At 43.2% G+C, this 484,149-nt stretch overlaps 2 protein-coding genes, 4 long non-coding RNA genes and 1 pseudogene across 70 annotated transcripts, besides 37 other annotated features; 3 read left to right on the top strand and 4 right to left on the bottom strand.

The window, feature by feature from the left end:
* Positions 1-20,012: 20,012 nt before the first annotated feature.
* On the bottom strand, positions 20,013-21,077 carry LOC124906064 (uncharacterized). 3 transcript variants are annotated; one of them, XR_007087181.1, is made up of 3 exons: positions 21,006-21,077; positions 20,488-20,556; positions 20,013-20,287 (listed from the first exon to the last, which is right to left on the bottom strand). It is a non-coding gene; the product is annotated as an uncharacterized LOC124906064 (long non-coding RNA). The 3 variants fall into 3 exon arrangements; XR_007087180.1 differs by lacking the exon at positions 21,006-21,077 and adding an exon at positions 20,710-20,976; XR_007087179.1 differs by lacking the exon at positions 21,006-21,077 and having other exon boundaries at positions 20,488-20,976.
* A 147-nt stretch (positions 21,078-21,224) lies between these two features.
* ACOXL (acyl-CoA oxidase like) lies at positions 21,225-407,200 on the top strand. 31 transcript variants are annotated; one of them, NM_001437600.1, is made up of 19 exons: positions 21,225-21,426; positions 57,020-57,116; positions 73,384-73,467; positions 82,302-82,388; positions 82,728-82,826; positions 87,262-87,376; positions 87,666-87,752; positions 90,304-90,376; positions 93,915-94,047; positions 130,023-130,057; positions 197,441-197,557; positions 222,141-222,294; positions 252,276-252,365; positions 275,760-275,869; positions 284,545-284,656; positions 320,279-320,366; positions 337,870-337,940; positions 381,517-381,618; positions 406,268-407,200. In NM_001437600.1, exons 2-19 carry the CDS (start codon positions 57,042-57,044, stop codon positions 406,466-406,468), a joined length of 1,833 nt encoding a protein of 610 aa, NP_001424529.1. In that variant the 5' UTR covers positions 21,225-21,426; positions 57,020-57,041; the 3' UTR covers positions 406,469-407,200. The 31 variants fall into 31 exon arrangements, with proteins under 31 accessions (NP_001424529.1, XP_011509734.1, XP_011509715.1 ...); XM_011511432.4 differs by having other exon boundaries at positions 21,225-21,293; XM_011511413.2 differs by having other exon boundaries at positions 402,760-407,195.
* Positions 37,137-37,396: an enhancer, noted in NCBI's record as "active region_16374". NCBI's record gives its function as "activates an Ori minimal core promoter by ATAC-STARR-seq in GM12878 lymphoblastoid cells {active_cell/tissue: GM12878}" and the evidence as "EXISTENCE:reporter gene assay evidence [ECO:0000049][PMID:35858748]".
* Positions 41,412-41,913: an enhancer, noted in NCBI's record as "NANOG-H3K4me1 hESC enhancer chr2:111510337-111510838 (GRCh37/hg19 assembly coordinates)". NCBI's record gives its function as "activates a minimal SCP1, AML or CMV promoter by ChIP-STARR-seq in primed H9 embryonic stem cells {active_cell/tissue: H9 hESC(primed)}" and the evidence as "EXISTENCE:reporter gene assay evidence [ECO:0000049][PMID:30033119]".
* Positions 60,781-61,282: an enhancer, noted in NCBI's record as "NANOG hESC enhancer chr2:111529706-111530207 (GRCh37/hg19 assembly coordinates)". NCBI's record gives its function as "activates a minimal SCP1, AML or CMV promoter by ChIP-STARR-seq in naive H9 embryonic stem cells {active_cell/tissue: H9 hESC(naive)}" and the evidence as "EXISTENCE:reporter gene assay evidence [ECO:0000049][PMID:30033119]".
* Positions 85,057-85,256: a silencer, noted in NCBI's record as "fragment chr2:111553982-111554181 (GRCh37/hg19 assembly coordinates)". NCBI's record gives its function as "represses an EF-1alpha promoter that drives an FKBP-Casp9 reporter gene in an ReSE screen in HepG2 liver carcinoma cells {active_cell/tissue: HepG2}" and the evidence as "EXISTENCE:reporter gene assay evidence [ECO:0000049][PMID:32094911]".
* Positions 87,607-88,806: an enhancer, noted in NCBI's record as "CDK7 strongly-dependent group 2 enhancer chr2:111556532-111557731 (GRCh37/hg19 assembly coordinates)". NCBI's record gives its function as "activates an origin of replication core promoter dependent on BRD2, BRD4, P300/CBP, MED14 and CDK7 cofactors, with strong dependence on CDK7, by STARR-seq in HCT116 cells {active_cell/tissue: HCT116}" and the evidence as "EXISTENCE:reporter gene assay evidence [ECO:0000049][PMID:35650434]".
* Positions 89,304-89,909: an enhancer, noted in NCBI's record as "H3K27ac-H3K4me1 hESC enhancer chr2:111558229-111558834 (GRCh37/hg19 assembly coordinates)". NCBI's record gives its function as "activates a minimal SCP1, AML or CMV promoter by ChIP-STARR-seq in primed H9 embryonic stem cells {active_cell/tissue: H9 hESC(primed)}" and the evidence as "EXISTENCE:reporter gene assay evidence [ECO:0000049][PMID:30033119]".
* Positions 90,756-91,435: an enhancer, noted in NCBI's record as "OCT4-NANOG hESC enhancer chr2:111559681-111560360 (GRCh37/hg19 assembly coordinates)". NCBI's record gives its function as "activates a minimal SCP1, AML or CMV promoter by ChIP-STARR-seq in naive and primed H9 embryonic stem cells {active_cell/tissue: H9 hESC(naive and primed)}" and the evidence as "EXISTENCE:reporter gene assay evidence [ECO:0000049][PMID:30033119]".
* Positions 101,563-102,063: an enhancer, noted in NCBI's record as "H3K27ac hESC enhancer chr2:111570488-111570988 (GRCh37/hg19 assembly coordinates)". NCBI's record gives its function as "activates a minimal SCP1, AML or CMV promoter by ChIP-STARR-seq in primed H9 embryonic stem cells {active_cell/tissue: H9 hESC(primed)}" and the evidence as "EXISTENCE:reporter gene assay evidence [ECO:0000049][PMID:30033119]".
* Positions 125,207-126,195: an enhancer, noted in NCBI's record as "H3K4me1 hESC enhancer chr2:111594132-111595120 (GRCh37/hg19 assembly coordinates)". NCBI's record gives its function as "activates a minimal SCP1, AML or CMV promoter by ChIP-STARR-seq in naive H9 embryonic stem cells {active_cell/tissue: H9 hESC(naive)}" and the evidence as "EXISTENCE:reporter gene assay evidence [ECO:0000049][PMID:30033119]".
* Positions 135,814-135,883: an enhancer, noted in NCBI's record as "active region_16375". NCBI's record gives its function as "activates an Ori minimal core promoter by ATAC-STARR-seq in GM12878 lymphoblastoid cells {active_cell/tissue: GM12878}" and the evidence as "EXISTENCE:reporter gene assay evidence [ECO:0000049][PMID:35858748]".
* Positions 147,906-148,423: an enhancer, noted in NCBI's record as "H3K27ac-H3K4me1 hESC enhancer chr2:111616831-111617348 (GRCh37/hg19 assembly coordinates)". NCBI's record gives its function as "activates a minimal SCP1, AML or CMV promoter by ChIP-STARR-seq in naive H9 embryonic stem cells {active_cell/tissue: H9 hESC(naive)}" and the evidence as "EXISTENCE:reporter gene assay evidence [ECO:0000049][PMID:30033119]".
* Positions 154,844-155,549: an enhancer, noted in NCBI's record as "H3K27ac-H3K4me1 hESC enhancer chr2:111623769-111624474 (GRCh37/hg19 assembly coordinates)". NCBI's record gives its function as "activates a minimal SCP1, AML or CMV promoter by ChIP-STARR-seq in naive and primed H9 embryonic stem cells {active_cell/tissue: H9 hESC(naive and primed)}" and the evidence as "EXISTENCE:reporter gene assay evidence [ECO:0000049][PMID:30033119]".
* Positions 155,550-156,254: an enhancer, noted in NCBI's record as "H3K27ac-H3K4me1 hESC enhancer chr2:111624475-111625179 (GRCh37/hg19 assembly coordinates)". NCBI's record gives its function as "activates a minimal SCP1, AML or CMV promoter by ChIP-STARR-seq in primed H9 embryonic stem cells {active_cell/tissue: H9 hESC(primed)}" and the evidence as "EXISTENCE:reporter gene assay evidence [ECO:0000049][PMID:30033119]".
* Positions 157,739-158,349: an enhancer, noted in NCBI's record as "H3K27ac-H3K4me1 hESC enhancer chr2:111626664-111627274 (GRCh37/hg19 assembly coordinates)". NCBI's record gives its function as "activates a minimal SCP1, AML or CMV promoter by ChIP-STARR-seq in primed H9 embryonic stem cells {active_cell/tissue: H9 hESC(primed)}" and the evidence as "EXISTENCE:reporter gene assay evidence [ECO:0000049][PMID:30033119]".
* Positions 162,703-163,326: an enhancer, noted in NCBI's record as "H3K27ac-H3K4me1 hESC enhancer chr2:111631628-111632251 (GRCh37/hg19 assembly coordinates)". NCBI's record gives its function as "activates a minimal SCP1, AML or CMV promoter by ChIP-STARR-seq in naive H9 embryonic stem cells {active_cell/tissue: H9 hESC(naive)}" and the evidence as "EXISTENCE:reporter gene assay evidence [ECO:0000049][PMID:30033119]".
* Positions 163,879-163,928: an enhancer, noted in NCBI's record as "active region_16376". NCBI's record gives its function as "activates an Ori minimal core promoter by ATAC-STARR-seq in GM12878 lymphoblastoid cells {active_cell/tissue: GM12878}" and the evidence as "EXISTENCE:reporter gene assay evidence [ECO:0000049][PMID:35858748]".
* Positions 165,493-166,357: an enhancer, noted in NCBI's record as "H3K4me1 hESC enhancer chr2:111634418-111635282 (GRCh37/hg19 assembly coordinates)". NCBI's record gives its function as "activates a minimal SCP1, AML or CMV promoter by ChIP-STARR-seq in primed H9 embryonic stem cells {active_cell/tissue: H9 hESC(primed)}" and the evidence as "EXISTENCE:reporter gene assay evidence [ECO:0000049][PMID:30033119]".
* Positions 192,089-192,589: an enhancer, noted in NCBI's record as "H3K4me1 hESC enhancer chr2:111661014-111661514 (GRCh37/hg19 assembly coordinates)". NCBI's record gives its function as "activates a minimal SCP1, AML or CMV promoter by ChIP-STARR-seq in primed H9 embryonic stem cells {active_cell/tissue: H9 hESC(primed)}" and the evidence as "EXISTENCE:reporter gene assay evidence [ECO:0000049][PMID:30033119]".
* On the top strand, positions 256,428-257,432 carry RPL5P9 (ribosomal protein L5 pseudogene 9; annotated as a pseudogene).
* Positions 262,662-262,849: a silencer, noted in NCBI's record as "fragment chr2:111731587-111731774 (GRCh37/hg19 assembly coordinates)". NCBI's record gives its function as "represses an EF-1alpha promoter that drives an FKBP-Casp9 reporter gene in an ReSE screen in K562 erythroleukemia cells {active_cell/tissue: K562}" and the evidence as "EXISTENCE:reporter gene assay evidence [ECO:0000049][PMID:32094911]".
* Positions 287,011-287,585: an enhancer, noted in NCBI's record as "NANOG hESC enhancer chr2:111755936-111756510 (GRCh37/hg19 assembly coordinates)". NCBI's record gives its function as "activates a minimal SCP1, AML or CMV promoter by ChIP-STARR-seq in primed H9 embryonic stem cells {active_cell/tissue: H9 hESC(primed)}" and the evidence as "EXISTENCE:reporter gene assay evidence [ECO:0000049][PMID:30033119]".
* Positions 321,039-322,238: an enhancer, noted in NCBI's record as "P300/CBP strongly-dependent group 1 enhancer chr2:111789964-111791163 (GRCh37/hg19 assembly coordinates)". NCBI's record gives its function as "activates an origin of replication core promoter dependent on BRD2, BRD4, P300/CBP, MED14 and CDK7 cofactors, with strong dependence on P300/CBP, by STARR-seq in HCT116 cells {active_cell/tissue: HCT116}" and the evidence as "EXISTENCE:reporter gene assay evidence [ECO:0000049][PMID:35650434]".
* Positions 323,857-338,829, bottom strand: LOC124907866 (uncharacterized). The gene is made up of 2 exons (XR_007087182.1): positions 338,713-338,829; positions 323,857-325,574 (listed from the first exon to the last, which is right to left on the bottom strand). It is a non-coding gene; the product is annotated as an uncharacterized LOC124907866 (long non-coding RNA).
* Positions 325,933-326,162: an enhancer, noted in NCBI's record as "active region_16377". NCBI's record gives its function as "activates an Ori minimal core promoter by ATAC-STARR-seq in GM12878 lymphoblastoid cells {active_cell/tissue: GM12878}" and the evidence as "EXISTENCE:reporter gene assay evidence [ECO:0000049][PMID:35858748]".
* Positions 331,937-331,986: an enhancer, noted in NCBI's record as "active region_16378". NCBI's record gives its function as "activates an Ori minimal core promoter by ATAC-STARR-seq in GM12878 lymphoblastoid cells {active_cell/tissue: GM12878}" and the evidence as "EXISTENCE:reporter gene assay evidence [ECO:0000049][PMID:35858748]".
* Positions 338,504-338,798: an enhancer, noted in NCBI's record as "tiled region #7769; HepG2 Activating DNase unmatched - State 8:EnhW". NCBI's record gives its function as "activates a minimal TATA promoter and a strong SV40 promoter by Sharpr-MPRA in HepG2 cells {active_cell/tissue: HepG2}" and the evidence as "EXISTENCE:reporter gene assay evidence [ECO:0000049][PMID:27701403]".
* Positions 338,504-338,798: a silencer, noted in NCBI's record as "tiled region #7769; K562 Repressive non-DNase unmatched - State 21:Repr". NCBI's record gives its function as "represses a minimal TATA promoter and a strong SV40 promoter by Sharpr-MPRA in K562 cells {active_cell/tissue: K562}" and the evidence as "EXISTENCE:reporter gene assay evidence [ECO:0000049][PMID:27701403]".
* Positions 345,947-346,146: an enhancer, noted in NCBI's record as "active region_16379". NCBI's record gives its function as "activates an Ori minimal core promoter by ATAC-STARR-seq in GM12878 lymphoblastoid cells {active_cell/tissue: GM12878}" and the evidence as "EXISTENCE:reporter gene assay evidence [ECO:0000049][PMID:35858748]".
* Positions 386,993-404,240, bottom strand: ACOXL-AS1 (ACOXL antisense RNA 1). Its single transcript, NR_122074.1, has 4 exons — positions 404,172-404,240; positions 402,791-402,950; positions 390,549-390,728; positions 386,993-389,795 (listed from the first exon to the last, which is right to left on the bottom strand). It is a non-coding gene; the product is annotated as an ACOXL antisense RNA 1 (long non-coding RNA).
* Positions 389,755-389,804: an enhancer, noted in NCBI's record as "active region_16380". NCBI's record gives its function as "activates an Ori minimal core promoter by ATAC-STARR-seq in GM12878 lymphoblastoid cells {active_cell/tissue: GM12878}" and the evidence as "EXISTENCE:reporter gene assay evidence [ECO:0000049][PMID:35858748]".
* Positions 408,771-408,850: an enhancer, noted in NCBI's record as "active region_16381". NCBI's record gives its function as "activates an Ori minimal core promoter by ATAC-STARR-seq in GM12878 lymphoblastoid cells {active_cell/tissue: GM12878}" and the evidence as "EXISTENCE:reporter gene assay evidence [ECO:0000049][PMID:35858748]".
* Positions 409,131-409,670: a silencer, noted in NCBI's record as "silent region_11865". NCBI's record gives its function as "represses an Ori minimal core promoter by ATAC-STARR-seq in GM12878 lymphoblastoid cells {active_cell/tissue: GM12878}" and the evidence as "EXISTENCE:reporter gene assay evidence [ECO:0000049][PMID:35858748]".
* On the top strand, positions 409,566-457,097 carry BCL2L11 (BCL2 like 11). Of its 33 annotated transcripts, none has more exons than NM_001204107.1 (6): positions 409,566-409,840; positions 412,385-412,521; positions 438,696-438,799; positions 440,474-440,545; positions 442,432-442,556; positions 452,785-457,097. In NM_001204107.1, the coding sequence occupies exons 2-4, from the start codon at positions 412,398-412,400 to the stop codon at positions 440,501-440,503; spliced, it is 258 nt and encodes an 85-aa protein (NP_001191036.1). In that variant the 5' UTR covers positions 409,566-409,840; positions 412,385-412,397; the 3' UTR covers positions 440,504-440,545; positions 442,432-442,556; positions 452,785-457,097. The 33 variants fall into 33 exon arrangements, 31 of the variants coding, with proteins under 31 accessions (NP_001191036.1, NP_619529.1, NP_001191042.1 ...); NM_138623.4 differs by lacking the exon at positions 440,474-440,545 and adding an exon at positions 412,702-412,791 and having other exon boundaries at positions 452,785-457,096; NM_001204113.1 differs by lacking the exons at positions 438,696-438,799; positions 440,474-440,545; positions 442,432-442,556; positions 452,785-457,097 and adding exons at positions 412,702-412,791; positions 430,965-431,043; positions 433,140-433,172; positions 434,601-434,936.
* Positions 410,001-410,120: an enhancer, noted in NCBI's record as "active region_16382". NCBI's record gives its function as "activates an Ori minimal core promoter by ATAC-STARR-seq in GM12878 lymphoblastoid cells {active_cell/tissue: GM12878}" and the evidence as "EXISTENCE:reporter gene assay evidence [ECO:0000049][PMID:35858748]".
* Positions 410,001-410,298: a biological region, named in NCBI's record as "Sharpr-MPRA regulatory region 8028".
* Positions 410,004-410,298: a silencer, noted in NCBI's record as "tiled region #8028; HepG2 Repressive DNase unmatched - State 1:Tss, and K562 Repressive DNase unmatched - State 1:Tss". NCBI's record gives its function as "represses a minimal TATA promoter and a strong SV40 promoter by Sharpr-MPRA in HepG2 and K562 cells {active_cell/tissue: HepG2 | K562}" and the evidence as "EXISTENCE:reporter gene assay evidence [ECO:0000049][PMID:27701403]".
* Positions 411,091-411,650: a silencer, noted in NCBI's record as "silent region_11866". NCBI's record gives its function as "represses an Ori minimal core promoter by ATAC-STARR-seq in GM12878 lymphoblastoid cells {active_cell/tissue: GM12878}" and the evidence as "EXISTENCE:reporter gene assay evidence [ECO:0000049][PMID:35858748]".
* Positions 454,449-454,949: an enhancer, noted in NCBI's record as "H3K4me1 hESC enhancer chr2:111923374-111923874 (GRCh37/hg19 assembly coordinates)". NCBI's record gives its function as "activates a minimal SCP1, AML or CMV promoter by ChIP-STARR-seq in primed H9 embryonic stem cells {active_cell/tissue: H9 hESC(primed)}" and the evidence as "EXISTENCE:reporter gene assay evidence [ECO:0000049][PMID:30033119]".
* Positions 456,264-456,323: an enhancer, noted in NCBI's record as "active region_16383". NCBI's record gives its function as "activates an Ori minimal core promoter by ATAC-STARR-seq in GM12878 lymphoblastoid cells {active_cell/tissue: GM12878}" and the evidence as "EXISTENCE:reporter gene assay evidence [ECO:0000049][PMID:35858748]".
* Positions 457,445-457,554: an enhancer, noted in NCBI's record as "active region_16384". NCBI's record gives its function as "activates an Ori minimal core promoter by ATAC-STARR-seq in GM12878 lymphoblastoid cells {active_cell/tissue: GM12878}" and the evidence as "EXISTENCE:reporter gene assay evidence [ECO:0000049][PMID:35858748]".
* On the bottom strand, positions 469,572-473,577 carry LOC124907868 (uncharacterized). The gene is made up of 2 exons (XR_007087189.1): positions 473,185-473,577; positions 469,572-473,001 (listed from the first exon to the last, which is right to left on the bottom strand). It is a non-coding gene; the product is annotated as an uncharacterized LOC124907868 (long non-coding RNA).
* Positions 483,651-483,740: a silencer, noted in NCBI's record as "silent region_11867". NCBI's record gives its function as "represses an Ori minimal core promoter by ATAC-STARR-seq in GM12878 lymphoblastoid cells {active_cell/tissue: GM12878}" and the evidence as "EXISTENCE:reporter gene assay evidence [ECO:0000049][PMID:35858748]".

A 484,149-nucleotide genomic window follows, 5' to 3' on the forward strand; every position in this document is an offset into this window, starting at 1 on the left:
TGATGGTTTAGTATGTCCTACCCCAATGTGCTGGGCACAGAATGACATCATTTGTGAACATTCCAAGGTTTAGTTCTTAGATCCTGGCTCCAGACATCCTCAGAGATAAGCTAGAATTGAGCAAAACAGATTTGCTGCACTGACTCTTTCCCTGCAAGGGGTTACCGTAAAAATGGAATATGAAATGCCTACTTAAGTACAGTTCACAGTTGCGCAGTGTTCTGTATGTCTTAGGGGGAGAGCGTACAAATATAACTTAAATAAACATCCTTTGAAGCAAAGAAAACTGAAAAAATGAAGTCATATATATGTAGAGATTTAGTAGCAGATGAATTTTCCTGGCATCAAACAACTGACTGCATTTGTCCATGATCAGAAAATAGCAAAATTCCTATTTCCCCTTGTTGCAGTGAAGTTGGGCTTTCTGTTAATTTCTGACCCTCTGGGTAGAAATCCCTAAATAAATGGGAAGACAAGGAAGCACCTGAGCTCTAAAGGAATCTCTTGAGATTGTCTGAGTGGAGTCTGGGCAGTGATGACAGTGGAAAGGCAGCAGTCTTGAGTCCATTCTGAAATTTGGCCCTTCTTGGAGCTCTCTGGCTTGAGCCTGGTGCAGTTGCCCTGATACTAAGGGAGCTGAGCAGTGTCCTTGGAGACGCTGCACACCTTAGGCCAGAGCAGCACAGCATCACACTCCACGTAGGCTTGATCTCTGCCTCCCTGTCACAACGCTGCCCCCAATACCTTTGGCCAGATGTCTCATTCCTGGGGGAAAGCCACCTCTCCATTCTACAGGAGCAACACTGCTGCGACCATTTTCCCTCCTCACCCTGCTGGTCTGGATAGGGTCCATCACAGAGCTCTTGCCTCTGGCCTCCACTGGACCACAAGGACAAACTCAAAGCCCTCCACCTGCCATGTGCAGTCTGTCACCACCACCTTCCCCCTTCTCACTAGGAGGTCAGGCAGGAGCTGGGGAAGACCTGTGTTCCCTCTTCTCCCACCCCGGAAGCACTGTGCTCTTGTGGACTCTTACTCTTCCCCTCCTAGACCTCTGTGTTGGTAACCAGCTTCCAAGCTGGGCCCCACCAATTCCTCCCTCCTGGTAATCCTGCCCGTGTGTAGTCCCCTCCACACTAAGTCATGGCTGGCCGTGTCACTGGCAGAATCCTGAAGAAATGAGACTGTGTGACTACTTAGGCTACATTATAAAAGATATTGAGGTTTCTGCTATGCCGTCTTAGGATCGCTCACTTTGGGGGAAGACATCTGCCACATGATGAGGACATTCAATCAGTCCTAGGGAGAGGTCTGGGTGGTAAGGAGCTGAGGCCTCCAGTGAACAGCCAAGATTGGTTGGCCAGCCACCTGCATGAGCCACCGTAGAAGCTGATCCTCCAGCCCCAGTCAAACCTTCAGATAACTGCAGCACTATCTGATGTCTTTATTACCACCTCATGAGAGACCCCAGGCCAGAACTGCCTAGCTAAACTGCCTCTGAATTTCTGATGCACAGACACTGTGGGAGATAAAAGATGTTTATTGTCTTTTAAGCTACCAAATTTGGCTAATTTCACAGCAACAGGTGACTGACCCTTTGCCTTATCACACATGTGCTACAGCTTCTTCCTCCTCCTTGGAGCTGCTCTGCTCCTGGGCCCAGTCAGATGCCCAGTCTGCATCCCCAGGGTGTGTCCTTTCTTGATCACTTTCGCTAATGATCCACTCCCTGCTCTTCTTCTTCATCCAACTCTTGTAAAACCTTGGGAGTCCCTGTACAGTTTCTTCCTCTGTCCAAAGTCCCTCTTTGGGGTGGCTGAGAAATAAACAGTCTTAACTGAAACACTCTGATATTACCCTTCTCTTTATATCAAGGGTCTAATAATAACAGTTAATACTTATTAAACACTTGTTATATGCCAGAATCTTTGCTATGTGTTTTCAAAGAATTGCCTCATTCAGTCCCTAAAACAATTCCAAGTATACTATCTTTACCTTCAGTTTTTCAGATAAGAATATAAAAGTTTGGGTAGGTTAAGTACCTTGACTCAGGTGACACAGCAATACACTGTGGCTGGAGCCTCCTTCCTCATGAGCTCTCCTTAGGTCTGGTGTGTCCTGAGACACATCTGAGATGTCATCCTTTTGAAAGTATATTCTCTGTTTAATTTTCTTTGGCGTGGGTCTGCTATCTGTTCAATACAATTGACACCGATTCTCTAGCCTCATCTGTCTTGGAGTTGAGTCCATGGTGACCACAAGGAGATTTTCTGCCCCTTGAACAGAGGATTACCCTGTGTGGGATGCAAGGCCTCTTAGCCAGTCTAGCTTTGTCACACAACAGCAGGACTGGTAAATGACTCACCTTGACTGCCACAAAGTCATATGGTCATATGACCTATCATCAGCACACACACACATTCCAGCCCAGGTGGGGACTTGACAGATGGTGTGATCTTCAGAGGCTGGCTGTAATGCTTCTTACATTTCCTGACTACTGTTTTATAGCATCACACAGGTATTGTGGGGAGCTGCTGCCACGGACAACTTCAGACTTACTGAAGTAGCTTTTTCTTTTAAGCTGCACATGAGTGCAGTCCCTGGAGTTTTTGCCCACAATATCTTTCTCAAAACAGGGGTCCATGTGTGAGTAGACCTTCTACAGATGCGAATGAAACCAGTGTCATTGTTGCTGGTGTCATTATGTCTATAGATTCAGGATGTTAGAGGGTGGCTCTGTGGTCTTTTCTGTTCGAGGTAAAACATAAACAGCAGGTCCTGGAGGGTCCAGTTGGGACTTGTCTTATGAATGGTGTGAATCATATTGGAATTTGGAAGCCTAATGGCCACCCAAGCCCATGGGCTGGGCAGTCGCTTCCCATGCATGCTCTAATATTCAGATGTGCCTGCAGATTCTTCAGTGTCTTCATGGCTCATGGCACTTGAGCACCCTTGTCTAAGGGATTCCAGACTTTCCTAGGTGGAAGGAATAAAATCTACCCCATATAATCAGTTCCATAGAATGCTGAGGGGTAAATATACTAAGATGGAAGCAGAGAGAGCCATATAGGAATATAGGATCCCCACATTACATCCAAGATCAGTGAGTATTTTAAACCTAGTTGTGATATATTCTCTTCATCCCTTTTTTTTCCTTGTGTAGAGCCTAGGAAGATTGTCTTCCTAATGCCTTTTTGTGTCTTTAATTAGGATTTATGCAGCCTAATATCCTGAAATCCCTTTCACTTTGTTCTGTTGTGATTTAGGGTGTAGTTCTTTCTGAAGTATTTTAACTTGTTTGTTTTGAAGTTTTTATGTACTCTTGTTTGCTTTACTGCTCCTTACTGTAAGGATGCCAAGATAAGAAAGAAGTTGAATTGTGGAGAAATACTGAGATTTTGCAAGCTTTAAAAAGAGTTCACACCCTTATTGAGCTGAAACACTGCACCACTTACTCCTGTACCATCACTGATGTTAAATCAAGTTTAGCCTAAATCTGCCTCCTTACATATTTTAAGTTTGGCCTAAAGGTTTCTCTGTACAGTGTGAACTATAACCTAAATGTAGTTGTAAACAGACTGTAGCCTCCTCTTGTGCCAACCACCAAGTCTTGGCCAATCAAAGGTGGCCAGCTGTTCAAACCGTGTTCAAATAAAGCACAAGCCAAGCCGTAACCAATCTGGCTGTTTCTGTACCTCACTTCCATTTTCTGTACTGTCACTTTCCTTTTTCTGTCCATAAATCTTCTTCCGCCACGTGGCTGCACTGGAGTCTCTGAGCCTACTCTGGCTCAGGAGGCTGCCGGATTTGCGAATCCTTCTTTGCTCAGTTAAACTTTGTTAAACTTAATTTGGCTAAAGTTTTTCTTTTAATGTTGGCCATCATGAAACCAATAAAATCTGCTGAGAACCTAACAACTAGATTTCTTTTTGCCTTTTTCTGTTTTGTTTGTCTTTCTTTTTTGATCTATTTTGTCTTTTCTCCGTTTTCTGGTTCTTCTTTCCCTCCTGGCTTATATTTCTAGCATCATAAGGGGAAATATTTCTTTTTCTGGTAAGATATTAGAAATTTGGCCTGTTTAGTCTATCTCATGGTTTTCTGTGTTCTAAAATATCTTTCAGTTTTCAGTCACAATTTGAAAGCATCGTTAGCCCTGGTTATACAGATGTGCCTAGGATGTGACTCAGGTAAGCTTTTCTGTATTTGCTCTATTTCACTTCTGAAGCATCTCATTGGTAATGTCCAGCCAGATCTAAAAACCTCTCTCGCTGGGCGGTCCTTCCTGAAGACCCCTTTGGTTTTCAGAATTAGTGGTGTTAGCCTACCCAACAGTCATATGCCAATTCTCCTATTCAAAAGATGCCCCTTGCTAATGAATTTATTATCTCTTGGCAAAGTCTGATGAATTAATTTCATAACCATCTCTCTCCAGAAGCTGTCTGGTGAAATCTCCTATAATGTATGGTCCTTGGTAACTCCTAAGCCCCTTCTGCCCCTCAAAGAGCCACAACCTGGCTTATGAACAAATGGCCGCAGCTCTCCTGCTAACCACCATGGATTTCAGTGGGTCTATCTGGTCTCCATTCCTGGTCTTCCTGAGAAGTAAGGTCAGGAGCAGCAGGGGCAGTTGGACTTAGGTCTAGGGCTCTGTTTCTGGTCATCGGGGGAGTGCTGCAAGACCCACCAGCTCAAGGTGCTAACCTGAGCCTATCACCTCTGGATGAAATGGGGTAATGTGGATGGGTGATGTTGGACAACTGGAAGGAGGACTCAGGTAGCCCCAGCCAAAACAAAAGAGCTGAAGAATAAAAATATGCTGTCTGGCTGACATTAATGGCCAATATTTAAAAAACTTACATATCCCCTTGCCAGTTTATAGCTCTTAGATTTTTAAATATTTATTTTTTTACATACAAAAATACTTGGGGTTGTTTATATTAACAATTTGAAAAAGATCCTATATACAATGTATAAACAGACAAGAAGGAAACCTACTAAAATGTTAGCGATTAAAATCTCTAGGTGGTGAGAGTATAAGCGAGTTTATTCTTTACAGTTTTCTTAGGTTTCCAAATATTCTCCCATATGAATGTGATATTTTTAGACTCAGAAATGAATATACAAGTATACAAATTTCCATTTTCATTGTGACTATGGTGAGTTTTTTTGTGTGTCCTTATCCTACATTCCTTGAAATTTTCTCTAAAGAGATTTGTGTTCTTATTGAAACAGTAAATTTTATAAAAATAACTTTGTTTATGGTGTGTTTCATTGTACAGATATTTTTCCATACTGTTCTATATGCTTACATTTTATACATACATACACATGTGGGTACTTTTAGTTCTTTTTCCAGTATGAATACAAACCAATATACTCTATATCATTTTTTCTTACATATTGGCTTTAAGATATTTTTCCAGTCACTTTTAGGTCTTCAATCTTTCTGGACATTTAGAGAATATGATGTTTTAGGAATCTGGCTTTATTGTCCAAATGGATAGCTAATTATACCAACATCATAGATTGAAAATACCATATTTTCTCCACATATGTTAAACCATTAGTAGGCATAAATCTTTCTTTGACACAAAAAGCTGAAGTATACGGTAGAAAATGAACATATATGCCACATATCTTTGGTATTAAACACATATGACTACAGATTCATTTTTTTTGTAGAAAAGAAAGGCTCTCACATTTTTCACACTTTCACAATCCTAATGGTTCATCTTTTCTCCTGATGACAGTATGTACAGTCATCAAATGCCCTTGACCTTCCATGCCACAGCCTCCTTTCTGTTCCAGAGGGACCCCTGCCAGCCTTCCTAAAGAACACTCTCTTGAGAATTAATTCAGGAAATTTTACAAAACTGAAAATCACTCAGTGCTGACTCAATTTTTCCTAGAGTGTTGAGCATTATCTATTAATAAAATACTTAACTTATGCCCTGTTACGTAAATGTCTTCAGTGACAATAAAAAGGTTTCTTCTTTGGGAAAATTACACTGGAACCACAAGCAGTTTCCCTAAACTTTATCTCTTTAGACACCTTAACTTGTGAATACAGTCTAACCAGATTTGTTAACTGTAGACCTAAACTGCCTTGTTGTTGATATAGCTGATAAAGAATTATGGGAAGAACATTTCCTGCAACCTTCAGTTTCTGTGGGGTGGGGTGTAGGTGACAAGCAATCGAGAGTAGGTGATGCATGCATTTCCTAACTGGCACGCAATCACATTGCATTCCAAGACTACATTACTTATAGGGTTCTGTTTTACAGATGCATGGCTGCTATGTAAAAATAGAATGTTTTATAATTCTCACCAAAATATTCTTTGAAACAAACAGTTGCATGAGTCAAAATAAATCACAAAAGGAGTTCAAAAACATTTTGAACTGATTGATAATGAGAAAGCAGCACATCAAAATTTGTAAGAGGCAGGTCGAGCAATGCTTAGAGGGTAATTTTATAACTATAAAGACGAAAGAATTCTGCCTTCAGACTGGAAATTGCAACATCAACTCTGCCCTGGATCCCAGCCTGAGGGCCTGACCTGAAAATTTTGGACTTACCAGCCCCCACAGTCACGTGAGCCAATTCCTTAAAATAAATCTCTTTCTTTCCATACACATGCACACCCACTCTACTTGTTCTGTTTCGCTGGAGAACTTTGACTAATGCAGATTTTACTACAGAGAGTGGTTCTAGGGAAATAGTCTTAAGGTTGAATTTCTGAATTTGTTCTGGGGTTTCTGGAATTGGTTCTCTAATCTGATCAGATTTAAAGGTACTAATGACTCTGTTTCCAGCAGCAAAGAGAACACTGATAGTTTACGGCATTATGTGATGATAGAGATATGTAGAATATCACTACTGAATATGCTTAATCACATATTTATAAGACATAAAACTATGAGTGACCATGTATTTGATACCTTAGAACATTTTTGTTAAACTAATGAGGATGAGATTGGCTGGTTGCTCTTAATGTCATTGGACAACATGGAGAGAGAAAAGGATGAGCTCAGGGATTCAAATTTTCAGTTTAAGCCTTACATAAATGATTTGAAATGTATGTCCTGAAAGAGACTCTTATCTCCTGTAGCTGCATGGCTGAGATTGCTGAAAACCATAAAAATGATGGGGTATTTTACCAAAGTTCCCCTACTTATTATTAGCTGTATAGCTTCGGTTTGGGGATGCAAGTCCATTCTCTGCATGTTTATTTTCGAATTGCTATGCATTATCTAACCTAAAGATAGCATGTAAGGTTAAAAAAAAAATAGGGACTTTTGCCTTGATTTCACCTCTTACTGGCTGTGTGGGCTCTGGTCCAGCTTAGTGAAACAGCTTCCTCATATAGTCAAGATGATGAAAATATGCTAGACTTATAGAATTGTTGTAAGAAAGAAATTGAGGGAACATTTTGTCAACTGTAAAATATTAATACAAAGCAAGTAACTGTTACTATATGATAAAATTAATTTGTAGTACCTTGCATTAGAGGGCTTGTTAGAGGCAAACACATACTCATGGTTTTGCATGTCAGCCAGGCGCAGTGGCTCGCGCCTATAATCCCAGCATTTTGAGAGGCAGAGGTGGGAGGATCACCTGAGCCCAGGAGTTCCAGACTAGCCTGGGTAACAGAGGGAGACCTCGTCTCTACCAAAAAAAAAAAAAAAATTAGCCAGGTGTGGTGGCACATGCCTGTAATCCTAGTTATTCAGGAGGCTGAGGTGAGAGGATTGATTGAGCCTGGAAGGTTGAGGCTGCAGGAAGCTGTGATTGCACCATTGCACTACAGCCTAAGTAATACAGCAAGAGCCCATCTCAAAACCAAAAAAAAAGAAAAGAAAAAAGAAAAAATAGTTTGCATGCCAAAAACATTTGTAAGGCACAGGAAGAAGTTTTGGAATAGAAACTGGCCCAACCATATGCCCAGTTAAAAGTCCCCAAGATCCCAAACGCCTCACCATGTAATTAGCACACATTCAAAAGCTTTTGGCCACACTGTTTGGACAATTATATAAGAAATAAAAGCAACTCTCATCATTCCCACTCCTTTACCCTTGTCTGAAATTATGATTTTTAAAAATCAAATCTTTTTTCTAAATTTGGAAATAATATAATCTTTATGGCTTCAATCCCTACTATAACTTCCCCACAAAACAAAAAAATTTATAGCTTTAATTTGCTTATGCAATGAAAGTAGAGAAAAAAGTGATTACTTTCTCACTGGTCTGAAGCTGATATCAGGAGGCTGTTCATCCTGCCAAAGAAATTGCAGTGCAAAACCAGCCCCACACAGAATTGAACAGATAATCCAATGGACACTCCTTAATCCAAGTGTCCTCCATGGGCCCCACCCCTAACTGTAGCACACAGTTTTCCCTGAATCCTCATAATTTGGCTATGAGCAAGTATAAGCTGTTTCCAATCCATTCAGGCAACCCAGGGACTCTCCTTGTCTTACTCTGATGGGCTGACTGGATGACAGTATTGTCAGGCTACATGGCTCTCTCCACTGAGAGCAGAATGGCAGGGGTCCTTGAGATACCCATTCTCTTACTCCATCTGTCCTCACCAGAGTGTCCCATGGCACGTGTTTTGCAGGACCAGGTGTGGCATGGTGTGCTGCCATGGGATAGAGTGAGCAGGACTGGGGTCTAGGGGACAGAAGTAACCTGGCACCAGAATGGTCGGCTCCAGCTTGCTTCTTTCAGCCCAGTTTCAACACCCTTTTACTTGGCACAAAGATTTGAGCGTTTTCAGGTGGCCTTGAAGCTACCAAATTACACATGTGACAGGGTGAGGGCCTTCCCTCCCCTACCACTTCCCTGCCTTGCACCTGGGAGGAAGGGGGTCTTTCAATATAGCAAGCAGAGTGACCTCCCTTGAGGTGCGGTCAGTGGAGAAAGCAGTGCTGCCATGTAGATGCTCCACTCTACGGATTTGGAAAGGACCAGGCATGCCCTTGCAGAAGACTGAGAACAGTGGGGTGCGGGCACCAAGTGGATGGAACCCAGAGGGAGAGGACAACAATTATCTACCCATCCAAGGCAGACTGGAAGACTCATCGGTGGGCAGGGGCAGGGAAGGCCCATTGGACCCAATCCCCTCGGCTCCACATCTTTCTGAGCAGCTTTGTTTCCTTCTTGCTAATGCACCTTGTCACTCTGTGGTAGGGTTGGCAGGCTTTCCATGCCCATGTCCAAATAGATCCCAAAGGCCATCTGCCACCCACCCCCACCCCAGTCTCTAGAAGCTCAGCACTCAGTTGACCCTCAGGAAATGTGGGCCAAATTCAATTACTAACCTGTTGTTACCCATGAGATCATAGCCAGCGATGCTGTTGGGAGGATAAAACCTTGACATTTCACCGATGGCACATATCTAGGCAGGCCCACAGCCAACAGTTCCCTGGCAGTGCCTGGACATAAGGGTGAATGCTCACAAGCCCGCCAGCAATCTACTAGCTCACCTGATTCCCACCCTCATGCCGACATGCCAAGAACCTGACCTTTTGATCTTTACTCGTCTGATAAAGAATGGTATCTCCAGTTTGGGTTGAAAACTACATTTCTCTTACTGTGAGTGTGGTTTAACATCTTTTCAGATATACTTGTATATTTCAATTTATACTTTCACTGTTAACATTGAAACTGCTTAGTTTTATTGTATTTATTTTTGTGAATTCTATTTATGCTACATGAGATACTGCTTTCCATTTGTGGTAGTAATATCAAGTTTCCTTCAAAAATAAATTTTTACTTAGGTAAGTTTATTTAAGTAGAACAAGTGAACTGATTTCAACATAGATAGAAAACTTCCATTCGAAAATATGTATTGGGTACTTACCATGTACTAGAGAGTGTCCTAGAACCTTGGGATATAGCTAGAACCTTGGGATATAGCACACACAGAAGAATCCCTGCCTTCATAGACCTTAAGTTCTAGTGGGGAAGAAAGCCAGATACTAAAGAGGAAAATATATAAATGGCAGGAAGAGCAGAGATTGAAATAGGAGACTGAGCTTTTTTTTTTTTGAGATTTGTAGTCTCGCTCTGTCGCCCAGGCTGAAGTGCAGTGGCACAATCTCGGCTCACTGCAACCTCTGCCTCCCGGCTTCAAGTGATTCTCCTGCCTCAGCCTCCCGAGCAGCTGGGATTACAGGCACGCACCACCATGCCCATATAATTTTTGTATTTTTAGTAGAGACGGGGTTTCTCCATGTTGGTCAGGCTGGTCTCAAACTCCTTACCTCGTGGTCCGCCCACCTCAGCCTCCCAAAGTGCTGGGATTACAGGTGTGAGCCACCGCTCCCGGCCCAGAGCTCTTTTTTTTAAATCTGGTTGTCAGTCAGTCTTGTAATGCCAGTAATATATAAGAGATCAGGAAGCCAGGAGTCAGGCCCAGTGAAACTGATGTGTTGCTTACTATACACTGGCATTGATAGTATCATCCAAGAGATGTGACTTCATGAAAACATTCAGTTCTCATGTTAATTTCCTTTCCTTTCCCTCTGTGATCTGAAAGACAAACCAGAGCTAGAGTCGAGATGATGGGAAAGCTTTCTCCAAATGATGAACCTGAATCCTGCTAAATGGTCTGTTGAGAGGCCTGGTTTGTGGAAGGCATACAGAATCACACAAGTGTTTGTATACTGGCTCCAGAGCTTGACTGCTTTCTTTCTCCCAAGCTCCTGCTTCTTGCATTCTAGTTGTCTGACTTCAGGAATTAATCTCTCTGAGCCTCAACAGACTCTACTGAAATTGGGGATAATAATTGTCCGGCTGTGAGGATTCAACCAGAACATTCATGGAAAGCAGTCACTGCAGAGTCTGGAAACATTGTAAATTTAGCTAAGCAAATGTTAGTATTAACTATGATTGCCTATAATTAATTTCCTTCTTAGACTTTATGTCTAAACCTAAAATGAACTTGGAACAGGTGAAACACTCCCCAAAAATAAAAGTGTCACTTGTTTCAGAATACAAAATAAAAAAAGGAAAAGTGATGGACTGGGTTGACTAATGCCCTCTCCAAATCCATGTCCTTCCTGGAACCTTAGAATGTGAACTTAATTGTAGATATAATCGTTAAATAAAGATAAGGTCACACTGGAGCAGGATGGATCCCTAATACATTGTGATGTATGCCCTTTTAAGAAGGGAAGAGGAGACACAGAGACAGAGACACACAAGGTAGAGGTTGGATTTGTGCTGCACAAGCCAAGGAATGCCAAGAACTGCAGCAACCACCAGAGGCTGGGTGGGAAGCATGGAACAGATTCTCTTTCTGAGCTCCCAGGAAGGAACCTGCAAATACCTTGATTTGGACTTCTGGTATCTAGAACTACGAAATTTATTTTACATTTCTGTTGTCTTAAGCTACCTAGCTCAAGGTACTTTGCTATAGCAAGCTGACATGGTTTGGATCTGTGTCCCCAGTCAAATCTCATGAGGAATTCTTATCCCCAACGTTGGAGGTGGGGCCTGGTGGGAGGTGATTGGACCATGGGGATGGTCCTTCATGAGTGGCTTTAGCACCATCACCTTGGTGCTGTTCTCATGATAGTGAGTGAGTTCTTGTAAGATCTTGTTTAAAAGCGTGTGGGACCTTCTGCTTTTCCCTCTTCCTCTTGCTACAGCCATGTGAAGCTTCTTGCTCCCCCCTTTGCCTTCCACCATGATTGAAAGTTTGCTGAGGCCTCCCCAGAAATGAAGCAGATGTCAATATCATGCTTCCTGTACAGCCTGTGGAACCGTGAGCCAATTAAGCCCCTTTTCTTTATAAATTACCCAGTCTCGGTATTTCTTTATAGCAATGCGAGGACGGACTAATACACAGCCCTAGGAAACGAATACAAATGATAATCCATGTTTTTTAAAAATAGCATTTCCTCCTCCTTTAAGTCATATGGTATCCTGGAAAAAACATAGGCTGGAGAGTCAGAGGGACCTAGCTTTTAAAGATTTAAAAGGTAAAAGGTCTTAACTTCTTTGTTTCTTTTCTACCAAAATCTTGGAGTCTAATGCCATTTATTCAGTTACTTACTTACTTTATGTTACAGCATACACAAAAAGTTTCAAAATAATAACAACATTACTACTAATAATAAGACTAGTGAATACGTTATAAAATTTCTCTGCAGTTCTTCTTTAGGCTATATTCCTAGTGAGCTATGCAGTGAAAGTAATGTATTTTAAATGAATTGAAATAACTTTTCCCTTGTAGTTATGCCAGCAACCTGAAACAGAGTTGAATAAATTTGTTTCAGTTTCTTTTTCATCTTTAGTGACTGTATTTTTTTGTTAGGTTTAAAATTTTAAGGTTATGTAAAACATTTACCGAATTCCAAAGTCAAAAATTTAAAAACAAGGTCAATTCAGGGAAGGGTACCTTCCATCCCTATCCCCTCCAAAGTTCTATTGGTAACAATTTTAATTAGCTTCTGGTTTATCTGCTCTATTTGTGAAAATATAGGTAAATGTACACACACACAGCTACATAATACATATATTCCTCCTCTCTCTCACACAAAAGGTAGCACATTTTATACACTGTTCTTCACTTGCTTATTAGACAACAGTACCTCCCAGAGATGCCTGCATGTCACCATACAGAGAGAAACCTCAGAGTGACACAGCGGGGTCCATGGACTCACATCGAGCAGCTTTATTTTGGACTAGGAATGTGTGTCTTGGAGGAGGGACATGGGAAAGAGAGCTGGCCTCAAAACTTGCTGGTCTTGCTCAGGGAAGGGCACCATCATAGTTTACAGCCTGATTGTTTCCAAGAATGGGGTGCATGGGAGTCAGCGTGGGAGCCCCTGATGCCAGCCTGTCTGTGTGGGGATTCAGGGGGTGTGAGTGTGTGTCCCCAGCATGGGCCACTGGTGCCTGGTGGGGCCAGTTGAGGCTGAAGTGAGCCTGTTGGAGCCTACTTACAGGAAGACTTTATCCCGGGGGAGAAAAGATGGCAGTTACGTTAGGGGTGACTCTGGAACAAAACTGTGGCTGTGTGGAGGGGAGGGCATTCCTGAGGACCACATGGTGGCTGTTTCAGAATTTGTTCCTTCCCCAGGCACATGTCTGGCACTTGGGGTCAGAGAAGGCAGTAAGTAAAAGCTGCTAGAATTTTCCCATTGCAACCTCTGCTCTAGAACCCTGTTCCCAAAGTGATAACATAAAAGGAAGCCATATTTCCTGGATCCTGTCCCCACATGCCAGCCTTTCATCCCACCCAGGGGGCTCCTTGTGGATCAGACAATGCCCAGTGGGGAGCCAGTGGAACTGCTGGTGAGCATATGGGAGAAACCCCTCAGGGCCCCTGGAGGTGTGTCAGTGCAACAAGAAGGAGGGACTTCTTAGGCTGTGTGGGAGGTGAAGAAAAACCAAAATGAAAGAAAGAAGAAGGAAGGAAGGAAGGAGGGAGGGAGGGAGAGAAGAAAGGAAGGGAGGGAGGGAAGGAAACAAGGAAGGAAGGAGGCACAGACGGAGGGAAGGAAAGAAAGAGGGAAGGAAGGAGGGAAGGGAGGAACAGAGGGAGGGAAGGAAAGAAGGAAAGAGGGAAGGAAGGAAGAACGGAGGGAGGAAGGGAGGAAGGAAGGAGGCATGGAGGGAGGAAGAGAGGAAGGAAGGATGGAAGGAAGGGAGAAAGGAAGGAAGGAGGGAGGGAGGGAAGAAAGGAAGGGGGGGAAGAAAGAAGGAGGCAAGGAAGGAAGGAAGGAGAGAAGGAAGGAAGGACAGAGGGAGGGACAGAGGGAGGGAAGGAAAGAAAGAAAGAGGAAGGAAGGAAGGAGGGAAGGAAAGAGGAAGGGAGAAACAGAGGGATGGAAGGAAAGAAGGAAAGAGGGGAAGAAGGAAGGAGGAATGGAGGGAGGAAGGAAGGAAGGAAGGAAGGGAGGCTTATCAGGGGCCTAAGTCTTGGCATAGACAGGTGAGGCCCCGGCCAGGTAAATCTGAGCTATTACCTTTACTGGGACTCCTGAAGTGCTCAGACTGGGGAGTACTGAGAAGCATGGGGGACAGTGTAAATTAGTTTCCCAAATCATCCCATTTCTCCCTCCTCAAGCCCTACACAACAGCCATGCCCTGCAGTGTCCTCACCTGAAAAGAAGGGACTGACTAGACAAGCTCCAGGGTGCCCCCGGCTCTGACGTTTTACGGTTCCATGATTTCTACAAAGGACACTGAAGTGCCCCCGAGAACAGACTGTGCCTCTCCACAGAACCGTGAACCATGGATTGTAACGTTCATGCCCCAGGCCTCCATAAAAACAGCATCCATAATGTTTGCCAAGGCCCCCAGGTTAGTCCTGTCTCGGTAGCATGATGTGCGTGTGACTGAAGAGTCGTGTGAGCCTGGGTAGGCCATTTGGAGGCCTGGGTCCTCTGACATTGAGAGCCATGTGCCCTTGGGCAAGTCAGTTAACAAAAGGAAAGCTGCCAGCCAGATGCACATGGCCACATTAAAATCCACAGAGCCACCGTATGTGGGAATGCTCTCTCTTGCTGAGGGGTCAGCCTTTTATACCAAGGCCAATGGTCCAGAAGCAGCAGAGTGAAGCTCGCAGCAGCTTATGGCCCCACCTTTTGTACTGAGGGCCTAGGACTACAGAGAGCCCCTGGGCAAACCCAGATGTCATCGCCAGGCCACTGTGGATCTGTGCATCCTTCTCAGAGGCCGGTGACTGCTGTGGCTTCCTCAGGCTCCTTCTGCAGCCCAGCTGCAGGGATGCCAGTTGTCAGCCCAGCCTGCCTCTGCAGGCCTTCCTTCCAGCAGCTCCTTAGAGAGGATTTTCTTAGCCTGGCCCCAGGGAAGCTCATACATCTACCTTGTGTCCTTCAACCTCTCATATCCTATTGATGGTCTTGAAGGAGAACCCCCATAGAATGTTATTTGGGGTATTACTGTTTAGAGCAGCCTAGAGGTCCCTCCAATTCTGGAGAGGATGGCAGTCCTGTCCTGTTATGCTGCCTGCAAGGGTGAAGCCATTAGGGGAGAGGGCTGGGGAAGGATTCAGGAGGTGGGAGATGTGGCTGTGAAAAGCAGCTTGCAGGGGGCAGCTGGATGGGGCGGCGGAGAGGGCACCACCTCCCTACCAGACCCTGTGGCTGCTTTGCCACATCCTTACATAGTTCCTGTGGTGCCTCTCCCTACCCCAAGGGGTGGTTCAGATATATGGGCACCTGACCCCACTCTAAGCTGATACCAGTCCTTTCCCAGAGTTAGTGCAATTGGAAATGAGGAAACAGCAAGGCCCTTTCTGATGGCAGAGGCTGAGGAATGTGAGGCTTGGGAACTGTTGGCTTCTGTGCTTTCTGGCTGGTGGAGGAGTTAGAGCCCTGACACCTGGGCTTGTGGAGATGGGGGGTGGGGGGTGGGGGGCAGAGAGAGAGAGAGAGAGAGAGAGACAAAGAGAGAGACAGAGACAGACAGAGACAGACAGAGGAAGGCTGGTGGATTTTGGAGTTGGAGCAGCTGGCCCCAGTTGTCTGACACCAGCCACACTCCTGACCTTCTGTAGTTAGGACATGCACGTCTTCCCTGAGTTTCATGAGCCAATACATTTCCATTTTGTTACAGAGAATTCAGATTGGATTTTACTACATTCTTGCATTGCTTAACGATGGAGATATGTTTTGAGAAATGTGTTGTTAGGTGATTTCGTCATTGTGCGAACATCACAGAGTGAACTTACACAAACCTAGATGGTACAGCCTATTACACACCTAGGCTACAAACCTGCACAGCATGTTACTGTATTCAATACTGTAGGCAATTGTAACATAAGAGTAAGTATTTGTGTATGTAAACATAGAGAAAATATAGTAAAAATACAGTGTAAAAGATAAAAAATGGTACACCTGTACAGGACACTTTCCATGAACGGAGCTTGTAGGGCTAGAAGTTACTCTGGGTGAGTCAGTGGGTGAGTGGTGAGAGAATGTGAGGGCCTAGGACATTTCTGTACACTGCTGTAGACCTTAGAAACACTATAGTTAGGCTATACTAAATTAAAAAAAAAACCTTTTTCTTTCTTCAATAATAAATTAACCTTAGCTTACTGTAACTTTTTTACTTTACGGTAAGATTACTGTAACTTCCTTACTTTATAAACTTCTATTTTTTTAACTTTTTGACCATTTCATAATAATATTTTAAAACACAAGCACATCAGCTATGCAAAAATATTTTCTTTATATCCTCATCCTGTATTTTTCTATTTTTATAATTTTTTATTTTTCAATTTTTAAGCTTTTTTTTTTTGTTAAAAATGAAGACACAAAGGCACATTAGCCTAGGCCTATACAGGGTCAGGACCATCAATATGATTGTCTTCTACTTCTTTATCCTGTCTCACTAGAGGGTCTTTGGGGCCATAACACTCATGGAACTGTCGTCTCCTAGGATAACACTGTCTTCTTCCGGAATCTTCCTGAAGGACCTGCATGAGGCTGTTTTACAGTTAACTTTTTAAAAAGTAAGTAGGAGTACACTCCAAAATAATGGTTAAAAGTATAGTATAGTAAATACATAAACCAATAACATAATCATTTACTGTTACCATCAAGTATTATGCACTACTGTACATAATTGTATATGTTACACTTTTATACAACTGGTAGTGCAGAAGTTTTGTGTTTTTATTAACCTGGGCTCTATGGATCTGATCACAGTAGTTTGTTGACCAGATCGCCAGAAACAAGTGAGTAATATGTTGGGCTATGACTTTACGACACCAATGATGTCATGCGGTGATAGGAATTTTTCAGCTCCATTATAATCTTACAGGACCAATGTCATATATGCAGTCTGTTGTTGACCAAAACATTGTTATGTGGTGTGTGACTGTACTTGTAAGAGAAAGTCCTGCGTAACACAGATAGTCCAGGGAGCCACATTTTATTCTCTCTCTCTCTCTGTGTATATTTTTCAGACTCATTTGGAGTCAGTTGCCCCTTTACCCCTAACTACTTGAATTTGCTCCTAATGACAAGAACGTTCATTTAAATATCCACAGTACAATAATCAAAACCATAAAGTCAACATTGATACAGTATTATATTATCCATGTTGCTTAAATTTCACCAATTTTCCCAATAATGTAGTAATCCCCTGCGTAGCAAGATCAAGAACCATTGAGCCTAAGCCCATGGGCTGAGCCCTGGCTGCACAATAGTAGAGTCACCTGGGGTGGAGAGGAGCTTTTAAAAACTACAGATGCCTACCTCTAGAAATTGGATCGATTGGCCAAGTCGTGTGTATTTGTGTGTCTGTGTTCATGGTTACTCTGATACACACTTAGTGTGGAAACCATTGATCTAAGCCAGTATATGGTCACTTCCTTTTATTTCTTTCTCATTTGTCAGTTCCCGTTAGTTCTGGGTGGGTATACTGGGTTGAATAGTGTTCCCTAAACGTTCATATCAGAAAGTGACCTTCTTTGAAAATAGGGGTTTTGCAGATGTAATCAAGTTGAGATGAGTCATGTTGGATTAGGGAGGGCACTAAATTCTACAACCAATGTCCTTCAAGAGGAGGGAGATTTGAAGACATAGAGACCCACAGAAAGGAAGGCCATGTGATGATGGGGCAGAGTGTGAAATGATGCTGCTATAAGCCAAGCAATACCAAGGATTGCTGGGAGCCAGCAGAATCTAGAAAAAGGCAAGGAAGGATTCTTCCCTAGAGCCTTCAAAAGTAACAAGGCGCTGCTGAACATTTCAGATTTCTAGCCTCCAAATCTGTGAGATAATTAAATTTCTGCCGTTTACCTAACCAAGTTTCTGGTAATTTGTTACTGTAGGAAAATAATATAGTGGTCAAGGGACCTAGTTAAGCCAAGATGGCCCAAGGGCAATTTTACTGGGTCTTTTGTCAGCTATTCTTTCCTAGTAACAAAAGATTCACAGGAGTGTGGTAGTCTTTAGCGTTGGCTGGTGGGGGCGCCTGGGAGGATTACACTTCTCTGGCTCTTAGAGAGAGGTGTGGCTTGTAAACAGATTCTTGAGGTATCTTCCAGGACAGGCTAGATTACGCTTGACACTTCTGGGTGTACATTTACAAGTCCGTGGGTGATCCAAACCGTGCTCTCATCCTCTGACGCAGAGACCAGTGATGCTTCAGATGGGGGTTGCTCAGATGGACAAGGCCCGGGAGTAAGATGGCTTACTGGGAATCCACAAAACCTATTTGTTACAGGTTTCAAGTGAGACTCTTGATTCTATTCTTGCCACAAGGGGCAAGGGAGTAGAGTCTGAGTTTCCTGAATTTTAATGGGCTTTTGTTACTAAATATTTCTCAGTTTCATCTTTTACTAATAGAAGTCGTGAAGCAGTTGCCTCTCCCAACCCTAAAAGTCCCTGAACTTGTGGACTCTATTCCCTTCCATCCCTGCTTGCAAACTGGTTAATTCTTTTGTAAGCCCATCTCTTTCTTATAATGTCTTGCCAAACACAAGCAAAAGCAGCCAACATGCAATACTAACCTTGTGTTTTCAGCAACTTCTCTTGGAGTGATAAGTTCCAAGTTAGGTCTGTCTCCTGTCAGTGGCAACTTTGTCAAATATTTGCCTCTTCATAAAAGGGACCATTTTCAATTTTGGTCAACAACAATGCTTTGGTCGACAGCATCCTCCTTGCCCCTCCCAGCCTCTAAGCCAATGTACCTATTTTAGTTTTTTATTTAATCAGCAACATTCTTTTAGTATCTTCTATGATTGGCTACGTAACAAATGACCCTCAAAAAAAATCTTAGTGGTTGGCCGGGTGCGGTGGCTCATGCCTGTAAACCCAGCACTTCGGGAGGTCGAGGTGGGTGGATCACAATCACCTGAGGTCAGGAGTTTGAGACCAGCCTGGCCAACATGGTGAAACCGTGTCTCCACTAAAAATACAAAAAATTGCCAGGCTTGGTGGCGGGCACCTGTAATCCCAGCTACTCAGGAGGCTGAGACAGGAGAATCGCTTGAACCCAGGAGGCAGAGGTTGCAGTGAGCCAAGATCATGCCATTGCACTCCAGCCTGGGCAACAAGAGCAAAACTCCACGTCAAGAAACAACAACAACAACAACAAAAATCTTAGTGGCTTCTAAGAACAGAGGCCTTTCTTTTTTCTCACTCAAGCAAACACTCACTTGGAAGTTAACTTAGTAACCTATCTTTTCAGTTTATAGGTCTCCGGATCAAGAGGAGCCACATCCTGACTTGATGCAAGGACCACTCTGTATCCCCCAGGGGCCTCAGACTTGATGTTGTGGAGGTGTGGGGCTTTGGCTGCTTCCCTGGAAGGATGGAGAGTATATTTTGCCTGTGGAAGGGAGAGTGTGACCAGAAGGGCAGATTGAATAGTCACTAGCTCTGCTTACAGATGATTTTGGGTGTTGACCTCCTGGGCATGTCCAGGGTGGTACCTCCCTTCCCCCATCGAGACAGGAGTGAGCTGCTTTGTCCAGTGGATTGTGAGTAGAAGTTATGTGTGTCTCTTCCAGCTGGAAGCTTTAAAAGCCAGTGTGGCCACACAATCATGGCTGTTCTGTCAGCCAGGACCTGGACCGAGGGGACATGGAACAGAACCCCCAGGTAGCATGAGTGAGAAATAAACTCTTGTCTTTTTAGGCCCTAAGATTTGAGGAAGTGTATGTGAAGTCGTTTCGGGGTTGTTTGTTACCACTACACTATTTTGGCTGATATAGAAGGAAATACTCCTCTTCTGCTTTGCACAGGGTGGTGCTTGGAGCTGCAGCATCCATCTTACAACTGGTAGAAGACAAGTTAAAAAAAAAAAGGTAACGATTACATATAGAGAAAGGATGGCGGATGGTGGAGCAGAAAGATGCAAAGGACCTGGGTCCCCAGGGTAGAGCCATCAAATTCACCCCTGGGGCTTTCCTACCACCAAGCTTCCTGTGATGTGAGAAAACAAAGCCCCTTTTATCATGGATGACTGGGTATTATTACTCGCAGCTGCACAGGTGTGGTAGACAGAGGAATGACTCGCCAAAGGTGCTCATGTTTTAATCCCTAGTACCGGAGAGTGTGTTTCTGATATGGCAAAATGGACATTGCTGGTGTGATTAAAGTATGGATCTTGTGGTGGGAAGATTATTCCCATTGACCATGGATTATTCCCATGGGTCCCATGTAAACAAGTCCAAGGGAGGCAAGAAGGTCAAAGTCAGTAGAAGATGGAACGATGAAAGCAGAGCTTGAAGTGATGCATTTTGAAGACAGACGAAGGGGCCAGGAGCTAAGAAATGCAGGCAGCCTCTAGGAGCTAGTAAAGACAAGGAAATGCATTTTTCCCTGGAGCTGTGAGAAGGAACCCAGCTCTGCCAACACCTTGATTTTAACCCTGTAAGTCCTATTTTGGACTTCTGACTTCCAGAAATGTAAGAGAATAAATTGGTGCTATCTTAAGCCACTCACTTTGTGGGAATTTGTTACTGGAAACGAATACAGATGGCATCCACTAACCTCACGACAGCAGACCACACCATCATCTCCCCAGCAAAGTAGCCTCTGGAAGGGAACGGCTAACATTTCCTTGAGTATTTAAAAGGAGAATCAACAAGGTATATGAGAATTAGGGAGCAGAAAGGAAGGAACATTTTCCACTTAGGTTATAACTCATTTTCCTCCAGCCACAACAAAAAAAGGAGTGTCCTGGGAAATGAGTATCGTGTTCCGGTCGATCACCTCGTCATGAATGCAGCTTCCAGCTACCCTGGACTGCAGTGCTGTAGACCTGGGACGCCTTTAGATTACCGTGATATTAGAGTTCACAGTAATGCCCAGTGCGGGGAAGAGGTGAGATACAGCTGAGGAGGGGCCAGAGCTGGAGCCAGGCTATCTTGGGTCGTGGGGGTCAGGCAAAGTGGCTGGCCGGGAGATCTGCTGAGTGGGTCAGCCGGTCAGTCCTGAGCAGCCGGGCCTCTGGTGCCCAGGTCCACGTGACTGGCACCCTTTCTAGGGGTCTAGTACTTGTTTCTTACGGCTCACAAATCTTGAGGGACAGTTGATAACTGGAGGGTAGAGTTTTCGCTTCCTCGGAAGGGCAAGGGGAGGCCACCGTAGAAGCGCCCGCTCGCGCCGGACCTCCCGCCCGGGAAGCCAGGGCAGGGCGGGGCCGGGGAGGGAGGGGAGAGGAAGGTGAGGAGGGAGGAGACGGGCCGGGAGGGGTGGAGAGGGAGAGGGCGTGCGCCTGGGGCCTCACCTGCTGGGAGCTGGAGGAGGCGCGGAGCGAAGCCGGCCCTGCCAGCCACGCGGAGAAGCAGAGGCAGGTGAGCGCGATGCAGCCGGCGCCGGGTCTGGGGCTCGGGGACTCCTCCCTGCACCGCTACCTGGACGGCGACTTCTGGAGCCTCAAGAACGAGCTGCGCGGACTCCTCGGCGGCGCCCGCTCTTCCGGCAAAGGTACCGCGCTGCGGCCGTCGCCCCTGCCCGCGCCCCCGAAGCCGCCGAGCGTGTCCCCTCGGTCCCCGGAGCGTCGCTGCGGACAACGCCCTGGCGAGGGCGAGGTGGGGTGTGCGCCGCGCCTGAGAGGCGGGTCCCTGCCTCGCCGCAGGTGACGGGCTCCCCTCCCCAGGTGTGTGGGCGCAGCCGGCCGCCGCCGACCTCTTCGGCCCCCTGAGAGGTGCCCTCTCCTCCCGAGCTCCCTCCCCCACGAAGAGTCGGGTGCAGGGCTGGGCCCCGCGGTGACAGGCGCGGTGTCTACGAAGACCGTGTGGCTGGAAGATCGGCCTTGCTGGTTTGTTGAACCTGTTTCTTGAGTCCCCGCCCCGCGATGTCCCACCCTTGGTGGGGAGAAGGGGACAGAAAACCGCGATGGGATGGGCGCACAGGGATGGAGTGGCCCTGTCCAGGGCGTGTCTGGGCGTCGGGGTGGGACAGGCTTACAGGACCCCCTCGGAGTGCAGGTGTGCGGAATGGGCAGCTTCAGCGGGGCGGTTTGGTTATAAGAAGAACTCAGGTCCTCGATGTCATCCGATGCCAGGACAGCCCTGAGAAGCAGGCAGAGGGTTGAGTGCTTGAGCTGCACTGGAGATAGAGAGATGGTTCAGTCACCGGACAGTCAGGACCAGAACTCGGCATTCGTGTCTCCTGTGGGCTCTCTTTCTCATACCCATTTCAAGCAGTCTGAAAAGCCCAGTTGGAGGCATGCTTTGGAGTTCTAGCTTAAGAAAGGCCCTATTAAAAATGTCAGTATGTGCCCGTGGAGGATTAATTGGTTAGCCATGCCCACTTAGCCCTCGTTTAATTTATTTTGCGGAAATGAGAGGGAAGGAGATGGCTTGAGTGAACGTCAGGCTGTCCTTGGAGAATCTGGGGTTCCTGCACTGAGGTTACCTAGTGGGGAGTTGGGGGCGTTTGAAAGTTGAAAAGTGAGAAGTGTGGGATGGTGGGTATATCCATCAGTGTCTCGCCGACTTCTCTTTCCCTCTCTCTCATACATAGTTCTTTAAGTTATGGTTCTCAAAGTGTGGTACAGGGAGCCCTGGGGGGACCCAAGAGCATTTCAGGCGGTTCATGAGTACAAACTGTTTTTATAGTAATACAAAAAAAGTTATTAGCTTTTTCACTCTCATTCTCTCACTAATGTACAGTGGCAGTTTCCAGAGACCACATGATGTGTAGTATTCCAGCAGAAAAAATATAGAAGCAGACATGAGAATACAGCTGCTTTCTATTAAGACAGACAGTAAAGGGATTTGTAAAAATATAGAACGATGCTACTCTTCTTGCTAACTTTTTTTGTTTTGGAAAATAGTTATTTTCATAAAATACACTAATAGATTTATTAGTTATTTTCAAATGAATTAATAAACATTTGAAAACTTTTCTGTTTTAATTTCTAATACGGGAAATATCAGTGGATATAACCCACCCAAATAAAAGCTCTTTGGGGACCTCATAATTTTTTTTTTTTGAGACGGAGTCTGACTCTGTTGTCCAGGCTGGAGTGCTGTGGTGTGATCTCAGCTCACTGCAACCTCCACCTCCTGGGTTCAAGCGATTCTCCTGTCTCAGCCTCCGGAGTAGCTGAGATTACAGGCACCCACCACCACGCCTGGCTAATTTTTTGTATTTTTAGTAGAGATGGGGTTTCACCGTGTTGGCCAGGCTGGTCTTGAACTTCTGACCTCAAGCGATCCGCCTGCCTCGGTCTCCCAAAGTGCTGGGACCTCATAATTCTTAACAGTGCAAAGAGTTCCTAAAATCAATGTTTGTGAACGGCTGCTTTAAGTCATACTGAGTTCAGTCGCATCTGATTAGACACACATCCCCTCCTATATTCCTCAGTCTTTTCAGTTTGTTCCTGGGCTATCACCTCTTTGTCTTTCAGTTTAGATAACTGCAGTTTAAAAGACGGAACAAAATTGTAATAACCAAACTACTGATTTGAGGCAAGCAGAAGGGACTTCCTTGTGAATTCCATAGGGACAGAGGAAAGGCATGCCTGGATAAGGGGTCCAGTGTGGCAGTTTATTTCCTGTGTGACCATTGTCCTGGATTTTTTTTTCCCCCTTATTGACTTACATTTGTTCATCTACAGAATGCAGATAATATCAATGCTGCTGTGTTATGAAGCTTGAATGAAAAACTGTTGCGTGGGCATGGAGTAAACACTGGTTGTGGTGGGATACCAAAACACACTTGCACGCAAAGGGAAAAGCAAAAATCCCATTACCCTGACAAACACTTTTCCATTCTTTCCAGTTCTTGTTTATTTACTTTATAGTTCAGAGTTGTAGTAATGGCATGAACAACATTTCATATTTTTTCCCCAAATGGTTAAAGATTCTGATATCTATCTATTTGAAAGTTCATATTGTACTATCAGATTTTACCTTAGCCCATGTTAGAAGATGGCGATCTTGATTTCTGGATGTTTTAACATTCTCCTAATGTAAAATGTTATAGAACATTAGGAGATGAGAAATAAAACTTCCTCCTCTCTGAGGCAATGCCAGATCTCCTGTGGCTTGTCCCCACCTTACCCCAAACAGGTCTTTGCAGTTAAAGTAGGTGTAGGGGAGAGGGTTGTGGCAGCGTAGTGGTGAGTGCTGTGTGTACATAGTGAGAAGTTTGTACAGGGCCAGGCAATCCCAGGGCATAAGAGCTCAGGAAACAGTTTTCCTCCAAAAGAGGTTGTGCAACTTCCTACACACACTGGGTGGCCACTCTCCTCAGAGGAGGAGTTCATTCCCAGGGTGCTGGCCATCGGCTCCCAGGGGCAATGTAGGCACAGCCCAGGTTCCTCTTCTAAGGAGTGACTTTCTCTCTCCCAAGGATGAGCCTGCTGGGCTAAGTCCTCAGACTCCGGGAGCATCCTGGCTGCTGTGCCCGCCCCTGTCCTATTGTGCATCTGACCAGGTGTGCTGTTTGTTGTGACAGCAGGAGCATTCTGGGTGACTGGCGGCTCCTCATTGGGATTTGCAGGGAATGTTAAAAAGCAACATCTGAAATGAGATAAGCTTTTGAGATTTTTCTGAGTTTGTTTATTGGTGAAGGGAAGCTCTCTCAGGAGAGGCTGGCTGGCAGAGGTAGGTACAGCACACACCTCTCACCCGGAGAACTGAGAAAGCCCCCCCATAGGATTCTGTTCTCTCAGGGCCTTCTCACACCCTTCTTCTCCCACTTGTAGCTCCTGGCTGCTTCCTTCTCCCTTTCTTTCTCTTTGTCCCCTTCTCTTTCCTTCCCTAGAGCAATGCACATTTCTCTTCCTAACCTTTTCATGTGTTTAGCTTTTCCCCATGAGTATTTCATGAACACGTTCTCACTAGGAAGAGTCAAATAATTTGGACAACTTGAAAGTTTCCTAAAATGTTTCCTCCTACAGCCATTTTTTTTTATTGTGGCAAAATACACACTATATAAAATTGACCATTTAACTGCTTCTGAATGTACAACTCAGTGGCATTAAGTGCGTTCACATTGTTGTGCAACCATCACCACTGTCCAGCTCCAAAACATTTCATCATCCCAAATGGAAACTCTGTACCTGTTAGACACTAACTCCCCACTCCCCTCTTCCCCCAGCCCCGGCAACCCTCATTCTACATTCTGTCTCTCAGCATCTGACTATTCCAGGTACCATATAAGTGGATTCATTTAGAATTTGTTCTTCTATGACTGGCTTACTTCACTCAGTATAATGTCCTGGAGGTTCATCCATGTTGTAGCATGTGTCAAAATTCCCTCCTTTTTGAAGGCTGAATAATATTCCATTGTATGTATAGACTACATTTTGATTACTCTTTTTTTTTTTTTTTTTTGAGACGGAGTCTCGCTCTGTGGCCCAGGCTGGAGTGCAGTGGTGCAATCTCGGCTCACTGCAAGCCCCGCCTCCCGGGCTCACGCCATTCTCCTGCCTCAGCTTCCTGAGTAGCTGGGACTACAGGCACCCACCACCACACCTGGCTAATTTTTTGTATTTTTTAGTAGAGACGGGGTTTCATCACGTTAGCCAGGATGGTCTCGATCTCCTGACCTCATGATCTGCCCGCCTCGGCCTCCCAAAGTGCTGGGATTACAGGCGTGAGTCACTGTGCCTGGCCTACATTTTGATCATTCTTGTATCTGTTGATAGACATTTGGCCCCCAGCCACTTTGTTGTGGTTGTTTTAGTGTGTTTGGTTGTGTTAGTGTGGTTTTTCCGCATTTTTCTATTTTTCTTGGAGTTCATATACACATGTGCACATCATTTTGTTATATAAATAGGATCTCACTGTGTGTTTTATTCTACAGCTTTCTCTTTTGAAATTGAATTCTTATTTTCATTGATGAAATGTATGAAAATATTTAATGAACTTATACTGTGAGGTTTGTAATGAAAAACAGCCATGCCCTCCCTCAACCCTCTTCATCCCTCATTTCTTTTCCTTGTGGGCCACTACTCTCAATTCTCTTACTTCATTCTCATGTAATTTACTCCATATTCCTAAGTAACATGTCTAAAGAGCCACCTCTTGGTTATCTACTGGCTTACTCTTATAGAAAACGAATGTTTCTCACTACAGCACCATTTTCCTTTTCCTATTCTCTGAAAGTCAGTGTATCACCATTTTTACTTAAATCAGTATCCAGTGTTCACATTGTTATTGCTATAAAAATACTGTTTCCAGCCATGCCCCACAGTGTACCATATTTTATTTCCTTCTGTCACAACCTTTTTATTTCTTCAGAGATAATTGTCTCCTTTATCCATTTGCTTAGTTTTCTATAAGCCCATCACTCACTGACCTCCACACTAGACAGATATGAAACAGAACAGATACAACAGATTTATCACAGGACAGAGCAGTTCCACTCGTCCCACTGTGATCAAACCTGTCAGGTAATTGGCAGTTCCACCCCTCCTGCCCCTCATGGACACATTCATTCTGGAGGCCTCCTTCCACAGCTTCAGTCCGGATGGGCTCTTCCTGCGTCTTCACCACCCCCTTGGGAATTTTCCTTGCATTTCCTCCATGGTCAAGTCACTGTTTTCCCAGGCTTTCTCTTTCTTGGTTACCCTTTGTAGAAGCTTAGAGAGGACCACAGATTCATTAAGGCTACTCCTGTTGAGAGGTGTGGTTTGTGTCGCCTCCCCTTGATCTTGGGTAGTTTTATGACTGCTTTGGTCAACAGAAGATAGCTGAGATGACAGTGTGACAGTTTCCAGGCTCAGGCCTGAAGAGACTGGGACCTTCCACTTCCCATCTCTTGAGGCCCTGAGCTTCCATTTAAAAAGTGCTGCTTGCCTGTGGCTGCCATTGCTATGAGGAAGTCCAAGCTGATGCCTGTTGAGAGGCTGCATAGAGAGAGGTAAAGAGATGCTAACATTCCCAACTGCTTCAGCAGACAGCTATTTCTGAGATGGGAACTCAGACACTGGAAAGCAGAGAAAAGCCATCCCTATTTGTTTCCTGTCCACATTCCATGGAATAATAACACACTGTTGTTTTAACTTTCCGAGTTTTGGGTGCAGTCTTACATAGCCATAGATAACCAAAACAGTCTCTTATCTAATAGCTTCCTAAGAGAGGGTACCTGGGAATTAACTTTTCGAGATTTTTAAAGATTTTCATGTCTGAAAATGTTTACTGTTCAATTGACTGAAAGTTTTTGTGGGTGTAGAGTTCTAGGCTGGAAATAAAATTTTCCTTAGATTTTTAAAGGTGCATGCCATAACTTTCCAATATCCAACATTGCAATGAACAAATCTGACCCTTTCTGCACCTTGATCTGTTATATATGACTTGTTTTTGTCCCTCCCTACTGGAAGCTTCTTTTTGGCATTGTTGTATTATAGAATTTCATGATGGGGTGGCTTGACATGGGTTCTTTTAGTGCATTGGGCATGCAGTGGGCCCTTTTAATATGGAAACTTGTGTTCAGTTATCTGTACTGTTCTGTCATCTGGAACTCCTTTTGCTCAGATGTTGTACCTCCTTGCCTTGTCTTCTAATATTTTTCCTTCCTTTTTTATTTTCCATCTCTTTGTCTTTTGGTTCTGTGTCCTGGTGAGATTTTCTCAACTTTTATCTTCCAACTCTTCTTGAGTTATTTTTAAATATCTGCTGTCATATTTTTAATTTTCAAAAGTTCTCTGTTCCTTTTTCAACAGCATCTGTTCTTGTTTTCTAGTTATAAAAATCTCTTATTTTTCAGAATAGTTGATAGTAAGTTTTGAAGTGTTCCCTTCTATTCTCTGCTTTGTCTCTGTTTTCTTTGAGTTCCTTTATTCCATTTGTATTTTTGACCTTTTTTATGTTTGAGGCTTTCATTAAATGTCAGGTCAGTCATGGATGTTTGTTCACAATATGGGAAATGTGAATAGAAGGCTGGTTGCAAATGGCGGGGTTTGTTGGGCCCGGGCTTTCTTGATCACAGAGTAACTTCCTTTGGCAGATCAGTATTGGTGTTTTGTTTAGGACAGGGTTAATTCCTCCAGTGATGAATCTTTTAGTCTCCTGAGAGGTGGATGGGTGGAGAATGAGGGGCAGATCCTAATCCTCCTTCCTGAGACCTTGGAGGCCCCAGGCTCTCCATGCACAACGTGAGGCTGGTTAGAAAACCATCCTCCTTTCTCAAGACTTGCATTTGTATACCTGATTTTGTTAGAACAAATCACTTGATGCCATCTTCTGGGAAATGGTCTAGGGTGTCCACAGCATGGAGGCCACCCCACATGATTGGCTGCACCCTGTGCATTGGTAAGTGGTGGCTCTCACTGAGGGGTCTCCTACTGGCTCCAGTGTTCCCCATGTGGGTCCCACAGTTAGCCTCCCATGCCACCCTCTCCTAACAGTAAACCCTCAGGCTTTGATGGACTTGGAGAGGGGACTTGAGGATGCAGCTGCTTTCAGAGGTGCATGGAGCCTCCACTTCCCAAGCATTTATACAACCCAGTGGCACCAGCTAGTTGGCTCCGTCAGCCCTGTAGACTTAGCATCCTCTGTTCTGCTAAGTGAGTTACCACTTGCCTGTTCACTGTCTAGGTGACAGTGTGTTGCTGCTATCCCTCGTGGAATGTCAGTTTCTCTTGAGTTCTTGGTTGGTCCACGTGGTTTTATGCCATAAATCATTTTATTATTGAATATCCCTGTTTAAATATGTTCTGATATCCAGAACTTGTAGACCTGTATTTATGTGTTAGTGTAGAAAGGATTGTCTCATTCTTTTAAAAGCTGCATCAGTAACAATTGTACCAAATTTAATTATGCCATGCCCCATCAAAGGACACTCAGGTCATGTTCAGTTTGTGTTATCTTAAACAATGCTGCAGGGAGTACCCTCGTATTCATAAGAAGAGATTTCTCTGGATTAGGTTCTAGAGGTGATGCCGATGGGACAGAGGTATCTGCATGGAAAACGCTGACCAATATTGCCAGATTATCTTCCAAAGGCTCCAGTTTTATTGCTCCCAAGACTATATCAGGCAATTTCAAATCCAGTTTAATTGTGGGCGTGTAGAGCCTAATCTAAATCCCAGTGTTCATCTCTTCATCATTTGAGATACTGTGTCAGGCCCTGGAGATGGGCCGGTGAGTGGTGAGGTGGGCCCTGGCTCCCAGGAGCTTCTGCAGCACATGAACCATGACTGACCTATGACACTGGCAGCCTGCAGCCCCACAGTCACTTTTGGCATTCTCTTCTCCCCATTAACATACATAAATATCCCAGACATCCTATTTTCTGCCATTCCCAGAATTTCAAGTCTCCAAAGGAGCACAAAAAGATTTTGGCAAATCATAGGTTTTTAATGTGTAAAATATGCCTTTGTATTTGTAAACTTGAATGTTAAGTTTTATGAGCATTTATTGGATGTAGGGTCCAGACCTCTAGATAGGCAGTTGAGAGAGCTAAGGATGCTCCATGATACAGCCTGGGACAGGATCCCTGTCAGCCATCATTTAGGGACCTGATAGTGGGGAATCCACTGGCCCTGTCCTTTGGAAGCTACAGTCTAATGTGGCCAGGTCCGGTGGGACACTGGGATGTCAGCGTGTTTGAATGTTGGGACATGGGGATTTTTCACAGTGACAACACTGTTAGGTTGTGGCTGACGTGGACAGTTGTCCTTGGTCCTGTCTAGGGGCCACAGAAATACAAGCTGTTCATGTTGGAGGGGATCTTGCCCTTTTTTGAAGGAGGAAACAAAGGCTTAAGGAGGAAGTGACTTACTCAAGTGTCATTCTCTTTTCTCTATTAAAATATGTAAATATCCCAGGCATTCCTGGGATGTGGAGTGGCTTGGAGTGGCAAAGCCAAGAATAGGACCTCTGGGCTTCCGATTCCTCAAGCAGTGATTTCCAGTGTGTTTATCTGGAGTATTATGGTGTTGCGTCAGCTTAATAGGGCTGCCGTAATAATGTACCCGGGCTAGGTGGCTTAAATAACAGAAATGTATTGTCTCAGAGTTCCGGAGGCTGAGAATCCAAGATCAAGGTGTCAGTGGGTGTCGGCAGGGTTGGTTGCTTCTGAGGGCTGCAAGGGAGAATCTGCTGCAGGCCTCTCTCCTTGGCTTGTTGGTGGCTGTCTTTTTTCCTGTCTTCACATGGTCTTCCCTCTGTACCTGTCTGTCTTCAAATTTTAGAAGGACACCAGTCAATATCTGAATTTTTAGGGGGAGCGGGGGACACTATTCAGCTTGTAACACACAGTGAGTGTGACAGAGTAAGAACAAGAAGTTACACGTGCACCCGCGTGTTTGTGTGTGTATAAAACAGAGTTTTATACATTTAAATAGAAACTCCCTACCTCTGACCTCAACTGGAAAGTCATTTCTTGAGAAGTGCTGGATCCCCAAGCCTAGCACAGTGGTTGTCATCGAGTAACATCTCAGAGAGCCTGTGCTGAGTAGATGGGCAGGTATGAAGAGGTAGGAAGTCAAAACCCTCAGGGCTGGGAGGGATCCTAAGGAATTTGGTTTAACCAATCTCTTATCTGTGGTTTCCTACCATGCTTTTGCACGCAAGCACTCAGAGAAAACACAAACTGGAGAATGGTGAGGGAGTTGGGGCAGGGGGTGGGCTGGTGGTTTTCCAAGTGTCTGCCTCCAGCGGTGAGAGAGGAGAGAGGCGGAGAGGTGATTGCACGTTTTCTTGCGAGTCTCACAAACCTGCAAGGGATAGAATTCTTCCAGTCCCTGTCAGACTCTGTGCCCCCTGACTGTGTTAAAATAGGGAGACATTTAGCACAGCTTTCAGTCCTGGAAGGAAACAGCACGGTGAGGAGAGGGTCCCAGGGATGGGGACAGCTATTGCTGTCTTGTCTTACACACATCCACCAGCTAAAATCGTGACAGTATGTGGATTTAAACACAAGTCATAGGAGAACAAAGCATGTTTTTGATATGGGTAATTTTGTAAAGGCTTTTTAAGTATTTGGAGACCATCTCCTCCCAGGTCCAGCATCAAGACAATTATTGTAGTGCTGCTCTGTACTCTGACATGTGACTTTATTAAGGGGCATTGTCAACCTCTTAGATCACTTTCCTCAACCTTAAATGAATAATTGTACACTAGAAAAAATATTGTTGACTATGTGTAAGGAAAATTTTCCTTCTTGTTCTTCTTTCCTTGGCAAGAAATTTTGGGGTGATATATTGTTATATTAATAACTTGCTTTCCTGGATGGGAGGAAAGTTTTGGTGTCCCTGACACCTTGGATCCTGATGCCATTGGGTGGCAGAGCTCCTGGGGCCCTTCGTCACCACACTTGTCTGAGTGCTGCAACCACTTCTACAACATGGGCCGTGAAAAGTGAAGGACAGAAGGTGGGTGAATTTGGGGAATTCTCTAGTTTTCTTTTCTATCACACCAAGGCTTGGGGCTTTCCTGAACTCTCAATAGTAATAGCATCCTAAAATTGTTTGAGTGCATACAAAGATAACTCAAAATGGATTAAAGACTTAACTTAAGACCTGAAACTGTAGATCTACTAGAAGAAAACACAGGAAAAAAGCTTCTTGACATTGGTTTGGGTAAAGATTTTTTGGATATGATCCCAAAAGCATAGGCGATAAAAACTAAAATAGATAAATGAGATTGCATCAAACTAGAAGAGGGGAGATTCACATAACATACAACTAACCATTTTAAAGTGTACAATTCAGTGGCATTTAGTGTGTTCTCAATGTTTTGGAAACATTGTTTCTATCTCATTTTCATCACCCCAGAAAAACACACTGTACCTATTAAAGAATCACTCCCTTTCACCCTTCACTTATTTCCCTGGCAACCACCATCTACTTTCTGTCTCCATGGAGTTGTGTATTCTGGACATTTCATATAAAAGGTTATAATAGGTGACCATTTGTATCTGGTGGCTTAGCATGCTTTTGAGTTTCATTCTAGCTGTGTACTTCCAAACCTATCAACTATGTAATACCAATACTTCAATTCTTTTTGTGGTTGAATAGTGCTGTGTTGTATGCATATATCAGGCAGATAATTTCCTATATTTAAAAACACAGGTGAAGTCTCTTACAGTTTGTTTTGTCCCAGGCCACATGGGAAAGTGGCAGTGGGGCTGAGCCTTTTGGCTACCCAGTCCCTACATTTTTTTCTAGAATATGTTCTCTTTTCTTAAACTTGCATAGTGACTGTTCTGATTTATTTTCCAAAAATTTACTAATTTTTCCAGTAACTAACATCATGAAATAAGGGTGCAAGGGTTTGGAAAAAAACAAACCCAAGTTCAGAGACTCAGGGAGGAGGGCCGGGTGGAGGTCATTCAGTGCTGCCAGGCCTTTGGTGGGACACGGGATCCTCGATTGACCAGGACTGAGGCTGGCGGAAGGACCAATGCACCATTCAGAGCACTTTGCACCATTTCTTTGAGATCATCCATAATTTCTGTGTCTCCGCCCAAGGCTTTCAGAATTTTTCCTAGCCCTTAGAACTCCCCTCACCTGCCTTCCCTTGTGGTGCCTTCCGGAGCTGCCACATCACCACAGGGATGATTTCTATTCTTGTGAATGTGCCTACACATTTCTCCTCTTCTGCTCCTCCCAGTGAAATCCCACTGGCTGACTTGGGGCAGCAGACAGCACCTTCTGTTCTATCCTGTGATTTCCTCTTGAAGTAAAATGCTCAGTCCTTTTAGGGGGCTCTCCTTCTGCTGGGTACAATTGGGGTGCTGCCTCTGGGGCCCCCCAGGCACTGACCCTGCACCCTGCAGCAGATGTCCCACACCTAGGCCCTGCCTCCTAGTTGTGCCCTGTCTGCAGCCAAAGAACTCTGGCTGATACCTGCTCAGTGGAGAAAGAGAGAGAGAGAGAAAGAGAGAGAGAAGAGAGAGAAAACGAGGGAAAGAGTGCAAGAGAGCACTATTCAGCGAAGTGCATTAAAACTCTTGCTTGTAAAAGGCCAAGAGACCCAGTGGTCCCACTTTACCCTCAAGGTGCTCTGGGCCCAAGGAACATAGTTGGTGGCATGATTTTTTATGTCTTATAATTTACTTGACTATTAAAGGTGGCAGTAATAAAGTTTAGAAAGGGAATTATTTTGGCAAAAAATGTAGAGAGGACAGAGTTAGGAGGTGGGATCTGCAGGGTTTGACATTATATGTTATGTGTGCTAATGTAATATGAGACATTCCCTTCTCAAAGGAATTTGAGGTGAAGAAAATGGTGAGCTGGTGGTAATTTCTTTTGCTTCCTCATCAAGCACAGTATCAGTGAGGTAAGCACTTGTCCTTACTTCACGTCCCCTCCCTACATTACCTACAACCTTCTCCCACAGTTGACCAGTCACTTCACACTCCTCCCACACTTTGCCATAGGACCTATCTTGTAAACCCTGGAGGAAGCCATTCAGGCATAGCCACCGTCTGGCCACAGGAGTTGGTTCAGAAACAGTCATGTGACCTGACTGTAGTCAATGAAATAGGAGGGGAGGAGGTTTTTTGGTGTGCCGGCAAAAGACACTTCCTTGCTTACTTGCGAGATCTGTCAGAGGGGCATACTCTCTCATCTTGGAGAGGGTGGAGTTTGAGTATGAAGCTAGCCCTGGTGCAGCCATTTTGTCATTTTGAGGGAGACCACCTCTAGGATGAAGTGGCCCATGGAGGCAGAGTAGACAGACACTAAGTTCTAGGACACACTTGAGCCTCAGAATCAAACCTGCTCTGAAGCCTGCCCCAAGTTTGCCTTGCCAGTTCCCTGAGGTAGCAACTGCCCTTTACCGTTCAGGTTAATGCGAGTTGGTTTTCTGTTGCTTGCAACCCTAAGCACTGTTATTAGCATAAGTAGTTGCTCCTGTTTCAGTTGCAGAGTCAGAAATGCAGCTCACATTGGCCTCAGGTGTGGAGGCTGGAATCCAGGTGCTTGGGTGGCACTTTCAGGAATCCCCTGACCTGCTCTCTTCCTGTCCAGACAGGCCCTGTCCACCTCGTGGCCTTCAGAGCTATGGCACATGTGCAACAGCTCAGCAGCCAGGCAGGAAGAGAGGGACCCTTTTTGGTTTTCAGCCTGACCAACCCAGCTGGCCATTGCTCTTCCTTGCAGTGGTCACTGGGGCCAGGAGCAAGGATTGGCCCAGTCTAGTCAGTGTCTGCCCACACCAGAAGGTGGGGGGTCAACAACCAGCATCATGTAGTTTGGGCAGAGGGAGTGGGTGTCTGCAAGGGAAAATGGGTGATGTAGCTCGGGGAAGGGACAGCAGATGCTTTCCCTTAGTCTCTGGACCATTCTAGTGATTGAAGTAATGTCACAGAAGAGAGCCCGGGAAGCCACAGGTCAGGCATTTCTGCCTTAAATGGGAAGTTAGTGGGGGTTCTACTACCTTCCTTTTCTGTGACTTTGATCTGAAGATCAGCAATATTTTTGTTTTTCTGGGTAGACGCTTGCCGACTGATTCCAAATGAAAATATTACCCGTGCAAGGAACCAATGTCTGACTAAAGAGATGAAGTGTCATCAATACCCATTCCTCACTGCTTCTGAAAGTGGCTGCAATTCTGAGGAAACCTGGACTGGTTTTCTAGCTAAAGTCATTCTTACTGTGTCTTGAGAGTGCAGAACTTTGATCTGCACCATAGTCAGGGAAAGCAGCCACCTCTGCCCCTTTCTTTTCCTGCAAGGGGACTGGAGAGTCTCCTGTCACCTCCTGTTAGTGTGTATCATTTTTATTTTTCTTTACCCTGTTGCACTGAGTGTTGATAGTATCTCTTCTCTTTAAGTCTCTTCTCTGTATCCTCTACCTTACAACGTCAAGGCTGGCAAGATTTATACTCTGTTCTCACTCTACAAGTAAAGCTTTGCCCATGGGTTGAGACCAGGAGTTGAGAATGGTGCTTACCCAGATTACAGCTGTAGACAGATGTTGACTGCAGAGCTGAGCAGGGGACTCCGATTGCCGTCCTTCTCTTCATAACAATGCCTTTACGGAACATATGCAAACCTCTGTTTTTTTTCAACAGTGTCTATGGGCTTATTGTGAATGCTGCAGAAATCACTGAGACCCCCAGATCCCTGGCTGTTCTCTCTGCCCCTCCTGATAGCCATGGGAGAATATTGACTCAACCTTTCCTTTGTCCCTAAGTGATCTCAGACCCCAAGATCCAACTACAATTCAGATTGTAGTTGGCCCTTGAGGGAATCGCCATGTCCACCTTCCTACTTCCCATTTACTTGTAAATGGACAAGTAAGTGCATGAGTGGCTCCCAGATTCCAGCATGGGACCCGGCTCCTGGGCATGTTGCCTGCCTCCATGAGGGGGCTTCCTCCACATGTACGTCGAATGGATTTGTTGTTGAAGACGATGAGTTTGCACCGTAGACGCCTGCAGAATTGGTGCACAGTCACGCTCCACCATGAAGGAAATAATGTATACAGTGGTCTCTTTCCAAGACAAAGTGCCTTAAATTGACTTAGGTCAGCGAACTACCGAAGAAACAGGATATACTAGGCCCCTGCTTAAATAGCGGATGCCTGCTTGTCGGCCTCCCCCTTTCCCCCTCTTCTCCCCCCGCCCTTTAGTTGCCTTCACCTGAACCAAAAAAGTTTAGTCTAAGATGAAAGCTTACTAGTCTCCAAAATAGCTCACTTTATCTGTTCTTATCAGCCTGCCCAGCTACTTAGGTCATAAGTCAAATGTACTTGAAGAGCCCTGAGCTAACTAGGATTGCAATGTACTGTGGGCTGAAATAAAATGCAGCAAAAGAACCCTAAAAAAGACATCTAAAGCCCCTACCCAACAATCAGTTGGTGACATCCAGGAAGATTGTGACCCCATAGTACTCAACCTATGAGGAACTGGGGGAGGGACCTGCACACTAGGGGATGAATTGCTTGTTGAAACTGTGCTGGGTCTGCCTGCCTATCAGACGCCTGATCTTACAAGACTGTCATTAAAAGTCTCACTTTGGCTGTTTTCTGGGTCTCTGAGTCCATTCTTTGGGTTTGGATGGGTGAGTTTGTTTCTAACAACTAGAGACATCCTTTGGGTGACCAATTGCATCATATTTAAACGACAGCCAGAAACAAGGAGCCTGCAAGCCAGCAGACTCAGCCATCCCATGGGCAGAGTGCAGCCTCAGGAGGGAGTCAGGCCTGGTTATATCCATTGGCCACAGGACTGGGTGCATCCTCTGGTGTGTTTAACAGCTGGGGCTGCACACCCACTTTTGTTTTCTCAGCTAGCCTCTCGTGTGCCATTCTAGCCACAGTGTCTCCTAAATTCACACTATAAAAATAACCGTCCTCGTTTCAAGCAACAAATTTCATTTCTAAGCTGATCACTTTCCTGGAGGTTGGGACCCTGTGATGACCTGAGTCAATCAGACGTGCCCTGGGGCTGGGCAGTGGAGTGACCTACCTCAGAATCCTGGCAGGGGAGGAAGAGCCACCAGCAGTGTCTGCCAAAACCGACATACCTTTACCTAGTGAAGAAATGTTTTTGTGTTTTTTTTATGGCTTGTGTTGTTGTCTTAGGAGGTTATATCTGTTTGCATCTCTGCTCATGTGGTCCTGTTTCTCCCTTTACTTCCTGTCTGCTCCCTTCCAGCCCTTTCTACCTTACCACCTCCTCCCCATTCTCTCCTCCTGGGGGCCTCCTCTCTCTGCCCACATATGCCCCTCTTATTGGCATCTGCAGAGGAATATGGTTCTCACTCTGTCTTCTTGCCACCCCTGCAGCTCATCCTGACAGTAAGTACAGGTAGTTGCTGCACTAAAGGTTTTCTTCTGCAGAAAACAACCATGCCATCCATCCCCTGTGAGGCGGCAGAGCCCTGGCCACGTGGGGCTTAGTGATAATGTGAAAAATTTCTCTCCCTGTCTTGGTGGGACACTCCTGCTCCTCTGTCTTCTATGCTAGAGTCTGAGCTCTCTGAGGAGAGGAATGGGCCAAGGTATCTTGGATTCTTCCTACTTAGCGTGGTGCAGGTGCCTAATGAAAACTTAAGTAAGGAGGCAAGGAAACAAGGAAAGATGGGAGAAAGGAAGGCTGGAGAGGGAGTGTCCCTTTTCCTCACTGCACTCCGTGGAGTGCCCAGGATGCAGGGGGGTGGATTGGAAGTGCCTATCAGGCTTTATCTCTGGTGCAGGGGATCTTTTCTTCCTCTGCCTCCCTTTTTCTATCTCCTGAGTCTTTCTTCCCTGCTACCTTTGTAGACTTTGCCAATTAGCAGCTGTACATTTCCCCGGCTGAGTGACTTCACAACTGAAATTAAACCACAGTACTTAGAAAGCCCTGTCTTCGCATTTTCTCAGTCTCCCTTGCTGGTTCAGAGCTTGCAGTGTTTGCCAGTTACCACAAGATGATTAAACAGTTTCTGTTTCCATTCACCATCAATTCATCAGGCTGTGCAGGTGGCTCCTGGGAGTGGGGTGAATGCTTTGGCGGTAGGAGGTTGAGCTGTGGGTGCAGCTGCGGTGTTTATGCAGCTGTGGTGTTTACTAGAAGGCAGATGGTTTCTTTGCTCTCCGCCTTTGGGGATTTGTTCTTCATGCCCACCTGTCATTTGTGTGACTGCTTGGCCGTGGTTTCACCTTGTTGGTGTTGGACATAAAGCATTTTTTATTCTTGCCGTTTTCAACAAGAAGAGAATGCTGTAGGGAATTATCACAGGCTGAATCGGAGGTGTTTCTGGAAGCAAACTTGCAAAAGGGACCAGGAAAAAGGGGCAGGTTATTAAAGCAGGAGCATGCTGTGAAAGCAGCTTGATTTTGAAGTTCGTGTTGATGCTTAATTCCAGAATGTCTGTGCTACCTGGAATCATTCTGTGGTCGAAGGGTGGACACCTAGGGTGTCCCTGGTCATGATGGCATTCAAATTTGGTATCTGAAGATGTGTTTTCCACTAGATCAAAATTGATTTTTGATTTAGATTTTGAGAAAACCATGCACAAAGACTGTTTTTAAAAATGTTTCAGCTTTTTGTTTTCATTTTTAATGCACAAAGGTCATTTTGTTGTTTGTGTTGCCTTGGCTATTCCTTCTTTTTAAAATAAACTTTTTATTTTGCAATAATTTTCAGTGTATAGAAAAGTTACAAAGCATAGTACAGAGATTTGCCATATATCCTCCCCTGTTGTTAACATCTTACACAACCATAGCACATTTGTCAAAACGAAGACAGCAGCATTGACAGGCCGGACAGGGTGGCTCACGCCTGTAATCTCAGCACTTTGGGAGGCTGAGGCCGGTGGATCACTGGAGGTCAGGAGTTCGAGAGCAGCTTGGCCAACATGGCGAAACCCTGTCTCTACTAAAAATACAAAAACATTAGCTGGGCACGGTGGCGGGCACTTGTCATCCCAGCTAATCTGGAGGCTGAGGCAAGAGGATAATTTGAACTAGGGAGGTGGAGGTTGCAGTGAGCCGAGATCGCGCCACTGCACTCCAGCCTGGGTGACAGAGGGAGACTGCATCTCAGAAAAACAAAGCAGCATCTATTAAACTCTAGACTTGGTTTGTATTTCTTTAGTTTTCCCACTGGTGGTCGATTTCTGCTCCAGGGTCCTATCCAGGATGCCACACTGTGTTTTGCTGTCACACGTCCTCAGGGTCCCCTGGTCTGTGACAGTTCCTCTGTCTTTCATGCTTTCCATGACCTGGCTGTTTTGAAGAGTACTGGTCAGGTGTTTGTCAAATGTCTCTCAATTTGGGTTTGTCTGTGTTTTCCGTATGACTAGACTGGAATTATGGGTGTTGGGAAGAATATCCTGAGCATCACATCGTATTAGTGAGTACATTCCATCGACATGGCTTATCCCTGGTGATGTTTGTAGTGCTTGTCAGGTTTCTCCACTGTACAGTTACCTTTTCCTTCTCTGGAAACTAGTCATTCAATCTGTCCAACATTCAAGTTGGGTGAGTGGGTAGGTGGGGCTAGTTAAGCTCCATTTTCTGGAGGAGAGAGTATCTACACAAATTATTTCTTATAGGAGGTTGATCTCTTTCCCCCATGTATTTATTTATTAAATCATTTACTTATATCAGTATAGACTAACATGTTTATTTTATATTTTGGGTTACAATCTAACAGCACATTTTTGTTGCTCAAATTGTTCCAGCTTTGGCCATTGGGAGTTTCGGGCTCATCTTATATTTTCCCTGCCCCTGTCCTAGAATCAGCCATTTATCCAAGGAGCCCTAGTTTCTTTTATTTGAGAACGGTATTTAGAAACCAACTTTTGTGCACAAAGTTCTTACTTAAGAAAACAATGGCCCTACCATAATTCCATTTCTGATCATCTACTTTTTTCCACTACTATATATATACATATATATACATTACATATTATACATATTATATATAAACATATACATATTATATATAAACAAATACACATATATTTGTGTGTGTATGTGTATGGGTGTGTGTGTGTATATATATATATATGTATAATTTTTTTTTTGAGACAGGATCTTGCTCTGTTGCTCAGGCTGGAGTGCAGTGGCACAATCCTGGCTCAGTGCAGCCTTGACCTTCCAGGCTCAAGTGGTCCTCCCACTGCAACCTCCTGAGTAGCTGAGACTACAGGTGCCCCACTAATTTTTGTATTTTTTGTAGAGATGGGGCTTCGCCATGTTGCCCAGGCTGATCTTGAACTCCTCAGCTCAAACGATTCGCCTGCCTTGGCCTCCCAAAGTTCTGGGATTACAAGTGTGAGCCACCATGCCTGGCCCCAACACTTTATATTTAAAAATTTAGACATGCGGCTGGGCGCGGTGGCTCACGCCTGTAATCCCAGCACTTTGGGAGGCCGAGGCAGGCGGATCATGAGGTCAGGAGATTGAGACCATCCTGGCTAACATGGTGAAACCCCATCTCTACTAAAAAAATACAAAAAAATTAGCCAGGCATTGTAGCGGGTGCCTGTAGTCCCAGCTACTTGGGAGGCTGAGGCAGGAGAATGGCGTGAACCTGGGAGGCGGAGCTTGCAGTGAGCCGAGATCGTGCCACTGCACTCCAGCCTGGGCGAGAGCGAGACTCCGTCTCAAAAAAAAAAAAAAAAAAAAAAAAATTTAGACATGCACAAAAATGGGAAGACCTTGACATTGAGGATCTTTATATCCACTACCTAGATTCTGGCATTAACATGCTACTATACTTGCTTTATCACGTATTTGCCCATCTATTGATCTCTCTATTCACCATATCCCATTTTTGGGTTTTTGGGTGCATTTCAAAATTACTAACATAAATATTCTTCCCCCTAAATAACTCAGTGTGCATACTGCTAAGAAGACTTCAATACATGCCAGATCTTTTTCATTTGCTGTAGAACTTCATACAATGAAATGCAAAAATCTTAAGTGTACATTCTCAGGGCTTTGCCAAATATATACACCTATGTAACCCAACCCCTATCAAAATACATAGAACATTATCATCGCCCCAAAAAGTTCTCTTATACCCTTGCCAGTCAACCCTTGCCTCCACCCTCCTGGAGGTAACCACGGTTGTGTGTGTTTTTCACCCCAGTATTGGTTAGTTTTGTCTGTTTTAGAACTTATTATCAGAATCACACAATTTGTTGACTCAACATATTTTAGTGGTATATTAATTCAATTTAATCTTGTATAACGATGAAAATGAATGAACCACAACTACAACAGATACTAAAGATGACTCTTAATTAGCCATTGCTAAGTGAAAGAAGCCAGACACAAAAGAATACATAGTAGATAATCCCATTTCTTTTCTTTCTTTCTTTCTTCTTCTTTTTTTTTTTTTTTTCCAGATGGAGTCTTGCTCTGTCTCGCCCAGGCTGGAGTGCAATGGCACGATCTTGGCTCACTTCAGCCTCTGCCTCCTGGGTTCAAGCAAGTCTCCCTAGCTGGGACTACAGGCATGTGCCACCACACCTGGCTAATTTTGTATTTTTAGTAGAGACAGGGTTTCACCATATTGGCCAGGCTGGTCTTGAACTCATGACCTCAGGTTATCCATCTGCCTTGGCCTCTCAAAGTGCTGGGATTACAGATGTGAGCCACCGCACCTGGCCTATTTCTTTAATATTCAAAATACAAAAAATACGTTGGGCATGTTGGTGTACTTATAGTCCCAACTACTTGGGAGGCTGAGGAAGGAGGATCGCTTGAGGCCTGGAGTTCAAGACAAGCCTGGGCAACATAATGAGACCCTGTCTCAAAATAAATAAATAAAAGAAGTAAAAAATAATTTATGAAGTTATAAGGCAGGATAGCAGCTAGCACTTTCGGAGAGAGAAAGTAGTGATTGAGGGGGATCTTGTATGCTGGTCCTGGAATGTGATTTTCCTTGGCTTGGGTGTGGATTACACAGTTGAAGTTACTTTGCGATAATTCACTGGGCTGTACATTTACGACTCATGCCTCTGTTCTTGTTGCATTGTATGTTGCTACAGTGCTTTAAAAATAAGATACTTGTCATGTCCGTCAATTTTGTGTGTGTGCATGACACTACTGTGTGTATTAGCTATCTACTGATATGTAACAAATTACTCCAAAATTTAGCAGCTTAAACCCCAATATATATTGTCTCACGCAGTGTCTGTGGGTCAGGAATTTCAGTGTCTTAATTGGGTGGCGCTGGGTCAGGCTCTCCCATAAGGTTGCATTTAGGATGTTGGCCCTGGCTTGACTGGGGCTGGAAGAGCCACTTCTACAATGGCTCATTGATATAGTTTGGATGTTTTTCCCTTCCAAATCTCATGCCTGATGTTGGAGGTGGGACCTAGTGGGAGGTGTTTGGGTCATGGGGGCAAATTCTTCATGAATGGCTTGGTGCTGACCTCCTGCTGGTGGTGAGTTCTCACTCTATTAGTTCACTTGAGAGCTGGTTGTTTAAATGACTCTGGCACCTCCTCCTCTCTTTCTTACCCCCTCTCTTGCCATGTGACACACCTGCTCCCCTTTTGCCTTCTACTTCTACCATGAGTAGAAGTAGAAACCCTCACTGAGGCCTCATCAGAAGCCGAGCAAATGCTGATGCCATGCTTGTACAGCCTGCAGAATTGTGAGCCAAATAAACCTCTTTTATTTATAAATTACCCAGTCTCAGATGTTCCTCTATAGCAATGCAAAGTGGACTAATACACTCATTGACAGGGCTATTGGAATGAGACCTCAGTTCCTCTCCAGGTGGACTATTTATAAGGCTACTTGAGTGTCCTCACATCTTGGCAACTGGTTTCCTCCAGAGCAAGTGACCCACAAGAGCACAGTACAATGTTTCCTAGGTTAATATATGTCATTTATTGTGTATCAGCAGTATGTTCCTTTTTATTGCTAAGTAGCATTCCATCCTCTGAATAGATCATAGTTTACCAATTCTATTGATGGACACCAGGGCTGTTTCTAGTTTGGAGCTATTATGAATAAAGCTGATAAGAACATTCTTCTATGACAATTTGTGTGGGCATGTAATTTTATTTCTCTTGGATAAATACCTAGGAATGTAATTGTCAGGTCATGGGATAGGTATCTGTTTAATTTTATGAAATCTATGAGATCTTTTTCCAAAGTGGTTGTACCATTTTACATTTTTATGACAAAGTATGACAGTTATAATTGCTCCACGTCTTTGTCAAAATTTTGTGTTGTCATTATTTTAAAAATTTAGCCATTTGAGTAGGTGCATATTATTATTTCATTGTGGCTATAATTTGCATTCCTATGATGCCTGATGATTTTGAGCACTTTCTCGTGTGCTTGCTGGTCATTTATATATCCTCTTGCACATGCACACGTGTGTGTGTGTGTGTGTGTGTGTGTGTAGTTCTGTGAATTTTTTTTTTTTTTTTTTTTGAGATAGGGTCTCACTCTGTCACCCAGGCTGGAGTGCAGTGGCATGATCTTGGCTCACTACAGCCTCAACATCCTGGGATCAAGCAATCCTCCCACCTCATCCTCCGAAGTAGCTAGGACTACAGACATGCACTACCATACCTGGGCCATTTTTAAATTTTTTGTAGAGAAGGGGCCTAGCTGTGTTGCTGGGCTGGTCTGGAACTCCCAGGCTCAAGCAATTCTTGTGCCTCAGCCTCTCAAAGTGCTGAGATTACAGGTGTGAGCCACCATGCTGCCCAGCCTAGTTCTATGAGAGTTTATTCCCTATGTAGTATTGTGTTACCAACACCATGATGAGGGCACACAACATCACAAAGAAACTCCCCTTTGTTTTCCCTTCAGAATCAGAATCCCCATAGTCCTAACCCCAGCAGCAACTGATATGTTCTCCATTACCTTAATTTTGTCACTTTGAAAATTTATAAAATTGGAATTATGTAATATGTAACTGTTTTGAGATTGGCATTTTTTCACTCAACACAATGCCCTATCCAAGTTATTGTGATCTATCCAAGTTGTGTGTGTCAGTGGTTCATTCCTTTTAATTGTTGAGTAGTATTCCATTGTATGGATGTGTCACAGTTTGTTTATCCATTTGCCAGTGGCATTTGGGTTGTTTCCAGTTTTTGATGATTGCAAATAAAGCTGCTGTAAACATTTATGTACAGGTTTTAAAAATAATTTTTGTAAACAAAGAATTTCTCCTAGGGTGTATACCTGGGATTGCGATTGCACATGAAAAGTCTATGTTTAACTTCATAACAAACTGTCAAACTTTTCTAGAGTTCCATTTTACACTCCTACCTCCAGCGAATGAGGGGTCTAGTTGCTCAGCATGCTTGTTAACACTTGGTATGGTCAGCATTTGTTTTGCCACCTTGCCAGGCTTCCTAGAGAGATCTCTCTCTCTCTCTCTTTTAGCTTAGAGGTTTGCAGGCTTATTCTTAGTCATGGGACCGTTTTACAACCTGAATCCTGCACAGAACACCAATAGGGAAGTCAGATGATGGTGGAGCTGCTGGCCAGAGCTAGGCCCTCCCTAGACCTCATCACATCTCCAACAGCTGTCCCCAGATGACCCTCACATGTGAGGCCTGACTCCCACCCCCAGAACTGATGCCATAAACCCAGGGCCGCTGCCTGCAGCCTGAGATCTAGGAACACTAATATTTGCCTAATCTCCATATCTTAGAGACCCAAGAAGACATAAAAGAGAAATTATAGCTGAGAACATGTCAAAAAATCATTGTTTATGATTTTATATGCCATTGTTATACAGATGGTATTTGAGGAAAACTACCAAGATTGTTAAATGTGGCGGTTTATATTTGAAGACAGAAAATACACAACTATGCATGTTGCTTAGGGGATTGGAGCATAAGGATGTTTCTAAAATCCTGATTTTTCCGCGGCAGATTGTCACCTGTTTGCTCGAACAGTGTTAGCAATTTAGATATTATTATTATGATAAACCGGTGTTCAAGCTTTCAGCTAGTTTCCAGAATACATTTTTATCCAGCTTTAATTTATTTATGAATTTGTTATGGCAGCAGTTCAAATGAGGAACATACTCCATCTAGTGGTTCTTTTTAACTATGCAATTTAAAATAAAATTTAAACATTTATTTGAAATAGGTGTTATTTTAACTTGGTTCAAAAGTCAGAAAGCATAAAAAAATAGAGTACTGTTTCCCATCTACTGAATTTTCCCACCTCCACCCCACATACCCAAAAGGTAAAAACTGTTAGTTTCTAGTGTGTCCTTAAAGAAATTAAAAAAAATACACACACATGCAAGCAATATGTGTATTGTTAATCACTATTTCTGTCCATATAACATTATTCTCATCCCTTGTAGGGCATTTTGGGAATGGGAATGAGAATAGACCTATAATTAGAATTGTCTAACATGTCTCTGTTGAGAAATTTATTTGATATAAGGAATTCGGGTGTTAATAGTTGAGAGCTGTTTAGTAATAGCCCACTTTTCTTAAGGCCTCTTTTTTTTTTCTGAAGCAGAGTCTTGCTCTGTTGCCCAGGCTGGAGTGCAATGGCACGATCTCGGCTCACTGCAACCTCCGCCTCCCGGGTTCAAGTGATTCTCCTGTCTCAGCCTCCCGAGTAGCTGGGATTACAGGTGCCCGACACCACGCTCGGCTAATTTTTTTCTATTTTTAGTAGAGACGGGGTTTCGTCATGTTGGCCAGGCTAGTCTCAAACTCCTGACCTCAGTTGATCCGCCCACATTGGCCTCCCAAAGTGTTGGGATTACAGGTATGAGCCACCGCACCGTGTCAAGGTCTGTTTATTTTATAGGTTTTGATCATTTCTTCAGTTCCTTTGGGCGATGTGTGTATTATCTGTGCATTAGTGGCCCTCATCTACTGATTTCTTGGATTAAAATTATGAAATAATTCTTCAGGTTTTATTTTAATACTTTGTGGTTTTATTTTTCTTCATGTCAATTGTTGATCTATTTGGAATTTATTCTAGTACGTGGTGTGAAATGGGGATCTGACTTAATTTTCCTTTCCAGTTGGCCACCCAGCTGGATGTTTCAGTAATGTTTGTTTTTCCCATGATTTGATATACCACATTTGTCTTACATATATTAAATTTCCATATATACTTACTTCTGTTTCTCAATATTCTATTTTATTCTATTGGTCTATCTGCCTGTTTTGCACAATTTGAGTTACTTAAGGCCTTATCACACATCTTTTTAAAAAAAATTTTACGGGAGATTTGCCCCTTTTATTTTTTCTTCAGCTTTTTTTAAATTCAGGGGTACATGTGCAGGATGTGCACATTTGTTACATAGGTAAACGTGGGCCGTGGTGGTTTGCTGTACAGATCATCTCATCATCTAGGTATTCAGCCCAGCATCCATTAGCTATTCTACCTGATGCTCTCCCTCCTCCAACCCCCCCCAAGACAGGCTCCAGTGCATGTTGTTCTCACCATGTATCCATATGTTCTCATCATTCAGCTCCCACTTATAAGTGAGAACATGTGCTGTTTTGGTTTTCCATTCCTGCATTAGATTGCTGAGGATAATGGCTTCCAACTTGTCCATGTTCCTGCAAATGTCCTAATCGCATTCCTTTGTATGTCTGCATAGTATTCCATGGTATATATGTACCACATTTTCTTTATTCAGTCTATCATTGATGGGTATTTAGGTTGATTCCATGTCTTTGCTAATGTAAATAGTGCTGCAGTGAACATATGCATGCATGTATCTTTATAATAGAATGATTTATATTCCTTTGGGTATATACCCAGTATTGGGATTGTGGGGTCAATTGGTATTTCTGCATCTAGGTCTTTGAGGAATCACCACACTGTCTTCCATGGTGGTTGAACTAATTTACACTTTTACCAACAGTGTAAAAGTGTTCCTCGTTCTCCGCAACCTCGCCGGCATCTGTTGTTTTTTCACTTTTTAATAATCAACATTCTGACTGATGTGAGCTGGTATCTCATGGTTTTGACGTGCATTTCTCTAATGATCAGTGATGTTGAGCCTTTTTTCATATGTTTGTTAGCCACATGTATGTCTTCTTTTGAGAAGTGTCTGTTCAGGTCCTTTGCCTACCTTTTAATGGGGTTTTTTTTTTTCTTGTCAATTTGTTTAAGTTCCTCATAGACTCTGGATATTAGACTTTCGTCAGATAGATCGATTGCAAGAATTTTCTCCCATTCTGTAGGTTGTTCACTCTGATGATAGTTTCTTTTGCTGTCCAGGAGCTCTTTGGTCTAATTAGATCCGATTCGTCAATTTTTGCTTTTGTTGCAGTCATTTTTGGTGTCTTCATTATAAAATCTTTGCCCATGCCTATGTCCTGAATGATATTCCCTAGATTTTCTTCTAGGGTTTTTATAATTTTGGGTTTTACATTTAAGTCTTTAATCCAACTTGAGTTAATTTTTATATATGGTGTAAGGAAGGGGTCTAGTTTTAATTTTCTGCCTATAACTTGCCAGCTCTCCCAGCACCATTTATTAAATAGGGAGTCCTTTTCCCATTCCTTGTTTTTGTCAGGTTTGTCAAAGATTAGATGCTTGTAGGTGTGCAGTTTTATTTCTGAGTTCTTTGTTCTGTTCCATTGGTCTATGTGTCTGTTCTTGTACCAGTATCATGCTGTTTTAGTTACTATAGCCTTGTAGTATAGTTTGAAGTCAAATAGTGTGATGCTTCCAGCTTTGTTCTTTTTCCTTAGGATTGTCTTGGTTATCTGGGCTCCTTTTTGGTTCCATATGAATTTTAAAATGATTTTTTCTAATTCTGTGAAGAATGTCAATGGGAGTTTAATGTGAATAGCATTGAATCTATACATTATTTGGGGCAGTATGGCCATTCTCTGATGGCTGTATTTTTGTGGGGTCAGTAGTGATATCCCCTTTATCATTTCTGGTTGAGTTTATTTGATTCTTCTAACTTTTCTTCCTTATTAGTCTAGCTAGTGGTCTATTTAATTTGTTCAAAAAACCAGCTCCTGGGTTCATTGATTTTTTGAAGTGTTTTTCTTGTCTATCTCCTTCAGTTCAGCTCTGATCTTGGTTATTTCTTGTCTTCTGCTAGCTTTGGGAGTTTATTGCTCTTGGTTCTCTTGTTCTTTTAGTTGAGATGTTAGGTTGTTAACTTGAGATCTTTCTAGCTTTTTGACGTGGACATGTAGTGCTATAAAGTTCCCTCTTAACACTGCTTTACCTGCGTCACAGAGATTCTGGTACATCATTTCTTTGTTCTCATTAGTTTCAAAGAACTTCTTGATTTCTGCCTTAATTTCATTATTTACCCAAGACTCATTCAGGAGCAGGTTGTTCCGTTTCCTGTAGTTGTGTGGGTTTAAGTGAATTTCTTAATCTTGAGTTCTAATTTGATTGCTCTGCAGTCTGAGAGATTGTTTGTTATGATTTCAGTTCCTTTGCATTTGCTGAGGAGTATTTTACTTCCAATTGTGTGATCAGTTTTAGAGTAAGTGCCATGTAATGATGAGAAGAATGTATATTTTGTTGTTTTTGGGTGGAGAGTTCTGTAGATATCTGTCAGGTCTACTTGATCCTGAGGTTGAGTTCAGGTCCTAAATATCTTTGTTAATTTTCTTTCTTGATGATTTGTCTACTATTGTCAGTGGGGTGGTAAAGTCTCCCAGTATTATTGTGTGAGAGTCTACGTCTCTTTGTAGGTCTCTAAGAATTTGCTTTATGAATCTGGGTGCTCCTGTATTGGGTGCATGTTTATTTAGGATAGTTGGCTCTTCTTGTTGAATTGAACACTTTACTGTTATGTAATGCCCTTCTTTGTCTTTTATAATCTTTGTTGGTTGAAAGTCTATTTTTTCAGAAACTAGGATTGCAACCCTTGATTTTTTTTCCATTTGCTCGGTAAATTTTTCTTTATCCCTTTATTTTGAGCCCATGTGTGTCTTTGCACATGGATAGGTCTCTTGAAGACAACATACTGATGGGTCTTGGCGCTTTATCCAGCTTGGCAATCTTTTCACCCATTTTATTGTCTGCAAAGATCATACTTCCATGGGTTTAGAGTTTTCCTGACTATTTTTGTTTGTTTCTTTTTATATTTGAATTTTAAAATCACTTGTTGGCATTGTTATTTGGATTATGTTTAATGTATGAATTAACATAAGGAGAATTGATTTCATTATGATATTGTCTTCTATTAATAAACATGGCACACATTTCTATTTGTCCAAGTCTTCTCTTGTATTCTTTAGGCATATTTAGATGAAAGCTTTTTCATCTAGGTTCTGTAAATTAAAAAAATTTATTCTAATGTATATTTTAATTTTGTTTTATTACTTTTGCAAGTGGGATCTTTTCCTTCATGTATTTTCTAACTGGTTTTTAATGTATCTGTATAAAAGCTATTGATTTCTTTTATTGTGTATCCTGCTAACTCTTATTTTTTGTAGTAGTTGTTAGTTGATTGTCTTGGGGGCTTCCAGGTGTACAATCATATTATAGCTAGTTAAATTTTTCTTTTCTTTTTTTTTTTTTTGAGATGGAGTCTCACTCTGTTGCCCAGGCTGGAGTGCAGTGGTGCAATCTCGGCTCACTGCAAGCTCCACCTCTTGGGTTCACGCCATTCTCCTGCCTCAGCCTCCCGAGTAGCTGGGACTACAGGCACTGACCGCCACCACGCCTGGCTAATTTTTTTTGCATTTTTAGTAGAAACGGGGTTTCACCGTGTTAGACAGGATGGTCTCGATCTCCTGACCTCGTGATCCGCCCGCCTCAGCCTCCCAAAGTGCTGGGATTACAGGCGTGAGCCACCGCACCCAGCCAATATTATAGCTAGTTATAATGCAATATATAGTGGCTCAAAATGACAGTTGTTTATTATTGTTCATGCATCTGTGCATGACTGGGAGGACCTTCTGGTCTTAACTGAACTCATTCATGTATTTCAGTTAGCCATGAATTGGACAGACAGCCTCTCTGATCTTGGCTGGACTCTCACATATTTGAGGATTGCCTAGAGGTAGGTTGGTTTAAGATGGCCATGGCCAAGACAAGTGAGCTGTTCTCACATATCTCTTACTTTATATCACCCGCAAGCATGGTAGTCTGAGCATATTTTTAGCTTCACTCAGGGATATTCCCATGAGTATCACAGGATATGATACTTTTTTTTTCATTAGTGTTCATGTGGAACAAGACAGATAGGGAAATGCATAAGCACTCAAGTGTTTGCTTCTCTCAAATTTACCAATATTTTAATGGCCAAAGAATGTCCCATTGGCTAGGTCCAGATTTAAGGGGTAGGAAAATAGACCCTGCCTCTTAAATGAGAACTGGAGTGTCAAAGGGCAAGAGTCAAGGAGAGGTGAAGCATAGGTGTTATCAATAAATCAACCTGCTACTTTGTATCTGCAAATAGTGATAGTGTTACTCGTTCCTTTCCAATTTTGATTTCTCTAATTTTTTCTCTCTCATAATTGCATTGGCAAATACCACCAGAACAATATTCAACAACAACTTCTTGTGGTTGTTGCTTTCAAAGAGCCAGCTTTTGGATTTATTAGTTACTACTTTTTCTGTTTTCTGATTACTTTTTTAAAAACAATTTATTCTTTTTTCTTTAATGTGTTGTTTTTTTCCTAGCTTCTTTAGTCAGCTGCTGTAGCAATTGCTGTTGACACCCAAGATCCCTTTACTAGGCTTGCATACCCATTGACTGGTTCTGAGAATGTTGATTAATATCAACTCCCAATTGAACATTTCTCCTTTGAATTGTCATTGATTATGGAAGTTACCTTCTCTGGAAATACCTGAGGTTATGCTTTCTCCTTAGGAATACCCTGCAATCAATGACTAACTAAGAGAGTGGCACAACTCTGTGATGCCATTTATATTCCAGAGCTCCCCATGGAATATAATTTGGCTGAGGCTAAATTTTATATGAGCTTACATCGTTGCAAGCTCCCAGGTGGCCTATGTGCTCTAAAGGCCTCCTGTCTGCATTGATGCCTGCCATCCTACTGTACACCCATACTGCCAGTTGCTGATGGTTTGCTTCCCCACCTGCATTTGTAAGGATGGTTTATTCTTATCCCAGAAACTCCAGACCAACTCTGGCCTGGCCAAATCAGCTAACTTCTCTGCTGTTTGATGGGCTAAACCATACCTTCTCTAGTGAGATCTGTACCTGTTCCAACTTTTTCCCGTTTTTAGGTGTTCTCTCTCAGCCTGAGGATACCATATGGAGTTTCCCTATATCTTATAGTGAACATTTTATCATAGTAATACTTTGTATTAAACTTTGTCTGTTTAACCTATTGCATGATTTCTTTCTTCTGATTGGCTCTAGACTGCTACATCTTGTGATTTATCAGTTTTTGTTTTACATATTTGAGGCTTTGTTGTTTGGTGTGTACACGTTTAGGATTGTTATGTCTTCTTTGTGGATTGATCCTTTTATAATTATAATATCTTTTGCTATCTTTGGTGATGTTCTTTTTTCTGACATCTACTCTAGCTGATATAAATATAACCATTTCTACTTTTTCTTTTTGATTAGCGTTCACATGGCTTAACTTTTTGCATCTTTTAGCTTTCAACTTGCTTATGTCACTATATCTGAAATGGATTTCTTGCAGATAGCATATTTTTAGACTTAAAAAATTCATTCTACCAATCTTTGTCTTTTAATTGTGGTATTTAAACCATTTACATTTAGGGTAATTATTGATATGTCAATGTTTACATCTGCCACTTTATTATTTATTTCTTCTGTTTCTTATTTCTCTTATTTTTTTTGTTTTCTTACCTTCCTGTAGATTATTTGAACATTATTTTAGGATACCGTCTTGATGTATTTATTGTGTTTTAGGGTATATCGCATTCTATATTTTCTTAGTGGTTGCTTGAGGTGTTATAGTACATACCTAATTTATCATAGTTTACTAGTATTGTCCTACCACTTTGAGTGAAGTATAGAAACCTAACTTTCATTTAGGTTCCTTTACCTTTCCAATTTTAAAATACCTTTTTTGAGTCCTTTTTTAAAAATTTGAGACAGGGTCTCACTCTGTCACCCAGGCTGGAGTGCAATGGTGTGATCTCGCCTCACTGCAACCTTCCCCTCCTAGGCTCAAGCAATCCTCCTACCTCAGACTCCCAAGTAGCTGGGACTACACATGCACACAACCACATCCAGGTAATTTTTTGTATTGTTAGTAGAAACAGGATTTTGCCACATTGCCCAGGCTGGTCTCAAGCTCCTGGGCTCGAGCAATCTGCCCACCTCAGCCTCCCACAGTGCTTGAATTATAGGCATGACCCACTGCCCCTGGCCAAATTGTTTGAAGTATTTCTTCAACCTACATTGAGTACCACATCAGATGGTTTTATAATTTTTGCTTTAGACATTAAATATTATTTCAAAAAGTCATGAATGAAAAAAATCCACTAAATAAATGGTGGGATATTCTATGTTCATGGAGAGGAAACTTAATGTTGTTAAGATTAAACGTCATCTCAATCAAAATCTTGGCAAGTTATTTCATGGATATCAACAAACTGATTTTAAAGCCTATAAGGAGAGACAAAAGACTCACAATAGCCAATACAAAATTGAAGGAGAAGAACAAAGTTGGAGGACAGCCACTACTGGCTTCATGACTTACTACAAATCTACAGTAATTAAAAATGTATAGTGGTGGTGAAAGAACAGACAAATGGATCAATGAAACAGAATAGAAAGTCCAGAAATGGACTCACATAAATATAGTCAACTGATCTTTGACAAAGGAGCAAAAACAATAAAATGGAGAAAAGATAGCTTTTTCTACCAATGATGCTGTGACAACTGGACGTCAACATACAACCCCCACCCCCACATAAATCTATACATAGACCTTACACCCTTCACAGAAAGTAACTCAAAATGGATCACAGGCCTAAATGTAAAATGTAAAACCATAAAATTCCTAGGAGATCTAGAAGAAAGTCCATATGACTTTGCATTTGGTGATGACTTTTTAGATACAACACCAAAGGCATGGTCTATGAAAGAAAGAATTGGTAAATTGAATTTTATTAAAAGGAAAACTTTCTGCTCTGTGAATGTCAAAAGGATGAAAAGGCAAGCCATGGATTGGGAGAAAATATTTGCAACAGACACATAGACACGTCTAATATAAGACTGTTATTCAGAATATACAAAGAACATTTCAAACTCAACAATAAGAAAACAAACAACCCCATCAAAAAATGGGCCAAAGACCTTAACAGACACCTCACCAAAGAAGATATATAGCAGGCAAATGAGCATATTAAAAATGCTCAACATCATATGTCATTAGGGCTACACACATTAAAACAACAATGAGATATCACTACATGTCTGTTAGAATGGCCAAAATCCAGAACACTGACAACACTAAATGCTGACAACAAGAAGTTTTATTCATTGCTGGTAAGAATGCAAAATGGTATAGCTGCTTTGGAAGATAGTTTGGTGATTTCTTACCATATGGTCCAGTAGTCATTTTCCTTGGTATTTACCCAAAGGAATGGAAAACTTACGTGCACACAGAAACCTGCACATGGATATTTATAGCAATTCTATTCATAATTTCCAAAACTTAGGAGTAACCAAGATGTCTATCAGTAGTTGAATGGATAGATAAATGGTGGTACCTCCAGGCAATGGAATATTATTTAGTGCTAAAAAAAAATGAGGTATCAAGCCATGAAAAGCACATGGAGACTTAAAGGTATTTACTAAGTGAAAGAAGACAATTCAAAAGTCTAGTTGAAATACTGCATTATTTCAACTGTGTGACATCCTGGAAAAGGCAAAACTATGGAGACAGTAAAAAGATCAGTGGCTGTCAGGGGTTGGGGGAGGCATGGCACAGATGATTTTTAGGGCAGTGAAGCTACTCCGTATGATACTATAATAGTAGATACATGTCATTATAAATTTATCCAGACCCACAGAATGTACAATTCCAAGAATGAACCCTAATGTAAACTGTGAATTTGGGTGATAATGATGGGTAATGTACGTTCATCAGCTGTAACAAATATACCACTCTGGTGGGGGATTTTGATAGTGAGGGAGGCTATACACATGTGGGGGCAGGAACTATATGGGAAATCTCTGTATCTTTTAATCAATTTTGCAGTGGGCCTAAAACTGCTCTAAAAAAGTCTATTAAAAACCCATAATAAGTAATCTAGTCTACTATATTTTTACTCATTCTGATGTTCTTTCTTTTCTGAAAGTTCTAGCCTTTTTCTCCTATCATTTCCTGTCTGTTTAAAGAACTACCTTTAGCCATTCTTTAAGTCAGCTTGCTAGCAAACATTGTCTTAGATTTTTTTGGCCTGATAAGATTTTTATTATTCCTCTTCTTCATTCTTGAAGGATATCTTCACTGAATATAAGATTTGCCATTGACAGTTATTTTGTCTCAGTACTTGAAAAATGTTGAGCCACTTGTTTCTGGCCTCTGTAGTTTCCAGTGAGAAATCTGCTGTCATTCCAATGGTTTTCCCCTATAAGTAACCCATCATTTCTCTCTAGCTGCCTTCAAGATTTTTTCCTCGGCCTTAATTTTAAGAAATTTAATTATGATGTTTCTTGACATGGGCTTCTTTGGGTTTAGCCAATTATTTGCTCAGCTTACTGAACCTGTAGGTTTATTATGTCTTTTACCAAGTAGGGGAAGTTTTTAGCTATTATATCTTATACTACTTTTTTGGTCCAGTCTCTCTTTTTTTTGCTTTTCAAAACTGAAGATATGCATGTTGGCTCTGTTATTATTGTCCCAAATGTTCCTGAGAAATATTTGTCTTATTTTTCAGTCTATATTTTCTTTGTTGTTCAGATTGGATAAATTCTATTGATTTGTGTTCTAGTCTAAAATAAAATATCTTAGATCAGGTTGCCTTTAGATAACAGAAATTTATTTTTCATATTCTGGAGGCTGGGAAGTCCAAGATCAAGGTGCCAGAAGATTTGGTGTCTGGTGAGGGTCTTGCTTTCTGGTTCATAGATGGTGCCTTCTTGCTATGTTCTAACATACTGGAAGGAGCAAGGCAGGTCTCTGGGACCTCTTTTGTAAGGGCATAAATCTCATTCATGAGGGTGAACTGCTCATGACTTAATCATCTCCCAGAGCCCCTACTTTCTAATATAATCACCTTGGTGATTAGGATCCAACATATACATTTTGGAGGACATACAAACATTTAGACCATAGCAATCTGTCATCAAGTTCACTGATTCTATTATTTCATCTATGCTGTATTCTTGAGTTCATCTAGTGAGATTTAAAAAATTTGGTTATCATATTTTTCAGTTCTATGAGTTCCATTTTATTCTTTTCTATAACTTGCACTTCTTTGATACAATTTTCTGTTTTTTTCCCCATTTATTTCAAGAGAAATTATGATTACTTATTGAAGCATGGTTATGATGGTTGCTTTAAAATCTTCATCAGATAATTCCAATGTCTGATTAATCTTGGTGTGGGTATCTGTTGATTTCTTTATCATTCATGTTGTGATGTTCCTTGTTGCTGTGATGATTCTTAGTAAATTCTTTGTATGTGTTCTGACAGTTCTTGGTATCATGAGCAATTTTTTATTGTGTCCTAGACATTTTGGATATTTTATTATGTTGCTCAAGATTGATTGAATATTTTTTAGCATGGGGTCCCTTGTTGAGGTATATTGGGATGTCCAGGTGGCCATGTATATTCAGCTTCCTGTTGAGCCAACTTTGTTGAAAATGTATGGAGTGGAAGTTCAGCTCCCCTCTTGAATCTCATGACCTCAGTTGCCTTCAGATGGGGATGTGAGATCATCCCCTCCCCACTGGGCTGAGCTGCCATCAGGAAGGGGGAAGTTGAAAGCTGACCCACATCACTTTGTTGTCACCGGTATGGGATGGAAGGTCAGTTCTCTTCTGGGTGCTAATGACGCCAGGGAAGGAGAGGGGTGAATTAAGTGCCAACTGACCCTCTCTCCTACCACCTCCTTTTTCCTTGTTAATACCGAGTAGGGGTGAAGTCTCAGCTTCCCATTGGGTCCTGCTGATGGGGTGTTGGTGTGAAGCAGGGTGTGACTAGATTTACCTCGCATCTTCTTGCTAGGCCTTGTTGTTGCTGGGTATAGATGGCCACTACTGGACTCCACTAATGCTACCCTGGCACCACCTGCTTTTGCTGGGCAGGAGATAGAAGATCAGCTCCCTACTTGGCCCACCAAGGTGTGCACCAGGTCGGGAACTCAGACACTCCATCTGCTCTGCAAGACAAGAGGTGGAAGGTTAACTCTCCCCTCAGCCTTGCAGAAAGGAATTGGAGTGCCCCCTCCTGCTTTTGCAGGGTTATGGGGTAGAGAGGAAGAGCAATGCCCCACTGAGACTGCAGGAGAGGAAGATGGGTGTGTTTTGCTCTGATGTTTTTCTGTTGTTGGGTGGGTATCTCCAAGAAGGTTTTCTATTGTTAGGCCATCCTTTTCATATCCTCTGGCTCTGAAATCTAACCTGAGTGAGGTCCTACAGGCTCAGGCTGTGCGTTGCATGGAAACATTCTAGGTGGCCAAAGAGGAACCTCTCCTCCTGTGTCAGTTTAGGTTCATTGAGAAGTGGGCACCAAGGTGGGGCTAGATGTGCAGGAGATTTAATGGGAGAAAACACCTGAGAAGCGTAAGTGGGAGGGAGCTGGATTGGTGGGGAGAACCCTCAGAACAAAGGCAGTCAGGTCTGGCTTCCTTGCAAAGAGAGGGGGAGGAAAGGGTTGAGCTGGGAAAGCCTCAGACACAGTACAGTGATGACAAAGTCTGCAGGCAAGTGGGCTCCCAGAGCAGGTCACCTCTTGGGCAGGCATGGCCTGACTCTAGAACCTTGTGAGGCTCAACCATCAGCTAGTAGCAGCCAAGAGATGAGCAGCCTCATGGTGAATGTAATTACCATCACTCTGTTATTCCAAAGGTGTGGCAGCTGGAAGCAGGTAATCTCGAAGGCAACCCTGAGTGGCAATCCTTATGGCCACCACAGTCCACCTCTTGCAACACGCATGTCACTCCCTTGCCCCTATCTCCCAAATGCTGCTTTTAAGTCATCTCAGACAATTTTCAAAGGACTGCAGAGCAGGAGGTGTTGCAGTCTTGTTTTAAGATGGTCTTGGCCGGGCGCGGTGGCTCACGCCTGTAATCCCAGCACTTTGGGAGGCCAAGGCGGGTGGATCACAAGGTCAGGAGTTTGAGGCCAGCCTGGCCAATATGGCGAAACCCTGTCTCTACTAAACACACACACACACACACACACACACACACACACACACACACACACACACACACACAAATTAGCTGGGCATGGTGGTGGGCACCTGTAGTCCCAGCTACTTGGGAGGCTGAGGCAGGAGAATCGCTTGAACCCGGGAGGCGGAGGTTGCAGTGAGCCGAGATTGCACTGCTGCACGCCAGCCTAGGCAACAGAGTGAGACACCATCTCAAATAATAATATTAATAAGAAGAATAAGATGGTCTTGTCAGGAAATCCTTCCATCTCTCCCTCCCTGTGTCTGGCTGTATTGAACACCCAGTCTGTGTGACACACACAGTGTGCACAGTATCAAACAAGCATTACAATGGACACAGCTTTTCTGTCTGAGCCCGGGGTCAAAGCATCCACAGCCTCCCCTCAGTCACCAATTATTGGCTGTCTTATTTTGTATCTGTTCTTCACAGGTATGATTTAAGCTTGGATGAAATGAGAGCTTTGACAGTTCAGAGAGTGAAGTTTGCCATGGACCTGCCTCTGTTAAAACGTGCAGGTCAGGATCTGGTAAGTGTCATTATTATTCTGGTATGGTTGTGTGTGTGTGTGTGTGTGTGAGAGAGAGAGAGAGAGAGAGAGAGTTTTTTTCTCTCCAGCTTTTATTTTATGTTTAGAGGGTATATGTGCAGGTTTGTTACATGGGTAAATTGCGTGTTATGGAGGTTTGATGTACAGAGTATTTCCTCACCCCAGTAGTGGGCACTGAACTCACGATAGGTAGTTTTTTGACCCTCACCCTTCTCCCACCCTCCTCTCTCAAGTAGGCCGCCGCGCCTATTGATTTCTTCTTTGTGTCTGCGTGTACTCAGTGTTTAGCTCTCACTTATAAGTAAGAACGTGCGGTATTTGGTTTTCTGTTCCTATGTTAATTTGCTTAGAGATTTTGTTTTGTTTGCTTTTGTGACTTGCTAAGCCTGTTGATCTCATGCTGAGGGCAGCTGACAGACAGGTCTCGGTGGAGGAGAGTGTCTTCCTCAGGCCCCTTTTCTGCCCCACTCCCACTAACCTAACAAACCCTTTCCTCGGCCCACACATTCACTTCTCCAATCTCACAGGCGAGGGAATAGGAGTATCAGCAGAAGTAATAAAATATTTGTACACAAAACCCATATAATTTTAGGGATAAAGTTAAATAGCTGGGAAATAGAAATAACTCATTTTAAGGGCTTTTAAAGTACTTTAGACTTATCCAAAGTTTATGTCTTATTTGTCTAAAAACTGTCATTCTAAATTTAGTGGTATTATTTTAGTCAATTTAGCCTCATGAAAAAAGAAAGAAAGAAAGAAAGAAAGAAAGAAAGAAAGAAAAAAATACATGATTAGTGAGTTCCTTTGTGTCAGTATTAGGAGTGATGTATTTTAGCCAAGTTCATTCAGCTTCATGGTATATAGGAAAAAATATACCTCAGCAGGGTGTGGTGGCTCACATCTGTAATCCCAGTACTTTGGGAGGCCAAGGTGGGCTGATACTGGGTAGAGCCCAGGAGTTCAAGACTGGCCTGGGCAACATGGTGAAACCCTGTCTCCACAAAAAAAAAAATACAAAACTGGCCAGGCACAGTGGCTCATGCCTGTAATCCTAGCACTTTGGGAGGGAAGCAGGTGGATCACTTGAGGCCAGGAGTTTGAGACCAGCCTGGCCTCAACATGGCGAAACATGGCCTGGGCAACATGGTGAAACACTGTTTCTACTAAAACAAAACAAAACAAAACAAAACAAAACAAAAATTAGCCAGGTGTGGTGGTGCACGCCTGTAGTCCCAGCTACTTGGGAGGCTGAGGCACGAGAATCCCTTGAACCAGGAGGCGGAGGTTGCGGTGAGCTGAGATTGCGCCACTGCACTCCAGCCTGGGCAACAAAGCGAGACTCTGTCTCAAAAAATAAAATAAAATAAAATAAAAAACCCCAAAAACCCCAAAACACTAAACAAATACTAGCCAGGCATGGTGGCCCACACCTGTAGTACCAGCTACTTGGGACGCTGAGGTGGGAGGATCGTTTGAGGCTCCAGAGGTCGAGGCTGCAGTGAGCTATGATCGCACCACCGCACTCCAGCCTGGGCAACCGGAGTGAGACCCTGTCTCAAAATGAACAAACAAACAAACAAAAAACCCAACACCACCCGCCCTCTGAGACCCCCTAAGGGAGGAGCCTGAACTAGGGTAGCTGCAGCTCAGCGGCATGCTGAGGAGCCGACCCTATCCTGCAGCAGCCCAGCCCTTTCCCCACCCAGCATGGTCTGGGAGGGAGAGTCTGAGGACTGAGGGATGGAGTCCTCCCAGTTCAGGAGACCACAGGGGCGCCTTTCTTTGTGGAGCGTAGAATGGAGCTAGTGGGGGCCTGGGATCCATGCTTGAAAGTAGATCCCTCTCCCTTCCCCACAATCCCACCAACCTTTGGTAGGTTGTCTAAGGAGACAAGGACCAATCCTGGAGTCTTCTCAGGAAGGAATTACAGGCAGAGCCTTGGCACCACCTGCGCTGCGATACTGCAGGCACCTCCACGCTGACAAGGGCGCTGCAGTGTCAGCTGAGCTGGAGAACGTGCAGATGGATGTTCACTTGGCACAGGAAAACTCCCATGTGACAAAGTGGAGCGTGCTTGCGAAGCGTAAAAAATCATTTCATACCAAGTAGTTTGGCAGAGATTTTCAAGCTAGGAAATTGCCTCTTGATGGAGCATCCATTTAGAGCTGTGAATACAACCAAAAAAGAAAAAAAACACAAAAACAACCAACCTCTTTGCTGCCAACCACTCTCTCTGTCAGAGTCGCCTCCAAGTGCGTTCGGCATGGGGCTGGTTGGAAGGTGAAATCTTGGCCTGTGGCCAGCTTCTTGCTCCCTTAATCAGCCCAACATGTCTGTGGCTTAACTTAGTGTCAATACTCAAGACCCGGATGTGAGAGCTGATCCCTTAATGAGGCTTGCTAATTGCAGCCCGACCCGCTGAGTCTGAAGGATTAGCCTCTGTAATCTCGCTCCTGATGAAGCGTGTTGAGCTCTGGATCCAATTATCTTCCTGTTTTCCTGGCTCACTTAGTGGCCTTAGGCAGCCTGGACAACTCTCTGTCCTGGGTGATTAGATATAATTCCTCCAGGAGGCACAGGATTGGCCCTAGACCATCCCTCCAGTCATTTCTGTGAATTATCTCGGCCTGTTTGGCACCTCTCTCTGTATGAATTCACAAAAGCCAATAAACCTGAAGGAAATGAAACTGGCCATCAGTGCGGCAGGCTCATCTCGCTGGGCGGATGTCATGAGACTCGGCAGCACATCTGTGTTTGAAGGCTCTCAAATTCCGCCCTGTAAACAGCTGGAGGAGCTGTCCACATCCAGTAATTCTAGAAGTGTTACATGATTCATCCTGCCTCTTAATAAAATGATTGAGTCATGGCTGTCCTGCCTGCTCAGGGAGCATGCCAGGCCCGTCTGTGTTTCCCTGGACCCCCCTTTCATGTTGCTCTCCACTTTTGTGGATGATCCGATGAGCTCTGAGGCAGAACGCGGTGTATAATGTGTAATGATGATGTTCTAGGGGACAAATAAGAAGGGAGTCTCATTCACTCCAGGTCTCTATGGACAGTCCGCAGGCCAAGAATAAACCATTAAAATATTTCCACGCTGTGTTTTCCCCTCTGCCATCTGTAATAGATTTGAGATGTTTCAATAATTTTAAAGCGAAAAAACAATATGAGTCTGATTGCAGAGTGTGCACGCACACACACACAGACACACACACAGTGTGAACACCATCATTGTTCTCTGTGCCAACTTCTCCTGCACCTGTTTCTAGTGACATCACCTTTGTGCACCTCAGCCAAGAGCTCTCTTGTTCCCCTGAAGTTTCCAGAATTGGATCCTGGGCTGGGGGAGTCACCAACTGCCTCTATTTCCAGATGCAGAGACCTTCTGTCTCTAAGACCCAGGTCTTATCATCTACTTTGTGGCAGTGTCTTGTCCTGCATGGGGGACAGCTTCCTCAGAGATGCTCATCCCTGGAAGCTGACAGAGTCTGACAGCCTGCACTGATCTTCACCATAGCAGACAGTGACAGCTCAAGTTGACTGAGTACATGTTCTGGTACAGTCCCAACACTAAGAACTTTAAATAGATGATGTCATTCAGTATTCACAACATCCCTCATGGCATTCCCATTTTACAGATAAGTAAACTGAAGCTGAGTAATTGGCCTGAGGTTAGTTATACAATTAGTGAGTTGTATATATAAATGACTAGTGAACCAGGGATTCAAACCCAGGTGCTCTGCTTCCTGAGCCCACGTCAAACAGGTGGTGCTTGCCCCTGTCTGCACAATAGAAGCAGCCAGACAACTTTCAAAACTCCTGCTGTGAAGGCTTTTGCTCAGGCTAATCAAGTCAGCATTTACATCTCCCAGGTGACCCACTGTGCATCTGGGGTTGCGGACTGCTGCACTATGCCTCCTTTCCTGCACCCTGTCTCCCCAAAATTGTTCCCATTAAGCATTTGGTCCCTACCAATCAGGGCTTGTGGGTGGCTCATAGGGAAACCGCATCTCAACATTACCTTTCCCCAGGAGGGAGCCAGCTGGGATCAGGCTTCTTTCAGCCAAGTGTAGTGTGGGTTGGGGACAGATACCTGGATGATGAAGATCCTACCCCTGACTCCTTCTTCCCCTCCCCCAACCAGCCTACAACCGTTCTCTCTCTCACCCAGAGCTCTGGTTTTTATCCCCATGATCCACACGAGTGAGGGGCATAGTTGCACCATCGTTATCTAAACCAGTGGTTCTCAAAGTAAGGCCCGAGGACCCGTGTGTGTCCCCAATACCCTTTCAGGTGCTATGTGGAAAGTATATGTCCAACTACCTGCATGTGAGACACTGGATATTCATCATAAACTTCAACCAAAACAACATATCACAACAGATGGCACAAAAGCAGTTATGAAAGGGCAGCTATCTTTTATTGAGCCAGATACTAAAACAATGTGAAACAATGCCATTCTTCTCATGAGTTTTTTGAAATTATGACTATTTTTCATAAAAATTATGCAATATGGTAAATTGACAGCTGTAGCCTGGACAAACAAAACCTCTTTGGAATCCTCAGAAAAGGTCCAGGGACCATAAAGGTTGAGAGTCACTGATCTAAATCGTCTACTATTTTCTCAGGAAGCTCAGTCTCAGCAGATCAGAGGGGAACTAGTAGAACATTGGTTGCATTATATTTATATTACATATATTATGACTATTATTTTTATCAGAATTTTAGGTAATCTCCGTTTGAGGTATTTTTGTATTTGGAGAAATATCAGGTGGGTGATCAGATCTAAAATGGAAGAATGTTCTAAGGTCAGCTCACCTTAGAAGGTGTTTGGGAATGCCGGGGAGGGTGGTTACTTTTCTACTCAGACCTTGAGAGAAGAAACAGCCTTTCCTGGGAAGCGTTTACATTTAAGCCCTGAGTGTGTTGTGCAAAAGGAGCTGAGCCAGGAATCTGCCAAGAGGCTGAGATGTCTGTCCTGTCCCAGTCCCAACTCACCCAGGCCCCACCCTGTTGCCCACAACTTCCAGTGCCAGCCCCAGCGAGTGCTGCAGACTGTGACCGCTGTACTCCCCCACCCATCCCAGGACTGGCTCCTGACCGACGGACAGACTCTGAGCTCTTGGCTCTGCCGCCCTGGCCTTGGCTCCCTCTTGGGCCTCTGGCTTCTGTTTGTACTGGAACCCAGGCTTCTCCTAGTGGGCTGTGACAGGCTCCCCTGGCTCTTAGTCCTATATACTGTCTTTGGCAGGAGTCCCTGTCCCAGCTCCAGCTCCACAGACTTGGACATTGGCCACTTGGCCAGCACTTTGGTCAGGCCAGCCCTGGCCGCCTGGGATATCTTGGAGGATTTGGGCAGAGACAACAGGACAGAGAGGTCTGTTTACAGAAGTCCCTCTATGTAGATTGGCACCTGAATGCAGTTGTCATCTGTGATAGCCACAGGGATTACTTGAAAGCGGGGCATGGCAGGGAGTGAGCTGGACCTGCCCTGGGATTCCAGTGCAGCTGGAATCATGGTGCTATTTGTTTTTTGACACTGCAACCATTCTGCATTAAAAAACACCCTTTTCAATCTAAGCCTTCATTATTACTCGTGCAGTGAAATACTATGTAAAAAACCAATAATTATTTCTCGCTACCTTTTGCTAAGTCCCTTCCGTGTGCCAGGTGAGGTGATTCGTTCATTTTATAATTGTTTATTGAGCACCTACAGTGAGCCAGGCATTGCTCAAGGGGCAGTGAACAAAGCAGGCAGAAATTACCTGTCTCGATGGAGCTTACATTTTTGTCTGGGAGGAGTCAGACTATAAACTAATAAACAAAGTAAATTTCTGGTATGTCAGATGGTGATGGATGCTGGGGATAAAAATCAAGTGTGGTAAATTGGAAAAGAAGAAGTAAAATAGTCTCTCTGAGCAGATGACAGGATCTTTTATGTAGAAAACCCCAAGATTCCACAAAAAATCTGTTAGAACTAATAAATTCAGCAAAGCTACAGGATAAAAATCAACATGTAGAAGTCAGTTGCATTTCTATGCATTAATAATGAAGAATCCAAAATGAAATTGAGAAAACAATTCTACTTATCATAGCATCAAAAAGAATAAAATACTCAGGAATAGACTTAACCAAGGAGGTAAAGACTGTACATGGAAAACTACAAAATTGCTGAAAGTAATAAAAGGAGATACAAATACATTGAAAGGCATCCTATGTTCATGAATTGGAAGACCTCATATTGTTAAAATGTCAATACTACTAAAGCAATCCACAGTTTCAGTGCAATTCCTATCAAAATCCCAAAGATGATTTTTGCGGAAATAGAAAAACTCATCCTAAAATTCACATGGAATCTCAAGGGACTCTGAATAGCCAAAGCAATCTTGGAAAAGAAGAATAAAGTTGGAGGCCTCTCACTTCCTGATTTCAAAATTTACTGCAAAGCTACTATAATCAAAACTGTGGAACTGGCATAAAGACAGGCGTAGAGACCAATGGAATGGAATAAAGAGCCCCTAGAAATAAAACCTCACATAGGTGGTCAATGATTTCTGGCAAGGGTGCCAAGACCATTCAGTGAGGAAAGAGCAATCTTCTCAACAAATGATGCTGGGATAACTGGATATCTACAAGCCAAGTATGACGTTGGAAGCTTACCTTACAGCATATCCAAAATTTAACTCAAAATGGATTAAAGACCTAAATGTAAGAGCAAAAACTAATAAAAAATTCAAAGAAAGCATAAAGAAAGGGCTTCTTAACATTGGATTTGACAATGATTTCTTGGATAGAACACCAAAAACACAGGCTTTTGAAAAACGTAGATACATTTTTGGAATAAAAATGATCTAATTATTAAAAACAATTTTAAAAAGCATTTAAGTAAAAATTTATATAAAAATAAACTGGACTACATCAACATCAAAATCTTTTGTGCATCAAGGGACACTATCAACAGAGTGAAAAGGCAACACATGGAATGGGAGAAAATATTTGCATGTTATATGTCTGATAAGGGATTGATATCCCCAGAATAGATAAAAACTCCTACAACTCAACAAGAAAAAAACCAAACAACTAGATTAAAAAATGGTCAAAGAGTTGAAGATATAGTTCTTCAAAGATAAACAAATGGCCAATAAACACATAGAAAGATGCCCAACGTCACTAATCATTAGGCAAATACAAATCACAACCACAATGAGATACCACCTTACACCCATTAGGATGGTTATTATCAAAAAAAACAAAAAACCAGAAAAGAACAAGTGTTGGAGAGGATATGGAGAAACTGGAACCCATGTGCATTGTCGGTGGTGATGTGGGAATGTGAACTGATGTAGCCACTGGGGAACACAATATGGCATTTCCTTAAAGAATTAAATGTAGAATTACAATGCGATCCAGAAATTCCACTTCTTGGTATATACCCCACAGAAGTGAAAGCAAGGGCTCAGAGAGCTATTTGCATGTCCATGTTAACAGTGGCATTATTCCCAATAGCCAAAAGGTAGAAACAACCCAAATGTCAATTGGCAGGTGAATGGCATAACAAAACATACAAAACATGTTGTAATACATACAATGGGATGTTATTCAGCCTTAAAAGGGAAGGGAATTTTAATACATGCTATAACACGTATGAACCTGGAAGACGTTATGCTGAGTGAAACAAGCCAGTCACAAAAAGATAAATACGGTACACTGTTACATGAAGTATTTAGAGTGGTCAAATTCATAGAGATTGGAAGTGGAATGGTGGTTTCCTGGGTCTGGGGGAAAGGGGAAATGGGAGTTAGTGTTTAATGGGTGTAGATTTTCAGTTTGGGAAGATTAAGAAGTTCTGGAGATGGATGGTGATGATGGTTGCCAAACACTGTGAATATACTTAGTGCCAGAGAATTGTACACCTAAAAATAGTTGAAATAGTAAATTTTATGTTGTGTGTATGTTAATTTTTTTAAGTGAAGATGTAAAGGTGCTCAGAAGAGTCAGAGGGACAGGTGGGGGCCTCATGATGAGGTGACATTGGAGCAGATGCCTAAGAGGTGGGGGAGCGAGACAGCTGGAGGTCGGTGAACAGCATCCAGGCAGAGGGAACAGCAGTCATGAAGGGCCTAAGGTGGGAGTGTCCTGGGCTTGTTAATGGAATGTCAGTCACCATGTGGTGTGAGCAGAGTGAGAGAGGAGGAGAGAGGTGGTGACAACCAGGGAGATGGTGAGTCCCTGGAGTATGAAGGGCCTTATGAGGCATTTGATTTTCTTCAGACCGGATAAAATGGGAGGACTTGGAGGGACTGAGTGGAGCAGGACCTGTCTGACTGGGTCTCCGGGCTGCTGGCTTAGAAATATACTATATGAGAGGCAGGACTGCAAACAGGGAGCTGAGCAGTCACCAGGGAGAGAGGTGGTGCTAGCTGGGACCAGAGTGACTGCAGTCAAGGTGATGAGAAGTGGCAGGAATGGGGATTCTACTGAAGGTCAAGCAGTAGACAGACACTGATACATGGAAGTGGAGTGAGAGAGGGGAAAGAAAATGCGATTCCCTGGTATTTGGTCTGAGCAACTCAACTAGAAGGATAGGGTCACCGTATACTGGGTGGGAAGCCTAGAAGAGATGTTAGGTTAAATCTGGAGCTAGTCTTTAGATGTGATCATCTAAACATGTTTGCGATGTTTAGGGTCAAGGTATGGGGAAGCCATCAACATAGAGATGAATTTAGAGCCATAAGGCTGGAGGGATCCCCATGGCATGGGTGTTGACAGAGAAGGGGAGGCCCAAGGGTGGAGCCTGGTGGGAAGGACCAGAAAGGAGACTGGAGAGAAGTGGCCATAGAGGTAGGGACAAGTGTAAGAGGGCTCATAAGCATTTTACATACATTACTCCATTAAATTATCATAGCAAATCGGAAAGTAAATATGGTGCTCATTTTACAAGTCAGGGGACTAAGATGTAGAGAGAAAAGGTAACTTGTCTAAAGTTCATAGTAAATGAAGCAGAGGCAGGATTCAAGCCAGTTGGCCCAACTCCACAGCTGTGTATGGTGCAACTCCACCCTGCAGAGTCTTTCTGTTGTGATGGGGACAGAACAGAGGGATGGGAGAATTGAATCTTGTAACTCAAGATGAGTAGGAGACCATCTCTGTCTTCCAAGTGTGCACTGTCTCGTGGGCCAGGGGCTAGAGTGCATCCATCACAGGACAGTGGCTCAGACAGGGGCCATCAGCGCGGGCAGCCCTCCTGGGTGAGCCGGGGTTGACACTGGCCACGGAGGCTGCACAGAGCCCAGCACTGACCTCCTGTGTGTATGTGGGGTTGAGGGAGGCTGTCCTCATGATAGCACCTGGGGAGAGGCCACACCACTTCAAGGAGTCGGGGCAGGTGTCCTATTTTAGGGCTGTCCAAACATAGAATGTGGGTAGCATTAGTGGTTTCCAGTGGCTGCCTTCCTGCCACAAGACAAAGCTGGTCTTGGGCATGTGAGCCGAGTTCAACTATTGGAAGCTCGCATTGGGACCAGCCAGCAGGCAGGAGTTTTGTGCAGTTGGAGAAGGCAGGGTTAGCATTCATGTTGGCAGCAGCGGCCATGCCCAGTTGGCGCTGTGACTTCTGGGCCACATTGAACCTGAAACCCTGCAGTGTTTTTCCCTTTGGTTCCTGGCACGGGGGCCAACTTGGCTCTTACTAGTTTTCCAAGTCTGCTTTTCTACCTTCTACTGACGCTGTGAGGCTTGGATAGATGAGTCAGTTACAGACAGACACTATAAAAAGATGCACAAACCATAACTGGGAAAAATGCTGACAAATTTCTCATTATCAAAAATGATGCATGTTCATTACAGGAAAGTTAAAAATGCAGACAGGTAAAGACACATACACAATTGCAAAATTCTATTGTCCAAAAATAATGCATATCCCAATCTGGTCTTTGAAATGTATCATATATGAATTTATACTTATATTGTTTTGAAAAGGGGATATGGGATGGTCATAGTACAATTTTCTCACCATCATGCAGTGGTTATGGGTTTCTGATTTTGGAGTCAGATAGAACAGGGTTCATGACTGGCTGCTCCTTCACTGAGGAGCCATGTGGCCTTGGGCTAGTTTTTGAATTCTTTGCATCTCAGTTTCTTTCTCTGTGAAGTGTGGACGATAACATTCTTACCTTAAAGGGTTGATGGGAGGCTCAAATGGCATAACACGTGGTAAGTTGTCCAGACAGTGTTTGGGCACATAGGAAGTGCTGAATGAATGCTCAGTGGTAGTACTGCTTGACAATCCAGTTTTTAAGTAGTCATGTGGTATATTTATCTCTCACAATGTAGAATAATGGGAACAATATTTGCTCATGGGCCAAAAATTATAAGCAACCATTAATTTCCATTAAAATGAATGTAGAATGCTGCATAAAAAAAGTAAGCTTGTACATCAAGCTGGTAATGTCAATAAGATACGTTCATTATTACCTGCCACCAATATCAATCGATTCTGTAATTACACTAATAATCAGAAACATTTTCGAAGTAACTAGGAATTGTAGTAAGCATGTGCTGCCAGGGGAAGAGGTATTACATTTGTGGCAATAATTTGGAAAATCCTACACTGTCAGGGTCCTGCAATAATGTCGTGAAAAGAGAAAAATATCTTTAGACAGAGCCATGGGAATGTCACCTTTCATCAATCCTGCACTGGGCTTTCCTGGAGTAGTCAAAGGCCCTTGGAGAGAACAGAAGTACGTGGCTACAGCCTTTGTTACAGAATGCTCCCAGGATCTGTGCAGCTGGCCTACTATGTGGCCCCTGGAACCAGCAAGAAGTAAGAAGGGCTAGACATGGAGGATGTGGTCAGAGGGTTAGATTTTCTTGCAGTGGTAACTGGAGTCATTGGAGGTGTTCACTATGGTTGGGGGAGAGAGGAGGGAGGAAGGAACACAATGTGATACTTAGTTTAAAAATGTTGTAGTACCTTGATCCAAATTTACAGGTTGCTTCAAAACATATATGGAAATGCAAAAGACCTAGAAGAGTTAAAACAATTCTAAAAAAGGACAAAGTTAGAAGACTCACTACATGACTTCAGCCCTTATATTATAAAGCTGCTCAAGGTCATGGGGTATTGGCATAAGGAAAGACAATGAGATCAATGGAATGGAATGGCAGGTTCTGAAAGAAACTCACACATATATGACCAATTGAGTTGCCAAGGCAATTCAATGGGAAAAGCAATGTCTTGGCAGTAAACGATGCTGGAACAACTAGATAAGCATATGGGAAGAAAGTTAACTTTCATCCCTACCTCATGCTACACACAAAACTAATTTGAGACACATTAGATGCCTAAACAGAGACTCAAAAATTACTACATTTGTAGAATAATAGAGGAGAATGTCCTATTAGGATAGGCAGGGGTTCTTAGAGGAGACTCAAAAATCACTTGAACATATAAACGAAAATATACTAATGAACTGGTCTACAATAAAATTAAGAACTGCTGTTCATTAAAAGACATCATTAAGAGAATAAAAAGGCAATGTACAAAGTAGGAAAAAATCTGTAATGCATATATCTGACAAAAACTTGTGTCCAGATATAAAGGATTTGTTCCCATACTATATAAAAATCCCTAGAACTTGACAATAAAAAGACAAACAGCCCAATTTTAAAAATGTGGCCAAAGACTTGAACACTTACAAATGGCCATTAAGCATATGCAAATGTGCTCATATCTCTAGTCATCTGAGAAATACATCTTTAAACTATAGTGATATAACATTACACTCCCTCCAGAGTAGCTAAAATTGGAAAAGACTGACAATGCTGGTAGGATGTGGAGAAACTAGAACTCTCATTCATTGTTGCGAGGAGTGTAAAATGGTACAACCATTTTCAAAAACTGTTTGGCTGTTCCTTACAACACTAAAACTACACTTTAACCACACAGTTGCATTCCTAAGGATTTACAAAAGAGAAACAGACACATGTCCCCAAAAAGGTTTGTACACAAATGTTTATGTCAACTTTGTTCATAAGAGCCTGAAACTGGAAGCAACCCAGTTTCACTAAAGAGTTTTGTTTAGACAAATTATAAACTATTCATAGATGGAAACCATTCTAATAATGAACTATGGATATCCTTAGTTTAACATAGATGCCTCATTTGCATGGAAGAAGGCAGACCCTGAAGAGCACATACTGTTTCCTGCTTGTGTGACTTCAAGAACAAGCCAAACTAGTGGATGGTGATACAAAAAGAAGTGTTAGGCTGGGGACGATCGTGGCTCATGCCTGTAATCCCAGCACTTTGAGAGGCCGAGGCAGGAGGATTGCTTGAGACTAGGAGTTTAAGACCATCCTGGGCAACATGGTGAGACCCTAGTTTCCAGAAAAAAAAAAATTAGCTGGCTGTGATGGCAGACCTGTCATCCCAGCTACTCAAGAGGCTGAGGCAGGAGGATTCCTTGAGCCCAGGAGTTTGAGGCTACAGTGAGCTACGATCACACCACTGCACTCCAGCTTCAGCTATGAAGCAAGACTCCATCTTTAAGAAACAAAGAAAGAAAAGAGAACAGTGGTTGCCTTTGAAGGTGGGTACTAACTGTAGAGGGGCATGGGGATGCCTGCTGGGGGAAGGGAATGCCCTGTGCTCTTGATTGATATGATGGTTACACAGGTAGATAATTGAACATAACTCATGCGCTTAAGCTCTGTGCATTTCACTGGCTGTAAATTTTACCTTAGTAATTACTCATAATAAAAAGCTCATGGTGCCTGATATTTGGGGCTGGGTGGACAGAGGAGGCCTGTCAAGAGGCTGTTACTATAGTCCAGGGCACAAGAGTCTGGTGAAGAGATGTAAAAAGTGGCCAGACTTGGCCAGGCACAGTCGTTCACGCCTGTAATCCCAGCACTTTGGGAGGTGGAGGCGGGCGGATCATGAGGTCAGGAGTTTGAGACCAGACTGGCCAGCATGGTGAAACCCCATCTCTACTAAAAATACAAAAAAATTAGCCAGGCATGGTGGCGCGCACCTGTAATCCCAGCTACTCGGGAAGCTGAGGCAGGAGAATCGCTTCACCCTGGGAGGTGGAGGTTGCAGTGAGCCGAGATCGCACCATGCACTCCAGCCTGGGTGACAGAATGATACTCCATCTCAAAAATAAATAAATAAATAAATAAATATAAAAAAAGAAAAAAAAGAAGTGGCCAGACTTGGGGTCTTTTGGAGGGAAGGTCAGGGCTGGTTAGCCCAGGAGGTGAGAGTCTTGCTTAGAGCTGGCAAAGGAGGCCGTGTGGGTTAACATCAGAGGAAAGACAGCTCAGACTACACATCCAACCTATTCTGAATCATGGCGGTTTTAGTTGAGGAGTATATATGTCTTTTACAGACTACTCTGTGAAAACATACATTTTTTCAGAGTTTATAACAGATTATTACATCACAATGATCTGTTACATCAAGTGCTCTACAAAGAAAGGGGAGTATTTTAAGAAAAGCTATCTTCCTCTGTTTGAGGCTGAATTTATTAAGTATTCATGTGAATAGCATGGACTGTAATTTAGGATAAACTATAAGCTGGGGTATAGTACTCATAAATTTATGGAATTATTATTATTTAAAATCACTACAAACTTACATGCTACTACGGAGATTGAATTTGGTTTGAATATATTAAGTGTAAATGAAGGCAGCTATTGATACAGTAGAATTGCTGCAATTCTACTGCTGCAATGTAGAAGAGCACATAACTATTGATTGATCATTATCATCGTAGCCCATTCAGTTAGTGCTGCCATTTCAATGAGAGGTGAAACTTGTCAATATTAGACATTCTTTAATTAAGAACAATTAATCAGAAATAAAATAAGAATTGAAGAAGATAGGGAATTTGTGTGTGAAGAAGATGTTAAAATATATACCAGTAAGGCAGTCATTCTTATTAAGCTTATTCTCAGTTCTGGAACTTTGGTTTGGCATCTGGAGATGGATGAGTACAAATATATGCTTAAATCAACATCAGAGAATTAATAGCAAACTCCTATTGTCATTTCCCATGAGATCTAATAGCAAAGGTCACTATCTCCTGCAGAGACAAGGGAAGGGAAGTAATTGTCATAGGCAATTTATAATGCTCTATGATGGCTAAATTTTGGATTGATTCTTCAGTAAATGTCCTTGCAATTAATTTCAAAGTGGTGAGTAAAAATGACCGCAGTTGGACACCATTAATGGCAAAGTCATACTCCTGCACTGACAGTGTTCGTGAAGAGAATGAAATATGAAGAAAGCTATGAATAGTTGGAAATTCGGGGGGCTGTGCTTACTCCTGATTATTTCAGTTTGGCTAAAACAGAGCTGGCATCAAGGAAGGGTTTGTTGTGATGATTCCAGAGAGGGTGACTCTCAGGAAGATGAACTGGGGGCCCAGGACAGGTTGATGTCAGGTGCTCTCTGGGAACAAGGCTGGTGGTGAAAAATAGGGGTGGACCGATGAGGAAGGCTGGGCCACTCAGGGTCCCAAGACTTCTTCTGGCTTAATAATGAGGAGCAGGGAGGGCTGGTGGCAAGATGTCCAGATGAGAAACCTGAAGCTCCGGATTCTGATAAAGGATACTGCTCTCCACTTCCCAGGTGACTCTGGTGGGACAAGTCATTTGACCTCCCTGAGCCTGGGATTTCCTGTCTGTTACATGGGGTCAGTCTTTCCTGTCCTGTTAGCCTCCCGTGTAGGGTTGTTGTGAGGATCTGTGCAACAAAGGACACTTAGGCCCTCTAAAAGAGTCTGCAACTATCTGCTTTAGTTGTCTTTTATTATTTGTTGGTAATAACTTCAGCAGTGTGAGCTGAAGCTGGAGCCATGCAGTGGTTTATATACTCAAGCCTGGAGATATTTTAGGAAATAATCAATACAAGATGCATTGGGTTGGAGCCATGGTAAGAGTCATAAATCTTGACAGCCTGCTGTTTGTTCAAATTAATAATGGTTGAGAGAAACATTGTAAAAACCTATGGGAGGGAAAAATCTAGAGTGTGTTTGGGGTGAGAGCTTTAGCCAGTGTGGAAACTGAAAGTCATTCAAGGAAGGTTAGTTATCATCCTGCTGCTGGTGGAGCAGTGTAGAAACACAGACACACACACACACTTGCACACACACGTGTGCATACAGATGCACACGCACATATAGACACACACATGCATACATGGACACATGTGCACACAGGCACATGCACACACATGTACATACACATACACATGGGTAACAAGCACCAGTTTTTTTGGGTGGATCTCAGAAGAGACTGGCAAACAAGGACAACTAGCACTGATTTCAACAATGGACAGCTGCACTTTGCCCACTCAAGGGCCTATCACCTTCTAAGAAAATGCTGGCTGCCTCTGAATTTTTAAAATGAAACATGTACAGTGTTTTTGCCATGCCTCATTTGTCACTGGTGGAGAAGAGTGTGTTCGTATAGCCTTGGGATTTGTGGCTGTTGTGTACAGTGAGTGAGGAGAGGGGATTGGGACCTCATGATTTTTAAATCATCAAAGCCTTGATATGGTCTATAGTTACAAAGTAAACATACTGCTTTTCCTGTGTCCAGGGTGCTCCCAGACTTCCCAATCCTCCACCCTCACATCAAGATGGTCACTGAAGCTGGGTACCATGGCGCATGCCTGTAGTCCCAGCTTCTTGGGAGGCTGAGCCAGGATGATCGTTTGAGCCCAGAAGTTCATGTACAGCCTGGGCAACATAGCGAGACCCTGTCTGTACAAAAAAAAAAAAGATTGTCAACAGAGCTCCAGCCAGGCATTCTTTGTTGGTTGGGGCATCAGTGCAGAGAGGCTGCAGGCTGTGGCACACATTGGAGGAGCTGGGCAGAACCGTGGGGGTGCCGGCCTGTAAAGTGAACACCAGGAGCTGGGAGGGACAAACCTGGAGAAAGCAAAGCAAGGCACGAGGCGAGTCGGTCGCAGGGTTGCAGGCTGGCCTCCATGCGGATGCAGTTGACTATTGTATAAGAAGAGTCTTTAACACTAACAAGGTTAGAGACCAGAAAGCCACATTAAAAAAAGATGAAAACATTTACTTTAGTAGAATGATGGAATTGTTTCTTAATTTAAAAACTGCTTTTACTGTGTTTATTTTTTATTATAAAAGTAACATGCATTTCTTATAAAAACTGTGAATTTAACAAGTCAGAAAACCATAAGGAAACCTTGATACTGAGTCTATCATATTTTCAGGCAGAGAAAACAAAGAATTTTGTCAGCCGAAGCCTTGTCATAGGAGAAGTCCTCTCCATGGCGGACATGGCCACAGGAGTGAAGGTGAGAGGCGCCGGGCACCTGCCCTTCATGAATGCATGCTCGCTTTGCATGCCAAGGAATGAAAACTATAACCCCGTGAGCTCTCTCAGTCTATGTAGTGGCACAGGTGTTGGTAAAATTGCATACCTCAAAACCTGTGCCTGACTTCCCTTTTAACTATCATATCCTATCCTGTTTTTGTTTCTAATTTGCTTTTCTTCTTTGTATAGTTTTGTTACATTTGTATCAATTGGTTATTTTCCTTTGTCTTAGTTTTATGAAAACAGTATCATAATCCTTTGTGATTTTCTTTCTTCACTTAAATATTATTGCTAAGATCGATTCATATTGTGTGTTCCTGTATTCATTAAATTTTAAAATAAAAACCTTTTCATTTTGAAATAATAATGCTCACAGAAAGTTACAAAAATAGTACATAGGGTCATGAGAACCCTTTAGTCATGGTGACATCTTATGTAGCAGTAATGCAATGTAAAATCAGGAAATCAATATTAGTACAGCACTGTTAGGACATAGACCCTATTCAGATTTCACGAGTTTTTACATGCACTCAGTTGTGTGTGTGTGTGTGTGTGTGTGTGTGTGGTTTTATGCAGTTTGACCCTATATGTAGATTCATGTAACCACCACCACAATCAAGATATAGAACTGTTCCATCATCAGAAAGAAACTTCCGGGTCCTACCCGGAAGTTTCATTTGGCCTCCATTCCACCCCTGTCCTTTGGCAAGCACTAATCTGTTGTTCTCCATCTCTATAGTTTTGTCATTTGGGGAATGACATAGCAATGGAAGATCATTCATTTTTGACTGCTGTATAATATTCCTTTGTGTGAATATACCACAGCATTTATTCATCCACTTTCTCATGTTGTTTCCAGGATTTTGCTAATGTGAAAAGTGCTGCTGTGAATACTCTTGTCCATGTCTGGTGTTGAACATGGGTAAAATCTTCCCTTAGGTATTCAACTAGGAATGGAATTGCTAGTTACAGGATGAATGAATGCTTAACTTTAAAGAGTAGTGTTAATCTATTCTCCAAAGTTAGTGCATCAATTCACATTCCCACCAACAGCATGTAATCGGATCCTGTGGACCCATATCCTCTTCCATACTTGGAATTCTTAGACTTCTCCATTTTTTTGCAAATGGTTATAAAATGGCATCTTATTGTCTTGAGGGAAGACAATTATCTTGCATGTTCCTGCTTACCAAGGAAGGCGAACAAAATAGCTCAGGTGGGCGTGTCTGCTGCAGCCACTCGTGCTGCCCAAGCCTTCCAGCAGAGAGTCCTTCATGGGGCCCTCCTTTCCCTCCCTGGACACCACTGGATCTCAGAATGATTCCTCATATCCAAACACCCAGTCGTGATGTCCCCAAAGAGGAGAAATTACAACTAGAACATGAAGACAGAATGATCAGACAAGAAGCCAGGTCAGTTGGCAGTGAGTCCAATATGGTGGTGATTTCAGTTTGGTGTGGACATTGTCTATTGGTAGGTAGGAATTAAAAACAAAGATATCTGTGAGTGCCATCTTGTCGTGAGGGTGTCCACCATCAGATTTTTCCAGGAAGACTGGGCTCCCTGTGATTTCAGCCAGGCACGATCTCTTCCCTCTTGGATGGGTTGGCTGTGGCTTTCAGAGAGAGCAGCTAGCTGAGATGCAACAGATAAATAAATAAATCCTGTCTCAGAAATACCGGAGGATCCTGGTCCAGACTCTCATGATCCCCAGTTTGTGCTTTTACCATGTTGCACCCCCACCCTACTCTGCCATCTACTTTCTCTTCAGCAAGCCTCCGTGGATTGTGACCATGAGGACAGCTCCACAGGTGGTGGCAGCTCTCTGGGTGGGGAGCCCTCTCCTCTGGTCTCCAGGGTCTTGCACTGAGCCTAGTCCATGGAGTTTCACAGGGATCGTCTGAATGAATGAGGGAAGGGGCAGCCTGTAGCATAAAGCAGACTTAAGAAGCATTTTAACCAATTGCAATATGTGTGTCTTATTTACATCTTGGTTCAAACAACAAACTATTTGTAATGAAAAATTATGTATCAGTTGGGGAAATCTGAGCATTGGACATCTGATGATATTAGAGAATGATCATTATATTTTTAGGTGGGATAATGGTTTTAGGGCTATGTTTTTAAAAAGAATCTGTATCTTTTACATATGTATTGGAAATATTCAGGGAAGACATGATATGATGTCAGGGATAAACATCAAGATAACCTGGGATGTAGGAAGGGAAAGTAGGTAGGGGTGGCGGGGGGAGGGAGATGAAGGAAAATGGACCATGAGCTGACCATCCTTGAGTTCATTAGATGCTTCTATTTCATTGAATTTTTCCATAATAAAATTTTTTTCTGAAAACTCCTGAGTATCCTAGAAGGAAATTGGCATAGACTTAAAGAAAATGTCCTTTGAAATACTTCTCTGAGGCCGGGTGCGGTGACTCACGCTTGTAATCCCAGCACTTTGGGAGGCCAAGGCAGGCGGATCACAAGGTCAGGAGATTGAGACCATTCTGGCTAACATGGTTAAACCCTGTCTCCACTAAAAATACAAAAAATTAGCCGGGCGTGGTGGCAGACGCCTGTAGTCCCAGCTACTCGGGAGGCTGAGGCAGGAGAATGGCGTGGACCCGGGAGGCGGAGCTTGCAGTGGGCTGAGATGGCACCACTGCATTCCAGCCTGGGTGACAGAGCAAGACTCCGTCTCAAAAAAAAAAAAAAAAAAAGAAAAAGAAAAAAAAGAAATACTTCTCTGATCACTCCAGTCTCCTGCTTAAAACCCCTTCCTTCCCATTATGCTTTAGAAACATCCTCTAATCCTTGATGTTGCCCATGGGTCCTTGCAGGTGTGGCCCTGGTCACATCTGTTCCACTCTCCTCTTCTTCTGGTTCCTTTTACCCACCTTTGGACCACTTGCTTCTAGCCCTAGCTTGGTCTTTCCCCTCCTTCTCCTGGCTGACAACTATTCATTCTTCATGTTCCAGCTAACGTGTCCTTCCCGCAGGGATGCCCCTCTCAAGCCTTCAACTTGAGTCCCATCCACTCGCTGTCACCTGTCTTTGCTTCTTACAGTTTTCTGCCATAACGTGTACCCATTTTGAATCTATATATTTATTCATGGAATTACTTTATGTCTCTTACTACCACAAGAGGGAAAACTCCTTGAAAACTATAACCCCTACATTCTTGGTACATAATAGGTGTCAATACTTGAGTATTAAATAAATATATAAAATCAAAACGATATGGTTGTTTCTCAAAAAGTAGGACATAAAAATTACCATACAGCCCAGCATTCCACTAACTGGATATATACCCCAAATAATTGAAAGTAGGGACTGAAATAGATACTTGTGTGCCAGTGTTCATTGCAGCATGATTCACAATAGCTAAAAGCTGGAAACAAGCCACATTTCCGTCAACAGAGGAGTGGGTAAACAAAATGTGGTATAAACTCAAAATGGAATATTGTTCAGCCACAAAAAATAGTGAAGTTCTGACACATGCCACCATGTGGATGAACCTTGAAATTATTAAGTGAAGTAAGCCAGACATAAGAGGACAAATATTGTATGAGCCTACTTATATAAAATATCTAGAATAGACAAATTCATAAAGACAGAAGGTAGATTAGAGGTAACAAGAGGTTGGAGGGAGGGGAGAATGGGAGTTATTGCTTAATGGGTACAGAGTTTTTTTTTGGGATGATGAAAAAGTTTTGGAAATAGTGGTGATGGTTGTACAACATTATGACTGTACTTCATGCCACTGAATTGTATGCTTAAAAGTGGCTAAAATGGCAAACCTTATGCTGTATGTATTTTACCAGAAATAAAAATGACAATTAAAAATTATTATTAACTATGCTGTCCCACACATCAGTAATTGTGGGAGATTTTTCTTTTCCTGGAGCTTGGAAATCCTAGACAATTAGAGGAAACTATAGACTGTGCAGCCCCCAAGTCCTGACCAGGAGGACCATGGCTGTCTTTTCTATTGGTGGTGGAGGAGATGCCAGGAGGGCATGTGGTGTGCTGGGAACAGTTCCTGTGAGCTCTGGGTCAGTCAGGGGTTCCCCAGATCCCCCTGCCAGCTCAAGAGCCACTGGTGGTCCCTGCCTTTCACATGAGCTGGCTGTCAACCTGAGGAAGGGACGTCAGCATCAATTCATCAAAATCAGCTGTGCCCTGCATGTTCAAGTCCCTTTTCTCTCTCTCTCCAGGTCTGTTTATCCAGTGGATTTGCATTTCCCTGAGCACCTTGGACAAACTCATTTGTACTCACACAGCCAAGTGCTGGCAGGGCTGGGGGCTGGCTCTGAGAGTGGCTCACAGCGACAGGGGTGGGCATATTAGCAAAGTGCCAGGGAAAAAGATTGTCTTTATTGGTGCTTTGAATCCCCACTCTAGCTTGTGAGCCAGCCCAAGTTTCCTGCCAAAAGCATGGGTGCAATCTGGAAGGACTCTAACTAAAGCTGAAAGAAATGAGACATGCTTCCTTTTCTGCTTCTCCATGGCTGTTCTATTTTGCCTTATTTGAACCATCCTATTATCTGTCTTAGCCTGCTTGGACTGCTATAACAAAATACCATGGGCTGGATGAGTTAAACAGCAGAAATTTATTTTTCCACCTTTCTGGAGGCTGTAAAGTCTAAGATCATGGTGCCAGCATGGTCAGGTTCCAGTGAGGGCCCTTTTCCTGGCTTGCAGACAGCCACCTTCTCATTGTGTCCTCATTGGTGAAGAGAGGTGCTGCTTTTTCTTCCTCTTCTTTAAAGGCACCAATCCCATTATTGGAGTCCCACCCTCATGAGCTCATCTAACTTTGATCATTGCCCAAAGTTTCCATCTCCAAATACCATCACACAGCGGGTAGGGCTTTAACATATGAATTTTGGGAGGACAAAATTCAGTCCATTTCTGGAGTCCCCGTTGTCTCAAAAAACACTTCCAGTTTTCCATTTGTGGAAATTTGCTCTTGGAATTAGGAAATCCTGAATACACTTGAAGTCTCTTTAGGAGGCCCTTGTTGGGCTGTTGTTTAGGAATGGCCTGGCCTATTGCAGCCGGGGAGCCGGCAGGCTTCCTGCCCATGGGACAGACCTCACGGGTCCACTGGGACAGGGGCACACTCAGAACAACAGAGTTGTACATGCTACCTCTAGGACTTCCCAGCCACACTTTTGGCATGTTCCTTTGTACATATGTACCTTAGCTTTCTCCTCCCTAAAGATGGCATTGCTAAAGCCCATTCACAGGCTGTGTGTAGATTTAAATCAGTAATGCCTACAAGGATCCCCGTGCCAAACCTGGCAGGTAGCAGGAGCTCCATAAATGGTGGGGACTGTAACCTCCTGGGACGTGGCTGGGGGCCCAGCCCCACAGTCTTCCAGGTAGTGGCTCCGTTGGTGGGTTGAGGTGATACCAGCCTGCCTTCCCAGCTCTAACCCACCAGATTTCCCTTCCACTTCAGGATGTCTCCTTTTAGTCTTTATTTAGAAGCTAAGAAGCCCTGCCATAGCCCCATCCTTTGGTCCCTGTGACCTGTCCTGGCTACACCTCCCAGCCCTCAGCTGTCTCACACTGTGGCCTCTGGAAGCTGCCGACCCTCATTGGGCATGTTATGATCATTACCTCGTGTGCTCGATGTCATAGCTGTCCTTTTTCTTCTCCTGATAAGTGGGAAAAGAGAGAGGAGGCTTTCTCAAGCAAGGTGGGTGCATGTTTGAAGTTCGAGTTTTCATTAGGTATCCCCCAACCAACTCTACTTTTTCTCTCTTACCACTGCTTTTCGCAGTCTCTCTCAGAGCAAATGGTCCTCTCTGTGTCCTGTTCCCTGAGGTCTGCCAGGGGCAGGACGCTGGGTAGTCTGACAGGAGAACCACAGTGTCCTCTCGGAGGACACTCTGCGACATTCCCACGTGATCGGTTGATGCCTACCTCCCATTAGCCTCAGGATTTCTGTTTTAAGGAGTCCATACCCTCCTCCTGGCTCCTCCCAGCCCCTCCTCCAAGCTGTTCCACTGCAGTCAGTGGGTCTCCATCTTCTTGGAAACTCAGGCCACACACCCAGGTGTCTCTCAGAGTCCTCTTTTTCCTTCTCCTCCCAAATCCATCCCAACAACTCTGTCTCCAGAATCTACCCTGAATCCCTCTACTTCCCCACTTCCCTGTCTGCCTCCTTCCTGGCCTGTGGGCTGGGGCCCATGCCCCTCCCAGAAGGCACCTGCTGAAAGCATGTCAGGCCAGGGAGCCCTCCACTTCCAATCCCCAGGAGCTCCACCTGCATTTGGCCCAGCTTGGTTGGATTAGCTGCCCTTCAGAGAATGTGGCTTTTGTGGGAAATGAACCCCACACTTTACCTGACTGTGTGGATTGAGGTCATGCAGACACTGCCTCTGTCAACTGCTGCAGTTTCCTGCAAACTTACAGGTTCACTTCCACAGCCCAGGGTGCCTACTAAGACATTTAGTGAATGGGGGCTTTCAAAATGTGGATAAAACACTCTAGGTTTTTTTTCCTCTTCCTAAAGAGGAGGAAAGGATTTAAAACCTAGAAGAGGAATTTATTGTCAAGAGTGCATTAGGCACCAGCCAAAGAGATTTAGAGGTGGAAAACCTAACTTGTTTGAGTTTTAGAAAAATATTTTTTTAAACTTAACTCCCAAGATGGTTTAGGGAAAAAACACGTACCATTTGGGTTGCTTCCATTTCCCATGTTGGAATTAGTAATGCAATTTGCAGTGCCTGCGATGATTCTGTAGAGAAGTGAGCTGAGTCTTCAGGGTGTGAATCATCTTCCCAGGATACTTTATGATTCTCCAAATGAAAAGCACTTCACATGTCAGATGTGATTAGTGAAATTCATCTGTCCTGATGCCAGAGTGTGTTAGCTGGTCCGAGCTGCTAGAGTTGATCAAGTACCATTTCACAAAGTTAATACCAGGTTGTTCATACACGTGGGGTATGAACAGAGAGCTCATCCAGATGCAGTGACCCCAGGAAAAAAGTCGACTCTAAACTTGCCTAAGCAAAAATGGTACTTATTGGCTGCTGTAATTCAGGAGTCTAGGATGCAGCAGGCTTCAGGTCTGGGTGTGCAGGACCTGGTCTCTGCCATCTCTCAACTCTGCCTCCTTCCCCCAACCGGGTCCTCATACATTGGCTTCATTCCCCAGCTCATGGCTGTATGGCCCCAGGCTTCCATCCCTCCAGATTTCATAGCCTCACAAAAGAGGGCTTCTCTTCCACAGTAGCTTAGCCTTGTGTCCTGGCTTCTACTCCAAATGGACACACCCAGATCATGAATCCATCCTGAGAGCCATTGTCTGGCCAGATGAGCCAGTCCTGGGCTCCCAACTCATCCTAAAGCTGGGATGGGGTGGGGTCAACATCACCCACAAACCACTTGGACAGATTCTAGGGGAGGAGGGCTCCCCAGATGAAAACTGGGGTTGTATAGCTAGGAGGGGGAAGGAACTCTGACCTGCAGGCACAGCAATGTCCCTACATTCAAGTTCTTCTGTCTTTGCAGTCAGTCACCCTGCTCCTTCCAAACGGCCCTGCTCAAGCCACTCTGCCTCTTCCTGTTTCTTCTCCTTCTCCTTCTCATCCTCATCCTCTTTGTCTTCCTCCTTCTCTTTGTCAGCAACACTTTTCCAGGGTTTACAAAAGACCAGGCAGGCTGGGCATGGTGGCTCATGCCTGTAATCCCAGCACTTCAGGAGGCCAAGGTGGGAGGATTGCTTGAGCTCAGTAGTTTGAGACCAGCCTGGGCAACATAGCAAGACCTCATCTCTACTAAAAATAAAAAAAACTTAGCCAGGTGTGGTAGTGTGTGCCTGTAGTCCCTAGTCCCAGCTACTCAGGAGGCTAAGGCAGGAGGATCGCTTGAGCCTGAGAGTTTGACAATGCAGTGAGCTATGATCATGCCACTGTCCTCCAGCCTGGGTGAAAGAGTGAGACCCTGTCTCTTAAGAAAAACAAAAACAAAAAACCCACAAAAGGCCAAGCAAAGGCTTGGTGGTTGACTCTCACTGAATCCTCATGGTCACTATATGAAGTATTATAAGGCATTAGGTAGCTTGGGTTTCAGCCTCAGCCCTTCCCACTTTCTTAGGATGTGGGTGAGACACTTTCCCTCTATGAATCCCAATTTCCCATGTTAAATGGGGATGATGATGCTTTCTCTCCAGGGTTGTTGTGAGAGTCAGTGAGCTTGTAAGCTCAGTAGCTCAGTAAATGGGTACTCTCACCATTCATTTATCAGATGAGGAAGCTGAGGCTACAATGTCATTTGTCCAAGATCCTGCAGCCGGTGGGTAGCTGAAGTGGGATTGAAACCCAGGGTGCTCATCCCAAGCTGCATGCTTGCTCCTTTTGCAGCGTTGCCTCTTCCATCCACCTTCCTGTAAGGAAACACTTTCTCATGGCAGGACTCACCTCCACAGACGGGTCAGCATCGAGGGTCATTGCACACACACTTTGTTACATGTCTTCTGCATCAGGACCTAAGCTAGATCCTGAGAGGACAAAGCAGAATGAGCTTTCAGAGCATTCATTTGTTGGGGGGATCTGGGAGGCCTGAGGATGGAGGATTGACTTTCTGTGTCAGTCCTGAGCGACTCATGAGCCATGTCTGCAGAGAGAAACTGGAGCTCACCAGGCAGTGAAGAGGAAGGGCAAAGAAGCATGCCACTTGCAGGGCTTAGGTCAAGCACAGGGGGCTGAATAGCTGCTCCCTGATTGGAGTTTGGCCGTGGATTTAATTGTCTTTAGATTGCTGACTGTTGCTAATGATGGTTTGTATTGTCCTTGTTTCCAGTGCGGAATAATTTATTGGCTATTTGGTGGTGCTATCAGGAATCTCGGAAGCCCTGAACATGTTACTAAGTGGTTTCAGCCACTCCAGGTATGGTATTTTCCTCAACATTGGTCTTCTATGGAGAGCCTTAAAAATCTGTAGTAGATAGATATGCATGTGTGTATGTGTTTGAAGAAAAATAAAATAAAACAGAATTTGTATCAGCAAAAATCTTGTTGAAAATGAGAATTCCAAGACTATCTTTTTTATGTTGCATTGGGCCTGTCATGTTGTTAAGCTCACATTCGCTGTCATCAGACTGCATTTTTATAATTTTCTCCAACCCACCTGTCCCTCTCTCACCACCATTCTTAATGGTCCGAGGGGTCTGCATTTGGAGCAACTGCCTGACCAGCTAATTCCCTTCTAACATCTGGTAAACTCCAGGAGCAGAAATACACTGGGATGTTTGCAATGACCGAGAGGGGCCATGGGAGCAACGCGAGAGGGATCCAGACCGAAGCCACCTTTGACCTCTCTGCCCAGGTGAGGAATCCATCCTTCTCCTGCCGTGCAGGGGAGCTGGAAACCTGGACAGAAACAGATCTCCTTCTTTCTGTGTCCAGCTTCACACCCTCTGTGTGTGCTCTCTGGCCCAGGGAGCTGAGATTCAGATCAAATGCCTAAGTGTTTTAATAGAGGTGGATATGTGCTCAGCCTTCGTGTACCCAACATCAGCCAGCATGTTGCCTTTGAGGCAATATGGTGCCTTTGAGGCACTGAACACTGCTTCAAGCACTTTGTGTGCACTTGTGAATTTAATCCCTTGTCATAACTCCAAGAGAACAACACTAAAACCATTTTGTAGTCGTCCCTAGCAGTAGCAGGAACAGACTGGAGGAGACGCCTTTGTTGGTCCTCTCCACTGTGCCCTGTGTCAGGAGGGCACTATGCTGGGGCCACCTTATCAGGAGCTGAGTCTTCTGTACTGGGATCATGTGCTGTCCCTTACCGTGACCTGCACTGACATTTTACATGACAACAGAAACAAGAGTGTCACCAAACGGTCTGACTCTTCTACCTTTACTCTATATGGTCAATGCTGAGGTTTTTCCTTTTCATTCTTTTCTTTGTCTTCCTTTTCCTTTCTTTTCCTTCTCTGTTTTTCTTCCTTTCCATTCCCTTCTTGCTAACTAAAAAGATGTTGGCTAAGTCTCTCTACATTGCTATCTCTGTCCATAGTGGGTCATAACATACCCTCGGGACGCTGCTTTGTAACCCTCATGCCCATCTCTTTAACTCCTACACGCACCCCGCCCCCGCCCCTCACCAAAAAAGAAAGCAACTGTGTACTTATCTCACTCTCCTTTATAGTTGCTTGCTTGATATTGGGTGTTCCTAAGAACTACAAAGGGATAAACAAATGTTGAGGTACTTTCTAGAAATGAAGCTATGTCAGTCAGTGTGTGCAAGCACGTGCCCGAGCGTGGCTGCGGGTGCTGCCTGGCCGTGTGGCTGCTCTGCTTCGTCTATTCTTTATTTTTGCAGTTTGTCCTTGAGCAGGTGGATTTTTGTTAGCGGGGTTTCCTGACCCAGGGTTGCTGGTTGGAGGTGGCCAATGTCTGGAATGACAGATGCAGGGGCGGGGTGTATTGGAGGATGCCCTGCTTTTCCTTCTGCCCTGATGTTAGTTCTCTCCAGCAGCAAATGATGTCCAAGATCATAGTAAGAACAAGTACTACCCTATACTGACCACTCGTAAAGTGCCATGCTGTGTATCAAACTCCCTCTGTGTAGTATTCTATGTTTCCCCCCAGCAACAGTCCCAGGAACGCAACATTAAACTGGTCCTTTTAACTAAGCATGGCTGTGCCATGTACCAGGCTAAGCAGTCTACTTGTAACATCATTTCATTTCAAATGTTCTGTAACCTTACGAAAATGTATTATTGTCCCTACTTTACAGATGGGGAAACAGAGGCTCACGGAGGTTAAGCAGCTGACTCTGGCTATGCAGTTAATGAGTGAGTTAGGTTCGGGTGAGACTGCCCTCAGCAGCTTGGCTTTTCTGCCAGTGGTGGCATGCTGACCTAACATCCTTTGGCTTTTGGCTGGCCGATTTTTTTCCTCTCCCGAAGCCATCGTATTAAGGTCACCTTGCTGTCGTTGATGGGGGGAAAACACCCACAGCTCTTATTTATTTGTTTCTTCTTACAATTATTACTTTTTTACAAAAATAATTTCCTGTGTTGGTCCCATTTTCCCCAAACAGCATAAATGACTTAGCTACCTGGCGTGCCTCGGCAGCTACCACTGTCTGATAGGGGACCTGCAAAGTTGCAATCATAATGACGAGGGGCCTCTGGTGAACACTGTCTCCCGTGGGGCTGGGAGAGAGAACAATCCCATCATAAACTCATACCACCGAGAACTGACATAGCAGGAATGTATTTCTCCCTTCACTGGGTTCTGTGTTTTCCCCTTCATTTCCCTTTCAAAATGCTAGAGCTTATTAAATAAGTGTTCTCTCCCCAAGGACCATTTAAATCTCTTACATGTTTTGGTTATTCATTCCTGTGGGTTGGTTGTTTTACATTTATTTTTGGGAGGTGGATTGGGTAGTGGTATGGATAGTTAAGAGATAAGAGAGAGTTTTATTTTTATACTTTATTCTAAATAGCAAAAATAAATGAGGTTATGAAGTCTCTGGCCAAAGGCATCATTTTTAGTTCCTACAACACTGACCATTTTGCTGGCCTTCAAACAAATAATGATTACAGAAACTGACACAATGGTGTGTGTTATTTAGATGCAGCTTTAATGCCCGAGTTTGGGCTGATGCAAACTTTCCAAATCAAGCATTTTGCCAGAAGTGACAAACCTCCTTTCCCAGAGTGTAGCAAATGTTTATGGGGACGGGTGGCCTTCTGCTCCCTTCCCCACCCCACCAGATCGTTTCTGCCAGGCCAATGTTTCCTCTGCCACTTCACTTTCTTACCCTGAGTGTAAGCATGCGCCCACCCACATGGGTTGTATTTTTGTTGCTGTTATTTTTCTCTGCACTCAGCCTCAAGCAATGCCTCTCCTTGAGAAGCCCTGGCTACCCTGATAAGACAAGGGTGGCCTCCAGAGACATCTCTTAAAAAGATCCAGCATGTCCGTTTATGTTTCTGAAAAGCTCTTGCACAAGTTAAAAGTTTCCCTGTGCAAACATATGTCAGAGAATGTTTTCTTAGGCTTCAAGACTGTATTTCTTGGCCAGCGGGAAAGTGTTGTCTATATACTTTATAGTCTGAAATCTGAGATAATCTTTGCACGATCAATAGCTTGTTGGTTTAGTTCAGTCACATCTTCAATACTGTCAACTCCAATTAAATGTGCAGTTCCACTCTCTGCCATTTCTCCTGGGCTCCCAACTTGCCCCAGGTGCCCTGTATTCAGAGCTGGCACCAGGGCCAGTTCCTTTTTGGCAAGAGGCTTAAAGGTAACCCAGGTGGCAGTGGAGACTGGGGAGAGCCAAGAAGTGAGGGGAGCATTTCCACTATCGGCTTCCAGAGAGTAGGACAGAGAAGACGGAGTTTTGAGCCGAGCCTGAGAACAAAACCCCTGCGTTTTCTTCCTGCTTCTTCATGACCAGTGTTAGTTTCAGACTGTTTTGAGCTGAAATCCTTGGACATATTCAGAGACAAACTGCATGGTACATTCTAAGATTTTTCCCTCCTAAGAAAGAGACTCATTTACAAGTTCTTCCATTTTAGGAGCTTGAACATATGAACCTCTTTTGGGAAACTTTATTATATGCATTGATCAGGGAAATAGAGAGACATTTTCAAAGGTTGAAATGAGGGATTTCTTTTTATAAAAATAAAAATTGGGCTGCTACTCTAAGCAGTGGTGGGAATAGGTCATGGCTGTCTATCAGTCTTGCTTTATCCAAGCGTACGGTTTTGGCCTTCAGTTCCCTGGCTTTCATTTAAACCAAGATCCATGTCATGGAGGCAGGAAGGTTCAGGGCCTGGGAAACAGCGAGGAACCAAGTGATTTGCCCAGAAGGAGTGAACACCAGCAGACAAAGTGCGACTCACAGATGCGGACCCTGGGACAAGCCATCTAAGGGCCCAGATCGTTGGATATTCCATCCTTTCTTAGAAATCTTGCAGGTGGGATATTTGGAGATGAGGGGCATGGAGAGCTGAGCATATACCACCAGGGCTTTTAGAGGTTTTGGTGTTGGATGAGTTAAAGGTCAAAACTTTGCTATGAAGTAGTCTAGCGAGATAATTGAAGAAAGCCTTTATACATTAAAGCCAGGCAGGCTCAGCCAAACAGCACACATGTCAGCCTGGCATTATAAAGAGGAGAGACTGGGAGGGAGAGAACAAACACCTTTTAAAGATTGAAAACTGGCAACTTATTTTCTGGATCAGATTATTCCTTGAAAAATCACTTTAATCTCAGCCATTTTCAAAGCTGAGGTGGAGGTGAAATAAATGAATTGAGGTGATAGCACAGCCATGTTGGTTTCAAGACGTGGAGCCAGGTGACCTTCCCATTGTCTTCTCTTCTGCTGTGAAATCCCCTGGAAACGGAACCCTGCACTGTGTGGTTCTGTTTTTCACAGTATTCATTGCTTTTTTTTTTTTTTTTGAGATGGAGTCTCGCTCTGTCGCCCAGGCTGGAGTGCAGTGGCGCAATCACGGCTCACTGCAAGCTCTGCCTCCCAGGTTCACGCCATTCTCCTGCCTCAGCCTCCCGAGTAGCTGGGACTACAGGCACCCGCCACCATGCCTGGCTAATTTTTTGTATTTTTAGTAGAGACGGGGTTTCACCATGTTAGCCAGGATGGTCTCGATCTCCTGACCTCGTGATCCACCCACCTCGGCCCCCCAAAGTGCTGGGATTACAGTATTCATTGCTTTGAGCCAGGGAGTTGAAATGAGCCATGGGAAGGGAAACACTGTTGCTCTGCTTTTTCTGTGTAGGAGTTTGTAATTGACACGCCGTGTGAAAATGCGGAGAAGATGTATATTGGAAATGCCATGTACGGGAATTATGCAGCTGTCTTTGCCCAGCTCATCATAGATGGAAGATCTCAAGGTTTGTTACCAATACAGACAACTAGAATAATTCTCTTCATTAGTACTATTTACCAGTGAAAAACCATTTCACAGAGCTGCTTTTATCTTGTAAATAATTCAGTACTAACTTTATCTCCTAATATGCATGAAGAAATTTATCATTACATTTTGACATTATATGCTCTCATGCTTGGTGCACAGTTGTAGAACTGAATGAGTTTGAGGATCACAGAAATGTTATACTATTCCAGGACATGAGTAAAGCTATAGGAAGGAGAGCTTAATAATGATCTCGATGCCTTCCTTAGGGCCCCACTGTTTCATCGTTCCTGTCCGGGATGAAAACGGAAGCTTGTACCCAGGAGTCACAGCTATTGATATGATGTACAAGGAGGGTGAGTCCCCAGGTGCCCTTTTCCTGTGCTCACTCTTCCTACCTGCTCCCCACCTGACTCAAGGAGAATCTAACCTACGTTATATTACCGAAGCACTGAGGGTGGAGAAAACTTCCCCAGAGAAGATGTCCAGATTTTGAAGCCTCATGAAGTCTTTTATGTAGAACTGTTCAGGAATGTCGTAGATTGCCTTTTATGAATGTGCATTGGTCTCAGTTTCTTCCAGCTTCTCAAATTTTCCAGTAATGAGGTAGTTTTGCCCACAATCCTGTTTTGTCTTCTCTCATCTGAGACTTGGGGGCTCTCAGGGGGCAGGCTGTAGCTCTCTTCTTTGTACCCCTGGCCACCTGTCTGCTCTCTGTGCTCTTGAGGCCCTTAATGAGTCCTGAGGACTGACTCAGTGCCCTAGTTTGCTAGGGCTGCCATACCGCTAACTGTGGGGCTTAAACAACAGAAGTGTATTGTCTCACAGTTCTGGAGGCTGGAAGTCCAAGATGACGGTATCAGCAGTGTTGGCTCCTTCTAAGAGTGGTGATGAGAGGTGAAGCCAGCTGAACTTCCTGGTTCCAGAGGGGACTTGGAGAACTTTTCTGTCTTACAAGAGGATTGTAAAATGCACCAATCAGCACTCTGTAGCTAGGATTGTGAAACGCACCAGTCAGTGCTCTGTAGCTAGCAAGGGGATTGTAAAATGCACCAATCAGTGCTCTGTAAAAATGCACCAATCAGTGCTGTGTAACTAGCAAGAAGATTGTGAAATGCACCAATCAGTGCTCTGTAAAACTCACCAATCAGCGCTCTGTAAAATGCACCAATCAGCGCCCTCTAAAATGCACTAACCAGCGCCCTCTAAAATGCACCAATCAGCAGGAGTCTAAAAGTAGCCAATCGCGGGGAGGATTGTAAAAAGGGCACTCTGATAGGACAGAAACGGAACATGGGAGGGGACAAATAAGCAAAGAAAAGCTGGCCACCCCAGCCAGCAGTGGCAACCCGCGCTACTTGCTGTGGAAGCTTTGTTCTTTCACTCTTCACAATAAATCTGGATGCTGCTCACTCTTTCGGTCTGTGCCACCTTTAAGAGCTGTAACACTCACCATGAAGGTCTGTGGCTTCATTCTTGAAGTCAGCAAGACCACGAATCCACCAGCAGGAACCAACTCCAGACACAGTGAGGGAAGGATTTGTTCTAGGACTGTGTCTTTGGCCTGTAAATGGTTGTGTTCATGTTAACCTGGTGTTCTCCCTGTGTTCATGCCTGTCTCCAAATTGCCCCATCTTACAGAGAACAGAAGCCATTTAGATTAGAGCCTACCCCAATGACCTCATTTTAATTTGATCACATCTGTAAAGACTATCTTCAAATAAGGTCACATACACAGGTATAAGGATTAGGGCTTTGATACATGAATTTTTTTTTTTTTTGTGGGGAGGACACAATTTAACCCATAAGATTTGGTGAGATCAGGACATGCCTGTATGCTCCAGTGACCACTCAGGGCCAAGATCATGCCAAGCCAAGGAAGGGAGACTGGGAGAGAAGAAAAAAAAGAAGGAAGAGAAGAGGGAAGAAGTGGCCCATCCTTTAGTGGAGGGGACAGTCCATCCTGGCCCCTTAGTGTTTACTGTGCACTGCCATGGCTGCAGGCATGGCCGCAGGTGGGTTTGTGAGGGTTTTAGATGTATCTCCCGGGGGTGACCGAGGCCCTGGCTGGGCTGGGCTCCTTGAAAGTTCCTTGCATGTCAGATGTTGCTGAGAGCAGAGGGGTAGACTGAGCTCTGTGAAGTCGTGCCAGGCATTGAAAACACTGGCAATGGCAGAAAGTCTGCTCTGGTGCCCTTGTAAGCTGCTACATGCAAGTGTGTCCTTGTCAAGGGGTGAAGTTCTAAATAAAGACATTTACTAAAGACAGATTGTTTTCCCCTAGGTTAAATCTCTCTAAGTTTTCACAAAGAGAAGACCCCAGACTCTGGCAGGTGTCTTTAGGAAATGTGTCTGCCAGATTTCAGGACCACCCCTCCCCACTCCGCACTGCTTCCCCCACTTCCTGCTGTCCTTGTGGCTATTTTCCCTTGTCTTGTAGGCATTTGCTGTCAACAGTTTGCCCTGTGTGCAGACGAGAGAGCACTGGGAAGGAGGAGGGATTTGAGCACTGCATTCCTGGGGAGAGCAATCCTGCTACCCTGCCTCTGTGTTCAGCTTCCCATTCTTGCAGTTGCTTAGAACTCTCCCTTTCTTAATCACAGTCACTGCTCGGGAGGTAGGTGTGCATCCACTACATGCCCAAAGCATGCACATGCAGGCTGCACAGAAGGAGAGTCCATTCTCCTCCACTCTCGCTAAGGAGGAAGGGGCCAGGCTGGTGGAAGAAACAGGCACAGCTCATCAAGGAAACAACAGACAACATCCCCATGTCCACCCCCAAGGAAAAAGCACCAACAATTCTGGAAGTAAAATAAGGGGCTTTGTATTTTAGTGGCGACAGGCCTGGGAAGTAGCAGGGAAAATACTTCTGATGCTGCATCCATTTCCCCTTTCTATTCTTGCCAGGTCTGCATGGTGTGGACAATGGGATATTAATATTTGACAAGGTTCGGATACCCAGGGAGAACCTGCTGGATAAGTGAGTAGTTTCTCCTTAACTCAGGTCAATGGTGCAGATGATCTCACTGCTCTCCAAAGTTGGCTTGGGTCTTGGGTCTCATGGGCTGCATGTCTGGGCATTCTTCCCCTAACCACCCGTACAGGTTTGTTGACAACTAATTGGAAAAGATACGTCTGCAGATAGAAAAAAGAAAGTAAAATTATTCAGCATGCTGTTGTCCAGGCATAATGACTGTTACACTTCAATATACATCTTTCCAGACTTTTCTCTATGCCCATATGTCTAAAGAGAGAGAGGTGTCAGATTTTTACTAAGCGAGATCCACTTCTAGATTCTATGTTCAAAATAACCTGTAATTCCCATTTATCATTATATAGCAAATGTTTTTATGTAATGCTAAGCACACACATGCATTATCATCTTTAATATCACTATAATGGACTGTTAAATAAATGGTTTATAAGTTATGTAATCAATTTCTTATTGTTGGGCATTTAGTTTTTTTTCCTTCCCCCCCCTGCCATTACAAACAGATGGGTGCTATTGCTTCCTTTGTGAGTGGCAGAGGATAAGGCACCATCTTTCAGCTTCCAGGTGTGTTCTGGGGGTGGAGCTCTAGGGGTTAATGATGCTTTTCACAGAAGCTGAGAAACACCAATTACTTTTAATTTTCTCAGCAGCGTTTCACGCATCCAGTAAAGATCCTGAGCCATAGTCATGTTAAATCTGTGACAAAGCCAGCAATCAGGGTACACACAACCAGCTGTTTTCCCACCTCCCCATGGGTTTCCCTTGAATGCTTTACTCCTTTTTGTTGCCAGCAGATAAATGTAGTGGATGCCAAAAGCTTAAGAAAATTATATGGGAAAAAACCTTAAAAATGATTGGTATGACAAACCCCCATGACACAAGTTTACCTATGTAACAAACTTGTACTTGTACCCCTGAACTTAAAATAAAAGTTAAAAAAAAATGGAGGGATAAGGAAGTAGAGGATAGAATAGTGGTTACCAGGGGCTGGGAAAGGTAGGGAGGAGGAGGGGATGGGGAGAGGTTGGTCAATGGATACTGTTACAGTTGTATGGAAGAAATAAGTTCTGGTGTGATATTGTACAGCGTGATAATAGTTAACAATAATGTGTTGTATATTTCAAAATAGTTACAAGTTTTGAATGTCCTCATTCCAAAAAATTGATAAATGCTTCAGATGATGAATATGCCAATTACCCTGATTTTATTATTATACAATATATAATGTATCAAAACATCACACTGTATTCCATCAATATGTACAATTATTATATGTCAATTAACAAAATAAAGCAAAAAGAAAAAGAAAAAAACTTAAAATGGACCAAATTCTGCTTAACATTTTCCTCCTGTGAATTGATAGGAAATAAAATGGAAACAATAAAAGCATCTTCACAGTTATCCTGGTGGGTGCTAAAGTCCCCCAGGCCCCCTCAGGACCACCAGCATTCATATGGAAATGCAGGAAACTTAGAATAGCCAAAACAATCTTGATAAAGAAGAACAAAGTAGGAGGACTCATACCTGTGATTTGAAAACTTACTACAAAGTAATCAAGACAGTGTGGTATTTGAATAAGGATAGATATATGTACAATGGAATAGAATGAAGAATCTAGAAATAAATCCTTACAGTTACAATCAATTAATATTCCACTGCAGAGCCAAGACAATTCAATGGGGAAAGAATAGTCTTTTTGACAAATGGTGCTGGGACAAACTAGATAGCCACATGCAAAAGCATGAAGTTGGACCTTTACTGCCTACCATATACAAAAATCAACTCAAAATGGATCACAGACCTAAATGTAAGAGCTAAAACTACACAAATCTTAGAAGAAAACACAGGTGTGAATTTTTGTGACCTGGGTTTAAGCAGTCTATTAGACGTGGCACCAAAAGCACAACTAACCAAAGAAAAAATAGATAAATTGGACTTCATCGAAGTTATAAAAAACTTTTTGCATCAAAGAACACTATGAATAAAGTGAAAACCTACAGAGTGGGAGAAAATATTTGTAAGTCATATATATTAATATAAGGGTATAGTATCCACAATATAGAAATAACTATTACAGCTCAAGAATAAAAAGACAACCCAATTTTAAAATGAGCAAAAATCTGAATAGACATTTCACTAAAGATTTACAAATGACTGCTAAGCATATGAAAAGATGCTCAATGTCGTTGCCATTAGGAAGATACGAATCAAAACCACTGTGAATACCACTCTGCACCTACTAGGATGTCTTTTTTTTTTTTTTTTTTTGAGATGGAGTCTTGCTGTGTCGCCCAGGCTGAAGTGCAGTGGTGTAATCTTGGCTCTCTGCAACCTCTGCCTCCTGGGTTCAAGTGATTCTTTTGCCTCAACCTCCTGAGTACCTGGGATTACAGGCATGCGCCACCATGCCTGGCTCATTTTTGTGTTTTTAGTAGAGATGGGGTTTTGCCATGTTGACCAGGCTGGTCTTGAAATCCTGACTTCGGATGATCCTCCCACCTCAGCCTCCCGAAGTGCTAGGATTACAGGCATAAGTCACCATGCCCAACTGATGTCCCTTATTAAAGGGGCAGACGATAACAAGTGTTGGGGAGGATGTAGAGAAATTAGGACTGTTTGTTATACATTGCTGGTGGGGCTGCAAAATGGTGGCACCAACTAGGAAATCAGTTTGGCCGTTCCTCAAAAGTGTAAAGTTATCATCTTATGACCCAGCAATTCTACTCCTAGGTATGTGTGAAAACGTTGTCTACAAGAGAAATGCAAACCTATATCCACACAATAAATTATACACAAATGTCCATAGCATAATTATTCACAATAGCAAAAAGGGGAAGATAATCCAAATATCCATCGACTGAGGAAACAGGAAATAAAATGTGGTATATCCATACAATGGAATACTATTCAACCATGAAAAGAAATGGAGTACTAACACGTGCTACAACACAGGTGAACCCTGAAAACATTATGCAAGTGAAAGAAGCCAGACATAAAGACCAAATGTGATATGATTCCATCTATGTGAATTTTTTCCCAGAACAGGCACCATAGAGAGAGAAAGTAGGTGAATGGTTGCCAGGGACTGGAGGGAGGGGAGTATGGGGAGGGACTGCTAGTGGGGTGGGGTTTCTTTTTGGGGTGGTGAAATGATTTGGAATAGGATCATGGTGATGGTTGTACAATTTCGTGACTATACTCAAATCCATCAAATTGTACATGAATTTTATGGCATGTGAATTACATCTCAGTTTTTAAAAAGTGGGTCAGTGTGCGGTCTGCACAGTCAGGCTCCGGTGCTGGTTTAATGTCTCAGGAAACCACTACCTCCCATGAGTCAAGCCTTTCTCAGCATCTCTTGGAGAGGGACTCCCCCTGCCCTTATCGGCGCTCTGTCTCAAGGGGGAAGTTCCACGATGGGGAAATCCGAGTGCTTCCCTGTGTATGCACATGGGAGCCACCTGACTTCGTTTCTGGTGGTGCTATGTCCTGCTTTTTTGTGAAACCCCACCTCTCTTTTCCACAGGTTTGGTTCCGTGGCTCCAGATGGACAGTACCATTCGCCTATTAGGAACAAGAGTGCAAGATTCAATGCCATGCTGGCAGCACTGACCCCTTCGAGATTAGCTGTGGCTTTCCAAGCTATGGGTGCCATGAAGGTAATTGACTCTGATTTTAACTTAATTATCTACTGTGAATTCTCTCACGACTCAGGGATGAGTAACAATTCCAGGAGCTGAGCTTCTGGAGCCACAGTTGGTATAATATGGCCAGGGTTCCCGGTTAGATGCTGGGGAGTGCCAGGTGGCCATCCACAGGGAACTTTTCTCCACCCTTCTTAAGAGGGGCTCCCACCCATCTACATCCCAGATGTGTGCTGCTAATCGTGGGGGTGGAGCACAGGCATTGTGGTAAGAGAGCCAGGAGAGATGACCAGGGAGAACGGGATGTTCAGAGCAAACACATCTGCTGGAGAAGCAGCTAAGGGTTGGCCCATGTGGGCAAAGGTCGGCATGTCTTGGCTGAATTCACCTGGGAGTGTTGATCCTCATGTGTCTGTATAGGGTGTAACGTTCTCCATCACAGTCTGGAGGCCATGAGACCAGACCTCCAGGAGCCATCTCTGCCTCCCTGCCCTGCCTCTCCCGTGTATTGGTTGGACAGAGGAGCCTGGAGAGCAAAGCTCTGGAAGGGCCTCCTTCTCCCCAGGGCCCCAGTCTACTTTGTTCTCTGGGCCTTCTCTGTCTCTTTGCCTGAAGGAAAAGCCTGCTTTAAACTCCACTGAGCTTGGTGAAGCTAGAAGAAAAATTAAGTCTCCCCAGGAATATACATCTGGGGCTTGAGTCCAGCTTTTCCATGAAGAAGGAATAAATTTCATTCCCTTGACTCCAGGCCTGACATCAGTCCGGAGTCGTCTGAATAGCAGGAAAGCCCTGCTTTACTTGCTTCGGGGTCGGCCACGCTTCACAGATGGCCTGTCCTGACCCGGGCTTCCCCTTATGATGCTTCCTGTGAGGGGGCACAGCTGTGGCCATCAACACGCGTACGCGGCCTGGCCTCGTGCCCGCCCGTGCACCCCAGTTCCTGTGCTTGTTTTGTGGTGGTTCTTTCAGTGGGGCCGGGTGGGTGTTCAGGTCTGAAGTCCCAGGTCAGGAGGGGCTCAGGTCCCTTGGCTGAACTGTCTGATATTGAATGAGGCCCCAGAAAGCCTTGTGGTGAAGGCACCAGCACAGACAGCATCAGAGTGCCGAGGAAAACTGGTTCCTCAGGTCTGCAACAGAAGCCATTTCAGCCATCCTCAGGACTCCAGAGAGAGGCAAAAATAGAAAAGCCAGACGAGCCTAGGATTGCATGAAAGGGAAGATTGGTTAAACATCGGATGCAGGGTTAGCTGAAGCTGTGATAGCAGTCTCTGCACAATATCCCCTCTAATTGCAGTAGCCTGCAGACCATCCTGACTCAGGGGCCCTCTGAGGAGAGTGCTGGGCGCATATAAAAAACGCAAGGTGGTCAGCGGCCAGGCAGGCTCCTGGGAAACCTTGCACTCTTGCTGGTTTTGATGGGGTGATGATGTGTGAAGGACGTCCATGCCGCCAGCAGCCCTGCAGGCTCATTGGGGTCCACAGTGGGGTTGTGTGGGGCAAGGTGTGGGGTGGTGCAGACCAGACCAGGCAGAGGTGGGAGCCTTCCAGGAGGGCCTTGGTTTTAAATATCACCAGATCTGGAGCGGGGTGGGGGTGGTGTCCCAGGGAGAGGAGCCACAGTGGGTGATTCCTAAAAGGTTCCTGTTCTCCGTTCTACTGGATGTTATCATGGACCAGCCCCTGCCAGGCCCAGGAGGGTCTTGGGGGCCACATTCGCATCAGTTCCTTTATTGGTTGTCTCATGTGCAGACTTCATTCCCGGCAACACGGAGACGTGATCATGATCGTGGGCAGGAAAGCCCTGGGCTCAGCCCTCATCCTGCCCATGACCAGCACTGGGGCCGTGAACAGGCCATAGCGCTCTCTAGGGCTCAGTTTCTTCATGTGTGAAATGGGTCTTAGGATGGTGGTGAGCCATGAGTGAAGGGTGTGTGTGCAGCGCTGGCCCAGAGCGATGCTCCATAGCTGACAGCTGTTATTTGTGTGATGGTTGTTGTTGTTGTTTTTGTTGCTGCTGCTGCCGTTACTGGGAAGACAGGAGTTGGCTAAAGGAAAGGAAGACATGGGCATTCCCATGAAACAAATGCTGGGTACCCTCGCCTCCAAGTAACAAGGCAATGTGCAATGTTTTGCAGAGATGCATAGTGTCCTTTGAATTCCCAGGTGTCTGAAGCAAACCACAGTAACCCGGAGTTAGCACCTGCCCTGCCTATCCAGACCTTGCCAGGCAATGGGATTGTCAGGCAGTGGGAAGACCCCGCACAGAGCCAGCAGGGTCCAGGCACCCTGCCGGACAGTGACCCGGGCCGCTGTGATCTCATCTCCAGCGTCTCTGGTGAGGATGATCTCACCGGCCCTCTTGGCAGCTCTTCCTCTCCTATGGCTCAAACACATGACATATGTTTTCCCGGCTGAAACCTAAGATGGTCCTTCTCCTTCTGCTCTTGCTGATGAGTGGAAAAATGGATCCGTTTCTCCTACGTGCGTTCCTTGTGTATTAAAAAACTGTCACCGCAGCTCCCCACAGTGACATTCACTCAAGGCTGAGCGTGCCCGGTCATTTTAAACTTTGCCCAAATGTCATATTTTTCATGGTTCTCTTTCATTTCCATGGCATTCCTTGGAACTTTCAGGTTTTCTCTTAAAGCCTTGCCATATTGACCATCATCTAATTTGTGTCAGAAATGCCACACCAAATTAAGTGATTACCAAGAACACGAGGAGAAGGAAGCAAATGTGTTTGGGAGGGGAGGGAGTGGGGGCTTGGGAGACCTCTGCAGCCTGTGCTGGGAGGCTGGGAAACCTTTTCAGAAGGAGGAAGCTGGGCACCTGAAAGAGTGAGAAGTGTAAATGAGGTCTGGCCCATTCTCTTGGGTTGATTTTGCGCAGAGGTAAATATTTTAGCTAAGACAAGCTCATCTTGTAAATTAGGTGCTGCACAGTAGCTAGGTCCTACCCCCAGGATGTGTGATTCTGCAGCTCTGGGGTGGGGTGGAGAGTCTGCATTTCTGGGTTCCCGGGTGACACTGCTGCCATGGGCTCTGCTCCTTGAGACCCCTGCACAGAACACATGGATGTGGTTGTGAAATATCAGCACTGTCTCAGCCCCCTTGTCACTCCCTGGGTCCCCAGGATCAAGGCCCAAGTTCTGTTTCTGTATCCAGGATCCTTCATGACTCCTCACTGTACCCCCTCTCTCCACTGGGCCTCTGTCCCTCTGGCCTCATTTCTGTCTCTCCCCTGTGCCACTGTGGGAGGGGGCTTACATGTGCTACCATCCAGCTGGGGATGCCCCCCTTTTGCATGGGTTGTTTTCATGTACATTTCAGAGCTTGTATGACTGTCCCTTCTTCAGAAAGGCCTCAGCCTGCATGTGGTTCCTCTGACACCTGTTCCCAAGGCACTGGACTCCCCACTTGCAGCATGTATTACAACTCATGAGTGTAGCAACTCATGTGCAATAGGTGGGTTCTGTCTCCTTCACTAGCCTAAAAGCTCCACGCAGCTGGGGCCCTGCCAGCCTCATCCACTGCTGTGTGTTCAGCTTCACACACAGGGCTGGGCACATAGCAGACAAACAGCAAATAGGAGTGGAAAGAGTGAATGAGGTCTGAATCAGGATTCACATCCAAAGCCCCTGGCTTATCTCTTAGCAGAGGGAAGCCCTCAGTGCATGTTGGTTCTTGTGCTCCCACATACCAGCCCCCACTGCCGGGTCCATGTTGAGTGGGAAGGAGGATGTTGCTGCCTCTTTGATCTAACTCCACGTGGCCCTTCTGTCCAGAACCAGGAGTCTTCTTTCTTTCTTCCTCTCTGTCGCAGACACTGCTCCCCATAGTATGTGCTTCATGTGTACACACTCGTGCATTGTGCTGTAAGCAGGCACTGGGGTCGTGCTCACCTACACTTGGCAGTGTGGCCCTGGTGGTCTGGGAGTGTGCCCAGGGCTGGGGCTGCAGAGTCACATGCAGCAGCTGAGCTGCGGGGCTGCATGCTGAGTGCAACCAGCATTCTGGGCTGTTTTTTCAGGCACGTGGGTGCTGGGCGGCAGACAACTCAGCCAGTCCTGAGAGCCTGAACGATGATCTCCAAGTTGTACAGCGTGCCACATATGAGATGGGGGTAGCTTTTCCCAGCACCAGGAGCTTCAGGGAGAGCAAAGGGAAGAAACTGGCTTCAGGGGATTCTCAGAACCGGCGATAGACACACAATCTTTTCCTACGGTGTGCATTGTTGGGTATGAGTGAAGGGTCTCAGCAAGGCATGGGAGAGTCTCTCCCTGCTGTTGATGGGGGTTTGAAATGGGTTATTGCATCCTTGAGTAACCCTTTTGTGACCTTCTGACTGCAAGGGTTCATGGAAGACTTGAGCAATGAAGAGGAGGTTGAGGGCATCTGAGTCCCCTTGAGAGCCAGCCAGGGTTGGTCAGTGGCCAGTGTGGGCCCTTCTCACCGCACATGGAGTGGTGGTGTGGCTCTGTGGGCCTGTGCTGTGTTAGGTGAGCACAGCAGGCTGCATGCTGCCACTGCTGTGAGGTCTTGCTTGGGATTGCCCCTTCACCCAAGCTCTTCCACAGCTCCAGAGAGGTCCTGATGTCGATGTCCTCACCAGGGTGTCTGGCTCCTGGTCATCCGGCTCTCCACCACTCAGCCTGTCTGGTTCAGCTACTGGCTGGGGCTGGGGCAGATCAGCAGGTGTCAGAGTGTCACATTCTATCTGTCCTAATGGCCACAAACCAGGTGCCATGACACTTCCTCCTGAGCAGAAGGTTACTCAGCCTCCTCACATTAATAATCTCAATGTTTGTGGCTATTGCTGTAACACGATCAGGCCTTTGTCTGTTTTCTTTTTGCTTGGAGGTCATCTGCTTTTATTGTCTTCTGGAATCACTTTGTGTTCATCTATTCTTGTCACAGATTGATCTCATTTTGTATCATTACTAACACAATCTTTAATGGGCAGGGATTGTGTTTTTTTATTTAGTCCCTGCAAGGCCTAGTAGAGCCCTACATGTCATGGAAATCGTTTTACTCTTCTAACCTTCCTTCCATGTATTGCCTATTCATCCACCCACCTGTTCAACCACCTGTCCGTCTGTGTCCATCCACCTATCCACCCACTCACCCATTCACCCACCACCCATCCATCCACCCATCCATCATCCATTCATCATTCATCCATCATCTGTTCATCCATCCATCATTCATCATCCATGCATCATTCATCATCTGTTCATCCATCCATCATCCACCCATCCATCATCCATCCATCCATCCATCATCATTTATCCATCCAATAATCCATTCATCCCACCCATCCCACTACAAAGACTCTGAACACAAGAGTAATCAGCTCATGTATAATTTAGTAGTTAATGGGGAGTGTATTAGTCCATTCTCACACTGCTAATAAAGACATACCTGACACTGGTTAATTTATAAAGAAAAGATGTTTAATTGACTCAAACTTCAGCATGGCTGGGGAGGCCTTAGGAAACTTACAGTCATGGCAGAAGGGAAGCAAACACGTCCTTCTCCACATGGCAGCAGCAAGGAGAAGTGCTCAGCAAAAGGGGGAAAAGCCCCCTTATAAAACCATCAGATTTCATGAGACTCACCCACTATCACAAGAACAAGATGGGGGAAACTGCTCCAGTGATTTAATTATCTTCACCGGGTCCCTTCCATGACATGTGGAGATTATGGGAACTATGATTCAAGATGAGATTTGGGGGGAACACAGCCAAAGCGTATCAGGGAGTTATGGAATGTCCTAGAGAAAACCATTCGACTACCTGATGGACACCACACTTCACAGAAACTCCTCAGGCAGGAGTGTTCAAGGAAAGGACAGAGGCATTCACCATTCTCAGAGCCTGTCCTTCCTTCAGCAGCAAAGGGCAGAGTAAGGAGTGTCTCTGTAGGTCTTGCACGGTGGGGGGTCAGTGTGGGGACTGAGTTGAATGGGGTTGGTGGGAACGGAAACCCTCTGATGTTGAGCACAGTGGGACCTCTGCCTCCGCAGACAGTGTGGCATAACAGAGGGTGATGGAAGGGGAGGCTATGGGCTCTTTAAAGTAATGTCCTGAAAATGTGTGGTGCTCACAGGAGTGTGTTTCCCTGATATTAATAAGGCAAAGCTGACCGATGCTCATTCTGTTGACACTTTTGTGATGTGGTGGCCTTACTCATCTGCTCAGATGGAACATGGTGTTGGGGAGTTGAAAGCACAGCTCATCTGCTGCAGTTTTATGCCTTTTCAGGCACGTTGTATGTGCTTGGAGGAGGTGGGGTCACATTGCTCATCCTGTTCTGCTCAGACTGACGTTATCCTTTTTGTTTTTTTTGCATACACACACACACACACACACACACACACACACACACACACACACACACACACACACGCGGGGAGGAGAGAAGCAGGACCTACTTGGTTGCTGGGGAAGTCCAGTGGGATGAAGGCTTTAGCCTGAGTGATCCTCAGAGAGGCCATCTGTGAAATACACAGATTGTTTCCTGGTGTGGAGACTTCTTGGACTTGACCACCAGAGGGCAGAAAATACCAATAATGACTTGCAGGTTCTGTTTTCTTTGCGTTTATTTACTTTCGTATGTAAGAAGTGGGGAGGTTTTTGCTCTTGTCATCAGTTTATTTAGCTTCTCATCAGGCATCAGTGTTGATTTTTAAAAAGTGTCAACATAAGAAGAAGGATACATGAGCTGAGTAATTGTTGGACTCAAGACCAAGGTTGTAAATAGGATGTAGAGTTATTTTGACAACTCTTCAGGATATAATTTGACTCATAAACCTCTTTAAAAACATATGTTTGCAGCATTTTGGATGGGTATAAAATGGTTAAATAATGTTTTTTGGTTTTCTATAGCAGTTGTTTACATATTTAACAACCGAAATTTAAACATTTGTCCTTTTTGTAACCTTTTATTTTAGGTTGGGGAGTACATGAGAAGGTTTGTTACATAGGTAAACTCATGTTATGGTGGTTTGTTGTACAGATTATTTCATCACCCAAGTATTAAGCCCAGTACCCAATAGTTACCTTTTCTGCTCCTCTCCCTCCTCCCCACTCCCTCCTCAAGTAGACCCCACTGTCTGTTGTTTCCTTCTTTGTGTTCATAAGTTCTCATCCTTTAGCTCCCACTATAGGTGAGAACATGCCGTATTTGGTTTTCTGTTTCTGTGTTAGTTTGCTGAGGATAATGGCCTCCAGCTCCATTCATAAACATTTCTCCTTAAAAGATACATCTACTGCCCTTTTCCTCAAAGACCGAAGAGCTAGAGAGAAGTGCAGCCAGAGATAGTAAGTAGCACAGGACATGTGTATCTGAAATGGATATTTGAAAGAATTTCCATTTTGAATTTGCTTCGATTCCACGAAGACGTGTTGTACGCCTTCCTCTCAGCACTGTGAATCGTGCTAGGAGGTGACAGAGATGACCTGGAACAGGCGTGTGCCCTCTGGGGACTCATGGTGCATCCGGGTAGCTGAAACACTTGGTGCTGTGTGGAGCCTCTGTGGTTACACTGGCAGGAGGGACATGTGGCAGCGGGTACTGAGAGTAACATGCCATACAGAGACAGTTGTGGGGTTTTTATGGTCAGAGTCCAGTACATGTCCTTTATAGAAGCTTTTCCAAATGAGGCCTCTAGGTCTCTGGCACAAAGACCTAGGAGCTGACATCCAGCCCTTCCCCAATGAGTAGAGTATCTGCGTCACATTCACAGATGGGCAGCCAGAAAGCTCTTGGTAGGGTAAGGAGTTTCTCTCTGCTACAGGAGAGGAAAGTCCTTGGGCATCTCTCCCCATTTGATGTGGCCCATGAATGTTAGATGTTTGTGGCTGTGACATTTCAAGGAACAGAACTCCCTTTAAGTAAGTCATCAGAGGCTACACAGGCATTGTAGGAAACCCCAGCCTCCTCAAACCTTGGGTTGTGGCAGTGGCAGCTGTGAGGGGCAGTGTGATGCTGCCATAATTGTGACTGCTTCCCAGTGCTCCCAGCCAGGCCTCTGCTTGGGAGAGGCTTGCCTTCCTTGGCGCCAGCTGCCAGCTCATCTACTACCGGGAGAACGATGCCCAGGCTGCAGCTGTGAGGAGCTTCCCAGGCTTCACTCCATGGAAGTCCTTTTGGCCACCTCTGGGGAAAAGCATGACCTGTGCCACCTGGAAGGTCAGATATGGATGATTGACAACTGGCCTGCTGTCCCTAGGAGCTTTTCCACCTGAAACTTGATAGTCCATGTAGCATAGATGCTTGTACAGGTTACTGTCCTTTTCCCTCACTCCACAGCTCATTGCTCCATTCCTTTGTTCTATCCTGTAGTAGATTCCCATAGAGAAAGGCAACAACAGCTCAAGCCACAGTCAAATAGTAACTCACTTGTATTGAGTCCTTCCTGATCAGGGACAATTTTCTGAGCACCTCACATATAATTGTTTATTTCATCACCAGAGCAACCCTGTGAGCTGAGTGCTGTCCTGATTCCCATTTTCCACATGAGGAACCTGAGATGTAGGAAGATGTAACAGTTTGCCCAGAGCTTTCTGGGCCTTACACTCTGGTATTCCAGCACTGGGGTCCGGCCGTTACCCAATGCTGGAGTGGCTTTGTAGTCCTCAAGACAGATGTTCTTGGGATAAACTCTGCTCACTGGCGTTCCTGGAACACTTTATGCATGGTTGGATTTGCCTTGGTTAACCAAACCAAACCAAATATTTAAAAAATTTGGTGTCCACGTTGAAAATGTGGACATTTCACTCAGACTGGGATTTGGTAGATGTTAAATAGTTAGTGGCTGGGCCAGAATCCAGGCCTCCTTCTCCACTGTGACCTGAGGCCTGGTTTAATTTTTAGTGGCACTGCCGACTTTGCCTCACAGCTGTGTGTCACTGTGGTTCTGAGCTTTGTGTCCTGGGATCAGGAGTAAGAGGGGAAATGAGTTGATCCAGCCTTTTCATTGATGACTTTTTATGGGGAAAAGGGCCATTTAGAATGAACACTTATTAAGTGTGTCCAGTGGATTTTTTTTTTTTTAGCTTAGTTTAACGGAACAAGTTTGGATACCTTTGCCTACCATAATGAAATTTAGTAAGCCAAAAAAAGTTTACAATTCCTTAGATAAATTTTAAAAAGTGAACTGGGCCATTTAAATTTGCCACCACAAAACCCTTACAGGCTCTAAGAAGGGAAGCAAAATAATGGTTAGTAGAATATTTGTGGGTTATAACTTTATGTATTATTGTTATAAGTTTGTGTGTTATTAAGGCCAGGGCTACGAAGTATTGTTCACTGTAGAACTACATAGTATATGAGGATCATATTTCTTCTCTAGAAGTCTAATGTCAAAATATCTTTACAATTTGAACAACAATATTCCTAGCATCAAGGTCAAATGGAATCACTTTTCTTATACTCTATAAATTACTCAGAATTGTATCATGTTTTTATTTGCTTGATATTTTGATAATTGTAACTTTTTAAGGTTTTTAGTTTGTCCTGGAATTTCTAATTGCCTTTGTTTTTTTTCTTGTTAGGAGAAGAAACATATGCCTTCATCAATGTATTAGTTGGTTCTCATGTTGCTAATAAAGACATACCCGAGACTGGGTAATTTGTAAAGAAAGGTTTAATTAACTCACAGTTCTGCAGGGCTGGGGAGGCCTCAGAAAACTTACAATCATGGTGGAAGGGCGAGCAAATATGTCCTTCTTCATATGGTGGCAGCAAGGAGAAGTGCTGAGCAAAAGGGGTAAAAGCCCCTTATAAAACCATCAGATCTTGTGAGAACTCACTCACTATCATGAGAACAGCAACATGAGGGAAACTGCCCCCGTGATTCAATTACTTCCCAATGTGTCCCTCCTACAACACATGGAAATTATGGGAACTATAATTCAAGATGAGATTTGGGTGGAAACACAGCCAAACCATGTCAATCACTATAGTAGTAATATCTTCAAGCTTCTTGATCATTTTGTCTATTGTATGAAATCTATTTCATATTCTCCTTTGTTAATTTGTATTTTATTAATTTGGCCTCTATCTGATGCTTGTTGGTTTATTTCTCAATTTGTACAAAATCCAAGTGAGGTGCCTTGAAAACTTCAATACAGGGACCTTAGAAGGAGGGGATGTTTTTCATATTTAAAATGTATGTGCTGCCATGTCTGTAATAAGGAGCAAAGTCCCCTGCTTCTGTGAAGATATGTGGCTTTTCCAGATTATTACATGGTTTGCAGTGGGGAGAATGTTGCCTGCATCGTAGGGACTTCCCTCTGGATCAAGCTTGATCTGAGTTTGGAGAGGCAGGAACCGAAGGAGGTAAACTGAGGAGCAGGCATTCTCTGCCTACAAGGTTGGCCCTGAGTGGGGTGCCCAAGGGCTTCTGTGGAACTATATTTATTTGCCACTCAGCAAACTCAGGGGTAAGAAAGTCTTGCTTGGGGTGCCTCACCTGCAAGGCTGGTCACTAGGAATGTCAAGTCCAAGAGGACAGAACCTGTGTCTTCTTGGTCACCTCTGGATGAACAGGACCTGGTACTTAGTAAGCACTCAGTGAATGGACAGATGGATGATGGGTGAGTGGATGAATGGATGGAAAAATGCATGTATAGATGGATGAATAGATAGATTAATTGATGGATGGAGGGATGGATGGGTAGATGAATAGATGGATGAATGGATAGATGGGTGGGTAGATGAATGGATGGGTGGGTGGATGGATGAATGGATGGATAGACAGATGTATAAATGGATGCATGGATGGACGGATGGATGGATAGATGGATGAATGGATGGGTAGATGGATAAATGATGGATGGATGGATGGATGGATGGATGAATGGATGGATGAATGGATGTGTGGGTGGATGGATAGAGAGATAGATGAATAAATATAGTGGCAAAGGGGAAGGCTTATTTGGTAGAGAATAAGTCAGTCCAGATCACAGCTCTGTGGAGATTGGGTTTGGGTCATCTGGTGGCATTTAAATGTATTATTGGCCCTGGAATCATGAATTAAATCTTTAGAAAAAGAAAAACAAGCACTTTCTGTTTCTAATGTGTATATGGAGATCTTTTGGACTTGTGCACCCCAGGGTATTTTCAGCTGAGGCAGGTGTGTATCTGGGCAATGACTGTTTTGTTTTTATTTCCTGCAGTGCTTACTTGCTCCTTGGCTCACCCTTGCAGATTGCTCATGGCTGAGTCTCCTGGGTCTGATGACATTGTCAGTGTGACTGGAGTGCTATTCTAGGTGGATGATACACAGGTCCGGGGATGGTCTCCTGTTCTCTAAAGACAGCTGTGTAATAGGATTAAAGCTTCAGAGAGCAGCCGTGGCCTAAAGTATAGAGGAACTGGGTTAAGGGGAATTCTATCCGGGTGAGAGAAATGAATCTTTTACTCCAGCAATACAGACCTGGTTGCAGCTCCTCAAACAGGCCACCCTGGTCACCTCTGGACTCAGCACAGATTGGCCTCTCTGCCCGTGACTGTCCCTGTCTTCCTCTCTTGCTCACCCGTTGCCTGGGCATGGATGTGGCTTCCCTGGGAAAGCTTCCTGCCTTTGGGGCTGTTCTTAGTGCCTGGCTTATTCCAGCCCCAGGTGTTAACAGTCTGCCTACTTCTCCCTTAGCTACGAAAGGGCAGGAACTTCACACAGTGCGAGGCACACAGGGGGCCCTCAGTAGCTGTCTGCGAACTGAATTCAGCCCTGCACCCAGCCCATCACAAGCATCTTTGTTCTAAGGCGGTCCAGGAGGAGAGAAGGAGCTGCCACGTGCTGATGGTCTCCCGTGGGCTAGGCTCTTGAGATTCCATGTGTGTGTTCTCATTCAGTGCTCACAGCAACTCCACCAGGATTCCAGTTTCACAGCCAAGAAAACAGAGGCTCTGTGAGGGGAGGCAGCTTGGCGAGGCAATCACCTCATGTGGGGCAGTGCAGGGTTGTACACATCTGTGTCCCACTTGGATGACTTGAGGAATGACTTGAGGATTACGGAATGACTTGAGGGTCCCACAGAACCCTTCTTGCGAAAGACCCTTCATCTGGAGGCTGCACTGGAGAAGGGATGCTGGACATGTTGGAGCCTCAAAGTGCAGCATCTTCAGTTTCTTGAAACTTCTGTGCTTCTTGCTTGGGTAACTGTGCTTCCTCTGATCTTTGGGCCAACCTGGCCCATGAGAGATTCCAAGGATTTGAGCTGTCTCTAGGGTCATGGGGCAGCCTACATCTTGTGCTTGATTTTTCTCCAGGGATATCCTAGGTCAGGTAGTTAGGGTGATGGACATTGGCTCCAGAGTCAGCCTGATGAGTTGTGTTTTTCTAAATTAACTTTTATCTGGCAAGAGTGTTGCAGAATCAAGTTTTAAAAAATATTTGCATATCTCATTTCTTTGTCTAATTAGTGTTGTGAGAATGATGTCACAGTTTTCATGCTTGAATAAATAGCTGATGGTGTAAGGCACTAAGGGCTGGCTCACTGTGGCGCGTTCCCTTTCTTCTATTTGCCGTCTCGTCCAAGTTTTGTTTCAATCCATGCTCCTGACTTTTTTTTTTTTTTTTTTTTAGGGACTGATCTCATCAGCCAAATTATACCTTTTACTGCCATAAAATGCCTCCTTAATTTAGAGGATATGTTTGTCAATGTTGCAAGATAATTCCGAGCATCAAATCACTAGAGGTGCTGAGAGTACAAAAAGTATACTTGGCCGGGTGCAGTGGGTCATGCCTGTAATCCCAGCACTTTGGGAGGTCAAGTCGGGGGGATCACCTGAGGTGAGGAGTTTGAGACCAGCCTGGTCAACATGAAACCCCATCTCTACTAAAATTACAAAAATTAGCCTGGTGTGGTATGGCATGCGCCTATATTCCCAGCTATTTGGGAGGCTGAGGCAGGAGAATCACTTGAACCCGGGAGGCAGAGGTTGCAGTGAGCCGAGATCGCACCACTGCACTCCAGCCTGGTTGACAGAGTGAGACTCTGTCTCAAAAAAAAAAAAAAAACATATATATATATATGTGTGTGTGTGTGTGTGTGTGTGTGTGTATATATATATATATGTATATGTGTATGTGTGTATATATATGTGTATGTGTATATATATATGTGTATGTGTGTATATATATATGTGTATAAGTAGGTATATATATGTATGTGTATATATATGTATGTATATATATACTCTATGCCTATGCTCCATTTTAAAGTGGAATTTTAAAAAGACGGGGGATGGGGGAGATTTAGGTTAAATGTGACATGACCCCATTTTTACGTATGACCTTAGAAATCCTCTGGTTTATTCACTCCAGCTGGACTAAAGACATCTAAGCATTGGAGGGTGGAACATAGAAATTCCTTCCCTTGAGGGGTTTTCAGTCCTATTGGAAAAGCAGAGCGTAAACCTGAAATGATTTCAGGTGCTGATGTCAGCACCCTGGGAGCACACGGAAGCTCGTGATCAGCCAAAGCTGACCTGGCTGCGATGCTGAAGCTAGAATTGGCCTGTTGGGCAGGCACAAAGAGGACAGGCTGCATTCTGAGAAGTAATTTTCAGAACACTGGAGAGCATAGTTCTATTCAGCACCTAAGGTACTGTCCGTTTCTGGGCTTCATTTTAAAAGAGACACCCAGGCAAATGAAGCCAGTCTGGAGATGATCTCCAGGACAGTCAAGGGTTTTGACATGATGCCACGCTAAGAATTGCTGGAGCATGTGTGGATGTTTAGCTGGGAAAGAGACTCTGGGGAGGAGAGGCATAATAGCAAATGTCCAATAGATTGGTGCAGTTGAAAGCAGCTGGGAAGGTGGTTTGGACCAGATAATGAAGGGATTTGGTTGCCTTGCTAAAGATTCTGCAGTTTATTCTGTTGGCAATAGGGGGCTACTGGAGGCTTCTAAGGAAGAAGCAATGAGATTTACTCATGGTTCAGGAGCACCTTGGTTAAACATGGAGAACGCAGAGGAGGAACAGGTTTAGGGAAGGAAGTGTGGGTTTGCTGAGGTGTCAGGCAGGGTGGAGGCTCTGGGAGGCACTGACCGAAGTTGGGGGAGAAGGTGACATTGTGCAGGAACAGGGAGCTATGAGGGACTCTGGACAAAGCCTACATTTAAAGGATGAGCCCAAGAGGATTATGGGGAATGCAAGAGGTGGGTTGGAGAGGCAGGAGGACAACTAGGAGATCATAGCTTCATGGAAGCGAAGAGGAGGGAATTCAAGTTGGAATGCGTGGTTGGTAATCCTATAGAAATCATCCCCATTTTTTGAACAATCCTCATTTGTTGAGTGCTGGACATTATGCTAAGTGCTCTGTGCACATCATTTTCTTTAATTCTTATAGGACCTTCACAAGGTAGCCAATAACACTGATATTCTCTAGAGAAGGGGCTGAGGATAAGAGCATTAGGCATCTAGGAGACAGTGGAGGATAGAATGTGGGCTTTGGTTTGATATAGGCCAGCTCTCCCTGGCTCCACCTCTGCCTCACTTGGCTATGTGAACTTGTACAAATTACTTAACCTCTCCAGGGCCCAGCTTCTTGTTCTCTGAACTAAATACAACATCCCTGTCTCCTGAGGATGCTGATGGGATTCTGTGAGCTTGATATCATTGTAAGTAAAGTCCCTTGCACCGTGCCTGACACTCAGGGGCTCCTCCATAGACTTCCGTGTGGTCGTGGTTATTTCCCAACATTCCCTAGTCAGTAAGAGGCAGATCTGAGATCTGAACCCAGGTCCATGTGGGACCATAGCCTGTGCCTGGTGCTGTAACAAGGGAGGTTATGTGGGACAGGAGTTTGAGTGCTGTGGGGTTGAGGAATAGTGTTTTAGTGGGAGGAACAACAGGAGCACGTCTGAGCCCAGATGGGAAAGAGGAAGTGAGAGGGAGAGACCGATGCTGCTAGGGAGAGGAAGTTAACTGAAGAGAAGGTCACAGGTGGCATGTAGGATGTGACATTAAACATAGGTGGAGAATGACCCTGAAACCAAAGCAAGTATTTTTTCCTCACAGACAGGAGGGACAGAAAGTCTGAAGAGAGGAGGAGATACAGAGGAAATTTCAAGCAGGTGCAAGAAAGTTGAGGGTGCCCCAGCAGATGACTTCTGTTCTCTGAGGAATGCAGAGATAGGGTCAAGGTCTGAGGAGAGGGAGTGGGGGTGGGGCTGGACACTTAGGAAGAAGAGGCTCAATCTCCACAGCCACTGAGAGCGATAGACTGAGGAGGAGAGAGGACAGAAGAAGAAGGCTTGTGGAGACTGTTATACCTCTGGTCTTGAGTGGCGTACCTTGTTCTAATTTGTATTTGTGGCAGTGCCAGGCAAGGTGAAGATGTGGTTTGTACCGGGGGACAGAGGTAGGAAATTAGATGGTTGGGTTGGCCCAGATTTGGAAATTCACCAATTGGGTTGCAGAAGGACAGGATGTGGCAGTGAAGTGACAGCTTCAGGGAAAACTCTAATCAAAAAAGCTCAGGAGATGAGGGTGGGAGAAGGTGTAGGGAGGGAGACTGGGATTGGGAATATGTCCTCCCTCCTGCTATTGTTGGATACCCAGAGTGTGGTTTGGACCTTCCAGTGAATAACATGTATGATTCACCTTCGGATCTCCTGTCCCAGCAAATATGAGGCATCTGTATGGAAAACTCTATGGCAAGAACGGCTGTTGTACCTCATAAGTTCTACCCAAACTTTGACCTCAAGCACAATCCACTAAAGCTGGGCTCTCAAAGCCCCTGGTTCCATGGTCGTGTGGCAGGGGAGGCCCTGCCCTTCCTCAGTTTGATGTCATTCTTTCCTGGATGGTGAAGGGGTATAAGCAAAAGATTTACAAGGATAAGCTCTCTTTTGAGGAGCCATTCAAAATACTTTCTCTCTCTCTCTCTTTTTTTTTAACATATTTCTGCTAGTTTCTATTCATTAATGAAGGTGCCAGCAGATCAGAAGGTCGAAGTCTTGAAGAGGCAGCCCCAAACAGGCTGGTCTGAGCTCCAAAGAAGAGCTGGACCCCTATATGCAGCGGGGCCCAGAGCTGCCTCCCACCTGGGTGGAGGGAGAACCCTTCTCTGTGTGTGGCTCAGAATTTGACACCTTTGAAGCTAAGAGGGACCATCACTGAGACCTTTGGGGCCGAGCAGGTGCCCTGTCCATCTCTTCACCTGTCCCAGGTCAAGTAATTGCTGACTTAAAGTGTCCAAAGTCGAACTTGTCAAGTTTCTGTACTCTAAAGTTACTCTTTTTCCCCCTTTTCATACGATCAGCCCACACTGAAGATGTGAGGAGTTATGTTCCACCTCCTCAAGGGTGGAGTATCTGCAGAAATTATTTGGAATTCTTTTGCATGGGAAATTTGTCTTTTCTCCCTCATTATTTATCCAATTACTTCTTTATGTAAGTATGTACTCATGGATATTTAATTTATACTTTGGGTTATAATCTAATACTACTTTCTTTTGTTGCTCAAATTGTTTCAGCTTTGGCTTTTGGAAGCTCTTTCAATTGGCTCTGTTACCCTTTGACATTCTTCTATCATTGTGTGTGTGTGTGTGCATGTGAGTGTGTGTGTGAGTGTGTGCGTGCGTGTGTGTATGTGCATGTATACATGCGGCTGTATACAAGATGCCCCAGGCTCATCTTGTATTTTGTCTGCCCTAGGCCCTTTTAATAAAAGGAACCTTTCCCTGGTTCCTTTTATTAAAGAATGTTTTGAGAAATGAAGATTAGGGTGCTAGGTGTTTCCTTCGTGGCTGGGATGTTGTTACTTCTAGGCCTTTCCAGTTGATAAGCCAAGGAAATATATGTGTGTAAAGCAACCTGTGTATATAACATATCTATAATATATATTCATTTGTATCTATGTTAAGCTAAACATGAGTTCACACTCACGTCTCAACTCTGATCCCTTTACAGTAGGGTCTTCTAGCCTTTCTCCTTGCTTGTCTGTAGCCTACTCCAACAGTGAGAAATATGGTTGCCACCATCTGCCATATGTTTACTTAATTATTCAGTTCCAGCCTTCACGTATGCCGGTTTCTGTATTTTTAACTCATATTCCATGCAAACAACTTTATCATCTAGAGTACAGTGCTGATGTACAGTTAGTTCACTTTGCCTTTAGTCTTACTACATTCGGCTCCAGAGTTACTTAGTTCAGCACCTTTATTTCTTACTCCCTTCAGTGAGGTTGCTTAATACATATGTCATACAGTTATGTTCTTTTATCACAGTCTACATTCCATTCTGAGAGCCCCTCAATGTTTAAATGTTTTTTAAAGTTACATACCTTAGATTTTACTCTCTGTGCTGTAAAGCTCTGTGGGTTTTGACAAATGTGTAGTTTCGTGTATCTCCCATTAAAGTATCATAGAGAGTAGCTTCACCACCCCCAAATAATACCCTGTGCTTTGTCTATTTAATCCTTCTCCCTCCCCATACCTTTGGCCACCCCAATCTGTTCACCATCTCTATAGTTTTTGCCTTTTTGAGAATGTCATATAAATAGCATCATACAGCAGGTAGCCTTTTCAGACTGGCTTCTTTCACTTAGTAATATACATTTAAGATTCACCTGGCTGGGTGCAGTGGCTCACACCTGTACACCCAGCACTTTGGGAGGCCGAAGCAGGTGGATCACCTGAGGTCAGTAGTTCGAGACCAGCCTGGCCTACCTGGTGAAACCCCATCTCTACTAAAAATACAAAAATTAGCTGGGCGTGGTGGCATGCACCTGTAATCCCAGCTACTCGGGAGGCTGAGGCAGGAGAATCACTTGAACCTGGGAGGTGGAGGTTGCAGTGAGCCAAGATGGTGCCATTGCACTCCAGCCTGGGTGACGGTAAGACTCCATCTCAAAAAAAAAAAAAAAAGATTCATCTATGTTTTTTCATGACTGGATAGCTCGTTCTTTTTGTTGCTGAATAGTATTCCACTGTATAGATGTACCACAGTTTGTCCATTCATCCATGGAAGGATATCTCGGTTGCTTCCAGTTTTTGGTGATTATGAATAAAGCTGCTATACACATTTGTATGCAGGTCTTTTGTGAACATAAGTTTTTAAAATCATTTGGGTAAATACCTAGGAGGACTATTGATGGATTATAAGATAAGACTATGTTTAGCTTTCTAAAAAACTGACAAACTGTCTTCTGCAGTGGCTGTATAATTTTGTGTTTTCACCAGCAATTAATGAGAGAGTGCTTGCCATTCTGGGTCCTTGCCAGTAATGGTATTGTCAGTGTTTGAGATTTTAGCCATTCAAATAGGTATGTAGTGGCACTGCATTGTTGTCCTAATTTGCATTTCCCTGATGACAAATGATGTTGAGCATCATTTCATGTGCATGTTTGCCCTCTGAATATATATTTTTGGCAAGTATCTGTTCAGATCTTTTTGCCCATTTTTATTTTCAGTTGAGTTGCTTGTTTTCTTATTGTTAGTTTTAAGAGTTATTTGTATGTTTTGGATATCAGTCCTTTGTTAGGTATGTGTTTTGCAGAGATTTTCTTCCAATCTCTGGCTTTTTATTGTCTTAACAGTGTCATAGGGCAGAAGTTTTTAATTTTAATAAAGTCTAATTTGTTTGTTTTTTCTTTCATGGATTGTGCTTTTGGTGCTATATCTAAAAATTCATCACAAACCCAAGGCCATATAGATTTTATCCTTTGTTTTATGGTTTTGCATTTTACATTTAGGTTCTTGACCAATTTAAGGGAATTTTGTTTAAGGTGTAAGGTCTGTGTCTATATACAAATATAGTCAACTCAGTTGATTATATTTATGTGGGGATATTTCTGAATTCTCTCTTCTGTTTCATTGACTTAGGTGTCTATTCTTTCTCCAATGCCTTGCTGTCTTGATTACTATCATCTTGAAATAATCTAATGTGAATCCTTCAACTTTGTCCTACTTCAATATTGTTTTGGCTTTTCTAGGTCTTTTGCATTTTTAAATAAATTTTAGAACCAGTTTGCCAATATCTAGAAAATAACTTGGTGGGAACTTGATTGGGATTCTGTTAGGGTCCCATAAAGTGACACCTTAACAACCTCGAATCCTCTAATTCATTGATATGGAATACCTTTTCATTTGTATCTTCTTTGATGTTCATTTTTAAGTCTCTTTTTCTCTCTCTTTTGGGTAATTTATATTAATGTCTTTTCAAGCTCACTGAATTTTTCCTTTTTCATTTCTATTTTGCTGTTATGCTTATTCAGTGAACTTTTATTTTCAGATACTGTATTTTTTCATTCTAAAATTTTTGCTTATTTCTTGTTTTTATCTTCCATTTCTCTGCTAAGATTCCCTATATTTTCATTAATTAGTGCATATTTTCCTTGACCTCATGGAGTATGGCAATAATATGTGCTTTAAAGCCCTTATCTAATAATTCCAACATCTGGATCATCTTTGGGTAGGCATTTACTGATTGTCTTTTATCTTGGGAATGGGTTACATTTTCCCGATTCTTTGTAAATGAGAAACTTTGGATTGTGTCTTGGACGTTATGATTGTTGTGTTTTGGAGACTCTGAATTACATAATACTCTTCTGAAGAAAGTTGATGGTTTGTTATAGCAGGCAATTAACCCAGACTCAAGGCCTGACCTTGACCTTTGTCTTTTGTGGGTTCAAGTCTCAGTTCAATTCTTTAAGCCTTTGCTACATTGCTTTGAGTTTGTCCCATGAATGCTAATTTAGTGGTCAGCCTGAGATTCATCCAGAGTTCATGCACAGAATTAGGGGATCTACTTCTTCTAACCTTTGTTCTCTTTGATTGCTCCTCACACTCCAGTGACCATGGTTGCCTTTGCTCAATTTTCCTGGTTCCTTCAAACAGAAAGACAACAGATTTTTTCACAGAGTTTTAGCCACTTATACTGAACTAGTTTTCAACTGTGTCCTGCTTTCAGGGCAAAAATCAGGAAATAACAATTAAAAAACCGGAAAGCTACCCTGTGCCACTCTCTACTTCAAATTTGGACTCCCCTCTATAATCTATCTGCTTGGTTCTACTCTCTAGAATCCTCAGTAGTCATTTTTCTTATTTTGCCCTGACTTTATCATTTTTATTCATGGGAGGGTTGGTCTGCAGGGGGCTCACACTGCCACACCAGAAGTGGACGTCCTCCGGCTTTTTTCACTGAACACTGTTTCTTGGAGATTTTTTTCCAAATTAGCATGTAGACAACATCCTTAATTTTTTCCCATGAATCAAACAGGGGATTTCAATATCCTTAATCTTTTTAATAGTACATAGTAGTCCACTATAAGCAGACCCCTCCTGGTGAGCATTTATGCCGTTTGCAAGGTTTTTTGTTTTAGAGACAGGCTGCATCAAATGTCCTTGTACCCCATGCAATGCTTTGAGGCCTTAGTGGATAAATGTCTTGGGCCCCCAGCCACAGTGGAGATTTTTCTTGGAATCCTGAAAAATATTCATTTATTTGGGAGTAGCATGGTTTCTTTGTCCTTCTGGTTGACTAGAGGCCTGGACCATGTTTCTGAGCACATCAGCAGGAGGAAGGTGTGGAGGAGAGAAAGATAATGAGGGGTGCTGAGTATTCAGAAGTCTCAGTGATTGCACCAGAGTGATCAGCTGAGAGGAGCTAGGCAAGTCTGATACAAAAGGACAGTGACAGCCACAACAACCCCCATCAAATTTCAGTGGCTTTATTTAATTGCCTGTTTCCAAATTAATTTTCTATCAGCAAATAATAAAAGGCCACTTTGGATAAAAATATAGCACATTAAAGGAAAGCTTCATCTTTTTGCTGCCCTCTCCTATAATTCCTCTTTTGCAAATAACTTTTCAGAATCATCACTGAGCGCCCCTTGTTCACACACCTTCGGCATCTCCCTATTGTCTCTAGGGTTAAAAGTTCCCAATATTTAATATTGTACTCAAGGCCTGCAAGATGCCAATCCCAAATATCCCCAGGTATTCAGTCACCTTCTAGCTGTGTGACCTTAGGCAAGATAGCATGTTCTCTGAACCTTTGTCACTCCATCCACAAAATGGGAAGAGTCATGCTTCCTTCTCAGAGTTGATGGGCTTAGGTACAGCACTTGGCACCATGTTTGACGTGTAGAAAGTGTCCAGTGGTTGCCACCCATAGGTGTGTTATTGCCCAGACCTCTTGCCTGACCCAGATTCTAATCTGAACCTTGTATTTCAGATGCATTAAATGGCCTGTTTCCACATACAGAGAAGCACACTTTGTTGTTGGTGGCCATTGATTCATAGCAATGCAATGGCCATATTGATGTTAAAAACATGTCATGTTAAAGTTAGAAGACATCCAGACATCCTTCTGAGATTTGGAGATGTTGTTTTGCTATTTTCTCTCTTTGCTTTTTTTTTTTTTTTCCTTTTTTTTTTGTTTTAAGGAGCAATTAGGATTTTTGGTGCACATTTCATCTGGTGTACAGTTTTGGTGCATAGTCCTTTTAGTGTACAGTTCACCTGTACACCAAAAGATCCTAGTCTCTTCTCAGCTGGTTGGAAAGCATTTCCCACAGTTGGGTGCTCTGTTCAGATGGGCTCGCTCTCCATGGTGAGATGTGGTGTGGTGGCACCAGAACATGGGCTTTGGCGATGGCTGTTCTGTTGGCTGCCCGAGCCCAGGGGACAAATACAGACTCCATGCAGCTTAATGTGCACAGACAACTGCATAACCACATTAAAGAAGAGAAATGAAAGAAATACAAACCTGCTAATTTTAACCAATCCTCCCTGAGCTCCTGCTGTGGGTCTGGCACTGGATGGAAGATGAACACACAGCCTCCAAAAGTTTGCAGGATGGTGGGAAAGGATCTATACACAGGCACTGACACCCACATATGCCCTGCAGGAGTAGCCAAAAGAGGGACGGATAAAAGCCAGGGTGGGGCATGGGCTCTCCCGGGTCATGATGACGTCTAGGGGTGGTTTCTAGGATGAAGAGGAATTTGAAAGGTGAATAAAGGTAGCAGGGCATGGCAGGTGAATGAGCTGGCATGTGGCGGGCCGTGGAACAGTGCACTGCATTTGGGGCCTGGGTCTGATGTGGTGCGCTGGGTAGCAGTGAGGAGGTGAGGTGGCTGGAAGGGGCAGGTGAGGTGGCCTTAGAGTCTTGGCTTCATTATGTGGCCACTGAGCACTGAGAGTCCCAGAGGGTTTCCAGTGGGATTCAGTGAGATCAGCTCTGAGTTCTTGGCTGGAGGAAGGCAGCTCCTTAAGAAGCTCTTGCTGAACTTCCTGTGAGAGAGAAGGCAACACTTTCAGGGTGGTATCAGTTGGGTTAGTGGAGAGGAGCAGAGTGGCTTAGCTGGAGACATCAGCTGACCCTGGAAAGGAAGGTGGTTGGGCATGGGGTGAGGATGAGGGGAGGAGAGGAGGGCAAGGGGAGTCACATGTTTTACTTTTGATGTGGCTATCACCTCCCTGCACAAATGCTGATTGCTTCTGTTCTGGCTTTCCCACATTAAATCCCAAGCATCTTTCTCATATTGCTAAATAATCTTCTTAACTGCGATTTTTAATGGCAACAAAATATTGAGTTAAAAGTCTTATTATTGACTTATTATTCTCCTATTATTATTATTATTTGAGACAGAATCTTGCTCTGTCGCCCAGGCTGGAGTGCAGTGGCATGATCTCAGCTCACTGTAACCTCCACCTCCCAGGTTCAAGTGATTCTCCTTCCTTAGCCTCCCAAGTAGCTTGGACTACAGGCACATGCCATCGCACCTGGCTAATTTTTGTGTTTTTTTGAAGAGACAGGGTCTTACTATGTTGCCCACGCTGGTCTCAAATTCCTGAGCTCAAGCAATCCACCTGCCTCGGCTTCTCCATGTGCTGGGATTACAGGCATGAGTCACTATGCTCAGCCTATTTTCCTATTGTTAGTAGATATTTACATTATTTCAATTTTTGCTTTTATACACAGGGTTCTAATGTGCATATTTGGATTTTCCTTTCCTTTAGATTATTTCCTTAGGGACAACCTAAGGGTGTCAATACTGTCATGACTCTTTAATACATGTCGTCAAATTGTCTTTCAAAAGAGCTGTGCTGATTTGTAATGCCAACAATAGTCTGTGAGTGCACTCTTCTTGCTTTCTGGCATTGACAATCGCCAGGCTGTTTTTTCTAGATTGAATTCCTGTAAATATCAACAATGACTAAGAGACAGAGTGTGAGCGTTGTACTATCCTTGTGCTGAGCACTTTGCGTACGTCATCTCATCAGCCTTCTCAACAAGCCTGTGAGTAAGGAGCCGTTGTAATCCCCAAGTTAGACCTGGGAAACTGAAGCACAGAGAAATTGAGTCATTTGCTCAAGATCACATGGTTATTCAGTGGTGGGCTGGGGGGTGGAATTAAGGATGCTTCTTTGGGGAGCTCTGAGGAATCACCCACTTGTACTATCTTGCTATTTTTTTTTTTTGAGATGGAGTTTTGTTCTTGTTGCCCAGGCTAGAGTGCAATGGCGCAATCTTGGCTCACCACAACCTCTGCTTTCCAGGTTCAAGTGATTCTCCTGCCTCAGCCTCCCGAGTAGCTGGGATTACAGGCATGCACCACCACGTCCAGCTAATTTTGTATTTTTAGTAGAGATAGGGTTTCTCCATGTTGGTCAGTCTGGTCTTGAATTTCCGACCTCAGGTGATCTGCCTGCATTGGCCTCCCAAAGTGCTGGGATTATAGGCGTGAGCCACCGTGCCCAGCCTATCTTGCTATTTAAATGTCTGTTTTGGGGGCTTTGGATGATGTTGAGTATTTTCCTGTATGTTTGATACTTGTTATATTTCGTTGTTTCGTGACTTTTCTTTTTGTGTCCTTTGTAGTTTTCTATCTGCTGAACAGTTCACACCCCATCCCCACCCCAGTTTGGAGTGCCAGTGCATGATAGTGTAAGTTCAGGTGGTGAGTTCGTTGGGTCCAGGTGGTGGTCAGCACTGGTCTCCTGCCTTACTGATAGCCGTGGGGCATGCTGATCTTCCCTTAGCTGTGTCTCTTGACTGGGTTACTCCTCGGGAAGTTGGTTCTTTCTCTTCTGAGGAAGAGAGAGCTCCTTGTAGAATTGTCCTAGAAATATTCAGAAAGCTCAGGATGTACTATCACCAATGTAGTGCCAGGTAGCACCAGGTCAGAGCAGTGTCTGTAAATGATCGAGGGTGCTTTTGCTCCAGTGTCTTTGTACGGTGGCTGTTTCTTCTCTGCGTCACAGTGACCACACTTCTGTGGTACTCTTGTCTAGTTGTGCCCTGCCAGAAGCCTGGTCTGAGGCAGGGGAAGAAGGAGGAAGGCGTCCTTGATTTCCCTTGCTGAGTGTGTGTGTATGTATCTGTTTTTGCCTCTATCACATCCATCACATTAGACAAACTCATTTCTCTCCCATCAAATCTGAAGTAACCACCTTTAGATTAAACTGACCTAAAGAATCAAACCATGAAATGGAGCCATCGTGAGCCTGTGTTTGGAGTGGGAGTGAGATAATTATTTACAGAGATTGCTTCCTTGTTCTTTCACTGCTTTCTTGAGCCCTACTTTTGAGTGTTTGTCCTTTTCATTCAGTGTGAATATGAGTGGAGGTGGCTGGTGTTTTAATATGTCCCTGACAAAGCACTCATGTTTCAGGCTGGTAAAGACAGCATCTTAAGAGAAAAATTGTGTTTGGGTACACAGAAAGTCAAACTGTGGTTCATAGCATTTTGCAATATAAGATTTCCTCCATATTTTTTCTTTAGTAGATTTTTAAAATAATTATTCACTAATATCAGCTTATCTTAAAGCACTTACATCAAACATTAGAGAAGAGAATAAAATATTAATGAGTGAAAGTCTTTTTCCACCTTATCTTCTCCTGTGCAACAATTTGGCATTCAGACTTCTCTCTATGTAATTATATAAATAATTACCTAACATCAGGTATTGACTCAACACATATTGTACGCATCTACATTGTGTCTGCAGTTCCTTCCTCCCTCCCTCCCTCTCTTTCTTTCTTTGCTTAAAAATACGTGTCTCTTTCCACAATAAATCTATTGCATTTTTTTTTAAACAGCTGTGATCATACTTCATAGAAAACTTCATCTTCGCTTGTATTCTATATTCCTGGTAGAAGGCTCAGGTTTTTTGGGTTTGTTTTGTATAATTTTTTTTTTTTTGAGACAGAGTCTTGGTTTGTGCCCCAGGCTGGAGTGCAGTGGCGCAATCTCGGCTCACTGCAAGCTCCGCCTCCCAGGCTCATGCCATTCTCCTGCCTCAGCCTCCCGAGTAGCTGGGACTACAGGCGCCCGCCACCACGCCTGGCTAAATTTTTGTATTTTTAGTTGAGACAGGGTTTCACTCTGTTAGCCAGGATGGTCTCAATTTCCTGACCTTGTGATCCCCCCACCTCGGCCTCCCAAAGTGCTGGGATTACAGGCGTGAGCCACCGCGCCTGGCCTGGTACAAATTTGTATTGGTAAAAACTAGATAGAGAAGAAGTTAAGAAATAGCTATAAAAAGGGTAAGTTGTTTTTCAGCAATATTTGACAAAATTCAGCACCAATTCATAATTAAAACTCTCAGATAAATAGGAATAGAAGGGAATTTCCTCAACTTCATAAAGAACATCTACAAAAAACCTACAGGTAACATTATATTTAAAGATAAAATACTGAATACTTTCCCCCCTACAACTGGGAACAAGGCAAGGATGTCTGCTGTCATCATTCTTAATCAACACAGTTCTGGGGGTACTAGCCAGGGAAATAAGGCAAGGAAAGGAAATAAGAGGCATAAAGATCAGAAAAAAGACATAAAACTGACCCTATTTGCAGATTACATGATTTCTTACATAGAAAGCCCGAGGAACCTACACCCCCACACACTTACCTCCTAGAACTAATAATTGAGTTTCAGAAGGTTGTAGATAAACATACAAGAATTAATTGCATTTCCAAATATTAGCAATGAACACAAGTTAAAAATATAATTGCTCAAAAAATACATATAATGAACTCTAGCAAAACATGTATAGAATTTGCATGCTGAAAATTATATGATGATGAAAGAAACCAAAGAAGATTCAAAGAAATGGAGACACGTACCATGTTTATACATTGGAAGACTCCACATGATAAAGTTGTCAATTCTCCTCAGATTTAATGCAATTCCTATCAAAATCTCAGCAAGGTTTTATGTAAATATATCCAGGGTTATTCTAAAATTTATATGGGAGGGCAAAAGAATAGATAAACAATTCTGAAAAAGAAGAATAAAGTAGGTAGAATCAGTCTACCCAATTTCAAGATATATAGCTACAGAAATCAAGACTGTGTGGTACTGGCAGGAAGATCTACAAGTAGATCAATGGAGCAGATTAGGCATCCCAGAAATAGAACCAAACCAATTGCCCGTTGATTCTTTACAAAGGTGGAAGAGTGATTCAATGGAGGAAAGATGGCCTTTTCCACAAACAGTGCTGGAGTAATTGAACATCCACACATGAAAAAACAAGCCTTATACAAGTCTTACACCTTATATAAAAATGACTCAAAAGGGGTCACAGACTTAAATGTAAAATTTAAAACCATAAAACTTTTAGAAAAAAAAATAGAAACCAGCCTGAGCAACATAGTGAGACCTCCTGTCTAAATAAATAAATAAATACATAAAATCATCCAGGTGAGAATGGACACACCTGTGGTCCCAGCTACTTGGGAGGAGTTTGCGGCTTCAGTGAGTTATGATCATGCCACTGGACTTACCCTGGGTGACAGAGCAAGACTGTCTCACTAAAAAGGAGAAACTCTTTGAGGTATAGGGCTAGACAAAGAATTCTTAGACGTATCACTAAGGCATGATCCTTTAAAGAACAAACTAGTAGGCCGGGCGCGGTGGCTCACGCCTGTAATCCCAGCACTTTGGGAGGCCGAGGCGGGTGGATCATGAGGTCAGGAGATCGAGACCATCCTGGCTAACAAGGTGAAACCCCGTCTCTACTAAAAATACAAAAAATTAGCCGGGTGCGGTGGCGGGCGCCTGTAGTCCCAGCTACTCGGGAGGCTGAGGCAGGAGAATGGCATGAACCCGGGAAGCGGAGCTTGCAGTGAGCCGAGATTGCGCCACTGCAGTCCGCAGTCCGGCCTGGGCGACAGAGCGAGACTCCATCTCAAAAAAAAAAAAAAAAAAAAAGAACAAACTAGTAAGTTGGACTTCATCAAAATACTCTTTCCCTCTGTGAATACCTTGTTACAAGGATGAAATGACAAGTGCAGACTGGGAGAAAATATTTACAAATCACATATCTGACAAAGGACTAGTATGTAGAATATGTTAAGAGCTCTCAAAACTCAACAATAAAAGCTGAACAATCCAATTATAAAATGGGTAAAAGAGATTAAGAGCTATTTATCTGAAAAAGACATACAGATGGCAAATAAGCACATGAAAAGATGTTTAACATCACTAGCTATTAGGGAAATGTAAATTAAACCTACAGTGAGATATCACTACATACCTATCAGAATAGCTCAGATTTATAAAGTGATAGCGCCAAATGCTGGTGAGGATGTAGAAAAACAGCATCACTGGTACATTTCTGGTGAGATCATCAAGACTTTGGAAAACAGGTTAGCAGTTTCTTATAAAACTAAATATGCAACTGCCATATAACTGAGCAATTGTACTCCTGGGGATTTTCCCAGAGAAATGAAACATATTTTTTTCCACAAATACCTGAAAATGAATGTTTATACCAACTTTATTCATAACTCATAACTCAACTGGAAATAACCCAGATATCTTTCAACAGGTGAAAGGTTGAAAGATGCACTGTGGTGCATCTATACCATGGAACACTGCTCAGCAATACGAAGGAATAAACTATTGATACACACTGCAACCTCGATGAATCTCTAGACAATTATTCTAAGAAAGTCCAATCCTAAAGGTTACATCCTGCATGGTTACATTTACATAACATTCCTGAAATGACAAAATTATGGAAACGGAGAGCAGATTAGCGGCTGCCAGGGGCTAAGGAGTGGGCTGGGGAGGCAGGAAAGTAGGTGTGGCTACACACGGTCACCATGAGGGATGCTTGCGGGGATGGAGATGTCCTGTGGCTTGACTCTATCAGGGGAGTATCCTGCTTGTGATATTGTGCTAAGTTTGTGAGCTCTTACCATTGTGAGATACTGGATAAAGGGTACCCGGGATCTCTCTGTATTACTTCTCCATATAATTTCTTAGACCTGCATGCGAATCTACAATTATCTCAAAATAAACAGCCTGATTTAAAAAAACTGTTTATTTTCCCTGCAACAGATCTCCTGCACTCTTTTTAGCAGTTGCTGTTGTATTTCATGGACTGCCTCATGTACTTGGGTGGAGGATTTTTTTTACTTGTTTTGTGAATTTTTGGAGGGTAAGAATTTGATCGAGGAAAAGGTAGCTGAAAGCTAAGGAGAAAAAGTGTTTTCCTGTCTTTCTTTGAATACCTTTAAACTCTCTGTGGTCTTACATTGAAAAGCGATGTCTTGGGTTTTGACTCTTGACTGTGACAGGGCCTGGGGGTGAGAGGGGTCCACAAGCTGAGATGAGGTCTCTGAGCTGCTGTGACAGCCCATCAATGGGCTTGCACTTTCCTGTATTTAATGTCCCCAAATCCACCTTGGAAATACCCTAACGTTTTTGTTAACTGACCATGTTTGCGGGTGTCACATTTTTTTCCCTCTTAGTCCTTTCATGGTTCCTTTTCTTCTCTTTGTCCTCTTCCTCCTCTTCTGGCTGATTCTCCTCTGACTTAATAATCAATAGTGGTATTTAACACGTAATAAGAATCACTTAAGTGATTATTTACCACTGAATGTTCCAGAGTGTGAGGTGTTCTGGGATGTAAGGGATGCACAGAATCCACAGCCATTGTCATGATAATTTCTTTTAAGGGACTTCAGCTTTCTAGGAAAACACCGTGTGTGGTTTATTCATATTATCCGTTAGCCAACCCTTCATTATCAAGAGAAGCAAAGGAACTAGAGTGCATAATTCTTTTGTTTGAAACGTAAGCCTAAGAAAAATGTATTCATTGACAAGCTGTAAACAGCAGAGAGGAACTACCTGGAGTGAATTCAGCGGTTCCGGAGTCTTGGTTAGCAGCCCTGGGTGTGGGGCACACACACACAAGTAAGCAGCTCTGTCCTGCCATAGTCCCAGTTCACTGTGACAGATGATAGTCACTTAATAGAAATGACAAAGGTGACAGCCAATGTTCCTAAAGCCCATAACCATTGCCAGGTTCTTGCTCGAGAGCTTCCTGCCTGCTCTCTCCTGGTTTGAGTTCCCTCTCTGGAGAGGAGGTTGAGAGCAGAGGTGGTTCTCTGACCACCAAAGTCCCCAGCTTATGGGACTCCATCCCTGAAAAACACCCAGCAGAAGGGACCCAAGGTGATGTTGCTGCAGAGATGGCAACTCAGGACTCACAACTTTTCAAGTCTGGGTAAATGAGAGACAAAGCAAGTCCTTGTGAAGTGATCTCCATGCTTTTCAAGCAGGGTTGTAACTTTCAGTCCAAAAGGTAGTGCCTGGGTCAGGCTCTTTGTGGGGAGCAGTGAGGAATGGCAGCATAATGGGTCTTAGATTTTCAGTCATTTGGGGCCTAAAGAGTTAAAAGCCACCTGTTTCCTTAGGTTAAACAAGCACCGCCTAGGTTTCAATGTTAGTTCTGTGTTGATTTCCATTGATTTAACAACTTGTCTTTTACATCAGCTTTTGAAAATTTCAGATATGAATTACTGGGTTTCCAGCAAATCTGGAAAGAGCCTACATATTATATTTATCTCTTCCTTTTTATTTTTAACTTAAGTGTGGCTTTTTCTTTAATTTCTTTAGGTTTTTTTTTTAAATTTAATTCCAAGGGATCAAGGAATGGTAACATCATAAAGTAAGCTCCATAGTGAACATAAGTTGCTGCTTTTCCTCCTCTTCCCTGTCTTGTTGTATTTTTCCTCTTTTGGTGGAATGACAGAAAGGAACACAGAAAGGGGAGGGTGCTGCAGCCTGGTGAGGCTCCAAGGCTTGCCCTTGGCCTTGAGGAAGCTGGCTGCATCCTTGCTTGTCAGCAGCACTGTGCATCTAAGCAGAGTGCAGACACCTCTCCCTGCTGGTCTCCCGTGAGCACCAGGAGGCCTCATCTCCTCCAGACCTGCCAGTGGGCCTGAACTCGTGGTGATCATCATGGTGCCTGAAGCTGAGTATAGAACATTGAAATGACATTAAGAGGACATAAAATGTGAAAGGCTTCACTTTGGGCTGCGTCATCATTATCTGGCAGCTAATAAAAGCTTTGTCAGTACCACGCAGGTTGCTCAGTTCTTTCTGTACATCATCTCATTCAGTGCCTCTCAAACTTGACGCTTGTAGAACCAGCTGAAATGCCCAAGTTTGTGACTCAGTAGGTCTGGGTTTGGGCCTGATAATTTGCATTTCTCACAAGTTCCCAGGGGAGACTGATACTGCTGGTCCTCGTTTTTGAGGTCAAAGTTAATCGGCCTAAAACAACCCTGTGGAGTAGGTAACATTATCCTCATTTCACAATGAAGAAACAGGCTGGAAAGGTCGGGGTTTGGCCACAAAGCTCACTGTTACTTCCACCAGCATCTCTAAGCATCATTAGCTTATCAGCAGAAGTAGCAAGTACCTAAGAAAGTTGTAGAAGACATCCGTGGCAGAGACCCAGTGAGCTGTGGTGGGTGTGATAGGGTTTGAGAGTCAGGCCCATGGAATCAGTAAGATCTGGGGTGGTGCCTGGGGACGACCAGCCCTGGAGGGGGCTGTTGGGGGTAGTGTGCTGGTCTTGCTTGTTATCATGAGAGAGCGGTGCTAGAAGGAGACCTGGGAAGGGGTTACAGAAATCTGTCCTGTGGATCACTTTCTTCCAGTCCTCATGTCCTTGCTGCCAGCATCTCATGACCCTGTTTGAGTGGTATTCTGTGTGTCCATGGCTCTCTTTGAGTGGTATTCTGTGCCTGCCTGGCCCTGTTTGAGTGGTATTCTGTGTGTCCATGGCTCTCTTTGAGTGGTATTCTGTGCCTGCCTGGCCCTGTTTGGTATTCTGTGCATGCCAAGGCCCTGTTTGAGTGGTATTATGTGGGTGCCGTGGCCCTGTCTGAGTGGTATTCTGTGGGTGCCATGGCCCTGTTTGCATGGTATTCTGCCCATGTCATGCCTCTTCTTCCCTTCACGTTTCTTTTTCCATATTTTCTGTGAAAAGGGGACAGGAACAGTAAAACCATACAGAAGAAAAACAAATACCAATTTCTTTTAGTGTTTGTTTTGTGATGTACAATTCTTTAGGCCTTTGAAATGAAAAAAGGAAAAGTAAAGAAAAAGCTTCCCACAAGTATGGGAAAGGGAGGGAAGCCTTGGAAGAAATAGGCAGGCTCTTTCCAGATTTGTCGCCTATGCGTAGATTCAGATCTGCAGACCCGGGTATAAGCTTGGCAGCAGGCAGGGTGCAAGGCAGGTTGCAGGCGGGCGGCCTCCTCGCCAAATCCTGTTGACATGTTTTGTTTGGCTTGAATCGTATTTGAAAAATATTCAAATTAGTTTAAAACGTGGAAATTTTCATAATAAAAAACCCCATTATCCAGCTTTTGTTGAAGAATTGGGAGTGCTGGCATCAGGCTGCTGGTGGGTTGGTGGCCTCCTCTGTGAAAAGACCTGGCTCCTAGGTCATGGCCCCTCCAGCATGGGACAGGGGCCCTGGAGTGTGCCACTGTCCCAGGCCTAGAAAGTTCTGGACTTGGACTTGGAGCTGGGAGACTGGAGCCGGTGCTTCCTGGTCTCTCCTTTTCACCTGCTCTTGGCAGCCATGTGTGAGAGAGCACATCTTCACCATGAGGTCCAGGGTACCTTCAAAAGATCGGATTCCCAGTGACATAGGGACACAGGGACCCTTGGTCAAGTGGGCATTTGGGAAGTGGCGCTTAGTAGCAATCGTGAACATGTAAGGGAATCTCTTTGCTGCCTTCTAAGATAGTGTAAACCATTCCTTTCTTTAAAAAAATTATAATGTGTTTAAAAAATGTGTTTTTAAAAATTATTATTATTTTACAAGATCCATGAAATCTACGTGGTGCTTTATAGGGCGTATCTGGCTACAGCTGGTGTACTTCTGGGTGTTTTATGGCAAATTATTCTCAGATTACCCTTTAATGCAGGAAGGTCTGCCTGTTGTCTGAGCTCGCTGGGTCATATGGAAACCCCTCCAACTTGATGCAAAACAGCTGCCTCAGTCAGCTGTTCCAAAAAAGGAGCATTTTCAAGCTGAAGTGGCAGGAAAATTTTTGAAATGTTGAATTACTCTTTCCTTGCCATTAAAATGTGATTTAATTTTGATACTAACAAATTGTGTAAATCTAAAATGAAGTACTCAGAATGGAGTTTGTTTAGTGTGTTCTGGCAATACTTACAGTATGTCCTCAGTAGGGGGTGTTCCCCAGGGAGGGCAGCACAAAATCCCTCTGACCTCCGTGTCCCAGGACCTCAGCCTGGCTGGGCCAGGGTCAGGGGCCAACCCACGGGCCTCCCTCCCCTCTCTCTTCTGGATCCCTGCTGAGACCAGCAACAAAGGGGTCAATTGTCTGAGGCCTCCTTTTGTCTAAGGGGCTCCATGAGCCTCTCTGAATGCCAAAGTGTATCCATGCATGTGGATGAGTGTGTGTATGCACCTATATATGAGTGTGCATGTGTGCACATGCGGTGGTACACGTGTGTGCATGTATGTGTACTTGCATATGCATGCATGTATGCACATGTGAATAAACACATGCACACAAGCACTAAAAGACTGCATGTGTGCGTGTGCATGTCTGAATGTGGACGAGTGTATGTGTGTGTGCCTGCATGTGTGCACACGTGTGAATGTGCATATGTGCACTAGTGTGCATATGTGTGTGTGCAGTGTACATGTGCTGTGTGTGTGTGCGTGTGTGTGCGCACACACAGGCAGTGGTGAGACTTGCTTAAAGCGTTTCTGAGTTGCTGATGCATCAGAGCAGGGCGAGGGGCTTTGGAAAGGCCTGACTAGATGATGGAGGTTCCTAAGGCCTAGGAGGAAAAGCATCTCATCTCTCAGCAGATCACACAGTTGCCTCTACCTGGCATTTGCTATGGTACAGAAACCCCAGAGACTCTTCTACCTCCCCTGCTTTCTCTGTAGGAATGAGGAAGAGCAGGCATACATATGGAAGCTTCTTACACAGCTCATTTGCCTCATTGGTCTGTTCCAACCTGGGGTTTCAAGGGAAGACCCACAAGAACTTTTCTACACTGTTCCAGCCTTTGTTCAGGCCTTCCTCATTGGACCCAGTGTATTCTGTGTGACATTTCAGCCATGTTTCCAGAATGACTGTGAAATACCCTGTTCCCATCCACCCTGGAAGTGGGTTCCCACATAGCACGGAGGCTTTCCCCCCTCCCCAGTTGTCGTGTGCCCTTGCAGGTCCTGTTCATGCAGAGGCCTGCCAGGAGCCCTGGCTGCTGTGTCGTTTGGTTTGAGCCCTCCCTGTCCACTGGAGTTTCCTTGATTCACACCTTCTTCCTTAACAAGGTGTCCTTTTAAGAATGACAATAAAACATATTTTATTCAGAAGCCAGGAAAAGACTCATAAAAACACTTCATTGAAATTCACCTTTGTGAAAGATTCATCTCCCAGCCCCCTTTAACCAGCACAGCTGTCATGAACAACTTTTTCTGTGTTTTTTTTTTTTCTTCTTGTCCCTCCCACCCCATTTCCTCTCCCTACTCCAGCAAGGGCTTATCTTTCAACTGTGGAAAAGCCACCAATTAAACTGTACTCCAAAGCTTATCAAAATATTCAGTCAGTAAAATTATCTTATAATTAGCCTCACTGTAAGCCAGAACGTTTTAATCCCAGGAAATGTAAAGTTATCCGGCATGTGAAATCTGTAAATTGCTCATCCTGACCTTCTGTCTACAGTTTCTACTTTTATTTCTTTCCCAAAGTAATTTCTTCCTTGTTCTTCAAATTCTTGATTGTCTCTGAGGCATCTTCCTCTTCTGTTTGCTTAAGTTTCAAAGAAAATTTACTCCTAGTTGAGATAGAGAATTGAAAAATTCAGGTGATTGTGATGTGCAATCAACCTGATTTTATATATTTCATACCTTCACTTTGAACTGTTCTTTTTGCAAACGTAAGTCTCTGATTGCTGATGGCTTGCCCTCGTTGGTCCTGTACTTTGGATGCCTGCAGTGGTATGCATGGCTGAATTATTCTGGAACCAAGCTATTCAAACAGTATCTGGGGGATTCTGCAGGACGTCGAGCTGGGCAGTGGCGTTGGACTTTTTAATTTCAACCATTTCTCTTCTCATAGCTCTCCCTCCCCTTTCACCCTCCCACAGCCTGGGGATCCTCCTATCATCTTGCACCACCTGGGACAGCACCATGAATGTTACTTCCCCACCCCATCCTATTTGGACCAACATCAAGGGAACCATAAGTGATGTTTGGGGATCTTAAGCTTAAGGTGCAACTTAGACTTTGGCTACAGAAATGATATTCAGATGATGCTTAGGTTTGTTGTTGTTGTTGTTTGTTGTTGTTGTTGTTTTTGACGGAGTCTCACTCTGTCACCCAGGCTGGAGTGCGGTGGCGCAATCTCAGCTCACTGCAAGCTCCACCTCCCCAGGTTCAATCGATTCTCCTGCCTCAGCCTCCTGAGTAGCCGGGATTACAGGTGCCCGCCACCGCACCTGGCTAATTTTTTGTATTTTAGTAGAAATGGGGTTTCACCATCTTGGCCAGGCTGGTCTTGATCTCCTGACCTCGTGAATGGGCTAGTGAAACTTACATAGGCATGTTTGACCTGGTCATCACTTGTTGTATGATGAAATATTTTCAAAGTTCCCAGAACTCATTGAAAAATTAAATTTTGGAATGTACTAACATTTCAATAAATGGAGTATTGCCTGTATATAGTGCTATTAGTGGTAGTTATTATTTATAGAATTTTTCCTATCACACAATAGGCACACGCATACACACACAGAGATAAGAACACACAAATACATAAAAATTGCTTCATCCTTACATTAATTCTGTGAGAAAGTAATAAATTTGCCCATTTTACAGTTGGGAAAATTAAGGCTCTGACAGTTTCAATAACTTGCTGATGCAGCTGAACTTGACTGGCTGGCCTGACCCTTGTAATCCCTTCTGTGAACTAGCCAGGGCCCCTGTCATATGATTTGACCCCCACTTATGCCTGAGAGATTTCCTCATCATCCCTGCAGAGTAAAGAGGAAATCACAGCTTCACCTCAACCTCCACTTGTTGCTGTGCCCAGCAATTGCATGCACCATATCTTGATGTCACACATGAATTTCAGGCTTGATTTATTTGCTGACCTCAGAGCTCAGAGCTGAGGCTTGCCCGCCTTGAGCTTATGGGATCAGTGTGAAGGCTGTGATGATCCGCATAGGGAGACTCTGGCCCAGGTGGCCTGGGCTCCACTTGGTGCTCCTAGGGTAGGAGATAGAGGGGGGACCAGCTCCCAGGATCCCACCATGTGTGGGCGTGTTCTCCTAATGCCAACCTTGGAATCAGCTACATGCGTGTTCTCCTAATGCCAACCTTGGAATCAGCTACATGCTGCAATCCCATCCTTTCACAACTGTGTCTTGGAGCTAAAAGACCCCTATTTTGGAAGCCATTCCTATTGAGAGACACCTCCTGTCTAATCCACAACTAAATATTTTACGCCTCTGTAAGACTCTTTCAAAATACAAATTATCTGTAAGAGCTAAGTTGAAACTAAATATCTGTCATTAAAATGTGTTATTTTTGAAGCATTAGCTGTAGGGCATTTTAGAAAATCTTTAAAACGTAATTGGCCGTATCAAGTTAATTTTCTTGTGTGAATTCTGCATACTCTTGATATTACTTAATTTGTTTTTCTCTCTTTTTAATTACAGCTTGGGTTGACGATAGCCATTCGCTATAGCCACAGGTAAATGTTTACATTTTTGTTTCTTTTAAGAATTATCCTTACCAGTTTATAGCTCTTGGTTTGCTTATGTCTCAGATTTTGAGCTTTTTTTTGGTGGTTGCTTTCCTGTGATGTCCGTGTCGCAGATGGAATTGTTCTAGTTGCTTGATTGGCAAGAGCACATTGCTATTTAGAGGAACGAGGTCTTTGTGAAAACATGGTGGTAGATAGCACATTTATTTCAAAACAAACAAAAAAAGGGATATTCTAGGGCATGACACAGAAGCACTATCTGGGTAATGTTCTCACTCTTAAAGAGTGCCTGAAAACGGGGATGCCCTGCATGAGAGGTGAGTCCCAGCAGAGAGAAACCCAGCAAGGGCTTGTCTGTGAAGCCCTTGCCACCTTCCATGCCAGGCCTCTCTCTCTGTGTCTTAGGATGCCTGACAGTGGCAAAAAGCCCTATTTTTGTCTTGCTTCATGATTTCTGTCTTGGTCTCTACTGTATTACACTTGTGAAAAATGTTTGTTTCTTGTGTTGATATCAACATTTTCCCCTTTGCATGTGTCAAAATGCGTTGAGATGTTAAAGTAAGATCCAGCTCCAGTGGAGGGGTAATAAGCAGTCCTGTCCTTACAAAAACTGTGCTCACAGCCTCCCAAAGTGCCACCCTGTGGTCATAGGCTTCGGGCTTGGGGATGTCTGCTCAGCTGCCCACAGACAACCTAAAGTCACCTGATTTCGAAAGAAGTTTGCCTCCTAAAAATGCTCATAACAAGTGTATACATGGTTTCAATATACACGTGAATTGGGCAATCATAGGCAATACCTGAGAGCTAGAAAGCTGGGGGGGAGCCATGTAGGTTACAGCAGGAAGAGGGCAGGAGAGGACTCAAGCCCTTGGAATGAGCCTGTGGGAAGAAAGGTTCTCATGTGGGACATTTCTGGAGACCTATGAAAGAAACTGCTCCAGAGAGGCTCAAGATCATGGAGGGGAAAGAAATACATTTTCCTGGCCCATTGCTAGGTGCATGGCTGAGTCTCCATACAAAAGACAGATTAACTAGAGAAAGCATGCACATTTATTTAATATAAGTTTTATATAACATGGGAGCTCTCACAAGGAAATAAAGACCCAAAGTAACAGAGAAACCTGTATGTTTTTAATGTTAGTTTGATGGAGAAGTGCACAGTTGTAGAGATGGATAATTGGACAAAGAGGGTATGATCTAATGGTGATAAACTGGGTGGGGGATTGGGGACTTAACAAACTTAGCCTGTTTGTTCAGATTCTGTGGTCCTGTGTCTTCAGAGATAAGTATGTTTCTTTTCTCTGGGTATATGGAGGCTACCTCTCAAATGAGAATTTTATGGCCTGTATCAGGGGCGGAGGGGAAGGGGAAGGTGAGAGTGACCTTCCTGCTTCTGCTGTTTTCTCAAATGCCAAGGTGCCGTTTTTTAGTGTATTGTGTCCTGAACCCCATCAATTGTTTGTATGTTTCCGGTCCTATGAGTGCATGATGCATGCCCACGACAAAAGTGTGGTGTCCTGCAGACGGGTGCTCTTCCCTTGTAACCCCAGCCAGGCTGCTGCAGCTGCTGAGGCACACAGCTATGGCACACTTAGGAAGAAGCATGGTGCGCACACGGACCCCTAACCCTAAAACCAACTGTGTGGTATGGTGGGGTGCGGTGGGTATGGAAGTGCTCTCTCCAGAACTTGCAGGAGCCTCTTTTTCTAGAATGTTCTCAAGGTGGACTGCTCCAGAATGAGGACAGCTAAGATCTTGCTCTAGTTCAGTGACAAGCTTGCCCTTCCCCATGATGTCTCACTATGTTGCAAGGGCTGGTTTTGAACTCCTAGACTCAAGCAGTGCTTCTGCCTTGGCCTCCCAAATTGCTGGGATTACAGGAGTGAGCCACCATGCCTGGCCAATGTAGGCTTCTAAGAGGAAGGAAATCTTAAACCATCCTCATTCCTCCAAACTGTGAAAGTGGCAGGGAAGCCCAGCTGACTCAGGCAGATGCCCCTGGTAGGCTGATAACATGGGTCTCTCAGAACAAATAGTCTTTAAATTGCTGTCTGGCATTGCTGTGGAGGAGAGGCAGAGTTTGGGGAGAGTGTGGAGGTGTGGGGTGGATCCTGGCGGCTTCAGATTGCTTCTGTAGTTCTACTAGTTCAGCCTTGACCCCAAACTTAGAACCTACTCCTCAAACAAGCCCTGCAGAGAGTTGGACAAAATGCAAGGAGGAAGTTAGCAGCTGTCTGTTGTACATGAGCTTGCCTCTTTAGGCTCCAGCCCCCACGTTCTGTGCTCTGCTCTCCCCAGGAGACATCCTAGCACATGTGGTTTCCCCCTGCTGTGTTTCCAGAGATGTTTGTCTCCAGGCTGTCCTTATAACCTTTAAGGTGTTAAGTGCAGAGCAATTAACAAATATCATGGATATTTACATAAGTGCAACAATAAACAAACAAAAATCTCAGTAAGTGGGAGAAGTGACAACTGAAAGTGATGAGATTGAGGGAAGGAAAGTGAAGACATCTCCTGAGGCTGCCTTGCAAGGTCCAAGGTCCTTCACCATCGACCTTGGGATCTGGGGACCAGGGAGCGAGTGGTAGCCCAGTGAAGCCGGTATTCACAAAAGGCTGCCTGCAGCAGCTGGTGTCATCTGTAGAGGAGTCTGAAGACTTTGGGAGCAGAAAGAATGGTTAGAAAGTGATTGCAGTAACTCAGAGACAGCATGAGGGCTTTCTAGGCTTGGCTGGGCCTCTCACAAAATATGAATGTCTGATTCACACAAGCCAAGCTGGGAAGACTTACCGAGGAGCATGTGACCTGCTCACGGACTGACATCTTCAATACTGTGGAAACGGAGAAGGGATGATCAAAGGGTTGTGTTTTCCAAAAATTACTTCTGAAATCTAAGGAATTCTGATTTTAACATTCTGGAAAGTACAACAACATTTGTAAATTTGTGCTGGGGACAAACCTACCTTCTGGGAAATCCCCATTTTCCCAGAATTGATGACACTTCACGAGGTGTCTCTGAAGAGCTGTTTGCAGGTCAGGGCTTTTCTTCCCCTCGGCCACAGGAGGACCTGATCTTTTCTCTTAGAAGCCTGCAGGTCACCCTTTGACTCTTCTTTTTTTTTCTTTTCTTTTCTTTTTTTTTTTTTTTGAGACAGAGTCTTGCTCTGTCATCCAGGCTGGAATGCAGTGGCATGATCTTGGCTCACTGTAACCTCTGCCACCTAGGTTCAAGCAATTCTCATACCTCAGCCTCCCGAATAGCTGGGATTACAGGCACCTGCCATCACGCCCAGCTAATTTTTTATTTTTAGTAGAGACAGGGTTTCACCATGTTGGCCAGGCTGGTCTCGAACTCCTGACCTCAAGGGATCCGCCCACTTTTGCCTCCCAAAGTGCTGGGATTACAGGTGTGAGCCACCACGCCCGGCCACCGTGACTCTTCTGCTCCCTCTTACACCTAGCCTGGCCACCTACCTCTCCCCTCATCCAGCAGGAGGAAGATGAGGGATGTAGGTTTCTGGTTGAGTTCCCTCTTTAAAAATCCTATTTGCTTGTTTGGATTGGCTGAAACTTCTATCCTTTAGTCGATTACTTTTTTCCTGTGTGGTGAAATATGCCTAACATAAAATCAGCCATTTGTTTTAGTCTGTTTGTGCTGCTATAACAAAATACCATAGACTGGGTACTTTATAAAGAACAGAAATTTATTTTCTCACAGTCCTGGGAGGGCCAAGATGAAGGCGCCAGCAGGTTCAGTTGTCTGGTGAGGGCCTGGTCTCTGCTTCCAAGATGGTGCCTTGTTGCTGCAGCCATGGGCAGGGAGGAGTGCTGTGTTGTCACGTGGCAGAAGGGAGAGGAGCAAGAGGGGAAGGCTTCATGAAGCCTCTTTATAAGGGTCTTCTTCTCATTCGTGAGGGAGGAGCCCTCATGGCTTAATCACCTTTTAAAGGCCCCACCTCTTAATATCATCACGTTGGCCGTTAAGTTTCAACACCTGAATTTTTGAGGGAACACATGCAAACCCTAGCACCATTTTAACCATTTTTAAGTGTATAGTTTAGTGGCATTAAATACATTCCCACTGCTGTGCAATCAACACCACTGTCCATCTCCAGAGCGTTTTCAACATTGCAAACTGTAACTCCATACCCATTAAACAATACATTTCCTTCCTCAACTCCTCTTCACTTCCTGACAACCACCATTTTACTTTTTGTCTCTATAAATTTGACTATTCTAGGGACTTTATATTAGTGGAATAATACAGCATTTGCCTTTTCGTGACTACCTTATTTAACTTAGCATAATTCTTCAAGATTCATGCATATTGTAGAATGTACCAGAATTTCATTCCCTTCTGTGGGATAATATTCCATAGCATGTATAGGCCACGTTCTGTTTCTCCATTCATCCATCAGTAGACACTTGGGTCGCTTCCACCTCTTCGCCACTGTGAATAATGCTGCTATGAATTTGGATGTACAAATATCTCTTTGACACCCTGCTTTCAATTCTTTTGGGTACATGCCCAGAAGTGGAATTCCTGAATCCTATGGTAACTCTAAGTTTAAGTTTTTGAGGAGGGGCCATACTGTTTTCCTATCGATTACCATTTTCCTTGTCATGTTGACCCCAAACCCAGATGCCAGAGTTGAGGGAAGGGGTCCTCTTTGTGTGGGTAGGGATACCTTTGGCATCAAGATTTGAGACTTTAGATTCTAAATCTAAGACCAGATTTGGAATTTGGAAGCAGATCAGATCTGCTTCCAAAATTCTAACATGGGCGTCAGGACCAAGAGAGATGGTGGGGAAAGCCCCAGCAGACTCCTTTAGTAGACAGAAGAGGGGATGAAGGAAAGGGGGACAGGAAAACGTGGTTCCAAAATGACAATACTGGGAGGATGGGTTCACTCTTGAAGAAGAATGGATTTGGGGACCTTAAAGGCGATGAATGTGCAGAGGAGGGAAAGAAGTCACTAAAATCCTGTACCCTTGGCCAGCCAGCAGTGCCTCTCAGGCTGCTGCAGACACAGAGGGGGCAGGATTGCCTCAGAGCCGGAGGGGCTCTTGTGTGGCAACAGAGGACTTGAGGCCCAAAGGAGGCCTGATTTTGTTTGCATGCATATGCAGTGGTGCTTCAGCTGTTAGCTCTCCTTTATTCAAATGAACAGCGTTCAGGGTGAGACCATCCTCCCGCATGTGAGCATGCAAGTATGCATACACGCACACACACACACACACACACACACACACACACAGTGTAACACATGCCCACCCCAACCACTTCCACTGCTGACCCCAGACACCTCTAACTCTTGCTAGACCAGTTATTCCAGATCTGTCTGTGGTATAGAGGGGTGTGTGTGTGTTGGGGGGGGTGTATGTGTTTGTGTGTGTCTTCATATGAGCATGTGGGTAGGGAGCTGAGGGGTCAGGAAGCAGAGAAAGAATCATCATATTTCGATGGTGTAAATGTACCAAGCAAGGAGAGCCTCTGCCATGACTGCCTGCGCGCTTAACAACAGGTCCTGCTCATGTTTCGTTTATTATCATGGCGCTTTAATTTATTTTTGTAAAGTCAAGCCATTTTCACAGAGTGGAAAATTGTCTCTTGATGTTCATTCCCCACTGTTTGGCTTGAGGTTTTTGGGTGGAATCCACACAGTGGTGACAGCTGGGTAACCCCCAGAAGTGCCCTTTGCAGATAACAGCTCTCGGGGCCCCATCACCCACACAGTGGGGAACAATTTCCCCACTGTGTGGGTGTTTTGTTTTTTTCTCTTTCTGCAAGATTGAAAGAGAGTTTAGATGTTCTTCCTGCCTGACGCAGTGCAGCAGAGTGAAGAAGGCTGCTCCCTCCTGGTGAGTGCCCCTGGGCCAAGATAAAAGAGGAAACAGGCTCAGAGGTGAGCATCACCCCTTTGGCTCTCACTTGTCTGATACTGGAGAGAACACGTGAACTAATGCGTGGAATCTGTGCACATGTCACTTATGCTTGTATTTCTAAGAAGAGCTCGTGAAAGTGGAGGATGAGAGCAGTGAACTAATTCCTAACACAACGATTTTGCTTTGTTTTTTCATTAGTTATGTTTCTTTAATAAACGAAGAAGGAAGCAAATTTTCCATTTGGTTCTGTGATAGTTAAATGGAGGTCCACAGAGTTGTGACTCTTAAGCAAAGTCTAAATGCAGTTCTTTCCCACAACTGACTTCTTTCTATTGGCTTCTCACCTAAGAAAGGCTAAATCTGGCATCCTGTTCAGGCCTGTGCCCAAACCTAATATGGGAGTTATAGTCACCGGCCCCGTAAGAGGCCCTGGCACCCCTCGAGGGCTGGACGGGGAAAGAGAGAGTTGGGGAACCTGCGTGTGATCGAACTGCTCACAGTGTGACCGTCCTGAGCTAGACTATTGGAGGCCTGCCTTTACAACAAAGTACAGACCCGGGGTGATTAAGCACTCATTCTGAGACTGTGCTCGTGTTTTTGTTTAGAATGAGCCCAGATGGCCTAGAAGAAGTGAAGGGGTTGTGTACTTTTGTGTTCTGATTTAGATTAGAAGCAGAGTTTGAAGTTCATAGATGAATCAGAATGCTTATTGAATGAAAAAGCAGCATCAATGAGCAAATGAAATTGCCATCTTGAAATACAAAAGGGAGGAAAAGACCAGAACCACAGCCATCAGGCCTATTGGATTTTGATTTCAAGTGTTGGCAAATACCTAGCAACTCCCATTTGGGGCTGGTTTGATCTTGTGGAGACAGCTGAGGAGACCGTTTTCCTCCAAATTTTGTAAAAATAAACAAAAATGCCTTTCTGCCCTTTTTTCCCCTTCCAGGGAATAGTTGTTTCTGTCACTGAGGCTCTCTGGTAGACTGTTCCATCTGTCTCTTTTTCAGACTTCACAGTGAGGCTCCAACCAGATATACACAGGGTTGCCAAGAAATTATTCAACCCCAATGGTATAATCTTAAAACAAAGCCATCTTTTGGATGGTTGCGTTTTTGATGGCCTTAACACAAAATATTGCCCCTAAATGGCAGCCTATGAATATTCACGGAGTGCCCAAGTCATATGCTTTTCCTTAGTGAGACTCTTGAGGGCCGAGGGTGGTTGTCAGCATCTCATGGCAGAGCGTGGCATGGGGCTGTGGATTTGCTAGGAGAAGGGTAAATGCCCTTCGGGGTCCAGAGGTTAATGTAGCAGATGGATGTGTCTTTTCTGTGCCTCTCCTATACCCCTTTAGTCCCCTGTCTCCTTTGGGTTGGTGGCCTTGTGCTTTTGGTGCCTTCTGCTCTGACCACGTGACCATTTCCCAGTCAAACCTGCTCATGACATGTATGCTGCCACACCTACACAGTGGTCTCCGGGGAGCCTTCTGCCTGCTGACCAGTGACCAGAGGATCTTTCGCAAACACAGATCTGACCACGCCCCTCCCACTAAGAAGGCCCCTTGGGCTTCCCCGTGTAGACAGCAGAATCCTGACCTTTAGCACGGGATTCAGACCTCACTCCTCACGCTGCTGTCTCCTCACGCTGAGCTTCCTGCCACATCCACCCCTTGCTTTTGCTATTTCCCATGGAGGATTAACTTCCCTTGTCTCTCGCCGACCAGTGAACTCACCCTCCAACAGCCCCCCTTTATCGTCTCCTTTTCAGATCTATCAAGGAACCATGCTCCATGCTCTTTTCTGTTGTTGGGTCTCAGGGCAGCTTCTCAGGTCAGAGCCTAGCTCTATTTCTTCTCCTTCCTGTCTGCCTCAGGCAACAGGTGGGAAAGGCAGGCGGCATCCCTGTTCCCTCCACAAGTGCCCCTCTATGTCCTTACAGCCAAGGCCATTTAACAAAGCCCTACTGTGTCCACAGGTCTGGGAGGAACTGGTTAGTCTTTCTTGAATGATATCCCCCTGGAAAATGACCCCTCCCTTACTTTCAAAGACTAAGACATCCACATGAAATTGATCAGGAGATTCAACACAGCTCAAATTAAAATCCCAGTAAGATTTTGTGTAGAAATTGGCAAGATAATTCAAAAAATTTTATGGAAAGGCAAAAGACCTAGGCTGCGTGCCGTGGTTCACGCCTGTAATCCCAGCACTTTGGGAGGCTGAGGCAGGTGGATCACCTGAGGTCGGGAGTTCGAGACCAGCCTGGCCAACATGGTGAAACCTTGTCTCTACTAAAAGTACAAAAATTAGCCAGGCGTGGTGGCACGTGCTTGTAATCCCAGCTACTCAAGAGGCTGAGGCAGGAGAATTGCTTGAACCCGGGAGGTGGAGGTTGCAGTGAGCCGCGATTGCACTACTGCACTCCAGACTGGGTGACAGAGTGAGAAAAACAAACAAACAAACAAACAAACAAACAAAAAACAGAACTAGACCAGCCAAGCAATTTTGAAAAAGAACAGAGCTGGAAGACTTCCAGTACCTCATTTTCAGAATCGCTGTAAAGCTGCAGTAATCAAGAGCAGACTATAGGACATGTAGGCAAAAGGACAGACTTGTAGTCCAATGGGACATAGGAAGAAGTCAGGAGCAGACCCCACATGAATGATCAATGGATTTTCAACAAAGGCGCCAAAATGATTCAGTGGAGAAAGGATAATCTTTTAAATAAATGGAGCAATTGGACATCCATATAAAAATTCAAAAACCAAGAAAAACCCATACCACATACCTTGTAGCATGTACAAGCAACAAAGATGGATCATGAACCTAAATGTAAAGCCTAAAACCGTAAACCTTCTGGAAGAAAACATAGAAGAAAATCTTTGTGGTCTTGGCTTAGAGAAAACTTTCTTCAGACACAGAAAGTATGAACTGTCAAGGAAAAAGTTGGCAAAAATGGATTTTATCAAAATTAAAAACAGCTGCTCTTTGAAAAACACTGCAAAGAAATAAAAAGACAAGCCACACATGGGGACAAAATATTTGTAAAACACATATCTGATAAAGAAGTTGTATCCAGAGTATGTAGAACTCTTACAGCCCCTTCACAAGAAAATGAAACAACTCAATGTAATAAATGGGCAAAAAATACTCGAACTGATTATTCACCAAACAAGATGCATAGATGGCAAATAAGACCATGAAGGGATGCTCACCCTCATTAGTCATTAAGGAAATGCAAATTAAGGTAGAATGAGATACCATTACATATATGTTAGGATGGCTTAAAACTTCAATACCATCAAATTGACCCTCATCAAAACTTCCCAACACAAACACAAACAAAAAAACCACGCTGATAATATGAAGTGATGATGAGGATGTGGAGAAACTGCAACTCTGATACATTGCTGGTGGAAGGCGAAATGGTACGGCCACTTTGGAAAAACACTTTGGAAGTTTCTTATGATGTTAAACATACCTTTACCATAGACCCAGAGATTACACTCCCGGATACTTAAAGGAGAGAAATGAAAACGTTAGTGCACACCAAGACGTGTATGCATGGCTTCTCCATTCATAATAGCCTCAAACTGAAGACAATTCCAAATGTCCTTCCATTGGGAAGTGGGTAAACAGACTGTGTCACTTCCATACAGTGAGATACTACTCAGCAATAAAAAGACATTCTGCTGAGTGGAAAAAGCCAGACTCAAAAGTGCCCTTACTGTGTGATTCTTTTTGCATGACATTCTGGAAAAGAGCAAACTATAGGGAAGAAAGCAGACCCGTACTCACCAGGTGGGTGGAGGAGTTGACTAGAAAGCAAAGTGAGGGATTTTTGGGGGTTGACGGACAGATTCTAAATCTTGATTGTGGTGGTGACACGACTGTATATATTTTCCAAAATTCATAGTACTGTGACACCTAAATCAGGTGAATTTTATTGTAATTAAATTATGCTCAGTGAACTTGAATTAAAGAGAGTTAAGATAGGGGAGTCTCTGGATCACTTTTTTGAGGTGAGAACACTGTGTCTGAGGCCGTGTTGACACTTTTTCCAAGTGCTTCTGGGTATGGTTTGAGGGGGTTCTTTATGTGGAATTACTTGTTTTACGTGCCCAGGGTGAGGCCTTTGAGTTCACATTGAGCCACATTGTCATTTTCAATGAAGGCAGGTTGCAAGCTGTGTGACTGCACTCAGTTTAGCCCATTCCTCTTTCTAAGGCGTTCCACGACAACACAGGTGCAGTCAGGTCTTCCATCAGCTCTGGACGCCCTAGACTGTGTGGTGCTTCAGTGAGGCCCTCGTGGTGGGGTGGTGCAGCCCGAGGCACCACCTTGTTTTTCACTGCAAGGTGGCTGCAGAGCAGAACCAGTGCTCTGGTCTGTGGTCCTGAGAGCCCTCAGGGCGCTGGGATGACATCCCTCCGTGAAATACAGGTGCCTGAGGCCATGTTCCTGAAGGCATTGCTCATCTCAACCACCTGGAAAACTCTCTGGTCCGCGGGCCTCTCCCAGAGATCCGGGAAATGGGGGGCAGCTGTTTCCAGACCTCACCAGTGAGAAAGGCGCTCCATGTTCTGTCCTGGCCGCAGAGGTGAACATAGCCGGGGTCACTCCAGCTCCCACTGGGTTGAATGTCGCTGAGTGCAGGGCAGAGAGCAGGACGGAGAGAGAATGAGCTTGGAGGAAGCCCCCAGCATATTTCCTGGATTACTGAGAGGAGCTGCCCTTCTGCCAGGGCCAGGGGAGGCCAGCTCTGTCAGTGGGAGACCCCTATGGACGACTGTCCAGGCTGGTGTTTGTGGCAGGTCTGCTGGGTGTGGGGAGGCACAGGGTTAACTACTGCAGGGCTAGAGCCCATTGCTGACTTCTGTATATTCCCTTGACTGGCACCGTGTCGCCCTGGCCTGGTGGATCGCTTGACAGTAAGCCTGAGGCTGGTGCCTACCCATTTCATGGCGTGGTGGAGGGGGGCTACCAAGGTCTTGCTCGTATTTCTGTTGAGAGGGACACCGGGGAGCTCTCTGGTCAGGCTGCGCGTGGGGGCCCTGGCTCCCTGGCTCATATTCTGTGGCCTGACCTGCAAGCCCAGCTTCAGGCTCTCGACTTCCTCCTGAAGGGCGTTTCTCAAGTTTGAATGAACGGCTTAAATTGGCAAGACGTAATCCAGGGCTCTGTTAAACTAGCCACAGAGAGTTCTAAATCTGCCTCCCTCAGTCACCAAGATGCTGCATTTATAGGCAATTTTTGCTGTATGAATCACATTTTGGCCTCTTATGTGGCTCAAACTACTTACAAATCAAGAACATTCTATAGCCTCTACATCACATGGGGGACTGGGCCTGTAGGGGTGCTGGGACATCCCCTGGAGGGGCAGCACAAACCCTGTTCGCTGTGGCCAATGCAGAAGGAGTTGTGATGAGGCAGCTTTTTTTTCTTTTTCCTGAGGTGGTTTGTCACTCAGATTCTGCTTCCTGTTGAGGTTGGTAGAGCCTCAAGTGCCATGCAGAGAAGTCCACCTATAAACTGCCATTCCCTGGTCTTTCATGAGGCAGACTTGACTGCTCGTCCAAGTGCTCTATTCTGTTGTATAAGGCAATCTCCACCCTCATTAGAGCCCATGGTGGGTGAAGATGGTATGTGGGTGCTTGGAGCGGAAGGAGAGTCACATTTATACACTCACATGTCAGCAGCCGTGGGTCCATACAATGTTCCTCCTCCAGAGAACAAGCTTCTTTGTCTGCATCCCCTCCACTGCCAGCATGTGCTGGGTCCAGAGTGCCGGGCCTCGGGCGGGGTGGTCCATCTTGGTGGCTGTTTACTTAATCTCCTCCTCCTATACCTGTGGTTCTAAACTATGGTGATTTTGCCTCCAGAGACATTCAGTGACATTTTTGGTTGTCCAAACTTGGGGAGGTTACTACTGACTGGCAGCTACGGTGGAGAGGCCAGGGATGCTGTTAACCATCCCAAAATGCTTGGTTCGGCTGCTCACAACAAAGAATTATCTGGCCCAAAATGGGAAAAGTGCCTGGGTAGAGAAACTGCCCTCGACTGAGAGCTCCTGACGGTAAGCACAGTGTTGATTCCTCTTTCCATCTTCAGAGCCTGGCAGGTATCATGTGCTCAGTTGGCATAGGCTGAATCAAATCTGTGATTAAAAGGCTCACATGCATGTTGGTTTTTGTGTTGATAAAATACTTTCAATATTCCGTGATAATTTTTGTTCTATTTGTTTGTTTGTTTGTCTAAGCATAGAAATTAAATCAGCTTTCAATTAGTCATACTAATGGGTGGGAGAGAAGAGTAGTCCCTCCAAAACGGAAGATCCCCCAGAATCCACTTTTACGGTTGTCTGTGCAATGATACAGAGACACAAATGCACAGTAGGACTCACTGTTGCCCTCTAGAGCCAGCCCGAGGCCCTTTCTTGTTTGGTTTACAGGCATGGGGGAAGGCCCTGCCTTGTTGATAATCTACAAAGTGCAACAGATAATTGGAAAGGAACTAATTATTTTACCTTGACTGTACTATTCCCCATCTTCCTCTCTCCTCTCCTTTTTTTTAATCTTAAAAGGAAAACGAAGTGAAATCTAGGACACTTGTTTTTTTTTTTTTTTTAATTTCAATTGAATATAGATTAATTTGTTCATTCAACAGATACTTACTGAGCTTCTTCCATGGACTAAATGAGGGTAAAAGCACACCATGTCTGCCTTTGGTGACCCTGGTGGGAGTACTATCACAACCTAAGGGTGATAAAGGAAGCACTCGATGCTCCAAGGCATGTGTGTGCATGTCTGTGTGCGTGTGCATGTGTGTGTGTGTCTGTTTGCATGTGTGGGGAGGGTGTGCCCTGCCCTTCAGGCTGTGCAGCATGGGCTGGCAGCAACTTCTGAGGGGAAGAAGAGAGGGGGAAGAAGAGATTTGCAGGCACACAGTGGGTAGAGGATATGATTAGCATTGTTGGTACAATTTCCAGGCATCTTCTGCCTGTACCTCTTTGTGATCGTCCAGGCAGAACCTACCACATCTCCATGAAGGAGGCAGGATGTGGAGGTTCCACACCAGGTGGACTTGGGGATTCAAACTCAGGCCTCTGACTCCCAGCAGAAGACTTTTCCCCAAAGTGTGTCACCAACACCACCCAGGGTGCTGGGATGGTTCCCTAGGGCTCAGAGCCTTGATTCAGCCCCAGCCCCCAAGGAGGGTGTTTGTTTGCTCTCCACCAGCAGGGGGATAAAGTGCTGTTTGGAGAGTGTCAGGGCTGGAAGGGCAGGCCATGCTCATGGAAAATTTCCCTATTTAAGTAATGACTGAGTAGGTTTATGGAAGAGCATTAAGGAGACTTCAGGTGCAGGGATGATGTGGCAGAGGCCATTGAGGGCCACCACCTGGCAGAGATCTGGAAAGCTCTTGCTTAACCCAAGGGAGAGGTGGCCCTTCTCAAGCAGAGGGACCAGTTTCTATTTTCTCCCTTGAAAACAAGAAGGAGACAGTGGCCCCTGTCCTCTGGCATGGGGTCAAGGATGCAGAGATTACTGCTCTGCTCAGCCTAGCACCCCACCTCCACCTTCCCTGGAATCTGTCCCACCTGATGGCCAGCAGATGGCCCTGGGGAGGAAGCTACCAACTCTTGCTTTAAGAAACTGTCCCAGTTGAGAGAATTGACCTACCCCATGGGACTTGTCTTGTTTGAAAGGAAACCTTTGAGAGTCTTCTTTTAAATCACATGTCTTCTGTGATGAGTGTAGGTAGGAAAAAAGGAAACATTAGGTGTTGGAGGCAAAACTGCTCATATGGAGGAAAATCGTTTCATCTTTTATACTTCTTACATCTTTTTTGTATACCTGAAAGCAAGTGTAGAAGAAAAAAACTGATTCTGCCAGTTGGCAACAGTTATTCCTGACCTTAAAACTAGTCTTGATGTGGAGGAGACATCAGTGTGCAATGCTATAGATGACATATTGCTTAAACGCTTCCTCATTTAACTGTCATAGCCCCTAAAATGGGTGTTACTAATTTTGTTTTAGAGATAAGGGCACTAATGCTCAGAGAGGTTGAGGAGTTTGTCCGAGGCCACATAGCCATTCAATAAAGACTGTGTTCTTTCTAGTGTATTAGGAATCTCTGCTGACCTGGGCAGAGCTGTGAATATGAGATACGATTTGAGAAAATGCACCAAACAAATCAAAAAGCAACTTTACAGGAGAAGATACAAGGATGTACCTGATTGCTTGTCAAAGAAATAAAAATATATGATATGTACTGTGAAATGCAGTAATTTCCCTTTACCCAATGCTTCACTTTCTGTGGTTTCAGTTACCTGTGGTCAATTTTGTTCTGAAAATATTAAATGGAAAATTTCAGAAACAATTTATTAGTTTTAAATTGTGTGCCATCCTGAGTAATGTTGTGTCCGGAGTTGGTTTCTGCTGGTGGGTTTGTGGTCTCTCTGACTTCAAGAATGAAGCCGCGGACCTTCGCAGTGAGTGTTACAGCTCTTAAAGATGGCTTGGACCCAAAGAGTGAGCAGTAGCAAGGTTTATTGTGAAGAGCAAAAGGACAAAGTTTCCACAGGGTGGAAGGGGACCCCAGCGGGTTGCCGCTGCTGGCTGGGGTGGCCAGCTTTTATTCCCTTATTTGACCTCTCTGATGTTCTGTTTCTGTCCTATCAGAATGCCCTTTTTTCAATCCTCCCTGTGATTGGCTACTTTTAGGATTCTGCTGATTGGTGCATTTTACAGAGCGTTGATTGGCGCATTTTACAAAGCACTGATTGGTGCATTTTACAATCCTCTTGCTAGCTACAGAGCGCTGATTGGTGCATTTTACAATCCGAGCTACAGAATGCTAATTGGTGCATTTTACAATCCTCTCCTAAGACAGAAAAGTTCTCCAAGTCCCCACTCGACCCAGGAAATCCAGCTGGCTTCACCTCTCAATATGATGAAATCTGAAGCCATCCTGCTCCATCCCATCCTGAATGGAATCCTCCCCTTGTCCAGGTTACCCACCCGTTAGTCACTTAGTAGCTGTCTCAGTGATCAGATGGCTTGTCATGGTGTCACAGTGCTTGTGTTTAAGTCATCTTTATTTGACTTCATATGTCCCCAAAACACAAGAGTCGTGATGCTGGCAATTGGGATATGCCAAAGAGAAGCCATAAAGTGTTTCCTTTAGGTAAAAAAGTGAAAGTTCTCGACTTCATAAGAAAAGAAAAGCAATCATATGCTGCGGTTGCTAAGATCTACAGAAAGAAGGAGTCTTCTACCTGTGAAATTGTGAAGAAGGAAAAAGAAATTTGTGCTAGTTTTGCTGTCACACCTCAAATTGTAAAAGGTACAGCCACAGGGGTGATAAGCACTTAATTAAGATGGAAATTAAATTTGTGGGTGGAAGACATGGACAGGAATATGTCTGGTTGGCAGTGGGGTTCAGTACTCTCCCTGGTTTTAAACATTTAGTGGAGTTTTGGAATGTATCCCCGGTACAGAAGGGGGACCTACTGTAAAAGCCAGAAGACCCTGTGTGCAAAGAGAATATACAATGTAAATCCCAACTCTTGTATGGGATTCCAAGGACATTGATTTTTCTAAGACTCAGATGATGCTGTTAAGACTCTCTGACAATTCTTTGTGCTTTGGAGTCTTATTCATTCTTCATTCATCAAACAGTTATTTCGTATCAGGTAGGATGCCTTTAGCTATGACCCTGGCTTAACTATTTTAGATAGGAAGTGGATTGTTTTCTCTCTTAATGATTCCTGAAGTGGGGCAGTTTCAGGGTGGTTATTTCAGGGGCTCCGTGACACCTCAAGGACCAGAGTGGCTTTGATCTTTCTTCTCTGCAACTCAACATGTCAGTTTTGTCTTTGACCGACTCACTCATGGTCACAATATGGCTGCTGAGGTTCTTGCTCTCACATATAGATGTAGAAGATTGAGAAAAGGGGGACCCGTGTTTTCCCATATGTCATTTTTTAGCAGCATGGAAACTTTTTTTCCGGAAACCCTTCAAGAGACTTTCCTTCATCTCTCATTGGCCAGATAAACCCATCCGTCCATTCCTAAGGCCATCAAAGGCAAGAAGCATTGGGGTGACTGTGATTGGGTTAGTTAGTGGCTCCATAGAGAAGAGTAGGTTACATGAGCAGACTTAGGACTTTATTACCAAGGATGGGAGGAAGAGGGTTTGGGCCAACAACTGGAAATCTTGCTACACGTTTAAAAAATATTTTTATTATGGAAAATTTTAAACACGAGGGAGAGTAGCATAGTGGATTCCCTATTATTTGTCTCTTAGTTTCTACAATTATCAACATTTTGACAGTTTTAGTTCACCCTATCCTCCCTTTTATCTCTGGCTAGAGTATTTTATTTATTTATTTATTTTTAACATAGTTTTTGTTGATTAATTGATTGATTGATTGATTGAGACAGGGCCTGGCTCTGTTGCCCAGGCTGGAGTTCGGTGGCCTGATCTCGGCTCACTGCAACCTCTGCTTCCCAGGCTCAAGCCATCCTCTCACCTCAGCCTCCCGAGCAGATGGAAGCATAGGCGTGTACCACCACGCCCAGCTCATTTTTGTATTTTTTGTAGAGACAGGATTTTGCCATGTTGCCCAGGCTGGTCTTGAACTCCTGGCCTCAAGCAATCCACCCACCTCGGCCTCCCAAAGTGCTGGGATTACAGATGTGAGCCACTGTGCCTGGATGCTGGCTAGGGTACCTTAAAGTGCATCTCAGATATATATCATTTTTTAGGTGCTCTGGACATATATCGAGTACCTGCTATCTGCCTAGTTACAGCCAAAGAAGATATCTGTTTCGGGGACAAGAAATTAGTGAAAACTCACTGGTATTAGCTACTTTTTGCTGCAAAAGACAAAATTCCCTGAAACAAAGGAAAAAGGCAATATCCAGGAAATGGAGTTTTCTCCAAAGCTTTTGTTTGTTCTGGCTGCATCTGACATCCTTTCGATGTTAGAGAACAGGTGTCCTGGGAAGTCCGGGTGGGGAACAGGGGATCCTTCCTACTCCCCGAGACAGACGTGGAGCTGAGTGGAAGTTCCGCATCTCGTTTGTCATTTCCCTTCTCACGCTGATGAGGCCAATGCTTTCTAAGAGTGGGTTTTGGTTGGGTGACACTTGTTTCTGCATGTTAATAGATTTCTGGGGTAAGATAAAGCTCGGTGATGTCACCTGCAGGTGTGTGAGCCTGTGGTAGCAGTCTGCTGCCTGACATTTGCTTCACAAGGCGTTGCTAGCCACATCTGTCCTCAGCTGTGAGAGTGTCTGTATGCACCAGCAGGCTGAACAGAGAGATGTTTGTAACCAGAACAGAGAGTCAGATGTAACAAGCTGACTCTGGGCTGCGTTGCAAACACATGTACTTTCCCTATGGCGTTAGCTGATTCGATTTAGTTATGGAACAAAATACAAATGTTATTTCTTTAAAATATCACGGTGCCAGGCAGAGTATATTTCCTTACACCTTTTTCTGAGTTTCTTAAGCCCACCTGTTTTATTACAGGTTTAAAAGACCCCTCTTCCTCTGTGTGTCTCAAACAGGAAGCCTGCCTTCTCATTTTCCTTCAGTTTTGAAATATTTAATCCTTTGAAGAGAGTTTGCATGCTTCGTGCGAGGCGGTACCTTTGTATATAACACAATAAAATTCGCCACTCATCTACATGCGTTTCTCCATTTCTATATGACAATTAAAGGTCAAATTGCAAAGTTGAATCAGTTATAGCTCTGCGTTTAGGATACGTTCAACCTGAGCTGATTTTATCTGCCTGGGCTTTGTAAAATGTTAGTATTTGCATAGTGAGTTTAAAAACAGAAACCTTTTGCATAACCATATTTGAAAAATCCAAAACAAAGAGAAAGAGAATGGACTGATGATATGAAAAGATGCCATTTGACCGGACGCTGTGTAGTCTGGGTGGCTTTTGTGGCAGTTGTGCTGCTTCTGAGCGTAGCTTTCTAGAGTGTGCGAGTGGTGGCTAGATGTGCTTTGTTTCGTGTGCTGTGCATTTCAGTGCTATGTGAGGATCCATCTGACCCCAATACATTTTATTTGACATGCACAGCTGGGTTGCTGGAGGATAGTTCAGGCCATTAACAAGAAGGCAAAAGAAAACACAGACAATCTATTCATCAGAACACTATGAAAGGGAGACTTATTGGGGCAAGCTCTGGCAAGAGCACACCTGGAGGAAGGAGAAGGAGGAAAACCAACTGGGTGCCTAGGGAGAAGGGCGGAGGAAATGCAGCTGCTGTTGACGGCAGCCGGCTGCATGGAGAGGGGCTTTGCCAGTGGTGAAACCCGATTCCATTTCCAACTTGTGGAATCGTATTTTAGGATGCTCTGCAAACAAGAGGGTTGGATGGCAGACATAAGGTCTTATTTGCTGAGGGGTCTTTGCTCACCAGGCGCTTGGCACCCCAGCAGGACCCCAGGCTAAGGAGTGTGATGCTCACCTTGCATCTGAGGGTGGCAACCAAGTTCCTGGCCTGTGGGATCAATGCTAGGACTCCCCAGGCATCCCTCAGACTCACCGAAGAGGGAAGAGAGGAGGCGGCTTCTAGAATCCTTGGAAAGCCATTTCCTTGCCCTTCTTCAGCCACAGAGATGCCCCAGTAACCTCAGCCCGGTTCTCACAACCTGCCTACTCCCAACCCTGTCTTTCCCTTCCTGCTTCCTATCTGTGACTTTGCAGCACTGGTTTCACATTTTGTGCTTTTATCCAGTATAAGATTTCCATTTGTGTGTGCTGTGGGGTTGTCGCCTAAATAGCCTTTTTGTTTTTGTTTTGAGGTGGAGTCTTGCTCTGTTGCCCAGGCTGGAGTGCAATGGTGCCATCTCAGCTCACTGCAACCTCTACCTCCTGGGATCAAGCAATTCTCCTGCCTCAGCCTCCCAAGTAGCTGGGACTACAGGCACCTGCCACCACACCTGGTTAACTTTTGTATTTTTAGTAGAGACGAGGTTTCACCATGTTGGCCAGGCTGGTCTTGAACTCCCGACCTCAAGTGATCCATTCGCCTTGGCCTCCCAAAGTGCTGGGATTACAGGATTACAGGCATGAGCCACCGCGCCCAGCCTTGAATAGCCATTTTCTAATCCTGTGTAGAGACCCAGGAAAAGGCTCCACCGCAGCTGCAGTAAGAGGCTGGGGTGTCTGTGCATCACCTTGGTCATTTGGACCTTTTCGGAGTGGCCACTCTGAGCCTGGCCTGGGCTGAGACATTGCTTGCTGTCCCCAACTTGCTTACTGGTCTTCGGGAAAAGATCAGTGTGTGTACTTAATTCACCACGATGAATCTTGGTGCAGAAGATGGAGTGCCTGGGGTACCCAAGAGCCTTCCTTTCTGGCCAGAACTCTATCCAGATCTTCAGTGCAGAGACCAGGAGCTTTGGAGAGAGAGACTCGAGTTCATGTCTAGGTGATCTGCTGCAAGTCAAGCACATGTGTAGAAGAGCACTCAGGAAGTGGCAGCCGGGCTTATCTGCATCTGGGGACCACAGAGGGAGCTGGTTGTTTAACACGGCCCCCTGTTATCCACTGGTTCCCCTGTTCTCACAGATCGGAGTCCTGCTGGAAGCGAGTGTTACTCTATTGAGCTGAAGTCCACAATAAATCCTACAAGAGCTTCTAGGAGTAACAAGGCATACGCCTGTAATCCCAGCTACTCGAGAGGCTGAGGCATGAGAAGAGCTGAGGCACGAGAGTCACCTGAACCCTGGAGGCGGAGGTTGCAGTGAGTCGAGATCATGCCACTGCACTCCTGCCTGGGCAACAGAGTGAGACCCTATCTCAACAACAACATCAACAATAACAACGGTTTTATTTCAGTATTGATTTTTACAGAATCCTGACTCCCAAATCAAACCAGTTTCCACACTCATCAGGCATTTTCAGAAACCTCTGACTTTCTTTTTGCTTGATTATAAAGCTCAATGTAAATTCTACATCATTAAAAAAAATACCAAAACAACAAAATCTTGACAAATACCACTTGACAAGACTGACTTACAGACAACCAGTACTAAAAACCCAAACCACTGGAAATGCATATGGCTTTTCCCGGTGGGACAGAAAATTCAGGTGCCCATTTAGTTAACTGAGCTCTGGGAAGGCCTGAATGAACACTGCTCCCTGGCTGCTTTCAGGGCTTTATTTGTCCTATTCCCCCCACTTCCCCTCACATAGGTTCTGCTTCTTGACCTGGAACGGAGAAACTCAAAATCTAACCCCGGCTATGTTGTTAAATGGTGAACCTTTAAATTCACACAGGGTAGTTGATGGGAATTTCAAAACACGGGGTTAAATTCTGCTCCTACAAAGATGGAACAAAAGCTCTCTGTCTTTTGGAGGTCGCTAATCCGGTGTTTGCACCTTATTGTCACTACGTAATGTCTGAAAAACTTGGAATTATTTCCAATTAGTGGGTTTCAGTGGATCTTGCTCTCTGAGCTGTTGACCCCTTGTGTTTGTTTAGCAGGATTTTCTCACCGGGCTGCACCTTGCCCAGCATTGTTTTGCTGTCAAAGCCTCTGAACGGCTCCGGGTGACCCCCGCAGAATTGTCCATGTAGTGTCGTGAGACTGGGGGAGCTGTTGTGAATTTTGTGATGACAGATGGCGGAAGCATAAAAGGCACCTCCACGGGCTTTGTGAAAGGGGATTTGCTCTCTCAGAACCTTTTTTCCTCTCTCCGTTCTGGAGGCACTTCTGTGGTTGCTGACATAGCTGCAATGCTGCCCTTTTAGAATAGTGAGGCCTTCGAACCGAGAACCCTCACGCTTTGGCATACACCTGCTCACTGGGCCACTTCGTCCCTCCCAGTCCCCACAGCCAAGCCTCAGACAACCTGAAGGTCTCAGCCACATGCGACATTGGGAAAGCTGGTGCTTCCCTGGAAGCTTGGCACCCTGGAACACTAGAGTTTAATTTGATTAGGATTTCACCTGATTTCTGGAGATTACAGGGCCAGAGTTATCAAGAGGGAGAGCACGGAGCTGAGTGCAGTGGTTCACACCTGTAATCCCAGCGACTCAAGGCAGAGGAGGGCTTGGAAGCTGAGGCAGGAGGATCGCTTAAAGACAGGAGTTCAAGACCAGCCTGGGCAACTTAGCAAGCTCTTGTCTCTAAAACAATAATAAAAAAATTAAAAAGAAACAGAGAGAGAGAGCAAAAAGGGGGCCTCTTTGGTGCTGCTTGTGAAATGGGCATTTGTGATTAGCTGCCTTCTGGGCTCTAGCTGAGACGCAGAGGTTGGTAGAAGGTCATTTGCATGTGTTGGGCGGAAGCCCAGAGGGATACAAAAAGAAGGAAAAACGGAGTTTTAAATTTGGCGCAAATGGCTAAATTCTGTGTGTGCCCCGGCGAATCACCCCCTGGACACTCATAGCCCCCTCAGCACCCCAGTGAGGACCCTCCTCCTGGCCGAGTGAAACCCCAAAGGCTCCCAGAAAAGAGTTGCCCTCTGTGAAGGGGCCGTGGCCAATATTAGAAATCCTGGATTTCCAGCTTGTTTGGAAAACTGGGCAGTCCAGCGGCACCCGGGGCCCTTATCCCACAGGCAACCACCACCTAGGGCCCCGCAGCAGCTACCACCTTCAATGCACCCACATTCACTAGGTTTTTTATTTTTCTTATACCTTGCCTGCCTACTCATTTCCCTGAGTAACCGAGTAGGTGTTTGAGTTTGCAAATTTCTGATTTGCTCTAATTCTCTCAGAGAAAATGAAATGTAAATACATAAAAAGGACCTTTAGAATCCATTCCAATAAAATAACCCAAGATGCAGAAAACATTTCATGCAACAAAGATGTTCCTCTCCATTATTCATAATATACAAAATTGGAAACAACACAAGAATGGGAGAGGCTTAGCTACATTATGATGTGTTCTTATGATGGAATATTATATAACCATGAAAGTATTGCTCATGTAGAGTTTTTAATAACATGGAGAGATGCTCATGATATAATGTTGAGTTAATTTTAAAAAGCTCCACATCAGGTTGCGTGTGCAATATGCTCTGTTTTCCAAAATATGAAGGCAATATGCATAGAATAAGACTGGAACGAAATTTGCCAAAATATTAGCAGTGATTGTTTTTTGATGATGAAAATATCTATGATTATTTTCTTTATTTTACTCCAGGGTTTTCTCCTCTTCTACAATGAATGTGCATAGCTTCCATATTCAGGAAAAAAAATTAAAAATAAGGAAGAAACAGAAGCCCTGAAGGTTATGTGATTTCCCTGAGCACCCCCCCCAACTGGTTGGTAACAGGGCAGGACTAAAACCCAAGTTCCCTGATTCTGAGATGGGTGGGACACATTCCATTCCTTAGGGCCAGACTGCCCTAAGGAGCACCTGGGGTTTATGGCCTCCAGAGTTCTCATTCACAGCCCATGTACTTTATGTGAGTGTGGTTTCTCTGTGGGGGGAGGGTGCATATATTATTTGGGTCCTTCGTTTTGCCTTTAATTTCACTGTCATGAGGAATCTTTAAGAACCAGACAGCTGAGCCTCTTGCATAGAAATCAAAGCAAATACAGGCATTACTGCTAGTTTCACAACTCATGTGACTTGTGGGTGTGTTTCCCTGGGGGTGCACCTAGGCTAGAGCTTCTCCAATTTCTGTTTTTCCTCCCTCTTCTGCTTCTTCTTCACTAGTGAGGACAAGCTAAAGCCACTCAGATCCCTTCACTCAGGCACAGAAGTGACACTATGCTTAGAAGAGCCCCTGAGTATATATACCCTGTTGACTCTGCACCAAAGATGATCAACGTTTCAGCAGGCGCCATGAGAGCCAAAGACCCAAGTGCCCTTTCTGACTCCTGTCACTCACTGTGTTGGTGACTTTGGTCAAATCTGTTCTTTCCCAGAGCATCTCCCATAGTGGGAGATGGGAAAGGGAACATTTTCTGCTGAATGACGTTCTGTAGAGCATGTGGAACAGGGCTGATGGGAGACACTCAGTAAAGGTCCTCATGGTCCTTGAAGGGGAGGAGTTCTCAAAACTGAACACCAGGGGCTCTCCATCCACAAAGGGTAGACTCAGGCTTCACCAAGCCCACAGAAACCCGAAGCCATTTGTTTCTCTACAACCAGAAACTCAACCATCCAGTGATCCACCCTGGGAGACATGTTCTTGGGAGGTCAAATGCTCTTTAAGACTTGCTGAGTTATGGGATATTCAGAAGTGCCTCTTGGCTAAGGGCGTATAAGCTTTCTTGTATGTTATATCTTACCTCTTATATTCTTGCATGGCGATAGCCTTTCCAAGGAGACCAAATGCTCCCTCATTTTAGCCATGACGGTCTCTCCCAAGAAGAGAGAGCATTGCTAACATATGCCTCCAAGATTCAGCCTTGCCTGTGTTTTTGGGGCTCTGTCGAATTAACCAGGCTTTCACTAACTGTAATACAGTCCACTTTTTGGCCCTGTGCCTTGTGAATAATCCAGCTCACCCCATTGGATCTCTGAGGTATATGGGCTGCTGGTTTCATCCTGAGCAGCCTCGTATCCAGGCTGTCAGGCTGTTGTCTCCCTGGAGCGTCCTGGCCAGCCAGCCTCACTGTGATCAGGCACCTGTTGGCCCAGGTTTTCTAGCAAGTGGGTTGATGTGCAGGTGGGGACCCGGGACAGTTGGGGCATGGGAAGTGACAGGAAGGCCGTTGCCTTCCAACTCTGCTGAGTTTCTTATGTATTTCTGTGTGGTGGATGATTTCCGTTTTTCCATGCTTCTGAAAGGACTTAAAAAATCAGGGCCTTCAGGAGAATTTCTAGTTGCTGTGAAAATGCATGCCAACTGGAAATGTAGGTATCAATATCGAAAAGCCTAAGTTTGCCTGTTACAAAAAGTGCAACTGCATGTTTTCACTTGCAAATGTTGAAGGAAGAGATGGACCCCTTTGCCTGGGGTCCCTGTCACCTGGCTGCCCTGGGTTGGAGTGGAGCACACGGCAGGTGCGTAGGGTGGGGTTGGGCTGGAGCCAGCCCTGAGAGCTGCCTCCTCAGATCTGCCTCTCAAACCCTTTCGTTTTTACTTTGCCTTAACTTTGCATTTCTCGATCTTTGAACTATGGCCTGATTTCACATTCTGAAACTATGCATGGGTCTCAATTCTGTGAAGAATAGGATGTTTCGAAGGAGTGATGAGTCACCTTTTATTTCAAGCCAATGAGAAGCAGCCAACCTAAGGGGTATTGAAGAAAGGAGCATTTGTGATATTTCAGGATAATTATATCTATTTTTAAATTTTGTTTTTAATTTTACAAGTGATAGATGGAGCACATTCTTATTATAAACCTCAGAGCCCACCTTGTCCCCTCCACTCTGCCCCTTGCAGAGGCCAGCACTGCCATGGATTTAATGTGTGTGTTTCCAGACGATTTACATGCATTTATGTGTGTGTTTGCAAGGAGAGAAATATGTAGTTTTATTTGCATTTTTATTTTTGCATGTAAATGATAGCATAATCTATCCATTGTCCTACAACTTGTTTTTTTTTTCCTACAAAACTAAAAGGATTTGCCTTATTTTTAACTGCTGACACCTACCATGGTAGGTTTATTTAGCTTTATTTACTCCTCTTGATAGACAGAAAATAGATTGCATTTCTCGGTGTATCTCAGTGAAGCTCTGTTTCAATGACAAAATAAAATACACTTTTATTTCCTCCCCAGAGTGGTAAATACTATTTTAAGACAGAAGAAAACACAAAAGGAAGAATGATTCGGAAGGCGGGGAGGTCAGGCAGCTTGCCCACTGCTGGAGCGTCCAGGCCTGTGGCGTGCCGTGTGCCTCATTTGTGGCCAGCAGGATGTGGGGGCCTGGGGACAGCAGTGTCAGGAAGGGGCCATGGGGCAAGCCAGGCATGGGATGGGAGAAGCACTGCTGTGGGAAGTCCCATAGCTGGAGGCAGGAGAGGAGGGGCAGAGGGCGGGAGAAGATCTGGGGCAGTGGTGTTGGAAGAGTGTGTGGACTGACACCTGCTCTCAAAGGCAGGGAGGGGAGCTCTAGGGAGAAGACGGGCTTTGGAAGGGCTTCTCAGGGTGATGAAGTAGGATTAGTTCAGACTCAGTTAAGTGAGTCATTTAGAATGAAGACATGAATAGCCAGAGCCGAATGCCCAGGGAGGAGGTGGGCCAAGCAAGGCAACGTGGAGCCAGGATCAATATTTGAATCAGGAAGATCAGAGAAGAGGAAGGATCCAGAGGTCTTGATGGAGACAAAAGAGCCGCTTTGGAAGAGGGGAAATACAGGGGAGGCGCCAGTGGAGGGAGCCAGGGGCAGAGTCGTGGCTTTGCTTTGGGTGACTCAAGCAGAGGTGAAAGTCTTTGAATGGAGGCAGAAGCTTGAGGCACCCCCAGGTCCCTTTGTCTGTCTCTGTATTCACTTGCTCACCCGTTCACGAAATCACTCACCAGCTCACCCACCGCCCCATCTCCCCACTCACTCATCCACTGACTCACTGAGCATAAACGATGCCCCAAGCACAGCCTGGATGCTAGGGAACCCACTGTGCTAGAGACGAGGCTCCTATCCTTTGGAGCCTCCTGTCTGGTCTGGTCAGGGAGAAAGATGCACAAAGATGAGGTGCAGAAAGTGCTGCCCCAGAGGCTGGCCAGGGTGCAAGGGGCCACAGGGCTTCCCCCTTGGGCTGCCTGATGCATCAGGGTAGGAACGCCCTGCAGACCTTGGTCTGGCCTTGAAGGATAGACCGTGCTTTGCTGAATGGAGGAGGGAAGGGACAGCATTCCTATAAGAGGGCCCAGCAGAGTGTCCTGGGTGCTGGGAAGTTAGGTGCGACTGGAGAATAAGGCCCTGTGGGGATCCGGGGGATGAGGGAGGCAAGGAAGGGAGTGGACAGGAGTGAAGCTTGGAAGGGCATGGAGCTGGGCTTCTGTCTCTAGCAGATGTCAGCAAGTTAGCAGGGGAGGACTAGTGCCTGATTCATTTCTGGAGGAAGAGGCCTGGGGGTGTGGTAATGGGTGTGCTGGAGACAAGAGGTTGAGGCAGGCACTGACTAGGGGCATAGATCCTTCTGCATCTCTCTGTGTCCATCCATCATTCTGTGCACACTTTGGCACTTCTGGAGAACTTGTTCTCTTCCAGACTCTGAAAGTCAGTGACTAATAAGATGTGGCCCCCTGATCACTGGCATCTGTAGACTGCTGAATGGTGTCTTGGATAAAGTATGTGCCCATTTATTTTTCTTGCATGATGAATAATCGGTCTGAAAGGAAACAAAGTCCTGTTTGGACAGGGCTCAGGAAGGTGAGAAGGTCTGGGTGGGGACTGGAGGGCCAATAAGGACTTCTTTTGAATTCCAGGTGTCAAAGGAGTCTTTGCGTTTTAGAAATTAGGAGATCAATATTAAATACCTTTTGGTGTGTAGCAAAAAGTTGACATGAAAAAGCAACTCAAAAATTGCTTTTTTTTTTGAGATGGAGTTTTGCTCTGTCACCCAAGCTGGAGTGCAGTGGCATGATCTCGGCTCACTGCAAGCTCTGCCTCTTGGGCTCACGCCATTCTCCTACCTCAGCCTCCCGAGTAGCTGGGATTACAGGTGCCCACCACCACGCTCAGCTAATTTTTGTATTTTTAGTAGAGACAGGGTTTAACCATCTTGGCTAGGCTGGTCTTGAACTCCTGACCTCGTGATCCACCCGCCTCAGCCTCCCAAAGTGCTGGGATTACAGGTGCAAGCCACCACGCCCGGCCAAAAATTGCTATTCTTGATAGAAATGCAGGGGAACTGATTTATTTACACTTGTATATTTTTTGCAGACTACATTTTTGTGTAACGAATTTCATGTAGTCAATGGAGAAAAGGTAGCTAAGCTTTGGAAACATCTCAAGTATAAATAAAGTGAGAACCACACTATGAAGCGAGTTTCTAAATGAAACTTACTTTACAAGTTTGATTTTTTGGGGCTGCTCTGTCTGGTGTTATCATTTTCCTTAATTCCTGCAGGGATTGTCATTTGTGGCACCAGAGTCTTTTCTCTGGATCTGGGTGCTCTGGTTTCTGGCTCAGGATTGGCTGATGCACCTTTTCTTCTTGGGAAAAGGAGCCTGCCATCAACAGTGCATGTGAGCAATTGATTCCTTTGGCAGGAACGCTCTTCTCTATCGACCCACGTGAATCTATTGGTTTTCAGATCACAACCAGCTGGCCTGGTCTTTGTTTTCCATTCTCTTCTTCTAGTACACACATCTTATTCATTTTTCTCAGCATTGCTCCACTAGAATTTCTTTTCTTTTTTCAAAACAGTGCCTCACTCTGTTTCCCAGGCTGGAGTGCACTGGTGCAACCCCAGCTCACTGCAGCCTCAACTTCCCAGGCTCAGGTGATTCTTTCACCTCAGCCTCCCGAGTAGCTGGTACTACAGCCATGTGCCACCATGCCCAGCTAAATGTTTTGTATTTTTAGTAGAGATGGGGTTTCACCATGTTGCCCAGGCTGGTCATGAATTCCTGGGCTCAAGTGATCCTCCCACCTCAGCCTCTCAATGTGTTGGGATTGCAGGCGTGAGCCACTGCTTCCAGCCTGGAGTTTCTTATGTTGCTAATATATAGGCAAGGCTGATGTATTTTCCAAAATGCTCCCTCTGGAAAATGCACCCTCATGTTCATGGGGGTGACATTGTGACAGTGGCAGCTAACATTTCTTGGGTGGTTGCCATGGTCCAGATGCTACTCTGAGCACCTTAACTACATTACTTACTTTTATCGTCACAATTCTGGGAGTAGGTACTGTTTGCCCTCTTTGTAGCTGAAGTGTCTGAAGCACAGAGAGGGTAGGCCACATGGCCGATGTCACACAGCTAGGAGATGGTAAGCTTCTCCCCTATTTGTGCTCTCACTCTCAACCCTGGGGCCCACCGGCATTGTGAATACTCAGCATTTCAAGTCTCATCCCTGGGGAAGGCTGTGTGTATTGTAAATCCCGTATCAATGCAGTCGTTGTTGGCATTGTTTAGGCATGTATCAGAGCCACACACACTTCCAGACTGTGTGTCAAAAGGTCCCAGAAAACTGCATTTCTGTGTTCTGTCACCCCAAAGGCCTTGCTGAGTATGTAGTTTCACCTTTTGTTTAACCTTCTGTTTGGAGGCTCACTGGCCACAATGGCAAATGTGTGGTGGGTGAGCTTCCTGGCGGGGATGTATTCTCTCCTGCTCCCAGGGGCACATGCCAGCACTCTCCAGCGCTGGGGCTCGCATCTCTTCCAGCAAGGCCAGGCCAGGCTCTGAGTGCATCTGTGTCATGCTGGAGTCCCTGCAAGCCCTGTGCTTGCCCAGGTGACCCTCCCCTTATTCATTGGCCACAAGAGGCAAAGTAGCCAGTGAGTCATTCGAGCCCATAGCATCTGTCTCCAGAGCCCACACCCTGAGCCACTGTGCTCTCTTGGCCCTCAGCCACCTTGGAGAGCTGCCACTGCCCCTTGCCGTCCTCCTGGCCACAGAAGACTCCTCCTCCAGAGGCAAGGCAGCTGGTGCCCCTTCCTGTGTGAACCTAGCCACTGCCAGCCCCTACCCAGATACCCTCCATTGTCAGATGGGCCTAACCTTCTAATCAAAGGTCTGGATGGGACTGCTCAGGGCCACCTTCAGGCAAGTGGCTTGTAATGGATTCACCGAGCATGTGGGTCTCACAGAGCCTTTTAGAAAACGTGGGTGATTCCTTCACAGCCTATTTAAACCCATGGGGGAGTGGGGAGGGCGGAGGACTAGTTATCTTATGGCTGGGGGAAAATTAGGGCTGTTCCCTTGGTTTTCTGGGTATTTAGGGCTGAGTCTGCTCCACAGGGTGTTTCCCAGAGTCCCACCTGAGGTGCTTCAAGGGTTCAGCAGCCACTCAGGCCACTGCCTACCTGCTGGACAGCACAGAGCATCCCATCTTTGTGGAAGACTCTTTAGGCAGCACTGCCCTAGTCAGCTGTCGCTGGGCAGGCCTTGTGTAGTGCCATCGACTTCCTTTTCAAGGGAAGCCCTAGACTTTTTTTTTTTTTTAAAGAAGTAAAATCTTCTAAATCTTAACTTTTTGTGACATATTCAAATGTTAAACAATTGGGGTATAGGTTGAACAGAACACAGAAGTGGACTGAATTCCAGGGGCAGGAGGGGAGGGCATTTATCTATGTTGTGACAAACCTTCTAGGTGGTTCTGGTGCAGGATAAAGTTTAAATAACATCAGCCCAAACCATTTAGTTTGCCCACAGTTATGCCAGGGACAGTCAGAGCTAGAACCCAGGCATTCTGATTTGCAGCCAACATCACCCTCATGGGCAAGGCCAAGTCTTTAGGGATGTTCCATACCGTGTACACCTGGTCACCACCCACCCCACACCTGGACTCTCACCTGCCACCTGTGGGTGACTCTGAAATTTTTCTAGATATGATGTTTTCCTCTTCCTTTGTAATTTCTGATCAAAATCAGTTTCCTGTCTCAGGGTGCAGGATTTCTCCTTGGCTCCCTGGAAATGGTGGGGGGAGGAACCCATATAGGGGTCACCAAGCCTGCTGACTGTGACACGTGGAGTTTTGGTTTGAATGAGGTCAAAGTAGTGGGCAGAATCAAGGGAGAGGTCAGGCCTGCTCAGGAGGGACCCCTGACTCATGGCTTAAATCGTCCCAGTGTTGGAAAATCTGTTATTTACTGCGTGGGACCCATTTCCTAGAGACAGACTAATAATGACCTTATTACCTACTTTTCAGAATTTGAAATTAGTATTTCTTACATGTTGGAGAATGTGGTACCAAGCAGGTACTGCTTATCGAAACTTTACGGGATGTCATTTGATAGGAGACGTTTTGCATTCCTGGAATGCAAAACATGTTGGAAAAATCCCTTTCGGTGTGCCTGCCTGGACAAGGCAACCCATGGGGATCTGGCTTTGTTTAGTAGTCTGGGGAAGGTCTCCAGTGGTTTCTGTTGTGAAAGAGGCACACTGTCCATTTTGGGCTGAGAAATATTTGGAAATAGGACCATGATACTCCACAGACCTTGCTGATACTCCACTTCCAGGACAGAAGTAGGAAATAATATGGAAGCATTAGCCACTGGTCCCAGCCCAGTGGAGAAACAAATACCCTGAAGCTTGTACAATGAAGCACTTAAAACTGAGAGAGGTATTAATGCCATTCGTCTCGGGGGACTGCAGATTTCATTCATCACATCCTTGCCGTAATCTTACTGGTTGGGGATGTGGCTCAACAGGAATCTTCAGTTAACTGTGTGGAAGAATGAAAGGGGTCTTACATCACTGCTACTAAGGTGAAGTTCAAGTTCAAGGTCAAAATCACTGGTGGTAAGATGAAAGTCAAGAAAAGCAGCATCTCTGCCTCCCCGGGAACCAGGAGCAGCAGTCTCCACTTAACCTGTGGTCAGAGATGAGAGCGCCATAGCACGCTGAGACGTCTCCCCTGACCTCAGCTCCAGGCACTGTTTGGAGACCAACACTCATAGTGACCTGGGAGCAAGGGGACGCTTCCTTTGGTTGCCTGCATCCTGCCCACTCATTCTGAGACTCACTCCTCCCACAGGCTTGTTCTGCCTCCTGTTTGTTTCACATGACCTGGTGTTTCAGTAATCCACCTCTGCGTAACAAACCACTCCAAAACTTAATGCATTCAACTGTAATGATTGTCATTGCTCACAAAATATATGCCAGAAACTTGGAATGTTGTCATTAGGGGTTGTTCACACAAGCTGCATGGCAGCTGGGAGCTCAACTGAGGCTGAAACATCTGAGTTGACCTCTTGTCCTTTAGGGCCTCTCTGCTGGCCTCAAACCATCACATCATTGAGGCTGGACTTCCTGGCACTGTAGTCCCTGGGTGCCAAGAAGGAGTACATGGAAGCTGCCAGACACCCTGAAGGATAAGCCTGGAACTGGTGTAGGATCATTTGTTCTGCCTTCTTTTGGTTAAAGCAAGCCTGAGGCCCGTCAGGATTCAAGAGGAGGGGACATAGAGGGCATCTCTAGATGGCTGGAGTGCCAGAAATTTGTGGCTCCCTTGAATTCACCACCTTCAGTTTGTAGCGGGTGCAATACCTGGGCCTGACTGAGGCTAGTGCGTATATATAGGGTGGTGCCCAACCAGGAGAGCCTCCTTATGGGCCAGGTGTCCGTCTCCTGGGGGTCTCCCAACCTTCACAAAACTGGCCAGAGACCATTCTTGCTGGCTTTAGGTCACGTTGATGGGAGAGTAGCCTCTCCCAGGTTCTCATGCCCAGAGGAGAGCTGTCACTTCCAGCAAGGCCATGCCAGGCTTTGAGTGCATCTGAGCTGTGTGTCACTGGCCACCTGCACCCAGCTCCAGGAGGCTGCAGGGCGTGGCCGGCCGCCCTCTGCATTAAGGTCTAGTTGGAGGCCCAGGTTTCAGTTCTTAAGAGTGATGCTTGACTGTAATGTTTCTGTTAACCTGGATTTTGGAATCCTTTGGTGTGTGAGTGCTGGGGGATAGGGTCTAGAGGGAGGGGCTGCTTGTTAGCAAACCCCTAAGCCTCCTGAAGGGCTTGTTCCTGGCTTGACTCCAGTGAAATGTCTCCAAGGAGAGAAGAGAGTGACACCTCACGGGGCTGCGGGAGCAGCACTAGGTTGTCAGTTATGCTCAAAATATATTTTGTAGTAAAAACTTGTGTAGCATTTCTATTTTGTTTTTTCTGCCTGCATTTGTTTTAACATAAAACAAATGTTTTATGAGTCACATTGACACTGTAGGCAAATGTGCTGGGTTCCTCCGTCACACAAAAACCCCAGGCGGCCCTGTCCCTGAAGAGGGTGACAAAACTGGGGAAGTTCTTGTCATAAAACTGTGTTGTGCACACCATGGGTCACTGGTGGTGGCATTCTCCCAGAACCCTGGCTGTGGCTAATGGGAGGATCCTCGGGCAACAGGGGGCTGGTGGATTGGGCGCCCAGGCACGCCATCGTTTGATGCCTGGGAGTCCAGTGGGAGATCTGGGAGGAGGCTCGGTGGCAGCCAGAAGGCCTGGCCCCAGCTGGGGCCCAGTGTGGACTCAACCTCAGCTCTAGGGAAGCAGTGTGTCAGGCGGTTGGGGGATGGTCCACAGGATGCCGTGAGCCCCAGGTAGCAGGATGTTTGCTGAGCCTGCTCTTACAAGTTTTAAAGTATTATCTTATGTATGCCTCTCAGCAACCCTGTGGCAGAGGTACTGGAATTATTCCTGTCTCTCTTTTGGGCACCTGGTGGGTGGGAAGGGGGCTGCAATTTGCCCCAGGTGCCTCCTTGACCACTGTCCCCACTGCTCAGCTTCAGAGCAGATGGAGTAGAGCCAGGGGAGGCTGTGAGCCTCCCTGCTCATCCCTCAAATTGCCCTGCCTCCTGCCATGGGAGAGGGTAAAAGGGCCCCCGTTGGGAGGGGCCAGGAGGGGCCCGGGCCTCCCAGAGTGTATCTGTTCAATTGCGTTTTCTACGTCTGTCCAGTAGGGCAGGTTTATATACAGGGAGACAGGCTCTCCAAGAAAACAATGGGGCCACCCCAGGTTTTGAGATGTTCTTGAGGAAGGTCATGCAGCCCTTCCCTCACCAGTGTATGAGGCTGAGGATGAGGCACAGGGTAGCTCTGTGGTCTTGGCATCCACCGTGTGGCATCGGCCAGCCCTAGGGCCCTATCCATGTCCTGGCCCTCTGGGTACAAGACCTGAGGCCCAGAGCACTGTGCTGGGTGGAAAACAGAAAACCCACCCCAGAGCAAGAGCCGGGGAGGATGCCCAGAGGGCAGGTGGGCGCTGCTTGCCTTGGGAGAGAGGGCAGCAAAAGGGAGACCAGCCCCCACCCTCAGCAGCCTGGGGGGCTCTGCAAGGCAGCAGGGGACAACGGAACCGAACAGAATGCTTTTGGGGGGGTGGTGAGGGGCTGCCCCGCTGCAGGGAGAGTGGGCACGACATTTGCGTGCCCCACGTTGGTTGGCATCAGCATGACAAGAAATTGTTTAGTTCTGTGGTTTCAGGCTCACTGCAAAATACGTCTCTCCCACCCCCACCCCAGCCCCTGGTTTCCCTTCCAGCCACACCTGACATCCCTCGGTCAGAGCTGGGCCTAGAGGCTGGAGGGCGAAGCAAGGCAGACAAAGGCAGGTCCCTGGGAAGCGGAATGAGCAGAAAAATTGGAGTTGAGAGGCCCCAAGAGCCCCTCTGCCATTCAGCCTGACCTTGAGCAAACCCATCACTGTCCTCATTAGAAGGCAAGAGAGGACGAGATTAGCATTTCTGCACATGACTCTGGATGGCCTCCTTCAGCACAGGGGAGGGGAGTGGTTGCTAAAATAGTAATAATGGTGCTACCACATGACAGTGCCCACCTCCTCTGGGTGTTGCGAGGGTTTAACAAGTTAGAGCAGAGCAGAGCTCACGGTGGAGGCCGTGAGGGCTGTGCTGCTTGTGTTTTAGAATGATTGGGTTTATTATTCGCATCATTTTCTGAATTTCAGGAGGATTCTTGGGCTCCATCCCGGATCTCGTGAACCAGCATCCCTCGGGGTGGGAGGCAGGAATCTGCCTTTTATGAAACACGTGCTTCAGGCCCCAGAGCCCTGAACTGGGAGGTCGCCGAGGTCTCTCTCTCCTGTGTTATCTGGGAGCGGGATTCTCACTGACCTTGTTCCCTTGTCCTGCCACCGGCAGGATTTTAAGCTGTGATCAGGTGCAGCTCTAAACCCAAGCACTGACACTAGCTTGCCACGTGGCTCCGCTCCGTAACCTGAAGGCAGCCTCTGAGCCGGTCCCTTGTCTGCACGCAGGCCAATGACGCAGCACAGTTAGAGTGAGGCCGACTTCCCACGTGCCTACCTAAGCCAGGATGTACACTTTGTTTCACAGGGACAAAGGATGGCCGTTCATGTGTAAATCTCATAAGTGGAAACTGCCACCTTTGAGAATATTTTTCTTGACTCTTGAAGAGGGAAGGACCGTGGAGAGCATTATTTCAGGGTTCTGTGAGTCACCACACACTTCTGCTTTCTTTATTAAGTGTATTTTTTGGACAAAGAAGAATGCAGCTTTGAACACTGTGTCACCGCAAGCCACACAATTCTAAGACTCTCCTCTTTACGCCTTTGACATGCAAGACCCTTGTAGATATGGGGAGGTGTGGAGCGTGGAGCCCCAGAAGTCACCGACCCAGCAGACAGGCTCAGGCTGTGCACATGGGTGTGGGCTTGGGGCTGTGAGTGTGTGGTCCTGGTGTTTGGGTGCACAAGTGTGCTTTCTGGCTGCATTTTTCTGGCTCGTCTCCTCTGGGAGCCCCTTGCTGCTCACCTCGATCCTATCATTCCAAAGGGAAAGCTACTTTTCTAGCACCCAGGTGGAATTGCATCCTGCAGTGGGCCCAGCTCTGCCTGATCCTGGTGCTGTGGGATTCAGGGAAGGCCGCCTGACCTCTGTGAGCCTTGGGTTCCTCATTTGTCAAATGAGGATTGTAAATTCCACCCTTATGGCACCTAAGTGAAGCTGTTGAAAGGCATTTGTAACCTCTACAATGGATGAGGAGGTTAAGGCACACAGACTCACCTGCAGGTGAGTCCCTGGCTCAAGGACATGCAGGAAAGAAACAGTAGAACCACTTCTGGGGCCCTGGAGTCTGTGTAAATCCACTCTACTGTATTTTATAAAGCACCAGCTGGAATCCTCAAAGAAAAGTGGGGAGCCTGGATGCCTCTGCTTTCAAGGAGACTGGACACATCATCATATCTAGCTTCTTTCCACTGACTGCACGGTACTTTATAAATGTCCCTCTCAAAGTCAGAAGGCTTGGACGCATCCTCTGTGATAGTGTGCCTTGGCCCCAGAACTGTGTTTCTAGAACTTGAAAGCCATCTTGTAATGCTCCATCTTGGAATCTAGACCCAGGCAACTCCAGCGTGGCAGGTTTTTTCTTGAGGAGGGGCACCACAGGATACCCACACCCAGAGAGAGGCAGGCAGAGAAATGAGGTGGGCCAGCCACGGTGCCAGGGAGGGTTCTGGGCTGTGCAGGTAGAGGGAGCTCCCCCGAGGTGCCTGTGGTGTGCCATGCCCAGGGGCCGGGTCAGCAGACTGGGTCAGAGAGGCTGGGGTGCTTCCAGCCCAGGCTGAGGCCCGTCCCTCTGGGAGGGAGGGAGCAGGCTGGGCAGACGGGCCAGGCCTGTTCCAGGAGCCCGTCTGGGGTAGATTGCATCACACTGTGTGCAGCTTGTCACTCCAGCTTGCCCAGGACCCCTGTCTTCTGTGGCTCGTGGCTGACAAGTGCTTCTCCGCAGGCACCGTGGGGCCTCTACAGCCAGGAGTCAGGACAGAGTAATGGCGGCTCGGGGTCAGGTCTCACTATGTGATGGCATGGCGACGAATTTAACACACTGGCACAGACGGGTCGGAATCAATGAAATGATTCTAAAAGTATTTTTGGTCCATTTGTTTATTCTTTCAGCAATGTTTGTTTGAGCGCCCCCTAGGTGCCAAACCCTGCTCTAGGCATTATAGGGATACCATGGTGAACAAAACTGATGAAAATCTCACCTTTGTGGAGCTGACAGTCTAGTGGAGGAAACAGAGAGGAAAAAGATAAATCAATAAAATATGAATTATATCAGTGATATTGAAACTGAGCCTGGTAGGCCGGAGCTTAAGTCTCTCTACTACTCCCCATCCATGCTCTGGTGGCTTATTGCAACCTCCCTGGGCTGTGCCTGGTGGTGGCCCTGTTGCCCCCCATATCACAGAACCTCAGGAGGTGCCCAGTAGGTGACAGCTGAATGAAAGCAGAATGCTCAGGAAAGTTTCCTGTTTGCTGCGAGGGACCCTCCTTCTCCAGCACAGCCAGCAGCAGTGGGTGTGGCTGTCTCACAGTTCCTGCCGTCTTTGAGGCGGCACGCAGAGGGTCGTGCTGGCTGCCTGGGAGCTTCTGCCACCCTCCGCCTCATGGACTATCTTCTGCCTGCCCTCTGCTCTGCAGGCAGCAGGGCGTCTCTAGTCTTGATGCAAGCTGCCCTTGACTCTTCAACAGCCCCGAATCACCAACAGCAGACCAAGCTTCTGCTGCGGCCCGTGTGCTTGCTTTCTAGATGTTTTTAGAAAGATCTGTAACTTCTGTCTTAATTTATGTTGGTTTAACAAGAAATCACATTTCTGTGGGATCTCGCAAATAGGGTTTTGTTCGGTTGTTTTTTCAAACACTGTAGATACAGCTGAAAACAGAACTTAACCCTTTGAACGTAGCCACTGGGTTGATGCAGCTCACAAACCCACAGGATTTCCTTTTCCTACAGAGACTCCGCTCTACTTGGGTCACCACGGAGAGTCCATGTCACCATGTTATCTCAAAGTTACAAAGGTCAGACCCTCTACTGACATTGAGCCTGTGCATTACCGGAAACCCTGGAGACCAGAAAGGCCCACTGGGATGAGATTGGTCACCTGGAGGGTGAAGACAGAGAGGAAGGGAGGGAAGCAGTGCCCGGCTTCACTGCCTGCTGGCGTCTCACCCACTGGTAATAATGACTCTGCACCTGAGGGCCATGATGCGTTGCATCTGGGGAGAGCACTGCATCCCGCAGCCGTGCAGCAATCCTTCTTCCTGAGCAGGTGCTTTGTACCCTGGATCTGGAGGGGCACAGGCACTGGAAGGTTGGGTGTGTGAGCCTCAGGAAGCACTCTTGGATTATTTCTCAACGTTTTTAAGCAAGCTCATTTTGAAGGTTATCAATCTCATGTCAAAATTTAAAACAATCCCCATCCTTTCTGAAAATCACAGGCCTTTCCTGAGTCTGTGAATAAAACAATAAAAGCCGTGGGTTTTATGAACAGTTTCAGTTTGGATTTTCAAGAAGCAAAAGAAGGTGTCAAAAGAACGACCAAGGAATAAGAGGCTTTCAGAAATAACCAAGAACATCAAAAATAAAGAGGACTTTTACAAGTGAAAAATGCAGTAATCAAAAATGAACTCAAAAGAGAGATTAAATAGATTAGACACAACTGAAGAGAAACTTAGTAAGTGAGAAGCTCTATCAGAAGAAATTATGCCTAATACATGGAGACAAAGAAATGGAAAATATTCAAGAGGAGTTAGGAAACGTGTAGGAAAGAATGAACAGCTTTAATGTATGTTGAATTGATATGCAAGAAATAGGAAATGCAGGCCCGGTGCAATGGCTCATGCCTGTAATTCTAGCACTTTGGGAAGCTGAGGTGGGTGGATCACTTAAGGTCAGGAGTTCAAGACTAGCCTCGCCAACATGGTGAAACCCTATCTCTACTAAAAATACAAAAAAATTAGCTGGGCACGGTGGTGCAAGCCTGTAATTCCAGCTACTCAAGAGGCTGAGGCAGGAGAATCCCTTGAACCTGGAAGGCAGAGGTTGTAGTGAGCCAGGATCATGCCACTGCTCTCCAGCCTGGGCAACAGAGCGAGACTCCATCTCAAAAAATCAAAACAGGCTGGCACGGTGGCTCACACCTGTAATCTCAGCACTTTGGGAGGCTGAGGCGGGTGGATCACGAGGTCAGGAGTTCAAGACCAGCCTGGCAAAGATGGTTAAACCCCGTCTCTACTAAAAACACAAAAATTAGCCAGGCATGGTGGTGGGTGCCTGTAATTCCAGCTACTCGGGAGGCTGAGGCAGAGAATTGCTTCATCCCGGGAGGCGGAGGTTGCGGTGAGCTGAGATCACGCCACTACCCTCCAGCCTGGGCGACAGGGCGAGGCTCCGTTAAAAAAAAAAAAAAAGTCAAAACAAAACAAAAATAAAGTAATAGGAAATGCAGATAAATAAGAGGAGGAACCACTAAAAGAAATATTGGTTGAGAATGTTTCAGAATTGATAAAGGACACAATTTTTGAGTCAGAAGCCCAATCAAATCCAAAGAAAATGAATTTAAGAAGCCCACATCCAATCCCATTGTATTGAACTGAAGAGCAGGTTGCCCAAGAGAGATGATAGATTTCCCACACCAGGACAGCAGCTGGACTGAGAGGCTGTCTTCAGCAACAGCTCAAGGCAGATGTCCGTGCCATGGAACCTTCAAACCGTTGAAGGAAAAATGATGTAGCCTAGGATTTCTACTTAAGGAAATCCTCTTTTGAGAAAGCAAAATGAAGACACTTCAGAGTACAAACTGAGAACATATATTACCAACAATCTCTCCCGGAAAAGAACTGAAGAATATTCTTCAGGAATAAAGAAAATAATCTTCGAAGAATGAGATGGGTTGCAAGAAGACATGAACAGATAAATTGATTAACATGTATTTAATCTACACTGCCATCAAATGTTGAAATCAGTAACGGTATTGACTGATTTGTGGGAGGGTAGAACTTAAACGCTCCAGAACAGTTGTGTGAGGTGCATGTCTGGAGCCAAGCACTTAGGGCGTTTTTTTGCTCAGTAACAAGGGCAACTGAGGTTCCACCGGGTTAAATATGCATGCTGAAATGTCTATGGTGGCCACTAGAAGAATAGAAACAGACTATATAATTTCCAAATGAATAGAGGAAAAGACATAGATTGAAAGGAAAAAAGGGCTGGGCGTGGTGGGTCATGCCTGTAACCCCAGCACTTTGGGAGGCTGAGGGCAGGTGGATCACCTAAGGTCAGGAGTTCAAGACCACCCTGGCCAACATGGTGAAACCCCGTCTCTACTAAAAATACAAAAATTAGCCAAGCATGGTGGCAGGTGCCTGTAATCCCAGCTACTCAGGAGGCTGAGGCAGGAGAATTGCTTGAACCTGGGAGGTGGAGGTTGCAGTGACCGAGTTTGTACCACTGCACTGCATTCCAGCCTGGGCGACAGAGTGAGACTCTGTCACAAACAAAAAAAAAAAAAAAAAAAGAAAAGAAAAGAAAGGAAAAAAGAATGGATGTTGTAAAAGATACAAGAAATGCAGACATAGACATAGAGTGAAGAGTGCCCTCCCTGTCCCCTCTCAGTCCCCATTCACCTTCCCAGCGTGCTAGTCCTAGTCACAGGGAGCAAGTATCCTTCTCACCTACAATGCATTTAATTCGAACTGTATGAATTGTTCTGCCAGTTTCTTTTTTAAACTTAGCAGTGTGTCTTAGAAATCTTTCAATAGGGTTTATGTTATTGTGCCATTGTTTAGATAGACCAGAATTTATGTAACAATCCTTCTACTGACACACACTTCTGTTTTTATGCTTTTTGTTCCACCATTACACAAACAAGGCTGTGGTGAGTGACTTTGTACATGTGTATCTGTGTCCATATGTGACTGTTTCTGTAGGATGGGTTCTTGGAGCTAGAGTTGTTACATACAACTGTGGCAATTTAAACATTGCCAAACTGCTCTGCAAAAGACTCTACTGGCCGAGCACAGTGGCTCATGTCTGTAATCCCAGCACTTTGGGAGGCTGAGGTGAGAGGATTACTCGAGCCTGGGAGGCCAAGATTGGAGTGAGCTGTGATGGCACCATTGCACTCCAACCTAGGCAACAGAGTGAGACCCTGTCTCAATGATAACAACAACAACAAGACTCCATCAATGAAACTCCTGAGATTGAGGAGGCTCCTTTCTCCCACCTTCACTGACATTGGGTATGGCAAATCTGGTTTAGTTTTGTTTTCCTCATTGTTTCTGGATTTTTAATCTCTTAGGAAGAACTTCCTCATGTGGGACTACACAAATATCTCCGAATTTTTCTTTCTAAAATTTTTTATACTTTTTACTACATTTCACTTTTGAGATCATTAGAAGATTATTTTTAAGTTTCTAATATATTTTTTCCAAGTAGATAGCCAGTTTTCCCTACACCATTTTATTGAACAGTTCATATATATATATTTATATGTATATGTATGTGTGTATATATACACACATATATATTACATATCACATACATATCATATATGTAGATATACAGGAGGTTGCTTCAGGGTTTTCTAGTGAATTCCACAGATCTAAGACTCTTCCTGTAAAACATGAATTACTTCTCTCTTGAGGTTTTCTAGATTCACTTGTGAAATTATTAAATTATTTGTGTCTGATGCTCTTTAGGGATAAATCTCTGGTAACTTAAAAATTATATCATAAATTGCTTTCCAAAAATTATTTTGTTAACTCTTTTAATATAACCTGTTTTCTTTGTAATCATATATATATATATGCTTTATTAAGGTATAATTAACATACAATAAACTGTGCGTGTTTAAAATGTACGATTGATAGTTTTCACATTCATGGCATGGCACCATCGCCACAATCAAAATAATCAACATATTCATCACCCTCAAAAGTTTCCTTATGTCTCTCCATAATCTCTCTCTCCCGTCCTCTCGCTTTTCTCTCCCATCGCCAGGTAACCAATAATCTGCTTTCCATAACTATCAGTTACCTTGCATTTTCTAGAGTTTTATGTGGGTGGAAGAATACAGTATATACTCATTTCAGTCTGATTGATTCTTCTTTTAATCAGTGTAATTATTTTGAGATCCATTCATGTATCAGTAGTTAATTCCTTTTCATTGTAGATTCATATTCAGTTGCATGGATGTATCACAGTTAGTTTACCCCTTTACCTGAGGGACATTGGGTTTTTTTTTTATTGGGGAGCTGTTTCCAATAATGCTGCTATGAACATTTGCATATAAGTCTTTTTTAGGGACATATGCTATCTTTTCTCTCAGGCAAATAAGAATAGAATGGTTAGATCATGTAGTCGGTGTATGTTTAACTTTCTGAGAAACCACAACAGTTTTAAGTGGTGTACCATGTTACTTTCCCGACAGCGGCGTATGAGAGTTCCAGTTGCTCCACACTCTCAACAATCCTTAGCGTGGTCAGTCTTTTCAATTTGAGTGATTCCAATAGTGTGTAGTGGTATCTCATTGTGGGTTTCATTTTCATTTCCCTGAGACAAATGACACTGAACATCTTTTATTTGCCTACGCTTGTTTGCTATCCATTTATTTTCTTTAGTTATCTGTTCAAATCTTTCACCATTTAAAAAAAATTGGCTTTGTTTCATATTGGTGAGTTTTAAGAGTTCTTTATATATTTTGAATACAAGTGCTTTATCAGATATGCCTTTTGCAAATATTTTCTGCCAGCATGTGGCTTGTCTTTTTGTTCTCTTAATAGTGTTTTTCAAAGGGCAGAAGTTTTTAATTTTCATAAAACCCAACATATTATTTTTTTTCTTTTATGGATCATAAAAGGTCTTTTGGTTTTGTATCTAAGAAATGTCTTTCTAACCCAAAGCCACAAAGATTATCTTTTGTTTATTTTCTAGAATTTATATAGTTTTAGGTTTTACATTTAAGTTAATGGCTGATTTTTTTCCTTAATTTTTGCATATAGTGTAAGGTATGGGTCAAAATTCACTTTGTTGCATGTGGGTATCCAACTGTTCCAGGTCCCTTTATTGAAAAGACCATCATTCCTCCATGGAATGGCCTATGCTCCTTTTTGATGACCTTTTCAGGCCTTTTATTGATCATTGATCTAATCAGTTTTCTCTTTGTTTTAGGTCAATTTTGATAGTGCATATTTCTCAGAATATCATTCAGCAATCCCCAGCTATTGGAGTAAAAGACCCATGTTAACAAAGTTGTTTGCATGTATTTCAAAGATTGTTTCTCATATTAAGGTTCATTTACCAGTTTCTGGCTCAGCTTTTTCTGGGTAGACCCCCACTGATGTAATAGTGCCTTTTCCACAACAACTTTGTGCCAGTTTCCAGTGTCCCATCCCTCCATTCACTCTGTGTGAGTCTCTGCAGAAGGCATTCCATGCCCTTTTTGTCACTGGTTTTTTTTTTTTTTTTTTTTTTGAGACGATCTCACTCTGTTGCCCAGGCTGGAGTACAGTGACACCATCTCGGCTCATTGCAAACTCCACTTCCTGGGTTCAAGCAATTCTTGTGCCTTAGCCTCCCAAGAAACTGGGATTACAGGCATATGCCACCATGCCTAGCTAATTTTTGTATTTTTAGTGGAGACGGGGTTTCATCATGTTGGCCAGGCTGGTCTCAAACTCGTAGCCCCAAGCAATCCACCCGCCTCAGCATCCCAAAGTACTGGGAATACAGGCATGAGCCACTACGCCTGGCCCCCTTTCATCACTCTTAATAATCAGTCCTAAACTCAGGGCACACATTTGTCTGGTGTGCATAGGATAGTCCTGGTTTGCTCCTGTTGGCGAGAATACTTTTTAATAGCATCCTTTTTAGTTAAGTGTCCTAACTTTGGACAGTAAAATTCTTTCTCAGAAGGTCTTTCATTATCTGGCCTCTGCCTGCCTCTCCAGCATCATCTTGGGTTACTTTCCTAAGCAGTCCATTCCAGCCATACCAGCCTTCTTAACACACACAACTCTAAGTGCTATTTTATGTTTAGGAATGAGTAATACTTCCTATCTGATTTAAATGTATTTTATTATTACTTCAATAACCTTGATTTTCAATATTTATGAAAATTGTTCATACATGCTGCCTTTGAACTAGAAATTTCTTTTCTAGAAATGTACTTAAAGACATACTCCATCCTTTGTATGAGAGAAAAAAGTATGTATATTAAAGAATTGCATTATTTATCATAGACACATATAGTACACACTTAAATATTAGGGGAGGTTGGTTAAAGAAAAAGTAGTTAATTCATGTGATGGAGTACAACGTGGTGTTACAAAAAGTGAAAGGATGGGTAATAGGCACTGTAGAGGAGGCAAAATTTTACCTCTACCATCTTAAGGTTTTTCAGCTGGGCCTGAGAATTATATTGACATAAGACAGATTAACAGGAGCAAAGCATGCACATTTATGTAAGTTTTAAGTAATATGGGAACTCTTATAAGGAGAAGAAGACCCAAAAAAGTGGCAAAACCCAAATGTTTTTATACTAGGTCGAACAAAGAGAAGCAGTTGTGGAAAATTAAACTATGTAAGGAAGCTAAAGAAGATGAGAACTATCTTAACAAGGTGTGTTTGTCCAGAATTCTCTGAGTTCGTACTCCTCGTTAAAGAATGTTTCCTTTTTCCTGGTACAGGGAGGGTATCTTTCAAATGAGAGTTTAATCTCCTGTTTTCAGAAAGAAAAGGGGGAGACTAGGATTCCCTTCTTACATCTTTTGTTTTTCCAGTGCCTTTTACTCAATATAATACTTTTACCAAAGTTGCATATTTAGGGGTTACATATCCTGCCACCCTTAAGCACTGACATAAAAGGAGCTCAGAGAGATGTTATTAAGTGAAAAAAACTGAGCTACAGAAGAGTAGGTACTGCATGATTCTATTTGTGTAAAGAGGTTGGATGGATACAAATATATGTTGCCGATTATTATCCCAAAAGACAATCCCAAATGCTGTAACCCCAGATGCTGAAATCTTTAAAGATCAAAATTCCTGAAGTCTAAATCTCTGAAGTCTAAAATGCCCAATATCTAATTGAATCCCCATGCCATAATGACAGATTTGGAGTTAGGTTCAATAAAGGCTTCTAAAAGTGAATTTCAAGGTGTTACCGATAAAGTTGGTTTTTTCCGTTCAGCCCAATGCATTTGGCAGAAAATTCAGATCAGTAGATTGGCCACGAGATACAGCAACAATTGAAACTTCAGTTTAAAAATGTCTCCTTTATCTGCATTGGCATTCTTTCTAGCTGATGAAATTTCCAGGGCTTTTAATGAATTAGAGCCACATTTGCCTGAAGAAGCCATGGAAGTTACTGACTGGTTCAAAAATAATTATGTGTGTGGTAGGATAGGAAGGTACGCAAAAGTGTTGCTTCTGCCAAATTTGTGGTCTGTATATGAGTGCGTGGGGAATGGATTTCTCCTTACCCAAAACAACATAGAAGCATGGCAAAGGAGATGGGAACATTTAACAGGGATGCTCACATCAGTGTATATTGAATTATAAAAGAATTCCAAAAAGAGCAAGGCCAAGTAGGAAATGAATGTGAAATTGTCCTCTGAGGAGAACCAGGCCCTTAAAACAACAAAAAAAGCAGCTATTCCTCTTGATGAAAGACTTCAAAATATACTTAATGATTATGTAAGTTGGCCAGCTCTTAATCCCTGCGCTTTCCCATAATTAATCCCTGTAATACACATTTTCATGTATCAGAATTTCTTTTTAGTTGTTTTTGTTTAGTCACCACTATTTTAAATTGTCAGCATTATTATTATTATTATTTTTTTACAATTTGTTATGCTTCGTATTTCATATTTGCATCATTTTAAGACTGGAGGTATAAAGTATGTAAAGGCTTTTGGAGAGCTTTAATCTGCTTTATGCATTTTTTGCAAATTCGACTCCACGAAAGCCCATTATCACAACATTAGCTTTGTGTGTAACATTGTGTATGTACATAAAAATGTTCAAACTTCCTTAGTAAGTGAAGCGATGTCCTTTTTATACCTCTGTATTTTGGGTGTTTTGGTGACCCATGGAGGTTTTTGATCAATCTCATCAAAAAACTTGGGTTGTCTGTCACAATATTTCAGATGTATGCAGTTATATAAGCTATTTCTTTTGGAATATGGCTCAGCTGCTCGTAGCTGTTACACCCTTGCAAATGTTGTTAGTATATCTGAGTGTCTATACAGAAATATGTATGTTATTATTGCCTATTTTATTGTGTAAAGTGGCCTATGAAGTGTTCTGTCATGTTTTTATATGTTTCTCAAATCAATCCCCCTTTAAAAATGTAAATCAATGTCTTTTAAATAATTTTAAAAATTATTTTGTCCAGAAGTATATTTTTGGGATTTTTATCTTTTGGGATTATGGCCCAAACCCATATATATACATGCACGTGCTTGTGGATATGTGCGTGTGCACACGAAGGCACATGTGCTACCTGGTAGGATGTATAATATAGGGAGTTAGCAGGGGTGGAGAAGTAGGGTGTCTCTTCTTTTCATGTCAATTTTTAAACCATACACATATATTATTTTAATGTTAAAAACTAGTTTGGCATTTTTAACCATGGGTCGGCCACATTGCACAGGCATTTTCTCTGATGGTCACAGCATTCTTCCCCACTGGCTTGGACTCTGGACTTTACCCTATCCTTCTTTTTCTTTTTTTTTTTTTTTTTAATGGATTCTCACTCTGTTGCGCAGGCTGGAGTGAGTGGCATGATGTTGGCTCACTGCAGCCTCCACATCCTGGGTTTAAGCGATTCTCCTGCCTCAGCCTCCTGAGTAGCTGGAATTACTGGCATGCACCACCACGCTTGGCTAGTATTTTTGTATTTCTAGTAGAGATGGGGTTTCACCATGTTGGCCAGGCTGGTCTTGAATTCCTAACCTCAGGTGATCCACCCACCTCGGCTTCTCAAAATGCTGGGATTACAGGCTTGAGCCACTGCGTCTGTCCCTCCCCTATCCTTCTGAATGCCAAGTTTCACCCTTTGACTGGAGTTAGCCTTGCGGAAGAACTGAATTTGTTGCCATCTCACTTTTCTGTCCCTTTTTCTAGGTCCAGAATCATCTCCCAGAACTGCTGTTCAGCTCCAGCTGGTCTTTATTGAGCCCCTCTTGTGGACCAGGCTAATTTCCTGAAAACTGGTTTTTGCTAACGTTTCTTACGCTTGCTCGTGAAATCAGCCACTTAACTGTTCTGGGTTTTCCCGTGGCAGATCCCTATAGGCTTCTCACTGCACTATCCCAAACTTTTTATCTGAGAATGTTGTGTGGCAAGATGTCTGCAGAGTGCCGCTTAGGAGATGCTGGCCTGGCGTCCACGGGTCTGCTGTGTATGTCTCTCCAGGCAGATGGCCTGTCTCTGCCTGGCAAGGACGATCTGGGGTGGAAAAACTCTGATCTGAAAGTGAAATCATTGACTCCGTTACCATGTTCTGAATTCCCAGATCTCCCTGATATGGAAAGTGAAAATTGGCTTCTATTACACAATGCATCAAAATTCTTTTGTATAGGACCAGACCACTGATATCAAGGGCAGTGCACTGACTTTCAGTTCCTCTGCATCCCTTGGTCATGTTCCCACCTTTCAATGGGAACAGAGAATAAAAATTCCAGCTCTAGGGCCCAGCCTAGTGGCCACCTCTCACGGACAGGCACCCGGCTGCTCAGTGTTATCCAATTACTAGAGGCCATTCCTAGCATTTCAACTTGGGGAATTAATTTACTATTACTTTATTTTTATCTTTAGAGACAGAGTCTTGCTCTGTCACCCAGACTAGAGTGTAGTGGCATGATCATAGCTCACTGCAGCCTTGAACTCCTGAGCTCAGGCAATCCTCCTGCCACAGCCACCTGAGTAGCTGGAACTATAGGCATGTGCCATCATGCCCAACTAATTTTATTTTTATTTCAGTTGTAGAGATGGAGCCTTACCCTGTTGCCCAGGCTGGTCTCTGACTCCTGGTCTCTAGTGATCCTCCTGCCTTGGCCTCCCAAAGTGCTAGGATTATAGGTGTGAGCCAACATGCTGTCCCCATTATTGACTGTTACCCTAAAGTGTGTGTTGCCTTTCTAGTTTGAGTAGAAAGTCCAGCATTATCTTTTTGGATAATATCCAGGTTTTGCTGTTTCTTTCTTTATTTTTCATAATGAGAACATTTGCTCTCTTGCTGACATTGGAGGGCGTCTGTTTACCTCTCCTGTAGGCACACAAAATTCCCAACGTTTATTTGAAGAAAAAGACAATTATTTGAGTAATTTGAATAAATAAACATTTTAAGTGATTCCCAAAAGACTTTCTCTGCTGATAAATATTTAGTGTAGTTTTAATGATTAGTCTCCATTTGTTTTCTTTCTTTTGTAGCTGGGGCTTCTATAGTCAATACAATCTCAGGCATTTGCTTTCTTTTAGAGTAAATGGCTCAAGGAAGACCCAAACCCAACCCCTATCACCCTGGGCACTGCTCAGTGGGTCGTATACCATCACGAAATTACCCCAGTATGGAACTGGAAGGGACGGGAAGTGTTTAGGATCAAGTTCCAACATGACCTAGGCTTGTCCTGGGACTTCATGCAAATGATTTGGCTTTACTGGGACTTGGTTTCTGCTATAATAGAAATTTGGGTTTACTAATACCTCCCTCAAAGGATTATTTACTGCTGTACCCCGTGGATGCACCCAGCAGAGGCCCCACATGTGGCAGATAGAGTGTTGCTCCATAAATCCTCATTTCCTTTCTTTATCTCAGGTACACTTAAACACAACACTCCATGATAACCAGAATCTTCTTCACTCCTCCCTTCCTATATCCCAAGAAAAAGTCAATGGACCCTGACTAATAGGGCCCATATTCTCATAGGATACTGCACGAATGTCCTTCTGATTTATTTTGCCCCATTTGTCTTGACAGTAGTGCTAGAGGTTGGTGGCATGGATTTCAATCTGTGTGAGTCTTAAATCCTTCTACTTTCCCATTACTTGGGCTGGTGATTATCTAAAGTCATGGCTACGCCTGGAGGACAGGGAGGAAAAGCAAAGATCTCATTTGAACTTAAGGTACTTTTGTGGTTTGCTTAGGAGGAGGAAATTGCAGATTCAAATTATAATGGAACTTGAAAGAAGTTTTTAGTGTCTGGGGTAAAACTGTGACAGAAGGTGCCATTTAAAACTTATGAATAATGTACAAGCAAAAGAAAATTCATAGTTAGGAGAGCAAACCTGTCTGTCTAAAGAGAATTGCAGGAAAAACCAAAGACGCCAGACCAGTAGCTTTTGTTCAAGAAATTAGTTTAATAACACAGCCAAATTTAGAATACCTTCTGCATGGAGTGTTCCTGAAGTGAGTTTTGTCTTGCATTTCAGAAGTCTTCTACTTTATCATCAAAATGAACATCCGAGGACATTTTAATTGCTATTTTGCACTCAACTGTATAGAACCTACTAGCACTCTGTGCATTTACCACACGAGTGCACAAAGTGCCACATGGATGTCTAAACACCTATGATGAGATGCAGGCAGTGCCTCATCAGTAGCAGCAAGTGGAAATTCAAGAGCCCATGGTGAAGTAAAATTAACCACCCCAACTAATTTTTTTTAAAACAACAGCTTTATTGATATATCATCCACATTGTGTAAAATTGTTTCATTTAAGGTATGCCATATGATGGCTTTTAGTGTCTTCAATGTGTTGTGCAGCCATCACCACAATCTAATTTTACATTTCTATCAACCCTTGAAAGAAACCCTGTATTCTTTAGTAGTCACTCCCAATTACCCCTCCCTGCAGCCTTAGACAAGAACAAATCCACTTTCTGTCTCTATAGATTTACCTATTCTGGCCATTTCATTTTAATAAAATCATATAATAGGTGGTCTTTTGGAACTGATGTCATTCACTTGGCCTACAGTTTTCCAGATTCAAGTGTGTCACAGCATGTATTGGAATTTCATTTCTTTTTATATTCCAAATAGTATTCCTTTGTATACCTATACCACATTTTATTAACCCATTCATCAACTGATGGACATTGGGTTGCTTCCACTTTTTGGCTAGTGTGAATATGCTCCTATCAACAGTCATGCATGTTTTTATTTCTCTACCTTGTAATGGAATTGCTATGTCAAATGGTAACTCTATGTTTAACATTTTGAGGAACTACCAAATATTTTTTCAGTGTAGCTGCACCATTATATATTCTCACCAAGCAGTATGTATTTCAATTTCTCCACATACTAGCCATACTTGCTATTATCTGCCTTTTATAACCATTCTAATGGATGTGCAGTAGTATCTGATTAGGATTTTGATTTACATTTGCCTAATGACTAATTATATTGAACATCTTTTTATGTGCTTATTAGCCATTTGTATACCTTCTCTGGAGAAAGGTCTGTTCAGATTCTTTATCCATGTTTAAAATTTTGTTATTGATCTTTTTATTAGTGAGTTGGATGAGTTCTTTATATATTCCAGATATCATTCCATGATGAGAGATATGATTTGCAAATATCTTCTCCCATTCTGTAGATTGTCTTTTCACTTTCTTGATGATTTTCTTTAACTTTCTTGATGACGACATCCTTGGAAGCACAGAAGTTTTTAATTTTAATGAAGTCCAGCTTATCTTTGCTTTTGGTATCATACCTAAGGAACCATTGCCTAATCCAAGGTCATGAGGATTTGCTGCTATGCTATCTTCTAAGAGTGTTATAGTTTTAACTCCTGCATTAGGTCTGTGATCCATTTTGAGTTAATTTTGTGTATGGTGTGAGGAAGGGCTCAAACTTCTTTCTTTTTCATGTGAATATCCAGTTATTTCAGTACTATTCATTGAAAAGACTATTCTTTCACCATTTGTTTATCTTGGCACTCTTGAGGAAAAATCAATGGAAATAAATATAAGGATATATTTCTAGACTCTCAATTCTATTCCATTGATCTATATGTCTATCCTATGCCAGTATCACCTTTTCTCAATTACTGTAGCTGTGTATCAAGTTTTCCAATTGAGAAGTGTGAGTCTTTCAACATTATTCTTTTTTTTCAAGATTGCTCTGGCTCTCCTGGGCCCCTTCTAATTCCCATGTGAATTTCGGTACATCTTGTTGATATCTGAAAAATGAGGAAACTTGGATTCTGATGGAGATTACATTGAACTTGCAGCTCAGTTTGGGAAGTATTGCCATTTTCATAAAATGTCTTTCCATTTATTTAGACCTTCTTTAATTTCTTTCAACTTTTTTTTTGTTTTCAGTACACAAGTGTTATATTTCTTTTGTTAATTTGTTCTGAGTCTTTTACTTAGCAGCTATTATAAATGGAATTGCTTTTTAATTTTTGGATTGTTCATTATTAGTATATAGAAATACAATTAATTTTTGTATATTTATCTTGTATCCTACAACCTTGCTGAACTTGTTTTTTAATTCTAACTGATTTCAGTGGATTCCTTTGGATTTTCTATATACAAGATCATGTTATCTGCAAGTAGAGATAGAGTTACTTCTTTTCAAATAGAAATAGCTTTCTGGATACCTAAAGGATAATTATACACTCTTCCTCATTATAGTTATAAGTATTTAAAAAGTCTATCTTGTACAATATTAATATATTCACCTCATCTCTTATGGTTGCTATTTATAGATCTTTTTTTCCATCATTTTACTTTCAACTTATTTGTATCTTTGAATCTAAAATATGTCTTTTATCTAGAGAATTAGGTGAAACTTGTTTTTAAAATCTAGTATGACAATACCTGCCTTTCTATTTGATGCTTAATTCACCTACCCAGAGAAGACCTTTTGTCACACTGAGCTATTGGGGTAAGGTGGGGAGTGTAATATAAGTGGATTGTGGCTCAAATACTACAGACTCTCATTGTTTTTACTGAAATTTAGATCTTCCTCCATTTGCTGTATGCCTTAGAGCAGTTTCCAGAGACTTTAAATGTTTTAGAAATCAATTTCAGCAATTAAATGGAAAGTGCTTTGGTATCAGTACCATCTTATACAGGTCAGCAAAAGCAGTGGAACTAGGCATGAAATTGGGTTTTGTTTTTGAGCAAAGTTCAGAAGTGAGCTGCTATGTCAGGTCCAGTCCATGACAGGGGTGGTACAAGGACCTTGGCCTCCTGACTCTTGGCAGGTTCTCTGTGGTCCAGCTTCCACTTGCCTCCCGAAGCCTTTTTGAAATGCATTCACTCAGGCTGTCATCTTGTGTTGCATTCTTTGACATTCCATGATTTGGATAATTTCTAGTATCCAAAGATCTTACACAAAAACTCAGATGACCTTGTGGAAGTTTATTCCCAGGCCATATCTCTGCAAATCAGATAAATTGCTTTTGTCACAGGCATAATACATTGTTAATTTTGGAAATGCTTTTTGTAAAAATAACAAGAGTCAGGTTATTTTCTTTTTAATTTTCAATTATGTGCAAGGATACATCAATACCAAGAAATGAAATGGGCTTATCATAACCCAGATGATGGTGCTGACCTTTGGGATGGAGCCAGGTAATAGATTAGGCAGACAACAGATGGTGGTGAAATCTGGGTGGCAAAGGAAGAACGCCCTGAAATGAAGTCCTGGGAAACCTGCAGCTGTATTAGGTACCATGCAGATTAATCTGTGGCTGAGGGGTAGCAAACCAGTCAGGGGTCTGTTGGCTGGCTCCAGCTGAGGGGATTTCTCATTGCTGTGCTCTGGGCCTTGATGACAGATGTGTTCATCCAACACCTGACATCCAGATGTTGGACATAAATGGCGCTCAACCACTGGGTCACCAGAAAGTTTTCAATGGAGGATGAAGTGTTTAGTTTTTGCTCGGAGGGGTGGTTATTATAATAGACCCACCCCAGGATTTTTTTTCTCTTAGGAAAATATTCCTGTGCACTGAAGACACATATTCTGTTGCCAGCAAAACAGTAAAGTTTGCTTTTACTTATTTTTTCAATTGTAAAATCAAAGATGAAAAAGGGATGCCTGAAAAAAGCTATATCCAGGGAGGCTCAGGACTTGTATTAACTTCCTGGCAGATTAGAAAATAAAGTGGGAGAGAGGTTAAAGCAAGGACTTGTCTGTCAAGTCAGTTGGAAGGAGGAAGATCAAGGGAATTGTCTGGGAAGAGGGAATGGCTATTTTAAGCAGGTATAAACAGGAGCCTGTTCACCTTCATAGATCTTTCTTGGATCAGCCTAGTGGCACTTGCTGCAGTTAACTATGTTGGTAGATTTTTTCCCATATCCCACTGGGGTAGACCTACATCTCTCACCTCTGCTCATCTTTAAAAGTTAAAACAAACCACAGAGTAACATAGGCAAAGTACAATAAGTGACCCAACATTTCATACAGTTAAAAAATGCTTCTAATAGGAAAAAATCCCAAAGCAAAAGTATTAGGTTAAATTGTTTATATAAAAATTAAAAGTGTACATATTTCAAAAGCAAAGCTAAAACTATGTCACAGTAGAGACATCCAAACAAATATGACTACCAATGGTTTAATTTTTTTAATATATAAAGAGCTTCTATAAATAAGTAAGAAAAATGCTAATACCACAGTATATAAAAGGGCAAGCTATGGACGATTTGAAGAAGACATATACATAGCTAATAATTAATATGCATATAAGATAGAAAAATTATTAATAATCAAAAAAAGGCAAATTAAAATGAGATAATATTTTACTTTGTTGAATTAGCAAAGTCATTTGAAAGGAAAAATACTCAGCTTTGGTAGGAATGTATTAAGATAGGCAAGTTATACACTGGGAGAAGGAATAAAAATTGATATAATCTTTCTGGAGAGTGAGTTGGTGATGTGTGTCAAGGGCTTTAAAAAAAGTTTGCATGTTTTGATACAGTAATAGTTTTCTATAAATTTACCCTAAGGAAATAATCATGAAAATTATGCCTTCAAGTATAGTTAATGACAAGAGGAATTGCATACAACGGAATATTAGGTAAATAGAAAAGCAGGATATATACCTCTTCATGATATAGCCCTAATTGAATATGTTAATATATGTTGAAGATATTCATTATCCCTTGATTGTAGCATATATACCTGTCTGTTTTTTTATTTTGACATTGAGATGTCTGTAATTGTGCACACATTTACCATGTAATATTTTCTTATTCCTCATAGATTATTATTAAATTAGTAGTACATCTTTGAGAGATATTTTTTAAAGGGAGAAAATATGACATATGTGTTACGTATTAACATCTGTGCATGGCCTCTCTTTCTCTCTCTTTGTCTCTGTTGTTTATCGCTCTTTATATGGAAGCTAAATAAATTTAACATTATCAGTCAATTTTCACACTTCTGCCAGGTGAACTTTCTAAAAGTCGTATCTAAATATGTCATATTTGAAACCTGCAATAGAACTTACTTCCAGGAAAATGTAGTGGGTATACTTTTCTCTATTCCTCCCACAACAACTAAAAAGCCTGGACATCATAAATAGAACAGATCTAAGAAGACTTTGAAAGGTGGAGACAAGAATGATGCAATAGAGAGCTCTCTGGTTTTCTTTTTGTCTTATTTTTCCTAGACAAGGTACTGGTGAAGCTGACCACCCAGAATCACCAGTAGGAACAGACCAAAAAAAAAAAAAAGCCCAAATGAGCCTGCTTTCTCTAGCCAGAGGACCAGAAATGGGACACCCACCAAGACAGAAAACTTTTAGCCAAATGTTCTACTTCAGTCAAACACCACCAAAAAAACTGGTGTCCCACCCCATCCATGCCAACAAAAGCTGAGTGGGGAGTATAGACTTCTGCCCTCCCCAGGCTGTAATGAGGTTCCGTAACTCCATTATCAGGGTGGTGTCAAATAAAAGCCAAACAGGGATCTGGGACTGGTATCCCTGCCCTGCTAGGAAGTAACAGGCCCTAGCACCTGTGGCTTCAGGAGAGACCATGTGGGGATCCTGGACACCTACCTCAACCTAGACAACTCCTGCCACCTCCTGCAGTGGTGGTGTTACAGGAGGCCAACTAGAGTTAGAACTGTCACTGCTCTTCAGCAATTATGACACTACACCCACTGCTGTGCCAGTAAAGACTATATGGGGAGCCAGAACTCCTGCCCCTCCCTAGCAGTAATGAGGAGCCCAGCACCATCACTTGGGTAATAGAGAACAAGTGGGGAACCTGGACTTCTACCTCTGCCTGTCAGTAATGACTCCTTTCCCTGCCACAATACAGTCAGACCAGATGCTTAAATAAGATCTAGAGTCTCACAATATAACATGAAAATATACAGTTTCAAATGAAAATCACTCACTATATCAAGAATCAGGTATATCTCAAACTGAATGAGTAAAGAAAATCAATAGGTGCTAACACCAAAATAACAGAGATGTTAGAGTAACCTGAAAAATATTTTAAAGCAGCCATCATAAAAATGTTTCAAAAAGAGAAATGACAAACATGCTGAAACATGAAAAAATCTCAGCAGAAAATATAAAGTCTAAGCAAACAAATAGAAGATATAAAGCAGAACCAAGTGAAAATTTTCAAATGGAAAAATATATTAACCTAAAGGAAAAACTAATTGGATGGTCTCAACAGAAAAATAAAGAGGACAGAGGAAAGAATCAGTAAACTAGAAGATAGAACTATAGAAATTACCAAATCTAAACAGAATATAGCCTGGAAAAAAAGGAAATAAAGAAAAAGTCTCAGGAACTTGTGGAACTTTAACAAAAGATCTAACATTTGTGTCTTTCAAGTCTCAGAAAAAAGAATGAAATAGGAGGGCTGAAAAAGTGCTCAAAGAAATAATGGCTGACTTCCCAAATTTGACAAAAGACATATCTATCGATGAAAGAAGCTAAGCAAACCTCAAACAGGATAACCCAGAGCAATTCACACCAACAGCCATCATAGTGAAACATCCAAAAACTAAAGACAAAGAAAAAATCTTGAAAACAATAGAGAGAGAGAGAGAGAGAAACAATTGGAATCATAGCAAATTTTACATCAAAAACCATGGAGGCCAGAAAAAAAGTGGCATGACATTTTTCAGGCACTGAAAGAACTATCGAGCCAGAATTCTATATCCAGTAAAAATGTCATTCAGGAATGAAAAGGAAATCAAGGCACTTTCAGATGAAGGGAAACTAAAAGAATCCTAAAAGAATTGCTAAGGAAATTTTTCTAAACAGAAAGGAAACAATAAAAGAAAGAACCTTGGAACCACAAAATTCTATAGTAAGCAAAACAAACAAAAAACACACAAATACAATAGACTTTCCATCTCCTCTTGAGTTCTCTAAATTATGTTTGGCAGTAAGCAAAAGTTAATACACTGCCTGATGTGGTTCTAAATTAATAGAAGAAATATTTAAGACAATTATACACAGGGGAAAGAAACGAGATATAAAAGAGTTAAGTTTTCTGTACTTGGTTTGAACTGGTAAAATTCTGCCCCAAGTAGGCTGTAATGAGTTATGTATATAACATTGTAATAGTTAGAGCAACCAGGAAAAAAACCTATACAAAGAGATATACTCACAAACACTATAGGTGCATCAAAATGGAATTTTAGAAAATATTCAAGTAACCTAAAGAAAGGCAAGAAAAATAAAACAGAAATGAAAAACAGAGAAAACATTTTAAAAAGTCGGACTTAAGCCCTAACATATCAATAATTACATTAAATGTAAATGGTCAAATAATTCAGTTAAAAAATAGAGCTTGACAAAGTGTATTTAAAAACGTAACTGAACTCTATGCTGTCTATAAGAAACTCACTTCAAATGTAACAATATAGGCAGGTTAAATGTCAAAGAATGAAAAAAGACATATCGTGCAAAGATTTGCCAAAAAAAGAAGGAGTGGCTACTTAAATTTCATATAAAGTAGACTTTGGGGAAAAGTAAATTTTCAGAGATAATAAAAGGACTTTCAGTAATGATTAAAAGGGTCAATCCATCAAGAAGATACAGTAATCTTAAATGTCTATGTAAAACACAGCACAGCCTGCAAAATACGTGAAGTGAAAACTAACAGAACTGAAAGGACTATAGACCAATCTACAGTTGTAGTAGGAGACTTCAACAGTCCTTTCTCAACAATTGATGGAACTAGGCAGAAAGTCAGCATGAATATAGAAAAACTCAACAATACTATCAGCCAATAGGATCTAATTGACATTTATAGAACACTTCGTCCACCAAAAGTAGAGTACACCTTCTTTTAAAGTGCTTACCTAACATTACCAAGATACACCATATCTTATCCAGAAAAAAAAAACTGCAACAAATTTTTAAAAATTGAAGTCATACAGAGTGAGTTCTCTGACCATGATGTATTCAAACTAGAACTTTGTAACAAAGATAACAGGAAAACTCGCCATCACTTCCTAAATAAACAACACAATTCTAAATAACTAATAGTAAAAAGAGGAACTCTCAGGAAAATTTTTAAAAAATATGTTGAACTAGATGGAACTGAAAATATATATCAAAAATTGTAGGGCACAGCTAAAGCAGTGCTGAGAGGAAAATTTTGTAACACTAAATGTGCTAAATGCATATATTAGAAATGAGGAAAAGTCTCAAATCAATATCTAAGCTCTCACTTAAAGAATGGTCTTTTTAGTCCATTTTGTGCTGTTATAACAATACCACAGAAATTTATTTCTTATAGTTCTGGAGACTGGGAAGTCCAGGATCAAGGCCCTGGCATCTTTTAAGGGCCCTCCTGCTATGTCCTCTAAAGAACAAGAATGCTGAGTCCTCACATGGCAGAAGGCAGAAGAGCAAGAGAGGTCAAAATAGAGTGCACTCCTCTCATCAATCCCTTTACAACAGCATTAGCCTATTATGAGGGCCGAGCCCTTATGACCTAAACACCTCTCGTTAGGCCTCACCTCCCAACACTGTTGCATTGGGGATTACATTTCCAACACATGAATTTTGGGGGTACATATTCAAACTATAGCAAGAACCTAGAAAAAGAAGAACAAAATACGTGGAAAGGAAGCAAAAAGAATAAAGTAATAAAGACAAGCGCAGAAATCAATGAAATGGAAAACAGAACAATAGAGAATATCAGTGAACAAAGAAATGGTCCTTTGAAAAGATTAATAAAATTGACAAACGTTTTGACAGTGAGACTGTCAAAGAAAAAAGAGACTACACAAATTACTAACATCAGGAATGATACAGGGGATATTATTGTAGACACTGAGAACATCAAAAGAATAATAAGAGAATACTAGGAACAACTCTGTAAACATAAAATTGAAAACTTAGAGTAAAGAATAAATTCGTTAAAAAACCCACAAAATATCACAACTCCCCCAATGTGTAAGATAATTTGAATAACCTTTTAACTGCTAAGGAAATTGAACTCATGATTTTAAAACTCCTAAGAAAATCTCCAGGCCAGATGTTTTCACTGGAAAATCCTGAATGTTTCCAGAAGAATTATTAATAGCAACAGTCTATACAACTCTTTTAGAAAACAGAAGCAGAAAGAACACTTTCCAAGTCATTTTTTTTGAAAGTTAGCCATATACTGATCCCGGAACCAAATAAAGAAAATATAATAAAAGGAGAATGCAGGACAATATTCTTCATGAATATAGATACAAAAAATTTTAGCAAAATATTAGGAAATGGAATTTAGCAATATAAAAAAACTATATATCACAGCCAAGTGTGATTTATTCCAGAGATGGAATGCTGGTTTAATATTTAAAAACCAGTCAATTTGATCTACCATATTAACATGCTAAAGAAGAAAAATCTCATAATCATTTTAATGGATACAGAAAAAAGTGTTTGAAAAATTCAGTATACATTCATGTGAAAACACTCATTCAAGGAAGACTAAAGAGGAACATCCTCAACTGAATAAAGAGCACCTACGAAAATTGTACAGCCAACATTACACGTTATGGTAAAGGACTGAATTATTTCCCTTTAAAATCAGGAGTAAGGCAACGATGTCTGCTCTTGCTACTGCTATTCAGTGTAGTGCTGGAAGTTGTAGCCAGTGCAATAGGCAAGAAAAGGAAATGAAAAGCATATAGATTGGAAAAGGAGTAATAAAACTGTTTCTATATTCAGATGACATGCTTATTTATGTAGAAAACCCCAAGATATCTACAAAAAAATCCTAGAACTAAGAGATGAATTCAGCAAAGTCATAGGGTGCAAAAATAAACATGCAAAAATCAATTATATTTGTATATACCGGTGATGAACATAAGGGTATCAGAATTAAAAATATAATATAATTTATAATTGCTCAAAAAGTTGAGAACTTAGGTGAAAATTTAATAAAAGCATGTGTAAGACTCCTGAGAACAACACAACACTGATGAAAGAAATCAAAGATCTAAATAAATGGAGAGACATACCATGTTTATGGATTGAAAGATTCTGCTGTTGTTTTAAGAGCCTATGGGCACCCTTTACCTTTGAGACTGTGGATTGAGAGGGGAAGTGGAGGCTTCAGCTCTTAAGCTGCTCGGGCAATTTCCATTGCCAAGAGCAGTCTAAGGTCAACTTGGAGCATTAAGAAATGGATGCACACTCTGAAGTGCATTTGATTACCTATTGACTCATGATGTTCAACCTCAGTGACGGGAACCTGGAGAATGTTGGGGTTCTGCATTTATCTCCTTGCTCACACATGGTGGTCAGACTTGCTACCTCCAAGATGACAGCAGGTTCTGGATGGCTTTTGGGGCAGACAGGATGGACAGAGACTCTGCATCTGCCATGAAATGGAAGGGAAAGAGGAGAGAAGGCCTGGATCCAGAGAGGATTGGCCCTCTTTCTTCCTTACTTTTATGGCCAAGGTGCTGGGGCTTCTGCAAGATCTCTGCAGTGGTGCTGATGACGGAAGGTGTTTCTTCATGCAATTTTTTAAAATATGAAATTAATACAACAGTGAAATAATTAGCTCACCCCAGGCAGCCTCAGCTATAATTTATGGCTCCATGTCTCCCATTTTAACTTTGTTTTGCATTCATTAGTATACAATTTTAAAAAAAATCTCAAGGAATCACAGTTCTGACGACTAACATTAACCACTCTGTCACTCACAGATATTGCTAAGGCTATCATTCTGAAAAGTAAATTAATTTCCCTTGGGTGAGAACTGTCTGAAAAACATTCAGGCTCCTCTCTAGGGTCGGCTGATTGACTCTGGAAAGAACTCGCGGCTTCTATGGCAACGCATTGTGCTAGGAGGCCCTGTCCACACCACTTTCCTAGGTTTTTGTTTTGTCCACCCTGTCTCTACATGGAATTTGGGAAGAAGAAAATTGGCTGGTGTTTTGGGGAACATAAAAGGTGCAGGTGCTGTTAGAAAGCTTTTCAACACACACACACATACACACACACACACACACACACACACACACACACACACACACACTTCTTCTAAAAAAGTCAGTGGACTTAGCTTGTTTTCTTCCCTCTCAGCAATCTCATTATCTTTAATTTAAGGTCGAGTAGAAGAGACTTTAACCCTGAAGCTCTTTTTACAACAGTTTTAGTGATGCAGAGTAAGTTAGTGCTTTGTTTGGGAAAAAGAAACAAAAAGAGTGCTTTTTGGGGAAAATTTAAAATGGCTTTCCTAGATCAAGGATGAGCAGCATCGCAGGTAATTTTAGAGACTCCAGAGTTAATGGTAATGACTCTAATGATGAAGCCTTCTATGCCTTGAACACCTGCTACATGTCAGGCATCACTTAGTCCTCATGCTCATTATCAGCCCCAGTTAATGGTTGAGGAACCTGAGGCTCAGAGGGTTTCTGTTACTTGCCCAAGATAACACACTGGCAGGTGTTAGAGTCTGTGTGCAAACCAGGTGTGTCTGATCCAAAGCCTGAATTTCTAACCATTCTATCTTGTGCTGGTGATGCAGGTGGGGATATGATGTTGACTTGGTCCCAGGATGGTCTCCTACAGGCAGCATGAGTCACTAGAGAGGACAAGAACAGACTCAGTACAAAGGCAGCCAGGTTCCTTGGTGTTTATTTTAAGTAGGTTTGAACCATAGCGTGATGGGTTAGACCCACTTTTGTTTGTGTAATTGAACCCTCAAACAAAGAATCTGAAATTGGCCAATATCAGATCCAGGGTGACCCTACTGGTCCTTGTCAGTCAGGGTTATAACACTGGCTAGAAATGACCCACTCAATGGAAATACAGAGCCAGGGCTGCAGGTTTATCCTGGGTGGTGTTGTCTCCTATCTGAGGGGCTTCTGTGGTCTCCACGGGGGTCATCCCTCAGCTTGTGGGAGGAGGCAGCCTGATCCTAATCCTGTACGGATCTGCAGCCTGCTCCATTCAGCATTGCTTTTGCAGTGTTAATAGATGGGGTAGACAGTCTTTGCAGTCTCCAGCAGCAGAGTGTCAGCCCCTGCTGGATACTTGGCCACAACTTTAAATCCATGGCACTTGTTGGGGAGGGTGTTTATGTTCCCCAGGTTTTTGATCTGGCATGAACTTTGAGAAAGGAAAAGAATAATTGGCAAGGGCTTTTTCTCTGAAGAGCTACACTCTCTGGCCAAGGAAATCTGAGCTTTAGTGTCTGTGTTTGCAGGTTTGGGGGTGCTCTCACTGCTCTGTATGTAGACTATGTGACATTGACACCAGAGCCACAGACTCTCATCTCTTTCCATATCTGAAATATTCCCGTGTTTAAAAATTGCCATTGTCATTGAACTCTTCACCACCATTGAGAATCATGTATTCTATTCTGGGGTGGTTGGATTGATAGACTGTTGAGGGTTGGGAGGAAAAGAGGTGATGAGAAGGTGGAAAAGTTATTTGTTGAGTTTTCTCAAGGATCTGAAGGGCACTTTGAGAACTCTTTCCTGGGGCCATTTTGTGTATTTAATCACAGTCAAGTCTACTATCAAAGAAGCATATATCTCTACGCCACACACACACACACACACACACACACACACATATACACTCACTTACACACACACAGGCTTCTTCCATCTCCTCTACAGATGGATTGAAAGTTGCCCATTGGGTGGTGTGTGGTGGCTCACACCTGTAATCCTAGCACTTTTGGAGGCCGAGGTGGGTGGATCACTTGAAACCAGGAGTTCAAGACCAGCCTAGCTAATATGGTGAAACCCCATCTCTACTAAAAATACAAAAAATTAGGCAGGTGTGGTGGCATGCACCTGTAATCCCAGTTACTCAAGAGGCTGAGGGAGGAGAATTGCTTGAACCCGGGAGGCAGAGGTTGCAGTGAGCCAAGATTGTGCCATTGTGCCACTGCACTCCAGCCTGGATGACAGAGTACGATTCTGTCAAAAAAAAAAAGAAAAATGGAAAAAGAAAAAATTGCCCATGGGAATGACAGGTAAAACACAGAGGATGTTATATGTTAAGCTGATGTTTCAGTGTAGGATTGCTCAGGCCCAAAGGGCAAACCATTACATGTTCAACTTAAAAAAACAAAAAACAGGGCTGGGCACAGTGGCTACACCTGTAATCCCACCACTTTGGGAGGCCCAGGTGGGCAGATCACTTGAAGCCAGGAGTTTGAGACCAGCCTGGACAACGTGATGAAACCCAGTCTCTACTAAAATTACAAAAATTAGTCAGGCGTGGTGGTGCAGGCCTGTAGTCCCAACTGCTCGAGAGGCTGAGGCAGGAGAATCTCTTGAACCCAGGAGATGGAGGTTGCCATGTGCTGAGATTGTACCACTATACTCCAGCCTGGGCAACAGAGTGAGACTCTGCCTCAAAAGCAAACAAACAAAAAAGGAAGAACAAGAAACAAAACAAAAAAGCAGCAGGAATTGTGTGCAGCGAGGTCCCTTCCATGATCCCAAGGTGGAGGGTGGGATCACCTGGTGTTGGAGGTGGTGAGGCTTAGGGCTGAAGATCAGGGTGTCTGACTCTCACACATTCTTACTGATAATAAGAAGCCAGATGTTTACATCCTGGCTGGCCAGCTGGGCCAAATCTTCCAAGTTCAACTGGTGGCATTAAAAATATCCTACTTTGTAAAATATTTGCCCTCTGAGTTTGTATGTCTAGGAGTGCCCCAGAGAAGGGGGAGAAACAGGACAGATGGGCTGTGGACTCTGTGAGAGGTTGGAGGGTTTCTGTGGGAGCCACTGGGAATGGGGTGCAGTGGTCCAGCTGCCAGGCACTTACAAGCTCTCTTGAATCCTGCCTGTGGTCAGGTTATTAATGAAGGAAGGTGGCCACAAAGGAAGGTGGCCTGAGCCCAGGAAGGAACTGAGCTTTTATCTACAGAGGTCAGCACCTTGACGGTGGAGGAGGTTTTGTTCCTCCTTCTTCTGGTTGCAGGGATACCTGCAAACAAGTTTGCACCCTAAGAAGTCTCAGAGTCCAGGGTGAGGCTTAGCCCCAAAGCTCCTCTCCTTTGAAGTTGACTGGTTGCAATGGTACTGCAGAGCAGGAAACATGGGAAGTAATTATCTTTTTAGTAGGTCACTGGCCTCCTTTGGGAGAAGAGACCAGAGGGAGAGGGGAGAAGGCGAATGGCGCGGCCCCCCCAGAGGCTGCGCCTGCAGTAGCTGCCTTGGTGATTAATAGCCATGTCACATCCGACGAATATTGCCTTAAGCAGCCGCGTTCAAAATTGAGTGGGAATGAAATAAAACAACCCAAAATAAATGTTTCCTCTATTCCTTAGGAGTTGCTGGAATCTAGAAATAGCTTTTCAAATCTATAATTTTAAATGGCATCATTCACAGCACTCTGCGAGCCCGGCTTTATTCTCACATGGATATCGCTGTGCGCACAAGCACCACTTTTTGATTTTAAAGACCATGAAAAATTTGAGCTAAGTGACTTTTTTTTGGTATTGAAATAAAAATTATATTTACAGAGAGAAATATAGCCTTTGTATGTGTTTTTAAAGGAAAATAGTAACCCAGTGGAGGAAAAGGATGGGAAGAATATTGTGTCCACATAGATCATAAACTGGAACAATAAAAATGTCTGGCAGGCGGTAATTGCTGGCCAGCTGCAGGGATTACAGCCCTGTGAGCTGTGTTCAGGGCCCTGTGCCAGGATGCTGGCAACCAGAGTCCAGGCCTGGACTGTCATGGCCCTTGGTGAGGCCAATGGGGCCTGAGAGCATAAATAAGAGGGTGACCACAGCATGGCAGGGCAGGGTCTCTCACGGGCCAGGCCCTCTGGGGACCCTAAGTCTTGAGGCCCTCGGTCTCTGCTACCTCTGCTGTTGCCAGGCTGCCTGCATGGGGCTGATGGTGGCAGTCACAGGGCTGACCTCTTGCTGCATCTTTGGGTGGGAGAAGCTTCAGTAGCCCTCAGTGTCATTCCTCCTTGGAGAAGCCAGAGAGCACATCTGATGGGTGGTGAGAAGTGAGAGTAAACTCCCTGCTCAGTGCTTGGGGATTGTCAGGGTCTTGGGCCAGAGGGAGGGAAAGAAAGAGTTGGGTGGTGCCTACTCTTCTGCCCACCCACTTGTTTCCCTCTGGCCCCTGGCAGGAAAGCCTGTGGTGGAATGGGCTATTGGGCATAGGGGAGGCTCCTTCCTTTCATTTCATCTTCTATCCCTGTCCTAACTGCCCTGGCTCCCAGCCAGCACACCAGTGTCTGAGAATTGAATTTTGTTCAGAGCATCTAATGACAAGCAAACGTTCCAAGGAGAAGCAGGGAAGGGTGGGTGGAGGGGTTGCTGTGGAGCTGCTGGGAGTTGGCAGGACATTCATCTGCCCTCCTGCCTCTGTCTTTCCTGGGTGCATATGTCAGGCCAGGCTGGGGCACCAGAAGACTGAGCGGGCCTTCCCTCAGTGGGCTGAGTCCAGTGACAGGTGCTGTTTTAAAATGTAGGTTGTATTATTACTCAGTATGGTGAGCTTGGCAGATCAGAAGAGGACAGCCATTGAAAGCATAGTTTGTTACTCACAGTTCCCAAGAGAAGGGGCACGCCATGCCACGCAGGGCCACACGGGGAAACAATAGCATTGGTTAGAAGGGAGAGGGCATGAAGGGAAAATGTGGGCAAGAGCCTTTATTGTGGTTTCCACAGGAAGAGATGGGCAGGGTTGGTAAGCAGGTTTAAGACTGGCTAGTATGGATAACTTCAGAAGGCTCTGAGGCATAGGATCTGTCTGTCCTGAGTTGTCTGGTACCTGGCCCTGGGGAGACTAGGTTAGGCCCTGAGTGGAAGAGACAGATAAAGGAAGCAGCGGGAATGGGGTCCTGAACTGATTCATTTGCATATGAAAAATGCACTCAAAGGGAGTCGTTTGCTGTCTTCAGCAATTAGCTGGCCCTGGGAGCCCCTGTCCCTCCAGGGTCAGTAAAGTCTCAGATGTCCAAGCATCAGAGGCACATGGTTAACACAGGTGCACATGACACCAGCTGGAAAGGGAAGGTGCTGGGCCTCGCAGGAGGGGCAACATGAAATGCTCAGGGCATTCCAGGGAAAAGCAACTTCCTGCTTTGGTTGGTTTGGTTCTGTTTAGTTTTGAAGGGGTGTGCCAAGGAGAAGGGGAGAATCAGAGAAGTCTCAATTTGGGGAGAGGGCATGTGGCTGAGCCACCAAAAATGAGTCCAATTAGACACTGGCAGTTAGGGGTGGGGTCAGCTGCAGGCAGAGAGCCCTGCTTGGACAGAGGTCCAGGATGGGAAGCATCTGAAGGGGCTTAGTGGGAGAAAAGGCTGGAACACTCAAGTCAAGCTATAGCGGACTCTTGAATGCCAAGCTGAGGCGTTTTTGGATTTTATTCCCTACAAGCTGGCCAGAGCCGTTTTGCTCCCTAGAAGTTCTTCCAGTAAATTCATAGACTCACATAGAATGTCTGTGCTTGGCTGTATATCACAGTTACAGAACATAATTAACAAATTAGGATGCTGATGCCAATTTATTCTGGATGGAATAAAAAATGCAATGTGGCTAAAAACTCAGTGCTCCCTGGGCCAGCAGGTAATGTCAGGGAGTGGAAAGGGCTCTGGCGTCCTCAGGGGATAGCCGTTTCCTGCCTGGAGGGTTGGGCTTCTGAGTTCCAGCAGATTGCATTATGGGAATAGAGTCCGGAGGTGCCAGATCTTCCTATTTTTAAAGAAAGTCTGGACATTTAGATTCTCGTGAACACTCTTGATTTTTGTGAAATTACCTGGGAACTCAGCAGTGGATTAGGAGAACATAACTCCTCTCTGTCAGCACAGGGAGAGGCACTGCGAGGCCTGCCACATGGAGCCTTGGTGGCCTCTTTCTGCTCTTCACCCATCACCCCAATTGTGGGGTCAAAGAGGAACTGTGAGGGTCAAAGAGGAAATGGCACCGCTACAAGGTGTGCCTCCATTGGGAAACTGAGGCACAACAGGTCGGGGTCAGATCTGGCATCCAAAGACCTTCTCTGAGGTCTCCAGTGGCCACTCTGCTTTGCTTTTTTTGCATTTCCTCATTTGTGAAATGAATTCATTCTTTCATTCATTAAATGAATATTGAGCTTATGGTGGCCAAGACAAAGAGTTCGCCATAGAAACAAATTTTGATGAGATGCTGTTTAAAATTGTACTATTGGCCAGGCGTGGTGGCTCACACTTGTAATCCCAGCACGTTGGGAGGCCGAGGCGGGTGGATCACCTGAGTTCAGGAATTCAAGACCAGCCTGGCCAACATGGTGAAACCCCGTCTCTACCAAAAATGCAAAAAATTAGCTGGGTGTGGTGGTGGGTGCCTGTAGTCCCAGCTACTCGGGAGGCTGAGGCAGAGAATTGCTAGAACCTGGGAGGCAGAGGTTGCACTGAGCCGAGATTGCGCCATTGCACTCCAGCCTGGACGACAGAGCAAGACTCTGTCTCAAAAAAAAAAAAAAAAAAATTGTATTATTATCGTACTTATTTTTCAGCCAAAAAAAAAAAAAAAAAACCAACCTAACAAACAACAACAACAACAAAAAAGAAAACTAAATGGTGTTGTGGTCAATCACTGCTTTTGCTGTCACTGTGTGGGTAAAATGTCCTCAAGTGAAGCTCTGGAGCATGGGGCCATGCCCAAGGCTCTCTCTGCACGTGCCGCCTTTTCTGGGTTTTCTCCATGTCCCAGGCTCTGGGCTCAGTGGCTGGGACTCAGCCTTCTTGACCTGGTAAATGTCCAGTGCCTAGCATGATGCTGGGCACAGGGCAGACACACAGATGTCCCCCAGTGGGGTGGATTGCATGTGGCCATTGTCTGGTTTTGGTAGGTAAGAGTCTAGCCACAACAACCATAGATAAAGCTACAGTAGAATCACAGCATGTAAAAATGGAAGTTAAGTGAGAGGAACACATGGAATTTGTAAAATGATTATGTTAATCAGCCTGGGCTGCTGTAACAAAATGCCATAGACTGGGCGGCTTAAGTAATAGAAATTTATTTCTCACAGTTCTGGAGACTGCAAGTCAAAAGTCAAGGCACTGACAGGTCTGGTGAGGGCGCTTTTCCTGGCCGGCAGATGGCTGACAGCCGCCACCTTGCTGTGTCCTCACATGGTCTTTCTCAGAGCATGGGTGTGGGGAGAGAGGGACCTTTCTCTTTTCTTTTTATAAGGCCACCAATTCTATCAGATAGGATCCTTACCACCTAATTTAATTGCCTCCTGAAAGCCCTATCTCCAAATAGTCACATTGGTTGTTAGGGCTTCAATATGTGAATTCTGGGGCGACACAGTTCAGTCCTTAGCAGTGACCTAACATCATGATGACACCACTACTGGCTTTGGGATTTTTTTTTGTTATTTTCACCGTGATCCAGCAAAAGCTGAGAGGTTTCCCTGTAGACTGACAGCCTTTTCATTTGGAGCCACGAGCCTGCTGTGGTTGGGCGTGAACTAGGATGGAGGGGCAGGCATGGATGAAGGGCGGGTTGGGGTGGTATTCTTGAAACAGTCATCTGTGGGGTGGTTAGACTGTGCCTGGGGGAAGTCTGTGCTCTTACAAAATGAGGCTGTACTCACGGTGCTTGCACGCGGCCTTCCTTGTGTGTGCTTATCATTTGTCCTCACCACCCACATGACAGCACCAGACTTATGAGATGCCTTAAACACTAAAAAGATTATGATGCCCTTCTTTCAATTACAAATAAACACAATATTTAAGTATAAGATTATGTTTAAGAAAGTCTTTATCAAATATAAGATTTTTAAAACAATTGCTTCTTCTCTTTGAGTGGTTGATGGATGTTCTCACCCCATTGGTGTGTGAAGCAAAGGTTTGCCCACCATGCTTGATAACATAGCACAATGTATGTGTGTGTGTGAGTGAAATGTTGTTCTTTCATAAACCAGCGTTAAACTCAGAGCTGTTCAAAGACAGCATGCTGCTGAATGTAGGATGTAGAGCATCAGGCTGCAAGGGGCAGAGGGTGACCTCTATGAAAAGCCTGGGCTCTTTGCAATCTACAACTATGAGATCCTGGGGGATTTGTCCCTGGGCATTGCCTGTGGGGACAATCCCACACCACTTTAAAAATTGTTCCAAGGAAAGCCTTTGTTCACCTGACATAGCAGCCTCAGAGTGCAACGCAGATGCTGTCTGCAGGGCACAGGGATTTAAGGTGGGATATGGAGAACACCTTTTCCACATAGAATTGCAGGGGGGTTTAGGTGGGCTAAAAGTAATGACCTACCTGTGAATCTGACAGGAGCACCAGGGTTAATGTCACCCTCCTTGTTGAGAATGTCCTTTTGAAATATGTTCTAGGGTATTGCTCCTGTCCTATTAATTATGTAACAAATTTAGCAAAGCTGAATAATTAATGATCATGGGGCACTTGGAACTATAAAATGTCATGTAAATGTTAAGGAGTAAAAATTACTCTGGTGTTAGATAGATGTGCTGCTTTAAAAATGTTCCACGCTGGGAAGGTTAACTTCTAGAAGAGCTGAAAAGCTTCCTGTTGGGCTTTCCTCAGAAACTTAGGCTGTCTTGCCCTAACCACATTTTAGGAAATTCAGATTTCTGCATTCTGGAGTCTTTGGAAGGCAAATGGCTAGCCAGCATTTTTAGCTCTGGAAATGAAGTTACCTCCCGCTCCTGGATTTTGGTAAAAATCGTGTCTGTTGATTCCCTCTAGCCGGAGGCAGTTTGGGCCCAAAACCAAGGAAGAGGTGAAGATCATTGAGCACCAAACACAGACCCTGCGGCTGATGCCCCACCTGGCCACAGCCTTGGCCCTGACCTTCGTCAGCAGGTGAGATGGCTCTCAGGGTTTGCTCTCTTAGGGTAAGTGTGATACCCTGGCATGAGTAAGAATTCAGAGCAGCAGGCACAGGATGTCATTTTCTAACTGTGATCAGGAAAGAGTCTGTTGTTAAAATCGGATGCCCAGGTTAAAAGCATCCTTGGATGCTTAAACCACTGCAAATGTTTTTAACCTGGACATCTGATTTTAAAGGATGCCAAGGTCCAAATCTTGATTGTCTCTATATTCAGATGAATGGAAGCCACAGAGACTTTGAGAAGGCAGGAGCCAATGTTTCTCCAGAGTTTTCAAAAGTAGCAGACTTGAACAGTTAAAAGTTCTTTATTTCTGATAAAGGTTCTAATTTACAGTAAAGTTTTCAAAAATACGTCCAGGTGTGTGTGTATTTGGTGGGGGTACAGGGGAGGCAGGGAGTGAGGAGCTTTGAATAAAACGTGTACCATAAGTACACCTGGAAATTCACATTCTACCACAGGCTTTCATTTCTGCCTCTCAGCTATTCCTCCCCAAGTGCTAGGCCATTGTCCAGCACTTGTGTGTCGTGTTATCATCATCCCCGCATTATAAAGATAAGAAACTTAAGATTTATCTCAGATCACAGAGCCTAGAAGTAGTGGACTGGGAGTGGAGCTCCAAACTCTGGGCCCTATTCTGTGTTCTTTCCTCCCTCCATAAGCAATTTTGCTTCTCAGTGTTAACTCCAGTCATTCATTTCTGAATAATTTAGAATTGGCTTATGTTTGAAATTTAACATGCTGATGGGGAAGCTAGTGCCAGGGTTTATAAAAGGATGGTAATCAGAGAGCCCTTGGCATATCTAGTGTGCTGCTGACTATGGATTGCCCAGGCGTCGCTGGCATGGCGGGGAGGGATTGGATGGGTGCACCTGTGTTCTTATTGTACACAAGACTGGCAAGTGGAATGCCAGTGTTCCAAGGTGCAAGGACACTGAACCCTGCAGGCTGAGCTGCAGGTAACAACAGTAAGATCCATCCATGCCACCTGGAAGAAAATTAAAAGCACTTGCTTCCACCGTCTCTTACCTAAAATGTTTCTGAATGGTTTTTTTGAGGTTTAATTTGCATACAGTGAAATGCATAGATTTTAGTTTTTAGTGGAGTGAGTTTTGACGCACATATACTCTTCTCGTGTAATAAACACTAAAACCAAATACAAAACATTTCCATCATCCCCAAAAGTTCCCTCTGGCCCCTTTGCAGTTGACCCTCACCTCTCCACCACAGCAGAGCCAGTTTTCTGATTTCTATTCCCAATAGCTTAGTTTTGCCTGTTCTTGAACTTGATGTAAATGGAATCATACCATATGTATTCTTTAGTGTCCAATTTATTTCATTCAACAGAAGGTCTTGATGTTCCTCAATGTTGTGGATAGTTTATTTTTATTGCTGAATAGTAACATGAAATGACTAAACTGCAATTAGTTTATCTCTTCTACTGATGGACATTTGAATTGTTTCCAGGCTGTAGTTACTATGAAAAAGGCAAAGTGAATATTCTTGTACAAGTGTTTCATTTTTCTTAGAATAAATACCTAGAGAGGACTTGCTGGATAATTAGGTAAATGTATTTTTAACTTTATAAGAAATTGCCAGTTTTTCAAAGAAGTGGTACTGTTTTACAGGCCCTCAAGCAACATGTGAGAGTTTCAGTTGTTCTTCATCCTGACCAACATTTGTTTCAGTTCTTTCTTAATCATATTCACACTAGTAGGCATGAAATGTTGTCACATTGCTGTTTAAATTTACACTTATCTGGTGGCTGTCGACATTGAGTACTTTTTCATGTGCACATTGGCCATTGTATATCTTCTCTGTGAAAGATCTATTTAAATCTCTTGCATATTTTTCTAAATTGACTTGTTTATCTTATTGTTATTGACTTATAAGAGTTTATTTATAACAAAAACAAGCACTTACTTATTTTAAATATTTTTGGTCAGTGTGGATTTTGCCTTTTTATTTTCTTAATAATGTTATTTGGGGGAGCAGAAAATTTTAATACTGCTTAAGTCTAATTTATCCTTTTCTTGTTTTATGATTATTGCTTTCTGTGTCTTTTCTAAGACATTGCTATAACTGTAACTTAATAGTAAGTCCTGAAATCAGGTGGTAGGTCTGACCTTACAGAAATAAAAAGGAATATAAGAGAATACTATGAACAATAGTATGCAACAAAATATACAAAACCTATATGAAATGGATGAAGTCCTAGAAGGAAACAAACTACCAAAATATAATAAAGAATACATAGAAAATTCTAATAAACCAATCACAGGATATTAGGTAAATAATTTTAAAACTTCCCACAATGAAAATCCCAGGCCTAAACAGCTTTAATAGTGAATTCCACCAAACATTTAAATAAGAATTAATATCAGTCCTCCACAAACTCTTCCAAAACATAGAAGAGGAAGGAACACTTCCCAACTTATCCCATGTGGCCAGTATTACTCAATACCAAAATAAGGCAAAGACATTAGAAGAAAACTATAGAGCAATATCACTTATGAATATAGAGGTAAAAACCCTTAACAAAATACTAGTAAACTTAATCCAGCAACATATAAAAAGGAGTATACACCATGACCAAGTGAGATTTATCCCAGGAATGCAAGGTTGGTTTAACATATCAAAAACAACATACTACACTGTGTTAATAGAATATGTGAAAAAAAACATGATCATCCCCATAGATGCAGAAAAAGTATTTGACAGAATCAAGTACCTTTTCATGATAAAAACGCTCAACAAACTAGGTATATAAGAAAACTTTCTTTACCCGATTAAAGTCATCTGTGAAAAACCCACAGTTAACATCATATGTAATGGTGAAAGATTGAATGCTCTCTCCCTAAGATTAGGAACAAAACAAGGATATCTAATTTTTCCATGTCTATTTAACATCATGTTGAGGTTCTAGTCAAGACAATTAGGCAAGGAAAATAATAAAAGTCATGTAAACTGGAGACGAAGAAGTAAGCTATCCCTATTTGCAGATGATGTGCCTTCATATATAGAAAATCTTACAGAATCCACTAAAAATTTATTAGAAATGACATGTTCAGCAAGACTGCAGGATAGATCAACAAATAAAAATCAATTGTATTTCTATAGACTAGCAATGAATAATCCAAAAATCAAAAAGAATAAAATACTTAAGGATAAATTTAACAAAGAAGTTAAAGAAGATGTGAATATATGGAATATATGTTCATGGATCAGAAGATGTAATGTTGTTAAGGTGACTATACTCCCTAAATTAATCTGTAGATATAAAGCAGTCTCTATCAAAATCCCAGAAACCTGATCTTTTTAGAAATTGACAAGCTGATCCTAAAATTTATGGAAATATAAAGGAACCAGTATAGCCACAACAATCTTGAGAAAGAGTAACAAAGTTGGAAGGCTCACATTTCTCAATTCAGAAACTTAATATGAAGCTGCAGTAATCAAGACAGTGTGGTACTGGCATTGGATAGATACACAGGTCAACAGAATTAAATCAAGAGACAGAAACACATCCCTAAATTTATGGCCAGTTTATTTTTTACAAAGATGCTAAGACAATTCAATGAAAGAAAGAATACTCTTTTCAATAAATGGTGCTAGGACAACTGGATATTGATATGCAAAAAATGAAGTTGGACCCCTATACAGCAGTTAACTTAAAATGGAGCATAAGCCTAAATTTAAGACCTAAAACAATAAATCTCTTAGAGGAAAACAGGAGCAAATCTTTGCAACTGTAGGTTAGGCAGTGGTTTCTTAGATAGAATACCAAAAGCACAATTACAAAAGAAAAAAGTGTATACATTGGACTTCATAAGAGGTAAAAGATTTTTTGTGCTTAAAAAGTCACCATCAAGAAAGTGAAAGACAATCCACAGAATAGGAGAAAGTATTTTCAAATTATATATCTGGTATATACATCTGGACTTGTATCTAGAACATACATGAATTCTTTCAATTCAACAATAAAATGACAAATAATCCAATTGAAAAATGGGCAAAGATCCAAAGACTTTCCTCCAAAGAAGATGTACAAATAACCAATAAGCACATGAAAAAGTTCTAAAAGTCATTATTTGTCAAGGAAGTACAAATCAAAACAGCAATCAGATAAAACTTCACACCCACTAGGATGGCTATAATGAAAAAGATGATAACAAGTGTTGACAAGTATGTGGTGAAATAGAAACCTCATACATTGCTGGTGGTAATGTAAAATGGTATAGTCGCTTTGGAAAACAGCTTGGCAGTTCTCCAAAATATTAAACATGAAATTGCCATATATCTCAGCGCTTCTACTCCTAGGTATATACCCCACAGAAATGAAAACATATATGCACACAAAAATGTGCACATGAGTGTTCTTAGTGACATTTTTTGTAATAATGAAAATGTGGAAAAAATCCAGATGTCCATAGATTGACAAATGGGTAAACAAAATATGGCACATTCACAAAGTGGAATATTATTTGGCAATGAAAAAGAATGAAGTACTGATACATGTTATAACATGGATAAACCTTGAAAACATTATGCTAAGTGAAAGGAGCTACTCGCAAAAATCATGTGGTATAATTCCATTGATATGAAATTTCCAGAATAGTCAGAGTGATAGAGATGGAAACTAAATCAGTGGTTGCCAGGGACTGAGGGGTAAAGGAGGTGTATTTAGGCCAGTCTTGCATTGCTCTGAAGAAATACCTGAGGCTGGGTAATTAATGAAGAAAAGAGGTTTAGTTGGCTCATAATTCTGCAGGCTATACAAGCATGGCACAGGCATCTACTCTGCTTCTGGGTAGGTCTCCGGGAGCTTTTATTCATGGCAGAAGGTGAAGTAGGAGGAGGCACATCACATGGCGAAAGCAGGAGCAAGAGAGAGTAGGATAGGTACCACACACTTGAAACAATTAGATTTTGTGAGAACTCAGTACAGTGAGGACACCACCAAGCCTGGAGGAATCCACCCCCGTGACCCAAATACCTCCCACCATGTCTCACCTCCAACATTGGGAATTACAATATGAGATGTGGAGGGGACATCCAAACTATATCAGGAGAAAATGAGGAGTGATTGCTAATAGGTATAGGCTTTCTCTTTTGGGTGATGAAAATATTCTAAAATTAGATGGCAATGGTTGCACAACTCCTTAAATATACTAGAAATCACTGAATTGTACACTTGAAAAATATGAATGCTGTGGTATGAGAAATATGTCTAATAAAGCTGTTGAGAAAGAGAGAGGAGGAAAAAAAAGAAATCAGGTTATGTGAGTCTTCTAAGTATTTTTTTTCCCCTCGAAATTGTCTTGCTATTCTAGAGTCTTTGCAAGTCTGTTTAGATTTATTTGTGATTGCATTGAATCTATAAAGCAATTTGGGCAGTATTGCATCTTTCAGATTAATGAAGATGATGTATCTCTTTGTTTATACAGGTGTTCAATTTATCTAAGTAATGTTTTATAATTTACAGTGTAGAAATCTTGCACATTTTTCACTAAATGTAGTCAAAAGGCATTGATTTTTAATTTAATTCCCAATTACTAATATTTTATAGAAATATAACTCATCATTGTGTACTGACCTGTATTATCACTAAATTTACTTATTAGTCATTTATTTGTAGACCATTTAGAATTTTCTACCTGCACAATAAATCAAATGTGAGTAAAGAGAGTTTTACTTATTTTTTCCAATATTTATTTCTTTTAATTTTTGTTTTGTTTTGATTTTGCCTTATTACACTGGACAAAACCTTCAGTACAATATTGAGTAGCAGTGGTGAGATGGACATCCTATATTGTTCTTGACTTCAGGTGAAAATGCGTTCAGTATTTCACCATTAACATGAATGTTCACTGCAGATTGTTATTGTCTTTCTTGTTTGTTTTAATTTTTGTGGGTATATAGTAGGTGTTACATAGTAGGTGTTACATTGCCGGTATTATATTTAAGGGGTACGTGAGATGTTTTAATGCAGACATGCAATTTGAAATAAGCACATCATAGAGAATAGAGTATCCATCCCCTCAAGCATTTATCCTTTGTGTTACAAACAATCCAATGACACTCTTTTAGTTATTTTAAAATGTACAATTAAGTTATTACTGACTATAGTCACCCTGTTTTGCTATTAAATAGTAGGTCTTATTCATTCTTTTTAACTATTTTTGTTGTTGTTGTTGATGCCCTTTATTAGACTGAGGAAATTCCCTTCAATTCCTAGTTGGCTGAGTGTTTTTTTCATGTATGTTCAATTTTGACACAATTTTTCTTTCTCTATTTAGATAGTCATGTGATTTTTCTCCTTCATTCTATTAAGAAATGAGTTACATTACTTTTCAAATTTTGAGCCAAATTTGCATTCTTTGAAATTTTTTGTTATATGCATTTTATATATATATATATGTGTGTGTGTGTGTGTGTGTGTGTGTGTGTATGTATGTGTGTGTGTGTGTATATACATATATATATATATATATATATTTTTTTTTTTTTGAGATGGAGTCTTGCTGTGTTGCCCAGGCTGGAGTGCAGTGGCACAATCTCGGCTCACTGCAACCTCTGCCTCCCAGGTTCAAGCAATTCTCCTGCTTCAGCCTCCTGAGCAACTGGGATTACAGGCAACTGCAACCACACCCAGCTAATTTTTTTTTGTATTTGTAGTAGAGATGGGTTTTCACCATGCTGGCCAGGCTGGTCTCAAACTCCTGACCTCAGGTGATCCACCCACTTCGGCCTCTCAAAGTGCTGGGATTACAGGCGTGAGCCACTGTACCTGGCCATATTATATATTTTTTATATTACTAGAGTTAATTGGCTAATGTTTTGATAAGGATTTTTTGTGTCTATGTTCATATGGAATATTGATTTTTAATTTTGGTGCTTGAAATTTCCTTGGAAGATTTTGATATCAGTGTTATATTGTCCTCATAAAAAAAATAGGAAAGTGATCTCTTCTCTATTTTTCTTAAGGAGTTTGTGTAAGATTGCTCTTATTTCTTCCTTAAATGCTTGATAGTATTTACTAAGATGGTATGGATATGGGTTTTTTGTTTTTTTATTGGAAAGTTTTTAATGACTTTATTAATTTCTTTAACAAATGTGAGTCTTCAGTCTTGCCAATTTTTTCTCCTGTTTTGTTACCCTGTATTTTTTGAGAAATTTGTTCACTTCTTCACTAATTTATAAACTATATGTGTTAATAATATTTCCTTATTATAATATTAATGACTGTAAGATCTGTGACAATGTCACTTCTTTTATTTGTAAAAGAAAACAATTTTTGTGGCTTCCTTTTTTTTTTCTTTTTCTCAGCCAATTTTGCTGGGTGTTTATCAGCTTAGTTAATCTTTTCAAATAACCTGCTGGGTAAATAATGAAATTAAGGCAGAAATAAATAAGTTCTTTGAAACCAATGAGAGCAAAGACACAATGTCCCAGAATCTCTGGGACACAGCTATAGCAATGTTTAGGGGGAAATTTATAGCACTAAATGCCCACAAGAGAAAGCAGGAAAGATCTAAAATCGACACACTAACATCACAATTAAAAGAAGTAGAGAAGCAAGAGCAGACAAACTCAAAAGCTAGCAGAAGGCAAGAAATAACTAAGATCGGAACAGAACTGAAGGAGATACAGACACGAAAAGCCTTTAAAAAATCAGTGAATCCAGGAGCTGGTTTTTTGAAAAAATTAACAAAATAGATAGACAGCTAGCCAGACTAATAAAGAAGAAAAGAAAAGAATCAAATAGACACAGTAAAAAATGATAAAGGGGATATCACCACTGATCCCACAGAAATACAAACTACCATCTGAGAATACTATAAACACCTCTACACAATTAAACTAGAAAATCTAGAAGAAATGGATAAATTCCTGGACACATACACCCTCCCAAGTCTAAACCAGGAAGAAGTCGAATCCCTGGATAGACCAATAACAAGTTCTGAAATTGAGGCAGTAATTAATAGCCTAGCAACCAAAAAAACCCAGGACCAGACAGATTCACAGCCAAATTCTACCAGAGGTACAAAGAGGCGCTGGTACCATTCCTTCTGAAACTATTCCAAAAAATAGAAGAAGAGGGAATCCTCCCTAACTCATTTTATGAGGCCAGCATCATCCTGATACCAAAACTTAGCAGAGACACAACAAATAAAGAAAATTCGAGGCCAATATCCCTGATGAACATCGATGGAAAAATCCTCGATAAAATACTGGCAAACCGAATCCAGCAGCACATCAAAAACCTTATCCATCACGATCAATTTGGCTTCATCCCTGGGATGCAAGGCTGGTTCAACATCAATCAATAAACATAATCCATCACATAAACCGAACCAATGACAAAAACCACATGATTATCTCAATAGATGCAGAAAAGACCTTTGACAAAATTCAACACCCCTACATGCTAAATACTCTCAATAAACTAGGTATCAGTGGAACATATCTCAAAAGAATAAGGGCTATCTATGACAAACCCACAGCCACTATCATACTGAATGGGCAAAAACTGGAAGCATTCCCTTTGAAAACCAGCACAAGACAAGGATGCCCTCTCTCACCACTCCTATTCAACATAGTATTGGGAGTTCTGGCCAGGGCCATCAGGCAAGAGAAAGAAATAAAGGGTATTCAAATAGGAAGAGAGGAAGTCAAATTGTCCCTGTTTGCAGATGACATGATTGTATATGTAGAAAACCCCATAGTCTCAGCCCAAAATCTCCTTAAGCGTATAAGCAACTTCAGCAAAGTCTCAGGATACAAAATCAATGTGCAAAAATCACAAGCATTCCTATACACCAATAATAGACAAACAGAGAACCAAATCATGAGTGAACTCCTATTCAAAATTGCTACAAAGAGAATAAAATACCTAGGAATCCAACTTACAAGGGATGTGAAGGACCTCTTCAAGGAGAACTACAAACTGCTGCTCAAGGAAATAAGAGAGGACACAATCAAATGGAAAAAACATTCCATGCTTATGTATAGGAAGAATCAATTTGTCGTGAAAATGGTCATACTGCCCAAAGTAGTTTATAGATTCAATGCTATCCCTATCAAGCTACCATTGACTTTCTTCACAGAATTAGAAAAAAACTACTTTAAATTTCATGTGGAACCAAAAAAGAGTCCGCATAGCCAAGACAATCCTAAGCGAAAAGAACAAAGCTGGAGGCATCACGCTACCTGACTTCAAACTATACTACAAGGCTACAGTAACCAAAATAGCATGGTACTGGTACCAAAACAAATATATAGACCAGTGGAACAGAACAGAGGCCTCAGAAATAACACCACACATCTACAGTCATCTGATCTTTGACAAACCTGACAAAAACAAGCAATAGGAAAAGGATTCCCTGTTTAATAAATGGTGTTGGGAAAAGTGGCTAGCCATATACAGAAAACTGAAACTGGACCCCTTCCTTACACCTTATGCAAAAATTAACTCAGGATGGATTAAAGACTTAAGACCTAAAACCATCAAAATCCTAGAAGACAACCTAGGCAATACCATTCAGGACATAGGCACAGGCAAAGGCTTCATGACTAAAACACCAAAAGCAATGGCAACAAAAGCCAAAATTGACAAATGGGATCTAATTAAACTAAAGAGCTTCTGCACAGCAAAAGAAACTATCATCAGAGTGAACAGGCAACCTATATAATGAGAGACAATTTTTGCATTCTATCCATCTGACAAAGGGCTAATATGCAGAATACAAAGAACTTAAACAAATTTAGAAGAAAAAAACAAACAGCCATATCAAAAAGTGGGTGAAGAATATGAACAGACACTTCTCAAAAGAAGACATTTATGCAGCCAACAAACATATGAAAAAAAACTTCATTATCACTGGTCATTAGAGAAATGCAAATCAAAACCACAATGAGATACCATCTCACGCCAGTTAGAATGGTGATCATTAAAATGTCAGAAAACAACAGATGGTGGAGAGGATGTGGAGAAATAGGAATGCTTTTACACTGTTGGTGGGAGTGTAAATTAGTTCAACCATTGTAGAAGACAGTGTGGCAATTCCTCAAGGATCTAGAACCAGAAATACCATTTGACCCAGCAATCCCATTACTGGGTATATACCCAAAGGATTATAAGTCATTCTACTATAAAGACACATGCACAGGTAGGTATGTTTGTTACAGCATGTTCACAATATCAAAGACTTGGAACCAATCCAAATGCCCATCAATGATAGACTAGATAAAGGAAATGTGGCACATATACACCACAGACTACTATGCAGCCATGAAAAAGGATGAGCTCTTGTCCTTTGCAGGGACATGGATGAAGCTGGAAACCATCATTCTCAGCAAACTAACACAGGAACAGAAAACCAAACACCACATGTTCTCGCTCATAAGTGGGAGCTGAACAATGAGAACACATGGACACAGGGAGGGGAACATCACACACCGGGGCCTGTTAGGGGGTGGGGGGGCAAGGGGAGGGATAGCATTAGGAGAAATACCTAATGTAGATGATGGGTTGATGGGTGCAGCAAAACACAATGGCACATGTATATTTGTGTAACAAACCTGCATATTCTGCAGATGTACCCCAGAACTTAAACTATAATAGTAAAAAAATAAAAATCACACTTTGTGTTGTATGGTTCTATAGGTTTTGACAAAGACACAGAGTTGTTCCATTCAGTATCAGACAAAATTGTCTACCACTTCAGTATCAAACAAAATTGTTCCACCTCCCACCAAATTCCCTTGTGCTGTCTCTTTTTAGTTAACTTCTTCCCACAGTCTTACCCCAGCAACCTGTATTTTACACCTATAGTTTTTCCTTTTCTAGAATGTCATACACACAGAATTGTAAAATATGTAGTCTTTTGGATATACCTTCTTTCACTTAACAAAATGAATTTCAGATTCATCCATGTCATTGTGTGAGTCAATATTTTCCTACTTTTTATTGCTGAGTAGTATTCGTAGTATTCCATTGTATAGATGTACCACAGGCTGTTTATCCATTTAACTAGGGAGGAACATGTAGGTTGTTTCTAGTTTTTACAATTATAAATAACTACTAAAAACTATTCTCAACAAGTTTTTGTGTGAATATAAGGTTTTGATTGACTAGGGCAAATACTTGTAAGTAGGACTGGTAGGTCAAGTGGTAAGTGTATGTTTAACTTTATAAGAAATTGCTAACGTGTTTTCCAAAGTGGTTGTATCATTTTGTGTTTTCATCAGTGATGTATAAGGGTGCAGTTGTCCTGCATCCTTGCCAGCCATTGTTATTGTCAGATTTTGTTTTGATTTTTATTTGTTTTCTGTCTTTCTGATAGTTGTCTCTAATAGTTTGTAGCTTTACATTTTTATAACACTAATAACTAATAATGTTTAGTGTCTTTTCATGTACTTATTTGCCATCTGTGTATCTTCTTTAGCAAAGTGTCCGTTCTGGTCTTTTATCAGTTTTTCAGTTGAGTTGTTTGTTTTCTTATTGTTGAGTGCAAGAGTTCTTTATAGGTTCTAAATAGACTTTTTGCATCATATTTTTATTTGCAAATGTTTTCTCCAAGTTTGTCACTTTTTAAAATTCTCTTAAGAGTGCCTTAATAAGAGCAATAGTTTTAAATTTTTGTTTGGTTCAACAGCTTTAAATTTTGATTTGTCTTGAAATTGGGTAGTGTCAGCTCTCTAATGTTCTTTTTTGAGAATTGTTTTGGCTATTCTTTTTTTTTGGCCTTTGCTTATATATTTTAGAATCATCTTGTTAATCTCTACAAAAAAGATAGATGATGTTTTTCTTGGGATAGTATTGACTTAGAAATCAATTTGGGGATAGTCTGCCTATTAATATTGAGTCTTTCAATACATGAACACTGTATATCTTTTCATTTATTTAGGTCTTCTTTGAGTTCTGTTTTGAAGTTTCCAACATACAAACCCTACTCATATTTTACTATGTTGATACCTAAGCATTTTACCTTTTTGAAGGTACAGTTGTTTATTTCTAATATGTAGGAATACTATTGACTTTAGTTCTAGGAGCTTTTGTTGGGTAGATTTTAATAAATATAGGACTTTTCAGATTACCTAATTTTTTGAGTGCTTTTCAAATTTATTTTATCTAATTTGTCAAATTTATGGCGATAGTGTTGGTTGTAACATTCCCTTTTCTTTTTAATGTCTGTGGGATCAGTGCGATTTCTCCCCTGAAATCCTGATGTTTTGTGTCCTCTTTCCTTATCCCCACTGTTTTGTCTCTCTCACATCAGTTTGGATAGAGGCCTATCAATTTTGTTGCTTTTTCCATATTTTATGTGATTGATTTTCTCTATTTTTAATTTAAATTTCATTGCTATCTGCTCCAATCTTTATTTCTTTCCTTTTGCTTGCTTTAAGTTGCTCTCTCTTGCTCTCTCTCTCTCTCTGTGTCTCTATATATCCACCCCCCCCCCCCTTTTTTTTTTGAGGCAGAGTCTTGCATTGTTTCCCAGGCTGGAGTGCAGTGGCGCCATCTCAGCTCACTTGCAAGCTCCACTTCCCGGGTTCACAACATTCTCCTGCCTCAGCCTCCCAAGTAGCTGGGACTACAGGTGCCTGCCACCACGTCCGGCTAACTTTTTGTACTTTTAGTAGAGTTGGGGTTTCACCGTGTTAGCCAGGATGGTCTCAATCTCCTGACCTCGTGATCTGCCCGCCTTGGCCTCCCAAAGTACTAGGATTACAGGCATGAGCCACCGCGCCTGGCCTTCCACCCCCCTCTCTTAAGGTGAAAGGTTAGATTACTGCTTTGAGACATTGCTTCTTGCCTAATATAATCAATTCACACTAAAATTTCCTTTAAGCATTGCTTTAGCTGCATCTTTCTCATTTTGACATGTTGCAATTTCAATTAGTTAAAAATAGTTTAAATTTCTCCTTAAGACTTCCCTTTCCACCCCCGAATTATTTATAACTGCTGTCATGGTCCAATAACATCCTTTGTATGAATTTTATTCTTTGAAATTTATGGCTCAGTAAAAATAGTGTTCTATGTACACTTAAAAAGGATGTGTATTTTGTTGTGGTTGGGAGGAGAGTATTATAAATGTCAATTAGGTCAAGTTGGCTAATTGTGATCTGCAGATCATATATATCATTATTGGTTTTCTGCTTACGTGTTTTATCAATGACTGCAAGAAGGGGGTTGGCATTTCCAACTGTAATTATGAATTTGTTTATTTCTTCTTTCAGTTTTATCCATTTTTTCCTCAAGTATTTTGAAAGTTTTTTTTGGTTGTTGTTTTGGTGCATACACATGCAGGTAGCTTCCTAGCATGACCTGGAAATTTCACAAATAGAAAACAGGCAACAGTGTTATATGATCATGAAAGTTTAAATTGGATCAAAATAACTTGATGATGAAACCGGAAAATTTTTCATATGCATGCCAAAGGAAAACAGTTTTTTTCTTTTTTTTCTTTGAGTTTTCCCCAGTGTGACTTGTAACTGTTACAGAGGCAAGACTGTGTATACATTTGCTTCTCAGTCAACTATTTGCAAATTTGTGACACAGAAGTTATTAGACTACATAAGAAAGAGCTGCTATATATTCTACATTTATAAATATATATCTGTTTGTCATATATCTATGATAAAAGTGTTATATGTATCAACATGTTTCCTTTTTCTTCAGCTCTTTTTATATTTTGGCTTGATTTAAGCTTGATTTTATAAGTGCTGTGTTACACTGTCAATGAAAATTAAAGTTTCTCTTGATCTTAGTTAGACACTCTCCAGGTACCTGTATCAGAGACGTAGACAAATGTCACAGTCTAGCTCAAGGAAAGAAACAAGAGGTGATCAATAGAAATTCAGTAATTGATAAAAGAAAGAACCCCAGAGCCCTTACCATGTGCCATTCATGAATGCCGCATTGAACAGGACAGATCGACACTTGCCTTCACCAGCTGTCAGTCTAATTGCCCCCAAGGACCTTCTAATTTTCTTGACTTGGGCCTCCTTGCACCCTCCATGGTCTCTGGCCCACCTCATTGTCCCCATTATAGCTCTGCAGCTTCTTTCCTTTCCTCCTGCTTCTTTCATTCCCGGTCTCCCTACATCACAGTAGGGGGTTGACCCATGGAAAATCTGGTCATAGGAATCTCCAGGAAGGCAGTGTCCCAATTAGGGGAAAGAGACTGCCTTCACTTTAACACAAGCCCAGGAAAAAGTTGGCACATTCTGCGACAACGTTCTGGTTTTCTAGTTTGCTCCTAGTTTACTGTCCCTGCTACCTCTTCTCCAACTTGTAAGGAAATAGCTTCATAAAATTGGTTGGAGCATGACAAAATTTTATGCTGACTACTTCCCCCCAACACACATCTTTTCTTTTTCTTTTTTTTTCTCTACTAAGGGTGTCACATCTTGGTCGTAGGGCCCATCTCCTAACTTTCCATGAATGTAGGCTGCCACTCAATTGGTTTCAAGGTTCAGGGTCTGGGTAAGTGGAGGTTTGACTGGTTAGATGTTTATTCAATACATTTGATCCTACTCAAGTGCAAGGAGAGTATACATCTTTAGGTGTACAGGTCTGGAGTTAGGTGAGCAGGAAATGGACAGTTTCCAGACTATCCTGAGTTCAAATCCCAGTCTCTCCACTTACCATCCTAATGAGCAATTACTTAAATTTTCTGGATGTGCATTCCCTTATTAGAAACAGAGCATGAGGCCTGGTGTGGTGGCTCATGCCTGTAATCTCAGCACTTTGGGAGGCCGAGATGAGCAGATCACTTGAGGCCAGGAGTTCGAGACCAGCCTGGCCAACATGGTGAAACCCCATCCCTACTAAACATACAAAAAAATTAGCTGGGCGTGGTGGTGGGGGCCTGTAATCCCAGCTACTCGGGAGGCTGAGGCAGGAGAATTGCTTGAACTCAGGAGTCAGAGGTTGCAGTGAGCTGAGAACACACCATTGTCATCTAGCCTGGGTGATAAGAGCGAGACTCCATCTCAAAAAAAAAAAAAGAGAAACAGAGCATGAATGTCAGTACAGATATACCTCAGAGACATTGCAGATTTGGTTCTAGACCACTGCAATAAAGTGAATATCGCAATAACATGAGTCATAATTTTTTTGTTTCCCAGTGTGTATAAAAGTTATATTTACACTGTACTACAGCCTATTAAGTGTGCAACAGCATTATGTCTAAAAAATATACATACGTCTGTTAAAAATACTTTATGCTAAAAAAAGACTAATGAGCATCTAAGCCTTCAGTGAGTTACTCTTTTTGCTAGTGGAGGGTCTTGACTTGATGTTGATGGCTGCTGACTGAGCAGGTTGGTAATTGCTGAAGGTTAGGGTGGCTGTGGCAATGTCTTAAGATAACAACGAAGTTTGCCGCAACAATTGACTCTTCCTTTCATGAAACATTTTTCTGTAGCATCTGATGCCATTTGGCAGCGTTTTACCCACAGCAGAATTTTTTTCCAAAATTGGAGTCAGTCCTTTCAAACCTTGCTGCTGCCCTATCAACTAAGTTTACATGATATTTTAAATCCTCACTTGTTATTTCAACAATGTTCACAGCATTTTCACCAGGAGTAGATTCTATCTCAAGAAACCACTTTCTTTGCTCCTTCATGAGAAGCAACTCCTCATCTGTGAAAGTTTTATTATGAGATTGCAGCAATTCAGTCACATCTTCAGGCTCCACTTCTAATTATCGTTCTCTTGCTGTTTCCACCATATCTACAGTGACTTTCTCCAATGAAGTCTTGAACCCCTCAAAGTCATCCATGAGGGTTGGAACATCAACTTCTTCTGAACTGCTAATGTTGGTATTTTGACCTCCTCCCATGAATCACAAATGTTCTTAATGGCCTTTAGATTGGTGAGGAAGATTTTCAATTCACCTAGGTCCCTAAGAGGAATCACTGTCTATGACAGCCATAGCCTTATGAAATGTATTTAATAAATAATAAGACTTGAAAGTCAAAATTACTGCTTGATCCAGGGACTGGAGAATGGTGGTTGTGTTAGCAGGCATGAAAACGACATGTATCTCCTTGTACATCTCCCTCAGAGCTCCTAAGTGACCAGGTGCATTGTCAATGAGCAGTAACATTTTGAAAGGAATTCTTATTTCTGAGCATTAGGTTTCAACAACAGGCTTAAAATATTCAGTAAACTATACTGTAAACAGATGTGCTATCAACCAGGTGCTGTTGTTTCATTTCTAGAGCACAGGCAGAGTAGATTCAGCATAATTCTTAATGGCCTTAGGATTTTTGAAATAGTAAATGACCATTGGCTTCAACTTAAAGCCACTAGCTGCATTAGCCCCTAACAAGAGATTCTCTCTGTTCTTTGAAGTTTTGAAGTAGGTACTGATGAAAGTCCTAGATGAAACCAAGGCTGTTTCACCTATGCTGAAAATATGTTGTTGAGTGTAGCCACTGTAATCACTGATTTTAGCTAGATCTTCTGGATAACTTGCTGCTTAAGCTGTAGCTTCTACATCAGCACTTGCTGCATCACCTTGCATTTCTATGCTATAGAGATGGTGTCTTTCTTTAAAAATCAAGAACCAATTTAGCCTCAAACTTTTCTTTTGTAGCTTCCTCACTTCTCTCAGCCTTTGTAGAATTGAAGAGAGTTATGACCTTGTTCTGGATTAGGCTTTGGCTTAATGGAATGTTGTGATTGGTTTGATCTTCCATCCAGACCACTAAAACTTTCTCCATATCAGCAAAAGTCTGTTTTGCTTTCTTATCATTTGTGTGTTCACTGGAGTAGCACTTTTAATTTCCTTCAAGAACTTTTCCTTTGCATTCACAACTTGGCTAACTCTTTGACACAAGAGGCCTAACTTCAGCCTTTCTCAGTTTTCAACATGCCTTCCTCACTAGGCTTAATTACTTCTAGCTTTTTTTTTTTTTTTTTTTTTAAAGCATTTCTAGCTTTCGATCTAGAAAGACATATGACTCTTCCTTTCACTTGAACACTCAGAGGCCACTGTAGGGTTACTGGCCTAATTTCAGCATAGTTGTGTCTCAGGGAATAGAGAGGCCTGAGGAGCGGGAGAGAGACGGGGAAATGGCAGGTCAGTGGAGCAGTCAGAACACACACATTTACCAATTAAGTTCACTGTCTTATGTGGGTGCAGTTTGTGATGCCCCAAAACGATTACAATAGTAACATCAAAGATCACTAATGACAGATCACCATAACAGATACAATAATAATGAAAAAGTTTGAAATATTGTGAGAATTACCAAAACGTCACAAAGACACAAAGTGAATATGTGCTGCTGGAGAAAGGGCTCTGATAGAATTGCTCAATGCAAGGTTGCCGCAAGGCCTCAATTTTTAAAAAGTGCGATATCTGCAAAATGCAATTAAATGAGGTATTTCTGCACCTACTTTGGGTTGTCAAGGGATTAAATGAATTAACACATGAAATGGGCTTGAGACAGGGCCCGGCATATCATACATGCTCCAGTGTGGCAGCAAGGAGCAGGCCCTCTGTGACCCTACTTTGAGGGTCCTAATCCTGATCTTGCCACTTGCTAATTGTATAACATCGAGAAGGCTGCTGACATGCTGTGCGTCAGTTTCCCCATCTATAACATAGGAATAATAATATCTGACCTAGAGGGTTATTAGAAGAATTGAGTGAGTGAATATTTGAACATGCTTAGATTAGGGTCTGGAGGATAATAAATGCCCAATAAATGTTAGTTGCTATTGCCATCCCCTCCAGTACCCTCAAACTTTCTATCCCCCTGTCCCACCAATTACCACATTGTGATGATTTTTCCTCCTACATTGAAATTACTCAAAGCCTTCCTTCCCTGTCATCTCTCCCCGACCATCCCTGGTTGCACACTCTCTCCCCATTCAGCCTGGCCCTCTTCAAATCCACTCTCCAGGAATCACCAGCGCCCTACCTGAAATGAAATCTAAATTCCTACTTGCCAGCTGCCTCCCTCCTGGGGCCTTCCAGCATCTTCTGTACTGGGTTATATTAGTTTGTTCTTTCACTGCCACAAAGAACTACCTGAGATTGGGTAATTTATGAAGAAAAGAGGTTTAATTGACTCATAGTTCCACAAGCCTAACAGGAAGCATGACTAGGAGGCATCAGGAAACTTACAATCATGGTGGAAGGCAAAGGGGAAGCAAGCACCTTTTTCCCATGTCAGCAGGAGAGAGAAGGAGCAAAGCGGGAAGTGCCACACACTTTCAACCAACCAGATATCATGAGAACTCACTCACTATCACAAAAACAGCAAGGGGGAAGTCCACCCCCATGATTCAATCACCTCTCGCCAGGCCCCTCCCCCAACACATGGGAATTACAATTCAATTCAAGATGAGATTTGGGTGGGGACACTGAGCCAAACCAAATCATGGGTCAAGCTCAAGCTCCCGCATGTGGCCCTGGGGTGCCTTCCACCTGCTGGGCCTTCCCACTTCCACCCCACCCACACCTCTCTGTCCTCTACTGAGGCCTCCACACCTGTCCTGTGCTCCTGCTGTGGCCTTTCTTATAGACGTCTTTCCCCTCACACTCTTGCTTCCCTCACCTGATAATTTAGTGCTTATCTTTTGAGACCCAGTTGAGGCTGCCAACTTCTCTAAGACACTCTCCCTGAGCCCCTTCTGGAATAAGGAGCCCCCATATAAGCTTCCTGGAGTAGCAGCCTGGGCCCATCTTGTCATTGCACTGTTACTTTTGGTTTGTGATTGTAAATTCTGTGAGCACAGAAGTTGCGAATCCTCAATTTGGCATCATCACACCTAGTAGCGTCTGGCTCTCTGCACAGATTAATTCACCTACAAAATGAAATTGCCTTGTGTAACTACATCACACCTGGCTGTGGGATTGCTTGGAGCTTTGCCTTTAAATCATGTGATCATCTTTGAAACGTACATTTCTGAAGGGTCCATGAGGTAGCTGGCCAAGGAAGTTGGGAGCTGATATCTCCCTTTGGAATCATCTAGTGGGATTTGCTACAGGGATGAATTTCCTAACTTAGAAAATGATTAACAATTTTAAAAAATCAATATTTGCAGTCCACCAGCCAAAGTGAGTATTTTAGGGTCTGCCTCTCCTCTTTATTCCAGGCGAGCAACTCAAGCAGTCCAGGATGCATCTCAGGCAAGGAGGGGCCACAGCACTGTCCCTGCTGCTATCTTTCAACTGGATTCACTTGTTCTCTTGGGCAATCTCCATTTACCCAATACCTGTAAGGGTAAAATTAAGAAAATAGCTAACACACATTCAAGTTCTTGCCATTTACCAGGCACTGTCCTAAGATTTCATGTGTAGTAACTCATTTAATGTCTCAAGACAAATCAACGGGACAGAGATTTTTCTCTTTGTTTTTTGATTGATGTTACAACAGCACCTGAAATGATGCCTTGCACAAAGTTAGACTTTATGAATATTTGTTGAATAAATGAATGAGTGTAATAACCCTCCACAGTTTACAGAAATTCACCAAGTCTTCTCTTTGTTAAAAAATGAAGTTAAGGATAGTTAAGCACCTTAGACATTACTCATCCCTGCCATTTGTGCACTAGATTTTTAAAAATATGATTCTAATAGCTTATTGCCAAAAAGTCTTGTTTGGTCTTTTTATACAAAATAAACTTTTATAAATAGAATCTTGCCATCTCATTGACTTTATGGTTTTAGATATATTGTGGTATTTCTCATGAATCTTACCATGATGGTGGGTTCCTGATATTGTTTGGCTGTGTCCCCACTCAAATCTCATCTTGAACTGTAGCTCCCATAATTCCCACGTGTTGTGGGAGGGACCCAGTGGGAGATAATTGAATCATGGGGCTGGTTTCCTCCATACTGTTCTCATCATAGTGAATAAGTCTCATGAGATCTGACGGTTTTATAAGGGGAAACCCCTTTCACTTGTCTCCCATTGTCTTCTTCCCTGCCACCATGTAAGACATGCTTTTCACCTTCTGCCATGATTTTGAGGCCTTCCCAGCCACACGGAATTGTGAGTCCATTAAACCTGTTTTTCTTTATAAATTACCTAGCCTTGGGTATGTCTTTATCAGCGGCATGAAACGGACTAATAGAGTAAATTGGTCCCAGTAGGGTGTTGTGCTGTTGTAAACATATCCAGTGACTTTGAAACTGGGTAATAGGTAGAGGTTGGAACAGTTTGGAGGGCTCAGAAGAAGAAAGGAAAATGAGGAAAAGTTTGGAACTTCCTAGAGACTTCTTAAATGGCTTTGACCAAAATGGTGATAATGATATGGACAATGAAATCCAGGCTGAGGTGGACTCAGATGGAGATGAAGAATTTGTTGGGAACTGGAGTGAAGGTGACTCTTTCTATGTTTTAGCAAAGAGACAGGTGGCATTTTGCCCCGGCCCTAGAGATGTGTGGAACTTTGAACTTGAGGGAGATGATTTAGGGTATCTGGCACAAGCAATTTCTAAGCAGCAAGGCATTCAAGAGATGACTTGGGTGCTGTTAAAAACATTCTATTTTAAAAGGGAAACAGTATAAATGCTCAGAAAATTTGCAGCCTGAAGATGTGATAGAAAAGAAAAACCCATTTTCTGAGGAGAAATTCAAGCCTGCTGCAGAAATTTGTATAAATAGTGAGGAACCAAATGCTAATCCCCAAGACAATGGCAAAATGTCTACAGAGCATGTCAGAGACCTTTGCAGCAGCCCCTCCCATCACAAGCCAGGAGGCCTAGGAGGAAAAAATGGTCTCATGGGCCAGGCCCAGGGTCTTCCTGCTGTGTGCAGCCTAGGGACTTTGTGCCCTGCATCCCAGCTGCTGTAGCGATGGCTAAAAGGGGCCATGGTATAGCTGGAGGCATGGCTTTACAGGATGCAAGCCCCAAGTCTTGGCAGCTTCCACATGGTGTTGAGCCTGCAGGTTCACAGAAGTCAAGAATTGAGGTTTGGAAACCTCTGCCCAGATTTCAGAGGATGTATGGAAATGCCTGGATGTCCAGGCATAAGTTTGCTGCAGGGGCGGGGCCCTCATGGAGAACCTTTGCTAGGGTAGTGTAGAAGGGAAATGTGGGGTTGAAGCCCCTACACAGAGTCCCCATCGGGGTACTGCCTAGTAGAGCTGTGTCCTCCAGACCCTATAATGTCAGATCCACTGACAGCTTGCACCATGCACCTGGAAAAGCTGCACTCACTGCCAGCTTGTGAAAGTAGCTGGGGTAGGGGGCTGTACCCTGCAAAGCCAGGGGAGCAGAGCTGCCCAAGACCATGGGAACCCACCTCTTGCATCAGTGTGATCTGGACGTGAGACAAAGAGTCAAAGGAGATCATTTTGGAGCTTTCAGATTTGACCACCCCACTGGACTGTGAACTTACAGGGGGCCTGTAGCCCCTTTGTTTTGGCCAATTTCTCCCATTTGGAACAGCTGTATTTACCCAATGCCTGTACCACCATTGTATCTAGGAAGTAACTAACTTGCTTTTGATTTTACAGGCTCATAGGTGGAAGGGACTTGCTTTGACTTGCTTTGTCTCAGATAAGACTTTGGACTGTAAACTTTTGAGTTAATGCTGAAATGACTTAAGACTTTGGGGGACTGTTGGGAAGGGATGACTGGTTTTGAAATGTGAGGACATGAGATTTGGGAAGGGCCAGGTGTGGAATGATATGATTTGGCTGTGTGCCCACCCAAATCTCATCTTGCATTGTAGCTCCCATAATTCCATGTGTTGTGGGAAGGACTCAGTGGGGGCTAATTGAATCATGGGGGCAGTTTCCGCTATACTCTTCTCATGGTAGTGAATAAGTCTCATGAGATCTAGTTGTTTTACAAGAGGTTTCCCCTTTCACTTGGCTTTCATTCTGTCTCTTGCCTGCCATCATGCAAAATGTGCCTTTTGCCTTCCATCATGATTGTGAGCCCTTCCCTTGTGAAACTGTGTGTCCATTAAACCTTTTTGCTTTATAAATTACCCAGTGTCAGGTATGTCTTTATCAGCAGTATGAAAACACTAATACAGTTCTAACAGTTTGTTTAATCTATTTTTTGAGTGGATGTAACCCATAAACAAATACCTTGCATTTCTTGAGACATCACCTATTAAATAAACATGTTTGGAAATGAGAAATAATTTTGCCTCAAGAATCCCTATTTCCTAATTTATCTTTTGGGCCACGATGAGTTTCTTATATCAGATTTTCTTAAGACATACTCCTCCTGTACTCTAAAACACACTGAACATGGAAGACTTCTCAGACTCCTTGGTTAAACAAATGTAAGGGTACAGCAAAGAGTAAGAGCCACTGGTGCACCTCTCCACCTGGCAGCTGGAAGTTTGGCTGGGGCCTCTCACAGTTCTTTTCTTAAAGACTATTTATTTCTTATTTCCCACCTATTTCCACCCCTGGGGAATGGGGAGAGATGGGGGTGTGTGTGATTGGAGAGATCAATGGGGAATCATGTATACATTTTTTTAAATACCCATTTCTGAGATTCTCTGAGAGTCATTGTATTATAGTCACAGCCCGGAGCATGGGTGATGATAATATAGCATAGATGAAAATGCCACAGACTTCCTTAGGGCACTGACAGGAACATTATCTATAATGAAAAGAACATGCTATTTAGGAATAGAGAGCCCTGGGTTTAAATGCTAGCTCTGCCCTCACACATGAGGGACCTTGACTGAGGTATGTTTACTTCAGTTGAGCCTCAGTTTTCCCAACAACTCTATGAAATAGGAAATTATATCTCCATTTTACAGATGCAAATTCAAACCATAAGGAGATACCATTACATATACACTAGAATGACTAACATTAAAAAGACTGTAAAGACCAATTGTTGGCAGGAATGTAGAACAACTATAATTATTACACACCGCTGGTAGGAATGTAAAATTGCATAACCACTTTGGAAAATTATTTGGCAGCTTCTTACAAAGCCTGAAATGCATCTACCGTATGACTGAGCCATTTCACTTCAATGTATTTACTCAAGAGAAATGAAGACATGTATTTTCTCTAAGAATTGTACATGAATTTTCATAACAGTTTTATTTGCAATAGTCCCAAACTGGAAACAACCAAAATGTTCATCAACAAGTGAATGCATAAATGAATGCGGTGAGTACATTACGTAGAATAGAGTACTACTAGCAATAAAAAGGAACAACTACAAATATATATTGTAATGTGGATGAATTTCAAAACAGCATGCTGATTGAAAGAAGCAAGACAACACACACTCTGCAATTCCATTTACTTAAAATACATCTCACCTATAGTGTCAAAGAACAGTTCAGTGGTTGCCTTGGGGTGGGAGTAAAGAAAGGAATGGAGTGCAAAAAGACATGAGGCATTTTGTTCTGTAGCTTGATTGTGATGCTATTCTCATGGGTGTGTACGGTTGTCAAAACTCTTCAAGTGGTGCACTTTGAATGAATGCATCATTGTAAACATATTATTTCTCAATATTGTTGATTAGGGAAGAAGATAAGTTGTTTAAAGCAAAAATAGGCATGAGGTTTATCACACATGCAGAAGATCTGTATCTATATTTTATACATAATATGTATACATATCTTTATATATAAAATCTCAACAGTAGCAAAGTGGATGGGGGAGTGGAATTGAGGTATACTGCATTGTTGTAAGGTGCAGAATTTCAAGGGAAGTGGAATTAAAAAGTTACAAATACAAGAGGCATGTGAAACCTTTTGTGTGTGTGGTTAAAAGAAAATAATTTGGAACCTGATCCTATGTGTGTAGACCAAAATAAGAGGAGAGTTGAGCATAGGTCCCACTTTGTGCTGGGTCAAGGGGTGCCTAGACAGATGTCAGCGTAAGCAGTGAGGCCTGTAAATGGATTGGAAGAAAAGTTAACTTGGACAGAAAGCAAAGGAGAGGTTTTCCAATGGGAGAACGATGTGGTGGAGACTCATGGTTGCACGTATGGTCATGGTGCAGGGTGACAGTTTTGACAGACCCATGAAGACTTTGGTAGACTTTGGAGGAGCAGGTTTAATCTCGAGGTCTACGTCAGATGCCGACAGGCCTCTGCTGTTCCTCTGGTTCGTGTTTGCAGGTATAAATTTTTTTGTTATTTTTCTTTTGACCTATTTCTCTTTATATTTTGAGTGGGTTTCTTGTATAAAGCATCTAGTTGAATCTTGATTTTTTAAAAGTCATGTCTGACAATCTCCAAATTAAATAGTACTGTTTAAACCATTTGCACCTAATGTAACTATCAATAAACATAGAGTTTTAGAATATTATCCTGCAACTTTTTCTCTATATATCCCATATGTTCTTTGTTCCCTTTTCCCTCTGCTCTTGTGTTTCATTGACTAATTAAATAATTTTTAGGTTTCCACTGGTAGCGTTTTAACTATGCCACTGTTATTTTTTAGTGACTATCTACAGTTTAAAATCTGCATCACTGACATCATATTCTTTCCTCAAATAGCGTTATAGCACTTCACAGATAATGCTCCTTCACACATGTGCTGACTGCACCGCCACTTCCATCACACATGTCTGCTTTGTCCTGCAGGTATGCTGGGGCCCTCCTGGATGAGGATGTCTTCCAGGGAAAGGAGCTGGTCAACAGTCGCTCGCTGCAGGCTCTGGTGGCGGGGCTGAAGGCCTACAGCACCTGGGAGAACATCCGCTGCCTGCAGGACTGCCGCGAGTGCACTGGAGGCATGGTGAGCCCCAAGGCCTGCAGCCCCCGTGGGTCCCCACGATACAACCCACACTGGGGGAGCACTGTGGGGCGGGCAGATAACATGCTTCAGAGTCTAATAGAAATCCCAACTGCCCATGACTCTGGGTTCCTTCCTTACCAGCCTCATAGTCTTGTGTGTCTCCATCATATGATGCTGCCAGGACTGATAGAATACATGTTTGTAAAATGCCTGGCCCATGAAGGCACACAATAAATATCATGAAACTTCGTGGGGCAAAGGTAGTAGTGGACAGTATGGGAAAGGGCCACTGAAGGTTCAGATGATCAAAGCTCTGCTCCAATGTTTTAATCCCTTGGGAGAACACAGGAAATGACCCCAAGGGTTTCCCTCACCCCTGGTGAGGACACAGGAGGCAGAGCATTCAGAGACTTCCTGGTGTGTCTCCAGCCCCAGTCTCAGACTGGATTGTGTGGTGAGAAGCACAAGGTGTTAGAAATCCCAATATGAATATTTGAGGGAGTTGAGGGGGACTCTGAGAGCAGCTGGATCTGTGTGCAGCTGTGAGAACAGAAGCCCTGCAGGACTCTGCAGGTCTCCACACCCATGCGGGGGTCCAGAGCCCATGACAAAGTGAACCCAAGTTGGGTGTCTGAGGGCAGGACACGCAGCATGAGGCTGTGGACCTGTGACATGGTGGCACGGCAGGACTGCAGGATCAGCTGTGCACTTCATTCGAATGCAAGCCAGATGTGGCAGCTACTGGAACTCCAGACCACACCCCCAGAGGAGAATGGAAGGAGGGAGCCCCTGTTGGTCTTTGGTCTGAATTTAATGCTGAACTTCATCAAATATTTGCTTATAAACAGCACCTCTGAACATGAAGGGGAAGATGAAGAGTTTTAGCTTCAGAAGAGAATGGATCAAGGGCAAGTCAAGGGCAGCTGTAGAAAATAAAAGGGAAAGGATGAGTTTCTGGAAAGCCGATTCCCTGCCATCCGTGTGGAGCTAACGGATGGCACAGAGGGGCAATGGTGAAGAGGGGCTGAGCCTTCATAAGAGGCAGAGCTGCGGGCACAGCCTGAGGGCCTCTCCCATGTGATCCATGGTGTTTGTCCACCTGAAAGCTAGCATGATCATTTCTTTTAGGTGGCTAAGTGAAGATGTGTCCCTGATGATGGTGGGGGGTGGGGCATGTCTGCTTCATTCCTATGGGGTTGTTGTGTGGGGTCCACATGGAAAAGAAAGGGAATGGAGAATGAAATAATAGCTGGCCTAGGGTGCAGCTGGCCAGGAGCTGAGGTCCTCCAAGGCAGCTGGGGCAATGGCGCGATGTGACTCTCCTTAGCTAAGGAGGGCCCTGCCAGGGGGCTGGTTTCTACCTGCATCTCCAGGAGGTGGCTGTCCCTTCAGTGAGCAGGCTGGGAGCAGCTGGGAACACAGCCCAGGGATTCGGGGGTAGAGTAAGGAGGTTAGGTCAGCAGGTGGGGGGTATGACCTGAAGTGGCCCCTCAGGCAGGGACAGCCCACACAGTGGGGTGTTGGGGCACTGCTGGGGGCCCTGAGCTCAGACACTGTGGCCTTGACAGGTGACTCAGCCTGAGGGCTTGCGCAGAACCTCTTGCAGGCTCCTGGTCCTCTGGGCTCCCGTGACTCATTCCCTTTCTCGCAGTTCACAGGTGGGCAGGCCCAGGGGTCTCTCACCCCCAGGCCTTCATAGCCTCCCTGCACAGAGACCCTCCTGCACCCCTCTTGTCATCCTAACCCTCATCCCTTCGTCCTGGCCTCAGTGCTTGTTCTGGGAGGCCGTATTTCCCCAGGGTCAATGCTGAGCCCTGGCAGTGCCACCCGGAACAACCGCCCTCGCCTGCTCTCCAGTGATCCAGCCTGTCATGTTCACCTGTGCTGCCGAGGACCACCCAGCAGTGCGGAAATAACCCCACCCTGTTAGAGAAGACGCAGTCCATGCTGGAATGCCAGCCCCCCAGGCACGCTGCCTCACAGAACTCTGCGCCCAGTAGCTCCTGAGCAACCTGGGGCAGAGGGCCCTAAAAGGCAAATGCTGTGTCCTCTGCTCACAATAATTCTGACACCAGATGTGTGGCTTTTCCATAACAACCAGTCCTCTAATTCTCTGTGGACACTAACAGGGTGCTCTGCAACAGTGGCCTCCAACCTGTTTGGCACCACGGACTGGTTTCGTGGAAGACAATTTTTCCATGGATGGTTTTGGGGGTGGGGGGTGCGGGGTAGGGGAGATGTTTTCGGGATGAAACTGTTCTGCCTCAGATCCTCAGGCTTTCGATTCTCATGAGGAGCGTGCAGATCTCTCACATGTGCAGTTCACAATAGAGTTCACGCTCCTATGAGCATCTAATGGTGCTGCTGAACTGACAGGAGGTGGAGCTCAGGCAGTAATACTTGCTCCCACCACTTACCTCTTGCTGTGTGGCCCGGTTCCTAATAGGCCATGGTCTGGTACTGGTCCATGGCCTGGGGATTGGGGAACCCTGCTCTACAATTTAATTTATTCTGACGACTACCTGGAGTGCATGCAGACTCCACAGATTAAGGCCTCAGTTCCATAAGTCTTCCCCCAACTTTGGATGCTAGTCACAAATAGTGGTTCTCTGGGTTACCCGCACTGTTATTATTATTATTATTGAGACAGGGTCTCACTGTCACCCAAGCTGAAGTGTAGTGGCACAATCACAGCTCACTGTAGCCTTGAACTCCTGGGCTCAAGCAATCCTCCTTCCTCAGCCTCCCAAGTAGCTAGGACTACAGGCGCATACCACTACACTGGCTAATTTATTTTTTGTAGAGATGGGGATCTCACTGTGTTGCCCAGGCTGGTTTCAAACTCCTGGCCTCAAGTCATCCTCCCATCACACCCTCCCAAAGTGCTGGGATTACAGGTGCGAGTCATGGTTCCTGGTCTACCCACACTTTTGCCTAACCTGTCTATAAATCAGGAGTTCCCATGACCCTCTCCTTAGGTTCAATAATTTGCTAGAACAGCTCACAGTACTCAGAGAAACACTTAAATGTTTACTGGAAATAATTAAGGATACAGATAAACAGCCAGATAAAGAGATACATCGGCTGAGGTCCAGAAGGGTTCTGAGCACGGGAGCTTCTGTCCCTCTGGAGTTGGTGTGTACCGCCCTGCTTGGCACAAGGATGTGTTCACCAGCCTGGAAGCTCTCTGAACCACTTATTTTAGGGATTTTTTTTTTTTTTTGAGATGGAGTCTTGCTGTGTTGCCCAGGCTGGAGTGCAATGGTGCAATCTTGGCTCACCACAACCTCCGCCTCCTGGGTTCAAGCAATTCTCCTCCCTCAGCCTCCTGAGTAGCTGGGATTAAGGCATGTGCCACCATGCCCAGCTAATTTTTGTACTTTTAGTAGAGATGGGGTTTTACCATGTTGGTCAGGCTGGTCTCGAACTATTTTAGGGATTTTTATAGAGGCTTCATCGCATAGGCATGATCAATTATTAACTCAGTCTCTAGCTCCTCTGCCCTTCCTGGAGGATGGCAGGGGTTTCAGGGAGGGCGATAAAAGCTGTGAGCTTCTAACCATGGCTTGGCATTTCTGATGACCAGCCCCCATCCAGAAGCTGACCAGGAGCCCACTAGGAGTTGCCTCATTAGAACAAAAGATGCTCCAGCACCCAGGAAATACCAAGAGGTTTAGGAACTCTGTGTCAGGAACTGGGGTAAAAGAGTAAATTTAGAACAAAGAATGCTTCTAGCACCTATCACTCAGGAAATAAAAAATGTTTTAGGAGCTCTGTGCCAGGAACCAGGGATGAAACACGATGTACATTTCTTATTAGATCACAGTATCACGGCCCTGATTTCCATTTTTGTTCCTTCCCTTCTCCTCTCCACTCCCAATCCACTTGACACCTAGCATGGAGATATTTGTAGAGACACAAATATTTGTTGAAAGAAAAGAATGAACATCTTCTAATTGTTTTAAGCTCATATGCATACATGCTGCATCTTCAGGTTGGAACTCCCTGGGAGTGAAGTGTGGACTTGAGTCTGGGGGCTACTGAGAGGAAACCAAAGACCATCTCTTTTTTTGGGTTGTAGGACTAGGCACATCTTGCTTCAAAAAAATATATTTCAACACACATTTACTGCCTTTGAAGCCAGTAATCCTGGGCATGATTTTGGGCCAGTTATTCCCACCCTATGCCTCAGTTTTTCCTTACATAATATGGAGATAACAAACCTTCCCTTGTAGAGGTTGTGGGAGTTAAATTCTATGCGACAAAGAGCATCAAATGCTCAACACATAGACTCAGGAAGTAGGAGTTGATGTTTCCTCGATGTGCCCAGGCTGGGGATTTGGAGAAAAGAGATACCACATGGTCTCTTTTGCTTGCCATTGTACCAGGTAGACAGGTGGCTGCAGAGCCCAGCACGACGAGGCAGGCCCTGTGCAGCTGCAGGGGCTCAGAGTACTCAGTGCGAACTGTGGAGGGTCCGCAAGCAGTGCCACTTGAGCAACTTAAGGAATGAGCAAGAGCCTTCCAGGTGGGGCTGGAGGACCTGCTAGGCAGGGGAACCTGAACTCAGGATGAGGGTGTGGGAGTCTGTGGTGCACTGAGGGACACCATGACAGGCATGGGCTGGGTCTCAGTGAGGATGCAGGGGAGGAAAGGAATAAAGGGAAAAAGCGGGAACCAGACCTAGAGAAGGCCCGGAGCCTGTCTGCACAGCTGCCTACAGCAGGCACTCTGTGGTGCCTTCAGGCCCCAGCACCACATGGTGCAGCTGATCCAGTGCACAGAGGCTCAGCCTGCAGCACTGCAGCATGGTGCTTGGCACATATGGACACTTCACGTCAGCTATTCTCACTTATTTCCATTTTACAAATGAGTAAACTGAGGCTAGACCATGAGGGCAGTGAGGGCAGGGACCAAGTCCTTGATCACTACAGCCTAAGTCTGACTGTTGTGTGGAATATTCAGGAGATAGCTGTGGACTGAGTGATGACCAGCTGACAGACAGATGGACAGATAGACTGATGTGCACAGACATTGAATGAATGAATGAATGAATGAACGAATAAATGAATGAATGAATGAATGAAAGAATGTCCTGTGCATCTGTTTTCTTTCTTACCCTTAAAACTTGGAATTAATCCACAAAACTTGGCCCCCTTGATCTTTTCTTGCTTTATTATTTTTTTACCCTGAACACTTTTTTTTTTTTAAAAAAACATGATTTTATTGTTACTTTTGGAGGGAGAAAGAACACTGTATTGCCTACAGACTACTCATAATGAGAGCAATGATGACATTCATTAGCTTTAAAACCTGCACAACCCATATTGACAGCTCATTTGTTGGGGACAGATTTTTATGTTAGTGTGTCTAGTTTAGGAGATGGGGACTTGAGAAGAGGGGAGCATGAGAAATTATTGTAAAATTTACCAAGATATGGGTGCATCTTGCACCTAATTTTTGCCACTACTCTAAACATAGGGCCCTGTGAAATCTTTTTCCTCTCAACTGCTAACTTTAGTGTTTGTTGCTATAGCCTAAAATGAGCATCATCTGTGGAGGGCAGCTTCTTGGCTGAGCAAAGTCTATTTGAAATCACATTTATTGCATTATTTTTATCAATTACAAAAGTAATATATATCCATTGTAGAAAGTTTTGAGAATAAAGAAAAGCACAAAAAAGTAAATATATCCCAAAATTATACTTCTCAGAGATGATTCTTAACTGTCTGCAGTATATTCTTTCTGTGCAGTGGGTGTGTGTATTTGAAATTTTAGAACCCCCCTAATTTACCTAAGACTTGATATGGATATTACTTCAACTCTTTACTACAACCTTACTTTGAAGTAAAATTTTCATAGCCGGTACCATTTATCTTGTAGGTGTACCATAATGCATTCAATCAATTCCTCAGCTTATGTAAAATTGTTCCATTATTATAAACAACACTATAGAAAACATTCTAGTACCTTGGCACCTAACTTTTATTTTTGTGCATACCTGGGATTGCTTTTTGGGAATCAAGTATTTAAATCAAACCTGTCCAACCCGTGGCCCTCAGGCCTCATGCAGCCCTGGATGGCTTTGAATGTGGCCCAACACAAATTCATAAACTTTCTTAAAACATTTGGGATTTTTTTGCAATTTTTAAAATTAGCTCATCAGCTATCATTAGTGTTTGCGTGTTTTATGTGTGGCCCAAGACAATTCTTGTTCTTCCAGTGTGGCCCAGGGAAGCCAAAAGATTGGACACCCCTAATGTAAATGATGATTGGTATTGTCAGTACAGGTTAAACCAATTTCCACTCCCACCAGCAGCTGAACACAGAATGCTTAATTAGTTTCTAGACCAGTGGTTTTCAAATTATTTTGACCTTAACCTGAAGTAAAAGGTATGCTTTCCTTTACAAATCTTTACAACCCAGTATTTACAAAGACACATGTATGAAATTGAAAAAAGGAATTTTATGAAACAGTACCGGCCTCACTATTGTGAGGTGCTCTCATATTTTCTTATTTTGTGTCATCTTTTAAAAAGCAAGTCATGATACAGTAAGTTGATTTCATGACCTGCTCATGTGTTGTAGCCTACTGTTTGCAAAACACAGCCCAGACTCACTGATCAAACAGAAAGGGTCTTGCTATATATAGTTGAGAGCTGCAGGTCATCAGAGTGTGTCTGTGGTGATCAAAAGAAGCTGGAGTTTCCGGGGAATAGATTTCTCAGCCCTGCTAGAAACCAAAATCTGGCTTCTGTTGAGACCAAAATATGATCATTTAGTTTTCACTGGAATGTTATTAATTTGGCCCTTGAGACTTAAGATTTGTATTTGAAAGTGGGAAAGAGATAAAGGCCTCCAAATGTCTCCTGAGCATTGACACAGAAAGTGATCAGTTTTTTCTAACTGCTTGGTTTATCTTGGATCTGGGCGGAATGAGTGCACACAGCAGCCCCTCACGTTTGGCCTCACTGAGAATTCATGGTCCCAGCACTGCTGCTCTTGAACTCCTCTGTGGAAACCTTTGGATTCCAGGATTCTTTCTCTCCACAAATTGATGTTTCCATAACACTTGATGGTCAATTTTAATAACATTATCACTCTGTGTTAGGAAATCACGAGAAAGTCTTAAACTAGCTATTTCTACAGGAACCTTGGCAATTGTGCTTTCTTTGGGTTGAATGTTGCAAGAGTAATATTCTGTTACTTAAGGAACGTTCTTAGCAGTGAGGTAGACACGTGCAGAGTACAAATAGAAGGGAAACTTTGGAATTAAATCATATTTTAGTCTTTTAACTCCTTTGTTTCTGAGTTCTAATTTTTCAAACTATCTTTACCTTTGTGGTATAATCTGTTCCTTTTTGTGCATAAAACCTGCGATAAATGAGATTTCACACAAGAAAGAAAAATTGTCCACAATATGATCGTTAAATGAACGATACTGGTTGGAATTTTCATAATTCATATTCATGCAAGCACCTCATAGCCTCAATGACTGCTGATTAAGAATCATTGCTAAGTATTGCTAAATTCTCTTTATGTGCAGAACAGTGTACTAGGTACATGTTCCCGGGAAGCCAGGTAATTTGAGGGGCACTGTACACTGTGCATGGAATTGCAAGGCCCTGAGGTTTCAGCATTAGCAGACTTCTGATCAAGATGCAGCAACAGGCAGCAGATATACCCTCCTGACTGAAATAATCAAAAAATGGACAATATATGTATGCTAAACAGTTTGCAAGACACCGGACGTCACTGGACAGCTGCTGACATTCCCCTGTGCAAGCTTCCAGCTTCCTTATCTATGTTTGCAGCTCCATCTTTCAGGCTGCTGTTTGTTAGAAAAAAAATTATTTCTGGGGCTGTTTTTGTTAGAAGGGAAGTTTTGCTGAGGACTCATTTGCCCTCATATCTGCCTAAATAATTTCTATCTCCTATATCATTATGTGTAAAAGAACAAAGATGAGGATGACAACAGATTTCTCATTAGAAACAAGGCAAGTAAAGAGACAGTAGAATGGCATCTTTAAAGTACTAAAAGGGAAGAAAATCAATCTAAAATTCTATATCCAACAAAATTATGTTTCAAAAATAAAGGTATAACAAAGATATTTTCAGACTTGCAAAACTTGAGATAATTCATCACCAACAGATCTTTATCATAAGAAATATTAAAGAAAATTCTTCAGGCAGAAGGAAAATGATACCAGATAGAAATATAGATTTATACAAAGGCATGAAAAGCACCAAAAGTAGTAAGCATACGGATAAATACATGATGTTTTTAGCACTTAAATATCTTTAAAAGATAACTGCTTAGACAAAAATAATAACAATGTAGTGTGAGGTTTATAACATCCATGAAAATAGAATGCATGACAATAGCATAAAGGCCAGGAGAGAAGAAAAGAAAGTACACTATTGTGAGGTCCTTAGACTATGTGTGAAGTCATTTGCTATTATTTGAAAGTAGACTGTGATAAGTTAAAGATGTATAAGGTAGGAAAAGAAGAAGTATGGAAGAATGAAAAGATTATTCACATAGAAAACAAATAGCAAAATGGTATATTTAAACTTGACTATATTAATAAACACTTTAAATATAAATATCCCAATTCAAAGGCAGAAATTGTCAGACTGGATAAAAAAGCAAGACCAAATTATATGCCTACAAAAAACCCACTTCAAATAGAAAAGTATAAGTAGGTTAAAAATAAATGGATGGGAAAAGATGCACCATGTTAATGCTAGTCAAAACAAAGCTGGAGTGACAATGTTAATATCAGACAAAGTCGATTTCAGAGCAAAGAATATTGCCGAGAATAAATAACATCATTTCATAATGACCAGGGGCCTGTTCCTCAGGAGGATATTACAATTCTAAACGGTTAGGCACCAAATCATAATCCTATGAGGTGGCTACTTTGGTTATCTTCAGTTTACAGATGAGAAAGCTGATGTGGCCAGGCGCCATGGTTCACACCTGTAATCCCAGCACTTTGGGAGGCTGAGGCAGGTGGATCACTTGAGGTCAGGAGTTCAAGAGTTCAAGACCAGCCAACATGGTGAAACCCCATCTCTACTAAAAAAAAAAAAAAGTTAGCTGGGTGTGGTGGTGTAATCCTGGCTACTTGGGAGGCTGAGGCATAAGAATTACTTGAACCCTAAGAGGTGGAGGTCGCAGTGAGCCAAGATCATGCCACTGGACTCCAGCCTGGGTGACAGAGTGTGACCCTGAAAAAAAAAGGAAGGCAGGAAGGAAGGGAGGGAGGGAAAGAAAGAGAAAGAAAGAAAGAAGAAAGAAAGAAAGAAGAAAGAAAAGAAAAAAAAAGAAGAGTGGGAGGGAGGGAGGGAGGAAGGAAGGAAAGAAAGAGAAAGGAAGGAAGAAGGAAGGAAAGAAGGAAGGAAGAAAGAAAAGGAAGAAGGAAGGAAGAAAAGAAGAGAGGGAGGGAGGAAGGAAGGTAGGAAAGAGGAAGGAAAGGAAGAAGGAAGGAAAGAAGGAAGAAAGAGAAAGAAAAAGAAAAAGGGAGGGAGGGAAAGAAGGAAGGAAGGAAAGAGAAAGGAAAGGAAGAAGGAAGGAAAGAAGGAAGCAAGAAAGAGAAAGAAAAAGAAAAGAAAGGAGGGAGGGAGGGAAAGAAAGAAGGAAGGAAGGAGAAAGAAGAGAGAAAGAGAAAAAGAAAAAGAAGGAAAGGAAGGAGGGAAGGGGAAGGAAGAGAAAGAAAGAAAAGAGAGAAAATTGAGGCTCTGAGCAATTGGGTGGACCCAAATCCCATTAGGGGATTTGAAGTCTGATTTATCTGACCCTAGAGCCCACGGTGATATGGTGAAGCTACAACCAGAGGAGAGGGGGAAATCACCCCTGGAGCACCTGGGGAAGCTTCCCCAAGCAGGGTAAGTTCAGCTTTGCAGTACAGAATGAGCAGAAGTCACTGGGTGAATGAGACCCCCTTACTCTCTGCATTTGCACACAGGTCCTATTTCAGCTTTACACACCTCTTAGTGTTAGGAAATCCTTACCTCCCAAAGATGAGGTACTAAACTCCATAGGGCTTAGTGCTTCTGATACCCCAAACCTGACCTTCCTACGGATTCTCTGTGCTAATGAAAAGGCAGCTTATTGCCGTAGCAGACACAGCATATTTAGGGCCCCAGACCCAGGTATGTCCTGGCCTGGGGCTGCAGGGTCTTTTTGCATTTTATTTGTTTTTTTTAATAGTCAAAAGCACATCCTGTATGTGTAGATACCTTTATTAGTGCTTACGTGGAGTAACTTAGCTAATTCTCAAATTGAGTGAATACTATTATTAGTCTTACTTTACACAAGAAGGAAACTGAGGCCAGAAAGATTAAATAATTTGCCAAAGTTTAAGTGAGTTTAAGTGCTAAAAAATGGCAGAGCCATACTTTTATTTTTTTATTTTTATTTTTATTTTTTGAGACAGTCTTGCTCTGTTGCCTAGGCTGGAGTGCAGTGGCATGATCTTGGCTTACTGCAACCTCCACTTCCCAGGCTCAAGCGATTCTCCGGCCTCAGCCTCAGCCTCCCAAGTAGCTGGCACGTACCACCACACCCAGCTAATTTTTGTATTTATAGTAGAGACGGGTTTCACTATATTGGCAAGGGTGGTCTTGAATTCCTGACCACAAGTCATCCACCTGCTTCAGCCTCCCAAAGTGCTGGGAGCCACCGTGCCAGGCCTCATGCTTTTTTTTTTTAAACTTTTATTCTAGGTTCAGGGTTACATTTGCAGGTTTGTCATATAGGTTATTTGTGTGTTATGGGGGTTTGGTTTACAGCTAATTTCATCACCCAGCTAATAGCATAGTCCTCAATAGGTAGTTTTTTTATCCTCACCTCCTCCCATCCTCAAGTAGGCCCCAGTGTCTGTTGTTCCCTTCTTTGTGTCTGTGCGTACTCAATGTTTAGCTCCCACTTATGAGTGAGAATGTGGTATTTGGTTTTCTGTTTCTGTGTTGGTTCGCTTAGGATAATGGCCTCCAGCTCCATCCTTGTTGCTGCAAAGGACACAATCTCATTCCTTTTTATGGCAGTGTAGAATTCCATGGTGTATATGTACCACATTTTCTTTATCCAGTCTATTATTGATGGGCATTTAGGTTGATTTTATGTCTTTGCTATTGTAAATAGTGCTGCCATGAACATACGCGTGCATGTGTCTTTATGGTAGAATGATTTATATTTATTTGGACATATAACCAATAATGAGATTTCTAGGTTGAATGGTAATTCTGTTTTAAGTTCGTTGATAAATTACCAAACTGCTTTTCACAGTGGCTGAACCAATTTACATTCCCACCAGCAGTGTATAAGTGTTCCCTTTTCTCTGCAACCTTGCCAGCATCTGTTATTTTTTTGACTTTTTAACAATAGCCATTCTGACTGGTGTAAGATGGTATCTCATTGTGATTTTAATTTGCATTTCTCTAATGATTAGTGATGTTGAGCATTTTTTCATATGCTTGCTAGCTGCATGTATGTCTTCTTTGAAAAGTGTCTGTTCATGTCCTTTGCCCACTTTTTAACAGAATTGTTTGGTTTTTACTTGTTAATTGTTTAAGTTCCTTCTGGATGTTAGACCTTTGTTGAATGCATAGTTGGCAAATATTTTCTCCCATTCTGTAGGTTGTCTGTTTACTCTGTTGATAGTTTCTTTTGCTGTGCAAATGCTCTTTCATGTAATTAGGTCTCATTTGTCAACTTTTTTTTTTTTTTTTTTACAATTGCTTTGGCATCTTTGTCATGAAATCTGTGCCAAGGCCTATGTCCAGAATGGCATTTCCTAGGTTATCTTCCAGGGTTTTTATAGTTTTAGGTTTTATATTTAATCTTTAATCCATCTTGAGTTGATTTTTGTATATGCTGTAAGGAACGGGTCCAGTTCCAATCTTCTGCATATGGCTAGCCAGTTATTTCAGCAGCATTTATCGAATAGACAGTCTTTTCCTCATTGCTTGTTTTTGTCATCTTTGTCGAAGATCAGGTGATCAGAGGTGTGTGGCCTTCTTTCTGGGCTCTCTATTCTGTTCCATTGGTCTATATGTCTGTTTTTGTACCAGTACCATGCTGCTTTGGTTACTGTAGCCTTGTAGTATCATTTGAAGTTAAATAATGTGATGCCTTCAGCTTTGTTCATTTTGCTTAGGATTGCCTTAGCTATTCAGGCTCTCTTTGGTTCCGTATGAATTTTAAACTAGTTTTTTTTTTTCTAATTCTGTGAAGAATGTCATTGGTAGTTTCATAGGAATAGCGTTGAATCTGTAAATTGCTTTGGGTAATATGGCCATTTTAACACTATCAATTCTTTCAATCCATTAGCATGGAATGTTTTTCCAATTGTTTGTGTCATCTCTGATTTCTTTGAGCAGCGTTTTGTAATTCTTATTGTAGAGATCTTTCACCTTCCTGGTTAGCTGTATTCCTTTTTGTGGCATCACGTTTTGTGGCATAACATGTGAACGTTAGCTTTATTCTTTTTGTGGCAATTGTGAATAGCACTGCCTTTCTGATTTGGCTCTCAGTTTGAACGTTGCTGGTGTATAGATGCTACTGATTTTTGTACATCAATTTTCTATCCTGAAACTTTGCTGAAGTTGTTTATCAGCTCTAAGAGCTTTTGGGTAGATCCTACGAGGTTTTATATATCTAGAATTATGTTATCTGCAAACAGAGATAATTTGACTTCTGCCCTTTCTATTTGGATGCCTTTTATTTCTTTCTCTTGCCTGATTGCTGTGGCTAGGATTTCCAGTACTATGCTGAATATAAGTGGTGAGAGTGGCATCCTTGTCTTGTTCTGGTTCTCAGGGGGAATGGTTTCAGCTTTTGCCCACTCAGTATGAAGTTGAGAGCCATATCTTAAACCCAGAGACTATGTCCAAACTCATGCTCCAAACCATTTTGCCATATGAAAATTGAGTTGTGTTGGCTTCTGCCCTCTCTGCTTCAGAAAATAGTAGAGTCCTCCTTAATGGGATGAGCACAGTTTGGCTCTAACTTGTAATTTTCCAACTATCTGAATTTGGGTAAGTCCTCACTTCCCAAGCCTCAGTTTCCAGGTGTCCATAGACATGCTTTGCTGAGCTGCCCCGTGGTTAGTGTTAGCTGGAGGGGACCTTCTCATGGCGGTGGAAGTCAGCCACCAGGACCAGACCCTTCTTTTCCTATTAGTCTTTCTGAGATTTCCTGCTGTTTCCCCCTGTTGTCCAGCTGAGAGAAGTGAGGTGGGATTTGGTTAAATTACTCACCCCAGTCCCCTTTGGTGAGTCAAGGAGAGGCTGGAACTGGAGTTGGCAGAACTCTGCTCTTGGCGTGCAGCTGTGACATTCCCAGTGGCCAGTGCTTCATGCTTACACATGTTCTGCATTTCAGCCTCTAATCGCAGTATGTAAGGGGAGAATCAAACTGACCTCCTTTGAACGTGTTGAAAACCCTTCACCTGCCCTTGTGGGAACACTGCCTGAGAGCCGAACTCTGCTGGCTCTGATTAGTCATGTGACGCAGGCCTGGCAGTTTCGCTTCGTTTCCCACTTTCTTGCTTTAAGGATTGGGTGGGGTCAACCAAGTTCTTCAGACTGTTGATATTTAGTTCTGCTTTCACATTGCCTCTTTTCTCCATATTCAAGCAAACCTAGATTGAATTTCTAAAATCCTGAGAGAATAATAGGGGAAACAGCCCTGGATCTTGCATTTCTGCCTTACAGTGGAGAGGGGGCATTCTAAGAGATGGGACAGGTCCCTTGTCATGGAAGGGGAGCTGCTGGCTTTGGTGTGGTTGGAATCTCATGGTCAGGGCTCTGTGATCTTGGACTTTACCACTGGGAGCCTCAGTTTCCTTCTCTCTTAAGGCCCAGAACATGGTAGATATTCAATAAAACTTGATTCTCTTTCCTTTCCCTTTTGCTGGTTGTAGTAACAGATCACACTGAAAGATCCGAACTCTTTCCCCTTCCCTTCTCCCCCTCTGCCTCCAGGACCCATTAGACATGGGAGCTGCCTGGTTGGGGTTCCTTGGGTGTGGCTTGGGACCATGGAAGAAAGCCATCTTCTCGGCCACTGCTGACACCAAAGCATGGGGGTCTACAGGTCTGGGACCAGAACACACCACAGGGTCTCCACTGCCCCTCCACTTGGGAGAGCTGGAACTCAAGCCCAGCTGCTGGCCTTGGCCCTGCACAACCACATTCTTTACAAGGACCTCCTGCAGTGTCTCCTGGCCCTTGTGTTACCTGAGCCCGGATGCCCATGGCCAGGGCCGGTGCCCTCCATCTTGGCTCCTTTGAAACCAACACTAGAAGGTGCCACTCTCGTGTCACCGTGCCCTCAGGGCCAGTCTCCACAGCAGGACTTTGTCTTCCCACATCAGTGGAGACCCTTCTCATCTCTGCCCCCAGCTGCCCTGTTTCTCCTCAGTGCGTTCCAGAATTTCACAAAGAAGAACAGAAACAGCCAAAGCAGGGTGAAAAAAATATCTACAAAATTGGAGCGCAGTGAAGTCTCGAAAAAGCTCTGCAACCTAGCACAATGATAAGGTTATCAGCAAACATGCACTGATCCCTCCTTTCACGTTAGACGCAGAGCTGCTCTTTGCTGCTTGGAGATGTAATCCATCCGGGCAGCGACTGAGCGATTATATTTAATGATTGCATAGGGAACGCTGAAGCAATTCCAAGTGTTTGTAAATTTTTTCAGAAAGTGATGTGAGGCAGAGCCCTCTGCTTATTCAGTAGACTTTGTCCCAGGACTAACTCCTCAGGGACATTCAACACCACCTCATTTATCTGGCATCAGCCAACCCTTGGAACAGAGCCAAGGCCTGAAATAAACAAAACAGATCTCTGGGAATCACAAAGAGATGTTGCAAAGCCCACGTACTGGAGCTCAAGCCCTTACTCCACTCCTGAAGGAGCCTGTGGCCTCTGTTCCTGCTTGTTCCATGTGGCTTCTGGTTTCTGTGGGCTGTAGAGGAAGGGCAGAGGGATTGTGAATGTAGACAGCTAAGACCACTCAGGAGCCAGGGACCAAGGAAGATCCAGAAGAACTAAAAAAAAAAAAAAAAAAAAAAAAATAGACTGAAAAATCCAAAAGCACAGTGGGCTCCTGCTCAGCCCTAGGCGGGACTCGAAGCTCGTCTGGAACAGTCCTCCAGGCAAAGTGGGCACCAGGCAAGCAGCAGACTGGTGCGAGCAGAGACAGTCATTCGGGGGTCTCCCCTCCAACCTGGATGCTGCAGAGTTACTATTCATTGGAATAACATAGATGGTGTTTGTTTAAATACCTCACAGCAACCCCCGAGACACGTACATTTCACTACAGACCAGTAGGTCAGCTTGACTTAGATCTGATGTGGCAGAGGCCCTTTTGCTCCCTATACAATTTCTTAAGAAGCAGAACCATGAAAAATTCTGGCTGGTGCTTGGGTCATGAATAGCTGAGTCCAGCTGGCTGGGATTGCATTTGTGGGCAGGACAGGGTCGAGCTGAGCTTCACCATAATGCCAAGTGACTTGTGGGTAGGGTGGAAGAAGTTCAGGCATGGTCCATACTCAGAGGGTCCAAGGCTGGATCTGGCAAACCTCCCAAGAAGGATCTGTCTGGGGTCCAAGTGTCAGTAAGGCCCCCTAGTAGAAGGGCCTTCTCAGTGGTTACTGTGACAACTTTATCAGCCAGACTCTTTGCTCAAGAGTCTCATTTTTCCCGGGCATCAACTGGTTTCTGACCAACTCCCTTTCTATTTTATTGGTCAGAGATCTCTTTCTCTGGAAGGGTTGAGAGCCATCAAGAAAAAACCCCAAAGTTCTGGGGCTCTGGATTAAAGCCTAGGCTTCCCCTTTCCTCTGCTGTTACTTTCTGAGAATTCTGCTGACCCTAACCTATTTGGCTATAGGGATTTACAAAGACAGACGATAAAAATCACCTTGTGATTATAAATGATTCAACTTTGAAAGAACCTTGCTCCAAGATTAGAGGAATCAGCTCTTATTTTTTTTTAAAAAAATCATTTTTGACTCCCTGACATTCTCTTGAGTCCCTGCTATGAAGAAGCACTAGGGACATGTATAGATGCTGCCACCTTTAATCCTCCAATAGTCCTGTGAGTAGGAGTTATTATCCTTATAGTTTTCCCATGGAAGGACGAACAAGGCCAGAAGTGAGATGTTATTTCTCCAAATCTACTGAAAGACAGAGGCAAAGGTTCTACAGGCCTTCCAAACTAAGGCTATTATCCCTAATTCAGGACCTTGTCCCCTTTTTTGGCAGGTGATAACTTTCTTCCCTGGCCCTCTGGGTTCCATGTTAATGAATGTTCTACACTTAACCCTCATTTAACATAAGTCCTTGGCTTTTAAACAATCCTCTGTCTTTTTTTTATTTTTATTTTTATTTTATGTTATTTTATTATTATTATACTTTAAGTTTTAGGGTACATGTGCACAATGTGCAGGTTAGTTACATATGTACACATGTGCCATGCTGGGATAGCATTAGGAGATATACCTAATGCTAAATGACGAGTTAATGGGTGCAGCACACCAGCATGTCTTTTGATGTTAATTTGTGGTTACTGGAAAAAATCGCTCCCCAGTGAGAAAGTCCGTATGTCATCTTTGTGAGTGTCCTAGGTTAGTAGGTCCTATCTTGTCAGGCAAATTAGAGGGGGAAAGTAGCCAGCAGTAAAACTGACCTTCATCACTGATAAGGAAAAGAGAGATTGCTAAAATGACCCAGGGATAATCCATTTTATTTGGCAACATTCCTTTGAGGGTCTCAGCCCAAAATTTTTAACGGCATAAACAAGGCAATTATAAATTTCATAAGGAATGGATAGCGGCCAGACATATTAGAGAATAATGGACAGAACTGGCATAGATCCTGGGCCAATTTGCCAAATTTTGATCCACGGTATGTTGTTTAACTTTCTCATTTTACTCTCCCTTGGGCCAGTTCAGTCCAGAAGGATTCACCCCATATCCCAGCAAGGAAACAAGAAGGTTGGTGGCAGGGAGATGAAGTTTTACAAGTTGACTTCTGAATTTGTGATCATCTTACATCTTAGTTAAGATTATTTTGGATGCAAATAAAAGAGATCAATTATAAACTTTCTCCAGCAAGAATGAAGAATCAATCTTAAGGAGGAAGGGTGGGGGGTGGAGAGAGAGAGAGAGAGAGAGAGAGGGAAGTTCTGGAATTTAGCTCTCATGAGAACCAGGGACTGGGAAGGGGTCTGGAGTCCCCGAATCTGTGCTAGAGGGTCTCTCTCTCTCTCATAGTCTGAGCCTTTGCACCTCTTGGTGTCTGCCCATTCTTGCTCTTCTCTGCATTTGTGACTGTCCATTTGGAATTTATAGCATCTCTTTTCCAGCCACACTCTGAGATGGTGTTTCTCAGATCAAATGCTGAATCTGCATCTCAGTTGAGTCAGAGTCCTCTCCAACTCAGCCACTTCTGGTTAGGGAATGGGGTCACGTGTTATGAACGTGCCAGCGGACGTCCCATCTCTGTAGGTGCTAAGACAGTTCCCAAAAAATAGCAGCTGAGTAGATATCTATTATAAAGTGTGTGGTAGTTTTGAAAATATTTTCTAATACTTTGAAGCTGGTGTATAGAAATGGAGTTTAATTTTGTATGTTGATCTTATAATCAACAACCTAGTTAAAGTGCCATATTAATTCTAACGATCTGTTTGTAGTTCTTTTGGGTTTCCTATGAAGATAGTCCTATCACCTGAGAAAAATGATAGCTTTGTTTCTTCCTTTCCAATCATTTACATTTGTTTCTTTGCCTATATTATACAAGTGGCAAGAGTTTCCAATGCCATGGTTAATTAAAGGAAGTGGTTCATAACAGGCACCTGTATTTTATCCTTGGCTTTAAAAGAAATGTGTTTACTATTTCACCATTAAGGATATTATTCGGTGTGGGACTTGTGCAGATATTCTCTATTATGTTAAGGAAAAGCCTGTTTTACTCTTCCTTTATAAACAGTTTTGTGCATGTGTGCATTTATTGAGTGGTTTTAAAATTAAATATATTCATTTTATGGAATTATTTATCTGCATTTATTTTATTGAGATGATTGCACATTTTCTTCCTTTTAATCTGTTAATGTGATGAATTTACATTAACAGATTTTCTAATGTTAACAAATCTTGAGTTTCAGGATCTATACAACTCAGTCATGATGTATGTGTGTGTATTTAAAAAGCTGCTGATTTCATTTGGTAATATTTGTTTAGGGTTTTCTGCTCTGTGATTATGAATGAGGTTGGCCTCTGCTATTCCTTTCTAGGGGTGTCCTTAACCTAGTTTGGATATCCAGGCTACATCACTCTCATTAAATGACTTGAGGGTGTTTCTTATTTTTCTGTTCTCTGGAAGAGTTTGTATAGAATTGAATTATCTGTTCCTTGACTATTTGGTACAAATATAATGATAAGGCTAAACAGACCTTGTGGTTTCTTTCTAAGAACATATAAAATGATTGGTTTTGTTTCTTTCCTTGATATAAGCTATTCAGGTTTTCTGTTCTTGAGTCTGTTTTGCTAATTTTTATTTTCCTAGTAATTTGTTCATTTCTTCTTAGTTTTAAAATTTATCAACCATAAAGTCCATGATACCCTTTTCTCTTTTTAGCCCCTGTTGTATGGGTATTTATGCCCCTTTGCCATTCCTAATATTGTTTGTTTTCCACAGCCGCCTTGTCACTTGATCTATTTTGTATATTTTTTCAAATAATAAGTTTTTGGCTTTGTTGATCCTCTCCACTATATCTGATTTTTCTATTTCATTGATTTTTATCTTTATTACTTCTTTTCTTCTGAGACAAGGTTTCACTGTGTCACCCAGGCTAGAGTGCAGTAGCGTGATCGTGGCCCTTGGGCTCAAGAGATCCTCCCTCAGCCTCCCAAGTAGCGTAGCTGGTATTACAGGTGTGTGCTATCATGCCCAGCTAATTTTTAAAATTTTTGTTGAAATGGGGGTCTCACTGTGTTGTCCAGGCTAGTCTCAAACTCCTGGGCTAAAATGATCCTCCTGCTTCAGCCTCCCAAAATGTTGGGATTACAGGAGTGAGCCACCATGCCTGGCCATTACTTATTTTCTTCTACTTTCTTTGGGTTTATTCTCCTGCTCCTCCTATAGTATCTTAATTTGAATGTTATCTTCTCCATTTCTCTTTTTCTATTATAAACACTTAAAATGATAACTTTTCTTTTTAAATGCTGCTTTGGTCATATCAACCATGATTTGATATATAAGATTTTCAGTTTATTGATTCTAAATTTATTTTAATTTCCATAGTGACTTTATTTGACCTATGAATTAGTTGATTATGTTTTTCAGTTTCTAATGTCTGGTGTTTAAAAAATATAGCCAACATTTGTTGAATTCTTACTATATGTCAAGTATCTGTCTTCACGCTCTACATTCATTAACATAAATTCTCACAATGGCCCTATAGAGAAGGACTGTTCTGATCCCAATATTATGTATGTGAAAAATGGGACACTGGGAGTTTAAGCAAGTTACCCAAGATCACACAGCTCCTGAATTGGCGGAGCTGAGATTCAAATCCAGGCTGTTTGACTAGGGAGTATAACTACCATACACTAGTGGCTTTTTTTTTAGTCACAGTTCTTGTTGTTGTTATTATCATTATAATTACTTTTATACATATATATATATATATTTCAATTAATTCCATCGTAGAGAAAATGGCCCGTGTCATAAAGATCTTTTGAAATTTTTTTATGGCCTGCTCTGTGGTCTAGAGGCTGGTCAGTTTCCATGTATGCCTCAGAGGAGTGCGTCTTCTGCAATTGGATGCAGGGTTTCAAAGGAGACCAATAGATCAAGCTTCTTAGTGGCATTATTCAAATATGCCCTATTCTTACTGAGGTTTTGGCCTGTCTGATCTATCAATTATTGAGAGATGTGTGCTGAAATCTCCCACTGTTGATAGTGGATTTGTCAGTGTATTCGTCCATTTTTACACTGCTATAAAGAACTACCTGAGACTGGATAATTTATGAAAAAAAAAGAGGCTTAATTAACTCACAGTTCCACAGGCTGTAGAGGAAGCATGGGTGGGTGTCCTCAGGAAACTTACAATCATGGCAGAAGGTGAAGGGGAAGCAATTATGTCTTACCATGGCAGAGCAGGAGAGAGAGAGAGAAGTCGGGGGGAGCCACACACTTTTAAATGATCAGATCTCGTGAGAACTCACGCATTATCATGAGAACAACAAGGGGGAAATCCACCCCATGATCCAGTCACTTCCCACCAGACCGCTGCTCCAGTTGGACATGAGATTTGAGTGGGGACACAGATCCAAACTATGTCAGTGTCTCTTTGTAATTCTATCAATTTCAGTCTCATTATTTTGACATTGCATTATTAGATGTTTGTAAGTTTTAAATTATATTTTCCTAGCGAATTGAGTATTTGACCTTTATGTAGTTGACTCCCTTTATCAATAGCAATGCCTTAAAATGTATTTTGTCTAATATTAACATAAGGACAAAAGCCTCCATTTGATTGGCATTTACCTGTTATATGCTTATAGTTTCAACTTTTCTGTGTTATTGTGTTTATGTGTCTTATAAACAACATTTGCCTATTTTTAAAACTGAATCTACCTTGACAATCTCATTTTTATCTGTTTAGTCCCAGTAGTTATTGTCATCACTGATATATTTGAATTTATGTTTTCCATCTCTTATTTTCTATTTGTTGAGTCTTATCTCTGCTTGTTTGGACTTACAACCTTCAGCTTTATGGTGTTTATTTTCCCTTTTCCATTTTTCCCTTTTATGTTTTCACTCTACTTATGCTTATTTTGTGGCCACCCTAGCAATTTTAACATGCACATTTAACTTACGAAGTCTGAAGTGAATTATTAGCATTCTTTTCTCCCAATAATAGAAGAGCTTAGATTGCTTTAACTAATCATGAGCTCCCACCCTCTAAACTATTGTTGTCCACTGCTCCAGTACTGTGTTTTCTGATCCCACAAATTAGCCATCATGTTTATTATTCTATGGAATCATTTTTTCTTTAGAGTTACCACCTTTTACCAATTTCTTTGCTCACAATTCCTTCTTGCATCTCTGTAGTCATTTCCTGGTTTCTGGGGTACTTTCTTCTAAACACCATTTAGTGTGGTCTGTAGTTTTTGTCTGAATCTGTCTGTTCCATCCCAGTCTATAGAGGTTACATATTGTTCAGTATAGAATTCATTGTTGATAGTTATTATCTCTTAGCACTTTGAAGTTTTGCTTATCTGGATTTCCTTATTGCTGAGGAATCAGCTATCTAATAGTAATTTTTCATGGCAATCTGTTTTTTCTTTCTGTTTCTTTTTAAGTATTTTATTTGTTGTCATGACCTATGGTTTCACTATAATATGTATAAATATAAATTTGGTTGTATTTTTCCTATTTGGATTCATTTGAGGTTAGTAAGTACGTGGATTTGTGTCACTAACAATTCTGTAACATTTTAGGCCACTCATTTTGAATATTGTTTTCCATGTTCTTTGCATTATCTCCTTCTAGGCGTATTAGGCTGATATCAATATCTGCTGCCTCTGCAGTTTTGATTCTGTTGATTTTTTAATCTTCTGCTTGTCTTTTATTTGCCCTTGTGTTTTGTGAGCAGCCTGTGAATAAGTAGGTGGATGGTGCAGTGCTGACTGCCTCTTTCATTCTCAGCCCTCAGCAAGCCCTTCACTGTCTGCCTCCATCCCCCACCCCCAGCTAGTCCACCTCCCTCTCTCTCTCTCTCTCTCTCTCTCTGTCTCTCGCCACCTATGGTCTGTGTTCCACTAAGCAGCTGGAGTCATCTTTTAAAATCACAAATCATCTGACTCCAAAGCTTAGAATTTATTTTTAACTTTACATTGCACCTAAACTAACATAAAATAAATCCCCAAGATGGCTGCTGAGGCCCCTGTGACTTGACCCCTGTCTGCCCCCAAAGGCTTCTCTTCAGGCCCCTCCCCCTCACTCATCACCTCCAGCCCAGCCTTCTTTCCAGGCCCTGGACATTCTGTACCCCTTCATGCCTCAGGGCGTTTGCACAGGCTGCTCTCTCAGCTGGAACAAGCGTCCTCCCATTCCCAGATTGGCTGAATTCCCTTCTTTAAGTTTCCAAGTTAAGCAAGCCCTCTGAAAACCTTCTCTGGCATCCGGGTTGGAGGAGGTCTCTCTTGCTATTTATTTTCTCACAGAACCTCCCTGCCCCCATCTTTTCCTTTCTGGAACTTGCCACAGATTTTTTTTTTTTTTTTTTTTTTTGAGATGGAGTCTCGCTCTGTTGCCCAGGCTAGAGTGCAGTGGTGCAATCTCAGCTCACTGCTATCTCTGCCTCCCAGGTTCAAGCAATTCTGCGTCAGCCTCCTGAGTAGCTGGGATTACAGGCAAGTGCTACTACGTCCGGCTAATTTTGTATTTTTAGTAGAGACGGGTTTGTTGGTCAGGCTGGTCTTGAACTCCTGACCTCGTGAACCACCCACCTCGGCATCTCAAAGTGCTGGGATTACAGGAGTGCCACAGATTTTTAATTACCTATTTTATTTGTCCACCTGGCCAATGTCTGTCTCTCTCATGAGGACAGGGCCATGGCTGTAGTTCACTATGGGTAGCGTAGTGCCTAAGATGGAGGGAGCCTTGGTATGCATTTGGTGACAGGATCCATGAAGGAACTCTTTTCTGCCCACTCTGTCCAGCGAATAAGTCCTGAGAGTGCAGGGCAGCAGCGATAGGGTCCCCTCAAAGCATGCGGCAGGATGGGGCAACCTGCCATCACTCCACTGGACTCAGAATCCTGAATTCAGGAGACCCAACCCAGATCTCAGCTGTCACGGGACAGGTTGCAGTGACTCTCCATGCTCCCAGATCCCCTCACATACGGTTTCTGCACCACTGGGCACGGTGGAGGTCACAGGCATAAAGTTAGTGCCACCCGAAGACACGGTGCCTCCTGGTTGGTGGGTCAGTCTCTGTATTTTTAACTGGCCTCCTCTAACACATAAGATAAGATTGATTTAATCTGTTTTGTCTTTTTCAAATTAACAGAATTTCTAATTTGTTCTGATACCTTTATTAAATGTAATCATATAGTGAAAAATTCAGTGATGTTAAAAACAGCAGGAAAATATTAAACTTGCCATATACAAAGTTTGGATCATAAAATATGTTTCATGGGGCTGTCACTGAAATGGGACACAACCTTCATGACACTCACAATAGTTGCTAAGAGGCTCGATGTAACCCAGAAGGCAGAGAGCGGAGGAGCTGTCTACCGAGTGAGCTCTTGCTTCCCAGAGCCCAGGTTCTGGCGCTTCCCTCTCTGAGGATTCTGCTGGTGTTTGGAACATGGGTTTAGAGTTCCCTCTGTCTATCCCATGTTTCTTTCTCTCCTGCTTAGGAATAAAGTAAGCTCACGGAAAATCTTACTCACTTTTTTTTTTCGGATGAATCTGTTTTTTCTGCTACCACCCTTTTTTTTCCTACCACCCATCGACCCCACCAAGAATATACAAACAAATATCCCCACTCTGGAGTCCAATGTAGAAAGGAGAACAATTTCATATTGTAATGAAAACCTAAGGTGCTACTTACTGAGTGGCTTGAGTTGATGGCTTAGGAAAGGACTTCCTCAGACTCCAAAAGATTTGTTCATGTTGGAGAAGCAGTTAACATTGATTTATCTCTGGTCAGGAACAGACATGGTTTGAGCTAACACTTCCCACACGCTGTATTTGTCTGTGCTGGCTGCTATACGAAGTGCCATAGACTGGGTGGATTACACAACAGGAATTTCTTTTCTCACAACTCGAGCTGGAAGTCTGGGACCCAGGTGTGGGCAGGGTTGGTCTCTTCTGAGGCTCTCATCCTGACTTGTCGATGACCATCTCCTGCCTGTGTCTTCACACGTTCCTCTGTGTGTGTCTGTGTCCTGATATCCTCTTATAAGGATGCCAGGCAATATTGAATTAGGGCTGCTCAATTACCTCCTTTAATCTTAATTACCCCTTTTAAGGTCCTGTTTTGAAATACAGCCACATTCTGAGATTGTGGGAGTTAGGACTTCAACATAAGAATTTTGTGGGGGACCAGGGGTGCTGGCTTATGCCGGTAATCCTAGCACTTTGGGAGGCCGAGGCGGGCGGATCACCTGAGGTGAGGAGTTCCAGACCAGCCTGGCCAACATGGTGAAACCCCGTCTCTACTAAAAATACAAAAAAAAAGGCGGGCATGGTGGCGGGCGACTGTAATCCCAGCTTACTCTGGAGGCTGAGGCAGGAGAACCTGGGAGGCGGAGATTGCAGTGAGGCAAGATCACGCTGCTGCACTCCAGCCTGGGTGACAGAGTGAGACTCCGTCTCAAAAAAAAAAAAAAAAAAAGGAATTTTGAGAGGACACAATGATGTAGCCCATAGTACCTGCATATGCACGCGCATGCATACACACGCACACACACATGCACACACACACTCTCATGCATACTCTCTCTACTTTTCTATAGGCCTCTTCCAACTAAATTTTTAGTTTTAATCTGAGATATAGCAAAGGCCCAGTGATTAGGTCTTGCAATGAAGCGATTCCCAACAGAGACATAAGGGGTGAGAGCCCCACGCACCTTCAGCGAAGTATCATTGGCCACATGTCAGCCATGGGGAGAGCAGGCTGGCCCAGCACGCAGGCCAGTCTGTGTGTGGAATGGTCCCTGACAACTGGAAGAACCGCTATTGGTTCAGGGGCCCTCATGCTGCAATCAGCACCACCATAGCTGGGAAGGACAGGGATGAGGTTTTAGGGAACTGATCCCCCAGGCTTCCATTCAGTTGGCAGCTCCAAATGGACACAGAAGCTTGTGAATCATGTGTGATGTGGCAGCCTTCCTGCTCAGCAGACATCTGTGGTACCCTGGTTAAAGCCAAGACAATTCAGAGGCTGAGAGAAATGAAACCAAATCCCCAGGGCACTGAGGGATCCCATGGGCAGCAGATGGAAGGAAAATGCCCCGTGGCAGGAGTGGGAGTGGAGAGCATGAAATGCAGGTGTGGCAATTTCCCCAGAATACTTTGGACTCCCCTGGACAATGCCACAGAGGACCCTGGGCATCCTGGGACACCAAGGAGCCTGTGCTTCCTCCTAGGCATAGGCAGGTTCTCATCTGTCAGCTGTTGGAGGGCTGCACTGGAGAGGAGAACATTTGGCACCTGGTATGTCTCCCTGTAGAGCAGTCCCCCTGGGAGCTAATGGATCTTTTCCACCTGTGGCAAAAATAGACTTGATTCAGATACCTTGTCCTGAGATTGGCTTACCCAGGCCTGCACGGCCCCTCCAGGCAGATGAGACCCCTCGTGCATTACCTCTGAATGAAACACAGGGTCCAGGCAGATGGAGTTCCAGGGACAGAGCGGGGCAAACCTTGGAATCTTGCTTGGCTGAGTGTGAATGGCCCCTTGGCCTGACTCAAGACTTGAGGGAGATGACAGAGGGTTAATTGAGGATGGCAGGGCCCTCCATGTGGCTCTGCACTCAGCCCTTTCTCTCCTGAGCCTGAGGCCACAGCCCTGCCCTGCACCATGAACCCCAGGCGGGAGGCTGTCGGCTCTTGGCCCAGCTCCCCTGGGGCCTCGGGTGATATTCAGCTTCAGAAGTCCTGCTCTTCTCCCAGCCCTGTGGATCCCACTCAGCATCAGGTGGTTACTGCAGGAAGCCGTCTGCCTTTGTTTTTCTTGGGCACCGGCTCAAAGTCCCTTTAAGTGCGAAGTCTTTATTCCTGGTTTCCTCCTTCTCCACTTCCTCCCCCTGAAAACAGCTGATGGCCCGTTGTCACTAGAGCCCAGGAGGGGCTCCTTCCTTCCCTCCCACCTGGGCTATTTTTCTGTGCCACACCTGTCCTGGTCTTTGTGAGGCATGGCCATCTCCATGCTGGGCTGATTAGAAGTTCACCTCACATCCTTTGAGAGAGCTTGAGTCACCTCTAGTTGCCATTTCTAGCCTACCTCCCCGCCACCCCCTGAGAATGAGGGATGCTGGGACACTCCCCAGGATCAGCATTCAGCACCCCAGGCTATAGAAGCTGAGGCAAGGTTTACATTCACCATTCTGCACCCATTCTTCTTTCAGCGATGACTGCATATATCATTAGCTGTGTTCAGTAAGGGCCAAGCAAGACCAGGATCTCAGAGTCAAAGTTGGGTACCACATACAGGCCAGAGTAGCACAAGGCAGGGGTTGGGGACAGGTGGGAAAATTGCTACCCAAGGCCACAGGTGATCCCAGTCAGATCCAGGGGCTGGAAGGGAGGAGCATAAGGCTGCTTGTCTTAAATAAAGGACAAGGGGCTAGAAAGCAAAGGTGGTGGGTGAGGCAGCTGTTTTAAACAGAGAGGTAGGGACACCTTTCTTGCAGTGGAACTTCTTCAGACCTGAGATGGAAATGAAATGAGGGAGCCCCCATGGAGGTCTGAGGGGAGTGTTCCAGGCAGTGGGAACAGGATTGCAAAACCCCACGGAAGTGGGCAAGCAGCCGGTGTGGCCAGAATGAACCCAAGCAAGGTTCAGGGAAACCTCACTGAACTTCAGTTTTTTCATCCGGAAAACTGGAGTGATGAGATGTGAAAAGTAGAAATGACACATTGTATGTAGTGCATACGAAAGTTGACCCTCAGTAGTGGCCTCCATGACTGTCCCTTCTCTGGGCACACGCCGTGGTGCTGGTCTGTAAAGACGTGTGAAGGTCTCCTCTAACCGTACCTTCCATGTGCAGTCGTGGCCCTCCTCCTCTCACAACATTCCTTGGCTCCTTTTTACCCAGATCAGCTCCGTTGTTGGCTTCCGAGTCTTTCATTTCCTCCCCGACCTATCCCGCCAACTCCTCCCTCCATCCTTGTGATCCTTAGTCCAACTCTGAGCCTCTTTCTTGGGGTCTTTCTCAGGCACCCATTTACCTTCCACCTTGGGAGTTTGTGAATGACTTTTTTCTTTTGGGTTTTTTTTTTTTAATGTATAAATTTTCTGGGTTTTTTTTTTTAACATTGCTTGTGTATTACTTTTAGTAATTAATTAAAAAACCCAAAAAGTTCATTTTTAGTTAAAAAATGATGCAGACACAGATGCATAAACTGTTTATAATCATTTGTCTCCAAAGAATTCAAGGCCTCAAGTGTAGAATTTAAGTTACTCAAGAAGATGGCTGCAAGCCCCATTCAGTGACTGCTCTATGCCATGGGTCTTTCTGTAAGCCGCATAGACGTTTACCCAGGACATGGATGCTGGGACTTTCTAAGCCTGACTAGTTTCTAAGTGGGTCACCTCAGGGTCCCAAGGATTGAGACTCCTGTGAGGCCAGGCCTTTCTGGCTTATTCTAAAGAAATTAGATCATAAATACACCTTGTTACTTTCAGGAGATGGGAAGCAACATGACAACCACGAGCCTGCCTCCCATGTGGTTGGACTTTGATTTTTCTCGTTGCCATTTCATTTTCAGCTCCCTGCAAGCTGTTTGAGGGCTGTGAGCCCTGTTACCTCAGTTCTCAAGGGCCAGGTAGAGTCCAGAATCAACATCCAGTTTCACTTGACTTTCAAACTAGAAGAGGAGCTCACAGCTGAGTTTCACCATGTAGGAGAGAAGGGAATTATATTGCATGTGAAGAGCTGATACAAAACATTTTTGTGCTCCCAGAACTCCATTGCCTGTTCTTTTAGAGACTACTGGTGTCTGTTTGCTGGTTCTGCCCTTTGAGTAGATTCTCTTTCTGGTCATTTTAAAGCCAGATTGCCTGACTTCCAGGGCAGGGTGGAAGTAAGTTTAAAAAGTGTCAGAAAACAACAAAGAGCCTGTTGCCCTCTCCTCCACCGGAAAAGAGGAGAGCAAAATGCTCAGAAAAAAAACACTTTGTTTCTTCAACATTAGTATTTTGAGTGTTTTGCATCTGAACTTCTTAGGTATAACCACTGCTTCTCAACACTGAGGTGCTGTATTAGTCTGTTCTTGCACTGCTTAATAAAGACATACCTGAGACTGGGTAATTATTAAGGAAAGAGGTTTAATGGACTCACAGTTCCACATGGCTGGAGAGGCTCCACAATCATGGCAGAAGATGGAGGAAGAGCAAAGTCACGTCTTACATGGTGGCAGGCAAGAGGGCACGTGCAGGGGAACTACCCTTCATAAAACCATCAGATCTTGTGAGACTTATTCACTACCATGAGAGCAGGGCAGAAAAAACCCACTGCCATGATTCAGTTACCTACCACTGGGTCCCTCCCATGACACGTGGGGATTATTACAATTCAAGATGAGATTTGGGTGGGGACACAGAGCCAAACCATATCAGGTGGTATATTTAGTGTTACTCTTCTTCCACATCAGAACTTGACAGATGATTCAAGAACATTCCAACACAATCCTGAGCCTCACTTGCTTCATCTGTAAAATAGGGATAATGCCTTCTTCACAGGGCTGTTGTGAGGATTAAAGGATTCTGTGAGGTAAAGGAAGTCTGTGTGAAGTCCCAGCACAGTATCTAGCATAGAGGGCACTGTAGAATGAGAAGGGTGGAAATGAGTCCACTGTAGCCTTATGCGGAAATCACTCTGCGGCAGGACCGCACTTTATCGGAACCTGCTTTCATGTGGTTTGCCCACAGGCAGTTTTAATCCTGTGATTATTATGGGGTGGGGGGAAGTGAACTTCTGGTTGGAAATGTTACTGATTTACTTACTCATAAGCACAATCAGTTTAACCTTATGAAGGTAATTAAGGCTTCTGCTGGGGACTCCTTTGCTTCTGTAAACTGCAGGTGGTAACACCGCCCAGTCAGCATTGATGGAGATGAGGGAAAGGTGGCCGGGCCTTCCAGGGTGGTTCTCCCCACAGGAGCAGGACTGATGCTAACAAGTTTTCAGGCATCTGAGGGCAGCAGGCACCTGGAAATCCAGACTTCTAAGACCCCTGTGGCCATTTTCAGAAATGAAGCAGGTCCCCCAGGCATGAAAGGTACCTGGAGATTCAAGAGTATGACTGCCCCTGGGCCTCTGTGGCTTGAAAATATTATCAGAGCAAAACTTGTCATTCCTTATTCAGAGCTAAAGTGCTCACTGCACATACTCCTGGGAGAAGTAACAGGACAGTCAGCTCTGACGTGACTGACACAGGCAGAAGTGATTTGTGGAAGCAGGCTTGGACGGGGGAGCAATTCTGGATATTTCATGGGGAAAACAAAGAGCTGGAAGAAGGAGGTAGTGCAGAGGCCCTCAGAAGGGGAAGGACCTGGGACCCACACAAAGACAGGCTTTGCTTCTTTCATGTTTTACTTGGGGCCAAACTTACTTTCTCCTGTGTAGCTGATTCTCTGGTTTGTGTGCAGAAACACTGCCAATGCTGCCATTTAAATAAGGATTTCAGGAAGTAAAAGGAAAAAAAAATACTGGAGTGAGAATTGATGGCGCAGAGTATTTAATGATATTAAGATGCAGAGTGGCAATTTAAGACATTTATGCTGCCTCCCGAGGAGTTTTGTAGGTATACAGGCTAATTTTCAGAAGGGTTGCTGGGGGTGGGGGAGGCATCATTTGCCTACATATGGTGAGGTATAATCACTAGTACCTTGGCATTTATTAGAATTTTGAAGAACGAGGTAAAAAAAAAATCAGTCCACTTTATTGAAATCTTTTGCAGAAATATGACACAACCATTTTCAAATAGTTTTTACTACCACCAAAATAATATTCGTGAACTAAAAGCTAATGTAAGGAATCAAAATTCTTACAGTGGTTATTTTGGCTAGGAGAAATATGATTGTTTACCTCTTTTCAATTTTCTGTATATTTTTTAATTTTAAAGAAAATGTGAGTCCTATGTAGTGATGGGATCGCAAATTTGAAATGTGTGTGTGTGTGTGTGTGTGTGTGTGTGTGTGTGTGTTTTTCTCTTTCTGCAACAGGGTTACATGATGGAAAATCGAATCTCAGGCTTAAAGTGTGACACAGATGTGTTTGCCACTTTTGAAGGTGACGATGTTGTTATGCTTCAGGTAAGATTCGGGAAATGTTTTCAAGATCAAGAGTTATCCAGAAGTCTGAAGTGTTTCATATATTTTATCTTTATCTGATTGCCTTCTTTAATTGGCAGGTGCTTTCCTGTTAGGCACTTGATATTTGTTGTAGCTGAACAGGGGATTACGTTATTTCTCTCTTAGCTGATCTTTGACTTTGAATTTTATCTTTTTGGTTTAAGAAAACCACTTATACATAGTGAGTCAGATTCTTCTACTAGGAAGGGTATTTTGAAAGAGTATGTAAGGCCCCAGAAGATGAACAAGCAAAAGGCATGAAAACCCAGTTTACAAAAGAACGGCAATGGATCAGCCTCCTAATGATCAAGGAAATGCATATTAGACTATTCGGCAATACTCTTTTCCTTTCTCAATCCAATCGGCTCATGTTTTCAAGTATGTTGAAGTCCCCATGTTGGCACAGGGGGGTCCCTTTGCATGTTGCTGTTGAACTGTGTATAATTCTACTTCTGGGCTGTATTTTAAGATAACAGCCTGAAATACAGGAAACTTTAAGGCACAAACATTTTCACCAGTACATTATTTATTGTAGCAATAATGTTGGAGTCCAAATTTTCAACAATAGGAAAATTATTATACAGTATAAATCATGCTCTGGCCACTCAGTGGGGAATTATATGGCTTTTAAAATAGTGCTTTCAGAGAGTGCTATTTATAACAGAAATTTAAAACTTATGATACGGTAAGTAAAAATGATACAAAAACATACAGTTATGCATTGCTTAACAACAGGAACATATTCTGAGACATTTGTCATTAGGCTGTTTCATCGTTGTGTCAACATCATAGAGTGCACTCACACAAACCAAGATGGCACAGCCTACTCCGCACCTAGGCTATGTGGTGGAGCCTATTGCTCCTACGCTACACACCTGTACAGCATGATACTGTACTGAATACCATAGGCTACTGCAACATAATTTTTGTTTGTTTATTGATACATAGTATTTGTACATATATAAGGGATACATGTGATGTTTTGTTACATGCCTTGAGTGTATAATGATCAAGCCAGAGTTTTTAGGGTGTCCATCACCTCAAGTATTTATCATTTCTATGTGTTGGGAACATTTCAAGTCCTCTCTTTTGTGTATTTTGCAATATGCAATATATTGTTGTTAACTATAGTCACTCTACTCTGCTATCGAACATTATAACTTATTCCTTCTGCCTGACTGTATATTTGTACGGATTAATCAACTTCTGTTCATTCCCCCTACCCGCCCCCACACCTTTCCCAGCCTCTGGTATCTATCATTCTACGCTTTACTGCTATGAGATCAACTTTTTTAGCTCCCATATATGGGTAAGAACATGCCATATTTGTGTTTCTGTGCCTGACTTATTTCACTTAACATAATGACCTCCAGTTCCATTCATGTAGCTGCAAATGAAATGATTTCATTTTTTATGGCCAAATAGTATTCCATTATGTGTATATACCATATTTTCTTTCTCCATTTCTTTGTGTGATGGGTATTTAGGTTGATTCCACATCTTTGCTATTGTGACTAGTGCTGCAATAAACATGTGGGTGCAGGTGTACCCTTGATATATTGATTTATTTTTCCTTTGGATAAATACCCACTAGTGGGATTGCTGGATCGTAGGGTAGTTCTATTTTTAGTTTCTGTTTGTTTGTTTGTTTTTGTTTTTTGGAAACCTCCATACTGTTTTTTATAGTGGCTGTACTAATTTACCTTCCCACCAACAGTGCCTAAAACAATTTTTATGTTTAAGTATTTGCATATGGAAGCACATCAAAGCATAGATAAGGTGATGTGTTGTGCTATGACATCATGATGGCAAAGATATCGCTAGGTGATGGGAAATTTTTCGCTGGGCACTTGACTGTATAAAGAATGTGATCATGATTTGGAGTTCTCAAAAAAGGACAATAGGGACTCCTGGCCTGCTAAGATAGAATAGCCCCATTCCTTACAGATTTTCCTCTTCACAGTTAAACTCCCTGGACAAAATACAACAGACAAGCATGGGAAGAGAAGACCCTGGAAGGGGGAAGGAAGAAGGAGGCTGCCTAGGGACTTTGGGACTTGAACAATGAAACAGCAATAAGGTCTCTGGATTTCCTTATTGTCTCCCATATATCCCAGACAGGATACACATCCCCTGTATCTCTAATAGGCACACACAAAATATGCTCCAGGAGACACCTAATCCCCTAGCCAAGGGACCAGGAAGATGGTGGCCTGATGACAGAAAATCTTTTTGGTGATACCCATGCTACACCAGCCAGACACAACAAAAAAACATAACCATTCTCCCGACCGCCGTTGACAATTTCTGCCTCGCTGGGAGCTGATCTTCCACTGGATCCTTGACCTAAGGAAGCAGGCAAAAGCAGGGGTAGTACTCCCATCCCCCACCCAGTGGCCTTAGTGGGGCTGAGCAGGGAGCTCATCTTTCATTCCTCTCCTGGTGGAAACAGGTGGTGCTCAGATTCCCCACCAGAGTAGTGTCAGCAAGGCCCGGTGGCGAATCCACCCCCACTCAGCAGCAACAAGAACCAATGAAGTGGCTTAAGGTGGAGCCCATCACCAGTGTGCTTCTGCTACCCACCCTGGGGCCAGCAGGGGTCCAGCAGGGAGCTGAGTCTCTACTCCCACCTGATGTCGATTAGACTAACCAGGAGGTGTGAGCAGGGACTAGTCACTACTCTGTGTTCTCCCCACCCTTGGTGTCTGTGGGCCCAGTGAGGAGCTGAAGCTCTATACCCACAAGATGACAAGAAACTGGATCAAGTAGCGTGCAGCAGAGCCAGTGGACACTTTGACCTCTTCCCTCCCTGCCCCCTAAACCCCTAAAGGGGATTTAGTGGGGAGCTGAGCCTCTTGCCTCACCTGACATCAACAGAATGAAATAGGATGAAGTGGGGGAGTTAATATCCTTCTTCCTCCTCCCCTATTTTTAGCAGGAGTCAGTAAGCAGTGGAGCCTTCACCTCATCCAGCATCAATGAGGCACAATGAGGTGGTGGGAAAAGGGGGTAGTTGGCCCTGTGCTTCCCCACTCCCTTCCCTGACGTCAGCAGGGCCTAGAGGGAACAGAACTTGCCCCCAACCTGTCTCCAACAAGGCAATGTGCATCAGCACTCCTTTTCCTCCAGCATGGTGTCGATGGGACCTAGCAGGAAAGTGAACATATACCCATCAGGACCTTTTGCTACCCTTCAAGATTAAATGTCATCTCATAATATCATATCTAAATACACTGGGTACAACAAAACATCACATTATAAAGGAACCAAGAAAATTGCAACTTAAATGAGAAAGTCAATAGATGCGGATACCAAGAAGAATCCAATGTTGGAATTATCTGATAAGGATTTTAAAGTACCCACTATAAAAGTGTTTCAAAGGTGCATAAAAGTACTACAAATGCTCTTAAAACAAATTTTAAAAATAGAAAAAATATAAGCAAATAAAAGGGGACCAAATTCAAATGATAGAATTAAAAATATAATGACTGAATTAACAAACTTGCAGTCTGACCCCAATAATAGAGTAGATATGATAGAGGGTGGAATCAGTGAATTTGAGGCCAGATCAACAGAATTTACCCAATCTGAACAACAGAGAAGACAAAAATGAACAGAATCACACAGATCAGTGGAGCAATAACAAAAGAGCTAGCATTTGTATTATCAGAGTCTCAGAAGGAGAGAAGTGTGTTGCTCAATATACATAAAGGAAATACTTCAGACAATTAAAAAGTGAGGAGGGCAAAGAGACCTAAATGGAGGTAAGGTTTCCACACTTCACTCAAAGTGGTAAAACATTAATATCACTAGACTGTGATGAGATATATTACAAATTTTTACATGTAAATAATAAGACTATATAATGTGATACTGTGAGGTTCTGGGGGAAAACCTGAAAGAAATGAAAGGAGAAATAGACAAATCAACAATTATAGTTGGATATTTCAACACATTTATTTCAATGGTTAACACAACTACTAGACAGCAAATCAGAAAGGATATGAAAGAACTGAAAAACAGGCACTGCTGGGCCTGCAGGTCTCTGTTGAGCCACGGATGTGGGTCTCTGTTTTGCAGGATGGGGTTTGTTAAAGTTGTTAAGAATAAGGCCTACTTTAAGAGATACCAAGTGAAATTTAGAAGACGACAAGAGGGTAAAACTGGTTACTATGCTCGGAAATACTTGGAGATACAGGATAAAAATAAATACAACACACCCAAATATAGGATAGTAGTTCATCTAACCAACAGAGATATCATTAGTCAGATTGCTTATGCCCGTATAGAGGGGGATATGATAGTCTGCGCAGCATACGCACACGAACTGCCAAAATATGGTGTGAAGGTTGGCCTGACAAATTATGCTGCAGAGTATTGTACTGGCCTGCTGCTGGCCCGCAGGCTTCTCAATAGGTTTGGCACAGACAACATCTATGAAGGCCAAGTGTAGGTGACTGGCAATGAATACAATGTGGAAAACATTGATGGTCAGCCAAGTGCCTTTACCTGCTATTTGGATGCAGGCCTTGCCAGAACTACCACTGGCAATAAATTTTTTGGCTCCCTGAAGGGAGCTGTGGCTGGAGGCTCATCTGTCTCTCATAGTACCAGATGATTCCCTGGTTATGATTCTGAAAGCAAGGAATTTAATGCAGAAGTACACCAGAAGCACATCACGGGCCAGAATGTTGCAGATTACCTGTGCTACTTAATGGAAGAAGATGAAGATGCTTACAAGAAACAGTTCTCTCAATACACAAAGAACAGCGTAACTCCAGACATGACGGAGGAGATGTATAAGAAAGCTCATGCTGCTTATACATCAAGTCTATGAAAAGAAGCCCAAGAAAGAAGTTAAAAAGAAGAGGTGGAACTGTCCCAAAATGTCCATTGCCCAGAAGAAAGATCAGATAGCTCAAAAGAAGGCAAGCTTCCTCAGAGCTCAGGAGCGGGCTGCTGAGAGCTACACCAAACAATTTTCTATGACGATTTTTCAGATAAAGACAATAAACTTATGGACAGCAAAAAAAAAAAAAAAGAACTGAAAAACATAACCAGGCAACAGGATTTATTTAACATGTATGGAACACTCTATTCAACAGGAACAGCATACATGTTTTTCAAGCACTTGTGGAATTTTCTTCAAGATGGACTGTATCCTGGGCCATTAAAATAAAACTCAGCAAATTTAAAGGAATTAAAAAGGTACAGAATATGTTTTCTCATCATAATAGAATGAAATGAGAAATCAAGAGCAGAAAGAAAAGAAGAATATCTCTAAATACTTGGAAATTAAGCAACATGCTTAAAATAATCCATAGGTTATATAGGAAATTTTAATGGAACTTTAAAAATACATAGAAATGAGTGAGCATGAACACACAACACATCAAAACGTATGGGAGGCAGATAAAATAGTGCTGAAAGGAAAATTCATAGTACTAAATGCTTATTTAAGAAAAGAGGAAAGGTCTCAACTCATTCACCTAAATCCCTACCTCAAGAAAATTGAAAGAGAAGAGCAAAATAAGTAGAAACCAAACATAAGAAAGGAAATAATAAAGTTAAGATTATACATTAATAAAATTGAAGCCAGGAGAACAATAGAGAAAATCCATGAAACAAAAGGCTGGCTCTGAAAAGAATCAACAAAGTTGATAACACTCAAGCAAGATTGACAAAGTTAAAAATTAAGAAGGCTCAAATCACCAATATCAGGAATGAAACAGAATATGTATCTAGAGATCATGAAGTCATTAAAAAATAATGAGGTTGCCAGTCGTGGTGGCTCACACCTCTAATCCCAGCACTTTGGGAGGCCGAGGTGGGCAGCTTACCTGAGGTCAGGAGTTCAAGACCAGCCTGGGCAACATGGTAAAACCCCATCTCTACTAAAAATACAAAAATTAGCCGGGTGTGATGGTGCACATCTGTAATCCCAGCTTCTCGGGAAGCTGAGGCAGGAGAATCACTTGAGCTTGGGGTGCAGAGGCTGCAGTGAGCCAAGATTGTGCCACTGCATTCCAGCCTGGGCGACAGAGTGAGACTTTGTCTCAAAAAAAAAGAAAAAAAAAAGAATGCTAGAAAATAGCTTTACATTGATAAATTTGACAACTTAGAGGAAATGGACCAGTTCCTCAAAAACTGGAAATTATCTGACTCAACAAAGTTGAAACAGACAAACTGAATAGTTCTATACTCTTAAAGAAACTGAACCCTTAATAATAATATAAAAGCTCCTGAAAAATAAATCTCCTGGCCTTGAAGCCTTGGAGAATTCTATTTACCATTTAAAGAAGAATGTTACTCTCTCCTCTTCTATTTTCAGAAAATTCTATTTCCAGAAAATAGAAGAGGAGAGGTACTCCTTGATTATTTTAGAAGGCTAGTATTACTCTGATACTAAAAGTAGACAAAGATAGAAGAAAAAAAGAATAAAGCTACATACTAGTATCACTCATGAATGTAGATACAGAAATCTTCAACAAAATATTAACAAATTGAATCTGGTAATGCACAAAATGAATTACACATGGCAACCTAGTGGAATTTATCTCTGATATGCAAGTATGCTTCAACATTCAAAAATCAATCAAATGCAATCCACCACATCAACAGACTAAAGGCGAAAAAGTCACATGATCATGTCAGTTTACACAGAAAAAGCATTTGACAAAGTCCAACAACCATTCATGATAAAAACTCAGCAAACTAGGAAAGAAGGGAATTTCCTCAAATTGAAAGAGTCTACAAAAATTATAGCTAACATCATGCTTAATCGTGGAACATTGAATGCTTTTCCCCCAAGATTAGGAAAAAGGCAAGAATGTCCACTGTTATTCAACTAGTGCTAAAAGTTTTAGCAGTGCAATAAGGCAATAAAAAGAAATTAAAACATAGAGATTAGAAGGGAAGAAATAAAAACTGTAGCTTTCTGACAAAGTTGCAAAAGCAATCCAGTGGAGGAAAGATGGCCTTTTAAGCAAATAGTGCTGGAGTAATTGGACATCCACAGGCAATAAACTGAACCTCAACCTAACTCTCACACATTATAAAGAAATCTAACTCAAAATGAATTACTTAAATATAAAATGTAAAATTATAAAGCTTTTAGAAAAAAGTTAGGAGAAAATCCTTGAGACCTAGGGACAGGGAAGAAGTTCTTAGGGTTGACATCAAAAGCACATTTCATAAAAGGAAAAATTGGTAAGCTGCATTTCATGAAAAATAAAATTTTTTATTCTATGAAAGACCCTGTGAAGAGGATGAAAAGATAAGCTACAGACAGGGAGAATATATTTTCAAATGACACCTTCAACAAAGGACTTGAGTCTAGAATATATAAAGACCTCTCAAAACTCAACAGTGACAAACAAACAATCCAATTAGAAAGTGGTCAAAAAAACATCAACAGACATTTCACTGAAGAGGATATACCCATGGCAAATAAGCACATGAAAATAGGTACATCATTGTAGCCATTATGGAAATGCAAATCAAAACTCCTAGAAGATATTACTACATTTCTATTAGAATGGCTAAAATGAATATTAATAACACGAAAATTGAATAAGCTTTGTGGCTTGCACCAACACTATTTTCCTGGTTGGGATGCCAGTAAATGTTTTGTAAAGTGTTACCGCTGGGAGAAAATGGATAAAGCCTGCATAGGATCTCTCTGAATTATTTCTTGTGCTTCATTGCTACAGTTACATTCATGCAAATGCTACATTTAAAGAATTTTGTAAAAAGGTATAAAACAAAAACCTATGCATGAATAAGTTTAGAAAGAAATAGAGCAAAATATTGATATCTCAATGTTGTAAACGGTCTTGATGATTAAAAAAGAACATTCTTTCCATTGTTATATATCTTAAAAAGTGTATTAGAATGAGGACAGTGGCATGTAGTGGCAGCTCCCCATTCCCTCTTAGCTTTTAGCAATATCTATAGGAGAGTAGATTATTTGGGGGAGAATTGAGACTTATAATTTAACTTGGGCTAGATTAAAAGTTGTCTGTTTTTTGTCTCCCTCCTGCTTAAATGTCGTATCAAAAAATCTTCTTAAGAATATTCAGTAATTCAGACATTACATTAATTCACATTCTCCATCTCAGCTTGTGATCCAAGTGAGGTTTTTTGACAACTTTCTCTCTGGGAGTATATTTTAAACATAAGCATGTGATTCAACAGCACTTGACCCTGAAGTTGTGATTTAGTGCTTTAATTGGAAGCTCTAGCTTGTAAGCATTATGGAAAGGCTGTTTAGTGTGTTATGGGAATGATCACAATTTCTAAATGTGAACTCAAGTGGAAGTGTGGGGAAAAACAGGGACTCCTTGTTGTTTATCACATACGTGGGAGCATGGAAAATGAAATGAGGAACTCTGAACCATGAACAGCAGGAACGTGCAGGGATGCTGGGCTGCAGGGAGGCTGAGCACCTGGTTGGGAGAATGAACATCAGCACAGAAAGCAGGGCACCCTGTGCACTAAGAACACACACAAGTGCTCCAAGGCCTAGGCTGGGGAAGGAACCAGGGCATGGTCCAGTTTTACAGTCTGCTAAGAAAGAGATCACCACAGACCTTAAGTCCAGACTGTAAGCCTTGTTTTGACCAATTTGCTAGACAGATATCTTCCAGACACATACTGGAAAAATGCTACCTCAAGTGATGATCCAGCCGGAAACACTTCTTGTATAAGTGGGGTGTGTCAACGGTCCCCAGGGTCACCCCCAGGATTGATGATTCACTAGGAGAACTCACAGGACTTGACATATACTTATACTCATGGCTATGATTTATTACAGCAAAATCATATGTAAAAAATACATATATACACACACATGCATCTCTGTCTCTCTCACACGCACATGCACACACACACACGTGCACACACACACACACACACACACACACAAAATTCAAGGTCAGCAAAGGAAAAAGACACATGGGCTGAAGTCCAGAGGAAACCAGAAGCAAGTTTCCAAGAGTCCTCTCTCAATGGAGTCATGCAGGACATGCTTAATTCCTCCAACAACAAATTGTGAGAATACCTGTGAAATGTTTACCAGGGAAGCTCAGCAGAGACTCCGTGTCCATGGTTTTTATTGGGGGCTGGTCATGTAGACACCCTCTGCCTAGCACATATCAATGCAGACTTTCAGAAGAAAGCACACGTTCAGCATAAACCACATTATGTGCTCAATTGGTTTAGGCACAGTGAGCCACCCTTATCAGTCAAGGAATGGTGGGAATCTTCCCAAACCCAAGTTCCCAGATGAAATCTCAGGCTAGCAGTCTCAGGCCTTTCATGTTAACTTTATTTTGCACATGGTGCCATAAGATAAAGCATATGCCCATCCTGATTGGCATTAGTGCTCTTCCCTCTTCAAGGTCAAATCACTAGAATAAATAAAAAGCAGGAATAAGTAAATGACAATGTCAATGACACTGACAGTGGGAGAGAAGCCATCAGATGACTGAGTATTTTTATTACTTTCTGGAGAATGCAAAGCATGGAATGAAATTGACAGGCCAACCTGCTACAGCCTGAATGTTTATGTCTTTCCATGATTAATGTGTCAAAACCTACCAAGATGATGGTATAGGAGGTGGGGCCTTTGAGAGGTGATTAGGTCACGATCACGCTGCCCTCATGGGTGGGGTTAGTGCCTTATCAAAGAGTGCTTCCTTGCCTCTTACACCATATGCAGACTCAGCAAGAAAGTGCCATCTGTGAACAAGGAAGTGAGCCCTCAGCAGACACTGAATCTACCACTACTTTGATCTTGGACTTCCCAGACTCCAGAACTGTGAGAAATCAATTTCTGTTGTTTATAAGCCACTCAGTTTATGGTATTTTGTTATAGCAGCCTGAGCTAAGACACAAGTTGAGTGGACACAGCTGGAGGTGGGGTTGTTTCTTCTGGATGACCGTGGAGAGACACTGGGTCACAAGGATTGAGAGCAGGAGAGGGATTCAGGCAGAGAGTCATGCATTTCCATAAAGGCCTGTTTAATAGCAGGACACCCAGTTCCCCACATCAGAGCGACTACAGTAATAGCATCTGCCACAGCTCCAGAAACCTTCTCTGGGAAGAAAACTTAACAGCCTGGCCAGGCAGTGCTTGGTCCCTTGGGGTGAGAGACCGAGACCCCTGAATACATAGCTTAGTGCTGGGGAGGGTCAGCCTGCTTGTTTGCCATCAGTCAGCACCCCCTCATAGGAAGCCTGCCAGGTGACTGCCCTGCGTTGGACCCGGAGTTTTCTGCTGCTGGGCATCCAGGGGTGATGCCTCCACAGTGATGGGAGGTTGTGCTGGCTGCCTGTACTGGTCCACTCAGCCTTCCACTTGTGTGTTGGAATCTCCCCATTTTGGGGAGGCCACCCTTCTGTGGGCTGGATCCTGCTTTGATTCTCCTTATTGAAGTAGAGATGGAAATTTCAGGAGACACAGGGGAGAAACTGGCCAGTGAGTTTCACAATATTCTGATATTACCTACAGTGCTTTCAGCTTTCTACCAGAAGGTAAAACTTTCAAGATCCTGAAGGTGCTAGGTTGCTGTCCCATGATTGAGGGGATGTGCTGTGGCATTTCTGCAGGCTTTACATGTTTCCCTTTAAGCAAGATGGAAAGTTTTCTGACCCTTTTATTATTTGCCAGGGCAGAGGTTGTAGCCCCTTGGTGAAATTTAATTATACCCTCCACCAAATCCAATTACTACCCACACCCATGAAACCCCATTATAACTTTCTTTTGCTTCATTAGAGATACACTAAGACAGGTCCCTTCCTAATCCATTATGGCAGATTCCCTAAAGAATGTTAGTTAGAGATTTTGCATATATTGTTCATTACTTCGCAGTGCAGATATGCAAAAATGCAGATGACCTGCCATTAACTTGCTTAAAGACCAGGAAGGGGTGTCCTCTTCCTGACTGATCTGGCTGGCTTCTGTTGCAGAGACCTCTGTCTTGGAACTGCCCATGGCAAGATATGTGCCTGCTGACGGGAAGCCTGGTAGTAATACCATCAAGCCTTATGTCCAGAAGAGCACAAAATGTTTCTCCAATCAGAAGGGAGCATTGGGTTGTTTTGGGGCTGGACTGTGGCAGGTGGCCAAGAGAACGAAACCCCTTTTGTACTTTTTCCTTGCTTAAAACACTAGACTCAGCCGAGATGTGGTTTGGGGTAGGACAGACCTTTCCTGCAGGGGTTGGGGAACCTAGCTGTTCTTCCCCTGCAGGAATGCCTGAGCCATGCTGTGGGGCAGGCCGGCTGATGTGTGCTGCGTACCAGCGGTGGGGCATCAGCCCAGTGTAGTTTCTATCAAATTTGAACTGAGGAAGAAAATAAAAGAGACCAAGCACATATCTGTTTTACTATAAGAAAGCTGATTCCTTAGGGATTTCAGACTCCCGAGGGTATTTTCCTAAGGATAATCAGAGAATGAACAATCAAGCATCATCAAATATTTTTGTTTCATTTTTATTTTCAACTTTTACAGTCAAAAATTTCAAACAAATTTCAAGACAGAAGTTGAAAGACTAGTACAATAAATGTCTGGGCACACCGTCCACCTAGTTTCATTATATGTTAACACTTTGCCATATTAAAATTTCTCTTTTTTACCGTCTATGCATATGTTTGTGTGAGTGTGTGTGTGTGTGTGTGTGCATGAAATCATTTGAGAGTAAGTTGCAGACGTCAAAACACTTCACCCCTAAGAGCTTCAATGTTCATTTTCTAAAAATAAGAATCTTTTCTTATAAAATCATAATAACCATCATCACACCTAAAAAAATGAGCAATGACTTCATAGTATTATCTAAAAAAAATTAAAGAAAAATCAACAGCGTGAAAAAGAAGGAGCAAGATGCACAAACACAACAACAGGCACTGGAGGAAGCAAAATAGAGAAACAAAAACTAATTAGTAACCCTAGGGATGTGTGGCCACATTGTATCCATAAAGCAAGAACAGCCTGCTATGAAACACAAGCATTCAGAGACCCATGAAGTGCTTGGAAAATTAAAAATAAAGATTGCAAAAAAAAAAAAATCCAATGTAAGGGCTGAAGAACAAATTTGAGAAAACTTCCAAGAATGAAGATCAGAAAGACAAAAAAGGGGGAGTAGGATTAAAGGGAAATTTCCATTCCATCCATTTTTGATGGATAATCAGTCTAAAATCTACAACATTTCCAAGAAAGGGATTGGAGAATACAGAGAGGCAGTCAAATGAGAGAAATAGAAGAAAATTCTTGAGATATGAAGAAAGGCAAAAAAAGTCTGGAGATTGGCGGGACCCATTGGAAGAGATTAGAACCTGAAAACAACCTGGAGAATTTCAGAACATCAAGCAAGGACAAAGAAAGGCCTCAAAACCCTCAAGCTGAAAAAACGTGGGATTATTTACCAAGGCCTGAGAGTCTGATTGACCACAGACCTCTCAAGCAGCACTGAAGGATGCAACGGCTTCTCAACTGTAATGTACCCATACATCCTTGGATATCTTGTTCAACTTCAGACTCTGGGGTGGGGGAATTCTGTATTTCCAGCAATCTCTTAGGTGATATTATGGCTCCTGGCCTATGGATCACACTGAGTGGCAAGGGCCTACAGGTCTAGGATAAAATGGAATAATACCTTTAAAGTTCTGAAGAAGGTTGCTTTGAATGTAAAATTTCACAGCTAGCCAAATTATTGATCAAGTATGAGGCAATATAAAGACAGATATTCAAATGCACTATAAGTTCACTTGATATGCATTTTCTGAAAAATGTTACTTGTGGATGAACTGCAGGAAAGCATTCAAGAAATGAAGAATTTAAAAGACATGGATGCTTTTGGGAGCTAACCCAAGTGGAGTATGTGTGAAGAAATACCTGGATGGTAGTGACGTGACAAGCCCAGAAAACAATTAGTCCAAATTTGAACAGGAAGTCAGAGGGGTCAAAATAATGACTTTAAGAAGGAAACAATTTCTGTTCAACAGAAAGAAGCAGGAAGATTCTAGTGATATGATGGAAAAGGCATGTTTCTTCTTGAAACAAGAGAAAGAATAGTCCATTAAGACTCCAGGAAAAACAAAACCACTCAAGAAAAGCATGCTCCAACTACGAGCAAACTAAAGCATGACATGAGAATGTATTTGACCTTCACACTGGGAAGCTTCCCCTTCTAGGAGAACAAAAACTACTTAAAAATGGTTATTTCTGGAGTGAGTTATTAAAGGTAAAAGATTGGGTAGGAGATTTTTGCTTTTTATTTAAGACTATTTAATAGAGCTTTTAATTTTTAGAGATCAAGTATATTTAAAACCATTAAAAAATATTCTCTCCCGGCTGGGCATGGTGGCTCACTCCTGTAATCCCAGCACTTTGGGAGGCCGAGGTGGGCGGATCACGAGGTCAGGAGATTGAGACCATCCTGGCTAACACGGTGAAACCCCGTCTCTACTAAAAATATAAAAAATTAGCCAGGCGTGGTGGCAGGTGCCTGTAGTCCCAGCTACTCAGGAGGCTGAGGCAGGAGAATGGCATGAACCCGGGAGGCAGAGCTTGCAGTGAGCCGAGATCGCCACTGCACCCCAGCCTGGGTGACAGAGTGAGACTCCGTCTCAAAAAAAAAAAAGAAAAAACACAAAAAACTTCTCTCCTTTTGATATAAAATGTCAGGGAGGGAAGAAAAGGAATGAAGAGTGACAAAGAAAGGAAGGGCTTTTCAAGAGAACAAACCAACTCATGATGCACACAAACTCACCCCATCCTCCAACATAACAACCCTCTTTACTCCCACGAATGAACAGACAAGTTCTGTTTTTCTCTTTCCAAATCCATTGACCCATACGCAAAGCTGGCACTAATTTTTTCGAAACCAGATGTTGCAGCATCTAAATATTTACATTGTTCCTCATCAGGACTCCACGTGTGAGATTCTGGAGAAAGGGAGCCTTCTGGATCAGGGGCCTTTGCTTGTCTTTTCTTCTCTGCTCCCCAGAATTTGATTTTAATGTAGTTTTTCAAATTGGGGACTATGAGTTCTTGACAAAATGTATTAATTTTGTGTCTTAATTTTGATGATCATCTAAACAGATATAGTCTAAGTAGTATACACAGATCATCAGGATAACAACCATATAACCAGAGATTGCCGTGGGGATTCTGGCCTTTGTCTTGCACTGCTAAGCCCATCAGCACCAGAGAACACCTTCTTGATGACCAGGAACCAATGAGGAAAGAGCAGATGTAGGTTTTCTATGATTTAAAAATCTGTGTTTAGTGGAGGCCGAAGACTGGTATGATGTGCTTGCTGCTTGAAGAGGTATCTTAGTCCATGTCTTCTTCTGTAACAGAATACCACTAAGTAATTGATAAAGAACAGACATTTATTTCTTACAGTTCTGGAGGCTGGGGAGTCCAAGACCAAGATGCTGGCCTCTGGTGAGAGCTACTCTCTGCTTCCAATATGGCACCTTGAATATTGTATCCTCACATGGCAGAAGGCAGAAGGGGAGAAAGGGGTGAACTCACTCCATCAAGCCCTTTTCTAAAGGCACCTAATCGCATCCACAAGGGAGGAGCCCTCATGGCATAATCACCCCTGAACGTCTCCACCTTTTAATACTATTACGTTGGCAACACCTAAATTTTGGAGGAGACACATTCAAACCGTAGCAGAGAGTTTTACAGACCGCAGAGAAGTGTGGCAGAGGGATCTCTTTGCCCAGCCCTCAGAGGTGTGGGTATAACTCCCCCAAAGGAACCGGTGCAGGCTGGAAAAAAACAAGTTCATGCTGCAAAACACAGTCTGTCACATGTTATTAGGGCTGTTGATTTGAATCTTATTGGTTTTGTAGTTTTGCTTGTATTTAATTTCATAGTTTAGAGTTGAACAAGAGCTATAAACATAAGGTGTTTATATCTAGTTTTATGTTTGAACATGTTTGAGTAACATTATAATTCGAAACAAATCAACATTGGGGGTTAAGGAGAATTGTTTTTCTTTCAGAAAGGGTTTGCACGATGCTCAAGTTGTAACAAACTAAGTAGAATTTCTTTTTTAACATTCTGCCCATTGCCATTTCATTCTTTATTTTGTCACAGCTTTAAGACAAGTTACTTTCTCTTTTCAGTTGAAAAAAATTCCACAAGTAACATGTATTCCAGCAACACTGGACGGTTTGTTGTTGTCATCAGGGCTTGGGTGTTGGGAGGGGGCTGACACACACATGCACATGAGGAGGCTTGCTGGAAATGAGGGCGATTCCGGGGGTGAGTGCAGGGTAGAGGGAGGCCAGGGGAGGTGAGAATGGGATGGGAAAACACTTGGGAACAACAGCCGGCCCTGCGCTAGGGAAGGTGGACACATCCACTTCCCTGAGTTCGGTTCAGACCCAGTCACTACTGGGGTTAGCAGTCAGGACACATTTGTCTGCTTGTAATAAATACCCATCTAAAGTGGCTGAAACCATAAGAACGCCAACCATGCTCCTTGGTGACCCCACAGCTGGGGCCTGTCTGCCCTTGAGTCCCTTGCTTCTGTCCAGCGTCCAGTTCCATTGACACTGGAGTGATTTCTGGATTATCTCATCAGTGTCTCAAAATAGCTGCCACAATTCTGGGGAAGACAGCACGAGGGAAAACCTTCCCCAGAAACCTTCAGCTGAATTCCTCATAGGTCCCATTGGCCAGGACGGTGCCCGTGGCCCAGCTGTATGAGAAATGGCATTTTCTACCTCTTTAGTGAGAAGTTTGGGCCAGAAGTCTGTGTGGGGTGTGAGGGCCCCAGCTGCCTGCAGGAGTGGTGTGCTCCTGAGCTGGACTCCACTGGGCCAGTTACAGATGGTGACGGGAAGAGCACAGGGGGTGCGGGGCAGGGGTACCCTCCCAGGCTCTTTATACCATGTGCATGGGACCCTTGGACTAGGCCCACAGCAGGGATCACCAAATCAATCACTTTCAAGGCCGGGCAGGTACCTTAATAACTGTAGCACACCCGAGACTCAGATTGCCATGGGCAGTGGTGCAAACGGAGGGCCTTTGCCCCTTTCCAAGGGGGCTGTAACCTCTCCTCAGCTCCCACTGACCATCGCTTTGGGGGAACATTGGTTCAGGCTTTGCAGAAATTCTGAGTTTTCAACAGAAGGTAAGCACATAATTTGTTTTTAATGTGAAATGGCCATGGGGGTTATGAGGGGTGTGTCTAACAAAACCCGTCTTTGGCATGGGGTGAGTCACAGAGCCTTGCACACAATAGGCTGCAAAGGAGGGAGCTCTGGAGGAAGAATACACGCTTAGGCCAGGGCGGCCTCATGGCCAGATAGCCCAGGCTCTGTTTCACCCACATTGAGGAACTGTGAAATCCTGGGCTTAGCCCCTCTGAGAGTTACAGCCCTCACCTGCAAAACTGGGACCATCACCTGTACCTTGGAGGACTCTTACAGTTACTCCTGTAGAGCACTCAGCACCCAGCAGGGGCTCAATTAAAGCTGTGTTGTGGCTACTAGAATAAGCTATGGGTTCTGCATATGGTGATGGTTTGGTTGCCAGACACCAGGGCTCACGCCCCTACTGTGGCATGAAGTAGCCTGGGCAAGTTCCAGGTAGGAGAGCGAAAATGTGTGCAGGGGACTGATGTCATGTGGTGCAGGTGTGTGGGATGGGAAGCGAAGGGAAGAAGAGACCCCAAGAAGGGAGAAAGGGACTGGAAGAGCTCCCTGTTCCTGTCTATTGTGGCACAGCAAAGCACCCCAAACTTCCTAACTTAGGAGCACACAACCACAACCACCTCATTGGGCCTGTGGGCTCTGCTTCAGGTCAGAAATTCTAACAGGAAATCGCAGAGGTGGCTCATCTGGCAGCCTGCTGAGTCTCCACGCTGGGCTCCAGGTGCTGACACTGTCACTCAGTTCCCCAAAGCGCCTGGATAAAGGCAGCTCTTCAGACAGCAGCCAAGGCCCTGGTGTCTAGCCCTGCCCCTGCCCCTTCCTGCCGTACACCCTGGCCGCCCAGGCTTCTCCATGCTGCTGCGTCTCTAAAGCCGCTCTGCCCGCGGCCCTGAAAGCCTTTGTTGCTGCTACCGTTCCTTCTCAGATTGAGAATTTATGTCAAGTGTGAGTGCGCAGCCCCTCTCTGTGCCCACTGAGCTTTGAGTTCACCTGTCATCTCGTCACATTATCCTGACATGCTGTCTGCTCTTGCCCCTCCCCCAGCACACCAGGGGTTCCTGCATTCTCTTTGTATCCCCAGTGACTACACAGAGCCTGGCATATAGCAGGTGCAGCTTAGGTGTGGAATTATTGAAAGCATGGACTCTGGGCTGGGTGTAGTGGCTCATGCCCATAATCCCAGCACTTTGGGAGGCTGAGGCGGGTGGATCACTTGAGGTCAGGAGTTCGAGACCAGCCTGGCCAACATGGTGAAGCCCCATCTCTACTAAAATACAAAAATTAGGTGTGGTAGCAGGCGCCTGTAATCCCAGCTACTCAGGAAGCTGAGGCAGGAGAATCGCTTGAACCCGGGAAGTGGAGGTTGCAGTGAGCTGAGATCGCACCACTGCACTCCTGCCTGGGCGACAGAGTGAAACTCCATCTGAAAGCGTGGACTCTGGGTTGAAATCCCAGCCCCACCGCTTCCTGGCTATGTGACCCTGGCAACTGGCTGAACCTCTCTAGGCCTTGGTTGTATTATTGGACCATGGGGTGAGCGATTCCATGAACTACCCAAAGTTGTCATGAAGATTAAATTAGGTATTCCATCTAAAGAGTTTGGAACAGAGCTTAAGTTTGGAACAGAGCTTAGCCTTAGTAGATAGATGCTCAAAGAAAATGAGTAGTTGCTGCTATTAGGTGTTGTATATATGAATGAACAAATGAATGAAGCTCATTCGTTCTTTAAGGCTTAGGTCAAAAGCTCTCCTGTTCCATAAAGCTTTCCCCAGTCCTCATAGTAAAGGGATCCACTTTTAACTTGCTGTGCTTCTGTACCTGTCATGTTCTTTACAGGTCCCTCTGAGAATAGTTGCGTGTGCATAGGCTGATCTCTCTATCTGCACTGGAAGACCCCGAGGGACGGCTGTATCTTATTTATCTTTTTAATGTTCCCTATACTCAATATAAACAGTAGGTGCCTTGTACATAGTAAGTGCTCCATAAATGTAGCTGGAAGGAAGGAGGGAAACCAGAAAGGGGAAACCACTTTATATCTAACTGGAAAGAGACACCAACAAGGTCCAGATTTAACTGAAACAACAACAAAACTAACCGCTCTTAAGTTCGATTGAATTGTGCATGATTTTTTGCTGGGCCTAAATCACTGCTTCAGATCCATCCATCCTTCCTGGTTTGAAGTTCAAATCCGTGGTTTTTTGTTTTGGTTTGGTTTGGTGTTTTTTTTTGTTTGTTTGTTTTTTGAGATGGAGTCTTGCTCTGCGCCCAGGCTGGAGTGCAGTGGCGCAATCTCAGCTCACTGCAACCTCCACCTCCCGGGTTCAAGTCAAATCCGTGTTTAAGGCCCAGCAATTACTCAGAGCTGCTTACTTGTTGGTTTCTGTGCTAAAGTAGTCCTTCCGCTTCCCTTTGCCCTTCCCTCTCTTCTCTCCCCGCTCCTTCTCCTCTCGTCTCTCCCCTCTCTTCCTCTCCTCTATTCCCCTCCCCTCCTCTTCCCTCCCTTCTTCTTCTGTCATCCCTTCCATCTCTGCCTATTTCTTCTAGCCAGGGAATTTTTAAAGATTCTCCCCGAAGACATCTTGCCTTGATGGGATGTCCAGCATCTAAAAGAGGTAAAGAGTTAAAATGCATGATGGTGGAAAATCAAGACCATCCCCTTAGTCTTTTCTTCATTCTCATACCCATGGGTGACCCCTGAAATGCCCTTCAGGAACCTAGGCTTGCCAGATGTAGGAAAAAGAAATATAGGATGCCCAGCTACATTTGTATTTCAGGTAAACAAGAATATTATTTTAGTATAAGTATGACCCATGCAATATTTTGGTGTCCAAATACAAATTGGGTGTCCTCTCTTTTATCTGGCAGTCCTGTTGGAACCCCTAGGGCCAGGGCCAGCTTCATGGGGTGAGATTTGTGCGGTGGTACAGGACCCTGCCCTCAGAAGGGACCATGCTTGGTTCAGTGCTCTGTTCTCATCATCATAAAATTCTTAATAATTTTTGAAGAAGGGGGCCTGCATTTTCATTTTGCGTTGGGCCCCAAATTATGTAGCCAGTCTACCTAGGGCTCCTTGGAGCATGATATGGGGCCCAGTGCCGTAAGTACTGCCACTTTGAGTCAATCTCCCACTCTATGGTACAAACCCAAGTATGGTCCCACTGCCTGGATTCATAATGGATATCTGGTGGGATCTCCTTGGAAATCACATTTTTCTATTATAATTGGCTCTAAGTGTTTCTGCTTTGGCAGCAAACTCTACTTGTTAGGCTCTTTAATCCAAGTTTCACTGTACCTAGCATAAATCAGTGAAATACTTAGTGTGAGGAAATGCTGGTTGCTTCATAGATGCCTTGAAAAGTGATTTGACCTTAGAAATAACTTTTATTGGTGTTACATAATCATGTTGCATGATGTATATGATATTTATTGCAAATGCATGTTGATGATGTCATCATTCTGCACAATTGCCAAACTCACAGTTTCCAAATGTTGGCTGTAGATTTGCTTGATTCCTCCTGCAGATGGGACCTTTTTTAAAAGAAAAGACATGGATGTTTTGACTGCTCACTCACCCTAGAGTTCTACTAAGAAAGGGGCTCCTGAGCAGGTGTATATGAAAATAAAGAGTGCAGAACCAGCAGAACATGCAGAACCAGAGACCTGTATGAAAAGCCACAGAAACACCACCCACAATCACCTATCACAAGTTGTCTTAAGGAAACCTTGAATAAGTAAAACACCAGGCTTACAGGAGAGTGTAATCACTTGTGTTGCTGAAAATAATGTTTCACTTTACAAAACAATCTACTACTAGGTCCATTTTAAGTAATGAAATATCTAGAACTAAAACATGTAATGAATAAAAATTTTTTTGAATTTCTTAGTTTTGATAGTCACCATTATTATGTAAGAGATCACTTTTTTATTTTATTTTTGGAGACAGAGTCTCACTCTGTCGCCCAGGCTGGAGTGCAGTGATGTGATCTCAGCTCACTGCAACCTCCGTCTCCCGGGTTCAAGTGATTCTCCTGCTTCCCGAGTAACTGGGACTATAAGCACGCACCACCATGCCCGGCTAATTTTTTAATGTTTTTGGTAGAGACGGGGTTTCACTATGTTGGCTAGGCTGGTCTCGAACTCCTGACCTCAGGTGATCCACCCACGTTGGCCTCCCAAAGTGCTGGGATTACAGGCGTGCACCACTGCGCCTGGCCAAGAGATCACTTTTTAGGGGAATCTGGGTGTTGGCTGGAGAGAATCATTCTATGCGCTTTTAACTTTGCAACTTCTGTGAGTCTACGATTATTTTTAAATAGAGTTAAAAATTATATATATACACACACACATATATACTACATAGTATATTATAATATATTCAGGAACACCTCTATGAGGTAAAACAAGCACATCTTCATTGCACACTCAGTCTAGGTGGTGACTGATCTCTCTTTGCCTCTGCCTGGTAATTTATAAAATAAAGTACTGGACCTAGAGTCTGTAATGCCCAAATCCCGTGGTAGCTGATGGCTTCAATCACTTAATCTTTCACCAAAGGGGCATCAACAGCAGAAAATAAACTCATTTTTAAAATCACGTTTCCTTGTCCCATGACCTAGAAAAGGAGCAAAGATCCAAAGTGAGTAATCTGCTTTTGTGATGTTAGCCAGAACCAAATTTATCTCCCTTGTCTTTCTTAAGTTTAGCACCTGAACTTGATTATTGTATCATTCTAATTTTAATCCTAGTTAGAGTGAGTTAGTTCTACCCAATTTTAGTTGCTTAAATGGAAAAAGTGGAAATAGCGGCAGAAGTTAAAGGAGTTTATCAAGGAATTGGACGTATTGGATGAGATAGGGAGAACAGGAAGGGAATGTACTTATTCATTTACTCAAGGGTGAGTCCTCGCCTCTGGGCTCTGGGCAGTACATTGTCTGATGGCACAAGGATGGACACACTCCGACCCCTGGCACTTGCTTTCCAGGCTGCCGGAAGACAGCAAGCCAGTAAACAAGTTGTGGTCTGTAGCACCAGGTAGCCATAAATGCCATGGAGAAAAATAGAGTAAGAGAAAGCTGTGGGAGTGGGAATCAGAGAAAGCAATTTGTTCATACTTGGAGTGACATTGCTTCTGCAGCAAGAGTGAGATAGAGTTACAGCCATCATAAATTTTATAGATTAGCAAAAACAAAGTTAAATCTTAATCCTGGTATTGCGTTAGTGAAATGGAACTGGATTGCTATTATCATTTTAATTTTAATTCTAGTTAAAGTCATTTTATTTTCCCCACTTTTCCAGATCCTGGCAGGGTTTGATTCTCACACTTACTTTGTGTAGCAGCAGCCATAAAAATGTACATGTTCTTTGACCCATAATGCAGTGATTCTCAATCTCACTGGACCTAATGCCCTCTTTTTGACAATAAATATTTTGTAACACTCCCTTTACTAACCTGAATGAAATCACGGATCACATAACCTATCTAGAGACGTAATTGCAAGAATTCAAGACAATACTTAAGGAAACCAAAGGCAAGTTATTTATATTATAAATATATTTATTTAATAACAAAGTAAACATGATCACAGCAAGACATACAATGCCTGCATCTATACTCAGAATTACTGTGTCAGCCTCGAATGCAGATGCCCAGGCTTATGGTCCAGTCACACCTGGGAGCATTGCAGGTTGCCATGGGGATGGGAAAGGAGAGGCGGCGGTGTCACTTGTGTACTGGCCTAAAGCACCTCTAATTTCAAGGGAACAGGGGAGTTTAATTCTTCCATAGGCCTGGGACTTGGAAAACCTGAAAGCTTTGGTGTAACTAAGTTCAGGGCTCTTAACTGCCTGCATGTATTTTACCACGTGGCATTTGACAGGACACGGGGTATGGCACAGTCCTCTGTTGGTTGAGACGGTCCCATGCATTTCATACCTGGCTCTGCCCACCAATGCCAATAAAGCTTCCCCAGGCAAAAATGCCTTGAAAGTTTTCAGCATCCCTCTTATTGGCAGAGTGGCCCTCTTTAAGAGCCTCTGTATCAATCAAGTTCGTGGGGATTTATTCTCAGGAAATAATACAAAATATGACTATGCTATTTGTCTGCTTATATTGCTATCAAGGTTATTATGACAATGTAAAACTGGAAACAACCTAAGTATCCAACCAAATGGAAATGTTTAGTTAGCTATGATTTATCAAAACAAAAGTATACGGTTAGTAAATAAACAAATAGAATTCTACATAACAGTGCAAATCAAAAATGTCATTTATGATATATTGTTGAGTTAAAGCAAACATAACATTTTATATAATCTGTATAAAAACATGCATGCATATAAAGCAAAGAAGAAATGTTCTTAAATTGATAGTTGAAAGAGAATGAATCAGCTATCTATTGATTTGTAACAAACCACCGCAAAACTTAGTGCTTTGAGACAACAATTTGTTAGCTCATGATTCTGTAGGTCAGCAGTTTGGGCTAAGCTCACACGACGTGGTTTTTCTGCTGCTCTGCTGGTCTTCCCTGGGCTCACTCGTGCTGTGGCAGCAGCATGTCGGGGCTGAGTGGAGGCACGCTGGTCCAAGGTGGCCTCGTTCACATGTCTAGTGGTTGTTGCTAACCATCAGCTGAGTTTCTGCAGCGGGCTAGCCATGGACATCTTCTTTGAACCGCCACAGAAGAGCATGCAGTATTTTAGGCCCAAATTATAACTTTAAAGCTGCTGAAGTAGAAGATAGAGATTGAAGTAGAGGATAGAGATTGTTTTATTTGTGCATTTCAATACTATTCCCCAAAGGTCTAATTGACCAGAGAATGTCAGGGGTGAAAAAGAGAACGGACCAGCCTTCTGGTCCACGGAAGGCAAGCAGGTTTTACTAAAGTGTCAGCTAAAACAGTTGGTCCCAGGACCAGTGTTAGAGACTGATACAGGCAAGAAGGGAGAGCAAGCAATAAGTAGTTAATGAAGTTGGCCACAGGGGAGGATGGGGGATGGTGTGATAAATGCCCCACATTTGCCTTGGGGAAATAGAGACCCTTGTAAGAATGAGGTCTTGTATTTGATTCCTTCCAAGGAGTTTGCTAAGTGACAAATAGATCTTATTGGGTTGCAGTATTAAAGATACTGTCATTTTTTACACTGCTGAGACTGATGAGCGATAAACTCTTTGCACAGGTTGTGGGGCGGGAACTGCTGGCCCAATACACCAAACAGTATGAAGAAAAACCACTCTTTGGCCTGCTCCAAAACTGGGCTGAATCTGTGGGGGACAAGCTGAGAACCAGGTACGTATTACTCAGGCCATCATCATCTGCCTTCAGTGGGTTATCATGAAGCCTGAGTTCATACAGCCTTGGCATAACTCACTCTTGCTTGAAATTTTTAGTGTTTGCTGTATGCAAGAAATCTGTGAATCTGTAAAATGAATACTCATACACTCACTACCAACTTAAAAACTAAAACATTGCTCATTCTGTTCTTTCTCCTTGAGTTCCTTCTTTATTTCATGTTCACTGTTCCAAGCAGTTTACAGATTTTAATCCTAAAAACCCCATGAGGTAAGTTCTTATTTCCATTTCACAGATGAGGAAACTGAGGCACAGAGGTTAAGTACCTTGCTCAAGGTTACATGGCTAGTGAGTGGCAGAGGTGAGATTTGAACCCAGACAGTCTGGCTTCAACATCCATGCTTTTGGTTGTTTGTATTAATCTTTCAGTATTGTCTGTTAGCTTTATAAATAAAGCATAATATATGTAACATTTTGTAACTTTGTTTTCCCTCAATATTTTGTTTCTTAGAATCATTCAAATTGTTAAGTATAGGTGCAGAACTCCTCTTCACAATATTCTGTAATATTCCATCCTGTATATATGCCACACTGTACTTACCCATTCTAATCTCTGATATCTTGGACATTTGGGTTGTGTATGGTTTTTTGATATTTTGCATGATGCTGTTATGAAAAACCCTGTACATGTTTTCTGGGGGATGTGCACAAGAGTTTTTATAGGGCTTTCAAACTTAATTGACATTACTTAGAATAAGAAATACACTTTAAATCACCATGGACACCCATATATCCATAGGACCTCCACTTCAGACGCAACTGAAGCAAACAGTTCATGGAGCAGTGGCTACCTTCCTATTTATTACTAGTGATGCTCTCTGATATTTTTAAATTTTATTTTTAAAGAATACTGATCTTAGCAGAATATTGATTTCAGCCAGACATGGTGGCTCATGCCTGTGATCCTAGCACTTTGGGAGGCCAGGACAGAAGGATTGCTCAAGCCCAGGAGTTCGAGACCAGCCTGGGCAATATGGTGAGACCTCTGTCTCTACAAAAATAATACAAAAATTAGCCAGGCGTGGTGGCACATGCCTGTGGTCCCAGCTGCTTGGGAGGCTGAGGCAGGAGGATCACTTGAGCTGGGAGGCAGAGGTTGCAGTGAGCTGAGATCATGCCACTGCACTCTAGCCTGGGCAACAGAGTGAGACCTTGCCTAAAAAAAAAAATACTGACCCCAACCCTTAAACTGATTTTATGACCTTTTAGTTATTTGCAATCTGTTGTTTGAAAAACACTCCCCTACGGTATATATTACCTAGGAATGGAATTGCTGTGCTATGGAGTAATGTTCAACTTTACTAGATAGTGACAAATTATTTTTCAAGGTGGTTGTATAAATTTACACCCCCATTAGCAGCATGTATCTTGTGGGGCCTTATTCTGTTCTCACCAACCCTTGGTACTATCAGACTTCTTAATTTTTGTCAATACAATATAAGAAATGATCTCTCACCCTGACTTTAAACTGAATTTTCTCAATTACTATTAAGGATGAGCATGATTTCACATGTCTGTTTGCCATTTGTATTTCTTCCTGTGTAAAATGCCTGTTCATGTTTTTTGCCTATTTTTATTGTGTGTGTGTGTGTGTGTGTGTGTGTGTGTGTGTGTCTTGTTCTTATTGATTTTTAAGGGCTCTTTATCCTTTGTTGTTACAAATGCTATAATTATCTTTTCTATGTTTGTGGCTTGTCTTATATTTTCTTTATCGTGTGTTTTGATTGAGATAAATTCATTAATTATAGTCGAACTTATCAATCTTTTCTTTTATATCCAACACTTTTTCTGCATCATCTATTCTGAGGTCATGAAATCTATATCTTTAAAACTTTGAAAGTCTCACCTTTTACATTTAATTATTGAATCCATACACATTTTTGTGTATGGTTTGAGGAAGGGATCTAATTTTATTTTTCTCCTTTGTGGACAGTCAGTTGTTCCGGCACCGTTTACTGAATTGGACATTCTTTTCTAGTAACCTGCAAGGTCTCTTTGACATTTATTAAATCTCCGTCTATTTGAGAGTTTGTCTTGGGGCTATTTTGTTCCTAGTCTCTTTGTGTATTTTTGATCCAACAATACACTGTTATAATTACTCTGGCTTTATAATAAAATATTACTATAGTATTATTATATCAGAAATGTAATTCAGAATTGGGTTGGCTGTTCAGAATCTTTGGCCATTTCATGTAAGTTTTGTAATAAGTTTGTCAAGTTTCTTAGAAGTAAAACAAAGGATGAATATTGTAGGATTGTACTTACATGACATACCTAGAGTAGTCAAATTCGTAGAGATAGAAAGTAGAATATTGGTTCCCAGGGGCTAAGAAGAGGAGAGAATGGGTAGTTATTGTTTCATAGGTAGAGTTTCAGTTTGGGAAGATGAAAACGTTGTGGAGATGAATAGTGGTAATGGTTGTACAACAGGGTGAACGTACTTAATACCACTGAACTGTACACTTACAAATAGTCAAAATGGGCTGGGCACAGTGGCTTATGCGTGTATCAGCACTTTGGGAGGCTGAGACGGGTGGATCACCTGAGGTCAGGAGTTTGAGACCAGCCTGGGCAACATGGTGAAACCCCGTCTCTACTAAAAACATAAAATTAGCCAGGCATGGTGGCACATGCTTGTAATCCTAGCTACTTGGGAGGCTGAGGTAGGAGAATTGCTTGAACCCAGGAAGCGGAGGTTGCAGTGAGCCAAGATTGCGCCATTGCACTCCAGGCTGGGCAACAAGAGTGAAACTTCGTCTCAAAAAAATAAATAAATAAAATTAAAATGGTAAATGTTTTGTTATTTACCATTTGTTATTTGTTATCACAGGCCTGCAAACCTGCTGAAAGTTTCTTTGAAAATATATTAAATCTATATACTTGCAGAAAATTGACATATTTATAAAGCAGGTCTTCCTCTCAAAGATTTTCATCTTCAAAGTGTCCTTCAGGGTTGTATAATTTTTTCCATACATACTATATCCTTTCATAGATTTATTACTGGTTACTTTATAATTTTGTTGTTAAAAGAATATTTTTAAATTATGATTTTTGTAGTTAATGATTTATTATACATGCAATTGGCTTTTGTTTATAAATCTGACTGTAAAGAAATTTCTTTTAAATGTGTCTGTAGATTCTTTGGAGTTTTTTTCCATAGACACTAATTTGCAAATTATAAATTTTTATTTCTTCCTTTCCAACTGTTATTTATTTTATTCTTTTCATGTCTCACAGCAAGAGCTAGGACCACCAACACAATTTGAATAGAAGCCATCTTACAAGGTGTTCTTTTGTCTTATTGCTGATTTTATTTATTATGTTAGAGACAGGGTCTTGTGCTGTCTTTCAGGCTGGAGTGCTGAAGTTTTTGATAGACACACTTTACTTCCTAAAGAAGCTTATACATTTTAAATGTATTTTTGTCATTACCAGATTAATTTTATCAAATGATATTTTTCTGCATCTGTTGAAACGATCATATATTTCTTCTTCATTTTGTTAGTTTGGTGAATAATTTTTGCCGATCATCTAATGTTAAACTACCCTTGCATGCTTAAGAAACACTCAATTTTGTTATGCTGTATTATCATATTTATATTTTCTTGGATTTGGCTTGTTAGTATTTTTTAGGGGGAGGAGATTGTATATTTATGGTTTTCCATTCTTGTACATGCCTGATTTAGATTTATGTCAAAGTTTTACATCTCTCATAGAGTTATTTTGGGGGGAGTGGTTTCTTATTCTGTGAAAGAATTTGATAATTCATCAAATTTGAAAATAATCCGGGCTTGGCGAGTAAACTATTTAATTAGCTTAATTGTTTAAAGCCTAGGCTTTTCTTTTCATGTTAGTTTAAGTAAATTGTATTTTTCTAGGAATTTATTCATTTGGTTTTGATTTTATTGGTATAAGTTTTTATGTGTACTATTCTATCATTACCTTTTTAACTTCTGCTAGATCTGTAGTTGTGTCTCATTTGTCATTCCTAAAATGCCTTCTTATGCTTTCTCCTTTCTTTGTTGTTGTTGCTCAGTCTCATTCAGATGTTTGACTGGTTTATTGTTATTTTTCAAACAACTGATTTTTCCCTTTGATCCTTTGTGTCATACCTTTCTTTTCTATTTCATTGATTTATGCTCATGAATGTATTGTCTCCTATATTATACTTTTAGAGAGCTTGTTATGCTTTTTTCTTTTGTGTATTTTTTAATTATTATTTTTTTGAATGAGATTATTGGTCCCTCAAACCAAAAGTATTGAACTAGTTTCTAAGGAAACTATTCATTAGAAAATAGAATCTCACAATCCTGATTAAACACATGGAAAACACAGTAAATGATGGCCTGGGATTCTTTATAGCCATTGGGATGACGTGAAATTGAGAAATCTGTTATCTGTCTTTTTTTTTCCTTTTTTTATTGCTGCTCAGGACCCTGTTTATTCAAACTGTGGTCCATCTTAAAGCTTGAAAACACGAGCTCCTACATGTTAGGACTGTTTCACTGGAGTCTCTGTTAGTTTAAATGTCTCCATTTGTCTTCATACTAGAGCTAGTGGGTCTTCCTAATATTTCTAGCTGTTGAGTAGGACGTTTACAGTATGGTTAGCTTTTTCCTCCAATGTATTAGTTTGAAAATTGTCCAACATATTAAGGAGTTGAAAGAATAGTACGACTCCCCACCAGAATCAGTTCCATCCTTGCAGGAAACTTGTTCCCCAACTGGCCACAAATCATCTGCCCTTTCGTTTCTTTTTCAGATAGCAAAGCAGGGCTTGATTCCATCATTTTGGAAGCACGACACGCTCTCACCCATATGCAAATCTATATCCCTAGCACATTTTCCAGCACAGAGTTGAGATGTGCCAAAGGCAGTATTCCAAATGTAAATATTTGGAAAGTTCCAGTCCATTTATTTTTGTCTCAGTTATTAACCTCCAAAACAGTGTACATCTGTCTCCCACACATCTAGGTTTTACTGATTCAGTCCCTGTGTTTATCTACTTAAATCCCGAAACTTTACTTACTCTGACTTTATATGAAGGAAAGCCTTTGTCATCAAAGTGTTTTCAGCACTCACTGTGTACCGGGCACTTCTCTAAGCATTGGTGATCAGCAGTTACTAGGGGCTCTGTCTTCATGGAGTCTGCACTCCGAGAGCAGTAGGATAGTAGGCATAGTGACAGCCCTGAGAAAGGTACTCTTGAGCAGGTGGGGACCTGAGGAAAGATGGGCTGAGAACTTCCTGGTACCCTTAAATCCCTCCAGTGGGCACCCATTTGTCCGCACAGTAACTACCCCTCATTTCGGCCTGGAAGGAGTCAGTCATGGTACTGAAAAGCCTCCATGGGACGAGGTAAGGCAGATGGAGCATGGCAGGGAGAGGAGCCCTGAAAGGAAGTGGCTTTGAAAGGGGGTTGTACCTGGCTCTGCAGATAGCCCCATTCAGCTCTGGCTTGTCCCTGCAAGGGTTGTCTCTCTTCCTCCTGCATGGTAGCCTGCCACTGGGGCCCCTCCCACTCTCATCAGCCTGTGGACCTTTAGGAGGTGGTGGTAGATGTCCAGGAAAGTCAAGATTTTGCCTTGCACCCAACGTGTTTTTCTACATTATGCTGTAAAATTTACAAATATTCAGCAAAGTTGAAATAATTTTACAGGAAGCATTTATGTACAAACCATGGAGATTCTATCAACCTATTACTGTACCTGCTATATCACTATCATATCTATGGATCTGTGTATGGAACTCACCCATCCATTCACCTTCTCTTTTTGATCCATTTCAAAATAAACTGTAGACATCAGCACATTTCTAAATAATTTAGCATGAGCGTCATTAACTACAGTTACATATTTAGTTATAGTTCTTCTTATGTTGAATTTACGTACAATAAAATGCACAAATCTTAAGTGTACATTCACTGAGTTTTGACACATGCATAAACCTATGTAACCAAACTCATATTAAGATACAGATCATCACTCCAGAAAGTTCTTTCATGCCCCTTCTTGGACAATCTCACTACGCAGATACAGCCACTCTTCTGATATTTTCCCACCACAGATTAGTTTTTCTATACTAGAACTTCACATAAACAGAACCAGGCAGTATGTACTCTTTTGTAGCTGCCTCGTGAAATTGGCATAATACTTTTTGACATTCACCCATGTTGTTGTGTGTATTAGTTTGTTTCTTTTCATTATTGTAGTATTTTACTTTATGGATATAGTAGAATCATTCTCTTATGGATGAATAGACACCTGGGATGTTTGCTGTTTCTCACTTCTGTGAGTAGAACCGCTATGAGCATTCTTGTATAACCTTTTTTGTGAGCATATGTTTTTATTTCTCTTAGGCAATTAGTAGGAGTGAAACTGCTAGATCATAGGGTATGTGTTCATTTATTTTTATCAGAAACTGTGACAACATTTTGCAAAGAGATTTCACCATTTTACACTCCCATCAGCAAGCATGAGAGTTCTGGTTTCTCCAGATCCTGGGCAACACTTGATGTCAGTGTACTTAATTGTAGTCATTCTGGTGGATGTATAATGCTACCTCACTATGGTTTCCGTTTGCATTTCCCTGATGTCTAATGATACTTATTTTAATTTAATTTAAACTTTATTTAAAAATAGAGTCATTTGGATCTTCTTGTAAAATACACAGTTACAAGGAGGTTGCCTTTAGCAATGTTTCTATTTTTAAAGAAAGTCTGCACACTCTACTGCACTGGGCAGGCTCCTAGACCTACATGACATGTGACTCACATGACTCAGCGAGTGGGTGAGATCCCCTTCCTGCAGCACGTGCAGTTCACAATCTCAGGTGGACAAACATGTTCTACAGTCTGAATTCCAGGGAAGCTAATTTCCAATATCAGCCCCTGGAATGACTAAAACATACTTTTCAATAATATATGAAAGCTTTTTACATCTTTCATTAAATAGACTGAGGCAGAAACCCAAACTTCTTAAAGCCCAGATTCAGAATAAACATTGACATCTTTTAAATGTCCCGGTAATTGGCATGTAAATACTTTCCTCTTCCCTGTCTAAATGGAGGGTGATTATTAATTCAGCACTTGGCATCTCAAAAGCACTGCGTCAATTGCTTCTTAACGTTTCTCTCGTGCCTTCTGATTGAGCAACAACAGCCACTTGGGTTTTTTTTTAGTTAATATGAATTTAAGTTATTTGAGTCTTGTAATAACTTACTTCCTCAGGAAGTGGGGAAAGGGGAGGGCAAGAGGTGGCTGTGCTATGGGAAACCCTAAGTGTGAATTAACCCTTCCCCTGGTTGTCTAGGTTATCTAAAGGTTCATGGTGGGTCCATAAAATTGGCATGAAATAGAGTTTCATGATGAAAAGCTCACGAGCTTTTAATTGTGAACTTGGTTGTTTTGAGTCTGTGCTTACCTCTCTTAACTCCTCTGTGCCTCAGTTTCCTCATTTGCCAAATGGGAAAGATGGGAATTGCTGCCTGCTGAAGAAAGCTACCATCTCTGTAGCACATCCTCCCCTGTGCTTGCACACAGCCCTATCACTTCCCTCCAGGGTGCCTCTTGCTTTAAATGCTGATGTTCCCCAACAAAACCTGAGCTTGACTGAGTTCTGCCTGTGTGACCTTGAGCAAGTTACCAAATCTTGCTAAGCCTCAGTTTCCTAAACTCTACATTGGATAATTATAGTATTCTAGAATTATCGAGAAAATTGAATAATTCACAGCAGATAATGAACACAATTCCTGATATATAATATATTTAATAAGTATTATTAATTGATAAATATTTTGTAATAGATATATTTGATTATTAATATCCAATTATAATAATTATAATAAATGCCCAGCAGTGGTTATTATAAACTCACTTGATAGAGCTGTATAGTGGTTGAGTTATTATTATAAACTCACTTGACAGAATTGTATAATGGGGGCCAGGCACAGTGGCTCATGCCTGTAATCCCAGCACTTTGGGAGGCTGAGGTGGGCAGATCACTTGAGGTCAGCAGTTCAAGACCAGCCTGGCCAATATGGTGAAACCCTGTCTCTACTAAAAATACAAAAATTAGCCAGGCACAGTGGCATGTGCCTGTAATCCCCACTACTCAGGAAGCTGAGGCATGAGAATCACTTGAACCCAGGAGGTGGAGGTTGCAGTGAGCCGAGATCGTGCCACTGCACTCCAGCCTGGGAAACAGAGTGAGACTCTGTCTCAAAAAAAAAAAAAAAAAAAGAATTGTATAATGATTGAGTTATACATGAATTGTATAATGGTTGATTATACTTGACAGAAATTACATTGCTGTTAACTAAGAAAGACTATGTAAAATATTGAACACTACTTATAATACAATAGTAAGTGGAACAATTAGGAAACCAAATCATCTCTATACCACAAGGACAACCACCTAGAATAAACTAGAGCTAAGATTACCGAAAAGAATTATGAATACAGTCAGTGAGAGATGGGATGGGGAGATTATGTCTATTGACACTATTTTTCTACAGAAAAAAATAGTTTTAAAAAACAAACCTACTCTATTTCTTTCAAATGAAATTCTTGGTGAGGCCAAAATAATAATGATGGTCACCGTGATTTTCTTTCAGTTTCCTGGCATTTAACATGGACACAGTTGATGATCTCGCCTTTCTGTTGAAAGCAGTGAAATTTCGTGAAAGGGTTCTTCAGCGGGGTTTGGTGGCCAGAATTTATTATAAGGTAAAGATACACTGTGTTATATTTTTCCTTTTGACATGTGTTTAAGGGATATCCTTGCTGGTGAACTATCTGTTAAGTTTAGTAGAGGATGAGTCAGCCTAATGACAAGCTCCTGGAAGCGGCTAGAGTTCCTACGGGCCATTTTGCATGATACCGTTGCTTGCTCTAGAGGCCAGGATGCTTCTGTTTAACCCCCTTTATGTCATCTTGTAGAATTCCACCTGCAGGCATCATGTGGCTGCCATGGGAGTTGATGAGTGGTGTAATTTTCAGCCCTTATCAAAGTTGAAAAATCATTGTTTTATGTGTATAAAGAGTACATCGTTCTCTAAGACAGGGAGGGGAACTGCCTCAGGCATATGTAAAAATTAACATTGGGTTAGTCTAAGATGCATTCTGTCTCCTATTAAAATACCTGTAAAGCTCTGCAAAAGCATAAAACCTTGTGTCAGCATTGATAGAAATCTAGAGGAAATTTCCACCAAGTACAGTGCCAGTGGGGTTAGTTTGAGGGATCACTGTCCACCCTAGCAATATCTGTTTCATCTTCTGATCCGGCACAGAATAGCCAATGGAACCCCAGGAGAAGGCTTTACTGCTCCTATTCTATGTCCAGGCCAGGGGCTCAGGGCTACCATAACAAGAGTCCAGGTTGCTTCTCTCCTTCTGCATGGGAATTAGGTTCCAAGCCAGCCAGAATTGGATTCCTGCAATTCTCCCCTTCCAGTTCACCCCTTTTTATATGAATTTCAAGGTCATGTCTCCTAGTACAACACAGCAGGGGTAGAAGGGAAGAGGATGGATGGTACATGGGAATGGGTATTCTCTTAGGAAATGCTTTGGAAACAGAAGTGCCCTGGAAGCAGAAAGCAGCCAAGATCCACCCTCGTGGAACAAAGCCACACTGGATGAGAACCTGCAGGAAGCCAGGCTAGGAATTGTGTAAATCAATTTTTCCCCCAGGCGTAGATCTGAGGTGAGGCTGTGCCAGACCCCACAAACGCATTCAGTTGGGTTTAAATCACTCCACATATCCTCCACATATCAAACATGGAGCCAGCCAAAATAAGAGATGGATATATCCAAAAGGAAAAATGCTACAGCTGCGGTGAAGAGCAGAATTAACAAGGGAGAAAATGCAATCTGTAAACTGTTTTCGAAGACTATAGAAGAAAAGGCTAAAGACAAAACGATAAGAGAAGAAAACAGAAGCAGAGTGAAATGATAGAAATCTAACCTATGGATAACAAATATTCCTGGAAGTGCTGGGACAAAAGGAGCAGAAATAATAATCACAGACATAGTAGAAAAAGAATTTCCTTCATTTCCATTATGCTAACGGAAAAAAAAGACTTATACTTAGACATAGATGAAAAATCTAGAATAAAGAGAACAGAATGTGAGCAACAAGACAGAAAATAATAGCTTACTCAAAAACAGAAAAAATTAGGCTAGCTGCTGTCATTCACTAGCTCCAAATGGAGTAATAAGTACTCCTCTAAAGAGGAAACTTCATGATCTAAGCATAATATTCCAAGCCAGATTTAATCCCTGAGTACAGCCAATGGAAAGATATTTTTAGATATCTAAGAATCAGAAGCAATTTCACTAATATAGCCTTCCTTAAAAAGTTATCTTAAAATTTACTCCATAGGACACAAAAAAGAATCAAAATGAATAACTCTAAAATAAGGAAGTCAAGATATAAAAAGATTGGCGGTCCCTGTGAAGCCAATACTATATGTTTTTAAAAAACAGTCACGAAATTGGCTGGGCGTGGTGGCTCATGCCTGCAATTCCAGCACTTCGGGAGGCCAGGGCAGGCGGATTGCTTGAGCTCAGGAGACCAGCCTGGGCAACATGGCAAAATCCCATCTCTACAAAAAATACAAAGAAATTAGCCAGGTGTGGCAGCACATTCCTGTAGTACCAGCTACTGAGGAGGCTGAGGCAGGACAATCTCTTGAGCCTGGGAGTCAGTGGTTGCAGTGAGCCAAGATCACACCACTGCACTCCAGCCTGGGCAACAGAGAGAGACCCTGTCTCAAAAAATAATACGGAAGCTAAAAATATTTTTTTTTTGGAAAAAAACATGATTTTTTAAAAAACTTGATAAACTGGTTCTGTAATAGTCTATACGAATTTTTAAGGTAAGATGAAAGACAAAGTAAAAACATACTGAATTTCTTACATTAATTACAGGGTAAGCAAAAGACCTTGTTTTGTTCTGACTTTAGTAATTAGAGAAACATAGGTTAAAATATATGTTTTATTAAATTGAAAGCTAACATAACTACTGAACACAGAATGCTTGTTTTCCAAATCACTGCAGCAGACAAAGCAGTGAAGATAAACAAGTGGTCAGAAGTTTGTGTAATCAGAGCAAAGCAAAGAACAAATCAGAAAGCATGTTCTCAGAAGACTCAAAGACACTCCAGTGCGGCTCCTTTAAGTGAACCCACAGCAAGGCCAGGAGAGCTGTTTAAAAAGTTCCCACTGCGAATTGCGCCTTGGTTTGAGAATTTCTCCGGGATTGCTTCCCTAAATCTGTTTCCCATTAATTGTGATATCCCCTTTGTCTCTTCTAATTTGGCTCAACTCAAGACCCCTCTCTCTGGCCCCAGAAGATTAATGCTTTGATCTTGAACTGAGTTGATCTGGTAATTCCTTGAAAACAACATTTCCATTACAATATGATCCCTTAAGCAGTGGAGAGGCAGCTTTTGATACATTTTCATCCTAGAGAGCCTTAAATCCCTCCAGCTCCCACCTCTGGAAAGTGGGGGATTAGATTTAAAATGGGCTATAATATGAAATGAAAGAGGTTTCAATCCTCCTAGTAAAAGCACAGACTCTCAGATTAGATTAGATTACACATTGTGTATAGAAACAAATCTAATTATATGCATTGATGTATAACTATACACATCAAAACAAAAAATGATATTTTAAAAGATTTTCAAAAGTAAACAATGAGTAAATGTGTGTTGGGAAACAGCAAGATATTTTCAGATATCTGTCAAAAGGTTGTTATATTAGTTAGTTGGGGCTGCCATGACAAAATACCACAGACAGAGTGCCTTAAACAACAGAAATTTATTTTCTCACAGTTCTGGGGGCTGGAAGTTCAAGATCAAGGTTCCCAAAGGGTTGGTTTTCTTTGAGCTTCTCTCCTTGGTTTGTAATGGCCGCCCCGCTTGCTACCTCTCATGGCCATCCATCCATGCACCCACACCCCTGGTGTCCTTCTTCTTATAAGAATACTGTCGTATTGCATTAGGGCCCCACTCTACAGCTTCATTTTAACTGAATCACCTCTTTCAAGACTCCCATCTCTTAAATATGGTCACATCCTGAGGTACTAGGAGTTGGGACATCAATGTTTGAATTTAGAGAGACATAATCCAGCCACTACCAGTTGGCAATATTAATCTTATCAAAAGCATTAACCAGAAAGGCAAAATGATGACCTCATAACCATGAGCCTGTATGTGCCAAATACATTTTGTCCTCCAAGATGGACCCCCAAGAATCCCACCTCCTGATAGTCACAGCCTTGAGTGTCTTCTCCATGCTGTACCAGAGTTGGTCTGTGTGACATACAGCAGAAATAATGGCATGTTGCTTCCAGATAAAATACATTATGACTTCCATCTTGGTCACTCTGTTGCACTCTCTCTCTTTATCTCTAATCACTCTGGGCAAAACCATGTCATAAGAATGCCCTATGGGAAGGCCCAGGTGTCAAGGAACTGAAGCTTCCTGCCCACAACCACATGAGTAACCTTGGAAGTGTACCCTGCAGCTCCAGTCACAGCTTCAGAGACTGCAAGCATGGGACAGTCAACACTTGCTGCAACCTCATGAGAGTCCCTGAGCCAGAACCACACCATCAAGCAGCTTCTGGATTCCCAGGCTTCAGAAACTGTGTGCATAATGAACACTTGGTGTAATCCACTAGGTTTGGGGCAGGTTGTTGCACAGCAGCAGATACCTAATCCAGATTTGGGCACCCAAAAGTTGGGTGCTGACATAACAAAAGCCTAAATGGGAGTGTGGGTTTGCACCTATGCAGTTAGCTTTGAGAAGAGTCCTAGTAGAAGCCTAAAGTACCTTGACGAAATTATTACCAGAAACCTTTATGATCTTAACCTGTGGGTGAGGACTTGTAGGAAAATGAGGTAAAAATTATTGGAAACTGGAGGAGGGGGATCCTTGTTACGTAGTGGCATAGCTGTAGCCACACTGTTGCCTGAAGTTATGTGGAAAGTAGAAAATGTACCCAATCAATGAAGTGATCTAGCAAAGGAGATGTCCATCCCGCAAGTTGAAGGTGTTGCCTGCCTTCTTATTGTGGCTTTCAGTGATGTGCAAGAAGAGAGAGAGAATCTCAAGGAAAGAGCTTTTAATATGCAGGACCTGGCAGTTAATATGGTTTTGAAGATCCCTGAGCTCTTCATATGGTCAATGTGTTCATTTCTGAGGGCTTCTGTGACAAACCACCACAGACTAGGTGGCTTAAAACAACAGAGATTTATTTTCTCACAACTTTGGAGACCAGAAATCTGAAATCATGGTGGCAGCAGGGCCCTGCTCCCTCTGAGACCCTGGGTAGAATCCTTCCTTGCCCTTTCTGGCTTCTGGTTGCTACTGGCAATGCTTGATATTCCTTGGCTTGCAGCCGCATCTCTCCAGGCTCCCCCTCTGTCATCACATGACATACCCATGATATCTCCCCATAAGTCTCTGTTGTCTCTTCCGCTTATCAGGGCACTAGTCATATTGGATCAGGACCCACCCTAATTACCTCATTTTAACTTGATTAGCTCTGCAAAGACCCTATTTCCAAATAAGGTCACATTCACAGGTACCAGGGCTTAGTACTTCAACATGTCCTTTTGGAAGACACAGCTTAACCATATCAGCAGACAGTGCTAAAATTAAAAAATTAAAATGGCTTCAGAGCAGAAGTATAATCCAGGACCCTCCCAGAAATGTGTAATCTAAGGATGAAGCCCAAGGCATGACTGTAAAATTCTTTAAGAACCGAAAAAGATTAAAGGTAAGTCTTAAGTCATGCAAAAGGCCTTCTGAGTTTACAAGTATGTCTTTCAGACTCTCTCAATTATACAATAAAGCTCCTAGGAAGCTTGAGGGCATCCTCTGTCAGCCTTCTCAACACCCCCAAGGGCTTATGTCAAAGAGATTTGTGGGTGTGGCTTTTGTCTAATGGAATAAACCTCCCCAAAGATTCACAGGAAATGCACAAAGTTTCTAAGAGAATTATATCAGGCAAAGATCTTTTGGCTTGTGCTGAAAGGTACAGAGACAATACAAAATGAATAGAGCCACTAAGCTTCTGCAATCAGGGAACAAGTGGAGAAAAACAAAACAAAACAAAACAAAACAAAAAAACCCTAGCTATAAACAAGTGCTCCTTTCATTAAAAAGTCAGGATGCCTCAGAGGGAAGAAGCAAGAACCCAGAGGGTGGAGCCAAGGGTCACAGAGAATCAAACCACCTGGGTGTGCATAGGACTGTGCCCTTATTAAGGAACTTCCAACATTTGCTCAACTGGATGTCAGAATTTATATGGACCACTGATTCCTGCATTATTCCCATTTTCCTCATTTTGGAGTAAGAGTGTATATAACAGTTATCCTGTCCCGTCCCACCATTATATATTGGAGGACAGATAACTTGTCTCCTTAGTTAACAGCCTTCAAAGGGAGAGGATCTGTACTTAAGGAATAACACCTGAGGAGCCTTATTTGCACCTAGACTGAATTTAGATGAGGGGATTCTGGACTGTGAGCTGATACCATAATGAGGTGAAACTTTTGTGGGCCTTGGAAGTGTATGTTTTTAGAGGAATGTGAATCATTAAGGATGATTAGGATGGGCTATGATGGCCAAGCTCCAAGACAGTCTTCAACGATCCCTGCCTCCTGTAGTCACGCCCTCATGGAGTGCCCACATTATATCGTTGAAATTGTCTTAGTCTCTGTCTCTCTGTCTCTGTCTTTCTCTCTCTCTCTCTCTGGAAGCCATGTCATGAGCAGCCCATGTTGCAAATAACGGAAACTTATGAATGCACTTGGAAGTGTTTCCTGTAGCCCTAACCAAAGCTTCAGAGACTGCAAGCCTGGGACAGACAGCCAGCAACTGGACTGTCATCTCATGAGAGAATCTGAGCCAACCATGCAACCAAGATATGCCCAGGTTCCTAACTCTCATAGACTGTGAGATGATAATTTTTTTTATTTTAAGATGCTAAATTTTGGGATAATTTGTTATATAGCAATAGGTAACTAATATAACATCCAAAAACAAACAAACAAAAAACTGTTCAAAAGTTTTGGCATTGATATACACATTTTTGAAGCAAAATATAAAGAGGAATTGCAATATTTTTCAACCAATATTTCCATTTAATAATATAATGTGGTTATCTTTCTATGTCAATAAAAACATGATTGCATGAGGTTCTGATGCTTCTGTGTTTTTAGTTATATGGACAATGTCATAATGAATATCCTTAACAGTATGGCTTTCAGACTTTACATGCTACAAAATTGTTCTTTATAAATGTTGAACTAAATTGTACTTTTCCAGCATGGTATTAGGGTCCACATTTCTCCACTAACACTTTATTTCTCCAACTTTCTAAGTTTTTACCGTTAGGGTTTAGGAGTCTATCATCTTCTTTTCATATTTTCATTTTATTTTTTTCCCATTCCCCCTACCCTCCATATTTTTTATTTTATTAATACAGGTTGAATGCTTGGGACAAGAAGTGTTTCCAATGCAGATTTTTTCTGACTTTGGAATATTTGCGTTATACTTGTGAGCATCTCAAATCTGAAAATCTGAAATCCAAAATGCTCTAATGAACATTTTCTTTCAGCATCATGTCAGTGCTGAAAAACTTTTGGATTCTGAAGCATTTCAGATTTCATATTTTTGGATTTAGGATGTTCAATCCGTATTAGAAAAATAGGTCCATTGTAAAATATCTACCTTTAATTTTATTTTCAGCATGAAATTAGAAGCTCTCTGGTACTTCTTAAATATTCAGAAATATTTTCTGCTTATAGTTGTTCTCTGTCAGAGACCAAATCATTCATTTTTTCCTGTGTGTATTTTCTGATTTCAAGAGAAGAAAACATTTACACACACATGAGTAAGTTTCCCAAACATAAAATAAACGTTAGGCATGTGGGGTGGTGAACAAAATTCAAGGGTTTTAGAATCACTGGACTAGGCTGGGTGCGGTGGCTCACGCCTGTAATCCCAGCATTTTGGGAGGCCAAGGCGGGTGGATCACGAGGTCAGGAATTGGAAACCAGCCTGGCCAACATGGTGAAACCCCGTCTCTACTAAAGATTAAAAAAAAATTAGCTGAACCTGGTGGTGGGCACCTGTAATCCCAGCTACTCGGGAGGCTTAGGCAAGAGAATTGCTTGAACCCAGGAGGCGGAGGTTGCAGCGAACCGAGATTGCACCACTGCACTCCAGCCTGGGCGACAGGGCGAGACTCTGTCTCAAAAAAAAAAAAAAAAAAAAAAAAAAAAAGAATCACAGAACTAGCTTTTACCACTTCCGAGCTTCAGTTCTCACATCTGTAATTTGGGAAAACAAGAGTAGGTTATGATATAAATTTGTTACAAGGATGTATTAAGATAAAATGTATTTTAAAAAGCACTAAAAATTATAAACCTTGCACTCGTGTTAAATATCTTGGTTACTACCATTAATGTAACCATTTTTATGGTCAATTCAAATAAATATTCATTAAGCACAGATAGTTTTCTAGGGCCTGGAAGGGGAAGACCACAAAGATTTTGAAAATATGCTCTTGCCTTAAGATAAGTCCACCTCTGGTTTTAGCCCAAGGCAAAATAAAAGATATGATAAATTAAGGCAAAACCTACGAACTTAGAGGAAAGAATATGGACTTCTACATTCTAGTTTGTATTTTTGGCCCGGCTTTTTGCTCAGCTAGCTGTATATTGGCTCATGTCTACCTGCATTAGTTTGGTGTATCTTGACATAAAATGATTCTGTTTAGCAATTTGAACATCTGACCCAAACAGAGTCTGGGCAATAGTCTTTGGACAGTGTCCAAGAGAGGGTGATTTCATCTAGAATTCTGAGATCTTCTAAAAATAACCCTGTGATTTAGTTCAGAATCTTTAAATTAAAAAGGCAAAAACACAAGTGGGTTTTCTCAGAACCCTGCTTTTCAGCTTTCTAGTAATGGTCTTTAATTTTCTTCAAAAGCACATTTTTACTTTAGAGATGCTTGGCCAAACCCTTCTAGGCACATGGGAAGCCCATCTGCCCCTTACCCGGGAGCAAGTGAGAAGGGCTAGCAATCCAAGGTCAAAGTTGGAGAGTCGAGAAGACCATTGAGTTCTCATGAAAGAATAAGCCTTTGCAATCATTTGATAATGCATTCTCCTGCTTGGTGTAGCCAGAATTTCACTTAAAATGGAGCCAGGAAATGCCCTTCCTTCAATGTGTTGGTGGCCATGGAAGGAGTCCAGCCCCCTTGCTTCCCTTGCTTGCCCCACTCCCTGGTTTTCCAAAATCTTGTTGCAAACAACTCGTCATTACAGTTGCTGCATGATTTCGACATCAGTGGGAAGAAAAAATAAACCAATAAACAATGGCTTGTCATCCAGGAACCAATAGGAAAAGGACCAATAGGATGTCCACCAATCAGGGATCTTGATCCAATAGCTTGGAAATGCCATTGATAATGAAACCAGAGAAAATCCATTTCTGGTCAGCTTATACTGTTCTGAGACTTTGAGGGTCGGGACAGAGAACGGAGAGTGATAGCAGCCACTCTGTGTTTGTTAGGTTTTTACAAACCAATACAGTGGCCCGAATGGCAGATGTTTTACAACAATCTCATGGCACAGAAATATCAATTCTGGTAGGGACTTTTGTAGTTCTATGAGGTAAGTCTATGGAGAAAAAGATAGATTCTCAGTAATCAATCTGTTTAACAGATTTCTGTTTATTTTCAAATGTACCTAACAGAAATTGGGCAAATGGAAGGATGAGAATACAGATGGACTTAAAATAGTTCTAATTCTCCAAGGGCTGATTCCTGTTTTCTCTCTCATCACCTGTGGCATTCTCCCACCACATTGGTGGTGTCCCCCACTTCAGGGTGTATAAGACTCACCTGGGAAAGACTAATTTTCAAAATCTGATACAGGTTGCCCTCCATCACACTGCCAGGCTGAGTCCCAAGCGAAAGGCAAGTCATTTGCAAATGAACATCATTAATGATCCTCAAAATCCAGGGGCAGTAAATTCTTTGGAAACAACTGCTCTGAGTTATTTTTCCTTATTCAGATTTAGAGGTTTGGATGGAGAATTGGTGGAGGCTGGAAATAAGATTATTAGAAACATAACTTTCTAGAGCTTCCTGTATAGAAAAATGACTGCCGCCCACAGTTTTTATTGTTGTGGTCAGTGTGCAACCTGACTACTCTTGTGTGTGTTTGACTTTAAACCTCTTAACTTAGATATTTAAAACATAATAAACCGCAGTACTTTTGTAAAGCCTATCTTTCTAACAGATGCCACCTATTCTGTTATAGTTTTAGACCGACAGTGTCTTTGCTCAGGTCACCTGCTTGGGGTTTGGAGTCTCACCTTAGTTCTCTTCTGTGGAAAATGCAAGCTGTCTGTGTTGGCGATTGGGTGGCACACACATATCAAGTGCCTTGGAAGATCACCAATAGGATGTCCACCAATCAGGGATCTTGATCCAATAGCTTTGGTCAGGTGGTAGCTGCTAGATCTAGAGGAACTCAGAAGTGCCATTGATGATGGACCCAGACAGAGAAAATCCAGTGCTGGTCGGTTTGTACTGCTCTGAGACATTGTGGGTAGGGACAGGGAACAGAGAGTGATAGCAGCCATTCTGTGTTTGTTACGTTTTTAAAAACCAATACAGCGGTCTGAATGGCAGATGTTTTACAACAATCTCATGGCACAGAAATATCAAGAGCTTTATTCCAGAGACAGATCATCAAAGACAGGAAATAAAATTAGTAACCAGATTTTCTGAGCTCACAGTTTGCATTGAGCTTGATGTATTTTCTTACTCCTGTGGCTGAGTTGAGTTAGGAAGATGACCTGATGGAGGGGCTCTCTTTGTATCTTCAGAGCATCGATGGCTGCCTGTGCAAAGGTCACCTCGTGTAAAAGTGAGGTTCCCTCTTTGCTCACTGGGGCTTGAAAGTCCTGTACAGGGGAAACATATTCCCATTACTCAGTGAGAGATTAGGCTTAAAACCATGAAACTCCAGAGATAGGGAAAGGACGATGTCGTAGAAAGCTATGCGTGATGGTTCAGGAAGGGATAGCTGACGATCTGGGGAGACCTAGGAGTGTACAAGCGGGAACATCTGAGGCCAATTGTAACCAACTCCCAGAAGTACAGTGCTCCCAAGCCTTAGCTTGGCACTTCCCTCTTTGTTGTGGCTGATTGTAGGAATGTTCTTCTTTTGTTTTGTGGTGTTTCCCTCTTTTTTTTTTTTCTTTTTTGAGATGAAGTCTCGCTCTGTCACCCAGGCTGGAGTGCAGTGGTGCAATCATGGCTCACTGCAACCTTCACCTCCTGGGTACAAGCTATTCTCTTGCCTCAGCTTCTCAAGTAGCTAGGATTACAGGCATGTGCCACCACGTCTGGCTAATTTTTGTATTTTTAGTAGAGATGGGATTTCGCCATGTTGATCAGGCTGGTCTCAAACTCCTGACTTCAAGTGATCTGCCCTCCTCAGCCTCCCAAAGTGCTGGGATTACAGGCATGAGCCACCGCACCCGGCTGTCTTTCTCTCTTTTCTACTGCCTAACAACCCAGACACCAGTTAATACTAGGAATTGCATTTTCTCTTTTTCCTTCACTTCTTTCTCCATCTTTTTTCTCATAGAGAGCATCCTTAAATTCTCTTCCTAGGGAATCCTGTTATGGAAGAGAATGGAAAGAAAAGAAGGAAGGGGAGGCAAAGATAAGGAAAAGGAAGAAGTTACACTCCTGATAATTACATGGAAAGTACAGTCACTCCCATGGGAGTATGAGAGCTAGAAGAGACCCTGGGAGTCACATAGTGCAACCCACTCATTTACAGATAGGCAACCTAGGATCAAGAAAGCTAATGGTTTCTTCAAGGCAATACAGTCACCAAGGGCAAAGATGCGACTGATATTTGAATATGCAGATACCCTATTTTTCCTCAAACTTTCACCTATTATTTTTAGTATCCATCAGTGGATCTTTTTGGAAACAATTAATACTGTGGTGTTTGCCTAGTAGGGATTTTCTATTTTCCTCATTCCTACCACTTTATTAATGGGAAGCAAGAGTTGTCTCTTCTCCAATTATTTATTTATTCAATTAATTATGACTTATGTCAGCATGCAGTCACAGATATTTATTTTATGCTTTGGGTTACAATCCAATATTATGATTTATTTATTTTCTTGCCAATTGTTCCAAGCATTAACGTTGAGAGCTCCTTCAGGTTGGCCCCTGTGTCCCTTTGAAGTGCCTCTATCCTTTTTTGAGTACTTCCTTACTTTATTTCTCATCTTGTAGTTTCCCTGCCAACCCTGCAGTCAATCATTTCTCCAAGGAGAGCTGGTTCTTTTTCCTAGAGAATGGTATTTAAAAACCAGCATCTGGTCTCTGGGTGTGCTCATTGCTACTGAGTTGTTGCTGCTTCTAGGCCTACCCAAAGCTATGAAGTAAACTCACGTATATTAACTCACGCATTTGCACACAGATCTGTATGCACGTATATTAGAAATCATGAGTTTATACTGATAACTCTGATTCCAATTCAAACAACAGGGCTTTTTTCTAGCCTGCCCTCTTTCCTATTTCAAACATTCTTCTATGAGAAAGCAGAAACCTGGCTTTCATTGTCTATTGTATGTTTACATATTTGCTCACCCCCTGTGTACACAACAAGTAGTTTCAGAATTGCTAACTCATACCCTGGTGAGAGACACATTTACTAACTGGAATACGGTATTTTTCTTTGTGAATTTAACCTTACAGTATCTAGTCAAAACAGTATTTCCGAAGTTTCTTTAATTAGCCTTTTTTTCCCCCTCTTTTGGTGTGGTTTTATTACTTATAACAAGTTAGGTTCATTTGTAACTACTTGCATTTTACTTTGGGTTTCCTCTATATCCTGGTTGCTTTTAGTTAATCATTTTTTGGCTAAGCGAAATATTACTAAGTTTCTAATATTCAGTGCTATACACAAAAGTGTACTCAGAGAGCTACCACTCTTTCCTCATTCCAGCTACCCCCTTTCCATCACTTCCCTTTTTTCCTACATACCTCATGTAGGTGGCAAGATATCTTTAGTCTCTGGCTTATCCTTCCTGTATTTCTTTCACACATAGAGATCTACCTCATTCATTTTTTTACAGCCACAGAATAATCTATGTTATGGATATACTGTAGCTTACTCCACCCCTCTCTTGTGTATTTAATCCTTCCTCCCAACCTTTGGTCATTACAAACAACGTTACAGTGAATAACCTTATTATATAAATTTTAGTGTTGTTTGAATTATATCTTCAGGGTAGGTTTCTAGAAATGTTGTTGTTAGGCTCAAAGGTAAGTGCATTTGTAGTTTTGTTAGGTATTGCCAAATTCTCCTCCAGAGGATTTGTACAGTTTTCATTCCACTGAGTGAAGTCTGTTTCCTCAAAGTCTCATCAATAGAATGTGTTCTAATATTTTTCAATTTTTGCCAGTTTGATAGGTGATCAATGGTAACTTCATGTAGCTCTAATTATGAGTGCTTTTGAGCAGTTTTTCATCTGTATAAGGGTCATTTTAATATGTTTTCAATGTATTGTCTGCTCATATTATTTTCCCATTTTTCCATAGGGTTTTGGTATTTGGTCCATCAATTTTGAAGAGTACTTTCTACATTAAGAATTGTAGCCTTTTGTCATATTGAAAAAATTTTCTCCCAGTTCGTCACTTGTCTTTCGACTTTGTTCATGTTTGCCGTGCAAACTTTTTAAAATTTTTTTATATAGTCAAATGCAGTAATCTATTTTTTTATTGCATCTGGACTTTAACTCACAGAAAAAGCCTTTCCCTTCACTTAGGTTAAAGATAAACTCATTTCATGAAAGCCTCAATATTGTTTTAGGGAGTCAGAAAATGGAGTTTGAGGCTAGGCATGGTGGCTCACGTCTGTAATCCCAGTACTTTGGGAGGCCAAGGTAGGCAGATCACTTGAGGTCAAGAGTTCGAGACCAGCCTGGCCAACATGGTGAAACCCCACCTCTACTAAAAATGCAAAAATTAGCCTGGCTTGGTGGTGTGTGCCTGTAATCCCAGCTACTCAGGAGGCTGAGGCAGGAGAATTGCATGAACCTGGGAGGTGGAGGTTGCAGTGAGCCAAGATCACGCCACTGCACTCCACCCTGGGTGACAGAGCAAGACTCCGTCTCAAAAAAAAAAAAAAAGAAAAGAAAAGAAAATGGAGCTTGAGACTGCCAAGATTAGTGAAAATGAAGGAGGAACATCCCAAAAAGAAAGAAGCCGCAGAGAGGGAAGCTTCAAAATACATGTATGAATACCACTCAAATCCATGACTGATCCCTGGAATATCCATGAGTGGATAAGATGCCAAAGAGCTCAAGGGGTTTTAAAGTTGGAAGCTTTAAAGAGCAGAACAGAGAACTCAACTATTGCCCACCACACAGGAGTCAGAATTTTTAGTCTGAATCCTGCCAAGTTAGAGGGATGTGGTAAACTCATGCCTTAGGAGTAAAACTATGTCTCAGGAAAAGGGATTGCCTAAGGACTGAAGCTACAACCAAAAGAGGCTAAAGGCAAGCCAAAATATATTCTTCCTGACAAAGCATAAAATCAAGACTCTATAAATTCAAGTTTATCTGCTAGTGTTTTAACTGCATGCTAGAATAAGACTCAATACCCTTTAGAGGAAGTCAACAGGATTTAGGGTCAGTATCATTATAGTGTCCACTAGATACTTAAATATTATCAGGCATGGGAAGAAATAGGAACACATGATCCATAGCCAAGAGAAAAATCATCAAGAGAAGAAGACCCCAAAATTCCCAGATATTGAAATTAGCAGACAAGGGCTTTTAAAAAATATGAATTTATAAAAGAGTAGGTGGAACATATGAATAAAAGGGATGAAGAGAGAGGAAATTTCAGGAGATTGTTGAACGATATGAAAAAGGAAACCAAATGGAAATTCTAGAACTGAAAAATACAATAGTATTAATAAAAAAATAAATGGATGGGATTAACAACACACTGGGCAAAAAGAGAAAAGTGTCAGTGAACCTGATTAATAGAAATCATTTGAACTAAAACACATAAAGAAAAATATTGATAAAATAATCAGAGCCCTCATGACCTGTGGGGTAGTAACACACACTCTAACATATATGTAATTGGAGTCTAAGAAGGAGATGAGAGAGAGAATAGCATAGAAAAAGGATTAGCCAAATATTTTTTAAATTTTTATCAATAATGACAGCACATAAATTCAAGATTCTAGCAGGAGAGGATGAAAAACAAACAAATATAAAAATAAGAGCCCATCATAGTATAATTGCTGAAAACTAAAAATAAAGAATAAATCTTAAAAGTTAGAAGAGAACAAAGAACATTAGATGCAAGAAATAATGGTAGAATGATGGTTCACTTTTCATTAGAAATTGTATAGCCAAAGGACAATAGAAAGATATCTTTACCGTGCTGCTGAAAGCAAAAAAGAATCTACCTTGAGCTCTGAATCCAGTCGTGTGTGCATATGTGTATGTATTAAAATGAAATAAAAGCATTTTCAGTAATAGAATTTGTCACCAACAGACCTATACTACAAGAAATGCTAAGGAAGGTACTTTAAGCTAAACAAAATGAAAGTAAATGGAAATGCAGATCTAAAGTAAGGAAGAACACTGAAAATGCTAAACATATAAGGAACTATTAAGGACTACTTTTTTTGTCTTAAGCCTTTTTGAATTCAATTGATGGTTTATAGCAAAATAATTACAATTATTTAGGGTTTATGGCATATATAAAAGTGAAATGTATGGCAAAAATAATGTAAAAGATAGGTTGTAGTGTAAATGGAATTATGCTATTATAAGATTTTTACATAATATATGAAGTAGTATCATATTAATTCAAAGCAGACTGTTATAGGTAAAGACTATAGATTGTAATATAGGAGGTAGTAGACTGAGACAAAAAGGAAAACCCTTAATCTGAAAGAAGACATGGAAGAAGAAACAAAAATCAAAGGAGAAGGACTACAAATAGCAGTATGACAGACTTATACCCAACAATATCAATAATTACATTAAATGTAAATGGCCCCAATATTCTAATTAAAAGGCAAACATTGTTATAGAAGGTTAAAAATAAGCAAGGGTCTTCCATATGCTTTGAATGGAAAGACAAGGACAGGAAAAGATATAGCATGCAATTACTGAGCATGAGAGAGACTATGTTAATATCAGATAGAGGAAACTTTAAAACAAGGAATGTTACCAGGGACCAGGTGCAGTGGCTCATGCCTGTAGTTTCAGCACTTTGGGAGGCTAAGGTGGGCAGATCGCTTGAGCCCAGGAGTTTGAGACCAGCCTGACCAATCTGGCAAAACCCTGTCTCTACTAAAAATACAAAAATTAGCTGGGTGTGGTGGTAACACAGCTGTTATCCCAGCTATTTGGGAGGCTGAGGCATGAGAATCACTTGAGTCCAGTAGGTGGAGGTTGCAGTGAGCCAAGATTGCACCACTGCACTCCAGCCTGGGCAGCAGAGTGAGACTCTGTTAAAAAAAAAAAAAAAAAAAAAAAAGGAGTGTATTACCAGGGATAAAGAAAGTCATTTTTTGATTATTAAAGGATAATTTCATCAAGAAGACAAAATAATTCTACACAGGTATACTCCATAATAGAGATTAAAAATACATGAAACAGAAATTGACAGAACCATGGAAGAAATAGACAAATTCAGTAATTGATGAAATAAGTAGGTAAAAATGTAATATGACTATAGGCATACCTCATTTTATTGTGCTTTGTTTTATTGCATACTGCAGATGTTGTGTTTTTTACAAATTAAAAGTTAGTGGGAACACTGTGTTAAACTGGCCTCTTGGTGCCATTTTTCCAACAGCATATGCTCACTTCATGACTCTGTTAGAATTTTTTTAGCAATAAATAATTTTTTTGAGGTGCCTACTTTTTTTAGACATAACGTTATTGCACACTTAGTAGAATATAGTGTAAATGTAACTTTTATGTGCACTGGGAAACCAAAAAGTTTGTGTGACTTGCTTTATTGACATATTTGCTTTATTGCAGTGGTCTGGAATCAGACTTACAGTATCTCCAAGGTATGCCTGTATAGAAGATGTGAATAACACTGTCATCTAATTCAATCTTCTTGATATTTGTAGGCATTTATTGAAAACTACACCCAGAGCTACAGTGCTGGCCATAAAACAAATCTCAATAATCCTTAAAAAGATTAAAGTAATGCAGAGTGTATTCTATGTTGACAATGAAATTAAATTACAAATTAATAACAAAAAGATATCTGGAAAATCTTCCAAATATTTGGCTATTAAGAAACACAGGTCTAAATAACTTGTGAATAAAAGAAGCAATCACAAGGGGAATTAGAGAATATTTCAAACTGAATGGTAATGAAAACACAACATACTAAATTTTGTGAGGTGCAGTAAAAGGGATCCTTAGAGGGAAATTCATAGCTTGAAATGCTTATCTTAGAAAATATTTTTAAAAAGGTTTTAAATAAATGATGCAAGTTTCTACCTTAAGAAGCTAGAACAAGAAGAGCAAAATCAGTAGAATAAAGGTAACAATAAAGATGAGAGATAATGAAATAGAAAACAAACTATAGAGCAAATCAATAAGCCCAAAAGTTTGTTCTTTGAAATGTTTAATAAAATTTCTTGATCCCTAGCAAGACTGATCAGGAAAAAAAGATAAAGTACAAATTAACAACGTCAAGAATGAAAGCGGATATTATAATGTCATACCACATACTACAGACATTATACAATATGAGAATATTATGAACAACTTAATGCAAACAAGTTCAGTAACTTAGAATAAATTCCTGGAAAAATACAGCTCTCAAAAGTTAACAACAACAAAAAAAATGGGGGCCAGGTGCGGTGGCTCATGCCTGTAATCCCAGCACTTTGGGAGGCCAAGGCATGTGGATTGCTTCAGGTCAGGAGTTTGAGACCAGCTGACCAACATGGTGAAACCCTGTCTCTACTAAAAATACAAAAATTAGCCAGGTGTTGTGGCGGGCACCTGTAATCCCACTGCTTGGGAGGCTGAGGCAGGAGAATCACTTGAACCTGGGAGGCAGAGATTGCAGTGAGCTGAGATCACCCCACTGCACTCCAGCCTGGGTGACAGAGGGAGACCCTGTCTCAAAAAAAAAAAAAAAAAAAAAAAGAAGTAAAAGAAAAGGAAGATCTAAAAATGTCTGTTAAATGAATTTAATTCGCTTTTTTTCTTTTCTTTTCTTTCTTTTCTATTTTATTCCATAACAACAACGTTTCAGTCAAAATGAATTTAATTTGTAATGAACACATTCCCACAAAGAAAGCTCCAGGTCCAGATGGTTTTACTGTTGAATTCTATCAAACATTTAAAGACAAAATAGTATCAGTCTTACATAAAACTCTTTCAAAAACCAGTGTAAGACTGATACCCAAAATTAGTAAGTACAGTACAAAGAAAACAATTACAAACAAATATTCTCCACGAATATAGGTGAAAATACATAATAGAATACATCATAACAAAGTAGTGTTTATTATAAGAATGCGAGGTTGGTTTAATAGTCAAAACATGTCAATAAAATATACAATACTAACAAAGGAGAGAGCATATGATTATATTATGGGGAAAATATATTTGATGAAATCCAACATGAGCTGATGATGAAAAGTCTCAGCAGAGCAGAAATAGAAAGGAATTTCCTCAATTTTTGGAGAGTATATCTACAAAAGAACCTACAGCTAACCTCATACCTAATAGTGAAATATTACACACTTTTCTCCTAAAGACGGAACAAGGCAAGAATGTCCAGTTTACTACTTTTATTTAACATTGTATTGGAGGGCCTAGCCAGTGCAACGAGACAGGAAAAAAGAAATAGAAGAATTTACCAAACTAATAGCTCAAAACAGGGCTACAGGACACAAACTCAATATCTAAAACGAATTTTGTTTTATATGTTATCAAACAATTGGAAAATAAAATTTAATTTACAATATCATCTAAAAACATGAGTTTCTTAGGAACACATTTAATAGTAAAACCAAAACATGCAATATCTGTACACTAAAGACTACGTAACACCCAAGGAATAATTGAAGCAAGCCTAAGTAACTGGAGTAGTATGCTGTGCTTGTGTATGGGAAAACTCCACATTGCCATAATGTTCATCCTCCTGAAATTAGCCTATAGATTCAGCACCATTTCAAGCAAAATCTTGGCAGGAATGTTTGTAGAAACTCATAAGCTGATTTGACAATCACATGGAAATGTGAATGGCCTAAAATAGCCCAAACAACTTCAAAAAACATTGAAGAAATGTAGAGGGATTGTACTACCTGATTTCAAAGCTTGTGCTAATGCTTCAATAATACAGACATGGTACTGGCATCAGAATAAGCAGAGAGATCAATGGAACACTACAGAGTCCAGAAATTGACCCACATGTATATGTTCACTTGATTTTTTGACAAAGGTATGAAGGAAATTCAATGATGAAAAGAATTTTTTAATAGTGCAGGAAACATCTAGATATCTGAAGGAAAATAAATTAACTGTGACCTTCTTTTCTGCATAATACACAAAGGTTAATTTGAGATTGATCATAGACTTCAATGTAAAAGGGAAAAACTATAAACTTCTCAAAAGAAAACATAGGAGAATATCTTTGGGAAGTTGGCATAAACTGAGATTTCTCAAAAAGACACAAAAAGTACTAATTGGTAAATTAAATCTTGATAAATTGAATCTTTTCCAAAAGTGAACATTTTTCTTCTCTAAAAGATATCATTAAGAACATACAAAGACAAACCATAGCCTTGGAGAAATTATTTGCAATACCTGTATCTGGCAAAACACTTCTATCCAGAATATATAAAGAATACCTACAATGCAATAATGTATAGATACAACCCAGGAAGAATTGCACAAAAAGCTTTAAAAGATATCTCATAAAAGAATATAAAAGAATGGTTAATGAGCACATGCAACTTTGCCTAATTTGTGTTAGTCATCCCAGAAATGGAAATTAAAACCACAGTGAAACACCACGACACACCCACTGAAATGATTAAACTAAAATGATTGACAACACTCCATCCTGGCAATGCTACAAAGCAACCAAAGCTCTCATAATGGCTATCTGAAATCTAAAATGGTAATCACCACTCTGGAAGACAGAGTGGCAGTTTCTTATAAGGTTAAAAGTACACCTATACTATGAGCCAGCAATTCCCTTCCTAGATATTTGGCCAAGAGAAATTAAAATATATTCTCACAAAAAGACTTGTACAGGAATGCTCATAACAGCTTTATTAATAATATCCAAAAACCAGAAACAGGAAGCCAAATGTTCAACATGACACTAGATAAATAAACTGTGATATCTGTCATACATTGGAATACTGCTTGGCAATAAAAATGAATAAACTGCTGCCACATGGAACAACATATGTGAATTTTAGACATTATGTTTAGTGAAAGAAGCCTGACACAGAATAGTTAATACTGTATAATTCCATTTATGTGCCATTCAGTGAGGGGTGAAATTAGTTTTGTTTCTGTTTTCTTTTGTTTTAGAGACGGGATCTTACTCTGTTGCCCAGGCTGGAGTGCAGTGGTACAATCATAGATCACTTCAACCTCTACTTCCTGGGCTCAGGCAATCCTCCTGCGTCAGCCTCCTGAGTAGCTAGGACTATGGGCATGTCCCACCACGCCTGGCTAATTTTTTTAATTTTTTTTTTTGAGTTAGGGTCTCACTGTATTGCCCAGGCTGGTCTCAAACTCCTGACCTCGAGTAATCCTCCCTCCTTGGCCTCCCAAAGTGCTGGGATTACAGGTGTGAGCCACTGTGCCTGACCCCAAACCAGTTGATGGTGATCTGGTGATCACAGTCTGAGGGGAGAGGGTGGTACTGCCTGGTGGGGGAGTTCAGAGAGAGGGTATAGGAAATGTTCTGTATCTTGATCTGGGTGATTCCATGGGCATATGTGCATGTAAGGAATCCTGGAGCTTTAAACTTAAGACTTACGTGTGCTACACATCTGACTGTATGTGTTTTCTACTTCAGTGAAAACATTTACAATTATAACTTAAACAGGTCCTCACAGCAGTCAGACAGATTGTTTGCATTACAGGTACTGTCTTTTCATGTGAAAATGGAAGTTTAGAAATCTAGAACAGGCTTCAGCTGCTGAATCTTGATACACCTACTGGGGGAAGAAGCAATGGCTAATGACAACAGCTCACACTCATCACGTGTCCATCCTGGGCCAGGCCCCGTGCTAGGCACTTTGCAGTGTTACATCGAAAAATGGCAGTGGGTGCCCAGGCCAGCCAGCAGCATGGAATCCAGGTAGCAGGGTGACTGACAGATGGTGGGGGTGGTCTGTACCAGTAGCCAGGGTCACAGAAGCCTGGCAAGAGGCAAGCAGTGGAGGGCTGGCCCTGAACACAGGCAGATGGGCCCTAGAGAGTCTGGATATTCTATTCACTGGGGAGGATGGACCCCTGGAAGCAGGGCCCCAGCAAGATGGTGAGGAAGGGCCAGTCATGGAGTTGGGCAAATCAGCCAGCAAGATAATGGGACAAGACAGAGCTCAGTTTCAGAAACAGGCAAATCAATGGGGACATGTGACAAGCTCTGGTCTCATGACTGAAGAGCATACAATTGAAGTGACATTTTCCAGCTTACCCTACACCAATTGCTAGTGAGTTTGACTTGGCGTAAGTGACAACACCGCACTACAGTTTCTTGAAGTTCCCCCCTGATTAGGGAGCAGACTTGCCCTGGGGTGAGGCATTACTGGAGGTGGTGGTATTGGGGTGTGCAGAAATGAGCCTGTTATTCTATTTTGCCCTGTCTGCACAAGGCCAGAGGGCAGGCCCTCGTGGTGAGCTGGGATCACAGACATTTGTTGAGTTCCTGCCATAGCGAGGAACTGTTCAGAGTCCATTGTCTTGCCACATAACCAGCAATCTTACCGCAGAACTGAGAAAAGGGACCCCAGAAAGTTGTCAGACCACACGCCCTCACCATTTCTGCGCAAGCTCAGCAGTGGCAGCAGCTTCCTGCCTCCAGCAGCACAGTAGGGTGGGGACATTTCTGCCACTAGAGGCCAAGTGGGGAGCAGTGGCCTTTATTGGGGAGGAGGCATTTAGAACCAAGCATGCAGGTGACATGCATGATTAGGACACAGCAGAGAAAGAAGTGCAGAGAAGGGAGAGAGGGGAGTCAGATTCATCCCCGTCAACGCCTTCACCTTCTCTGGGGGCAGTGCTAACTCCAGCCTGCCTGCTTGCCAGCTTCGTGGCTTAGCGGTGGAGAACCATGGCCACTTACTGACCTAGAATTCCATGTGGCAGCTCTTGGTGACCTGTTCAGATTCCTGCCCCTCCTTCCCTGCTTGCCAGCACCTTGGGCAGTTAGGTAGTGTGGTTCTGGTTTGGTTAGTGGTATTGTAGTTGTTACTGTTGTTTAATCCCTGATATTGTTTCGCTCCTTACTGGCAGGTATCTGAAACCTCTCTCCCTGCCGCTTGCAAAGACATTCATAAGTTTTCTTGAAGTTCTGAAAAGTGAGTGGGTTTTAGTATTCTTAAAGGCTTAGCCAAAAATGTAAGTCCCTTAGTTACGGTAAAATACATAAAAATGCTTAGTTGAAACTTCAAATATATAGCTAAATAAAAAATTAAGGAACAAAATGACCTGTAAACATTTTTATTTTTGCTGACTAGGTCCTTTAAAAAAAATGCTGCTTACCAGTTCTGAGGTGTGAGGATGACAGTTCCTGTCCCCGAGGAACTCTGTCTGGGAGGGAAGGATGGCAGGGGAAGTGCAGGGAGAGGGGACGGAGGAGGGAGCAGCGGGGAGGGAGGAGGCACATACCGTGGGGTGGGCTTGGTGCATAGGGGCTAGGATAGCCGTGAGACTGGAACTGAGTCTGGAATAACAAATGGCAGAGCGTGCCCTGTCCTATCATCCCCAGGCAGAGAGTGGGACTGACCTTTGAGGCAAGGCATGGGGATGTCAGTGAGTGACTGGCAAGTTCAGCCTGGGCGTGAAGCCCATCAGTATCCCATTGGGTCACAGGCTAGAGAGGCTGACGGACAGGGTGATTGGGTGGCGGATGGGCCCACAGTCTTGTGTGCCCTGTGTGAGGCTGTGGACCTTCCATTTCTCCCTTCCCTGTAGGGGTCATGGCCTGATCACATGGGAGTTCTAGGGAGAGCCTTCTGAGGTCCGTGCTGAGAGAGTGACCATTCAAAGGCCGTAGTAACCAAGGGCCCAGAAGAGTGAGGATGCAGCCCGAGCTTGGGTGGTAGCAGAGAGGCTGGAGGGGGTGTTGGTGGGACTTGGGACGCTGTGATGGGGAGCGAGCTGAGGGAGGGGTCAAAGCTGGGAAGAGAGGATGCCATAGTGGAGTTGGAGACACAGAGCCCCAAGGAGCCCCAAATTGCAGTTGGGTTAGCACTTCCCTTGCCAGTCCCTTCTTCACTGGATTTGCCCCAAACCCCTCATGGGGTGGATTTTCCGCATACTATACCCATCACCTCCCACTCACAGCCCCAAGAATGCCTCCTGCAGCTGCCTCATGGGCCCAGCACCAGCTGAGCTGCTGCAGAGATTCAGGAAACAAAGATCTTGAGGCCTAATTTCTTTCCCATATTAAATGTACATTTTTCTGCCTTATGTCAGCTTTAAGCAGTCACTAAGGGCAGTCAGGTTCCATAACATAGTCTTCAGCTGAACGTGAAGATCATATTATTGAAACAAGATCTTTCTAGCTGACCGTACTCCAAATGCATGCTTTGGTGCCTGTAAAATCTATTTAAGGCCTCCTGATTTTCCCCTTTCTATTCCTCCATCCACCAGGACAGTTAAGGAGGAACTTTCAAAATGAGGAAACTGTTAAAAAATGGGAGAAAGTATCAAACATTTATTTACACATCTGTTGTTGGAAATTACCAAGATCAATTTCAGGAGAGTAGAGTTCAAATGCGTGCTAAATGACCAAAAAGAATGGATCATCCAACAATCATTTTCTATTCCGAAAGGCTCGGTAATGAAAACCGGACTCTTCATTTGACACAAAAGGGAAGAAGGAGGAGAAATTGGAAAGTAATATATTCAATTATAGAAGCCCTTTGCCAAGGCCCTGTTGATTTCATGTTCTGACAGTTTCAGTTAAGCCTCAACAGGGAAAAGTTTCAGAAACAGGTCAGATCAAACACGTACCGTTTCCCACTCCTGGAACTCGTGTGTGTGACAAAAATGGTCAAGTCTTCACCAGGCATAGACTTTGTCTTTGGGGTCTGTTTATATTGCCGGACTCCAGACCAGAGCTTGGAAGACAGCGTGCGTGAAAGAAGAGGCTGCAGAGATCCTGGCAGGCCCCGCAACTGCCGTGCAGTGAGTGGCTGACCCCCTGTGCTGAATTTGCTCTATTTCTCTGCCCTCTGAATCCACACTGAATTCACTTTCTTTTTCTTTTTCTTTTTTTTTGAAACGGAGTCTCCCGCTATCACCCAGGCTGGAGTGCAGTGGCACAATCTTGGCTCACTCCAACCACTACCTCTCCGGTTCAAGCGATTCTCCTGCCTCAGCCTCCCGAGTAAATGGGATTACAGGCACATGCCACCACACCCAGCTAATTTTATATTTTTAGTAGAGATGGGGTTTCACCCTGTTGGCCAGGCTGGTCACGAACTCTTAACCTCAAGTGATCCACCTGCCTCGGCCTTCCAAAGTGCTGGGATTGCAGGCATGAGCCACCGTGCCTGGTGAATCCACTTTCTTTTCTGCTCCCACCTGGTGCATCCATCTCTACTCTCACCACCCATCCGTGGGTGGGGCTTCCTTCATGTGGTCATTGCCTGACCAGGCTCCCCGTGCTGTGCTGGTTGCTGGGGTGGTTGCAGTCCTGCCCCAGTCAGAGCAGCGCTCGCATGGCAGCATGTCAAAAGTTTCTGTGGTGGACATGCCGGCTTGGTGGGAGCTCCCAGGAGGATGCCTGAATCACTCTGGGGATGGAGAGCTGGTGGGGGGCTTCCTGATGAGGTGTCTTACATTCTTGAAACCAGGAGGAGGTAGTTAGGTGGTGGAGGGTATTCTGGTGGAGAGAATTGCATGTACAAATATCTGAAGCAAGAGAGTGATGTGTGCTCTGGATATGGTTCAGGATAGCGGGAAGCCGTGTGTGTGTGCACATGTGCATGTGCATATGTGTGTGTATCTTTGAATATACATTTACTGAGACCCTCCCCTGCACCAAACACCATTGAGAAAGATGATATTTTTGCTGCTGTGAACAAGACAGTCTGCTAGGAGCCCCCTTTGTGAACAATGATGTGGGCTCTCATGCAGCTGTGCTGAACCAGCTGTGTTGGGGCCTGGGGACCAGGAGGGCCAGACAGATCGTATTCTTTGGAGCCATATTTATTTGGGTTCCAGTGTGTGACCTAGAGACAGATGTTGAACTCTTCTGAGACTCCTCTGTAAAAGCAGAATGTCTTTCTTACACAGCACTTCAGTGCAGTGCTTGGAACATGGAAGGTGCTCAGTATGTCCTGGTTGCTGGACCCATTCATAGCATTATCAATGCCATCGATCACTTTGGCATTGTGTTTTTCTAGGAAAATGTGTTGTGAATTCCAGCCTTGCACCTCAGGGGCACGCCTCCCTAGACAGGGACTATTTCACCTGCTCCACCTTGCAGAACTGTCACCTGCCACATTCTGAGCAAAGGGAGATTCTGGTGCAGAGGAGGCTGGGACAGGCAAGGGTGGCAGGGGCGAAGGGTAGAGGAGTGGGCCAGTGGAGGAAAGCACCTTGTACTTCAACTCTGACCTGGGCTCAGCATTTCACTGGGTCTCAGAGACCAGACAAGAATCCTGCAGCTGGCCCCCGAATCCGGGATACAGTCCTGTCTGGGCACTTCTCTTTCTCCGTGGGAAACAAGCTGGGAACTGTGGACATCAGGGTGCTCTCTGTATCCTTTCTCCCATATTCCCTTTTTCTCATATGTAGCAGGATGTTGAGGGAGATTTGTTTACCCTGCTGTCTTGGAATTCTAGCTCAGTTTCAAAGCTTAGGGCAAAGGTGCCAAGAATCCCACATTCTCATCTCAGAAGCCACCAGTGAGCCGCTGGCTACTGGGCCCAGCCCCCTTATTCTCTGGGAGACTCTCCTTGAGGACCTGCCACACCTGCCCTTCAGTACAGAAAGAGGGCATCTCAGAGCTCAGGAAGAGAGGCTGCGGGTGGAGAGGGGAGGACCCTCTTCCCAAAGCCAAGCAGAGGAAACCAAGTTTAATAGAGAAAATATCTAAAGATGAAAGGGAGGAATCATTTGGAGTGCAAATACATGAGAGAAGAGTGGAAGTTGAGACACTTGAATTAACCCAGGAAACAAGAGAGAACACCACAAGGAAAAAGAGATAGAAATACAGGAATAAAAATAAAAACGAGATCTGTTTCTGGGGAATGTAAAAAAGAAAAAAAAGAAAAAACTTGGAAGGACCAAGGAATACAGAAAGGCAGAAAAACACGGCAAAATTAAAAATATAGAAGAGTAAAAAAGTGCTTATGTAAGCCCAGAAAAAAAGACAGAACTCATCTAGACCAGAGAGAGAGAGATGAAAAAATACAGAATAGAAAAAATTGTAAAGACGTAATACAGAAAGAAAAATATAGGAAGGCCGGACGTGGTGGCTCATGCCTGTAATCCCAGCACTTTGGGAGGCCGACGCGAGCAGATCACCTGAGGTCAGGAGTTCAAGACCAGCCTGACCAACACTGGCCAACATGGTGAAACCCTGTCTCCACTAAACAAATACAAAAATTAGCCAGGCATGGTGGTGGGCGCCTGTAATCCCAGCTACTTGGGAGGCCAAGGCTGGAGAATCGCTTGAAACCAGGAGGCAGTGGTTGTGGTGAGCCGAGATCGTTCCACTGCACTCCAGCCTAGGTGACAAGAGCGAAACTCCATATCAAAAAAAAGAAAAAGAAAAATACAGGAAGACAGACAAATATATAAAGACCCCTCCTCACACACACACACACACACACACACACAAAGGCACACACAAGAAAGAAAGTCAAACCGGAAGAGAGACAGGAAGATAGAGATGGGGCTGAGCAGATGAGGGATGGTCCCTTCCTGCCCCTGGCACAGGCAGGGGCGGGCTTACATCTGTCAGGATACCCCCAAGGCAAGCAATGGCATCTGGAGGTGCTTCTGGGGACCCCGAGGAAGGCAGCCGCGTGTTCTGCCCACATCAGCCAGTGCAGTCACAGAGAGGTGTGGGCAGGACCCCCAGGGGCCCCCAGACCTCCCAGCCAGGGCCAACCAGGAGGCAGGGAGGGCTCCTAGGGGCCTGCAGCAGAGGGAGGCGAGGGCAGGTACCACTGTGTTGGAGGTGACCACGCTGGAAGCCCAGGCCACTGGCGACACTTACTACAGAAAGGAAAGAGAAGAAAAGGAAGGAGAAGGAGGAAGAAAAAAGACTCTGTGGCCTGGGAAGATCTGGCTTGCGACATTTCCCGTGACTCTGCAAGGTGGTTACTGGCTAGGCAGTTCAGGGCTCACCCCCAAGAGCAGAAAGTGGGGAAGCAATCATAGTGTTGGCCTCTACTTGTCTATAAAAATATTTTAATGTAGCTGCATACTCCATGTCTGTTGTTGAACTCCATATCTGATGGGCGTCATGTGAGAGGGGCAGCACCTGATGTGTGTCGCAAAAGCTGACATCCAGGCTCCGAGACGTCCTTCTGTCTACCAGGTGGGAGTGCAGTTATTGATCAGGACTGGACTCTTTCCTGATGATGCCACCTCTGTGCACAGGGAGATGAGAGGGGAGCGGGGAGATTTAGGAGTAAGCACGGTCAAATCACTCTAAGGACATACAAATGGATCTGGGGCTAGGTACAAGGGGAGGAATGTTTTAAACGCTGCCCTGGACAGGACCCTGAAGAACTCAGAAGGTGGAAGCAGAAATGATGGCACTGGAAAGGCCTGATGCATTCTGCAGAGGATTGTGCACTCCCTCAGGTTTCTGCTCATCCTGTTTTAATCAAAAAATGGGATTTTTTGATTACAGGGAGACATCTGTAGCCCGTGGAAGTGGTATTGGGCTGGAAGGCTGGCATGAGGAAGGGGCCATCTGTGGGTCCGGATGGGTGTGGGGACGTGTGGGAGAAGGGGCCCCATGGGAAATAGTGAGATGCAGAGCATGCTGCTGAGCGTTAGGTGGTCCTGGGTATGGAGCAGGATGGAGGATAATTGCCAAGAGAGACACTGAGCCCCTCAGCGTGGCTGGAGGGCAGAGTGGGCACAGAACACAGGGCTGGAGGAAGGCATGGGCCAGACAGGGAAATTGAAGCTGTCACAGCTGGGGAAGCTGTCACAGCTGGGGAAGCCACCACAGGGGCCTTAAAATGCTGTGGTTGGGAGAAGACCAAGGACACCCAGACCGAGGAGGGACACTCCTAGGCTGCGATGGTGGAAGGTGGGTGGCTGGGCCAAGAGAACATGCAAGGACAATCTGAGCACTCACTCACTCAGTGAACTGCCACCTCAGGCCCAGTGTTTTGCTAGTGCTGGGCACCCTGGCCTCCTGTTGAACAGGTCAAGGAGGGACTGTGATCACCTTTAACAATTAGGGGAGGCAGAGTGTATCAGCTAAAGTGCTTGTCTGCTGTGGTTTAACTAAAGAGGGGCTTGCTGTTCTCCCCCAATGAGAAGACAGAGGTAGGCAGCCTAGGACTCAGGCTGTGGCTCCATGACAAAGAAGGGCCAGGGCTCTTACTCTCTCCGTCCTCTCTGTCCCCAGGTTGTAGATTGAATTCTGTCCTTGAAAAAGATATGTTCAAGTCCTAACCCGCAGTACCTGTGAATGTGACCCTGTTGGAAATAGGGTCTTTGCAGATGGAATCAAATTAGGTCACACTGGAGTAGGGTGGGCTTTAACCCAATATGACTGCTGTCTTTATAAGAAGAGCAGAGACTCATGGAAGAAGGCTTTATGCTGGTGGAGGCAGCAATGGGAGTGAAGCAGCTGCAAGCCAAGGAATGTTGGAGACCACTGGCAACCACCAGAAGCCAGAAGAGGAAAGAAAGAACCTTCAGAGGTGGCATGGAACTGCTGACACCTTGATTTCAGACTTCTAGCCTCCAGAACTGCGAGAGAATACATTTCTGTTTTTAGCCACTAGGATTGTGGTAAGGAGTTACAGCAGCCCTAGGGAACCAATATACCTCCATAGTGCAGCCTTTAAAACTGTTCTCAAGGTCACATGGTGGCTGAGTTCCAAGCAGGTAGGTGCAGAAAGGACAAAGAGAAAAAGGCGGTATCTTGTTATCAGGAAAACAGTAGCTTTTACAGAGGAGCTTCCCGGTAGACAACTGCCTGTTCTCATTGGCAAGGGAGGTTACATGTCTAACCCTAGCGGCTAGGGAGTATGGGGAGGTGAGATTTAAAAAAAAAGAAATCCATTTTTATATATAAAAATTATATAATATATAAATGTATAATAATATATATTACATATAATTTACATGAATTAAAATTAACCAATTTTAAATGTACAACTAACCAGTTTTGACAAATGCATATGTCATATAACCACCACTAGCATCTGGATATAGGACATTTCTGTCACCCACAAAGTTCCTTTGTGCAACTTTGCAGTCAATCCCTTCCCCATCCCCAACTCCTGGAAACTACTTATCTTTCTTTCATTGTAAATTTGCCTTTTCTATAATTTAATAGAAATGGAACAGCTTAGGTTTGTTCCTCTTTATTGTGAAGTGGTATTCGTTTGTGTAGGTGTATACAATTTGTTTACCCATTAAGCAGGTGGTAGATGTACGCACTGCTTCCCGTGTTGGCTATTATGAATAAAGCTTCTGTGAACAATTTTATATGTGACTTTATGTGGACATATGTTTTTGTTTATCTTGTGTAAATACCGAGGGGTGGAATGGCTGGGTTCTTCTATAGGTATAGGTTTAACTTAATCAGAAATTGCCCAGCTGTTTCTAAAGTGGCTGTAACATTTTACACTCCCATCAGCAATGATTTTAGTTGCTCCACATCCTCACCAATACTCGGTTTTGCAAGTCTTACTCATTTTAGCCATTTTAGTGGGTGCGTAGTACCTTCTCATTGTGGTCTTAATCTGCGTTTCTCAGATCTTCTTCATGTGTTTATTTGCTATTCATTTTGTCTTCTTTGGTGAAGTGTGTGTTCAGATTTTCTGTCCATCTGTTAAACTGGGTTTTGTTTTCCTGTGACTGAGCTGTAGATGTCTTTACAAATTCTGTACAGAAATCCTTTATTATATGAGATTGCATAGATTTTTGCCTCATCCATTACCTGCCTTTTCATTTGCTTCACAGTGTATTTAAATTTTGAAAACATTCAAAATTTGTGTCTTATCTCACAAAATCTAAACCAAGGTCACTAAGATTTTCTGTTAGGTTTTCATCTAGAAACTTTGTAGATTTAGTGTTTACATTTAGGTCTATGATTCTCTTTGGGCTAGCTTTTGTATATGGTATGAAGTAAAGGATAAGGTTCATTTATTTCTTTGTTTTTTCATGTGGATGTTCAATTGTTTTAGTGCCATTTGTTGAAAAATTGTTTTCCCCTCATTCAATTACCTTGGTACCTTTGTAGAAAATCAGTAGACCATATACATATGTGGCTCTGTTTCTGAACTCTCTACTGTGTTCTATTCACTCATGTTTCTATCCTTACCCCAATACCGTACTGTTGCGTTTACTATAGCTTTATAGGAAGCCTTAAAATGAGGCAGTGTGAATCCTCCAATGCTTCTTTTCTCAAAATGGTTTTGACTTTTCTAGGTCCTCTGTATTCTTTTACAAATTTTCTAATTAGCTTGTATGGTTCTACCATACTCACACAAAATAAGGTCTGCTGGCATTCATTTTGATTGGCATTGTGTTGCATCTATAGATCAATATGGGGAGAAGTGACATCTTAGCAATATCGAGTTCTCTGACCTATGAACACAATGTATAGTTCTCCGTTTTTTTAAGTGGTCTTTTAAAATTTCGTTCTGTGAAGTTTTTTTAGTTTTCATATATAGATCTTACATTTTATAAAATAAAAATATATTTTATAATATAAATATAAAATATATTTTATAAAATGTATCCTTAAGGATTTCACATTTTTGATGCTATTGTAAATGGCATTTTTATTTTGAGTTCCAGTTCATTGCTAGAATATAGAAATACAATTGATTTTTGTATATCAATCTTGTACTTTGTGCCTTTCTTTAACTCAGTAGTTCCAGTAGCTTTGTTGCCAGAAGATGGGCCTTGATTCAAATCCCAAGAGGGGGTTCTTGGATCATGTGCAGGAAGGAATTCAAGGCAAGTCACAGTGCAGTGAGAAGAGATCATTTATTGAAAACTACTCAGTTACAGAGTAGGGTGTCCTCAGAAAGCAAGAGGAGGAATGTGCAGTCTTTGTGTTTTGTTGTTGTTGTTGGGTTTTTGTTTTCGTTTTTTTAAGATAAGGTCTCCCTCTGTTGCCCAGGCTGGAGTGCAGTGATACGATCATGGCTCACTGCACCTTGACCCTCTCAGGCTCAGGTGATACTTCCACTTCAGCCTCCCAAGTAGCTGAAACTACAGGCACCCACCATCACGCCCAGCTAATTTTTGTGTTTTTTGTAGAGACGGGGTTTCACCATGTTGCCCAGGCTGGTCTTGAACTCCTGGGCTCAAGTGATCCACCCACCTCAGCCTCTAAAGTGCTGGGATTACAGGCGTGAGCCACCACGCCTGGGCCATCTTTGTTTTAAACCCTTCTTATATAGGGGTCTTATCTTTGTAAAGGCTAAGCTAAGTTCTGTCTATGTGTGGGAGAGCTGACAGCATGGCAAAATTTACTATTCTGTTGATTTAAAGAAAATTATTCTTTTTTTTTTTTTTGAGACAGAGTTTCACTCTGTCACCCAGGCTGGAGTGCAGTGCCATGATCTCGGCTCACTACAACCTCCACCTCCTGTGTTCAAGCGATTCTTCTGCCTCAGCCTCCCGGGTAGCTGGGACTACAGGTGTGTGCCACCACACCCAGCTAATTTTTGTATTTTTGGTAGAGACAGGGTTTCACCATATTGGCCAGGCTAGGCTCGAACTCCTGACCTCGTGATCTGCCCACCTCAGCCTCCCAAAGTGCTGGGATTACAGGCGTGAGCCACCGCACTTGGCCCCTTGTTTTTTTTATTGAATAAGTACCTCAAAGCATAAATATAATTATCTTAAAATCATATATCGTTATGGTTATTGGGACATCTGGACTTTCCTTTGTTGTAAGATTGTGTTCTTTCAGGTACATTTAAGCTGTTTTCTCAACTGTAAACATCTTATGACCATGGTTCATGACTGGCAAGGAATGTGCCTTGCTAGTTTTAAGATGGAGTTGATTTTAAAATGATGTCACCTTGGTTCTCCTGTGCTCCTATTTCTCTAACAGCTTTATTATATATTTCTTAGGCTGGGCACAGTGGCTCACACCTGTAATTCCAGCAACTTTGGGAGGCCAATGCTGGCAGATCACTCGAGCCCAGGAGTTTGAGACCAGATCCAGCAACACAGCAAGACCCTATCTCTACTGAAAATTCAGAAGAGTTAGCCATGCATGGTGTTGTGCACCTGTAGTCCCGGCTACCCAGAAGGCTGAGGTTGGGAGGATTGCAAGAACCCAGGAGGTCAAGGCTGCAGTGAGCCATGATCATGCCACTGCAGTCAAGCCTGGGTGACAGGAGTGAGACCCTGTCTCAAAAATAAATAAATAAATAAATATTTCTTAAGATTTTTCTACATAGACAATCATGTCTTTTTGAGTGGAGTCAGTCTTACTTACTCCTTTTTGTTTGTTTTGGAGTTTTTTTGAGACAGGGTCTCACTGTGTCACCCAGGCTAGAGTGCAATGGCATGATCTTGGCTCAGTATACCCAGGCTCAAGCAATCCTCCCACCTCAGCCCTCTGAGCTCCTCGGCCTCCCAAAGTGCTGGGTTTGCAGGTTTAAGCCACTGTGCCTGGCCTACTTATTCCTTTTTAATCTCCTTTAATTTCCTTTTCTTGCCTTATTGCCCTGGCTAGAATCTCCATTTTGGTGTTGAAAGGAAGTGCTGATAACAGAATCCTCATCTTCTACTTGAACTTAAGGGGAAAGCACTCAGCCTTTACCTTTAAGTATGATGTTAGCTGACATTTTTTGTAGATCCTCTGCAGGAAAGTATTTTTTTAATTGGCTGTATGGCTGCCCAAATCTATTTGAGGCTTTTCAAGAAAAGAAAGGCGAATGGATATGGGGAAACTTCTTTATGCATTCAGCTCTTTGTCTTAGCTGTGTGATGCTTTATCAGGAAATAGTCATATCTTTTCATTCAAAGATTTAAGTATGGGATGTTGTTGATATTAAATGTGACCATGTGTGATCATCCATCTTTATAAACAGCATGCTTGGGAGGGGCAGGTTTTGCCAGGGAACTAACTCACTCTCAGTCCATTGGGAGGCAGTGTAGCCCATGGTTAGGGATGTGGGCTCAGAGGCCTGGGCACCCTGTTCCAACTCAGCTCTGCAACCTTGTCCAAGTTACTGAACATTTCTGTGTTGCAATTTCCTACCTGCAAAATGAAGATCTTAATAAAATCTACTTCCAGAGCTTCTGAAGACTTAATGAGCAAATACAATTAAGTGCTTAAAACAGAGCCTGTTTTCTGGTGCATTTTTAAGAAGGACTTAGTTGGCATAAGACTGTATTTACACATAGGTTTTCAGTAGCATGTTTATTGCCTGAAGCAAAGAACAGCCATATCATTTTTTAAATCCCCTCCTGGAACCTCGTATTAAGGTTTTTTTAAGATGAGAGAGTTGATTTCTGTTGTTTCACAATATTGTTTGTGCAATACATATATTTTAAAATCTTGTGCATTGCATAGGCAATTAGAGGGTTATAATGGTTGCCAGCAATACTCTCGAAGTTAATGCTGTCTCTGCACTTGGAGGCCGAGCCAGAATTTGACCTTCTGATGCGTTCATTTTGACCACTTGACAGCAGAATGGTGTGTAGAGCCTATACTGCTCCTAGGTCAGCCCATCTGGGCGTGAGGATCACTGTGAAGCCCGCAGTTGGCTTCAGCCTCTTATTTCCTACCAATAAACTCTAATTCAAGGGGACAGAGGCTTCTCAGTCAGTTGCTTTCCTATTCTAGGAATGCTGCCTTTCCATCAGCATGCCCCAAGACCTGGGTGCTCTTCTTCCTGCCTGGGGCGGGTCTGGAGGTGGGGCCAGGGAGCCTCTTGCCAGCAGGGGTGAGGTTACACTGAGCCTGCTCCAATGTCCTGCAACAGCACCAAGATATTGACATATAAGGAAGAGCACTTGGGAGCTGGCTGGTAGGCCTTCAAGGGGCCTTTCCTCTTCACTTGAACTTGTTGTGGTTTTTTTTCCTTTTTCCTCATACTCTGAGGGGTGCAGTTGTAGCCAGCTTTGCACAGGGCTTTCTGCAAAGTTTCCCACCTGAAGTCCCTTCTTCAGGCAGGGGTCTGCATTGCACAGCCAGTTAGTTTTCTGTCCCTGGTTTTCTTTTGATCAGGCCAGTGAAAAACTTACTCTACACATTGAGTTTAAAAAAAAAAAGCAATTAAAAAGTGCCCTTGATTCTATTTGGACACATGTGCACAGTGTTTTATTCTTCTCTGCCTCCCATGCAATGGTGGGGGATAGTCGGTGCATGATTAGGAGGTTAAACCATATTAACTGGGATTTCCTGGTGTTGTCCTTTACAGTGGAATGGGTAGAGCTTCAGCATCTCCTTCCAGAACTTCCAGAAGTGTCTGGCCAGCTCTTGTCCTCCCCCTGCCAAGATGTTCTGCTGCAGGCTGTTCCCTGAGAGTTGCATGCATCTGCCACACCCTTTCAGTTGTAATTGTGACACCAGTGCAGAGAGATATCAATTCAGGGAGCAAAGCAGACATTATCCTTTCCCTCGATTGTCATGAGATGCCCCAGTTAGGTGTGGATCCCGAGGCACCCATGACATTGTCCTCCAAACTGTGCCTGCGGCCCCAGGTGATGTTGCTAAATTATACATGGGTAGAGGCTTTCAGCAGCGCTGTTTTTCCACCGGAGCACAAAGCACTGTGTTACAGCAGGGATTTTACATGTGGATCTCCAGGCCCCGCAGAAACCGCAGAGCTGCAGGGAAGCAAGTAACTATTTAACTGAGAGGGCACGTCAGGGTGTGAGTTAAATACAAATGAGAAGCAGATACATTGAGTGTAACTTTCTATTTGAGTTATTTCCTTGAGCACAAAAAAAAAAATGCTAAAAGTTTAAGTATTAAACCCATGTGGTTTTCGAAACAAAGAAAGTCAAGAAGGAACAAAGAAAAGTTTTACGGGCCACATTTAACTCTCCTGTCTGGTCAGATAAGAATCTGAGACCTTCAGCTCCTCCTAAATGATGGTAATTACTAGTTTTGTGATTCGGTATCTTTCTGTTCTCTGTGCCTTCTTCATTCTTATTTTACTCTAGTTATATTAATATGTCCTCACTTCCCTCCAACTAAAACACAAAGCAAAGAAAAAAGACTCGCTTCATTAGAGTGATTGAAAGACTATCTTGCACAGAGTAGATGCAGAAAAGCTATTTGTCACATGCATAAATGACATCCCCATCACTCTGGATCCTATCTCCAGGTTTATGTTAATTCCTCACATATATCAAACATGGCAGCTAGTCAGTGCCAATTCTTGAGACATAACATGTTTGAGAAACACTTTGGAAACAAATGGAAGCTCCTGACTGCAAGGGAAGGAAGGAGGGAACGTGGGCTGGTTATGTTGAGGATTAGATTCAAGTAGTTTGTTCTGGTATTTTGAATTCTTCAGGCAGTAAGTGACCCAATCAGAACAGCCTCACTTGATCTGTGCCTGCATTCTCCCCTTCACGTGTTTCTCTAACGTCTGTGACCTCCATTAGTATAAATTAATATAAGCATGGAAACAGGGCTTCTCTACATGTATGATATTTATTCATCTAACAAGCAGTTTTTGCAGGTCACAGAGGCCAGCCTACAGAAGGTTCTGCACTGTGTCCATGCTTAATGTAGTACTGAAAATTTGGATGTTTGCCGTCTGTCTTGCTATTAAGTTAGACTCTCTCACAATATCCTCAATGGTGATTTTTCTTCTGTCGATTGGACAGGTAAAGACCAAGAAGGAGGATTTTTTCCATGCCTGGAACTCGTGTCTGCACCACGTGGCTTCTCTGTCCCTGGCACACACTCACCGAGGTCAGTTGGCTCCTGTTGAATATTTGTAATTGAGTGACTCAGGGGTCTACGGGTCCCTGGAGACACAGCTCTGCAGGGAAAGGACAGTCCCAACACACAGGGAAGGGACAGTCCGTGTGTTGAATTTAGGGCCCCAAGTGACTTACAGAGACTTGAAGCTTGTGGTAAATCAACTCCCAACTTACTAGGAACACTGACCATATGACACCCACAAAGCCTGATGCTAAACCAGTCAGGAACAGCTCACTTAACACAACCTGACAATCACACGAAGCACTTGACAGGAGCCAGTTGGCAAAATGCCTGTCCCTCAGAAGTGGCCCTCTGCCTGACCATGATCTCGTTCCTAAACGGGAGGGTGTGCACACAGATAAAGTGAGAGTGTTTTAACAGGGGTCCTGCCTGAGGAATTTTAAGTGCCAGAATTACTTAGACCTCATCATCAAATTAGCAAGAAACTGGGTCAACCTTCTAAAGCAGTGGTTCTCAACCAGGGGCAATTTTGCAACGTTTGGATGTTTGGCAATGTTTAGAGACGTTTTTGGTTGTCACACTGAGAGGGGTAGTGCCACTGGTGCGCAGTGGGTGGAGGCCAGGGATACTGCTAACATGCTACAGGGCACAGACCGCTCCCCTGCAACCAAGAATTATCTAGCCCCAAATGACAGTAATGCTGAGATTGAGAAACTTGAGTATTCATTTTGGCTTCAGTCGACCAAAATAGCAAAATAAAATGAAACACTGAACACCAAGTAAGATCCATGACGGCTTATCATTGAAATTATTGTTTAATTTCAAGAATCGTCAGTTTGTTTCTCATCATGTCCTGATCTATGGGAAGAAGCTGTTAAAAGAGAAAGGCCAGTTGTTCACTGAGTTGGTAGCTTTATGGGATTTTTCATCACACTGGGTCACTGCTGGCCCTGGGAGGGCTGGGTTTGGTCATACCACAGCTTGCATCTGGGGCACTATCTCATGGGATGGAGATGGGCTCCTCGGTGGGATCAGGGCAGGTATTATGGCCAGGAACCTAGGAGTGTGCCTGCGTCCAACACAACCTCCCAGCCTGACCATCCCCCTTCCTCCCTGACTGGGCAGTTCCAAAAGAGCAAAGTGCATGTGATTCAGTGCCATGTGACTATACCTGCAGGAATGTGTGGGAGCCGCCCTAGGAGCTCTGATGAGAGCTGGATTGGAGTGAGTGCTTTAGGCTCAGACTGAGCCCAGCTTCTTCCTTCCTTCTAAGGACCAGCTCTTGGGACCTTGCACCTTTGGGTGAGCCTCCTAACACAGGGCTCTGGAGTAAACGTGCCGAGAGCACAGGTTTCTCATGGGACGGGAAGCAGGGGCCCCATGGGAACACCTCCCCAGAGACTGGTCTCCACCCAGTGACCACACTCTGAAATGACCATGACCGCATTGGCCTTCCTGATTCTGACTGAGTTCCACTTTCTGCTTCCTGGGACATGGAGGAGGAGCGAGGAGAGGGACCAGGAGCATCAGGGACTATGGGTCATGAAGGCACAGGATTGGGTCCCGTCATTTGCAGACTCAACATTTTTAATGTATTGCCCACCCACAGTGTATCAGGCTCAGAGAAACTGACTTATCTTAATTGAACTCAAAAATGAGTCATATTTAAATCTAAATGCCAGTTTATTCATCAGAAAGAAAATCCAGCCACCAAGTCATCAGTACATGCCCTATCTGTTCTACGAGCATATCTTCAGATAGAATTCAGTTATAATTAGGAGGTTGCAGGAAGTCACACTATCAAGACAGCTCGTGTCCTCAGGCCTGGCTGGAGATCTGAGTGTCCCCTGTGACCTGCTCCAGACCCTAGAGCCCACAGTGTGTCTACTTCCCTGGACTATCTCCATACACTCAGCATCAACCTCATTCCTTTAAGAAATTTATGTAAACCACCCTTCTTCTGTTGGTGGGTTATTTCTTCAGATTTGCCGATCGGGTTGAAACATATCTGGGGTATGAAACAGTACTTGAGACACCCTGATTGAAGGCGACTGTGTCTTGGGCCTTCTCATTCACTGTAGGTAGACTTGTACTGGCTTCACTCTCAGGGGTGGTGTGGCCCTGGCTCCTCCCTCTGGGCCCCTATGTACTGACCACAGATATCGCCCTTCCTGGGACATGAGGATGGACTATATGGACTCCTGGTGCAAAACTTCTAAGCATTCAGAAATGTGATCAAGTTTGAAAAGGAAGGGGGAAGTCAAAGAATCACTGCACAATTCATTTCACCTTAGAAACATGACAGTTGAGCCTTGGGCTGCACAGCCTGCTTGCTGAGAGCACAGTGGAGCTTAGTGAGGACTGAGGATGGGGGCTCTGGAGTCAGGTCACCAGGTTCAGATCCCGGCTTTACCTCTACCAGCTGTGTGACTGTGAGTGAGTTACAAACCCTCTCTGAGCTTCAGTTTCTTCCTCATTTATAAAATGTAGAGAGCATGATATTTACCTCGTGGGGCTGTTGGAAATATTAAATGAGACAACGCTCCAAAGCTCTTGCCTTTGCATCTGGCTCTTTGTTAATGTTTAATAAAACCTTTTTATTACTGCTAATCACTACTCTAGGAAAACCTTAGTTCTTATAACCAAAGTAGAACATTTTCGACCTTGTTCCTTAAAGGGAAGAAAAAGAGGAAAATGAAACAGGTTAAGTCTGAGTGTATGAGGTCTTCACACCCGGAGAAAATATCAAGGATTTGATGATGGCACAGTACAAAATAAATCCAAATCAACCCTGAACCTTTTATTGGTTCATAACCACAGTAGCACAAGTGATTATTTTCAGGAAACTGGCTTCAGGTTCAATGTCAGATAAAGAGGACTTGGAAGTATAAAGAAAGTAATGGAAGAAAAATCATAAGAATTAGTTCAATGACAGCATTTAGAAAGCCCAGGAATGTTTTGAAATCGAGAAATCCATCTGTAATGAGGAGGTCTGTACAGAACGGGTCCTAAAGATAAGGATGCACTAAACATAACACTAGCCAGTAAAATTTCACCAGCGTATCATTACATTCAAATAGCATGTTACCCTCTGGCAGAGGCCTCCAGGGGATGGGAGAAGAAGTAGAAGGAGCCCATCTGTCTTCAGTGACCAGACCCAGATGTTGCCTTTGGAGCCTTTTGAAGGAAGAATGCATAGGAAGGAAGAGAAGGATCAGTCTGTTAAAGCACAGTCTTTTTTTTTTTTTTTGACGGAGTCTCGCTCTGTCGCCCAGGCTGGAGTGTAGTGGCATGATCTCTGCTCACTACTCTGGGGACTACAGGTGCCCGCCACCACACCCAGCTAATTTTTTGTATTTTAGTAGAGACGGGGTTTCACTGTGTTTGCCAGGGTGGTCTCAATCTCCTGACCTCGTGATCTGCCCACCTCGGCCTCCCAAAGTGCTGGGATTACAGGCGTGAGCCACCGTCCCCGGCCTAAAGCACAGTCTTAATGTCACCCCAGATGACAATGAACTCAGAATTTAGCCATTTTTATTAGGAACAAATGGAAAAACACCTTCTGGCATCTGTCTCCGTTTGTCACCTGAAAACTAGGGAAAACCGTGTTTGAAATAAAAATGTTAAGCAGTCTCTGGTGGTTTCCGTAGTGGGATGTAACTGTTACAATGATAAATCGTTATTTTTCTGTGATACACATTTTTGTCTTGCCCTAGAAAGTGCAGCTCTGAAGCCTTGGTGCTGTCTGAACCCCTAAGGGTGTACCAATTCCTAAACAAAAAAGGAGAAAGGAGGCACTTTTATTAAATAAATTACATCCACTACTTTCCAGCTCTGTGCAGAATTGTCTCTTGCTTTTCTCATTCTCGAAGCTTGTGAGTACTTCTCATTATGCAGCAGGAAGTCCTCTTTCTGGTTCTTAATAAAGTGACTAATAATTTAGAATGTTCATATTAAGAGCAGGTTGTAATTATAATTAGAATATATAATAATGTGGATTTCTGCCTATTGGGGATTAATTTCAGACTCCTCTCAAGGATGTATTTGTTTTGAAACAAGACTTTCTTTGTTAATAAAAACATGATCGCATGCATTATTAAAGCATTATTTCTGTATGTTATCCATTAGTGCTTGTTGCAGTATTCTTCCCGGGATCAGCATTTTCCTCTCAGTTGTTAGTGGGGCTATTCTTTATATAAACTACATTCACCTTGGTTTAGCTTTAGCTTTGACATTCATCCTCTAGGAAATTACGGGAATATCCCTACCGCCTCCTCAAATGTGCATTACATTATGCAAGCTCAGATAAACAAAATGCCACAACATCAGCCAGTAGTCCTGTGTGAATCTAGGTACTTTCCCCTTTTCACTCAACTAAATCCAAGATCATGAAGGACAAACCCGACTTGGGGTAGAACCAGAAGTTGTAAGACAACACTTCTCATTCTTTGACTGTTGGGTTTCTGCAGTGTTTTTCTGTTACTACTGGAGGTGGAGGCCTGGAGGGGAGGGGAAGAGTGGGAGGACCAGAGGTGCTAGTTGGCTGTGACACCTGTGTGCCTTCCTCTCCCCCAGTACCCATCTGCTGGTGTGTCTAACTTTAGAGAAGTCTCATGTGGCCCCACACAAGTGGCCTGAGGGAGGGAGGAAGGGAGGGAGGTAGGGAGGGAAGGAGCCCTGGGTGCCACTGCCCCTGCTTCTGGCCCCTGTCTTTGTCTAGCACCCGTTAAATGTGTGGGCAGTGGAAACCAGTGAGAAGGTCTGTTGCACCAAGAATAGGCAGATGGAATTCACTGCCAAATCCCAGTAGACCCAGCATCTTGGAGGTCCCAACATTGGGGAAGAGAAGGAATGTCCCCTGGCTTTGTTTTCTCTACTTCAGTCACACGGCCAAATCCTAGGCCTATGAGCAGTGCCTTTGGGAAAAAGGTGAACCTGGGAGTTGAGGGTCACCATTTCAGAGAGTGTGTGATGGCTGGGAGCAGCCTGGGGAGTCGAGGGAGTCCAGGGACACTGGGTCTCTGATGCTTGAGGTCTGGAAATCCAGGAGCTGGCAGAATATGGAGGGACACGAAAGTGAGAACTCACCTTCTGACTATACTCACACACAAAATTGCTTTGAGAGAGAGCGACGAAGCTTGTGGCCAATTGGAAGTCGGAGGGAGGCGCCTGGTGAAATGGAGACCAGCAGAAGTAGGAGCATGGAGGTCCCTTGTGCTCACATCAAGGAGGGCTCTTAGACAAAAAAGATGAGAAGGAAATTTGACTGGATGGAAGCATCGTAGTATGTAAAAATCTGGCAGAGCATGCCACTTTGCCAAAGTGGATTTTAATTTCATGGCACATTGGCCAAGAGACATGGGAAGAGAAGGTTTAAGAACACAGACTGCCCAACATGCTAGTAGCTCTGTGAAAAGCTCTCCTCTGACATCCTGCAGGTTGTGCCCGTCGGTCTTCATGCTGGGGTTCCCTCCCCAAGCTTCTCCATCTCCCCAAGCCATGTAGTTGAACTTCAGGTTTGGGTCAGCTGGGCCCTAAGAAGACCCCAAATGCTGTTTTCTGAAGAAGTGCTGTCACACCCCTGAACTTGGGAGCTTGTCCCTGAAGAAAGCTGTCTTTAGAGACTTCACTGACTCACTCTCCTTTGAAGGAAGTGAGAAATTCTGAGGTGGTTTTTTATCACCAGTGACCTGAAGACTCTGTTGCCCTGGGGAGAGGGGGAAGAAAGGCAAAAGCAAAGTCTGACACCCGAATGATGTGTGTTTTATGGAGGACTCTCAAGAACAGAAGTTAGTGGCTGTACTTGACCTAGATGCTAATGAAATGCCACCCTTTGAGCCCAGTCTAATGGCCAACACACAGCCATCTGTGTAATAATCACAGCCATCACAGCCATCTCCATCTATAGAAAATATTCTCTTTGCCAAAGACTCGCTAAATGCTTGGCCCTTGTAATTTGTTTAATCTCCACAACAACCTTGCAAAGCCCACTGAGGAAACTGAGGCTCAGAGGGGTGAACAACTGCTTGGGGTCACACGCTAATAAGCTGTGGCGTTATGACTTTGCCCCGGGGCCAGTTAACCCTACAGCTTTCCCCAGACAGACAGTGGAGCTCCTCAACCCCATCCACCGCACTCTTTAAGAGGTTTCTTTCCCACAGATGAATCCCAGAGAATGGGGGTTCTGGTGTTCTTGAGTTTTTGAAAGTCTTTCTTTGTGCATTTATTTATGGTAAAGTTAGCACGTACTGCTTCCTACTACTCTTACTGGATTTGCCTCCGAACAATGCTTCTTGTTTTTTTCTATTTCACAGAGTTTCTGTGAGGATTAAATGAAATAACATGGGTGGAAGCCCTAGGACCGTATGGAGCAAAGGGAGCCAACATTCAGTGAGGGCTCAGCCTATCAGGCCCTGTGCAAAATATTAGGGACAGAGCAACTCTAATCCCCCACTAGGCAGTGAGGAAGGAACCACTGCCTTCTCAACTTTCATCTGAGGAAACCGAGGCACAGAGAGGTTAATGAGTTGTCTAAGGTCACACAGTTAAAAGAGGCAGAAGGAAGACTCAAATCCCAGCAGGCTGCTACCATCTGCCCATGTTGCAGGGCTCCCAGTGCTCGTTGGAGCTGAATCTGGGAGCTCAGCATTTCTAAAGAAGCAAAATAAAATAAAAAATAAAATAAGCCCTTCCCACTTTTTAAATGTGTTTCCCACTTTTTAAATGTGTTTTCGCTCCTTTGTTTCCCACTCTGTGATCAAAAAATTGTACATTGTATGATGGACTGCAGAGATCTGGTCTACAGCCCCTGTTCATTTAACTTCTAATATCTAAGTAGTTTCAAAATATGGTTACATTAGTACCAAAATTGATGGGCAAAAGTAACACCAAAAGTAAAAAAAGAAATTATTTGCACCAAGTATACTGTATTTGTGAGTTTTCCACTGGGAACAGGATGGAGAATAAGACCTTCCAAACGGTGAATAAAAATAAAAGTATAGGAACTCTTGATTTATCATACACACTCTAGATATAATTTTGTATTTAAAAATATTATTCCATACCACATATTGTAAAGTTAAATATGTTTGCAGTAAACATACATTTAAATTTAGGTTTTAAAGGACATGTTCTAATCTCACAAAACATTTAGCAAATAACCTTTGAGCTCACATGAGCCACCCACACAAAAACCAAAATGAACTATAGAAAAAAAACATAGAAAAAGCAACTGTCTGTTGACAACCAGATTTTCTTTCAGCTCTTTGAGTTTTTCTTCTATAAATAATCTGTATGTTTCAAATGTGGCCATCTTCTTTAAAGGTGCCTCCTGGCATGTTCTCATTTCAGTGTGTCTTAAAAACAAGAATTAAATGTGTAAATCATGGAAACTATTGAGTTTTTGGAGGGGAGATCTTTAAGATACATGCTTTTTAGAAACCAAAAGTGTCAAAATGAAGCATTAAGATGATGTATTATTTCTTCAATGCATCTGTTTATCTTTTGTGAAATCTCAAGTTTGATAAATCACCAGAGATAAAAACATCATTTTTAACCTATCAGAGATCACAAGTGCCAGGAGGAAAAATAGTGCTTTGTCTCCTCTTTATGAATTTACCTCTCTCTTTGCTTATGACTTATGAGATTTTATTTGCAGAGAAAACATAATGCTCTATTAACTTGAAAATGATGGCTTTTACTCGAAACATGAGAACCAAAAAGAAAAAAAAAAAGGCAGCGTTTATCCTCTGAGATACAATCGTTTAACAAGTTTTGATATCTACTTAAAGTGGCACAGAATGTTAGAGGGGGAATATGTTAACAAGGTAATTAAAAGTGAGGTTTTCACCAGTATTTCACCTTTGTCTACTGACACGTAGAATCTCAGCTCTGGCTTATCAAAGCAGATATTGAATACTTTTGAATTTTTATATAACATTAGTGTAAGTAGAGATTGCTGGCCCCTATCTCTTGTGATTCTTTTTTGCCCCTGAAAATCACTCAGAAGTTCTCCCTTCATTGGCCACCTGGAAAATAAGATAATTCTCGTAGATTTTTATAACTATGGGTGAAAATTCTTCTGTGTCCAGGAGTGCAGCAACAAAGGACTTTGCAGTAGAGCTGGCTTCTAACCAGTTCTTTCTGTGAGCTAGAAGATTAAAGTGCACGAATCATGCAAGTAGGTTAGTCTGGAAAACATAACACAGCAGAAAAAAATGGCTTTCAAAAATGTTCAGAACAGCTGTTTCTCAGTATGTAAACCAGCCTCTTGGTGCAGTGGATATCAGAGTTCCTTGCCTTGTGCATATTTTATCATTCTTCGATCCTGAGCAGTTTAAGACAAAATAAATTTTATGCAAACCCATTCCAGGCCATGGGCATGCAGTTGAGTTTTTCTAGCAATTGTGCTATTTTAAGGAGACACCCAGGTTCTGCCCTAACACCAGAGGTGCCTAAGGTCGCAGCTGCTCAGGACCTGTGGCAGCTGTGAGCAGCTGAGCTCAGTTTGCTCTGTTCTTTCTTCTTGCAAGAATCACACAGACCATGTTGGTCCTATGGAATAGAATCACAATATTGCCTCAGACCATAGGACCAATACAGCAGAAGGTCCTGAGAAGCTGCGGCTTGCTCCATCTCTCAGCCTCCTACTGCTGCATGAAAAATAAACCTTGTAACTATGGAGCTGCCCCTCCTGAATCTGACATCTACTCAGTTATCCTTCGGAAACAATCCTGATGTGGAGCACCCTTCCTCATTCCCTTATCCACCCTTCTCGCCCCATATTTGTTGAAGTCCTGCCTTGTGCCAAGGACTGTGTTACACTCCAGGAATAAAAGGTCCAGTATGAAACAGCCCCTGCTCCCAAGGAGCACTGGTGAGAACTGAGATGAGAGCCCCCATAGACTAGGAGCCCTGAGAGAACACGGAAGAGACACAAGCTGGGCAGGGGGTGCAGGGTCCACGCGGCTCCCCACGAAGTTCCAGTGAGGCAAGCAGCATTTGAGACTTTGCCTTTTGAAGGGCAGGTAGAATTTAGCTATCTGGAAGGTGGAAAGGACATTCCGAGCAGATGGAAGAACCAGGAGGGAGGCATGAAGTGCGTGGATGACTTGGGAAAGTGCTTGTGGCTTGGTGTGGTCGGGGTGTAGGGCCAATGTGAGGGTGAACAGCAGGGTCCCACAGGGCCTGAGTGCCAAGGCCCGTAGCTGTCATTGTCAACTCCCACTGTCAGTGGGGAGTCTTGGAAAAAGCTTTGGGAAGATTTCTTCAGGTGTGGAGGTGAACAGCTCTGAGGACAGGAACTGAGGAGCAACAGCAGCAGGCCTGCGTGGAGGGGTGGGTTCTGGAGGTGCGAGGGCAAAGGGGCCTGGAGGGCCTCCAGGTGGAGGGTGAGCTATGAGGAAAAGCCAAGGGCTTCTTCTGGGCACCAAGGTGGAGAGGAGAGAACTGGGTCCAACTCAGCTTGGACGTGTGGCGCATGCATGACCTGGGGCCACACATGCAGATGCCGAGACAGGCGCGTGGCAGAGAGGACTGCAGGGCCTCGTAACATCCAGGTCCTGAGCCTGAGCACTATATTAAATGGGAGGGCGAATCGCTGCAAGGTGGAAAACAGGATCAATGCCACGCATGAGGCAATTGCAGCTGTCCTATCCATTATCTTCCCAATTTAAGTGTGACACTGGAGTCCACAGTGTTTGTTTCCCAAAATTGGCTGACTCTTGTTCCGCTGATGGGACAGTGGTGGTTGTGATGGCCTCCAGCTGAGCGTTAGTGTCAAAGTTGTCCTTCCATGCAGGTGAAGGGGGATCTGCAGGTGGGACAGAGCCGGGCCATGGGGAGGCTCACACTGGCTGCTGGAGATGACACTGGGGAAAAGATGTGGTGACAGTGGCTGCCGCCTCTGGCTGCCCCCGGCTCTACACCTTGCTCTTGGCTAAGACTGGAGCAGGCCCCAGGAAGCAGCCTTTGGCCATGGTGAGCCAAGGCCATGTCAAATAGGGGACAGCGTGCCACTGTCCACCTGGGGGAGGGCAGCCCCCTGCACACAGGGAGTCCGTGGGCTCCAGAAGGGGTCCAGATGAGCTGTGCCGTCATCTCTTCCTGAGTGAATGGTGCATTTGCCCCAAGCTGAAAGGGCTCTGCCATTCAGGAAAGCAGGTGACCACTGTGCTCTGTCTCCCGACTTTGTGCCTGAGCCAAAGACTACAGATTGTTCCCTTAGCAACCAGCAGAGAGCCCTAAGAAGGAGGATGAATGTCTCGGGTTTGCAATGCCCCCCATGTGGAGAGAGGGCAGCTGCTTTTCTCCCTGAGCCCAGAACACGGCAGGCAGGTTGGGCTCCTTCAGGCCCCCCAGCCCCTTTGGGAACTGCTCACATCTAGGATTTTGCAACCAGTTCTCCACATTTCACTCCCATGGTGCAGTCTAGAATAAAGACTTCTAAGATGTCAGTCAGCCCCCATTACGTTCCCATCCCTGGGACTGGCCAAACTGGCATTTTGCCTGCCTAGGGAAATACAGTCTTAGTCTTAGTCTTAGTATAGACTCACTTAGTTTATTTGCTTAGAAGGTTTTCAGTACCTCCTATTTGCCAGACTTAGGACTCAGATTATCAGAACAATGTGACGCTTTTCAATCCAGCAGAGGGAATAGGATGTGAACACAGCGCCCACACACACATGGAGCAGGAGAGCCTGTGAGAGGTGCAGGCTCCCTGCACGGCCACAGGCTCCCACGTGGTGTCACAGAAGACCCATTGGTGCTGGGTCTTGAAACATGCATAGGTTCCCGAAGGTGGGGACGTGGCTCTGCAGGATGGGAAGAAGCCATAGAGTGGACAGAAGTGGAGGTGGCAGAGTGAAGGGCTTGAACAGGGAATGACAAGGGGCCTGCCTTATCAGGAGGAAGGTGTTTGGGAGAAAGGCCAAGAAACAATATTGAGAGAATGAGCCTGGAAAAGTGGGCCAGGGTGGGTCGTGAGGTGTGCTGGATGCTACATCATGGAGCTTAGCCTCTGCTGGGCAGCAGTAGCTGGCCAAGGAAGGGAAGGAGTTGGAGAGTGACCATCACACCAGGACTCCCTGGAGGGAAAGTTTCCTGGCTTCGGGGGATGCGGTGCTTTGGAGAAAGAGACCCCAGAGTGGAGCTGGATGGAGGATGGAGACCAAAACAAGTGGATGTGACCAGCAAGCCAGAGGACAAAGATCTGCAAAGAGGTCGTGGCAGTGGGGGTCGAAAGGAGGGTTGGCATTGGAGGAGCAGTGGCCCATTGCCATCCTGGAGGAAGCTGTCCCTTGGGAAGTGCTGAGATCCCAGTGTTCGGAGCAGAAAACATGTTGAGACTTAGTTGTAGACCAAGAGCTTGTCTGCCAGAGAAGAGATGCATGCTGGCTCCTGTGGGCTTTCAGTTGTGGGGCCAGAGAAAAGGAGGGCCACATGTGTCATGCTCTGCCGCTCTCTGGAACAGAGGTGCTTTCTGACAGGGCAGGCTGGGGGACAGTGAGCAGGGCCCTCACCCTCTCGTGGAGGTCCCCCGAGGGCCAGCTCCACACCCCCCACCACATCTCAACGTGCAGGAGACTGGCTGCACCATGACTGCTGGTTGCGAAGAAGTTAAAGGCCCCTGTCAACCCTCCGTGTTGATTCTGAAAACAAAGCCAGAGTTCTTTCTGCAAAACGAAGCCTTTTTGTTTCTCTCTCTCTCTTTCAACATTTCCCTGTTGTGTTATGAAAAAGAGGTGGGTGGGGGACTTCAGAAGCTGTCTGGAGTGGCAGACAGCTCTGCAGGATGAGCTGAGAGCGCCGCAGTCACACACAGGTGGGAGGAGAGGGCTGAGGGACAGTGGGCGCAGTGTCCCACCTCGTGGTGCGGTCAGTGGAGAAGGAGTCATCGATAAGGGGCCCCTGGCCAGGAGCCTCAGATATGGCTGCTGGGGAGCTTGACCCTCAAGGCTCTCAAGGAGAGGCTGGTGAGGAGACGTGGGGCCCTCTACTTCTGGTGCCAGGGAAGCCTCAGTAAGGGAGGTCGCTGCCTCTAGAGAAGGCTGCCTGGTTCCCAGCAATGCTCAGCCATCAAACTCCTCCAGAGGAGCTGTCCATGGAGGGGTAGGTGTCAGCCCCCATATTTCTGCCACAACTAAGAGGAAGCTGGCTTCCTCATCTTCACTGTAGGTATCTGAGATGAGAGCCACATTTCCCTACCAGACTGAAGCTCAGCTGGTGCAATCTCCTCTTTCCAGGGACCTGGTATTTTAGTGCCAGGTCTTCCTTCCCTACCAGGAAGGAGCCTGCCCCTCCTATGTGGGGCCCAGGGCAGAATTACAAAGCAAGCTTACAACATGTTGAAGAAAATCTACTCTGCCCTCCTGCCCTGACAAATGTAGCTTTGTTCATCCAGAAGGCCAGATTCGAATTTAGAATGCCCAGGCTCCTAGCAGTTATGTGAACTCTGCAGCATGGTGAGAAGCAGCCCTTTGGCCCACCTCTCTCTCATTGCACCTCCAGGTCTACCCTACACTGTGCAGATCATCTGGTCTAGACACTCAAGGTCTGTCCACATCCCTGCAATCAGCTGCCCCTTGGCTACCCCATGGGTCTAGAGTGGACACGGCAGTGGTGTGGTTCCCCAGTAGCAACACATCGCAGAAAAGAGGCTTAAGGTATTTGGGTCAGGAAACAAGAGAACTGGTCCCTGGAGGAGTGGGTGCAAGTTCCAGGTGGGCAGTACCCATAGCCCCATGGGCAGGGCCCTCTAAAGCTTAGCCGCAGGGGCAGGGCCCCTATTATCGAGGGCCCTGGCGCAAAGATTGCGAGAGAAGCTGAAAGAACATTCTGAGACGGGATTTCTGAGCACTGAAGCCCCAGGTGCAGGTTATAGGTCAGGGTCAACTGTACCTGCTAACTTAGTGACAGGTGCCCAATCTGACCAGCAATATTTCAAGAGGAAAATCAGTACAATGGTATTGTGGGTTTGCTTTGTTTTGTCTTCCCCCTTATTCGAAACAGCATATTATAATGAAATTTATTCTAGGTGCAACCATTTCCTTGGGTGTTAGGTATCTCCCATTTTGTAAGGTTCTACCTTACAGCAATGACTGCAGGGGATGAGGCCATTGTAGATCATTTACTGCCGACCATTGCAGCAGAGGAAACCTGTTTCATGCTGCTCCATATTTTTTTCTCCCAAATGACCATTGTTTACTTGAATCAGGTGTTTATTTCCCTATGCTTCCTCTCCTTGATCCCCAACCTCAAAGCCACTTGTTATCTAAAAGTCTCTGGTTCTCCCTTCTTTTGTCACACAAAGGTGGAAAAGTCCAACCAAGGAGAACTTAACTCTACTCAGACAGGTGGAAGCCTCAGCCTCCCACTACTGACATGAACAGTACTGGGACACTTAGGCGCAGTTGAGACATGTTGAAGCAAGAAAGTGATTCCGCCAAGAGTCCCTTAGGGAGACTCATGCCCCAGGGAGACTTTGCATTTTGTTGGCACTAGTTTGGCTGTGTATCTTATTTTCATTAGGCAGTCGATCCCTTGAATCAGCAACAAAGGTAGAAGAAAGTAGATACGACAACTGCTTTCATTTTGAGGTTTTTTCCTCCTATTTAAAAGTTGGGGAGGAAGAAGGGAGGGGTCATGAAATGTCAACTTGTCATGAGGCTTCTCTTGCAAGTTGTCACTGAATCAGCTGTCAGGGAAAGTGGCCGCACAGACCTGTTCTCATAGTGAGTGAGTTCTCATGAGATCTGATGGTTTTATAAGGGGCTTTTCCCCCTTTTGCTCAGCACTGCTTCGTGCCGCCACGTGAAGGACGTGTTTGCTTCCCCTTCTGCCATGATTGTAAGTTTCCTGAGGCCTCCCCAACCCTGCAGAACTGTGTCAATTAAACCTCTTTCCTTTATAAATTACCCACTCTCAGGTATGTCTTTATGAAAACCTAATGGTTTTCACCCCCTCTTCTCTTTTGGGATTTGGTAGAAATGAGAGTGGGGTGAGGGGAGAGAGAAACCTGCACTGGCATAGTAGCCTGTGTCACACTGACATCTGGGGTGAGGGGAAAAAGCCGAGACATAGGTGCATGCTGCTTTTGTTGGGCCTCTGTTCTGAAGGTTGGTTTTTGTCATCTGTGTAGAAAGGGCTGTAGGCTGCTAGCCCCATAAAACTCAGCCAGCCCACGAAGGGCACTGGACTGAAGTGTGGCCTTGTGTTCCTACACGTGCACTTCAGTCCAGTTCCACAAAACGGGGTCATGGCTGTGGGCATGCTGGACATCATGGGGACAGGACAGAGTCTGGGATAGGATCCAAGCCCATCTCCTGCACCCTCTCCTGAGGCCAGGGCAGCCCGGACATCTAAACACTAGAGACTGATTGGGAAGGAAAAACTCCATGTGTCATGTGTCACATCAAGGCATCGAACAGGGAACAGGGGAGACTTAGAGAAATCTTTGTACAGGAACCTAAGATGGAGTGCAGACTCACTGCCAGCACCGTTTCTTTACACACAGCCTCACACCTGCTCCAGCAAGTGGGCTCCGGGCTCCACACGTCACTGATGAGGAAGCGAGGCTCAGCAAGGCTGTGTGACTTGTCTAAGGACACACAGCTGGAAGTGGCAGAGGGAAGATTTAAAGTCAGGTCTGTCTGATGCCAAACCTGTGTTGAGACTACTCCCCATGCTGGCCCTGGAGAAGGGTGGTATATTAGTTCTTTCTCATGCTGCTAATAAAGACATACCCAAGACTGGGTAATTTATGAAGGAAAGAGGTTTAATTGACTCACAGTTCTGCAGGGTTGGGGAGGCCTCAAGAAACTTACAATCATGGCAGAAAGGGAAGCAAACACGTCCTTCTTCACATGGTGGCAGGAAGGAAAAGTGCCGAGCAAAAGGGGGAAATGCCCTGTATAAAACCATCAGATCTCATGAGAACTCACTATCATGAGAACAGTATGGAGGGTAACCACCCCCATGATTCATTTACCTCCCACTGTGTCCCCTCCCGTGACATGCGGAGATTATGGGAGCTACAATTCAAGATGAGATTTGAGTGGGGATACAACCAAACCATATCAGGTGGGATCCTGGCCAACCTGAGGAGACAGGGAGGGAGTGCATGGCCCAAGATGGAACCCTGCATGAATGAGAGTCAGGAGCCATCAGGGTGGTTTGCACGGGGAAGAGGGGCTAGGCCTGGTGTGGTGAGGAGGAATGCAGGCCATAGGCATAGGGCTCCAGCAGGGCCAGGCTCAGAGTGGTGGCAGCAGTGGGCATGGAGGCTGGGAAAGAGCGAGAAGTTCTCCAGAAATCAAAGTGGCAGCACTACTGTGGGAAAGTGGTGCATCCAAGGGACATCATCGTACAAGAGTCAGCAGGCATGGGGTCCTGAGGGAGAAATCAAAGAATCAGGCTCAGTGGCCTGGTGGCTGGAGGATGATAGTCCCACAGAAATGGGAAAAAGTTGGAAAGGGCTGGCTTGGTATGGAAGTTGACTGGTTTGGATTGGATGTACAGAGTTCAAGGTAACTTGAAGTGGGTGCTATGTCTATGATAACGAAAAGTATCATAGTGGAGTCCAGTGCACAGGCAGTGAGAAGTATGAACACAGGGTCACCACAGAGAGGAGAGAGCTGTCAGTGAGAATCCAGTAGCTCTCTAAGGAAGCAAGTGTTTCAATTTCCCTGACCTGCACTAAGTAAGATTCTAAGTTACAGCATAAACCTTTACCAAATAAAATAGCCACCTTAAAAAGGTGATCTAAAGAAAACCTAGCACCTGAATTTGTAGATTATTCTTTAGCCATCCTCAGACAGTAGTCAGAGATCAATATGTTATCACACCAAATCAGATCACAGCAAAAGTCCAAAACTGAGGACGGAGTTGAGGGAGAGAGGTCTTGCCTCCAGGGTCTTTCCCAGGCAGGTGTATTCTGAATGAGTGACAGCAAAAGCATTCGTGTAAACTTAACACAGCTTGGGCCCTTATCTCAATGTACAAGTTTCTGCTGAGCCACTTTTATAGGCAAAGTTAATTTTTAAAAAAGATTAAATTGATGATTCTATGTAATTAACACTGGTTTCTGCCAATTGAAGACTGGGTGGGTATATGCATTGGAGAGCATGTGGAAGGCAACATTGATCTCTCTATGGATCCCAAGTATGTCTTGACTGGATAGAGCAAAATTTAAACTTGGAAGAAATAATCAGCACCAGATACAACTGATAGCAGTCAAGATGGCATGGAGTAATTTAGTCAGAGATGAAAGCAGTCTAAGGAATTCTATTTTAGAGTAACATTGAAAACTACAAACAACCTACCCAGACAATATTTTCTTGATGAAAATTCATCATTGCTGATATAGTTCTCTTTAAAATATCTGTATTTGTAGACATGACATCCAGGCATGCTTGAGGTCAAATCATTGGAATCAGACTGTCCCTCAGCCTTGAGGCTGAGTTTAGCTCTGCCCACCTTTGTGGGATCTGCGGGAGTTGGGATGGGACCAGAGGGCAATCAATGTCTTTATTGGCTGGATGGGTGGGCTTGGGATGTTCAGTTGGAGGACTGAGTTTTGCTCTACTCAAAGACAAGAGGCAGAACTCTTCCCAGCAGAGAGCAATGAAAGGTCATAGAGGGTAAAGAGTGAACGCAGCTTTGAGTATAGCAATCAAAGGCTAAACTAGTTGGGTTAACTTAGTAAAAGCCTTAATGCGTGTCAAATAAGTGGTTTTAAATCTGAGGGTGGCAGAGAATTGTGGGAGCATTTTCAAGCATGAAACAATGTAGTCAACACAGCCTACAGGAGGGCAGTCTGTGACTTACACCAAAATAAAAATTGGTCACCACATAAGTGAGCCTTTGATGAGAACCTGGCCATAAATATGAGAAGGGGAATGTAATTTTGTAAATTTTCTAGATTAATATTCCTAGAGCTTTCATGGCCAATTTCAATGGATTACTAAAACTTTTTTTTTTTCTCGTAAATCTTCTTGGGTTTCTCTTCCCTATTCTCCTTGAGAAGGTTGGTTGGAGAAAGACGACTTTATATATTTGGGGGAGTTTGTGGGGTTTGAGTCAACACTTGGGGCCATACACCAAGAGAAGAGTTAAAGCCATGGAAATCATGATGGAAGATTGAGATTTTTTAAATTAGCACTGTCAAATTTACAAAGGCAGGTGGAGTCTTCTCAATGAAGGTCCCAGGAAATGGAGATAGAGTGTCATCTCTGGGGACAAGATGACCCAAAAGGAAGCTGAACCCAGGACCTCCTGGCAGTTTAGGGAGGAGCTTTGCTGATGGGAATGGCCTTGTACTCTACTGTAATGACTCTGTCTGATGGGGTGGAGAAGTCACTGTACGGGGGCCCCTGACCCATGCAGGGGACAGTTGGGGAGCTCTGCCATGTCACCAAGGAAGGACGGACAGCATGCTGTTTACGTCTGTTATAACCACAGTGTCCTCCTTCACATCAGAAGGGCTCTGAGGCGGAAGTGAAGTCATTCACAATTTCCATTTCTTCCCTTCCAGTTACCTTAGAGCAGTTCTCCCTAGCAGTGAAGAGCTGTCCTGACCAAGAGGACCAGACTTTGTTAATGAAGGTAGGTTATCAGATAAAGAACTTATTTCCTAAAGGCTCAGAGCGTTTTTATTGCCCTGAGGAGAGTTTCATTTTTACAAGCGGGAGTAAATTTATCATGTCTGAATCGTGTGCTCCAGGGGGATAAGCTTGTCATAGGCGAATTGGAGGGTTGCTGGTTAACGAGCACCACTGCTGCCTGCGGAGTGCGGGAAAGTGACAGGAGAGTGGGTGTCCACATGAGTGGGGAATCTGTTTAACTCTCCAGAGGGCTCAGTTGGTTCTATTTAAACTTATCTGATGGAGTCTTGATGCTTTTTTAGCAGATTTATGAGGCTTGGCCAAATTCCACATCTCCCACTATATTTTTAATTAAGACAAAGGATTCCATACGTTCCCAGTCTGCTGCTTCCTACTTTTGGCACCTTAAGGAATGCTACACAAATTAGACTGTTCATATTCACCACCAGAATGAGCATCTTATGTCATAGATTCCTTGCCCTTGAGTGGAAGACAAGCTTCTTCCCCCCAACCCCCCGCCCCAAGGAACAGTTGTTTTATTTCCTTCCAAGTGACAGGAGCAGAGGCATTTCCAAATGGTATAACCTGCACTTAGGCTGCCTACCTAGGTGAGCCAAAAGTGTGGAAAACCCTGGCAAGCTGCCCACCTGGATTTAATTAAAACTTTGTCTTTGAAGCAGAGAGCAGTAAACAGCAGCAGATCACAAAGGTGCACACACATACTTTCCCACCACTAAGACTCATGCTTTCACACAGAAACCTTGCAGACTGACCTTGAGGTACAAATATTTCCATGATGTCACTTCAGTGCTGTACCACCAGGAAACCGCGTGCACCAGGAATTGCATTTCTTTATCTAAAAACCAGCTTCTTTACCAGGTGTCCTCTGACTTTAGAAATGGGTGGAAAAAAAATAGGGTGTCACTCTGAGGGATTTTCAACTCATTTGCCTAAGATGTGATATTTTTGGTCTTTAAAAAAAAAAAAGCTTTCAGTGATGTTAGTTTTATAATAAAGAAGCGCTGCTCATACCAAGTGTTGGGTTTGTCTGGGAACCCTGATTTTTCAGAGTCCTGGGCGTCTGATACACTGACTTAGAATGATATAGATTCAGGCACATGGGCGTTTCTTGTTTGCCACGCTTAATTCTCTGTTTCCTGCTTTAAGTTCTATTCTGCAAGGACCTTTCCTTCCAGGTGCAGGCTGGCTTTCCATGACCTTGAAGCAGCTCTTGGGCCCTGGATGCTCACCTCTTTTCTCTGCTCACCGGCCTTTGGTCTTTCTTCCCTCTATCCTGTGTTTTCTCCTACCATTTGCTTCTTGCTTCTCTCTTGTTCTTCTCCTACTGTCCATCTCTCCCCATTTGCAGGAGGTGAAGCTCCTGGGCTCCCCTGGAGGTTACATGGGCATCTCAGAGGCATTTTGGGGTACAGAGGGCAGCGACAGAGCCCAGCCCCAGAGACCACACCTCCAGGCCTGCTTCTAGTGGTCCTCATGGCCTCCCCGACTTGGGATGCCGCAGCCCCCTCTGAGTTTCTTCACATCTAGAGTGAGAGGTGAAAAGAGATGTAACCAAAGGCCCCTCCTCCTCTCACCATTTCACCTTCTTGCTGACTTTCATGGTGCTCTGGCTGGCTTCTCTAGCACATTCGGTTAGAAACTAACAGATTGGGGTTGGGAGAGGAAGGCTAAGATGGCCTGAGGTTTCCTGGAATTTGCGTGACCTCCAGTGGCGTTCAGTATTTTGTGTCTTACCTGTTGGTTTCTGCAGACTGTGTGGCCTCAGCAACAGAGGATGATTTATGTGGGCGTTTTCTCAATATTTGCAAATATTTGAACAGGCATCATCAAAGAAAGAAGTTTCACTGAACAAAAACGTGTGCCGAGTTCATATATACTGAAACTATTTTATGATTTTTTTTAGGAGATTGAGGTTTTCTAATGTCACATATCAGAAGGCACCATGTGGGTGTGACAATGGTATGCTGGGTTTTTGTAGATGTTATGTGAGAAAACCTATTCAGGGTGACAGTAGATTATTTTGACTACAGTCAGCCTGCAGGTGATTGTATGTTTGCTCTAGTGAGCTATCCACTTTGCAGACTGTCTGAAATAAATTCCCACATTTAACTTAACCTCATGAAAACTTGTTGGAGGCAAAAAACGTAGATCTGGGCCAAATATGATATATATTTTTTTGAGACAGAGTCTTCTTCTGTCACCCAGGCTGGAGTGCAGTGGCGTGATCTTAGCTCACTGCAACTTCCACCTCCTGGGTTCAAGGAATTCTCCTGTCTCAGCCTCCCCACTAGTTGGGAGTACAGGTGTCTGCCACCATGCCTGGCTAATTTTTTGTATTTTTAGTAGAGATGGGGTTTCACCATATTGGTCAGGCTGGTCTTGAACTCCTGACCTCAGGTGATCCACCCGCCTCGGCCTCCCAAAGTGCTGGGATTACAGACATACGCCACTGCGCCCAGCTGATATTTTTTAAAATTATATTTTGCATGCATTCCTGCATTGTCAAACATTCCAATGTTGCATTCTACATTGTCAAGGGTAATTGAGATCTGAGCACAAATATTTAAAGGGGTACCATTAAAAATGCAGCTTGTATGGCAGGCATGGTCCATGATTGTCCCAGGCAGCCTAATTTTGACTCAAGTCAAAAGCCCCTCCCTCAATCACATAGCTCCACCTTGCCTAACCTGAGAAGATGCTCTATAGACAGACTGCCAAGAAGATGCAAGAGATGAACTTGGTTCATCAGATGGCTGAACCAAGGTCAGATTCCCCTGCAAAGACAAAAACATTGAGATTTTGAAGATGGCATAAGCCAGAACATTCATCTGACAACCAGGAAAAGCAGGAGGGACAGGAAAACAAGTGACTAGCCACCATTGCATAGCTAGTCAGCCGGCAATAGAACTAGGACCAGAAAGCTGGGCTTCTTCCTGCGGGGCCCACTCAGATGAGCAAATTCATAGAAAATTCCACCACTCCACCCCTTCAGCACCATGAGAGCACACACGGGAGGTGTGACTGCAGTGGAACCATGAGGGGTACTGTGGTGGCAGGCTTCTGGAGTCACTCTCAAGGCTTGTTAATCACATCCTTGTTGCTGGGGGTCCTGTAAGACAGGAGAAAGCCAGCTTCTCTGTGACTCAGTTTCCCATCTACCAAGCAGAGGTGGAAGCTGTTACTGGCTTAAGTAACAGACCCTGCAGACCCGAGAAGGGGGCTAGGGAAACGGTACCCAAGGGTAAGATAGCTGTTATCAGGAGTTGCCTCTCAGATTTCACTACAATTTGAACCATAGAACAATATTTAGATTCCATAAATTACTCATTTGACCCTGTTCGCGTTTGATCTCCATACCTACCTGTTTCTTCACTGATTCTTAGTCCTATTTGCCAATTAATCTCTTTGGTCCCTCTCGGTCACTACCTTGGAGAGCCCATTTGCCCTTGGCTCCACCTGCACTCGCCTGTGACTCCAGGTGTCACCTGAGCTCACGTCCAAGCAAGCTCAGCAAGTCTAAACCCCACCAGTTTCTGTCCTCCCACCCCCCCAATCTAGGAACTGTGGGGTAGTCTGTGGCACTTCCCTGTCCCGGAGCTGCCATGGAAGTTTCCATGTGTCTGTTCATCCTCTGCAGCCTCTTTCAGGGTCCTCCATCTCCCTCTGTCCCAGCAAAGAGTACCTGGACCTGACCCCTTAAGGACAAGTTTCTATCCCCACTCTGCCAGCAACTGGAGTGTAACCTTGAGCAGGTCACTTTTATCTCTTTTAGCCTAACGTCCTCTTCCAGTAAAAGAGGAGGTAAATTAGACCACCCCAAAGACCCTTCCAGCATCACACTCTGCAAAGTCATAAGTGAAAATTATCGACAAGGCTGCAATTCTAAATATGCTTGAGAATGAACCAACCTGGCCTTCTACCACTCGTCTCTCTCCTCCAGGCGCTGCCAAGTGAACTTGCTTGGAGCCCCACGTCCTACATGTCACTCTGTGGATGCATTTCTAGCCTAACTCCTTCTCATCTTTGGAATAGGGTAATCACAAAACTTATCATCCAAACATGGATTTTGTGTGTGTGTGTGAGTGAAAGGGGCACCATTAAAAATAGAACTTGGATGGCAGGCATAGTCCATGACTGTCCCAGGCAAACCAGGGCATTGGGTCAGCCTAGATTTGAATCAAGGCCAAAGCCTCTCCCTCAATCACATGGTTTGACTTTGCCTAGCAGGCCTCTTTCTCAGTGCTTGGTCCAGACCCTCCCTGTCCCCACTCCCACTAGGATTGTCCCCTCTTAAAAATCAGAGCCTCTGTTTAGGGTGGAAGTTGGCAGGAAGACAGATCTCCTGGTGACAGTCTGCACTCGCACCATCATTTACTGAATGTAAATGATCACACCTCCTCATTTTGTTCTTGCACACCTGGGAGTTTCTTACATATCTGGCAGCAGCTGCCTCCAATTTGGGTGGGAGATAGCCCCAGCCAGGGGCCTCCATGGGACTAAAACTTCCTGAAGCCATCGCCTGCAGAGCCTCCCTGCCTCCCTCGGATAAGCTGGAAAATATTTAAATAGAATGGTCAGAGGAAAGTGGCCCTTGCTGGTAAATGCTTCTGACCAGGTCAGGAGACAAGAGCTAGTATTGAAGGAGCTTTGGCTGATGGGTTATACCTGGAACAAGACAGTAGAACAAGGGTTGGCTCAGAGCAAGCCTTCCCTGCTCTAGTGATGTTGAGTGAGTGCCTGGAACATTCCCCATGCTACAGTCCCAGCTATGGCCTGGCTCGGTCACCTTGCCAAAGGTACCTGGCTAGAAGCACCATGGGAGGCTCAAGGCAGGCCTGTCTATAGGTGGATCTGATATCTACCACATTTATGGCAGCACACAGTAGAAAAACCAAGCTGCCTGTAGGAAAATAAAGCTTGGCTTATTTATAGCACTGCCTTGAATCTCTGCTCCTAAGTTGCAACCTTTGGCAGGGCTGTCACGCACCAGCAGCAACCATGCTCCCTCTTGTTCTAGGTGGAGGGCTGGCTGAGGTGGGCAGGCTGCTGGTGGTGCAACAGATGATACCTTGATCTAAGCAGACATGTAGAACAGTATTCATAGCTGCTGTCTACCCAGTGGGACATGCAGGGGCCCATCAGGGTCGGTGGGTACAGCTGCCAAGAGCTGCAGCCCAGGTTGAGCAAGCCTGCAGAGACAGCTCCCCAGGAAGGCTCCACTGATGGGAGGTGTGGGGGCTGAATGCTGCTGGAAGCTTCCTTAGGATTTCTTACCAGCCAAGTATGAATGCTGCCCCCAAATGCACAGAGACGCCTGGGAGCGTGTGGAAGGAGGGACGCCAGGCCTCCCTCCACGTCCCCTGCCACCATGGTCTGGCCAGATGCAACCCTTTCTCTGTCTAATTACATTTTAAGAAGTCAGACACATTTGAATCCTCCTGGCAACCAAAAATCTCCAAGAGATCGACATGACTCAACCCTTCAGTCCTCCATGCTTACTGAATACAACTTCTTCCCAGGCGAAGGCATTTTCCCCTAGCCTGATGGAATCCTGTCCAGAATGAGGGTTTTCACAAGAAAAACAATGCCTTTCCCTCAGCTTGGGAATGACTGTGCATGGAGGAGAAAGGGAATTTTCCACATGACTGCTCCACTGCTTCACCTCCCCACAGAAGGTTTAGAAGCACCTCAGCAAGCTGGTTGTCTAATGTTTCTTAAATTGTCATTGTCATAAAGATTCTTTCTGCTTCACTTCTTCCAAAGTTCTCCTCCTCACCCACCCCCAACCTTGGTCCAAGGCATAGTAATTGAGCCATTCAGTATCCAGCATGGGGACTGGTCCTGCAGGACCAGGCAGGTGCCTTTGTCTGCCTTTGTGCTCAGAGAAGGCCTTCACGCCTTTGGTTCTCGTAAGGTGCTCGCCACGGCAACCCAAGTGTCTAAGCAGGGCATTTGCAGGGGACTGTCCCCACCTCACAGGCGGCTAGCAGCAGCAGTTTGAGCCTGTCAAGTGGGTGAGGTGGGGTTTTTCCCTCTTTCCTGCATTCTAACTGCTTTTTCTTCCTTTTCTCAACCTGTGTAGGTGGTAGCTAGTTTAAGCACCAAACCTAGCAGCCAATAATTAACTACACACACCTTCCATCATGCACAGTGCAAACCATGATGTCCTTCCTTCTGCAGGTGGCTCTTGCCATGCCCAAGGACCTCATCTTGGCCCCATGCCATTGAGAGAGTCCTAAGCTCCGACCAGCAAGGGCTTCCCTCTGCCTCTCAAGTGGAGGCACTCAGGGGCTGCCCGTTGTGGCCACACACCCTGTGAATGCATCACATGTACCCACATCACCATTCAGTCATCTGGGGCTGGGAATGGGATTGGGCCTCCACATGGAAAAAAGGGGATTCTTTTCTGGGGTATGACTGCATTTCCAAACCCAGTCCAGGATCAGTAGTGTCAGTCCTTGTTCTGAATTCCCATAACACAGCTGATAAAGAGTGGCAGAGTTCCCATAACACAGGTAATAAAGAGTGGCAGATAAAGAGTTGTGGGTGGGCTGTGGTTTGGAATCCAGCCCTGGCCCCTTCTAGCTTTCCCTCCACCTTCTCTTATCCTCGTAAGCTAGAGCCACACAGAAAGAAGTAAGAGTGTGGCTGGCAGTGTTCCTAAAATAAGTTGTTCAACAAATGTTTACTGAGTCCCTATTGTGTGTCAGGTAGTGTTTTTCTAGTACCTGGCTCACTTGAAGAGTATATTCTAATGTTTTTATATTTAATAAGGGAAAAGATTTGGAGGCTAAGGCAGGAGCATTGTTTGAGCTCAGGAGTTCGAGGTGGCAGTGAGCTATGTTTATGCCACTGCCCTCCAGCCTGTGTGACACAGCAAGACCCCAACTTTAAAAAAAAAAAAAAGTTGGGAGAAGAACTACTGGTGACATAGAAATCAGGTTTCAGACCTACACTTCTAGCAACAAATGGTTTTCTCTCATTCCTATGCCATTGAAGCCCGGGATACTTCACTCTCTTCACTCCTAGAGGTCCCCTGCAAGTGCCAAGCCTATGTCAAGTATTCTGCAAAGCTCAGCTCAAACCAACCCCCCAAATTATTGGTAACAATTATCCCTCCTAATGAGCTTCAGTTTTGGAAAGGGATCTTTGAGGCATAGGGCTAACTTTTTAACTCAAAAAAATATATATATATTTAGGCCAGGCATGGTGGCTCACGCCTGTAATCCCAGCACTTTGGGAGGCTGAGGTGGGTGGATCATGAGGTCAGGAGATAGAGACCATCCTGGCTAACACGGTGAAACCCCATCTCTACTAAAAATACAAAAAATTAGCCGGGTGTGGTGGCACATGCCTGTAGTCCCAGCTACTCAGGAGGCTGAGGCAGGAGAATCGCTTTAACCCAGGAGGCGGAGGTTGCAGTGAGCCGAGATCGCACCACTGCACTTCAGCCTGGGTGACAGAGCAAGACTCTGTCTCCAAAAAAAAAAAAAAAAAAAATTTCATGGTAGTATGCCAGGCTCCATAGTAAGTCAGCAAAAGGGTCATTTTGGTGGCTTTCTGGACGCAGCTGGCATGGTCCCTCTTCGGAAACATTTTTGAGTGCCTACTATGTGTCCAGCACTGTGCTAGGCACTGAGGGCACAAATATCCATAAAATGTGGCCCTCACCCTCAGGTAGCTCCTTGACAAATAGGTGAGACAGACACTTCAGCACCTTGGAGTGGGCTAAGTGCCGAGAGCAAAGGAATTTGGGAAGCTAGTGGAGCACTCAGTTGGGCACTCAACTCAACCTGGGTTTAGGGAAGACTCCCCTGAGGAGGTGATATTTGAGCTAAGTCCCCATGTCTCTGCAGGAATTTAAATTTAACCAACTGTGTGGGTTCCACTGTGCATGCTGGTGGTGTCGATGTGACACGTTGTGTTCTGACTTTTCCATTTATAGAGTGTTTCAGGTGCACTGATGCATGCCTTGAGAGCTGACTGCCAAAATAGGGGCCCCAGACAGCTGCCTTCCCAGGGGAGGGGTATCCAGAAACTTCCATTCTTGCTGTGCACATTTCCCCAGCTGACCTATAGCTGTCTTGAAATTATAGCATTCAATATTCCTTCCTTGGCTCGGAAGACTTTACGGGCCTTCCAGTAGTTAATGTCAAAGTTAGGTGTCTCTGGGAGGGAATGCAGCAGAAGCCATCAACAGCTAATAGTTGCTCTAGAATTATTCTGAAAGCATGGTGTCCAGGCCAGGGGCCAGGAGTAGAGAGGGAGAGGGGTGGTAGGGGATTAGGAGGGGGAAGGCAGAGGGGTTCCCTCTCTTGCCACAAACAGATCTGCTCTGCTGTCTGTGCATTTACACTTCGCCTAGCTCCTCCACAAAGTTCTGCTATAAGGAGAAATGGGCCAATGTCTTTCCAATCCAAATGCCATCAGAAGCAAGCTCTACATGTGCCCGACTGCCTAAGAGGAGCATATGAGCGCACAGATGGCAGCAGTATATGAGGACATTACACCTGCTCTGCTCCTTGATACTTCATTGTCAAGCATCTAAATAAGTATCTAAATGGAGAACCAGCTAGGAAGTACAAATCCTGGTGTTCAGAAAAGCAGCGAGCCGCCCAGGCGTGGAGGGTGCAACGCTTTGGGGATGCCTACCCATGCGAGTCTAGCACGGCTTGCGGGTGGGGTGTTCCTTCTTGAATGATCTGTTCTCCATTTCCTCTGTGCACAGCTCTGGGGGCAGATTTCATTTCAGACTGCTTTAGAAGACAGGACAGCAGGAGAGGAAATCACTAGAGACAAAAGAAAATTAGAAGGATTTGGTAGAAGTCATATATAGGAAACTGAGAGCAAAATTTGGCTCTCGGAGACTAAAGTTAGTGGGAGGAGAGAACAGGGCCTGGCCAAGACTTATCATTTCACCATTTAAATAGAGATCAAGATGCTAAAGTTCCCAGGAGACATCTCTTTTGTGACTTGCCAAGAGCACGGAGAAATTCCATCAGGGAGCTTCTGAGATATGGATCCAGACTAGCAGACATTAACAGAATTACCAGGTGTCTAGGGGGATCCCAGACTTTTCAGCACACAGTGAGGGGGATGTAAACACTAAAGTTATATGGGAAGTCACGCTGGATGGATTGACGAAGGCAGCAAAGCCTAGCAGTCACACTGAAGCAGCTCCCTGCCGTCAACCAACCACATTTGCACCCTGATTAAAAACTGGAAACGTTAAGAGACTTGAAGATTTCTGCTCTCTGCACCTGCTTAACTCTTCCTCTTGCCCTTACTAAATTTTAGCTGCTTTCTTTTTGGCTAATTTCACAATGTTCAAAAGTCTATTGGAAAAAAAGAAACCCACAAAGCACCATAGATAAAAACTTTGAGATGGGGAAAAAGAAAAATACTGGTTTGATCTGCTCCCTTCCTCTCCCAGAACCCAGGAAAATGCCCAGTACACAAGAAGCAAGGAAGGGAAGGATAAAAAAAGGAGGGAGGGAATTAGTTCTGGATGAAATGTCAGAAAAATGGCCACCATGAAGGCCCCAGTCAACCAATCACTTCCTCTTCTTGGGTCTCCTGATGGAATGTTTTCATCTTTGGGAAAATCTTTCCACCTTTATCTCTTCTAGAACTGTAAAAATGACAGGATGAGCCAGGGCAGTGTCTCATGCCTATAATCCCAGCACTTTGGGAGGCTGAGGAAGAAGGATCACTTGAGGCCAGGAGTTCAAGACCAGCCTGGGCAACATAGATCTCTACAAAAAATTCTAAAAAGTAAATTAGCCAGGCAAGGTGGTACATGCCTGTAGTTCCAGTTATTCAGGAGGTTGAGGCTGGGGAATCACCTGAACCTAGAAATTTGAGGTTACATTAAGGTATGATTGAACCACTGTACTCTAGCCTGGGCAATACAGCAAGACTCTGTCTCTATAAAATAATAATAATAGTAAAAAACTGGAATTGGGATGGGAACAAGGCAACTTGGTGTGTTCCTGAAAACCTTGCCTGATGGAAAGGGCAGCTAATAACAGCCTATTGATAATTGATTAATGTGTTACATTTTGAAAGTACACAAAACATAACATTCAATATCAGGATTAAGATTTATTACATAAGTGAGACAAACCTTCTATTAAAAGTGGAAGGCTCTCAGATTGGATGAAAAATAACACCCAACCATACAATATATATTTCAAAAATGCACATTTTTCCCAGGAAGATGCTGGAGACATACTCATCCCTATTCCTTCTGCTAAGTCCAACTAAAAACACTGGACATTACGTTTAAAACAAACATAAAAGATTCTGAAAGGTAAGAACTAGAAAGTAGACCAAGCTAGGAACCTCAAGACCCAAAGAATGACACAGCAGGAACTCCCTGAATTTTGTTTGTGCCTCATACATTCCAGAGTTAGAGCTGAAGAAGCTGGCAACCTGGAAAAAGCTAACGCACACAAAGGAAAAAAAAAAAAGAGAGAAGAAGGGGTAGAAGAAGGAGGAGGAGGAGAAGGAAGAGGAAGAGAGAAAGGAAGAAGAGGAGAAGAAGAGGAGGTAAATGAGGAGGAGGATAAGGAGGAGAGGAGGAGAAAAAAATGAGGAGAAGAAAGAGTAGGAGAAAGAGAAGAAGGAGGAGGAAGAGGGGAAGGGGTAGGGGAAACAGAAGACTCCTCCTGCCAGGCAGCACAGAAAAATATGTGGTCCCACCTTCACCCATGCCAGGAAAGGCCCAGTGGGGAGTGCAGACTCCACACTCACGAGACTACAATGAGGCAATGCAACCTCACCACTATGGTTGTCAGAGGAGGCCTAGTAGGGAGCTGGGGTTTTCATCTCCACTTGGCAGTAATGAGGCCTCCCTTCCCCTCCTGCCTCACTACAGTGACACTGGAGACCATCTGGGGAGCCTGGACTTCTTCCTCTACCCAGCAATAATAGGTCAGTCTGCCCCCTCCCCACTGCGGTGGTGTCAGAGAAGGCCAAATGGGGAGAGTCAAGACTTTAACCACTGGCTCCAATAGTAATGAGGCCACCCCCTGGTAGCGTCAGTGGAGACCATCTGGGGAGCAGAAATTAGGGACCTCTACCCTTCCCAACCAGAGTGGGATCAGCAGGGGCCTAGTGGGAGCCAGCACCCCACCCCAGCAGCAACGAGGAGCATCTCCCAACCTTGGTGGTCACAGAGGTTGCAGTGTATCACCCTCCCCTGATGGTGCAGCATCACAGGATGTTACCTAAGACAAGGTTTAAATAAGATCCAGAATTTCATCATAGAATACCAAAATGCATAGTTTTCAATCAAAAAATCACTCACAATACCAAGAACCAGAAAATATCAAACTGAATGAAAAAAGCCATCGGTAGACACTAATATCAAGATGACAGTGATGCTAAAATTATCTGGAAAAGGTTTTAAAGCAGTTATTATAAAAATGCTTCAATGAGTAATAGTGAACATACTTGAAACAAGTGAAACAATAAAAAATCACCAATAAAATCATCTCAGCAAAGAAACAGTAAATATAAACAACCAAATGGAAATGTTAGAACTGAAAAATATAACAACTGAAATAAGAATCTCAGTAGATGGGCTCAACAGCAGAATGGAGAGAACAGAGGAAAGAATAAGTGAACTGGAAGATACAATAGAAATGACTGACTCTGTACAACAGAAAGAAGATGGAATGAAAAACAAAGAGAGCAGAGCCTCAGGGACCTGTGGGACTATAACAAAAACTAAATTTATATCATTTGGGGTTCCAGGAAAAGATAAAAAAAGAAGATGGAGCTAAAAAAGTACTCAAAGAAATAATAATTGAAAAATCCCCCAATTTGACAAAACCCATAAACCTACGGATTCAAGAAGTGAATGACCAATAGGATACATCAAAGAAATTCACACCAAGACACATCCTAATTAAAGTTCTGAAAACTGAAGACAAAGAAAGTCTTAAAAGCAATGAGAGAAACAACATTTTATCTCTAAAGAGAAAACCAATTCAAATGACAGCATATTTCTCATCAGAAACCACAGGGGTCAGAAGAAGTGATACAACATTTTTAAAGTGTTAGAAAAAAAGGAACTGTCAACCAGAAACCTATGTCCAGTGCAAATATCATTTAGGAATTAGGAGGAAGTCAAGCTATCCTCAGATTAGCTTGATTACCCAAATAAGTACACTAACAAAGTGGAAAGAAGTTCTCTAAACAGAAGGGACATGATGAAAGAAGGAATCAAGAATCATCAGGAAAGAAGAAAGAATTCGGTAAACAAAGATGGTAAATTCAATTAGCTCTCCTTCTCCTTTTGAATTTTCTCAATTATGTTTGATAATTGAAGTGAAAATTATAACACTGATGTGATTCTAAATAGATGTAGAGAAAACATTTTAGACTATTATAAACAAGGGAGGGCAATAGGATGTAAAGGATGGTAAACTTTCCACACTTCAAACTGTTGATGCACGTAGACCATGAAAAGTTATATATACAAAATGTAATACCTGGAGTAACTACTAAAAAACTACTCAGAGAGATGCACCCCAAAGCACCATGTATAAATCAAAATAAAACTCTAAAAAATGCCCAAGTCATGCATGGTAAGCCAAGGAAGAAAAAAAAGAAATGAGAAAACAAGGAGAACAAACAGAAAACAAGAAATAAAAAGACAGTCTGAAACTTAATATATTAATAATTATATTAATTTTGAATAATGTAAAGGCAAAAATTTAAAGACAGATGGTCAGAGTGGATTAAAAAACATGAACCAATTATATGCTGTGTATAGGGTGATATAGATAGGTTGAAAGCAAAAGGGTCAAAAATAACACATCATGCAAATATTAATTAAAAGATAGCAAGAGCGGCTATATTAATATCAGATAAAGTGACATCAGAACAAAGAAAATAATTGAGACATAGAAAGACAGTCTATATTAACAAAAGTGTCAATCCACCAAGAAGATAGGGCACTGCTAAAGGTATGCACCAAACATGACAGCTACAAAATATGTGATGTGAAAACTGATAGAACTAAAAGGAGAAACAGACAAGTCTACAATTACAGTTACAGACTTCAACACTCCTCTCTCAACAATTGAGAGAACAACTAGACAGAAAATCAAAACACATAAAAAATCTTAACACCCTTAGCATATAGGATCTATGGACATTTTTGGAACACTCTACCCAACAACAGCAGAATGCATTATTTTCAAGTGCCCAAGAACATAAACCAAGATGGACTGTAACATGGAACATAAAGCAAACCTCAAAAAATTTAAAAACCTCAAAAGAAATAAAAATACGTTGAACAGAATGAAAATGAAAATACAACACGTCAAATTGGTGGAACATAGCCAAAACAGTGCTGAGAGGGAAACTTACAGCTTATTTTAAGAAACAGAAAAGTTTCAAACCAGTGACCTAAGCTCCCACCTCAAGAATCTAGAAAATATAAAGAGAAAAATAAATGCAAAGAATGCAGAAGTAAGTAAATAATAAAGATAGGAGCAAGAATCAATGAAATTGAAAACAGAAAAATAATAGGGAACAACAACGAAACAAAGAGCTAGATCTTTTAAAAGATCAATAAAAGTGACAACCCTCTGGCAAGACTAACAAGAAGACACAAGCTACTAGAGTGAGACAGATTATATTAGTATATACTCTGTGCACATCAAAATGGTAGTAAGATAATACTAAGGAAAATTCTATGCCCATAAATTTGACAATTTAGATGAAATAGACTATTATTCGAAAACACACAATACCACAGCTTTCTCAACATGAGATAATTTGGATAACCTTATAACTATTGAGTAAATTAAATTCACAATTTTAAAAATTCAGAAAAAGAAAATTCCAGGCCCAGATACTTTCAGTGGTTAATTTAGAGAAGAATATCCATCAGTTCTTCACAATATTTTCCATAATGTAGAAGAAGAGAGAACTTTTACCAATTCATTTTTTGAAGTTAGTATTCTCCTGATACCAAAATCAGACAAAGACAGAACCAAAAAGAACTACAGACCAATATACCTTATAAACATAGACATAAAAAATCCCTAACAAAATATTAATGGGTAGAATTTAGCAATATATGAGAAGAATTATACACTGACCAAGTGTGGTTTGCTCTGAAGACGCAAGGCTGGTTCAATTTTTACAAATAAACCAATCTAATTCTTCATATTAACAGGAAAAAGAGAAAAAAAAATCACATTATCATTCCAATTGATGCAGAAAAAAGCATTTGACAAAATTCAACAATTACTCATGATAACAACTCCTAGACAAATAGGAAGAAAGTGGAACTTCCCCAACTTGGAAAAGAGTATCTACAAAATTCCTATAGCTAACATTATACTTAGTGGTGAAAAATTGAATGCTGTCCCCCTAACACTAAAAACAAGGCAAAGTTTGGTCTTACTATTTCTATTCAATGTAGTACTAGGAGTTCTAGCCAGTGCAATAAGGCAAGATACAGAAATAAAAGACATATCCTTTTAGATAATAAAGGGAGACAAAAGTAGCCCTGTTTGCAGATGACATAATTGTTTATGTAGAAAATTCCAAGGAATCTACAAGAATGAAGCAAGGAAAGAAGGAAGGAGAAAGAAATGAACGAAAGAGAGAGAGAAAGGACGGAAGGAAAGCAGGCAGACAAGGAAAGGAATTCCTAGAACTAAAAAGTGACTCAGCAAGGTTGCAGATACAAGGTCAACGTTCATTCATTGTATTTCTATATATAGTTGTCCCAAGGTATCTGTGGGGGATTGATTTCAGGATCAACACTCAGATACCAAAATCTAGGGAGGCACAAGTCCCTTATATAAAACTATGTAGTAGGCGGGGCACAGTGGCTCACGCCTGTAATCCCAGCACTTTGGGAGGCCAAGGTGGGTGGATCACGAGGTCAGGAGATCGAGACCATCCTGGCTAACACAGTGAAACCCCGTCTCTACTAAAAATACAAAAAATTAGCCGGGCGTGGTGGCGGGCACCTGTAGTCCCGGCTACTCGGGAGGCTGAGGCAGGAGAATGGCGTGAACTTGGGAGGCGGAGCTTGCAGTGAGCCGAGATTGCGCCACTGCAGCCCGGACTGGGCGAAAGAGCGACACTCCATCTCAAAAAAAAAACAAAAAAAAAACAACAACTATATAGTATTTGCATATAACTTATGCACAAAGATACCTACTTTGTCATCCCTAAATTACTTACTATATGTAATACAATGTAAATGTTATGTAAGTAGTTGTTGTATTGTTTAGGGAATAATGACAACAGAAAAGACTGTACGTGTTCAGTACAGACACAACCATCCTTTCGTTTCCCAAATATTTTTGATCTGTGATTGATTGAATCCATGGATGCAGAATCCGTGGATATGGAGGACTGACTTTACTAGTATCGGACACCTGGAAACCAAAATTTCAAAAAACACCATGTACAATGTCTCAAAAAATTAGAAATACTTAGGTATAAACCTAACAAAACATGTAAAGGACTTGTATGCTGAAAACTACAAAATGCTAATGAAACAAATCAACGTAGAGCTATAAAATGGAGAGATATACCATATTCATCAATTGGAAGATTCAGCATAGTAAAGATATTATTTATCCCCATATCGAATACAGGTTTAACCTAATTTTTATCAAAATTTCAGCAAGATTTTTTTATTGCTATAGACAAACTTATACTGAAATTTATATGGAAAGGCAAAGGAACTAGAATAGCTAAAACAATTTTGAAAAAGAATAAAGTGGGAGGAATCAGTCTATCCAATTTTAAGACATATAACTATAGTAATGAAGACTGTATGGTATTGGCAGGTGAATACACACATAGAACAATGGATAAAAATAGGGAGTGCAGAAATAGACCCATACCAACATGCCCAACTGATTTTTTTATGAAATGGCATGAGCAACTCCAGTGAAGTAAGATAGCCTTTTCAACAGATGGTTCTGGAATACTTGAACATCCATAGGCAAAATAAGAAAAATTAAAGAACCTTAATCTAAGTTCCACATTTTATATGAAATTTAACTCAAAATAGATCATGGACTTAAATGTACATAAAATGTAACACTGCAAAAACTTTAGAAGTAAACATATAGAAGAAAACCTTTGGCAACTATGGTTAGACGGTGAGCTCTTAGGGTTCACACCCAAAGCGTGATTCATAAAAGGAAAAACTGATAAACAGGACATCATCAAAATTAAAAGCATTTGTTCTGTGAAAGACTATGTTCAGAGTCTGAAAAGACAAGCTACAGTCTGGGATATGTTTGCAAAGCACATATCACACACTAAGGCATAGTACCTACAATATACAAGGAACAATCAAATGTAAACAGGTTTTTAAAAATCCAGTTAGGAAAAGGGCAAAAGATAAAAACAGGCGTTTCACTCATGAGGCTAGAGACGGCAAATAACGCATGAAAAGACATTCAACATCATTAACCATTAAGGAAATGCAGATTAAAACCATAATAAGATGAACTCTTTCCCCCTAACACTATTGACCTATCAGAATGGCTAAAATAAACAACAGTGATAACACGTAATGCAAGTGAGGATGAAGAGAAACTGGATCATTCATACATTGCTGGTGGGAATATAAAATGGTACAGCCACTCTGAAAAAGAGTGTAGCAGCTTCTTAGAAGACGAAACACATGCTTACCATACAGCCCAGAAATTACACTCTTGGGTATTTATCCCCCCAAAAATGAAAACTTGTGTTCACACAAAAACTTGCATATTAATGTACATAGCTGCTTTGTTCAGAATAACAAAAAATCTGGAAACAAACCCAATTTTCCTTTAATGGGTAAATGATTAAGGAAACTGTGGTATGTGCATACCATGAAATATATATTCTTTTGCAATGAGAAAGAATGCACTATTGATACATTCACATGGGGAATCACCAAAAAATTTTGCTGAGTGGAAGAAAAAAATACCAAAAGGTTACATACCATGATTCCGTTGATATACCAGTCTTGATATGACAAAATTATATGGAGAGATAACAGATTAGTGGCTGCCAGTGGTAAGGATGAGGAGATGTTTGCAGAAAGAGGAAGGAAGTAGGTGTGGCTGTAAAAGGGCAACATAAGGGACCTGTGTGGTGATGGAGATGATCTGGATCTCATTGTATCAATATCTATATGCTGGTTGTGATGTTGTACTATAGTTTTTTAAGATGTTACCATTGGGCGAAACTGGGTAAAAGATACCCAACATATCTCTGTATAATTTCTGACAATTGCATGTAAATCTACAATTATCTTGAAATAGAAAAATTCATTTAATTACATAAAAAAGCTTAAAAATGCACTGAAAACAAAGTTTTTCAGAAAAGTTCAAAGAAACAAAGAATGATCAAGTAAATAATAACAATAACAACAAAATCAGGGTTATTGTATTAAATACTGAGCCAGGGTTGAATTCAAGACAATAAAAATTATTGAATGAGAAAAGACACAATAGTATAAAGGTCATAGTCTCTAATGGGGATTTAACTCTCATACATTTTACGCATGATATGAAATAATACAATTATACATAAAACAAGACACAACTATAGGAAAATCCAGGAGAAATCCCAGAAACTGCATAGTTCTATGAGAATTTTAACTCATCTCTTACCAAGCCATGAAAAAACTTTGAATGATAAAAATAAAGTTGAGTAACGGACATATATTGAATTTGGTTCCTGACAACAGATACTGCATCTTCTTTACAGAGTCTCATAAAACTTACAAAAATGGATCATATATTAATCTATAATGAAAACCTCAGTAAATTCCACAAAGTAAAAATAGCTTGAGTGGCATCCTTTGCATCAATGAGATAACACTAGAAATAATGAAGTAGAACCAAAAAACCCCACCTTAGTCACTTACAAATTTGGCAGTCTTTTAAAACTCATATTTGATCAAAGCAAAAATTAAAATATAAAATTCTAAATAGCTAAGAAATAATGATAATGGAAATGTAAACCAAGCAGAAAATAAAACATACCTTTAAACTTTGAGAAAGGATGAATCAAGTATCCAATTTAAGGTGCATTTTTATAAGTGCTATGAAAAAAATAAATATGAAAAACACAAATACATTAGAAAACAGTAGGTTGGATTTTTTAAAGTCAAGCTAATTCTCCGGAAAATAAATGGGCAGATAATGAACTAGAGAAATCACTGACTCGCTTAGTCAAGAGAAGAAGGTGAGAGAACATACTCTGAAGTAGAAACAAAAAAGTGGAGATAAATACAGGTACCTAGAGACTAATAAGTAATATGGAAGAGTATTCTGTCACATTATTTACAGCCAAAATTCAAATGTTTGGTGCAATGGGTGGTTGCTTTAGGAAAATATAAGTTGCTGGAAAAAATGGAAAATCTAAAAGTTTCATAACAATGGAATCAAAGTAACAAACCAAAGTATCAAAGAACAGTGCATTCTACAAATATTTATTGAGCCTCTGTTATATGCCAGGGCCTTGGGAAGTCCAGGGGAGGGGGAAATGGCCCTGCTTTCAGGGAGCTCTCTGTGAATTGGGAGTGCGGGGAAGATAAGCCCTCAGTGTCATAAGAGGTCAGTGGCCAGGGGCCAGATGGAGGTGGGAGAGGGAGAATCCTGTGTGCCATGATGCTGCCCCGTGCCCCTCTCTTGGACTGTTGGGAGAATAAAAAATCATGGGGTCCCCAGGGCCTGACACCTAAAAAATACCCCACAAATGGAAGCTGCTCTTGGCTCCCCACCCACCCCCTATACAGTGAAAACAGAGGAGGCGAATGGGGGCTGTCCTCCCAGGCCATCCGGGATAGCTTCCCAGGGCATCTATGGATCAGAATCTCAAAGGATGAGTTGGAAGCAGGAGAAAAAAGGTGTTGGAGGCTGAGGAACAGCATGTGCAGCAGTCATTAGGTGAAGAAACGGTGTGCGTGCTGGAGCTCCCCACATGGTTTTCTATGACTGGAGCACGGGGGCGTGACCTGGGGGTATGGTGGGGCTGAGGCTGGGGCCGGGTCACAGAAGGCCTTATATGCTGTGGTGAAGAGGTCAGCAAGATTTAGCTGAATGTTCTTAGATACACAGGTATAAAGGAAACCCAGGTGAGCCTTGAAATTTCAGCACCCAAAGGAGCCCATCAGTGAATCCTCTTAAGCTGCTCTGCATAGGTTCAGGATAAGCCTGAAGTGGCTGGTTTTTAGATGCAGAGAAGGCTCTGACCTGCATCCACATGGCCCCCAAGGCTCTGTGGCCTGTGGTCTAGCTGCAGAGGATAGGAGGAAGCTTTTCAAGTTATTACTGGATGGGCTATGCTCAACAGGTTTTTCCAGTTCTGCCTCTAGGGAGTCTTGCCCAACAATTAATCCAGATGGTCACCGACGGGTTTCTTTCACCTATAAATCCTTGAAGCCTCTTTTTGACCCCAACACCACTAATGCAGGCTTCCTCTGTTTTCCCATAGGATTTAGAGGATTCTTCTCAGCTCATTCTGGCCTTTCTTTTCTCACTGCTGTCATATTTGATGACACAGGAAAAATTAGCAAGGAAGGATAGAATGGTGGATGAATACATACATACATACGTGTATAAATGGCTGTGGCTTGAGGGATTTTTCTGAATTTTCCTGAAATACAAGTGGATCACTGGAATGAAAATGTTCCGTGGTCATTGCTTCCTGAATTCTAATGTGCTCCCTATGGTGTATTTTTTTGCTAGGTTGTTATAACAAAATATGGCAGATGGCCGTCTTCTCGCTATGTCCTGGCCTTTTCTCTGTGCATGCACGTCCTTGATGTGTCTCCCTCTTCTTTTTCTTTTTTTTTTTTTTTTTTTAATTTGAGACAGAGTCTCTCTCTGTTGCCCAGGCTGGATTGCAGTGGCGGGATCTTGACTCACTGCAAACTCCGCCTCCCATGTTCAAGTGATTCTCATGCCTCAGCCTCCTGAGTAGCTGGGATTACAGGTATGCGCCATCACATCTAGCTAACTTTTGTATTTTTAGTGGAGATGGGGTTTCACCATGTTGGCCAGGCTGGTCTTGAACTCCTGACCTCAGGTGATCTTCCTGCCTCAGCCTTCCAAAGTGCTGGGATTACAGGCATGGGCCACCACACCTGGCCTCCCTCTTCTTATAAGGACATCAGTTATTTTGGATTAGGGCCTCACCCTAACAGCCTCATTTTTACTTAATTATCTCTTTAAAAATCTTATCCTCAAACACCACTGGGGGTTGGGACTTAAACCTAACAATTTGGGAGGGACACAATTCAGTCCATAACACACAGCTTTTAACCTTCGAAGTAAAGACTCTAAGTCCAAAGTCAAGGACAGATGGGGAATTGGGGGTGACAGTAAGTTGAGTTGAAATCAACCCAATTTTGGATTTTAAAAAAAGTCAGGGAGAAGAGCCTGGCCATATGCTCCTCCATGAATCACCTCTCTGCATGCAGAAGAGGTAGGTATGATTCTGAGCCAGTCTACACAGTAGGTTATGTAGGAGCCCCAAAGGGAATAACCTTGCCTCTGCTTGCAAAGCTGTGCTTTTTGAATTTGCTCCTTCCCATTGGACATGGTAAAGGCACTGCAACACCACAAGGGGGACAGTGAGTTTGCCAAAGCATGGTAACCCACAGGTGCTGCAGCCAGCCCTGTGACCCCCCAAATAGAAGAAGAAGCATGTCCGTCGGCCTGCCCTCAGGACTCAGAAGCAGCAGGGCTCCAGTCCCCTCTCTGTCCAAGCGTATTCAGCATGCCAGTAAAAAGATGTCTTTGAGCTAAAAAACAGAACTACTCTTCGACCCAGCAAACCCATTACTAGGTATATACCCAGAGGAATATAAATCATTCTACCATAAAGGCACATGCACGTAAATGTTTATTGCAGCGCTATTCACAATAGCAAGGACATGGAATCAACCAACGTAGATGCCCATCAATGGTAGACTGGATAAAGAAAATGTGGTCCATATACACCATGGTATACTGTACAGCCACAAAAAAGAATGAGCTCGTGTCTTTTACGGGAACATGGATGGAGCTGGAGACCATTATCCTTAACAAACTAATGCAAATACCAGAACAGAAAACCAAGTACCACATGCTCTCACTTATAAGTAGGAACACATGGACACATAGAGAGGAACAACAGACACTGGAGCCTACCTGAAAGTGGAGGCTAGGAGTAGGGAGAGGAACAGAATAACTACTGGATACTAAGCTTAGTACCTGGGTGATGAAATAATCTTTACAACAAACCCCTGTGACACAAGTTTACCTATATTACAAACCTGCACATGTACCCACGATCCTAAAATAAAAGTTAAAAAAAAAAGTCTTTGCTTACCTTCTCCAGAGCTTTCCTCTGTCTCCCTTTGTGCTTGTTGATTTTACTTCTTGTAGATGGGTTTTCTGTACTTTTCATTTCCCGCCAGTTGAAGCGGCCAGGATACAGCTATGTTTCATCTTTTCAGTAAGGCAGAAAATAGCATGTGCCTTGGGTCTGACTGTCTGTGGCCTGTTCCTGCTTTCCCTCGTGGCCTGTATGTTTGATCCATTTCACCAGCGCATGGCCCACCGTTGCCTAACTGTGATACTCAGCTCCCCAACCTCAGGAAGAGAAATAGTCACCCCTGCTTCAGAACATGGTGGTGAAGAGAGCCATCTTGGGCTACTCAAAATCCAAAGACTTAGAAGGAAAAGCTCAGATTCATTCTCAACCCTCCTCTCCCCAGAGCACTTGGCTACCAGAAAGATCCAGCTGCCACTGCCTGTCACCTTTCTAAAGAAGCATAGTTTTTAAGACACAAGACTATTGAGCAGGTTGGATTTTAAAAATTGGGAAACATCTCCAAGCAGTTTGGAAGGAAAAGAGACTCTGATCTTGAATAACCTCCTCAGGGGATCAAAGAAAAAGACCCACTAAGATGAACATCCCCCCTCTTGCCCCATTCAGGTTAAGTATAAATAAGACTTGCCCACCTTGGGAGACCTGAGCTCACACCTGCTGCTGATGACATGGAGGAGACTGAGCAGGGGAGCCACAGGGATTAGAGATGGGCATTGTTCCAGTCTGGCCCAATTTTTATTCACTTTCCTATTGCAAGGAATGCCCTTAGAAATTGCAAAGCCATTGCATTTTGCTAATGCTAACAGAAATTCCTTAAACTAGGAGATTGTGCCACTGCCCATCAATTTTACAAGGCAATAATGCAGATCCCAAGTGGCTAAAGTCTGAGGCAGAAGGCAGAGCACTTCATCACAGTGAGAGAACTGGGTTGTTGCTGGGGGAAGCTGTTCTGATATCACGCTGGTATTACCATGCATTAATAAGCTTTGTTCATCTTCTCTGACACTGGAGGGCCAACCCTTTTGCTTCATCTTCCTGCTTATTATGCAGCTCAGGCCATGGAGATGGGCTGCCTGCTTGTCATAAATTGTAGGCAAACTCCCTTCGTTCTGTTGTTGGTCCCAGTGGGCTTGAGCTCCTGGGAACCAAGGCTTTCAGTTCCACAAATGCACACTGAGCCCTGATGCCAGGCTAGGCCCTGTGGGGAACTCCAAGATACATGAGCCACAGTTCCTGCCTTTGTGATCGTGTTGTGGTCAGGGAGAAAGTCACATGGCCTAATAATTATACCAACAGGCAGAATGTGTAACAGACAGGAAAACAAACAGCTGTGGGAACTCAGGAAGGGAAGGAGTAACTTTCAATGAAAGAACAGGGAGATCCTTGGACAAGGTTTCAGTACATAGACACTTAGAGAATGCAGCCGTTTCAGCCTGGAATTTGCCATAGCAAAGAAGAGGGAGCCCAGAAATAAGAAGATGACACACGAAATATATGTATATGTAACCAGAATAATTTAACCATCCTAAAATAATCCTTTATGCTATGGCTCCATAATTGTTCTCTCTCTCTTCCAGCAGCCCCTGGTAACCAATGATCTATTATTCTTCATCACTATAATTTTGTCTTTTTGACAAAATTCCATATAAATGTAATCATACAATCTGTAAACTTTTGATATGGACTTCATTCACTCCGCATGATGTCTTTGAGATTCAGCCAAGTGGTTGCATTCATCAACAGTGAATCATTTTCATTGCTGAGTACTGGTCCGTTGTGTGGATTAGCAGAGTTTGTTTTTCCATTCACCCTTTGAAGGACATTTGGGTTATGTCCAGTTTTTGACAATTGTGAGTAGAGCTGCTATAAGTATTCATGTACAGATTATTATGTGAACATAAATCTTCATTTCTCAAGGACCAAGTTTCTTACCTCAACATTGGCACTGCCAACCTTGACATCTGGGGCCAGATACTTTGTTGTGAGGGAACTGCCATGTGCATTGCAGAATGTTTAGTTTATCCCTGGCCCCTACTGATGCCAGTAGAACTCTGCCAATTGTGGCAATCAAAATGTCTGCAGACACTGACAAATGCAAATATCATCCACACCTGAGAACCACTGCTCTTGGTTAAATACCCAGGAATGAATTTACTGGATTATATGGCAAGCATATAACTTTAGAAGAAACTTTTTGTTCCTGATGTATGAGAGATCCAGTTACTCAGCATCCTAGCTGACACTCAGTATTGTGTATTTTTTATTTTTCCTATTCCAATAGATATATAGAGGCATCTTACTGTGGTTTTAGTTTGCATCTCCCCAGTAGCTGATGCTGTTGAAAATCTTTCGATGTGCTTGTTTGCCATATGTATCCCCTTTAGTGAAACTGATAAAATCATTTTCCCATTTTTAATTGGATAATTTGTTTTCCTACTGTTGAGCTTTGAGAGTTATTTATAGATTCTAAATACAAATTCTCTTTTGGATATGTGACTTTTGCAAATATCTTCTCCCATTGTATAGTATGTATTTTCATTTCCTTATCAGTGCCTTTTGCAGAGAAAAGTTTTTTATTTTGATGAAATCCAATTTATCCATTTTTCTCTTTCATGAGTTATGCTTTTGATGCCAAACCTAAGAACTCTTCGTTAAACCTCAAGTCATGAAGGTTTTATCTCATTATTTTTCTAAAAGTTTAAGAGTTTTTTTGTTTTACATTTAGATTTATAATTCATTTTGACCTGATTTGTCTGTAAGATGTGAAGTTTAGGTCAAGATATGCTTATCTTTTGACTATTGTGATATCAAATTGACTATTGTGATATCTGTTGAAAATACTATCCTTTCTTCATTCAATTCCTTTTGCATCTTTGTGAAAAAATATTTGGACATATTTGTGTAGAATTATTTCTGGATTTTTATATTTTGTTCCCATTGACCTACGTGTATATTTCTCAACCACACTATCTTCATTAGTATAACTTTATACTAAGCCTTAAAATCAAATAAGATAATTCCTCTGACTTTATTCATCTTTGGCAAATTGTTTTAGTGATTCTAGTTTCTTTTCTTTTACATGCAAATTTTAGAATCATTTTGTCTCTATCTACAGAAAATTCATTGGTGATTTTGATTGGAATTATAAAAAATCTATGGATCAGTTTGGGAAGAATTAACAAATGTACTATGTTGACTCTTCCGATCCATTTTATTAGTTCCTCTTTGATTTCTTTAATCCAGATTTTTTATTTCCAGCATAAGGATGATGTACATGTTTTTGTAGATTTATAACTAAATATTTCATTTTGGGGGAAGCTGTGGTAAAAAGGTATGTTGTTTTAAGTTTTGCTTTCTAGTTGTATGTTGCTAGTATTTAGAAATATAATCAATGTTTTAATGTATTGACCTTGTATCCTGTAACCTGCTAAGCTCGTTATTAGTTCTAGAGGATTTAGGGCATGTCGGGGGACATTTACTGTGTGTTGTTTTTTTTTTTTTCTATGTAAGCAAGCATGTTGTCTGTGAATAGCAACAGTTTTATTGTTTCCTTTCCAATTTCCATGGCTTTGTTTTCTTTTTCTTGCCTTGTTGCATTGGCTAGGATTTTCAGTATGTGATGAATAAGAGTGATGAGAATTGACATCCTTACTTTGTTCCAGATCTTAGGCAGAAAGTGTTCAGCCTTTTGCAACTAGATATGATATTCTCTACAGGGCTTTCTGTGTGTATGTGTGTTTTTCTCTTGTAATTGTCCTTAATCAGGATAAGACAGTTCTCTTCTATCCCTAGCTTCCTAAGAGATTTTTTTAAATCAGGAATTAATGTTAAATTTTGCCAAATGCTTTTTCTGCATCAATTGATATGATTATGGTTTTTTTTTCTTTTTTAGGTTGTTAATATGATAAATAACAATGTCTTTTGATTTTTTTTTGGAAACCAGGTCTCATACCATCTCCCGTGCTGGAGTGCAGTGGTGCCATCACAGCTCACTGCAGCCTTGACCTCCTGGGCTCAAGTCATTCTTCCACCTCAGCCTCTCAAATACCTGGGACTATGGGTGTGTGCCACCATGCTTAGCTAATTTCTATATTTTTTTTAGAGACAGGGTTTCACCATGTTGTCCCAGCTTGTCTCAAACTCCTGGGTTCAAGTGATCCACTCACCTTGTCCTCCCAAAGTGCTGGGACTACAAGCGTGACCCATCTAATGGTTTAGTTTTGAGTATGCAACTGGCCTTGCATTCCTAGGATAAAGTCTACTTGGTCATGATGTATTATTCTTTTTATATATTGCTGCATTCCATTTGCTAATAAATTGTTGGGGATTTTTGCATCTATGTTCCTGAGAAATCTTGGTCTGTAGGTTTTTTTCTTCCTGTACGATCTTTGCCTAGTTTTGGTATCACAGTAACACTGGCCTCATAAAATGAGTTGGGAAGGGTTCCCTCCTCTTCTGTTTCCTGGAAGAGATTGTGTAGAATCAGTGTTATTTTTTATGTAAATATTGGGTAGAATTCACCAATGAAACCATTAAGGCCTAGAGATTTCTTTTTTTTACAATCTTTTAACTATGAATTACATTTTCTTAAACTTTAATGAGATGATTCTTGTTATGTATTTCATTTCGTATGATCCTTGGTAACATGAAATATTCAAGGAATTACTTCATTTCAGCTGTTACCAAATTATGTGTGTAAGGTTGTTCATAGTGTTTTATTTTATCCTTTTGATTACTGTGAGGCTGTACTGCTTTCCCTTCTTTCATTTTTGATTTCAGTAATTTGTGTCTATTTTTGTCTTTGTAAATTTGTTAGAACTTTATCAATTATCTTTTTGAAGAACAACCTTTACTTTTACATTTATTTTTCTCTATCATATTTCTATTTTTATTGATTTCTGTTTTTATATTTATTATTTATTTTCTTCCAGTTGCTTTGGGTTTTACTCTTGTTTTTCTAGTTTCTTGAGGTATACTTAGATTATTGATTTTAGACTTTTCTTCTTTTCTCTTGTAAGCATTTTATGCTATAACTTTGCCTCTGAGTACTACTTTTCCTGCACCCCACAACAACTTATATATTGCATTTTCATTGTTCTCCACTTCTAATTTCCCTTGAGACTTCCTCCTTGACCCATGAATTATATATAGAATTATATATAGAAGTATGAGGTCTAATTTTTAAGTGTCTAGAATTTGTCCTGTTCTCTTTATGTTATTGATCTCAAATTTATTTCTATTATAATCAGAGAAGATACCATGTCTAATTTATGTTTAGATTTTTTTAATTGTCAAAATTTGTCTTGTTACCCAGGATATGGTCTATCTTGGTGGATATTTCATTTGTCCTTAAAAAAATGTGTATTTGCTATTGTTGAGTAGAATGTTATAATGTCAAGAAGATCTAGTTGGTTGATAATGTTCTTCAGTTCTTTGTATCCTTGCTGATCTTCTGTCAATCAGCATTCTGTCTATCGACTGATAATCTCAGTCCTATCTATTACTGAAAGAGTAAAGTGACATATTCAACTATGCCTGTGGATCTGTCTACTTATCCTTTCCATTCTGTCTGGTTTTTGCTTAGTATATTTTAAAGCATTGTGTGTGCATTCACATTTAGCATTATTACATCTTCTTGTTTCATTAGCCTTTTTATCATTATGTAATTCCCTCTTTATTCCTGGAAGTTTTCTTTTTTCTGAAGTCTACATTGTCTGATATTAATATAAATACTGCAGGCTTATTTGGATTAGTTTTTGCTTTGCATATTTTTTGTCCTTTTAGTTTTACATCTATCATTTTATTTGGAGTTATTTTTTGGTACACAACTTAGGTTTTTTTAAAACATTTATTTTAAAATTTGTCTCTTGATTGGTATGTTTAAACTATTTACATTTAATGTGATTATTGATATGTTTGGATTAGGTCTGTCATTTTATTTGTTTTCTGTTTTCTCTTCTTTTCATTCCTCCATTTCCTCTTACATGTTGTGTTAGTTTCCTATGGCTACTGTAACAAACTACTGCAAGGTTGATGACATAAAACAACAAAAAATTATTCTTTCATAGTTTTAGAGGTCAGAAGTCTGAAATCGGTATCACTGATCCAAAATCAAGGTGTTGGCAGGATTGCGCTACCTTTGGAGGCTTCAGAGAATAATCCATTCCTTGCTTCTTTCAGGCTCTGGTTGCTTCTGGCATTCCTTGACTGTGGCCAACTCGTTCCAGTCTCTCTCTCCGTGGTCACATTGCCTCCTCCTCTTCTGTCTGTGAAATCTCTCTCTTATAAAGATGCATGTGATTGCATTTAGGACCTACCTGAATAATCCAGAATAATCTCTCCATTTTAAGAATCTTAACTACACCTGTAAAGGCCCTTTTCCCTTATAAAGTAATATTTGCAGATTTCAGGAATTAGGATCTGAAATTAGGATTCAGGAATTTGGATGGCTATCATTCAGCCTGCAACACTTACCTTCTTTTGAATTACTTGAACATTCTTTAGAATTTCATTTAAAAGAAATTTAACTATATCTCTTTGCATATGTGTTTTTCTGTTTAGTAGTTGCTGTAAGAACTACAATATATATACTTAACTTTATAATTTACTTAGAATCAATATTTTATCTCTTCAAGTGGAATGTAGAAACCTTACCACCATAGTGTTCCTCTCCCCTCTTTCTGTCATATGCATCTTATCAGTACACCTACATACCCTGGAAACCACATCAGACAATATTTTGCTTTCAAATTTTGCTTTCAATCATTAAACATGTTTTAAAAGAATTATGAGAAGAAATAGTTTATCATATTTATTCAGCTGTTTACCCTTTCTGTTGCTCTTCCTTCGTTCCTGATTGGTATTTACCATTTCCATTTTTCCTTCCTTCATTTTGCTTCTGCCTGAAAAACTGCTTTTAACAATTTTTTTAGAGCAGATTTGCTGGCAACAAATTCTGTTTTCTCATTGGTAATTTTTTAAATCTCATCCTAATTTCTGAACGATCATTTACACGATATATAATTCTGGATTGACAGTTGTTACTTTCAGTACTTGAAAAATCTTTCTGGTCTCTACAGTTTCTGATGAGAAATTCAATCATTCAGATTGTTTTTCTCCTAGAGGTAATGCGTCAGTTTTTCTTCAGCTGCTTTCAAGAATTTTTCTTTGTTTTTAGATTCCAGATGTTTGATTATGATGTGTCTAGGCATAAATTTCTTTGTGTTTATCCTGTTTGGGGTTCACTAAACTTCTGAAACCTGCACATTTGTGGGGTTTTGCCAGATTTAGGGAGTCTTTTGACATTATATCTTCAAGTACTGCCTTCTTTCTCCTCTCCTTCCGTGATTCCAATGACATGAAGGTTAGACCTTTTGTTACAATCCCACAGGTCCCTGGGGCTCTCTTTTTCTTTGCCAGTCTATTTTCTCTCTGTTGTTCAGATAGGATAATTTCTATTATTCTATCTTCTAGTTTACTCAGTCTTTCCTCTGTCTCCATAGTTCTGCTTTGGAGCTCATCTTTCTTTTAATCAGGTTACTTTTCAGTTCTAAAATGTCTACTTGATTCTCTTTTATGTTTTATATTTCTTTCTTTCTTTTTTTTGAGACAGAGTCTTACTCTGCCGCCCAGGCTAGAGTGCAATGGCGCGATGTCAGCTCACTGCAACCTCTGCCTCCCATATTCAAGCAATCTCATGCCTCAGCCTCCCAAGTAGCTGGGATTGCAGGCACCCACCACCATGCCCAGCTAATTTTTGTATTCTAAGTAGAGGTCGGGTTTCACCATGTTGGCCAGGCTGGTCTTGAACTCCTGACCTCAAGTGATCTGCCCACCTCAGCCCCCCAAAATGCTGGGATTACAGGTGTGAGCCACCACACCTAGCCTGTATTTTCTATTTCTTTACTGAAATTTACTATTCTACCATTTGTTTCAAGACGGTTTGTGATTGTTCATTAGATAATTTTTAGAATGGCTACTTTAAAGCTTTTGCCAGATAATTCTAACATCTGTGTCATTTTGCTGTTGGCATCCGTTGATTGACCTTTTTCATGCAAGCTACATTTCTCTTCTCCTTCATATGCTGAAAAATATTGGATTATTTCCTAGACCTTTTGAATATTATGTTATGAGATTCTGGATGTTGTTTAAAACCTATGGAGAATGTTGATGTTTTTGTTTTAGCAGGCTATGTACCTGGTTATGTTTGGGCTGCAAATTTCAATGCACCTTCTGTTGATTGTGATTCCAATGTCGGTTTGGCCCTCAAACCTTTTGCAGCACTATTTAGCTATGTTCCGTGTATGCACCACTAACAGGCCAGTCTGGCATCTGAATTCTCATCTGTTTACTAGTTCAGTTATCAAGGCCTTTTTTTAAAAGCTGTACATGTATTTGTTTACTTATTTTAAAAGTTTTTATAAATTTATGGAGTACAGTGCAATTTTGTTAATACATGCATATATTGCATAGTGGTAAATTCATGGATATTAGGGTTATTCCTTGGGTATTCAGTAGGGTATTCATCACCCAAATAATGTACATTGTACCCATTAAGTAATTTCTCATCTATCCCCCCAGCCTCTCGACCTTCTGAGTCTCCATTGACTGATTCCACATTCTGTGTCCTAGTGTATATACATTATTTAGTTCCCACTTATAAGTGAGAACATGTAATATTTGTCTTTCTGTGTCTGTTCAAAGTCTTTTGTATGCTAATTAGCATGAAATCCATGCATGAAGGCCTCAGGCTGCATTCAACATTTCGTAAACAACTTTCTGGGGCTGCTTTCCCAAGTCCTGCCTCTCCATGACCATCCTGATACTTTCTGGTTCCCTCGGGCTTCCTCTCCTCATCCTCCAGCCAGAAAGCTGAGGTTTAGTTATCCTACTCTGCTGCACATGCTTCCAGGGACATGAGCAGCATGAGGAAAAAGAGTTAAACTCACTGCCAGTTTTGGAGCACTTTGAATTCTGATCTTCTTCCCTAATCTACCTGCCACTATTTATTTTTCAGAGTCCTCAAGTAGCTTCTCCATGCACTGTGTCCAGAAATTATGGCTGCATTCAGTGAAAGAGATGGGGGAAGTCATCTCTATGTTACCCAGAACCAGAGCCCATAGCCTATACCTTTAGTAAGAGTCACCTTTTTTTTTTTTAATTCTGAAAAGTGGAGGTACTACAGTGTGAAAGGCCAAAAAAAAAAAAAAATCTTTGATTTCTGAAAGAATTAATTCCATTCAGGGATTCAACTTCTTCCTGGTTTAGTCTTGGGAGGGTGTATGTGTCCCAGAATTTATCCATTTCTTCTAGATTTTCTAGTTTATTTGCATAGAGGTGTTTATAGTATTCTGTGATGGTAGTTTGTATTTCTGTGGGATCAGTGGGGATATCCCCTTTATCATTTTTTATTGTGTCTATTTGATTCATCTCTCTTTTCTTCTTTATTAGTCTGACTAGCAATCTATTTTGTTAATCTTTTCAAAAAACCAGCTCCTGGATTCATTGATTTTTTGAAGGATTTTTTGTGTCTCTATCTCCTTCAGCTCTGCTCTGATCTTAGTTATTTCTTGTCTTCTGCTAGCTTTTGAATTTGTTTGCTCTTGCTTCTGTAGTTCTTTTAATTGTGATGTTAAGGTGTCAATTTTAGATCTTTCCTGCTTCCTCCTGTGGGCATTTAGTGGTATAAATTTCCCTCTAACCACTGCTTTAGCTGTGTCCCAGAGATTCTGGTATGTTGTGTCTTTGTTCTCATTGGTTTCAAGAACTTATTTATTTCTGCCTAAATTTCATAGTCATTCAGGAGCAGGTTGTTCAGTTTCCATGTAGTTGTGTGATTGAGGCAATAATTAATAGCCTATCAACCAAAAAAAGCCCAGGACAAGATGGATTCACAGCCAAATTCTACCAGAGGTACAAAGGGGAGCTGGTACCGTTCCTTCTGAAACTATTCGGAATAGTAGAAAAAGAGGGACTCTCCCTAACTCATTTTATGAGGCCAGCATCATCCTGATACCAAAACCTGGCAGAGACACAACAACAACAACAAAATTTCAGGCCAATATCCCTGATGAACAATGATGTGAACATCCTCAATAAAAAACTGGCAAGCCAAATCCAACAGCACATCAAAAAGCTTATTCACCACGATCAAGCTGGCTTCATCCCTGGGATGCAAGGCTAGTTCAACACATACAAATCAACAAACATAATCTATCACATAAACAGAACGAATGACAAAAACCACATGATTATCTCAATAGATACAGAAATGCCTTCAATAAAATTCAACATCCGTTCATGCTAAAAACTCTCAATAAACTAGGTATCGATGGAATGTATCTCAAAATAATAAGAGCTATTTATGACAAAACCACAGCCAATATCATACTGAATAGGCAAAAGGTGGAAGCATTCCCTTTGAAAACCAGCACAAGCCAAGAATGCCCTCTCTCACCACTCCTATTCAACATAGTATTGGGAGTTCTGGCCAGGGCAATCAGGCAAGAGAAAGAAATAAAGGATATTCAAATAGGAAGAGAGGAAGTCAAATTCTCTCTGTTTGCAGATGACATGATTGTATATTTAGAAAACCCCATCGTCTCAGCCCAGAATCTCCTTAAGCGTATAAGCAACTTCAGCAAAGTCTCAGGATACAAAATCAATGTGCAAAAATCACAAACATTCCTATACACCAATAACATACAAACAGAGAGCCAAATCATGAGTGAACTCCCATTTAAAATTGCTACAAAGAGAATAAAATATCTAGGAATACAACTTACAAGGGATGTGAAGGACATCTTCAAGGAGAACTACAAGCTGCTGCTCAACGAAATAAGAGAGGACACAAACAAATGGAAAAACATTCCATGCTCCTGGATAGGAAGAATCAATATCATGAAAATGGCCATACTGCCTGAAGTAATTTATAGATTCAATGCTATCCCCACCAAGCTACCATTGACTTTCTTCACAGAATTAGAAAAAAACTACTTTAAATTTCATATGGAACCAAAAAAGAGCCCGTATAGCCAATACAATCCTAAGCAAAAGGAACAAAGCTGGAGGCATCACACTACCTGACTTCAAACTATACTACAAGGCTACAGTAACCAAAACAGCATGGTACTGGTACTAAAACAGATATATAGACCAATGGAACAGAACAGAGGCCTCAGAAATAATGCTACACATCTATAATCATCTGATCTTTGACAAACCTTACAAAAACAAGCAATGGGGAAAGGATTCCATATTCAATAAATTGTGTTAGGAAAACTGGCTAGCCCACAGAAAACAGAAACTGGACCCCTTGCTTACACTTTATACAAAAATTAACTCAAGATGGATTAAAGACTTAAATGTAAGACCTAAAACCATAAAAATCCTAGAAGACAACCTAGGCAATAGCATTCAGGACATAGGCATGGGCAGAGACTTCATGACTAAAACACCAAAAGCAATGCCAATGAAAGCCAAAATTGACAAATGGGATCCAATTAAACTAAAGAGCTTCTGCACAGCAAAAGAAACTATCATCAGAGTGAACAGGCAACCTACAGAATGGGAGAAAATTTTTGCAACCTATCCGTCTGACAAAGGTCTACTACCCAGAATCTACAAAGAACTTAAACAAATTTACAAGAAAAAAAAAAAGAAACAACCCCATCAAAAATTGGGTGAAGGATATGCATAGACACTTCTCAAAAGAAGACATTTATGTGACCAACAAACGTGAAAAAAAGCTCATCATCACTGGTCATTAGAAAAATGCAAATCAAAACCACAATGAGATACCATCTCATGCCAGTTAGAATGGCAATCATTAAAAAGTCAGGAAAAGACAGATGCTGGAAAGAATGTGGAGAAATAGGAACACTTTTACACTGTTGGTGGGAGTGTAAATTAGTTCAACCATTGTGGAAGACACCGTGGTGATTTCTGGTTCTAGATTCCAGTGATCTAGAACCAGAAATACCATTTGACTCAGCAATCCCATTACTGGTATATACCCAAAGGATTATAAATCATGCTACTATAAAGACACATGCACACATATGTTTATTGCAGCACTGTTCACAATAGCAAAAACTTGGAACCAACCCAAATGCCCACCAATGATAGACTGGATAAAGAAAATGTGGCACATATACACCATGGAATACTATGCAGCCATAAAAAAGGATGAGTTAATGAACTTTTCAGGGACATGGATGAAGCTGGAAACTATCATTCTCACCAAACTAACACAAGAACAGAAAACCAAACATCACATGTTCTCACTCATAAGTGGGAGTTGAACAATGAGACCGCATGGACACAGGGAGGGGAAGATCACACACTGGGGCCTGTCAGGGGGTTGGGGTTAGGGGAGGGATAGCATTAGGAGAAATACCTAATGTAGATGATGGGTTGATGGGTTCAGCAAACCACCATGGCACGTGTATAGCTATGTAACAAACCTGCACATTCTGCGCATGTATCCCAGAACTTAAATTATAATAATTAAAAAAAAGAATTGATTCCAACCCTTACTCTATCATTTAACTTTCTTTGAGCCTCTGTTTCTTCATGTGTAAAAAGGGGGCTGTGTCAGGGGTCCCCAAGACTATCCTCAGGTTCAGGGATTTGCTAGAATGTCTCATAGGATGCAAATAAGCTGTTATATTCATAGTTATAGTTTATTACAGCAAAAAATACAGATTAAAATCAGCAAAGGGAAAAGGTACAGGGGGTAAAGTCCAGGAGAGATCAGCAAACTTCCAATTGTCCACTCCCAGTGGAGTCTATAGACAGCATTTAATTCTCCCAACAATGATGTGTGATAACATGTGCAAGGTGGTGGCAACCAGATCACCCAAACCTTGGAGTCCAGGGTTTTTTTGTTTTTTTTTTTGAATAGTCACATAAGCATGTAGCATTCATATGACTGACCTCAGCTCCTCAGCTCCTCAGACCATATCGCACAACTACCCCAGAGGTAAAAGTGATGCACCATGGCCCAAAGGTCCAGGCATACAAACACACTCATACCAGGCAAGATACTACAAGAGCTCAAAAGTCTCTCTCCCAAGAGCCAGGAAAGGGCCAGTCCTGAAAACTTTGGGTTTGTGCAAGATTTGAGCAGCCCAGACCTGTTAGCTCTTTCCTGCACAGGTCTACAACTTTTAGCTTTCGGAATTATTATGAGGACTAAATGAGGTGGATATAAAATACCTTATAGTGTCTGACACATAGTAGGTGTTTGATAAATATTAGATATTAGACTCTATAGACAGAGACTTCAAAGGGGCACATGGACTTGTCAGGAATAAAAACAGAAATGTCATTCTGACAATACTTCCAGAAAAAAAAATGTGATTTGGGGCCAGGAGTGATGGCTCATACCTGCAATCCTAGCACTTTGGGAGGCCAAGGGGGAAGGATCGCTTGAGCCCAGGAGTTCAAGACCAGCCTGGGCAAGATGGCAAGACCCCATCTCTCCCAAAAAATAAAAAACGGTTATGATTTGAGACATACTTATAGAAACCAGGGTAGGAGTAGAGGGACTGCTGTCTTACGGACACAGATCTAAGGAATACACACACACACACACACACACACACACACACACACACACACACACACACAAGAAGTGGAAGGATTGTGGGGGAGACATTTGTCCAAATATAAACACAAAGCATTTAATAAATGTCAGTAGGGCCAAACCCCAGCATAACATGAGGCTTGACAAATAATCTTATAAAAATTTAAAAGGCCATTTTTAGCTATATTCAAGATGTGAAGAGATGGACTCTTGGTTTAGGCAAGAAAAATTTGGTATTAATACATGGCAAAAAGAAAGCAAAGCTACTTATCTCCTATTATGTTCCCATCTTCTCTCTGAAGCAACATTGTTCTCAATTGGAAAGGACTTATGATTGACAGAGATTTCAAACAAAGGAGGACAAAAGAAATCCCGGAAAATTATAAATGAGCAAATGTCCACCTTTTCAAAGACAGCTAACAACACAATGACAGGATCAAATCCACACATATCAATACTAACCTTAAATGTAAATGGACTAAATGACCCAATTAAAAGGCACAGAGTGGCCAGCTTGATAAAGAGCAAGACCCAATAGTATGCTGTCTTCAAGAAACCCATCTCACATGCAATGACACCCATAGGCTCAAAATGAAGGGATGGTGAAAAATCTACCAAGCAAATGGAAAACAGGAAAAAAAAAAAAAAAAGCAGAGGTGGCAATCCTAATTTCAGACAAAACATACTTTAAACCAACAAAAATTTTAAAGACAAAGAAGGACATTACACAATGATAAATGATTCAATTCAACAAGAAGATGTAACTACCCTAAATGTATATGTACACAACACAGGAACACCCAGATTCATAAAGCAGGTTCTTAAGAGACCTATGAAGAGACTTACATTCCCACACAATAATAGCAGGAAACTTCAGCACCTCAATGACAGTATTAGACAGATCACTGAGGCAGAAAAAACAAAAGTATTCAGGAGCTGAACTCAACACTGGATCAAATGGACCTGATAGACATCTACACAACTCCCCACCCAAATACAACAGAAGATACATTCATCTCATGGCTACATGGCACATACTCTAAAATTGACCACACAGTCAGGCATAAAACAACACTCAGCCAATTCAAAAACACTGAAATCATACCAACCATGCTCTTGGACCACAGAGCAATAAAAGTAGAAATCAAGACTAAGAAAATTCCTCAAAACCATATAATTACATGGAAATTAAACAACCTGCTCTGAATGACTTCTGAGTAAACAATGAAATTAAGGCAGATTTCAAGAAGTTCTTTGAAACTAATGAGAACAGAGATACAATACAGCAGAATCTCTGGGACACAGGTAAGGTAGTGTTAAGAGTGAAATTTATATCACTAAATGCCCACATCACAAAGTTGGAAAGATCTGAAAATAATTACCCAACATTACAACTAGAGGAACTAAAGAAGCAAGAGCAAACCAACCCCTAAGCTAGCAGAAGACAGGAAATAACCAAAATCAAAGCAGAACTGAAGGAGATTGAGACATAAAAAAATACAAAAGATCAACAAATCCAAAAGTTGTTTCTTTGAAAAAATTAATAAGATAGCTAGACTAATAAAGAAGAAAAGAGAGAAAGTCCAAATAAACACAATTAGAAATGACAAAGGGGATGTTACCACCGACTCCACAGAAATACAAATAACCATCAGAGACTACTATGAATACCTGTATATACACAAACCAGGAAGTCTAGAAGAAAGGGATAAGTTCCTGGACACACACATCCTCCCAAGGCTGAACTAGGAAGAAACTGAATCTGTTAACAGACCAATAATGAGCTCCAAAATTGAATCAGTAATAAATAGCCTACCAACCAAAAATAGCCCAGGACCAGATGGATTCACAGTTGAATTCTACCAGATATACAAAGAAGACCTGGTATCATTACTACTGAAACTATTTCAAAACATTGAGAAAGGACACCTCCCCAACTCATTCTATGAGGCTGGCATCATCCTGATACCAAAGCCTGGCAGGGACACAACAACAAAAAAGAAAACTTTAGGGCAATATCCTTGATGAACATAGATGCAAAAATACTCAACAAAATCTTAGCAAATCAAATCCAGCAGCATGTAAAAAGCTAATCCACCAGGATCAAGTAGTTTTTATCCTTGGGATGCTAGGTTGGTTCAACATACACAAGTTAATAAATGTGATTCATCACATAAACAGAACTAAAGACAAAAACCATATGATTATCTCAGTAGATGCAGATGAAATTCGATAGATAGATGTGAATGGGATTGCATTCCTGATTTGGCTCTCAGCTTGGATATTGTTGATGTATAGAGGGTTGGCTGTTGGTTTATTGGGGGTTTTTAACATGAAGGAATGTTGCATTTTATTGAACATCTTCGACAAAAGGCACTGAAGGAACATACTTGAACATAGTAAGAGTCATCTATGAAAAACCCACAGTCAAAATCATGCTGAATGGGCAAAAGCTGGAAGCATTCCCCTTGAAAACCAGCACAAGACAAGGATCCCTTCTCTCACTACCTCTGCTTAACATAGTCAGTCCTGGCCAGAGCAATGAGGCAAGATAAATAAATAAAAGGTATCCAACTAGGAAGGGAGGAAGTCAAACTATTCCTGTTTGCAGACAACATGATTCTATGTCTAGAAAAACCCTATGGTCTCTACCCAAAAGATCCTTGAGCTAATAAACAACTTCAGCAAATTTCAGGATACAAAATCAACATATAAAAATCAGTAGCATTCCGATACACCAACAAAATCCAAGTTCAGAGCCAAATCAGGAATGCAATCCCATTCACAATGGACACAAAAAGAAGAAAATACCTAGAAATACAAATAACCAGAAATGTAAAAGATCTCTACAATGAAAATTATAAAACAGTGCTCAAAGAAATCAGAGATGACACAGACAAATGGAAAAACATTCCATGCTCATGGATAGGAAGAATCAATATTGATAAAATGGCCATCCTGACCAAAACATTTACAGATTTAATGCTATTCCTATCAAACTATCAATGACATTCTTCACAGAAGTAGGGAAAGCTGTTTTAAAATTCATATAGAACCAAAAAAGAGTCCAAATAGCCAAGGCAATCCTAAGCAAAAGGAACAAAGTTGGAGGCATCATATTACTCAACTTCAAACTGTATTACAGATACAGTAACCAAAATAGCATAGTACTGGTACAAAAACAGACACATAGACCAATGGTACAGAATAGAGAGCCCAGAAATAATGCTGCACACCTACAATGCAGCACACCATCTGATCTTTGACAAAGCTAACAAAAACAAGCAATGAGGAGGGGACTCCCTATTCAATAAATGGTGCTGGGATAACTGACTAGCCATATGCTAAAGACTGAAACTGGACCCCTTCCTTACACCATATACAAAAATCAACTCAAGATGGATTAAAGACTTAAATGTGAAATCTAAACCTATGATAACCTGGGAAATACCATTCCAGACGTAGGAACTGGCAAAGATTTCATGACAAAGATGCCAAAAGCAATTAAAACAGAAGCAAAAATTAACAAATGGGATCTAATTAAACTAAAGAGCTTCTGCTCAGCAAAAGAAACTATCAACAGGGTGAACAACCAACTTACAGAATGGGAGAAAATATTTGCAAACTATACATCTGACAAAGGTCTAATATCCAGCATCTCTAAGGAACTTAAATTTATAAGACAAAAACAAACAACCCCATTGAAGAGTAGGCAAAGAACATGAACAGACACTTCAGAAGAAGACATACATGTGGCCAAAAAGCATATGAAAAAATGCTCAATATCACTAATCATTAGAGAAATGCAAATAAAAACCACAATAAGATACCATCTCACACCAGTCAAAATGGCTGTTATTAAAAAGTCAAAAAATAACAGATGCTGGCAAGGTTGCAGAGAAAAAGGGAACGCCTATGTACTGCTGGTGGGAGTGTAAATTAGTTCAACCATTGCTGAAAGCAGTGTGGCAATTCCTCAAAGAACTAAAAGCAGAATTACCATTCAACCCAGCAATCCCACTACTGGGCATATACCCAAAGGAATATAAATCATTCTACCATAAGGATACATGCATGCCTGTGTTCACTGCAGCACCATTCACAATAGCAAAGACATGCAATCAACCTAAATGCCCATTAATGGTAGGCTTCGTAAAGAAACTGTGGTATATATACTATGCAGCCATGAAAAAAAATGAGATAATGTCGTTTGCAGGAACATGGATAGAACTGGAGCCCATTATCCTTAACAAGCCAGCCCAGGAACAGAAAACCAAGTACTGCTTGTTCTCACTTTTAAGTGGGAGCTAAATAATGAGAACACATGGACACACAAAGGGGAACAACAGACACCGGGGCCAACCTTAGGGTGCAGGGTGGGAAGAGGGAGAGGATCAGGAAACATAACTATCGGGTACTAGGCTTGGTACATGGGTGATGAAATAATCTGTACACCAGACTCCCATGACATCAGTTGAACTATACTCACACATATAGCCCTGAACCTAAAATAAAAGTTAAAACAAAAACAAAAAAAAGTAGATATGGGAAACTATACAATCTGAGATTAATATAAATCCAAGTTAAAATTCTACGAAAGACTATTCCAGATAGTTTATGTACAAATAGAAAAGGGACCATCACTAGAAGGCTGCCTAGTTAAGTAAGGATAAGTAAGGATTAATTAAGTAAGGCTTATCCTTCCTTTCTTATACTTCCTTTCTTAATCAGATTACTAGAAGAGAAAATTTGGACCCAGGCACGGTGGCTCACGCCTGTAATCCCAGCACTTTGGGAGGCCGAGGCAGGTGGATCACAAGGTCAAGAGATCGAGACCATCCTGGCCAACATGGTGAAACCCCGTCTCTACTAAAAATACAAAAACTTAGCTGGGCATGGTGGCGTGAGCATGTAGTCCCAGCTACTCGGGAGGCTGAGAAAGGAGAATCGCTTGAACCAGGGAGGTGGAGGTTGTAGTGAGCCAAGATTGCCACTGCACTCCAGCCTGGCGATAGACCGAGACTCCGTCTCAAAAACAAACAAACAAACAAACAAACAAACAAATTTGGAAAAATTGATGATGTGTCTTGATTTTGGCCAACATTTTGCCAAGCTAGAGAAACAAGAGTCAGGTAATATTCCATTAAATAAGTTTCCAGAGAGCTTGAATCAAGTCTCAGCTAACTTGAATTCAGCTGATGTAGACCTATCAGCTGACAAGACTTTACAAACTTGAAAATGACAAAACATGTCAGGTGACTTAACCAAGAGTCATAAAGAACTCCTTGGGGAGTTCAAGGTAGGCCATATAAACAAGATGACTTTAAAATAAATTTAAAATTAAAATCATTCCCTTAGGGATGTATATATGTATGTATGGGTTAGTTGAAAATAGTTTATGGGGGGAAAGGCTTAGTTAGGAATGTCAAATGTTCAAATGCTTGATATAAACCAAATGTGCATGGTTTTCTTTCACTCATTTATTCAAAAATATTATATACTAACTATAAAAGCACATTCTGCCTTGCTTTGCATGTAAAAGTATAGAATCCAAACCTAGGGCAGTAATGGTGCTGCAGATGCCATAGTGATGAGACAACACTGGATATTGCTTTTAGTTTTATAAGACACCTTGGAGAAGAGAATTAACCATCCAGACTAGGCCACCAGTTTCAAGGTGGCCCAAGAGTTGAAACCAAGTGTTAAGAGGAGATTGACGATCTGTTGAGGCTGATCATCCTGAAGGGTGGAAGACTAAGTGGAGATGTGAAAAATATCTTTAAATTTTTTAAAGGCTATTGTCTGGAAGCTTTCATAGACTGCTGCTTGGTTCCTTAGGTAGCAGAAGTTGTAACATCAATAGCTATGAGTTATAGGAAATTGGGTTTCAGCTAATATCATACAGTGTGTCAGCTCCTTTACCAGACCCTAGGCATATAAAGATGAGCAGGACAAGATCCCCTTCCTCACAGTTAATCCATAAATTCATATTCCATATAGAGAAGTGGCTCCAGACACAATGACTCTTCCAACAGTGAGATTCATTAGGAAATTGGATGCCTCTTAACACACTGAGCTCCCATCTCTGGAACACAAAAGAAAGACATTTCAGGTACTGTTTGGGGGACTGAGACTGGGCTGATGGTACCTGTGCCTAGCTGTGGTGTTCTGGTAGCCACCAAGAACCAGGACTCCTATTTACCAGGACAAGCAAAGGGGGTAGCCCAAGGAGAGTCTGAGCTGTGTTCCTGGAGGAAAGCAAAAGATTAAAGCCAAAAACGTGGCCCTGAGAATCAGGTACACAAAAGCCACAGACTGTCAACAGGAGAGCAATTCTCAAGTCCAAAGAAGGGAAGAGCAGACATAGTCAGGATGCATGGTGTGAGCCTGGGGAAAACCATCATTTGGGAACAGCCTGGGAATGCCGGCCAGTTAGCAGCTTGTTGGGAGCTCTCTGTGATCAAGCAGGCTTTGGCTTGGATCAGATGGGACTGGACAAGACGCTGAATGACCCTCTGTCAGGGGTGTTAGAGATGTGACTTGTGATAGATGTCTTCCATTTGCCTCTGTAGCTCTGCTCACCACTCTTCTCTACCCTGTGTGGATCTAGGAAGTTGACCTACATTGCCTGCATCCATGGAATCCTCGCCTTTTGGACTTAGTTTGGTTTAGATAACAGCTAGAGCAGTGGTTTGGAGTCTTTGAAGAGGTCCTTCACATCCCTTGTTAGCTGAGAACAGCTAGAGATTAAAGAGGGAGGAAGACAGCAGAGTTAGGATCCCCCTGCTCCCTGCTTGCCTCACTATGGGGTCACCTTGGGATTGCTGTTTTTCTTGGCTGAGGGTCACAGCTCCTCTTAAAATGTCCCTGTTTACATAGCTTTTTCTTCCAGGATCCAGCAGCCACTCCCTGCCCTCTACCCTCTAAGCCTAGAAGGTGGTAACAGCTCCAGTTACCAGCTCCAGGGTACTGCACTATCTCTTAGGGGTCTCCTACATCTTGTCCATCCTATTTAAATGCTTCTTATATTATACTAATGTGAATGTATCATCTGTTTCTTGGTTGAACCCTGGCTGATACAGGATTCTGGATTGAGTGAGAAGATGGACTAGATTATTTCTAAGAACTCTTATACTTCTAGAGCTCTGGATTTCTTGTCACTGATCTTATATTTTTGTATACCTGAGCGATGAGGATTAAATTTCTGCACCTAGAAACTCACAGCAAATATTTTTGTAGCACATAAGAAGTTCATCTAGAGACTCATGATTTGGCTTAACCACATAATTTATATGATTTATTATTTTTATAAGAATTTATGTTTTCAGTATGAATTGCAGTTCATAGTCTCAGTTGCTCACACTATCTGAAGGGTCAGCTAACATCTTTATTGGTGTCATGTAAAAGACCCAAAGGGCACTTAATCTGGCCAAGGAACTACTGTCCAGACTTTGGTAATTTCATAAAAGAGCTGAAATTAACCTTAAATATCTTTCATAAATAAGCTGCTCAGCCATACTGTGACACTTTCTGGGAAGACTGAATAGTTGAGGCTCCTCATAATGATGCTGTTCCAAGGATACGCCAGAACCCCAAGAAAGGAATGAGGAGACCACAGGGTCTGCATGACTGTGAACCACATGACTGTGAACCACATGACTTCTGAGTCTGATAAGCCATAGAAGGCAAATTGTCTTCTAGTGGGAAGATCATTTCTATTTGACTCAGAATAAGAGGGTTTTGTTTTTGCTTGGTTTGGTTTTGAGGCTATCTTACTTCTAATGTGTCATTATCTTTTAGAGATACACAGTGAGATATTTGTGGGTGAAATGATATGACTGAGGTCTGCTTTGCAGTGATACAGAGAAGGGGAATAGGTGGGAGCAGAGTAAAAACAGGATTCGCGATGAGTGGATATGGGTGATGGAGACATGAGGCCCATACTATGCTCTCTATTTTTGCGTGATTTTGAAATTATTGAATATCGAGAGTTACGTGAATAAACAGTTAAATAAAAAGTGACTTCTTCCTACAGGGAAACTCATTTATTGTTGCTTGGTGCCCATGATGTGATGCAGAAGCTCTGTGTGTAGGTTTCAGAAACATAATAGGAAAAAACATACTGAAACAAAATGTAAATGAGGAATGCTATTTTTTGTGAAAGTTTACCCAAACCATGCTCAATGGAAAATATCAAGATATTATTATTCAGGATGTACCTTTACAGTATCTTTCACGTGGACTTTGCTGTATGGACTTTGCTCCTAAATAACGTGGGCTAGAGGAGAACCAGGTAGGTTACATATGAAATAAGGTTGGTTGTGAGTTAAAATTTCTTGAGTTTTGGGGAAGGATATATGGGAGTTCGTTATGCTATTTGTTCTACTTTTGTATATGCTTTAAATTTTTCATAGAATTCTTTTAAAAAATAAAACCTATACTGCACATCCAAAACATGGCCATTTTACATTAGGAAAGTATTAACTTTTACGATTTTATGAAATGTAATATTATGTTATTTCTCTTTCGCCTCCTTAGATTTTGTGTTTTCTAATATATTGCTATTTGTCCATTTCTTTTGTTTTCCCCCACCCCTTAGTTTTGTCTGTTGTATGGAACCAAGCTGGTGTTTCAGGAGCGGGCCTGGTATTTAGAACATAAATACTTGACTCCCATGGCCAGCACGAGGATCAGGAATCAGGTAAGGTCCCTGGGGTACAGAAAAACACTTTGTACATCAGCCCTGGTCTCCTTGCTTTCTTAGAAAACAGTCCTGCCAATCTTCTATCAGTTTCCACTCATGGATTTTTATGCCTCTGGGACTTCACATGTATATTTTCATTACCTATCATGATCGTATTACACTTAAGAGTTTAGGTGACAAGGGAGTGACTCACTGTACATGAGTTTTCTAACATGAAAAGGAGAGGAAGGTATCAAAATGTTTTCCTTGTCTTGGCCAAAAAAAAAAAAAAAAAAGTGTTAGTGATTTCTTTTCTGCTTCTTACCAAAGCCTATTAATACATTGTTTATATTAAGAAGAAAGACCCGGGGTATTTTTATGTCAGTGGTAGCCATGGGGAATTCAATACAATAGCTACGGAGCACCTGAAAAAGAAGGTGAGGCCAGTATTCACCACGAAAATGCTACTGCAAAGAAAAAGAATGTGAAACAGCATACTCATCAGTAAAACACATTTCTGATTACATCCTTTCTGCAGGAGAGATGCTGAAACACAAACAGGTATAAGACTCAGTCTCCACATGAAGGGAGCTCATATCCAAGGACACAAAACCACTTTAAAAACATAAATACTGGCCAGGTGCAGTGGCTCATGCCTGTAATCCCAGCACTATGGGAGGCTGAGGCGGGCAGATCTCCTGAGCTCAGGAGTTCGACACCATCTTGGGCAACATGGTGAAACCCTGTCTACTAAAATACAAAAAAATTAGCTGGGCGTGGTGGCATGTGGCTGTAGTCCCAGCTACTCGGGAGGCTGAGGCACGAGAATCGCTTGAGCCCTGGAGTTGGAGGTTGCAGTGAGCAGAGATTGCGCCACTGTACTCCAGTTTGGACTACAGAGTGAGACTCCATCTCAAAACAAAACAAAACAACAACAGCAAAAAACAACAAAACAAAACACAAATACTCTCACAGGGCATGGAGGTTTTCGAATGAACTTGGCCATAAGAATAAATTCAGAGTTGACAGAACAGACGTCTTAGGAATAAATGCCATTCTTATGCTAGACCTTGAAGAGTAGAAAATTAAGAGATGGTGGCCCAATTGAGAGGGGAAAATGCAGTTGAAACTTCAGACAGGGTTGATAAAGTGAGGACGATCATAGACATGGAGTACTTAGACATATTAATAAACAATAAAGACTTTACCTGTCTAATGGAAAACCTGGAGAAGTCGTCAGGAACCAGACTACAGTGGACCCTGGAGAACCTTGAAGAACATTTTTCCTTTTCAGGAAAACGGAGGTTACAGAGAAAAGTATATGTAATGATGCTACAGTAATGTATTTCTGTATAACAAATGACTCCAAACTTACGACTTAAAACAACCACCACTTATTATTTGTCTTGGTCCATTTTTTGCTGCTGTAACAGAATACCATAGACTGGGTAATTTATAAAGAAAAGACATGCATTGCTTACAGTTCTGGAAGATGGAAAGTCCAAGGTCAAGGGGCCCACGTCTGGCAAAAGCCTCCATGTAGCACCATCCCATGGAAGGGAAGAGCAAGAGAGGGTGAAAGCGAGAGAGAAGGAAGGGAGGGGTTGAACTTATCCTTTTATTAGGAAACACTCCTGAGATGACAGCATTAATCCATTCATGAGGGCAGAGCTGTCATGTCCTATTCACCTTCTAAAAGTCATACCTCTCATCACTGTTGCATTGGGGATTAAGTTTTCAACACATAAACTTTGGGGGATACATTCAAGCCACAGCATCATTTCTCATGATTTTGCATTCTAGACAGAGTTCAGCTATTAACAGACAGTGCTTCTGCTCAATGTGGTGTCTGCTGGGGCTAAGGGTTCACAAAGACTTCTTCATTCTTATGGCTGGCAGCTCAGCTAGGATGACAGGAACAGACGGGTAATTGTCTCCTTCCATGTAGCCTAGTTTGGGCCTATTCACAGTAGGGTAGTTTCAGGGTGGTCGAATGTTTTATTTGATGGCTTCCAGGAATGAGAAAGTAGAAGATGCCAGCCTTCATAAAGGACAGGCCCAGAACTAACAGTGTTACTTCCACTGAATTCTATCAGTCAGAGGAAGTCACAGTGCCAGCACAGATTCACAGCTGGAGGAGAGACTTTACCGCTTGATGTGAGGAGTAGCATGTACATGCTGGGAAGGAAAGAATTGATGGCAGCTATCTTTGAAGACTATTTCCCACAAAGAGAGTGCCCACTTTGGGAAGATGGAAGAATACTTTTTAATTAGAAAAAAAAAAAAAAACCTACATAAGGGAAGATTTTAAATCTGTGCCACCAGGTATTTCAGTGACACAGAATTAGATAAACAATATGCAATATATCAGAGGAATATTTAGTGAAGGAAATGAACTTTCATATAAAACATTGAAGTGCTTTTGTATTTATTTTTCTTTTTCTTTTTTTTTTTTTTTTTTGAGTTGGAGTCTTGCTCTGTCACCCAGGCTGGAGTGCCGTGTCATGATCTCAGCTCAGTGCCACCTCGGCCTCCCGGGCTCAAGTGATTCCTTGCCTCAGCTTCCTGAGTAGCTGGGATTATAGGCACCCGCCACCATGCCTGACTAATTTTTGTATTTTTAGTAGAGACAGGGTTTCGCCATGCTGTCCAGGCTGATCTCCAACTCCTGGACTCAAGTCATCCGCCAGCCTTGGCCTCCCAAAGTGCTGGGATTACAGGCGTGATCCACTGCACCCGGACTGCTTTTGTATTCTTACAGTGCCACATGCTTTCCACACTTCTCACTTATTGGATCCTCTTAACAGCCTGGGAAATAAGCAGGCAGGAGCCAGCCACTTTGGAACAAGCTTTATCTGTAGGGCTATAGGACATCTCAAAGCCTTCTTTGTCACATCTCTGAGCTGGCAACCCTGAGTACTCATCCCATTTGCTGGTGTCCCCAAAGGGGAGAGGATAGTAGAACTGGCACAAATCCTTCCTTTCCCACTGCCACCATACCTCTTTGCAGGGATCTCAAGGCTTTAGAGAAATGATTTGCAGCCATTCTTCACAAAAAATATCTGGGACCCTTGGTCAATTGAAAGTGCTAAATGAGAATGTGCTTGCAAAGAAGATTAGAGGAGGCTGGGCTGATTGGTATTACTAACAAGGGTCCAGGTGTTTTCACATGATAGCTCTCCACATTTACTGATTCTTTCTTCAGATGCATCTAACATTCTGGTTACCCCATCCTCCCAGTTTTTAATTCCAATTGTTAGAATTTTTATTTTTAAAATTATTATTATTATTATTATTATTATTATTGAGACAGAGTCTTGCTCTGTAGCCCAGGCTGGAGTGCAGTGGCCTGATCTTAGCTCACTTCAACCTCTGCCTCCCGGGTCCCCATTCAAGCCATTCTCCTGCCTCAGCCTCCCAAGTACCTGGGATTATAGGCACGTGCCACCACGCCTAGCTAATTTTTGTATTTTTAGTAGAGACGGGGTTTCACCATGTTGACCAGGCTGGTCTTGAACTCCTGACCTCGTGATCTGCCCCCCTCAGCCTCTCAAAGTGCTGGGATTACAGGCAAAAATTTGTTTTTATATCATGCATGTCACTTTTTCGTTTCCTGTTCCCCAAAGATATATTCAATATTGTATTTTATTTTTTATACGTTGAAACTTAGCTGTTTTATAGTCTGTAGCTAATAATTCCGATACCTTAAAATCTTTACAAGTCTATTTATTTTTGTGTCTTGTTTCTTCTGTGTGTCTGGTTGTCTTTTATTGTGTGTTGGTCATTTGTTTTGAGAAATAATGTGTAAGATGTACATGAAGTCCTAATCGAAGGTAATTTTCCTTTGAAAGGCCTCTGAAAACACTCTCAGTTTGACACCTACCTTAAACCAAATTCAAGGCTTGGGCTTTTCTGGAAGACTCAGATACTCACAATAAGGGTAGCAATGTTTTTACCCTCCCCCTGTGGATATAGCTCTTTGACATCCCAGCTTGTCACGGTGAGGATCTGCTGTCAAATTTCTTGCTTAGTGCTGACCCTGATTTTTTACTATTATTACCTCCTGTCACCTGCCTGACCACCATCAAGCTGTCAGTGAAAATTCAGATTTTCTGGAAATGGCAAACACCTTCAGGGAAAATGCAATTTTCTGACTTGTTTATTTCTCTGGGTTCCCATTTTCCTATAAATTTTGGCTTTATTGTTTTGTCAGATCATTGATGCTTTGAAGATGTTTTCTGTATTTTCTTCAAATATTTTGGTTGTTTTCTGCAGAAAAGTTGGAAAAAAAAATCTAGCCCCCTGTTCTCAGAAATAGAAAGTTGCTTCATTGTTATTCTATATGACCCCACAACAACCCGGTGAAAAATTTTCATTACTCTTACACAGAGATGAGAAAACTGAGGCCCAAAGTGGCCAAGTAACTCACTCAAAGTAACACAGCTAGCAAAAACTCCTATCTCTCTGACTGCAAACATTTTCATTTATTTTATCTGGATAAAAATCACCATCAGAACAACAACCACATCCAGCACCCAGTTCTTGATTTCTAGCACCGTCCTCCAATAAAAGGAACCAGGGTCCTTGGAGAAATAGCTGATTTTAGGGCTGGCCAGTGAATGCACAAGATGAGCCTGGAGCATGTTCTGGTGTCAGAAAGTAAGAAAGTCCTTGAAAAACAAACAAACAAAAGCTTGTGATGATGGCAGTATGTTCCAGGGACACAGGAAGGAGCCAACTGAGAGAGCTCCTTCCCAGTGACCAAGGCTGGAACAATTTGAGCAACAAAAATAATGTAATATTGGGTTATAACTCCAAGTATATAGTAATTAAGCCCAAGTCCATAATGATATGAATAAATGATTAAGCAAATAAATAAATGGGGGAAAGACACATCTTCCTTGCAGAAGAATCCCAAATAATATTTGTAGGTATTCCTCCCTCCAGGAGGTAAAGCTTAATTCCCCTTCTCTTTAGTGTGGGTTGGACTTTAGCAACTTGCTTTTATTTTAAAGAATAGATTATGGAAGAGAGAAATACTTATTTTACAATGGAGAAACCTGGTAGATCCTAACCAAGTGATTAAGGTACATATCAAATGATTAAGGTACATATCACCAGTGATAACATCATGTTGATAGCATGTACTCTGTGGTGTGATATGATGAAAAGAACACTTCCCTCTTCCCTGAAACCCATAACCCAAATCTAAGCGTGAGAAAACACATCAGACAAAACAAAATGGAGGAACGGTCTACAATTCAGGGGTGTCTAATCTTTTGGCCTCCCTGGGCCACATTGGAAGAAGAGTTGTCTTGGGCCCCACATAAAATACACTAACACTAGTGACAGCTGACGAGCTAAAAAAAACAAAAATCACAAAAACATCTCATAATGTTTTTTAAAAAGTTTATGAATTTGTACTGGGCCACATTCAAAGTTATCCTGGGCCTCATGTGGCCCATGGGCTGTGGATTTGCCAAGCTTGTCCATAATACCTGCCTAGTACCCATTAAAACTGACGATGCATGGAAGACGAGAAAAGACTGAAGCCATCACAGAGCAGAAGAGACTCAGGAGATATGGTAACTAAATACAATGCAGTATCATGTATTGAATCCTGGGACAGAAGAACATGAGTAGAAAAACTGGTAAAATCTGAATAAAGTCTATAGTTATTAGTAATGCATTAATATTGGTTTCCTAGTTTTTACAATGAGCCATAGTTATGGGGAAACTGGGTGAAGGGCAAATGAGAACTCTTGTTATCTTTGAAACTTTTCTGTAAATTTGAAAGTATTCCAAAATAAAAAGTTTACTAAAAAAACAAAAAGTTAGCATAGGGAGATAGCAATCAGCCTAAACTGTTTCTAAATAAATAAAACTTTCCAGAACACCCAGGACTTATACCGACGCTCCAGTCTGATGGAAATTAGAAATGCATATATATACTTAAAAATTATCTCATTTCATTCTCATTAAGACCTTCAAGGAAAGTAAGGCTAATATAATCCCCATTCAACAAATGAGTAAAACTAAGAAAGAGAGACATTAAATGACTGTCGAAGATTCTAGCTGAACACAGAAACCAGAGCTCCGAATCCCAAATGGAGGTGGGTTAAGCTCCAGGCATCACCCATTTGTAGTCCTCCTTGTTCCTTTGGCACACTCTAGGGCACTAGATGCCCTGAGGAGTTCATATGCTTCTCCAAAGCAGGCAAAATCCATCCACATATTCAGAAGGCAGTGCAAGTGCCCAGTTGTTCAACCGAGGCCCCACAAGAGAAGGAGTTGGGTTGAGGTTTATTTTTAAAATTCCAATCCCCCACAGTCCTTCAAATCAGATAACTAATGCCTATTCTTTTGTCTGGAACTTCAGTGTTGTCAGAGCAGGTCCATATTCATTCTTATATCATCCTCACAAGCACCCTTTAGTGTGAACAGCTGTTACTCCCCTGTAGGCACAGAGAAACTGAGGTTGACTTGCTGCTCAGTGAGCAAATAGTAAGCTGGGGCTTCTATGGCAGATTTCGGACTCCACTCCACTGCTGTCCTAGTGTCTCCCTAGCTGGGGAGGAGGATGAGCTGCTCCCCCTTGCTGCCCTCTCTGTGAGACCTTGGCTCGAAGGCCAGTGGTGGTGCCCCCGGGGCTCCATCCTAACAAGGTCTCTAAGTACACAAGATTCCTGTGTCCTGGCCATTAAGCATTTTTGCAGGGGTATGTAGAGAACAATTGTGTTCCTTGTTCTTGGAAAATTTAGTGTCCAGGCATTATCCTGTTTCAGTCTTCATTAACCCAGACATTTGTATTTATTTTGCTTCAGATAATTATCAGCATTAGTGAGTAGCTATCAGCTGAGACTCATTTTAAGGAAGAAAGCCTTTCAAAATGACCCAACAGTTAACAATTGTATATCTCCATTAAAACTGACTTCATTTTGCTTTTTAAAAAATAAAGCAAAGATCTCAGCTTCTTAAAGTGGAGAATTTTAATGCAAATGGCTATTTGACTGATAATCTCTTACTTTATTTTACACCGTGCCTTGAAGTTGACTGAAGTTACAGTAGCCTTATTTTGTTCCCTGAACTCCTGGACACAGCTGTCCTGCTCTGCCAGTGCCTGCCTGCATTGGGACGTATGGAAAAGAACAAGTACTTGTGAACATGTGGTCAGCCCATGCTGAGAAATCAATGCAGGAGGAAGCTTTTCAGTCTACCTGTGTTGAGAGAACCACAGCCCAGCTGTGGGTTGCAGATCAAAAAAGGACCCTATTCAGTGTGGTGAAAATAATACTTAGCAAAATGTTGAATCAGGTTCTATTTCCTGCCATGAGCTCAAATAATGGAATCATGTGAGCATGCAGGTGATGAAGGACCCACAGGGAAGTGAGGCAGGCTGTGTAACCCACGCACAGCAGGGAGGAAGGCCACTCCACCTCCCAGGGAACGTAGTGAATTGCCTGTAAAATTAGCAGTATTGAAAAACCAAAAACTCGTTCACTAAGAGAGAAAATAAATACTGATTGTAACCATGTCCAAGAAATCTGGACACCTCCCCCATATTTGATCATATTTACACCCATAGCTGCTACTCTCACCCACATGTTGCCTTCACGTCCTATTTGAGTCATGACTGTCAACTCTGAGATGCATCGTTTCTGTTGGCACCTTAGTGCACCTGAGGCTTTCTCCATGCCTCTAGGGCTGTTTTCATTTTGGTGTCCCCCTGATTTGCTAGGTGAAGCCCAGATTCACCAGCACAAGCACAAATCCTGTTTTGCACCCTTGCTGGGAAGTGGACACAGGAGCAGTTGCATCAGCCAGCAGCCTTCGTCTGCCCTACTGAAAGGAGCCATTCGTTTCCTCCCTGAGTGAGGGAGAGCTGCTCAGGAGCCCAGCTGCAATAAGGAGGCCAAGGAGGGCCTGCTGATGACATGTGATTGAGATTCTGACTGTATCTGCTCAAGTCTAAAATGACCACTAGGGTTGGGTTTTAGTTTCAGTTCAGTCAATCAAACCGTTGAATCATAGAGGAAGAAGAGCATTCAAGCCTGTTGATTGATGAGTCATTCAAGTAGTTCTGAGTAGACATTGCCAATGGCATCTTGCTTTATTCTCAGGAGATGTGGCTTGGAGGAAGAATGCGCAGAAGTGTGGTAGACACCAGGCCCCCAAGCCAGGATGCTGCTTGGCTCCTTTGAACGTAGAAGATGGATTACACTCGTTTACTATTTTAATCTAAGCATAAAGTATAAATGCAGTCACTGCTTAGTGTCACAAAGGCTTGTGATTAAAGAACACACAAAAAAAAATTAGGAGAGAGTTCTAAGCTGGAAAGATGGTGCTGGGATATAGCCCTTCTCAAATCTGAACTTCAAGAAAAACAGATAGCCCACACCCATACCCGCCGGGCTTAGAAACAGTACATGTGCCCTGAACTTCCTACAAATGCGGTGTTGGTTGTTTTCCATGCCACATTGAATGTTTCTTTTTAATGAACACTCAGATTTCCCATCCTTCTATTTCTCATTCCCCAGACCACCTGGATCAAGAGACACATTCAGACGCTAGAATTGAATGTAACATGAACTAAGGTTTAGGCACAGCATATTGAAAGCATTCATTGGAGTGGGGAAGAGAGATGGGGTTTCTCGGTCACTCACCTCCTACCCATAGACTTCTGTTTTTCTCTGTAATGAATTTGAGGGAAAAAAAAAAAAAACTGTTTCCCTCACCTCCACTCCATTCACCCCACCCACCCCATCCAGTAAGGCCCATCTGATTTGGCTTCAAGGCAGTGAGAACCCCTGGCTGTGTCATCCTGACTGAAGCTGGCATGAGGTGTAAGCACAGGGACCTACTCTGCCAGGGTGGGAAGGGACAGCCCCTGGCTGTGGTCAGTGAGTTGAGGATGTTATTGAAATGACATTGAAATGGAGTGATCATACCGGAAATGCAACTGGGAGTCACATTTTTAAATCCTCTTTGATTTGAAAGCATCCCCAGAACTGGTTTTAACCTAGCTTCACATCTGTAGGACTCCTGGTTCACCACCTCTTGGAGACAGCAGGGACCAACTAGAATGTGGGTGTCTCCTGTTCCACCTTCTCCTCCCAGTGCAAAAGACTCTAAAACAGGGAAATAGGGAAAATATGAGTACAAACAGTGTCCTGCTAAGAGACGAGAAAATCTCTCTTTTCCCTTCCCCCTTCCATCTGCTCCTGACCTTGCATGCTCCTCAGTGGTATAAAATACATTGCTGAACCTATAAATGCAGACCATTCAAGTCAGGTTAAGAAAATCTAAATGGGATTTGGTTTCTTCAGTTTGGCCAGTAAAAGGGACCCTGAGGTCACCCTGCTGCAATCCCTGTTTCCTCATGGCAGCCACCTGGTCCACTCTCATGCTATGCCTCACAGTACAGCTTTGTGTATCTGGAGACTGAGCTGGGATCATTCTATTTTCTTCATTCAAGGGTAACTAATAAGCACAAGAGAGGGCAAATTGTTTTGCTGAGCTCCAGCCTCTGAGTTTCTCTGGCAGCTGCATTGTCCTGGTCTCCTTGGGGAGATGCTTAAAGTGCTGGGAAATTGGGTGCCCTTCTCCGTGAGTGTCTTTGGGTTCATACCCTCGGTCCAGGATGCACAGTGAGAATTTCTGACTGGTGAAACTTGTACCTAAGAATAGCCATGTTGCACAAAAAAAAAAGACCTCTCAGGAGATGAGACTCATCTGAGTCCAATCAGACTCCAGTAATGCAGTTAAGGATAGTGGATTTTATTATGATTCCAGGGAATTTAAATAAATTACTGAACTTGAAACAGAAATGACCCCAGTATATCCATTTTTGTATAAATTGATATTCTAGCTAGAAATCAATAATTTTTATAGTGTAAAATGTGTTTGTAGTTGCTTTTCTTTTTTCTGATGGTAAGTTACCTTTTCCCTTTGATTTTACAGACGAGACATTGCTGTGGCCTGTTCCATTTCACTTCTCTTCCCTTCTCTGGGGGACTCAAAGTGTTTGGTACTTAGTAACCATTAAAAGATAGCACATAGGGGCCAAGCGCTGTGGCTCACGCCTGTAATCCCAGCCCTTTGGGAGGCTGAGGAGGGCGGATCACTTGAGGCCAGGAGTTCAAGACCAGCCTGGCCAACATGGTAAAACCCCATCTCTACTGAAGAAAACATGAAAAATTAGCCAGGCGTGGTGGCATGCGCCTGTAATCCCAGTTACTAGGGAGGCTGAGGCATGAGAATCACTTGAACCTGGGAAATGGGGGTTGCAGTGAGCCAAGATTGTGCCACTGCACTCCAGCCTGGGAGACAGAGCTAGACTGTGTCTCAAAAAAAATTAAAAAATAAATAAATAAAATAAAAATAAAAAAGCATGTAGGGGTGACCGCATTTTAAGACACAGAGAAGGGACAGGACTTAACTTGTGAGAGCCGATACATCTGTGGAAGGAAATTAAGGACTCTTTGCATCTTCCTTTCCTGGACAGCTAGTCATTCACATCACAGATTGTGGCCTTGAACCGCTAGGCATTGATTCCATTAACCTAATTGGCTATTGCTGAGACAACATAAGTAAAAATGTCCAGTTCAGGTGTATGACTTTTTCGGGACTTTGGGGATGCAGGTGTCCTATTAATCTGCATAACGGTTCCATGAGTGAGTTCCTTTTGTGATAATTTAGCAAGCTGCTATATACCTATTATGCTTCACCTAAAAAGCATAAAAGGAAACAAAAAATAATCTCCTGGTGCTTATATAAAACATTTTTGTTAAAATCTAACTTGAAAGTTATTCTGTGATTTTTTTTTTAATGAAGGTCTTTTTTAAGAGAACCATAAATTCACAATAATGCAGAGATTTCATGTCCCTTTACTTAGTTTCCCCCATTGGCAACATCTTGTACAACTATAGCTTTACAATATCACACCCAGGATTTTGATACAATGACATTGATACAGTGAAGATACAGAGCATTTTTGTCACCACTTGTGGCTCCTATAGCCACACCCTCTTCCCTTCCTTTACCCTCTCTTTAATCCCAGGTGACTACTAAGCTGTTCTCCATGTTTATAATTTTGTCATTTCAGGAACGTTGTATAAATGAAATCACATAATATGCAACCTTTGGAATTGGCTTTTTTCACCGAGCATAATTTTCTGAAGATTCATCCAGGTGGTCGCACATATCAATGGTCTCTTCCTTTTTATCGCTAAGTAGTATTCCACACTACACATGGACTGCAGTTTGTTGAACCACTCACACATTGAAGGATATGTGGATTGTTTTCAGCTTCTGACATTTAGGAATAGAATAAATAAAATAAATTTCATTTTCCCATACAGGATTTTGTGTGAATATAGGTTTTAATTTCTCTGTAGTAGATGTTCAGGGGTTCCATTGCTGGGTCGCACGGTAGGTGCATGTTGACATTTTTAAGAAATTACCAAACTTTTTTTTAGAGTGGCTGTAACATTTTACATTCCCACAATCAGTGTAGAAGTGATCCAGTCTCTTCACATCCTCACTAGCATTGGGTGTTGTCATTACTTTCTATGTTAACCATTCTGATATGTATGTAGTATATTTCATTGTAGCTTTAGTTTGCATTTACTTAATGGCTAATGATGTTGAGTATCTTTTCATATGCTTATTTGCCATCTGTATGTTCTCTTTGTTGAAAAGTTTGTTCACTTCATTTGCCCATTTCTAATTGGATTGTTATTTTTTTAAACTGTTTATATGTTCTAGATACTAGTCCTTTGTCAGATATGTAGCTTGCAAATATTTTCTCCTAATTTATAGCTTGCCTTCTTACTCTTTTAATATGGTCTTCAATAGAGCAAAAGTTTTTAATTTAATAAAGTCTAATTTATCCATTTTTCCTTTTATGGACTGTAATGTACTTTTACTGTCAAGTCTAAAAACTTTTCACCTATTCCTAGATCCTGAAGGTATTATCCTATGGGCTTTATCTAAAAATTTTATACTTTTACATTTTTCATTGAGCCATGATCCATTTTTAGTTACTTTTTATATAAGGTAGGAAACTTAGGTTGAGATTCCTTTTTGCTTGTTGGTTTTTTTGTGTACCAATGTCCAATTGCTCCAATACTAGTAGTTGAAAAGGCTATATTTCCCATGTTAAATTGCCTTAACACCTTTAAAAATTAGTTGGTCGTATTTGTATGGTTCTATTTCTGCATTTTCCTACTTTATCTATGCATCTGTGTGTCTATCCCTTCACCAATACCACATGGTCTTAATTAATATAGTTACATAAGTCTTAAAATATGGTAGTTTGATTCCACCTCTTTATTATTTTACAAAATCACTTTAGCTATTCTAATTCCTTTGCCTTTTTATAGAAATTTTAGGATAATCTTGCCTATATTTACAACAAATCTTTCTGGGATTTTGATAGGTATTGCATTAAACCTGTAAGTTAATTTGAGGAGAAATTTCATCTTACTGTGCTGAATCTTCCAGTCTCTGAATATGGTATGTCTCTCTACTTATAGAGATCTACACTGATTTATTTCGTCAGCATTTTACTGTGTTCAGCACACAAGTCCTAGTCTTCTACATGCTTTGTTGGATTACATCTATGATTGTAAATGGTATTGCATATTTAATTTTAGTGTCTGCATATCCATTACTATTATATGGAAATAAAACTATTTTTATATGTTTTATATATTTTATATGTTTTATCAACATATATTTTATATGTTATCTTTTATCCTACGATCTTGCTCAACTTGTTGAATCTAGAAGTTCTTATAGATTCCTTGGAATTTGCCATATAGACAAACATGTTATCTGCAAATAGAGACAGTATTTCACTGTCTGTGTTGACAATTCTTTTCTTTTAGCACCTGAACACATTTCTGGCTTTCATAGTTTCTAATGAAAATCTGCTGCCAATTGTTTTTTTCTCCCTTGTAAGTAAAATGTCATTTCTCTTTCTCTGCTTTTAAGATTAAAAACTATTTATGATGCTATTTATGATGTGCCTTTGAATAAATTTCTTTGGATTTATGCTGTTTGGGGTGGGCTCAGCTTCGTGAATTTGTTGCTTTATCTCTTTTGCCAAATCTGGGGAGTTTTCAGCCAATTTTTCAAGTACTTTTCTGCCCAGCCCACTTCCTCTTCTCTTTTCAGAACACTGATGACACTTAGGTTAAATCATTTTTTAAAAATAATTACACACGTTCCTGACCCTCTGTTCATTATATATTCAGTCCATTTTCTGTCTATTATTGAGGTTCAGTAATTTTATTGTGCCATCTTTCAGTTCACCAATTCCTTCCACTGTCCCCTCCATTTTGCTGTCAAAACCATCCACTGAGTTTTTAATTTGGGTCATTGTACTTTTCAGTTCTATAATTTCTATTTGGGCTCCTTTGTATCTACTTTTCCATTGCTAAGATTTTCTGTTTCTTTGCTGAAACTTTTTTTTTTCATTGATTTCAAGTGTGTTTATAATTGCTCATTGAAACAGTTTTATAATGACTGCTTTAAAAACTTTGTCAGATAATCCCACTATCTCTGTCATGTTGGCATTGACATCTATTGATTGTCTTTTTTCACCCAGTTTGACATCTTCCTGGTTCTTGATAGGAAGTGACTTTTGATCGAAACATGAACATCTTGGCTATTAAATTATAAAACTCTGGATCTTACTTAAATCTTCTGTTTTAGCTGGTTTCCTCTAACACTGTTCCAGTGGGGAAAAGGGGGTGCATCGCCTCATTACTGCCTTATAGGGATAGTAGTCTAGGTTCTCTACTTAGTCTCTGTTGACATCCAAAGGGCTGGGGACTCCTTGTTATTTCTGGGTGGAAGTGGGAGTTTTAGTTACTAACTAGGCCTCCACTGACATCTCACTGATGGGGAGGGCAGGAAAGCCACATTACGGTTCCCTAAAGGGCCTTTACTCACACTGGCAGTGACTCTGTTACCGCCATGTGATGACTAAGTCTTGACTCCCACTAGGCCTTCTCTGACAGCACCCCATCTGGTAAAAGGAAGGATGCCTCTCTACTTCCAGGTTGAGGTGGAGGTACCAGCTCCCCATGTGGTCTCCGCTGACACCATGGTGGGTACCTCACTATAGCGTGTTGTGGCTGTAAGAGCAAGCTCCCCCATTTAGCCTTTAGAACTATGGCAGAGGTTGGGGGCATGGAATGCACAGTTTGTTCAAACTAGGCTTTTGTTAGGATTTTTGTGTACGTCTGTTGGTGGTTCCAGGTTGCCAGCTTTTTTTAGCTCCAGTGTGGGATACATGAGGCAAAAAGAAAATGCAAGGAATTCACCACTGTGTCATTCCTTGAATCCTATGCTTCCTAGATAGCCTGATTTCTCTTCACCTCTCAGAATCTTCTAAGATTTGTTTTACATATAATATCCAAGGATTCAGTTGTACTTAGTAGGAGAAATAGGGAAAAACATATCCATCTTCTTAGAAGTGACTTTAACTATAGTTTTTTTTGTTGTTGTTGTTGTTGGTTTTTTTGGTTTTTGTTGTTGTTGTTTTTTGAGATGGAGTTTTTGCTCTTGTTGCCCAGGCTGGAGTGCAATGGCACGATCTCGGCTTACCACAACCTCTGCCTCCTGGATTCAAGTGATTCTCTTGCCTCAGTCTCCCAAGTAGCTGGGATTACAGGCATGTGCCTCCACGCCCAGCTAATTTTGTATTTTTAGTAGAGACAGGGTTTCTCCATGTTGGTCACGCTGGTCTTGAACTCCCGATCTCATGTGATCTGCCCGCCTTGGCTTCCCAAAGTGTTAGGATTACAGGCGTGAGTCACCACGCCCGGCCTTTGACTACAGTTTTTGAGAAGAGAAAATGGTATCTGAAAGGACTGGAGAGCTTTCTGAGTTCGTTTGGGCCCAGATCAGTGTTCTCCATGGAACTTCAATTTTTTGAGCCCCATTTGATTAGAACCACCCCAATCCCTCTGTCCTCATAAGAAGTCTGCCTTTAACTGTTTCTTCCAGCAGCAGTACTTACTTGACTTTATGTAGACAATCCTTTCTAATCTTTGCTGGCTTGAGAACCATTCAATCTTGATTCCTATGAGTCTAAGCCAGTAATTTTCCTAGGGAAAGAGTTGACCTTTCTATGGCAAAATTAGGGAAATAAAATGTATCGGGTTTTTCATAATGCAAGATAAGTTTTCTTTAAGAGATTATATTATTATATTCTCCCTATATTTTAGGTGCTGAAAGTTACCCTTTAAATAAAATAATAATCATAGACAGTTCTTTTTTGTTATCCTTACTTGACAAAAGAGATAAGTTGGCAATCTCATGTTGGTTCCCCCCAAATTGCTTTGTTTCCCTTTATTTTTCTTTTAATTTTAAAAATAGAGGTCTATTTATATACATTGAAGTGCATGAATCTTTTTTTTTTTTTTTTTTTTTTTGGAGACAGAGTTTCACTCTTGCTGCCGAGGCTGGAGTGCAATGGCACAATCTTGGCTCACCTCAACCTCTGCCTCCCAGGTTCAAGCGATTCTCCTGCCTCAGCCTCCCAAGTAGCGAGGATTACAGGCATGTGCCACCACGCCTGGCTAATTTTTGTATTTTTAGTAGAGACAGGGTTTCTCCATATTGGTCAGGCTGGTCTCGTCCCGACCTCAGGTGATACCGCCCGCCTTGGCCTTCCAAAGTGCTGGGATTACTGGCGTGAGCCACCATGCCCGGCCGAAGCGCACAAATCTTAATGGTGCAGTTCAGCGAGTTTTGACAAATAGCAGACTGTATAATGCAGATCTCAGTCATGTTAAAGAAAGTGTCCATCACCCAATAAATTTCTCTCAGACACTTTTCCATCAATTCCTCACCCTGACCCCTGAGTTTCTAACTTTATTATAAGAGCTCAGTTTGCCTGCTCCAGAGCTTCGTAGGAATGGAAGCAGATAGATGTAGGTTTCTTTTGCTCAGTATAATGTTTCTGAGATATTTGATGATTCATTCCTTTTTTAAATTAATTTGTTTATTTTTGCTGAGTAGTATTTCATTGTATCGGCTCAGCCCATCTGTCCTCCCAAATGCTCATCTCTCTAGAACTCACCTAATCAGAGTCTCCAGGAACTGGCCTTGTTACCTCCAGCTGACCTCAGCTGCATCATTCCATAGGTATTAAGGTGCAGTGTTACTTATACTCATCTGTGGGAAGAAAAAATAACTGAAGACTTAAGACTCACTTCTTTTTTCTTTCATTAACACAGTTTGTATTGAAAAAAATGTTTATTCTCCTATTAATGGACATTTAAGGTGTTTATGGACTGATGTTATGAATAAGATTGTCAGGAATATTTTTGTGGAAGATGTTTTATTATATCAAATTTAGAAACATTTCAACCATTACATCTTCAAGTATTTTATGTCTCATTCTTTCTGACTTCTGAGATTCCAATGGCATGTATGTTGGATTGCCAATATATTCCCACATGGTACTGATGGCCTGTTCATTTTTTTTTCTCTTTGCCCCATTTGGAATAATTTCTATGAATCTGTTTTCAAGATTATTGATTTTTGTTCCGCAATACTCACTCTGCTGTTAAACTCATTAGTGAATTTTTATCTCAAATATCCCATTTTTTCAGATCTAGAATTTTCCTTTCATTCTTTCTTAGGAGTTACATTTATCTCAGAAAATATCCCATATTAATCTATTATATCCATTTTTCTCCTTCTATTTTTTTTTTTTTTTTTTTTTTTTTGAGACAGAGTCTCGCTCTTTCACCCAGGCTGGAGTGCAGTGGCATGATCTTGGCTCACTGCAACTTCTGCCTCCCAGGTTCAAGCAATTCTTGTGTCTCAGCCTCCCAAGTAGCTGGGATTACAGACATGCACCACCATGCCTGGCTAATTTTTGTATTTTTAGTAGAGACAGGGTTTCACTATGTTGGCCAGGCTGGTCTCGAACTCCCGGCTTCAAGCAATCCACCCGCCTCAGCTTCCCAAAGTGTGGAATTACAAGCATGAGCCACCGTGCCTGGCCTTCTCCTTGTAAATTCTTGAACACATTTATAATAGTTGTTTTTAAATCTTTGTCCATTAATTCCGGTAACTGGTCATCTCTAAGTCGGCTACTGATTGTGCTTTCTTTAGATTTGGGGTCACATTTTCCTGCTTCTTTGCAGGTCTAATAACTTATTATTGTACTTCAAACATTGTCTATAACAGATTTTACTTTCTTTTGTTTATTTTCCTTTCTTTTGTCTGGTGGTTAGGGTCAGGGTCTAGTCATTAAGATTCCTCCTAGAGTCAGGTTGAGCAGGAGCTGCTTTACTTAGACTGAGTTCACTGTGCTTAGTCCACCCACCCCATCACACTACCGTCTTTATTCTTTCAGAGTTTGAGCTGTGAAAATGGTGAACTACAGTTTCAGATATCTTTGATTCACCTTTGGGTTGAACTCCAGCGCAGCTCCAAAGTCTATGCACCACAAGGATACATGGGACCATGCAAATTTCCTCTGCTTTTCAGTTTCCATGAACTGCTGCTTTCATAGCAAAATTCTGGGTTGAGGGTAAGAATCGCTAGGCCAAGTGTTTGTTTCTGTGCTAGGAGTTCTTCCCAATTCCAGTCCATCTGGCCATTTTTCTCATCCCTTCAAAGTCTCTCCATCTCTGTTAGGCCCAGTCTTCTGTCCACCTGTCCCCAAAACAGGCACCTACCCCATGTGTGGAAGCTTCTGTGGATGTTGGCTTACCAAGAAAGAGCTCATCTCTCTGAAATCACTTCATTAACGTTACTTTCTTATGTATAGTGCTTTTCAGTAGCCCCATAAAACATCTGATTTTTACTTTGTTCAGATTCTTCAGTTTGTAACCATGGAGCAAAATTCTCTTGAATCTATCTACATTTTAACTAGGAGCCCTCCCAGTTGATTTTCAGATCATTTGGGACAATGAAGTTGAATATTCCAGGACCCACTTACACAGAATTTCTCCATAATAACTTTGGACTCTTATTGTATTTTTAGTTTTGGCAGTTTGTGGGGATTTTGCCTCTTGAAAATTTTTGACTGAAGATTATTCCTTCTTGAGTATGTTTGCATTTCTTTGGGTTTGTACTTACAAAACTAAACTATCAGTTGATTAAGTTTTTTTAATTTATTTTATTTATTTATTTTTTTTAAACAGGATCTCACTCTGTCACCCAGGTTGGAGTGCAGTGGCATGATCTTGGCTTTCTGCAACCTCCACCTCCTGGGCTCAAGCAATCCACCCACGTCAGCCTCCCGCATAGCTAGGACTATAGGCATGAGCCACCACTCTCGGCTAATTTTTGTATTTTTTGTAGAGATGGGGTTTCACCATGTTGCCCAGACTTGTCTGGAACTCCTGAGCTCAAGCAATCCACCCACCTCGGCCTCCCAAAATGCTGAAATTACAGGCATGAGCCACTGTGATGCCATATTTTTTATATGAGAAGTGTGCAGCTAATACTCCAGCTTTATTACAACTACCTAATTGAATATTCTTTCTTGTTTCATGTAAATGCCTTTGTCTGTAGAAAATGCTACTATGAGCAGCATTGTGGTTACTTTAATCCCATTGCCAAAACATTTATATGGTTTCCTGTATTCTAAAGGGAAAGGTATATGCACTTGTCTTCTTTTTAAACTTTTCCTCTTATGAATCAGTAGCAGTATGAATAAATGTCAGAAGTTCTTATTAAGTGGTTAATGTTGATGCCTCTGTCTCAGCATTCTTGTTTTAGGTAATGATGATTAAGCAAACTTTGTCATGGAAATACCAGAGTTAGAAAGAAATTGTATTTATTACTAACTAGAGAACCCATGATAATAACAATAATATTTATAAATAATCAACCTGCGCCAAGTTTACTAAATCCTTCCATCTTAGAGATAAGGAAGGTAGTATGGCTTGGAAGTGGCAATGTCAGAGTTCAAAGCCCTTTTTCTCTACCAAAGTGGACATTGTCAAAATACTTAGTAAACAGCCAAATTGTGTACTCTTTAGTTGAAGAAAATTGCAGTAGAAAGGACATTTTAAAGGTAAATTTTCTTCAAGTTTAATTATTTAGTGAGGGTAAACAAAAGTGATTTTGTTGTTGTTTGGTAAGGAAGGCAATTTCTCTATTCTAACATTTCAGATTATGCTAAATATTGTTTATCAACTGAAGGAACAAATCAACATAAAATATAATTTAAATTGATTCAGAGAAAATATTAGCTGGAGTCCTGATTATTTAATAGACCTGTGGAATGTCATTTTATGCTAATGAAACTTGGTTGCAGAGAAAACCAATGAGAATGTATGTGTTCCTGGGACCAGGAGACGCACCAAGCTAAGGTCTGACCCTCCCTGGAGGAGCCAGCCAGTGGGCAATGAAAACAGGAATGGAGCTCCCCTTTCTAGTAGTTGTTGGGTAAATTGAGAGAAGTAGAATCACAGCACACGCTATGAGATTATGCCTCGTGTGAGTGTTTCAGGTTTATTTTTCTTTCATTGACTGCTTAGTCAGGCATAAGGACTAAGATGGGAAATTAGCTGCCACAGACCTACCATCTGATCCTTTACAGAATGTTTGTCTAAAGGGAAAGCAATTCTTCAGGATAAGTGAGCGAGGAGGAGATAAGCCAGGCCAAGGCCTCTGTGCATTCAGCGAGTTTGGAAGTCTGCAAAAAGTGAGAATAGGTGCAGGTTAACTACTTGATTGTGCCCATTTTCACCAGTCACGATTTGCCAGTCCATGTGCTGCTCTTTTGAAGGCACTTGAATTGTGTTTGACTTAAGGTGGTGATCCAAAGCAGCAGGGAGGGGCCTGTTGACCAGTGTGGAAGGGCACTCCCAATTTACTGAAGGAGAATCTGCAGAACAGAGTTGAAGCCTTGTCCTTCTGCAGGTAAAGGTCCTTCTAGGTCATCAAGCTGGACTTTTCACATGGTAGCTGGCTCTGAAGCCGATATCCTTGGCACCTTCCTCCGGTGGCAACATCATAGAGTACTCCTGGGCACCATTACTGCCCTGGTCCTCTCAGAGAATCTGAGCCAGTGTGGCTGGGCAGATCCATGTTCTCCACACTAGGCACACACAGAATACAGATTCTGACTTAGGAAGAACGTCAAGGGTCACACGTCTGCCACAGTGGTGGAGGCATTTGTCAGTGCAGCACCACATATCCTCCAGCAACTGGAAGCAGTGAGGCACTGGGGGAAAAGATGAAGGCAAAAGGGTAGACAAGGCTTTAGAAAAAAAAAGCCCTGGATTAAAACTCTAGTTGCATCAGTTACAAGTTATGTGACTTAAATTCTTTAAGCCTTGGTTTTCTCATCTGTAAAATGGGTTGATACCTGATAGAGTTGTTATGAGTACTGAATAAGACAGTGAACCTAAAGCCCTCCTCTGTAATCTGGCACACAGTAGTTGTCCAGGAAATGTCAGCATGGGGCAGAACACCGAAGACCTTGGTTACATATGTAAAGTGCCATATGTTGCCACATAGCATTGTTATAAAGATGCTGGAGATAGAGCAGACTAAGTCAAAGACAGCTAAGTAGCTCCCTTCTGTACTTCATGCCTTTACCTGCCTGGCCCTCCGGGATGGAATGTGGAAAGCATAGATACTGCACAGCAGAGATGGATCCTTGGCAAAGGCTGGAGTAACAAGCTATGAATTGTTGATTGGGGACTAGGGTTGCACGAGACAAGCATGGAATAAAGGTGGCCAGAGGCACCTGCCAGAATGCCAGTTATGTGTCACAGCAGAAGCAAAGGTGATAAATGACAGCCACAAGTAGCACAGAACCTCATTTTACCAACCACTTTAATCTTATTCCCTCATCACATCTTTTAGATTAAAAGATGTTTGTTCATTAATTAAGGTTCCCCTTCCTGTAAAGTTTCTAGCTCAAAATCTAGTTAACCTAAAATGAAGTCAACTGAAAAATAATGGACAGGAAATTACATTAATGGCTCACCAATATCTAACAATCCCTTAGAAAGTAAGAGTTGGCTGCATAGAGATTCTTTTTGGAAAGGAGGTGGAATTGATTCCTTATAGCAAGTAAGTTTATTTGTTGTTTTGCTTAGTCAGGTTAAAAATTTCTATTTCTGTGCATTAACCGGTGATAATGACTGATACTTATTCTGTGGGCAGGCAGCCTGGACAGTTCTTTGGCTAGTCTTACCTGGGATCACTCCTGTGGCTGCAGTCATCTGAGTTCAACAGGACTAGGATGTCCAAGATGGCCTCTCTCTCATATCTGGCAGTGGGTGCTGGCTGTTGGCCAAGGCACCTTGGTCCATCTCTACGTGGCCTTTTGTCCTCCAGCAGGCTAGACTGGGCTTCTGCACAGCAGGTATTCTCACGGTTATAGGAGAGTGATAATGGGGGATTCAAAGCTTCTTAAGGCCTAAACTCTGGAAATCACACAGTGACATGTTCCCCATATTCTACTGGCAAAGCAAGTCATAACTCAGCCCAGATTAAAGGGATGGAGAAAAAGACTCTACCAAGGTAGCCAGACGAAAGGGGCTAATGAAGGGACATTTCAAGTTTGGGTAAGGGATTTTTCACAAAAAACAGCATGTGGTCATCTTATGCTGAGAACAGGGGTGAGACATATGGGAAGAGGCAGGAAAACCTTCTGCATGGAGTCCTAGGAATAGCTGGGGTGTCCCTCCAAGTGTACTGGGCACTTCCCACCCTGAACATCTATTATAGGACTAACACCATGCCATGCTGGGAAAATATGGTTTGTTCAGAGGACTGCAAAGCTTAGTCACTGCCCATCCTTGGCCATCCTACTCTCCCAACTGAAATAAGGAAACTGTAGGGAGAGTCAAAAAGAGCAGAAAAATAAATTGAGTACTGCAACTAGATGGAGGTGGGAAGCCAAACTGATGTTACAATTTTTCCCTCACTCCCAAATATACATATTAATATAGTCAAACACAGTGTCATCCCTTGAGGGCTGAGTGCTTCTGCTTTCTTTAAAGCAGATATTCTCAAATTCCACTCACTGGCTATTTCCAGTGGACTGTACATTCTTATTGCTTGTAGAGCAATAGTGCCCATGTTTAGGTTTGACCTTAAAAAATGTTTTTGCAAGAACCTATAACTTGTTCATACTTTTTTATTTTTAAAGTATACCTATTCATTTGTCTTTTTCAAAAGCTGGTGAATTTTCTTTGTAAAGATATGGGTAAGCTTGAAGTACTTTGTCCAGCATAAATGGGTCATAAACTGGCAGGGCAGAGGACCCCTACACTATGTGCAATTTTTATGCTTATAGTATGGAAGCATGTTTGGTAACAAAACTAAACTTTAATAATACACTGCTTAGCCCCATATAAAAATACCCCCTGGTAATAAAAATACTGTAACTGTGTAATAATCAATGCTATATTATCTTCTCAAGTTTATTTTGTATTAAAGAGATCATATATTTTTAAAAATTTTTAAAACGCCTCAACAGCTTCACGATGTGAGACCTGTTCCTGTAGTGTGTACCATTAAACCTCTAAAGTCCAGAATTGTACCTAACACTGGGTAGGAATCCAGCATACCATTTGTGAGTGAAAGGATGGTAATTATTATTATCATCTTGACAGCCAGGAACAGAGGTGGGTGGGTACCTGGAATCAGAGTCAAACAATAACTAAGAGTCAAACAATAACTAACAGGAATGATGCCGGATCCGTCCATTGAGACAATAATCATTCTGAGGTTTCTGTTGCAGTCTAGGAAAAATGGAGAAGGCTAGAAGGAGTATTTTAAACTGCTCCAGAACTTTAGATTTAGAAAGAATCTTGGCAGTCAACTCCTCTTCACAGCCAGTTCATTTTTCTTCTCTAGGGTGCCATTGGAGGGCACACTCCCTGAACACTTATGAGTGAAGAAACCCTCCTTTTCACCAGCCATTGGGTTCCTTTTCAAGTTTATTTTTTTAAAATTTTCTTTATATTGAAATCTGCCTCATTTAATTCCTACCTCTGGCCCTACGTTCTGTTTTTGGCACCAGATAGATAAAACCCATACTCTATTTTACACTCATTCAAATCATTGTATTTCCCCCACCGGTGAATATATTACCAAAGTTGGTTGAGTTTCATAATGCAAACCCAAAGGGAAAATTATCTTGAATAATCATATGACAATATGTGGAAAGTTTAGGGGCTGTGTACGCCACCTCATGGTTTTGAACTGTGTGGTTAAAGACGTTGAGAGTTGACAGATTAGTCAGGGATTTTTCAAGAGTATTAATTACAAACTTTGAAATCTTGGTCAGTGAAAGTTCATTTTAGTGCATCTTGCAAATACGATCAAAGGTCTTTTCAGTACTGATTTGATGATGCTTAACCACAGTGTGTGAAGAATGAAGTTTTTCATTAGAAATTACTGGTGTAATAGAGCACATTTTCAGGGAAGATGTATTGTTGGACTATTACAATTCATGCTCTTCCCCCACCATATCCCTACCCTCTATATTCCCCATCCCCTATTTCCTCCACCTTCCTCCTTGGGACCTCACTGAAAACCTGAAATGCTCTGAAAACCTGAAATGGCGTTTTGGACTGCTGCAAGGGAAACTGTGATCTTAACAACATCAGTGCGGCTCAGACATGACCACCATGTGAGGGCAAAGGTGGGGCTGGTGTAAGTGATGTTGTTAAACCTGTAAAAATAAACCATGAAAACCTGGGGATTTACTGTGATTTGGGGAGTGAAACAAATTTACCACTGGCCGAAAACTTGAAAAATGGAGTACAATGTGTAGATCAGAAGAAAAGAAAGCCGTCCCTCTGCCCTTGTGTAGTTTTAGAAAAACAATCTTATTAGTTTGGTAGCTTTTTTTCCTGAAAATAAAAAAAAAAATACATTGGCACCTAAGCCATGGAAAATGAAATAAAAATACACCAGTGCAGCTTCCAAAACACTGACTTGCATCTCCCTCTCCTATCCGCCGGGAATGTCTTATCCCTGCCTTCCAGTGGCTGCCAGAACCAAGGGCATCCGCGGCGTTCCTTGGCATTGGCGTTAACAGCAGATGGATTTTCCGCAGCGGCCAGGCGGAAGATGCCTAGCATTGGTCCGCCGTCTCACTGTACTGAATTTCAAGAATCATGGCCTACTGCCAGCCAGGTCAGGACCGAAGGCGCTAGTCTGGGGAGACTGGAGCAGGTCTCTAGTGGTTCACCTGTTCGGAGGCTCTTCCTGTTCAGTTCCCTCTGCGCGCCAGAGGGTGGCACCCCAGGCACTCCAGAGGTGGAGAGGAGGGGACGACAGGGGAGGCAAAGAGAGAGGAGCGGAGGGAAGGACCAGGGAGGAAGGACCAAGGAGGGAGCTTTAATAAATTCTCAGACCTTGGTCTCGAGTTCCCGGCTAATTTGGGGGCAAAGCCGACCGACCCCACGTCCACGCCCACCCCCTTACGGGAAAAGCCGGGGTTTCCACTGGGCTAGGTGTCAGAGTTGGGAATGTCTAAAACAAAAAAGGCTTCCGAGGGTTATTCATGGCCAACAGTTTCCACAGGAGAATCCAAAGGGAAACTAGTTTCCGGGGCCGCTGTGTGTGCGGGTGCTTGGTGGGCTGAAAGCTGCTGTCACTAGATGGCTGTAAGTGTGCCAACATCTGACCTGTCCCATTGTGTTGTGTTTTGCAGTTGCTGGATTTGTGCGACTCGGTGAAGGATGATGCCCGGAGGGTGATCTCGACCTTTAACATTCCACACACCTACCTCCACGCACCAATCGCCGGAATCTCCAACCCGCGGGCCGCGTGGGCTTTCTACCCTGCACCGCTGCAGCCGCGGCCACGGGAAGAGGCGCGCTCCCGGCGGCCCAAGCTGGGAGCCAAGCTCTAACGGGTGTGGCGGGAAGTGTGGTGGCCCGCCAGCAGCTGCCACGACGCTCGCTCCACCGACGCCCAGAGCTGTGGCCGAGGCCGGGGGCTGGCACCCGCTGGGCCGCCACTCTCGGGGATTTTGGTGGCAAAGCGGAGGTCCCGCCGAGGCTGGCGAGGTGCGCGGCTGGCTGCTAGGAAAGAGATCCAGACGGTCGCCTGGTGCGCTGGATCCCTGTGCCCTTTCCCTGAAACCCAGCCTGGCCTGACTGCAACCTCTCCCAACTTCAGTGCCGGATCCCCTAGACAATCAGGGTGGGCTCCCCGCTGCGAGCGCGCCCCACAGCCGGGTGCCGCCAAAGGTCTCCTGCTGTTAGCGGTGACTCACATTCCCAGTGATTTAGAAAAACTGTGGTGCCGAGTGAAAGAAAAAAAAAAAAGCAAACACCCTTAGACAAAAGAAAAAAGCTCCACTCTTTCCGCGAGCGGGAAAAAAGGTTTGGTTCAGCAAGTGATGCTATTTCAGTGAATCAGACGCTCTGGGGCTCTGCAAGGAAACGCACGGACTGGGAGAAGGAAGTGGGAGCCTAGAGTTTTGCTCTCGGCAAAACAAGAACTCGGCTTGTCCTCCCAGGCCGGCGGTTTCCGTACGGCAAGACAAGGCGCGGAAAACATTTTTACCATCTGACGCTGTAGTCTGTCCTTTAGAAGAGAATAGGTGAAAAGTTTAATAAAGAAATTAAGCGATGTGGAAGTCGTTCCCGCTGCTTGCAGAGGGTGGGGAGGCGGGCCTGGGCAATTTCGGAACTAGGAGAGACCACGTCGGCAAAGCCTGTGGTCCCGAACAAGGGCCATGGATTTCCCATTTCTCAGATCCCGGCTGCCCGACTTCATTCTTGTTTCTTTCAGCACAAGCCATCCTCCCTTCTCCCTCCCTCCACGTCTCTTGGCAGAGACAGAAAGGGACACCGCTCTGCCCGCGTCCAGCGCGAAGGAGGTGACCTAAAACCCATGGGCCCTTCTCACACTGCGTTCTCTGCGCTCCGGCCCAGTTCCGGGAGGACCTCCCGACGGCGCGGGAGAAGGCTGTAAGGGCTCTTGGCCCCCGACGCGGCCTGGGTCTCGGGGGACGCATGAACCCGCCACCTCTGGCCGGCTTCCTTTTAGTGCCCCAAATAGCAGCGCTTAGCCCGTTGCTTCCCCCGACTCTTGTTTTTCAAAGTGTTCACAGGGTCGCGAGAGCGAGCGACGCGGGGGCGGCGAGGCTGCAAGGCTGCACAGGAACAGACGACAAGAAATAGGGCTTTCTTCTGCGTGGTTCTTTTCCGGTCCCTGTCTGAGTCGCCCGACCCCGCGGGGAGCGCGGAGCATTGCGGCGTGCGGCGGGCTTCGGGCTCTCAGCCCGCGCAGCAAGTTGTGTTGCTTTTCCCCGGGTGCGACGCGGGACGGCCGCGAAGAGCAAAGTTCGTCCGCGGTAGGAACTTCGAGGCCCGGTTAGGACCGATCTCCGGCCTCCGAGTCTACTTAGCCGTGTCCACGCTCGTGCCTTTTCCCTCTTGCAGCGAAATAACTGGGCGGGGCCCGACGCGCGTCCTCCAGCGACTCCGGGAACCCAAGGCCTCCTTCACCTCGCTCAAAATTCACCCGAAAATGCGCTGAGACTTTGGCATGGGGCTGCGCTGTGTCCCACTGACGTTACAGAAGCGCTTATGAATTTAAAAACTGCTCCAGGCGGCCGGACGGCGGGACAACGCCTCCTCACTTGCTCCTCTACGGCAAGGCCCCTTCCTTCTCCCTGCCGGCTGCGGTGGTGTGTAGGGTGGTCCCTTTACAGAGTTTCCTTAATCCATCTAGCCTGACCTCACCTGCGGGATGTTCCATTTCCCGATCCACCTCCCACACCCCCGCTGCAGTTGTCTAGAAGCTGGGGCTGGGGAACTGAGGCGCGGGAGGAGCAGACAGGAGGGCCGGGGTTGGGGCGCCAGCCACGCGTTGGGAGAGCAGACCCGGGTGCAGACTCAGAGGACTGGAGAGGCGGCATGGAGTTTGGTCTCCTGGGAGGTAGAGTGAGGTGCTGCGGACTCCAGGGAGGAAAGGGATGGGTGGGGAGGCGGGAGGGGAGGAGGGACGGGGTATTTTGCGCTCCCGCACCGCGGCCCGAACTCAGCTGTTCTGCCTTCACTGGCCTCAGCCAGTCGAGGGAGCTCCTACGAGGTTATCTGCGAGCCCAGCAAATCTTGGGGGTCCTAGCCAAATGCAGTGCGCAACGTTCTCTCTCACTTGGAGGCCGCCATTCACCTCGTTTTTTTTTTTCCTAAAAGGATTTTTTTTTCTGAGTGCTTTTTTCATTTCCCTATTTTACCTGCTTTGCACATGCCTCCCGCCCTCACCCGGGAGGCGGCGAAGACGCCCACTGGGACCGCGCCTGGCCGTTTTCTGGGCGCGTCCTGCCCCCACGGCCTCTGTCTCTTAGGGCGACTGGGCGCGGAAGAAAAGCTGGAGAGCCCCTGCGGGGTGGCAGGAGGAGGGTGCCTGAGTCCCGCGAGAGGCCCGGGCGAGGAAGATGCGCAGCCTGCTGATCCGCGTCCCGCCCGGCGCCAGGGACCCTCAGAGGGAGGAGAGCTCAAAGACCTCGCCCCGCGCCTTCGCGAGGACCAACCCAGTCCCCGCGCCTGCCCCAGAGCGGCTTAGAAACTCAGGGCACAGTGAGAGCGCAGGGCGCCTCCCGAGGCTTCACACCGCCGGCCGGGCCAGCGGAGGCTGTGACCGGAGCGCCCCCTCTGTGCCGCGCACGCCGCGGCCGCCGCCGGGTTGGGGTAGGTGAGCGGGAGGCTAGGGTACACTTCGGGGTGGGGGATGGGCGCGCACATGGCCGCCAGCAGGCAGAGTTACTCCGGTAAACACGCCAGGGACGGCGGCGCGCGCGGGAGGCAACCCAGCGGGGCAACCCCCGCCTTTACCTGTCCGAGCCTGCACGCGCCGGCGGCCGCGGCGCCGAGGGGGGCGGAGCTTGCCAGCCCGCGCGCCGGGGCGGGACCTAGCGGGGGCGGGGTCCGCAGTGATTGGGCGTAGGAGCGGGGCCGCCAGCCAGAGCTGGGCTGCAGGGCCGCGCAGGTTTCACTTCGCTCCGCGCAGCCGCCTGGTCTGCAGTTTGTTGGAGCTCTGCGTCCAGCGCCGCTGCCGCTGCCGCCGCCGCCGCCGCCGCCGCCGCCGCCGCCGCCGCCGCCACTACCACCACTTGATTCTTGCAGCCACCCTGCGAACCCTGCCACACTGCGATCGCATCATCGCGGTATTCGGTTCGCTGCGTTCCCGCCGCCACCGCCTCGGCGCCCTTTCTTGGCCCTTGTTCCCCCAAATGTCTGACTCTGACTCTCGGACTGAGAAACGCAAGGTAAATACCTCCAAATCCCGGGGCGCGGGCCTGGCACCGAAGGAAGACTAGCGCTGGAGCCCGAACGGCACCACCTACTGCCCGCTTCCCGTGCACGTGCGAGCGGAGACGCTTGCATCGGCGCCGCTTGTCGCCGGCGGGAGGTGGGGATCCGTGTGGATCGGGTTCCCTCTCGGGCAGGTTCTCTTTAAAGAAAAGTCGTTCACGCGGAACCTGCAGGCTCTTGGCCGAAGTGCGGCTTGGGACGGGATGCTGCGCGCGGGCCTGGTGAAGGGTCGTAGGTCCGGGCAGGAGGAGAGGCAGCGCGTGCCTTTCGGCGCCGGCCCGGGAGCTGAGGACCTGCTCGTAGTATCGGGCTGTGCGCCCAGCTGGAAAGTCTCGCCGCCGGCTCCGGCGCCCTCAGAGTAGCGGCCGCGCAGTGTGAGGGTGTTTCGTGTCTTGGTTTTTTGGGGCGCGTGGGCCTGTTGCGGAGGATTTGCGGAACTGCGGTGGTGATTTAACTGACGAGACACGGCTTTTCCTTTTACTCATTCAGGCCAAGGTTTCGGGGCCACTGCTGCGTTCGCTTTCTCAAGCGTACCTGGGGCCCCTGCTTGCTCTGCAGGAGTCCTGCGGCCTGTGCCATCCGCACGATTCCCTGGCAGCGAGAAATCTAGGTCCTCCCCTGACCACCTGGACCGCGCAGGGGACTAGTCGCGGCCGGCAGAACCTGCTCGGTCCCTGGGCCGGGCTATCTTAGCGGCTCACGCATGCCCGAGCACACCCGACCCGGTTCGCGGTGCAGGCTGGCGGCGCCGTGCCCTCTGGGACCTGTTGCCCCAGGGTTGGCGCTGCTGGTGGAGGGCCCGACGGACGCCAGGGCGGAGGGTGTGAATTTACTCGATGGTCGCGGACGTGCGCGTCCGCGGCCAGGGGTGGCTCTTCGGCTTTGACTCGTGTCTGCGGCGCACCAGGAGAGAGAGGAAGTTGTTGGAGGAGAATAGTTGCCACAGCCAGGGCGGTGACGGCCGTTAGGGTCTGCCCCCGACGGGCCAAAACAAGGACAAGTGGCGAGGACTGGGCCTGGGGATGGCCCTGCGGGTCCGGGCGCGGCGCAAGTCCTGCTTTGTCTCCAGGTGACTGGCTGTCCAGGACGGCGGGAGCTGCTAAGGCTTGTGTCCGGAAGGAGCACAGGGATGGGCAGGGTGGCCGGGCCAGCCGGCCCTCAAATCCTCCGACGAAGCGGCAGCCGCCACGACCACGGCCAGAGCAGCGCTCGGAGGCGAGTTTGTCAACAATCGCCTCGCCTTTGGCGGCCTGACCCGTAGGCGCCGCCCCCACCGCGGCTGCCGATTGGCTGCGGCGCGGAGCGACCGCGCGCGGACCAATTGGGAACGCGGGCACCCGGCGCCAGCGGCGCGGGGAGGTCGGCGGTGCCGGCGGCGGCGGGCGCAGAGCGCGAGGGGAGGAGCGGGAGGAGGCGGAGGATGTTCCCGGCGGCTGCGGCCGGGGCAGCGCGGGCCAGAGGCGCGGCGTGCGGAGCCCTCGGCTGCCCGGCGGAGCGCGGCGGCGGGCTGGCGGGAAGGCGCGGGCTTTGCGCTGCGCCGGGGACTCTGAACCCGAGTCCCGGGCTTTGTCTCCTGCGCTGCTTTCGTGGTGACGGTCAGGGGGCGCCCGGTCGGCGAAGGGCGCGGGCCGGACGCCGCGGGGCTTGGTCCCTGGCCCGGACGCTGCGCTCTGAAGGGAAGGCGCGGACGTGAGTTTCGGTGTGATTGCCTTCTGAGGGGAGGGTCTGTGGGATGAAGGCGGCGCGGCGCGCACCGGTGTCGCCTAGCCTGCGGACCTAGTTGTAGACCTTGCAGGCGTTCGCTTCGTCGCCCTCCGCCGCCCCCTCCCCATTTAGAGATGTGCACCTCACGGTGTGCACCTCAGAGAAGTTCTGTCTGATTCGGTGCGGCGTGCGGTACGGGAGCGGGAGGGAGGGAGCACGGGCGGAGAGAGCGCCAGAGCCGGGCCGAGCCGCGCTGGAGTTACAAACTCTATTGTGACGCACTTACTACGACTGACGGCCGCTGCCAGACCTTCCCCAGACTTGCTGCCCTCAGCATTTTCGGCAAACAATGGGGCCGGAGCAGGGAACGCGGCCAGCCGCCTGCAATCGCTGCATCTGCGCCCGCTCCTGTGCTCCGGCGTCCTACCTAACCCCGGGAAGTCAGAGCCGCTGGGAGTTTCTGACTTACTCGAAGAAGTCTGTCCTGGGCAAAGAGCACACACGAATAGACTTCAGATTAGCTGCTTCTCTGGAAACGCATGTGTGTGTGCACCAGTTCCGCAAGCTGTTGACATTGTTACTGTATTTTGTTTGGGGGTACCCTCTACCAAAAAAAAATTACACCTTTATTATTTTAGGTGCAATTTTTTTATTTGGGAGATTGTCAGAAAAGTATAGAACAAAGTATTTGGGATTAACCCTAAGAATTTTTAATCGCTAGGTGAGAGCTAATTTGTTTATTCATCGATTTTTTTTTTTGCTTAAAATAATCTTAGTTTTTATTTTACTTGCAGAAAAAAAGACCAAATGGCAAAGCAACCTTCTGATGTAAGTTCTGAGTGTGACCGAGAAGGTAGACAATTGCAGCCTGCGGAGAGGCCTCCCCAGCTCAGACCTGGGGCCCCTACCTCCCTACAGACAGAGCCACAAGGTAATCCTGAAGGCAATCACGGAGGTGAAGGGGACAGCTGCCCCCACGGCAGCCCTCAGGGCCCGCTGGCCCCACCTGCCAGCCCTGGCCCTTTTGCTACCAGATCCCCGCTTTTCATCTTTATGAGAAGATCCTCCCTGCTGTCTCGATCCTCCAGTGGGTATTTCTCTTTTGACACAGACAGGAGCCCAGCACCCATGAGTTGTGACAAATCAACACAAACCCCAAGTCCTCCTTGCCAGGCCTTCAACCACTATCTCAGTGCAATGGGTAAGCAATGCCTGGGTAAGAGGCAGTTGACGTGTGGATGGTTGAATCTGCTTGAAGGCTGTGTGTGGCATTTAAAATCCCCTTTTAAAACCCCGTAACTGATTTATTCCATCTTTAGATGGGAATGGAGGATGTGTCAAACTATCAAACCAACTTTTTTTTTTTTTTTTGAGATGAGTCTTGCTCTGTCGCCCAGGCTGGAGTGCAGTGGTGCAATCTCAGCTCACCGCAAGCTCCACCTCCCGGGTTCAAGCAATTCTCCTACCTCAGCCTCCAGAGTAGCTGGGACTACAGGCGCGTGCCACCACGCCCAGCTAATTTTTTCTATTTTTGGTAGAGATGGGGTTTCACCGTGTTAGCCAGGATGGTCTCAATCTCCTGACCTTGTAATCTGCCTGTCTCAGCCTCCCAAAGTGCTGGGATTACAGGCGTGAGCCACCGCGCATGGCCCACATCAACATTTTTACAAAGTTACTAACTTTTGTGGCAGTGATGAGTTGAGGTCCAAACATTAGCTTTCAGGTCTGTCTTCATTAAGCTAAAGTGTGTTTTAACCACCAGGCTTTACATAGTAATGACATTTTGCTTGAAAGGGAACTGATCATTTACAGAAAATAGCTTAATAATCAAAAGTGTAAAGAAAGATGACAATCATTTTTGAAAATAACACTTTTAAAAAAATGAACTAGTTCATGAAAGCAGTACCAACATAGAACCATGAAAATGGTTTGTTTTCTGCCTAAATTCCTCTTTGTGCTTATTGCTCAGAGGGTTTGGACATAGTACTAATCAGATTAGGTTGTAGGTTTTTATTTCAGGGATTAAAGGCAGTAGTAGGGTTTGAACCAAGAGTGGCTAACATAAATACCACAGAGGCCCACAGCAAAATCATGGAAGGAACTGACCTGGTGGAGACTGGTAAATTGGAGAGTATTTGCCCCTTCTATGTTTGGGCCACACCTAATTGTGGCTGTGAGGGCATGTGGTCTCAGGGTGGGTTTTCCTATATTGCAAGATAACCTAGGAATGCAAAATTGATGCCAGATACCCTGTTTCAACATTGACAGCTGATTCAGATTTTGAAAACATTGTACAAGCTGAAAAGAAACATCTGCAGACTTGATTTGGCCCTTGAACCTACAGCATGTGACTTTGGGTACATACTTTGGGTAACCTTGGTGAGGGGCTGAGTCTGTGTTGATCGACTTGCTGTTCCCCACCAATGGAAAAGGTTCATGTCTTGATCAGTAGTCAATCACATTGACCATTTGTCCAGATTAGCTTGCCATACATGAACAAGATAGAAGTAAGTTGGTAGAGTTATCAATTAGGAAACCCAGTACAGAGTCTATTATAATTTAGATTGTACCTCATGATGAAGGCTAACTCAACAAACCCATCAGAACAGACACTGGAACAAAATGACATTTCTAAATACCATCCAGCTCTGTCTTCATAGGCTTCAGTGAGGTAAATCAGGCAGGCCTTTGCCCATGTTATAGAATTGGAAAGAACCTCAGAGTGGTGGTCACTTGTCAGAGGTTGGGCACACCTGTGAGGTGGTGGGGAGAAATGACAGACATCCCAGCAGCTACACATGCTGGCTGCACGTCTCTTGCCAAATGCCAGGAGGTAATTTTTTAGGGTCCCTCCTTAGGGAAAGGGGCTGGAAGTTTTATTATTGCTGTTACTACTGCTCGTGAACTCATTTCAGCCTTAGAAGTTCTTGGCTTGTAGTTTTTGTTGTACTCATGAAAATGCTCCCCCATATATATGATCATTCTCGCTTACTATAACATCCTTGCTTACTAAATGAGTTAACAGGGCTTTATGGTGTGTATCGTGAAACACACGTGCATTAAAGACCCTCTGGAAGGTATTAGCTTTTCACACTTTCACAACAAAAGCTTCACACTTGTGGTTATTAAGCTATTTTCTCTAACCAGTTCCCTTTCAAGCAAAATGCATACATTGGTCTCTGTAGGTGATGGGTTAATGCATGGAAATAGTTTCTCCTTCCCTGGAACTGGGAATAGTGGGTGAGATAGTGTATTTTTTAATGTAAAGACAGGCACAAATGCTTTTTTTGTTGATAAATACTATTTTACAAGCTAATTATAAGTTAAGCACTGTTACTTGAGATGAAATATACAGGGCTTCAAAGATCATAATCTAAATAATTATGCACAGCTAATGGTTATACCTGTGAAGTAAAGTAGTGGATCCTGAGGTGTAATTTTATAGTATTAGCTGCATTTCAGTAGATGGTGTGATGAAGAGTTTAATGCATAGGATTAAATGAGAAGTTACGAGGAGTTTGTTTAAAGTTAATGTACCGAGGTAAGTTTTCAGTGTTAAGTTTTTGGGAGATTTGTTTTGGGAGAGGATGAGTTGGGGTTGGGGGAGGAAAGGACTTAGCCAGATGTGAGTTTCTTAAATTGAAGCATAAAATTTACAATTTATGTAGTCCATAATTTTCTCTGGACATTCTACAGTCTTAGTTCATGCCTGAAGACCACTGAAATAATGCTGAGTTGATAAGTGGTTCTCTTGACTTTGTTTAGTATTCTTTACTCAACCCTATCCATGAAGTTCTTCAATGAAGCTTTTGATAATTTATTGCAAAATACATTTTCCACAAAGAAGTCATTATGATTGGTTTGAACTAGTGGAACACAAATGTGAGGTTATAAAGAGGTTCGCCTTAGCCAGGGGCTCCTTTAGCTGCAAAGCAGTTTTTTGCTCAGCAACTTGGGGTAGAGATCAGTGTGTCTTGAAGTTTTGTTTTGCAAAACTTTGTTCTAATGAGAAAGTCAAGTCTTAGGAGGAATGTATAGTAGTTGAGTGTTTGTATTAACACTGTTTTCATATTTTCCTTTTATGTCTCTGATTTTTCTGAAGACAAGTTCAAGGAATATATTTCTCTGTGGGGCAACAGATACAGTTTTTTCACTTTTCCTCAATTTTAGTCTCCTTACACTCTGGGAGGATTAACTTGACAAATGATACCTTAGTGAATAACTGATTATTTTTATCAAAATCACTCACATGTGTTGGTTTACTGAGTGCCTTTTTGGATGAGTGTTTTATGCCATATGTGTTTTTAATGGAAATTAAAGTGTAGTCAGTACACTAAAGTGTAGTCAGTACAATTGGAAATAAGAGTTGAGAAAAGTCAGGATATGGAGGAATGCTCCCTAGTGTCATGTTAGTAAATGTCTTAAATTTTATACTTGTTCCCTGGCACATTGGAATTCACAGATGGGAGTTAATGGCTTTCTTTTTTTTTTTTTTTTTTTCCTCAGCGTCTTGTGGGTACTTCTCTTATAGCTGGTACTTGTCTGACCCCTCCTTTAGTTTGTGAGCTCCCTGGGCGGGGAATAATGGCCTGCAGATGCTAGCGAGTGCCTGACAAAGAGGAGAAGCCCAGGAGATGTTGAGAGTCAGTCCAGCTCTGCCTGTTAGCCTTTCAGACAAATAAAGTTGAAGAAGGCAGGTAGCAAGAAAAAGATCCTGACCTCTGCTCTGCCAAAGTGTTTTTAATTACCTGGATCTAGCTGTAAGGTTTGCCACGTAGTGGTGACAGCTGAGGTCTAGCTCAGCACTACTCAGCAGGGAAGCCACACATGCATTAAGCACTTGACATAGGACTAGTCTGAACTGAGTTGTGCTGTCATTATTGATACACACTGGATTTTGAGGAGACAAAAAAGAATGCAAAATAGTTTAATTGTTTTCATATGGGTTACATGTTGAAATGGTGTTTTAAATATATAGGTTAAATAAAATATAAACTTGTATTGCAGTTAAACACAAAGCGTAAAATTTACCATCTGAACCATTTATTTCTAAGTGTACTGTTCAGTAGTGTTAAGTGCACTTATTTTGTTGTGCGGCCAATCTCCAGAACTTCTTCACCTTGCAAAACAGAAATTCTGTACTCATTAAACAACTCCCCATTTCCCCCTCCCCCCAGCTTCTGACAACCACCATTCTATTTTCTGTCTATTAATTTGACAACTTCAGATACCTTATATAAGTGAAATTTATATAGTATTTGCTCTTCCATGACAGGCTTATTTCACTTAGCGTAATGTCGTCAGGGTTCATTTATCTTGCAACATGTCAGAATTTCCTTCCTTTTTAAGGCTGAAGGTTGTTCCAGTGTGTGTATATCACATACTTCATTTATCCATTCATCCATCAGGAGATACTTGGGTTGCTTCCACTTTTTGGCTATTGTGAGTAGTGCTGCTATGAACATGGGTATGCAAATATCTTTTGGGGGATTCTGCTTTGAATTTTTTTGGATATATACTTGGAAGTGGAATTGCTGGATCATATGGTAATTCTATTTTTAATTTTTTGGGGAACCATCATGCTGTTCTCCATAGAGGCTGTGCCATTTTACATTCCCACCAACAGGGCACAAGGGTTCCAGTTTCTCCACATACTTACCAACACTTTTTTTTTTTTTTTTTTAACAGTAGTCATCCTAGAGGATATAGGTGATCTTTCACTGTGCTTTGGATTTATATTTACTGGCTTAGATTTGTATGGCCACCACCATAGTCAAGATACAGAACAACTCAACCACAAGGATTTCTCATGATACCTTTTTATAGCCACAGCCACCTCTCTCCCTCTTCCTTGAGCATTTTGTCATATGGTCATTGGTGATTAAATAAAATGTATTTTAATATTGACTTTCTCTGTTTCTTTCTACCTTTTTAAACATGGCTACTAGAAAAATGCACAATTAGATTTGTGGCTGGTGTTCTGTTTCATCTAAACAGGCTGGCCTCACAGAGGAGCTGGAGTGTGCAGTGCTGCTCTAGCAAGCCAGGCTTGACTCTTCCCACTCAGGGCACATCACTTCCATGAAGCTTACTCCTTGGGTTGTTTGGTTGACTTAGGAGAATGGAAGTGATTAGCAGAATCTTGTAAGCATTTTAAACATTAAATGAGCATTGTAAACAGCGGCATTCTTCAGGCAAATACAGTTTTGTTTTACCTCTTTAAATTCCATGGTATATTCGGACTTCAAAAAGTAGATGGTAGAGCACATGCTTTCTCAGCACCTTCAGGCTGCCTGGAGCCTCCCAATAGAGGTGTCTTCGAGGGAGTCCCAGCTCTGTCTCTGAAACCCCAAAGTTACTTGTTTGACACCAAGAGAAATAAGGAAACTTTTTAGGTCCTAAGTGGGGAGAGAAAGTGCTAGAAGAGAAAGATATTTTTCTTTACTAGTTCCAAACACATTTATTAATTGTTAGTTACCCAATTTTAAATTTACATCTTAAAAAAATTTTTTTTCAGATAATTACAGATTCACATGCATTTATAGGAAATAATACAAAGAAATTGTATATGCCATTCACCCAGTTTCCTACGATGGTAACATCTTGCCTAATTATAGTATACTGTCACAACCAGCAGTTGACATTAACAGAATCCATCTACTGTATTGAGATTTCATCAGTTTCACATGCAGTCCATTTCATGTGTCTGTGAGTGTTTACTTCTATTCAGGTTTATCAAATGTGTAGATTTGTATGGCCGCCACCACAGTCAAGATGCAGAACAACTCCACCACAAGGATTTCTCATGGTACCTTTTTATAGCCACAGCCACCTTTCTGTCTCTTCCTTACCCATGATAACCACTCATCTGATCTACATATCTGTACTTTTGTCATTTCAAGGATGCTGTATAAGTGTAATCATACTGTATGTGACCTTTTGAGATTGGCTTTTTTCACTTAGCATAATTCCCTTGAAATTAATCGGAGATGTTGTGTAACAATAGTGCCTTGTTTTTTTATTGCTGAATAGTATTCCATAGATGATGCACCACAGTTTGCTTAGCTATTCACCTGTTGAAGGACACTGTGTTTGCATGTTCTGGCAAGGCCCTGGCACAGCTGGAACTCAGGGAGGATTAAAAGAAGTATTTATTGTACTTTTACTTCTCTTTTTTTTTTTTTTTGTGACAGTCTCACTCTGTCACCCAGGCTGGAGTGCACTGGTGCGATCTTGGCTCACTGCAACCTCCAACTCCCAAGTTCAAGCGGTTCTCCTGCCTCAGCCTCCCAAGTAGCTGGGATTACAGGCACGTACCACCACACCCAGCTAATTTTTGTATTTTTATTAGAGATGGGTTTCACCATGTTGGCCAGGCTGGTCTCGAACTCCTGACCTCAGGTGATCTGCCCGCCTTGGCCTCCCAAAGTGTTGGGATTACAGGCGTGAGCCACCACACCTGGCCCTACTTTTAGCATCTATGTGTTCACTTGTAGTATATAGAAATACAATTGATTTTTGTGTGTTGGTCTTCTGTTGTGCAGTTTGCTGAACTCCTTAATTCTAAGAGTTTTTCATAGATTTCCTGGGAGGTCTATATAGTTATGTGATCTGCAAATAGGGACAGTTTTATGTCTTCTTTCTGATCTGTGTACATTTCTTTTTCTTGCCCAGTTGCACCAGCTAGAATTTCTAGTGTTTATGTTGACTAGGAGTGGTGAGAGCAAACATCCATACCTAGTCCCCAATCTTAGGGGGAAAGCTTTCTGTTTTTAATCATTAAATATGATGCTAAGTGTAGGTTTTATATGGGTCGTCTTTAAAAGAATGAGGAAGTTTTAACCTGTATTCCCAGAATGCTGAGAGTTTTTGTCGTAAATGGATGGATGTTAGATTTTATAAAATGTTTCTGTACCAGTTGATATGATCCCATGATGTTAATTTATATTAACCTGTTGATATGGTACGTTCCATTGATTTGCAATGTTAAGTCTCTCTTGGATGTCTGAGACAAATCCTGCGTGGGTAGGGTCTGTAATTCTTTTTGTGCACTGCTGGATTGAATTTGTCGATATTTTGTTGAGAGTATTTGCGCCTAAGTTCTTGAGAGGGGTCTGTCGTCTTCTTTTAAGACTGGTTTTTATATCAGAACCTTAATTAGGAAGGGTTCCCTCTTTTATTTTCAGGACGATATTGTGTAAAATTGGTATTGATTCTTTTCTCAATGTAGAATTCTGTAGTGAAACCATCTAGGCCAGGAGATTTTTTTTTTGGCGGGGGATGGGGGCGGGGGTGGGGGGGATGGGGGGCGGGCGGGCATTTAGATTATAGATTTTTTTTTTCTTAGTTTTTGTAGGATTGTTCAGGTTGTCTGTTTCTTCCCAGTTGAGTTTTGATAGTTTGTAGCTTTTGAAGAATTGGTCCCTTTCTTCTAAGTTGTTGAATTTATGAATGTGAAAAGTATTTGTAGCATTCCAATATTTTTAATGGATGCAGGATCTGTTGTGATAACCCCTGCTTCATTTCTAATACTGGTAATTTGTGTCTTTTTTATCTCTGTCAGTCTTTCCAAAAGTTTATCAGTTTTGATTTTTTTAATCAGCTTTTTGTTCCACTGATTTTTCTCTACTTTCCTATTATTAAATTTATTGTTTATTATTTCCTTTTGCTTGCTTTGTGCTAGGTTCTTTTCCTAGTTTCTTGAGACAGACACTTGGAATAATGTTTTGAGACCTTTCCTCTCTTTTCTTCTTATTGTTTTCTCAGAAAGAAACATTTAATAGGTATTTACAAACAGAAACCCTATCTCGGGCAGCCTCAAGATGAGATGGTAGATCCGTGCATGGTTACACTCCAGACCCAGGGCTTATGAGCCATAGGGAAAGTGTATATATGCTTCAGAAGGGATGTATAGGACAGTTGGCTTAAGTTCAGGATTTATGGAAAGATAATATCAAACTAAGGACAGGATTGATGGTAAGTACATGCTCATACCCAAGGAACAGTAGATAAAATAGAAATCTTGGAGGCATTCGCAAAACCAGGGTTAATCAGAAGTTAACACAGCAGATTAGCATACAAGATGGAGTTGTTTGGCCTCCACACTCCAGCTCCCAATCTGGCTCTTACAGTCTCATGTGCCTTGCTCTTCTGCCATGGTCCCTGAACCTTCAGTGGGTGTGCTTCATTTTGTATAGCTTTACCAGTAGTGCCTTGGCAATGGAAAATAAATCGGGCACAGTGGAATTCCAAATGAGGGAGATTCTCAGGCTTTGTTGAATCATTTGTAGTCCTCAGAATACCATGATTCTGGTTTTCTGGGAAGAAGTAAAACGAGATAAATACTGTTAATATGCACACAAAGATTATAATGAAAAAGAACATGAAGAAAATTAGAACTCGGTTCTTCTTTAGAGACTTGTAGCTAGGAAGTAATTCAGGATGCAGTTTGAGTTGTAGGCAAATAATAAAAACTCAAAAATAATGGTTAGGGCTAGAATCTGTTAACAGGTATTGTAGTTTTCTTTGGAGCACATTTTTTTCTCCAGTTTCCCCATTCCTACCAAGGACCAATTTATTTGCAAAATACATTTTAGTCTCATTATACTTAGCCTGATTATTTGCATAAAGTGCAACAAGAATAGTGATTGGCCATATAGGCTCTTTTTAAGTTGGCTTTGCTGGAATTTTTTCATAAGGAATCTCAGATTAGACTTTTAGAAGCCTCCAGGCTTGAAAGCCAAGCTGAAAATTTGCCAGCAAACATTGCCTGTAATACCTACAGATCGGGTGAATTCCATTCTCCTCGAGGTCCCAAAGTATCTTGAGGTTCCTGGGCCTGTCGGAAAATGACATTCTTTGCTTATCGAAGATCAGGAACCTTGTAAGGGAACTGTGTAGACAAGGTACCAGGCCTGTCTTTTTTCAAGGGGCTTTTTATTCTTTAAAGCAGTCTGGTCATATCTGAAAATACGCTATTCAGTCAAAGCCTTGGTAAAATAACCCATGTCTCCAATTGCATATAGAACATACTCTATACAATTTCAGTTCTTTTAAATGTGTCAAGGTTTGTTTTGTAGCTCAGGATATGGTCTATTTTGGTGACTGAACAAAAGAAAACAGATTCTTAACTGAACTTATGCAAATAACTATATTGCCATAAAATAAGAATACTCATGAGTAGTTTCCAAATTTTGGAGAACTCAGAAAGGTAAATTTTGCTCATGAAAGTATACTTTACTCAATCATAAGCTATAAATAACTCAAAAGCAAAAGGATTTTCTTCAATTAGAATGGCAGCCTGCCAAACAGCGTGCTGTGCATTCACCTTGGAACTGCCATCCACAAACCAAGCAGCCATGTCTCAGGAGCAGAGATGGTGGAGTCTTACCCCCTTTCGCTTTTCTAATGTACGCATTTATTCAGCGCTAGAAATTTCCTTTCCACCACTGCTTAGCTGCATCCCACGTGTTTTGGTATGTTGTGTTTTCATTTTCATTGAGTTCTGTCTATATATTTTTAAATTTCCTTTGAGACCTCCTCTTTGACCCTAGGTTATTTAGAAGTGTGTTTTATTTCCAAAAATACCTAAGTGTGTTTTCTGTTACTGTTTTCTTTCTGATTCTGTTATGGTCAGAGAGCATATTTTATTCTATTTCGGTTTACAAATGTGTCGAGAATTTGTTCTGTAGCTCAGGATATGGTCTCTTTTGGTGACTGATCTATGCTGCTTGGGTACTTGAAAACATCTGTATTCTGCTGCTATTGGGTAGAGTGTTCGTTATATATACATCTTTCAGATCTTACTGGTTGATTGTGTTGTTCAGTTCTTCTCTGTCCTTGCTGATTTTACTGTCTTGTTCTGTCAGTTGCTGAGAATGTGGTGCTGAAATCCCCAGCTGTTTCCTTTCAGCTCTATTAGAGTTTGCTTCATGTCTTTTGAGGTGCTGCTGTTTGGAGTTTACACATTTAAAATGTCTTCAGGTTGGATCCAATCTTCTATCATTGCTGTAAAATGTACTTTATCTGGTATTAATAGCACTTCTGCTTTTTTAACATTAATGTATTAATGTTAACATAGTATTATCTTTTTCCATCCTTTCACTTTCCATCTGCATATGTTGTATTTGAGATAAGTTTTTTATATATGGCATGTCTTTAGATAAACCTGTTTTATCTAGTCTGCCCAATCTGTCTCTTAAATGGTCTAGACCATTTACATTTAAGATAATATATGTAAGTCTAAATGCCTTTTTGTTATTTGTTTTTTGTTTCCTCTGTTCCTTGTTTCTTTTTTTGTTTTTTAACCTTACTGTGGGTTATACGAACATTTTCTAGGATTTCGTTTTGATATGTTTATGGTGTTTTAAAATATATTGCTCTGTATCATTTTCTTAGTGGTTGTTCCAGGTATTACAGTATGTGTGTGAAATATATATTCTAAGTCTACTGGTATCAATGGTCACAGCATTTTATGATGGGAGCTGAAGAGTAGAAACCTTACTTTTCTTTAGGCTCCGTTAGCCCCATTTTTCCAATATAATTGTCTGAAGTATTTCCTCCATGTACATTGAGCACTGAATGAGTTGGTATTGTTATTTTTGCTTCAACCATCAAATATGATTTAAGAAAGTACTGTTAGTCTACCAATAGTCGCTTCCATTTTTCCCCTTCCAATGTTCTTTCCTTTCTGAAGTTCTAAGCTTTCTTCTTTTGTCATTTCCTTTCTGTTTAGAGAACTTCCTTAGTTCTTTAATGATAGGTCTGTTAGTAACAACTCCTCTGAGTTCTCCTTCTGGGAATGTCTTTATTTCCCCTTCAGTCCAGAAGGATATCTTCACGGAAGATAGAATTCGCAGTTGATGTATCTCTTTCAGTACTTGGAAAACATGCCACTTTCTTAGGGCCTCTATGGTTTTAGATGAGAAATCCCTTGTCATCTGAATTGGTGTTCTCAACTAAGTTATGTGTCATTCCTATGTGGCTGCTTTCAAGATTGTCTTTTAGTATTAAGAAGTTTAATTGTGATGTGTCTTGTCATGGGTTCTTTGGGTTTATCCTTTTTGGGGTGCACTCAGCATCTTGAATCTGGAGTTTCACGTTTTATGCCAGGTTTGGGAAGTTTTCAGCCATTATGTCTTTAAATACTTTTCCAGTCCCTTCCTCTCTTTTGGAACTCTGATGATAAGAATGTTAGTGCTTTTGTTAGTCCTGTAAGTTCCTGAGACTGTTCATTTTTTTCCAGTAGATTTTCTCTCTCTTCAGATTGAGTAAATTCTATTGATTTTGCCTCATATTCACTGATTGTTTTTAAAATTATGTTTAATTATATTTTTCAATTCTAAGATTTCTGCCTGTTTCTACTAGGTAAGTTGGAAGTTCAGATTTCTCCTTGGCTTTGCTGGTACTTTCCAAACAAAAGAGGGGCCCCAGTGCACACTGCTTTATTGTGTCCAGTTGTTGGGGGAGATGTGTAAGCTTGGCTCCCTCAGCCACTGCTGACACCAGGAAGCAGGGAGACCATAGAGGGCTGCCTCATACCTTGTTTCTGCAGAGTAGAGGTCAGAACTCAGCTTCCCTCTGAGGGAAGCTGACCCCACCAGGGGTGGGGGGGTCAGGTACAACATGCCAACCAGGCCCACTTTCTACTACCTGATTCTCCCTCTTTGATGCTAGATGGGAGAGTTCTCTTTTGTTCTCTTTAATTAGCCAGATGGGGCGAAGACTCAGTACCCACTGGGTGCCCAGACACCCAAGGCTGGGGCTGGGAGAGCCGATGGGCCCATGAACCCTGTTTTGCACTGTCTGGTTCAGTGGGTGTGTGTAATGTCATGTCAACTAACTAACCCCACCTTGTACCCACCCGTTGCTGTTTAGTAGAGGTGGAGGCTTAGCTCACTGCTCACTGCTCAGCCCCACTAATGTAACCCTGGGAGGGGATGTTAGATAACTGCCCTACTAACACTGCTTTGGCAGGGCAGCCGGATCACCTCTGCCTGCTTCTGCCAGGGAGGGTCTGGGAGATCGGCCTGCTGACACCATCTGGTGGTGGAATCAGAGCACCTCCTGCTTCCCCTGGGCTGGGGATGGGCTGGAAGATCAACTCCCCACTCTGGCCACGCGGTGCTGTGGGGCTGCTGCCAGGGGCGTTGTGGTTTTCCCGTTGCTGTTTGGCTAGAGTAGGGCAGGAGTCATGGAGTGGTTTTCTGTTGTTAGGTCACCCTCTTTTCAGTCCCTTGGCGATGGAGAACAGGCCTCCCATGGAGCTGTTATCTACGCCTCTTGGAAAGGCCCAGTTGGAGGTTTCTTCTGCAGCATGCTGTCCAGGATACATGGGAGTGAGGAAAACGGCATACTCCCTGTCCGTCATCCCTCAAGTCCTGAGGTCCCCAGCAGCCTGTCCTATTTCCCGCTTCAGTTTTCCTGGGCCTGCTTGCTGTGTTCTCTCTAGGGTTGTCTGAGGTTCTGTCTCGGGTTTTCAGTTGGGAGAGGAAGGACCTGGGGAGATGGCTCCTCCACCTTAGTGGAACTAGAGATCTGCAGCTTCCTTTAGGTGTTTATGGTGGCTATTTGTCTTAGTCCCTTTGAGCTGCTCTAATGGAATACCTGAGACTGGGTGGCTTACAAACAACAGAAGTTTATTTCTCACAATTCTGGAGGGTGATAAGTACAAGACAAAAGCAGGTTTGGTGTGCGGTGAGGGCCACTTAGACGGCACCTTCGAGCTGTGTCCTCGAGTGATAGAAAATGTGAGGGTTTCTCTGGGGTCTCTTTTGTGAGAGCACTAATCCCATTCCAATGGCCCCACCTCCTAACACCCATCACTTTCAAGGTCAGGTTTCAGCGAGAGTTTTGGGGGCATGTAACGTTTATACCATAGCAGTATCAGTTGGCTCTGGCTGCAAAGACTACTCTGAATTGTAGAAGTTACTTCTTCACTCCTTTTTACTCTCCATGTGGAATAACAGACTTACAATGATGGAAAGAGATTTAGCTGTGATCCAGGCCACCTTTTTCAGATGATAACCGTAATATCTATTGCTGTAACTCCACTGTGTGTGACTCTCATGGTGTGACCATAGGGCGTGCTCTGTGCTGCTTTCGAACATCACTCCTGAAAATGGCTGGGTAACCCAATTCCGATTTTATATGCCTTAGGGGGGACTTCTTACTAAAGATTCAGACTTGTTTTATATTTAGAGTACTTGTAGTAGGTTTAGAGATACACACCTAATTGCCAGTTGAATGCTGTACATTCTGATGCCTTGCTGCTTCACTTACTTTAAAACCATTAAATCTGATCATTGGCCCAGTCTCCACACACCTCATGTCTGTGGTCATCCTGCCTGTCACAGGACTCGCTATGAACCACCACCTCTCCCTGCCCATCTCCACCTCCCGCACCAGAATTAAGTTGTCTCCATTCCTTCTTTGTTAGACCAGCCTCAGTCTCTTGGTGTATTCCTCATGTGGTGACATTTCTAGCCTAATCCACTTCTGGTCCCTGCTCGGTCAATGGCTGAGACTTGTGCTGGGGCATCTGACCTCAGACTGCTTTCCTTCTCTGCAAGTCTCATCACACCTGTCCTTGGAGACCTCACAGGCTTGGTCCTGTGCTGACTGTAAGCTCTGTGCCACCCACATCTCAGACCCTGCACTGCAGGCATAGAGCAGAAGATGTAACATTCCTCCCCACTTTTTTTTTTTTTTTTTTTTCAGGAAATGCTAGCAGAAACATATATGCAAGGGGGTTCATCACAGCATTGTTTATACAGCCAAACGACTGTCCTTGGTCCTCTAATGGGAGGGGAGAATCTACATTATTCTGCCCTTTTTTTGGCAGACTGGTGCTGTCTTCATGGTGTTAAAAAGAATAATGGCATAGGGGAAATGCCTGTTGGCCTGATGTTAAGTTTTAAAAAGCTGCAAGATTATTTATGATAGTCTAGTTTAATATTAAAGAAGTTCATTGGCATATCAAAAATATAAGAATACATTAAACTGTCAGTAGTGGGTATTGTTGTATTTTCGTTACAGGTGGGCTTTTCTCCCTTTTTTCTTTCTTTCTTTCTTTCTTTTTTTTTTTTTTTTGAGATAGAATCTTACTGTCACCCAGGCTGGAATGCAGTGCCATGATCTCAGCTCACTGCACCCTCCACCTCCCAGGTTCAAGTGATTGTCCTGCCTCAGCCTTCTGAGTAGCTGGGATTACAGGCACCCACCACGACGCCTGGCTAATTTTTGTATTTTTAGTAGAGACAGGGTTTCACTATGTTGGCCAGGCTGGTCTCGAACTCCTGACCTGAAGTGATCCGCCTACCTCGGCCTCCCAAAGTGCTGAGATTACAGGCGTTGAGCCACTGCTCCTGGCCACAGGTGGTCTTTTCTGTGTGCCTTTGTGTATGTACACAATTGTCATAACTAGTATTATGTTTATAATCAGAACAGATTTAATAGATAATACTTACTAAAACTTTTGCTCTTTATAATTTTAATCTTTGTTTTTGGCATTCCCAGCAGCCTGTCACTGGGCATGCATACCTTGTTTGTGTGATTCAGTGTTAACCGTTGTGTCTTTTGCATTGTTGAAGATTTTGTCCAGGCTGATCAAGCTTTGGTCCCATCAGGACCATCACCGAAAGTACTCGGGGTGAACATTAGCCCCCTAATTTACTCTTTTGGGGTCTGCCTTTTTATTTTTTGCAAAGTGAGTAATCTCTCAGGGAACATCTCCATCGGACAGGATCATGGATGGATTTGGTGTTGGCAGGTTGCTCTTGGTAGCTGTCTCCCCCACAGGCTGCTCTTGGGTCTGGAGCAGGTTTTGGGTCGGGTCCTGCCTGCCCTCCATGGAACCTGGGCGGAGCAGTGAGTCTGTCTGAGCTTCAGCTTCCTCAGCCATCAAGTGAGGACATAGTGCTCACCTCTGAGGGTCATGGGGAGTTTTTCCATAAGCAAATCGACAGAAAGCCCCTGGTAGAAACTCGCACAGGAATCTTTCCTTGCCCCTCAATGAGCCCTCAGCCCTGGCAGGTTAGTGAGCATGACTGTAATGAAGTGCTCTCTACTGCTTTCCGTGGAAAGGAGCTGTCGTTCCAGGAGTATAGGAAACTCCTAGGGAAGTGAATTCATCTGGAAATGCTACTATAATTCTAATCCCCTGGGTCCCAGAACAAACAAGCAAGCAAAAAAGAACATCTTTTCTAGAAAGTGGCCTGGAGGGGGGCGTGGGAAGAGGAGGTCTGAATCACCCCTAACCTGCCAGTGAACCAAACATCACCTGAGAAGAACCTCAGCTTCTTGGGTAAATCATGGAGAGACATCTGGAAACCTGCCCCACCCCAGCGCTGTCTGAATTGGGGGTGAGTTGGGGACACCTGCTGGAGACGGCCCATTTGATTTGGCAGAAACTTGACTATAATTCAAAATGTGTCTTGAGACATGAGACATAGACTCAAGTACTTTTTCTTGCAATCCAAACTTACGTACTTTTTCCCAAAATAAGGGATACATTGGTTGCTCGTGGATTTAACATTAGGAGTGTTCATTGTGTGAATGAAATCAAGACTTCTACAACTGCGTTTTCCTTCTTTTCCCTGAGGTAATTAAACTCCTTTAGTGAGAAGACAATTTAGACAGACTGTTGGCCATTGATAATCAAAATTTTGATATTTCTAAGTGAGTGAGTTATGGATCCTTCTTCTTGGTAACCTTTTTTCACACACTATGAGGTAGCGGAAGTAAACCGTCAGTATAAACAACATGTACCCGGTTTAACCCGTTTGTAAGAGGCCAGGCCTTCGTGGTTTTAAGTATTTGCTTAGAATGAATTTGTCTCCCCAGTGTCCTCTGGGAAACCAAAATGTGCTTTGTATTTTCTCTTCTCTGCCTTGGACCAGATCCACATGATTCGTGAGTAGAGTTGCCAAGACAGGTGTGGCAAGAAATAGCCCTGAGACAGGGCTGCTGGCACGCAGCTCTCCTCCTGTTCTGCCTTTCTGTGTGGACCACGAGGCAGCAGTGAGGGCTTCCCATGGAGCATGTCTCCCTTTCAGTCACACATCTTGCGCTCACAGTCACTGCCAGCCAGTTGACTGCAAGTGCTGTGTCTGTAAACCTTGCAGTGGGGACTTGACATTGCTTTCAGAGTGAGGAAACCGAACTTGGGGATTTGGACATGAGTCTGGGCTGTGCTTAGTGTTGGAGCCCCGGGTTGAACTTGGGTCTTTGGTACTGGCAGACTGCCCTCTGCACAGTACATAATGCTTGGTTTAGTTTGGACTTCCCTTTCTTAGGAGTGAGATGGTTTTGAAGCTAAAATTTAAAAAAAAAATCATTTCAAGCTGATAAGAGTGTGTGTGTTAAATGGAAACACGTTCAATATAAGGATTTCAGCTATTTGAAATACCTTGGGGCCTTTTCCCCCCAAAATATATTGTATTCCTGGGTCATAACATGCTTCCCATTCCAGTTCCTAAAACATTTTACTATTAGCAGTTTATAGAAGACTTACGGAGTGGTTTGATACTTTTTTCAAAGAAGGCAGCTTAAGTGGATGGAATCTGATTTTCTCTTAGGCACGTGCATCTGCGAAGGTGTCTGAGGTGAGCCAAGCTCGATAACCTGATTTGTTGAGTGAGTTACTTTTCTGTGGGATGTGTGGTGGAGAAAAGACTAGAAGTGTATTTTCTTGTTGATTTGTCTGTTATTTGGTCCCTTGAGAAAGGCATTAACCTGAAGTAGTCTATAGTGAATTCTGAATAGATACAATGTTAGTATATATGTGAGTTTACACCTCATTTTTGCTGATACTTGATCATAAATTCTACTAAATTAGTCAAAACAACAACTTAAGAAAAAGTTTGATACATAGCAGGAGTGCAATATTTGTTGATTTAAAGAGACTCTCATTAGCGTTTAATGCAATATACGAGTGCCACCAGTTCCTTCTCTTTTCACTTGGATTTCACCAGGGTGCTCATTTGAAGCTTAGAACTCTGTCCTCGGCAAAGAAAGCCTGGCATACACTGTACAAGGTGTTGACTCATCTTTGTGTTCCTCTGCTCCTCTAGTGTGAGGTGTGGAGTAGGAGGTTCCAGCAGGTGACCCAGCCCAGCCTTGGTCCTCCCATAGGCCTATTAACAACCCTGGGGCAAATGCCTTAGCCTGCCTGGAAATCTCAGTGTTAGGGCCATGGCCCTTCCGCAGTGGTCATAGCAGTGTAGGGAGTTGGTGCCTATGGGGAACTGGCCTACATTGAGTTAGAACAATCCACACGTATGTTTATTGCGGCATTATTCACAATAGCAAAGACTTGGAACCAACCCAAATGTCCAACAATGATAGACTGGATTAAGAAAATGTGGCACATATACACCATGGAATACTATGCAGCCATAAAAAATGATGAGTTCATGTCCTTTGTAGGGACATGGATGAAATTGGAAATCATCATTCTCAGTAAACTATTGCAAGAACAAAAAACCAAACACTGCATATTCTCACTCATAGGTGGGAATTGAACAATGAGATCACATGGACACAGGAAGGGGAATATCACACTCTGGGGACTGTTGTGGGGTGGGGGGAGGGGGGAGGGAGAGCATTGGGAGATATACCTAATGCTAGATGACGAGTTAGTGGGTGCAGCACACCAGCATGGCACATGTATACCTATGTAACTAACCTGCACATTGTGCACATGTACCCTAAAACTTAAAGTATATAAAAAATAATAATAATAATAATCCCAATTCTTGTGAGTTTTTTTTTTTTTTTGAGACGGAGTTTCGCTCTTGTCACCCAGGCTGGAGTGCAATGGTGCCATCTGAGCTCACTGCAATCTCCGCCTCCCAGGTTCACGCGATTCTCCTGCCTCAGCCTCCTGAGTAGCTGGGATTACAAGCAGGTGCCACCATGCCTGGTGAATTTTTGTATTTTTTTAGTAGAGACAGGTTTTCACCATGTTGGCCAGGCTGGTCTTGAACTCCTGACCTCAAGTGATGTGCCCACCTCAGCCTCCCAAAGTGCTAGGATTACAGGCGTGAGCCACTGCACCCGACCAGAACAATCCCAATTCTATCTGTATCACACAGTGTGTTTCTCATCTAGGATACAGACTCACTGGGCAGCAGCCGTGTCTGCCCTGGAAAGTGGGGGCATCAGGGAGGAGGAGGAATGTGTGAACCTAAACACATGGAAGACCTTCAAAAGCACCAGAACACAGTCTTTCAGCACAGAATTCTTTACATCCTTAACTTGCACTTGTGCTAATGAAGACTCTACCTCCTGTTCTTTTCCTTCTGTGACAAAACAAGTTATCTGTCTGGGAAGACATGGCACAATTTATTTATACAACATTTTTATGGCTTGCAGATGACTCCGCTGGATCCTCCCTCAGAATTGCCCTTCATAGGGAAGTTCAGTGGCCACTCAAGTGGTTAGCAAAATCAAGGTGAAAAGTTTTTCTTTTTATTCAAAATGGGATAAAAAGAAGCAGCTGCCTTTTGTGACTTTTAAGTGAGAAGCTTTCATTATGTCTTAGCCCTACAGTGTGTTATCAATAATCATATCTGTGTTAAATTGTACTTCACTTTGTATATCACCATTGTAAGTTTTAACCGTATACATTATAGGCTTTTTCCATTTTTATTTTAAAAACTGTTTAAGGTGTAGCTTTTTAAGGATTCTGTTTTTGCTCTTATTTTTTACCTGTGTCTTGGTCTTTCTTATCATGGAGGTGAAAACAGTAATACTGAAGACCTTAATGTGAGTTTAGGAGAAAAGATGTTAATCACCAGTTTCCTGCTACTGGTTTTAAATTTCATAGAGGAAGCCACACTTATTTTGTCATCAGAAATTCTTATATTTTTTGTTTAAATTCTCATCTCCCTCCCCTCTTGCCCAGATCTGGTTTTTTGGCTAGAAACAACTTACAGTAACTTCAAATTAAGCATTTTAATTCTAAGGAATGGTCTTAAGTGAACCAATGTATATAGAGTTTTATCTTTACTTTTAAAAGGTCTCTAAAGCATTTTTCTTCTTATGGGGAAATAAATTGGGTAGTTTACCTCGTCAGTAGAAAAAATATAGGGATTTGTGTCTTTGCACTAAAGTAATTTCAGGGTTGGTCTTCTTTTAGCTGTCCTTAGTTTTGGGATTATTTTTGTTTTTCAGAATAAAATGGCACAGGTCAGATACTTTTAATCCCCTGAAAGTAATCTAAAGCTATAGAAATGGAGCTGTGGCTGTCGCAGAGACTTACTAGGATGAAGGTTGGTGTAGAAAAACTAAGGAGTAGTAGCAGTATTCAGTGTCCCGTGTCTTTCCCCAGAAGAACACTGGCAGAACACCAGGGGCAGAACACTGTCACACACTATTCAGAGCAGCGATTTCAGGAGCACACCAAGGCGGGCCAGGTGGTCAAGGGGCTTCCCAGGGGATGTCATACAAGGCACATGGAAAGAACTGGTTTAGGACCAGGTTTGGCACAGGTTCACTGACAAAAAGTGGGGTGATGATTGAGAGGGATCATAGATTTCCTTTATAGTCCCAGGGGCAGAATCAAGATTGAAGTGGGGCTTAGAAGGGAACATTTCAATTCCCTACGAGGAATAGCATCGTAGCACTCAGTGTTCTTCAGCGAGGACAGCAGTGCCTTAGGAAATGTGCATCTGTCCCAGGAAGCGGGCACACAGGCTGGGAGTCTTAGAGGGCTCCTGCTCAGGTCTCCCACATGGTGCAAGATGCTGGGCTTCTGTCGTGACTCAGCTGGGGATGTCCTTGAGTATAGGGATCACAGCTCAGTCTGGGTTTGCTCCTGGCTTGTCCCCAGCTGCTAGTAAATATGTTAATATGTGTGTCGGGGACAGCTCTGGTGACATGGATAATTAGTTTTTCTGATGTTGAATGAGAAATGAGTAAAAAGGCATAACACATTAATCTTAATGTCTTTAGACTTGTATTTTTATTATAAGGGACAGATAATAGTGAATGAGGGAAAAAATCTCATGAACACTAGTTTCCAGACTTCTGTCCAACTTCACAGCCTTGGTTTACTGGCAGTTTCCAAATGGTCAGGCTGGAAATTGATGAAAGCTGTTTCTTTTGACCATGGCTCCATAAAGGCAATGGGCAGTGCACGTTGAAAGAGTAAGTATGAAAACACTGGCCTCATCTCATAAACTTTATTATTGATAGTATTTTATCCTAGCAGCTGTTTTTGAAGCACTGTCTTGAATTCATGTGACTGCCCAGGCTTTTGACACAAATGTGTTCCAGGGAGACAGATTGAGGAATCTTTGAGTACTAATGCTGTCATCGTATTTCTCATAGCTTTTGTTTTCATCCAGTGGCTCAGCGGAATTGATTGGGATTGCCAAAAAATAAAATGATACAAGTGAGAAATAGACCTGGAGGGAGGTGTGTGTGTGTGTTGTTGGTTACTTGCTTATTTTATTTCTGAGAACCGTCAGAGTTGAGGATTTCAAACATGATTCTGATAGCATTTACCGCAAACGCTGATGGCAGTTGCTCTCCTTTGCCTTATAGCTAACTGGGACTAGAAACAGCTCCATCACCCAGGTGAGTTTTATAAGGAAACATAAGGGGGCTGGTCTGTTGCTTCCCTCCTCTTGTAAGCTTTGGATAACTCTGAATTTAGAAAGATATTTCTGAAGATATTTAAAGAAGGAGACTTACAGAGTTGAATAAACATCCTGGAATTTTTCTTTCTCTAAATGAATGTCAGCTTCAGAGAGCCCACCTGCAGACAGAGGCAGTGACTCCCCTAAACATTTTCGGAGTATCTCTTGGAATTGGTTTAAAGCTGGTTTCAGAGTCCACAAAGAAATGGCCCTTTACAGGATCCTTTATTGCTTTTGGTGGTTAAAGCAGAATCTCTCTGGAGAGTAAAGGTAGACAGCCCTGCAATGTCTGAAGGACAGGCCTTCTTTCTCCTCACACCCCTGCAGTCCCTGGCTGTGCCTGGCTGTTTCCCGCAAGTGCCAGACAGAATGTGCACTTTTTGGCTAAGTATGTTCTATTATGTGTGTAAAATCCTCTCTCAGTTCTGAGTTGAATATCGATTCAAAGCTTAATTCACGCTGATGACTTGAAAATCTAATCTTGATTCTACTCGAGTGTTTGTAGATATCTGAACATCTGAAAACAGTACAGAGTGCAGCGTTCCTGTGAATTTTAATTTGGTTTCTGGTACTACACTTGAAATTCCAGTAATGATAAGATGGGAACTAAAACAGCAGCTGCCCCTCGGAAATGAGGGTCGCACCACCTCGTTCCCAGACTGAGGCTGCAGTTGAGAATGCTTGTGTGTGACATGCCCCTGCCACCCAGTACACACACCTGAGTCATTAGATGTCACTTTATGGCATCGTCACAGAGAACAACTGGGTTTTGGAGAGAGAATGTCATGATGTGACTTCATTTCCTTGGAGCACTGGGATAGAGGCTCTTGGGTTAGAAGCTCTTGGACATTAAAGAGAAATCAGAAGGTTTAGCCTGACTGATACTGAGCTCATTATAGATTGACAATCTCTCTTTTTTTAAAAAAAAAAGTTTCCTGCCGTGGCTGCTGCTACAGAAAGTCCTTTGTGAAAGCCCCAGCCTGATTTCACTATCAACCACTTAACCACGGTATTAATTTTTCAGTTGTTGAACTTTTAAGATTTTAAATTACTTAAGACTTTAAAAATAGTCTGTTGCTGAGCCAGAATAGTTTGTTAAGAAACATGCATCTTTGAGTAGAACTAAAGTCCCTTGGTGTTGGAAAATGCCCTCCACACTCCTCCAAAAATGGATTAAGAATACTTCATGGTATTTTCCCATAGGTAGTAATGTTACCAGTAAGTTCCGGGCTTCAAAAAATGATTTCTAAGAAGTTTGAAGATTCAGTGGACACACTTTTGGCAAAAATTGCTTATATCTGACATATTGCATTATAAAAGTTTTGATTAGTGGCTTTCTTTTTTTTTTTTTTTTTTTTGTAACAAGTAAAGAGAAAGAAAACATGGATCTGCCTAGGAAGTCACCTCTGCCTGAGTCTGCTACTTGCAGGATTGGAGCTTTTGCTGCAGATTACAGCTTTGAAGTCACTTTACCTCAAGAGCAGTTTATATTTTATTGTGCTTTAAAAAAAAAATTTAGTGCCAGGTTTATGGAGTGAAGTGCTTTCATAAATGCTGAAACTACATTTTCTGTGGGTAAAAATGCAGCTCATCAGAATTTCCCCTTTGAAGAATTTTTTATGTTCACATAAAATTGCCAAGTTAAAAATTTGATCTCCCTACAGAGTAAGAGCTTTCATTTCAAATAAAACCATTTTATAGACCAGGTATCAACATTTACGGCGGTCAGACACATTGCAGATAGCAAAATAAAATATTTATGCTTGGTTCTTACTTTTCTTATAAACTAGAAATGTCAACCTAAGTTATCTTTTTGATAGCTCGAGTATGTTAGGATAGGAGGAATTGGGTTGAGTATCCAGGTAAGATTACAGGAGTGAGGGTGGAGCAGCGTGTGTTTGGAGATTTCTGTATGCCAAACCCCACGGGCTCCAGGCACGCTTTTGGAAGACCATACCGGTGGATCCCTTTGTCATCGTGGTGGCAAAGCAAACTGATGCTAAAGGAAATAACAAAACTTAATTCTCGTGCTGATCGGTGCCACTGTGGGGCTTACAGACCCCATTCATTTGTTCTGGTTGATTTCATGTGGTGTGAGACTCACTAACATTGAATTAGTGATGAAGTTAAAGAGAGGCTTTCTCTATCCCCATAGAAGATATTTTGTCACTTAAGAAATAATTGAACTTTATGTTGCACTGTACTAACAGATTAAAACTACCCTTTTAAAATACAGGAATAAATAAGAGTTAAAATAAGAGTTTTTATCATATAGTCTTTATAGCCATGTACTACTGTGTGCATACTAGCTAGGTCTTATTGCAGGATGAGTGTTTGCCATTACTTTTAGGTTTATAAATTCAGGAAATAACTGTATTTGCATCTCAAAAAAACAAACTGGTTTTTAAAAAAATAGTGATAGGTGCTAGTTAGAGTAGCCCTTACAGATCAGTCTTTTTTGCAAAATGTAATTTATAGTATCTATTTCCATAATAACTTTTTAAAACTACACCTAAGTACAGTTGATAGCTCTTACTAATGTAGTTATTGCCAATTCCAGTATAAGCCTAGTCTCTAAACCATTATCTTTGCTTAATACAACTCTCCTAACTCTGAAATGCTAAAGACACATCTCAGGGCTCCAGAGCATTGCCATGGTTTCTTGCCTTTTGCCCACCAGGGTCTGGTTGGGAAACCGTCTGCACCAGAGTTGCTTAGGGACTTGAAAGAGTACAGCCTCCTGTATCTCTCTCTCTCTCTCTCTCACACACACACACACACACACACACACACACACACACACACACACCCGCCATTTCTCCCTGCCAGAGCTTAGGGATGTGTTTATATCCATGAATTTATTTAGGCTAATTAATGTTAACTACTGAACTTTTCTTTTTGTACAAGAAACAGGCCATTCGTTTATTTGCTTCTGCCAAAGCCAGCAGGGCATTTATCTCTTAAGATGAGTAAGTTGAAATTGGCTAATTTGTTAAAAGCTCCTACCTGCTGGCTAGGTTGAATGCATTCACTAAGTGCTAGTTTTGATAGGTTGGCTTCTGACAGAGACTGCCCCTTGATAGTATTTGGTGGTATTTGCAATTGCCAGCCCAAGCACGAGCCATGTGGAAGCTTCTAAACCACAGACACAAGTCAAAGTGTTAAAGAGAATCCAGTGGACTTAATTTACGAGTTAGGGGAAATTGACAGGGGGAATTATTTTTGTTTTGTCTTATAAAAAGTATAAAATATGTCTCCTTGTCCCAAAGAAATTTAGCAGTTAGTTGAAATCAAGTGGTTAATCTACAAGAAGGTAAGCCCCGTGGGAGCAGGGCATGGCCTCCTTTGTTGCTATACCCAGAGCACCTCCTAGAACAATGTCAGGCATGTGAGTGTTTGTGTTTGTTGAGTGGATTTGTGAATATCATTGATGTATTAAGTATTGGGTAACTTGGCCTGCAATTTTTACCAGTCTGCCAACTTTATAAAACATCAATCTGTAGTTCACAGATGTCCTTTTGATAATTGGTGTTTTCTTCACTTCTGACTCCGGGGCTGAAGGCAGTTTTCTCTCTCAGTCATGTGTAGTGAGAAACAGGTGGAGCTTGAAGCTCAGGAGAGGTGGGTGATGGTGTCTTGCTGGCTGGACGTTCACTTGTGCATATGGGTAGGCACACCTCCTTTAGGAGGACTGCATGAGACCCTTGTGCAGTGGGTGCCCAAACAAAACACACTTTTCTTCTTCCCCTAAGGGCGAACTAACTTGTTAAAAGCTTCTAAATCAGGGAAAGAACACTTAAAAAGAGTAGCTCTTTAAGGGGCAGTAAGCCCAGGAAAAGGAACTATGACATCAGCATCACCTCATATCACATCTACCCAGAAATTTTGTTTTCTCCCAGTTTAGTTCAAAAATTAATTTTAAGACTTTTTACAGATTTGTTAGAAATATTTGTGTGACACAGGTACAATCAAAGTAAATTTTGTATGATTGGATGTATTCAGAGGCCATGCCTGACATCCTGAAAGTTTCCCCTTCATCAGCCTTTGTGCTTCTCCACCAGGGCTTCCTACAGCAGTTCCTCCCTCTGGTTTATTCACAGACTGCAGATAACTCTGGAGGGGATCGGTGTGTGTCCCTCTTACCCCACTGCCACCCCCACAGGGGTGGTGTGATATTCTGCCTCTCCTAGGCCCTCAGTCTTTGTGGGATTATTGTTAAATTCACTTGGGTATAAGATGAGGCAAGAGATTGTAGAGGAATTGGCAAAAACTCTTCAAAGTGTTCACTTTTAAGTGTTTTTATAGAGCTCTGAATCAGTATCAGTTTTACTGGCCTTTTACAAAAATAAAGACAGGAAGTTATGTTCCTTCGTATGGCAAAATCCTATTATCGTAGGTTTTTACCTATTTTGTTCTGGTGAAAACGTAATATGTGTGTTTAATTGTGAGTACGGTGTGCCCATTTTTACAGTAAGTTAACGTAAGTCACACGTGAATAGCGGTGGAAATCCAAGAATTTTATCTCATTTCCTGTACACGTTACTGAACTGTTCACCTCTGAGTGTAATGCTTTCCTGGTGGCACATGGAGAATATAATCTTCCTAATGCATAATGGGATCTTTTGACAACTCACATTTTTGTTCTCCTTCATTTTTGGCTGTCACATGGCTTTTAATGGTTTCATTAGTAAACAGATGAATGTACTGGGTGTGAATGTTAGTGACAGCTTAATGAAAGGGCAGTCCTCCCTCTTTCTTCTCCTTTCAAAAATGCCTTTGCTCTTAGACCCAAAAACATGTTTTCTCTCCATGTGGTGTTTGCAGACTTGAGCTCATCTTGATTGGCTGCATTAATATTGAGACAAAACATGCAATTATGCTTTCATTTGGCCCTGGGGTAGCCATTCTGAAGACAGCTGTCTGTATCATTGTACCTGCTTTCATAGAAACCAACTTATTCAGGTTTCTCAGGGTTTCGCTTATTTTGCTTTGAATGGGACAGCCATTTCACCTCATATTTTTGGATGATGTTTGAAAGTTATATAGGAATATTTGCCTTGTAATAAGATCAGAATGATTATTTTACTGAAAAACTAAATTGTTATGTTATAATTATGTTTCAAGCATATTTCTTTGGCAGTATTTTCCATTTTCTTGTGAGTAACTTCTGGAAATGGAAGTGTGTATGAATGGGTTGGAATGTTTTCAGTTCTTGCAATTCTGAATCTCCAGTTTTAAAAAAGGAAATTTTATTCTATATCTCTTATTCTTTAACCAGAGTTATGTAGAAGACTCTGCCACTCTAATCTTTAGTACATGGCTGTAGTTGTTGAAGTCAGGGAGCTCCCAGAAATGTGAAAGAGTGTGTGAGATGGGCTTGCCTCTAGAGACTTATCTTTGGAACTTTCCCAGTGATCTGTGGACCACAATGTGATTTTTGTTTTGTTTTGTTCTGATGCAGCTTCCATGAGGCAGGCTGAACCTGCAGATATGCGCCCAGAGATATGGATCGCCCAAGAGTTGCGGCGTATTGGAGACGAGTTTAACGCTTACTATGCAAGGAGGGTAATGATGTTTTCTTTACCCGCTTTTCTGCTCACACCCTCCCCTTCCACACTATATTTTTTTAAAAAGACAGTGACTTCTTGTAACTACATGCTAATTCTGGAAATGATTACTGTTGCCTAGTTGTGACCTTTCATTGTTTCTCCTTTCCCATTTTTCATTTGTTTTATGACTAAGTAATGGCACTTAAATAAAATAATACAGTAGGAGGCAGCAAAGGAATTTTATGAGCACAGACTTTAAAACAATGCTAAAAAAGGGATTATTTATAGACTTTGAGATAGTCTAGAAATACTATTAACATAGGTTTCAATCCATGTAGTGTGTTTCTGTACTCCCCTTGTGCATTTTAGGTCAAAGTTAAAGGTAATTTTTAAACAACATCTTTTGTCACTTAGCGCATGGGAGCGATGCCAGCACTCATGTAAAAGACTCTCCTGCAATTTGCAGGGTGGCCCGAGGAAGCAGGGAGCCATTGCCCTTGCAGAGCCCATTGCTGTCTTTGGACATTTAATTGTTGAAATGTATTAGGAGGCCGCTAATCAATAGCCTGTAATTTGGGCTGTAAAAACTTTATATTATAGATAATTGCCACTTATTTTGAGCTATGTTCTTGATTTTTTAAAAATTTTAGCCTATGTCATCTTCTGTAGTTAGTAGAAGCGGTGTTTTTTGTTTGTTTTACCTGGGGGCAATGTAGGTGACCATTTGGACACCTTTTTCACATGGGACACTTTTGTTTGTTTGTTTGTTTGTTTGTGTGTGTGTTTGTTTTTGAGACGGAGTCTTGCTCTGTCACCAGGCTGAAGTGCAGTGGCGCAATCCCAGCTCACTGCAACCTCCGCCTCCCAGGTTCAAGTGATTCTCCTGCCTCAGCCTCTTGAGTAGCTGGGATTACAGGCGCCTGCAACCACACCCAGCTAGTTTTGTATTTTTAGTTGAGATGGGGTTTCACCATATTGTCCAGGATGATCTCGATTTCCTGACTCTGTGATCTGCCTGCCTCGGCCTCCCAAAGTGCTGGGATTACAGGTGTGAGCCTCTGCGCCTGGCCGCATGGGAGACATTTTTAAATGTGTAGACTTTGACTCCAGGAGTTAGTACCATTGGGAACACCTGTGACTGCTTCCGCTAAAGGGTACACTAGCAAATGTGTGATATAGTGTATTTACTTGTTCACAGAGTTTTAAACACCTCATATAAAGGTATTAATTCAGTTGATTTATCCAAAAGGAAGACACTAATTCTTATTTTGTGGAAAATGTTATAGTTGTTAATATCATTTATTCTTACCCCTTCTCTTTTAGCTCTTTTTTTTCTGAACGTTGTTGTTTTATATAAGTACCTCTTAAAAGTTTTTTTTTAATCTGTTTTCTAGGGGAGGTCATGCTTGGTTAATTGTTGCTAAGTAAATGGATTTTACCTTTGATTATTATTTTTCTGCCTTTATACAATGTGTTTTAGGCTTCTTTTAGACAAATAGACATTTTCCCATTACAAAGGACACTATCAGTTCTTCAGTATGGAATTTCTGTAAGAGTCAAGAAAACACACATCGGATCTTCCTACCTTTCTGTGGGGGTGTTTGAGGAGAGTGCTGTAGTAATGATTCTGTTGTAAAATGGGAAGTGTGACATTGATGGACTTAAGAATTTCTTAAAATACTGTCTTAAGCTGGCAAAACTCCTGGCATCCTCCACCTGACATAAACCAGTTCACAGAACATTCCAGCCTAGATCTGAAATGGTAATTTTTTTGGAACTTTGGTTGGTTTTATAACTTGTCACTGAAGTAACCATTCCCTCCAGTTCCTCTGCCTTGGTTTACCTAAAGGGATTTTGGTGTTCCTGTGTGTGACTGGAAGTGGCTGTCTCTATTGACTAGGAAGAACTGGTGAGAAGTGGGACCACAGTGTATTCAGGATCAAAGTGGGGAGGACATGAGTCCCTTTAAGAGGGTAGGTGAATACACTCAAGTCCCGATTCTGGTATTGTGTCCAGAATCCAACAGGACAGATCATTTCTGATGGGTATGGAGACATCTCTGAACCTAGGCAATGAACTGACCATCCCCTGGGCCTGTCTCCTTCCCGTCTGGAAGGGGCTTTGTAGACACCCTCGGGGCAAGATCTGCCTTAGATGGGGCTGCCTGAGAGAAAGAGGTGGCAGTAGGCCTTGCCTGGTGCCCACAGTGTCTCCCTGCTGCCAAGAGCTCTGGGTACTGAGATAAGCTTGCACATTCTCAAGGATTCTGTTAGAGATTTTGACCGCAGAGCTGGTTGTGTTAAAGGATATTATACAAGTTTCTCTTTAAAGCATGCAATATGAATGCATGACTCCACAAGGCTTTCCTGTGGGCCTGCCCAGATGGACCTGGTGGATGCACCTCCATGGCTGCCATGAGTGGTCAGTGACAAGACATAGGCTAAGGCTGGCATGGGGACTGGAGTGCATCCCAGTCCCCGGCCATCCTCTTGTGAAGGCTGTCAAGGTGGGGAATAGTTTGAGTCATATGCAGATGAAACCTAGGCTGCTGGGTTGTCTTTGTTACCTTGCCTCTCTGTTGAGGATGTGATAGCAGCACCTAACAGGTTCATAGCCTGCCTCCCCTCCTCTTCTCCCAATGTCATTTCACAGTTTAATGTTTAAGCGTATGTTTAAGATGGTCATGTCTGTGTTTCCAATAAGATGCAACCTATTGTTCCCATGCTTTTGGTAAATTAAATTTGTCTGATTGCAGTATTTACAAGGTTTTGTCATTGTGCATCTTTTGCATATCTTAAAAATAATTCAGTGCAAAAATACAGTCACAAATCATTAAAGGACTTTAGCTTTGTTAGTAGGCTGGGATATTAGGGGGAAGGAGTAGGGATAGATTCTAGGTTATAACCCAATTTTTCTAAAACAAAGGTAAATATATTCAGATTTTATAAATAGCGCAAAACACAAGGCTGGGTACGGTGGCTCACACCTGTAATCCCAGCACTTTGGGAGGCTGAGGCGGGTGGATCACCAGAGGTCACGAGTTTAAGACCAGCCTGGCTAAGATGGTGAAGCCCCGTCTCTACTAAAAGTACAAAAAATTAGCTGGGTGTGGTGGTGGGTGCCTGTAATCCCAGCTACTCGGGAGGCTGAGGCAGGAGAATTGCTTGAACCTGGAAGGCGCAGGTTGCAGTGAACTGAGATTGCACCATTGCACTCTAGCCTCCACAAGAGCGAAACTCCATCTAAAAAAAAAAATAGTTCAAAACACTGGATGATGCTGTGGATAGTGACACCGTGATCTTCAAAGCCACAGACACCCGTCTTGATACTTGTTAGATTAAAAACAGTCCATTGTCTGGAATCACACTTAATGGTCCATTGTTAAATATTGGGGGCAGAAATCTGGGAAGGTAATGGGAGGCCGTTTTGGGAAATAATGAATTCAAATTACCTGCTGTCTTCACAAGGGAATTATCCTCTCTTGGCAAGCGAGTGTATCTCACTGTGCTGCTTTAGGATGGATATTAACCTTTTAAATGTTGAGTGTCTTTATTTGCTTAATGCTATTACAATGCCTTGTCTAAAGTGTTAGTCTTTTATTGCCACGAGCCTTGCAAAGCCTGACAGGATATTTTCCCGTTTTTCCAGTTAGAGAAATAGAGGAAGTTGTCGTGTAGTTGTCATGTATTCAGTCCACTTAAGGGCAGTGGGGAAGCGTTTGAGACGGAGCTGTGGAGGCTGAATCCTTGAAGGAGGAGGTGAGAGAGGCACAGGTGAGCGCAAAGTCCCAGTGCATGTCCCCTCTTCTCTCCCGATGCAGTGTCATTCCCAGGTGAACCTGCCGGGCTGAACGGCCTGGCCCCTCTATTCAGTCGGAGTTTTACTACTCCAGTGGATTTTGGTAACTTCATTTGGAAATAATTTCAGACTTACAAAAATGTTGCAAGAATGACACAAAGAACCACCCTTTTATATCTGCCCCACTTGTTTTCATGTTTTCCCTCTTTGCACACATGTACAATTTATTTCAGAAAAAACTACAGACATGATACTGCTTTTCCTACACTAAAAATACTTCAGTGTATATTTCCCAAAAATAGGAGTAATCCCTTATGTAACCACAGTGTAATTATCAAAATTCACAAATAGTGTTACAAAACTATTATCTGATCTATGGACCTTATTCAGATTTTACCACTTGTCCCAACAATGCCCTTCTCAGAAAAAAAAAAAAAAAAGAAAAAATGTATTTTCTGGCCTAAGAGCCAATGTAGGATAATGCATTGAATTCACGTGTTTTACCTCTGGTTCCGTTAATTTGGAACCGTTCCTCTGTCTTTGTCTTTTATGACAGTGACATTTTTGAAGGATCAGGGCAGTTGTAATTTGCAGACTCCCTGAGTTTGATTTATCTGATATTTCTGCATGATGAGACTCAGGTTTTGCATTTCTGATGGGAGCACTCCAGAGGTGATGTGTCAGTGTGGCACAGCAGGAAGCACATGATGTCCATTTGTCCTGTTACTGATGAGGTTCACTTTGATCCAAGGTGGATCTTGGATCAAAGATCTTCCACAGTCTTCCACTGTGAAGTTAGTACTTTTCCATTTGTAATAGGACAGAGATTATAAAGGACAAAGAGCTTTCCTTTCTCTCTTATATAGTTATTTAGTATAACAACTTGGATTCATAGATTCCTGTTTTATTCAATGGGCTGCAATGCGTTACTGTCAATATTTATTTTGATGCTCAGATTCTTAATGATTTGGCGGGAGGCACCAGTAGTGCAGGCACAGGGAGAACCAGTTGTGGGACAAAGCCCAGGGGCTGTGAAGGTCACGGAGCTCTTAAAAGTCATTTGTTGCGGAATGAACTTTGGCCAGAGGGCTACTGACCCTCACAGCTCTTCCTATGCAGGTCTGCTGTGCAGGGCACTCTTAAAAGACTCCAAGCTTGTGAGACTCCTTAGTGGCGAGTAGGGAGGCTATTGGTAAAGGCTAGGTAGCGTAAGGATGTTAGTAGGCATGGAGGGAAGAGAAGTTCTCTGAGAAACTAAATATTTTGGAATTTGTGAGAAAGTGAGCAGCTTGCCTTTACCTGAGTGGTGCAGTGTTTGTATTTCTGCAGCCTGCACCTTCTCTTCCTGGTGAGTGTGTCAGCCCAAGACAGCCAGACTGTTCTTCAGTAGCGGTTGCCAGTTTCTTTCATCACCCAAACTGTGTGAGCGCATGTACCGGTTCATCTGCTGGACGCAGTGCCAGCAAGTGTAGATTGCGACCCTCTGTAGATGTGGGCCGGAGGTACTGGAAGGATAGTGTCTACTTGGGTGGGAGTCTTGACCATGGGCTGGGGCTGCAGTCAGAAGCCCTTAGAATGTAAAAATGCTTACTCTTGGAATAACTGGACCCATTCTGCAACCAACATGCCTCCCTCTTTCCCCTCCATAACCCCTAATACTGAAGCTGGAGTTGTTTACCTTCTGTGGCTTCTAGGTTCTTCACAGTCAGGTTGTCCAGCTCAAGTCACTCCATGTGCAGGAACACTGCTCTTGGCTAACTGTGACCTGGGCATGTCCTGGTGGTGGGCTGCAGTGGACAGCAGCACATGAAGCTGCTCTCCAGATGAGGCCAGCAGTGAATAAAAACCCTTTCATTGTTTGATCACAAGAAACAGTGATCTTTTGTTTACACTGCCTACTTCCTACTCTGTCCAGGGCATGTGCAGACAGGAATTGATTGAAGTGCATGTAGACCAAAATCTAGCCCTGAATGAGACAAAGTAGAGTTGAGAAGGTGACTTGCAGACTGATTTTGATGGAAAGAATTTAACGTGTCATTACATTAGCATTTTCCTGTGCTCTGTATGAATTTGAAATACTTATATGCTCTCCTTCTTGAGAAGTGAAATCCCCAGTGCTATCTCATTCTTGTTTTTATAAATGGTAGTCACTCTTCTGTGAATAATGTACAAAGGCAAGGACTAAAGTTTAGCCTGCTTGGTAATTGCACAAACTGAACACAAACCCAAACGTGTGTTCTCAGCGTACTTTGGAGGTCTTCATTAATTGAATGTTGGAGTTTAGTAAAAGAAGTTGCTTTCTGTTACTGGCTGTGAAAAGAGTCGTGGAAATCTGCACATCAGATATTAAATTCAAATTAGACCTAACTCATGCAATGATAGGTTGCCCCACACTTCACTCACATGAGTTGATAGAATGTCAGTTTTCATAACAAAAGCAGTCATGAGGAGCTTAGATAAATTGGTACCTGCCATTGATCAGTGGCACGGTTTTCATTCAGGTTCAGCAAGAGTTTTCCTTAAAGCTGGAGGAGGCAGCTCAGTGTTTGGGTTTAGGAGCCTTTCTTTCCTGTCTTAGACTACCCCGTTTCCGTCCCAGAAGTACAATGGCCAGAGGTGATGAGCTCCTTGGTTCTTCCCCTCAGACTTTTGGGAGAACATGTGGCTGGGATTATGTGGACTATGGATTGCTGGTTTTCCAAACAAGCGCGTTCTGTTACTCGTTGAAGCCAGAGTGTGATCTCGTAGGAAAACACGACTCACAGAGAAGTGTGGGGACTTTGGGGTCAGACCTAGAGCCCTGACTCTACCCTTAACCTTTAGGAGGCCAATTGTCTGGTCTATCCCTTAGGCATGTAGTGGAGATTAAGTAAGAACATTTAGAGATGGAGCTAGAAAATTCTTATTATCATCTGTTATCGTAATTCTGTTTCCTCTCACTTTGAACTGTAATTGAAACATTTTTCAATGGGTCTTCGGCGTTTAGAAAGGGAGATGCCAGGAACTCTGTTCACCTGTCTATCTTTTAAATACTCTGGAACTGCTTTTTAAACAAGTTGTGTGTTTGACCCTACTGCACATGCTGTGTCTGGGTGTAGGCAAATATGAGATGAGGCTGAGGCACTGGTGTGTGTTTAAATGGCTGGATGGGCATCGGGCTAAAGGACTTGTGCTTGTTTGCACCACGTGTGAGTGCTCATCTGTTTGGCAGGTGCCTACACCTGCAGGGCTGCCTTGCAGCTCTGGATCAAGGCCATTAACACATAACCATGAGGAAGGAGATGCAGGTGCCTGGAAGGGGACTTCAGGAGGTCTAACTGGGGTTTTTTTTAAATCTCTTGAGGAGGAAATGAAGATGCACACAAACTAAGGCTTGGCCCTGCTGCAGACGTTCAAAAATAATAAGCTTCTCATATCATCCTTCACTAGACTTCTACCACCTGAAACAAAGTGGAGAGGTTTTAGTTGTGGTTAAACTATGTTACGTCTCACTTAGCTTTTTTCTGAGGCTGAAACATTTTGGAACAGTGTGTTTCTTCTCTGAATCTAATATTCCAACTACTGGTGCCTCACACAGATGTCAGAACAATCTGTCTCTTCTCTGTGGTTGGCCATAGAACAGTGACGATTTCAGAAGTGGCAGGTGGGAGTTGTTCCCCAGTTTAGCCAGCACCAGGTCTGGAGTCTGACAGGCTAGAGACCTACCAAGTGGAGGGCTGTGCTGTGCTGCCTGAAGAGCCTCAGTGCACAGCCTCACCTGGACATTCACTGGAGAAGAGATTTGTGTCACAATAAGCCTTAACTATCATAATTTCTTTGAAATAGTGTGTCAAAAATAGGATAAAAGTTTGGTTTATGCAAATGTAGTTTTTATCTGACTTCTGAAGACCACATTGTCACCATAGCAGATCAGCTGCAGCACCCATAGCTTTGCAACGCTAGGGGAGAGTGCTCTCCTGGTTTGGGGTGAAGGTACCATGCATCTGGGAGGGAACTTCCTAGTGCCCTTTCCCCAGCTGTGGTGACATCAAAGTGCAGCAGGCACAAGCTATGCAAATATCCATGTTGCCTTGGTGATGAATAGAAAGTGGATTTGGTGTTGGGCAGTATTGTAGCAATCTCCTCTGACACCTGAAAACAGCATGCATATGGAACCAGTGCTGAAATACCAGCTCAGCTGCCGTTTGACTGTGGTTGTTGGTCTGAAAGTGGAGAGAGACCAGATCTTCCTGAAGAGCTCCACATCATGCTCAACTGTGTGCTGGGCCTTTTTCTCTCTGACTTCTGTGTCACTTAGTTGCCAGTTAAAATGCTGTTTAGACTGCTGGGTTATGAACGAGTCGTGGAGTGGTAGTTCTAACAGAATCAGGGGGGTGACTCCTAGTTCCATGTCCCACCCTGCCACCTCAGTGTCCCTAAAGATGCCGTGACAGCCCCTGGGTATTCTCAGGCTCCTGGATGTCCATCCCAGGCCCTCTCTTCTGCAGCCTGTGGGGATCAGACACCAACCAGAGAGACTGCTTCCTCAGTTGCCTGAGCCTGGAGCAGAGATTCCCTCTGTCCTTCCTGGTCTCACAGTCCAAAATTCAGCCTCCTATTATATATAATGTATAATAATTTATAGTATATATATAAACACTTAAATATATATAAAAAATAAGTTTCAGGACATCCTATACATTTACTGTTGAAATTCTGTAAGAAACAAGTTTTTGAGTAAGTTAAATTCCTCTGCATCTCAGAGTTCTATAGGTATACCTTGTTTTTGAATGCCTCTTAGAATTAGGAATTGAGCTTGCTTTGATATGACAATGAAATTGTCGTTTTTCCCTCGTTGCTCTGACTGCCAGGAAACTCTTAACTAAACTGTGGCTCTCTTACAGCACATCTCACCCCTGGTTCCCAGGATAACTCCTTGATGTCATGTCTGATCTCAACCTTTTTTTTTAAATTGTGTTACACACATTTGCGCTTTCTTAATTTAAGTCCCCTTTGAGCCATGCTATGTCTAGGTCTGTGTTGTACTTACCGAGTCCTTGGGCCCAGTGGGTGTCAGCCCTGCCTTTGGAGCATGGATGAGTGGGCTGTATTCTGAGCTGCATTGTAGGAATCACTTAGTGATTCTCAATTCGCACTCCAGAACCTCTGTGGCCTCAGCTCAGCCTGAAACAAGGCCCCTTTCAGGTCTGAGGAGCAACGGGCCCTTCCCAGCAGAGGCACAGGCACAGGCACAGGGTGTGCGAGGAGGGAAGGTGCTGGCCTGAAAGCCCTCGTTTAACTTCTTTCCTGCTTCTGGCATTCCATCTTCATGTGGGCCAAGAGTACCCATCCTGTCCTGCCACTGTCTTCAGCTGCACTTTGAGTCACTTGCTTGACCTCTGTAGTCACTGGCTGCAAAACAGCATAGGGAATGCTACCCTGGCACTCAGGGTTGTTGTGGGGACTGAAAAGCATGGGCTAGGTTATTTCATTTAGTGGTGGCCATGGCAATTCTTCCATCCCCAAGCTTGGGCACACAAAGTCCAAAGGCCTGGAGTGCCCTAGGCAGCTTTTCAAAGGTTCGACTCCTCTCACTGTTGGAGAGTGAAGCTGAATCCAAAGCTGCATTCTATAGTTGTCTGCTGTTCAACCTGACCAGTTCCCTGGGGCCAGGGCCTCTATTGTTTTCCAAGCATCTGCTTCCCTGGACTGAGCAAGAGAGTGGTGTTCTGTGATTATTTTGGCATTAGAATGTCATTAAATTCCCTGACACTTAATTGGTCGTCCCAAGTGTAAATTGAAGATGCTTCTGCCCTGCACTTAATGTTCCTCGCTGCAGTGGCAGCTCCAGCCCCTGGCAAGGCAGCAGGAACCCCACGCTAGGGCATTCCTGTGGTACAGCTCCTCCCAGGTTGCCACCCAGATGAGCTTGTGCCATCTGGTGTCATGGGGACATGTGAAGAACTATTTAGGAATTCCCTGTTGAATGCTCGACACCGTCTCAAAGGGCATTGTTCATATCTTCAGAGAAAGACTGCTTAAGTCTATGCTGAGGAACTTGTAGACACATAATCCTATGCCTTTACACTTAGAGGGCACAGTCTGTGGGGGAGCAATCCTGCAACTTGGCATAATCTTTCCTTCTGGTTTATGATAAATACTTATCCACTACTGAGATTATCTTTACTGAACTGCTGGCCCCTTCTGCCTGTTGGCCTTGCTGCCTCTGCCCAGCTTCTCTCTCCACCTGCACTGCCCATTCTCCTCTTGTCCTTCCAAGAAATTCTCCTCTTCCTTTGGGGCTTGATGTGGGGATTCACCCTGGTGCCTTCCTGCCCTGGCTCCCCCACTTCCTCTCTGGCCAGTGGTTTTTTTCCCTCTCATTTTATTTGCCTCTGTATTGTCCTTACTTTATTATCTTGTTTACTGTTTTGTGCTGGCGACACAGCTATTACCATCAGACCTAGTGGGTACACAGACACGTGCCTTGAAGTCAGGCCCCCCACCTGATGCTGGTCAGCAACAGGGCCACTGGAGCCCCTTACCCTGAGAGGGGCAGGGGCTGTCAGGAACTGGTTCCTGGAGGGACACACAAGGTTGTGAATGTTGAAGGAGTCATCTTCTGGACACATGGGATGGCCACAAAAGGCAGTTACCTCCAGGTAACCCAGTCCTCATATAGCTCTTGATTTAGGCTATGGAGATTACAGTACCCAACTGGGTGGGGCCCTCCTCTTTGTGCACTTGTGATTGTGTGTATGTGTGTCTGCGTAGAGAAAGTGAGAGAGGAGAGAACTGTAGTATATGGTCACTTCAGTTGTAACTTACTAGCAAATTTGGTCTTTAAAAATAATCTCCTTCACCCAAATGAGTTGTTATACCTTTCTAAAGTATTTTTGCAATTTAGACTAAAACAGAGTTACCCAACTCTGTAAGAAGGATTGTTTTCACTTAAAGAGTGACAGACTGAGAGCATCAGTGAAAGTGTGTATTAGTCAGCTAGGGCTGCTGTGCAGAGTTCCAGAGACTGGGTGGCTCACACAACAGGAATTTATTTTTCTTAGTTCTGGAGGCTGGAAGTCTGTGATCATGGTGCAGACTTAGCCTCCAGACCTGTAGATGCTGTCATCCCCTGTGTCTTCACGTGGTCTCCCTCCGTGGGTTTCTGTGTCCTGATTGTCTCTTACCAGAACACCGTGGATTAGAGCCCACCCCACAGTGACCTCATTTTAACTTAATCACCTTATTGATGACCCTGTCTCCACTTACAGTCACAGCCTGAGGTCCGGGGGGTTAGGACTGCAACAGATGAATTGAGGGGACACAGTGTACAGTTCAGCCCATAAAGAGGAAGATACCCAGAAGTTTCAGGAGGGAGTGGAGCATCTTCCCTGATTGTATTTATTTTAATAGTTTTTTAAAAAACGCTTGTAATCAGGAAAGACAGTCTGTCTTTTTTATATTACCCAGTTTGGGAGTGGCAGAACTTAAATGCACTTTTGATTCACAGATGCCTCTTCCACCTGATTAAGAACCACTGTAGCAGACGCAGACTTATTGGACACTAGGCGGGAGGCCAGCTCTGCAGACAGCAGGTCTCAGGAAGACGGTCAAGGCATGGCTGCTGATGATCCGCTTATGGGTGTGTTTATTGTCTTAGCCCATGTTAGATGCGAGGAACCACTCACACTGCAAATGACAGCTCCTGGCTCAGTCTTAGTGTCATACTTGCCTTTAACTGGCAACTCCCCTGCAATACAGGGATTGTCATCTTTAGTCCTGACTTTCCAATTCCATCTTGGATGTGCTACCCTGGCCAGAAGCCACTGGGTGTGCCCTTACTTTGACCTTTCACCAGTAAATTCCATCTTAGGGGGCTTTCTCTAATTGCTTCAGACTCCCTCCTGACCCTTTATACCACCCCAAAACCAAAGGCCCTGGTTTAGGAGCTGAATTGTAGCAGCCGTTCCTCAGTATCTAGATCGCAGGGAGATTTCACTGGAGCTGGCTGAAGCTGTTGGCGCTTTGAGCAGCGTTGAGCCATCAGTCCTAGTTCTGCGTCTTTGCCCCACTGCAGCTTTTGGCCACTTGCCCCAGTTTAGTGTCACCAGGCCCCGACTATAAGCCACAGTAATTTTTATGGCTGCAGGTATTAGAGGGCAGCCAGTCTACAGAGGTAGGGGCTGCCCATCCTCCAGCTGTCTTTTGCAATACGGGCATACACTTCGAGCCAACAGCAGCTCCAGCCGGCCGTGCCAGCTGTCAAATGCTTTCTGGGCTGGCACGGCTCTTTGAATCCGTGGTAATGGCTTCCTCTGTTGAATGTCGTCCAAAAGCAATTGCTTGTCAGCTTAAAAGCGTGTGCCATGTTGTCATGCCCGCCGTCTGAGAGGGCAGGCATCCCCGCACACTTGCAGACTGGGATGCTGTAGCATCTTCTCATGAGTCAGGGATTGGGTGTAACTTTTGCCAAAATTTCCTGCATTTTCCCCACCCTCTCCAACATGTCTTTGAATACCCCATATCCTTTACATTTGAGATGAAAGTGGAACTCTAAAAACCTTGGAAAGATTCTCTTGTGAGGTGACTTCTACTTAAGCTTGGTCACAGCCTCCTGCTGTCCTCAAAGAGTGGGCAGGAGATTTCTTCCCTTGGACGCTGCCAGTGCTGGAATATGAAACTTACCAAGTGTCAGCAGTTGGGGTCTGTCCTTCACGTTGACCCAGCCCCCTCATTGGTGTCCTGATGATTGTGGACACCCAGTCAGCCCCATTTTCTGGCCACACCAAGCATGGCAATGACACCAGGTTGGCACAAAACAACTCTGCCTGGATTGATTACTTAGCCCATCATAGCGTACACTTTCTTCATTTTAGTAAGTTGTGGTTTTATTTTGAATAAGTCTCTTTCAACCTATTAATATTAGTCTACACTAAAATTAACCTTCCCCTAAATTATTCTCACACAGAGGCAGCAAAGTAATTTTGAAAGTTAAATCAAAACAAAGCAATCTTGTGTGTAAAACAGATAAAAATCACAGACTGTGGTTACAGAGTGCCTCTACAGGAATCGCTTACATAAAGCTGATTTCCTCCAATCTTGTTATGGAAGGAAAAGGGGAAATGCCCTGGCCTTATCACAATCCCATTCTGTCAAACAAGCGCGGCAGAGCTTGTGTAAACAGTGGAGCTGCAGCTGCGGCTGGTGTCTGTGGGGGCCATTCGGGGTCTGAGGGGACAGTTGTCTCAGCCTGATGCATGGCAGGTGGTTCCCGCGACGGTGTGTTGGAGGTATCCCCCACCCAATGAGAAGGGGGTTTGTGGAGAGACAGTCATGTAGCCCGGTCTCGTGTGGATTAGTCATTAAGAAATGTCCAGGGCAGATTTCAGACTTGAACAGTGAACCAGGTTGTAGCTCATGGCGTCGAGGTTGAGGTGTTGTGTTGCCGCTGCCTTTGGTGACTGTGAATTTATACCTTGCACATACTCACAAAATGGATTAGAACCTGAAAGTGGGCGCTGTGGAAGACCTGAGGACCCTGAAAGCATTGGATAAGCTGGTGATTTCCTTTTGAACAGTTTCTCAGTTTGTAACAAACATATGCTGGTCACTGACACAGAGACTTTTTTATGTTCTGGATTGCTCTTTCCTTCCCATACCGAGAAGGTGGGAGGATGGGGGTTGACATTGCCTGTGTCTGTGACCATGGGCACCCCTCTGGGTCACGGTGTTTATCATAGCCAAGCAGCCAGAGGCACAATGGCGCATCACTGCGAGACTTTATTTAGCTTCTTAGGGCAGATTACTCCAAATCACTGGTTTTTCAAATAAATTACAGCTACCAGAAATTCACCCCTGGGGGAATCTGCAGCATATTTGAATGTCAGTTAACTTGGGTGGTAAGATAGTTGCTTTACATCCTCTTTGAGTTTTTCAAACATTTTTTTGAGTGCTTTTTTTTTTTTTTTTTTTTTTCCTATTTTAAGGAGTAAATCATTGGTATGCCTGCCCTTTTTGTAGGGATGTCTTCCCCTTTGCAGGGAAATGAAAACAAGTTTTCTTCACAATCTCTGGGAGGCATCGTGCTTTGTGACACAGTGCTCTTGAAGAGGTGCCTTTCATGGTGATTAAGATGGGATTGGTTGTTCACTTAAATATGGGCTCCCACCCCTCCCCACCCCCAAATTAGGGAGAAACTAAGAAGCTTTCCTTTTGTTGTTTCAGGTATTTTTGAATAATTACCAAGCAGCCGAAGACCACCCACGAATGGTTATCTTACGACTGTTACGTTACATTGTCCGCCTGGTGTGGAGAATGCATTGACAGGTTCTTTGCGGAGCCGAGATACCATGCAGACATTTTGCTTGTTCAAACCAACAAGACCCAGCACCGCGGTCTCCTGGTGCCATTATTATGCAGCCAGCGGTTCTCTTGTGGAGGGGGCAGGTGACGTTTCAGAAGACACCGAGCTGGATGGGACTACCTTTCTGTTCATCACCACACAGCAGAATTTCTAATGGAAGTTTGTTGTGAATGTAAAGGAGGGAGCATTCTTTGCTTTTTAATATACAAACCATGGTTTTTTGGAGCAGGATTTTGTGTAAGAATGGTGTTTACATGCAGTGTGTTTTCCCCCTCACCTTCAATAAGGTTTTTCAAAAAGGAAATGGAAACTTTTTAACCAATTTGTGAATAACTTTTGTATTAAAATTTTAAGAACCTACGGCCTATTCTCAGAGGATTATGTAACCCCTGCAGTGGAAACTGAGCCAGCTAACTTAAAAAGCTGCCTTAGTTTATTTTTAGAGATTACAGAATTTTTAAACAGGGAGACGTGTGATATACTCCCTCCCTTCCCTACTATTGCCTCTCTGACCTTTTTAAATTATTTTTAATACCAAAAGAGTTCTTTTGAAATGGAACTGATTAAAAGGGCAGAGGGTCTGTTGCCAGCCTGCATTGATATACCAGTCCCATTTGTAAATATTTACGTACCTTTATAAATTCAGTTGCATCTGTGGCAAAATTTCAGACTATTTTTGCGTCTTTCCTCATCACTTTTTGTGATGCAACTCCAGTCTGGACTCAGATGCATAGATTTGGTCCAGTGTATTTTCATGATAAAGTGAAATTGAGTCAGAACAAGAGTTAATATCTGCCTGTATCTTGCACAGTTCGAGCGATCTGTTATTAACTGGGAAGCATTTGGTGTTGGTTTTCATTCCATTTCGACGAGCATGTTATTGGGAAGTATTCTGAAGAGGCAATAGCAGTAATAACAACAGACTTAAGTGCTACGCCCCTTTGTGCTGCTGGCTTTTCTGGTTGCAGGCTTTCCCATGGTCACAGGATGCACTGTCAGCATCAGGTCCCAGAGGGCCACCGTGTCCATTACAGCAGAGTCCAGCTGCAGCATCCAGCTCACGCCCTCATGGGAATTGGCACAGGCCTGGGGCAGGGCTTCTGATGGCCATTTGCTTGGCCTCCTGCATTTTAGTCCAACTCACAGTCCACTAGCTTCACTCCTTTAAATTCACTTTGAAACAGGCCTCATCCCACTTCCACCAGCACCATAGAAGAATAATTCTGGGCAGAAGTCTGTTTTTTTTCATTTTTCCAGGACAGTTGGATATTGTCAGGCCACTTGTGACCCCAGCCATGTAGTGAGGGTGCTCTTTCTCTGTGCCTGCTCCTTATGAGTGCAGTGGAAGGAAGCCACACACTGGTCAGTCATTTCAGAGGCAGCAGATGCCCAGGGAGACCCAAGAAAGAGTCAGGTTAGGGAGCAGTGAAAGTGAGGAGGGAAGACAATTCTGTGAACTCTGTAACTCTTAAAATTTTTGAAAACTCCATCGTTAAACAACTTTTAAAAGAAATAACTAAATTTTCAAATGAGTAAGCAGTGCCACCAACTAGTGTTTTGCCCGATAGAAGAGCCAGCATGTTCACGTTATTTAAATTAGGTGGAAAAATCTAAACATTTTTATCTTCATAATTTAAAAAATATATATGTATATATTGCATATTCACTTTTTCCTTTAGGTAGAGATGATTTCAATCCAAATACTCTTACTTTAAAAAATTTCCTTTCCCCAAGAATCTCCTTGGGACTTTGACTTATTTTTAAAGCTGTGTTGGAGCTCATCTTGTTCCCTGATGTGTCTCGAGCCCATTGGTAGGGTCATACAAAGCCCACGGTTACAAGCAGTGGTAGGATTGCAGCCGTGGGCCTGCTGGACACACACATACACCAAAGATGTATTTGGATCTGGGCACCCCCTCCCAGGATCCCTGTACTCACGTGCCAGTCTCCTGACTAGAGCACTTTACTCTGTTTCCTCAGCCCTGCAGCCCCTGGGAGCACACACTGGGTGCAGCCCTGGGCCAGGCACGGGAGGCCCTGCCCTGTGCTGCCCAGGGGCTGTGTGCACCACATGAGCACATTTCCCTCTGGCCTGGCGGCCTCCAGGCTGGCTGTGGAAACAGTTCCTGAGGAAATTAGAGATTCTATGAATTGTAGGAGTATTAAAGACCAGGCTGTTGGCACCAGAACTTAAAGCGATGACTGGATGTCTCTGTACTGTATGTATCTGGTTATCAAGATGCCTCTGTGCAGAAAGTATGCCTCCCGTGGGTATACGTTTTTACCTTTTTTAAAAAACATTTTTGTAGAAAAAATAATTAAATCCCCTTTTTGGAAACTTACTGCAGGTTTTGTGCCTTGACAACCTCTCCCTATGTGAGGTTTGTAAAAAGTGTCCTGTGACTTAACACAGAAACGCAATAAACACACACAAAATAGTTTCATGAGTGATTCTTCAGATGCCCTTCCCAACTGGTTAGTTGATCAAGAATTTTGGGGGTGGGGGTTGCGGAGAAATCAAGTTTAAAATTCCTTCTGATTAAAAAAATATAGTGGAATACAATTGTCTGCCGTTTCCCCTTCTTAATGTATATATTGTGAGTATTTATTAGATTCGTAGGTCATATTACTTATCAACTGAGCCAAATGTCTGTGTGCAATTGTGTTTCCTTTACCTTGTAAAATTTTGTACAGCATAAATAAGTAAAAAAATCACTGTTTTTCTCAACTTTTTCAAAATCAAGGATTGTAAATATTGTAGATTCTTTTTCTGTGTGATGTGTCCTACTGTTTCATAATGCTGTAACTTGTAGAAATATTGTATATTTATTTTCTGCTTATTTAATGTCTTAATTTCTGAAAAGTATTAACATCCCTGTCTCCCACTCCCCTGCCGTCCCATGAAGTTAACTCCTGAGAGTTGTCGGGGGTGACTGGAGAGCTCATTGCAGACCACGTGGTCCTCCAGGGTGGCTCTCCACCTTCGGGTCCTGGTATTTCCAGTCAAGTGGGTTTCAATTCTTGGGCTTTGCCGCCCTTATGATGAAGTGTGTGTTTGATGCCAGTGAGAAACTCAGTCTGGCAGGCTACAAAATTCTACTCCAAGAAATACCCAGCAACCTTCTGTTTGTTCCAAAGCAACTAGCTTATCATGCAAGCAAATTTTGCTGACTCCAGGCTTTATCTTTAGGAAAACAAAAAAACCAAAGTATTATCAGCAGGTGGGAAAGATTTTTCTATTGAAAATTTATCCCTGACAACTCAGCGTTTAGAAAAGAAATAAAATGTGCCACTTCCAGAGGTGCTGCATTGCAGTTGTTCAGGGCTAGGGCCAGGCAGGACAAGTGAATGGGTGGGACAGGTGGCTCCTGCCTAAGGACCACCTCAGGCCACTAACCCCTTGTGGACAACTGTGAGTAGCTGGGTTTTCCCCCACCTGCTGTGCAACTTCCTGTGCTTTGAGGTTGGACTAACTTGTCTTCAGGAGCTAATTAACTGTACAGCCCTCCCCACGCCCCACCCATACGGTCACTGCATTTGGTCAGCCTGCTTCTTCAGGTCGATGCCCTCCTTCTGATACTCCATCTCCTTCAGGGGAGGTTGGGGCCCCACTGGACTGGGTGTCAAGATGTGAAAGCTTATGGGAGCTTTAAGGAGACTTCATGGTGGTTCCATGCAGGTGGTTCTGCCATCCCTGCTGATTTAGCCTGGTGCCTGTGTGTGTCCACTCACGTACACGTGGGGTGGGGGAAACGTGTCTACAGATGACGCTAAATCAGTTGGGGTCTACTCTAAACAGCATTGTGTGTAAGAAGCATCCTCAAGCTCCCAGTTAAGTAACTTGACTACTTTTATTTGGGAATTTCAGACTATAGAAGCTCTCTTATGTTTTATGTCCAGATTCTGTGACCACTAGTTACTGTATCAGAACTCATCAGGTACCCACTTATAAATAGCACTGATCTGGCTGTATACTGATCCATCACTAACCTGTTTTCTAGGACCCAGCGTATGTAGCATTTGTATTGCAGTTTCCCTGGCTTACTTGTGTTTTGCACTGATGAATTTTGACAGGGTAATTGCCACTTTACTTGTGCAATACTGCTGTAAATAACTGCAGATTTTTAAACAATCTTTTATGTTAATTTTATAAAAATAAAACTTTCAACTAGTTTTGGTGAGCGTTTGATTTGTTTGCACAAAATGTCAGAGAAACAGCTGAAATTATATATGAACATGTACACGCCCACACATCTGCTATTATCAGTCATAAAATGTAGCTGTGTGTAGCTCATATATTTTTGCTTGAAGACGAATCCGTGCAGTACACTTAAAAGTAAACGAGTCTTTAAAGTTTTGATGTGGCTGGTGCGAAAAGTATTCTGCCTGCACAGTCAGATATGACTCAGCACTTGGGTGGGGAGTTGTGGGGGCAGGGAAGTGTACTAGGAGCCGGCTCTGTACTGTGTTGATGAGTGATATGGCAGGTGCCCAGCCATCTTACCCCATCAACCCCATAATAGAAAGGGCTTGTCTGCAGCACCTGCTCAGGGTCAAAGGGGTCACCCAAACGTGCCTAGACCCTGTGTGTGAAATGATGACCAGGAACCGCCAAGTTCCCAGCTCCCGTCATGTAGGGTGGATGGGAATTGCCTTAGGAATGAGTGAAAGAAATTAAAGCCTGGTTTGGGGATACAGGTGATAAAATCCTAATAAGTATTTAATTTGGCACTTTCACCCTAAGTGCTGGGAAAGTGAAAGACAGACTCAGCTTTCTTTTAGACTAACAATCTGTTAATGCTTTCAATCGGGTGAGTAATACATGAATATGGTCTTGTAAATTTATTTCAAATTGTATTTGTTTCAAATCAAATTGTTCTGTCTTAATCCTACCTCCTCACTGAGGTAGGAGTTTGCATTCTCCTGGACTCTTAATCTGCAGTGTGTGTGTGTGTGTGTGTTGTGTGTACTCACACAGCAGTTTTGCTTTTCTGTAAGTGCCATAGCTCTGTATATGGTTCTGACTTAGCAATAGGTCACATATCTTTCCATAGCGACTCCACTTCATGCTAACTACTGCAGCAAGTGCCAGAGCACAGGCATAGAATTTGCTCATAGGTATCCCACTCTTGTGGTACAGGGAGGTGGAAGATCAGCCTCAACAGACTCTGGAAGACACTGTCAAAGTGGCAGCTCCACTTCACACGGGCCCTGGCAGCACATAAGAACACCCACTTACCCCCAGTGCTGTCAGACATGAGTGAGCTGGTGTCTGCCTGCTGGGTGAGGAGCAAGTGGTGCTCATTTGAATTTTTCTATCAATGCAGTAGGATGATCTTTTCAGGCACTGGTGGCATTTGCCTTTTTTTCTGAAAGTTTTTGCTAATTTTTGGTTGAGTATTTTTTCTATTGATGATTAGCTCTTTATACATTCTGGACAAAAAAATCTCTTATATGTTGGAAATACTTTTCCTTCAATCTGTTGCCTTTTTTTCCCAACATTTTATTGTGAAAACTTCCAAACATTCAGAAAAGTCAAAAGAGTTTTACAGAGAATACCCATGCACTCACTACCTAGCTTCTACCTTTAACTTTTACTACCTTTGCATTATCATGTATTCATTTATTAATCCGGCTTATTTTTTGGTGCATTTCAAAACAAGTTGTCACCAATACTCTTATCCCCAAATACTTCAGCATCATTTAGAGTTCATCAATTTTTTATAATTTTTTTCTCCAAAGATAAAATTTACATAAAGTAAAACATACAAATCCTATGTGTGCATTTGCTAAATTTTGACCAAGGATACAGCTGTCTCTCAAACCCTTGTCAAGATAAAGAATACTACCGTAACTCCCAGAAAGTTATCTGCTTTCCAGGTAATCCCTCCTCTCCTGCCCCCATTGGTAACCTCTGTTCTGAGATTCTTTTCCGTCATAAATTAGTCTTACCTCTTCCTGAACTTCATATTAATGGAACCATAACAGTATATGGTCTTTTGTGTCGTGTCTGGTTTCTTTTGCTCAGAATATGAGATCCATGTTACAATTATCAGTAATTTCTTCCTTTTTATTACTAAGTAGTAGTCTATTGTGTGAACAAACCATGCTTTGTCTATTGTCTTATTAATGAACACCTGAGTTCTTACCAGTTTGGGGCTATGATGAATAAATCTGCTATGAATACTCTCATACAAAGCATATGAGTCTCTTTTGTGAACATATGTTTTTATTCTGCAGCATGTTTTTTAATTGCTTGTGGTGTATTTTATGTAGAAGTTGTCATCTTAGGTGGTGGGTGCCTATAGTCCCAGCTACTCGGGAGGCTGAGGCAGGAGAATGGCGTGAACCCCGGGGGGCGAAGCCTGCAGCGAGCCAAGATCGCGCCACTGCACTCCAGCCTGGGCGACAGAGTGAGACTCCGTCTCAAAAAAAAAAAAAAAAAAAAAAAAAAAGAAGTCAGATTTGTCAGTCTGTCAGTCTTGCTTAGGTTTCTGTATTTTGTATCTCGTTTAAGACAACTTATCTATGACAAAGTTTTAAATATATTTTCTTATGTTTTATTCATATAACCAGTACAGTTTGGGGTTTTTTTTTCACCTTAATCCACCTGGAATTTATTTTTTTAGTGATCCACAGTATTTAGTTTTTACCCCACAGAAAGCCAGCACTGTTGTCTTTTTGTCCACCAGCCTAAATTGATCCTTTGACAATATACCAAAGTCTAATACATACGGTTCTGTATCTCAGCTCTTGCCTTTTTCATTGATCCTTTTGTTTAATCTACATTATTTTAATTACTTGAGTTTTATCTGTTTTGAGTTTCTTGTCTTTATTTTTCAAAATCATCGTGGCTCTTTTTACATTGTCTTTTTATGTGCATCTTAGAATTAGTTGAAGCTTTTCAGAAAGTTCTTTGGAGGTCTCATTTAGGATTACAGTAACTCTTGATTTAGGGAAGAATTGCCATTTTTCCAGATGTTTTCCAAGATGTATAATATTTTTATCCATCGATTGTGTTTGGTTTTGGATGCTTTTAGTACACTTGATTTTTCTTCCTTCAAATCCCGCACATTTCCTATTTGCTTTTTCTGGGAAAGAGGGGAGGATGCCTTGCATCCAGCCCTTATCTCCACCACAGTTTCCCTTTGTGTGCCTGCCTCCCACTGCCCCTTTCTTTCCCTGCCTGAGGTATCGCTGAGGGCAGGCCCATGGCCTAATGTTTGACTGATAAAACACTCTTCCCAGCACTTTGACTCTGGAGCGAGCAAGGCAAGGAGGGGCCATTTGGAGGGCAGCATCCTTGAAGCTGCAGGGCATGTTTGTGTTCTTGGCCACAGTAACCGGCCCCCCAGCCACCAGCACCCCGGGGTCCCGTCTCTGAGCTGCCTGCTGGACTATGCAACAGGCGCCCACCCTCCAGCATGTTCTCCTTGTGCTAAATTAGCCAGGGCTGGTTTCTGTCGCTGGCAGCCAAAGCAGTGACTCATTCCTACCTGTCAGAAGGACCGAATACAAAAGTTGCATGAAGTCTCTTTAAACAAGATGAATTAGAAGGTGTGGGGTGATGGACTGATTGTGAAAATCTCCCCTGTCGAGACCAGAATGGGGCTGTGAGGAGATGGGAAATAGCAAGGCAAAAGGTGGTCTCTAATCTTTTTGGGTAACTTCTACCACTTGCTGTTTTTGTTTTTTTTTTTTCCTGGAAACTCTATCTTTCCTGAGGCAACCCCTAAGTCCTTAGAAGACTGTATGACCGAGGAGAAGATATATTAGAATGTTGAAGGCTTTTTTTCTGGGCATGTTATAGAATGATTACAGGTATTACAGAAAAGGACCCAGGAAGGCATGATTATAATAACCACTCAGGCTCCATAAAGTAGATTTGGGAAGAGTTAGTTCTTACAATAACCACTTACCTAATAGCTAAACAAGATCAAACTTGGCCTACCACTCTTAAAAGACACCATCAAGATGTCGTGTTTCATTGCCGATATCAGAGAGCTTATGCAACCCCATTAAAAATATATTTTAGATGGTCATTTTCCTAAAATCTTAATCTGAGTATTAAGGTCCTACCATGTACTAGACACACATGAGAATATCAAAATGCTTAAAACCAGGGCATGGTAAACAGGCCATGTTCTTAAAGGTCTCACAATCAGTAAGCGGAAAGACCACAGTAAAATTCTCTAGTGTAGTTCCCAGGGAAAGAGCTGTTTCAGGAGCTTAGGTGAGAGTAGTGGGCCTACAGCTCCATGGGGTGTCTCACCCACTTCCCCCTCATCTCGGGGTCCCCTCTAATGATGCCTATAATGACAGCTAACCGTTAGGCACTTGCTACGTGTGAGGCACGGTTCAAAGCATCTCATAGTTCATTTTCATCTCAGAACAACAGCCCTTTGAAGCAGCTGCTATTACCACCCCAAGTGTCCAGACAGGAAAACCAAGTCATGAGGTGGTTAAGCCACTTGCCCAGGGACATCAGGCTCCTCAATGGCAGAGCGAGGATGTGAGGCCAGGCAGTGTGGCTCTGCCAGAGAATGGACGTCTGACCACGCACCTGCTGCCTTGCAGGGCCCGTCGGACCAGGAGCAGGAACAGGGGGCTGAGACCAGCCAGCCAGGGTCTGCCCCAGACAGGATGCCTGTCCTGCAGCCTTGCTTCTGCATAGCTGCCAGCATTCTGGGGACTCATGACTCCATGACCTGGTCCAGATCTGCCATGAGAATGTGCATGCACAGGCCCAGGTCTCACTTGCATCTCCAGCCACCAGGGCATTTCAGCTTTGCCAGTGGCTCTTCTTGCTGTGGGGCCCTAGTCCTGCATGGACTCTTTTGACCTAACTGGAGGGCCTCCTGTGGACGTGTGGGCTGTCCCAAGAGTCCTTGGTTTTCCTGAGCCTGCTAATTGCCACGCAGACCCCTGACAGGTGTGGCCTCTGTGTGATGGAGGGTGTGGGCCCCCCTCCTGCCCACTGCCCCATCCTCACTCTGCCATTAGGGCAGAGCAGCTCCCCAGGTATTTGTTGGGATTTAAGTCCATTTTAATGGGGGCATCGCAGTGCTAGAGTGATGGAGCAAAGGGGTCAGAAGACCCCCGGGAGTGGGCTCCCCAGCCAGGAGCCTAGAGTGAGATTGGGTGGGAAGGAGCTAGTCAGTACCCATCAGGAGCAGAACCCTCCCACACTCATTCGTGTCTGGTTCTTGAAATCTTTTCTCTCCAGACCTGGAGCAGGGAATTGTTCTGAACCCAGAGCCTCCCGAGCCCTCAACATCTTACCCCCACCTGCCAGGCACGTACTGCCTGTGCCCCTACACTGCGCCTGAGCTGCAGCCCCAGCTGGGTGCACGTGTTCCTTTTGCTTGTTTCAATCTGGTGCACACCTTCCCTAGGGTGCCAGTGGAGAGCAGGGCTGGGGGTTCAGATCTTTGAGTTCCGCATGGACCCCACTTTGCAGCAAAACCTATAGAGAGCAGGCAGGACTGGACTCCACAGGGACTCAGGCAGGCCATCATCCCCAGCAGCTGCTGTTTGCTTTTGAAGAGCTGGAGCTCCTCCGATTTTCTTTTTTCCTTTATAAAAAAAGTATTGAGGTACAAGTACACACAGGGAAGCACACAGCTTGCACAGCCAACTTTACACATTTCTACAGCCAAGGATTGATTTGCCTCCCCAGTGAAGATGCAGAACCTTCCCAATTTTAAGTGAGAGCACCTCGGTGCTGCCTGCCCAGGCTCGCCCCTGACCTCCTGGCTCACCCTTGCTCTGGGGGCCTGAGCCTGGAACCCCTTCGGGGACAGACTGGGGATCCAGGCCTCTAACCTCATCCTGGGTAGGTCCCCCAAGGGTGCTCAGAGGTCCCTCAAGGCCCTTCTAACAGGAAAGGGGGCTATCTCCGCTCATGGAGTAGGTTCCGATGAGTCTCTAACTCAGTCAGAAACTCTTCCCAGTGTTACTCGACCATGACCTTCAGGCCAATATGTGTCACTTATTTCTGCCAAGACGCCTGCTACAAAAATCCTTGACTGTAGAAGATCTGGTATATTTTCTTAAAAAGTAAATCAATTCTATTACTTTGAATTCTGGACCCTTGAAAGGGGAAAGTGGTGAGTCAAAGCTTCCTCAGGCATTGGATGACACTTTGAAAGGCTTTCTGAGGGGAAAAAAAATTGCATTTTGTCTTCAATCAGTGCCTATAGAATCTCTTTCTCATTTAAGTGTTGGTGAAAGGATTCTATTGTCTCTAACCCAAATAGTCTAAAAGACTTGCATTCATTCATGTATTTACTCGCTCAGCAAAGGTTCGTTGAGCCTCTATTATGTATCAGGCACAATTCATTCTACATGCTTGGGAATTAGCAAGGACAACCCCCTGCGCTCATGGAGCTGATGTTCAGTGGAGGTGGGAGGCATAAGATAACACGTAGGGGAACCAGTGACCAAGACAGTGAAAGGTGCAGGAAATAAACAAGGCAGAGTGTAGTGGACCAGGTGCGGTGGTGGGACCAGAGAAAGGAAGGCCTCTCCTCTGAGACCTCAGGGTGATCAGGAGCAACCAGAGAAGAGCGGTCCAGACAGAGCCACTAGAGATGTGAAGCCCAGCACAGCAAATGGGGAGGAAGGGGCTGCATCGGGGACATGCGAGGGAGGGAGCCATGGATGGGGGAGATGGGCTTGAGAATTAGGCCAGGCTGCAGGGTGAGGGGGCATGCCCGAGACAGGGCTGGCCCTACATTCCCAGGACAGTGGAGGGCTCTTGTCACAGGAGTAACATAATCTGATAGAAACTCCAGATTACAGGAGACCAAGGGGACATGGTGACTGAATGCAATATACTATCTGGAATTTTCCATTGCTATAAAAGACATGATTGGGGCAGGTGGTCAAATCTGAAGAAAATATGTAGATGTTAATATTGCATCCATGTTAATTTCCTGATTTTGATCGCTGAACTCTGGTTAGGTAAGAGGATGTCCTCATTTTTAGGAGATACACACTGAAGTATTTAGGGGCAAGGGGCAACAGGTAATTTACTCTCAATGTTCAGGAGAAAAATGTGATGTGCTTACATGCATGTGGGGCAGGATGGAATGGTGGCAGTTGGAAGGGAGAAGGATAAAGCAAAATGTGGCAAAATGGTAACATCTGGGTACTCTGGGTAAAGGCTATAAGAAAAGTGTCTCTACTATTTTGCAAACTTTTTGTGTGTCTGAAATTATTTCAAATAAAAAGTTAAAAAATTAAGAGCTGTGCCTGGATTGTGGCTGTGCCTGGATTGTGGCTGTGCCTGGATTTTGGTCAGGAGTAGAAGTCAGGAGTCCACCCCGGGAGACCTGGGATGTGGACAGAGGGCAGACAGGCTTTGGAGGAAGAGGAGGGAGGACTTCCTGATGTGGAAGGTGAGGGAACAGAAGGAATCAAGGATTCTAAAGGATGATTTGGGTCAGAGCAATTAGCGGGGATGGCGCTTCCTGAGAATAGAAGCAGGAGTGGGAAGTGAGATCGGTTGGGGAGGGGCTGGGGTGGAGGAAGAGTGAATGGAGAGTTCTGTTTTGCTGGACCACGAACTCAACTCAGGGGTTATCTAGAAACAAAGGGCTGTCAATTCATTTTAAAGGGCTTTTTTTTAAGTTGAGTTTCTGGAAAGAAACTCCAGGAAGGTGGACTGTACCCACTGGCTGCTTAGAGAAAGCCTGGAGCATGAATATTTAGACATTTGCTTTAATGAAGCACTCTCATAAGCCGGGGAAACAGGGCCTTGAGCATCTGTTCATGAGAGGTGGATGATGGCCCAGTGGCGCCTATGGAGCATCTATGAACACAGGCCAGACAGGGCACAGGAGGGAGGTCCTCAAGCCTAGAGGATGTTAGACTCCCCCAGGGGCTTTTACAAAATACCCATACCAGAGGCCCACCTCTCTGAGTCTGTGGTGGGGGTGCAGTGTCATATTTTTAAAGGGTCCCTAAATGACTCCAGTGTGCAGCTGGGCTTGGGAGCTGCTGAATGACAGCTTGCTCAAAACTGCCAGGGATGACTCCAGCAGTGGTGGGGCAGCCACAGCAGCATCGGGTCCAGCAATGCTCCCCAGGGACAATGCTCTGAAGGACAGCAATCAGCAAGGTGCTTTCTGTCTGTTTAAATTTCTGTTGTAGTTGCAAAATGATCAATTCTCTTTTCTGTTTCCCTTTGCCAGTTTGCCCTGGCACAGGCATCCATGCCTCCAGCCAAATTCAAGGTGAGTGGAGGACAGAGTGTGCTGTAGGGCCCAAGGCCAAGGCCAAGGCCACGGCAGGGTGGAGGTGAGGTGGCCCCGGGTTGTGAGCCTGGGGAGAGCCCAGTCATCATCAGGTGAGTCAGAGCCTTCAACTGACAAACCCAAAGAACTCAGCGAGCTCAGAGACGGGAGGCGGAGCCATAGTGTGGACCCCAGAAGGGCTAGAGGTAGAACCGAATCTGTGTGTGGCACAGGCAGTGAACGTGGGTGGATCATGCTGTGCTTGAGCCTGGCCTTCCATAGCTCAGGAGAGTGTAGAGTGTGAGGGGAATCTCATAATCATGGGAAAAGTGTCATCATCGTCCCCTGAAAAACAAGGACAGGAGGACACACAGGGGCAGGCTCTGAGAGAGCACATTCAGGTGTGAGCACTTAGAAGGGAAAATGATGATTTGTGTTGGGGAACAGACCACAATGCACATTGCACCCGGTTAGACACCAAGCTCTTCCAGGGGAACTTCTACTTCTGATTGCTCAATACTATGCAGAAATGGCCTCCGTGGGAGCCTCCACAGGCACACCCTTGCCCGCTCCAAGTCCCTCCCAGGACCAGACTCTCTGTCCCTGCCCCAGCCAGCAAGGCTCAGAACAGTGGCTGCTCCCAGGTAACTCCCAGCCTGATTCCGGGTCCAGTCACCAAGCTCTGGGGATGGCCTTCTGATGGCTTATAGGTAAATGCTCTCATCCCTGCTGGAAGATCCTAATAACATTTTAAATTGTGTCTCTCTGTCTGTGGGGCTGCTAGCATTAGCCAGTGTGCCTCTGACTCAGCGGGATCTCGCCGTACCTGGCACCTAGTAGGCACTCAACACACCGTTGTTGGATGGGTGTGTGGCAACTAAATGTCTGACGAGGACTCAGGTAAATCATCTTCTATGAAAGCCCAGTCTTTTCTTGGCCTCTTGACCTTCATCATATGTATGTACTGTTTGCACTTTCTTTTTTTTCTTTTTTCTTTTTTTTTTGAGACAGAGTCTTGCTCTGTCACCCAGGCTGGAGTGCAGTGGTGCGATCTCGGCTCACTGCAATCTCCACTTCTCAGGTTCAAGCAATTCTCCTGCCTCAGCCTCCTGAGTAGCTAGGATTACAGGCGTGCGCCAGCACACCTGACTAATTTTTGTATTTTTAGTAGAGACTGGGTTTCATCATGTTGGTCAGGCTTGAACTCCTGACCTCATGATCTGCCCACCTTGGCCTCCCAAAGTGCTGGGATTACAGATGTGAACCACCGCGCCTGGCCTGTTTGCCACTTTCAAAAGAGTAGTGAGAACATGGAGCCTATTCAAATGACAGAACTTTTTTAAACAGCAGGTCCAGCCAGCCCTTTGGCAAAACGGCTCTCCCTTTTAGACGCCCCTTTTTGCCTCCTGGTAGCCCCCTCCTCCTTCCTCATCTCACCTGTTTGGGCCCTGGGGCCACTATTTCTCCTCTCCTTTTTAAAAGCTGCTGTCCAGGGCCATAGCGCTGCCAGGATTCTGATAAATAAGTTCACCTGAAGAAAATGACTGATCATGTCTTGATGAACTCACTGTCACTGGCTGCTCTGGGTGGCATGTGCATTTCGGACAATTTAGTTGCTTCTAAACTTGGTGGCTGGTATAAAACAGAAGTCTTCATGAGTCATAAAAAAAGGACACGTTGGAGAAATAAATGTCAATATTATGGGCTCTTTTATGGAGTATGCCCTATGCCGTTGCTTAGAACAACCCAAGCTCACTCCCGCCTAAGGCTGCAGCTGCCCGCTTTTTCTAAATCGCTCTTCTCTCTATAGCTACAGGGCTGGCCTCTTCAGCAGTCAGGGCTGCTTGAATGTTACTTTCCAGTGGCACCTTCCCTGGTCACCCACTCATTCCCACCTTCAGTCTTACTATCTGGGCAGCAGGCTTTGCGAACACTCTGGGAGCGCCAGCTTTAATGTGTGCTAGAACCTAGGATTACTAGACCTGGGAGTGGCTGTGGAATGATAGGGAAGGACTCAGGTCCTAATCTCTGGGGGCCTGGACTATGTGCTCCATGAGAACAAGGGCTGTGTGAATGCCATCCTCGCATCCCTAGCACTGACACATAGTAGGTGCTCAGGGAATGTCTGTGGGATGATGTAGCTCTTGCTTCTGGAAGAATGTGGCTACCCTACAAGCCTGGACAAGGTAAAGAAGTACTAAGTTGGGTGGGAATGAGAGAAGCTTCCCATCTCCCTCCAGACCCCTGATAGCATCCCTCTGTGGGACCCCGTCATATATGGCCTTTCACAGTACACCAATGGGCAGCACCCAGATGGAGGCTGCTCAAAACTTCCCTCCAGAGGAAATCAGGCGTAAAGTCCTTGCCTACCAGCAGGCCAGGGCAGCCCTGGGTCACAGTGGCTGTTTTGCAATGGTGTCTGGGAAGAGGCCTCTGGGAGCTCTTTCTCAATGGAACCAGGCTCTCACAGGCATCACAGGTCATATCCCTGTTGCCTCAACCTGGTCCAACTCACAGAACTGACCTACCTAGTGGGGCTGGGAAGGTTTAGGCAGACAGACAGACAGACAGACTGCCTGAGGTGTGAGGGAGTACACTTACCCCCTGTGACCAAAACCCCATGTGTGGCCAGCGTGGCCGATTACTCATGGTCTGGGGAGGGAGGACAGCCGGATCCAGAGGTAAAGTCTAACCCATGGAGTCCTAAGCAATGGGAAAGGAGCCCCATGTGGATTAAATAAACATATTCCTGCCTGCAGATCCCCTTTTCTAAATGCATAAGGCAGATGTACTATCTGAAGGACTTTGGACTCAGTGAGTTGTGACTTATGTAAACAATACCACACTGACTTAAAAATAATCCACAAGGCAGGAAAAAAAACCTCTTTCATTGTTATAAAACTGAACCAAGATTACATTTTTTTCTCCTGTAATTGCTTCTCAGGGTCCGTAAATAGACCTTATTATAAAGAGCTGGGGAGGGGAACAGCAAATCAAGATAAAGTACAACCTTTTTTTAGATTATTTATGGGTTTTTTTTTTTTGGTCTGATTCTGAACCCTTTGAAGAACTGAAGGAATATATAAAGTAAGTTAACTGGTTTCATTCCAAGGAATGTCAAATAAAACTCCAGTTTCAGAGAGACAGAACTCTACCAGTGTTCCCAAATGCCAAGAACCTTCTATGTCATGTTTTCTGGGACCTAACGTTATTCTCCTTAAACCTGCCATGATTTTCAGTTGAAAAATACCCAAAGTGGATGCGAGCCTTGCCCAGGGAGGGCATCCTGAATGTGTGATTCCCATTTCCCACAACTCAGCGAGGGAGGAAGACCCTGACCAAGAGGAGAGCAGTGATCACTGCTTAGCAGAGAGTAGCTTCTCAGGGACTTAGCATTTGAAACTGACAAGACATTGACCTCAGTTGATCAGCCTGAGCCACCTACTTTTCTTGGCTGCCTCTTCCCCATTCCAGCCACTCTCTGTGTTTAGTTCTTTTTTTTTTTTTTTTTTTTGAGACAGGGTCTCGCTCTATCACCCAGGCTGGAGTGCAGTGGTGTGATCTCAACTCACTGCAGCTTCTGCCTCTCCAGCTCATGCAATACTCCCACCTCAGCCTCCCAAGTATATTGGACTACAGGCATGTGCCACCATGCACAGATAATTTAAAAAAAAATTTTGTAGAGATGGGGTCTCACCGTATTGCCCAGGCTAGTCCTAGAACTCTTGTGCTCAAGCAATCCTCCCGCCTCAACCTCCCAGAGTGCTTGTCTGTGAGTTTAGTTCTGATGACTGAGTCTAGCTGTCCAAAGACGCTGAACTGCTGAGCTCCAAAGAGGGCTGGCCTCTCCCCCGCACCTCTGTGCTGGACTTCTTCAGCACCTGTGAAGGGCCCAGCTGAGGCTGTGGCCAGCAGAGGAAGGGGAACCTTATCCCTCACCTGGTCCCACAAGAGACCACAGGAGGTCTGAAGACATGCCGCCCAATTCTCTGACATTATTATGTCTGATGTTGGTGGCCACTCTGGACACTTGCCCTCTCACATTTCATATACACCCATGTATTTGTGCCATCCGCATATCTCTGATGGCTGGTGGCAGTGTCTGACTGCATCCCAACTCTGCTGAGCAAGAGGTACACGTAAGACAATAGTAGCCAGCACCCAAAGCAACATTTAGGCCAAAAGAATGCACATGTGTGTGAAGGTCTGTGTGTACTTATGCCCGTGTGTTGGAGGTTGGGAGGGATGCCTGATGATATTTATTAGTCACCTTCTTGTACATGCAGTTTTCACGCAGCTTGTTCCTTAGTGCTCATGTCAGTCTCCAAAGGTGAAGATTATTGAGGCCCAGGCACATGAGGGCTATTTCAGTTTACTAGAGCTGCCATCACAAGTTATCACAAATTTAGTGGCTTAAGACGACAAAAATTTATTTGCTCACAGTTTTAGAGACTTGAAATTCACAGTCAAGGTGTTGGCAGGCCATACTCACTCCAAAGGCTGCTTTGTGGCAAGTCCTTCTTTGCCACTTCCAGCTTCTGGTGGGTCCAGGAATTCCTTGGCTTGTGGCTGCATCACTCCAATCTCTTCCTCCATTCTCCCATGGCATTCTCTCCTGTGGCGTGTGTTTGCACGAGTGTGTATGGGGTCATTTTGTTTCTGTGTCCTCTCCTGTTTCTTACAAGGACACTTGTCATTGAATTTAAGCCCACTAAGACAATCCAAGATGATGTCACCTTAAGATCCTTAACCCAGCACTTGGGGAGGCCGAGGTGGGTGGATCACTTGAGGTCAGAAGTTCGAGACCAGCCTGGCCAACATGGTGAAACCCCATCTCTACTAAAACGACAAAAATTCGCTGAGTGTGATGGTGCATGACTGTAATCCCAGCTACTCAGGAGGCTGAAGCACAGGAATCACTTCAACCCAGGAGGTGGAGGTTGCAATGAGCTAAGATCGCACCACTAGACTCTAGCCTGGGGGACAAAGTGAGACTCTATATGAAAAAAAAAAAAATCCTTAACCCCCAAAATGTCACATTTATAGGTTCAGGGTGTTGGATGTGGGGCAGTCTTTCAGGGTGCCACAGTTTAACTCACTACAAAAGGAGACATTTAACACTTATGGCACTGTTTTGGGTGCTTTGCCTGAATTATTTCCATTAGTCTTCAAACAACTTTAAGAGGCATGTGTAAATTATTCCCCCATTTTTACAAGTAAAGATATCAAAGTGCAGAGAGGGGAAGTAAGCCTCCATAGTCACACATCTAGAAAGTGGCAGAACCTGGGCAGGGGTGCTCCAGAGCCTGCTGTGGCCACAGGGTGACTTGCCTGGCTCATAGAGCTGGTCAAAGGCAGCATTGTCACCTCCTGGTCAGAGTCTTCACCTCCACCTCCTGATGTCATCATCATCCCTGGTAGCATTCACATCCAGTCAGACAGACCATGCAGCACCATAGAGGCCACTCCCTCCTGGGCTCCTCAGGTGCCCATTCCTGCAGTCACACCTGTACCATCCCATCCTCAAATCTGGATTCCAAACACCTCTCCCAATCCTCCCAGCCCTGCAGGTCAAGATTCTCCACTGCCTCAGTTTCTTGGCTTCCTTGAGAATTTCAATGCAGTGACTCCCCCTCCTCCCTCTTGAGCCTCCTTCCCAGCTCCTCTTCCTTCCTTCTTTGTCCAGCCTCTGCTACATGGTTCCTCATCATTATTCCAGTGTGAATTTTCTCAGCAACTCTGCCTTTCTATCCTTTGTCACAGCCCCTTGGCAAAGTCCCAACCCTGAATGAAACCTCCCATCCGCTGTCTCCACGCCTGCTCCAGAGCAGTTGCCTGTTCTTGGAGATAATCACACAATAGGGCTGGCTGATTTTGCTCTAAATTCATGATCTTGGCCCATGCACTTGCCCTCAAGACTGCCAGGCAACCCCACCACTCTCTCTAGTAGGCCACTGCCCACTCCCAGATGACAATTTTACTTCTCTTTTTCCTCTCACCTTCCCTTCCACCCTGCTCTCTCCCTCTGGTTCCAAGGGACCCTTCCCCTTCATTACTTCACTCAACTCTCATCTTCCCAATACCAGACTAGGACCCATCCTGGCTGCTTCTCTCTTCTGCTTCTTCCTGTGCTGATGGAGAAAGTCCCTCCACCTGTGCTCTGAATTCATCCTCTCCAGCTCCTTGGGAACTTATTGCTCTCATTGTCCCTCTCTGGCTCTCTCACTAGTCTCTTGGTTTTTCTAGGCAAGTCCAATCAGCACCCAGACATGCTCCTCCCACCTGCAGTTCATCTATCTCCAGCCCCTCCCGTTGACAACTACTTCCCAATCCCTCTATTTTCTTTTAGAGTCAGATTTCTCCAAAGAATATAATTTGTTTGCAGTCTCCATCTCTTAACTCCCATGCACTCCTGGACCCACTGAAGGCTAGCTCTGCTCCCCAGTACTGAGACTGCTTGGTCAAGGTCACCAATGACTCCAACTGGCCAGGCCCAGCCCCACTCTTGGACTTCATCTTAGTCCTGTGACAATATTGACCCCTTTTTCTGCAAACTCTTGCCTCTCTGTTTCTACCACATTCTGCTCTCCAGGCTCTCCTCGTTCTTCACTGGCTGGTCCTCCTTTGCAGGTCCTCCTCCTTTTTCTGACTCCTCCTTGGTCTCCCTTAGGCCCTCTTGGGTCCTCTTTCTTCACTTCACAGGTGAGTTCGTGAAATTCCATGGATTTAAATACTATTCTTATGCCGATCATTCTAAATCTATATCCCCAACCTGGACTTCTTTGAGCTTCCTTCTGACTTGCAGATTCTATTGCCTGCTGACATTTCCACTTGGAGATCTCAGATATCTCCAAACTAGCACATTCAGAGCAGACTTTCCATCCTCCCAACTCCACCTTTGCCATTCCTGTAAAGGGCACGGTATCCCCACCCCAGGTGACTTGACTCTCTCTTCTTGAATGGGTCCTCTTCTCCCTTTACCTAAACCATCAGTAAGTCTTGCTGGTTTGTGCTATAAAATGCACCTTGAATCTATCTCCTAAAATAGCCTGGAAAGCACAGCTCTACCCTCCACCCTTACCTCAGGGTACTCTCCAGAGACACTCCTCTTCCTTCAGTTCCAACCTTGCCCCACCCAAGCCCTTTCCTACCTTTCCCACTTAACGGTCTTGTACCTGTCGTTTTTCTCTTGCCAAGAATGCTCCTCTGTTTTATTTATATAGTAACTATTCTTCCTCCTTGTACATTGCAATTTTAAATGCTGCCCATTCAAAGAGGAAGTCATTCATTAACCTCATCTAAAGTAGGTCCTTTTGGTATTCTTTATCTCAGCCCCTTGGTTATTTTCTTAATTTCCAACATCACAACTTTTTTTCTTTTTGCATGTTTGGCTTTGTTATTGTTGTTATTGACTGTCTCTCTCTCCCTCATTTGCATACAGGATCCAAGAACACCCAGCTCTTGAACATGAACACATTTCCAGGATGTAGAACAGTGCCTGGCATGCTACAGATGTTGAATTAATGGTCAGATGATTGAACACAAGAAACCAATATTTAAACCACATCGGTCTGACTTCAGAGCCCTGCTGTCTTCTCACACTCCACATGCCTTCTTTCAGCAGACAGAATTCTGGAGGAGTTCAGGGTAGGAGAGGGCCCTATGGGTGGGAGGGTCAGAGAAGGCTTCCTGGATGAAGAAAGCTGGATTTAGAAAGGGGCAATCCAGCTGTCCGCCGTGTCCTGCCTTCTGATCCCACCAGGCCCGGTGCCACTCTGCCCCAATCATGGTGAAATGACATTGAGTCTGACTTGAACTTGCTCCTCACATGCATCTAGACTATGGAAGAAGAAAACTGATATCAGCTCCTCGGCTGGCACCTTCTTTTCAGGCATTCAGAAGTCTTTTGAGGCACCTGTGCCTTCCACTCACTCCCCACCTCTGGCTATCTCCATTCCTTACCACCCTCCAAATCCTGCTGGCTTCAAGGCCCAGCCCCAGCCCTCCTCCAGGAGCTCTTACCCAGCCCTTCTGCAGACCCTCCGCTCCTTATCATCTTGTGTCTCAGGATTCTGCTTTTCTCCTCTGCACTGGCATTGCCTTGCTGGCTTCTTAGGGTGAGTTAGGTTGCACTGCAGGAACAAACCAACCCAGCTCTCAGTGGCCAAGTGATGGGCATGATCAGGGCAAGGGGCAAAGCCTCGTACCACAAGCTGACCCTGGTTTGGTGGGAGTCTCTTCTCCCCATCATCCTCTTTCAAAGATATTGGCTGACAGAGCCTCTGCCATCTGGAGCATTGCCAGGCATCAGGGCAGGAAGAAGGGAATGTGGGAAATTCTGCATCAGCTCTTAGAAGCACTCACCAAGTGCTTCATGCCTCTTCTGCTCATGTTTTACAGGCTAGAGCAATCACATGGCCATGCCTAACCTGAAAAGTGAGGAGAGGTGGGAAGCAGTGAGTGCAATCCTATGATGTGGTCAGAAGAAGCAGCAATGGAAACATTGGTGGATAAGCCTTGTGGCTACCATACCACATTGAAGTTCCAAAAAGTTGGAGGCTGTGTTACTTGTTATGCTTTCTCTTCACTGCAGTACTTAGCCTGTAGCTTGGGCAAAGATGCCAAGTGAACTAGGACCACCTCCAAGCCTGGCAAAGACTTCCTTTCCTCTAAGAGAGGCTATGATGCAAGAGGTAGTTGAGAATTTTTGAGAATGTTGGCTGAAGCTATCAAAACGCTGGCAGGGCTTTGTATAAAATTTATGGGAGCTGACCTCTCCTTGATCTTTAGTTTCGAGTCTCAAACCCCTTTTCTTTTTCTGTTAGTATTCAACCCCCTCCACCTTCACCCCCATCTTCTAGGTCTCTCTAGAACTGTCCCTGGCTCGACTGTTCAGGTTGAACAATCTTCTGCCTGACCCGGAGAACACAAAGCAACTCCCTTCTGTTGGCTGTAATGTGTGAACGCTGAGCACTTCTCAAAGGCCAAGCACTGAGTTCAATGCTCTCTCAGATCATTGGATTAATTATTGTCACAAATTAGCTGGTGGAAGCTCCACTGTTCAGGGGATTTCACAGAGGAGGACTCTAAGGTTTAACAACTGACCCGAGGCACTTGGCTGGTGGGCAGTGTCTCTGGGCACCTCCCTAGCTGACTCTCCTATGCCACCTGCCTCGTGACCGGGCACATGGCCGAAGGGGTGAGTGGGTGCCAAAGGTCGACCTTGAAGCGTGTCACCCGCTCCCTGGGGAACTAAGTGTTCTGTGTGGGGGCTGAAGTGCAGAGATAATAGTGGAATTTACCTCTCAAGACTGCAGGGCTAAGTGTGACTTTTGTTTGATAAGCTTGGGTTTTATGTCTTTAGGAGCAAACAAACAAACCATAAAGTGGCAGTCTGTTGGAGTGAGTCCCAGCTGAGCTTGCAGGAAGGGAGAGGCTCTGGGCTCTGCCCCTGGGGAAGAGCGAGAGAGGCAGGCACAGTGCGGGTGGGGGAGACTCATAGAGCTTCCCTTTCCTCATGTGAAAAGTAAATCGGATTCTATGGTAATAACCCAAAGCTCACTTAAAAGGCTCATTAATGAGGAAAACAATAGCAGTAAGAACAATGGCTATATTACACTGATGCCGTGTGCCAGACAAGATACTGAGAACTTTCTATGTATCATCTTTTTGAATTACCCCATTTTAGATATGAGGAAAGTGGGGATTAGGCATTTAAAATGTGCCCAAGCTCATACAGTCAGTGAGTGACAGAGCTAGGTTAGAAGCCCAGCAAGACGTCCAGGCCCCACGCCCAGCCACTAAGCTTTACTGTGGAATGTTGACAGTGATGATGTAAGAGGGGGTGGCGCGGATAAAGATGGCCATGATGATGATGATCATGACTCCAAACTCTTTGCTAGTTACTCCATTCTTAGCCTCTTCTAGAAGTGCAAGCCTCCCCTGGCTGCCCAGCCATAGGGGATAAGTAGCTTTGCTTGTAGGGAAGAGGTACCAGGTGAGCATGAGCACTCCTTTACCTGTTCAGTTCCATTTCCAGGGAACACTGTGCAGCGCCAGCCTGGGAGGCCACCCGTGCAGACGTGCTGAAGGAAGACACTTCCCAGGGCCGTGTTGATGCAAACTCTGTGGAGCACAGCTCCCCGTGCCCTGAGGTGTTTTCCTGGCTCTAGGCTCTGGCCAGCCCTTTTCCCTCCAACCTAGCATGGTTCCCTCTGCTTCATCTCATCTGCCCAGCCTGGAACGCGCTGCCTTGACTTTTCCACGTGCTTAAAGCCTACTCATCCATTAGGGCCCAGCTCAAGAACATGTGGTTGGTTGCTTTGTTCTTCCATTCGTTCATTCATCCATTCGTATTTTTCGATCATGTTTACGAATCTCCTGCAATGTGTCAAGTATGTGTGGTGTAGAGGGATGAGCATGGGTTGGGGGTGCCAGGCATAGGTTCGATCCTGTCCCTTCTCAGCCATGTGACTGAGCAAGTTGCTCCCTGAGCTTCAGTTTTCCCATCTTTAAAATGTGGATTATCAGTGAGACTCTGTGAGCCCAGAGAACCATAAGCACTAACTTTCCCCTACAAGTCCCCTCTGTCACCCCCTCTCACACCCTCTCTGCATCGCTAGCTCCCCCTGGCCACTGTTCGAGTGGGAGCACGCTAATTCAGCAAGTCAATCAATGGTCACAAGGAAGATGCCAGGGCCGAGGGCTGGTCTTCTCTTAACTGTAGCATTAAGACCATGACTAGATTCAAGGCAAAGTCTCAACAAGAGCTGGTTGGCTCCCCAGGCCACTGTGCAGTTCCGTGGAACACAGGCCTTCCTGGGTGTCCAGATCAGAGTCAGGGGAGGTATGCAGGCCTTCAGGTCTTAAGGGCCATCCTGCTGAAGACTTGTCAAGAGAAGGGAGCACAGCTCCCTCCTGCTCCCATCTGAGCCAGCCTAGGCAGGGCCAGCACTTGGTGATGATGACATGTCCCAGTCAGGTGCCTGACTGGTGAGGGTGCCTGGTCTCCCTCTATGTTCCAGTAGAGACTCCATGTTCATCCTGATGGAGGCCGGCCCTCTGAGGGGAGGGGAGGCCACCTTGAAGGCCCTGCCCTTGGCCTGGCAGAGCCTTTTCCTCCTTAGGGGCTGACTCAACCTCATGAGGATGGACGAGCTTCTCAGGAAGGGACCCCAACCACCAAGACTGAAACCCTCCTTTCTCCCGTATTGGCAGTCATTCTCGTTTACATTGGATGCAGTGGTCACCCATTGCCCAGTCTTTCTAATGTGCCTGGCCTCTTCTCTGTCTTAGCCATGCAGGACAAATGCAAAGGGCAGCTAAGAACCTAATTTAAAAAGCCCGCAGGCAAAAGGGCACTGGGTCGAGACACCAATGCCTGGTCCCTCTGGGGATGCACTTACATCATCTGAGAATTTCTTCCCAAATGAGAGAGGAAGAGACAGAGCTACAAAGGAAGAGAGGAAGAAAAAGGAAAGCTCATGACAGGGAGAGACTGAGAAAGGGACAAAGTAGGCCCTGTGGGTGCAGCCCAAACCGGCCCACATGGGCTTTGATGACAGAGCCGAGGATTTGCCTTTTGCTCAGAGGAAGGGAGGGGGCTTCAGGGCGGCTCTGGGGCTGCAGAGTCAGAGCCCAAGCCCCTAGCAGGTCCCCCAGCCCGGGAGGCAGAGTGTGCAGCCAGGGCAGCCTCTGGACACCATCAAATTGCACACAAAAACCTGGGGCCTCCATGGGAACTGCAGATTATACAGAGTGAGTGGGGAGGAGGGCAGGGGATTGAAATTTTATTCTTTCTTCCTCCTTCCTTGAAAATTCCGATCACTAAAAGTAAAAACATACACACACATACTCACTCACACACTCACTCACCCATGCACATACCATCTTCAACGCCTGGGCTATTCCATCTTTGCCAAAAAGAACCAAGATGTTATCTGTGAGGTATGTCTGCATGAGCTTAGACAAGACCAAACCTACATCCTCTCTCCTTGCAAAAAAAAAAAAATGCATTTACTTTTCTTCCAAATCCAACAAAAATAAATTTAAAATGTTAGAAATAGTTACTGAGCTTCTAGAAATTGTTATAGTACCGAAAGTGAGGAAATTAATTGTTACCTGGCCCAGGCACTTCACTTTCGCCTAAGCCCCAAATAAAATGGATTTTTCCTCTTCTAGTGATCTATTGATGTATAATGAGCCATCTACAACTTAGTAGCTTAAACCATAGCACCAATCCTTTTTTATTAGCTCTCATAGTTCTGGTGGCTGACTGAGCTCAGAAGGGCCACTCACGGTCCTTTTTGTAGATGCGGTCAGGCTAGGCTGGAGTCACCTGAAGGCTTCTGGACTGACAGGGATGGTGGTGGATGGTGGTTGACGTTGTCTGTTGGTGGGATCTCAGCTGGTGCTGTTGGCTGGAACACCTCTATATGGTCTCTCCATGTGGCCTGAGCTACCCCACAGCATGGTGTCTGGGTTCCAAATGGGAGTGTCCCAATAAGACCAGGAGGAAGCTGCATTGCCTTTCATAACCTGGCTTCAGAAGTCACAGAATGTCACTTCTGCCATAGTTGCAGGTCCACCCAGATTCAAGGATGGACAATAAACCCCACCTCTTTTTGGGAGGAGTGAGAAGACCATTTGGGATAGGAGATCTTATTGCAGTCATCTTGGCTAATGCATTTTCTCCATGTTTTTAAGTATGGAGGTGGTATTCTTTTTAAAAATTATCGTCCTCGTTATCACCATTGCACCAATGTACATGGGTCATGGGCTCCCCAGGCCAGCCCTACCCTTTGCAAACCTGTTCAGACTTCCAGCTCACTAACTTCTCCCCCTCCAGCCCAGGCCCCAGGGCATTCAACCCAGATCTCAGAGGCCTGTGCCCTCCTGCCTTGGGTCCCACAGTGCAGGCCTCCAATATTGTCACTGTTGTCCTCATTCCACTCTTCCACTTTGATCATCACAGTGAAAATTGCTTACAGTCTGCAGAGCTGGGTAGCAATCTCAGCTCTGCATTTACTCCTTAGCATCCTTCATTGAATGGAGATGAAAATCTCTTCCCCTCAGGACCTCCAGGTAGGTGAAATGAGTGGTGGCAAATCACTCAGCATATGGAGAGTGTCTAATGTTGATGGCCAAACTGGCCAATCTCCCTCCCACTTTGTAAAGCAGACCAGGCAGCCTTTATTATTATCATCACATGCATTTTATGCATGAGGCGAATAGGGTTTGCGGGTCTGCCAGACTTCCCGCCAGGCTTGTCCTAGGTGTTCTTTCTACCCAGTCAGCAGCCTGGCTGCTCTGCTCCGTCCCACGGGCTGGGCATTGTGCTGGGAGCTCCATGCACAACCAGAGAGCTGCCTGTCTTCTGCGTGTTGAGCACACACCATGCCAGTTTCCCTAACCCGTAGAAAAGGCTCAATACAAGCTGGGTGTGGTGGCTCATGCCTGTAATCCCAGCACTTTGGGAGGCCGAGGTGGGCGGATTACCTGAGTTTAGGAGTTTGAGACCAACCTGGCCAATATGGTGAAACTCCATCTCTACTAAAAATACAAAAATTAGCCGGGCATGGTGGCGCATGCCTGTAATCCCAGAAAGCTGAGGCAGGAGAATCGCTTGAACCCAGGAAGCAGAAGTTGCAGTGAGCTGAGATTGCATCATTGCACTCCAGCCTGGGTGACAGAGTAAGACTCTGTCTCAAAAAAAAAAAAAAAAAAAAAGAAAGAAAAAGAAAAGAAAGGCTTGATTCAAGTGTGTTGGATGGAAGAGCTAAGTGGTTTGAGGCAAAGATGCCTCTTGGGGAGCCCTTGGGCTCTGTAAACAGCTGTTGGAGAGATCTTTCCAGAACTGGCTCCCCTAGTAGCTTTGGGCTTTGATTCACAGGCCACAATTGCTATATACCCAGGTCTTTTCAGGAACATGTCTGTATCCAGGCAGGTCCATGCAGAAACTATAATCTAGTTTTAGTCCTAAGGATGCTAGTAACCTTTGTGTGGCCTGCCACACTGAATCAGCTAGAGATTCCTAGGCCTCAAGTCTCCTCAGATCCTGATTCAGCAGGGGTGTGTGTGGACATCTGCATGTCAAATCTCCCAGGGAATGCTGGGCCAGCCAGGCTAGTGACCCCCAGAAACCCTGCCCCGTGTAGGAGCACAGCAGCCTGGTAGAGTGATTATAACTGTGGGCTCAGGTGCTGATGGCCAGGGTTTATATCCTGGGTCCTGCAGTTTTAGTAACTGTGGCACCTTGGCTTGTTACTTAGACACCCTGTGCCTCAGTTTCCCCATCTTTAAAATGGAGATAATGGTGGTGGGGAAATCAGGATGCTGTGACAAGGATTAAATGAGTTGCTGCACCAGAACCTCAGCTCACACTTTACAAAGCTGGGTGGATGGGTGGGGTGCCTAGTTTTTGGCTACCTCTTGTATGTTCCTTGAGCCTTGGCTCTAACGAAGCCAGAGCCTTGGCCCCGCTTGCAGGGGGAAGGCAGAAGTCTCTCTCAGACTCCCCTCCAAGACACAGATCCCTTCCCCCCAGGAGCCCACAATTCAGTGGAGACAACATAAGCCAGACACACACACAGGAGGGACTTTTTTCCAAAACGCAAATGAGTGCAAAAGACAGTTTCTATGGTTACTACACACACCTTTAAAAAAAGAGAAGGGTGCGTGTGTGTGTACGTGTGTGTTTAACACGAGACAGAACCCAAAGACCACCTTGAGATTGCTTGCAGTAGACAGCCAGAAGGGAGGATAGGCAGAGGGGTGGACTGCCCACCACATGCCCTTGGCGTGGCCTTGACCTACAGCTACTTCCATGGCTGAACCAGGAAGCAAGAAGCCTCCTCCAGTGGTTGTCAGCCACACAATGCCAAGGGCCAGTCCCTTCCAGGCCAAACCAGAGACAGGGATGTGATTCTCCAGTTCATTTTAGTCAGCTATGAAACCTCAGCCCTGCTGCAGGGGTAGGGGAAGAAATCAGTATGTGTATGGCCAGCAATTATCACACATTTCCTAAAATGTAATGTGTTCACTGCTTAGCTCTTCAGCTTAAGTGACCGAATGAAGATTCCTTTTCCCTGGAATCACTCTGTGACTGTCAGGGCCATCAGGGAGTGAGAAACTCACTTGAGGATGCTGAGTATTTGTGAATTTATCTCCTCTTTAAGATACAGGCCCCAGATTCTGGCCCCTGGCAGTTTCCCTGCATTGTCTTGAGTCTGGAGCTTTCTGCTTGGGTGGGTCTCAGAAATCTTACTGATTTCTGCTTTTTTGCCCACTAAAGGAGATAATTTCACTGCTAAACGGGTCAAATTCTCTTCTGAGGATGGGTCTAAATTCTTGCTAAATATACCTGAATTAACTCTGTCACTGTCTAAATATTTGTGTGTCCCCATAAATTCCTATGTTGAAATCCTAACCCCCCAGGTGATGGTATTGGAGGTGGGGCCTTTGGGAGGTGAAGACGTCATGAGGGTGGAGCCCTTATGAATGGGATTAATGCCCTGATCAAAGAGGCCCAGAGCTCACTCTTGCCTCTTCTGCCATGTGAGGACACAGTGAGAAGACGGCTGACCACGAACCAGGAAGAGGACCCCCACGGCTGCTAGCACATTGATCTCAGACTCCTCAGCTTTCAGAACTGTGAGAAATAAATGTTTGTTGCTTAAGTCACTCAGTCTATGATTTTTTTTTATAGCATCCCAAACTGACTAAGACAAAGCCCTTCCGTGGAGATCTTGGGAGAATTTCACATCATCTGCCCTATTTCCATTTCCTCCATTTCCTATTTTCTGCAAATTGCAGACCCACTAATTCACTGGGTATCTAGGTTGCTTAATAGATAAGCCAGGTGTGTAGCTCTCCATCAGGTCTATGAAGAGTACTGGGGGTGTAGACAAGGCTCTGTGAATTCAAAGTGCTGGTATTCTTTCAAGATGCCCAGACAATCCATGAGAACAGCTGTGTGCTCACCTCCTGAGGTGCCCACCTCCTTTGGCACTGTCTCATTATATTCTGAACAGCCCTGTGAGGTTGGCAAGGTGGTCACCATCCCCACTTTTTAGATGGGGAAGTAGAGGCTCAGAAGGAGTATGCAACTGGGCCAAGGTTGCAGTGCCAGTGAGTGATGGAGAGCCACACTGCACCCAGCCTCTCAGTCTCCGTAAGCCCTAACCTCTGGGCCTCTTACCCTTGTGGCTCTGCACCGAGATTATGACCACCTATGGGCTCAATCTGAGTGTGCTCAATAGAGATCTCTGCTGCTGATACCATAAGACAGTAGATCATCCTTAGCTGCTCATATAAACCATCTGGGGAGCTTTAAAAATTTCCAATGCCCTGGACTGTTCAGCAAGCCATTTAACACAGAGTCCCTGGGAGGGGGAGTCAGAGATCAATGATTTTTAAAGCTTCCCAGGTGATTTCAGCAAGATTAAGAACCACATCTTTGTGCTGAATCAGCAAGAATCAGAGGCTGTCTGCAGGGGGCTGTCCTTAAATTTTAAGAAGCTGATACCCCTTATAGGTAAACTGGATACTGCCCTCCTGCAGGTGGAAGGAAGTGTGTCTTGATGCATTCCTGGTTTCACCATCCAAAGCCAGTCAAAGTGCTTACTGGACCACAATCAGAGATTGTTCAATCAATACCTGCTGTGCCAAAGTCCAAAGAATTATTTCTGGCAATATTATCCCATCTGTGGTCAGATCGTGCTAAGTGATGTTGGCCCTACAGCTGTAATTGATACTCAAGGATGGTGGCCCCATGGCCAAGTCTGTCTTAAAACTGCCCTGTCCAGTGGCATGAAACCTGGAGGCTGAGGATCCTCCCAGAGCTGGGAGGGTGGGTGGTGATGGTAGATCCCTCCCTGGGGAACCATGTACATGCTCTAGTGCCTTGTACAGCTGCCATACCTGTGCCTACAGGAGAAGATGTGTGTGAATTATTATTTATGTAAGACAAAAGAAAAAAGATGAAATATTGAAGGAGCCAAGATTCCTAGGGCAATAAGCCAGCTAGCACATCTACCCTACTGTGATTTGAAAACCTAGCTTCTCAAGTAGGCATGGCCTGATGTATGCCAGTCTGATTTGGTTGAGTTCTTTTTGGTTAAAAAGAGTGTGATGACAAAAATTAGAGGAAAAAAATACATAAACTCTCTATCCTTCCAGGCTTTTCCCAAAAATATATTTTACGGTTGGACTCCTTATATACTGACACTTCCACTTCCTGCTTTTTTTACTCACTGCTTTGCCACCCTGCTACACAGGCCTCAATAAACACAAGTTATTCGCCTATCCACTAGGACTGCATTCATTTCTTCATTATTATTTTTCAGTGAACATTTTCTGCATGTGATGTTTTCCTTTTTCTGGACTGTTTGGTTAACATAAAGTTACAGAACTAGAATTACTGAGTAGGAACTTTTAAATGACTGTATTACTAAATTGCTTTCCAAAAGAGTTACATTGATATATGTTGCCCTCAATAGTAGACACCTGGCAGATCCCATCAAACTTCACCAGGATTTTTTGTATTTTGTAAGTACAAAACACCGCTTACTGCAAAAAATCAGTAAGCTGGTTTTTTTTTTTTTTTTTTTTTTGGCGGCTTAAAATACAAAATGAAAACATGGTGGTGTTGTTATGTGGGCTTCTTTGATTTCTAGCAATTTTCATTCCTTCCTTCATTCATTCATGCACTCACTGATGGATATGTTTATTGGATGCTTATTCTGTGTCAGGCACCATTCTAGGCACTAGGACGCAGTGAGCAAAACATAAAAATCCCCACCCCTGAGGAAATTACCAAATATATGTATTTTTTCTGTACTCTAGCAACCACATGGCTTGATAATAGTGGGGACAGGGCACTCAGGCAATTTCCATGCACACGTTTAATTCATACAGCTGAGTGCTACAGAGGCTCCACAAGACCCTTTTTGCAGGTGATGAAGTGCAGGCTTGCATTGCCTGACATCCCTCATGGGACCCAGAACCCTGGGTCCCCAGTCCCTGATTATTGGGCACTGTCCACCCTCCCTGTGTACAGGAAAGTCAGGCAGAGCTTTGGCAGGGTTGGGCTGGGCACTGACCGAGGTGCCAGGGTGTGAGGGGCACCATACAAACCCTGTCAGTCCCCAGAAAGCCACATCTAGGCCTTCCCAGGAACAAACTCTCCTCCAGATAAAAGCTAAATGGTGAAAGATGTCTGTTTTCAGGGCCACTAAGGGCTAGCTTGCCAGGGTGGCCAGTTCTGTCCTGCCTGGATGCAAGTCGGAGGATTCTTGATCTCCTAGCCTGAGTGGACCACTCACTCCAGTGTCCAGTTCTGAACCTGCCAATTCTATAGCTGTGCTTTCTCTCCAGAAACTGAGTCTCAAAAACATCAAGAACATTCTCCATAACTGCAGTTAATCATTACAGCCAGTAGGATGAGTTCTGCCGAATGCTCTCACATCTATGCTTGTGCTGGGCGTGGGAGCAAGTGTCCCTCCCTGCGGTGTGGCCTGCCTGAGAGGCTGCGGTTTCAATTCACAGTAGGGCAGATGTACTAGCTGGTTTATTCCCCTGGGGATCTTAGCTCCTTCAATACCTCTTGTTGTCTTTTTTTTTTAGCCTTACATAAATAAGAATTCACACACCTCTTGAATTGAAAATAAATACAAACAAAAAAAGGAAATAAAACAGAGATCGCCCCTGTGGACATTATGCTGTATCTCTTTGAAGGTATTGTGTATGCATGTTTGTAGGCAGGTCAAAAAATAGGTAGCTAGTGCTATGGTCTGAATGTGTACCCCCAAGATTCACACCTTAAAACTTAATTGCCAATAGGTGAGGAAGCCATGAGGACAGAGCCCTTACAAATGGGATTCATCACTTTCTAAAAGATGTGTGAGGGAGCTAGCTGTTCACACCTTCCACCACGTGAGGAAGCAGCAAGACGTGCCATCTATGAAGCAGAGAGAGCCTTCACCAGAC

Source organism: Homo sapiens, chromosome 2, assembly GCF_000001405.40.
Source record: "Homo sapiens chromosome 2, GRCh38.p14 Primary Assembly".
In the NCBI taxonomy this organism is placed as follows: Eukaryota; Metazoa; Chordata; class Mammalia; order Primates; family Hominidae; genus Homo; species Homo sapiens.

Bases quoted from the DNA above. Each gene is read 5' to 3' on its own strand.
- ACOXL (NM_001437600.1), top strand. From the start codon at position 57,042: ATGAGAGCTTTGACAGTTCAGAGAGTGAAGTTTGCCATGGACCTGCCT. The intron at 73,468-82,301 runs GTGAGAGGCGCC...CCTTGTTTCCAG, and splicing joins ACATGGCCACAGGAGTGAAG to TGCGGAATAATTTATTGGCT. The intron at 130,058-197,440 runs GTAAATGTTTAC...GATTCCCTCTAG, and splicing joins GCCATTCGCTATAGCCACAG to CCGGAGGCAGTTTGGGCCCA.
- BCL2L11 (XM_005263552.5), top strand. From the start codon at position 411,307: ATGTTCCCGGCGGCTGCGGCCGGGGCAGCGCGGGCCAGAGGCGCGGCG. The intron at 411,576-412,384 runs GTGAGTTTCGGT...TTTTACTTGCAG, and splicing joins TCTGAAGGGAAGGCGCGGAC to AAAAAAAGACCAAATGGCAA. The intron at 412,522-412,701 runs GTAATCCTGAAG...CTTTTGACACAG, and splicing joins CCTACAGACAGAGCCACAAG to ACAGGAGCCCAGCACCCATG.